The following is a 576716-nucleotide window of genomic DNA, read 5'->3' as shown; positions in this document are numbered from 1 at the left end:
TAGTGGTTATCTCTGGGAGAAGGGAGTTGAAAATGTAAATAAGGAGGGATACACAGGGAACTTAAATTCTTGGTTAGCTTCATTTCTTGAGCTGGGAAAGGGGTACATGGCATTAATTTGATTGTTAACATTTTACTCTCTCGTAAATGCTTTATCATGTATTTTTAGAATAACTTTTATTTAAATTTTGACTTAGAGAAAAATTGCAAAGAAAGTAGAGAGTTCCCATATATCCAAACATACCCAGTTTCTTCTGTTTAACATCTTACATTAGTGTGGCACGGTACTTTAATTGATGAACTACTGTTGGTTCAGTATTTTAAGCTGATTTCCTTAGTTTTTACCTAACGTACTTTTCTGTACTAGGGTCCCATCCAGGATACCATGTTACAGTTAGTCATCGTGTTTCCTTGGGCTCCTCTTTGCTATGATTGTTTTCATGCTTTCTTTTTCGTGTGTGATTTAGAGGGTTTTGAGGGTATTGGTCAGGTGTTGTGTAGAACGTCTCTCTATTGAGATTTGTCTGATGTTTGTCTTATGATTAGACTAAGACTGTGCGTTTTGGGAGGAAGAAGTGAAGTGCCATGCATATCACATCATATAAACAGTACATAACTTCTCACTATTAATGTTGACCTCGATTACCTGGCTGGCATAGCGTTTGTCACATTTCTCCAGTGTAAAGTTATCTCTCCCCTCTTTTTTTTTTTTTTAAATACTTTCCTCTTTGGAAGGAAGAATAAAACTCTCTCCCCCAAATCCCTCCCCCATTTCTCTTCCAGATATTAAGGCTTCACTCAAGGGCCTTCACTATATGTAGCCCCCAGGTAAGAAGTAGTGTGTTACTGTTTACTTATTTCTTCAAAATTTATTTATATTAGTATGCACTCACAGATATTTATTTTATATTTTGGGTTATAATCCAATGTTACTTTATTTTGTTACTAAAATTTTTCCAGTTTTGGCATTGGAAATACTTTCACTTGGCTCCTATGATTGTGTTGGGTTGTGTTATTTGTTTAAAAAAGCATTTCCCTACCTTCTGGTACTAGAAGATGCTCCATACTCACCTTGTGTTCTTCCTACCTGGATCCTAGAATCAATCATTTCTCCACGGAACCTGGGCTACTTTTATTGATTAGTGGTTATTATAAACCAAGGTCTGGGTGCTGGGTGTGCTCAGTGCTGCTGGGATGTTGGTGCTTCTAGGCCCTCTCGGTAGTCAGAACAAAGTATAATATACCATGCATAGACATATATCTTTAAGTGTTGTCTATATATAACCATTTGTATCTTCATTAAGCTAAACATGAGTTCATACTGATGTCTTCAGTTCTAACTCATTGTCATATGAGTCATCCTAATCTATTCCCCTTGTCTGTTAATCCTCACTCCTACATAATTAATTTGTTGTTAAACCAAAATGGAAATTTGAATAAGAGAAAACGCTGTATGCATATGAGGAGTGGGTGTTAATAGTTGTTCTGCCACAGAAAGTTAATTCTGCTCATCCTCAGCCTGTACAGGGAATTGAGAAATGCAGTGACTGAGCTGTCATAAGACTGTAAATAGCCTGGAAGTAGAATATGTTACATCCTACTTTAATACACAAACTATATATACACACACAGTTTTATTTTTTAAATTTTATTTAACTGGAGGATAAAAACTTTACAATATTGTGATGGCTTTTCCATATATCAGCATGAACTGACCATAGGTATACATGTGTCCCCAATCCTGAAACTCCCCTCCCTCCTCTCTCCCCAGCCCATCCCTCTTGGTTGTCACAGGGCACTGGCCCTTGATGTTCTGCTTCGTGCATTGAACTTGCAGTGGTCATCCATTCTACATATGGCAATGTACCTGTTTCAATGCTGTTCTCTCAAATCATCCCACCCTCACCATCTCCCACTGAGTCCAGGAGTCTATTATTTACATCTGTGTCTCCTTTGCTGTATGCAGGATTGTCGGTACCATCCTTCTATATATATGTATATATGCATTAATATACAGTATTTGTCTTTTTCTGACTTATTTCACTCTGTATAATAGGCTCTAGGTTCATCTATCACATTAGAACTGACTCAAATGTTCCTTTTATATATATGTTCCGTTTTATAGCTGAGTAGTATTCCATTGACACACACAACTTTAATACAAGATAAGAAAACTGAACTATAAAAGAACAAATTCATAAAACCTAGTAAACCTAAACATTTACAATCCAATTTTACAAATACTCAATTAAATTAAAAGAATAATATTATTTTACCATAAACTATTAAAATATAGCAGACCTAGCAGAAGATTAGCAATAATCAGTTTAGAGAACAACCAGCAGGAAGTATTATCAGTCTTATGGATAATAAAATAAAGGATTAAGCTGGGCTCAAAAGTTGTCCTTAAAATTCCAGGCAATATTTGAGACTCACTTACTCATTGGAATTCTTTAATACTGGTGTTTTTTTTTTTAGCACGTGAGAAAATCCTTATATATATATGGGTGGATGCTTGGATCCTATTAGTTTACAAATCTGACAGAAGCCTCACAAAATCTTATAAACTCATTAGAAGCCTAACTAAAATATTTATATTTATGGTAATTAAAGAAGATACTGGCTATGCATCCAAACCAAAAATTTAGCATGAACAGGCTCTTGGGACCTAATGAAAGAACTTTAAGTCGCTACCAATAAATTTTACTAAATTTTGATAATTTCTAATGGTTTCTGGTAAAGACCAATAATAAAAGCTAGAAAAAGATGGTTGATTGCTTATGGGGCCAGTTACTTTTAAAATCAGTGATGCCAAGAAAACTTCCAAACAACTGATACTTTGCAATGAGACCTACAGCACACAAAATAATAAATGATTCTATACCTTTGGAATTTCCAAAGAATTTCCATCAAGAATAAAGGAGACGTGTGACCTTTCCATCAGTCTTCTTGCTCTTCTGTGGAACTACTAGCTGTTGTGTAATTGGCACAACATGATAGTCCCGTAGAGTCATCATGTTCGGTCGCGTCATGCAGGGATTAGTCTGTTTACAGACGGAGTTAGATTACCACTCCTCTCAGACTCGTAAACAGTGCTGTGTTGTGTGTAAGATTTTGAAGCCCTCAGAAGCTCTTATTTCTGTGACCACTGCAGAGAAAAGATGAAAGAAAGCCTGTGGTTCCATTATGGGAAATCATAACATGTTGGATAACATAAGGCTTAGTTTGAGGCAGGAAAAAAATAAAAGGAAGTTCATTTGCAGTTCAGTTATGTCTGAACAGATTAACAGTAAATATAATTTGTGAACTATTACTATTTCCTACCCCAGGCAGGTTTTATGGTTTTCTACAATTATCTGAAACGTATTTTACAGACTTTTGATGGCAAAAATAATATAAAGATCTACAATTTAGGTGGTCCAGACAGTCTTTGTGGTAAAACAATTTGACAGGTTTCCTTACCAACACAGAGAACGGATTTATAACACAGTAACTGAAAAAAAAGAGTAATTTTTAGACCCATGGAGATTGCTTCATAGTTTCCTTTAATTAGAAGTAGAATTCCTTCTTAAGTGGAGATTCATATTTCTGATATTGTATTATCTTTTCTGAAAGAAGGGATTTATATTATTTTTAACACACTATCAAATTTGCTGTAAGAAGCAATTTTTCTATCCATTGGCTGTAAATCTTAGATTATAAAATCAATGATAATAGCTCAGAATTTGTAGCAATGCACTTAGTTAGTGGTGTTCTTAGTTATTGCTAGTTATGAAAATATGTGATTTTGGAAATCACTAAATGTGTCCCTTTAACTCTACAATTTGGTCAACTTTTATACAAAATTATTGCCTCAGAAGCCCTCTATTACATTGAACAATTCTCCAAAATATCATTAGTTAAGAAAGATAGTAAGATAGCCTTAAATTTTGTTTATCTTTCAAAGGATCATATAATGTATGTATTGCTACCTAACAACCAACCCCAAAATTTAGTAGCTTGAAACCATAGTTGATTAATTCCCTTGATTCAGTAGGTTGGGCGGGAAATTATTCTACCAGGCCCTTCTGAGGTCACTCATTCGGCTGCATTCAGCTGGTGGGGCACCTAGGAACTGGCTGTGACAGGATGGAGGGCCATACTCTCCAGTTCCCTGGAGATGTCAACTGGGACAATTCACTTCTCCTTCACAGGGCCTCTTATCCTCCAGTAGGTTGAACTGAACCACTTTTAAAGAAGGACTCCAAAAGGGCAAAAGCAGAGACCTACACTCCTGAACTTGGACATCACTTCTACCACAATCTGTCGGTCAAACCGAGTCCCCAAATGTTCCAAATTCAAGCGGTGGAGAGATAGACTCCACATCTCTTGATTGAAGTAGCTGTAAAGTATTCTGGGAGCCATGTAAAGTATTCTGTGGGAGCCATGTTTCCCAGGCTCCCACAGCTATATAATCAGAGATGCCAAAATTCAGTCCCCACTACTAGCTCTGCAGGTTATGCAAAAAACAACTCAACACACTTTACTGCCGTCTTCTAAAAAATTGAAATAACTACACAGATCTATCAGGACTGCTAATGGGAATGATGTCTCCTAGAGTCATGAAAGCATATATACAAGTTGAAAATGGTTGTTCTGCCCAATTTCATGTTTATGAGCACAGTGGGGAAGCGAGTATGGGCTGGGATATCAGTAGACACTTGATATGACAGTGCAATAGAGTTTAGACACCAGAAATCTTAGCCTCAGGTATTGAGGATGACAATAAATTGTAATTGTCAAAAGCTCAGACCACAGAGTTAGTCTGTCTGAAATGAAATTCCGTCCTCATTGTTACTGAGTTTTGTGATTTTAGGCAATGTCCTTCATGTCTCAGTCTTCTCATCTATAAAAGGGGGATGATAATGATACCAGGCACCAATTTATGGAGAGAATTCGTTGATGTAAAGCACTTAGAAGGTGGCTGGCATCTAGGAAATGATGCTTAAGTATTTGCTGTTTTCATCACGATCACTGTCGTCATCATCGCTGGCAGAAGGAAGAATCCAGCTATTTGCGTACACTGTTGAACAAGGGGGAGTGATTTCTTTTACAACCAAAATAATCATACTGTATCATCTCATCTTCATATCCAAGCTAAATGTTTGGGACAAAAAAGAAAATTTTGAATATTTTTAAAATAGAATTTTAGCCAGGAATTTATCTAGAAATCTTCAAAATTTAAAGAACTCCTCTGTTTCATCAAATAAATAGGTCTGGCACAATATTAACAAACACACATGGAACTAAAAGATGAAAAGCAGGAGTTATTCAGTGACTTTGGTTTGGATATTTTATTCACATATCTGAAGTTTTTCAGATGCCTCTGAGTAAATCTCTCAGAAATTGAGGGATTTATAGTGAATATCAGTGAGTTTCCATAGAAAATATGCTGAGTATGTATTTGCATGTTACATATTAGTTACCTTCCCAGTCCCCTTCCCTCAAAGTTCTGTTCCCTGAACATGTGTAGGTTTATAATTGGTGAGAGTCTAGGAATCCATGTCTTTTTAAAAAATCTATTTTTTAATGCTTTGGGATTTTGCTTTATTTTTTTAAAATTTATCTTACTTAAGTATAGTTAATTTACAGTGTTGTGTCAAGTTCTCCTGAGAGCAAAGTGATTCAGTTATACATATATATATACACTCTTCTCCATACTCTATTCTGTTAGGTTTATCACAGAATATAAAGTATAGTTCCCTGTGCTGTACTGTAGGACCTTGCTGTTTATCCATTCTGTATATAATATTGAATAGTTAGCATCTGCTAATCCCAAACTCCCAATTCATCCCTTCCCTACCTCCCTCCCCTTTGGCAGACACAAGTTTGTTCTCTGTCGCTGTGAGTCTGTTTCGTAGATAAGTTCATTTGTGTCATATTTTAGATTCTGCAGATAGGTGATATCATGTGGCATTTGTCTTTTCTCATTTTGACTTATTTCACTTAATATGATATTCTATAGGTCCATCCTTGAGGCTGCAAATGGCATTGTTCCATTCTTTTGGCTGAATAGTGTTCCATTGTATACAAGTACCATATCTTCTTTACACATTCTTCTGTCAGTGGACATTTAGGTTGTTTCCAAGTCTTGACTTCCAAGTCTTGACTCTTATTAACACAGAGGGTGCATCTATCTTTCTGAATTATAGTTCTGTCCTGATATATGCCTAGGAGCAGGATTTCTGGATCATATGATGACACTGTTTTTCGTTCATTTGTTTATTTACTTTTGGCTGTGCTGAGTCTTCTCTGCTGCAAGTGGGCTTTCTCTAGTTGCAGTGCGTGGGCTTCTCATCGCTATGGTTTCTCTTGTAGTACAGTGCCGGCTCTAGAGCTATGGGCTTTGTTACTTCACAGCATGTGGGATCTTCCCAGACCAGGGATTGAACATGTGTCCCCTGCATTGGCAGGCAGATTCCTATCCACTGTACCACCAGGAAAGTCCTATTTTGTTTTTTGAGGAGCCTTCATGTTGTTTTCCATAGTGACTGTACCAATTTACATTTCTACCAACAATTTAGGAGGGGTCCTTTTTCTCCACACCCTCCAGGAATCCACATCTTAAAAACTAATCCCAGGGAATCCTTCTGATTAGTCATGATTGGAATACACTGTTTCTTCTCAAGTGTAGTCTGTGGTCTAGCTGCATCGGTATCACCTGTTTGCTTGTTAAAATGCAGAGTCTCAGGCTCCATTCCGGCCCTCCTGAGTCAGAATCTGCATTTTAACAAGATCTTCATTTGATTCTTACGCACATTAAAATGTAACAGCTAGAAGACAGCTTTTAGACACAGTGGCACTTTTGTTCCATTTCTTAAATTATTCTCAACCATTGCAGTTTGCATTGAAATTATTAGTTATGTGATTACTTATAGCAGTCTCATATAAATTCTGTCATTTCAACAAAACTGTCCACAGGAAGATAAACCAACTTTTTTTCATATTTGGTGTTTATGTCTCAAGGTTATTAAGCCTTATAATAATGGCTTTAAAATAACAATCATATATGAATATGTGTGTGTGTATATATATACACCCACACAGAAATATATATAAAATGTGTAGCTTTATATGTTACATATAATTTTCTGTATGTATATGAAATTGTTCTGTATTCTACAGAATATATATAATTATAATAATAATTACACAGAATTATATGTATGTATACCACATGTATCTACGCAGAATCTTTGTGACTAATTAAAAGAGATACTAATAACCATACAATAGCTACCAACTGACAGCATCTTTATCTGATAATAGCTCTACTATATATATTTATACATACATATATTAGGTATAAACCTCAAATTCCCCATAATAAAACCACAACACTATTTTATCATTAATTTAGTAGTAATTTAGGTGCTCTTGCTTAACATATAGGTAAAATCCCCTAGAGCTATGCTTCTCTTTCTTCTACCTTTTAAGAAACTTTAGCAGTGTTTCTTTTAAGAATCATTAGCAGCTCTGGTACTTTAGAATTAATTACTCTTTAATAACATTGCTCAGTTGTATATGGCTTCACTATTAAATAGAGTACTCCAGTGGGTAAGACATAGTATAATCTCTTCTTGTGACTTTTCCCTTCATCCATCCATCCATCCATTCATTCATCGAACAAATTGCTATTGAGTTCAATGTGTTTCAGCCTTTGTCCTCTTACAGAGGATAGCAAAACGTGTTCTATGTCTTTGAGAAACATCAGTCTAATTAAGAAAGGCAGACAAGAAAGTCAGCAGTCATAAGTAGATTCCACAAATAGTTTACTAGCATTTTAAGGGGGTACAACAGAGAGCATCACAACTGAGGAGGGCTCAGGTAACCCCCGTCCTGACGGCCGAGCAGAGTTAGCCCGGGGTATGGTGAGGAGGGGAGTTACAGACCGAGGAGGCGAAACAGTGAGCCTGTGAAACAGCCTTATGTTCTGAGGGTTGCTTCAGTCTGGTTGGAATGAAGTGTGTGTAAGTGTTCAGACATGTCATTGAAAATGTTGGCGGAAAGGCTGGGTTGTGAAGGCCAGGCTGAAGAGTTTCAGTTTAGGCTGGTGGCAGTGGCCAGCCATCAGAGGATTTCCTAAAGGGGGTGAGATGGTCAGAAGTGCACTTTGGAAAAAACACCCGGCAGATAAGTGGAGGATAGAACTGAGACAAGGGGGCAGCATTGAACGAGTCTACAGGCCAGAGCAGGGATCATCCAGCGGAGAAGACAAAATTAGAAACGTGAAAGGCAAAACAGACATGGCTGCATGTCCAGTTGAGTCTCAGGGATGCAGAAGAGACTCCAGGATGACTCCTCCGAACTGGCGGAGGTCCTGGCTGAATGATGGTGTCAAATGGGAGGAGCCGGTTTGGGAGGTGATAAGCCACGCTGTTGGGAGCAGGTTGAGTCTGAAGTCTGTGCCTTCCCCACTGGAGGTATGGGGTAAACAGCTGGCCTAGAGCCCAAAGGAGAGGTGCCCATTATTTATGGAGTGTCTATTGTGTGAGCAACCAGGAATCATGCTAATTCTCGTGTATAACCATCTCAGCTATCACATGCTGGTAAGGGGCTTTCTGCCCTTTGCATACCATTTCTTCTGTGAGCACCTCCCTTTAAACAATATACAGAGTTAAGCAGAACTGTATTTTCTCTTGTAAACCATGAACATTGATCTCACCGAACACTCTGAGGTACAGGCACACCTTGTTTTATTGGGCTTCAGTTTATTTCATTTTGCAGATACTAAATTGTTGTTGGTTTTGTTTGTTTTTGTTTTGTTTTACAAATTAGAGATTGGTGACAACCCTGCCTTGTTGAGCAAGTCTGTTGGTGCCATTTTTCCAGCAGTACTTGTTCACTTCATGTCTGTGTCACATTTTGGTAATTCTCACAGAATTTCATTATGATTATGTTTGTTATGGTGCTCTGTTATCAGTGATCTTTGATGTTACTATGGCAAAAAAAAATTATGTCTTGTCAAAGGCTCAGATGATAGTCTGCATCTTTTAGCAATAAAGTATTTTTCAACTGAGGTGTATACATTTTTAAAAGATATACTGCTATTGAGCACTTCATAGATCATAGTATAGTGTAAGCATAACTTTTATATGCACTGGGAAACAAAAAAATTCATTTGACTCACTGTTGCCATATTCTCTTTATCGGGGTGGCTTAGAACTGAACCCGTAATATCTCTGTCTGCCTGAAGTAGGTTTCTTTCAGATACAACCTCCCACATCCTCTCTCACCAGTTGAGTTGAATCCCTACCAAGAATTAGTATTTGTTCCCAAACCTGTATATCCCAGTCATGGTTGATATTTTAACCCCAAAATCACTGCGGATGCTGATTGCAGCCATGAAATTAAAAGACGCTTACTCCTTGGAAGGAAAGTTATGACCAACCTTGATAGTATATTAAAAAGCAGAGACATTACTTTGCCAACAAAGGCCCGTCTAGTCAAGGCTATGGTTTTTCCCGTGGTCATGTATGGATGTGAGAGTTGGACTGTGAAGAAAGCTGATCGCCGAAGAATTGATGCTTTTGAACTGTGGTGTTGGCGAAGACTCTTGAGAGTCCCTTGTACTGTAAGGAGATCCAGCCAGTCCATTCTAAAGGAGATCAATCCTGGGTGTTCATTGGAAGGACTGATGCTAAAGCTGAAACTGCAATACTTTGGCCACCTCATGCGACGAGTTGACTCACTGGAAAAGACTCTGATGCTGGGAAGGGTTGGGGGCGGGAGGAGAAGGGGACGACCGAGAATGAGATGGCTGGATGGCATCACTGACTCTGTGGACAAGAGTTTGAGTGAACTCCGGGAGTTGGTGATAGACAGGGAGACCTGGCGTGCTGTGATTCATGGGGTCGCGGAGAGTCGGACACGACTGAGCGATTGAACTGAACTGAACTGAATTTAATTAAATCTTATGTAGAGCAATGAAATATCAATGTGAGAATAAAGAAAGTTTCTGTGGTTTCTATGAGGACAAAAGCTGAAACTTTGAGAAGACTTAATAGAAATACATTCTCTTTAAGAATTGCTGTAAAATTGGTGATGAGACAAGTATGTTCGGTTAGGGGAAATAGTCATAGTCTGGAGGTGCTCAAGTGTTCACTGGCTTTGCCTATATATTAATTCTTCACTCTACTTTGTGGAAAGCAGGCAGGAAACTGCATGAAGGATTGTGTCTATGATTAATGCAAGAAAGATATTGAGGAATTCTAATCAGAGGATGCATTTTCAAAGACAAGGTTTTGACCCTCCATCAAAAAACTGAATTGGCAAGTTAATGTTCATTTATAATTTTACATTAAAAATGAAATGTTTAAGCTATGTATGTTGATATTCAGTCACTAGGTCCTGTCCTGCTCTTTGAGACTGCAGCATGCCAGGCTTCCCTGTCCTTTACTATCTCCCGGAGTTTGCCCAGACTCATGTCCATGGAGTCGGTGATGCCATCCAATCATCTCATCCTCTGTCCCTCAGTCTTTCCCAGCTTCAGGGTCTTTTCCAATGAATTGGGTCTTCACATCAGGTAGCTAAAGTGTTACAGTTTCAGTGTCAGTCCTTGCAATGCAATGAATATTCAGGGTTTGATGTATGAATCTTTAAAAAAATGTTTCCCCAATTTAGCTGAATTTTTAAAAAAATTAAATAGTTCTGATCCCTCTGATGAGAGGGTTTCTAGTACATATAGCACCTCTGTCAGATATTTTCTATAGCTTGAGCTCCTAAAGATACAGGGTGGCCACAAAGAACAGAACCTTAAGTCCTCACAACAGAACCTCAAAGCCTAGGATCCTCTGCGTGGTCTTTCATTATCTGTTTAGGCTCAGACAACTTTTTTTCTGCTCTCTACCCATTATTTCTCTTGAAAAATGGTGATTTTAAAGCAAGCCACTACATTAAAAAGTTTGATATGCCAGAGACAGTGACAATTTTGCTTTAATTAAACAAGCTCTTGCTCTAATCAGATCGTAAGTGATGTCTTCATTTCATATAATTTAGGATTTTCTGCAGGCATATTGATGTTGGGAGCTAAAGATTCCCTAGAATGTGATCTCGCTACCTTATTTGCTCTCACTTAAAAAAAAATGTGCATATATATTCACACACATGTATGTATATGTGTGTATACACATAAATATATGTACCATTTGTCCACTGAAAGCAATTAAGTGCATGGCAACCCACTCCAGTGTTCTTGCCTGGAGAATCCCAGGGACGGTAGAGCCTGGTCAGCTGCCGTCTATGGGGTCGCGCAGTCGGACACGACTGAAGTGACTTAGCAGTAGCAAGCACGTCAGTCAACATTTCATGTATCACACCACATTACATTTGCCATAAATGAGGGATTAGTGGGGCTTATGCGACACCCCAATGGTTAATCCATTGGCTAAATTTGGAAGAATAAGGAAAATATTGCAACTGAATCTATCTGAAATGCTAGCATCTCTAGAAGCTATGCCCCCAGTGATTATTAAGGAAATCAGCAAAGGAAATATTTTCTTTTGCTTTTACTTCTTCTTAAACATCTTTTATATAATATATATTACAACAGAAAGATTATAAAGTGGTCACTCATCAGTCAAGGGTTTTACTCACATTGCTCTGTAGGACTGAGTGCTTTTTATTTTTAAAAATTGGAAGATTTCCTACGAGAAGGAGTTTTTTCTTTTCTTACTGGAACCAGGACTGAAAATCAGCTAGCGCTGAGCTATGTCTGCCCATTTCCTCAGAGGATGTGCTCTGCTGAATCAGGTGCCCACACACTACCTACCTGTCTGGGGTAGACAGTTCAGTTCGTAACTCTAAAAGTAATCATTCAAATTTAACCACTGATACAAAATTCATAGCCAAATTTCACGATCCTTGTACTGTTTCACTTCCTTCAATTAACCTCTGTCAGTAATTGAGTTTTATGTATATTTTGCTGTGTATCCACTTTTTTCTAATCTAAATCTTTATATGTGTTGCTTTATATTAATCACCTATTTAACTGCCTGCTTCTAATATGTCTTGAGGGCTTTTCTTCTTTACTTATGTTAATAGTTTTAGTCTCTAAATATGGTTTGGAAAGGTGGTTAGACTACTCCAGGGTCAGTAACCTTTTCTGTAAACCACCAGACAGTATTTGGGGGGCTTTTTGCATCATACAGTTTCTCTCACCACTGAATTCTGCCATAGCCCCCAAACAGCCATAGACAAGTTCTGAGTCTGCTCAGGCTGCCGTAACAAAAATAGCAGAGACTGGGAAGCTTAACCAACAGACATTTATTTTCTTACAGGTTTGGAGGCTGGTATTCTGAAACTAGACTTCCCCAGTGGCTCTGCGGTAAAGAACTAACCTGCCAATGCAAGAGATGCAGTTTCAGTTGCTGGGTTGGGAAGATCCCTTGGAGAAGGAAATGACAACCCACTCCAGTATTCTTGCTAGCAAATCCCATGGTCAGAGGGGTCTGGTTGGCTACAGTCCATGGGGTCACAGAAGAGTTGGACGCGACTTAGCAAGTAAACAACAACAATCTGAAATCAGGGTGGCTGGTGTGGTCAATTTCTGGCATAACCCCCTTCCTGGCTTGTAGATGGCTGTCCCCTGACATGACCTTCCCCTGTGCATGTACTGAAAAGAGAGAAATTTCTTCCTCTTCTTATAAAGCCACTCATCCTATCAGATTAGGACTCTACCCTTAGGACCTCATTTAACCTTACTTACTTCCTCGAAGCCCTGTCTCCATTAGAGGCACACCAGTGGTTAGGACTTCAACATGTGATTTGAGGAGAGAGGGCGTGAGAATGGGGAAATACAATTCAGTCCATATCAGACAACACATAAATGATTGACTGTGATCATATTCCAAAAAAAAAAACCCTTATTTACAAAAATAGGCAGCAGGCTAGGTTTGCTTTGTATGCTGTATTTTGCTGACCACTGTTCTAAATCACTTCTTGATTTATTTTGAAACTGTACTTTTAGGTTAATTTCTTTCTTTCTGCCTCTTCTGGCTATTAAAATTGGCATCTTCCTAGTGAAACTGTTTACCTTAGATTAGGACTTAGTTTATGACACTAACCCATGTGTCCGGGACTGTAACCTGGCAAAAAAACCCTGCTTTGGACTTGAACCCATGTAACTGGGACTCAAACCCAGTCAAAACCCATGGTACCTGGTTTCAGGACCTAATGAAGCTCAGGTTCTTGATGTCTTGTCACAGAAAGAATTCGCTGAGAGACTGTGATAGGTAATAAGCGGGTTTAGAGAGAAAGACACTCCACAGACAGATTGTGGGCTATCCTAGAGGGCAAGTCTGGCAGCTTCCAAAATGTGGCGTAGTTAGCTTTTATGGGCTGGGTAAGCCATGAAATTAAAACGTTTGCTCCTTGGAAGAAAAGCTGTGACAAACCTAGACAGCGTATTAAAAAGCAGAGATATCACTTTGCTGACAAATGTCCATATAGTTAAAACTATGAGTAGTCATGTATGGATGTGAGAGCTGGACCATAAAGAAGGCTGAGCGCCAAAGAATTGATGCTTTTGAACTGTGGTGCTGGAGAAGACTCTTAAGAGTTCTTTGGACTGTAAGGAAATCAAACTAGTCAATTCTCAGGGAAATCAGTCCTGAATATTCATTGGGAGGACTGGTGCTGAAGCTCCAATAGTTTGGCCACCTGATTTGAAGAGCCGACTCATTAAAAAACACCCTGATGCTGGGAAAGATTGAAGGCAGGAGAAGGTGATGACAGAGGATGACATGATTGGATGGCTTCACCAACTCAAAGGACATGAGTTTGAGCAAGCTTCGGGAGATGGTACAGGACAGGGAAACCTGGTGTGCTGCAGTCCCTGGGGTCATAAGGAGTTGGACACGACTGAGTGACTGAACAATGAACAGCAGTGAGTGGGAGGATTATTCCAGCTGTTGTGGGGAAGGTGGGAGAGTTCCAGGAGTTGGGCCACTGCCCACTTTTTGGTCTTTTGATGCTGCCTTGGAACAGTTACGGTGTGTCTGGTTGTGTCATTTAGCCTGCTGATTGAGGATCAAGGTCTAGTTATAGTTGACTCGTCTGCTATCATGGACCCATTTGATTCTAATCAGTTTGTGTTTATCCTTGGGCTGTGTCATTCTTTCAAAAGTTGTACCCTGCATCTTTCCCTCCATTTTACTAGCAAGCTACATGGAACATGGGCTATGAAAAATGAAATGTTTTCCAATTATGAAGATAGCTTAGTGTGTGCAATGTGTATGGATTAGCCTTGGAGAGACGTGGAGAAGGCCCCAAAGTGGGGTTACCCCTTAGCCTAATTGGCTTACATTTCCCATCCAAGCAAGTTGTGTTTGAGGTCCCAAGGGACATAGGAATAGCTGAAATGAAACTGAAGTGAAGTGAAGTGAAAGTTGCTCAGTCGTGTCGGACTCTTTACGATCCCATGGACTGTATAGTCCTTGGAATTCTCTAGGCCAGAATACTAGAGTGGGTAGTCTCTCCCTTCTCCAGGGCATCTTCCCAACCCAGGGTTCGAACCCAGGTCTTCCGTATTGCAGGTGGATTCTTTACCAGCTGAGCCACCAGGGAAGCCCTAAAAGTTACATCAAAAGCACCAACATCCAGATGCTCACAGCACTGGCAGGCAGTTTAACAGGAGTTATTCTGCTCTCAGAGATTGGTCTTTAAATGAGGCCAGTGCCTTTGAATTGAGGACTGGGTAACAAATTAGCTACACCAAGTAACAAAACACATTTTAGCTTAATGTTCCCAGACCGGATCTTTTAATCTGGTAGGTTGGTGGGGTTGGGAGAAGGCATCATTTAATTTGCAAGAAATCCAGAGTGCTTTACGAATTTTAGGAGATGCCGGGAGATGAGTTGGGAATATTTTCCAACCTTGGGCAGCAGTATTGTACTCTTGGGAGGAAGGGGCTCTGTGGGGTTCCCCCCATCTCCAACGGAGTGTGGGCGGCTTTGCATAGAAGAGTGCCTACCCTTGTTTACATTCTACCCACACAGCCTTCAGCGATCAGCTAAACAGTGTCACGGCAGCATTCTCTGTTGTTTTCATGGAAAGGATGTGTTGACACGCGCTACCTAGCTGTGAATGTAAACACGAAGATGCTGACAGCAGCCTGTGCAAGCGGCTAGCAGGTACCCACACTTACAGCGGGCAGATGTTTAACCTTGACATGAGCAGTAATTAAGCAGAGCCTCAGTAACCAGTGCCTCCCCAGGAGCCAATTAATAATTTGGTGGGGGAGATGTTATATGCAGATTTCCCCCCAAACCACTGCAGAGTGTCTTTCCACCCTCCCCCAGTGGACGGGGCTGGGCAATCATTTGTAACACAGCCCTGTGGTGTGCATGTGAACAAATTGTAATTAGGCAAATTAAACGAATGTTGCATGTACATCAATTAATTTCTGGTCACAAGATAGACAGCGATCCATTATATATCAAAGGCTTCATCTTGGAGGCAGTATTCACTCACCTCTGCCTACCCCTCTCTCTTCTACACCACCCCCAGGAAAAGCCTGGGCCCTCAATTCTCACTGAGTTACTTCACCCCAGTTTGTTTATTTCTTTTTGGCAACAATATAGCAATATACACATTCCAAGCAGTCTTCTGACTTTTAAAAAAGAGAAAAAATCCTGCCTTAAAAGATGTTTAGAAAATGCATGCATCTAGCCATGGACGGAGGAGCCTGGTAGGCTGCAGTCCGTGGGGTCGCTAAGGGTCGGACACGACTGAGCGACTTCACTTTCACTTTCACACATTGGAGAAGGAAATGGCAACCCACTCCAGTGTTCTTGCCTGGGGAATCCCAGGGACGGGGGAGCCTGGTGGGCTGCTGTCTATGGGGTCACACAGAGTCGGACACGACTGAAGTGACTTAGCAGCAGCAGCAGTAGTGTATATTGCTCTTTCTGGGTCCAACAGTGATAGCATCCATTTCCTCTCCCACTGAGGCAAAGAAAATAAAATGAGGCTACTGTGAAGGATGGCAGGCACAAGTTGGGGACTTCCCCAGAGAGTAAATTGTTTAGGGACGGCACATGAGTCAGTGTAATTGTCCCAAGTGGTTCCCCCTCCTGTGGATCTCTGTGGGCCTGAGTCATCCCAGTAAGGAGAATGCCTCGCCAGAAATGGAGTTCAAGAACCCACCTCTCACTTCTTGCTGCTCAGCCACACTGCGTTGCATTAACCCCCCTCAACACTGTGGTTGCAACCCTATCAGTTCAGTTCAGTTCAGTCGCTCAGTCGTGTTCGACTCTCTGCGACCCCATGAATCACAGCACGCCAGGCCTCCCTGTCCATCACCAACTCCCAGAGTTCACTCAAACTCATGTCCGTTGAGTCGGTGATGCCATCCAGCCATCTCATTCTTTGTCGTCCCCGTCTCCTCCCACCCCTAGTCCCTCCTAGCATCAGACTCTTTTCCAGTGAGAGCTGCCTAAATTTGTACACTAATATTTTAAGGAGAAGATTCTTGAGAGTCCCTTATACTGCAAGGAGATCCAACCAGTTCATTCTAAAGGAGATCAATCCTGGGTGTTCATTGGAAGGACTGATGCTAAAGCTGAAACTGCAATACTTTGGCCACCTCGTGCGATGAGTTGACTCACTGGAAAAGACTCTGATGCTGGGAAAGGTTGGGGGCGGGAGGAGAAGGGGACGACCGAGAATGAGATGGCTGGATGGCATCACCAACTCTGTGGACATGAGTTTGAGTGAACTCCGGGAGTTGGTGATGGACAGGGAGGCCTGGCGTGCTGTGATTCATGGGGTCGCGGAGAGTCGGACACGACTGAGCGACTGAACTGAACTAAACTGAACTGAACATTTTAAGGAATAAAAACAAATTTTTTTTTTTTCACTATATAGGGTCTGGCAGGAACAGAATAAATAAAATGTTGGCCTTCACTGTAACTTAGCCCTAGCAATCCGTTCATTGCTGATGGAAGGACCTGGATGCTAAACTTTGCTTCGTGTACCATTATTTCCTTTTCTTCAGGAACTGTCATCTGTTTTCTTTTTTTTTTTAAACTCTGGCAAAACTGACCACTCTAGAGTTGAAGAGCTGCTCTTCTACCCTGAGTGGTTTGAAGCAGAGAGTGGCAGTGTCCAGGAGCAAAGGGACACAGGACCGCCTGCTCAGCTCTCGAGGCAGGACCACTGCTTCTCCCCAGATCAGAGCTCCAGACTTAGCAAAATGCCTGGCTTCTATTTAGGCATGCTTGTTATAGCCAAGCACTCTTTATTTGTATGAATTATGTTAACATAATCTAAACAGAGCATATGAGTGAATGATGGATGAGTATTGATTTATGTCAAAGCCCTCCTTTTCTGCCCTCCCCGCATGGTCTTTCCCACCTGGGCACACTCTTGGTTCCAACACCCTCAGTAGACATTGCCGTCTCTGCGTGATCACTGGCTCCGCAAAGGCCTACTGCAGACCTTTCCTTGCTCTTGCCTCACTTCCTGGCCCCACAGCCTCTAGTGCAGTGCTGAGTGTAACACAGTGGGGCTGCGCAGAAAACACTCCTTGAATATAGACAAGGAAAGTGAGATCCTGAAGAAGCTGAGGAGTCAGGGAACTAAGCATCTTGGATATTTGGGGTAAAGAACCAGCTGCAGGGTATGCCCCACAGGTTTCTGCCAGCGTCAGCAGAACTCCCTTTCCCGCTCTTTTCCCCTCTGCTTTCTGTTCTCATCACACTGAGCTTTTCCAAAAGTTACCATGTGTTTTCCTGATACTACATCTTTTCTTCCCTCATGCATTTTATCTTTGTCACACTAACTGATGAATGACTTCTAAGTGTTCTTCGTGTCTCAGCTTGAAATTTCTCTCCTCTGGAAGCCTTCACTGCTTCCTCAGGGAGGGGTTAAATTCTTTTATATTCTCCCAGAGCCATCTGCTTTCCTCCTTTGTCATTCTCATCTCATATGTACTGTCCAACAGCTGTTCTTATTGATGTACTTAAAATGGTTTTTTTAATTTATATTGGGCTACAGTTGATTTACAATGTTGTGGGATTTTAAAAATAATTTTATTTACTTATTTTTGGCTGCACTGGGTCTTAGTTGTGGGAAGTAGGAGCTACTCCTTGTTGCAGTACGTGGGCTTCTCATTGCATTGGCTTCTCTTGTTGCAGAGCACAGGCTCTAGGCACACAGACTTCAGTAGTTGGGGTTTGTGGGCTCGAGAGTGTGGCTCAGTAGTTGTGGCACATGAATTAGTTGCTCTGAGGCACATGGAATCTTCCTGAACCAGAAATCCAACCTGTGTTCCCTGAATGGGCAGGTGGATTCTTATCCACTTGGCCACCAGGGAAGTCCTACAATGCTGTGTTAGTTTCAGGTGTGCAGCAGAATGATTCATTTGTACTGTTGTACTTTGGATTTGATGATGAAGAAGAGATGGTGGCTGTTGTGTCTGCCATTTTATTCCCAAATACTTAACACAGTGGGAGTTTTTGTTGGATGCCTGGATATGTGAATGGGTAGATGGACAGAAAAATGAGTGGGTGGAAGGATGAATGAATATATGGGTGATGGGATGGATGCGTAGATGAGAGGGTTGTTAGATGGTGGGTAGATTTGTCTGTTCTGACTTTCCCTTGTACCTGGAGACCCAGGGCTCTGCTTGGGCTGAGCTCTCTGGAGCTAAGCTGAGGCAGGACTTGGGCTGTGGAGGCCTTCGCTGCAGGGAGTCGGTCAGTGGGCAGAGCCCAAGATGAAGGGGCCACATTAAACATCAGAGTACTAAAGGGGAGACCAAGGTGGAGAGAGAGGTGTGTTCTGAGGATGAGGGACTGCAGCCTGGCTTCCCAAGGAAGCAGAGGAGTCTGGAAGCTGCCTGGGGGTGGGGGCTGTATTTCATTTTGTTGTTTTTCAGTTGCCCAGTCGAGTTCGCCTCTGTGCCACCCATGGGCTGCAGCATGCCCGGCCTCCCTATCCTTTAGCCACTATAAAGTAGAGGTTTCCTGGTTTCTTCTGATGATGAGAACAGAACTGTTGATCACATTGAGCTGTTTTAGACAAATACATAAAGAGTCACGTTTAAAATATTTTCTCCCAGAAGTTTAACACAGGGATAGCCTCTGTTGTTCCACATTTCTAATTTCATCAAGTCAGTAGCCTAATGATGGAGTGTAAACCTCCAATTTTACACCTCAACTCAGTGGTTCTCAAACCTGGCTGGAGACTGGACTCACTGGAGAGCTTTTAAAAAACATCAATGCCCAGGCCTCACCCAAAAATGATCCTTACATTCACTTTGCAAACTTATCCCCAGTGATTCTAGTGTGATGTGAGAATTGAGTCAGCTACTCTTCACTGCTCAAGAAGGCTCCAGTCTTGCTACTCAGAGTGTGGTCCATGGACCAGCAGCGTCAGCCCCACTAGGATCTAGGTAGAAATGCAGAATCTCGGGTCTCACCCAGGCCCCCTCTGTCAGCGTTGTGTTTCAGCACGATCCCCGGGTGACTCATATTGAACACTGAACATTGACATTTGAGATCAAGACTCTAGTTAATCCAAAAGTCAGAGACTTCGTAGAATATTCACCAAGTACTGACTCAGAATACATGGGTGTTTATTCTAGTGCTGTTACAACAAAGTACCACAAACTGGGTGGCTTAAACAACAGAAATGTATCGTCTCATAGTTCTGGAGGCTGGAAAATAAAAAATCAAGGAAGTGGTAGGGTTATTTCTTTCTGAGACCTGCAAAGGTGGGGTCTCTTCCAGGCCCCATTCCTTGTCTATGGCCATATTCATGTTCACATGTGTTTTTCCTGTGTGTGTCTGTGTCCAAACCTCTCCTTTTTATAAGGACACCAGCCACACTAGACCAGGGGCCTACTCTACTCTAGTGCCTCACCCTGCCATAACTAATTATATCTGCAATAAACTTGTTTCCTAATAAGGTCATATTCAAAGGTACTGGGGACTCCTACATTTGAATTTTTGGAGAATACCATTCAGTACACAACAGTACCCAAAGCATGGCTTATAATTTATCATCCCTATAAATATACCTTGAATATTTCTTTTTGCAAACTACAGTCTAATCTAAAGCAACTTTTCTAAGTCATGAAACACATAAAGGAGAAAATGAGTAGTCATTAGTTCTGCTTCTGTGGGGTGGGTGCATCCCACCCTTCATCTGCCTCTTCTCTTGCTGATTTCTCTATTTGCGTCTACTGCCAGGACTAAGTAGTCACAGAATGCTGTGCCTTTCTTAGCAGAGACTTAACTGAACCAGCAGGAAAATCTAAATTTCTTCCTTCTCTAGGAGCACTCCTGAACAGGTATGGTTACCAGCTTCAGACCTCACCAGTAAAAAAATTATTTCCCCTAAATACCCTTTGAAAGTGAAAGTGTTGGTTGCTCAGTTGTGTCCAACTCTTTGCGACCCAATGGACTGTAGCCCACCAGGCTCCTCTGTCCATGGAATTCTCCAGGCAAGAATACTGGAGTGGGTGGCCATTCCCTTCTCCAAGGGATTTTCCTGACACAGGGATTGAACCTGGGTCTCCTGCATTGCAGGCAGATTCTTTACCATCTGAGTCACCAGAGAAGCCCCAAAATACACTTCTACTCTTTGTTATTGAAGTATAGTTGCTATACAATGTTGTGTTAGTTTCTACATGCAGCGAAATGAATCAGCTATACATTTACATGTATACTGTCCTTTTTGAATTTCCTTTCCATTTACGTCACCACAGAAGACTGAACAGAGTTCCCTGTGCTATATACAACAGGTTCTCATTAGTTATTTTATATCAGGCACTTTTACTTCACTAAAGGAACAGCAATACTCTCAATGAAAAATAGCAAGCTAGGAATAAATTAGGAGTTTGAGATGAACAGATACAGACTACTATAGAAAAAATAGATAAACCACAAGGACCTATTATTGTATAGCACAGAGAGCTTTACTCAATGTCTTATACTAATCTCAATATAATGGAAAAGAGTCTGAAAAAAGTGTGTGTGTGTGTGTATATATGTATGTATATAACTGAGTCACTTTGCTCTACAGCTGAAATGCTATAAATCAGCTATACTTCAATTTAAAAAAAAGCAAGCAGTTTACCTGATGGGCTGAATAAATGATTTCCTATCAATTCATTTGGTAAGAAATGACTTTACAGAAAGTGATTTGTCTCTCAGTTCTCTTTCAGCAAACTGTGTGGGGGATGTGCCCGAGTTAACAGTGAGCCCACCTTTGTGGGCTGTGATGACTGTCCTTTGTGATGCCTCCTCGGGGTGTATTTAATAAAATCATGGGGGAGACCTTTAACCGTAGAGGAAGGTTTTGTGGAGTTAAACCAGCATTTCTCAACCTCAGACTGTTGACGCCGGTGGCAGGACACTTCTCTGTTGTGGAGGCTGTCTCATGCATTGTAGGGTGTTTGGCAACATCCACACTAGATGCCAGGAGCAGTATTCTCTGTCATAACAGATAAGTCTCCAGATATTGTCAGATTCCCCTGGAAGCCCATGGGGCAAAAATCACTTCTGGTTGAAAGCCATTGAGTTAAACAAACAAACAACAAAAAAAGCCTTACTGATCAGCTCTGTCCTGGAAAACTCATTCTTAATTCTCCTAATATATTGTGTTATTATTTTTCCATTTGTGTAATAAATTACTACTTTGGTTAAAATGATGCTTATGATGGTGATAGAGGTCATTTTTTTTCCTCCTTCTTTGTAAAAATTGTTCTGAACTTTAGATAGTTAATAAGAAACAAAGGGCAATATGATAATTCTGAAACTATTGGCAAAAAGATAAAGGTATTTTAAACTTGCCGCAAGGCTACTTAGTCTGATAATATCTCTCCTTAAGATTCAGCCAAAATACATTCGTAAGCCCAAGTGAGTCTCATAGGAGAAAAAAAAAGTCAATAGTTTATTAATTTAATGAGTTCTAAGTTATATCTAAAAATAAGAGAGAAAAAGAGTCAATTTAGCAGCTGCATAAAAAGGTGCATAATTCCCAGATCTATGCTTTGGGCTCTTCTGTGTGGGTCAGAGTGAACCAGGAGGAATGGGATTAGAAGAGTGAGAAAGCACTACCCCTTGTTAAGCAGAAAAATAAAAAAGTTCCAAAAATTTAGCAAAGCATTTCTTTAGAAGTTGTTGTTTAGTCACTAAGTAGTGTCCGATCTTTGCAACTCCATGGACTGCAGCACACCAAGCTTCCCTGGTCTTCACTATTTCCCGGAGTTTGTTCAAATTCTATGTCCACTGAGTCAGTGATGCCATCCAACCATCTCATCATCTGCTGTTATGCCCTGAGTCCGGTCCCCCCATACTGGTAGAATAAGACACTCGCAGCCATGCAAAAGCAAGAATGGGGTTTATTTCTAGCTCGAGCTAGGGCTCCTGCCCCTCCCAGCGCAGTGGAGTGGGACAAGAGCCCCTAGCCCAGGTCACAGCGGTTTTTATAGTCTCAGATTACATAAGCACCTATTTTTGTTCAAAAGATCAAGCTGGCAGAAGCTCATTGGCCAGTTCATGTGTGCGCAGAAGCTCATTGGCCAGTTCATGCGTGGGGTTTTTCTGGGGGATTTCCCTTTTTCCTCTGATTGGCCCGATTTTTGGCGCCGGAGGGACTTTTCTACGGAGGAGTTTCTTATTTTGGCCCCGGTGGGATCTTCTTATGGAGGAGTTTCTGTGAACTTAGCCTCCACCCTGTCTCCAGGAAATCGAAACTTAGGCCTAAGCAAGGTCTCAGGCCTATCCTGGCTACTCAGATGTTAGGGCTCCTAACACGGCCACCCCTGTTTTCCTCTTTCCCTCAGTCTCTCCCAGCATCAGGGTTGTTTCCAGTGAGTCGGCTCTTCACATCAGGTAGCCAAAGTATTGAAACTTCACCTACAGCACCAGTCCTTCCAACGAACATTCAGGGTTGATTTCCTTTAGGTTTGATCTCCTTGCTGTCCAAGGGATTCTGAAGAGTCTTCTCCAGCAATACAGTTCAAAAGCACGAATTCTTGGGCACTAGGCCTTCTTCATGTTGCAACTCAGACATCTGTACATGACTACTAGAAAAAACATAGCTTTGACTGTATGGACCTTTATTAACAAAATGTGCAATTCATAAAAAGCCTGTAGCTTTGTTCCCTTGGAAGTTTCTTAAAACAGACTTTCCCACTAAGCTTATCACAAATGATAAAGGGCATAGTTTTCTACAGTTAAATGTATACATATATCACATGTCTTATTTCATATGTATGTGAAAGAGATCCTTTTTTGATTCAAGTTTGTGCTGCCTCACATCCTATGGAATATGATGCTGTCAGTGTGAAATGATATCTATATAAAGATAGTCTTCAGTTTTATGTGTCTTTTCCACTGTGCTGCACATAATAAATAAATGGCCTCAGAGGAGCAGGAGGAGGAGGTTGAATTCCCCAGCTGGCTGGACTGATGTTGAAGTTTAGAGATCAAGTCAGCTTAGATAAGACACAGAAGGTGATATGCTTGTGCATGTGAATCTGTGGATCAAGAGTCATGCTGTTAATAGCTGTGTATCCTAGCTCAGTTTGTATCCTGCCTGCAGCTCAGGAGACCCAGGTTCAATCCCTGGGTCAGGAAGATCCCCTGGAGAAGGAAATGGCAACACACTCCAGTATTCTTTCCCAGAGAATCCCATGGACAGAGGAGCCTGGCAGGTTGCAGTTCATGGGGTTGCAAGAGTCGGACATGACTTAGCAACTAAACCACACTACACATACATAGTCTAGGGCTTCCCTTGTGACTAAGCTGGTGAAAAATCTGCCTGCAGTGTGAGAGACCTGGGTTCAATCCCTGGATTGGGAAGATCCCCTGGGGAAGGGAAAGGCTACCCACTCTGGCCTGGAGAATTCCATGAACTGTAAAAGCTCATGGGGTCGAAAAGAGTCAGACATGACTGAGCTACTTTCACTTTCACATACATAGTCTATGCTGCTGTGAGACATAACAGAACCACAGATTGTTGCCTTTTGTCAGTTTGGGAGCCTCTCACATGATGGTGTACATGGAGTTTGTGGAGATGAGCTGACCTAGGGAAGACCAGTCCTACCAAGTGTGGTAGGCAGACAGGAGCTGCTTTGTGTAGCCTGCAGCATCATCAATGCCCAGCCAGCAATGTGAACCTAAGAGAGCACATTACAGATTAGAGATGGTGGGGACACCACCACTGCCCTCGGGGAGCCCACAGTCTCAAAGGGGAGATGGATTTTGAAAATATCTATTCAGTGGTTGGGCTTCCCAGGTGTCTCAGTGGTAATGAATCTGTCTGCCGATGCAGGAAACATGGGTTTGATCCCTGGGTCAGGAAGAGCCCCTGGAGAAGGAAATGGCGACCCATTCCAGTATTCTTGCCTGAGAAATCCCATGAACAGATCATGCTACAGTCCACAGGGTCAGAAAAGAATCAGACATGACTTAGCGACTATAAACAGTTCAACCACTGAATAGATATTTTCAAAGTCCATCTCCCCTTTGAGACTATGGGCTCCCCAAGGGCAGTGGTTGTGTCCACACCATCTCTAATCTGTACTGTGTTCACTTAGGTTCACATTGCTGGCTGGGCATTGATGCTGCTGCAGTGGCTGTATAGAGAAGGAAGTAATAAATTGTTGATAAGGACAGTTAGAACTGGTCATGGAACAACAGACTGGTTCCAAATAGGAAAAGGAGTACGTCAAGGTTGTATATTGTCACCCTGCTTATTTAACTTATATGCAGAGTACATCATGAGGAACGCTGGGCTGGAAGAAGCACAAGCTGGAGTCAAGATTTCCAGGAGAAATATCAATAACCTCAGATATGCAGATGACACCACCCTTATGGCAGAAAGTGAAGAGGAACTCAAAAGCCTCTTGAGGAAAGTGAAAGAGGAGAGTGAAAAGGTTGGCTTGAAGCTCAACATTCAGAAAACGAAGGTCATGGCATCTGGTCCCATTACGTCATGGGAAATAGATGGGGAAACAGTGGAAACAGTGTCAGACTGTTTTTTTGGGCTCCAGAATCACTGCAGATGCTGATTGCAGCCATGAAATTAAAAGACGCTTACTCCTTGGAAGGAAAGTTATGACTAACCTAGATAGCATATTAAAAAGCAGAGACATTACTTTGCCAACCAAGGTCCGTCTAGTCAAGGCTATGGTTTTTCCCGTGGTCATGTATGGATGTGAGAGTTGGACTGTGAAGAAAGCTGATTGCCGAAGAATTGATGCTTTTGAACTGTGGTGCTGGAGAAGACTCTTGAGAGTCCCTTGGACTGCAAGGAGATCCTACCAGTCCATTCTAAAGGAGATCAATCCTGGGTGTTCATTGGAAGGACTGATGCTAAAGCTGAAACTCCAATACTTTGGCCACCTCATGAGACGAGTTGACTCACTGGAAAAGAGTCTGCTGCTGGGAGGGATTGGGGGCGGGAGGAGAAGGGGACGACAGAGAATGAGATGGCTGGATGGCATCAACGACTCGATGGACATGAGTTTGAGTGAACTCCGGGAGTTGGTGATGGACAGGGAGGCCTGGCGTGCTGTGATTCATGGGGTCGCAGAGTCGGACACGACTGAGCGACTGAACTGAACTGAACTGAACTGAAGGATCAAGGGAAGGTCAAGGAAGTTTTCCACCAGCTGCTGCTGCTGCTGCTAAGTCGCTTCAGTTGTGTCCGACTCTGTGCGACCCTATAGACGGCAGCCCGCCAGGCTCCCCCGTCCCTGGGATTCTCCAGGCAAGAACACTGGAGTGGGTTGCCATTTCCTTCTCCAGTGCATGAAAGTGAAAAGTGAAAGTGAAGTCTCTCAGTCGTGTCCAATTCTTATCGACCCCATGAACTGCATTGCAGCCTACCAGGCTCCTCTGCCCATGGAATTTTCCAGGCAAGAGTACTGGAGTGGGTTGCCATTGCCTTTTCCGTTTCCACCAGAGACTACTCTTAAATCAAACCTTGCAAATGCAAACCCAGTGTTTACCTGGGTGGAAGGGGAAAGACAGAATACCAGGCAGAGGAAATCATGTGTGTGAATACAGAGAGGTATAAAAGAGCAGTCAAATTTGGGAAATGATGAGAAGCTCAGTGTTAGGTGGGACTACGGCAAGAGGCAAGACTTAATACAAAGGAAATGGTCAGACAATTAAGTGCTTATAAGCAGTGTGAAGAAGTGTGGATTTTTTTCTGAAGGCAGTAGGAAACCACTGAAGGAGGGGAGAAAAGTAGTAAAACACTCATACTGATTTTGTTTACATTCATTTGGTTTAAAAAAATTTTTTTTTAATTTTATTCAAGTATAGTTGAATTACAATGTTGTGTTGATTTCTACTGTACAGCAGAGTGATTCAGATATATATATATATGTATATATACACACACACATTCTTTTTCATACTATTTTCCATTATGATTTATCTCAGGATATTGAGTACCTTGTTTATCATAATATATATATAATCATTTACATATATATGTAATACATAATCATTTACATCTGCTAATATATATATTATGATTTACATCTGCTAATCCCAAACTCTCAATCCATCCTGCCTCCAACCCTAATAAAGATTTTAGAAGACAAAGCAGCAAAGACTCCATGGTCAAGTGTAGCTGTCAGAGACAGTGAGATGTTCATTTCCATGACAATGATGGTAATGCCATAGCAACAGTTTTAGACCCTGGACAAATAGCTCTAAATGTATCTTCAAATCAGTGAGAGCACAGGTTGGGAGGAAGAGAGGTAGAAGAAGCAATCTGGGCTGGCCTCTGCCTGCTCTTGATCTTGGATCACGCATTGCCTTGTGGAGAGTCCTGGGGTCAAGGGAGAGTTCGAGAGTGGAGAGCAGGATAGGGTGATGTTGGAGAAGGTAATGGCACCCCACTCCAGTACTCTTGCCTGGAAAATCCCATGGACGGAGGAGCCGGGTAGGCCGCAGTCCATGGGTAGCTAAGAGTCGGACACGACTAAGCGACTTCACTTTCAGTTTTCACTTTCATGCATTGGAGAAGGAAATGGCAACCCACTCCAGTGTTCTTGCCTGGAGAATCCCAGGGACGGGGGAGCCTGGTGGGCTGCTGTCTATGGGTCGCACAGAGTCGGACACGACTGAAGCGACTTAGCAACAGCAGCAGCAGCAGCAGAGAGGACCCCAGTGAGGTGGGTGCTCGGCTCCAGGGAGCAGCCCTCCCCTGGGAGGCACTGACACACTGCAGCTCTGACAGAGAGCCTGTCACCAGCCTTTGCTGGGCCACTTGGTCATAACTGACCAGCGGAGGTGTGGGCCACAGCTGAGCTTGGAATGTGGGCATCATCTGAGACACTTAGAAGATAGAGTGTTTAAAGCCGAGTCTCATTAATTTCAGGTCCTGAGGGAGAAAATCCACAAACTCCATCCTGCAACTGAGGTCCCAGAGTCCTGGGAGGAGGGGATCTCCCTACAATTATGGAGGCTAGAAGTCTAAGATCAAAGTGTCAGCAGGTTGTCTCCTGTAGGGCCCCTCTCCTTGGCTTATAGATGGGCACCTTCTCCATCTGCCCATGGTCTTTTCTCTGTGTGTGTCTGTGTCCTAGTCTCCTCTCTGTATAAACAGACCAGTCAGTCCTGTTGCAGTGGGGGCCACCCATATAGCCTCATGTACCTGAATTACCTCCTTGAAGGCCCCTCTCCCAGTGCTGTCACATTCTGAGTATTGGGGGTTAGGACTTCAATATGCGAGTTTTGAGGGGACACAGTGTGGCCGTGGCAGGCGATCAAAGTTGGTTTCAGCTGCTTGCGAAAATCTAAGCCAAACTGAAAAACTAGAACAGAGGATCGACATGTTGTAGACTCTTTAATCATTTCAGTTTGATTGTGTCTTCTATAAACTCAGCACCACGGTTCCTAACAGTCCACTCCTGCTGGGCAGGGACCAGATCTGGTTTGGCATCAGCCCCTTCAGCACCAACCCTGTACCTGGACAAGCCAGGGCCTCCAGGTAAGGGCCGGGTTGTGGTCTGCCAGGGTCCCCTCTTCTGTCATGGGGATCCCCAGTCCCATGAGGTAGCTGCGGTCACAGAACTGATGTGGATACAAAGCCCTGTCCGTCGAGGCAGAGCGATTCCAGCTGCCGGCTCAGGCCGTGGCTCTTGGCTTCTGTGTGTTCCTTCTTCAGCATTTAACACTCAGATTTTGTAGACACTGTCTAGTTGTTTTTTTGACCAGTTTCTCAAGTTACTGATACTTGAGTAGCAAGAGAGAAAGACATGGAATGGGACAGACTAGCTGAAGGAGAAAATTGAGATGAATTTCAGATGGGACCGGCTTACCACTTTGAGGCATAGCCTTAATATACAATTACAAAATTACCTATCAAGGAAAAGGCTGGGAGTTTGAGGGTACCCCTGTTCTCCATTAATGATTTGTTTGAGCTGTATAGTATTATGTTTAAAATCTGAATTTTAGATGAATTCTTGCTTAATATGAATCCCATGATATGTAGAACCTAATTAAAATTCTTAATGTGAGTTAATGTATCTTCACATACATTTCTATAATGTGTAGGACTACTTAATTTAGCATAATTATCAAGATGAACCACATCTAACATTACAAGAAAATTGCAACCTGTCATAAAATAAGAGGGCCATATTATAGCAGAGTCCTCACCCTCTGAGATATCTGTTAGAAAAACCAAATAATGCAAATAGATCATCACTCCCCAATTTGATGCTGCTTTGGTGATTTGATTAATTATTGTGAAGTGAAACCACTAACAAAGAAGGATAAATAAAAATAACTTCTTGCATCCAAAAAAGGGTGTAAATTTTAACTCCAATGCATGACAGCAAATGTAAGCAAGAATTATAAACAATGGAGCTGGCTGAATGAATTAATATGCATCAGCCTTTATTGCTAGAAATAGGCCCCTGTATTGTACTGGTACATTGTGGTTTTGCTCAACAGCAAATTTGATTTTTCTTTTCCTCTTCTCCTGGGAATTCAGAAACTGCGTTCTTATTAACAAAAATGGGGAGACACCAGAGCAAACAGGAGCCTGAAAGTGTCTAACATCTCGTCTGTCTGAGTGCTTTGCCCTTTTGCCAAGATTCTACTATTTTTATAAAGTTTCTCTGGGTTTGTTTCATTTTGTTTTTTCTTTTTCTGCATTTCTTAATATGGACCAGCTAACTCTGCAGACATTAAAGTCCCTCCACAAAACCCTGCAGGGCAGACTCCACTAGGTAATCACCGATCTGTCCCTTGGTTCATTGTTCAAAGTCAATCCTTAACCCCCGAAGCTATTTTAAATGTTTTATCTTTCTTTAAACCACTCACTGAACCTGACCTCTAGGCCCCTATTTAATTGATGGCTGCCAGGCATAGACCCAGCACCTATTAGGTGCTTAATAAATACCTATGGAGAGACAAGCTACCCTAATATATATCTTTGCACACCTAGACTTCCCTTAATGCTCCACCCTCAATCACATCCTTTTCTGGTTCCAGGGAGACCTTGCATCTTCCACAGAGTCTCACCTCTTCTCTCCTAACTGCTTTCTTTTAGCTTCCAAACATTTTGCCAAGAAAAAATTGATTTGCAATACAACCACAAAACAACATCAGCAACAACGCAAGCCAACCAGCCTACAAAATAAACCAAAAACGTCATCTTGCCACTAAGTCTCTTGATCCCTTTAAAGCGAGTTAAACTCACTGTATCACAAAATAGGCCAGCCCTCCTGTTGGTCGAGTGTGTATTTACCCAGGTCCCAAGCAGAGTGTATATCTTCCTTTGCTGAAAGTTTCAGCCCAGAAAATGTCCCTTTCCTGGAGTCTCCATCATTCCTTTATTGCCCCTCTGGTTATAACAAGCATCCTTTTTCTTGTACTTCTTGGATCTAAGCTAACAATTCCCAGTTATCCCCAATTCTCACATTCAGCACCTTCAGCCCCAACAGCCCTCTCCATTGCTAGCATGGCTCATTTCTCATGGCATTGTGTGGATACGTGATATTGCCGAAAGACCCCCATCCCACAGCGCTGGATGCCTAAGGAGGATGCTTGGGGTCGGGGAGTCCTTAAGCTCCTCTGACTGCTTCTCCCGCCTGCCTTTCTTTTTATTTTGTGATGCATTTCTCTGTGTGCTCCCATTTTCTCATTATCTCATTATTGCTTCTGGTCCAACTTTCACTTCCCTCTTCTTGTCTGTCTGGGGCCATACTCTGGCACCCTTCTGATTGTTCAGTTTCCCCAGTTGCCCCTTTGTCTGGTCCCCAGGGCACCCCTTCCACATAGGCTCTTGGCCTTTAGTCATCCCCATTTCCTCCCGCCATGAACACTTTCAGTGCCCGTGACTGAGAAGTTTCCCATCTCTCCTCCACATCCAAATATCCCAGGTTTCCTTGGTATATTGGAAGGTGTGCAAATTCTAATTCTTTGCTGGTCTGCAAATTCGAACTCTTCTTATATAATAGCCCTGCCTGGTCTGCTAGGTTCAGAGGGCTTATGGACTGTGACTTCACCCAGACTCAAACCAGCTTATCACAAAATCATCAGTCTCAGTCACCTCTCCAAAAAAACAAGATGCCAACATTTTTCTTTGGCATTCTTAGTGGGCATCTGGCCTTAGTATTGCTAAGTATCCAATTTCCTTGAGCCAGTCATGCATCCCCACATCATTCACTGAAGCCAGGAGTAGAGTGGCAAGAATGTGTGTGAACACACACATGGCCACTCTGGGAAGCTGACCTCCTCAGATTGGAAGTCTTGCAACATGCAAGGATGCAATGTGCAAGTCTTGTAATACGCAAGGATGCAATATGAAGGACATACAACAAGGACATATTAAGGTTTCTAAAAATGTGGTACATTTTCATTTTTCCTTCTATAACTGCAAAGTGAGAAGGCTACCACTTCTGTATTTAAATTGTACTGACTATCTGTGTCACTAAATTTCCATTAACCGTTTATTGCTGGTACCAACTTACTTCCGTTAGGGTACCTGTAGCAACCTCATGCTCAGGTGACGGCCACACCGTGAGCCTTGTGCTGACAGAGGCACTTGTCCTGCAGCCATCATCAATGCCTCGTACTCTTGAGAGTGCCACGGTGGACGATATTGAAGGGTGTGCATGCCAAGAGGTATGAGGTGGGAGCCTTGCCCTAAAGGAACTATCAATATGGAAAATGATAAATGTATCCATAAAATATTAAGAGCTCAAAGCATTATAGAACTAGAGTGGTAAATGGGATGAAAACCGTAAACCAACACATATGGATCAGAGCAGAGAGAAGGAGAGGAAGAAGGGACTCCTGGGTTGAGTATGAGGGCATTATCCCTGGTGGGTTATTAACATATCTAAAGAAGTAAGCTTTTGGTCAGAAAGGAGGGAGGTTAACTAAGAGGACATCGCCTAAGAGGTGGCGGCTGGCAGGGTGCACTGGAAACGGCCAGTGTGTGGAGCCCATCCAGTGTGAGCACGGAGGAACACGCTACAGAGCCAGATGCCATTGTGCACTAAGAGGTTCTGAGTCCTTGCTCACCGAGCAACTCTGCTACACCCTACCCCGCAGTGACCTGCAGCTTCTATACATGAAGCAATTGTTTAGGATAGCAATTGTTTAAGACAACCCATCCATCCTGTCTCTTTAAAAGTAATATTTTTGTAGTAATTTTTTTATTGCTTTCTGACTTACACGTCAGGCTCTCGTGAGCTTTTCAATGTGAGCTAGCTTCCCGGAGTGTGATCAGCCACGGGACACAGAAAGGATCAGAGTCCTCTGAACTTTTACAGCTAATGCCAAACTGTATCTAGGGCAGAGATTTGTATTTCTTTTCTAAAACTGAATTTCCCTTCTGTTAGTAACAGAAGTCCTGAATTTTAGCTCCATGTTCTCACAAAATACCGTATTTTCAGCTTTCCTGTACCTTGTGCCTATATGGCTAAGTTCTGGCAAAATAACTACGCTGCTATAGGTAGAAGTAATGTATCCAGGTTCTAGGTCATGTCTTAAAAAGGAAAAAATGTGCCCATGTGCTGTCCTTTTCTCCTTCCCACTTTCTGGAAGGTGGACTTTCCACTTCAAATGAGATGGAAATGTCCTAAAGAATGGTGAATTCAGGAACTCAGATCCCCAGCACTATGGAGTCAGGTCATCCCTGTACTTTTGAATCTCAGTAACTGCATAGCAGTAATTAACTTTTATGCTGTTTAAGTAAGCTATCATTATTTAGTTGGGGCATTGTTACAGCCAAAGAAATTGTATCTTAACTAATTGGGTACCATAACCAGTTTCTCTTGGAGGACAGTCATTAAATCTTCTTCAGGCCATTTGCTTCCCTTCATCTCGTTGGGGGACTTTCCACTGGAAACATCTACAGTAAGTCCAGCCAGCACTGTAAGTCAAAACAAAATGGTGAAAATGGAATATCAAAGTGCTAAGGGGAAAAATGCTCAGGGACAAGTTAAAAGGGAAAAACAATTGCAGCTACCATTATTCTTTTTAAAATTTGTATTGGAGTATAGTTGATTTACAATGTTGTGTTAGTTTCAGATGTACAGCAAAGTGAGAAATTATATATTATCTACTCTTTTTTAGATTCTTTTCTCATATAGGACAGTAGCAATTCCCTATGCTATACAGTAGGTCCTTATTAGTTATTTTATATGTAGCAATGTGTAGATATCAGTCCCAACCTCCTAATTTGTCCCTCCCTCCCCAACATTTCCGCTTTGGTAACCATGTTTGTTTTCTATGTCTGTGACTTTCTATTTTGTAAATAAGTTCATTTATACCATGTTTTTTTAGATTCCACATATAAGCAGTATCATGATATTTGTTTTTCTCTGCCTGATTTCACTTAGTATGACAATCTTTAGGTCCATCCATGTTGTTACAAATGGCATTGTTTCATTCTTTTTTATGGCTGAATAGTATTCCATTTATGTGTATACCGCATCTTTATGCATTCCTCCATCGATGGACATGCAAGTTGCTTCTGTGTTTTGGCTATTGTAAATAAGGCTGCAGTGAACATTGGGGTGCATGTATCTTTGCAACTTATGGTTTTCTCTAGATCACATGCCCAGGAGTAGGATTACTGGATCATATGGTAGTTCTATATTTAGTTTTTTTAAGGAGTCTCCATACTGTTCTCCACAATGGTTGTACCAATTTACATTCCCACCAGCAATGTAGGAGGGTTCCCTTTTCTCCATCCCCTCTACAGAATTTATTGTTTGTAGATTTTTTGATCAACAATCATCATTATTAAACAATCATTATGTCTCAGATGGTAAAGAATCCTCTTGCAATGCAGGATCCAGTGTAATGTTTGATCCCTAGGTCGGGAAGATCCCCTGGAGAAGGAAATGGCTACCCACTCCAGTATTCTTGCCTGCAGAATCCTGTGGACAGAGGAGACTGCAGGCTATACAGTCCATGGGGTTGCAAAGAGTCGAACATGACTGAGCAACTAACTTATACACATGTCAAGTGCATTAAAGAATAGTGGTAGATACTATAATCTCTGTATTTACAAACAGGTAAAACAAGGTGTGAATGGTTTAAAGATTAGCACAAATTAACACAGCTAGAAAGTGGCACACCTAGGATTCAAACTCTATTCTGTTTGAATTCAGCACATTATACTGGACAAGTCAAGCCCTATGAGTGAGTCAGACTGATAAAACAGCAATTTTCATGTCTTAGATATCATGGTTGCAAACTGGGAAGAAATTAAGATTATATATGTCAGAAAGATTTTTAAGTACACTTATTTGAGTCTCCAATATTTACATACAAGAAGAAGAGGAATTATTCAGGACATCAAATATTAAAAAAGTCATCAGATCATTAACTTGTAGCACAAATAATGCTTCAATTTAGAACTTCCTGTGGAAAAACTCAGGCATCTTGAGCAACCCGTGCTTGAAAGCTTTTGTTCAACTGTGTCGCTAAATCTCATCACAGCCACCACATCCATCAACTCCGATCGTTTTAACAAGCCTCCAGTACATCTTAACCAAATCATTTTAGTTAGTGATTATCCTGAAAAAACTCCCATATTTAAAGTGCTTTGATTTTTTTCAAATAACTTTAAGATGCTGATTTAGAGTCCTCTTTGTTCATTGCTTCTTAGAACAAATATTAAAATGAAGCACTCAGCACACCTGGCATTCTGCTAGGCTTTGTGGACAAAGGGATGAAAACAGTAGAGTCTTAACCCAGAGGGGTTCATTCGAGTGGTAAACACTCATTCCTCTCAGGAGAGAATCACAGTAAAATGTGAGAGGCAGAGGCATGGAGGTGAATCAGAGCAGCCGCACTCGGGAGCTTCTCTGGGTCTTTCCCAGAGAAGTGGGGTCTTCAGGGCAGTGCCATCTCTCTCCTTGCCCTATTATCCGACTGTTCTCTGTTCCATTGCCACAAGTCTCTCAGGAGAGAACACTTGGAGAGAGAGCCGACTGCAAGGCAATAGTCCTTATCAAACACATCAATTAGTTCAGTCACTGAGCCGTGTCCGAGATTTATTCACCCCATGGATTGCAGCACAGCAGGCTTCCCTGTCCATCACCAACTCCTGGAGCCTACTCAAACTCATGTCCATCTAGTTGGTGATGCCAACCAACCATCTCATCCTCTGTCATTCCCTTCTCCTGCCTTCAATCTTTCCCAGCATCAGGGTCTTTTCTAAGGAGTCAGTTCTTCAGGTGGCCAGAGTATTGGAGCTTCAGCTTTGCATCAGTCCTTCCAATGAATATTCAGGACTGATTTCCTTTAGAATGGACTGATTTGGTCTCCTTGCAGTCCAACGGACTCTCAAGAGTCTTCTCCAACACCCCAGTTCAAAAAAAGCGTCAGACACATCATAACAATGCATATTTATGCCAAGAAATTTAAATATAGGACATTGGTCGTTGTCTCTTTATTCTGAACTGTTGTTGGCTTATCCTTGTTGTAGAAGAGATAAACTTAGTTTCCTAAGAAAAATCTTCAAAGCTCAATTACCTTGGTAGTTTTTAGAAAAGATAATTTGCTTATTTAATTTTAGAACTATTGTTGAAACTCGGCCTCTGTTCCCTGATGCTGAACAGAAATGCAGAGACAGAGGTTTGGGTGAAGTAGAAAAGAATAGCTTTATTGCTGGCCAGGCAAAGGGGGCCACAGCAGGGCGGGGTGTGTGTATGTGTGTGTGTCCCTCCCCCGCCTTCCTGTAGGAGTAGAGAGGAGTCTTGCAGAGGTCAGGGAGGAGGGCATGATCAGCTGTGGACAGTTGCTGGATTGGTTGGCATCAAGATGAAATTTCAAACATCATCATCCTTCTGGTTTCAACCAGTGTAGGGTCTGTATTCTTGTGGTCAGTAATTTTCATCTGGAGGGAGGGCGTCTGCTTGGTATAAAAGCAATTTAAGAATGTGTGTCAGGCCTTTACCTGTATCTTTCAGAGAACTGTGACTTCAGTGATTCTGTTCTGTGGCAGATTTACAATTTAAATTGTTACCAGTTCCCCCGCCCAATAGCTATTTTTTGTTTCTGCATCTTCACTTTTCCCAACCATTAACTCTTGAGTCAGCATTTTACTTCAAAAGACAAGGACACAGGGGCTTGTATAGAGTTTCAGAACTAGCTTTGAGTATTGTGTTGCTGTTCTTTGTTAAATATATCTACATGATATTTGCTAGTCATTGTTAAAAGCCTCGTTAGGAAAGAGGAGGCAACTCTGCAAAATCAATATTAAATAAAATGTCTTCAAAATGATTTTAAGTTTTAACTTTTTAAATGTAGAAAGTTTGCTAAAGCAGTTACGTGGCCAAACCACCAAAAAGAATTGAAGTAATAAAGATAAGAGATCTGTATTTAGAGAGTCATAGCATCAGCAATGGAGAAGGCAATGGCAAGCCACTCCAGTACTCTTGCCTAGAAAATCCCATGGATGGAGGAGCCTGGTAGGCTGCAGTCGATGGGGTCGCTACGAGTCAGACATGACTGAGCGACTTCACTTTCCCTTTTCACTTTCACACATTAGAGAAGGAAATGGAAACCCACTCCAGTGTTCTTGCCTGGAGAATCCCGGGGACAGGGGAGCCTGGTGGGCTTCCGTCTATGGGGTCACACAGAGTCGGACACGACTGAAGTGACTTAGCAGCAGCAGCATCAACAAAGATTTCTGGCAATATAATTATTTATTGTTGTTGGTCAGTCACTCAGTCGTGTCCAAATCTTTGCAACCCTGTGGACTGCAGCACGACAGACTTCCCTGTCCATCATCTCCCAGAGTTTACTCAAACTCATGTCCATTGAGATGGTGATGCCATCCAACCATCTCATCATCTATGATCCCCTTCTCTTCCTGCCTTTCCCAGCATCAGAATCTTTTCCAGTGAGTCGGCTCTTTGCATCAAGTGGCCAAAGTATTGGAGCTTCAGCATCAGTTAGTCCAATGAATATTCAGTGTTGATTTCCTTTAGGATTGACTGGTTTGATCTTCTTGCAGTCCAAGGGACTCTCAGGAGTCTTCTCCAGCACCATAATTCGAAGATATCAATTCTTTGGTGCTCAAACTTTTTTATTGTCCAGATCTCACATCCGAACACGCCTACTGGAAAAACCATAGCTTTGACCATATGGACATCTGTAGACAAAGTAATGTCTCTGCTTTTTAATGTCTCTGCTTTATTCCAAGGAGCAAGGGTCTTTTAATTTCATAGCTGCAGTCACTGTCCACAGTAATTTTGGAGCCCAAGAAAATAAAGTCTGTCACTGTTTGCATTGTTTCCCCATCTATTTGACATGAAGTGATGGAACCAGATGCCATGATCTTAGTTTTTTGTATGTTGTTATAGGCCAGCTTTTTAAACTCTCCTCTTTTACCTTCATCAAGAGGCTCTTTAATTCCTCTTCACTTTCTGCCATAAGGGTGGTGTCATCTGCATATCTGAGGTTATTGATATTTCTCCTAGCAATCTTGATCTGATTCATCCAACCTAGCATTTTGCATGATGTACTCTATGTATAAGTTAAATAAGCAGGGTGACAATATACAGCCTTGATGTACTCTTTTCCCGATTTGGAACCAGTCTGTTGTTCCATGTCCAGTTCTAACTGTTGCTTCCCGACCTGCATACAGATTTTTCAGGAGGCAGGTCAGGTGGTCTGGTATTCGAAATCTCTTTCAGAATTTTCCACAGTTTATTGTGATCCACACAGTCAAAGGCTTTGGCATAGTCGATAAACCAAAAATAGATGTTTTTTTGGAACTCTCTTGCTTTTTCGATGAACCAGCGGATGTTGGCAATTGGATCTCTGGTTCCTCTGCCTTTTCTAAAACCAGCTTGAACATCTAGAAGTTCACGGTTCACGTATTGTTGAATTTTTCACATATTTTTGAATTGCTTGGAGAATTTTGAGCATTACTTTACTAGTGTGTGAAATGAGTGCAATTGTGTGGTAGTTTGAGCATTCTTTGGCATTACCTTTCTTTGGGATTAGAATGAAAATTGACCTTTTCCAGTCCTGTGGCCACTGCCAAGTTTTCCAAATTTGCTGGCATATTGAGTGCAACACTTTAACAGCATCACCTTTTAGGATTTGAAATTATTTACGATAATTATTTATGGGCAATATACAGTACACTGGTTTTTTATAAGTTCCATCAAAGTTATAATCATAGTCACAAGTATCATGTGGGACAGCAGAACAAAAGATGTGGCACCAAATATTCAATAACCAATGGAATATTGAATGTTCGAAAATAATAAATATGTTCCATATGTGTTACCACTTTTTGAAAGAATCACTGAAAGAGTAATACCTCAAAAGGGAAGAATATATATTTCAAACAGATAGATGAAAACAACCAGGAACTTACAGTAGGAAAATGGTTCAAGAGGTAATGGTATATTCAAAGAGTAAAATATTGTCTAGTCATTAAAAATATTACTTTCAACAGTTTGAACTTGTGAAAACACTGGCAGTAGAGTATGAACTGAAACGGTAGGATACACAGTTGAATGCATGGCAGTGTAATCTGAACATTGTAAATGAAGCAAAAGAGTAAATGCAGAAAATTGCTGAAAGAGTAAAGAGAACAAACTATTAAAGGTTATTTCTCAATGGGATTTTGAGGAATTGTATTGATCTTTGTTTTTTTGTTTTTACATTTTCCAAGTCTCTAATGACCACATATTATGCCTTCCCTCCCTCTCTCTCTCTCCCCTTTCTCTGTCTTCTCCTTCCCCTCCTACTCCTCCTTTCTCTTTCCTTCACATCTTCTTTTTATTAATTGAAAAAGTGCCAAGCACTATGCCAGATTCAGTGAATGGCCAGATGTAAATATGAGTCCCCTGAGGAACTATCCACTCAAGCCTTAAAACGTTTGAAATGTAGCTATAGACAGGTTGAAAGGTAGGGTGAACAAGAGTGAGGTCAGAGAGTGTTATTCCGAAACATTTGTGTGTGCGTGCTAAGTCGCTTCAGTCGTGTCCAGCTCTTTGCAACCCTATGGACTGTAGCCCACAAGACTCCTCTGTCCATGGAATTCTCCAGGCAAGAATACTAGAGTGGGTTGCCACGTCCTCCTCCAGGGGATCTTCCCAACCCAGGGATCAAACACAAAGCTCCTGCATTGCTGGCAGATTCTTTACTACTGAGCCACCAGCAAAGTCCATTCAAAGCATAATTATTTAAAAAACCTCCTTAGAGTTTCAAGTGAAATGTAGCCAGTGGTATTCTTACTGTGACTTCAGACACTTTAGGACAAATGCAGAGTTTAGATTCTTCAATACAGAAATGCCCTGACTAGAGGTCCTGGCACCTCTTCCCGAGATGGGCATTGGGAAGCATGATTCATTTTGGCCTCTTCCCAGAGGATCCTGGAGAAAGTCCCCTGCACCAAAGCCTCAGCAGGGGTGGGTGACCCCCACCAGAACACTTAGCTTTGGGGTTCTCGCCACATCATACGCCCAACTTGACCGAGCCCACTGTGGGGACTCAAGGGGATTCAGCAAGGCATCGGGACCCTGCTTGGTTCTCCTGACCCTTTGCATCCTGGTGGCCTCTGATGATTGAAAGCACTGTGGACTGTTCTTCTAGACTCCCCATACTCTCCCAAGGCTGCCCTCAGCAAGGACCCTGAAGGTCCAGTGGTTGGCAAAGATGAAAGCAAAATCTACACAGTGTCTGAACAGCTGAAATAAAAACCTTTCTCTTTCTCATATCTTACCATACAGTTTTCTTTTCCTTTCTTACTGTTCCTTTTTTATTCTGAGGAGAGGGGGTCTTAGAGGCTGTTTTTTTTCAAAGACCAGCTGATTTGTAGCTCACGAGAAAAAAAGATAAGCATCCAGAAATCTGGAAAGAAGAAAATCTTATGAATATAACTCTGACCTCAGCTAACTCAAATAAGGTGTTCATTACCGAACGATTAGAGCCACCTACACAGGACAAAGTGAATTTCTAATCAACAGGTAGTAATAGCAGAACCCCCTCCACAGCCAAGAAGCATTAGAATGGATTATCCACGAAGAGAGGATTAGAAAAAGAGAGACATGGAGTCCAGCAAAGGAAACCCCAGCGGGCCAGCTGGCTAATGTTTGGGATAATAATTCCAAATGTATTAAAATAAATTGTAAGAAAGAAAAGGCTGAAGGCAATAAAAGCAAGCCTCACACGATACTGTATATTGTGGACAAAATCATGCACATTTGCAGTAATCACTTCCCCAGAGGCAAGCGGTAAAGGTGCCACCAGCAGAGACTGGTAGAGTTTAAAGACACAAAGCCTGGTATATGAACAAGAGTTGCAAGAAGTGTGGGCACTTATCATGGCGTCTGCCTGACGGACACTGTCCTGGTCTGTTTTATTCTGTAATCTGAGCACTGCTTCACAGTGTGCAAACAGGAAGGAAGTTGCAGGAATAGATGGCTTGACTCCCCCACAGTCTTAAATGCAGGCTTGCTGAAGATCTTAAGCAGGGAGAGAAATGCTCTTTCTTTTTTCTTATTTATGGAATTTCACCAGCAACACAGATGTAGAGCATGGAAGCCTCTTTGGCCTCTCAGCTTTTGTTCATCAGTGAAGAACTAGAATTCAGAAATTGACAATAGAGTAGAATGATCAGTTATTCTTTGGCCATATGCATTCCCCATGGACTGTAGCTCGCCAGGCACCTCTGTCCATGAAATTCACCAGGCAAGAATACTGGAGTGGGTTACCATTCCCTTCTCCAGAGGATCTTCCTGACCCAAGGATCAAACCCGGGTCTCCTGCATTGCAGGCAGATACTTTACCATCTGAGCTACTAGGAAAGCTCACCATACTCAGAGCCTGCCACCATTTTTAATCTTGGTCTCCCATTTTCTTGTTTTGTTGGTGTTTTTGCCTATTTAAGGTTAAGGCCTTGTTACTTCTAGGAAATGTGCAAATGGTATTTAAATGCTCCTCATAATTTTTTTTCCATTTTTATTCTACATCAGTGAGTCTGAGCTAGGGGGAAATCACTGAGCCAGAGGCTCCTATAACTATAGTTGTTGTTATTGTTCAGTCGCTCAGTCATGTTCAATGCTTTGCAGCCCCCTGGACTGAAGCACGCCAGGCTTCCCTGTCCTTCACCATCTCCCAGGGTTTCTCATGTCCACTGAGTTGGTGATGCCATCCAACCGTCTTGTCCTCTGTTATCCCCTTCACCTCCTGCCCTCAGTCTTTCCCAGCATCAAGATATTTTCCAGTGAGCCTACTCTTCACGTTAGGTGGTCAAAATATTGGAGTTTCAGCTTCAGCATCAGTCTTTCCAGTGAATATTCAGTACTGATTTCCTTTAGGATGGACTGATTGGATCTCCTTGCAGTCCAAGGGACTGTCAAGAGTCTTCTCTAGCACCACAGTTCGAAAACATCAATTCTTAGGTGCTCAGCCTTCTTTATGGTCCAACTCTCACATCTGTACACGACTACTAGAAATACCAAATACCATCGCTTTGACTCTATGAACCTTCTAAAGACTCTATCTTAAATGTTTTCTTCGTGAAGCTGGGAATTCCCTTATCCTTAATGCTTGAATAATTGATGATGTTTTTACTGAGGAATTTTCTTGCTGAATTGGTTTGAGACTGTGTAGTGAATTCTTGGTTCATGTTAATAACATCCATCCATCTGTCCGTATAGACTGTTTAGTACCGAACCTGTAATAAGTACTGTTAAAAATGCAGTGAGTTCAAGATGAATAAACCATGATTCTTGCCATCCAGTCTGTATGGTTTATCAGGGAAGCAGACATGCAACAAGGAATTAGAGCGATGGTGTCAGAAAAGGAATAAAGGCTTGCTGAGGGCTCAGTGGAAAGTCCTAAGAGAAAGCTCCTGATTTCTTTAAATGAGGACTCAAGGGCTTCTCTGCAGAGGATCTGAATGGGTATTAACCTTGAAGATAGAGTAAGAAGCCAGAGGTCAAGTACGTGTGGGAAACGACTTGCCCCAGAAAGAGTGAGCGGCAAATACCTGTGTAGGAGCTGGGAGGTCAGAAAGAGCCTGACTTGTGCATGGGGAGCTTCAAGAAACTTGTTGTTAATGGATCTTGAGTGGTGGTGGTGTTTTTAGCTGAGGGAGGGGAGAGATTTTGGAGAAAGTTACAGGAGATGACAGAAGGTAGGGGGTCAGGGGGCAGACCATGTCTACCATCATGCCCCAGAAGAGAATGTGGCCAGAGCCTTTGGCTGGTTACTGAATGTCGTTCTAACATGCTTTTCTCCCTTCCAGCCAAATACATCTTGCTCAATATTCTAGAGTCCTCCTTTTTGGATGGCTGTTCACCTGGTTGGTCTTGGTTCAAGCTGATATGAGAGGACATGATGAAGGCCTTAAGTAACTTACCTCCTCTTGCAGATTTCTCAAGGATCAGACCAAGGTTAGGTCAATCTGTTTTCCCATAACCCTGTGTTGCCTTATACAACCTTCCAAAGAAAAAGCTGCCAATCTGTCAGACAAGGTCTAGAATAAAAAACAATGGATCTGGAACCACCAGGTCAACTCAAAACTGGAGGGTCCTCACCCAAGTTTACCACCCTGTTGTTCTGCTTGTGAAGCTATGCAAGAACTATGTACCTCTGCAAGCATTAGGAGAAAGCAGTGCAATGGTTTCAGCCTTTTATTAATAACACAAGAGTTATGAGTAAAAACTTTTCTTTTTAAGTAAAAGCTGTTCATTTATGGGGTATTTGTTGAAACAAGTGAAACAGCAAACTGCAGATACGTATGAAGGCAAAGTTATAATTCAGATTCATCTATACCAAACAAGATAAGCACGGAGACAGTCTGATGGAGTGGTTAATGGCCTGGACAAGCTATGTGACCTTAGACAACTTGCTTGGTTTCTCAAAGCATCAGTTTTCTCATCTGCAAAATGGGAATGATAGTACTACTACTTCTAGAGAATTGTATCGAGGGTTAAATGAGTTTCTGGGTCTTAGGTGCATGCCTGATGTTGATCAGGTCACTTGCACGTGCTTGCTGATGTTGTTTAAACCTGATAGAAAGAGCAAGGTGTTTGCTCATCTCTTTCCTCCAGGAAAAATTGTTGATATTCCCATTCACCATTTACTTCACATGGCTGGGCTGCTGTCCCTCCTAAGAAATATATTCCCATAGCGTCTTAAGTCTACAGTACTTGGAAACACTTTACATTATGAACTATGATTTCTCATTAGTGGTCTGACTCCCTCTCCCCCGAGCCTGTGAGCTGCTTGAACTTGGAGGCTGTGTCTTGTTTAACGTTGATTCTCTCTGCCCTGGCACAAGGTCTGGTCCTGGGTCCACTCACACGCAAATACTCAGAGGATGACATATCTTAAAATGAACTTTAGTTTCAGAAGAAACTTGTGGTCCATCGCAATCAGAAGTGCATCTTGTGAACTTTGAGCCAAAATGTTGTTACTGTAGGAGATAAACGGTGCCCAGTTAACTTCTGTTCGCTGTGTCGTCATCTAACTTAAAGGCTGGACTACCTACAGGTCTTTGCAGTGGAGGAGCCTGGAGTTTAAGCCAGGCTCTGTGACTTGTTTCTGTGTGGTCTTAGGAAAGTAACTTAGTTTTTCCAGGACTCCAGTTTGCCATCTCTAAAATGAGGATAAAAGGGCAAATAAGAGAAAATAGATGTAATTTGCCTGGCATATAGTAGGAACCCATAAAATGGAAATTGCTGATTTATTAATTATTTAAGTTGTGTTAATACCTTTGTTGATGTTTTTGAGTACTTGGAATAACTGTTAGTATATGATTTTATTGATCATGTAAATAATGGTAGCTAACATTTATTGAGGGGTTGTTTTTTACCTGCCAGGCGCTGTTCTAAACATTAATACCATACTAGTTTGTTTAATCATAACAGTTCTATGAGATTATGCATCATTATTGTCATCATCCTATCTTACAGATAACAACCCCAACTATACAGAGATCAGCGTGCCTAATGCACAGAGCCTAAACTCAAACCCAGGCCCCTGCCCTTGACTGTTACCTGCTGAAGGACCGGCCCAGGACGTAAAGGCCAGTGCACTGGGGAGGGGCAATGGAGGCCTCTGCTCTGCCTCTTAGGAGACGAAGTCCCTTGTACTTGGAGGCTGCACTTCCCTTCTGTAATATATGAGGAGCCGTGTTCATCCTCACAGGCCTTCAGTGAATGAAAGAATCGTCATGGTTGTGAGTTAAGCTTTGTTTGGGGCAGATGAGGTCTAGAGCCCAGGAGACAACTTCTCAGACAGCTCTGAGAACTGCTTGGAAGAGGCAGGTAGTGGAGGAGGGCAGTAGGTATGTGGTTTGGTGAAGGGGGTACGTGTAGTCAGGCACACATTTTGGTAGAGGTTTGCTGCTAGTCACAAGGAGCTGACGTCTCTGCTGATGATTTTAGTGCTTTTCTAGGTATGAGAAGATGCAAGAAATTGTATTCATAAAATTTTCTCCTGAAAATGTTTTAACTATCTGAAGGTCTATTCTGCCAGTTTCTCCCAGAGAGCAGAGTGCCTCATTCCTGACCTCCTTTCAGGGGTGTTGAAGGTCAGCGACTGCAGTGGCTGGTGACGTCATCCTTGGAGAAACAGATGGCAAGTGACAATTTTTAGTTGGCAGCTCCAAAATCAAGTGCAGACACACCACTTTTTATTTCCACAATGGTCTCCCGGAAACCACTTTGAGAAGTAAATCATTGCTATGTGTTGTATTTTCCCATAGGAATGATGTGCTAGTTGGGGATTGTATTCCTCAACAAGGCCTCAGAATCAAGTAAATCATTAATATGAACCAAAATGTGTCAAAGAAGTAGCTATAGAACAACCATAAACCTATAACACGCTTTTTAAAATAAATTAATCATCCAAGTTCTACAAAATAGGCACATATGCTCCATACCCAGATCAAGAAGACATGAAGAGGAAAGGACACTGCTAACAAACTGAACCCATAGACCATGAGGATCCTTGCTATAATAGCCCCTAACTTAAAATATACTGCTCTTTTTAGAACTTAGGATAATTTTGGAGGAAATCATTCAACACCTTGTGGTTTATGTATTTCCTTATGAAAAGCAGAGGCAGTCAGGATAATCCCAGTGACTTCTGAGTTCCTCTTAAAGTTGGAATTAGTCTATTACAGTGTACTCCTTATAACTTCTAAATATTTAAGGGACTCCTGAGAACTCACGGTTCAAAACCTTTTTGAATCTCGTCTTTTCATTTATTTTCTGTCTTGTGATTCAACCTCCCTGCTTCCCTTCTTCCCTGTGAAGAACAGACTGAAACCAGGGGGCTCTAGAGAGGGAAGAAGTATTTAGTTTCTTGTTCCTTTGCTGTCTTATTGATAGATGTTTTAGAGCTGATTAAGCAGAAAACACCCATGGGAGAGTCAGGACCTCACTTAAAGATATCCTGAGGCCCTGTTGTCCAAATGAACTGAAATGAAATGGTGATGTGCTGTGGCCTAAACCATGAGGATTAACATTTTTGGAACAGTGATGACTATATGTATATATATATGTGTGTGTATATATATATATATGTATATATAAATGAAATATTTGGAACAGTGATTACTTATTATTATTAATGCAATAAAGCATTTATAGGCAACATAAAGCATGATTCTACAATTATGAGTAATAGAAACATAAATCTAAAGGAGAACTGTTCTTTACTAGAAGAATCATAGTGGTTATGTAGCTCTTTGGCCTCTGGAAATGTTACCTTGCTACAAAGAACAATTTCTTGGCAGTATTTTTTTTTTTTTTCAATTTCAGAAGTTAAACTCAGACTCCCAGATATGCAGCTGTTTCTGTTTGTTCCAATATGAAATCCTTGAGCAGCATTTATATGTAGCCTGTTGTGTGGTTTTAGTGCATACCCAGGATTTGATTAGGTCTTTGCCCCCTGCAGACGTATTTATTAATAAAACAAAGCTGTTGGTAACAGTAATGGAGAATGGTGACCTTAACTTCTTTTTAAACTTTTTATTTTGTATTGGAGTATAGCTGATTAACAATGTTGTGATAGTTTCAGCCATGCAAATACATGTATCCATTTGCCCCTCAAACACCTCTTCCATCCTGGCAGGCACATAACATTGAGTAGAATTCCATGTGCTATGTAATAGGTCCTTGTTGATTACCGATTTTAAATACAGCACTATGTACATGAACTTCCTAAAGTCCCTAAGTATCCCTTCCTCTCTGCAACCATAAATTCATTTTCCAAGTCTGTGAGGCTCTTTCTGCTTTACAAGTACGTTCGTGTGTACCATTTCCCTTAAATGTGAAGAATTGAATTTTTTAAGCTCGTTTTTAAAAGTGTCCTGTAATTCTGAGTCGTTCCAGTAGATGGCACTGTTGTATAAAAACAACCCAGCAGTTAGAGGTTAGGGACTGAAGAAAGATTTTTTTCTTATTCTCAAAGAACCCTCCCTCCTCCAATGGACAAACAGGAAAAAAGTGAATAATGAAAAGATTATTTCCTTCTGTGGTACAATATGGATGGTGCTCATGGGAAAATGGTTTTCTTTATTTGAATATGTATGTGTTTGATCATTTTATCCACGGCATCTACTGGGTTTGGAAGGTTGCCCCTTCCTCCCTCACTCTCTTTTGCATACTCCCTCCCTCCCTCTCCTTCCTCTCTCTCTCTCCATGCCTAAGTTTAACAAACTTTTTTGGTTTCAAAAAACAGAGGTGAGAAACCTGAGCTGTGCTTTCATTATTTCTCTCCGCATGATAAAGATGTGGAGTGAGAAGTTGATGTGTTTTGGGGTTGTTGCTGCTGTTTTCCTCAGCTTGTTTATGTCTAGAATAGTGGGGTGGAAAGATCATGTGCTTTGTACCCCAAAGAGTCCACATCCTGAATTTGCTACTTGCTTGATCTCTCTGAGCCCCGCGTTTCTTGTCTGGAAGAAATGGAAGCTGTAACAAGTCCCAACCGTGCAACTTTAAAGGACTGCTGCTGCTGCTGCTGCTAAGTCACTTCAGTCGTGTCCGACTCTGTGTGACCCCATAGACGGAAGCCCACCAGGCTCCCCCGTCCCTGGGATTCTCCAGGCAAGAACACTGGAGTGGGTTGCCATTTCCTTCTCCAATGTGTGAAAGTGGAAAGTGAAAAGTGAAAGTGAAGTCGCTCAGTCGTGTCCGACCCTTAGCGACCCCACGGACTGCAGCCTACCAGGCTCCTCCATCCATGGGATTTTCTAGGCAATAGTACTGGAGTGGCTTGCCATTGCCTTCTCCGACTAGAGGTCTCCTTATACACAGCCTGGCAATGTACCCTGTACAGGGCAGATTCTCTATAAGTGGTGGTTGTTGATAGAAAAGTGGTACTGCGGTACGATGTAAGCAATTGATTACGTTGCTCAGTGATTAATTTCTGGTCTTACTCAATTTTCCAACCTTGACTTAAGCTGAGGTAAGAAAACTGCCAGCCTTAGGAGAGATCTGGTGCATTTCTTAAGGAAATACTGACCCCAGCAACTACTTCAAAGTCGTGTGTGTGCACTGGAGTGCTCCCTTCATCAGAAAGAAAATACTGTTTCAGTAAAGCAAGGTGATCATTATGGCTCAAACACATGTTGATGGAAGAGAGGTGATGTTTGTTTAGTGTGAGGATTGGTGACTCACGATTTCACATCTAAAATAGAGCTTATAAAACAAAGTGCAGGCCACTCAGTTTTTGGATAAGGAAGCTTAGGGCCAATAAAGTTTTTTTTAAAAGACACAAAAACCCTTTTTCTTTTGAAATAGTTTTAAACTTGTAGAAAAATTGCAGAATTATGCAGAGAATTCCTGTATATTCTTCACTCCGCCTCTAGAATGTGAACCTCTTCCATAACCACAGTAGGTTATGTAAGGAAAGTAAACAGCACAATACTGTAAATCTGCTCACCTTATTTGAATTTTTACTAACATCCTCTTCAGTTCTGGGACCAGTCTAGGATCCCGCATTGGATTTAGTTATTGCGTCTCTTTAATCTCCTCTAGTCTGTAACAGTTTCTCCGTCTTGCCTTGACTTTTGAGACCTTGTCACTTTTGAAGAGTACTAACTAGTTATTTTGTAGAGTATGCTCATTCCACAAATTTGGGTTTGTCTGATGACTCAGATATGCAGATGACACTACCCTTATGGCAGAAAGTGAAGAGGAACTCAAAAGCCTCTTGATGAAAGTGAAAGAGGAGAGTGAAAAGGTTGGCTTGAAGCTCAACATTCAGAAAACAAAGATCATGGCATCTGGTCCCATCACTTCATGGGAAATAGATGGAAAAACAGTGGAAACAGTGTCAGACTTTATTTTTTTGGGCTCCAAAATCACTGCAGATGCTGATTGCAGCCATGAAATTAAAAGACGCTTGCTCCTTGGAAGGAAAGTTATGACCAACCTTGATAGTATATTAAAAAGCAGAGACATTACTTTGCCAACCAAGGTCCGTCTAGTCAAGGCAATGGTTTTTCCCGTGGTCATGTATGGATGTGAGAGTTGGACTGTGAAGAAGGCTGACCGCCGAAGAATCGATGCTTTTGAACTGTGGTGTTGGAGAAGACTCTTGAGAGTCCCTTATACTGCAAGGAGATCCAACCAGTCCATTCTGGAGGAGATCAATCCTGGATGTTCATTGGAGGGACTGATGCTAAAGCTGAAACTGCAATACTTTGGCCACCTCATGCGACGAGTTGACTCACTGGAAAAGACTCTGATGCTGGGAAAGGTTGGGGGCGGGAGGAGAAGGGGACGACGGAGAATGAGATGGCTGGATGGCATCACCGACTCTGTGGACATGAGTTTGAGTGAACTCCGGGAGTTGGTGATGGACAGGGAGGCCTGGCGTGCTGTGATTCATGGGGTCGCGGAGAGTCGGACACGACTGAGCGACTGAACTGAACTGATGATTTCTCATGCTTAGATGAGGTTGGGCATTTTTAGCAGGAATACTATGAAAGTGATATTGGGCCCTTTCTGTGCATTGTATCAGAGAATATGTGATGTTATAGTCTGATTACTGGAGATGTTAATTTTAATTGCTGGTTAAGGTGATACCTACTACATGCTCCACAGTTAAATTACTATTTTCCTTTTTGTCATTAATAAATATTTTTGGGGAAAAATTATAAGACTATGTACAGATCTTGTTTCTTCTTAAACTTTCACCTACTAATTTTAACATCCATTAATACCTACAACAATTATTATTACTGTGGAGTTTCTTCTTATTTCCTCATTCCTTTTACACTTATTAATTGGATTTCGTCTGTAGAGTTCTCTCTTCTACCCTGTTTATTTACTTAGTAAATTGTTTCTTTATATCAGTGTGGACTCATTGATACTTATTTTATTTTATAGGTTATAATCCAGTGCTAACTTTATTTCCTTTCCTGGTCAAAATTATTCCAGTTTTAGCCATTGGATGCCTTCCCATCTTCTTTTGACATAACCCCGCCTTTTTGTGAGCATTTCTCTGTATTCTAGCATACCAAGATGTCCAGGCTTATCTTGTATTTAGCCTGCCCTGGTCCTGGAATCAACCACTTTGCTAAGGAGCATGGTTATTTTATTGGAGAATGGAATTTAGGAAACAGAATCAGCACTCCATGTGCTCATGGCTACTAGGGTATCACTGTTTCTAGACTGTCCCAGCAGACAAGGAACATAGTGTATGTATACTAATCCATACATATATATTTATCTGTCTACACAAATGCACACACAAAAATAAGTTTATAATGATAATTTTGACACTAATCCAATACCATAGGTTTCATTCTTTTTGAAATTGTCTTTCCCCTTTCCTTATTTATAGCATTATTTCTGACAATGAGAAACCTGGCTCGTTTTCTCTGTATGTGTGCTTATTTGTTCAATTCTAGTATATAAACAAAATAGTTTGAGATAGTCCACAGCCCTGTTAGAAACAAATTTACATGCAAGGGTGTCTGTATACAGTATCTTTAGCTTTTAGCCTTACAGTATGTCTAAATCATGTTTTCCAGATTTCTGTAGGTTAATTCCTTTTTTCCACATGCCTTACTGGTTTGTTACATACTTAAGTTCATGTTATGTTTGTGTTCAATTTCAGGTTCCCTCCCTATTCTGATTGCTTTTAATTATGTTTCAAAGTTTGTGAAATATTACTCTGGTTCTAAGAGTAAGAGCTGTTAAAAACAAAACAAAACAAAACATATACTCAGAGAAAAGTATTCCTGCTATCTCACTTCCATTCTCCCATTTTTTTTTCCATTCCATCCCCACCCATTCTCTGCAGTAACCTACAGAGTTTAATTTCTGATTTCGTTAGTAAATATGTTTCTCTTTCACAAGTAAACAGATACACATGTATTTTTCTATATCCTTCTTTCTCAAGTGAAAGGTATCATACTATATGTACACTTTTGAACTTTGTTTTTTATAATTAATGTATCCTGGAAATTACACAATATCAGTTCACAGAGATTGTCCTCTTTCTTTTTTTTTTTTTACAGTTCTATTCCATTGGGTAAATGTACTCTGGTTTATTCAACCCATTCTCCTACATGTTAGCATTGAAGTTGTTCTCATACTGTCAATTACAAACAGTAATGCTGCAGACAACCTTGTGCACATATATTTTTGTGTTGTTGGATGTGCGTCTTCAAGGTAGATTTCTAAGAGTAGAATTGCTGGGTCAAAAGATCAGTAGAGCTTTTCAACTTGAAAAGTTGAATACGCAATTACCCTACATGTATCAAGTCCAATCCAAAGGAGTTCAAAGCAGAAACCAAACATTTGCACACACCTATTTTCGTAGCAACATTATTCACATTAGCCAAAAGTAATGCTCAGAATTCTCCAAGAAAGGCTTCAACAGTACGTGAACCATGAACTTTAGATGTTCAAGCTGGATTTAGCAAAGGCAGAGGAACTAGAGATCAAATTGCCAACATCCACTGGATCATTGAAAAAGCAAGAGTGTTCCAGAAAACCATCTATTTCTGCTTTATTGACTATGCCAAAGCCTTTGACTGTGTGGATCGCAATAAACTGTGGAAAATTCTGAAAGAGATGGGAATACCAGACCACCTGACCTGCCTCTTGAGAAATCTGTATGCAGGTCAGGAAGCAACAGTTAGAACTGGACATGAAAACAATAGCCTGGTTCCAAATAGGAAAAGGAGTACGTCAAAGCTGTATATTGTCACCCTGCTTATTTAATTTATATGCAGAGTACATCATGAGAAACGCTGGGCTGGATGAAGCACAAGCTGGGATCAAGATTGCCGGGAGAAATATCAATAACCTCAGATATGCAGATGACACCACCCTTATAGCAGAAAGTGAAGAACTGAAGAGCCTCTTGAAAGTGAAAGAGGAGAGTGAAAATGTTGGCTTAAAGCTCCACATTCAGAAAACTAAGATAATAGCATCCGATCCCATCACTTAATGGGAAATAGATGGGGAAACAGTGGAAACAGTGTCAGACTTTATTTTTGGGGGCTCCAAAATTACTGCAGATGGTGACTGCAGCCATGAAATAAAAAGACGCTTACTCTTTGGAAGAAAAGTTATGACCAACCTTGACAGCATATTAAAAAGCAGAGAGTTTACTTTGCCTACAAAGGCCCATCTAGTCAAGGCTATGGTTTTTCCAGTAGTCATGTATAGATGTGAGAGTTGGACTGTAAAGAAAGCTGTGTGTCGAAGAATTAATACTTTTGAACTGTGGTGTTGGAGAAGACTCTTGAGAGTCCTTTGGACTGCAAGGAGATCCAACAAGTCCATCCTAAAGGAAATCAGTCCTAAATATTCATTGGAAGGACTAATGTTGAAGCTGAAACTCCAATATTTTGGCCACCTGTTGGGAAGAACTAACTCATTTGAAAAGACCCTGATGCTGGGAAAGATTGAAGGTGGGAGGCGAAGGGGATCACAGAGGATGAGATGGTTGGATGGCATCACTGACTCAATGGGCATGAGTTTGAGTAAACTCTGGGAGCTGGTGATGGACAGGGAAGCCTGGTGTGCTGCAGTCCACGGGGACGCAAAGAGTCGGACACGATGGGGTGACTGAACTGAAGGTACTTGTAGTCATCAGATTCACAGAGACAGGAAGTAGGGTAAAAGTTATAAGGGACTTGAGAGAAAGGGATTGGGGAGTTAATGTTTAAAGGGTACAGAGTTTCTATTTGGATGTCACCAAATTGGTGATGGTTACACGATGAGGATGTACTTATAGCACTGAATTGTACATTTAAAAATGGCTAAAGTGATGTTTTGTCATGTATATTTTATCACCAAAAAAACTTTAAAAAATAAGTACATGCAATTTTGTAAGTATTGCCAAATTCCCCCAGCAGGATTGGATCGGTTTTCAGTCCTCTCAGTTAGCGAATGAGAGTGCCTGTTTCCCCGCAGCCTCGCCAACAGGTGTTAGCATACTGTTCAGTTCCTGTGACTTGCTTGGTGAAAAGTGGTATCTCAGTGTTGTTATAATATGCATTTCTCTACTTCTACTGAATTTAGATATATTTTCATATTGAGAGCTGTTTTTATATCCTTTTGGTGGAATTGTCTCTTCATATCTTTTCCTCATTTTTCTAGTGAATTTTTGGTCCTTTACTGTGCAATTTTTAGAATTAAAAAGTATATATTTACACCTACACATATACGTACATAAAGGCTATTAGTCCTTCACCTATAATATACACAGGAAATATTTTCTTCCGATTTGCCTGTGGTCTTGACTTTGTAATGCTTTTGCCATGCATATTTTTTTGATACAGTGAAATTTATTATTTTCCTATTTGTCTCTCTGTTTTGATTCATAGTTAAAAAGCTTTTCCTTACACTGTGGTTAGAGAAGAGTTTGCCAAGTGTACTTGAGTTTGTATTGTTTCATTTTTTTACACTTAAAATGTTTATATATTTTGTAAGACAAATATATAGTTTTTTATATGTACACAGTAACTGAAATACAGACTTTTTGTGATGAAACTATTGATTTAAAGAAAAAAAAATTGCAACATGGCAATAATCAGTCTCCTCCCAGCCTTCAATTAGCTTTTAGAAACTTTTAACTGTTGAAGAACTACTTTGTAAATCAACTTAAATGTTCAGTGACAGTATAGAACTTTTTTGTAAGTTAACCCTGTACATTTCAGTTGGATTATATTGGAAATTTTTAAGGCACCATCTTTACACAAAAACAGAGCACCAAAAAAGTTCAGCTTTTGAAACATTTAGCATGTTTAAATTATTGAAAATAAAACTTGAGAACATTTGCAGATTAAAATGTATTCTTTAAAGAAAGCAAGGGAGAACCTGAACTAATACTGATAGATTAATAAACACTCAAATGGTGTGCAAATGCAATTTAAAATTTTTGAATTGTTTTTGGACTATCTCTACATGCAGAAAGAATATTTTGATGGTGCTCCTAATTTCAGTTGGATAAATTTATATTCTCTGCTAGAACAGAACATTTAGAAGCATCTTAATTTGAATATTCAATAGAATTATAAATAGAGACAAGTTGTTTGATAAATGTCTTGTAAAAATATTTGTTTAAGAAAGGTATTATGAGCAGAAATGCAAGTGGACCCATGAGGCTTTTTGAGCTGAGATAGTTTCACAATTTAACATAAAAAATTAGAATTGCAGATAGCTTTCATTTATCAGCACTTGCTCTGACCTTACCAGGTATGTCAACACTTGTAGAGAAAATATTTTCTCAATGAAAAATATTATGACTTACAGAGAAAGGTTGGTTTCAAATACATCAACAATAAAATGTAAATGTGAAGAATATTGATAACGCTTTCAAGAAAAAGTTAAAAAAAAGGACCACATACACTCTTTGAAAAGATACTAATGACTGTCTAGAGACTAAACAGTTAAGAAATGAATTAAAATAAAAGAATGTGTATCCAGAATGATTCTTTACTTCCTCCGGAATGATTTTTTTAATGCTTATGCATTAATATCATTCTGGGTACAACCTGGAGGATTATTTTGATAAACAGTATAAAAAGATTTCTTATTTCAATATACATAGATATATGCTATTTTATTTTTAGAAATGATTTTATTTGTAAAAAAAATTTGAATAAAAATATTATGCATATCCACCAATTTAATAAAAAGTTTCTTGATCAGTAAGTCAATATTCTTTAAATCTATAAGTTTATTTTGTAATATCTTCTTTTATACTCAAAAGTGTCCTGAGTGGTAAAATATATGGTCCTATATAAGGCAGAGGAACCAGAGATCAAATTGCCAACATCCACTGATCAAAAAAGCAAGAAAGTTCCAGAAAACAATCTATTTCTGCTTTATTGACTATGCCAAAGCCTTTGACTGTGTGGATCGCAATAAACTGTGGAAATTTCTGAAAGAGATGGGAATACCAGACCACCTGAAATGCCTCTTGAGAAATCTGTATGCAGGTCAGGAAGCAACAGTTAGAACTGGACATGAAAACAATAGCCTGGTTCCAAATAGGAAAAGGAGTACGTCAAAGCTGTATATTGTCACCCTGCTTATTTAACTTATATGCAGAGTACATCATGAGAAACGCTGGGCTGGATGAAGCACAAGCTGGGATCAAGATTGCCGGGAGAAATATCAATAACCTCAGATATGCAGATGCCACCACCCTTATGGCAGAAAGTGAAGAGGAACTCAAAAGCCTCTTGATGAAAGTGAAAGAGGAGAGTGAAAACGTTGGCTTAAAGATCAGCATTCAGAAAACTAAGATCATAGCATCTGGTCCCATCATTTCATGGGAAATAGATGGGGAAACAGTGGAAACAGTGTCAGACTTTATGTTTTGGGGCTCCAAAATCACTGTAGATGGTGATTGCAGCCTTGAAATTAAAAGACACTTACTTCTTGGGAGGAAGGTTATGACCAACCTAGATAGCATATTAAAAAGCAGAGATATTACTTTGCCAACAAAGGTCCGTCTAGTCAAGGCTAGTGGTCATGTATGGATGTGAGAGCTGGACTGTGAAGAAGGCTGAGCACTGAAGAATTGATGCTTTTGAACAGTGGTGTTGGAGATGACTCTTGAAAGTCTCTTGGACTACAAGGAGATCCAACCAGTCCATTCTAAAGGAGACCTTTCCTGGGTGTCCATTGGAAGAAATGATGCTGAGGCTGAAACTCCAATACTTTGGCCGCCTCATGTGAAGAGTTGACTCATTGGAAAAGACCCTGACGCTGGGAGGGATTGGGGGCAGGAGGAGAAGGGGACGACAGAGGATGAGATGGCTGGATGGCATCACCGACTCGATGCACATGAGTTTGAGTGAACTCCGGGAGTTGGTGATGGACAGGGAGGCCTGGTGTGCTGTGATTCATGGGGTCGCAAAGAGTCGGACACGAATGAGCGACTGAACTGAACTGATACTTAAGGATTGTCTCACCTGTAAAACACAAAATATACCAGGCAATGAGATGCTTTTAGTCAGACTGTTACAATAGAAAGAATACAGATTAAGAGGAACATCTTAAAGAGAATGGAGGGGCCAGGATTTTGTTATCTAATTTGGTAAAAACATTCAGAGAAAATATTATATTGACCCAATGAGAGGTAAAGACCTTTCTGAATTACATAAAAACATACAGACACACAGAGCTTCTGGCTTCAATCCTAAAATTTCAGCCATGAGTAAAATGTAAAGACAGAATTACAAAATTCAGTAAACCATATCAAAGAACTGTTCCGTTCCTAGTGGAGGATATGACTTAAGTGATTTTAGCTCAAACCAAATAGACAAACCAGGAAGGAAGACTAACCAATCAGACTGTCTCTCATCTTTCATGGAACAGACATAAGATCTCTAGGAACCATCACTCCATCTGCGGATATCACCAAATATTTAGACCATAAAACCTGGAGAAGCAGGCACTAGAAATGCAGCAAACACTCAGATTCCAAATAAATCAAATCTTTGCCATGTTACCAATGGTCAAGTTTGCAATACAAGACTAGGAGGTGGACTCAGCACTGAGTCCCTAGATCACCCGTAGGAACAGAGGATCGAGATGTTCTATTTAGGTGACAGCTTTGGGGAGAAACTTCATTAATATGAAACACCTCAAAGAAAAGAAAAGGGGTTGGGAAAGCAAGTTACATTTGCTTATATATGGAAGCAAGTTCTTTTCTGAAGATTTCCTTTGGTAATATCCAAGGTCCGGTGCTGTAAAGAGCAATATTGCATAGGAACCTGGAATGAATCAAGGCAAATTGGAAGTGGTCAAACAGGAGATGGCAAGAGTGAACGTCGACATTCTAGGAATCAGTGAACTAAAATGGACTGGAATGGGTGAATTTAACTCGGATGACCATTATATCTACTACTGTGGGCAGGAATCCCTTAGAAGAAATGGAGTAGCCATCATGGTCAACAAAAGAGTCCGAAATGCAGTACTTGGATGCAGTCTTAAAAATGACAGGATGATTTCTGTTCGTTTCCAAGGCAAACCATTCAGTATTACAGTAATCCAGGCCTATGCCCCAACCAGTAATGCTGAAGAAGCCGAAGTTAATCGGTTCTATGAAGACCTACAAGACCTTCTAGAACTAACACCCAAAAAAGATGTCCTTTTCATTATAGGGGACTGGAATGCAAAAGTAGGAAGTCAAGAAACACCTGGAGTAACTGGCAAATTTGGCCTTGGAGCACGGAATGAAGCAGGGCAAAGGCTAATAGAGTTTTGTCAAGAGAACACACTGGTCATAGCAAACACCCTCTTCCAACAACACAAGAGAAGACTCTACACATGGACATCACCAGATGGTCAACACCGAAATCAGATTGATTATATTCTTTGCAACCAAAGATGGAGAAGCTGTATACAGTTAGCGAAAACAAGACCAGGAGCTGACTGTTGCTCAGATCATGAACTCCTTATTGCGAAGTTCAGACTTGAAGAAAGTAGGGAAAACCACTAGACCATTCAGATATGACCTCAATCAAATCCCTTATGATTATACAGTGGAAGTGAGAAATAGATTTAAGGGACTAGATGTGATTGATAGAGTGCCTGCTGAACTCTGGACGGAGCTTCGTGACATTGTACAGGAGACAGGGACCAAGACCATCCCCATGGAAAAGAAATGCAAAAAAGCGAAATGGCTGTCTGAGGAGGCCTTACAAATAGCTGTGAAAAGAAGAGAAGCAAAAAGCAAAGGAGAAAAGGAAAGATATAAGCATCTGAATGCAGAGTTCCAAAGAATAGCAAGGAGAGATAAGAAAGACTTCCTCAGTGATCAATGCAAAGAAATAGAGGAAAACAACAGAATAGGAAAAACAAGAGACCTCTTCAAGAAAATTAGAGATTCCAAGGGAACATTTCATGCAAAGATGGGCTCGATAAAGGACAGAAATGGTATGGACCTAACAGAAGCAGAAGATATTAAGAAGAGGTGGCAGGAATACACAGAAGAACTGTACAAAAAAGATCTTCACGACCAAGATAGTCACGATAATGTGATCACTGACCTAGAGCCAGACATCTTGGAATGTGAAGTCAAGTGGGCCTTAGAAAGCATCACTACTAACAAAGCTAGTGGAGGTGATGGAATTCCAGTTGAGCTATTTCAAGTCTTGAAAAATGATGCTGTGAAAGTGCTGCACTCAATATGCCAGCAGATTTGGAAAACTCAGCAGTGGCCACAGGACTGGAAAAGGTCAGTCTTCATTCCAACCCCAAAGAAAGGCAATGCCAAAGAATGCTCAAACTACTGCACAATTGCACTCATCTCACACGCTAGTAAAGTCATGCTCAAAATTCTCCAAGCCAGGCTTCAGCAGTATGTAAACCATGAACTCCCAGATGTTCAAGCATGTTTTAGAAAAGGCAGAGGCACCAGAGATCAAATTGCCAACATCCGCTGGATCATGGAGAAAGCAAGAGAGTTTCAGAAAAACATCTATTTCTGCTTCATTGACTATGCCAAAGCCTTTGACTGTGTGGATCACAATAAACTGTGGAACATTCTGAAAGAGATGGGAATCCCAGACCACCTGACCTGCCTCTTGAGAAACCTGTATGCAGGTCAGGAAGCAACAGTTAGAACTGGACATGGAACAACAGACTGGTTCCAAATAGGAAAAGGTGTACGTCAAGGTTGTATATTGTCACCTTGCTTATTTAACTTCTATGCAGAGTACATCATGAGGAATGCTGGGCTGGAAGAAGCACAAGCTGGAATCAAGATTGCCGGGAGAAATATCAATAACCTCAGATATGCAGATGACACCACCCTTATGGCAGAAAGTGAAGAGGAACTCAAAAGCCTCTTGAGGAAAGTGAAAGAGGAGAGTGAAAAGGTTGGCTTGAAGCTCAACATTCAGAAAACAAAGATCATGGCATCTGGTCCCATCACTTCATGGGAAATAGATGGAAAAACAGTGGAAACAGTGTCAGACTTTGTATTTTTGGGCTCCAAAATCACTGCAGATGCTGATTGCAGCCATGAAATTAAAAGACGCTTACTCCTTGGAAGGAAAGTTATGACCAACCTTGATAGTATATTAAAAAGCAGAGACATTACTTTGCCAACCAAGGTCCATCTAGTCAAGGCAATGGTTTTTCCTGTGGTCATGTATGGATGTGAGAGTTGGACTGTGAAGAAGGCTGATCGCCGAAGAATCGATGCTTTTGAACTGTGGTGTTGGAGAAGACTCTTGAGAGTCCCTTATACTGCAAGGAGATCCAACCAGTCCATTATAAGGGAGATCAATCCTGGATGTTCATTGGAGGGACTGATGCTGAAGCTGAAACTGCAATACTTTGGCCACCTCATGCGACGAGTTGACTCACTGGAAAAGACTCTGATGCTGGGAAGGGTTGGGGGCGGGAGGAGAAGGGGATGACGGAGAATGAGATGGCTGGATGGCATCACCGACTCTGTGGACATGAGTTTGAGTGAACTCCGGGAGTTGGTGATGGACAGGGAGGCTTGGCGTGCTGTGATTCATGGGGTCGCGGAGAGTCGGACACGACTGAGCGACTGAACTGAACTGAACTGAACTGAACATCCAGATAAACTGCTTTGCTGACTATTCTTTTTTTAATTGAAGTATAGTTGATATACAATATTATACAACCTACAGGTGTATAATGTGATGATTCACAATTTTTAAAGGTGATACTGTATTTATAAGTATTATAAACTATTGGTTATATTCCCTGTGTTGTATCATGTATCCTTGTAGCTTATTTTATACATAATGGTTTTTACCTCTTGATTTTCTCCATTTGCTGCTCTCCATTCCCTTTCCCACTGGTAACCACTAATTTGTTCTCTGTATCTGTGAGTCTGTTTCTCTTTAGTTAATCACTAGTTTGTTGTATTTTTTAGAGTACACATATATAAGTGATATCATATAGTATATGTCTTTCTCTGTCTGACTTATTTCACTTAGCATAATAGCCTCCAAGTTCATCCATTTTGCTGCAAATGACAAGATATTCTTTTTCATGGTTGAGTTGTGTTCCACTGTATGTATATGCAGTGCTTCTTTATTCATTTGGCTGTTAATGAACACTTAGATTACTTTCATTTCTTAGCAGTTAATAATGTTGCTATAAACATTGGGTTGCATGTATCTTTTTCAAAATTAGCTTTTTTTTGTTTTCCAGATATAGACCCCAGCAATCCATGGAATTGCTGGATCATGTGGTAGTTCTATTTTTAGCTTTTTGGGAAACCTCCATACTGTTTTCCACAGTGGCTGCACCAATTTACATTTCTATCACCAATGTACGATGGTCCCCTTTTCTCTAAATTCTTAACAACATTTGTTATTTATGTTCTTTTTGTTTACAGCTATTATGACAGGTATGAGGTAATATTGTGGTTTTAAGTTGCTTTTCTCTGACGATTAGCGATATTGAGCATCTTTTCATGTGCCTGTTGGACATGCAGATGACCAATAGGCACATTTCTTCTCTTTTGAGAAATGTGTATTCAGGGCTTTTGTCCATTTTTTAATCTGGCTGTTTAATTTTTAATGTTGAGTTGTAAGAGTTGTTTATATATGTTGCATATCAACCCCTTACCAGTCATGTGATTTGCAAATATTTTCTCCCATTTAGCAGGTTGTCCTTGGTTTTATTCATCGTTTTCTTTGCTCCTGCAAAAGCATTTATGTTTAAGTAGGTCCCATTTATTTTAATTTTGCAGATTAGTCCTTTCTTTGGAGCTGAAATTTTATTATTTTTTATAGTATATTCTTATTAGTTATCTATTTTAATATAGCAGTGTGTGTGTGTCAATCCCAAACTCCCACCATCTATCCCTCTGCCCCACTCTTCCCCCTTGGCAACCATAAATTCATTCTAAGTTTGTGAGTCTGTTTCTGTTTTATAAATAAATTCATTTGTATCATTTTTTAAAGAAAACATTTTCTTTGTAGGCTATTCTTTAGTTATTGTGTGCAAGCTTCTCATTGCAGTGGCTTCTCTTGTTGCAGAGCACCAGCTGGAGAGCATAGACTCAGTAGCTGGGGTGCAGGGACCTAGTTCCAGCGAGGCATGTGGGATCCTCCCAGGCTAGCGACTGAACCCATGTCTCCTGCACTGCCAGGCGGACTCTGCCACTGAGCCACCAGGGAAACCCTCATTTTTAAAGATTCTGATGATAAGCAATATCATAATATATTTGTCTTTCTCTGACTTATTTCACTTAGTATAATAATCTCCAGGTCCATTTGTGTTGCTGCAAATGGCATTATTTCATTCTTTTCATGGCTGAGTAATATTCCATTGTGTATATGTACCACATATTCTTTACCTATTCATCTGTTGATGGATATTTAGGTTCCTTCCATGTCTTCGCTATTGTACAGTGCTGCAGTGAACAGTGGGGTGCCTGTATCCTTTTCAACCATGTTTTTCTCTGGATATGTACCCATTAGTGGGATTGCTGGATCATATGCTCACTGTATTTTTCGTTTTTTAAGGAACCTCCATACTGTCTGTTACCAATTTATATTCCCACCAAGAGTATAGGAGAGTTCCATTTCTCCACACCCTCTCCAGCATTTATTGTTTGTAGATTTTTTGATGATGGGAGTTCTGATTGGTGTGAGGTGATACCTCACTGTAGTTTTGGTGACCTATTTTGAAAGGAAGCTTCCCTTTGGGACAGCTCATGCCACATTGAAGCAGTTTGCTTTGAAATCTGTATCTCTAGAGCTTCCACCTCGCTCAAATTCTCTTTTCTGGAGGAAACTGATCCAGATCTAATAACTCTCCTTCACATGGCTTAGCTCTTCAAATACTTGAGAAAATTGTTGTTGCTGTTGTTCAAACGCCAAGCTGTGTCTGACTCTTTGCGACCCTGTGGACTGTAGTGCACCAGGCTTCTGTGTTCTCCACTCTCCTGGAGTTTGCTCAAACTCGTGTCCACTGAGTCGGTGATGTCATCCAACTATCTCATCCTCTGTCACCTCCTCCTCCTTTTCCCCTCAATCTTTCCTGGCATCACGGTCCTTTCCAATGAGTTGGTTCTTAGCCAAAGATTTTGAGGTTCAACTTCAGCATCAGTCAGTCCAGTGAATATTCAGGGTTGATTTCCTTAAGATTGACTGGTTTGATCTCCTTGCTGTCAAAGGGACTCTCAAGAGTCTTCTCCAGTACCACAGTTCAAAAGCATCAATTCTTGGGTGCTTGGCCTTCTTTATGGTCCAACTCTCACATCTGTATATGACTCCTGGAAAAACCATAGCTTTGACAATATGGACCTTTGTTGGCAAAGTGATGTCTCTGCTTTTTAATATGTTGTCTAGGTTTGACATAGCTTTTCTGCCAAGGAGCAAACATTTTTTATTTTTCTGGCTGCAGTCACCATCCACAGTGATTTTGGAGCCCATGAAAATAAAATATGTTACTGTTTCCACTTTTCCCCCATCTGTTTGCCATAAAGTGATGGGACCAGATGGCATGATCTTCATTTGAATGTTGAGTTTTAAGCCAGCTTTTTTACTCTCCTATTTCATCCTCATCAAGAGGCTCTTTAATTCCTCTTCACTTTCTGCCATTAGAGTGGTATCATCTACATATTTGAGGTTGTTGATGTTTCTCCTGGCAGTCTTGATTCCAGCCTGTGCTTCATCCAGCCCAGCATTTCACATGATGTACTCTGCATATAAATTAAATAATCAGGGTGACGATATACAGCGTTGATGTACTCCTTACCCAATTTTAAACCAATATGTTATTCCATGTCCAGTTCTAAGTGTTGCTTCTTGACCTGCATACAGGTTTCTCAAAAAACAGTTGAGGTGGTCTGCTATTCCCATCTCTTTAAGAATTTTCCACAATTTCTTGTGATTCACACAGTCACAGGCTTTAGCATAATCAATGAAGCAGAAGTAGATGTTATTTTTGGAATCCCCTTGCTTTTCTGTGATCCAATGGACATTAGCAATTTGATCTCTGGTTCCTCTGCCTTTTCTAAATCCTGCTTGTACATCTGGAAGTTCTCGGTTCATGTACTGGTGAAGCCTAGCTTGAATTTACCTTGCTAGCATGTGAAATGAATGCAATTTTATGGTAGTTTGATCATTCTTTGGCATTAGTCTTCTTTGGAATTGGAATGAAAACTGACCTTTTCCAGTTCTGTGGTCACTGCTGAGTTTCCCAAATTTGCTGGCATATTGAGTGCAGCACTTTCACAGCATCATCTTTTAGGATTTTAAATAGCTCAGCTGGAATTCTGTCACCTCCACTTTGGTAACTCCAAACCAAATCTCTCTCTAGATTAGCCACGTTCAGTTTCTTTCACAATTCCTCTGTGCCATGTTGTTTGCCTAGTTACACTTGCTCCGATTATAGTCTGTTTTGACTACAGATTCTTCTAAGTGTGGCTTGTACCATCCCAGGTGCTCCTCCAAACACAAAGTAGAAACCGAATTAAGTGTTTTTGTTTGTTTGGCCAACAGTTCAAATAATGTGTGATTTGGGGCTTAGATGGATTTTTATTTTTTAAAAACTTAATTGTGGTAAAATAAACATAACATATAATTTACTTTCATAATCATTTTAAAGTGTAGAATTCATATTAAGTGTATATTCATATTGTTGTGTAATCAGTCTCCAGCATTTTTTCATCTTGCAAAGCTCTGTAACCCATTAAATAATAGCTCCCATTTCCCCCTCCCAACCCCTGGCAACCACCATTTCACTTTCTTTTTCTGTATATTTGACTACTCTATGTACCTCGTATAGAGAGAATCATGTAGTATTGATCTTTTCGTGACTGGATTGTTTCACTTCATAATGTTGTCAAGGTTCATCTATGTTGTAGCATGTGTTAGAAATTCTTTCTTTTTTAAGGCCGAGTAATAGTCTGTTATATGTGTAAACCACATTTTATTTATCCACTCATCTGTCAATATACACCTGGGTGGCTTCTACATTTTGGTTATTGTGAATAATGCTGCTTCCTCTTGATGTTTCAAAGAGTAATTAAAAACCTAATTGGCTGGAAAGTACCAGAGCTTCAACTCATATATTACGCATTCATTCATTTCTTCAACATTTATTGAGTACTTGCTGTGGGTAAGATGATGCTGAAAGGATTGAAGGGAGAAACAAAGATGAATTCAAGTAAGTTCTACTCTCAGTAAGGTATGTGGATAAAAACTCGATCATATACTGTTACTCTTGATAAATAAATTACTCTCTCCTCTAAATCAGACTTGTTAAGGCTTAATGAAAATAAGCCCAAGAAAAGTATAATAGATATCAGGAGAAAGCAACCGAGCTCAAAGGGAAAAGAGGAATTCCACAAAATGGCATTTGGGAGATTTGTGAGCGCACACTTTCCCATAGATGTGTGAGCCCTTATGCATTTCTGTCTCTGAGTGCCTTGTGTATTTATCAGACAGTCCTGGCACTTTTTAAACCAGCACATTTGAACGTGTGGACCCTTTGAACCAGAGTATCCTTTACATTAACTGTTATTAGATAATATTGATCATGTAATTAGATAATAGATAAACTAAAGTCATGGCAGAAGTTCCCAAGAAGAGAGAATAAGGCTTAGAAATGGTTATTCAAGAATATTCTTGGAAAAGTAAGTTATTGGGTATTAAGTACACATATATCTTTGAAGGTTCTCAGATTTGAACAAGCTGCTTGAAAAATCGGAGGGGACAGGGATTGTGGACACACGTTAAGATGCATCAGTAGGTAATGACCCACTGGTTCTACTGATAAAGCTGTCCCTTGGACTCTCCTGGTGGTACAGTGGATAAGAATCCGCCTGTCAATGCAGGGGTCACAGGTCCAATCCCTGGTCGGGGAAGATTTCACATGCTGCAGAGCAGCTAAGCCCATGCACCACAACTACTGAGCCACGCTGCAGAGCCTGTGAGCCACAAATGCCACCTCAAATCCTTTTTGGGAGAAGGCAAAATAGAGAGTATAAACAGAGAAGTTTCTACCCTGACAACCTAGGATCTTTCTCCAGAGTGAAGCTGCTTGGCAGAGAGAACTATATCAGGAAAACCATGGGGCAGTGCCCTGGATATCTGCCAGTAAGTCTGGTAAGCACCGAGTGTCCTGCATTGGGACAGTGTCCCTTTGAGTGGCCACAAGTGCGTGGTATGGTCTCTGCCCTCAGGAACCTTCCTGTCCGGTTTGGAAAGCAGCTCTTGAATGAACATGAAGCAATGACAAACAGTAGAGAATAAAATCAAATGCCAAAGTATTCTAGTGTGGGACACAGTTATCTTGCTAGAAATTTAACTAGTTTCAGTTCAGTTCAGTTCAGTCCAGTTGCTCAGTCGTGTCTGACTCTCCGCGACCCCATGAATCACAGCACGCCAGGCCTCCCTGTCCATTACCAACTCCCGGAGTTCACTCAAACTCATGTCCACAGAGTCGCTGATGCCATCCAGCCAGTTTAGAGAGCTTAAAATTACTCTTTTCATTGACCATTTTCACTCAGGAATCAAAACATCATGTTTAATAAAGAAGCTGAGTCAGAGCACTCCTGTGCAGCCAGGGTGGTCTGTGGAGTGATGTTTGGTGTAGAGTCTAAACCAATGGTTGTCAACCTTGGCTGCACATTGAAACCACCTAGGAACTTAATAAAAATCCCATGGCCCCTGTGGTATGTCCAGATATGGCAATTTGAATAGTCTGGAGTTCAGTCTTGCTTTCTGGATTTTTAAAAAGCTTCTCAAGTGAGTCTCATGTCCAGGTAATGTTGAGGACCTCTGATCTCAGTGTTTGTGACATCTTCTTGTTTGCTTCATAAGAGTTTGTTGGATGCCTACTATGCACATAGTGATAACAGCAGTTACTGTGTTAGCACTCACACTGTATGAGTGTGATTGTCATTGAGGCTGTTCATGAACATTTTTCCTTCCAGGCACATGATAAAATTGTATTTTTTTTGTCCCTTTAAATTAGACATGGATAAGTGACGTGCTTTGGCCAGTGGAATTTGGGCAGAAATGATGGGACACGTCCAAGACTATCCTTCAAAAGACAGCGTATAATTTATCATCTTCCCTTTTCCCTGCTTCGATAATGAAGGAGGCAACTGTTGAGAGGGTCTCCTATCATCCCGAGTCCTCAGTGATTACTGTGAGCAATTGTTCTGCTGACTTGTGCCAGGCAGACGCAGCAAGAATGAGCAAGTTTTGCTGGGTTAACTACAGGCCAGGCTCTTTGACTCCTGCTTCCCTTTCTCCACGGCCACTGCTCAGCTAGTCTCCTTCCCCTGAGGCCTTACTGGGAAACCTGAATGGTTGACTTTATCTTTTCTCCTCATTAGGTTACAGGCCCCCATGAGCACTGGCATCTTGTCTTATACTCCACAGGCACTTTGAAGCTTATTAATTAATTAATGCTGATTAAACTGGAAAGAGTTGACATTTAATTCAGCAATTGTTTCTCAGGTTTCTACCACGTGCCTGATACTCTTCTGAACACTGGTGATGAAGGCAGAAAGGTCTAGCATGGGGATGTACAACCCATGTCAGCTCAGTAAATCTGCATAGCAAGAAGGAAGGGCATAGTGTTTGCTCTCAAGGGGCTCAACCTCTGAGGAAAAGTGTAGACAACTGAGACATCTACATTTATTATTTTTAAAATTTTTATATTGTATAATTATTTTACAATTTTGTGTTAGTTTCAGTTTTACAGCAAAACAGTTCAGTTGTACATATACATTTATCCATTCCCTTCTTTTCAGATTCTTTTCTCATATAGGTTATTACAAAATATCAAGTAGAGTTCCCTGTGCTATACAGTAGGTTTTATTGATTATCTGTTCTTTATGTAGTTGTGTGTATATGTTAATCTCCTAATTTATTTCCCATATTTCCCCTTTGGTAATCATAAGTTTGTATTTGAAGTTTGTGAGGCTGTTTTTTGTAAATAAGTTAATTTGTATCACCTTTTTAGGTTTGACATGTAAGTGATGTCATATGATACTTGTCTTTCTCTAAATTTATTTCACTTAGTAAGACAATCTCCAGGTGCATTGGTGTTGCTGCAAATAGCAAAAATATAGATTCACAGACTTCAGAAGCAAACTTACGATTTGTCCCAGGGAAGATTTGAAGTCATTTAAATAGGGGCTGAATGATCAGATTTGGAGCTGTCAGAGCTAAATGTTTGTGTCCCCCAAGAATGTATATTCATGCCCAGTGGTATGGTATTAGGAGGAGGCGGGCTTTGGGAGGCGTAAGAATTGTGCTCTTATGAAAGAGACCCAGAGAGACCCCTTGCCCCCATGTGAGGTTACAGCAAAAAGATGATCATCTGGGAACCAGAAAGTGGGGATAGCAGATACCAGATCTGCCAGCACCCTGATTATGGGCTTCGCAACCTCCAGAGCTGTGAGAAGTGAACTTCTGCTCATGAGCCACCCAGTGAGTGGGTATCTGTTCAGTTCAGTTACTCAGTCGTGTCCGACTCTGTGAACCCATGGACTGCAGCACACCAGGCTTCCCTGTCCATCACCAACTCCCGGAGCTTGCTCAAACTCATGTCAGTCGAGTCGGTGATGCCATCCAACCATCTCATCCTCTGTCGGCCCCATCTCCTCTGCCTTCAGTCTTTCCCAGCATCAGGGTCTTTTCCAGTGAGTCAGTTCTTCACATCAAATGGCCAAAGTATTGGAGCTTCCCCATCAGTCCTGCCAATGAATATTCAGGACTGATTTCCTTTAGAATTGACTGGTTTGATGTCCTTGCAGTCCAAGGGATAAGAGCAGTGGGAATGGAGTGAGGCAGTGGATTAGGGAAGTTGGGGCACAGGGCAGAAAACTGGTGGTGGAGGGACAAGTGCTGAGTTGCCTAGGCAAGGACAGGGTATGACGATGAGAGTGGCGGCAGAGCCTGGTCAGGACCCAGAGATGGTGAAGCAGTGGCTTGTTCAATGGCGTGAAGGGAGCAAGGGGGCAGGACAGAGGAGGTTAGGATGACTGTGCGGGTTTTCGCTTAAACCCGTAGGAGGGGAGTGATAAAGGAAAACTGTCACTGAGACATGCTGAGTAGGAAAAGGAGTAGGTTTGGGAAAACCAGGCAAGTATTATCATGCGTGCTGAGCATCACTTCCTACACTTTCAAAGGAGATATCCTGGAGGTAACTGGATCCCTTGTATGATAATAATGAAGCTGATAGGATGGTGAATGCCAGCTCCACAAAAGGGAGATTCATGGAGCAATCACATTATTCTTTTTTCTTTAATTCTTATTTTTCACTGTGGCAAAAAGTGTGTAACAGAAAATTTGTTACCTTAGCCATTTCCAAGTACTCAGCTCAGTAGTGTTGCGTATCCACACTGTTCTGCAACCAGACTCCAGAATTTTTCATCTTGCAAAACTGAAACACTTGACCCGTTAAACAGCAACTCCCCATCCACCCGCTCCCCGATCCCAGCAACTGCCACTCTACTTTCTGTCTCCTTCTGTCTGAATGTGACTGCTCTAGATACCTCATGTAGGTGGAGTCGTGCAGCGTGTGTCTTTTGTGGCTGGCTTGTTTAAATCAGCATGATGTTCTTTATGTGCTGAATTGTGTCTCTGCCCACCCAGTTCATGTGTTCACATTCATATGTTCAAGCCCTAATCCCTGGCACCTGTGAATGTGACTCTGTTTAGAGACGGGGCTTGTAAAGAGGCAATTATATTAAAATGGGACCATTAGGATAGGCCATAATCCATGTCCTTTTAAGAAAGGGACATTCTGACACAGAGAAGAGCACAAACACTAAAGCAGCCATCTGCCAGTCAGTGATGGAGGGCGTAGGAGAAACCAGACCTACCAACACCTTGACCATGAACTTGCAGTCTCCGGAACTGTCAAAAAACAAATTTCTGTCATTTAAGCCCCTGTGATATTTCATTATGGCAGCTCTAGAAAATTGACACAGTCCTCAAGGTTCATCTGTATTGTGGTATTAATATGTATCATAATTTCTTCCATTTTTAAAGCTGAATAATAGTCCACTGTGTGTGTGCTTTATACAACATTTTGCTTATCAGTTCATCCCTCCACAGATACTTGTGTTGCTTCTACCTTTGGGCTGTTGTGAATAGTGATGTTCTGAAACTGACGTGCAGTCATCACTTAGAGACCCTGCTTTCAATTCATTTGCATAAATACCCAGAGTGGAATTGCTGGGTCATATCAGTCAGTTCAGTTCAGTCGTTCAGATGTGTCCGACTCTTTGCAACCCCATGGGCTGCAGCATGCCAGGCTTTCCTGTCCATCACCAACTTGCAGAGCTTGCTTCAACTCATGTCCATCAAGTTGGTGATGCCATCCAAAAATCTCATCCTGTGTCTTCCCCTTCTCCTCCTGCCTTCAATCTTTCCCAGAATCAGGGTCTTTTCCAATGAGTCAGTTCTTTGCATCAGGTGGCCAAGGTATTGGAGATGCAACTCCAGCATCAGTCCTTCCAGTGAATATTTAGGACTGATTTCCTTTAGGATGAACTGGTTGGATCTCCTTGGAATCCAAGGGACTCTCAAGAGGCTTCTCCAACCCCACAGTTCAAAAGCTTCAATTCTTCAGTGCTCGGCTTTCTTTATGGTCTAACTGTCACATCCATACATGATTACTGCAAAAACCATAGCTTTGACTAGAAGGACCTTTGTTGGCAAAGTGACGTCTCTGCTTTTTAATATGCTGTCTAAGCTGGTCATAACTTTTCTTCAAAGAAGCAAGCATCTTTTAATTTCATGGCTGCAGTCACCATCTGCAGTGATTTTGGAGCCCCCCCAAAATAAAGTCTGTCACTGTTTCCATTGTTTCCCCATCTATTTGACATGACGTGATAAGACCAGATGCCGTGATCTTAGTTTTTTTCAATGTTGAGCTTTAAGCCAACGTTTTCACTCTCCTCTTTTACTTTGATCAAGAGGCTTTTTAGTTCCTCTTCACTTTCTGCTCTAAGGATGGTGTCATCTGCATATCTGAGGTTATTGATATTTGTCCCGGCAATCTCGATTCTAGCTTATGCTTCATCCAGCCCAGCATTTCTCATGATGTACACTGCATATAAGTTAAACAAGCAGGGTGACAATATACAGCCTTGACATACTCCTTTCCCAATTTGGAACCAGTACATTGTTCCATGTCCGGTTCTAACTATTGCTTCTTGACCTAGATACAGGTTTCTCAGGAGGGTAGGTAAGGTGGTCTGGTATTCCCATCTCTTTAAGAATTTTCCACTGTTTGTTGTGATCCACACAGTCAAAGACTTTGGTGTAGTCAGTAAAGCAGAAGTAGATGTTTTTTCGGAACTCTCTTGCTTTTTCTGTGATCCAGCGGACATTGACAATTTGATCTCTGGTTCTTCTGCCTTTTCTAAATCCACCTTGGACATCTGGAAGTTCACAGTTGACATACTGTTGAGGCCTGGCTTGGAGAATTTTGAGCATTACTTTACTAGCGTGTGAGATGAGTGCAGTTGTGCAGTAGTTCGAACATTTTTTGGCATCACTTTTCTTTGGGATTGGAATGAAAACTGATCTTTTCCAGTCCTGTGGACACTGCTGAGTTTTCCTAATTTGCTGGCATATTGAGTGCAGCACTTTCACAGCATCATCTTTCAAGATTTGAAATAGCTCAACTGGAATTCCATCACCTCCACTAGCTTTGTTCATAGTGATGCTTCCTAAGGCCCACTTGACTTCACATTCCACGATGTCTGGCTCTAGGTGAGTGATCACACCATTGTGTTTGTCTGGGTCATGAAGATCTTTTTTGTATAGTTCTGTGTATTCTTAGACCTTTCTCAATATCTTCTGCTTCTGTTAGGTCCATATCATTTCTATCCTTTATTGTGCCCATCTTTGCATAAAATGTTCCCTTGGTATCTCTAATTTTCTTGAAGAGATCTCTATTCTTTCCCGTTCTGTTGTTTTCCTGTATTTCTTTGCACTGATCACCGAGGAAGTCTTTCTTGTCTGGGTCATGTGGTTCTTCTATTGTAATATTTTGAGGAGTCATCATGCTATGCTCAGTGGTGGGTCCACCACTGTATACTCACATCAGCAGTGTAACAGAAACCAGAAATAAATAATATCTCCATGTTCTTGACGAAACTTGTTATAGTTGCCATCCTAATGTATAACAAGTGATATGTCATTTGATTTTCATTTATGTTTTTCTAATGGCTAGTAATGAGGATCCTTTCATATGCTTGTTGGCCATTTGTATATCATCTTTGGAGAACTGTTTGAATAAATATTTTTTCCTTTTCTCATCAGTAAATACTAAAGATTTTAATTCTAAATCGATATAGAACTAATAACCCTTCTGCTCTCTTTTTTTCCCAAGCTTTAAACTTTTCATTTTGTATGGGGGTATAGCCTGTTAACAATGTTGTGAGAGTTTCAGGTGAACAGCGAAGGGACTCAGCCATACGTATACATGAATCCATTCTCCCTCCATCCCCACTCCCATCCAGGCTGGCACATGACAGTGAGCAGAGTTCTGTGTGCTATACAATTGGCCCTTGTTGGTCATCCATTTTACGGCAATGTGTACATGACTTTCCCAAAGTCCCTAACTGTCCCTTTCCCACCGGCAACCATAAATTCATTTTCTAAGTCTGTGAGTCTCTTTCTGTTTTTTAAGTAAGTTCATTTGTATCATTTCTTTTTAGATTCCACATATAAGGGATGTCATATGATATTTCTCCTTTAACTTCACTTAGTATGATACTCTCTAAGTCCATCCATGTGGCTTCAGACGACATTTCATTCTTTTAATGAATCCGTTTTTAATCAGGTTATTTTCTTGTTGTCAAGTTGTGGAAGTTCTTTATTCATTCTAGATATTAACTCCTTAACAGATGTATGATTTGTAAATATTTTCTCTTATTCCAGGTTGAATGTGTCCTTTGAGCACAGAAGTTTTCAGTTTAGACATAATCTAATTTGCTTATTTTTACATTTGTTATGCTCTGTCGGTCATAACCAGAAAATCCTTGTCACATTCAATGTAATGATGTTTATCCCCCATGGTGTCTTGTAAGAGTCTTATAGTTTCATATACGTTGTTCTTTAAGGAGGAAGAATCTGAAGCTAGGGGAGGACTCTTTTGAGATAAACCAGAAGTATCATGTTTAAAAGCTGAGAGGAAAATGCTGGAATTGAGTTAGAGCTTGAAATATAGAAGAAAGGGGACGATGGGTGGATCAGGGTCTCAGACATCATAAAGGTGTGTTTTGTTGGGCAAGTGGTATCCGGAGGCCAGAAGTAAGAAGGGATGTAAGATGTCCTGTCAGATGGCTTCTGTTTTCTCTGTGAAGCAGCCCTCACTTCATTTAATGAGAGTAAGGAAAGGGAAGGTGGAGACTGGGAGGCTTGGAGAAACTGCTGAGGGGATGGGAGAGGGAGATGTCTGAGGACACACTAGAAGAACTGCAAAGCACGTTTAGACCATGGGTCTGAATTGAGGCTGGTACCAACCATGTGATTTTATCATACAGTCTCTCACAGAGACTGAAGTTGGCTGTTGGATTGAATTCATGGGAGAGTTTTCATCTCAAGTGCTGTATTATTTTTGTTTTTCAGAGTTCCGTTTGACCTTTTCTAAAATATCTTTTATGTCTCTGCTTAATATACACATACTTTTGTCTGCTTTCTTGACCATGTTTGAGTGTCCTTGTCTGCTGGTTATACTGTAAGCGTCATATTTGGGTCAGTTTATGTTAACTGTTTTTTTTCCTCCTCATTATGGTCTGTGTTTTCCTGATTCTTAGCATGCCTGGCAATTTTATGTTTGATCCAAGACATGACGAATTTTACTTCATTAGGTGCTAGATATTTTTGAAAAATGTTAAGCCTTCCTTGTTCTGGATGCAGTTAAGTTACATGGTTCAGTTCAGTTCAGTTCAGTCGCTCAGTCGTATCCGACTCTTTGCGACCCCATGAATCACAGCACGCCAGGCCTCCCTGTCCATCATCAACTCCTGGAGTTCACTAAAACTCATGTCCATCGAGTCAGTGATGCCATTCAGCCATCTCATTCTCTGTCGTCCCCGTCTCCTCCCACCCCCAATCCCTCCCAGCATCAGTCTTTTCCAGTGAGTCAACTTGTCACATGAGGTGCCCAAAGTATTGGAGTTTCAGCTTTAGCATCAGTCCTTCCAATGGACACCCAGGATTGATCTCTTTTAGAATGGACTGGTTGGATCTCCTTGCAGTCCAACGGACTCTCAAGGTAGCACTTTAATTTTTCTGAGACTTTATTTTAAACATTTTTAGGTGGGATCATGGCAGTCTTTAGTTTAAGGCTAATTTTTACCATGATTGAGACAAGACTATTCAAAGTACTCTATCTAATGCCCACATATTAAAAAGCTTTTCTGCTTCAACTGGTGGTATTATAAATTATTCTTGGCTCTATATGAGTTATGGGGACTCTTCTGCCTGCTTATTTTGGTTAGTTCTTTTCCTGGCTTTGGATTGTATCGTCACATGCATGCAGTGATTGGTACTGTACTGTGTGAGGTAAAGAATCCACCTGCTAGTGCAGGAGATGCAAGAGACGCAGGTTTGAGCCTTGGGTTAGAAGATCCCCTGGAGGAGGTAATGGCAACGCACTCCAGTATTCTTTCTGGGATAATTCCATGATCAGAGGAGCCTGGCAGGCCACAGTCCCTGCACTGATCAGTACTCAGCTGAAAACTCAAGGGGAATTCCCCCCTGCAGATTTCTGGAGAAGCTCTGTCCTCTCTGCTCTACAGACTCCAGAGTTTGGCTCTCAGACATCCAACCTCATCTCCTCAATTCAGAAAGACTTCTAGGTTCTGCCTGAGTTTTCCTTTATTGAATTATAACTGCCAGGCAGTGAGCTGGGACACTCATAGGGGCCACTTCATTATTACCCCTTCTCTCAGGGACCACTCTCTGGTACTGCCTGGTATGCAGTATTTTAAAACTTTTATTTCTTGTGTTTGCTCTGATTTTTTTTTTTTGGTTGTTTAGGATGGGAGAATAAATCTGGCCTCTGTACCTCAATCTGGTCTGAAAGTAGAAATTTAGTATGAGGGCATTACAGAGTAAACGTTTCAAAGCAAGAAGGAGGCAAGATGATTGAAGGCAACCATGGGTATGGAGTTTGGACTGATTAAGAAATGTAATGAAGAAAGAGGGGGCTGGCACAAAACAACCCACTTTTTAAAATGAGGTGGAATAAGAGATGTGATTATGGAAGAAGAGAACATTGGAGGAGAACTAAGATACAATTTTGAAAAATATAGGGATTGTACTTGTTTTATTAACGGATATATTCCCAATGCCTACAATGGTGCCTGGAACATAGTAGACAGTCAGTAAGCATTTGTGGAATAAATGAATGAAATGAAAAGAGGTGATGGCCAGGGACTACACTGTCTGAATTTAAGAATCCAGAGTGTAGTATTGCTCGGTGATGGCAAGAATAGATATTTGGCTTTGAGGATGAGTAGAAGATGTGGTATGTAGGAAAATTCACTGTGTTGAGAAGAACGAAGGTCTCCAAGGCCACTGATATCTCCAAGGAAGATAGACGACTCGAAAGGGGTGATGGAGGGAATGATTCTCAACCTAGTGACACAGTATTTCACAAATGTGGGCTGTTGATCTAAGATCAGTAAGGAAATTTAGACTGAAAGGAATTTAACCCCCATAATCCAGCGTTCCAGAGGAAATAGTGGAGAGCTTTGAAAGTATGGATCAGGGGTGAACAAACCAAGAGCAAAATCGGGATGGGGAGAAGTCAGGTCATGGTAGTGGCTTACATTAGGAGTGGTGACCAGAGATGTCAGTGATTTAAAAAGTTGTGATGAGAATAAATAGTTTCAAATATGTAAATTGTATTCATTTTATCATTCTGAAGAAACCCTCTTTATCTCTGATAATACTCCTTGTCCTGAGGTTGTCTTTGGTATTAATATAACTATATCAGATTTCTTTTTTTTTTTCTACACCAGGTTCCTTAGACTTACTGCTCACATGGCATATTGTTTTCCATTCTTTTCCATCCAGTTTTTCTTTGCCTATGTATCTAAGGTCGGAGAAGGCAATGGTAAGCCACTCCAGTACTATTGCCTAGAAAATCCCATGGATGGAGGAGCCTGGTAGGCTGCAGTCCGTGGGGTCGCTAAGGGTCGGACACGACTGAGCGACTTCACTTTCACTTTTCACTTTCCACTTTCACACATTGGAGAAGGAAATGGCAACCCACTCCAGTGTTCTTGCCTGGAGAATCCCAGGGACGGGGGAGCCTGGTGGGCTTCCATCTATGGTGTCACACAGAGTCGGACACGACTGAAGTGACTTAGCAGCAGCAGCAGCAGCATGTATCTAAGGTATGTCTATTATGAATAGCATAGAGAGTCTTGTTTTGTTTTTTTTAATAAATTTGACATTTTCTGCTTTTACTTGGAGTATTTAGTCCATTTACATTTAATGGATATTGATATGGCGGGATTTAACTCTACCGTCCTGATACATTTCCAGACAGACACAGCCTTAAGTGTTAAAAGTTTTATCAGTTCCTCACTTCTCAATCTTGGGTAATTAACTTAATATTTCTGAGTCCTAATGTCCTTATCTGTGCAGTGTGGATAAGTGCCACTGTGAGCATTAAAAGCAATGACTTGAAAGCACAAGGCACAGAGTCGAAGTCTGATCAATTGTGACTACATTCAACAGTATCATTTCATTAACTGTACTAATGTTTATGATAAAGATCTCTAACTTTTCTTAAGAAAATAGTTTCATATAGCATTCTATAGTTTATAAACATTTTTTTGAAGTGAAATTCATGCAATGTAAAATCACCCATTTTAAAATTAAAATTCAGTAGCACATACTTGGAGAAGGCAATGGCAAGCCACTCCAATACTCTTACCTAGAAAATCCCATGGATGGAGGAGCCTGGTAGGCTGCAGTCCGTGGGGTCGCTAGGGGTCGGACACAACTGAGCGACTTCATTTTCACTTTTCACTTTCACACATTGGAGAAGGAAATGGCAACCCACCCCAGTATTCTTGCCTGGAGAATCCCAGGGACGGGGGAGCCAGGTGGGCTTTCGTCTATGGGGTCACACAGAGTCGGACATGAATGAAGTGACTTAGCAGCAGCAGCAGCAGCACATACTACATTCAAGATGTTGTACAGCTACCAGCTCTAGCTCCAGAACATTTTCATTACCCCAAAAGGAAACCCTGTACCCATTAAGCCTCTGGCAACCACCAGCCTGCATTTTATAATATTTCTATGACTTACCTATTCTGGTTATTATACGTAAATGGAATCATACAGTATTGACCTTTTTGTGTCTGGCTTCTTTCACATAGCTTAATGTTTTCAGGGTTCACCTGTGTTGTAGCATGTATCAGTACTTCCTTCCTTTCTATGGTGAATAATGTTCCAGTGTATGGTTATACCACGGTTTATCCATTTTTCTGTTGGTGGACATTTGAGTTATTTCTTGTCTTATGTAATATGGGGAAGCCTCAATAGCGAAAAAATTTAAATCTTGGAAAACCGTAGAATCAAATGCTTAGAGCTTTTGGAAACTTAGAGCATCTAGTCTAACCACATCATTTTTCAAATGAGCAAAACCCAAAATCTCTCAGATGGATTACAGCAGAGCTAAGATTAGAAGTCAGCATCTACACTTCTGGCTGTTGCATGAAGTAAACAGATGAGTAAAGTTATCTTAGAGAAAGCTCCTTAAATGAGTCCCAGCATTCAAGGAACACACACTCAGAGGGAAATGTATGAATGATACTCCTACCAAATGTGGAAGCAACAGCAGATTCAGTTCTTTTTTAGACTATGTATGTTGAGACATAAAGAATTATAGTCCTTCACATGATTGTCTAAGACTGCTTAGTTTACCCTCTTCTGACTCAAGTTCATGGTTTTCCCAGAAACAGATCCTGAGACAGAGAATTGTATGCAAGTTTATTTGAGAAAGTGTGGGGAGCACTCATAGGGAAGCAGAGAAGTAATATAGAGATGGGAAGGTGGTGGGCATTAAAGGTTCCATTGTTAATCTCCTGCCATAGTGGGAACTGGAGCCTAACCTTACAGAAAATGGTACAAAACTCACACAGAATTATTGCTACCCAAGGGGCAAGCAAACCAGGGCATTTACACCACTTATCCAAGCATCACTGGTTGAGGAGTTCCCTGCCTGGCCATGGCAGCAGGCAGGGTGTCTTCTGAAGTTCTGGAAAAGTAATCCTCAGACACAGAGAGGCAGACAGATATCAGCAACTAGAAGTGAGCCAGGGCAAACTGCAAGGTCGGAGGGCTGCAGGCAAGGCTCCGACAGCATCTGCCAGAGACTTCTGCCCAGACCAGGAGTGAGAAAACATGAATATTGCAGTACTCAGTATGGCTTGGGTAATGATCCAAATTGTGAGATTAGAGAAAATATTTTTCATTTTTAGATTCATTAAATCCCATGGAAGGCTGTGTCTTGACTTGTAAGTTTCTTTAAGATACCTTTAATCCTGGACAGGGAGGCCTGGCGTGCTGTGATTCATGGGGTCACAAAGAGTCGGACACGACTGAGTGACTGAACTGAACTGAACTGAATCCTGGGTCAGATCTTAGAAAATATGAGCCAGTGAGAAATAGAGCTGAAATGTTGACATTCAGGGAGAAAATCTATACTTCTCTGCTTCCTTATGAGTGCTCCCCACACTTTCTCAAATCTAAGTTCTTTTGGGGAAAAAAATTATTTTGTAGGTGAAATGGATTTATTGCCATTTAAAATTTTCAAACAGCAAACAATGGAAAGAGAAAAGGCTTTCAAAATAGACTCTATAGAATAACTAGAAAGAATGTGGTCAAATAAAAGGAGAATCCCTGGAATTATTGTCTCTGTGAAGTCTGCCATCTAGAGAAAGATCAAGATTGTAAGGTCAAAAAAAGTGTCCTTAATTTGTTTTTCATTGTTTTTCCTACAGCCAACCTTTTGTTATGCAAAAGAAAACCATTAGATTTTGCAAGCCTGGTTGTTGAGAATTGGTAGATCAACTCAGAGACACACACAAATGACCCCTGGTTCAGGGACTAGAATCTAGAAAGTCACACAAGAGAAAGCGGGACCCCAAAATAAAAATAATTGTTAACAATTTCAGAAAAAACTGGTAATCTGCTGAAGCAGAAATACTTCTGAGGCTGGAGTGAAATTCCTCCTTCACTTTATAAACTTTCAGTTCAGTTCAGTTCAGTTCAGTCGCTTAGTCGTGTCCGACTCTTTGCGACCCGATGAACCACAGCACACCAGGCCTCCCTGTCCATCACCAACTCCCGGAGTTCACTCAAACTCATGTCCATCGAGTCGGTGATGCCATCCAGCCATCTCATTCTTTGTTGTCCCCGTCTCCTCCTACCCCCAATCCCTGCTAGCATCAGAGTCTTTTCCAGTGAGTCAACTCGTCGCATGAGGTGGCCAAAGTATTGGAGTTTCAGCTTTAGCATAAGTCCTTCCAATGAACACCCAGGATTGATCTCCTTTAGAATGGACTGGTTGGATTTCCTTGCACTTACTTCACCACAAATGAGAAATATTTGTGGCCACCAGGTGCATGAGCTGTCAAAACTGAAGTATGTGGCATTTAGGAGAGATTTGGAAAGTGACAGGAAAATTCACTGGCTGGTAGCAAGAGAGAAAAGGGAGAGCTCACTGCTTTAGTACTTAACTGGCTATGATCTTGTCCATTGGTGCCAAAAATGATGACAACACAAATTGGGCTTTGGGAGGAAGCAGGATGTGTTGGGGAAAGCACCAGAATAGAAATAAGGAGAATGTGTTCCGAGTCCTGGGGCTGCAGGACAAGTCAGTTCTCTCAGTTTCTTTATCTCTAAGTTGATAGGTAGGACAGTTCGTATGCGATTCTCAGTTGGCTCTGAAAGTTAGTACAAGCTGCTTCTGAAAAAGAGTGAATGATTTGGTTGATGAGTTTATTAATGCATTCAAGCCATCAGTTACTGGAGGAAGGGTGTTTAAAGAGGCAGCATTAATACAGATATTTAAAGATGCAGCCAGACAGCCTAGCTTTAGATCCTGGCTGACACGTAGTTATGGCATAATTCTGGGCAAATTGCTTAAGTGTTCTGTGCTCAGCTTACCTGTCTATAAAACAGGATTAATAATCATGCCTACCCTGAAAGTTGTTGTGATGAATAAGTGAATTAATATATTGGGGCAGAAAATAATGAAATCATTATGTGCTCACCAGAATGGATTTGCTCTTTTCCTGGGAACCAAAGCTAAACTACATTTCCCAGTATCCCTTGCAGCATTTTAAGACTATGTTAATGGGTGTTCTGGTCCATAGTGTACAGAGAAAAAGGAACGTGTGCTGAACCTGGCTCATAAAGATCTCCCATATGATTCTCCAAAGAACTAGGAGTTGGTGGACCCACAAGATATTAACAGAAAAAACCTTTTCAAATACTCATCAAGCTTCTTAGGAGAAATAAACTTCTATTGTGGCAAGTCACCGAGACAGGGTTTACCGGTTACAGAAGCTAGTGAGTATAACTCACTAACTAATAAACATGTCAAACAGCTAGCAGCTTCTGGCACAGAGTTGAGGTGTGAATGCCCAGCAGTATTTTGATCTCCAGCGAAGGGAACTGCTGGGGGATAGAACCCAACTTGGGTCTGCTCACTCATGCACAGTAAAGCCAAGCTACCGCTACCAGATTGTAGTGAAGGAAAGTGCAGTGTTGATCACAGGGCACCAAACAAGGAGTCTAAGCAGCTGTGTTCAAAAGACCCAAACTTGCTGCAAGCTTTCAGGGAAAGGTTTTTAAAGACAGGATGAGGGAGAGGGACTTGTGGGATGTGTGATCAGCCTTTGGACATTCTTCTGATTGGTTGGGGGTGAGGTAATGATAAGTCAGCATCATCAACCTGGTCTGACCACTCTGAGGTCTGTGTGTTTGTGGGCACGTGTAGCTAACTTCTTCCATCTGGTGGGGGTTTCAGTATCAGTATACTGGAGTGGGTAGCCTTTCCCTTCTCCAGAGGATCTTCCCAACCCAGGGATTGAACCCAGGCCTCCCACATTGCATGCGGATTCTTTACCAACTGAGCCACAAGGGAAGCCCAAAAATACTGGAGTGGGTAGCCTATCCCCTCTCCAGCGGATCTTCCTGACCCCAGAATTGAACCAGGGTCTCCTGCATTGCAGGCCGATCCTTTACCAACTGAGCTATGAGGAAAGCCACTTCAGTATCTGCAAAACAGCTCAAAGGATATGGCTCAGAGTAGTATCTGTAGCCCTTGAGGAGGAACTAAAGGTCCTTGCTTTGTTTAATGGCTAAACTATTATTATTTTGTTTTTCTTGAATGGTTCCCTTTATTTCTGCATTCCTCTGATTAAATTTATTGTTTGGCACTCAGGGAAGGCCTAGGAAGCTAAAGTTTTTCTACAAATGAGAGGCAGGCAGAGGACATGGCTGGCGTTGGAGGTATGTCTGTTCTGGAAAGGCCCCATTGGGTTCTACTTGTGTTAGTCGCTTCAGTCATGTCTGACTCTGACCCTATGGACTGTAACCCACCAGGCCCCTGTGTCCATGAAATTCTCCAAGTAAGAATACTGGAAGTGGTGCCATTTCCTCCTCTAGGGGATCTTAGCAACCCAGGGATTGAACCCGGGTGTTCTGCATGGCAGGCAGATGATTTACCACTGAGCCACCTGGGAAGCTCCCCACTTGGTTACAGAGCCACTTGGGCAAATGATTGGCCACGTTATGTTTGAAAATAGAGTAACCTGCAGGAGCTGGAGGGCAGGTTCCCTGGAGGATTCTGGACTTACTTGTGGTGAGAAGGGGGGTTGTGGTTACATTAGCCCAAGTACCAGGCTAAGTAACCTGGAGGGTACCCAGTAAGCCGGGGTGAGCCACCAAAGAATGGGAGCTGTGCTAATGTTGCCACAAAAAAGACATTCAGAGCTGTAATTCAGGTTGTTTTTGTTTGGATTCCTTTCCAGGTAGGCTCTGAGGGAGGACTTAATGCAACTAGTTTATCTGGGAGGTGGTCCCAGGAAGCACTGAGGGAATGGGAAGTGATAGCAGAAGGGAGGAAAGTCACTGAAGGGTGTGCAGTGAGCGGGTTACTGCTGTGGGTACCTGGGACTCAGTCCCCTGGGCACGTGGACCATGACTCAGGATCGTCCCTCTTGAAGAGACAAGGAGGGAGGTGTGTATTTAGCAAAGAAACACACAAAAAGGATCTGTTCCCAGGATCTGAACTGCCCAGCCGTTCAGCTCTCCCACGTTAGCCAAGCTCTCTCCCAGAGCCTGAGCGTGCCCCTGGCTGAGCAAGACAAGATGCTGCCGGCTCATAGGGAAACTCTGCTAATGAGCTTGGGGTGGAACAGAAAAGATCCCGGGCGAGCACTGCATCTGACATAGCTCTCCACACCCTCTTCTTCACCCCTCTGTTTCTCGGTACCTCTTTCCCATCATCTGTTAAATTTGATGCTGAAAGGAGTGTGGTGATACAGTGCAAAGAATAGAGGTTTTGAGATGCAGTAAACCTGGGTTCTAATCATGCCCCTACCTCTTATTAGTTGTGTGATCTTGGGCAAGTTGCTTCCTCTTTCTAAACCTCACTTTCCTCTTCTGTTAAATGGAGTTTAAAGTAGCTAACAATCGAAACTCGCTGGTGTATAAATGAGGCATCTAGGAATACGTGCTCGCGTCTCCTTCTCTGGGTTCTGGCGGACACCGTCAGTGGCAGGATGTGGTGATGTAGAGGAGATGGGATGGAGGAGTGGGGGACTGACAGTGCTGCGTGTTGCCATGGCAACCAGGCATCCTATTATTCCTGTAATACTTCTGACATTCCTTTTTCTAGACAGGCTGCTCCTGTACAACATTTACTTATCTATTAATTCATGTGTTTTGTTTTGGCATTTTTTAGGGAAGGCCATCAGGCTGGGACAGGATGAGAATGAAAGGATAGGAATAGGCTAGACTTTCCGAGAGTCTGTGTGTGGAGGTCACCTGCCAAGAGCTAAGGAGACCTACGCAGGGAAAGAGGCCATGGACTTAAAACCACTGAAATGGCTGAGACAGCCACCCTGTGATCTGACTTCATGCCCTGTGACCCACGAGTATTCAGAAAGATCCGCAAACTCATGCTATTTGTAGTGTAGTTGAGTTTCCTACAGGATCTGGCAGTGGGGCGTGTCTGTCAGCTTAAGGCTGAACCAAGATGGACCATAAGGGCTTAATTTATGAAACAGAGGAGAATAGGGAGAAATCAGGTCTGAGTTTACAAAAATTCTGAGGAGGATGGAAAAAGGACCATCTGTTCTCTTATAGGGATATGTGACGGCAATTTTGAATTTGTTCACAAATGGTAGATAAGTACGAGACTAAACTGCCAAGATGTGTGTGTTAGTAGTAATGCCCCAAGGAGAGGCCAAGACAGGATGGTCCATGCAAGAAATTTATTAGGAAGAACATATGTGGGAAGCAATGGGGAGGGAGCAAGGAGAGGCTGGGAGAATCATCAGACCCTGATGCAGGGTGGACCCCAAGTGCAGGAGAGAAGGACAGATGTGTGGATGGGAGTGTCTTAGACCACAGTGCAGTTCCTAGGAATCTTTGGTGATGGCACCAAGGAGCCCTCCAGCCAATGTCACCTGTGGGTGGATTCCCATGTCTTCTAGAAGTGAGCGCGCTTTGTTGTTTCTGCCTTAAAAAAGAAGCGATAAGAAAATGACTGTGCTGCTTGCTAGTGTCACCAGATGACACGGAAAACACCATCTAACTGAAAATAGTGACTTGAGGAATATACAGCACACATAAGCACAAACAGACACCCCCCCATCTTTCTTGTACCCTTACACCTTCTCTGTGGTTATATCAAACTGTGGTCCAAAGTTTGAGTAATTTTCTTGATGAAAATGTTTAATGAATGGTCCAATATCAATTTTCTGCTTTTGGTAATGTACTACAGTTGAGTGAGATGTTAGCATGGGGGGAACCTGAGGGAAGGTATGCCTACTGTTTTTGCAGTGTCTTGTTCAGTCAGTTCGGTTCAGTCACTCACTCATGTCCGACTCTTTGCGACCCCATGAAATGCAGCATGCCAGGCCTCCCATCTATCAGCAACTCGCGGAGTTCCCGAACTCATGTGCATCGAGTCGGTGATGCCATCCAGCCATCTCATCCTCTGTCGTCCCCTTCTCCTCCTGCCCCCAATCCCTCCCAGTTTCAGGGTCTTTTCCAATGAGTCAACTCTTCGCATGAGGTGGCCAAAGTATTGCAGTTTCAGCTTTAGCATCAGTCCTTCCAATGAATAACCAGGAGTGATCTCCTTTAGGATAGACTGGTTGGACCTCCCTGCAGTCCAAGAGATTCTCAAGAGCCTTCTCCAACACCACAGTTAAAAGCATCAATTCTTTGGCACTCAGCTTTCTTCCCAGTCCAACTCTCACATCCATACATGACCACGGGAAAAACCATAGCCTTGACTAGATGGACCTTTTCTGGCAAAGTATTGTCTCTGCTTTTTAATATACTATCTAGGTTGGTCATAACTTTCCTTCCAAAGAGTAAGCGTCTTTTAATTTCATGACTGCAATCACCATCTGCAGTGATTTTGGAGCCCCAAAAAATAAGGTCCGACACTGTTTCCACTGTGTCCCCATCTATTTACCATGAAGTGATGGGGCCAGATGCCATGATCTTAGTTTTCTGAATGTTGAGCTTTAAGCCAACCTTTTCACTCTCCTCTTTCACTTTCATCAAAGGCTTTTTAGTTCCTCTTCACTTTCTGCCATAAGGGTGGTATCATCTGCATATCTGAGGTTATTGATATTTCTCCCGGCAATCTTGATTCCAGCTTGTGCTTCTTCCAGCCCAGCGTTTCTCATGATGTACTCTGCATATAAGTTAAATAAGCAGGGTGATAATATACAGGCTTGATGTACTCCTTTTCCTATTTGGAACCAGTCTGTTGTTCCATGTCCAGTTCTAACTGTTGCTTCCTGACCTGCATACAGGTTTCTCAAGAGGCAGGTCAGGTAGTCTGGTATTCCCATCTCTTTCAGAATTTTCCAGTTTATTGTGATCCACACAGTCAAAGGCTTTGGCAAAGTCAATAAAGCAGAAGTAGATGTTTTTCTGGAACTCTCTTGCTTTCTCCATGATCCAGCGGATGTTGGCCATTTGATCTCTGGTGCCTCTGCCTTTTCTAAAACCAGCTTGAACATCTGGAGGTTCACGGTTCACGTATTGCTGAAGCCTGGCTTGGAGAATTTTGAGCATGACTTTACTAGCGTGTGAGATGAGTGCAATTGATTGGTAGTTTGAGCATTCTTTGGCATTGTCTTTCTTTGGGACTGGAATGAAGACTGACCTTTTCCAGTCCTGTGGCCACTGCTGAGTTTTCCTTTGCTGGCATATTGAGTGCCACACTTTCACAGCATCATCTTTCAGGATTTGAAAAAGCTCAACTGGAATTCCATCACCTCCACTAGCTTTGTTTGTAGTGATGCTTCCTAAGGCCCACTTGACTTCACATTCCAGGATGTCTGGCTCTAGGTGAGTGATCACACCATCGTGATTATCTGGGTGTCCTGTTAGTCTATAATTATTTTGAAATTAAGAGTTAAAAAGTGCTTAATAAAGAATCCCAAAAATGAATAAGCCTACTGGTTTTAGGAACCCATGTGATAAATAAAAACAGGAAGCCTGAATTATACAGGAGGATCTTGAAATAATAGTGTTTGAAAGAAATGATGGTAAATGAATGTGATATGACAAGAGCAGCAGGCCTAAAGGAACATGCATTTTACCTTCAGAGACAAGACTGCAAACCTAGCAAAAAAAAGTAGCTTAACAGCTACTTGAAGCAGTTGTCACCGGCTTCAAGTGGGGTTGAAAACACTCTTCAGTGGATTAAAAATAAGGACTACTAATACCAAGTGCAGCAGGCTAGGAGTTCCTGAAATCTGGTCCTATTTGGAGCCATTTGAGAAGCTGCTGCTTTATGAAAAAAGGAAATTGAAAGCAGCAACAAATGCAGATTTCTCTTTTAATCCAGATTGGAAGAAAGAAAATCAGGAGGACACTGAGCTGTCTACCTGTGGTGTCACAACATTTGTCTTCAAACATCTTTTCTCCATTGTTTCTATTAGAAGCTACATCCTACCATATCCGCTTTGATCAAGCAAACTTCATTTCTCTTACCTGGGCAAAGGTCTAAGTTTCCGCTTGCATATTAGGAATTTAAGATATTTAAGACTGTGGTAACATTTTTACTGGGTCAGTTTGTTTTATTTTGGTTACATTTTTTAAAGCATATTACTCTTGAGACTTAATTTTTATTTTTTTAAATTTTTTTTAATTAATTAATTTATTTTAGTTTTTTTTTTTTTTTTTTCAAAAACAATTTTAGGAATCTTTACTTAAAAACAACCTTATCTTAAAATGGAGTAACTTTGGTTTTACGAGCAGCAAGCAAAGTACAGAAGCAAAAATGCATTACAGGAGCATTAAGTTCTACATTAGGTCACAGCGTCTAATCTGAAATCACACCCATAATATCATTTTTCAGGATATCTGGGAAATAGTTATTTCCCAGGATGTCTGAACCATAGCTACTCTATTTTGACTTTTAATTGTAAAAAAAAAATTTTTTTTTTTAATAGCCAAAGCGGATTTCACCATTAATGACTTCAGTGTTTTTCTAGGTATGAGAAGATGCAAGAATTGGAACTCATAAAACCTTTTTCTGAAAAGATCTATCTGAAGGCCTGTTCTGCCAGTTTTTTTTTTTGTTTTTTTTTTTCAGAGCACAGAGTGCCTCATTCCTGATTTTCACCCTGAACTTCTTTCAGGGGGTGTTGAAGGTCAGCAGCTTGCAATGGTCGTGATGTAATCTTTGTAGAGGCAGCTGGCAAGTACCAACTTCCAGTCAGCAGGGTCCCTTCATAGCCACATATCTGACCATGTGACACCATTTCATGGCCATTGGGTCCTGCGGTGCTGGGAAGGCTCATTCCCAGGTCTAGGGAAGTGATGGGCCACTCAGTGTGCTAAAATTGGACCAGGCCTTGCAAGTAGCAAAAGTCTCTGGACCACTGTCTTACTAGCCTCCTGGTCCAGGAAAATATTTCCTCTTGTTGCTTTTTCCCATACCCAGAGTCACATTATTACAATTATTGATCTCATATGGAACTGTCAGTTCAGCATTATATCACAGGCTCAGTGAAACAAGTGACATAGAAAATAACATAGCCATAGCTAGCAGTTATTAGTAAAATAAGAATTATAAGTTAAGAACTTTCATTAGATAAAGCCTGGTATACCCCAAGTCACCTGACTTGATTCGCTAAATGATTATAGTCTGGTGTTAATCTCCTGGTTGTACATTATGGAGAATCCGACCTTTATCTGAAGATTGGTTACTGAGATAAGCCTTAGAAACTAACCTAGAGTGTCCTTTTTTAATAACTTAATTAAATCTTTTAGCAGTATCACGTAACAAGGAACTGTTTCAGCAGTGAGTCTTAGTAAACATTCAGTTCAGTCGCTCAGTCGTGTCCGACTCTCCACGACCCCATGAATCACAGCACGCCAGGCCTCCCTGTCCATTAACAAAACTAGAAACTTAATTTAACAATTTACAAAACTTAATATTCCGTGATTTTTCATTATGGAGGCCCTGTAGCCAGGGAGGCTTTAACCCATCAAATAAAAAATGAGGTTTGTCAGGGAGCTGGGAAAAGCCAAGCAGCCATCTTGGATTTCCCATAGCCCTGACTCTGATTTCCAGCTATTGTTTTTAATTTTCCAGTTTAGAAGCAGACTGTTGCCATCCATGGTTTAAGGACATTAGGATGGCACAAGTCTAACAGAGTTTTTGTATAAGCCGAATGAGCTTTTACATGACTACAAACCCGACAATTGGATTAATTTCTGAAACTAGCATAGGATCAGGCCTATGGTAGAAAAGCATTTGATTTATATGCAGAGGGCTAAGAAGTCAAGAAAACATTAGAAATGATCATACGAATCAGGTCCAGCATCTTGGGCAAGCTGTCTACCTCTGATGTCATCGTCTTCTCATCCTGGTGTAGTGTAGTTTCTTCTGAAAAAAGTCCTTCCATCCAGGTTGGAGACAGTCCTTTAAATTATGTCCTATTTTTTTTTATAGTCTTGGTTGCAGGTCACGAGGCATCTGATCTTCATCCAAAGACAGATCACTGAGATAAGCTTCAGAAACAAACTTAGGGTGTTCTTTAAGAATTCAATTAAATTTTATATTAATATCATATAACAGCAAGGAACTATCCAAGAAATGAGTCTTACTACCTTAATTTTTAATGTTATGCCTTTGCCATCTTAGGCCTATTGTTTATATTGTAGAAGATCCCATGATGTGTGATAACACCTACTGGACTACTGTTTCTTGTGAATTAGCATTTTTCTGGTTACTGAAACCATTCTTTTCTTTTGTTTTCTAGCGATTTGTGTATCTTTTCTTATATCCCTTTTTGTTGTGACACACATGTCGTAACTTCTATCATTTTTCTGTTGGCTTCTCTTTTTCTAATGGCCAAGAGTTTTTAAAAATGTATTCTGGATAGTAATCCTTTAGTTGTTTTGTATGATCCAGATATTCTGTTATGTAACTTTTTTCCCCTTCCACTCTGTGTTTTTATCAAGATAATAATGCAGAGTTAAAAAATAATAAATTCATATCCAAAAGCGGATTTTTCTTGAAACAAATGAAGTGTTAAGTTCGGGGCCTTCACTTGCATGGTTCTACAGTCCTGGGAAATGTGCTAGCAGAGTCCTCACACAGTCACATATTTTCATAAGATTTACCAAAGCTATGTAAGTTAATGACAATCTGTTGAGACCACTGCCTCTTCTATTTTCATTCATGTTGGGGCATGCTGGAATTATTGGCAACTTACTAAGTGGACATTTTTAATTTAGTAGGATGCATTTTGTGATTTGCAGTCACTTTCACACACAGTGATGTTATTGTTGGTGTCAAGGTATGGGAGTTGCTTTCAGGAATACCTTTGTTGGCCAGCTCATCAAGTATCATGACATGAAGGTTGGGGCTAGAGGTTGTACTGCAGTATTGTTACTCAGTCGCTCAGTTGTGTCCAACTCTTTGCAACCCTGTGGACTGCAGCACGCCAGGCTTCCCTGTCCTTCACCATCTCCCAGAGTTTGCTCAAACTCATATCCATTGAGTTGGTGATGCCATCCAACCATCTCATCCTCTGTCACCCACTTCTACTTTCATTCTTTCCCAGCATCAGGGTCTTTTCTAATGTTGTTATGTATGATCCAAATATTCTCTGTTATGTAACATGTTTCATGATGCTCTTCGCATCTGGTGGCCACAGTATTGGAGCTTCAGCATCAGTCCTTCCAATGAATATTCAGGGTTGATTTCCTTTAGGATTGCCTGGTATGATCTTGCTGTCCAAGGGACTCTCAAGAGTCTTCTCCAGCACCACAGTTTGAAGGCATCAATTCTTTGGTGCTCAGCCTTTTTTATTGTCCAACTCTCACATCCATACATGACTACTGGAAAAACCACAGCTTTGACTACACAGACTATGTAGGCAAAGTAATGTCTCTGCTTTTCAATATGCTGTCTTAGGTTTGTCATTGCTTTTCTGCCAAGGAGCATGCATCTTTTAATTTCATGGCTGTAGTCATCATCCACAGTGATTTTGAAGCCCAATAAAATAGAGTCTGTCACTGTCTCCATTGTTTCCCCATCTATTTGCCATGAAGTGATGGGACTTATCATGATCTTAGTCTTTTGAATGTTGAGTTTTAAGGCAGCTTTTTTATTCTCCTCTTTCACCTTCATCAAGAGGCTCTTTAATTCCGCTTCGCTTTCTGTCATAAGGGTGGTGTCATCTGCATATCTGAGGTTATTGATATTTCTCCCCACAATCTTGACTCCAGCTTGTGCTTCATCCAGCATTTCGCATGATATACTCTGCATATAAGTTAAATAAGCAGGGTGATAACCCTCCTTGTCGTACTCCTTTCCCAATTTTGAACCAGTTCATTGTTCCATGTCCAGTTCTAACTGTTGCTTCTTGACCTGCATACAGGTTTCTCAGGAGGCAGGTAAGGTGGTCTCGTATTCCTATCTCATTAAGAATTTTCCACAGTTTGTTGTGATCTACACTGTCAAAGGCTTTAGCATAGTCAATGAAACAGAAATGGATGTTTTTCTGGAATTCTGTAGCTTTTTTTAATCATCCTGTAGATGTTGGCGATTTGATCTCTGAGGGTTCCTCTGCCGTTTCTAAATCCCACTTGTGCATCTGGAAGTTCTGAGTTTACATACTGTTGAAGATTTTCCCAGTAATGGAAACACGTGAGAGAGGAGAAACAAGGTTTGAAGTTTACAGAGTCAGAAACGAGTCTTTGGGAAATCCTTCTGGTGATCAGATCTATAAATTATAAACAAAGCGTCAGATTCTCAGTCATGCTTGGAATTTCTTATTTATCATAATAAACCACTACATCAGTATATAACATACCACTATAAGAACTGTAGTAACAATTGAATTGATGTGATCAAAAGAATTGATGACAAATTGGTTTATGACTGTCTTCGACTTTTTCAAGTATTTAAGATTAGTTACTGCACAAGAAAATTTTAAATGCCTTGGCACATTACTGCTCATGTATGAAAGAGAGTGAATTAGAGTTTTTCCCAAATTTACCATAAGTTCTAGTCATTTAAATGACATTATTAATATCAAGTCATGAAGCTTAAAGAAATTTTTCTAAACTGTCAATAATAAAGAGCAATTTCAATCACCAGTGCTGAAGAAAGACTATCTTTTGCTCCCTCTCCAGGAAGTGTCATTATATTAGTTTCATATTCAAATAAAGAAGTACCCCCAAATACCAGGAAGTTTATTAAAGAGCTATATCCAGCAATATTTAATGAAAATATGATTTTTTGTATATTTTATGATATCTTCAGTATTTTCATTTTTTCTTAAATTTGTAATTTTTATGTTTTTTGAAATTTTAAGCATGTATTCACTTTTGTAACTAATTTTTATTTGTAAATTTTACTTTTTTGTTTTAAGAGGATACTCCCACCATATTATATGAACTTCAAGTGCCATGCAACTTAGATCTGCCCTGGCAATATTTTTAAAAACTTGTGATAAAAACAAGAAGTTCATTTTGTTAGTTTTCCTTTCTTCCCGATCCTCAGAGTCACATTATACTTTGCTTTTTTTCCAACTGTGATTCTATTAGGAATTTTCATATTCCTAAATAATATACTTAAAGTACTACTTCTTGCTTTATTCAATTTTAGATATTATCTTATGGTTTCTATCTTAACAAATAAAATTGTTCTCCTCTTTAGGTTTACTATTTTTCTTTTACCTTATCAGTGTACTTTTATCACTATTTTTAGACAAATAGTATTTATGTCATAATTCCACAAATATCATCTATTTCAGGGCCAAGACATGTAGTGTAATTATAATTTCTTTACAGGACAGCTTTGTTTCTTGTTGAAATTCAAATTGCCTCTTCCCTGTATGATGTGTATTCTCTTTTCCCCCAAATGCTACATCTGATCATTTTTTTTCAATTTCCTCTTTTTCCTGGTGCCCTTTTCCTTTAGCTTTCTCTGCTCTGGTCCAATCTCTCCCTCTCCCTCTGTCTCATTAATATTTTATGCTGTGTTTTCCCTTTCATTCTGTAGCTCACCTTCATCAGATGTTAGAACTCTTGCATTAATTCTGTGTGTCTCAGCTTCTCTCTGATACTTTCCACCTCTTTTTCTTTTTTCTTTACTCTTAGGGAAATTTTCTGGATCTTATCTTCAAAGCCTTTTCATTGAATGTTTTACTCTAATGATCGTATTTTTAATTTATTAGCCTGATGTACAGTTATTGATCAGCACTTCCCTCTCCTTTTTGGATCTATTTCCCTCCATCCCTCTCTAATTTTTCTCTCTGGTTTGAGAGTTCATCCTCTAGTATCTGAGAAGTGTGCTTTGCTTGTATGATAATGTATACTACTAATAAAATAATGGTGTTATTTTATGCTTTCACAGAATTGCCACTTTTGCTGGGTATTTAACTGTAGCTTAAAACCATGTTCTCTCTGTGTTTTGGAAATGTTTCTCCATCTTCTCCTAGATCCAGAATACCAGAGAAGTTTGATGTTGTTCTGTGTTATGTTCTTTCTATAAACTTTGAGGATCTTTTTATACCTGGTGTTCTGAAATTTCATGAAGGTTTGGAATTTGGTGAAGACGAGGCTATCTCAGCACTTCTTATGTTAGCTACTCAATGAATCCATACTACTCAGTCTCGATATACACTACATTTCTTGATCTCTCTCTCTGCATCCTATTCTTGTACATCAGTATAATATCTTCTTTGAGGATACAAAAAAAAGATTTAAGAATAATTTCTCTAGAGTATTATTTATCTTTTTTTTGGCAGGTTGATTTTCCCTGTTGGCTTATTTGAATTTCTTTTATGTTGATGCATTTCCTGAAATGTCTGGCATTTCTTGTTTTATGGTTTACATCCAAGAGGAGCTCAAACAATGCTGACAAGAAGCTCTGGTAGCAGGGACCTGACTTTTCAGCCAGTGGGCTTCACTTGAGGACAATAGAGCAGAGCAGGGAATGGGGACCGTAAGGTGTCAGTATGTGGCGTTTTCCTTAAAGGGTTCCCAGTCTCTCTGAAGAAACTGCTGATTTTTTACCTGCAAATTGGATTCCAGGTTGTGTAAGGAGGAAGGGAAGAAATGGGGGTCAACCCAACCACACTGCATGCATTCTCTGAACCAGTCTCCGTGTTTTCAGAGTCACACCCCACCTTGCCCTCGGCCACACTAGCCCCTCCGAATTATAAACCTCCCCAGTTTGTTGAGGCAAGTTGGATCCTTTTTCTTCCCTGGTCATCTGTGGATCTTGGTGTCAAATTCCTCTGCTTCTCTAAAATCAGTTACCCGTCCTCCATATGCTGTGCATCTTCCCAAAGTGGATAGAAATCTTTCATCCATTGATCTCCTCTCCTGTTCTAGTCTCGGTGCCCATGTGAGTTTCTGAGATTTGATGGTGGCTCCTCACATATTTGGAGAAGGCAATGGCAAGCCACTCCAGTACTCTTGCCTAGAAAATCCCATGGATGGAGGAGCCTGGTAGGCTGCAGTCCGTGGGGTCGCTAAGAGTCGGACATGACTGAGCGACTTCACTTTCACACATTGGAGAAGGAAATGGCAACCGATTCCAGTGTTCTTGCCTGGAGAATCCCAGGGACAGGGGAGCCTGGTGGGCTTCCGTCTATGGGGTCACAGAGTCAGACACGACTGAAGTGACTTAGCAGCAGCAGCAGCAGCAACAGCCTCACATATTTTAGTGGAACCTTGAGAAGGAGGAGAGATTAAAAAAAAGATTAAAAAAAATCAAAATGTTGCATCTTTAACTGAAAGGTTGCTGAACTTCTAGCTTTCTGTGATGATTTAGTTCAGTTCAGTTCAGTCGCTCAGTCATGTCCGACTCTTAGCGACCCCATGAACCACAACACGAAAGGCCTCCCTGTCCATCACCAACTCCCGGAGTTCACTCAAACTCATGTCCATCGAGTCGGTGATGCCATCCAGCCATCTCATTCTCTGTCGTCCCCGTCTCCTCTTACCCCCAATCGCTCCCAGCATCAGAGTCTTTTCCAGTGAGTCAACTCGTCGCATGAGGTGGCCAAAGTATTGGAGTTTCAGCTTTAGCATAAGTCCTTCCAATGAACACCCAGGATTGATCTCCTCTAGAATGAACTGGTTGGATCTCCTTGCAGTCCAAGGGACTCTCAAGAGTCTTCTCCAGCACCACAGTTCAAAAGCATCAATTCTTCGGCGCTCAGCTTTCTTCACAGTCCAACTCTCACATCCATACATGACCACGGGAAAAACCATAGCCTTGACTAGACGGACCTTGGTTGGCAAAGTAATGTCTCTGCTTTTTAATATGCTATCTAGGCTGGTCATAACTTTCCTTCCAAGGAGTAAGCGTCTTTTAATTTCATGGCTGCAATCAGCATCTGCAGTGATTTTGGAGCCCAAAAAAATAAAGTCTGACACTGTTTCCACTGTTTCCCCATCTATTTCCCAAGAAGTGATGGGACAAGATGCCATGATCTTCGTTTTCTTAATGTTGAGCTTCAAGCCAACCTTTTCACTCTCCTCTTTTACTTTCATCAAGAGGCCTTTGAGTTCCTCTTCACTTTCTGCCATAAGGGTGGTGTCATCTGCATATCTGAGGTTATTGATATTTCTCCCAGCAATCTTGATTCCAGCTTGTGCTTCTTCCAGCCCAGTGTTCCTCATGATGTACTCTGCATATAAGTTAAATAAGCAGGGTGACAATATACAACTTTGACGTACTCCTTTTCCTATTTGGAACCAGTCTGTTGTTCCTTGTCCAGTTCTAACTGTTGCTTCCTGACCTGCATACAGATTATCCAGCTTTAAAAACTTCAATGGCACCCCACTCCAGTACTTCTGCCTGGAAAATCCCATGGATGGAGGAGCCTGGTGGGCTGCAGTCCATGGGGTCGCTAAGAGTCGGACACGACTGAGCGACTTCACTTTCACTTTCATTTTCAAACTTATCAGTTTAATATAAATATAAAAATTTTCTTCTAAAGACTCACCAATTATCCCAATAATGTTTACAGATAGTCTTTCCTTTCCACATTATTTTTAAATATTGATTTTGTCATACACTGAAGTCCTGTAAGTACATGATCTCTTCTTCAATTTTATTTTTCTGTACTAAGATCAGTCCTGGGTGTTCATTGGAAGGACTGATGCTAAAGCTGAAACTCCAATACTTTGGCCACCACACGTGAAGAATTGACTCACTGGAAAAGACTCTGATGCTGGGAGGGATTGGGGGGGCAGGAGGAGAAGGGGATGACAGAGGGTGAGATGGCTGGATGACATCACCGACTCGATGGACCCGAGTTTGAGTGAACTCCGGGAGTTGGTGATGGACAGGGAGGCCTGACGTGCTGCGATTCATGGGGTCGCAAAGAGTCGGACACGACTGAGTGACTGAACTGAACTGAACTGAATACCACAGTAATTATAGTAACTTCACAATGTGTTTTGGTAATTGGTAAGGCATGTCTCCTACTTTCTTCTTTTACAAACTTATCTTTACTATTCTTTTTTTTAAAGTGAGGTGTCGATTTACAGTATTGTGTTAGTTTCAGGTATACAGCAAAGTGATTCAGTGATATATTTTTTTTCAGATTATCTCCATTATAGGTTATTGCAAAATATTGAGTATAGTTCCCTATGTTATACAGTAAATCTGTATTATTTCTCTATTTTATGTATAGTAATTTATATTTATTAATCCCAAACCCCTAATTTATTGCTCCCCACTCCCTTTCCTGTTTGGAGACCGTAAATTTGTTTTCTATATCTGTGAGTCAGTTTCTGTTCTGTATATCGATTGATTTGTATTCTTTTTTTGGATCCCACATATTTGTGATATCATATGATATTTGTCTTTCTCTGTCTGACTTACCTCACTTAGTGTGATAATCTCTAGGTTCACCCATGTTGCTATAAATGGCATTAATTCATTTTTTATTTGTGGCTGAGCAATACTCCATTGTGTGTGTGTGTATACAAACATATGTGTATATTTATTTTATATATATATATATATCTACATCTTCTTAAGCCAACTGTTTTGTCGATGGGCACTTGGGTTGTTTCCATGTTTTGACTATTGTGAATAGTGCTTCTGTGAATATAGGGGTGCATAGGTTTTAAATTATCATTTCTTTTTCCAGATATATGCCCAGGAATGGGATTGTTTGATCAGATGGCAACTCTTATTTTTAATTTTTTTAAGGAACCACCATGCTATTTCTTGTATTGGCTATACTTTGTCTTTACTATTCTTGATGCCTCATCTTACATATCAATTTTAGAAGTTGGAGTGTCTCAATTGTTCAAACATTCTGTTAACCTAATAATGATTAATTTTATATATTACATTATAGAGAAGGGTGTTTTTATGCAGCAACACAATATATTTGGTCCTTTATTCAGATCTTGTTTTGTATCTCTCAGTGATAGAATTTTCTTCTTCTCAGTGATAGACGTCATGTATTTGTAATTGGTTCATCAGGTGGAACAGTCTCATCACCCATTCCAACTTTCTAATATCACTTTTGACTTTGAAGGTAGCTACCTGTGTGATATCATGAGTTGCCATTCTTTTGAGCCATGTTTTATATTGTTGACTGGTAGAATGTATACCCTGGACAGAGGAGCTTCATGATTAATGTCCTAATTGGTGAAATTTTTGCCTTGGTGTGGTGCTAGCTACCAAAGTCTCTGGGGTGAGGAACACAGATTCCAAATACAAATGGTGTCAGCTTCTTTCGGTGTACAGCAGGCCCCTCTTGCCCTGTATGGTCCCTCTGCCCACAGCAGGTAGTGTGTGGACACTCAAGATTGTACCTAGTTGAATTCACTTTGTCTCTATTCTGCAACAACATTTTGGTATACACAGAGGCCCACCTCCGTAAGACCCACCACAGCCTACCATGCCCTTACACCCTGCGAGCCCACTTGTTCTATGCATGTGTGGTAAGTTGCTTCAGTCTTGTCCGACTCTTTGTGGCCCCATGGACTGTAGCCCTCCAGGTTCCTCCGTCCATGAGATTCTCCAGGCAAGAATATTGGAGTGGGTTGCCATGCCCTCCTCCAGGGGATCTTCCCAACTCAAGGATCGAACCCATGTCTCTTATGTTCTCTGCATTGACAGGCAGATTGTTTACCACTCGCGCCACCTGGGAACCCCCTGATGTTCTATAGATTATTTAATAAAGCTCTTTTTGGATGTACCACTCAACCTTGACCTTGGTAGGTCCAGTTTTTTTTCAGCAACTGTTGAGCCCAAACCTGGACTGTCTTACACAATCCAGCTGTCCATGGTACTTGGCTTTATTGGACTTTTGGCAGTTATCCAGGAACTGGTCTGAACATATGCCAGATAGTCGGCAGTCGTGGTTTGCCAAACTTTGACATAATAGACTGATTGTTTTTTGTTCTTCCCACTTACTTATTTGAAGCTTAGGCCACAGAATGGCAGTTTACCAGTAACCATTGTCTTTTACTTTTGGTAAACCAAACTGTGCCTTGTCACTGTTTGGGGAGGATCTCAGAAGTAGAGCCCATGGAGCCACAGAGGAGATTGTTCATCAGAGGACAGTAGAGTTATCTTGGTGCTCTGCTGGTCTTATTCAAGAACCTGGTTCTCTCCACCTGGCACGTCCATTTGGCACGTCCCTGACTACTGCCTTCTCTTAATGAAGGACACTTCTTGGCAGCTGCTTTATGGGAAGATTGCCCTGACATGCCTAAGAAATAACTGAAGACTCTGAGAGGAGAGTAATAAAATGCCACGGTAGTTAAGGTGACCTCAAGTGAAGTTCAGTAATAACAATAACAGTAGTGACAATAATAATATTGAGGGCTTATTCATTCTGTGCCAGGTACTATTATGCTTTATATGTGTTAAATCACATAATCCTCAGAAACTACCCTATGAGGTAGGTTTTTTCATTGTTCTCACTATATAGGTCATAAAATTGAGACACAGAGGTTAAAAAACTTTCCAAAAGTAACGCAGCCAGAAAGTACCAAAGATAGGATTCAAACTCTAGCCAGCTGGCACCTGTGTTTGTGAATCAAAGCACTTTAGTGCCTCCAGATTTAATTCAAATAGTGAGTATCCGACAGTTTCAGAAAGACATTGGGTCCAGAACCCAGGGTCACACAGCCCACTCTTAGCCTGAGTGATCGTAGTTGACCTGTCAAATTTCATGGGGTCCTGTGAGGTTTGGACTCCACCGCACAGCTCCTGTCATTGCCTTTTCATAGTAACTTAGAGCGGCTTGTGCCCCATTCAGTCAGTGGGTCTTCTTCCTTATTTCCTGAGATGTAGAACCTAATGTGATCTACGTAGACACGTGGGATAGGATTTTACCCAAATCTGAATAGTTCCACCAGGTATTGGCCACCTTACTTGATCAACTAAGATCATGGCATCCAGTTCCATCACTTCATGGCAGATAGATGGGGAAACAGTGGAAACAGTGGCTGACTTTATTTTTGGGGGCTCCAAAATCACTGCAGATGGTGACTGCAGCCATGAAATTAAAAGCCGCTTACTTCTTGGAAGGAAAGTTATGACTAACCTAGACAGCATATTAAAAAGCAGAGACATTACTTTGCCAACAAAGGTCTGTGTAGTCAAGGCTATGGTTTTTCCCGTGGTCATGTATGGATGTGAGAGTTGGACTGTGAAGAAAGCTGATCACCAAATAATTGATGCTTTTGAACTGTGGTGTTGGAGAAGACTCTTGAGAGTCCCTTGGACTGCAAGGAGATCCAACCAGTCCATCCTAAAGGAAATCAGTCCTAAATATTCATTGGAAGGATTGATGCTGAAGCTAAAACTCTAATACTTTGGCCACCTCATGCGACGAGTTGACTCACAGGAAAAGACTCTGATGCTGAGAGGGATTGGGGGCAGGAGGAGAAGGGGACGACAGAGAATGAGATGGTTGGATGGCATCACCAACTCAATGGACATGGGTTTGGGTGAACTCCAGGAGTTGGTGATGGACATGGAGGCCTGGAGTGCTGCGATTCATGGGGTCGCAAAGAATCGGACACGACTGAGTGACTGAACTGAACTGACCTTGGAGTTGAGGACTGGCTAGGCCAGTAGCTTGACTTCTGGTGTTTGGTTTTCTTCAGCAACCATTCCCCTCCTGGGCAGTTCCCTAGAGCAGGACTGACACCATTTGATGCTGAAGGCACAGTGCACAGGCTTGGAATACTTTAGGGGCTACACAAATGTTTTAAGATCAGAAACTAAAATGAATATAATAATAATACGGTCTGGATTATATTCATATTTATAGTAATGTAGTCACAAATAGAATTCTTAATATTGGGAGAAAGGCCCCTCAAAAGGCAAAAGTGACAATATGTCCAAAGTCATAGGGCCCCCCCTAAATTGGATGGAAATCCAAAAAAGAGGGGACATAGTATACATAGAGGTGATTCACTTTGCTGTACAACAGAAACTAGCACAACATCGTAAAGCAACTTACTCCAGTAAATATTAACTTTAAAAAGATTACAATTTTACTTTAAAAAGTCATGGGGCCCTCAGTTCAGTTCAGTTCAGTTCAGTCGCTCAGTCGTGTCCGACTCTCCGCGACCCCATGAATCACAGCACGCCAGGCCTCCCTGTCCATCACCAACTCCCGGAGTTCACTCAAACTCATGTCCACAGAGTCGGTGATGCCATCCAGCCATCTCATTCTCCGTCGTCCCCTTCTCCTCCCGCCCCCAACCTTTCCCAGCATCAGAGTCTTTTCCAGTGAGTCAACTCGTCGCATGAGGTGGCCAAAGTATTGCAGTTTCAACTTTAGCATCAGTCCCTCCATGGGGCCCTAGTGTGTATTAATTAGGGGCCAGTGTGTATTAGTTATGCTTTTTGGGCGGTGGGGTTGGATTTGTTGTTAAACATTTTTGTAAATTAGAGTATAATTGCTTTACAATGTTGTGAGTTTCTGCTGTACGACAAAGTGAATCAGCCATACATATACATGTATCTCCTCCCTCTTGAGCCTCTCCTGACCCCTTCCCATCCCTCTAGGTCATCACAGAGCCCCAAGCTGAGTTCCCTGTGCTGTACAGCATCTTCCCACTAGCAGTTTACACATGGCAGTGTGTACATGTCAGTGTTACCCTCCCAATTCATCCTACCCTCTCCGTTCCTCTCGCAGAGTCCACATGTCCATTCTCTATGTTTGTGTCTCTATTCCTGCCCTGCAGATAGGCTCATCTGTACCGTTATTCTAGATTCCATGTATATACGTTAATGTACTACATTTGTTTTTCTCTTTCTGACTTGCTTCACTCTGTATGACAGACTCTAGATTCATCCACATCACTGTAAATGCCCCAATTTCATTCCTTTTTATGGCTGAGGGCGTGCTGTGATTCATGGGGTCGCGGAGAGTCGGACACGACTGAGCGACTGAACTGAACTGAACTGAATACTCCACTGTATATAGGTACCAATTCTTTATCCATTGATCTGTCCGTAGACATTTTAGGTTGCTGCCATGTCCTGGCTATTGAAAATATTACTATAATATACATGGGGATGGGTGTATCTTTTTGAATGATGGTTTTCTCAGGGTATATGTGCAGCATTGGTATATGCACAATATATTGCTGAGTCATATGCTAGTTCTACTTTTAGTTTTTTAGGAATCTCCATACTCTTCTCTGTAGTGGCTATATAGATTTACATTTCCATCAGTAGTGCAAGAGGGTTTGAGGTAATGATGTTGAGCCTCTTTTCATGTGTGTGTTTGGCCATCTGTATGTCTACTTTGGAGAAATGTCTATTTAGCTCTTATGCCCATTTTTTTTATTGGACTTTTTTTTTTTAATATTGAGCTGCCTGTATATTTTGGAGATTAAACCCCTATCATGTTTTGTTTGCAAATATTTTCTCCCATTCAAGGGCTTGTCTTGTTCATGGTTTCCTTTGCTGTGCAAAAGCTTCTAAGTTTAGTTAGGTTCCATTTGTATATTTTTGTTTTGATTTTCATTACTCTAGGAGGTGGGTCAGAAAGGGCCTTTCTGTTATTTATGTCCAAGAGTGTTCTGCCTGTGTTTTCCTCTAAGAGCTTTATTGTGTCAGTTATGTTTTGCTGCGTAACAAGACACTCCCATTTTAGTGTCTTTAAATAGCAAACATTTATTCCCTCATGCCATTTCCGGGGGTCAGGAAGCTGGGAGTGGCTCAGCTGGGAGGTTGCTGTGGCCCTAGCTCTCCGCTAAGGCTGCTGTGACCTGGAGGCTTAGCTCCAGGAAAACCCGCTCCTGGCTCACTCTTGTGGCTGCTGGCGGGTCTCTGTCCCACGCAGGCTGTTGGCCACATACTTCACCACAGTGCCTCTTCCTAAGCTGCCTGAGTGTCCTCACAAAGTGAGGAAGCTTCCCTCAGAGTATGTGATCCGAAAGAGAGAGACCCTACTGGAAGCCACGGTCTCTTTGTCGGTTTGTTTGTTGTTACTTTTGTTGTGTTTTGCTTACCCCAGAGAGTCACATTTTCACATACGCTACAGATCTCTTGTGGGTGGGTATAGAGTTCTGCTCATCACAGTTACCAAGGCTGATGGAAATTCCATCTTCACATGCACTACAATGATTGCAGAGCCAGGGAAAAGGAAATATGTTGAACCACATGCTGGCTTTTAAAAAGTAGTATTATTTTTCATGATTTGAAGTAATTAAAGACTCACAGGAAGTTGCCAAAATAGTACTGAATTTTTAATCTTCCACTGAGAAAGCAGGCACCTCTTCCAAATAGAGAAGTGCTTCTGAAACTCTGTCCCCTGAACTCTGTTTATAAGCTTCAATCAGCTTCACCATCATGGCATCCAGACCCATCTCTTCATGGCAAATAGATGGGAAAAAAGTGGAAACAGTGCCAGATTTTCTTTTCTTGGGCTCCAAAATCACTGTAGCCATGAAATTAAAAGACGCTTGCACCTTGGAAGAAAAGCTATGACAAACCTGGACAACATATTAAAAAGCAGAGATGTTACTTTGCCAACAAAGGTCCATAGAGTCAAAGCTATGGTTTTTCAAGTAGTCACGTACAGATGTGAGAGTTGGACCATAAAAAAGGCTGAGCACAGAAGAATTGATGCTTTCAAACTGTGGTGCTGGAGAAGACTCTTGAGAGTACCTTGGACAGTGAGATCAAACAAGCTAATCCTAAAGGAAGAGCAGACTCATTGGAAAAAACCCTGATGCTGGGAAAAATTGAGGGCAGGAGGAGAAGGGGGCAACAAAGGATGAGATGGTTGGATGGCATCACCGACTCAGTAGACCTGAGTTTGAGCAAACTCCAGGAGATAGTGAAGAAGATGCAGGCCTGGCATGCCACAGTTCATGGGGTCGCAGAGAGTCAGACATGACTTAGCAATTGAACAACAACAACAGCTTCACCAAGTCATACAGTTCCAAGGGTTCTACCCTTTTTTCTGAAGCTAGTGGCTTTAATCTGAAAAGGACAGTGGCTAGGGTCTTCCCTGGTGGTTGGGCACTTCCTTGGTGGCTCAGACGGTAAAGAATCTGTCTGCAGGGCTGAAGACCTGGGTTCAGTCCCTGAATTGTGAAGATCTCCTGGAGAAGGGAATGCCAACCCACTCTAGTATTCTTCCCTGATGAATCCCATGGACAAAGGAGCCAGGTGAGCTACAGTCCTGCGGGTGGCAAAGAGTTGGACATGACTGAGCGACTAACACACATGCACAGAGGTTCTAATTTGAAAAGGACAGGAGGTTGACTCAGAAACATTAAAACAGGACCTCTACCTAAAAGTAATCATGTACCATATATGTAAATGCACTAAAAAGAACGAGGCAGACACACACCACTGGCTCAGGATCCCCTTTGGGAGTTGATATGTGTTGGGGTGACAGGACTGAAGAGGAACATTAAGGTTTTACTCTCTTTATGTCTGTATAGTTTGAGTATTTCAGGAGGGTGTATTTGTGAGTTATATATGTGATTGTTTTTTTGAGGAGTAATTGATTATGCAGGGAGAGTCGCATCCATTAAAACATCTCTCAGATCCATTTGCACCCCCTACTGTGTAAAAACCTATCAGGCACGATCCAACTTCTGCCTGGCCGTCTCCAGTCAGTAGTCTGGTGGGACTTGAGGGGCCCTTGGTTCCTCAGTTTTGCCTTCTGTTTTGGCTTCAGGTGTCAGACACTGGTCCAGACCACTGGCCCATGGTCCAAACTTTAGGCCTACACCGACTTCAGAGATCCTTGGTTACCCAGACCGCCTCATCTGTGTGTTTCTGAGAAACCAGGAACCATGTCTGGGGTCACCTTGCCCTCAGCTCAGATCTCTTTAATCACTGGGCAGAGACAGTTGGGAGTCAGGGGAAAACATTAACACAACACTCCTTGTGGGCACCAAGGCTCTTCTGTCTCTCCCCAAGAGTCCTCAGCATTCTCTGCTTTGGTTCTAAACACAACCAAGGTGAAATGAGGGATGGGAGTGAGACCAATCCAAGGTATGACACCAGATTTCCTGAACTGCAGACTAAGGGGAAACATACACCCAAAACACACAGACACACACCCTTCACACAGATACACACTGTACACACACTCACCATATACACAGACACACACACCGTACACACACACAACACACACACAGACACACACACAATACATACAGACACACATACTATAGATACACACTGCACACAGACATACACAGACACACACACGGTACACACAGACACAATACACATAGACACACACACCATACACACAGACACATACAGTACACACAGACATACCATACACACACACACTGTACACACAGACACATGCACCATATACACAGAGACACACTGTACACCCGGATACACATCATACACATACATAGACACATACACATACATAGACACACAAAGACACACACAGAAAGTAAATCATCAATTTATTTTCCAAAATCCTAGCCAAAAGAAAGTGGTCAGATAGGACAAGAGCAGATACAGTCAATCTGAGAGCAGCTTCCCCTAATCCTGGAACTCCTGGAAGAATTTGTGAAGGATCAGAGACACTGATGAGAGTCCAGGGCAACCGAAGAGTCTAATTCCGTGCCTCTCTGCTGCCCTTTCCGTGTACTCTTCAGAAAAAACTTGCTCAAACTCACTGCTTGCTGCTTCTATTTAAGGAAGTACTTTACACTGTCAGGCTTGGGAAGCTCCAGGTCTTTTTTGCATGTGGTGTTTGTTAGTGCCTTTTCTCTCTTGTTGGCGTCAGTCTTGTGGAGGCTTGTATAAGTTACATATCTTTTCCAGGAATCAGCTTGATGTTTCTATATTGCCTTTGTTGTTCACTTTATTAGTTATTTTATTATTTCCTTCCTTCCATTTGAATTCTTGAATTCACTCTCTTGTTTTCTTTTTTGAAACTTGAAGCTCATCTGTGTTCAATATGTCTTGAATTCTAATGCATTTTTAGGCTGTACATATTCACCAAATTTGTCTTTAGTTGCACCCCCCAAGTTGTGATTGACAGTGCTCTGGATATTTTTATTGGTATTTCATATTTTATATTCTCTTTCGTTTGAACTCACAAGTTCAAAATAAATTTTTTCTAATTTTGGTTTCTTTATCTATTATTGATTTCTAATTTGTTTTTGCATTGAGATTAGAGAACATGATAGATATGATTTTGACCCTGCAAATACCTCGTTTCATTATTGACTATCAGTGTCAGTAAGCATTTATTAATTTATCTTTTTAATTCTTAGCATTTTTATATATATTTAAGATTATTTTGACAGATACACAAAAGCACATAATTATTATAAATGCTCAAGGGACTATTCTGTTTATTATACAATCTCTCTCAATCCCTGCAGTACTTGTTATGCACTAAATTGTGCCCATCTATTGAAATCCTAACCCATAGTACCTCAAAATATAACCATCTGGAGGTAGGGCCTTTAATAGTTAATTGAGGTAAAATGAGGTTATATGGGTGGGTCCTAATCTAACAAGACTGGTGCCCTCATAAAACGAGGAGTGTGGGAGGCAGACATGTCCACGCACAGAGGGAGACCGTGTGAAAACACAGTGAGAAGGCGCTCATCTGCAAATCCAAGAGAGAGGCCTCAGGAGAATCCAAGCCCGTTGACAGCTTAATCATGGACTTTTAGTCTCCAGAATTGTGAGAAAATGATTTTCTGCTGTTTGTCACCAGTCTATGGTATTTTGTTATGGAAGCTCTTTCAAATTAATGCAGTGCTTTTTATCCTTTTTTAATAATGCTATATTAGTTTTCATTGGAAAAGGAAATGCAACCCACTCCAGTATTCTTGCTTAGAGAATCCTGTGGACAGAGGAGCCTGGTGGGCTGTTGTCCATGGGGGTGGCACAGAGTCAGACATGACTGAAGCAACTTAGCAGCAGCAGCAGCAGCTTCCATTTGGTTATTATTTATCAGGTATATCATAAAGATTAGTAAGAAAGAACAAAATGTGTGGTTATCTATAGATGCCATGATTGTATAGATAGAAAAGCTAACAATGTTTTACAAAAATTCCTACAACTAGTGAGTTTAACAAGATTTCAGGGTAGAGTCAATATACACAAATCATTTGCACTTCTGTATACTAGCAAGAGACAATTGGGAAATGAAATTCAAAAAAAAATCCAAGGGGAGATGAAAAACCAGATGATTGAATATATAAATTGGGAGCCAGTGGATGAGGTTGATTAGAGAAAGAGATTAAATCAGTCAGGAAAGTGGTCCCAGGATTCAACTGTGGGCATTCCAGCGTTTAGAGGTCAAACAGGAGAAGCAGAGACAGCAAAGGAGACCGAGCAGGAGTTACCAAGTAGTTAGAAGAACCAGAGAAGATGGTATTTCAGAAAAGAGAGAGGAAATGTGGCCAGTTGAGCCCATTGCTTTTGAGAGGCCGCGAGTGATAAAGACAAGAAATGACGATCTTCTTGGCAACATGGATAACCTTGTTAATGTTGATGGAAGCCCAATTCACTTGGGTTCCTGAATGAGTGGGACTAGGACTAGCTACTGCAGGCAACCCTGACCGAATGTTTTGTTGTCAAGGACAAACAGGGTCTGGAAGGGGACTGTGGGCTCACGGAAGGTTTTCCGTCCTTCCTTTTTCCCTCCCTCCCTCCCTATATCCATCCTTTCTCCCTCTCTCTCTTCCCCTCCCTCCCTCCCTCCTTCTGTCTTTCCCTCCCTCCCCTCTTTCTTGCAGTTTTGTGGCTGTTTCAGTCCACTTAGATTCTAGAGAGGAATTGATTATTGGAGATGAGGCGGGGAGAATTGTAGAAATAGAGTCCTGGGGAAGAAGAGAAGAGATGAACACCAGGGCCCAAGCAGAAAGGCTGATCTTTGATAGAATCAGGGTCATGTCTCACACTTTAGGCTCAGATACACTATGCTGGTCTATCTTGTGGGAGCTATCATATAATTGTTTATCTGTTTTTTGCCATTAAATGTGAGAAAACGTCATTAGCTGACAGTGATAGGGGCATAGCGTGAATGAGATTGCAGGAGAAAGAGAAGTTCTAAGTGTGAACTAGTATTTGGGAAGGGAGGGAAGTAAACACACCAGGAAGGTATGATCAGATGGTTGAGGAATATTGAGAACCTGTTTGAAATTTATGGTTGTGGAATTAAAGTGAAACTAGATAATATTCAGCTACTTACATGCAGGCATGAAGTAGTGGAATGTTTGCACTTTATTGGGGATGACATTTTGATGGGCAAGTAGGACACAGGAGAGAAAATCCAGGAAGTCAAAGGTAAGGAGGTAACTAACATGTCATGGAATCCAGGCTGTCTAAGGAGGAAAATGAGCACATAGGAAGATGGATGGTGACAGCCCTATCAGGGCCAATAGAGTGAAGGTTTAAAGAGGTCAAAGTGATGCTGAGAAAGAGTATTAGAGCTGGTGAGCTCTAGGTGTTGGAGGTAATTGTCAGAGGGTGAGATGCTTGGAATTATTATTTCAGAGGTGATGCCAGTATTTGTGATGACAAGCTCAAGTGTATGATTGTGGGAAAGAGTGACCAAGGTGAGACTGAACGAAGTGTCACAGAGATGCACAGTTATTAAGCTACTGCCTCTTAGCTCTAGAGTCACCTTATGTACTTTCCCTGGGATGCTAGGCCTGGGACTTTACCAATCATTTTTGCTTTGCCAAATAGCTCCCTGTTACACTCTGCCAACAGTTAGAACTGGACATGGAACAGAATGGTTCCAAATAGGGAAAGGAGTACGTCAAGACTATATATTGTCACCCTGCTTATTTAACTTATATGCAGAGTACATCATGAGAAACGCTGGGCTGGATGAAGCACAAGCTGTAATCAAGATTGCCGGGACAAATATAAATAACCTCAGATATGCAGATGGTGCTGCTGCTAAGTTGCTTCAGTTGTGTCTGACTCTGTGCGACCCCATAGACAGCAGCCCACCAGGCTCCTCTGTCCCTGGGGTTCTCCAGGCAAGAACACTGTAGTGGGTTGCCATGTCCTTCTCCAATGCATGCATGCATGCTAAGTCACTTCAGTCGTGTCCAACTCTATGCAACCCTATGGACAGCAGCCCACCAGGCTCCTCTGTCCACAGGATTCTCTAGGCAAGAATACTGGAGTAGGTTGCCATTTCCTTCTCCCATATGCAGATGACACCGCCCTTAAGGCAGAAAGCAAAGAAGAACTAAAGAGCTTTTTGATGAAAGTGAAAGAGGAGAGAGAAAACATTAGCTTAAAGCTCAACATTCAGAAAACTAAGATAATGGCATCTGGTCCCATCACTTCATGGCAAATAGATGGAGAAACAGTGGAAACAGTGACAGACTTTATTCTTTAGGGGCTCCAAAATCACTGCAGATGGTGACTACATGGTGACTACAGCCATGAAATTAAACGACACTCCTTGGAAGAAAAGTTATGACCAACCTCGACAGCATATTAAAAAGCAGAGACTTACTTTGCCTACAAAGGTCCGTCTAGTCAAGGCTGTGGTTTTTCCAGTAGTCATGTATGGGTGTGAGAGTTGGACTATAAAGAAAGCTGAGTGCCGAAGAATTGATGCTTTTGAAGTGTGGTGCTGGAGAAGACTCTTGAGAGTCCCTTGGACTGCAAGGAGATCCAACCAGTCCATCCTAAAGGAGATCAGTCCTGGGTGTTCATTGAAAGGACTGATGTTGAAGTTGAAACTCCAGTACTTTGGCCACCTGATGCGAAGAACTGACTCATTGGAAAAGACCCTGATGCTGGGAAAGATTGAAGGCGGGAAGAGAAGGGGACGACAGAGGATGAGATGGTTGGATGGTATCACCAACTCAATGGACATGACTTTGAGTAAACTCCAGGAGTTGGTGATGGACAGGGAGGCCTGGTGTGCTGCAGTTCGTGGGGGTGCAAAGAGTCAGACATGACTGAGTGACTGAACTGAGAGAGAGGAGTCCAGAGAGAGAGAGTGAGGCTGGGGGAGGAGTGAGGGCTCGCTCCTTCCTGTCTCCATGCTATTATGGCAACAGTGTTTCTTCACCCAGGCAGCAGTTCCTTCCCACAGTAGTAGCGGAGTTCAGTTTGAGCGTTTCCTGCACTTGCAGAACCAGCTTTATTGAGTGCCTCTCAGAGACACCAGCATCAGCCAAGCAACACTCATCTTCAGAGATGTGGCGTCAACTCTTGAGGCCCTCCTCTTTGGGCCTAATGTCTTACAATCCTGGCCCCTCCCTTGTCTCCACCCTGACCTAGGGATGGTAGCTGCCTCCTCAACTGAGGTCTCTGTGATACCTTAGTATTCTCTTGTCTCCTTTCCAGTTTCCTTGTTAAAAATTCTACACTTAGCTAACAACTCTTCATATTGAAATCTCTCTGTCAAAAAACTGGCATGGTTCCCATTTCCTGACCAGACTCTGACTGACACAGGATGCAAGGATGTGAAGGAGCAGAATACTTGGATGTTGATGTCAGCAAGAATGGTGGTAGGAATAAGGGTGAGACCAAGGCAGTGGTTCAGAAGAGAAAGTAACCAGTGAACGGGAGGGATAGAACACTGCGGGAAGAGGGGCATCGGGTACTAGAGTCTGCTTGATTCTTTATACTTAAATGTTTTACTTGAGATCTTGCTCTCCACGATTTAGGCTCAAAAGTGTATTTAGGATCCAGCAAATTCTTCTCAGAGGTCACTTTATTTTTTTAAATTTAAAAAAGAATTATTGAAATATAGTTGATTTACAGTGTTGTGTTCATTTCAGGTGTTGTATAAACAAAGTAATCCAGTTATATATATATTATACACATACACATATATAATATATATTCTTTTAAAGATTCTTTTCCATTATAGATACTACTAGATATTGAGTATAGTTTCCTGTCCCGTATAGTAGGTCTTTGTTTGTTTTATATATAATGGTGTGTATATGTTAATCCCAAACTCCTAACTTATTCCTCCCACCCGTTTCCCCTTTGGCAATCATACATTTCTTTTCTATGTTCATGAGTCTATTTGTTTTGTAGGTAGATTCATTTGTAACAATTTTTAGATTCCACATGTAAGTGATAAGATATTTGTCTTTCTCTTTCTGACAGGCTTCACTTAATATGATAATCTCTATAGATGACATTATTTCAATCATTTTATGGCCACAGGTGCACTTTAATGACATATTCTCCTACCTGGTAAAAATTAGGTCAGAGTTTTCAAAGTATAGTCTGTGGGTTTTCTGTACTAAAACTACTGGAATTCTTGTTAAATATGCAGATTCCTGGTCTATAGAAGTAGGGAGACCCAAAACTGAGAGGTGTCCCAAATAGTATGATTTTAATGTTAAAACCAGGACAAATTGGGGGTGGTTGGTCAGCCTAATGCCAGACCTACTGAATCTAAATCTTAAAGGGCAGGGCTGACGTCTGCCTTTTGAATAAGTGTCTCAGGTGGTTCTTAGGCACACTAACATGAAAATTCACACCCAGGCTATCTCCAGGCTTGACAGTCTAGGTAAACCTCTTTCCTTCTGGGCTTCACACTGCCTCCTATTGGGTGGCATTCTCTGATCAAGGAAGAGTGTCTCACTTTATTGTCATGGCATGCTATGGAAATCCTGGCAATCTCTCCAACTGCTGATAGTACGATCTTGAGCATATAACTCCAGTACTTTGGCTACCTCATGCGAAGGGTTGACTCATTGGAAAAGACTCTGATGCTGGGAGGGATTGGAGGTGGGAGGAGAAGGGGACGACAGAGAATGAGATGGCTGGGTGGCATCACCGACTCGATGGACATGAGTTTGAGTGAACTCCGGGAGTTGATGATGGACAGGGAGGCCTGGCGTGCTGTGATTCATGGGGTCGCAAAGAGTCGGACACAACTGAGCGACTGAACTGAACTAAGCATATAAAAAGTGAACCACACGTCTTTTGATTTCTTTTTTTGGTCCTTATAACAAGATGTACCACCATTGATTTTTCATGGTAGTGTGGGCTGGCCATGTGTAGTAGAAGCCTGTCCCTCCTAGAGTGTCCCTGGCACATAACCAGTGTTAGTCAGTTCAGGCTGCCATTGCAAAATACTATAGCCTGGGTAGTTTTAAACAACAGAAATAACAGAGCAACATACAAAAATCAATTGCATTTCTATTGGTAGCTGTGAACATGTGGAAGCTGAAATTAAAAACCACTTACAAATACTATTTACAGTTGAAGACTCTTGAGAGTCCCTTGGACTGCAAGGAGAGCCAACCAGTCCATTCTAAAGGAGATCAGTCCTGGGTGTTCATTGGAAGGACTGATGCTAAAGCTGAAACTCCAATACTTTGGCCACCTCATGCGAAGAGTTGACTCACTGGAAAAGGCTCTGATGCTGGGAGGGATTGGGGGCAGGAGGAGAAGGGGACGACAGAGAATGAGATGGCTGGATGGCATCACTGACTTGTTGGAGGTGAATTTGAGTGAACTCTGGGAGTTGGTGATGGACAGAGAGGCCTGGCGTGCTGTAATTCATGGGGTTGCAAAGAGTCGGACACGACTGAGTGACTGAACTGAACTGAACTGAACAGTTGCTACAAAGAAAATACTTAGGTGTGTACACCTGAAAATATGTACAGGATCTATATGCTGAAAATTACAAAATGCTGATGGAAGAAATTAAAAGAAGACAAGGAAATGGAGAGATGAAACTTGATCATGGACAGGAAGAGCCATCACATTGAAGATACTGTAATTGGATGAGGCTGGTACTGAAGCCAAGCTCAACTGCTCACTGCTCAAGGCCAATACTCAAGAGACAAGTGTTAGTGGAAAAGGAAAAGTTGCTGTTTTCAGGAGGCCAGCAACCTGGGGAGATGGCGGACTAATGTCCCAAGACCATCTTCAAGTTGCCAATTGGGAGACAGAGATTTTAAAGGAGGGGGCTGCAGGGTACATGATCACCTCATGCATAATCCTCAGATTGGCTGGCATCAAGGTGAAGTCTCAAGTATCACCAGTCTTCTGTTTTCAGCCAGTCTAGTGTCTCCATGCATGTGGTCAGCAGTTTTCATTTGTGGAGGTCTGCTTCCTGATTCCTGTAAAAACAGCTCAGGAATGTGTGTCTGACCTTTATCCTTTCAGGAGCTGGGAGTTTGGTGACCCTGCTGTGTGACTGGTTTATAGTCTAAATTGTTGCCATTTCCCCTGCTCAACAGTTAGTCTCTGTTTCTACACCTTCCCATTTCCTAATCCTTAACTCTTAAGCCAGCCCGCCTGGTTACCATATCAACTCTCCCCTAATGAATCTTTAGGCTTAGTGCCTTTCCTATCAAAATTCTAGCAGCATTTTATGTTGATATAGGTAAGCTTATTTTAAAATTTATATGGATGGGCACAGACCTTAGAATAGTTAAAATAGTTTTGACAAAGATAGATACAATGGGAGCAATCACTCTCGATACTAAGGCCTTGACTATATGCTTGAGTATATAGTGTGATACTGGTAGAGAGATCTCATGGAATCGAATAAAGAACCAGAAATAGACTGACACACACATGCTCAACTGACTTTTGACAAAGATGCAAAGGCTATTCAATGGAAGAGGGATATCCTTTTCATCAAATTGTGCTTAAGCTACTGGGTATTATAGGAGGATAAAAATGAACCTTGACCTAAATCCAGACGTTAGACAAAAATGAATGCAAAATGGATTGCAGACTGACATGTAATATGTAGAATTATGAATGTTTTAGAAAAAAATGTGATAAATCTCATCAAAACAAAAAAATTTTGCTCTTTGAAATCATATGTGAAGAGAATGGAATGATAAAGACTGGCAGAAAATATTTGCACACCACATATCTGATAAAAGACTAGTATATAAAACATAAAATGAATCTCACAACTCAACAGTAAAAAAACACAGTCTAGAGAATGGGCAAAAGACACAAACTGACACTATCAAAGAGAATATAAAGATGACAAATAAGTACATAAAGTACATAAAACATGTTCAATATCATTAGCCATCAGGGAAATGCAAATTAAAAGCACACTGAGACATCACTATACGCCTCTCAGAATGGTTTTTTAAAAAAAGTGACAACACCAAATGCAGAAGATGCATTTGGAACAGAGTATTGGATCCTGGAGAGGAAATTGGATCATTCATCCAGTGCTGGCAGGAATGTGAAGTGGTACTGGAAAAGTGGTCTGGAAAAGTTTGTCAGTTTTATATAAAAGTAACCTTGTAAGTACCACCGGACCCAGTGAGAGTACTTTTGGGCATTTATTTCAGAGAAGTGAAAACTGCATTCACATAAATGTTCATAGCAGCCTTATCTGTAATACCTCCAAACTAAAATCGGCTCAGATGTCTTTCCACAGGTGAATGGTTAAAACCCATGGAAGAGGGATATCCTTTTCATCAAATTGTGCTTAAGCTACTGGATATGATAGGAGGATAAAAATGAACCTTGTAGTCCATACCATGGACTACTACTCAGAAATAAAAAGGAGCAGACTATTTGATAACTACCACTGCTTGGATTAATCCCCCGAGAATTGTGCTGAATTTGAAAAGCTAATTGCAAAAGCTGACATACTGTTCTCCAAAAGGTTATGTAACATTTTTGAAATTATAAAATTTTAGAAATGGAGAATAGCTTAGTGGTTATCAGGGGAAGGAAGTCAGGGTATGGGTGGGGGATAGGTGGGCGTGAGTAGGTCCTGGTTATAAAAGGGCCACATGACGGATCTTTGTGGTGTTAGAAGTATTCAGTATTTTGACTGTGGTGGTGGTGGATGCAGAAATCTGTACATGTGATAAAACTGTATAGGTCTAAACACACACACACACAGATGCAGGTCAAGCTGGGGAAATCTGAATTGGATTAGTGAACTGTGTCCGGGATGGGACAGCGTACTATAGTTTCTCAAAATGTTACTGTTGGGAGAAATTGGGCAAAAGGTACATAGAATCTCTCTGAATTATTTCTTACAACTGCATGTTGTAGGGAAGGGAAATTTCCCTTCTGTTGCTTTTGGTTCTTTTGGCTGGTATAATAATTAAATTTGACACAAGACAGATTAACAGGACAACAAAAACCCAAACTTAATTTTTTATGTATGTAGGTCTCATAGGTATGGCACATCAGAAGTGACTGAAGCAGGCTATTATATACCTTTTTAGGTGAAAAATCAGTTATGAAGATTTGACGAAAGGGTTTGGGCTTATTTATAGTAGCAGATTAATGAAGAAGTAGCAAGAGTTTGTTTACACAGCTTCCTCTGCCTTTTCCCTATCTCTGTGTAAGATGCCTTCCCTCCTTTGAGTGGGCAGGACTCCTTCCTGTGGGAGTTTTGTTTTCTGCTCTCAGGGCAACAAAGGAGGGTCAGCCTATTCTTGAACTGGCTTTTTCTCAAATAATTTTAATTCAAAATAATCAATATGCCTAAGTGACATATTTGGGATGGTCTGTTGTGAACCCCATCAATGTGAACCTATAATAATCTCAGTGTTTATTTGAAGCTCTAAGTAGGAGAGGGAGTGGTTGGTAGAGATCTCCAATGACCAGATGCCTGCTGAGATCTGGAATGGGGTTGCTCAGCAGCCATGTTGGGCAGTCAGGATGCTGGAGCAGGGGCTATTAGCACAAAGGACTTGGCTCAATTCCAGGGTTTTAGTTAAAAGATCTGATGAGGGTTAAAGACACTTATACACTTTGAAGCACTTACAGTTTTACTCAGAAGTGAAACTTCGAAACTGCTGATTTTAGCCTGTGACTTTTGCCTCATATATTTCAATAGTTTAGTTTGCCCCCCCTTTTCTTTTTGATTGATTTTTTTAAGTGAGGGATAATTGCTTTACAATACTGCATTGGTTTCTATCAACATGAATCAGCCATAAGTTTGCCTATGTTCCCTCCCACTTGAACATCCATCCCACCTCCCTCACCGTTCCACCCCTCTAGGTTGTTATCAACTCCAGTTTGAGCCCTGGGTCATACAGCAGATTCCTTTTTTTTCCCTTTAATGAGAGTAGTAGAAAGCAAAAGACAAATTTATGATGCCAAGTAAATGGTCTGCTTGTATTGCCTTCCTTGTGGCTGAATTCCCTTTTTGGCTGTAATATAGACACTTTTTACCTTTTCTTAGAACATGGTTTTTAGGCCGTGAGTACGTTCCAGGCACTAATAGTCTATAGAACATGAGCAGTTTCTGAAAAAATAGACCTCCACAGCTTATTATTATTTTTGTCTTGGTTTCTGTTTGATTGCTTTGCTTTTCTTCCAACAATGGGGTAAGTGTATTTCGAGAATCAAGTATAATAGCTTCTGGCCATCACATCTTTGAACTTTGCTAAGGAATCACAAAAATGATTTCTCTTTACATAAGAAATCCTCTCAGCCTTTCTTGAGCCCTGTGGAGAACTGTAAGCTCTGGTAGATAAAGTGCCTGACAATTTGGAGAGTTTAGGAAGAAAGTGGAGAGGAAAAATGGAGAGGGAACAATTGTAGAAAAGAGACAAGGGGGCTGGTATGTTGCTTTTCTTAAAAAACAAACAAACAAAAAACCTCCCTCAAAATATAACCTTTTAGCTTCTTTGGGCAGAGTCTGATTGAAACAGTGCATCTTCTGTTCACTAGAGGAGTGTGGTAAGGCTGTGCTTGCAAAATGACATTCTGTCACAAGCCGTATTCAACCTGCTTTCAGAGTAGGTGACCTCTTGTCCATTTCATAGACAGTTGCAATTTACTTTGGAAGTACAGTCAGAAAGGTCCTGTTGTATTCTGTCTCCTGAACCCAACTGGGAATTTGTGGTTATTGTTTTCATTATTTAAGTCTTAAGATGAGACCTTGAATTTTATGCTGTCAGAAATTTTCCAGGGCTGGGCTCCAGTTAGCAAGGTCAGGAACTTATTTGGACTCAACAGGTGTAGAAGAATCCAGATGTGATAAGTAGGTCACTGTCAAAAGCCATGAAAGACACGGTGATCAGATTATCAGCTGAGAGTTACCACATGGGACAATTTCACCACATTAAAGTCCTGACCATGTGTGGACTTTGGAAAAGAGAGACAAGGTGGGTGCGGTGGGGTGAGGGGAAGCAGACTCGAAAAGAGTGCAGGAGTATTTGTGAGGAAAGAAATGTTCACATATTGAGGTATGGGGAAGTCATTCTGGCTTATAAATGAGTTAACTTGAATTTTATGCTAACTAAGATAGCCTGTTTGTGGCCTATCAAACATAGACTGTAACTGTTTAAATTATCAAAGAAAAGGACACCTTGACCTGAAGTAAAGAATGCCCATGTTAAAAATAAGGATTAAATGCCCGTCATCCTGGAATGCCAGTGCTAGCACTCACTTGATAGAGACTTCCTTCTTAGGCGCCAAGGCCATCCTGTGCGTGCTGTGTATGTGTGCGTACTGGTCTGGTTTATTTGAAACCTTGAAGAGATGTATTCCTGACTGACTTAAAGTTTGTTCTTTGTTCTGACAAGATTTAAAACTGACTAAAAAATCCCTGCTTCTCCAGAGCAATTTCTCAGAGTTATCTGGGAAGCGAGCTTCCGGGCTGTAGTCTTCAGTTTGACTCAAAATTCCAATTCTTATTATCAACTGCTCACTGATTATTTTTGCTAAAACTTGCTAAAAGTGACCTTTCAATGAAAAAACACTTTCAGAAACAAATGGGGAGGATAAACCAGAGTCACAGGCACAGTAAATCAGTAGATTTGGATAATGGTACGTAAGGAACCTCATTCCTATTTCCTTAATTAAAATGTATATTTCTTTTATCGCCATTACTCACCCTCTCCAGAGCACCAGGCCACCCGAATAAAGGCAAAGAGAGGCATATAGAGCTCTGCAGTTTGAGAAATCTGAGTTCTAGCTTGGCTCTGCTAGGTCACCTTGAGCAAGTTTTTTAAGCCCTCAAAGCCTCAGTTTTCTCATTTGAAAAATGAGGATAGGATTATGTACATCAGATGTTTGTAGCGATGACTGAGTGAAATATTGTATAAATAGTTCCTAGAATGTGGTATTCAATAAATGGATTATCACTATCGATACTATTTACAGCTGTCCACCACTCTAGCGTTTTCAAAATACAATCACATCTGATACTACATGTGTTCATTTTTTGTAGAAATACTGTTGCATGGATTGGGCAGATATGCAGTATCCCCATTTTACAGATTAAGAAAAAGGAAGCTCAATGATTAGTTCTAAGGTCAGCCAGCAGTTGACTTGGATTATAACCATTGTGGTTCCTTAAGTAAGGGTCAGAATCAGCTAGATGTGAGCATAACTCAGATTGCTGGGCCCCACCCCCAGAGTTTGCAATATAGTAGGTCTGAGGTGAGGCCCACTCATTTGGATTTCTTTGCCAGAGCTCAGGTGATACTGATACTGTTGATCTTAAGACCTCACTTTGCAAAGGCTGAGCTAGACTAGAGCAATGGTTCTCAAATATACCTGTTCATTAGAATCACCTGGAAACTTAATGGACTCAACCGACCTGTAGCTGCCTCAAGTCCATAGATTTTCTGCTATCACAAATGTGATTCAGTCTTAGCACTAGCATATAAAAACTTGATTATTGCAAGTAAAAAAGGATAAATCCCAAAGTAACAACTTTGGGATTTCTACAGTCTGGGAAGTTGTGGGTTTTCCCCCCCCCAAAATATAGTATTTTTTCCTTCCTTATTAAAAATTGAAGTATAGTTGATTTATGATGTGTTAGTTTCAGGTGTACGGCAAAGTGATTCAGGTATATCTATATATAAATCTGTCTACATATCTTTTCAGATATTGGATACAGTTCCCAGTGCTATACAGTAGATCCTTGTTGGTTATCTATTCTATATGTAGTAGTGTGTATCTGTTAGTTCAGTTCAGTCGCTCAGTTGTGTCCGACTCTTTGCGACCATGAATCATAGCACGTCAGGCCTCCCTGTCCATCAGCAACTCCCGGAGTTCACTCCAACTCACATCCATCGAATCGGTGACGCCATCCAACCATCTCATTCTCTGTCGTCCCCTTCTCCTCCTGCCCCCAATCCCTCTCAACATCAGAGTCTTTTCCTGTGAGTCAACTCATAGGTGGCCAAAGTATTGGAGTTTCGGCTTTAGCATCAGTCCTTCTAATGAACACCCAGGATTGATCTCCTTTAGAATGGACTGGTTGGATCTCCTTGCAGTCCAAGGGACTCTCAAGAGTCTTCTCCAACACCACAGTTCAAAAGCATCAATTCTTTGGTGATCAGCTTTCTTCACAGTCCAACTCTCACATCCATACATGACCACGGGAAAAACCACAGCCTTGACTAGACGGACCTTGGTTGGCAAAGTAATGTCTCTGCTTTTTAATATACTATCTAGGTTGGTCATAACTTTCCTTCCAAGGAGTAAGTGTCTTTTAATTTCATGGCTGCAGTCAGCATCCGCAGTGATTTTGAAGCCCCCCAAAATAAAGTCTGACACTGTTTCCCCATCTATTTCCCATGAAGTGATGGGACCGGATGCCATGATCTTAGTTTTCTGAATATTGAGCTTCAAGCCAACTTTTTCACTCTCCTCTTTCACTTTCATCAAAAGGCTTTTTAGTTCCTCTTCACTGTCATAAGGGTGGTGTCATCTGCCTATCTGAGGTTCTTAATATTTCTCCCGGTAATCGTGATTCCAGCTTGTGCTTCTTCCAGCCCAGCGTTCCTCATGATGTACTCTGCATAGAAGTTAAATAAGCAGGGTGACAATATACAGCCTTGACATACTCCTTGTCCTATTTGGAACCAGTTGTTCCATGTCCAGTTCTAACTGTTGCTTCCTGACCTGCATATAAGTTTCTCAAGAGGCAGGTCAGGTGGTCTGGTATTCCCATCTCTTTCAGAATTTTCCAGTTTATTGTGATCCATCTGTTAAACTCCTGCTAAATTATCCCCCCTTCCCCCTTTGGTAACTGTAAGTTTTTCTGTTTATGAATCCGTTTGTTTTGTACATAAGCTCATTTGTGTCATTTTTTAAGATTCCACATATAAATGATAACATGATGTTTGTCTCTGTCTGACTTCACTTAGTATGATAATCTCTAGGTCTATCCATGTTGCTGCAAACGGCATTATTTTATTCTTTTTATGGCTGAGTATTATTCCATTGTCTATAAATACCACATTATCTTTATCCATTCATCTGTCAAGGAACATTTAGGTTACTTACATGTCTTGACTATTGTAAATACTGCTTCAGTGAACACTGGGGTGCATGTATCTTTTTGAATTAGAATTTTCTCCAGATATATGTCCAGAAATGGGACTGCTGGATCATACAGTTATTCTATTTTTAGTTTTCAAAGGAACCTTCATACCACTGTTTGTAGTGGCTGCACCAATTTACATTCCTGTAGGAAGGTCAAAAAATACAGCATTAAAACAAAACATCTGTAGAGCCAACTATTTAGAGAAGCTTTGTAGCAAAACCTGCTATGACTTCAGGACAATTTTTCTACCACCTTCCCTAATACCTGTTTCAAGGCTTCCAAAACACCTACCAGGTTAATTCTTCAGTCTTCATACTTCAGCTCCTTTCCTGACCTTAGCCAGGTTAAGTCCCCCTATTTTACACCACCATAGAACCACTTACCTTTCACTTCTGGCATCTATTGTAACAACACATTTACATTTATTTGCATCACTATTACTGAAAGTATCACCATTATTATTTAGTAAAGGTTAATAATAACTAAATAAAGTGGACTCATTATTATTAATCACATTATAGTTACATCATTACTACATTTAGATCGCATCCGTGGCTGGCTCCCTGCCCTGTGAACTCGAAAAGAGCAGGGGCCTGTGTTTTGTCCCAGCTTGGGTTCACACAGCGCCTGACACAAAGTAGTAATTGCTCAGCCAATATTTGTCAGTCTTCCTGACCTGTAAAACTGTCTAGTGGGGCTGCAAGGCCTACATGTACAATGGTATAGAACGGGCCGTCTGAAGTTCCAGGGAGGTTTGCAGTTCCCGACCCTCTGGGGCCTGGGTTACCGATTTTGCAAAGTGAGACCTGAAGCACATGTTTTGAGAGGCGTCGGAACCCCGCCCCTTTACAACTACGAAACAAAACAAGTTCTGAGGCAGCCCGAAAATGCCTTCCCTGCTCTGAGACACTCGTTGCTTCAGAGGCTCAGCGCTCCAGGGCACTACCTGGGATAAACCGTGCAAAGATCTGGCGGGTGCCGCGGTCGGGCGTGCCAGCTGGAGGCTGCGCCGGGACTGCCCCCTCTCATTTCTCCCGCGCGAAACCCGGCCGGACGGCTCCACTCCCTCCCTCCGCTGCAGGGGGGAGCCCGGCGCCCCCAGATTGGCAGCTACCTCGGGCGGCACCCGGCTGCAGCCCTTCTTGCGCCGCCGGGGAAGCGAAATCCATCGGCCGCGAAGTTTGGGTTGTGTAAGCGGAAGCCCGCGGGCGGGCGCGGCGGACGAGCGGGCGGCGCGGGGCGCTCCCCCTGTCCCGGCGCCGAGTGCGCCCCTCCCCGGCCCGCCGGAGCTCCGGGCGGGGCGAGCGTGCCGCGCGGCCGCGGGCCTTCTCCGTGCGCCGGGCCCCTGGAGAGCCAGGCTCCGCGGCCGCGTGCTGGGAGGAGGCCGGAGTGCCGTGGGGAAGGATGGCGTTGGCGACGCGCCCGCAGGTGAGGGTCTGGCCGCCCGCCGCAGCCGGGACGCGCGCGCGTCTGCCTTCTCTTTGCGCCTGGCTCTGCTGCCCGCCTTGGGCTGGAAACGTGGCCCTCGGCTGCCTGGTTGTGAAGCGGGCGTGCCCCGCAGGTGTGTGCGGTGGGGGACGGGTGTCCTCCCGGCGCGGAGAGGCCGGGCGCGCCCCAGGCGGGCGCTCAGCGCCGTCTCGGGTGCGACCTCCGCGGTCGCAGGCCGTGCCGCTGCGGCCAGGAGCCCCGGGGTGGACGCACTGGAGGGCAGAGCCGGCGGCGAGGCCGCAGGGGCTCCGCGGCTGCGTCTGCAGTGCTGGTGGGACCGGGAGGGGGGAAGCGTCTGTGCGAGCACCCCACTCTCCGGGATTGGTACGGAGTTAAGTAAGTTTAAGTGTAATTTTCTAAAACAAAGCAAAAAAAGCAATCGAGGATTAGGCAGTTCAACTTGGATAATGGAGTTTATAAGGAATGGCTTTTGTATTTGTTCTAGAATTTTTGTAATTGTTTTCAAGGAACTTGCAACTGTTTGGGGGACTGGCACCGTCATTAGTCCAGGTTCAAAAACAAAAAGCCCCAAGATCCAAATCAGATATACAGCACCACTCTAGTTACCCATTGTGGTTTTAACTAGGTCTTAAAATTTTCATTATCAAGGTTCCAAGTGTTACAGTGGGTGGTGGGAAAGGAGCCTTCGCTTCAGTTTTCTTTTTGACTTTGTAGAAAACGCTTCTCTCTACTTTCTAGTAACGAATACACAGATTTTATTCAGAGGTAAGCAGAAAAAAATTTTTCAAATGTACTAAAAATAAAAGTTTTAGAAAGGGAAGGAAGCAGCTCCTGAGATCCCGAAAGATGCTTTGTGTGAGGCTTGGAGTTTTTCTTGTCTTTGTGAACACCTCTCTCACTGCTTTCTCCTTACCTTTGGCTGGTGTTCACCTCCTTTCTCCACCTGGGGACTGGGCCTCCCCAAGAATTGGCAGACCTGAAGTGGAAAGTGGTATCCGAGCCCCTGACACTGCCACCTGCCTGGGTCTGGCCGCACAGTTGCGCTTCTGATGGTCACTTTGGCCATTTGATGATTTCTGAAAGGCTTCCTGAAAGTGGACACTTGGTAAAAGTCTTCTGTTGTGAATGTTTTTGAGGAGTATTTTTAAACTTCTCCAGTGAAGGGAGGTATTAAAAACAAGGAAAACTAACTCAAGAAGGGGTGGGACAGGCTTAGTTACTGTTTTTATGTTTGCCACTGGCCCTCCCCATACAATTAGTATCCTAGGCTTTTAGGAGGTTTGGGTTTCTGCAGGATTTAAGCCCTTCTGTAAGGAGCTGGTGAATTTCGTCAGAAAATGTATCTTGATGGTGTATCCTTCCTGAGACTTGTTGTTCTGGTGGTGCAACGTAACAATTCCTGCTTAGGAAATTTTAAATGTCCCAGGATATGTGCTTGGAAATGAGCACTTTACCGTCAAATAAGGAGGCTAATTTTCCATAGTGTTAATACTATTTAACCACGTGTACAGGTGAAGGTAAGCCACCAATTATATCAGAGCTGTTATGCACCTATTAGGGCAAGTTACTTTTTGTAAGATGATCAGGTTTTTTTTTTCCCCTCCATCTCAGAAGACCTCCTAATTGGCAGTGCAAATTAAGATGTGTTAGGATATTTTTCGGTGAAGTGTTCATCATAGTTTAAGTGTGAGCATATTATAGTGTCTTTGAATGAGTGGAGAATGATTCTACCGGGTGGCCAGGTGACTGCGAATAAAAGCACCTAATAGACATTTCAGGCCCAGCAAGGTGTTGAATTTATGTGGCTCTTTCTTCCCTGTACCCCGACCTCTTGCACAGAGGAGCAAGGTGAGCACTCCAGCAGCCCCTGAAGGGAGCCTCAGCCCAGTGTGCAGTGGGTTTTAATCCCACGCATACAGCAGATAGAATTTCCATCCCTTGCAAAGTGCAGACAGAGCTGGAAGGGGCTTCAGTAAAGCAGCTTAGGCCCTGTGTTCTGAGTGAAAGGAAGTAGGCAGGGAGGAGACAAGACATTTGTTTAAACTCTGTGGACTGCTTTCTAGCTTCTGCTTTTCTGCAGCTTCACCAGTGTGTCAGATTTGATGTCCTGTGACTGCTCACACCTCCCGTGGGCTCTAGTCCTTGTTGGGCTGACCACTGTGTCTTTGTGCGTTTGTATTGAGTGACAGGAATGATGCCCAATAAAGACTAGGGGATGGTCCCTTACTGAGAGCGCTCAGTAGAGAAGCTGGCAGGAGCTGGAGGATGGGACTGCTTGGGCTTTCTTGCGGAGAGCCTGGGAGTCAAAGAACTGACTCATTGGAAGAGACCCTGATGCTAGGAAAGATTGAAGGCAGGAGGAGAAGGGGACAACAGAGGATGAGATGGTTGGGTGGCATCACTGACGCAATGGACATGAGTTTGCGTAGGCTCTGGAAGTTGGTGATGGACAGGGAAGCCTGGCATGCTGCAGTCCATGGGGTTGCAGAGAGTCGAACACGACTGAGTGACTGAACTGACTGACTGGGAGGTCCTGAATGTTGGTGTGATCTTTTTGCTCTCTTCTAGCACTGCGGTGCCTGTGGGATCCTTAGAGAAGGAAATAATTCTAAATGTTCTCATGTATTGCATGAGCATGCTTTCTGGGGGAGGAAAGGAATTTATCTTTTAAAATTTATTCATTTTAAGGAGGATAATTATAATATCATAATGGTGTTTTGCCATACATCAGTATGAATTGGCCATAGACATATGTGTCCCCTCCCTCCTGAACACCCCTCCCACCTCCCTCCCCACAGGAATTTTTCTGATGGTGATCTCACAGCCACAAAGTGTACTCATCTGATCCTCTGACTTAATACATGTGCCCAGAGCCCCGGAAGCTGGTCATAGGGGGCAGTCATTTTTGACATCTTAGAAGACCTGCACAGTGATCTGTCATTTTAATAATCCCGTGTTTAAAAGGCCACTTGTTCTTCCTTTTGATGTACTGCTGACCTCCCACCCATAAAAGCTGAATTCTCAGTGGTCAGGAGAAGCCTCAGCACAGCAGTTTCAATTTGGTCAGGTGTATGGGACAGAAAACCGTAGGATACTTATGTGATTAAAACAGTTTAGGAATAGTGCAGTAAAGTAGTGAAAAGCCATTCAGATAGAGTAGTGTAGGCATGCTAATTTTAAATTGCCCTTAAGCGTTCTCTTATTACTCTTTGAACCACAGTATAGAATTTTTACCTCCAAGATACAGTTTTGATTTGTAAAGGACATAGCTTTATGCATCAAAATGGAATTGATACAGGCTGCTTGGGGAAGAATGTGCTGTGCTTATGCTCAGTCATGTCCAACTCTTTGCAACCCCATGGACTGTAGCCTGCCAGGCACTTCTGCCCATGGGGATTCTCCAGGCAAGAATACTGGAGTGGGTTGCCATGCCCTCCTCCAGGGGATCTTCCCTGTCCCGGGATTGAACTCAGGTCTCCCATCTTGCAGGCAGATTCTTTACCATTCGAGCCACCAGGGAAGCCCTGGGGAGGAATAGAGATAAAATATTTGTGGGATCATTTTATCTTTCTCTTTGAAAAGCAGTGGTCTGTAGGAGTTTTTAAATAGGCCCATTCAGAGGCATAGTTGGCATATAGCTGAAGTTAACATGCCAGAATAATTTTCTTCTATCGTGGTAAATGCCCTGTGTATAGGGCAGAAAAGTAGGTTGTGAAGTCCCACAGTAAAAAACAGGCCAGAATTTTGGTTCAAGTAGTTGATGGTTTCCTGCCTTCATAAACATCAACTGATGAGAGAAGTCCCCCTGACTGGCTTAGTTCTTTTAGTGGCTGCTGGGTGCTAAGATTTATGTCAGTTACGGTGGAAGAAACAGAGACACCTAAAACACTGCTCTTTCCCCAAGACTCAGTCAGAGATCACTCTGGAACTCCTTGGTTCTTCTGCCTTTGCCAGAGTTCAGCTGGCTCCTGCCCTGAGCTGGGAGACCTAGGCAGCCTTCAGTTTTGGGGGTAGGAGAAGACCTTAAGAGTCATCTTTCTCCCCACCCTCCAAGGAAAGCCATGCTGTGCTAGGTACTTAATAGATTTCACCCTCATTATGGTGATGTGAAGTAGGTTGCATTATCTCCTTTTTAAAGATAAGGCTGATAGACTGATTTGCTTGGAGTAGCCTAGTGTGACGGAGAAGGCAATGGCAAGCCACTCTAGTACTATTGCCTAGAAAATCCCATGGATGGAGGAGCCTGGTAGGCTGCAGTCCATGGGGTCGCTAAGGGTCGGACATGACTGAGCGACTTCACTTTCACTTTTCACTTTCACACATTGGAGAAGGAAGTGGCAACCCACTCCAGTGTTCTTGCCTGGAGAATCCCAGGGACAGGGGAGCCTGGTGGGCTGCCGTCTATGGGGTCGCACAGAGTCGGACACGACTGAAGTGACTTAGCAGCAGCAGCCTAGTGTGAAAGGAGCTGAATCAGAACTCTGTCTGCAGAGCAGAGGGCTGACTCTTGCTGCTAGACATGATCAAGGACACACCAAGTTTAAACTGTGTAAATAGAAGGAGGTATCAGTGGTGTGGGGTTTTCGCATATCTTTGTCCTTCCCTTTAAAGAGAAGAACTGAGGTGTTAACAGCAGCTCATCTAGTTCTTTTTAAGGAACTGGGCAAGGTATGCTTTGAGCAGGATTCCTTGGGTGCTGGCTGTAAAACTTGGGAATGTGAAGAAGATCCACAAAGTTTTTACATAGGATTGACTTTCAGATGAATTTTGTATTGTACAAATAACACCCTGTTCACAGAAGCTGAAAAGGATACAAATTGAACTATTGCTCTACCTCCCTTCTCTCTGGGTATCATGTTCTAGTTATTTTTCATTCCCTGTTTGCCTGTGTCCAGTCACCATTTTTGCTTAACTTCTGTAGTATGCTGTTGAATTTTATCATATGATTGCTGTTTGAATCTTGCTTTCTTTAGCAATGTCCGTACTATTTTTCTGAGTAGCTTGGAGGTCTTTATGGTTTTCATTTTCATTCAGATGAGTGTTTTATGTATTTTCTGTTGAAAAATTTTTGTTTATTAAATACATTTAAGAAACTTTGCAATGACCATCTTGGGGTGGTACATACTATATGCCCTGTGTTGAAGACAACGCTTTTCTTAATTGCTGTTTCCTTATTGTGTACTTACTATTTGGTAGAACATGCCTGATTGTCAGTAGATGAGAACCGCTCACATACTGTCTTCCTAAGGCATTTCTCCTTTCAGTGTATTAGCTGACAAAAGGCACTTTGTGCTCAAGTTAGAATCAGGGCTCATGATAACTGGCCTGGAATAATAACTATTTTCATCCTGAACTTAGAGCCCCCAAGCTAAGCTTTCTTTGGTCTTGCTTATTTTGGCTGTAAATTGTCTTCTAGGTGGCATTCCTGAAAATGTGTTTTCCTTGATGTTGTGGATGTCTAGAGATCAAACAGTAGGTTCACTCATTATAAAGCTCTGAGAGCTTAAAAAACAAAGCAAAGGTTTTTCGTGATGTGCTGGTTATAATAGATGGGTGCAGTTTGTAAAATGTCACCACGCTGTTGCTTAAGATCTAGACATTTTCTGGTTGCATGTTGCACATAAAACAGTATAACATGGGCCATCAGGTGTGTGGTGATGCCTTTCGCAGGTTGGCCTGCCAGGTGAACTGGTATCCTCAGGGCTTGGCGTAGTCCAGGGATCCCTCCCCAAAGACCCCCTCTCCTGTTCCCCCAAACCCTGCATAGCAGCAGCACTGCTTGTGGGCAGCCCCCCATATTTAAAGCTCTGCTTCTGAGGATCCTGTGTACCTGGGCAGTGCCTTTGAGTTTTTTGGCACAAGACCTGGCCCTCCCTCAGCTGCCTGCTGGTAGATACTTCCTTCACTTGGAGAGCCCAGGATTTACCCCAGGGTGATGGCTGATCACCCCAAATCATGTGGCAGGCCAAAATGGTAAGTATTCCAGTGAGTGAAGGGTCTGGCATATCATGCGTGCTCAGTCACGTCTGACTCTTTGGGGCCCCATGGACTGCAGCCTGCCAGCCTCTTCTGTCCATGGAATTTTCCAGGCAGGAATATTGGAGCAGGTTGCCATTTCCCATTCCAGGGGATCTTCCTGACCTAGGTTTCAAACCTGTGTCTGCCGTGTCTCCTTCATTGGCTGCTGCTGCTAAGTCACTTCGGTAGTGTCCGACTCTGTGTGACCCCATAGACAGCAGCCCACTAGGCTCCCCCGTCCCTGGGATGCTTCAGGCAAGAACACTGGAGTGGGTTGCCATTTCCTTCTCCAATATGTGAAAGTGAAGTCGCTCAGTCGTGTCCGACTCTTAGCGACCCCGTGGACTGCAGCCCACCAGGCTCTTCCATCCATGGGATTTTCCAGGCAAGAGTACTGGAGTGGGGTGCCATTGGCAGGTGGATTCTTTAACACTGGTGCCACTTGGGAATCCCCCGGCATATCACAGCTGTTAAATATTTGTTGAATTTTTAAAGAAATATGGTTTAGGATTGTCAGTGTATAGTGAGTGCAGGCATGAGTTATGACAGGCTGGAGCAGAGCTTCTGGAAATTTTTGTTGGACTAGTTCATGGTGGAGGCCAGTTTGTGCCTGCCCCAGTGGCCTGGAGGTGTGCAGCCTCACTCTGCCTGTGCAGATGTTCCCATTAATCTTGTTTTATCTTTAAAAGTCATGTCTATTCCATGATATGTTTTTATTTGTATCAAGAATGCTATTTTAAATTATTCTTCTGGGAAAAAAACTTCCTCTCTCCTTTCCCTCCTGTGGTCCTGAAAGCCCTCTGGCTGTCACTGAGCTCCCCAGCTTAAGCCGCATGGAACTGCCAAGTATAAAATTTACAACTCGTATCTTTAATAAGCCTTGCAATATATATCTACCTGCCCACTCCCCCAGCCTACTCCATCCTTTTACTTAAAGCTCCATGACTCTGAGGGTGGTTAAGTTGAGGGGAGTGGGGCGGGGGTGGGAGGAACTGCTATCATTGATACTGAATTTTCTCAGAATATTTTTTTAATGCAAAATGACTAGTGCCCTTTATTTTGTTCTTCAGTAACATGGTTTAAAATAGAAAGTTAATAAAAGTGCATTGAAAAATCATTTTTTTAATTTAATAAATGGTACAAAACACAATGCCAAAAACATTAACAGTTAAAATTTCACCAAATGAAAAAATACTATAGAATACACAGTTGTAAAAAGCTACATTAAGTTATTTTACAACTGCCTCAAGCTGCAAAAAGAAAAAAAACCCAATGCCATACCTAAGTTATCCCTCTCTCAAAATAATGCCATTTATGTTATAAACCATGAGCACCCCATCAAAAGACGGAAACTGCTTTTGTTAATTCATATATATATATATATATATATGACTGTATCACTTTGCTATACACCTGAAACAAACACAACACTGTAAATGAAACATAGTACAATATAAAATAAAAATAAGTAAGAGACCTTTGGGGCTTTACACCGAGTTAGAGTTCCTATCAGAGGGATAACAGCACCACAGTCATACTGAATCCTCATGAAGGAGGCACACGAATGACTGGATTACAAGAGTTACAGGAATGATAGCTGCTCACTTCCCAGAAACTACAGCTCACAGAAAGCCAACAGAGGCACGAGATAAGACCATCATTACAGAAAAATCATTAATTTTAAAATTTTTATTTTTTATTGACGTATAGTTGTGGCTCAGAGGTTAAAGCGTCTGCCTCCAATGCGGGAGACCCGGGTTCGATCCCTGGGTCGGGAAGATCCCCTGGAGAAGGAAACGGTAACCCACTCCAGTATTCTTGCCTGGAGAATCCCATGGACGGAGAAGCCTGGTAGGCTACAGTCCACGGGGTCGCAAAGAGTCGGACACGACTGAGCGACGGAACGGAACGGATAGTTGATATACAGTGTTAGTTTCTTCTTCTCTGTCGCAAAGTAGTTATACATATGTATATTCTTTTTCATATCCTTTTCCATTAGGGTTTATTATAGGATGTTGAATGTAGTCCCCTGTGTTGTACAGTAGGACCTTGTATATTTTATATAAATTCTATTATATATAAACACAATATTTGCAAATCCCAAACTCTTGATTTATCCCTCCCAACCTCCTTTCCCCTTTGGTAACCATACGTTTGTTTTCTATGTCTGTGAGTCTGTTTCTGTTTTATAAATAAGTTTATCTATGTCATATTTTAGATTTCACATATAAATGATATCATACGGTATTTGTCTTTATTTTTCTAACTTACTTCACTTAATATGATAATCTCAAGGTCTGGCCATGTTGCTGCAAATGGCATTGTTTTATCATTATTATTATGGCTAATATTTGTGTGTGTGTGTGTGTACACAGCACATCTTCTTTATCCATTCATGTGTCAGTGGACATTTAGGTTGCTTCCGTGTCTTGGCTGTTGTACATAGTGCTCTGTGAACTTTGGGGTGCCCTGCTCTGTTTTTTTTTTTTTAATTAGCATTTTCATCTTTTCCTGATATTTGGCCAGGCGTGGGATTGCTGGATCATATAGTAACTCTACTTTTAGTTTTTTGAGGGACTTCCATGCTGTTTTCCAAATGTCTGCACCAATTTACATCCCCACCCACAGTGTATGGGGGATTCCTTTTTCTCTACACTTTCTCCAGCATTTATTATTTTTCGACTTTTAAAGGTGTCTGTTCTGACTAGTGTGAGGTGACAACCTCATTGTATAGTTTTGATTCGCATTTCTCTAATAATTCGCCATGTTGAGCATGTTTTCCTGTGCCTGTTGCCCATCTGTATGCTTTCTTTGGAGAAATCTCTACTTAGGTCTTCTGCCCATTTTTTGATTTTTTTTTTTTTTTACTGAGCAATGTGGGTTGGTTGTATATTTTGGGAATTAAACCTTTGATGGTAACATCGTTTGCAAATATTTTTTCCCATTTTGTAAGCTGTCCTTTCATTTTGTTTATGGTTTATTTGCTGTGCAAAAGCTTTTAAGTTCGATTAGGTCCCATTTGTGTATTTTTGCTTTTATTTCTGTTGTTTGGGAAACTGACCTGAGAAAACATTGCTGTGATTTATGTCATAGATTGCTTTGCCTGTTTTCTGTTCTGGGAGTTGTATGGTCTTATGTGTGATATTGAAGTCTTTAAGCCATGTTGAGCTTATTTTCTTGTCTGGTATGATGGTGTGTTCTAACTTCACTGGTTTACATCTGGCTGTCTGCCTTTCCCAATACCGCTTGCTGAAGAGACTCTCTTTTCCCCATTGTATATTCTTGCTTCCTTTGCTGAAGATTAATTGGCCATAGGTGTGTGGATTTACTTCTGGGCTCTCTGTTCTTTTCCATTGATCTATATTTCTGTTTTTGTGCCAATACTGAACTGTTAAAAATCATGTTTATTCTTCCTTCTCTGTTTTTTTTTTTTTTTTTACTAACAGTTGGTCCCAGTTGGGGGAGGGAGGGGCTTTCCAGGTGGGGCAGTGGTAAAGAATCCGCCGACAACACAGGGGTTCGATCCCTGGGTTAGGAAGATCCCCTGGAGGAAGGCATGGCAACCCACTCCGGTATTCTTGCCTGGAGAATCACCATGGACAGAGGAATCTAACAGGCTACAGTTCATGGGGTCGCAAAGAGTCATACTGAGCATGCACACACACCGATTTATTTGGGGAGTTTTTTTTTTTTAAATAAGTTAAACCCGGTGGGGCCTCACCCAGCCTTTCTCATACATGTACATGACGTCTTGCAGGAAGTTTTCCTTACCTGATTTAAAAAAAAAAGTATAAAACTGCCTTCTTCTCTTTTCCTACAGTGACAGCTTCAAAAATTCACTGAAAAGAGCATCTGGTTGTCCTTGTGATCTTTATTGTACTAAGTGAGCCTCTGCCCCAGCTGTAATTGGGAGCTGAGAAAGGATGCACTCTTAGGGAGTGTGTACATTCACTGTGGCACAAAGCCAGGAGCCAAGTGGTGTCAGCTGCCTGCACGGGCCAGCATCCCAGGGATTGTTCCGCGTGTTTTCCCCTAGCAGGGCAGAAGTGTGTCAAGAGGCTCCCTCTGTAAAGGTTTCCAGGGCTGGGCTGTGCGGTGTGCAGGAGTGTGCAGATCTGTTCGGTGCTTGTCTGCATTGAGCGCAGGGACCGTGGCTTACGATAGGACGGTGTGCCCCTGCCCCCATGTTCTCCAGACTCCTGCATCCACCTGGGCATTTGCTGCACGTCCTCTTGGCAAACTTCATCCCACATCTTTGTGGGCATGGCCGACCTTGTGTCCCAGAACTCTTCGCTCATCATGCTGTGACTGGGTCAGGGGCCCTCCTGGGCTGACCTCCCTGTTCGCATTTACTCCACCACATTGACACTGACTGTAGATTGTCCACGTCACCCTACCCCTGTGACTCACTGCTCATGGGGTCCTTCAGCCCACGTTGGTACAACTACACTTTGTAGTCACGTTTAATAGTGAACATTGACACAGCGTCTTCTATTTCACGGAATGCTTTCCAGTCATGGTTTGGCAGCCATCAGAGCTCTATACAAACATTCTTGTTCTTTTGATAAATGGGAGGAATGCATTTTCCTGGCCTCTGAAACAGACAAGACTTAGATGTGCTCTGGCTAATGAAATGTGAGCGGAAGTCTTGTGTATCACGTCCAGGTGACATTCTCTAAAGCCAGCGCATCATCTACCTTGTCATGCTCCCTCTGCCCGTGTTCCTGATGGTGGAAACTGTCAGCCTGGCTCCTGCATGAGGACGGTGTGCAGTGGCCCACCTGGCTGCCCCAGGGCCAGCATGTCCTATGCACAGGAAAGAAGGCTTTCTTGCTTTTGATCGTTCAGACGTGGAGTCGTTTGCTGATGCTTTGTAATCTGTCCTGTCCTGACAGACACGCAAAGGCATGTGTGTTTTGATCTGGATTCTGTGGTTCTCATCTGAGTGAACTGGTGTCATGCTGGTAATAGAAGTGGGCTACTTCTGGCTTGTCAGAAGTAGGGGAACTTGCCTCTTATCAGGGCTTCAGCGTTCAGGGACGTCAGTGCCCTGTGTCAGGCAGGGCAGAAGTGTCCCATAGAGAGAAGCCACCAAAATGCAGCTTGTTGAAAACTGCCGAGAGCAGACTAGTTTGATTTGATGATCAGTCTTTTAGAGTACAGAGAAATCTTAACATTGGCTTCACATTTCCTGTCTGCTGACCTTTTGGAAAAGGAAATTACCCAGAACTTCCCAAGTGATTTGGCTCGCTTCCCTCCCAGAACGTCTGCCAAAACTTTGGTTCATAGGCTACTCTTCTGAACAGCTATTCTAAACCCTAGATACAGACACGCCTGTTACTTTTCTCTCACTTATATTTTCTCTTTTAAAAATAGCATTGATTTTTTTTTCTGCCTTTTTTTTGTGATAGCAGAATATACATAACATACATTTTACTATGTTAACCATTTTCAAATGTATAACTCAATGGCATCTAGTTCAGTCATGTTGTTGTGTAACCATTACCACTGTTCATACCCAGAACAACTTCATCATCCTGAACTGAAGTTGTACCCTTTAAATAATTCTCTCCGTTCCTTCTCCTTCGCCCCAGTCCATAGTAAATCACCCAGAAACACATTGCGTTTCTGTGAATTTCACTGGAAGCATACAGTGTTTGTCCTTTCATGTCTGATGTATTTCATTTAGTGTATTTTCAAGGTTCAAAGACATCTTCTTACAGTCTGAATAATAACCCATTGTATGCGTATGCTACATTTTATATATTATCCATTCATTCATGCATGGACATTTGGGCTGTTCCTACCTTTTGGCCATCTTTAATAATGCTGTTTGAGAATAATGCCTCTTGAGAAACCTGTATGCAGGTCAGGAAGCAACAGTTAGAACCGGACACGGAACAACAGACTGGTTCCAAATAGGAAAAGGAATACGTCAAGGTTGTATATTGTCACCCTACTTATTTGACTTCTATGCAAAGTACATCATGAGGAACGCTGGGCTGGAAGAAGCACAAGCTGGAATCAAGATTGCCGGGAGAATTATCAATAACCTCAGATATGCAGATGACACCACCCTTATGGTAGAGAGTGAAGAGGAACTCAAAAGACTCTTGATGAAAGTGAAAGAGGAGAGTGAAAAGGTTGGCTTGAAATGCAACATTCAGAAAACAAAGATCATGGCATCTGGTCCCATCACTTCATGGGAAATAGATGGGGAAACAGTGGAAACAGTGTCAAACCTTATCTTTTTGGACTCCAAAATCACTGCGGATGCTGATTGCAGCCATGAAATTAAAAGACGCTTGCTCCTTGGAAGGAAAGTTATGACCAACCTAGATAGTATATTAAAAAGCAGAGACATTACTTTGCCAACCAAGGTCCGTCTAGTCAAGGCATTGGTTTTTCCCGTGGTCATGTATGGATGTGAGAGTTGGACTGTGAAGAAAGCTGAGCGCCGAAGAATTGATGCTTTTGAACTGTGGTGTTGGAGAAGACTCTTGAGAGTCCCCTGGACTGCAAGGAGATCCAACCAGTCCATTCTAGAGGAGATCAATCCTGGGTGTTCATTGGAAGGACTGATGCTAAAGCTGAAACTCCAATACTTTGGCCACTTCATGCGATGAATTGACTCACTGGAAAAGACTCTGATGCTGGGAGGGATTGGGGGTGGGAGGAGACAGGGACGACAGAGAATGAGATGGCTGGATGGCATCATCGACTCTGTGGACATGAGTTTGAGTGAACTCTGGGAGTTGGTGATGGACAGGGAGGCCTGGCGTGCTGTGATTCATGGGGTCGCAAAGAGTTGCTCACGACTGAGTGACTGAACTGAACTGAACTGATGGTGATTATGTGTTTATTTTTTGGGGGCGCTATCATATTGTTTGCCACAGTGGCGGCACACTTTTTCATAACCACTAACAGTGCTCAGATGTTCCAGTTGCTCCGCCTACTCAGAAACACTTATTTTCTATTTTTTTGATTATAGCCATCCTAATGGGTGTGACATGATATCTCATAGTGGTCTTGATTTGAATTTCCTTAATGGTTCGTGATGTTGAGCATCTTTTCAGTTGCTTGTTGGCCATCTGCATATATTTGGAGAAATATCTGTTTAAGCCTTTTGCTAATATTTAAATTGGTGTTTTGTTGCGCTGTAAGAGTTCTTTGTATTTTCTGGATATTAACCCTGTATCAGATACATGACTTGTCAGATATATGACATTTTCTCCCATTCTCTGGTTGTATTTTTCATTCTCTTGGTAGTATCCTTTAATGCAGTATATTTTTAAATTTTGATGAAGTCCAGTTTAATCTATATTCTTTTCCTATTATTGCCTGTGCATTTGGTGTCATATCCAAGTCGTAAATTTTTCCATCTGTGTTTTCTTCCAAGAAGGAAAGAGTTTTTATAGTTTTAGCTCTAACATTTAGATTCTTTGCATTTCCAGTTTTTTGTAGATGGTGTAAGATAAGGTTTCAGCTTCGTTCTTTGCATGTAGAAATCCAGTTTTTCCAGCATCATTGGTTGAAGACTATCCTTTCCCCATTGAACAGTCCTAGGATTCTTGTCAAAATTCATTTGACCATCTAGTCAAGGGTTTATTTGGGGGTGCTGTGTTCTATTGCACTGATCTAAAAGTCCATCTTTGTGCTAGGACTATACTGTTTGGATTAGTGTAGTTTTGTAATAAGTATTGAAATCAGTTAAGTGTGAATATTCCAGTGAGGTTCTTCATTTTCAAGGTTGTTTTGATTTTTCAGGGCCTCTTGAGATTCCACATGAATTTTAAGAAGGGCTTTTATGTTTTTGCAAAAAAGTGTTACCATGATTCTGACGAGGATTGCGTTGGGTATGTAGATAGCTTTGGGTAGTGCTGTCATCTCAACAACATTAAGTCTTCCAATCTATGAGTATGTGATGTCTTTCCATTTATTTATGTCTTCATTAATTTCTTTCAGTGGTCCTTTATAATTTTCAGTGTGTAAGCCTTTAGCCTCATGGCCCAAGTTAATTCCTAAGGGTTTTGTGTATTTTTTTTTTTTATGCTCTGATAAATGGAATTTTTCCAGATTGTTCCTTGTTAGTGTATAGCAATGCTGCTGATCTGTATTTGTTAAATAGTGCTGACAGTTTCTATGGGATCTTTAGATGGTCTACATAGATGCATCACCTGCAAACAGTTTTAATGCTTTCTCTCCAATTTGGATGCCTTTTATTTATTTTCATTGGATAATTGCTCAAATACTGTGTTGAATAGAAGTGAAGGTAGATGTTCTTGTTTTGTTCCTGATAACAGGAGAAAGTGTTAAGTCTTTCACCATTGAGTAATTAGCTGTGGGGTTTTCATTTATGGCCTTTATTAGGTTGGTAATGATTCCTTCCATTCTTTGTGGAGCTTTTTAAAACCATGAAAAGATACTGAATTTTGTCAGATGCTTTTTCTGCATCAGTTGAGATGATTATGTGTTTGCATTAAATTGATTGATTTTCTTTTCATATGTTGAACCATGTTGTATTCTAGAATATATCCCACTTGGTCATCTTGTATAATCTGAGCTGCTGAATTCGGTTTGCTAGCCTTTTTTTTTTTTTTTTTTTGAGGAGTTTTGCACCATAAGGGCTATTTCTCTGTACTTTTCTTGTAGGTTCTTTGTCTGACTTTGCTGTCAGAGTAATAACCAGCCTCACAGAGTGAGGTAAGAAGTGTTCTCTCCTCTTCACCTTTTTTTTTTTTTTTAAAGAATTTGAGAAGGATTGGTGTTAATTTTTCTTTAAATGTTAAACAGAACTCTGGTCCTGGGATTTACTTTGTTGGGAGGTTTTTCATTATTCAAATTCTTACTAGTTAGAAACCTTTTTAGGTTTTTTGTTTTTGAGGAATCAGTCTTGGAAGGTTGTGTGTTTTACCCATTTCATCTGGTTAATTTTTTGACATATAATTGATCATAGTACTCTTTTTTAAAAAATATTATTGCCTTTTCGCTTGGCTGGGTCTTGGTAGCTGCATGGGCTTTTCTCTGGTTTCAGTGAGCAGGGGCTACTCCCTAGTTGCAGTGCATGGGCTTCTCACTGCAGTGGCTTCTCTTGTGGTGCTCGGGCTCCAGGAAGCATGGGGCTTAGTAGTTGCAGCACACAGCTCAGTAGTTGTGGCTCCCGGCTTTCGAGCACAGGCTCCGTAGCTGTGGTCCATGGACTGAGTTGCTGCACGGCATGTGGGATCTCTCTGGATCAAGGATTGAACCTGTCTCCTACATTGGCGGGTGGATTCTTTACCACTGAGCTACCAGAGAAGCCCCTAATTATATATAAAGTAGTGTTTTTGTTATCTTTATTACTTCTGTAAAACTAGTAGTAATGTCTCTGCTTTATTGCAGGATTTTCTTTTTTCCTTAATCAATCTGCCTAAAACTTTGTCAGCTCTGTTATTGTCATAGAACCAATTTTTGGTTTTACTGATCTTTCTCTGTTGGTTTTCTATTCTTTATCTCTGCTGTAATTTTTGTTTCCTTCCTTCTGTAACCTTTGGGTTTAGTTACCATACTTCTTCTAGTCCCTAATAATATAAAATTAGTTTGTTGGTTTGAGATAATTTTTAATATAAATGTTTATAGCTATATATTTTTTCTTAGTAATTCTCTCTCTGCATCACATAAGTTTTGCTATATTTTGCTTTTACTTCTTTGAAAATATTTTCTAATTTCCCTCGTGTTTTCTTCTTTGAACACTGGTTGTTTAAGAGTGATGTTTAATTTCTACTTATTTGTGAATTTTCCTGTTTTTCTTCTGTTACTGATTTCTAGTTTTCTTTTATCATTATTACAAAGATAGTTTATGTGATTTTAATCTTTTATTAAATTTATACTTACATGTTTTGTAGTGTCACATACAATCTGTCTTGGGGAGTTTTCCATTTGCTCTTGAGGAAAATGCATATTCTGCTGTTATTGGGTGTTGAGTTGGGAGGAAAGTGTGTATTCTGCTATTCTATATATGTCTGTTAGTTCTAGTTGGTTTATAATGTTCAATTCCTGTTTTTCCTTACTGATCTTCTCTCTGGTGTTTCTATCCATTATTGAAAGTACGGTATTGAGGTCTCCAACTATTATTGTAGAACAACTCTTTTTTCAATTCTCTCAGTGTTTTATTTGTAGGTATTGAAGCTCTGATGTTTCATACATATTTATAATTATTGTATCTTCTTGATGGGTTGATCCTTTATCAATGGGTAATGTCTCTTCTAATTAATATCTACTTTATCTGGTATTAGTATCAGTCTCACTTTGGGTTACTTCTTCTGTTGAAGATCTTTTTCTGTTCTTTCACTTTCAACCTGTTTGTGTTTTTATATCTGAAATAAGTCTCTTGTAGGCTGCATATGGTTGGATCCTATCATTTAATTCATTCTGCTAATCTTTTAATTGTAGAGTTTAATCATTTGTATTTAAAGTGATTACTGATGGGGAAGGACTTTTACCATTTTATTTTTTGTTTTCTTACGTCTTCTAGCTTTTTTGACCCTCATTTCTTGGAATTACGGCCTGTGTTTGTGTTTTGTTGATTTCATCGTAGTGGCATGTTTTGATTCCTTCTCATTTCCTCTTGTGTGTATTCTATATATATTTTCTCTGTGGCTGCCATGGGCATTACATATAATATTCTAAAATTAAGGCAGTCTAATTTGGATGATATCAGTTTAACATCATTGGCATAAAAAGCTCTGTTCCTGTATAGTTCTGTTCCCTCTCCTTGTTGTTGATGTCACAGATGACATCTTCATGGATTACGTACCCACAAACATAGATTTGGTTTTTTAATCCTATAGAAAATAAAAAGTGCAGTTTCAACACCAAGTTTACAAAATATCGAGCTTTATATTTGTGTATTTACCTTTAACTGAAGACTTTATATTTCATATGGCTTTAAGTTACTGTGTCCTTTCATTTCAGCTTGAAGGACTCTTTAGGATTTCTTGTGGGCAGGTCTAGTAGTAATGAACTCCCTCAGCTTTTGTTTATTTGGTAATGTCTTAATTTCTCCCGCATTTTTCAAGGATAGTTTTTCCAGATACAGAATTCTTGGTTGACAGTTTTTTACTTTCAGCACAAATGTATTAATCTATTGCCTTCTGCCCTCCAAAAGTTTTGGAGCGAAATCAGCTAGTAGTATTACAGAGGGTTCCTTGTTGTTATGAGTTGCTTTTCTCTTACTGCTTTCAATATTCTCTTTTATCAATCCACAGTTTAATTAAAGTGCCTCAGTGTAGATCTCTTGGGTTTATCCTAGTTGGGATTTCTATAATTCATGCCTTTCATTAAATTTGGGAAATTTTTGGCCATTATTTTGTCAAGTCTCTTGATTCTTTTACCTTCTCAATCTGAATTTGAATTTCTCTAGGGAAATGTTCAATTTAGTTATTGTATTTTCTCCAGAATTTGTTTCTTTTCCTTTTATTAATTTCTCTTTACTGATATTATCCCGTTGCTTATATATCATTTTCTAGTTCTTTTCCTACCCTAGTTCTTTCTGTTTTCCTTTTGTTCTTTGAACATATTTAAGGCAGTTATCTTTGTCTAGTGAATCCCAGTCTGCTTCGTCAGGAACATCCATTTCTACCTATTATTTTGTTCCTTTGAATTTTGTTTCTTAGTATGTGTTCCTTCGTTGCCAAAAGTTGGGTGTTGGAGAAACTGCCACCTTTTGCAGTTTTTGAAGACTGGCTGTAATGCCAGGGAAACCATTCACTGGTTGTCTGGTTATGCTCTGAGCTTGAAAACTTAATTAAGCTTTTCTCACATCTTTTTTGAGAATGTGTCTTTTGGACCTGTGTGTGACTTTGTCAATTCTTCCATATACACAACTTCTTTTGACTTTCTTAATTTCCCTAGAGGTTTTACCTAAGCTTCTCCTTGGGGCTTTAGATGGTCTGTTGTATTTCTCCATGCATAAACACTCATTCCCAGGCATCTGCAGGTCTGTAGGTCCCTACAGCTTCCATGAGCAGTGGCTGGAGCTTTTCCTCACCCAGGAGTGAATTAGGTGAGACAGGGACCCTCAGGCAGCCCCCCCCCCCCCGACTGATTAGAAAGTTGCAGTCAGTGTTTACTGGTTTAAGGCAACTGGAAGGGAATTGGAAACTAGGCTGAAGCATCCTTTGGACCAAAAATTGCGTTGTGAACGGAATGGAGCAAGGGTGAATAAAAATGCCACCTAAGTTCCTACCATTCAGAAGGTGAATATTTCTTTTTTCTTTTCTCTTTCCCTTAAATTTTTATTTTATATTGGACTGTATTTGATTCACAATGTTGTGTTAGTTTAAGGTGTACATCAACTGATTCAATTATACATAGACATGTGTCTGTTGTCAAGTCCTTTTCCCATTTAGGTTATTCTAGAATACTAAGTAGAGTTCCTTGTGCTATATAGTAGGTCTGTGTTGTCACTTTTAAATATAGTGGTGTGTATATGTCAGTCCAAATGCTTGATCTATCCCCTCCCCCATGCTTGCCCCCTGATAACTCTTAAGTTCATTCTCTAAGTCTGTTTCTGTTCTGTAAATAAGTTCATTTGTATCATTTCTTTTTAGATTCCACATATAAATGATACATGATTATTTGTCTTTGTCTGACTTAACTTCATTTACTATGATAATTCCTAGGTCCATCCATGTTGCTGCAGATGGCGTTGCTTCATTTTTTATGGCTTAGTTATATTCCATTGTATATATGTACCATATTTTCTTTATCCATTTATTTTTCAGTGGAAATTTGTTTCCATGTTTTGGCTATTGTGAGTAGTGCTGCAGTGAACATAGGGGTACATGTATCTTTTTGAATTATAGTTTTGTCTGGGTATATGCCCAGGAGTTGGGATTGCTAGGTCATATGGTAATTCTATTCTTAGTTTTTCTGAGGAACCTCTATACTGTTTTCCATTGTGACTGTATCAGCTTACATTCCCACCAACAGTGTAGGAGGTTTTCCTTTTCTACACACCCTCTCCAGCATTTGTTATTTGTAGACTTTTTAATGATGGCTGTTCTGACTGGTCTGAGGTGATCTCATTGTAGTTTTGATTTACATTTCCCTAATAATTAGTCATGAACATCTTTCATGTGCCTACTGACCATCTGTGTGTCTTCTTAGGGGAAATGTCTATTAAGACCTTCTGCCCATTTTCAGTTGGGTTGTTTGGTTTTTGTTGTTCAGTTCAGTTCAGTTCAGTCGCTCAGTCGTGTCCGACTCTCCGCGACCCCATGAATCACAGCACGCCAGGCCTCCCTGTCCATCACCAACTCCCGGAGTTCACTCAAACTCATGTCCACAGAGTCGGTGATGCCATCCAGCCATCTCATTCTCCGTCGTCCCCTTCTCCTCCCGCCCCCAACCTTTCCCAGCATCAGAGTCTTTTCCAGTGAGTCAACTCGTCGCATGAGGTGGCCAAAGTATTGCAGTTTCAGCTTTAGCATCAGTCCTTCCAATGAACATCCAGGATTGATCTCCTTTAGAACGGACTGGTTGGATCTCCTTGCAGTATAAGGGACTCTCAAGAGTTTTCTCCAACACCACAGTTCAAAAGCATCGATTCTTCAGCGATCAGCTTTCTTTACAGTCCAACTCTCACATCCATACATGACCACGGGAAAAACCATTGCCTTGACTAGACGGACTTTGGTTGGCAAAGTAATGTCTCTGCTTTTTAATATACTATCAAGGTTGGTCATAACTTTCCTTCCAAGGAGCAAGCGTCTTTTAATTTCATGGCTGCAATCAGTATCTGCAGTGATTTTGGAGCCCAAAAAAATAAAGTCTGACACTGTTTCCGCTGTTTTTCCATCTATTACCCATGAAGTGATGGGACAAGATGCCATGATCTTTGTTTTCTGAATGTTGAGCTTCAAGCCAACCTTTTCACTCTCCTCTTTCACTTTCATCAAGAGGCTTTTGAGTTCCTCTTCACTTTCTGCCATAAGGGTAGTGTCATCTGCATATCTGAGGTAATTGATATTTCTCCCAGCAATCTTGATTCCAGCTTGTGCTTCTTCCAGCCCAGCGTTCCTCATGATGTACTCTGCATATAAGTTAAATAAGCAAGGTGACAATATACAACCTTGACGTACACCTTTTCCTATTTGGAACCAGTCTGTTGTTCCATGTCCAGTTCTAACTGTTGCTTCCTGACCTGCATACAGGTTTCTCAAGAGGCAGGTCAGGTGGTCTGGGATTCCCATCTCTTTCAGAATGTTCCACAGTTTATTGTGATCCACACAGTCAAAGGCTTTGGCATAGTCAATGAAGCAGAAATAGATGTTTTTCTGAAACTCTCTTGCTTTCTCCATGATCCAGCGGATGTTGGCAATTTGATCTCTGGTGCCTCTGCCTTTTCTAAAACCTGCTTGAACATCTGGGAGTTCACGATTTACATACTGCTGAAGCCTGGCTTGGAGAATTTTGAGCATGACTTTACTAGCGTGTGAGATGAGTGCAATTGTGCGGTAGTTTGAGCATTCTTTGGCATTGCCTTTCTTTGGGATTGGAATGAAGACTGACCTCTTCCAGTCCTGTGGCCACTGCTGAGTTTTCCAAATCTGCTGGCATATTGAGTGCAGCACTTTCACAGCATCATCTTTCAAGACTTGAAATAGCTCAACTGGAATTCCATCACCTCCACTAGCTTTGTTAGTAGTGATGCTTTCTAAGGCCCACTTGACTTCACATTCCAGGATGTCTGGCTCTAGGTCAGTGATCATGTTATTGTGACTATCTTGGTCGTGAAGATCTTTTTTGTACAGTTCTTCTGTGTATTCCTGCCACCTCTTCTTAATATCTTCTGCTTCTGTTAGGTCCATACCATTTCTGTCCTTTATTGAGCCCATCTTTGCATGAAATGTTCCCTTGGAATCTCTAATTTTCTTGAAGAGGTCTCTTGTTTTTCCTATTCTGTTGTTTTCCTCTATTTCTTTGCATTGATCACTGAGGAAGTCTTTCTTATCTCTCCTTGCTATTCTTTGGAACTTGTAAAAGCTGTTTGTATATTTTAAGCCCTTGTTGGTTGCATCATTTGCAAATACTTTCTCCCATTCCATAGGTTGTCTTTTCCTTTTCTTTTTTTTATCATTTCCTTTGCTGTGCAAAAGCTTATAGGTTTGATTAGACCCCATTTATTTCTAGTTTTATTTCCATTATTCTAATGGATCCAAAAAGAGACTGCTGCAGTTTATGTCAAAGAATATTGTATATTTTCCTGTAAGATATTTTTAGTATCCAGTCTTACATTTAGGTTTTTAATCCATTTTGAGTTTATTTTTGTGTATGACATTGAAGAATATTCTGGTTTTTTTACATATAGCTGTCCAGATTTTCCAGCACCACTTATTGAAGGGACTGTCTTTTCTCCAAGGTATATTCTTACCTACTTTGTTGATGATTCATTGACTGTTGGTGTATGTTTTTTTTTTTCTGGGCTTTCTATCCTGTTACATTGGTTTGTATTTCTTTTTCTGTACCAGTATCATATTGTTTTGATTACTGTAGCTTTGTAGTATAGCCTGAAATTAGGGACCCTGATTCCCTCAGTTCCGTATTTCTTAAGGTTGCTTTGGCTATTTGGTGTCTTTTGTGTCTCCATAGAGACTTTTTTTTGTCTGGTTCTGTAAAAAATGCCCTTGGTAAGTTGATAGGTATTGCATTGAGTCTGTAGATTGTCTTGGGTTGTATAGTCATTTGGACAATGTTGATTCTTCCAATCCAAGAACACAGTATATCTGTCTGTGTTATCTTCGACTCCTTTCATCAGCATCTTATAGCTTGCAAGGTATAGGTTTTTTGCTTCTTTAAGTAAGTTTATTCCTAGGTATTTTATTCTTTTTATGTGATGATACATGAGGTTGTTTATTCAATTTCTCTTTCTGATCTTTTGTTGTTATGGCAATGGCAAGCCACTCCAGTACTATTGCCTAGAAAATCCCATGGATGGAGGAGCCTGGTAGGCTGCAGTCTGTGGGGTCGCTAAGGGTCGCACACGACTGAGCGACTTCACTTTCACTTTTCACTTTCCACTTTCACACATTGGAGAAGGAAATGGCAACCCACTCCAGTGTTCTTGCCTGGAGAATCCCAGGGATGGGGGAGCCTCGTGGGCTTCCGTCTATGGGGTCACACAGAGTCGGACACGACTGAAGTGACTTAGCAGCAGCAGCAGCAGCATGTATTAATTTTGTATCCTGCAGTTTTACCTAATTCATTGATGAGGTCTAGTGTTTTCTGTAGCATTGTTTGGATTTTCTATGGTTAATATCAAATCATCTGGACACAGTGACAATTTTACTTCTTCACTTCTAATTTGGATTTCTTTTATTTCTTTTTCTTCTCTGATTGCCAAGGCTTGGACTTCCAAGTCTATCTTGAATAAAAGTGATGAGAGTGGACATTCTTGTTTTGTTTCTGACGTTAGACGAAGTGCTTTCAGCTTTTCAGCATTGAATATGATGTTAGTTGTAGGTGTGTTATATATGGCCTGTATTATGTTGAGGTAGGTTCTTTCTATGCCTCCTTTCTGGAAAGTTTTTATAAATGGGTGTTGTATTTTGTAAAAAACTTGTTCTACGTCTGTTGAGATGATCATATGGTTTTTATTCAGCAATTTGTTAATGCAGTATATCACACTGATTGATTTGTGCATATTGAAAAACCCTTGCATTACTGGGGTGAGTTCCACTTGATCATGGTGCTTGATCTTTTTAATGTGTTGTTGAATTCAGTTTGCTAGTATTTTGTTGAGGATATTTACATCTATGATCATCAGTGATATTGGCCTGTAATTTTCTCTTTTTGTGGTATCTTTGGTTTTGGTATCAGGGTGATAGAATGAGTTTGGGAGTGTTCATTCCTCTGCAGTTTTTTGGAATAGTTTTAGAAGGATAAGTGTCAACTCTTATCTAAATGAATGTTTGATAGAATTTGCCTGTGAAACAATCAGGTCTTACATTTGTTTTGTTGAGTTTTTTAAATCACAGTTTCAATTTCAGTACTTGTGATAGGTCTGTTCATGTTTGCTATTTCTTCCTGGTTAAGTTTGGAGAGATGGAACCTTTCTAAGAATTTGTCCATTTCTTTTAGGTTGTACATTGCATTGGCATATAGTTGCTTGTGTTAGTCTCTTATGAGTCTTTATATTTTTGTGATGTCTGTTGTAACATCTGTTTCTTACTAATTTTATTGATTTTAACCCTCTCCCTTTTTTCTTGATGAGTCTGGCTAAAGATTTCTCGATATTATCTTTTCAGAGAACCAACTTTTAGTTTCATTGGTCTTTTCTATTGTTTTCTTCATCTCTATTTCATTTATTTCTGCTCTGATCTTTAAGACTTCTTTCTTTCTACTGACTTGGGACTTTGTTAGTTCTTCTTTCTCTGGTTGCTCTAGGGTGTAATGTTAGGTTGTTTATATGAGATTTTTCTTGTTCCCTGAGGTAAGATTGCATTGCTATAAACTTCCTTCTTAGAACTACTTTTGTTGCAGCCATAGGTTTTGGATTGTGTTTTTGTTGTCATTTGTCTCTAGGTGTTTTTTTTTTTTTAATTTCCTCTTTGATTTCTTCCGTGATCCATTGATTCTTTCTGCCTCCATGAATGTTTGTGCTTTTGGGTTTTTGCTTCTCTTAATTTCTAATCTTGTAGCATTGTGGTTGGAAAAGATGCTTGATGTGATTTAAATTTTCTCAAGTTTGGCAAGACTTGCTTTGTGCCCCACCATGTGATCAATCCTGGAGAATGTTCCAGGTGCGCTTGAAAACAGTGTGTATTCTGCTGTTTGGGGATGGAATGCTCTATAAATATCAGTGAAGCCCATCTGGTCTTTTGTGTCATTTAAGGCCTGTGTTTCCTTATTGGTTTTTCTGCATAGATGATCAGTCCATTGATGAAAGTGAGGTGTTAAAAGTCCCTCACTATTGCTGTGTTACTGTTGAATTCTCCTTGTATGGCTGTTAGTGTTTGCTTTGTATACTGAAGTGCTCTTATCTTGACTGCATGTATATTTACAAGTGTCATATCTTCTTGGATTGATCCCTTGGTCATATGTAATGTCCTTCCTTGTGTCTTGTAACACTATATTTTAAAGTCTGTTTTGTCTGATAAGAGTATTGCTGCTGCTGCTAAGTCGCTTCAGTCGTGTCCGACTCTGTGTGACCCCATAGACGGCAGCCGACTAGGCTCCGCCGTCCCTGGGATTCTCCAGGCAAGAACACTGGAGTGGGTTGCCATTTCCTTCTCCAATGTGTGAAAGTGAAAAGTGAAAGTGAAGTCGCTCAGTCATGTCTGACTCATAGCGACCCCATGGACTGCAGCCCACCAGGCTCCTCCATCCATGGGATTTTCTAGGCAAGAGTACTGGAGTGGCTTGCCATTGCCTTCTCTGAAGAGTATTGCCACTTCAGCTTTATTTTGATTTTCATATGCATGGAATATCTGTTTCCATCCCCTTTAAGTCTGTGTGTCCCTAGGACTGAAGAGTCTTGTAGACAGTAAATGTACAGTCTTGTGTATTTGTATCCATTCAGCCAGTCTGTTTCTTTTGGTTGGAGCATTTAATCCTGTTCAGTTCAGCTCAGTTCAGTTGCTCAGTTGTGTCCGACTCTTTGCGACCCCATGAATCACAGCACTCCAGGCCTCCCTGTAATTGAAGGTAAATATCAATATGTATGTTCCTGTTGACCTTTTCTTATTTTTGTTTTGTGTTTGAGCCATTACCCCCTCGGTAGGAGGTGTGACCAATGTTGTGGTGACCAGGCCTGAACTGGCCTTCCCTTTGCTGTGGTTGTCACTGTCCTTTCAGAGGTGAGTCTGCTCCCTAGATGTTGGAGTGGAAATCCCCAGATATGTTTCTTGTCTGTGTTCTGATCCACAGTGTGAGGTGGGCAAGATTGGAGCACGCCCACTGGAAGGGAAGCTACTGAGTATTCCTCCTTTGGAACTGTTTACCTGTTGTATGAGCTTTTGATTACACTGTTGTTGTCTCTGCTCTCAGCCCCACCTTAACTATGGGTATGCTTGTAATGGGCCCTGGTGTCTTTCAGATGTTGTTTTCACTAGGCCACCAAGCACAGACCCACTGAAGTCAGGTTCCTGGATTTGGAACAGTGATCATAGATCTGGACCCACTGTGGGCTCTGTGAGAGGAGCTCAGACTCTGGTCTGGCTCAGCCCCGACGTGTACATGCCCGCAAGTCTACAGCTACTAAAGCTAGACCCATCTTGGCTATGGGAGCATTTTTTGGCCTTCTAGATGTCTGTAGGCACTGAGTTTGTGAAGTCAGTTGTAGGTCACCCAATTGTGGGGTTATTAATTTGTGAATGGATAGCTAGTTACATGGGGATCTTTTTTGTCATTTTAGGTGTCTGAGGTTCTCTGCTATTGTTCAGCCATTGCTCTGTGAGAATTGTTCCATTTGTAGATGTGTGCTTGATGCCTTGTGTGGAGAGATGAACTCCACGTCCTCCAACTCCACCACCATCTTGACTCCTGATATGTTTTCTCTATATTTTTGCTTTTTCCAAAATGTTACTTAAGTGTATTCAGACAATGTATAGTCTTTTTCACTTGGCATCGTAATGAGGTTTATTCATGTTGTTGCTGTGTTTATCACTAATTTATATTTTTTATTACTGAGTTAAATCCTGTGGTGTGGTTGTTCCACAGTTTGTTTCTCCATTCTCTAGTTGACTTGGATTGTTTGTTGGTTTGAGAATAAAACTGCTAACTGCAAGTTTTGTGTGAACATAACTTTCCTTTTACTTGAGTGACACCTAGGAGCAGGGTTGCTGGATCATGTGCTGAGTGTATATTTAACTTTATAAGAAACTTCCAAATTGTTTTCCAAAGTGGCCATATGATTTTGCATTTCTGCCAACAGTTTATGAAAGTGCCAGTTGCTCCACATCCTTGTCAGCCCTTGGTATTGTCAGGTTTTCAGAGCTATGGTTTTTCCAGTGGTCGTGTATGGATGTGAGAGTTGGACCATAAAGAAAGCTAAGGGCCCAAGAATTGATACTTTTGAACTGTGGTGTTGGAGAAGACTCTTGAGAGCCTTGTGGACTACAAGGAGATCCAACCAGTCCATCATAAAGGAAATCAACCCTGAATATTCATTGGAAGGACTGATGTTGAAGCTCCAATACTTTGGCCACCTCATGCGAAGAACTGACTCATTGGAAAAGACCCTGATGCTGGGAAAGATTGAAGGCAGGAGGAAAAGGAAACTACAGATTGAGATGGTTGGATGGGATCACCGACTGGATGGACATGAGTTTGAGCAACTCCAGGAGTTGATGATGAACAGGGAAGCCTGGCGTGTTGCAGTCCATGGGGTTGCAAAGAGTTGGACATGCCTTACTGAAGTGAACTGAATTTCTGATAGTAGATAGTTATATCTCACTGTAGTTTTAATTTGCATTTTTGTAATGACTGTGGATGTCCAACTGTGGATGTCTCTTCTCATGCTTGTCTGCCATCCATTTATCTTTGGTGAAATGTCTGCTCAACTCTTTTGTGTGTTTTTAAATTGGGTTATTTGTTTATATTGTTAAGTTCTTGAGAGTTCTATATATATTCTGAGTATAGGTCCTTTATCAGATGAATGATTTGCAGGTATTTTCTCCTGTTGGCTTTTTATTCCCTTCAGAGTGTTTATTGAAGAGTTCAGTTTAGTCGCTCAGTCGTGTATGACTCTTTGCGACCCCATGAATCGCAGCACGCCAGGCCTCCCTGTCCATCACCAACTCCCGGAGTTTACCCAAACTCATGTCCATCAAGTCGGTGATGCCATCCAGCCATCTCATTGTCTGTCAGCCCCTTCTCCTCCTGCCCCCAACCCCTCCCAGCATCAGGGTCTTTTCCAGTGAGTCAACCGTTCGCATGAGGTGGCCAAAGTATTGGAGTTTCAGCTTCAGCATCAGTCCTTCCAATGAACACCAAGGACTGATCTCCTTTAGGATGGACTGGTTGGATCTCCTTGCAGTCCAAGGGACTCTCAAGAGTCTTCTCCAACACCACAGTTCAAATACATCAATTTTTTAGCACTCAGCTTTCTTCACAGTCCAACTCTCACATCCATACATGACTACTGGGAAAACCATAGACTTGACTAGATGGACCTTTGTTGGCAAAGTAATGTCTCTGCTTTTTAGTATGCTATCTAGGTTGGTCATAACTTTCCTTCCAAGGAGTAAGCGTCTTTTAATTTTATGGCTGCAGTCACCATCTGCAGTGATTTTGGAGACCAAAAAAATAAAGCCAGCCACTGTTTCCACTGTTTCCCCATCTATTTGCCATGAAGTGGTGGGACTGGACACCATGATCTTCGTTTTCTGAATGTTGAGCTTCAAGCCAACTTTTTCACTCTCCTCTTTCACTTTCATCAAGAGGCTTTTTATATCCTCTTCACTTTCTGCCATAAGGGTGGTATCATCTGCATATCTGAGGTTATTGATATTTCTCCCGGCAATCTTGATTCCAGCTTGTGCTTCTTCCAGCCCAGCGTTTCTCGTGATGTACTCTGCATATAAATTAGACGTTCTTAATTTTAACTGTCTAGTTTTTAACATTTAAAAAAACTGTATTATGTTTGGTGCGTTATCTAAGAACCCAAGGTCACAAAGATTTTCTCCTTTGTGAAACAATAGAAGTGTTACTGTTTTAGGTGTTATATTTAGGTGTGATCCACTTTGAGTCGTGTAAATAGTGCATGGCATGTATATTTCTTATGAACAAACTGATTTAATTATAAGAGATTTAAGGAAATGGCATTGTTTATGGAGAAAATGATATGAAACAGCACCCTTTGTGGAGGGTTGAAGGATTGCTTACACAGATGCAAGATAGTAGACCCTGCAAATTCTGCTGTCCTTGCTATCAAAATTACTTTCAGAACAGTTTTTCAGAATAAGGAGACTGTAATAGCACACACAAATTTCTTTTGTACTGCTCCTTAGGGCTTAAAATGAATCTTGTTTCCAGGTGAAATACACACTAGTGTTCCTAGAAAAAGAAACAGTTCCTGAAGCTTCATAAAAGTCAGCTGTCCAATAAATTGGCTTTAAAGAGAATCTCAGTTACTTTTCCTTCAAAAACTAATAGATGATAAATATGTTCCTCTTGACTGGGTGGTGGTTTGTTTTGTTTTAATCCAGAAGGAATAAATTTAAATATCCTTGATATACAGAAAAGTCTTGATTTAGAAAATTTTACCTGATTTTAAAATTTCTTTATTTCTATGAATTTGTTGATGCTGCTTATCAGTTACTCATATTTATTAAGGACCTCTGAGTATGCACAACTCTATTCGTGCTGCTGGAATGGGGCCGGGTGAGAAAGGCAGATGCCAGCGAGATCCAGAGTGTGCCATGAGAATCACCTGCCTGTAGGAAGGAGGTTAAGATTCATACAAGAGTAGCTGTTGTGAAACAGGAAAAGTCATATCCCTTAAGACAGGAACAGAAAATGAACTGGACCTTTTATACTCAAAGCATGTACTGCAGACCAGAGCATGGGAGCTTGTTAGAAATGCAGAATACCAGGCCTCTGGTGTCCTTTTTTGTTGTGTGTTTTTTTTTTTTTTTAATTTTACTGAGGCTTAACTGACTTATAACAGTGTTACTTTCAAGGGGCACAGTGCAATGATTCAGTATTTATAGGAATTTATAATATTCCACTGTGTGTGTTTGTGACATCTTGTTTATCCATTCATCTGTTGATGGACACTGGGATTGCCTCTGCTTTGCAGCTTTTGAGAATAGTACTGCTGTGAACAAGGACAGGGTCATTTTCTCTACAGTATTTTTGCATTAATTTTTGGCTGCACTGGGTCTTCGCTGTTGCACACAGGCTTTCTCCGTTGTGATGAGCAGGGACTTCTCTCTGGTCATGGTGAGCGGGCTTCTCCTTGCAGTGGCTTCTCTTGTTGTGGAGCGTGACTCTAGGGTGTACAGGCTCAGTCACTCCTCGACGTGTGGGATCCTCCCGGACCAGAGCCGAAACCTGTGTTTCCGACCTTAGTAGGTGGACTCTTAACCATTGGACCACCAAGGAAGTCCCAGGAAGGGCTATTTTTAAAGTTTTTCTTTTAATTTTCTTAACACTTTGTTGTCCAGTACTTCCACTGCCAGGCTCTAGTTAGAGATATTGTCAGTAACATTGGAAATTTTGACTTTTAAAATGTCCTTGGTGTTCCACAAAGCACCGTAAGTTCTGCCATGTGCCTTCCCTGAATGAGTTTAGATCTAGCCTGTAAATCTTTGGTCCTTAGAATTAGAAGCTGACATTTTATAACTGAGAGATTTCTCACCAAGACTAAAGATTACTCAATTCTCTGGGGAGGTTGAAGGTTGAGCATACTGGAGCCCCAAGACTTGGTGGCTTTGCTCTGCTGGGGTGCGGGAGTGACCATCCTTGCTGGACTTGAGTCAGCACTGTACCACGCAGCCTTTCCCTGAGCTGCTGCAGTCATTCCTGCCTGCTTGGTTCCAAAACCTGTTGAGTTTGAGTTCTTTGTTCCCAGAGACGAGCCCCAAGGTAGTTTGCAGGGCAAGTAAGTGAAGTCTGCAGTCATTTCTGAAGCGGTGCAGTGGATGTGACTACTTTGTGTGTAGGTGCTCAGAAATTCTGGGAGAAAGTCTCTTAATTCCTCTTGGATAAAAGGTGACAGCTTGCCTCCTTTGACCCCCTGCACCTTTCCTAGGTAACACACGTTCCCTGGGGAAATGCCTACAAGATCAGATGCTTGCAGGATTTATTGATAATCTGCTCTAGGCCAGGCCTGTGTCAGGTGCTAACTCCATTCTAGCGTCTTTGTTCCAGTCACAGAATTGAATCTAGGGGCCCCCAATTGACCTTTGATGATACATTGTTATCCCAACAAGGACAGAGTGAACAGATACATACAATGTATATGAAAGTAAAGGAAAAAATGGCTGTTTTTAAAAAAATTTTGTTGCTTAGTCGCTCAGTCATGTCTGACTCTCTGCCACACCATGAACTGTAGCCCTCCAGGGTCCTCTATCCATCGGAATTCTCCAAGCAGGAATACTGGAGTGGGCTGCCATTCCCTTCTCCAGGGGATCTTTCCAGCCCAGGGATGGAACCTAGGCCTTCTGCATTGGTGGGTGGATTTTCTACCATCTGAACCATAAATACGCAGTAAATAGCACCTTTTGTTTTTCTTTACAGTCGAGACTTCTGAGGCTCAGAAAAGTCACGCAACCTATTCCAGGTCACATAGCTGTGAATATTAAGTCTTTTCACTTTCGAAGAGAATTCTGATTCCTTTCTGGTTAGTTAGGCTGCATTTATCCTAATATTACGCAAGGTCAGCTACTGTAAGTAAATGCACTAGTTGGGAATATTTAATGTTTTCAGTTTTTTGCTCATATTTTTGGTTTGTTTTGATGTGTCTTTTGATTGGCATTGTAATCAGGTGGAACATAAGCTTTGGGGAAAAGTCTGTGTGCCCTGTCCAGGCTACCTAATAGCTGTTGAGTGGATCACTGCTGAGTGGAACGGGGAAATGACAAATCCTGGGGCCTACAGTGTTGACCTGTGTAGCTGGTCTCACATTAGAAGCATGTCCCTGAGAGTCCTCCTTCGTCAGCTCCTTTGGGTCCCTCGCATGTGATCCTTGCTGTCTTGTTTGCATCTGTTAGTTTGTTGCACTGAAGACACTTGGATATTTTTCAGACTTTTGTTAAATCCCGGGGCTTATGACTGTCTGAAATGCTTCTCTTAATGCCTTTTGAAGTTGGGCAGCAAGAAACAAAGAGCCCTGCATGCCCCAAGAGTGTGTAGTGCTCTTTGCTTTTTAGAAAGTACGTTCTTTGCTTCTGTCCCTGATGGGTAGTCACAGCCTTGCTCTGGGCACCCCTGGAGCAGATGCAGGAGGAGGAGCAGGGCAGATACAGCTCACCACAGTGGCGGCTGTGATGGTGGCCCCAGGGCTAACTGACCGTGGAAGCAATTTGTTTATATCAGCAGCATCTCCGCTCCTTATACGTGCCTCTAGTAAGCCATTCCATTGGGTGCTCCTTCTTCTTTAACTCTTTATGTCAAAGCAGGCCTCTGGGCCAGCGGGATTTTTTGATTCATAGAATGATAAGTCAAAAAGTGCCACTTAAGGGACTGAACTCAATGGCTGTTATGTAAAGTCTAACATACTTCCATAAGTATCATCTGTGTTTCTCTGGTAAGAGTATTTTCTTGGTTGTATTGGTTCTGATGACTAAACAACAATAAAATGTGTCTTTGAAAAGACAGAGGAGCCAAACACTGTTAAATTCACCTTCTTAAAGGAGGAAGAGTTTTAATTTTTCTTCCAAGAACCGTCTCAGATTTAGGCTCTTTTTTTTTTTAGGAGCGCGTCTATGGGGTCACACAGAGTCGGACACGACTGAAGTGACTTAGCAGCAGCAGCAGCATAAATGTTAACAGTATTTTTTCCTATTGTTAGTGGAACTCTAATTCCGTAAGTGTCTGCCTGTTTGTCTCTTGAAGTGATTTCATTAGATGGTTGGTAATTAACCGTCTGACATTATTAATCTTGTATTCAGAGTCTGGATTTGTGTTCTCTGGAAGCCAAGTGTTAAACTTCTTTTGGTTGAACCATTGGCTATCTAATCATTGTTACACAGGAAGCATTAAAATCATGATAAAAATGAGCAGTTAGGGATTAGTGATCTCTCAAATGAACCTGACTGTTAAATTAATTCAATGCACAGAAAAAAAGGATCCAAAGAATTCAGGAAACTTTTGAATACACATCTCTGTATGCTAGTGCAGCTGTTATTGAAAGGGAGGTGTGGGGAAACCCTGAAACCCTTTCAGGGTTCCATGAGGACAAAGTTATTGTCATAATATTAAGACCCTTTTTGCCTTTTTTTGCCATGTCAATATTTGCACCGATGGTGCAAAAGTGAAGGCAGGGAAAACTGCCTGTCCTTAGCGTGAATGAAGGCAGTGGCTTCAGACTGTACTAGTTAATGGCCATCTATTTCTTCATCTCCATGCCACCAGTAAGCATGTCTTCCTGTAGCAGTAAAAATTATTTTATTAAAAGCTCGACCCTGAGGGCATCTCTCTTATGTAATGCCTAATGGCATGTGAGGTACACAGAAAGTATCTTTCATGCCCAAGTACAACCGTGGTCTGGTTATCTCAGGGAAGAGACCTGGGACCTAGCAGGACTGCCCTGAGTACAGCAAGAGTTCCAAAGAAGTCTTGAGCTTGATTGATTGCTGTTGTCAGTGGTGTTGGTAGCTGTATTGGTGGGATGTCTGAAACTGTTTTGTGTGTACTGTGGATAGAGCAAGTGGGTAGGTCTATAAGAAGTACCAGGAATTAGGGTTTTCATTGTGGGGAGGGAGATACTACTGGGCTGAGGGAAATGAGCAAGAATCCTGTCATGCTGGGTATGAATTCAAGATGTCACACTGAACTCGACACCTTTGCTCTGTCCTGCCTTCCCTGATGGCTCAGTTGGTAAATAATCTACTTGCAACACAGGAGACCTGGCTTCGATCTCTGGGTGGGGAAGATTCCCCTGGAGAAGGAAATGGCAGCCCACTCCAGTATTCTTGCCTGGGAAATCCCATGGATAGAGGAGCCTGGTGGACATATAGTCAAAAAGAGTCAGACACTACTGAACGACTAAACCACTACCACCTTGCTCCGTCCAGTCAAAGCAATGATACTCTACTTGCAAAGAGCACACCTAGGCCTCAGAGCTTAATTTCCAAATGCCCGGGCTCCTTGGAGAGTGGCTGATTCACAGTCTGAGGCAAGTACAAGGCTAGCTTGGCGTGCTTGTTGGATCAGAAAGCAAGGAGGTGCTCAGAGACTATTAGGGTTGTGTCAGCATGACATAGAGTTTGGCTTGAAGGAGCTGCTGATGGCTGAGTTTGGGACAATTTGAGCATGAGAAAGAATGATGAAACAGTAATGAGTAATAATAACACGCTGACTTTAAAAAAGTCCACGAAACTACCTGGGAGGGAGGGAGAGAGGGACAGACTGGAAGAGAGAGAATATTACATTGCAGGAGAATGCCACCTAATATATGAAAGAGGAATAGTATCAATATTTGAAAATCACTTGTAACCCCTGAAGTGGTAATTGATTCAGGTGAAAGTTAACAGCTGATATGGAAACCGCTCTCAGGGAGAATGGACAGTCACAGAACGTCAGTGTCACCCTGGTTTTACTTATTAAGTACCACGGGCTATCAAAACACTTTTGCTAAGAAGAAATCCGGCAGACCCCACTTTAACATGATGATCAAACAGCATCAGCACTAAAGACAAAACCAGGTGTCATGGGCTACCTGCAGAACACAGCACTGCCCACAAAGTAGTCTGGCCCAAAAGAAGCAGTCTTGAGTCTGACTGAGCCTCTAGTTCTAACCACCAAATTATAGGAAATCCAAAGGGACCGAAGAGTCTGTTAAAATACCATCCTGGGGCTGCGAAAACTAGAAAACCAAAAACCTCTAGACTCAGCCAAACTCTGCAGTCAGATGAACCAGTCTCTTCAAAGATCAGTTGTGAGAACACAACACGAAGGAGACATGAAGAAGGACGTGAGACGCATTGACCAGTGTATGGACCTTATTTGGATCCTGACACGAGTACATTTGGGAGTAGAAAAAAATAAGTTAATAATGATTCTGGACACAGACTGTATATTTGCTGGTAACACTGGGTGAAGTTACAGTATGTTTACAGTTTTAAAATAATTTGGAAGGAGGGCAGTTGGGTCTGGATACAGATGGAACAAGACTAGCTGTCGATGAATCATTGCTAGGGTGTTCACATGTGTATTCATGACACTATTCCATATACTTAGGAATATATTTGACAGTTTTATAATTAAAGATACTGCTAATTAATAGGGGATAGCCTGACGTTTGGAGAAGGCAATGGCAAGCCACTCCAGTACTCTTGCCTAGAAAATCCCATGGATGGAGGAGCCTGGTAGGCTGCAGTCCATGGGGTCACTAAGGGTCGGACACGACTGAGCGACTTCACTTTCACTTTTCACTTTCCACTTTCACACATTGGAGAAGGAAATGGCAACCCACTCCAGTGTTCTTGCCTGGAGAATCCCAGGGACAGGGGAGCCTGGTGGGCTTCTGTCTATGGAGTCACACAGAGTCGGACACGACTGAAGTGACTTAGCAGCAGTAGCAGTCGCAGCCTGACGTTTTGCACTTCTTAATACAAGGCATTAAGAAACACATGTCCTCTGTATAGAATTGTTGCTAGTAATATTTAACTTGAATCTATCAGAATACAATCAGATAAGCTCAGAATGTGTGTTATTCTACAAGGCAATTTTCTTGGGTTGTCTAAAAAACGTGTTACGAAAAGCAACAAAAAATAGTGTCATAAGAATACCATCAAATGCAACGAGTGATCCTTGCTTGAGTGGATCCCTTTTGCCCGTAAAAAGTTATGAAAGACATAACTGAAAATAATAAATGATGTTATTGAATAGGTATCATTTGGGGTATGATTATGGTTGTGTGATTCTGTAGGAGAATGTCCTTATTCTTGGGAGATGTGTACTGAAGTATTTTAGGGTGAATTGTATGGTGTCTGCAAATTACTTGAAACGTGTGGATTAGGTTGCCTCATATTAAATCACTGTTTTCCTAGGTTGGAAACATTCAAATATCAGCAGATGCCTAAGGTTTAAGCTAATATTTGTTGAAAGAGAAATAAAGCAAGTGGGGGTTCCAGGTGAAGCATATACAAATGTTTGTACTATTCACCTTTCTGTGGGTTTGAACTTTTTCAACATAGTTGAGAACAAACAGGTAGTCAACATATAAAAATGGACTCTCATCAAATACATGTTTGTGAGATTAAATGTGCTGACAACATTCTCTCTGGGGATAATTGCCTGTAATAGTGTTTAATAGAAGTAATTCTAAACTACTTAAATTGATTCAGAATATAGAAAAGAAATCTTTATTTCATTATATGAACTTTCATATGACAAAGAAAAGAAAAAATAAAGAACTGTAGGTGGAAACTAAGAAAAAAGGAGCTTAGTGATAAGGAATATTATTTTTTTACATGGATGACATTAGAAAAATGCCTTTTATCTAAATACATATGGCCTTGACATTCCTTGTAAGATAGGATATATCTCTAGAATTTGAAGAGAAAAACTCTTCTTCTTTTCTACCCCTTCCCTGGTTGCCATGAGGTGTCCGTTGAGGCACATTTAGCTCACAGTTATTGGGGTCTTACGAGCAGCCATGGCAGACTGATAAAGTCATGGGATGGTAATTCCTGCTCCTGTAGAGAATTTCCCTAAGTGATTATAACAGTCCCTGATTTTGTTCTCCTTTTTTTCCAATTCAAAACAGATCCCTAAAGAAGTGGCTGACATCTTTAACGCCCCCAGTGATGATGAAGAGTTCATTGGTTTCCGAGATGATGTTCCCATGGAAACCCTCTCATCCGAGGAGAGCTGTGATAGTTTTGACTCACTGGAGTCAGGGAAGCAGGTATGAGTGCCTCCTTCCAAGGCATGTATTTGTCTGGAAGCCTGGATCTTAGTTTGGATATTTTTTTAATATGACCATGGTCTGAAATTGGTGGTATCAGTTAATTGTTGAGCATCTTATTTTACCATTAGTGCCTTCATGTTCGGAGAAGGCACTGGCAAGCCACTCCAGTATTCTTGCCTGGAAAGTCCCATGGACGGAGGAGCCTGGTAGGCTGCAGTCCATGGGGTCGCTACGAGTCGGACATGACTGAGCGATTTCACTTTCACTTTTCACTTTCACACATTGGAGAAGGAAATGGCAACCCACTCTAGTGTTCTTGCCTGGAGAATCCCAGGGACGGGGGAGCCTGGTGGGCTGCCGTCTATGGGGTCACACAGAGTCGGACACGACTGAAGTGACTTAGCAGCAGCAGCAGCAGCAGCCTTCATGTTTCAAGAATCTGGTGAGGGTACCTTGCTCAGTTTTGCTGTTTCAGTCCTTTCTGTGTACAAGATTATTTTCCCCATTGAAGAACCTCACACGATCAGATCTGCTTTCTTTGCCCGCTTGGGGCCACAACCTGTGGTGAGGCTGTATTGGGAGTGCTCCCACCCAGCTGGAGGGGGCAGGCGGGTCCCGTTGGAGTGTGTGGTGACCATGCGCCTCTGTGCCCCTGCGATGTGGCTCCATCTGCACCTCACTCATGGAATTGCTGGCAAAAGCACGATTCTTTCATTCATTCCTTTGATCTGTGGTTGACACAGGTTACAGTTCTCAGAGAGGTAGGTTCCTGAAGGTTTATGTTGTGATTTAGTAAGAGTGTGGCCAGAGTATGCAGCCTTCTGCGGCATTTTCTTCTGAGTTCATAATGGCACTCAGAATTCCTCATTCTCCCTTGACCATGGCCTCTCCTCATAGGCAGTGAGTTAAATCCGCCCAGCTTCTACTGGGCAGTAGTGGAGGGAGGCAGTTAATTACGTAAGTGAAGTGCCTGTGTCATGAGGTGGGGTCCGCACCTCACTCGATGGCTCTGCAGCGTGTGACCCCCCTCAGCCGCCGGCTTCCACTGCCCTTGGTCTCTCTCTCCCGCACCTTCTGTTCTTGGTTGGCCTCCCTTCCACTTCCTGTCCCGCACATGGATCTTCTCCACAGTTTTCGTCTTCAGCCCTTCCACTTAGGCCTGGTCTCAGCCGTTGCCTCCCGTTGTTCGTGGTGTGGCTTTTCTCTCCAGCCCCCAATGTACTTCTGATAGCCACTTGGACCCATCTTCATTGTTCAAGGGAAATAGGAAATTTACCATTTCCTGCTGCCCTGGTTGTCTGTCTCTGGCGCTTTTATCTTTTTTTTTTTTATCTTTTATCTCTGTCTTTGGAGCTCTTGACCCCTCCCGCTGCTTGCCCATCTCATCAAGGAGTTGAATCTTCTTCCACCTTCCTCACTTCCATCCCTTCCCTGCTCGCCTCCCTTCAGCTGTTCTTGTCCTCGTGGTCCTTCAGCTGGGCTCTGGTCGCCACACTCCGGTACTCAGAACTCACCAGTCCCTCCGTTGAGTATGCTCAGGCAGTGAGGGCGGCCTACTGGGTCCCCCCGACCCCCGGGCAGCGGCGGACACGTGGACTGTGCGAGCGTGAGGGTGGTGGGCAGCGGGCATCACGGCACAGAGCGGCTGCTCCTGCTGCCGTCACGCCTGCCCCAGGGCCCCCGTTCCCAAGCCCAGCCTCTGCTTGTGTCTCTGTGGCCCAGGACGACACGCTTTCCATGTCAAGTACACTGAATTCATGAGCCTCCCGGGGAACCTGCAGGTACGGTTCCAGTTTCACAGGTGATCAAGCTGAAGCGTGGGAGGTGAGAGATGGACAAGTCCCCACATCTGGGAAGTGACTGGGCTGGGATGTCTCCTGTCTCAGAGCCCCACTTCTCAGCCCCGAGGCTTCCCCGTCTCTCACCCGCAGGCTCAGCTACGGTAGGCGCCCCTCCGCACGCACGATCCTACCCCCAATGCACTCCCCAGACTCCCCCTCCTGCCTCTGCGCTCCCAGCACTTTTCTAGCCTCCATCCCCGTTCAGATCCAGGTCAGACGCTGCTGCCTCTGTGAAGTCTCAGTGGATTTTTTTACTTTCTCTGCACCATGGTGCTGTGTCTCCCTTACAACTCTGATGCTCGCCATGGTGACCTGGGGATTTGTCCAGCTCCCTTACCAAGTGGAGGGAGCTTGTTGGAAGAGGCTCACATTTGAACCGTCTTTCCAGCTTCCCAGATCAGATCCTTTTCCTCTGGTTTCCTGCATGGAGCTCCCATGGACAAAGGATCCTGGTCTCCATGCTCCATGTCTGACTGGCTCAGCTGCCATCACTTTTCAGTCTGTTCATGTTCCATGAGTTTCAGAAGAGGAAAACATCACCATTCTGTTAGCTCCTCTTCTGATCTGTCATTTGCTTACGTTTTGATCGTGGTAGACATAGGTCAGCCAGGCCTATAACATATCACCTGGTACTGATTTTAAGAGATAACAGCCAGTTTTCAGAGAGCAGAGAGCTGTGTAAAGGTTGTAACCAGCAACGTAGGAGGCTGTGTGGAGTGGATGTTTGCTTCGTACAGACCCTCGCTGAAGACAGTTTTCACACCCTGTGAAAGCAGGAGCCTTGGTTTAGGACTGTGGCCGAGCTGGTTTTCTCCATCAGAACTGGCCACCAAAGTCCTGACCTCGCCCTGGCTGACCGCTGCCTGTGAGACCAGCTCATAGCACAGAAGGAGCCAGAGGACTGTGGGTGGGAACTGCTGTCCCCAGGCGTGACCTGCTTGGGCCCGGCAGGGACGTTTGGTAGGCCGTGGATGTGCACAGGGCCCTGTAGACCACAGGAGCCTGTGCAGCAGCCCGGGGCTCTTGGGCCAGGTGTTTCCTGCCCTCGGAGGTGGTGGGTTTCCTTGGGAGCCCACCGCAAGCACCGTTCTTCTTCATGATAAACCCTGGCCTGTGCTTCCCTGCCCCCACCGCATGGGCTCCCGATCCCATCCATTCTAACCCCCAGAGAGAAGCCACGTGAGCTTGCACACAGTCCGTGCAGCGAGTTCTGACGCTGGTCTCCCCGAAACAATTTGAATTTCACTTTAAAGAAACTTCTCTTTTGTGGTGATTTTTTATTTTTTTAAAAGCAGCTGCACCACAGCTATCAACAAAGGAACAAAATAATTTAGCTCAGCACACTTACTCCAATTATCCATAATAATTCATAGGAGACATTTTTAAGCCTAAAAAAAATGCTGGATATAGGCATTTCTTTCTCTGTCCCCCTGGAAGTTTTTTCCACTCATCTATTATATATATTTTTCTCCAGAGATTATCTGAGCTCGAAGAAGTATGTAATTAAAGTCAGGGAGAAGGCGGCGGGGGGAGAGACTCTAGCCGAGAGTGGTGTGACGAGGGGTCAGTGCTATATTGGGTATGGAGGGAGGGACGCTCATGGCGTTTGGGGACACAGGCTCCAGGCTTGGCTGCCGGCTTGGAGGAGGCTGGTTTGTGGGTCCCCGTTCTGTCCCGAAATTCATTCTTTTCCCCTCCTTTCTTTCAAGTTTGCCACTTACTTCTGTGAGTTAAAAGACAGAAAAAGTTACATGTTCTTTCTGAGCCAGCCGTGGACCATCTTTGCCGGGGCTCCTTGGTGCCTGTGGGTGGTGGCGTGTCTCCGCTCCCACGAGAGAGACAGGGCTTGCCAGGGATGGGGGGTCGGAGCTCTTCCGTCAGTCCCCTGTGTGGTGGGTCATGGAGCTCCTGCGCCCCCTCAGCGGTGGGCGGGGAGGGGCATGGAAGCCTGCGGCCCGTCCCTGCGGGGAAGCCTGCTCTGTGTGAAGGGCCGTCTCCCCTCGGAGGAGCCCAAAGGGTCCTGTTAGACAGGAGAGCCAGCGTGTGGGAAAGCTAGGTTTTCTCCTGTCATCTTCTCTAGTATGTTTCCCGTTCTGTGTGAAAGTGGACGTTTCTGATGGCCCGTGCTGGAGGGAAAAACTGAATTCTATCCATCCTTATTGGTCAACCAGCGGACAAAGGCTGTGGCCATTCTGATTTTTGGAAATTGTTCCGTTGGTGGGTCTAAAGTTCTGCAGACTCCAGAAAATATGTATATATGTGTGTGTCTGTGTGTTTATTGTGTTAAAATATACATAAGATTTACTGTTTAATCATTTTTAAGTGCAGGTGAGTCCCCGGTGTCCTGCCTGCAAGACACTTGAGCGGCGCTGAGTACCTTCACAGTGTTGCGCAGCCTCTGCTGTGATCTATTTCCGGAATTTTTTCATCATCTCAGACAGAAACTCTGTACACATTAAACAATCACTCCCGTTGCCCCCGGCCTCTGTTTTTCCTTTTTTCCATGACACGGATGTGTGTTTTCAATTTAGCAGGAGGTGCGTTTCCATTCCAAATACTTCACAGAAGAACTCAGAAGAATTTTTATAGAGGACACTGACTCAGAGATGGAAGATTTTGAAGGATTTACGCAGACTGATCTCAATGTTAATAGTAACCCAGAGGTAATGGAAATAATTATCCACGTGAGGGAGTGTGGGTTGTAGTATTTTTAGTCCTGTTTCTGAATTGTACTGTTACTTGTAAGAAGTCTCTTCACACATGAAAAGGTTTTACTTTTTCTTACATGTTCATCTTCTAAGCCAGTTCAGTTCAGTTCAGTTGCTCAGTCGAGTCCAGCTCTTTGTGACCCCATGAATCACAGCACGCCAAGCCTCCCTGTCCATCATAAACTCCCGGAGTTCACTCAAACTCATGTCCATCGAGTCAGTGATGCCATCCAGCCATCTCATTCTCTGTCATCCCCGTCTCCTCCCACCCCCAGTCCCTCCCAGTATCAGAGTCTTTTCCAGTGAGTCAACTCGTCGCATGTGGTGGCCAGAGTATTGGAGTTTCAGCTTTAGCATCAGTCCTTCCAATGAACGATCTCCTTTAGAATGGACTGGTTGGATCTCCTTGCAGTCCAAGGGACTAACAAGAGTCTTCTTCAGCACCACAGTTCAAAAGCATCCATTCTTCGGTGATAGCTTTCTTCACAGTCCAACTCTCACATCCATACATGACCACGGGAAAAACCATAGCCTTGACTAGACTGACCTTGGTTGGCAAAGTAATGTCTCAGCTTTTTAATACACTATCCAGGTTGGTCATAACCTTCCTTCCAAGGAGTAAGCGTCTTTTAATTTCATGGCTGCAATCAGCATCTGCAGTGATTTTGGAGCCCAAAAAAATAAAGTCTGACACTGTTTCCACTGTTTCCCCATCTATTTCCCATGAAGTGATGGGACCAGATGCCATGATCTTTGTTTTCTGAATGTTGAGCTTCAAGCCAACCTTTTCACTCTCCTCTTTCACTTTCATCAAGAGGCTTTTGAGTTCCTCTTCACTTTCTGCCATGAGGGTGGTGTCATCTCCATATCTGAGGTTATTGATATTTCTCCCGGCAATCTTGATTCCAGCTTGTGTTTCTTCCAGCCCAGCGTTCCTCATGATGTACTTTGCATATAAGTTAAATAAGCAAAGTGACAATATACAACCTTGACGTACTCCTTATCCTGTTTGGAACCAGTCTGTTGTTCCATGTCCAGTTCTAACTGTTGCTTCCTGACCTGCATACAGGTTTCTCAAGAGGCAGGTCAGGTGGTCTGGGATTCCCATCTCTTTCAGAATGTTCCACAGTTTCTTGTGATCCACACAGTCAAAGACTTTGGCATAGTCAATGAAGCAGAAATAGATGTTTTTCTGGAACTCTCTTGCTTTCTCCATGATCCAGCAGATGTTGGCAATTTGATCTCTGGTGCCTCTGCCTTTTCTAAAACCTGCTTGAACATCTGGAAGTTCACAGTTCACATATTGCTGAAGCCTGGCTTGGAAAATTTTGAGCATGACTTTACTAGCGTGTGAGATGAGTGCAATTGTGCGGTAGTTTGAGCATTCTTTGGCATTGCCTTTCTTTGGGATTTGAATGAAAACTGACCTTTTCCAGTCCTGTGGCCACTGCTGAGTTTTCCAAATTTGCTGGCATATTGAGTGCAGCACTTTCAGAGAATCATCTTTCAGGATTTGAAATAGCTCAACTGGAATTCCATCACCTCCACTAGCTTTTTTCGTAGTGATGCTCTCTAAGGCCCACTTGACTTCACATTCCAAGATGTCTGGCTCCAGGTGAGTGATCTCGGCATCGTGATTACCTTGGTTGTGAAGATCTTTTTTGTACAGTTCTGTGTATTCTTGCCACCTCTTCTTAATATCTTCTTCTTCTGTTAGGTCCATAACATTTCTGTCCTTTATTGAGCCCATCTTTGCATGAGATGTTCCCATGATATCTCTAATTTTCTTGAAGAGATCTCGTTTTTCCTATTCTGTTGTTTTCCTCTATTTCTTTGCATTGATTGCTTGAGGAAGGCTTTCTTATCTCTCCTTGCTATTCTTTGGAACTCTGCATCCAGATGCTTATATCTTTCCTTTTCTCTTTTGCTTTTTGCTTCTCTTCTTTTCACAGCTATTTGTAAGGCCTCAGACAGCCATTTCGCTTTTTTGCATTTCTTTTCCATGGGGATGTTCTTGGTCCCTGTCTCCTGGACAATGTCACGAACCTCCGTCCAGAGTTCATCAGGCACTCTGTCTATCAGATCTAGTCCCTTAAATCTATTTCTCACTTCCAGTGTATAATCATAAGGGATTTGATTTAGGTCATATCTGAATGGTCTAGTGGTTTTCCTTACTTTCTTCAATTTAAGTCTGAATTTGGCAATAAGGAGTTAATGATCTGAGCCACAGTCAGCTCCTGGTCTTGTTTTTGCTAACTGTATAGAGCTTCTCCATCTTTGGCTGCAAAGAATAGAATCAATCTGATTTCGGTGTTGACCATCTGGTGATGTCCATTTGTAGAGTCTTCTCTTGTGTTGTTGGAAGAGGGTGTTTGCAGTTAGCAAAATATAAAAATTGGCTATTCCAGAGTGAATTCCTGGTCCAGCGATCCATTATGCTCTTAGGGAAAAATCTAGTTATCTTTCCCAGGTACTTTTGGAGTTTGGGGGTGTGTGTCTCAGGCGTCCCTTTTTGTCCTTACTGGAGAATTTAGTTCAGATGTTTGGCACCTCTTCTCTCTGAAAAGAGGAGCGTGTGTCTGAGAGCAACAAGTTCCTGAAAGTCATCTCTTGTTGTGCGGTAAGTAATGTTCTTGGGTTTGGAGTTACTTTGGCAGAAATTTGGCTGTGGAACAAACATGAGCGTTTCTCTCTGCAGTCTTGATTTGGATCACACTGTGGTTTTTATGATACAGATACCCTGGGCCTGCCTGATTCTGAAGGGAACCCCTCAGCACTTTGCCATCAAGAGACTTGTTGGCTGATCTCTTCCTTTTATTCCCTATGTTCAGGCCAGTCTGCTGCCAACCAGAATTTGAATGTCAGGGTAGTTTTGAAGAACAGCCTTTGGATTTTTAAGGCATAAGAGTGTTATCTCCTTACTGAAAAGTAGCATACATTTAGCTCAGAAAATCAACACACTGCTTCCTTCTGTGGTATCAGGGTCAAGGAGAGGGAGGTTAAGGCTTGTCCTGTTAAGGAGTTCCCAGGGAACCACTCCTGCGTGGAGCCTGTGCAAGTGGTCAAACATGCTATAATCAATAGGGTGGTTTTGTCCTTTGTCTTTTCCCGGGGCGGGGCTGTATGGCCTGAAAGCCCTAATGGTAGGCTGCTTGCTTGATGGTGGTTTTTTTCTGTGAATAGCAACACAGAGTGGTGCCAGCCTGTAGGCCCCAGCCCCCTGCCCCGTGGCTTTCTTTACAGAAGTTGTGTGTGTTCTGGCCAGCAAGTCTGGAGTTCCTTGCCAGTAAGACACTGAGGTCCTTCCAAGTCTTAATCGTCTACTCTCAGTGACGTGTTTATCTTCTGGTCTTTAGCTGAGTAATGTTGGGTGTTCAAAGAAGTTGTTTCCAGCATGGGAAAGCAAATGACCCCCAAAGTCCATTTTTCCTCTCCCCCCTCTCCAGAATCTATACATATGGGGAATGAATTGTGACAGTTTATGTTGATTCATAGCTCAGGACAGGTCCACCTGCATATTTTAAAATTCAGTGAGAAAACAAGCACTGTTGCCTCCCTGCCCAGCCTCCTTCCCCCCTGGTAAGGAGTGGTGAGACCACCTTTTTGATGAGACCACCTTTTGAGGATATGACTCTGCATTGGTGTCTAGGGGTCAGCTGGCCACACATGACCCCTCCACAGCTGTGGCGTCGGCCCTCAGGCCTGAGTCTTGGCTGGAGTTCAGTGTGCTCTGTCCCTGCTTCGTTTCTTTGTCGTAACCCGCTCCATATCCTTGGTAGAGAGGTGGACGTGGGTTCAGTGACGATTACGATAAATGAGTAAAGCCAGCTGGGGAGACACTTGTGTGAAGTTGTCCAACAGTGTCTTCATCCAGCTCACCATCCTCAGCTCCACAGATGCTAGTGTGGAAACTGCAGGATGTTAAACAGGTCAGTGTAATCTTAAGTCTGCTTGGTTTGTTGTGCGTTTGCATCACCACGGTTTGGATGTCATCTCTTTTTCCCCCTCCTGTGACCTTATCCTTTAACTTGAGTTCAGCTGGAATGTGGAGTGGGGTTGGGCACTGAGGAGGAAGCAGAGTCACGTGCTGAATCCCGGGCCTCCCCCTGGTGCTTTTCTCAAGTACTCACAACAGGAACCCCTGACAGAGGTTCCCCAAGCTACACTGTCCAGCCTGTGTTCAAGGAAGGATGCTCAGGCCATGACCTGGGTCTTAATATTGAAACCCATCTCTGCTGTCATTGAGTCTTTTGCATCTGAGATGTCACCTTGCTTTCCATTCTTACTGTGTTTTCCCGTGTAAAACCAAGTTATGTTTCAATACTGGAGACCTACACTGAGTAGAGATTGAAATTGGGACTGCGAATTTGTTAAGCTGACTGGGTGGACGCCTGCAGCTGCCTGCCCTGCACAGCTGTCTGCCCGAGTGCACCCCCTGGCTCTGCAGGTTACAGAAAGGGGAGGGGCTGCCCTAGTAAGAGGACCCAGCGTGTCCTGGGGACAAGGTTCCCCCACTGCTCCCGATGGTGGATTATCTGCCTGCTCCTTGGTCACTTCGCTAAAATGAAGTCAGCTCTCCTATTTCTCTTTTTCATGAATCCTCTTGCAACTATTTAGGGCAGAATGATATTTTTGTTTTCACTTAGCACTCTTATTCTGTCTGAACACACCTGTTAGGTCATGCACACCCTGTTCTTTGACTGTTCCCACATTGCTGGTCTCCTAGATGTGCCCACTTGACGGGTCAGCACTTTGCTTCCAGCCTGATGCTCTGAAGAGAACACAGTCAGTGTGTATGTCTGGGCCACAGTGTGAAGTAGCCTGCTATTTGATTTTGTCTATCAACAAACTACTTACGCATTTAACTGAAGAGTTCAGAGGGAATGACCAAGAGGAAGGGGAAGCACTCAAGTGGAAAAGGAAAGACTTCACTTTCACTTTTCACTTTCATGCATTGGAGAAGGACATGGCAACCCACTCCAGTATTCTTGCCTAGAGAATCCCAGGGATAGAGGAGCCTGGTAGGCTGCCATCTGTGGGGTTGCACAGAGTTGGACAGGACTGAAGCGACTTAGCAGCAGCAGCAGCACTCAAGTGTCCACTGTTTTCCTAAAATAGAGTGGTTTTAAGTGTGTGTCTTTGTGAAGGCTTGTCATAGACACTTTGTTCTTTCTCTCATTTTCATTAGCTTGTGGAATCAGATTTGAGTGACGACGGTAAAGCATCTTTCATGAGTGGGGAAGAAGATGATGATGAAGAAAAGGTGACACCTCGAAGAAGCAGGCCTAGAAGAAGCAGTATTGGTCTTCGAGTAGCCTTTCAGTTCCCCTCCAAGAAACTGGCAAAAAAAGCTCATAAGGACAGTTCTTCAGAGCCCCTGTTTTCTGGGTCATGTTTACAGGACAATAAAAAAGCGATTCTTGGAAGGAAGACCAGCTGCAGGCAGGAGAAGGAAAGGGAAGACTCTGCCTCTGAGTCTGAGGACAACTCCCAGGATGAGGGCCAGGAGAGCTCGGATGCTCTGCTGAAGAGGACCATGAACATCAAGGAGAACAAAGCCATGGTTAGTCTGTGCGTCCTGGCCGCCGCCGCTGGGCTCCTGGGGCCGCACTCCCCACAGCTGCCGCTGCTTCTGTCAGGAAGCCTACTCTGGGTTTTGTGGGTTCTTCCTCTTTTCCTGGACTTGCAGCGGTCACTGCCTGATTAGCTCTGGTTTGGGAAGAGACTCCCAGGACCTTCCATGGTGCCCTGGACTCACACCAGTTACTGTTGATCAAATTATGTTGCAAATGTACAGTGGTTTAGAGACAAAAAGGCCTGTTCCCAGCAAAAGGGAGCAACATGTAAATAGGGGTGTCGTGAAGCCCACAAAACAGTTACTCGTGTTAGGCAGGCAGCTTTCAGCCTAGTTGTTGCAGTTTGGAGATATCAGGGGAGGAATGAAAGGGGTCTAGGTATTAAAACACCCATGGAGTTCTGAATCACTTTATAAATTCATGGAACAAGGTGAAATCTTTATGTGTATTCAGTTTTCCTATATATGGTCAGTAGTTTGCTTCATAATTTTCATATATGCAGAATTTAAAAAATAATTCTACAAAACACTTTTAGTAATTTGGTATACTTTTTATTTTCTTTTAAAAAAGCATAATATAATGATGCTGTATATGCAGTCTTACAATATGTCTAAAAAATTACCTAAGGAAATGCAAATTTTAATATAAATTTTACTTTTGGGTGAAGTTTATCTAGAGACATAGTAGTCTTTAGCTAAGGCAAAGTTTTAGGATTGTATCTCTCTGCATCTTTAAAATGAGAACTATGTTCTTCGTGATTTTGTTAGTGACACCCATACATCTGTTTGATTGGCACTTAATGCCTGTCGTTTTGATATTTTTAGGAATATTTTCATAAATTATTTTCATTGATGAGAAATTAACCAGCTTGAAGAATCAGTGTTTTGGAGCTCTCAGTAACTGTCAGAATGGTCTAATTGGGCATTTTCTGTTTTGAACATGATGAAACTTGATTTGGTTGGGCAAAGTGGTAGGTTCCACGGTCACACTGCGAATTAATGGCTCAATTCTGATTCTAACCTTATGCTCCAGGCCTTGATCCTTCCAGGACAGTTTTCATTGTGTCTGGTCCTTACATATAAGGAATAGACATAGATTTTATTCCTCTGATAATTTCAGCATCTCACGCTGGAGATAAAAATCATTCCACATGAGGTTAAAAAGATAATGACTCTTCAGATCTTATGTAAACTACTCAGGTTTTTCATGGCTACAAACTCCAAGACTTGTGATAACCTGTTAGCTGAAGTAGACTTAGTAATATTTATGCAAGACTATTTTTTCTGAATTCAGCTTGCTCAGTTATTGGCGGAATTGAACTCAATGCCTGATTTCTTCCCGGTCCGAACCCCGAACTCAGCTTCTGTAAGTAGAACTCTTTGTATGTACTGTCTCCAGTATACACACATATACACTCCATGGCCAGATGGCCTTCATTCTGGAAAGCAGCCAGTTGCATGCTCTCCTTGCAGAAGAAGAAGACAGCGAGGCGGGCCTTCTCAGAGGGACAGGTCACGCGGCGGACCAACCCGGCCAGGAGCGCGCGGCCCCCGGAGAAGTTCGCCCTAGAAAACTTCACTGTGTCAGCCGCCAAGTTCGCAGAAGAGTTTTACAGTTTAAGAAGAAGGAAAACAGTGAGTGGGGTGTTTTATGGCTATAACGAACCAATGCTTCTTTGCTAAGCCAGTGGTCTTCATGCGCGAGCGTTCATCACGGTCTTCTGGGGCTTGGTGACCCGGTAGGTCTGCGGGAGCTGAGACGGCCGAGCTCCCAGATGCTCTAAGCCATTAAGGCTGTCCTGTGCCTAAACTGAGCAGCTCAGTGGTTAGGACCCCAGGTTCATCTCCAGTGGAGGTTATAACAGCTCTGGGTGGCTTCAAGGTTTTGCTTTTGGGAACATACAGGATGACTCCCAGTCTTTCTGTATTAGGAATGGGGGATTTTGAGAGTTTTCTGTCTGGAAAAAGAAACTCTGGACCCTATTTGTGGCTGTTCAGTGTGGGTCAGTCCTCAGAGTTTATAGCTGGTGACCATCCATAGGGCAGGGACCCTGAGTTTCTGATTGGTCATTCTGTGTCACCTTGCCATCCAGGAAGCTGGACACTAAGGATAGGAGCTCAGTGACTGACTAAATACACGAATGATTTCAGGGAGATAAAAGAGGGACCGCGTTAATGGTCCTAGAGCTCTGAGGAGTTTAAAACTTTATTACTATTTTTTTTTAACCACTCAGAGCATCTGACGTCCAGTTCTGCTTTGGCTCTTCCTGCAGGGGAAATGCCAGGGGCACCGCCGACGTCGCTGTGTGTCCTCTTTTCGGCCAGTAGAGGACATCACGGAAGAGGACTTGGAGAATGTGGCCATCACTGTCCGGGATAAAATCTACGATAAAGTTCTGGTAAAGTAATCTAACAGCTGACTCACATCGCTGTGACTCTACGGGGACTCCCAGCACAGGCATCTGAACTGCCTGCTTGTAAACTGTCTGGGCTTAGACCCTTGTGCCATCTGTCCCCAGGGCTCGGAGGTGGGCTCTGAACTGGAGCAGCTGTAACTGGGCAAGGGGAGACGGCTTAGTGTAGTAATTCTCGTCAGGAGAGAGGTCTCTCTGGAGGGTAGCAAGCAGGGGTATAGTCTGGAAAATCACATTTGTCATTGTTGTATTTTAAGTAGATAGTTTTTATGTTTTAAACATTGAAAAAAATAATGCTTTTATAACCAATAGAAATATATTTACACTGTATTAATATATTTGCCATATAGTAATATATTGAAATATTGGAAATATATGTATAACATACATATTTATATAACCAATAGAAGCTGGAGTTTGACAGAATATCATCTGTAGGTAGGAAATGTTTTAAATGTTTGTTAAATGGTGATGAAGAGGATGGCTTGTGGTATTTTGCATCATTTTTAGATAATAGGAGTGTCTTAAACAGTATTAGAAGGTTTTAAATGTAATTGCCAACATTTTAAAACCAGGAGGTCTTACCCTGAGTGGAACCAGATTGCTGGGAGCTGGGCTGGAGCCGTGTGATGCTCCAGGGGTTCGCCATCATCACTCAGTCACCCCATGATTTCTGCCCACCTGATCATTTCGTTTCTCCCAGGCTCCCTACTTGGGCTGTCCTCAGGATTCTCTGGCCCCAGAGCTGAGTGCTCACAGCCTACCAGAGGGCACCAGGGTTTGGACCAGAGACACAGCCATGCTCGATTCTAGAGTAAAGGCAGGGCAGCTTCATGCATTTGGCCCTGGGCAACCCCTCCGAACCCCCTGCTCACCACTCACTGCCTCCCCCGCAGGGTAACACTTGCCACCAGTGCCGGCAGAAGACCATCGACACCAAGACAGTGTGTCGGAACCAGAGCTGTGGTGGCGTGCGAGGGCAGTTCTGCGGGCCGTGCCTGCGGAATCGCTACGGGGAGGACGTGAGGTCGGCGCTGCTGGACCCGGTAGGGACTGTGTGTGCCTTCGTCCTGAGTCATGTTGTGAAGGGAGCGAGCTGAGGCCAGGGCTCTGGGGCCCTTTCTCAGGGACCTGTAGCCCCCTTACCACTCTCCTCTCCTCCTGCCTCTTGAGACTGGCAGAAATGCAAGAGAGACTTTCCTTCTAGAAAGAACAGGCTGACCAACACACAGAACAGTAAAAGAGTTGTTTGATTTTCCGGGGGCAGGGGTATCACCCTGTAGGGTACTGTGTGCCCCACACAGCTCTAAGATTTCATGTCAGTGCAGTTTCCTTATATTGTTACTCTTTTAACCTTGTGAGGTAGGTAAATAACACCTCCCACAGCTTGGGTCCCTCTGTAAAATAATACAATACATAGTACGCTGGTTAGTGTGTGTGCCCTTGAACCTGGGCACCTGGCTGCAGAGTCTGTGCTGATAACTACTGCACTGCCGGACCAGGGGTAAGTAGAACGTCCCCAGTTTGCAGCTGAACGTGAACTGCAGCTCTGCATAAGTGAGCTGAGAAAGCCTGTGCTCTGAAAAGCAGGGCTGACTTCCCAGGCATGTGATCTGGAGTGGTCCACCTTTCTGGGCCTTTTTGAAACAGGCAAGAGGAAGGAGACTAGCACATGTCACAGGGTGAAGGATTAGCTGACTGGGGATGAGGCCCAGCAAGCCAGACTTGGTCATCGTGGCCGCTCTGCTCCTCCAGGACTGGGTGTGCCCTCCCTGCCGGGGCATTTGCAACTGCAGTTACTGCCGGAAGCGCGACGGCCGCTGTGCCACAGGCATCCTCATTCACCTGGCCAAGTTTTACGGTTATAACAACGTGAAGGAATACCTGGAGAGGTAAGCCTCGCAAATCAGAATGGAGGGTGCGATTCCTGGGAGCAGGAGAGGGGAAGACTGTCTAGGTGGGCCCTGGGGTGCCTCGTCTCAGCCTGACTCTTAGAAGCCACCTCGAGTGCTGGCTGTGCTGGATCTGTGTGTGGGGGGAATGTCACAAACAGTAATAGAGCCTACAAGGCAGGCAGGGAAAGCTGTGAGGGACAGAGAGCTCTTCTCACACAGAGGGGAGGCTTGGGTGCTGTGCGCTGGGATGAGGAGACTGGGTTTAGGGATCTGGGGATGAGGTGAGCCTCCCTGCAGTGACCGGAGTGAAGACTGACTGACCTTGTGTCGGGGGAGCAGTCTGGGCATGTGCCCTGGGGGATGCTGCAGTGTGTCTGCCTCCGTGCCCCTGATGCTTCCTGTTTCTTCTCAGCTTACAAAAGCAGCTGGTGGAAGACAATTAAGAACCAGCCGGCTCACCGTGGAGCACTCCAACAAGACGTGCCATTTGTGCCTGATTTCTTTTTATACAGAAATTCTTTGTAGAGCTAAATGCTATTTTTTTTTAAAAGATTGTTTTTATATGCTTCAAAAGATTTCTCAGGAAGATGAGAAAGGAATCTGTATACATAATATACACAGGCCTATTTGTATGTTGAGTGATTAAAAGTATCTGCAGATGATTAAAAACCACAGTTTAAAGGAGTGAAGTTCCAGGTAAGTCCTGGAGGAAATAGCATCGCAGCTCTTTATCTCCCAGATAGCAACTGGAGGCCAGGTCGTTACAGGGGTTACACCCCATTTAGTTTATCATGAGTGACCACAGTTCAAACCCCATAGTTTAAGCTGCTCTGGGTTGTTGGACGTTTATATTGAAGAATGCTCCTCTAAATTACAAAGTGCAATTAATCATGGAACTAGAGTTTTATTTTTGTTAAAACTTGAACCAAAAGTAGACTGTCACATTACTGACACTGGAGGCCTTGGAGGGCGGCTGCCTGGGGCCCGTGGCGTCTATATTTTAAAAAATTATATAAAGGCAAATTTAATTTAGAGATTTTTGTTTAATATCTATAAAAACTACAGTCCCATGTAGGGACCAGGAGACTTCCAGCTATATTGCTTTTTGAGTTACAGCGGAATTTTGATGAAAACGTGAGCTATACTAATTTTGTGTTGCAGGACCGGGGAGGCGTACAGGGGAAATGGACGTATTTTCAATAGGTTTCCCTTATCTTTCTACATTTGCTTCTTTTTGTCCCCCTTCTCTACAAGGATGGTGTTTAAAAAAATTAATGCACATTTTCTCAAAAGTTACATAAGCCAGAATATGTTATGCCTCCCAGTAGGATAAATTACCACGCCAGGGAGCGCGTGGAGCAAGGACAGGTGCTCGCTGTGTTCCAGCCAAGCCAGGGGGAAACAGGGCGAGGGCTGCGTTAGGCCTCCAGCAGCAGAGCCACGCCTGCCAGGACCCACTTGGCCGTCTTGTCTTTGCTCTTTAGCCTGAAGGTCCAGACGTAGTGGGGGCCTCTCCTTTTGGTTTTGTACACAGGGCACTCGTAGGTGTGTTTGGTTTCCTGTCTGTCCACTGGTATGGCTTTTGCAAAGATGACTGGCATTGTGGACCTTAGCTCCTTGAGGCGGGCATCCGCGATGGTTCCTGACTGGCTGTCCCATCTGGCTCCTGCAGGAGAGACATGGGTTACAGCTGCACCCGTTGGTACCACTTCTCTACCTGTTGCAGGCAATAAATGTTCTGGTTTTGTTACTTTGCTGCGTGTCAGTGGCTTCCTTGCCAAGATGGGAGGGAGGTTCATTACCTGCTGACTGGGAGCCACACAGCCGCTGTAAGCATAGATTTGTTGTTGCCGTGTCTGACTCTTTGAAGCCCACTAGGCTCCTCGGTCCATGGAATTCTCCAGGCAAGAATCCTGGAGGGGACTGCCATTTCCTACTCAAAAGCATGCACTCATGCTCCCGTGCTAACCCCTGAACTTAAAAAAAAACTAAATCATTTGAATTCAAAAGGTTTGTAAAACTTACATGAAAACAGGTTCTGTGAGAATCCAGAACCAATAAAGCAAGTTAGTTTGTCCTTCCTTTTAAACAATGGTGAATCTGCATGCTTGTTCCCTTCCCACTGCACCTTCTTCTCTTAGTTCAAGTTTGGATCACCTGTTTAAATGTCTATAAAGTGACAAAGGAGCATCTTGGCAGAGACTTGGAAATACTTTCTCCAAGAGCCTTTCAGGAGAAGAGGAAATGTTTATAAGATAAGGTGAATGCATGGGTGCATGGAAAATGTTCCTTAGTGTAAGTCTGTAAGCAGTCGCAATGCTTACCTTCAGATTTGGCTCCCACCGGACACATAGCCTACCATTTAAATTATCTGGAAGCCAGAAGTGAGGTCAATAAGCACTAGTGTGAGTGAGAAATGGAGTAGTGTCATGTGTTAGCTGCTCAGTCGTGTCTGACTACGACCCCCTGGGCTGTAGCCCGCCAGGCTTAATAAGCAAAGGACAAATACCAACTTGAACCCAAGTGAGAAAGGTTCTAAGTGTGGTAACCCTGCATGTGCTCCTGGGGCATCTTACCTTCCATGAGGAGCCCGTGGAGGTAAGCGCCTTCCCTGGGGGGATGCCCGTAGTCCTCCTTTGTCTTTTTGGTAATGTCAACAGTCAGGCACATTTTGTCCAGTGGCCACTCGTTCTTTCGAGCCGTGGTCTGCATGATCGCTTTTGGAGGAGGAAGGACAGGTGTGAGCAAGAGGAAGTCATGTACATAAGATTCCCTGGAGCCACCAGTGAGCCGAGCGTCCACCCAAAGCGAGCTCGTCCCACGGGGTGTTTGGGCATTATCCGCCTGGCTGCACTAGAGCAGGGGTGGGAACGAAGGCCAGCAGGACCATCTCCCTGCTTTTGTGGATGGCGCTTTAGTGGAATAGCCATGCCCAAGTGCCGCTGCCTGGTTGGTTTGCTTTTGCACTAACTACCGTGGCCGAGCACAGCCGCGAGAGACTGTGGGCCCTGATGGAGAACGTGTCCTGGGTGACCCACACACCACCCACCTGGCTGCTCCCGTCCTGCCTTGGCGGTGGCCACTGCGTGAGGACAGGTCACCAGAGCAGGGGAACAGCTCCAGGGACACGAGGCTGGGGTTCTGCTTGGGGCATGGCTCCGTCAGCATCAGGGGCTGCCCTACCCCAGCTCTTACCTGTTAAGAAGGACTGAGGGTTGAAGAAGCCAGAAAGCCACACCACAGCCGGAAGGGCGAGATCTTGTGTCCAGGTGTCCAGTTCGCGGCATCGCAGGAGGAGGTCGTTAAACCTGGAGAATAGAAGGTAAAGAAACAAACGTGCTTTCAGTACTAAAACTTTCCAGTAAGATTAGATTCTGGGGATGAGGGGGTGCTAGGGTTTCTATTTATTCAACCACTGTTTCACTTAGATCCTCCAAGTGTGACCCCCCAGTGACATGTGGTGACTCTACATGGGTAACTGTATATGATCTAGGCTGACGGGGTGCACAGGGAAGCATCCATGTGTGTCTAAGGATGGGTAGGGGAAGGCTCTGATGACTGTTGTGCAACCAGAGTTCCCAGGAACAGCAAGGGCAGTAGAACATGTGATAGCAGCCTCCGCAAAAGCAGTAATTACCTGAAAGTGGGGAAGGAAAAGTTACCAAGGGGACCAACCACCTTCCATCCATCGTGAGCCTGTAGTTTGAGAAACTGCTATGTTCACAACAGGTCCTCTTATTCCATCAGCACAACAGTTACCCGAGGTAGGAAGCATCTAAAACATCTCTGTGAGGAAGCCAGCTCACAGAGGCTAAGGAAAAATGAACTTCCATAAAATTAGGAGACACCTTGATAGGTCTAGGTTTTAAAGGGCTGCTGAAAACAGCAGGGAGATGGAGCACAGAGCAGAAAGCCCAGCGTTAAATGCCTGTGGGGCAGTTCTCTAGGGTGAGGCCTCTCCCAGCCAGCATGGCCGTGTCCCGGGGCCTGGTTGGGCTCACGGTTGCAAACGCAGCAGGCTGAGTGAGGACCTCATGCCCACAGACCACCACCTGGAAGAAAGGTTAAATGTTCACACTCGAACTTGGCTCACAAAATTCCTACCAGCTTCAAACTTGGCTCTGGGCCCTGCCCCATATTAAATTCTTCCAAATAGCTGGTTTAGGGAAAACATAGATCCCACAAAGAAGAAAGGCAAGGAACAAGAAAAGCAAAGATAGAAAAAAACCAAACTATCTTGAGATGTGAAAGAGGATAAACACTGCAGGAACCAGTTTTTCTCATGAAGTGCATATGTAATGAGAATATGAGTTAAAACTGGTAAGGTAAGAAAAGTGAGGAAATTAAGTTGAAAAAAATCTCAAAAAGACAGTTATAGAAATGAAAGCAAAAAGTTGAACAGCATAAAGCAGAATAATAAGGAGAGCAAAATGAAATAGAAATGAATTAGAGTTGGAGTGAAAATAAGATGAATGATGAAACATATTTGCTAATACAATTCTAGAAAATTTGAGTTTTCCTAAGTTATAAATCCGATGCTGTAAAGAGTAATATTGCATAGGAACCTGGAATGTTAGGTCCATGAATCAAGGCAAATTAGAAGTGGTCAAACAGGAGATGACAAGGGTGAACGTAGACATTCTAGGAATCAGTGAACTAAAATGGACTGGAATGGGTGAATTTAACTCAGATGACCATTATATCTACTACTGTGGGCAGGAATCCCTTAGAAGAAATGGAGTAGCCATCATGGTCAACAAAAGAGTTTGAAATGCAGTACTTGGATGCAATCTTAAAAACGACAGAATAATTTCTGTTCGTTTCCAAGGCAAATCATTTAATATTACAGTAATCCAAGCCTATGCTCCAACCAGTAATGCTGAAGAAGCCGAAGTTGAACGGTTCTATGAAGACGTACAAGACCTTTTAGAACTAACGCCCCCAAAAAATGTCCTTTTCATTATAGGGGACTGGAATGCAAAAGTAGGAAGTCAAGAAACACCTGGAGTAACAGGCAAATTTGGCCTTGGAGCACGAAATGAAGCAGGGCAAAGGCTAATAGAGTTTTGCCAAGAGAACGCACTGGTCACAGCAAACACCCTCTTCCAACAACACAAGAGAAGACTCTACACATGGACGTCACCAGATGGTCACCACCGAAATCAGATTGATTCTATTCTTTGCAGTCAAAGATGGAGAAGCTCTATACAGTTAGCAAAAACAAGACCAGGAGCTGACTATGGCTCAGATCATGAACTCCTTATTGCCAAATTCAGACTTAAATTGAAGAAAGTAGGGAAAACAACTAGACCACTCAGATATGACCTAAATCAAATCCCTTATGATTATACAGTGGAAGTGGGAAATAGATTTAAGGGACTAGATCTGATAGATAGAGTGCCTGATGAACTCTGGACGGAGATTCATGACACTGTACAGAGACAGGGACCTAGACCATCCCCTTGGAAAAGAAATGCAAAAAAGTGAAATGGCTGTCTGAGGAGGCCTTACAAATAGCTGTGAAAAGAAGAGAAGTGAAAGGCAAAGGAGAAAAGGAAAGATATAAGCATCTGAATGCAGAGTCCCAAAGAATAGCAAGGAGAGAAAAGAAAGCCTTCCTCAGCGATCAATGCAAAGAAATTGAGGAAAACAACAGAATAGGAAAAACAAGAGATCTCTTCAAGAAAATTAGAGATTCCAAGGGAACTTTTCATGCAAAGATGGGCTTGATAAAGGACAGAAATGGTATGGACCTAACAGAAGCAGAAGATATTAAGAGGAGGTGGCAAGAATACACAGAAGAACTGTACAAAAAAGATCTTCACGACCAAGATAATCACGATGGCAAGAACACTCACCTGGAGCCAGACATCTTGGAATGTGAAGTCAAGTGGGCCTTAGAGAGCATCACTACGAACAAAGCTAGTGGAGGTGATGGAATTCTAATTGAGCTATTTCAAATCCTGAAAGATGATGCTGTGAAAGTGCTGCACTCAATATGCCAGCAAATTTGGAAACCTCAGCAGTGGCCATAGGACTGGAAAAGGTCAGTTTTCATTCCAATCCCAAAGAAAGACAATGCCAAAGAATGCTCAGACTATACCGCACAGTTGCACTCATCTCACACGCCAGTAAAGTCATGCTCAAAATTCTCCAAGCCAGGCTTCAGTAATATGTGAATGGTGAACTTCCAGATGTTCGAGCAGGTTTTAGAAAAGGCAGAGGCACCAGAGATCAAATTGCCAACATCTGCTGGATCATGGAGAAAGCAAGAGAGTTCTAGAAAAACATCTATTTCTGCTTTATTGACTATGCCAAAGCCTTTGACTATGTGGATCACAATAAACTCTGGAAAATTCTGAAAGAGATGGGAGTACCAGACGACCTGACCTGCCTCTTGAGAAACCTGTATGAGGGTCAGGAAGCAACAGTTAGAACTGGACATGGAACAACAGACTGGTTCCAGATAGGAAAAGGAGTATGTCAAGGCTGTATATTGTCACTCAAGGCTGTTTATTGTCACGCTGCTTATTTAACTTATATGCAGAGTACATCATGAGGAACGCTGGGCTGGAAGAAGCACAAGCTGGAATCAAGATTGCCGGGAGAAATATCAATAACCTCAGATATGCAGATGACACCACCCTTATGGCAGAAAGTGAAGAGGAACTCAAAAGCCTCTTGATGAAAGTGAAAGAGGAGAGTGAAAAGGTTGGCTTGAAGCTCAACATTCAGAAAACAAAGATCATGACATCTGGTCCCATCACTTCATGGGAAATAGATGGGGAAACAGTGGAAACAGTGTCAGACTTTATTTTTTTGGGCTCCAAAATCACTGCAGATGCTGATTGCAGCCATGAAATTAAAAGACGCTTACTCCTTGGAAGGAAAGTTATGACCAACCTAGATAGCATATTGAAAAGCAGAGACATTACTTTGCCAACAAAGGTCCGTCTAGTCAAGGCTATGGTTTTTCTAGTGGTCATGTATGGATTTGAGAGTTGGACTGTGAAGAAAGCTGATCGCTGAAGAATTGATGCTTTTGAACTGTGGTGTTGGAGAAGACTCTTGAGAGTCCCTTGGACTGCAAGGAGATCCAACCAGTCCATTCTAAAGGAGATCAATCCTGGGTGTTCATTGGAAGGACTGATGCTAAAGCTGAAACTCCAATACTTTGGCCACTTCATGCGACGAGTTGACTCACTGGAAAAGACTCTGATGCTGGGAGGGATTGCGGGTAGGAGGAGATGGGGATGACAGAGAATGAGATGGCTGGATGGCATCACCGACTCGATGGACATGAGTTTGAGTGAACTCCGGGAGTTGGTGATGGACAGAGAGACCTGGCGTGCTGTGATTCATGGGGTCACAGAGTCAGACACGATTGAGCAACTGAACTGAAGTTACAAATTTGAATCATCATAATCAGGAACATATGTTGTAAGGAAATGTGACACATAATACTTACTAAGATACAGACTGTGGAGATAGAGAATCCCCTGGAAAGCCAGGAAAAAACATGAAGTCTTTTTATAAAGGGAAAAAATGTTAGCTTCAGGCAGCATTTGATCATAGAATAGAATCACACCTATGAAGTCCTCTGACAACGAATGGGTTAAATTACTTTTATAATCAGCCAAACTGTAACTTGAGTCTAAACACAACTGAACCACCCACAAATCCAATCAACCAGAAGGAAGGGAACCCAAAAATCAAAAAAAAGAGGAGTCTTAAAAATGAAGACTTTTAATATGTATGTTTAAACTTTAGAAAACTACGTCAAGTACTTTTCCCTCCCAAATACGCAATGTGAAACCAAAAATTGATTTTGGACTGACTTTTTTAAAATATTTTTTTAATTCAGGAGAGAAACAGTAGACAAGAGAATAGGAGACAAAGATACAGTGATGATCATCCAAAAATGACAACCAACCAGAACACACAGAGACACACACAGACTGACAGAGGAGAGTCCAGGCAGGCGAAGATAAGGCACTATTTGAAGAAGGAAGGTGTAAGAAAACAGAGACAGATGACAAAGAGAAAAAACATGCCGCCAAGGTGGGTCGTCTGACGTATGTACACTACTATGTATGAGGGAGGCGGCTGGTGAGAGCCTCCTGTATAGCATGGTCGGGGGAGATCCAATCTGCAGGACATATGTTAACCTTAAAAATGCATTCCAATACATATTTGGTGCAGACAAATACTGTTTGATTCTACATATACTGGGTACCTAGAAGAGTCACATCCACAGTCAGTACACTGGTAGATGGTGGGGGGGATCGGGACTTAGAGTTTAATGGGGACAGGGTTTCAGTTTAGGAAGGTGACGAGTGACGGTGAGTTGCACAGCAAGGTGAATGTACTTAGTGCCACTGAAATGTCCTGTTAAATATGGTTGATACAGTACGTTTTATATCACATGACTTGCCACAATAATTTCTTCTTTCAAAAAAGCAGGTCTAAGAATTTTAGAGGGTGGAGAGAATTGTGGACTCAGATTTATAACAGCACACAGCGTCAAGCAGGATGCCTTTTTAAGAGACCACACCGAAACACATCAGTAAAAACGACAGAACAGTAAAACATGAAGAGTTAAGGAAAAAATCTTAAAAACTTCCCAGAGAGAGTAACTTAGCTGTGGAGGAATGACAAGTTATGAACAAACTCCCCAGCCACAGTGAGAGCCAGAAGACAATGCAGCTGTATAACACTGACATTTGGAGAGAGAATAATTGTTATCTAGAATTCTACTTCCAGGTAAACTATTCATCAAGAGTGAGAGTGTAGTAAAGAGAATTCAGACACGATACCATCTCCTCCCCGCCGCGCACCCTGAAAGCCTGCTTTGTACCTCATCCTTCAGCACAGTGAAGAGGGGACCCCTACTGCTGCTCTGCTGTCGTTTCAGTGATGAGGAATGGCATTTCTGCCTTCTGTGACTGAAGGTTGCAGAGAAAGTCTGACTGAAGTCGAGCTTATTCAGCAGCTCAGAGAACCTGTCTGTGATGATGGCAGGGGCTCTGGATATGCCCTTCATGGGGATGGGAACAAATAGGTGGCTGGGCTTTCCAGTTACTCATCTGACATTATTTTCAAACGTGTGTAGTAGCTGAATTATTCATCACAACTCTTTACAGGTGATGTGGGTAAGATATAATGTTATAAACTTCTAACATTTTTCTGAATGGTCTATATTCCAGACCACTGCAGTTTTACAACTGCATTTTCTCAAATATATGTCAAACTTAACCACAGGCCATTTTCTGCAGATGACTTTACTTTGTCAAAGTATCCTGAAAAGATCCCTAAGGGACAGTCTGTCAATCGCAAAAATAAGCCTTAAAGGTCTTTTTGTCTTAAAATTATAGAATTTCATGACAGAAGCTTGAATGGCTTTTCTGTATTTATCGTTTATAAATTACTTACCTATAAACCACTTCTATAAAAGAATTAAAATTTGGATGATCTCGGGATAAACATGTCTCAGTTGTCTGTAGAGATGTTAGTAGTAGTTCTTCCTACATCATAAGGATTAGGAGTGTTTATTTGAAAATTAAAGCACCAGAAAAAAGCAAAGAAATCGACACATGCTATTAAGTAAAAATAATTCCTGACCATAAGCAAAACAGAAATAAAATTGTGGTGGTTTAAAATAAAGTTTAACTATAATTCAAGACTGGAAGGAGGGTAAAATGGCAAAAGAAAAAAAAAGTATTGGTGTTACAGTGCGTTAGAAAAATCTAAAGTGTGTATGTTACAATGTCAAGTCTTCCTAAAATAATAGAAACTGTACAGAGATACACATACGATAAAGAAACTCACAGAAGCTAGAAGAGTTTGGAAAAAAGAGGCTAAGAAAAATATATAGAAATTAGGAATCAAAAGATAAGATTGGGTGAAATAAGTCTACAGTTACCACTGTCGTAAAATTGAAGTGTAAATGTAAATTCTTTTTGACTGGAAGTATAAAGTCTGCCTTTAGATATTCAAAGCATTAACAGAAGCCCAGTGACTGCTGCAATGCTTTCCTGTCGTCCAGCGGGTCCACAGGGCATCTTCTGCTGTGTTTGCACCCCCGCCCCAGCGAACACCGGGGGCCCAGGGGGCAGTTCCAGTGTGCAGCCACTGGGAATTCTAACGGGGCCTTCCAATTGAAGGACTGGAGTAGCATTCTGGTTAATGCAAGAAAAACTTAGGAAAGTGAGGACAACAAATGTCCACGTAAAAAGAACCAGGCACAGAGACAGCCTTGTGAAACTTGCTGTGCTGACTCGCAGGGCTGAGCTGTGCTTGGCCCCAGCCCTCAGGGAGCTGTAAATATCTTCCCCTGACTCTGTGGCACGTCTACACAGTCCTATCCACACAGCGAAGGCAGTGTTATCTACTGCTTACCAGGCTAAAAGTTGACTGAAATGTCATTAGTTATCAGTGGCTTCAAAAATAAGGGTATAAGATGAGGTAAGGGTAAACTTAAGGGTGCCTCCCCTGGCCATTTAAGTGCTAACAACTCAATGAGGAAATTCTTTTATCATTTTTCAGATGATAAAGTGAGAAAGGTCAGGTATTTTGTGCAAGATCAGACAGCCACTCAATGAGAAGCAGAATTCGATTCCTGCTATGACCCTAACTTGATTTTTGCCTTTGAAGCAACATACCGAGGAAACTCAAACTGGTGGGGATGTGCACAGTTACGGCTGAATATACTCAACAAAGCACAATCTTTAGGGTTCCTCTGAGGCATAATGCAGAAAATCAAACTGGCACTGAGCTGGGGTGTGGGTGCTTACCACTGGGCCAGGCCATACGTGGATGGATAAGCCAGTTTGCTCCAGGTTTCCGGTACTGCGTCGTAACTCACCGCAGACTGCTGGGCTTCCATGTCAGGAGACAGCGTCAGCTCCCCCTGGCAGGGAGGAAGAAGACTGCAGAGTAAATTTGTTTTCATGTGGAGAAGCCTGCTCTAGTCCCGCTTTTAAACTTACCTTCAATCCAAGCTCTAATTGCTGAAGTGACACACGGATTTCCCGAAGGAGAATGTTCATCCTCTCACATTCTTGGAGGCAAACAAGGGCATAGGGGCTTCTGTTTGGGTTTTTTTGCATTATCTCTGTCATGTTGAACTCTTCTGGAAGTTTCTCCAAAATATCATCCAAGACATTCTTAACCTTAAATTGTTAAACAAACACAAAGATTTAGCTCCTTTCCGTTTCATTTTCGATCGTGATGATGGTATATCCTCTTACTTTTTACGTCTAAGAATATATACTGCAACTCCCAAAGATGCTTGCTAATGAGTTTAAAAGATGACGACTAACTCCCAGGAGGTGGGCAGAATGGCACTGCCAGTGAAACCACATACAAGCCTCTGTGTCCTTGTCTTCTGAAGTAAAATACTGACTCAAGAGCTAATGTAATGGTTGGGAAACGTGAGCAAATAATAGCTGTCGGACTGGGGAACTGGTAACAGTTTAGACTATAAATCCGCCACACGGTGGAATCACTGAATTCACAGTTCCCTGAAAGATACGAATAAAGGCCTGACATATATCCTAAGTTGTTTTTATAGGAAGCAGACGCTCCCTCCAGAAGACAGCTGCTGACCACAAAAAACACAGACCTCAAACTTGTTGAAACCAGAAGGTTGATGATGCTTGAAACTCTACCTTGATGCCAACCGATCCAAGAATTATCCACAAGCTGATTGTGTCCTGCTCTGTGAACACTGTAAGACTCCTCTCTAACCATCTGGGAGGAACACGCAGACTTGAGGGCGTCACCCTGCTGTGGCCCCCTGTGGCTGGCAAAGCAGGAAAAGCTGCTCTCTTCTACCTCGCCCAAGCCTCTGTCTCTGCATTTCTATTCAGCACCATCGCCAACCCCCTCAGCTTGCACTCAAACAATGCAGCCCCCTCCCCTCTTGAACTCCCACAGTATGGTCAGGGAGGTGTTACTATTTGTAGTTTACTTCCTGTTAGCATTTAGGGAACAAAAGAAGTCTCATAACTACATTTCATTTGTTTATAAATAAATGATCAGAACATGGAGAACCTCAATATTTGGGTAGTCCATTTTTGTAATCTGCTAATTAAAAACAAATCATTTGAAAAGTCAAATGAACCAAAGAGGCCACTTAAACTTGAGCTAATTCTGGTGACTCTGCTACGCTGCCCTTGTGGCTGACACATCCAAAAATTTGGGAGGCAGTTTGGATCAGTATTTTCAACAAGAAGGGAGCCCCTATCTTCTAGAGCTGGTGCCCTAAGGAAATGAAGGATTTATTCACTTGAGGACGTGCATATGTACATAGTACTCTGATATGGATAGTCTAACGATACAGTTTTGCAGACCTGGGAAAACCAACAAAAATCTGAAAATGAGTAAAGACTGGAAGATACTCCCTGTCCTCAAGCCTCTGGCAGCTTTTCCCTCTCCTTGATTTCTTGGATTATGGCCTGGGGCTCTGATGAGATGCTTGCAAATTGCTTTAGTGTCCTGGCAGATAATTCATTGCATCCTGAAATCTTGAGCTCATTTACAGCAGCAGCAGAGAGTATCAGTTCAGTTCAGTTGCTCAGTCGTGTCCAACTGTTTGCGACCCCATGAATCACAGCACACCAGACCTCCCTGTCCATCACCAACTCCCGGAGTTCATTCAAACTCATGTCCATCGAGTCGGTGATGCCATCCAGCCATCTCATTCTCTGTCATCCCTGTCTCCTCCCACCCCCAATTCCTCCTAGCATCAGAGTCTTTTCCAGTGAGTCAGCTCGTCGCATGAGGTGGCCAAAGTATGAAGTAGTACAATTGAGAAGTTAGGTGAAAGAATGGCTTTGGGACTCAGCTCGAATTTGGTTTCCTTCAGTAGCTCTTTCAAGCTGTACGACCACGGCGAGTCACCTCAGTTTATCTCTGAAATAGAGATCCTGCTTTCCAGGTGACTCAGTGGTAAAGAATCCACCAGCCAATGTAGGAGACACAGGTTTGATCCCTGGATCAAGAAGATCCCCTGGAGAAGGAAATGGCAACCTGCTCCAGTATTCTTACCTGGGAAATCCCTTGGACAGAGGAGCCTGGTGTGCTACAGTCCATGGGTTGCAGAGAGTCGGACAGGACAGTGACTGAGCACACACACACATTAATACCACTCAGAGTTTTAGAGGATCAAATGGCGTATTTGTAAAGCACTTTCTATAGAACCTATTAGATAAACAAAAGCTGTACCTGGGAGATGGCTGCTGGTTTGCCGGTTGGAAATGCTGAGGTAGCTTTACCTTATTTGTTCTGCATTTTTTTACTTAATTATCAGCTTCCTTTTGTAAAGACTGAAGCCCTCTCAGAACTAGATGATGACCTCACATGCTCTCTGCTTCTATTAACGTTGTGTGTGCATGCTAAGTCACGAAAGTCGTGTCCAACTCTTTGTGACCCAGTCTACTATAGCCGGCCAAGCTCCTCCAACGATGGGAATTCTCCAGGCAAGAATACTAGAGTGGGTTGCCATGCTCTCCTCCAAAGGATCTTCCCAATCCAGGGATCAAACCATATCTCTTACATCTCCTGCATTGGCAGGTGGGTTCTTTACCACTGGGCCACCTGGGAAGTCCCTGTTAACATTAGAGATCTTCCCAAATAGATGAATTTTCCTCATGCATCTCTTTTCAGAATATCTAAATTATAAAATGTCTCAATGAACGGCCTTATTTCAAGAAATAACTGAAAAATTTCAAGAAATAATATGGCAAGTTCCTGGAACCTCTCTATAATTAGATCTGATGTTTACTGTGTTCCCACAAACTGAATCCCTGATTGGTAATTTTGAAAGAAAAAAGGTTAATTTACTGGGGAAACTTTTTTTTAAATTCAGGTTTTTAATTAATGAGAAACAAGATTTTACAGGTAAAAAAATTATTTGATGTCCATTTCTCATCCCCATTATTCTACAGCAACAAATACCTTCAAAAGAATAATGCTAGCCTCCCAAGGGGTGAAAAAAGACACTCATAAACATACTGTATGAAAGATAAGCCACGCATATGGAGAAGAAATTTGCAATACATATTCTTAATGACACATATCTAGACTACAGAGTTCATATGAATCAGTAAGATAAACATTGATGAATTAGAATTTGACAAGCAAAAGTACTTCACACGAAGGTATATACAAATGGCCATAAACATATAGGAAAAAAGCTCAATATTATTCCTTAACTGAGGGAATGCAAAGTTAAAACCACAATGAAATATTATTCTTTAGAAGACCCCAAAGAGCAAGAAGAACTGGAACTTATCATCCACACTGCTTGGGGGAAGTACAACTACTTTGGAAAAAGGTTTGGGAGTATCTACTAAAGCTGAACATTACTCCCTTGAGCCAACAGTTCTACCTCTGGGTATAAAGGAATGAGTATTATGAGAAGATACCTTTGGGAGTTACCTTTATCTCCTGACAAAAAACTATACAGGAGTGTTCATGCCTGTGATAGTCATAATGGCAAAAAGCTAGGAAAACCCCAACACCCATTTGCCATGGAAGGAATAGATAAAGCGTTATATATTTACATAGTAGAATACTGGGCCTCTTGTTGGCTCAGATGGTAAAAAATTCGCCTGCAATGCAGGAGATGTGCATTTGATCCCTGGGCTGGGAAGATCTCCTGGAGAAAGAAATGGAAACCCACTCCAGTATTCTTACTTGGGAAACCCCATGCACAGAGGAGCCTGGTGGGCTACGGTCCATGGGATCGCAAAGAGTTGGACATGACTTAGTGAGTAAACCATCACCACCACCATGGTAGAATACTAAACAAAAATTAACCATCAGTCCATGCAATAAGTGGATGAATCTCACAAATACAATGTGGAGTGAAAGGAGTGGACATTAGTCAACTAGTACATCCTGTCTGAGCACATGTATTTGAAGTTTAAATGCTGGGAAAGCTAATCTGTGGTGACAGAGGTAAGGAGAGAGGGTACCTTTGGCCTGCTCCAGGGGATCTTCCCAACCCAGGGATCGAACCCAGGTCTCCCTTACTGCAGGCGGATTCTTTACTGGCTGCTGCTGCTGCTAAGTTACTTCAGTCGTATCCGACTCCGTGCGACCCCACAGACGGCAGCCCACCAGGCTCCCCCGTCCCTGGGATTCTCCAGGCAAGAACACTGGAGTGGGTTGCCATTTCCTTCTCCAATGTGTGAAAGTGAAAAGTGAAAGTGAAGTCACTCAGTCATGGCTGACCCTTAGTGACCCCATGGACTGCAGCCTACCAGGTTCCTCCATCCATGGGATTTTCCAGGCAAGAGTACTGGAGTTGGTCGCCGATTCCTTCTCCAGGGGATCTTTCTGACCTAGGAATCAAATCAGGGTCTCCTGCATTGCAGGCGATTCTTTACCAGCTGAGCTACCAGGGAAGCATCCTGGAGTGCTGGAGGTAGTGGTTATGTGTGTACACAAAGGTAAAATCACTGAGCTGTGCACTTAGGATTAGTGTGCATCAGTGTAAATATGATACACCTCAATAGAAAAGAAAAAGCAACCCTCTACCTTGTCGTCTGTGGACTGTCCCAGCTCCTCGCTGCTTATTGCATTCCTGGGCTGCATCTCCAGCAAGGTTCTGAACAGCATGTTGGATGTGACTGTCAGAAATTCGATTTCAGCGTTTGGGTGGAGGCCATACAGCACCGGGCTCTCTGGAGGAAGCATCTCTTCTATGTACTGGTGGTAGCCTGAGTAATCCAGGCTGGGTGGTGCTGCAAATCCTGGTGCCAGCATCAGCTCATCATCAATCTTCAAGCCCAAAGGGAAAGTCAGTTATTCCAAATTGAAGTGGACGTCAGTCTTCCCTTCCTAAACACCTAGGGAACACTCTGGTAAGATGGTCCCAGCACAGTGCTAGCTATAGGGCACACTCTCCACAATATCTCATGACCCTCTGGTAATCAATCACTTTGCTCCGTGTATGGTACCTGGCTGACCTCTGTGGAGGAGTCCAAGGAACACACATGAATCTGTCCCTTAGAAGGGGTAACAAGATACATGCAAAGGGAACAGACGTGCTGAGTCATCTCCTGAGTTCTGGTCACCCTGTTACATGTCTGCAGTCATTGATTCTCCCCATATACCCCCATTTTGCAGAGAGAAAATGGAGATTCAGAGTAACTTGCCCAGGCATTTGTTTGATGTTCATCTTAATTGTGAACTCAGTATGACTTCATAGTACTTTCCACAATACTACAAATTATTTTATATATTATACATGTGGATTTTGTAAGCATGCATGATTATATGTGCATGTCTTAAAAATATGCATGAATGTGTGTAATGACCATGTTATAGGGTAGTATGCACTATGATTCAAATGAATGCGACTTGCCCGTGACTCTGAGCTTCTCAGGACAGTCTGTGTGGCCCATCTGAGGATTTGTAGACCTGAGGCACATACTGGTGCCCTATCTACAGTTGCCTAATAAGAGGCTGGAGTCAGCAGGCATTAATCACGCCCACCCCTTCATTCAGGCTGGGACAGGGTATATGTTTTACCCGGAAGAATGTTCTGTGTTCTCAACCAAGGTGAGGTGACCAGCGATACCAGAACATCTAAATGTTAGAATGCAGTGCTTCAAAATGCAAGCTCCGCTGTGATGACCTGGACGGGAGGGAGGGCCAAGAGGGGGGAACCTATGTATACACACAGCTGATTCACTTCGTTGTAGAGCAAAAACCAACACAACATCGTAAAGCAGCTACACCCCAATTTAAAGAAATTTAGAAAGGATTTATGGGTTTCCGTCTCTAACCAGCCATAAAGAGTCAATCAAGCACTTATACTTTTCTTGTTAACTCAGTATATGCTCTGATATTTTCCCCTGATTGTTCTTTAGTTCCCAGGCTGTTTTAATTTTCCCAACCTCTCTTGCTATAAATTCTGTCTCCAGTTCAGTTCAGTCGCTCAGTTGTGTCCGACTCTCCGCGACCCCATGAATCACAGCACACCAGGCCTCCCTGTCCATCACCAACTCCCGGAGTTCACTCAAACTCATGTCCACAGAGTCAGTGATACCATCCAGCCATCCCATTCTCTATCGTCCCCATCTCCTCCCGCCCCCAACCCCTCCCAGCATCAGAGTCTTCTCCAGTGAGTCAACTCGTCGCATGAGGTGGTCAAAGTACTGGAGTTTCAGCTTTAGCATCAGTCCTTCCAATGAACACCCAGGACTGATCTCCTTTAGAATGGACTGGTTGGATCTCCTTGCAGTCCAAGGGACTCTCAAGAGTCTTCTCCAGCACCACAGTTCAAAAACATCAATTCTTCGGCAATCAGCCTTCTTCACAGTCCAACTCTCACATCCATACATGACCATGGGAAAAACCATAGCCTTGACTAGACGGACCTTGGTTGGCAAAGTAATGTCTCTGCTTTTTAATATGCTATCTAGGTTGGTCATAACTTTCCTTCCAAGGAGTAAGCATCTTTTTTAAATTTCATGGCTGCAACAGCATCTGCAGTGATTTTGGAGCCCCAAAAAATAAAGTCTGACACTGTTTCCACTGTTTCCCCATCTATTTCCTATGAAGTGATGGGACCAGATGCCATGATCTTTGTTTTCTGAATGTTGAGCTTATTCTGTCTAAATGCACTTAAATGCACAGGGGATACCAGTTTTTAAAGACCATCACCTAATGTAGTTATTTTATGCCTAGATTAAAAAAAATTTTTATTATTATTCTGTTTTCGGAAAATGGGGTTTATCTATTCAGTTGTGTATTTTTATGTTTTCTGGTCTTACTATCGCCTGGAGACAAAGTGACTATTCATTAATTCATTCCATTATTTGAACTGATTACCTAGTGTACCCCAATAAGCTGTGGAGGTATAAGAGATTAATACAATGTAGTTCTTAAGGAACTCACAGTCTAATGGAGACAAAATAAGTGCGATTTTCTACACAGTCATGTCAGTGAGTAGCAGCATTTTGTCCCTGCCTTCTCAAGCCTGCAGCCCCACCCTACCTGGGGAGCCCATGTCCTTAGGGATGGTGGTGCACAAATGCTTCCCTGAATTCCAAAAGCCTTTTAAATAAAGTCAGCATTTTTGTTTTTATTTTGTACCCAGAGAAATTTGAAATTATCCAGTATTTCATCTTGCCAGAAACAGACCTTGACCCAATAAATATGAAAAGGAGCATCGTGGACTATCACCATTAACTATATCCATGCATTTGGTTTGTTTTATTCACTTATTCAGATTTTCTACCATTTCATATTTATATATCAAAATAAGCAACATTTAAATTTCACCCGATTCACCATGACTGAAACAAAACCGTGAAGCAGATTTAAACTCACCATTACTTGATACATAAGTTAGCCAAAATAAAAATATGGGCATAAAATATGAATATGAAAACCAAATGTTAGACTAAATATATCCAAGCCAGAATTTATTCCCTACAAACAAGGACTTGACTTTCCCTGTTAGCGTTCACTGCTGCTGCTGCTGCTGCTGCTAGGTCGCTTCAGTCGTGTCCAACTCTATGCAACTCCATAGACGGCAGCCCACCAGGCTCCACCATCCCTGGGATTCTCCAGGCAAGAACACTGGAGTGGGTTGCCATTGCCTTCACTGCTGCTGCTGCTGCTGCTGCTAAGTCACTTCAGTCGTGTCCGACTCTGTGTGACCCCATAGACGGAAGCCCACCAGGCTCCCCCGTCCCTGGGATTCTCCAGGCAAGAACACTGGAGTGGGTTGCCATTTCCTTCTCCAATGTGTGAAAGTGAAAGTGAAGTCGCTCAGTCGTGTCTGACCTTTAGCGACCCCACGGACTGCAGCCTACCAGGCTCCTCCGTCCATGGGATTTTCTAGGCAAGAGTACTGGAGTGGCTTGCCATTGCCTTCTCCTTCACTAGCTACAAGAAATTTGAAGAGCAACAGCTAAATTATCTTTCAGTACAGCCAAGAGTTAAACAGTTTCAAGGAGAGAAAGTAACCAAACTGGAATCATTTGGAACTTTCAAAATGCCTGGGGACTGGACATGTGTGTGACTGCATATTCATATAATGTGGGTAGGAATGCAAATAAACTACGCTTTCTGGAAAGACAGGCAGTCTGTTTACCAGTGTGTGAAGAGGGCCTTCTGTATACTGGACAAGAAGCAAAGCAAAGGAAAACAGCAAAGTCAAAGGGAAGGACTAAGTTTATAGCCAGCTAGATCTGGTTCAGTTCCCATCTTTGGGTGGTTTGGTGGCCTTAAAAAAATGACTTTATCTGAGTTTCAATCTTATCAGTAAGGTAGGGTTCATATCAGCAACCTAATGATCGTGGCTATGAGAATTTAATGACGAGTATACAGATAGCTGGGCTTCCCAGGTGGTGTTAATGGTAAAGAACCTTCCTGCCTGTGCAGGAGACAAGCAAGAGAGGCAGGCTCCATCCCTGGGTCAGGAAGATCCCCTGAAGGAGGGCATGGCAACCCACTCCAGTATTCTTGCCTGGAGAATCCCATGGACAGAGGAGCCTGGTGGGCTACAGTCCATGGTGTCACACAGAGTTAAACATGACTGAAGCAATTTTGCACACACTCACACAAACAGCTAGGCACATAGCAGCCTTTTACAAATGTTAGTTTTGGTTTTACCTGCACCCTAGAAAGAGACATGATTATCTCAAGTACACACTAATTTTCTAGAAGGGAAAACAAAACCTGAGAATATCCTACTGTAGTTCCCTACTGTGATATCAAACAAGTACAGCACGATAAGCGAGGCTTAGTTCACACAGGGACTTTTCTCCTTCAATAAAACTGTGACGATGTGAACATACTCAAGGAGTGCCAGGAATCCTGATTCTGCATCTAAGCCTTCTCCCATCCCATGTAAGGGCTTTTATGAAAAGCTGCTTCTCCCTGATGGGACTCTTAACTCTGCACAGTGGCCACCTGCCTTGCCTTTGGGGGAGAGTTGTTTGATCAGGTTATTGTTATATTTCAAAGAATCGGTTCTAAATTAACGTGTCTCCAAAGAAGACACGCAAATGGCCAATAAGCACAGGAAAAGATGCTCAACATCATTAGTTTTCAGGGAAACGCAAAACACAACCAGTGTTATACTGCTTCATACCCACCGTAAGGATGTGGAGAGAACGGAACTCTCATATATTGCCAGTGGGAATATAAAATGATGCAGCCACTTTGGGAAACACTTTGTTGGTTCCTCAAAATATTAAACATAAAGTTACCATATGATCCAATAAAAGAAGTGGAAATGTATGTCCATGCAAACACTTATACATGAATATTTATTCTATGATTATTCATGATAGCCCCAAGGCCAAAACAACCCAAATATTCATCAACTGATGAACAGATACATAAAATGGAGTATATTGATACACTGGAATATCATTTGACCTCTAAAAGGAATAAAGTACTGATACATGCTATAACATGGATGAACCTTGAAAACATTATCCTTAGTGAAAGAAGTCAGACACAAAAGACCAGATACTGTCTGATTCCACTTACATGAAATGTCCAGAATAGGCAGATCTTGAGACAGAAAGATTAGTGATCGCCTGTGGCTGGGGAGTGGGGGATGCTGAGGACAGGACGGCAAGTGATGACTAGCGAGTCCAGAGTTCTGGGGGTGACGAAGGTGTTCTGAAATAGACTGTGGCGATGGCCGCGTGACTGAACACACGAAAAACCTTTGGATTGTCCAACGGAAACTGGCAAATGTTATGGGGTGTGAATTATATCTCAATAGAGTATTTTAAGAGAAAGAATCAATGGAACTGTGCTCAGGGAGAATGAGCCTCCACATTAGGAAAAATCACCAAGGATTCCAGTCATCTCTGCAGAAATCAGCGCAGGGCATGCTATCAGGTAGAACTGTTAGGAACTGGGAAAGCCAGGATCCTGCCATTCTGTTGAGTCTGCTTGATTGTCATCCTTTTCACCTCCTTCCTGGTAATGAAAGGCTCACCTCCTCCACTGCCTCTCTGAGGAGGCCTGTTTATGACAAGAAGCTCCCAGTTCACTGTGAGTCTAAATGAGCGTATATGCTTGTGGACTTTTGAGTAAAAAGAACAACAACAAAATGCCCTGGCACCCACGTCTGGGAGGGAAGTTGCTCCAGGTTGAATCATGTTTTCTGCCTTTGTTTTTATTTTAATTTTTTTATTTTTATTGGAGGCTAATTATCTTACAATATTATATTGGTTGGTTTTGCCATACATTGACATGAATCCGCCCCAGGTGTGCATGAGTTCCCCCTCCCGAATCCCCCTCCTACCTCCCTCCTAGGGTGCATTAGTGATTTTCTAGAGAATACTCTCATTTCACAAATGAATAAACTGAGGCACAGGGTGGGCTGGCACAAAGCTGGACAGTAAGTTAGTGGCAGAGACAGGATTAGGGTTCAGATATCCAGGACTGCCCAAAGTCTTTCTCCCAGTAGCCACCCTGCGCCCCTCAGCGTGCATAGGACAGATGGAGGTCTGTCTGTGACAGGAGCCCATGACTACTGACGTCAGCACGCCAGCCAGGGGCAGCAGAGAATCTGGAGCCTGACTGTGAATTCAAATCCTGATTTAGCTACTTGTGCAACTGTTGGGGCTCTCTGAATCTGGGTTTCCTCTGTGGTGACTGGGATAATAATATCTACTTCGCAGGACTGTAGTGAGAAGAGACAGTACACATGAACTGTGTAATACAGACCTTTGGCACAGAGCTGGGGTTGATAAAATTTAACAAATGGCTTCCATGGTGATAGCTGCTGATTATACAAAGTACAGTCAAGTACAAAATATACATTATGAAAATTTATACTCTGTAAAAGGGTCTCCCATTTATTAGGCATTTTGTTCTAACAACCTTGAAGCCTGACAGTGAACCCATGAGTCGGGCCATTCTTGTTCCACAGATGATGAAACAGGCTCGGGTTCAGTGATGTAGCCACAACTGCACAGCAGACACAAGAAAGAACTGAATCTGAACCCGAGTTTTGTTTTGTTTTACTTCAAAGCCCAATTTCATGATTGTTATTATAAGACAACTTTCAGGTGACCTGATACCTTATTTTCCAAAAGTAATTTACTGCTTGTTTAGCATTGCCAAGTATGCATCTCACATAAGAGAACCATATTAATTCTAATTCCCTAACTTTGGCCAGGAACCTTCTTTTTTTTTTTTTTTTAGCTAGGAGCCTTCTGAAGCACATGCCATTGGGGAACCCTCTTGAAATGCCACCTCATTTACCCAACAAGAAACTCATCCATCTTCCCTAACAGGACAAAGTCACTGGAAACATTCTGAGCACCCATGGGTAACTTTTCGATCAGGTGTCCGTGCAACCAAAGATACTAATCACCAAGTAAGTTAACCAACATGAGAGTGGCAAAAAGACATCCTGCAGATGCAGCAGTGCCAGCTTAAGTCTCTAATGATGTAAACAGCGTGAGTGGGAAACATCTGCACGAGAAGAAAATAACGGATTTTGCAGCTTCTGCCACCAAACCAGTCAGAGCCTTCCCTTCCTCTGGTGAGCAGCAGAGGCAGTGTCATCTGGTGAGCAGGGAAGATGGCAAACAAGCATCTCCATCCTGAAAACCTCAGCAGATTGGCTGGAAGGGTGGCTACCTGTATTTCTAAAGGGCTAACACCCACACCAGTGATGCCCCTCGGGTTGCACCCTCGACATTTCTTTAACAGTTACGCGAATGGGAGTTCAGCTGTGTGCAGGTTCATGGACCATCTCAACTGGCAACAGTGATCACTCCTCATTCTCAGGCCAGGACCAGAGAGCTTCGTGCTCTGTCCCTTGACCTCCACTATCATTCGGAGGTGGCAGGCCCGACCCTATTTATCTTTCCCATCTCCATGGTAACCTGCTCCCAGATCTCCTCTGAGGAACGACTTCCGATTGTGCTGAATTGAAAGTGTCTTTCTGACCTGTGAAACCCAGTTCATTAGAACTAAGGAAAGAATGGGAGACTCACAATCAAAAGAAACAAGTCATGGTCACATGGCAGGAAAGTAAGTATATTTTTCCCTGCCTCATCCCCAAATCGTTTCACATTATTAAAAGAAAAAAAAAAAAAAACTCTGTCCTCAGTTTCCTATATGAGATTATAGTACACCATGTTTTCTAAAACATGATCATATTTCTTCTTAGAATGGACTTTTGAGGAAGGTGTCATGCTTTTATGAAATGAAGTTCTCAAGAAATTATAAATAGGAGTCTGCTCAAACTATTTTAAAAAATACACGGCACTGCTTGAAACACGGCTAGTGTCTTGCCCAAGTGGGAGTAGAAATGGCATGGCGGAGGGTGTCTTGGTGTTTCTAAGAAATAATCAGGCAATGACCATGAACCTGCTACGACTTTCACCTACTTCAGTATGGAACACAAGAACTGAATACTTTTCCCAGGAAACCCGGTCCTAGGCACAAACCGTGTGGGTATCTAGTCTACACAGACAAAGGGCTGGTTAGATAAGAAATGGGGAAAAAGGGGTACAAGGTTTCTTCATATTCGAGAACAGGGGGCTCTGCCCCTTCCTCACAGAAGGAAGAACTGTCCTTTTAAGTCACTGCAGTTTTACTGAGCACATATTTAGTTAGGATGCAGTGATCAGAATTCAGAATACTCCATCGCTTCTGTAACAGAGAACAACTATAGATTTCACTTACATCAGAGCCCCTGAATTGAAATCAATACATCTGCCTAGAAATAGATACCTATGGCTGGGGCCCCTGCCAGTGGTAACTGAGTGGCCTGGGACAAATCACCATGCCCCTGCCGCTGTCTCCAAAATGGGGTGACAATGTCAGTTTTGTGTACCTTACAGGGTTATTTCAGAAATGCAGTGAGGCTGTGCATGTGGCAGTGCTTCCTGTGGGCAGAGAAACCACCTGTGTGTGTGAGTGTGTCTGTGTGTGTGTATGTGTGAGTGTGTGTGGGGGGGGACCTTGTTAAAACAGATTCTCATCTTACAGGTCTGAGATGGAGCCCCAGATCCTGCATTTCTAGCAAATTTCCAGACTCTCAGAAAGGTGGGCCAGAGTATATTCACAAAAGGCCAAGAATCTTCAGTAACATTCAAGGACTATTAACATAGTGACATCAGTTTTAAAAATTCTTAGAGAAAGAGAAATACGATGTCCCTTATACGTGGAATCTAAAAAGACATGATACAGATGAGCTTATTGACAGAAGGAGACTCACAGACTTAGAGAACAAACTTACGGTTACCAAGGGGAAGGATGGGGAGAAGGGATAGTTAGGGAGCTTGAGATGGATATGTTCAGTTCAGTTCAGTCACTTAGTCGTGTCGGACTCTTTGCGACCCCATGAACCACAGCACGCCAGGCCTCCCTGTCCATCACCAACTCCCGGAGTTCACTCAAACTCATGTCCACAGAGTCGGTGATGCCATCCAGCCATCTCATTCTCTGTCGTCCCCGTCTCCTCCTACCCTCAATCCCTCCCAGCATCAGAGTCTTTTCCAGTGAGTCAACTCGTCGCATGAGGTGGCCAAAGTATTGGAGTTTCAGCTTTAGCATCAGTCCTTCCAATGAACACCCAGGATTGATCTCCTTTAGAATGGACTGGTTGGATCTCCTTGCAGTCCAAGGGACTCTCAAGAGTCTTCTCCAGCACCACAGTTCAAAAGCATCAATTCTTCGGCGATCAACTTTCTTCACAGTCCAACTCTCACATCCGTACATGACCACGGGAAAAACCATAGCCTTAACTAGACGGACCTTGGTTGGCAAAGTAATGTCTCTGCTTTTTAATATGCTATCTAGGCTGGTCATCAGAGAAGGCAATGGGAAGCCACTCCAGTACTCTTGCCTAGAAAATCCCATGGGTGGAGGAGCCTGGTAGGCTGCAGTCCGTGGGGTCGCTAAAGGTCAGACACGACTGAGTGACTTCACTTTCACTTTCACACATTGGAGAAGGAAATGGCAACCCACTCCAGTGTTCTTGCCTGGAGAATCCTAGGGACGGGGGAGCCTGGTGGGCTGCCGTCTATGGGGTCACACAGAGTCGGACACGACTGAAGTGACTTAGCAGCAGCAGGCTGGTCATAACTTTCCTTCCAAGGAGTAAGCGTCTTTTAATTTCATGGCTGCAGTCACCATCTGCAGTGATTTTGGAGCCCCAAAAAATAAAGTCTGACACTGTTTCCACTGTTTCCCCATCTATTTCCCATGAAGTGATGGGACCAGATGCCATGATCTTCGTTTTCTGAATGTTGAGCTTCAAGCCAACCTTTTCACTCTCCTCTTTCACTTTCATCAAGAGGCTTCTTAGTTCCTCTTCACTTTCTGCCATAAGGGTGGTATCATCTGCATATCTGAGTTTATTGATATTTCTCCCGGCAATCTTGATTCCAGCTTGTGCTTCTTCCAGCCCAGCGTTCCTCATGATATACTCTGCATATAAGTTAAATAAGCAGGGTGACAATATACAACCTTGACGTACTCCTTTCCCTATTTGGAACCAGTTTGTTGTTCCATGTAGTTCTAACTCTTGCTTCCTGACCTGCATACAGGTTTCTAAAGAGGCAGGTCAGGTGGTCTGGTATTCCCATCTCTTTCAGGATGTTCCACAGTTTATTGTGATCCGCACAGTCAAAGGCTTTGGCATAGTCAATGAAGCAGAAATAGATGTTTTTCTGGAACTCTCTTGCTTTCTCCATGATCCAGCGGATGTTGGCAATTTGATCTCTGGTGCCTCTACCTTTTCTAAAACCTGCTTGAACATCTGGAAATTCACCATTCACATATTGTTGAAGCCTGGCTTGGAGAAATTTGAGCATCACTTCACTAGCGTATGAGATGAGTGCAATTGTGCAGTAGTTTGAGCATTCTTTGGCATTCCCTTTCTTTGGGATTGGAATAAAGACTGACCTTTTCCAGTCCTATGGCCACTGCTGAGGTTTCCAAATTTGCTGGCATATTGAGTGCAGCACTTTCAGAGCCTCATCTTTCAGGATTTGAAATAGCTCAACTGGAATTCCATCACCTCCACTAGCTTTGTTCGTAGTGATGCTCTCTAAGGCCCACTTGACTTCACATTCCAAGATGTGTGGTTCCAGGTGAGTGATCACACCATCGTGATTATCTTGGTCGTGAAGATCTTTTTTGTACAGTTCTTCTGTGTATTCTTGCCACCTCTTCTTAATATCTTCTGCTTCTGTTAGGTCCATACCATTTCTGTCCTTTATTGAGCCCATCTTTGCATGAAATGTTCCCTTGATATCTCTAATTTTCTTGAAAAGATCCCTTGTTTTTCCTATTCTGTTGTTTTCCTCTATTTCTTTGCATTGATCGCTGAGGAAGGCTTTCTTATCTCTCCTTGCTATTCTTTGGAACTCTGCATTCAGATGCTTATATCTTTCCTTTTCTCCTTTGCTTTTTGCTTCTCTTCTTTTCACAGCTATTTGTAAGGCCTCCTCAGACAGCCATTTTGCTTTTCTGCATTTCTTTTCCATGGGGATGGTCTTGGTCCCTGTCTCCTGTACAATGTCACGAACCTCCGTCCAGAGTTCATCAGGCACTCTATCAGATCTAGTCCCTTAAATCTATTTTTTACTTCCACTGTATAATCATAAGGGATTTGATTTAGGTTATATCTGAATGGTCTAATGGTTTTCCCTACTTTCTTCAATTTAAGTCTGAATTTGGCAATAAGGAGTTCATGATCTGAGCCACAGTCAGCTCCTGGTCTTGTTTTTGCTAACTGTGTAGAGCTTCTCCATCTTTGGCTGCAAAGGATAGAATCAATCTGATTTCGGTGTTGACCATCTGGTGACGTCCATGTGTAGAGTCTTCTCTTGTGTTGTTGGAAGAGGGTGTTTGCTATGACCAGTGCGTTCTCTTGGCAAAACTCTATTAGCCTTTGCCCTGCTTCATTTCGTGCTCCAAGGCCAAATTTGCCTGTTACTCCAGGTGTTTCTTGACTTCCTACTTTTGCATTCCAGTCCCCTATAATGAAAAGGACATCTTTTTTGGGTGTTAGTTCTAAAAGGTCTTGTAGGTCTTCATAGAACCGTTCAACTTCGGCTTCTTCAGCGTTACTGGTTGGGGCATAGACTTGGATTACTGTAATATTGAATGGTTTGCTTGGAAACGAACAGAAATCGTTCTGTCGTTTTTAAGATTGCATCCAAGTACTGCATTTCGGACTGTTTTGTTTACTGCTAAATCTAAAATGGATAACCAACAAAGACCTACTGTATAGCAAAGGGTACTCTGCCCATTGTTATGGAACAACCTAAATGGGAAAAAGAATTTGCAAAAGAATAGACACATGTACATGTATAACTGAATTACTTGGCTGTATACCCGAAACTAACACAACATTGTTATTCAACTATTATCCAATATGAAATAAAAAGGCAAAAAAATTCTCTAATAAATGATTTTTTAAAAAATGTCTTACCAGAGAGGGATTCATGAATTCTTCTAAATACACACAGCACAGTTTGCGGTCCCAGTCATCTGTGATGTGGCCCCCGTACATAATCTCACCAAAGAGGTAGCGGAGGTCTTCCCACGGGACCTGGGGGTGGGGAGCAGGCAAACGGTCACTCCAGCTCCAGGGCAAAGGCCTTAGTCAACTGACAGCAAATCCTCCAGCTCCCACCAAGAGAAGGATTTAAAAGAGGTCCAACAATTAGAATTGAACTGGCTGAGAATTACACTGAGTTTTTTTCTTTTTTTTTTTTTGTGGCCACACTGCATGGCATGTGGGATCTTCGTTCCCCAACCAGGGATTGAACCTGTGCCTCCTGCAGTGGAAGTGCAAATTTTAACTACTGCCAGGGAAGTCCCAACACTGAGCTTTTAATGAAGACTTTAAAGGAAACTTGAGTTATTCCCAGAACATGTTTATACATTCAAAACCTCATCTAAAAACCAGGAGAAGCCCTATGTTGGTTGATACAGCTTTTGAGGGATGACCTACTTTTACGATCTGATCTGTATCAGGTTTTTATGATCTGATTCAGGAAAAGAAAGAAAAACTAGTTTGAATTTGGGGTATACTGAGAATTCCATCACCTTCCAGAAACCCAGGCAAGTTTGTCACAGACTGATCTGAGGGCCTGGTTTATGGCCTGGCTGGCCTCCAGGACTATCCTGAGGGCTGTTTAGTGCAGAAATCATGGCATCTCCTCTTCACTGGGCTTCACAGGGTTTGAAGCCCCTCTTTGCTACCCTTTAGCTTCCCCTGGGTTTGCAAAACATGCCAGCTTGTGATGAAGCCTTTCTAGACAGAAACCTTTATATCCTCGGGGGCAGTATATTGCTTCCCAGCAGTTCAAGTAAAAACTTAATTATAGCCTTTGAATTGTTGCATGATGTGACAGAACAAGTAAAATTGCCTCAACTATTCCAATGCTCTTGCTACAGGTTTATTAGAATTTGAATAAATGAACCTCAAATATGTCTTTCTTTTAAGTCACTGCGATGTGAATGAAAAAGAAAAGTGGCTACAAGGCACCATGCTCCCTCCACCATGCCATGGACTTCTTCCAGAGAGCAGAAAGGGATGGGAAATAAGATTTCTTAACTTGATTTCTGTGATCACATTTAACTAATGCCTTCTTTATATTATGATTTGATACATGGCCCCCTCAAGATTTTAATCAGCTACAGATCTATTCTTCTTAATAATTGATTTTCTTCCCCCAAATCTTGATTTTTGTTTTCTACATATACACTTTTCTGGCCTCCTTCCCTTGGCATGGTGATGCACACTGAAAAAAAAACAAGGGAACTTCTTGTTATTCAATAGAGGGTTTCTTGAGCAGGTTGGAATGGGAGAAAGGTCCTGCTACAGAGTAACAATTTTTCTTCCTACTTTCTTGAGGCTTTTTAAAACCAAAGTCAGAAGTTGAAATAGCTCGATCCCCAACCTTAAATGTAGTCAAGTGATATTTTCAATTAAAGTCTTCCAACCTTGACATTCAAGAATTTCTCTATGGTGAGACTTATAAAATTTATATGGAAGAACATCAGAGTTCTTATAAGAATTAAACCATGGTGGGGGGGTGGTTTCCCTGGAGGCCCAGTGGTAAAGAATCTTCTGCCAATGCGGGAGACATGGGTTCGATCCCTGATTCGAGAAGATCCCACATGTTGCAGAGCGACTAAGCCTGTGCATCGCAACTACTGAGCCTGTGCTCTGGAGCCGGGAGCTGCAACTACGGAGCCCATGTGTCCCGGGGCTTGTGCCCCGCAACAAGAGAAGCCACGGCAATGAGAAGCCTACACTTGGCAACTAGAGTAGCCCCCGCTCTCTGCAACTAGAGAGAACCTTGCCCAGCAACAAAGATCCAGAACAACCAAAAATAAATTAATTAGAAAAAATTTAAATGTTGGCATTCCCTAAGACTTAATCTTTAAGTCTCCTCATCACACTCTGTACCTTTGGTGATCTCATCTAACCACATAACTTGAAAGATCATCTATCAAATGCCTACTTCCAAGTTTATCCGGATACCTTCTTGAAAAGGGCATCATGTACAAAGAAACTATGGTGGGCAAGTCAACTTAATTCCCAAACCCATGTAACTTGCTTCATGAGATGTGGTGAATGACTTGGGTCAAAACATCTGAGAGATAAGACAGAGTGTTTAAAGCCTGAAGCTGTGTCGATCCTGGGACGCCCGTGGGAGAAGGAGGACACAGCACGAGTCAGCTGCTCAACGTGCTGCCAAGCCCCAGGATGCGAGAGCCGAGAGCAGCGTGAGTCAGCTCCTCTCCCACCCCGCTCACTACCACCTCGACTGTGTACAGGATGTGGCCGAAACAGGATAATATGCCTGGTCTTGGCCTCCTGGGACAGGAATGAAGGACTTAAATAAAAGTATTAAGTGGTCTATTTCATTTTCCACCCAGAACTATGACAATAATCATTTTTACCTGCAACATTTTAAACAAAACATGCTAAGATCAACACAAAATGCTGTTTATTAAACTGGTCAAAATATGCTCAAAGTGAACTTCAAAAATTTTAAAACTGATAGCGACCATCACATACCATACAGAAGCAACTTATCTTGAATACAACTTATTCAACATGTGTTCCTTGACAGAACACACCCGTGTTACGTACAGAGTGTACATGTTCTGATAGTGGTCAAACCATCTTGAAAGCTTAAGAAAATATTGACAACAAAAATTATAACAATAGAACAGCAACAACAAAATATTTATACATAGAAACATTGATTGAATGGTTTTAAAGGCCTTTTATAGAAAGTGTGACCTAAAGCCTAATGCCTGGTTGGTTCAAACATACCTCACTTTTAAGAGACTGAAACTTAATGGAAAAAGTTCCCCTTATGAGGACTAAACCAGAAAATCCTTACAAACGGTTCATCCGTTCTGAAATCCAGTCACTGAGTTTGTAAGTGTTTACACAAATGTTCTTGATGAAGCATTCCCATTCCCATCTGTAGAACACATTTTAGCTACGAAATAAAATCATTCATCTACCTTTAACTTCAAATCAAGGGGAACATTACTGAGAAAGTCACAACAAGGTGGCATCCTTAATACATAATAATGACATATGCAGGAAATGCACCATTATTTATACATGTGACGCGCTGTAAATTGCTTCCATCATCAGAACTAATTGTAGTGATTATTAATGCAGTGTTATGAACTGTCAGAATTGCTGTACGTAATTACATTTGTGCAAATGCTTCATTACCTGCCTAATGAATCTGGCATATATGCACATGTAAACCCACTGTTTTTGTTAACATAATGAAGGACATTTTTTTTTTTTGGTACTAAGCTGCTGATGTAGAACTGGTTTGACCTATCTCCTCAAGTTCGAGCATCCACTGCTGTAAAACCTTTGATCTGGTTTATTTTCACACTGGGCAGAAGATGCATAGTGTCAGCTATTTCAATAACAGCTTCAAAAGAGGAATTATGTTCCATTTTGATAGTGCCCAAAGACTGACAGCTTCAGCACACTCCCCGCAGAGGTTACCCGACCATGGACACTTACGTTAGGGTTTGCCTCTAAGTAGTTGCAGAGGACGCTGGCACAGACGGTGAGGTCCCCGGGACTGAACGGGTAGCGGCGGCTCCAGCCCTGGGGGCCAAACCTCAGCCTCCCAGCGACACAGGCATGGAAGTAGCAGAGAGAGAAGAGGATGCTTTTAAACCCCTGCTGCTCGGAGCACACTTCGAGTGCATCCTGGGAGAAGAGAAGAGAGGAGCAATCATCTGCCTGTACGGTTTCCAAGGGCAAGGCTCGGAGCTTTCAGTTATCCTGTAGAGCACTCTGAGGGAGACCTAGGACAGAGGTGACGCGCAGCTTTAAGCTGGGAGCGCATAAGGGGAGACTGTTTGGCACGTGCTAGTCTGTTGATTTAAGAGGAATGGTTTTATTTTCCTTCAGTTATACCTTTGGTTCCTCTAGAGAATGAGACCATTCATTTGACCAGTGGTAATACTGACGTCGTTTTCCCCTGCAAAAATTTCCTTGTACAATCTGGATGACACAAGGCCATCATCTTAATTTCATCAGTGTAGCAGAATATAAGTGAATGCCAGCTCCCCATTCGTCCCAGTTCCATGGTAATACATATGATCTGAGCACACAGCCACTCATCGCAAAATAATTTCCCAGCCTCTCTTGAAGCTGGATGTGCCACATGAGAAGGTCTTTTCCAACAGAATTTGAACAGAAGTGATGTGTGCAACTTTCATATCACTTCTTAAAAGGAAATTGCTTGCTCTGCTTGTCATTCTTCCCCTTCCTGTGTGCTAGAAACAAAACTGATTGGGTGACTTGGAAGCCATGAGTTAGGTATATGGTGGAGGCACCAACCAGCTTGGGTGTGTGGTTGGTTTCACAGACCAGAGCTGCCACTTACGTGTGACAGAAATTAAGTTGGACCAAAAAGAAGGCTGAGCGCCAAAGAATTGATGCTTTTGAACTGTGGTGTTGGAGAAGACTCGTGAGAGTCCCCTGGACTGCAAGGAGATCAAATCAGCCAATCCTAAAGGAAATCAGTCCTGAATATTCATTGGAAGGACTGATGCTGAAGCTCCAATACTTTAGCCACCTGATGCCAAGAGTCTACTCACTGGAAAAAGACCCTGATGCTGGGAAAGACTGAAGGCAGGAGAAGGGGACGACAGAGGATGAGATGGGTGGATGGCATCACTGACTCATGGACATGAGATTGAGCAAACTGTGGGAGATGGTGAAGGACAGGGAGGCCTGGCATGTTATGGTCCGTGGGGTCACAAAGAGTCAGACATGGCTGAGTGAGTGAACAACAGGAAGTTATCTTCTTTGAGTCACTGTAATTCTGTACTGCCGCTTGACCAACACAGACTAATACAGCCAATACAACCACCACCATGACAACTGTTTTCTTCCAATGAACTGGAAATAAACTCATCGTTGGGATGATAGACTGGCATATAGAAGAGTGGAGAACATACGCCCTGTTTAGTAGATGTGCAAGATGTTTTTTGAAAATGCAGAGGGAAACCTGGCATGCTACACTGATACAGTTATGGCCCCCAAAGCCACACAATTAAAAGGTGAAAAATAGCTGTGTGTGGCTTAAAGACAGTACTGAGCCATTTTCAGTTCTCTGAGGCAAATGAGGAAAAGTTGAGGACTATCCCTTCAGCTGATGCTGGGCAGCAGAGGACAATGAGGCCATATCAGCACCTTCCATCCTTTAAAATGGTCAGATTACACACAGTCTAGACATTTAAATGGATCGGACAATGTGGGCGTCTACAAAATCTATTTAGCCTGTTCTGGGTGGGAGTTCAGATCTGGCCTCCCAGGGCCTTTAATAAAAGTCTACACCCAGCCTAAATTTCTTCTCTTGGTCTAGGACTAGAAGAGTTTTTTAGTTTCTTTCTCTATTGCTTACATCAGAATCCAGGGTTATCACCAAATACAGTTCTAGAATTGGCCAGGCCACAGACAGTACAGGCCCAACTAAATCACTAGGTCATTCTCAATGACTAGGTCATTTCTAGGAAATTTGTGGGACTTGAAAGTATATGACCATTACAAATAATTTTTCCACTATACATCAATTAAAAGGCAAGCTTGTGAAAGAAAAGAAACCATATAATTGGAATGAATGTTGACAGTAAAGAATCTGCCTGCCATTGAAGGAGACATTGGAAATGTGGGTTTGATCCCTGAGTTAGGAAGATCCCTTGGAGAAAGAAATGGCAACTCACTCCAATATTCTTGTCTGGGAAATCCCATGGACAGAGCACCCTGGCAGGCTACAGTCTGTGGGGTTGCAAAGAGTTAGATGTGACTGAGCGACTAACATTTTCAATGTTGAAGGATGTAAAAATTCATTGCTTTTAAAAATAAGAAATTTCTAGGAGACCAAATAGAAGTGACAAGATTTTATGGAAGGAATATCTAACTACTCACTGAACTCCTCCATGAATTACATATAGTCCCCAGAAAACCCAAAGTACTACAGTCAGGACATTATTTCCATCTATACTTCATATAACCTACTTTTAGCCTCAGTGCTAAAGAAAATCACAAGTCAATGCCCATTTCACTATGCTCTGATAACATAAATGATGTTAGAAGAAAAGATGAATTGGGCTTTCCAAGAAAAAGTATACGTCTACCTAACATTCCACATTCCAGGACAAGTGATCAAGTGTTCATATGAGGAAATATACAGATGACACTGTAGAGAGAGAACAGGCTCTCACACATAACGATGTTACATGCACACAGATACCAATTTAATATGCACAATTACCAAGTATTTGTTTCTACTGCAAATCTTACAGAAAAAGAAATTTACATTTTTACTTCAAAAATCTGGTTATCTGGGGATGAAAGGAGCTCAAACATTTATGACACCTTCTCCAAGAGGCAGTGCTATTGAGCCAGAAGAGGGGGAGGTAGGCAGCATCCTAAAGATATGGTTCTTTACATATATACATGTGAATACTAGTCACTTAGTGATTATATTTCCATATTCTAGAATGTTCAAGGTAATAAAGGACCAATACTAAATGAACCTGGTTCACTGTGAGTACACATGTCCAGATTTGAGGATACATTCTGATTTGGGGAGAAGATTAAGAATACAGATTATATTTGATTTGAAAATCAAAGCACGTAAAACAAAACTACGCAAACAGAACAGTTAATGTGTCTAGATTCCTTGGGTGCTTTTCTCAGCTAAGGACACCCACCCAGGCAACAGGAGCCACTAGGACTCATTCAGCTCACCCAAAGGGGAACCAAGGTAGAGGGCGGTTAGCACCCTTCGTCACAAGCTTTAGCGGATAGGATGACAGCTGCAACACACAGCATCTGAGAAGGAGTCTATGCTGGACACCGCTAACTGCCATCCCTAAAGCGCCTTCATGCTGGCTTTTAGCTGCAAGATAGATTTACTTTTCCAGCCTCTCTTGCAGCTAGGTAATGCAGTGTGAATAAGTTTGACCAATGAGTTGAAAGAAGTAGCGTGTCCTAACTTGAAGAATGCATCCTTACAAGAAAACAAACATTCCCATCTTCATCCCTGTTCCTTCTTTCATCCTACTGTCTGGAACACAGATACGGGAGCTGCTGCTCTCACTGCCACCTGGGACCAAGGCAAGCCCCTCCTAAAAACACGGTAAGCACACTGAGCTGATGGCAACTCTGTGATGACACAGAGGAGCTCTGAATGAGCTGGCTCCCGAATTCTCATGTGATAGAAATACCTTTTATAACTGTTTAGGCCACTGTTGTTTTGTACTTCCTTCATAAATAGCCAACCATAGTTCCAACTGATACACAACATTAGGAATCTATACACAGATAGCCAGGCAGCACAGACAGCTACCCTTTAAATATATAATTTGAATAAAAACTACATTTTTTCTAACAAGACGACAATTCAGCATTTCATAAAAACCTCTTTTAAAATTTTTAGATTTTCTTTAGAAAATTTATTTGGGTGGTTTTGGCTAGATTTGATACAAAGTTTATTTAGTGAATCACATTGATTATCTTTGCTTTTACTACTTATGACTATATTTAGTCTTAATATTTCAGAGGAGCCTTTCCAGTAGATAAGAAATATTGTCCCTTAAAGTTCTTAAGAGTCTCTCCAATAAATGCAATCTTCAGTTAATATTAGTGGTTTTTCAAGGAGCAGTCAAAAGAACTGATACATTCATAAACTAGAACATGCTGTTCTCACTGGGGAAGGAATTCATGCACAGGCTCTGGGGATCTGAACATCCCTGTGACTGTATGCAACAATGTGCATTTCCCTGGGGACAGTGTCTGTTGTTTTTCCTGATGATCAGAGTGGTGCTTACCAAAAAAAAAAAAAAAAAAAAGCTGGAGGACAACTGCACTGCAGCCTATATGTTCCTGAAATGCTTACTTTTACAAACAAAGACAGCTGTTCTGGGGAGTTGGATAAATCCTATTTGAATATGTCAAACTACTCGTTTGTCTCTTACTTTGGGAAAAAGCTCAGGAATGTCATAAATGGCAGGAATTATGACATAAGTCAAGGGATAATAAGCTACATACCTGCCTTAGTTTACACAAAAGGATAATTCAAATATGTAACAGATTCAGCAAGAGTTTCTGAGTGCCTTTTGTTTATACAGCCCATTGTGTAAACAGGCTACAAACTACTCAATTATTGAATCAGGCAATTAACTGTATTCTTCAAAACTATACTCTTAGGTGGCCAATTATTTTAATGCCTTTATAACGTTCATTTGGGTATTGGTCCAGAGGGTACTAGATAAAAAGTTAATAAGCATGTAGGCATATTTTCAGAGTGTAATAATGTTTCTAACAGAAGGATAAATATTTATCACCAAATTATATGTGTTTTCTCTTTAGGGCTTAATTCTACTTCTCCTCATAAGAATGTTTTTTACTGAGGATTTCCAAGAAATTAGAGGAAGGAATGGGAGCTCACAGAAATAGCAAAAAGGAAATTGACAGACTTGATTATAGCAGAGACAGATGTAGTCATCTGAACAAAGAGATAATAGTAATAGACTTATCATTAATTTACAAATGTACGAATTTGTTTTATTTTGAAAGGAGGTAAAAATGTAAATTTGAAGGCAGTATGGATATAATCTAAAAAGAAGGGCTTTAAATTTACTAATACCAAAATCATACCTAAAAATATTAAACAGTATACCAAAACTCTTGCCACATTATCATGTCATCATCATTCTCAACAACATCAGTAAGAGCAATGGCTTTTCCTCTTTCTGTGGTTAGAAATACTAGTCTGCCATGTTTGTCTTCAATAAGCAAGTTTCTCAAAAAGGCACATGATTGTTCATTCTCTTTATATATATGGCTGTGGTTTTAGGTCTCATAGTCTTGTGAGAAGACCCTGGCTTTGGGCTTCTGCTTTCTTACCTGATCAAAGTTGTAGAGAGCAGCATGCAAATTGGCCAGCATTCCTGTGGGGGGCTCGTTAGTGATCTTGATGGAATCTTCCAGGAGCCCCTGAGGGATGACATGCTCGCTGGGTGTAGGCGCAGACTCAGCACTCATGAAAACCCTGTAATCTTGGTGGCTTCCCTGGCTGAATCTTTCAAGCAGTTTCTCCAAGGTTCTCAGCCACTTGGCTACCAAATGAACATTCTGAAAAAGTGCATGGTTTATGATTGCTCTGAAACACTGAAGTACGTTACTAAATTACAAGATTACAGCATGTTCCTATACAGAAATGTCTCGAAAACACAGAGAACCATTATTTAAAGTTTCCTTTATTATCACGTTGCTGCTGCTGCTGCTAAGTCACTTCAGTCGTGTCCGATTCTGTGTGACTCCATAGACGGAAGCCCACCAGGCTCCCCCATCCCTGGGATTCTCTACGCAAGAACACTGGAGTGGGTTGCCATTTCCTTCTCCAATGTGTGAAAGTGAAAAGTGAAAGTGAAGTCGCTCAGTTGTGTCCGACCCTTAGTGACCCCACGGACTGCAGCCTACCAGGCTCCTCCATCCATGGGATTTTCTAGGCAAGAGTACTGGAGTGGCTTGCCATTGCCTTCTCTGTTAGGGGGAAGAAAAGACCATGACAGAATTGAGCACTGATGGACCCTCCTCTACTCCAGCTCCTTCTCATTGGTGTATGAAATCTAGCATGGGATGAGGGATGAAGGACCAGCTGAGAAAGCAAGCAATCACTCTTTGTTAAGATGCGTTGTGTATTCCTAAGATTATTTAACTCAAACCCCAGGGCTGTCAGAAATCGGGTAAGAAACAATCGTCACCACCATCACTCTTTGATTTTCAGTTTTACAATTTACAAATAGGCTCCTCCCATTCTAAACACCCACCATTTCAGCTTGGTAGTTGGTGCTATGAGACATGTATAAAGATACCTCACATGATCTCTGGCTTTGGAGAAGTCCTTGCTATAGTGACTGAAAACATCATCCCCAGGAATACATTATTATTTCCAACAAAGAAACACATTTACGATTATAGTGGCTAAAGAAATAGAAGGATGGCAAACAGGGAAGGGAATGTAGGCAGCTGTTTTGCAGGCAGCTCTGTTGCAGGAAGCAGCTCTCTGCAGGATACCCTCCTGTCTTGTCACATTAGTAAAGCTATATCATAGCTAACCTTGACCTAGGTGCCCCCATGTTCTACTCATCTCTGGTCCTAGCGCACCTCTCAAGTCTTTTGATCACACAATCCCTTACCTAACCTGTTGATTCTTCCCTTAGATCAAAGAAGCAAAATGGAGAGTAAGTACTTAACAGATGACTAGATCTTTCCCCATCCTCCCCTTTAGTAACCAGGTGAGCAGACTGTGTGAATAAGAGCGTCTGAAGAATGACCGCAAGGTGCTAATAAGCCTGCATGCAGTGGTGGTGGTGGTTCAGTAGCTAAGTGGTGTCCAACTCTTGCGACCCCATGGACTGCAGCCTGCCAGGCTCCACTGTCCGTGGGATTCTCCAGGCAAGAATACTGGACTGGGTTGCCATTTTCTTCTCCAGGGGATCTTCCTAACCCAGAAACTGAACCCAGGTCTCCTGCATTGCAGGGAGATTCTTTACCGACTGGGCTGTGAGGGAAGCTTGCAAAGGGGGATGGCAATAGATCTGACCCCCCTACCTCAATGATGAGCTGAGATTACTTTTTTCCTTTTCCTTTAAAACCTTTCATCACTGAGCCAAACCTTCAGAGTTGGTTCTGGGAGCTGAGTCTGCCTTCTCCCCAAGTTGCCAGATTTCCGAATCTGGCAGTCTTTCTGTTCCTACCAGCACTTGCCTCTCCGGTATTGGCTTTTGGAGCAGCAAGTGGCCAAATCTGAATTTGACAACAGGAACATTTATGTAGATATCTTTCTTCAAAACAGTTTTGTTGTAGAAAGACCTAGGCCAATCCAGTGGTTGACATTATTAGGCTTTTCTCCCCTGGGAGAATACTGAACATTGGAAGGTGTCAAAGCCTCAATCATGACCCTCCAAGTCCATATGTTGAATCCTAACCCTCAGCAAAAAAGCAAGAGAGTTACAAAAAACATCTATTTCCACTTTATTGACTCTGCCAAGGCCTTTGACTGTGTGGATCACAATAAACTGTGGAAAATTCTGAAAGAGATGGGAATACCAGACCATCTGACCTGTCTCTTGAGAAACCTATATGCAGGTCAGGAAGCAACAGTTAGAACTGGACATGGAACAACAGACTGGTTCCAAATAGGGAAAGGAGTATGTGAAGCCTGTATATTGTCACCCTGCTTATTTAATTTATATGCAGAGTACATCATGAGAAACGCTGGACTGGATGAAGCACAAGCTGGAATCAAGATTGCCGGGAGAAATATCAATAACCTCAGATATGCAGATGACACCACCCTTATGGCAGAAAGTGAAGAACTAAAGAGTCTCTTGATGAAAGTGAAAGAGGAAAGTGAAAAAGTTAGCTTAAAACTCAACATTCAGAAAACTAGATCATGGCATCTGGTCCCATCACTTCGTGGCAAATAGATGGGGAAACAGTGGAAACAGTGGCTGACTTTATTTTTTTTGGGCTCCAAAATCACTGCAGATGCTGATTGCAGCCATGAAATTAAAAGACGCTTACTCCTTGGAAGGAAAGTTATGCCAACCTGCACAGCATATTAAAAAGCAGAGACATTACTTTGTCAACAAAGGTCCATCTAGTCACGGCTTTGGCTTTTCCAATCGTCATGTATGGATGTGAGAGTTGGACTGTGAAGAAAGCTGAGTGCTGAAGAATTGATGCTTTTGAACTGTGGTGTTGGAGAAGACTCTTGAGAGTCCCTTGGACTGCAAGGAGATCCAACCAGTCCATTCTAAAGGAGATCAGTCCTGGGTATTCATTGGAAGGACTGATGCTAAAGCTGAAGCTCCAATACTTTGGCCACCTCATGTGAAGAGTTGACTCATTTAAAAGACTCTGATGCTGAGAGGGAGTGGGGGCAGGAGGAGAAGGGGACGACAGAGAATGAGATGGCTGGATGGTGTCACCGACTCAATGGATGTGAGTTTGAGTGAACTCCAGGAGTTGGTGATGGACAGGGAGGCCTGGCGTGCTGTGATTCATGGGGTCGCAAAGAGTCGGACACGACTGAGCGACTGAACTGAACTGAGCCCTCAGCTCCTCAGAATGCAGCTATGTTTGGAACAGGTTCTTAAAAGAGGTAATTAAGGCTAAATACAGTCATTAAAGAGGAGGGCATGGCAACCCACTGCAGTATTCTTGCCTGGGGAATCCCTATGGACAGAGAAGCCTGGCGGGCTATAGTCCATGGGTTTGCAAAAAGATAGACATGACTGAGCACTAAGCACAGCAGACATTAAAGTGGACCTTAATCCAATATGACTAGTGTCCTTATAAGAAGAAGAGAGTGGGAGATAGGCAGACAGACACACATAGAAGGAAGACCATGTCAAGAAACAGGGAGGATATAACCATCTATAAGCCAAGGAGAAAGACCTCAGATAAAACCAACTCTGCTGACACCTTCATCTCAGACTTCTAGCCCCTAGAACAATAAGAAATTAAACTTCTGTTGCTCAAATGATCCAATCCATGATACTTTGGAATGGCAACCCTAGAAAACTTCTACAATAGGTAAGGGCTAAGTTTCCTCCCTTAGTTGCTACTCGATAGGAGAGTGCTTCTCACATCTAACTGTGCACTCATACAAGTAGCAGGAGCAAAATCCATAACAAAATCTGTTTTGCATGCTCAAACGTGTTCTAATTCTCTACCTCAAGGACTATGACAATGCCTTTCTTGGAAAGTTTATCTGAAACAAATGTAAAAATATCCCTAGGTGGTGACTTTGGAGTCAGGGAGCAGAAAAATCTCAAGTGCACCATCGCTGTACACAGTTACACTTTGGAATCCAGCCTGGGGACCGTTTTTGAGGATACCGGCTTTGAGACTGGCTAGATATCTGTGGCCATTTGTCCAAGGGCAGCAGTGTTTGTGCGACATTTTTAGTCAATACACATATCTTGAAAACGACCCACTTTGCACATGAAAAATGTTTTTTAATTCCATTATTTTAATTCACAAATCATCTGGCGCGCATGAGATAAAGACAGCGCCAGCCTGCTACCTTACTTATAGTTTTCTGTGGATTGTGGGTTTTCTGACAAAACTCTAGCTAGCTAAATATCCTGAGGAGGGCTATTTCTGGTCATAGTAATTGACTACGGTGCAGTCTGGATAAGAACTTATTAACATGTGCATACGTATCCTTTGCCCACGCCAACAGGATTGAATGTAAAATACAAATAATATAACAAGTTCTGATCACACTGGTCTTGTCATGCTTCAAAGTCCTGATCTTCTTTTAACTGCCAATCAAAGGGATAGTACAAATCTTCGGAAACTGCCAGAGTGTGGCAAAAACTAGCAAAAAAGTTACATTCTAAGTTTCTGGCTTATCACTAAGAACAAAAGTCTAGAATAGATATCCAAAAGGAGATCCTTCACAAAGTAAGGTCTTTCAAGGATTCTTTTTTTTTAAATTGGAAAACTTACTACTTGCATTTTTCTGGGGGGGAGAGGGGATAACTGGTAGCTCAGCACAGACATGAAACTGACAGAAACATTTTACTTTGAGTACTGTCTTCTCTTAGGAGATAGCTACATCCATAGTTTCATGCCAGTCTGAGCCTCTGGATGTGAGTATTTGCAAAGAACTCTTTCTTCTGTGGGAATATCCCAGGGTCCACACAACTGTCCAAGCAACAACTGCTAGTTTTAGAAAAACGAACCCTCCACTGTCAGCCATTTGACTCTGTGAGGCTCAGAAGGGGACACGTCATCCCAAGTCCCCATACTGAAGGCTCATGGTTTAAGCAGTAGGTTTTACTCTCCCAGAAGGTTATATTCTGTTTGGATAATGGGCAGCGTCTTTGTGAATCCAATTTTATTTTAAGCATAAATGCAAACTGCATCAGCCCTGGACACTGGAGACATTAGGGAAGGCCAGCGTCCTGACTGCATGAGGTGGCGGTGTGGGCTAGCTGAAAACTCATTGTCCGCTGCCAAACAGACTCTTTCCTTTTCCCACCGGGTGTCCCTGAGGCTCTCCAGACTACTCGGAGGCTCAATTTTCTTATCTTTACAATGGGATGGCCATACCTAACCTTGCAGTTTTGCTGTGATGATTAGAGATAATGTATGCCAGGAATGAATGGTCTAGTAGAGAGTCTGGCATATAAAAGAGAACCTTTGTGCTCCATATCAAAAGGCTATTTCCAGACCTCCCAAGACAGCTGGTGTGCCCTGCTGTATAAAGAGTCTGCTGGGCCCTTAGGTGCCACCTGAAGATGGTCTGGCCTCCATGGGGTCTTAGGTTCTTGCCTGTGCAAACTAAAAAATGCTGCTTGCCATCTCTTTCTATAAGGATGACACCACCAGCCACTGCAATCGCTGGCATTCAACACAACCTGAACAGTGTTCAGGGTGGAGGTCGGGAATAAGGCACTCTGTACTCTGGGAAAATCTGGTAGAACAGACCTTCATAGTTAGACATTTTCAGCAGAAAATCTTATGTATCTCTTTCTTGTATCTTTTTATACCTGGAAAATCACTAAACTCATTAGCAGAGGTATCTGCTCCTCGTGACTAGCAGCAAGCCTCTACTGAGGCGTGTGCGTGGTTGCCAAGATCACAGACACGCTGGCCTCTCCCCACTACCTCTCTGGTGTAGTTTCTCAGAGCTCAGAGTCTGTCTCCCGGGCTAGGGTCCCCAGTGAAGTCCCCAAATAAAACTGAACTCATACCTCCTTGGTGTGTGTTTTTTTTTCAGTGGACACCGGAATCCCGAGTCATGGAAACCACTCCAGAGAACACTGAGTGGCAGACTCATAGACCCATATATATAAGCCCTGGAAAGGATAAAGGGACTAATCCTCAATCCTTTAATTTACAAAGAGAATGCTACACAATAAGCTAGGGGCAGAGTCAGAGTCATAGGAGATAATGAGATCTGAAAAAATGCTCTGTCAACTTTAAAGCTATATGCAAATGAGAGATGTCATGACAACACTGTTGGTACTGTCTGTCTGTCCTTAAGCCCTACTGGGTGTTTCAGATATATGTGCATACAGAGAATAATGGGCTCGCTCTAGTATTTTAAACTTTAGGATTTCCCTGGTGGTCTAGTGGATGAGAATCTGCCTGCTGATGTAGGGAACATGGATTTGATTCCTGGTTCGGGAAGACTTCATATGCTGCAGGGCAACTAAACCATGCACCTAGAGCCCATTCTCCGTAACAGGAGAAGCCACCACAACTAGAGAGCGGGCCCCACTGACCACAGTTAGAGAAAGCCCCCTGCAGCAGCAAAGACCCACCTCAGTCATGAATAAATAATTAAAAACAAAATTTAAACCACAATGGCTAGAAAATCCCTCAAAAGGTGGTATGTATTCTTATCGGAAGAGCTCCTTGTCACCTTGGAGGTGTCACTGCTGCTGAGGGAACCCCCAGGACTCTGCAGGTCACAATGTGATGTGAAAGGCTCATGTCCACTGGGCAGAGTGGCTCTGCACTGCGCGTCCATGCTCATTCCCCGTGCTGCCCTGAAAATGGGATACTCACTTGGAGCATGACCCAGTGTCCTTCTCTGGAAGCCTTCTCCAGGGCCATTTCTGCCACCATCTCCTGCCCTTGTCCTAAAGACACGTTGTGGAATTTTCCCGAGTCGATTGTAAACCCCAGTCTTTTGCCTGCGGGAGGGCACGACACAGCAAGAGGAAGAGTGAGCCAAGGAGAGGTGAGAAAGGTCCGGCGTTCTGTTATCGGCCGTCCACCCGTGGTAACCGCTGTTACCTCCTGGGTCACTTTCCTAAAGAATCCAAACTAAACCTCTGTTGTTTCAACAAGCATCATTTTAAGCTTTCAGTGTCAATGGCAGCCTCCTCGCAAGCTTTAGCAAAGCCTGTGGAAATTAGTTCCTCAGGTTTTATCCTAATAAAGCTTTTGACATTTTGATAGGTGGCAAGCATTGTTATTAAGCTTTATAAACTCTTGCAGGAGTAGCAAAACACTGCCCTCATAAAAAGGAGCAACATGTGGTAGGTATCACATCATTTTTTTGACCGGATCAGCTTGTTCGGTAAAACGCAGGCGCCTCTCTCACCCTGCGAGGCCGTGCTGGAATCCGGCGCAGTCGGGTCACAGCGCTATTAACCCGGAGTTCTCCGTGCAGGCCGTGGGGAATAGCCATCGAAAGCACAAAGCAACAGTGCCTAGCACAATCGAACAGACTCGCTCTAATGACCATTATTTAGTCACAGGGGGCACAAGATTACAAGAGCATGGAGAAAATTGCCCTCTGGCCCTCATCTAGTCGAAAGGTAGAAAATTGTACAAAAGAAACTTGCATTATGCCAACCAGAGGAATGCTCCATTTAAACATTTCTTCTGACTACAGTGTTATTAACCTTACATTTTCCATAGATTCAATCTCCAACAGATGAGAGAGGGGAAAAAAAAAAAACCAACTAAGGTGAGCTGAAAGGAAGGTTGGGTTGGCGCCGGTGAGCCAGGGCTGGATGGCCGCCTCCTGGCCACTCACCCAGCATCTCCAGGTCTTTGAGGGCATCTACTCCTGGAGAGAGGATGAAGCATATGGGGGTGGCGGGGCTGCTCTCCTCAAAGGCTTTAACCAAATCCAATCTGGTCCTCTCTACATACTTTGCGCCCAGTTTTTCCTCCACGAAATTCCTGTAAAAAAAATAATGCCAAAGACAGGATCGGAGCTTTTAACCTTGAAAAGTATCACAACTTGAATTAGCTTAAACTGCGGACACAGGAATGAAGCTAACCTTGTTTAGAACAGATGATGTCTTGTAATAATGGCAGCATGAATCTGACTAGATCTGTGCAGTCGAGTTGGTGAAATCTCTCACTGCTTTAGAAACGATGAAAATCAGAAGCCTACATTCTTTTGGGGGGCTACTGAGACCCTCTTGAGTATCATCAGCTGCCTGCATGTGGCTTTGTGTCCCCCCAAACCCCCTGCCAGATCCCCCATTACTTATGAACAGTTCATTAGATTTTCCACCGTGCAATTTTCCAGCCTATTGGGCTTCTCATGAATATACAAATGCTTTTTGGGGTGTTTCTAACACAGGGAAGCTCAATTAAGCAGGGATTATTTGCCAGCAGCATCAGATTTAGCAGAAAGTAAGTACTACTAAGCAGAATTAACTTGTAAAGTAGGGTGCGACAGAGGCTTCTGCAAAGGGAAAATTGGCTGAAAAGACAAAGCAAAGGAAAAAACCTGCGGCAAGTGAATGCTGCTGAAGAAAAAGCAGCTCCATGGGGAAGGAACTTGAGAACTCTCTGGCTGGTGAATTCAAATTAGAATTAAGCAGCATATTACCACTGAGAAGCCAAAAGGGCAAAGAAAAAAGGACACTTAAACCAAGATTCAGACAAGGGTTCTGCTTTTAAATCACTCTGGTTGCAGAGCTATAGAACTATAAGTGAATCCATGAAAGGAATTCATTTTTTGTTTGATGCGCAAAACCTTCAGAGCCAAAGTGCTGCCGCTAAGTGAAAGGCAATGAGAATCACACTAGGATAATGCAAGTTCCTGGCCTCTGAACTCTGCCAGCTCTTCCTAGAATATTCCCATCAGCTTCCTGTTTCCCCTACTGATTTCAGAATTAAGGTTTTCAGGAAGAATATGCTCAGTCCGCTGACAGACTAGCATACTGTTCAGTGTTTAGCAAATCTTAGCAACAGTAGTGATTATAATATAAAAATGTTGGCAGAATCACTTTTCATTAACACGAACAATAATGTCTCCACCACTGAGTCTCCACCAGATACTTCTAGTCTTTAAGACAACATTTCCTCTAGGTCAATTTCTGTAAGAGGTAACTGTCCCCACCTGAGAGCATACGTCATTCTGTCAGGGCGCATTGCTCTCAAAATAATCAGCTTCTGTAGTAAACTTTTCTTCTTCCATTCTTGTGGCAACTTTTCCTTTTCTGGACACTCGGATTCTGCCCACTTCCTCCACTGCTTGGCAGATCCTTCCACATCTCGGTCAAGGCCTCGAAACTCTTCCATGAGGGCGACCGCCTGTGATAAAATAGAGGAGCAGAGGAGACTAATATAGCAGCTAGTGTATGACAGCCTAAAGTTTGAAACAAAGACCTGTGAATGTTGACCTGTTCCCTTGTTGATTATCTGTTTCATACCTAAGAAAACCACAACACTGTTATTCATCTATAATATAAACTAAAAATTAGTAAGAAAGAAAGAAGGGCCTGAAACAAAACAAAAAAATAAGACGTGTGACTATATTGGATCCTGTGCAGGTAAGTGCTGCTAGACAGTTTTCACTGCCTCTTCAGATTTACTCAGGACCCTTCCTGCCCTACAAAGAGGGTGATCGCGAAGGATGACTTGAACACAGTGTCCTGGTTTTCTGCCTGGTGGGGTCTGACCAACAGGAAGCACTGGCAAAGAGCTAGAGGGTTAGTGGAAGGAAGCGAAGGTGCCTCTTGCCCAGTGCTTTCCTGTGACGAAGCTGTTTAGCAGTGGCTCCATTTCTGTATGCAACGCCAGAGTTCCTATAGGTTGGCACTCCCATAGCTTCCTTTCTCAGGAGTTTCACTAACTGTTCCTTTCCCACCCTTTTCCCTCCCCATCCCTGGGTGATCCCCTCATTTTTCTTCTCATGCTATGAAAATATTCACTTTGTTAAACTTTTTAAATATCATACTTTGAATTTGCCATTTGTTTTCTGCTGAGACTCTCGTACACAATTGAACTTGAAGTTATAATTCTAGAGTAATAATCTAAAAATTCTATTTAAAAAATAAAATCGAAACATACTAAAAAACTAAGGAGAAACATAGTTATTTTCAATACAGTGAAATGTTCCTGTCTTAGGGAAAAAAAAAAAAAAGAGTATGGTGAGGCTTAGCACGTGATGAGCATCTCTGAGGAATTCCAGAATCAGAGAATAAACTTTTAGTAATAGAATCTTCTGACAGAAACATGGAATAAGGATTTACAATTAGGGTTGTGCTGCTTAAACATTTTACAATGATAATACATGACTGTACTTTGGCCACCTCATGCAAAGAGTTGACTCACTGGAAAAGAGTCTGATGCTGGGAGGGAGTGGGGGCAGGAGGAGACGGGGACGACAGAGAATGAGATGGCTGGATGGCATCACCAACTCGATGGACATGAGTTTGGGTGAACTCCGGGAGTTGGTGATGGACAGGGAGGCCTGGCGTGCTGTGGCTCATGGGGTCGCAAACAGTCGGACACGACTGAGCAACTGAACTGAACTGATACCACTGTATAAATTAACAAAACTATTTTGAAAAAGTGGAGAAATACTATATTAAAAAAAAAAACATGAAGAAACTAGATTCAGGTCAACTGAAATAAAGATCACTTATACTCCTCAACTTTAACCAAAGGTCCTGTACATTATACATATTTATTAACAACTTTCCCATCCATAAATAGATCAAAAGTTCCTTTACCTCCAAATAAAAAAGGGAAATTAGAATATAGTTGGTGGACGTGTAAACTGGTGTAGCCACTGTGGAAAAGAGTATGGGAAGTTCTTCAAAAAATTAAAAATAGCATGTATCTAAGACTCTGATGCTGGGAGGGATTGGGGGTGGGAGGAGACGGGGACAACAGAGAGTGAGATGGCTGGATGGCATCACCAACTCGATGGACATGAGTTTGGGTGAACTCCGGGAGTTGGTGATGGACAGGGAGGCCTGGCGTGCTGTGATTCATGGGGTCGCGGAGAGTCGGACACGACTGAGCACCTGAACTGAACAACTAAAATGGTGTATGTCACCTATATTTTTTTAAAACTACATTTTAGAGAACTGAGATTTGAAGTAAGATCTAGAAATTTTTTGAAAAATCACGTTCCCAACATACCTTAATAGCACTCCATGACTGATTAGTGAGGAAATCAACAGGACTCTGGTAAGTGTGTTCAACTGTGAACCGAAGCAGGAAATCCAATTCAAGATGATCTATCTCTTTTTTTCTCAGCAAAATCTTGAGAGGACACAAAGCAGAAAAGGGTCATTTGGTTTGCATCAAAATCAAGGATGCAGTCACCACTTAATAGACATTGTTGAAAAGGCAGAACTAAGACTTCTGAGAATTCCTGTAGATATATATCAGTTTGAAGTTAAAATAAGGGATCTTAGATTATGCTCATGAACTCAAAATCTTGACTGAAAATCTAATAGCAAATAATTACCAAACCTGGTTCATTTCAATTTTAACACCTATGCCAACTAGCAGCATATTTAAAATATGCTTTCATATTTAGCCTTCTGCTGTTAGATCAAACTTGTCTTGAAAATTTTTATACAAATTGAGAAAGCCATAGTTGAAAATGGACCGAATCACTAAACAAAAGGTAAAACTAGTACAGTAAGTTAGTCCTGATATAGAAATTATATTCAATAAACTATGAGATACATAAGACTTTTCTTATACAGGAGATTATATTGAGAAAAAACTGGAAATTGTTTTAGAGACACAGCAAACACATCATGAACTGAACTTTAGACATGTTGATTACAGAACTGATAAAAAGTCCATAGAATATTTAGGAGGGACACAAATGAAATATTCCTAATTTCCACATAAAAACTATTACACCTTATAAAGTTAAACAGGTAAAATGTTTGAGGTTTGCGCTATTTAAAAATTCTAGATATTTTCAAAATGCATTACAGGTGGTAACATGTATCAGAATATCATTTTATTAGATACTTTTTCTTAATCCAATTTCATCATACAAAAAATTGTCCTCATATATATAAAGCTTACATTTATGTAAATAGTATTTCAGATAGATAATTTGTATACATATTCTAAAAAGAAGTTTTAAATAGATGTACACACATATGTGTATGCATATGGTACCATCCCTGGTCCATTACTATTCATGAACAATACATGTAAACATACAAACGTCAGCAAAACCCACAAACAATATGATTAAAATATGGGCAGAGGAACTGAACAGTCATTGTACCAAAGAAGGCACACAAATGGCTGACAGTTACATGAAAAAGTGCTCAACATCACTCATCACTAATCATCAGGAAAATTCAAATCAAAGCCACATGAGATGTCACCTCACACCTGTTAGGATGGCTATTAGCAAACAGACAAGAGATGACAAATGCTGGTGAGGATATGAGACAGGAACCCTTGAACACTGTCGGTGGGAATGTAAATTGGTAGAGCTACATGGAAAAGAATATGGAGATTCCCCCCAAAATTAAAGTAGGACTATCACAGAATCCAGCAATTTCACTTCCAGGTATACATCCCAAAGAAGTGAAATCACTATCTCAAAAAGCTATCTGTACTCCTATGTTCATTACAGCACATTTTTTAACAATAGCTAACATACAGAAACAACCTAAGCCTCCATCTATGGACGAATGGATAAAGAAAACGTGATGAGTGTGTGTATGTGTGTATGACTTTTATATATGCACATATATATATACAATGGAATATTACTCAGTCACGAAAAGAAGGAACTCCTGTCATTTGTGACAAGATAGATGGACCTTGAGGGCATTAAGCTAAGGAACAGAGTCACACAGAGAAAGACAAACACTGCATAATCTCACGTTCACGTGGAATCCAAAAAAACAGAACTCACAGATGCAGAGAACAAGTTGGTGGTTGTCAGAGGTAGGCGGTGGGGGGTGGAAAAACGGATGAAGGTGATGAAAAGGTGTAAACTTTTAGTTATAAACAAGTATGGGGATGCAATGTACAGCATGGTGATCAAAGTTCACAATACTCTATTGTGTATTAGGAAGTTGCTAAGGAATAAGGCATGACTTTACTAGCGTGTGAGATGAGTGCAATTGTGCTGGCGTGCTGTGATTCATGGGGTCGCGGAGAGTCGGACATGACTGAGCGACTGAACTGAACTGAACTGAACTGAAGGAGTAAGGCTTCCCTGGTGGCTCAGCGGTAAAGAATTCAGTGCCAACACAGGAGACACAGGTTCCATCCCTGGGTCAGGAAGATCCCCTGGAGAAGAAAATGGCAACCCACTCCAGTATTCTTGCCGGAGAATCCCATGGGCAGAGAAGCCTGGCTGGTTATAGTCCATGGGGTCACAAAAGAGTTAGACATGACTTAGGGACTAAACAACAAAAAGAGAGTAAATCTTCAAGTTCTCATCATGAGAAAAAAATGGAACTACATGAGCTGAAGGCTGTTGACTAAACTTACAGTGCAATCGTTTCATAATATATATATACATAAGATAATTATGTTGAACATGCTGGACTAATACAATGTATGTATCTATTCTATCTCGATAAAACTGGGAGAAAGTTAAAAAGAAAAATTCCATTTTGTAATGCATTACTCCTATTTATCACATATATTATAAAATGATTCCACCCATATATTCTTTTTTAACCCAAAGGAATCTGTTAACACCAAAACTACTGAAAGAGAAGTGATAGTTTATCACTATTAACAGCAGGTATTTAAAAATGCCTTCTTTGAGCAAAGTACTTGGGAAGACACAAAATAAACAAGACATCTTTCATCAAGATTTGAACTGACTGAAAAAGTTATACAGCAAACAGACTAATAAAAGGAACACATGTTTATCTGATCCAGGAACGAGGTCCTCGATGTTTTTTCCTTGCCATGGGTACTTTTATTTAAACAAAACAGTTTGTAGAGTCTACATCAGAAAGAGGTCTTACTGAAGGTTGGAGTGTGAAACCTGGAGCTCTTCCCACCCATTTACTGTTTTTTAATGGGGCTCTGAAAACCTCTCAGGACCACTCAGATTTGGAACTTTAACCTTGAGATTCTCTCCAAGAAACTCCCCAGGAGGATAAATACCTGGGAGGTCTGTACAGGACCTGGAAAGGTGAGGCCAGCGCCTCACGGACCTGTTTTATAGAGTGATGGCTGATATGGTTGCTCCAAGTGTAAACCCACCCAAGCCACTGCACACTGACCTACTCACAAGGCTGACGTATGCCCAAGTTCCCTCTGGGAAACTCAAACTATCTTTAGGCCACCAAGGGCTTGGAAGCAGCAGTGACGTACCTAATACACAGAGATGCGAGACTCGGGTTCTGGGGCTGCTTTTCAGTGACTGATTTCCTCACCTGGAAAGCCATCTGGGACAGGAAGGTGAGTTTATCCTTCTCAAACAGTGCCTGGCTGGTGTAGAGGAAGACGGCATGGGTGATGCTCTCGGTCAGGGCGGAGATGCGCCCCGGGATGTCCTCCACCTTGGCTGCCTGCGCGATGGCTCTGTGGAACAGCATGTTGAAAGCCTGGGGAATTCAAGGCACTGTTAAGGGGTGACAACTGGTGGCAGGTGTCCAGCTAGTCCCAAGCCCAGAGGCTACAGTGTATGGATGGGGAGAGAGAACAGGACTGGTTTTACAAGGATTCTATGAGCTCTAGAACAGTTCTTGGCATGTGGTGAGGCCTCAGTGAAAGTTTGCTATTACTTTTAACATTATTTCATAAAATCTACCCACGTTTTCTTTCTAACCAATTGAACTGCACTGTCCTTTGTCCTTCTACCCATGCAATTGAATATATATACATATATATATATATATATACTTATTTTTAATTTTGGTAAAATACACAAAGGGTAAAATTTACCATCTTATTAGTTTTAAGTAGTATTAACCTCACCTGCCTCTTGAGAAACCTGTATGCAGGTCAGGAAGCAACAGTTAGAACTGTACATGAAACAACAGACTGGTTCCAAATAGGAAAAGGTGTACGTCAAGGTTGTATATTGTCACCTTGCTTATTTAACTTATATGCAGAGTACATCATGAGGAACGCTGGGCTGGAAGAAGCACAAGCTGGAATCAAGATTGCTGGGAGAAATATCAATTACCTCAGATATGCAGATGACACCACCCTTATGGCAGAAAGTGAAGAGGAACTCAAAAGCCTCTTGAGGAAAGTGAAAGAGGAGAGTGAAAAGGTTGGCTTGAAGCTCAACATTCAGAAAACAAAGATCATGGCATCTGGTCCCATCACTTCATGGGAAATAGATGGAAAAACAGTGGAAACAGTGTCAGACTTTATTTTTTTGGGCTCCAAAATCACTGCAGATGCTGATTGCAGCCATGAAATTAAAAGACGCTTGCTCCTTGGAAGGAAAGTTATGACCAACCTTGATAGTATATTAAAAAGCAGAGACATTACTTTGCCAACCAAGGTCTGTCTAGTCAAGGCAATGGTTTTTCCCGTGGTCATGTATGGATGTGAGAGTTGGACTGTGAAGAAGGCTGATCGCCGAAGAATCGATGCTTTTGAACTGTGGTGCTGGAGAAGACTCTTGAGAGTCCCTTATAGTGCAAGGAGATCCAACCAGTCCATTCTAAAGGAGATCAATCCTGGATGTTCATTGGAGGGACTGATGCTAAAGCTGAAACTGCAATACTTTGGCCACCTCATGTGACGAGTTGACTCACTGGAAAAGACTCTGATGCTGGGAAAGGTTGGGGGGGGGAGGAGAAGGGGACGATGGAGAATGAGATGGCTGGATGGCATCACCGACTCTGTGGACATGAGTTTGAGTGTACTCCGGGAGTTGGTGATGGACAGGGAGGCCTGGCGTGCTGTGATTCATGGGGTCGCAGAGAGTCGGACACGACTGAGCGAGTGAACTGAACTGAAGTATATTCAAACTGTGGTACAACCCATTTCCGAACTGTTTTCTTCTTAAGTAACTGAAACACTTTTAGACAACAACTCACTTAAAAAACTTATTTAATTTTATCAATAACTCCCTACTCCTTGACAACCACTATTCTACATTCTGTTTCTCAAGTTTGACTGCTCCAGGCACTTCCTGCAGTGGAATTATATAGGATTGTCTCACTGTGACAAGCTTGTTTCACTCAGTATAATGTCAAGGTTCATCTACACTGTGGCATACATCAGAATTTCCTTCCTTTTTAAGGCTAACTAATGTACTCTTGCCTGGAGAATCCCATGGACGGAGGAGCCTGGTGGGCTACAGTCCACGGGGTTGCAAAGAGTCGGACACGACTGAGCGACCTAACTAAGTACCTATTTGCTGTGGTTGTTCAGTCACTAAGTCCTGCCTGGCTCTTTGCAGCCTCATGGACTGCAGTGTGCCAGGCTCCTCTGTTCTCCACTATCTCCTGGAGTTTGCTCAAATTTATGTCCGTTGAGTCAGTGATGCTATCTAATTACCTCATCCTCTGCTGCCCGCTTCTCCTGCCTTCAATCTTTCCCAGCATCAGGGTCTTTTCCAATGAGTCTATTCTTTGCATCAGGTGGCCAACCTTTTAGACCTTAAGCTTCAGCATCAGTCCTTCCAATGAATATTCAGGACTGATTTCCTTTAGGATTGACTGGTTTGATCTCCTTGCAGTCCAAAGGATGCTTAAGAAGCACAATTTAAAAGCATCAATTCTTCAGCACTCAGCCTTCCTTATGGTCCAATTCTCACAGCTGTACATGACTACTGGAAAAGCTATAGCTTTGACTATGCAGACCTCTGTCAGCAAAGTGATGTCTCTGCTTTTTAATATGATGTCTAGGGTTTGTCATAGCTTTCCTTCCAAAGAGCAAGGATCTTTTAATGTCATGGCTGCAGTCTCTGTCTGCAGTGATTCTGGAGCCCAAGAAAATAAATCTGTCACTGTTACCACTTTTCTCCCTTCTATCTGCCATGAAGTGATGGGACCAGATGCCATGATCTCAGTTTTTCAAATGCTGAGTTTTAAGCCAGCTTTCGTCCAGTGATGGACACTTGGGTCTATTATGAACAATGCTATGAACATAGGTGTGCAAATGTCTCTTTGAGACCATCTTGTGATTCTTTTGGGTATATGTTCAGAAATGGAATTGCTGAATCACGTGGCAATTTTTAAAACAACCATCATATTATTTTTCAAAGTAACTGCACTGTTATACAACCCTTCCAACAGTACACAAGAGTTACAATTTCTCCAGATCATTGCCAACACAAGGTTATTTTCTGTTTCTTTTTCTGAAATATTGTAGCTATCCTAATAGATATGAAATAATATCTCATTGTGATTTTGATTTGCATTTTCCTAAACATTAGTGATGTTGAACATCTTTTCAAATGCTTATTGGCCATTGGACATGTCTTATTGGTCATGCTTCCATTGGAGAAATGTCTCTCCAAGTCCTTTGCTCATTTTCTAACAGGTTATTTTTTTGTTTTTGTTATTCTACCCATTTACTTTTGTGATTCCCCCTTTGATTATCTCATTCTTTAAAAAATCACTCAATATTTGTTTTTACTCGTATGTCTTGGTAGCAATGGGGCTGTATAGGTTTTTACATATATCTATAGATATTTAAATATATAGCTAAACATATCCAACTCTATACATCTATAATCCAAATCTATATATCTATAAATAGACATAAAAATATCAAATTTTTTGACTGGTGGACAAGGACTAATATACTTGAAAGAAAGTAAAACCCTGCAACGACTGACAGTAAATATGGGTAAGAAGGTATTAACAAAGTAATTATTTGCTATTTACATTTTAAAATAAATTTTTAATTTATAGACAATAAAATGCACCCATTGAATAAAAGGCTCAATGAGTAGTGATAAATGTATCAGTTCAGTTCAGTTCAGTCGCTCAGTCGTGTCCGACTCTCCGCGACCCCATGAATCACAGCACGCCAGGCCCCCCCGTCCATCACCAACTCCCGGAGTTCACTCAAACTCATGTCCACAGAGTCGGTGATGCCATCCAGCCATCTCATTCTCGGTCGTCCCCGTCTCCTCCCGCCCCCAACCTTTCCCAGCATCAGAGTCTTTTCCAGTGAGTCAACTGGTCTCATGAGGTGGCCAAAGTATTGGAGTTTCAGCTTTAGCAGCAGTCCTTACAATGAACACCCAGGATTGATCTCCTCTAGAATGGACTGGTTGGATTTCCTTGCAGTCCAAGGGACTCTCAAGAGTCTTCTCCAAAACCACAGTTCAAAAGCATCAATTCTTCGGCGCTCAGCTTTCTTCACAGTCCAACTCTCACATCCATACATGACCACGGGAAAAACCATAGCCTTGACTAGACAGACCTTGGTTGGCAAAGTAATGTCTCTGCTTTTTAATATGCTATCTAGGTTGGTCATAACTTTCCTTCCAAGGAGTAAGCGTCTTTTAATTTCATGGCTGCAATCAGCATCTGCAGTGATTTTGGAGTCCAAAAAAATAAAGTCTGACACTGTTTCCACTGTTTTTCCATCTATTTCCCATGAAGTGATGGGACCAGATGTCATGATCTTTGTTTTCTGAATGTTGAGCTTCAAGCCAACCTTTTCACTCTCCTCTTTCACTTTCCTCAAGAGGCTTTTGAGTTCCTCTTCACTTTCTGCCATAAGGGTGGTGTCATCTGCATATCTGAGGTAATTGATATTTCTCCCAGCAATCTAAGTGTATAGACTTCAGTAATAGTCACTGCCATCAAAATGTTGAACCTTTCTATCTATGTCACCCTAAAAAGTTCTCATATGCCTCTTTGCAGTCTGTTCCCACCATTATCCACCCCCATCCCTGCCCACTGCTGAGCTGTTTCTCTCATGGCAGATTCATTTTAGATGTGTACTTTGTTTTCGAGTTGATTCCCTTTGGGTAAAGACCTAGAGTAAACATTTAGATCATTTTGTAACTTTATGAGAAACTGTTTTCCAAAATAGTTTTAGCACTTTGCATCCCCACTGGCAAAGTGAGAGAGGAGTAGCACCACATCAGTGCTAATACCTACATTAATGACAGTCTTGTACAATTTTAGCCTTTCTATGGGCCACCTTATGCGACGAGTTGACTCACTGGAAAAGAGTCTGATGCTGGGCGGGACTGGGGGTGGGAGGAGACGGGGACGACAGAGAATGAGATGGCTGGATGGCATCACCGACTCTGTGGACATGAGTTTGAGTGAACTCCGGGAGTTGGTGATGGACAGGGAGGCCTGGCGTGCTGTGATTCATGGGGTCGCAAAGAGTCGGACACGACTGAGCAACTGAACTGAACTGATGGGCATACAGTAATATCTCATTCTGCTTTTACTCTGGATTTCTCTGATGATTCTTGAGCATCTTAAAAATATGCTTATGGGTAATATATATCTTAGTAGACAAGTCCAAGCCTTTCCTCCACTTTTTAAATTGAGTTAACTATTGAGTTGTATATTCTGATATAAGTTCTTTGTGAAATTTATGTATTGGAAATAACTTCTACTGGTCTATGGCTTGGTTTTTCATTTTCTTAATGTTTTTGAAGAGGCTAACTTTTTTCTTTCTCTTATACTCTAAGAAATTTTTATTTCTCTTATACTCTAAGGATAAATCTTTGCCTAAAGCAAAGCCCAAAGACTCTCTATTGTTCTCCGGAAATTTTACAGCTTAGCTTATTCATTTTGAACTCATTTTATATAGAGTGATGTATACTCTACAGTAAAATGATATATCATTTTACTCAACATGGATATCCAGTTGTCCCAGCACCATTTGTTACAAAAACGATTCTCTCCTCAGTGAATTGTCTTAACACTCACTTCCAAGAATCAATTTACCATATGTTTATGGGTCTGCTTTTGGACTCTTTATTCTGTTTCACTGATCAGTGTATTTTTATTTAGGCCAGTCAGTGTAGTAAGTCTTGAAATCATATACTGTAAATCTCCCAAATTTTTCTTTTTCAAAATTAGTTGTTTTTAAATCCTTGGCATTTCTACATAAATTTTAGAATCTATAGACTAATTTGGATAGAACTAAAATCTTAATAATACTGATTGTTCTCAGTCATAAACATGGTACTTTTCTCCATTTAGTTGAACCTTCTTTAATTTTCTCAATAATATTTTATAGCCTTCAGTATGCAGATCTTGTACCTGTTTTGTTAAAATTAACCCTAAGAGTTTCAGAGTTTTGGAATCTACTATAAATAATATTTATTAATCTTATTTTCTAAATTTTTATTCCTCATATATAGAAATATAATGAATTTTGTATATTGACTTCATATCCTGTGATCTTGCTAGAAACTCACTTCTTAATCCTAGTAGCTTCTCGTGAAGGTAGTAGGTCATCTATGGAAAAAAGATAGCATTTCTTCTTTAAAAAATTTTTTTTGTATTGTTGCACTGGCTATAACTTCCAGTGCAATATTGAATAGAAGTGTTTAGAGAAGACCTTCTTGTTTTGTTTTTGATCTTAGAGGAAAGCATTCAATTTTTCAGCATTCAGCTCAGTTCAGTTCAGTCGCTCAGTAGTGTTCGACTCTTTGCGACCACATGTATCACAGCACACCAGGCCTCCCTGTCCATCACCAACTCCCGGAGTTCACTCAAACTCATGTCCATCGAGTCGGTGATGCCATCCAGCCATCTCATTCTCTGTTGTCCCCTTCTCCTCCCGCCCCCAATCCCTCCCAGCATCAGAGTCTTTTCCAGTGAGTCAACTCGTCGCATGAGGTGGCCAAAGTATTGGAGTTTCAGCTTTAGCAGCAGTCCTTCCAATGAACACCCAGGACTGATCTCCTTTAGAATGGACTGGTTGGATCTCCTTGCAGTCCAAGGGACTCTCAAGAGTCTTCTCCAAAACCACAGTTCAAAAGCATCAATTCTTTGGCGATCAGCCTTCTTCACAGTCCAACTCTCACATCCATACATGACCACGGGAAAAACCATAGCCTTGACTAGACGGACCTTTGTTGGCAAAGTAATGTCTCTGCTTTTTAATATGCTATCTAGGTTGGTCATAACTTTCCTTCCAAGAAGTAAGCGTCTTTTAATTTCATGGCTGCAATCAGCATCTGCAGTGATTTTGGAGCCTAAAAAAATAAAGTCTGACACCGTTTCCACTGTTTCTCCATCTATTTCCCATGAAGTGCTGGGACCAGATTAACATTAGCTGAAAATCTTCACAGATGCCCTTCAGCACACAGAGTATGATAAAGTGATCATTTTATCCCAGTTTGCTCAGAATTTTTTTTTAACCAGATGTTTTGTCAAGTTCTTTGCATCTACTGAAATTATAGGTTTTTCCTCTTTTTTATTTTATTAATATGAAGAATTACATTGTGTGATTTTTAATGTTTAACCAACTTGCACTCCTGGCATGAATTCCAATTGAGCATAACAGATTATGCTTTTTATATGTGGCTGGATGCAATTTGCCAATCTCTTTTTAAAGTAGTTTTCAACAATGTTTCTGATGGGGGCTGGCTCTGTAGCTTTCTTTCCTTGTAATACCATAGTCTATTTTTGGTGTCTGGGTAGGCCTGGGCCCGTATTAATTTTCCCCTTTAACACCACAGGGAATAAGCCCCCTGTGCTTCTCAGAATTTCTTTACTTGTTCCATCATACTAGACATCTGCTAGTTATTCTTGATCCTTCCTCTTTATGACTGCCAGTATCCAATCCATCTCCAAGAGCTGACTGTTGTAGCTTTAAATCGTAAATCAATACACTTCCATTTGAGTCTTTTGGCATCACATGAGTCATCTGCCTACAGCCTTTCAATGGCCTCTCTCTGTCCACAGACTATAATCCAAAGTCCCCAATATAGACCTCATGTGATCCAGACACTCCCAGCTCTCAGGAGTCATGTCTTACCATCTTCTCCCTTACTCATTACCCCCCAACCACTTAGATTCATTCACCTGGAATCCTGAAAACTCTTTCCTGTCTCATATGTCTGTTATATTCTCCAAACACTATACAACCTCCGAGAGGTCTTCCCTGAGCCCTCAGTAAAACAGCTTTCCATCTCGCTTCTTCTCTCTCATTGTACTTGTCACTTTTATACACACACAAATCTAGGTATCGTCCCTCTTATCTGTGTTTTCCAAACTGTACACTCAGCAATCAGCACGACATCTAGCAATATGACTGATCACAACAGCCATTTGTTTAAAAACTGAACGATGGAATGAATGGATACTGCCCCGAGGCAGAACGGTACAAAGTGAAGACCACTGGGTTCAGAATCAGTCATGGGCTCAAATCCTGACTCTTACGATTATGAAATGTGAATTCTTTGCTAATTTAAAATCTGAACATGTGAGTTTTTTTAAACAGGGATAAAACAACATATTTTATTGAGATGTTTTAGGCATAAGAATGAACCAAAGAAAGAAAGTGCCTTGCATGAAACACTGGCTAATCAATAGTTATTTCCACTTTTTTCCCTCCGTACAAAAATAAAATGGGAAATCTTTTTTATAACACGTACACTTTCACAAAAAATAGTACAGGAGCCTCCAGGAGAATTCCTTTTATGTGTATATATATACATATAAAGAATCTTCATTTCAGTTCAGTTGCTCAGTTGTGTCCAACTCTTTGTGACCCCATGAATCAAAGAACACCAGGCCTCCCTGTCCATCACCAACTCCTGGAGTTCACTCAAATTCATGTCCATCGAGTCGGTGATGCCATCCAGCCATCTCATTCTCTGTCGTCCCCGTCTCCTCCCGCCCCCAATCCCTCTCAGCATCAGAGTCGTTTCCAGTGAGTCAACTCGTCGCATGAGGTGGCCAAAGTATTTCAGTTTCAGCTTTAGCATCAGTTCTTCCAATGAACACCCAGTACTGATCTCCTTTAGAATGGACTTGTTTGATCTCCTTGCAGTCCAGGGGACTCTCAAGAGTCTTCTCCAAAACCACAGTTCAAAAGCATCAATTCTTCAGCGATCAGCTTTCTTCACAGTCCAACTCTCACATCCATACATGACGACGGGAAAAACCACAGCCTTGACTAGACGGACCTTTGTTGGCAAAGTAATGTCTCTGCTTTTTAATATGCTATCTAGGTTGTCATAACTTTCCTTCCAAGGAGCAAGTGTCTTTTAATTTCATGGCTGAAATCAGCATCTGCAGTGATTTTGGAGCCTAAAAAAATAAAGTCTGACACTGTTTCCACTGTTTCCAAATCTATTTCTCATGAAGTGATGGAACCAGATGCCATGATCTTTGTCTTCTGAATGTTGAGCTTCAAGCCAACCTTTTCACTCTCCTCTTTCACTGTCATCAAGAGGCTTCTTAGTTCCTCTTCACTTTCTGCCATAAGGGTGGTGTCATCTGCATATCTGAGGTTATTGATATTTCTCCCGGCAATCTCGATTCCAGCTTGTGCTTCTTCCAGCCCAGCGTTCCTCATGATGTACTCTGCATATAAGTTAAATAAGCAGGGTGACAAGATACAACCTTGACGTACTCCTTTTCCTGTTTGGAACCAGTCTGTTGTTCCATGTCCAGTTCTAACTGTTGCTTCCTGACCTGCATACAGGTTTCTCAAGAGGAAGTTCAGGTGGTCTGGTATTCCCATCTCTTTCAGAATGTTCCACAGTTTATTGTGATCCACACAGTCAAAGGCCTTGGCATAGCCAAGAAGCAGAAATAGATGTTTTTCTGGAACTCTCTTGCTTTCTCCATGATCCAGCGGATGTTGGCAATTTGATCTCTGGTGCCTCTGCCTTTTCTAAAACCTGCTTGAACATCTGGGAGTTCACGGTTCACATATTGCTGAAGCCTGGCTTGGAGAATTTTGAGCATGACTTTACTAGCGTGTGAGATGAGTGCAACTGTGCGGTAGTTGGAGCATTCTTTGGCATTGCCTTTCTTTGGGATTGGAATGAAGACTGACCTTTTCCAGTCCTGTGGCCACTGCTGAGTTTTCCAAATTTGCTGGCATATTGAGTGCAGCACTTTCACAAGGAGATTAATATATATCTTAAGGAGCTTAAGATCCTATTGAAGAAAGTAAACCGTGTGGTTTGATGTCACGTAAGTTAATTATTTCAAACTCCTACTGAAAATTATAAATGAAAATTACTGAGAAAGTGAAGATTTCTTTCGCCTTGTTTTTATTTTGCTAGCTAGATCCTCGAGACTCCGTACTGGATGCACTAGATTGCTTAAAAAAATTCTAAACTTTCAGAAACAAGCTGAACTTCTAAAGTTTAAATTTTTCTTAGCATATTCATCATTACCTTCAAAGAGAATTGATAGATGGGGTTGATTTTTCTGAGGTCATTAATCACAAAATATAGAAGAGATGCTCTTGTTGCCACTGGTCTGTAACATTCTCGGGCCTCGTTGATTTTTCTTTCATTTTCTTTAGCTTCAATCACCTATGGTGGGAGCAAACAATATAAGTAACTTACTCTTCATAGTCTCTATGTGATGGAAGGGACATATGTGAAATTTGAAACCAGTAGTATTGAAGTAGATAACATGCATGGCAGCTCAATGCTTGGTCTTTTCTAAAAACGTGAACATTCATATTTTAAAATAATCTTTTTATAAACTGAGTTTTAAATGAAAATGGATGTAACTCCAGCTGTGTTATGGTTACAGATTAAACAAACCTGATTGTTTCTGGTTCTACAGAATTTATTCTGAGTAATGTCACCTTCCTGCCTCCCCTCTCTCTTTCAGGGGTTAATAACCCAGCTGTATCACCTCCCAGGGATAGCTCTTAAAAATCTGCTGGGTCAATTCAATGCCAGTATCTTTATTAGTCAACAAGGTATCCAAATGCAGCCAAGGTCAATAAAATATCCAATAACCAAGCTTACTAAAAAGCCTTTATAGGAAGACTCTCATGACTGCCTAATTCTGACTTTGCACCAGATCATCCATATGCTCATATATTTCCATTTAGTTTATCTTTGTATGATATTAGCCTCTGGGTACATTCAGAGAGGTAATTAAACACACAGACCGTCATCAGTCAACACACTCGTTTTTATTCAAGACACAGTTTCTTCTATTTAGGACTGCTGTTGGTCCTAGAGCTTTACAAGGTACAATATTTGTCCAACCTTTGTTTACAGACTTGATTCATCATACTTGTCTATAAAAGGACAGAAAGAAAACGTAGAGCAGAAACCAGTAGCATAAATTACTGCCCAAAGCAGGACCTCTGACAGGATAGTATTTAAATCATTGTGTTTGGAACACCCAGACCTTTGTCTAAGAGGATAACTGTAAATAGCCCTGTCTAACAATTCATTTAGCTTTTTGACGGTGTACTTGCAGAAGGCACATATTGGTATGTACTTCAAATGGTTACTCAGGGGTAAGTGGAAGGGAGGGATAACTTGGGAGATTGGGATTCATATATAGATACTACTATCAATAAAACAGATACCTAATAAGGATCTACTGCATAGTACAGGGAATTGTACTCAATATTCTGTGATGGCTTATATGGGAAAAGAATCTAAAAAAGAGTGGATATATGTATTTTTATCACAAATTCCCTTTGCTGTATGCCTGAAACTAATATAACGTTGTAAATCAATCATACCCCAATAGAAATATTAAAAAAAATTTTTAATGTAGAGCAAAGAAGGAAGCTCCTACATGGAAAAATGTTAGAAAGATAGCAGAGATATTTTAAGAGACAATTAGAAGTTAACTTCAAAGCTAAGACCTAATTTACTTAATTGCCCTAATCTTTACCATTTTAGGAGCTACCTAGAATTCACTTACTTGAAAGAGTAATGTGGGATTCCATTTCCTTGCTTAAAACTAAGACAAATATATTGGATGTGTGGTAACACAGTGTTGGCTAGGTAATTAATAGATTACTTAGTAATGAGGATACTCCAGAAAGCACATAAGGGTCCCTCTCATTTTGAAACCTCAGCATTTTAAAGACTAGTGGCCATGTGTGAAAGTCCAGTGTGCACACACAAGGCATATTAGGACACATGTTGGATGTTCAGCAGGAAGTCTACTAAGTGAACTTTTTTTTCTAGCTTTCAGGAAACGTCACTTTCCTGGGGAAATAATGCATTTGAATGCAGTGGGAGACCATCCTTTGCTCAGTTTCCCAGCACTGAAGGCCTGTAAACAAAACTTAAGCTCTAAGTATTTCTGTAAAATGTATGACAGACTAGGAAGCCTGTGGTGAGACTGTAGGGTGTCGGTTTGCTGAAGCTGAAGGCTAAGCCTTTTAATATTTTAGACTACATAAGTCAGCAGGGCCCAATTTCCTTCCAATTTAGTCACTCAGGAAAAAATAACAGGCTGACAGAGTCTACCATGAACGACTGAATCTCTGTTGCATTAGGAGACGCACAAGTTCAACATCTCTATCTCCATTCAGAAATCCACAGAGTTCACTTTTTAAGGGCAGTTTATGAAAAGGCCTGAATTCCATAGTCAGTCCTCTTAGAGTAATGCCCAAGTGGGCCTACACTTCTCCCCAAGCACTTCATTCAAACAGAATAAGCCCTCCAGAAGTCCAACAAACATTGAAGCACTATTTACAATAGCCAAGACGTGGAAGCACCTAATTGTTCGATAGAAGAACGGATACAGAAGATGTGGTACATATATGTGATGGACTATTGCTCAGCCATTAAAAAGGAATGATGTAAAGACATTTGGAGCAACATGGACGGACCTAGAGGTTGTCATACTGAGTGAAGTCAGAGGGAGAAAAATCCTATGATATTGCTTATATGTGGAATCTTCAAACCGATGACACAAATAAACTTATTTACAAAACAGAAACAGGCTCACAGACATAGAGAATGAACTTAAGGTTGGTGGGGGAGGGCAGGTTAGGGAGGGATCGTTAGGGAGCTTGTGATACACAGGTACGCACTGCTATATTTAAAATGGATAGTCAACAAGGACCTACTGTACAGCACAGGGAACGCTGCTCAATATACTATAAAAAAAAAAAAAAAAACTAATTGGGAAAAGAAGAGATACATGTATAACTGAATCACTTTGTTGAACACCTGAAACAAACACAACACAGTTAATCAACTGTACTCCACGATAAAAAGTTAAAAGAAAACAACCCTCCAGGCAGCGCCTGCCTGCCTTTTCCTACCTTGCGCTCTATCTCGGCTGCAGTGGCCTTTGCCCTCTCCAGTCTTTCTACCAGTTTGGTGTCATCTAGAAAGCTCCCTTCTGCTGCAGAGAGACGCAGAAGGAGGTCGTCCTCCAGGTGCTTCAGCTCTATCTTAAAGTCATTTTGGTGCTTTGTTAGAACCAGCTAATGCAAACCAAGCAAAAGGTGAGAGACAGTGAATAAATTCAGATTATTTCATATAAAATAAAACACTTAGCATTACAATTGTACTAATCATAATCTTTAAAAATTCTTTAAAAGCAATGCACATAAATATGCCCAGAAATTTTCCCAATTAAAGTAAGGTACAAATTATTTTTTAAATCTAGATGGAGATAATCAAGGGATAATTGCACATGAAATTTTGGCATATCATAAAAATATACGCATTTTTGTATGTCAAACATCTCTGCCTCCTTCACCACCTGCTAAAGTACAGATTTTTAAATATTTGTATTTTCTTGCTTGTTTGTATTATTTCTTTGCAATGCATTTAAACTTTAAATTTAGAAGGCATGGTAAGAGCTGGTTGTACTCCAGGGTCCAGAGTATGACCATACATCATAATCATGGAACATTATGAACCCGGAGGAAAAAACTTCTGGTTTCTGTTCTATATCTAAAGAGAGAAGGCATTATTTCCATCCCCATAACAGGATAAAAGCTAAACATCACAGCCCTTCTTGTATCTGTCAGAGAACTGAGGTCACAGGGCAATTGCCATGCTAAAAACTACAGAGATGGGTGAATGCAGTCACAGCTTCTCAGGAACATGTAAAGTAGTAATTGCCTAATTCCTGGGGGCAGAACTTGAGAGTTAAAAACTTCTGAGGGCCCAGTGTTTGGGGATCTCTTAGGAGAGGAAGTGCAGGGCAGATCCCTCTCTACCCTCTGTTCTTTCCAACCTTCTAGGGCATGTATCTGTTTCTCCAGCCCTGCTTCTATGAGTCCAACTCTGTGCTTGCCAGAGTCACGTGCATCAAACAAGACCCACAATGAGTCCATCTCCTGGGGCACAATCCTGACTACTTCCTTAATCAGAAGTATCTTGAGTTGCTACCTAACTGTTCACATATATTCTCATTTTTCTTAATTAGATTGCAGGATCCTGGAAGGCAGGCATCCCATCTTATACTCCCGTGTCTGGCACTATCATTTGTGCAAAGAAGGTACTGAATAAGTGCTGAGGGATAATTTCATAATTTTCACCTTAAGTTTCTCCAAGTCTGGCCTTTCAATATTGACAACCTCTGCCAGCAGCTGGGCTTCCAGACCATCTTCTGTGACCGTGAAATTGAGGAGGGTGATCTGAGCCTGCAGTTCTGGCTTATAGTGAGGATTTACCAGTTTTGTGTGAAGGATAAGACGAAAGTTGTGGTTGAATTCACATTCTTTATCTCCAATCTTGATATACCTAAAGGGGGCGTAACATAGACATCAGGAGACTCCCATGAACCATGACTAATAATAAGGTGTCATTCCATTCCTGTATTCTTTCGGTGAGTCATGATTTTTTGTCTAGTCTACATTTCCCTGAAGTATAAGAGGAGTAAGAATTATCCGCTAAACCTCTATATGATTAAGTCTCCTTACACGTAAAATGGGGATAACAGTCGTACTCCATAGCGTCACTGTAACAATTAAACACAATAAATCATATAAAGAACCTACAACAACAAATGCAAGCTTCTATTATTATGCTATCTATGATTAACCTTATATTAAAGATTAATATTCTTTAAGGATAAAATGAGTATGTATGCTCTTATACATGTGTTTGTAAGTATCCCTGATGAGCCCAGCCTTTAAGATTTAGCTTCCCTGGTGGCTGAGATGGTAAAGAGCTTGCCTGCAATACAGGAGACCTGGGTTTGATCCCTGGGTTGGGAAGATCCCCTGGACAAGGCAATGGAAAGCTACTCTAGTATTCTTGCCTGGAGAATTCCACGGACAGAGGAGTCTGGTGGACTACAGTCTGTGGGGTTACAAAGAGTTGGACACAACTGAGAGACTAACACTTTCACTTTCATATACATACATGTGTGTATATATGTATATATACATACACACTTAAAATTTATACATATGAAAAATACACATATTCTTGTCCTCATACTTGCTTAGTTTAACCCACTTTAAATGATGCAGAAGTGATTCTTTTTTCTAAGGCCCATCATGTGACTTTGAGTAACAGTAGCAAAAATATTTTCCAATAAAGAAAGAAAGAAAAATTCCTCTGGCACTTTACTCAATCTTAGTACTTCGGGGTCTGGCTCAGAAGTAAAATTTATGAAGCCTGTTGCATGGGATGCATGGACAGCATTCTTCTAAGCTCCATCTCACATGGGGTGGGCTGACAGCAAGCATGCTTCTGTTTTGTGTCCCTATGCCTCTGGCCACAGGGCCCAGGAGTAGGTACTTCATCTGAGCTGTTCCAACCAGAGTAAACTTTCCTGGGATTCAGGACTGGGACAGAGAGAAGGGAGAGTTGGAACTGGAACCTCTAAGCTTGTGCTGACGTCCCTCTGTCCTGCTGGTGAACCAAGCAGCAGAGAAAGACTGTGCTGGTTTCCCAGGGAAGAATAATTAAACCAAGGTTCAGATGAAAGAGTAACACAAAGGAGCATGTTCTGGGTTTCGTGGGCTTCTAGGCCCCTTCTTTCCTGAGGTCCGGCTGCATCTCCCCCTCAGTTGCCATGGCGCCCTGCAGCCTTATAACAGTCTCTGTTTTGCTTCACCCCATGGAGGTGGTTTCTGTAACTGCAAGCAAAGCTCTGAATGAATCCAGTCACCCCGCGAGGGCAGAGCCTGATTTTTCTCTACCTCAGATGCTGGCATCTGATTTCTAAGGAATTCTCCCTGGGACCCCTTGCCCTGTGGGTTCTGAGTGCACTAGGCCAGTGGAAGAACTGGCAGGAGAGAGCAGTATCGGAGAAGAGAGGGGTCTGGCGGACCTTCATTGCTTCCAGGTTGTGCTTGTTGGGGGTGGGGTGGAGGGTGGGTTGGGGGAGAGTGGAGTGAGGGCTATGTGCTGCAATCCACAGCTCATCCCGGGGCTCTATGTGCCTTGAGATCCACAGTTCTGCTCAGAGCAGCCAGGAACACCTTCAGGCCTGGAGGCAGTAATGGCTTCCTGCTGCTGCAAATCCTTTGTAGCCTCAGCACCTCCACTGAGTTCCCTTTACCCTTTGGTCTTCAAATTCTTTTTGTAAAACAGTCACTCTGTGAATTCTGTCAAACAATTCCAGCCTACTTTGTGGTCTTTTTCCTGCCAGGACCCTGCTCTGAGGCTGTAGCAAAAGGCAAGTTTTTCTTACTCATGCACCAGACAGACAGAACCCATGAATGTTGGAAACTCTCAAACTCTTCCATCAAAGTAGCCTGAGCACTGGAGAAGTGAAATTCCTCCAAGAAGCCTACAAGCATGGCTGAAGCAAGGAGCATCTTCTCAGTCTCCTATTTTAACTGCTTACTGAAATTCTGAGTTCTTTCCTATTTAGTGTATATTTTCATTAGAGAGGTATCATCATCATGATGATAAGAATGGTACCCAAAGCCCACATTGTTTTTAATTTAAATATAATGTTTTAAGTAATTATGAGGAGAAAAATGAATACTCATCTCACTGACTTCCGGGTGAGGTGTTAAACTTCCTTAACTTTATCAACTTTGGAAACTAGATGAATTCAAAAGAAAGACACCATAGAATATACACTGTCGTTCTTCTGAATTCATCCAGTTTTCCAATACAAACTGATACAACCACTATGGAGAACAGTATGGAGATTCTTTAAAAAACTAGGACTAAAACTACTATATGATCTAGCAATCCCACTACTTGGCATAGACCCCGAGGAAACCAGAACTGAAAAAGACACATGTACCCCAATGCTCACTGCAGCACTATTTACAATAGTTAGGATATGGAAACAACCTAGATGTCCATCAGCAGATGAACGGATAAGGAAGTTGTGCCACATATACACAATGGAATATTACTCAGCTATAAAAAGGAACACATTTGAGTCAGTTCTAATGAGGTGGATGAACCCAGAGCCTATTCTACAGAGTGAAGTAAGTCAGAAACAGAGCAACAAATATCGTATATTGACACACATATATGGAATCTAGAAAGATGGTACTGATGATCCTATGTGCAGGGCAGCAGAGGAGACACAGACATGAAAAACAGATTTTGGACACAGTGGGAGAATGAGAGGGTGGAATGATTGGAGAGAATAGCACTGAAACATGCACATTACCATATGTAAAACAGACAGCCAGTGGGAGTTTGATGTATGACACAGGGACCCAAAAACAGTGCTCTGTGACAACCTGGAGGGATGGGGTGGGGAGGGAGATGGGAGGGGAGTCCAAGAGGGAGAGGCCACATATATACCTGTGGCTTATTCATGCTGATGTACATGGCAAAAACCATTACAATACTGTAAAGTCAATATCCTCCACTTAAATAAGTTAAAAAAACCACACTTGGGGCTGTGCTACAGAAGAAGAGAGAGAAAGACACTGTATATGTTCAGAATTTAGGCAATGCTGAATCTTCCTTACTAAAATGTCACAATATTTGCAATAACTTTTTTAAACTTGAGTAGTGATACTCAGATGCCCTAACGTGGTAATATTTTGGGCTGCTATTGATGGATATTTCGTAACTGTCTTGCTCTGAGATTAAGTCATATGGTTATATGACTTTTGAGTCATATGGTGAGGAGAAGGCCCCTAATTCCCTGGCCACTCTTGACTATGGGAATTTTTATAATATAATTTAAGTGGGTGAGATTAGTTCATAACCATAGTTTTCTTAAATCACTAAATCAATAAGTCACCCAATCACTAAAGCTTTAATCACTACAGCTAAGAATCTCAAAAGATTGATCAGATTCATAACATACTGTCTCCATTCAATTCTCAACTATTTTCCCCATTGTAGTGATATTATATTTCAACAAAAACTTTCACAGGTTGCCACACATCTAAGGACAATTAACATAAGGACAAAGGATACAAGAAAAGACAATGGGCAAAAGACATTCTCTGCAACAAGTGGTGTTGGGAAAACTGTACAGCTGCCTGTACACCAAAGAAGTTAAAACACATCCTCTTGCCGTACATACGAATAAACTCAAAATGGTTTAAAGACTTAAATATAAGATACAACACCATGAAACTCCTAGAGGTGAACATAGGCAAAACATTCTCTGACATAAATTGTGGCAATGTTTTCTTAGGTCAGTCACCTAAGGCAACAGAAATAAAAAGAAAAATAAACAAATGGGACCTAATCAAACTTATAAAGTTTTGCACAGCAAAGGAAATCATAAAAACAACAACCAAAATGAAAAGACAACCAAAGGATGGGAGAAAATATTTACAAATGATTCAGTATTTACAAATGATTTTGGACTTAACTCTCCAAAATGTACAAACAACTCATATAACTCAACAACAACAAACCAAACAACCCAACTGAAAAATGGGCAGAAGACCTAAATGGACATTTCTCCAAAGACACACAGATGGCTGAGCCAACAGGCACATGAAAAGATGTTCAACATTGCTAATTATCAAGGAAATGCAAATTAAAACTACAATGAGGTTATCACCTCACACCAGTCAGAATGGTCATCATTTAAAAGTCTATAATGCTGGAGAAGGTGTGCAGAAAAGCCCTCCTACACTGTCGATGGGAATGCAAGTTGGTACAGCCACTATGGAAAATAGTATGGAGGTTCCTCAGAAAACAAAAACCAAAAACAACACACAAAAACTATAGAACTATCATATGATCCAGCAATCCCACTCCTGTAAACAAACCAAAGCTTGACATGAATGATTTCACCATTAAACTTAATAAAATATGGCTCCGAAAGTAATTTGTTTGGCAGGTTTTTCAAGCTTAGAAACTTAACCAAAGACTGTGAAAGCATCTTAAAAATTTTATTGAACTACAGTTTATTTACAAATCTGTGTTAATTTCTGCTGTAAAGTGAACTGACTCAGTTATACGTTTGTGTGTGTGTATATTAGTCTTTTTCATAATCTTTTCCATTATGGTTTATCTATTTGGTCTGTTTCCTGACAAAACTGTATTTTAAAAAGATACATACACCCCTGTGTTCACAGAAGTACTACTCATAATAGCCAAGACATGGAAACAGCTGAAAGGTCCACTGACAGATAAATGGATAAAGATGTGGTACATATATACAGTTGAATACTACTCGGCCATAAAAAAGAATAAAATAATGCCATTTGCAGCAATACAGATGAACCTAGAGATTATCATACTAAGTGAAGTAAGTCAACAAGAGAAAGACAAATACCACATGATATCACCTATATGTGGACTCTAAACATGTGACAAAAAAAAAATCAACCTATCTATAAAACAGACACATAGACCTAGAGAGCAGACTTGTGGTGGCCAAGAAGGAGGGGGGAGTGGAAGAGGGAAGGATGAGGAGTTTGGAGGTAGCAGATACAAACTATTATAACAGGATGGACAAGCAACAGGTCCTACTGGACAGCACAGGGAACCACATTCAATACCTTGTGATAAACCATAACGGAAAAGACTATGAGGACTATGTAAATAAATATATACACACACACACAAATTACATATATATACACACACACACACAAATTACATATATATATACACACACACACAAATTACATATATATACACACACACACACAAATTACATATATATATATACACACACACTACAAATATATACACACACACACAAATTACATATATATACACACACACACTACAAATATATACACACATGTTACACATGCACACATACATAAAACAGAGTCACTTTGCTTTACAGCAGAAACTAAGCTTGAAAAATCTCTCAAACAGGCTACTTTGGGAGTCATTTTTTATTAAGTTGAATGGTGAAGTCATTCATGATATTAAGTTTTGGCTTACTTTCCCTTAGTACTTCCCACTGTTTAATTTTTTTCCAGGTGGAAAAAAGGCAGACTTAGATGACAACCCTCTTCTAAGCTGTATAATCCATATTTTCCTTTAAAAATAATTTTAAAAAGAGTATTAACATTGCTGTTAAAAGTGAAACACTGAGAACAACAAGAGATGGATGAACTACAAGCCAGCTGTTGTAAGTAAACCAAGAAGTAACTGCAAGTGTATCTGACGTGCACAGTGGCCCTGAGCCCTTGCTATTTTAAGCCCAAGTCTTAAAAATGAAAACATTTGTTTACACGTTTGCAAATGCCTTCCAGTTGATATCATGCTCATTAACATAATCATGACTTTATAATTTCTCCAGTTAATTTTACCATGAAATATGCTACAACCAACATTCATACACTCAACAAGCACCTACACAGTGGCAGGCTTTCAGAGTCTACTACACACTGGGCTTATAGCCATTACCCAACAAGCATGGTCTCTTCTCTAACATTATTACTTTTTCTCATAATAAGCATAAGAATATAAAAGTTTATGTACTGATTCATTCTTTTACTTATCCAGTTCAATAAGTAAATATGTATCAATTGCCTACAATGTCCAGTCATATAAAGATCAAAGATCTACCTCATTAAAAGAGACACAAATGATCTGAATAGGTACCTCTCCAAAGAAGATCTACAAATATCCAATAAGCACCTGAAAAGATGTTCAGCATTACTAGTCATCAGGGAGATGCGAATCAAAGCCACAGTGAGGTGCGAGTTCACACCCACTAGATGGTTATAAAAAAAAAAAAAAAAAAACTAGAACAAGAACTGGTGAGGATATAGAAACATTAGAACTCTCATACACTGTTGGTGGAAACATAAAATGGTGCCTCCAATCTGGAAAACAGTTCAGTGGTTTCTTCCAGTCTTAAACACAGAGTTACCACGTAACTCAGTAATTCTACTCCTAGGCACATGTCCCAAGGAATGGGAAGCATATGGCCACATAGAATTTTTACACAACTATTCACAGTAGCATTTTTCATAACTGCCAAAAGACGGAAACAACCCACTGTCTATAAACTCATGGATGGATAAACAAATGTGGTATATTCACACAATGGAATATTCAGTCAGTTCAGTTGCTCATTTGTGTCCGACTCTCCGCGACCCCATGAATCACAGCACGCCAGGCCTCCCTGTCCATCACCAACTCCCGGAGTTCACTCAAACTCATGTCCACAGAGTCGGTGATGCCATCCAGTCAGCTCATTCTTGGTCATCCCCTTCTCCTCCCACCCCCAACCTTTCCCAGCATCAGAGTCTTTTCCAGTGAGTCAACTCGTCGCATAAGGTGACCAAAGTATTACTCAGCCATAAAAAGGAAAGAAGTACTGATACATGATATAACATGGATAAACCTTAAAAACCAGTAAAAATAAGCCATCACAGAACTCCACATATACTGTATGATTCTACTTATAGGAAATGTCCAGAACAGACAAAATCAATAGTGATAAAAATCAGATTAGAGATTGCCTAGGGATTTCGGTTCTAAAACTGTGGTAATGCCTGTTCAATGCTGCGAATACACTAAAAACCACTGAAGTCTTCACTTTAAAGATTAAGCTGTATGATATGTGAATTACACCTCAATAATGGTGCTATCAAAAGAGAACAAAAATGAATAACAATCTAATAAAAGATCAATCGCCAACATTTGCTTTGTCAACATGAAAAGTAAGTGATCATGTTAACTACAGTTTATCAGAGGTTCATGCTTGACTTTTTAGTATAGTAAAGTGTGTTACAGGATGGTCTTAAATGATAAGGACAACTTTCTTAGTCAATCTCCTTTTTGACTGAAGACATATTCAACCATATCTATACTGACAACATCATCAAAATTTCTCACATTACTTGTTTTCCTGTTCAAAGGTTTCCAAAATTGGTCTCACAAATAGCTTGAAGAAAATCTTTCTTTGCTAGTGAGATTCTCTATTTTTCTGTTAATTCACTATACTACTGTTGGCCTAGATTTCAAGACTTCCATGACTGGCTTTTAAAGGAAATTTCAAGAGTGGCAGTTTCATGTAATTAATTACCCGGAGTTCTCACACATAAATGATCCCAAAGTTTATACTCATTTATATTTGCACAAGAACAAAACCAATACTTTAAATAAACCTTTGAGTACATTGTCTTGTGATTTTCCAATTACTGCTCCATCTTAGTTTGAATTCATTCCTCCCCTTGTAGTGTCTCTGAGAAATGCCAGATTTACCATGACCTTCCATGATTTCACACTGAATTTTTCCTCATTTGGTTATGAATTGTAATTGAGTTTGGGTTCATATCTCATAAACTTTATTTTTGTAACCACTAACCTATAATCCAAGGTGAAAAGAGAATTTAAACACTTTTCCACTTTAAAAATGTAAATTTAAATGAACATTGAATGGATCAAGTCCAGTATGTTCATTAATGTTTTCTAATGGGACAGCTCCTGTGGCAGGGTTAGAACCTGTGGACCAAGTCAATTTAATTTTGAGGCTTGTGTGGGGAGTAAGGGTGGAAAGGGTACATGGCAATCAAAACAAGCCCCCAGCAAGATGACAAACATATCTGACAGTCAAAGGTGTTCAGATCTCATGGAGAAATCCCTATAGGTGGACGACTCTTCCTGTAAATGGCCAGAGAGTTAAGTTTCAAGCATGGTCGGCCACATACATCTTTATCATATATTCTTTTCTGTTTACAACCCTAAAACTATCCTCAGCTCGTGGGCCACATCGAGATAGGCTGCTTGCCCATCAGCATTCCAGAGGGTCTACCAGTCAGTGGTATCAGCATAATCTCCTCTCAAAACAGCAGCTGTTAATCCCACTGGAGCAGCAGTAACACCTTGTTACAATTTCTCCAATCAGTCACTCCACCTAGCTGTGCTTACCTCTCTAGGTTTCCAAGAGAAAAAGTGAGAGACAAGCTGATACAGAACACGAGGTTTGGACAATGCTGCTTCTGGGTGCAGGTGACAAAAGCTTTCAACTGGTCAAATATGTATTTAACCAAATATCTCAGTTAAAGTCACACTTGGTAAGGTGGCCCAGACATAACTATGTATGGTTCTAAACCTCCCTAGCATACCTACATATGCCCTGACGCACCTACACACCCCAGTGTGAGAAGGGGAAATCCATCTACTTGAGGTACAGGGCTGACTTTTCTCTGTGAAGAGACAGAGTTAATCTGGGAATTTGCTATGCTGGTGGCAGAGAGAAGGATGTCTGCCTATAAAACTGGTTTTATACTTGGTTCTGAAACATTATTTTATAGGTTTGTATTTCCCAGGGATAGTAAATTATCCTCAATTGGAGTATTTTATGATCTATGAAAGGCAAAACCTGCACAATGACTCAGTGGGTTTTATCATCTCTGCTAGGTTAATCTTTGGTTAATCTCCAATCTGGGAAAATTAAACAGATTGCTAGTGCTCTCTCCTGATTCGAAGGATGAAAAAAAAAAAAAAAAATGGAGTTAACCAGAGGGGTGGGAAAAGCAAACAATCACCGCGTTGTTTCTGTAAAGACAGGAGTCCAGAGGTTGTAACTTCTGAAACACAGCAGGAAGCTCCAAGGACTCGAACTTCAGTGCCCAGGAAAACCAGCAGCAGGAGGGAAGGGTAACCTGAACCCTGCTCCTCTTCTCTCTCGAGGCTGTTCTCTGAAAGTAGTAGTTCTTAACCCACCCTCTGGCCTCACGACCCCAGGAACAGAACTCCTGTCTTTGACACTGCATCACAGGGAGAAGTGGGCAGAGCAGGGCTCTTCGAATGTGGGCTGGGGTTGCTGCCAGAGGGGTTTCACTCAATCCTCCAAGGGTGTGAGCTCCTCCTGCCCCCTCTCCTCTCTGACTGAGAAGTGCTGGTTTGGACATCACAGGCTAATTATACAAACTGAAATAAAACGACTTTCCCCAGTACAAGCACCACAATTTAATTGGCTAGGACAGAGAATGAGCTGTCCGCATTCTGTCGCAGCTATCAGAGTTGTGATTTTAGAAGGGCCCCTAGAGATCATTCAACTGTATCCTTTTTATGGACCTAGTTTATGACTTGTCCAAGGTCACACAGCTTAGTGGCAGAGCTGGGACTGGAACCTGGGTCTCTAGACTCCTGGAATAAAGTTCACTTAACTGCATCCCATCACAGGGTAATTTGCTCTGTTTGATGGTGACAATGTCTAACCCCAGCTGCTGTCAACCTGTCTAACCATCAATCACAAGAGGGTACTAAGAGAACAGGACTGAATCGGTAACAATCAAAGGCCACTAGCAAAAATAAATAAATAAAGACACAGCTCAGAGGACATGCCCTGCTGATCATCAGTTAGATATACTATCCTTGTTTATTAAGGAGAATAGCTCTGATTATTGAGGTGCCCAGCCTGAATCCAAGAGTTATAATTTCTGGGAGGTATTTTTATAAAAGGAATTAATTTTAAAAATTTTAAAAATAAATCACTCAACTTATAGAAAAGTTTTCTATTTTCTGGCTTTCAGGAAAAGAAAAAACTGAAGTATGCCAAAATGCTCAATGAAGTATTGTAATTCTGGATGAGTTACTGTACAATAAAGACAATCATCTACAATTTAACTAGAAATTTAGTTTTCTATGTGTAAGGCTGGCATAAAAATAAGACAGCTACATGTAAAAATGAAATTAGGTCATTCATCAACACCAGAAACAAAAATAAGCTCAAACTGGATTAAAGACCTAAATGTGAGACTGTGCTCAGTCACTCAGTCATGTCAGACTCTCTGCAACCCTATGGACTGTAGCGCACAGGCTCCTCTGTCTATGGAGCTTTCCAGGCAAGAATACTGGACTGGGTTGCCACTTTCTACTCCACAATGTGAGACTGGATACTATTAAAACTCCTAGAGGAAAACATAGGTAGAATACTCTCTGACATAAATCACAGTAGTATCTTATTCGATCCATCTTCCAGAATAATGGACATAAAAACAAAGATAAACAAATGTAATCTAATTAAACTTAAAAGTTTTTGCACAGCAAAGGAAACAATAAACAAAATGAAAAAACAGCCCACAGAAAATATTTGCAAATGATGTGACCAATAAGGAATAGTTTCCAAAATTTACAAACAACTCATTAGGCTTAATATAATCAAAACAAAGAAACCATATGAAAAATTGGGCAGGAGACCTTAACATCGACATTTCTCCAAAGAGGACAGATGGCCAACAGGCACATGAAAAGATGTTCCACATGGCTAATAAAGCAATGCAAATCAAAACAACAATGAGATATCACTTCACACCAGCCAGAATGGCTATTGTCAAAAAATCCACAAACAATGAATGCTGGAGAGGGTGTGGGGAGAAGGGAACCCTCCTATACTGTTGGTGGGAAAGTATACTGGTATAGCCACTATGCAGAACAGTATGGAGGTTCCTTAAAAATCTAAAAATAGAGCTACCATATGACCCTGCAATCCCACTCCTGGGCGTACATCTGGAGACAAACATGATCCAAAAGTATACATACATGCTGATGTTCACTGCACCGCTGTTTACAATAGCCAAGACATGCTGCTGCTGCTGCTGCTGCTAAGTCACTTCAGTCGTGTCCGACTCTGTGTGACCCCATAGACGGAAGCCCACCAGGCTCCCCTGTCCCTGGGATTCTCCAGGCAAGAACACCGGAGTGGGTTGCCGTTTCCTTCTCCAAGACATGAAAGCGACCTAAATGCTAATCAACAGAGGAATGGACAAAGAAGATGCGGTATATATATACAACGGAGTATTATTCAACTATTAACAAGAATAAAATAATGCCGCTTGCAGCAACATAGATGGACCTACATAGTGTCATACTGAGTGAAGTGAGTCAGGCAGAGAAAGAGAAACATATGATATCCCTTACAAACAGAATCAAAAAAGAAATAATATAAATGAATTTATTTACAAAACAGAAACAGACTCACAGACTTAGACAAAAAATTTATGGCTACCAGGGATGAAACATGGGCGAAGGGACAGTAAGGGAGTTTGGGATCAACGTGCACACACTGCTATATTTAAATGGACTGCTATATTTAAAATGGATAACCAACATCAGTCAGATGTAGAAAAGGCAGAGGCACCAGAGATCAAATTGCCAACATCCGCTGGATCATGGAGAAAGCAAGAGAGTTCCAGAAAAACATCTATTTCTGCTTCATTGACTATGCCAAAGCCTTTGACTGTGTGGATCACAATAAACTGTGGAACATTCTGAAAGAGATGGGAATCCCAGACCACCTGACCTGCCTCTTGAGAAACCTGTATGCAGGTCAGGAAGCAACAGTTAGAACTGGACATGGAACAACAGACTGGTTCCAAATAGGAAAAGGGGTACGTCAAGGCTGTATACTGTCACCTTGCTTATTTAACTTATATGCAGAGTACATCATGAGGAACGCTGGGCTGGAAGAAGCACAAGCTGGAATCAAGATCGCTGGGAGAAATATCAATAATCTCAGATATGCAGATGCCACTACCCTTATGGCAGAAAGTGAAGAGGAACTCAAAAGCCTCTTGAGGAAAGTGAAAGAGGAGAGTGAAAAGGTTGGCTTGAAGCTCAACATTCAGAAAACAAAGATCATGGCATCTGGTCCCATCACTTCATGGGAAATAGATGGAAAAACAGTGGAAACAGTGTCAGACTTTATTTTTTCGGGCTCCAAAATCACTGCAGATGCTGATTGCAGCCATGAAATAGCTTACTCCTTGGAAGGAAAGTTATGACCAACCTTGATAGTATATTAAAAAGCAGAGACATTACTTTGCCAACAAAGGTCCATCTAGTCAAGGCTATGGTTTTTCCCGTGGTCATGTATGGATGTGAGAGTTGGACTGTGAAGAAAGCTGAGTGCCGAAGAATTGATGCTTTTGAACTGTGGTGTTGGAGAAGACTCTTGAGAGTCCCTTGGACTGCAAGGAGATCCAACCAGTCCATTCTAAAGGAGATCGATCCTGGGTGTTCATTGGAAGGACTGATGCTAAAGCTGAAACTGCAATACTTTGGCCACCTCATGCGACGAGTTGACTCACTGGAAAAGACTCTGATGCTGGGAAAGGTTGGGGGCGGGAGGAGAAGGGGACGACCGAGAATGAGATGGCTGGATGGCATCACCGACTCTGTGGACATGAGTTTGAGTGAACTCCGGGAGTTGGTGATGGACAGGGAGGCCTGGCGTGCTGTGATTCATGGGGTTGCAAAGAGTCGGACACGACTAAGCGACTGAACTGAACTGAACCAGGGACGAAAGATGGGGGAAGGGATAGTAAGGGAGTTTGGGATCAACATGCACACACTGCTATATTTAAATGGACTGCTATATTTAAAATGGATAACCAACATCAGTCAGTCAGTTCAGTCGCTCAGTCATGTACAAGTCTTTGCGACCCCATGGACTGCAGCACACCAGGTCTCCACGTCCATTGCCAACTCCAGCAGTTTACGCAAACTCATGTCCATTGAGTCGATGATGCCATCCAACCATCTCATCCTCTGTCGTCCCCTTCTCCTCTTGCCGTCAATCATTCCCAGCATCAGGGTCTTCTCAAATGAGTCAGTTCTTCCCATCAGGTGGCCAAAGTATTGGAATTTCAGCTCCAGCATCAGTCCTTCCAATGAATAATTAGGGCTGATTTCCTTTAGGATGGACTGGTTGGATCTCCTTGCAGTCCAACGGACTCTCAAGAGTCTTCTCCAACGCCACAGTTCAAAAGCACCAATTCTTCTGTGCTCAGCTTTCTTTATAGTCCAATTCTCACATCCATACATGACCACTGTAAAAACCATAGCCTTGACTAGATGGACCTTTGTTGGCAAAGTGATGTCTCTGCTTTTTAATATGATGTCCAGGTTGGTCACAGCTTTTCTTCCAAGGAGCAGGCATCTTTTAATTTCATGAATGAAGTCACTATTTGCAGGGATTTTGGAGCCCCTGAAAATAAAGTCACTGTTTCCTCCTCTATTTGACATAAAATAATGGCACCAGATGCCATGATTTTAGTTTTTCTGAACGTTGAGTTTTAAGCCAACTTTTTCACTCTCCTCTTTCACTTTCTTCAAAAAGCTCTTTAGTTCTTCACTTTCTGCATACAGGTGGTATCATCTGCATATCTGAGGTTATTGATATTTCTCCCGGCAATCTTCATTCCAGCTTGAGCTTCATCCGGCCCAGCCTTTTTTAATGATGTACTCTGCATATAAGTTAAATAAGCAGGGTGACAGCATATAGCCTCGACGTACTCCTTTCCCTGTTTGGAACCAGTCTGTTGTTCCATATCCAGTTCTAACTGTTGCTTCCTGACCTGCATATAGCTTTCTCAAGAGGCAGGTCAGGTGGTCTGGTATTCCCATCTCTTTCAGAATTGTCCAGAGTTTATTGTGGTCCACACAGTCAAAGGCTTTTGCATAACCAATAAAGCAGAAATAGATGTTTTTCTGGAACTCTCTTGCTTTTTCGATGATCCAGTGGATGTTGGCAATTTAATCTCTGGTTCCGCTGCCTTTTCTAAATCCAGCTTGAACATCTTGAAGTTCATGGTTCATGTACTGTTGAAGCCTGGCTTGGAGAATTTTGAGCATTACTTTACCATTGTGTGAGATGAGTGCAATTGTGCAGTAGTTGAATCTTCTTTGGCATTGCCTTTCTTTGGGACCGGAATGAAAACTGACCTTTTCCAGTCCTGTGGCCTCTGCTGAGTATCAGGGAATGTTTAACAGGAGGATTCCTACATACTGTTTCTCACAAGTCCTTTGTTTCTTTTTAAGCAGAACAGCACACTGTTTCCAGGAACTAAGGTCATTGTGTGAGACGGGCTTGGGTCTCCTTTAGTAAACATTCTCTTTATAACAAAACTGCTTAGTCTCAATCCTCTTTCTTGAGATATGGATTGTCTCCTGACCTTGTGACCATTATTAACCCCTGGTTCCCTTGGTAACGGTTACTGTACATTTGGTTTTCTGATCTTTATCATTGTTGAAAGAAATTTCTTGTACCACAGCCTTTATATACTCACAGAGAAATCATTAAAGCACCTTTGCTCCATCAGACCTTGGGTCCCCATGCCTTTCTTTCCTTCTCTCTTTCTCCTTGGCTGATTCCTTGGAGCGTAGAGACCCGTCTTGCCCACTCTCCTGCCCGGGCTTCTAAGACTCTCTCGAGAAGGTGCCCTTGCCTTCACTCCCCCTCCAGAGGGCGCCCGGTGCCTTCGTGGGAGACGGAAGTCCTGTGCAAAGGACTTTACTGGTTTTCTGCGTAAACTAGGGAATATCAGCCTCTTTTTCTCTTTCACTTTCTTATCGTCATCTTCGGACCACGGGGTCCTGGTCCATTAAAGGACCCCAACAGCTGAGGTCTCCATATTTGCTGGCATATTGAGTGCAGCACTTTCACAGCATCATCTTTTAGGATTTGAAATAGCTCAACTGGAATTCCATCACCTCCACTACCTTTGCTCGTCATGATGCTTCCTAAGGCAAACTTGACTTCACGTTCCAGGCTGTCTGGCTCTAGGTTGGTGATCACACCATTGTGATTATCTGGGTCGTGAAGATCTCTTTTGTATAGTTCTATGTATTCTTGCCACCTCTTCTTAATATCTTCTTCTGTTAGGTCCATAGCATTTCTGTCCTTTATTGTGACCATCTTGGCATGAAATGTTCCCTTGGTATCTCTAGTTTTCTTGAAGAGATCTCTAGACTTTCCCATTGTATCGTTTTCCTCTATTTCTTTCCATTGATCACTGAGGAAGGCTTTCTTATCTCTCCTTGCTATTCTTTGGAACTCTGCATTCAGATGCTTATACCTTTCCTTTTCGCCTTTGTTTTTAACTTCTCTTCTATTCACAGCTATTTAAGGCCTCCCCAGACAGCCATTTTGCCTTTTTGCATTTCTTTTCCTAGGGGATGATCTTGAACACTGCCTCCTGTACAATGTCACAAATCTCCGTCCATAGTTCTTCAGGCACTCTATCAGATCTAATCCCTTGAATCTATTACCTCCAGTGTATAATCGTAAGGGATTGATTTAGGTCATACCTGAATGGTCCAGTGGTTTTCCCTGCTTTCTTCAATTTAAGTCTGAATTTGGCAATAAGGAGTTCATGACCTGAGCCACAGTCAGCTCCTGGTCTTGTTTTTGCTGTCTATATAGAGCTTCTCCATCTCTGGCTACAAAGAATATAATCAATTTGATTTTGGTGTTGACCATCTGGTGATGTCCATGTGTAGAGACTTCTCTTGTGTTGTTGGAAGAGGGTGTTTGCTATGACCAGCGGGTTCTCTTGGCAGAACTCTATTAGCCTTTGCCCTGCTTCATTCTGTACTCCAAGGCCAAATTTGCCTGTTACTCCAGGTGTTTCTTGACTTCCTGCTTTTGCATTCCAGTCCCCTATAATGAAAAGGACATCTTTTTTGGGAGTTAGTTCTAAAAGGTCTTGCAGGTCTTCACAGAACCATTCAACTTCAGCTTCTTCAGCGTTCCTGGTTGGGGCATAGGCTTGGATTACTGTGATACTGAATGGTTTGCATTGGAAACGAACAGAGATCATTCTGTTGTTTTTGAGATTGCATCCAAGTACTGCATTTTGGGCTCTTTTGTTGATCATGATGGCTACTCCATTTCTTCTAAGGGATTCCTGCCCACAGTAGTAGATATAACGGTCATCTGAGTTAAATTCACCCACCCCAGTGATCTTAGTTCACTGATTCCTAGAATGTCCACGTTCACTCTTGTCAAACTCCGGGTCCTGGTGGGCACAAGGTTTGTTTGAGCCCTCTGAGCTTTTCTGGTGGGTATGGGGTTTGATTCTAAATGTGATTTTTCTCCTCCTACCATCTTGCTGGGCTTCTCCCACATGGACCTACTGTATAGCACATGGAACTCTGCTCAGTGATATGTGGCAGCCTGGATGGGAGGGGAGTTTGGGGAGAATGGGTGCATGTATATGTTTGGCTAGGTCCTTTTGCAGTCTATCACAAAACTGTTAATTAGCTATACTTCAATATAATGTAAAAGTGTTTTCTTAATCCAGTACTCAGGAATATCAAAATTCTCTCAAAGATTACTCACAACCTAGCCAAAAGTTATCATGGGGATGAAAAGATTTAATTTCTTCGAGTCATGGAAGGTCATTACTGTTGTGGAGGATGGATATGCAATTACATTTAAAATACTTGAAAATAATTTCTTGGCTAATGTTCACAGCATTTCTGTGATAGACTTTGGGGAATATTTCTCCCAATTCCCACATTTACCTGAGAGCCAGAATCTGTATGAGTTGAGGGAGGCAGCGTCATCTCAAAATAGCCAAGATGAGAGTCTGAAGTATGAGACTACAATGTGAATTTCTTATTTCTGAGAAATATGTCTAGAAACTAAGGAAATGTCTTTTACTTCTGTTGGCACTGGCTTCAAGATTTAGTGTAGCTACTGTTGAAAATGCCATCAGTCTTGGATCATAAAAACTTACATGAATTTCTCTAGTGATCAGATATTCTGAGTACAAGAACAAACACCACCACTGTTTTTTTATTCCGATGTAAAACCAAACATGAAAAAAGTAGCAATATTCAATTTAGAACAAGGACTTTCTTCTGAGGCAGATCCAATTCTTTACTAGGAATGGCTGCAGTAAAATACTGTTGTTGTTGTTTTTTTCTAATTGCAAACCTTTTTCACAATGCTGGCGAGAAATTTCTAAAGACACTGTGTTATTATATTGAAGGTTGTTCCTCTAGGATGGATGATTCGGAGAACTAATACACTCTCTAAATAGGAGAAAGTTCATTCTCCAGGCCTCACTGAAGCTGATTTATCAAAGTAAAGAGATAGCAGGTGGGTTTGGAGATAAGTAAATAAAATAGTTCCACAAGCTGGGGAGAAAAATACACACTCAGGAGCAGCAGAAAACCTTCTCAATGGACATCTAAAAGCCTTACTGCATGTCCTGCTGTTTCAAATGAAAAGCTTCTAGATTAGACTTGTGAGCTCCAATAGCCCTGGCTGCGCACACAGCCGAAGGTCAGGTGCAGCAAGGGCAGCAGAGAGGGGTTACTTAGCAACCTCGGCAGGAAGGCTGGAGCGAGGTGGTCAAACCTGGCTCCTGAAGAAAGGATTGGGCTGAAAGCTGCACAGCTGGCCAGACGTTTAAGAAAAAGAAGGAAAGGAAGTCCTGAATAGAAATGAGTTAATTGTCTCATTGCTTCACGCAGTTAATAGAACCAACATGTCCTTCTAATATAAAAGCAAACTTCGACTAGAATTAAAAAAAAAAAAAATTAAAGTCGCAAGAATCCAGATACCACTGAATAGAAAACATAGCTAAAAAAAATCATAGTAGGTTATTTCCCCTTTGAGATACACAGACACACACACACGTGTTCCATATGTATATAAAGCAAACATATTATATATATTTATACACATTTCAATATGTCCTTATTTAAACATTATAATGTGGCATGAAAAATGAAGAAATTCTAGTTCCATTCATATTTGTTCCTTTTTTTTCTTTTACAAAACTGCTTTTTTGAAGAAAAGAAAAAGGTCCTTAATCTGTGGCCCTGTTTGGTATCTACGTTCATGTACAGTCAAACAATGTCAGCAAGATGACTGAGAAGATGCACTATCTGTAGGTCCTGAATGTGTGCGTGCCTGCACGCGTGTGTGTGTTAGTCAGTCGTGTCCGACTCTGTGACCCCATGGACTGTAGCCCACAAGGCTTCTCTGTCCATGGAATTCTCCTGAATATTATACTTTAAAAAAAAAAACCTTGATTGAACTCAGGGATAGAAAGGCTGCTGGAGGTCTTTTCAGCAATTAAACTTTATTATTTTAACTAGAAACTGGGAGAGACTAGAACGCTGAGTTCTACTGTATGCTGCTGCTGCTGCTAAGTCGCTTCAGTTGTGTCCGACTCTGTGCAACCCCATAGACGGAAGCCCACCAGGCTCCCCATCCCTGGGATTCTCCAGGCAAGAACACTGGAGTGGGTTGCCATTTCCTTCTCCAATGCATGAAAGTGAAAGTGAAGTCACTCAGTCGTGCCCGACTCCCAGCGACCCCATGGACTGCAGCCCACCAGGCTCCTCCGTCCATGGGATTTTCCAGGCAAGAGTACCGGAGTGGGGTGCCAGTGCCTTCTCTGTCTACTGTATGAGGGCATGAATTACTGGAAATTAGAAATATTCTTACCCACAGGGAACATAATTAGTGAACTTCATAACTGCAGAGCTTACTAAAGAACCGTATGTTTCTAGCTCAATAGCGTACATTCTACCACAGTGTGGGGTTTAATTTAACATGGTTCTATTTTAAATTTCACTCAAGACTTCATTCAAATGCATCTGTACCCAACTAGAGAACAATAGTATGGCACCAACGCCAAGAACAGCAACACAGTAACAGTTAAACTAACTAAAATATTTTTTTCTGATTTTAGCACAACTTTCAGGAAACATTATAAAACAAATAATATTTATAAAATACTATCTTTCATTTTATTATGTCTATACAAATAGAAATTTCTATTATAGAGCTAATATTTCTATTAGTTTTAAGTTTCTTTCTAGGGAATGCTACTTGAAGACTATTACTAAAAGAATAATGATATGAAATTAAATATAAAGTATAAACTTGTTATAAAACATTTATATGCTCAGAAGCAAGCTGAAATACATCTTGCAGTAAGGTTTCTCTAGCTAAGATTAAAGCTCAAAAATCACTTCAATAATATTTGTGGAGATTCAAAAGATTAAAGAGATATAATTTTATGAAGATGCTTCACAGATCAGCAATTTCTCTAATATGTAAGCCAGTAAATTTGCTTTGGAAAAAGTACGTGTTGATAAATCTCCCCAGATATGTTTTCTGTCGATTGATACCATACAATATATTTTACTTAAAATTAGGATTGTCTGGAGTTTGGTGGATTTAATTATTTGTAATTACCAAGTTGTTGTCAGCCTGTGGCCATTTTATGATAGTGCTATCTGCTACATGGGTCAGGTTCAACTGTATATCTTCTCAAACACAGATTTAATGTGCTATTGATGAAACCATTACTAGAGCCAAATTAAAGTCTGGGCTGATTGATTGGTCCACAGGGAGTTGTCACACAAGAAAGGAGTAATTAGTATTCATTACTTCATACTCCACAACATTCCAATTATTAATGAACTTCAACTTTTGGACTATGCTATATCTATCACAAGTATCTTTTCAGACATCCATTATTAGGAAGAATAGACTAATATTGGTTTTTTTAAAAGGGCCCCAAAGCAAACAGAACTAAAATAAACAAAATAAACTAAATAAACAAAAACAAAGTTTAGGTAGTCAAAAACTTGCTGAGGAATGTGGCTTTCTCTCAGGAGTATGAAAGCTTCTTCCACCTGCATTTGAAGAAGATGAAGCAGTAAGGCCATTGTGGGTGACCACACCAACTCTGCAATCCCTGGGGGTTGTTTCCTCTTTTTGCTTGCTTTCGGTGCTATTTCCTCTTTACAATACAAAGCGAAACATATTGTACCCAACAGGTAATTGGAAAGAGAAACAGAAATTGTTTATAACATTGTGCAGGAGGCGGTGACCAAAACTATCCCAAAGAAAAAGGAATGCAAGAAGGCAACGTGGTTGTCTGAGAAGGCTTTACAAATAGCTGAGGAAAGCAACGAAAAGCAAGGGAGGAAGGGAAAGATACACCTAACGGAATGCAGAGCTCCAGAGAACAGCAAGGAGAGACAAAAAGGCCTTTTTAAATGGACAATGCAAGGAAGTAGAGGGAAACAACAGAATGGGAAAGACTAGAAATCTCTTTTAAAAAATTAGAGAGGTCAAGGGAACATGTCATGCAAATATGGGCACAATAAAGGGGAGAAATGGTATGGATCTAACAGAAGCAGAAGAGATTAAGGAGAGATGACAAGAATTCACAGAAGAACTATACAAAAAAGATCTTAATGACTCAGATAAGCACGAAGGTGTGATCACTCACCTAGAGCCAGATATCCTGGAATGAGAAGTTAAACGGGTCTTAGGAAGCATCACTACAAACAAAGCTAGTGGAGGTGATGGAATTCCAGTTGAGCTACTTCAAATCCTAAAAGATGCTGCTGTGAAAGTGTTGCACTCAATATGTCAGCAAATTTAAAAAACTCAGCATTGGCCACAGGACTGGAAAAGGACAGTTTTCATTATAATCCCAAAGAAGGGCAGTGCCAAAGAATGTTCAAACTACCAGACAGTTGCACTCATTTTGCAAGCTAGTAAGGTTATGCTCAAAATCCTTCAAGTTAAGTTTCAGCAGTATGTGAACTGAGAACTCCCAGATGTACAACCTGGGTTTAGAATAGGCAGAGGAACCAGAGATCAAATTGCCTACATTCATTGGACCACAGAGAAAGCAAGGGAATTCAAGAAAAATAACCACTTCTTCTTCACCAACTACTTTAAAGCTTTTGACTCTGTGGATCACAACAAACTGTGGAAAATTCTTAAAGAAATGGGAATACCGTACCACCTTACCTGCCTCCTGAGAAACCTGTACGCAGGCCAAGAAGCAACAGTTAGAACCTTACATGGACCTACAGACTGGTTCCAAATTGGGAAAGAAGTACATCAAGGCTGTATAGTGTCACCCTACTTATATAACCTATATGCAGAGTACATCATTCAAAATGCTGGACTGGATGAATCACAAGCTGGAATTAAGACTGCCAGGAGAAATACCAACAACTTCAAATACGCGGATGACACCACACTAATGGCAGAAAGTGAAGAGGAACTAAAGAGCCTCTTGAGGAAGGTGAAAGAGGAGAGTGAGAAAGCTGGCTTATAACTCAACATTCAAAAAACTAAGATCATGGCATCCGGTCCTATCACTTTATGGCAAATAGATCAAAAAGTAGAAGCAGTGACAAACTTTATTTTCTTGGGCTCCAAAATCACTGCCGATAGTGACTGCAGCCATGAAATTAAAAGATGTTTGCTCCTTGGAAGGAAAGCTATGACAAACCTAGACAGTGTATTAAATAGCAGAAACATCACTTTGGCCAACAAAGGTCTTAGAATTAAAGCTATGATTTTTCCAGTAGTCATGCATGAATGTGAGAGTTGGACCATAAAGAAGGCTGAATGCTGAAGAATTGATGCTTTTGAATTGTGGTACTAGAGAAGACTCCTGAGAGTCCCTTGGATTGCAAGGAAATCAAACCAGTCAATCCTAAAGGAAATCAACCCTGAATATTCACTGGAAGGATGCTGAAACTCAAGCTTTAATACTTTGGCCACCTGATGTGAAAAGCTGACTCACTGAAAAAGGCCCTGATGCTGGGAAAGATTGAAGGTAGAAGGAGAAAAGCACGGATGACACATTTAAATAGTTACCACCAACTCAATGGACATGAGTTTGAGCAAATTCTGGGAGACAGTGAAGGACAGGGGAGCCTGGCGTGCTGCAATCCATGGGGTTGCAAAGAGTCAGACATGACTTTGTGACTGAACAACTTTTTTTCCATTAAAAAAAAGTTGTTGGTTGGAATAGATCCTCAATGGAAGAGGCTGATAGTATTAAATATACAAATCTTTTGTGTTATTAACAAAACAGCAGAATGAAAGTTCCTAAGTCAGTCCTCTGAAAGGCTTCACAACCCTTAAATATTGTCAGTGAGTGTGTAAATATGTACAACTTTGGAAAACAATTTCACATTATCTTTTAAAGCATATTGTGTGCACTCTCTATAACCCAACTCTTCTACCCCAGAATATAAACTCTAAGGAACCCCTTGCTGTGTGCACCTTTAAGTATCTGAGTATTCAGTACACTAGTATTAATAGAAACATGTCTTGTAATAGCAAAAAACTGGAAAATCACCTAAGTGTCCTTCAGTAAAAATATTCAATAAAGTGAGAAAGAGTGACACCGTTGAATATTATAGCAACTAAAATGAGATTAGAGTTAAATGAAAAAAATTAGAGGTAAGAGTATATGCTTAGCTAAGGCACAGAAGTATAATACTGAGTAAAAAAATTCAAGTCCCTCTAAACTCTATATGTACGCTATGATGGACTTTTATAAACTCCCAAATCAAAGATAATATATTGTTTTGGAAGATACATATATATGATAGACCTATTTTAAATAAAGCAATAAAGTGATGATGAAATTTAAAATATTGACTATCTTTGGAGAGGAGGCAGGATGGGAAAGGATTTGTGAAGGTCGACTGAAGTATATTGGCCATCTTAATGTTCATAATTTGAACGGTAGACACCCATCTAAATTACTATTATGATTCATAACTTTTATATACTAAGTATTTTATATGCATAATTATTAAATAATAAAATTTAAATAACCAAAATCCTCTACTGCTCTTAGGTGGTAACTTAAAACATCAAAAGATATCACTGACTCCTCCCCTCCCCTCTCCTCCTTTTTGCTGACATGCTTTGTGGTTCCATTCATGGTTCATCCACACTTCCCATGTCTGAAAAACAAGGTCTTACTTCTGGAGGTCTGGCTGAGCATCTGGTCCATGCTCCCAACCACCCACATACCATATCTATCACTCATTAAAGATTCAAGGGAAATCATATATACTGAAAATCTGTATGTGCTATGCTTTTATTTTCCTCATTAGGTAAGAAAATAGAAACAGAAAAACAAGCTAACCAACTTAACCCAAACAACAAACTAGAGTGCAGCAGACTAAGATGTGGCCCAAGTTCCATCTTACTACTTGTACCCTGATGCTAGTTTTTAACAACAGCACATTGGGGGACACGCCAGCCTCACTTAATAGCCCTAAAAGTCTCTCTTAAAAATGTACACACAGCAGCCAAGACAGTGGGTTGAGCATTGTATGTACTTTCTTCCCCTTGCCAAATCGTATGGAAAAAATGGAAAGATATATGTTTAGAGAAGCAACATTTCTTTAAGGGTGGGAGGGATAAATAAGGAGGTTGGGATTAACAATAGAATAGGAAAGACTAGAGATCTCTTCAAGAAAATTAGAGATACCAAGGGATCATTTCATGCAAAGATGGGCATAATAAAGGGCAGAAATGGTACAGACCCAACCAAAGCAGAAGATATTAAGAAGAGGTGGCAAGAATACACAGAAGAACTGTACAAAAAAGATCTTCGCAACCAAGATAATCACGATGGTGTGATCACTCACCTAGAACCAGACATCCTAGAATACGAAGTCAAGTGGGCCTTAGGAAGCATCACTATGAGCAAAGCTAGTGGAGATGATGGAATTCTAGTTGAGCTATTTCAAATTCAAAAGATAATGCTATGAAAGTCCTGCACTCAATATGCCAGCAAATTAGGAAAACTCAGCAGTGACAACAGGACTGGAAAAAGTCAGTTTTCATTCCAATCCCAAAGAAAGGCAATGCCAAAGAATGCTCAAACTATTGCACTCATCTGACACACTAGTAAACTAATGCTCAAAATTCTCCAAGCCAGGCTCAACAATATGTTAACCGTGAACTTCCAGATGTTCAAGCAGGTTTTAGAAAAGGCAGAGGAACCAGAGATCAAATTGCCAACATCCACTGGATTATTGAAAAAGCAAAAGAGTTCCAGAAAAACATCTATTTCTGCTTCATTGACTATGCCAAAGCCTTTGACTGTGTGGATCACAATAAACTGTGGAACATTCTGAAAGAGACGGGAATACCAGACCACCTGACCTGCCTCTTGAGAAACCTGTATGCAGGTCAGGAAGCAATAGTCAGAACTGTACATGGAACAACAGACTGGTTCCAAATAGGGAAAGGAGTACGTCAAGGTTGTATATTGTCACCCTGCTTATTTAACTTATATGCAGAGTACATCATGAGAAAATGCTGGGCTGGATGAAGAACAACCTGGAATGAAGATTGCTGGGAGAAATATCAATAACCCCAGATATGCAGATGCCACTACCCTTATGGCAGAAAGTGAAGAGGAACTCAAAAGCCTCTTGATGAAAGTGAAAGAGGAGAGTAAAAAGTTTGGCTTGAAGCTCAACATTCAGAAAATGAAAATCAGGGCATCTGGTCCCATCACTTCATGGGAAATAGATGGGGAAACAGTAGAAACAGTGTCAGACTTTATTTTTTTGGGCTCCAAAATCACTGCGGATGCTGATTGCATCCACGAAATTAAAAGACACTTACTCTTTGGAAGGACATTTATGACCAACCTAGACAGCATATTAAAAAGCAGAGACATTACTTTGCCAACAAAGGTCCATCTAGTCAAGGCTATGGTTTTTCCAGTAATTAGGTATGGATGTGAGAGTTGGACTATAAAGAAACCTGATTGTCAAAGAATTGATGCTTTTGAACTGTGGTGTTGGAGAAGACTCTTGAGGGTCCCTTGGACTGCAAGGAGATCCAGCCAGTCCATCCTAAAGGAGATAAGTCCTGAGTGTTCATTGGAAGGATTGATGTTGAAGCTGAAACTCCAATATTTTGGCCACCTGATGGGAAGAAATGACTCATCTGAAAAGACCCTGATGCTGGGAAAGATTGAAGGTGGGAGGAGAAGGGGACGACAGAGGATGAGATGGTTGGATGGCATCACTGACTCAATGGACATGAGTTTGAGTAAACTTCCAGAGTTGGTGATGGACAGGGAGGTCTGGTGTGTTGCAGTCCATGCGGTCACAAAGAGTTAGACACGACTGAGCGACTGATCTGAACTTCCACCTCTACTGTCACCTGCTTAGTTTAGGCTCATACTATGTCTCAACTGGACTATTGCAATTGTTTGCTAATTGGATGGACCCTGGCTCTCGGTCCATGTGCCTTTAGTCAACAACTCCATACTGCTAATGTGCCCTTTCAAAAAATATAGATCTGACTGCAATATTCTTAGCATGCTAAGAGTCTTCACTAGCTTTCTCACTGACTTCTGCTCACGATTCTCAAGTGAAAATACTGTTACTCCATGAAGGCAAGGTCCCTTAGTTAAAAGCCATGGTTGTCGTCAACCAGCATTATGGATAGGAATGTACTCCTTCAATGTGCTTGGGGAAAAAGCATTGTAACCAGGGAAAAGGCCAACCTGGGGGTCATCTGTGGGTACTCAAGTATACCCACATTCTAGGGCCTGAATATCCAGTGCCAACTTTTCCCCCAAAATGGGGTTTTCCACATATTTGAATCTTAATTGAAGTTCCCCGAAGTTGTTGGGCCGATTAATATGTTTTACTACTTGGTATTAGACCAGTCCATTTTAAAGGAGATCAATCCTGGATGTTCATTGGAGGGACTGATGCTAAAGCTGAAACTGCAATACTTTGGCCACCTCATGCGACGAGTTGACTCACTGGAAAAGACTCTGATGCTGGGAAAGGTTGGGGGCGGGAGGAGAAGGGGACGACAGAGAATGAGATGGCTGGATGGCATCACCGACTCTGTGGACATGAGTTTGAGTGAACTCCAGGAGTTGGTGATGGACAGGGAGGCCTGGCGTGCTGTGATTCATGGGGTCGCGGAGAGTTGGACACGACTGAGCGACTGAACTGAACTGAACTGACTGATTAGGCCTCTCATTCCAGAATTCTCTTCTCCCATTTGTCTGACAAGTGCCCACTGACCTTTTAAGATTCACACTAAATGTAAATGTAATATAAAGTCGTTCCAAGTCTCTGCCACGGAGCAGATGGTACTCTATCATGTATACTTCCATCATCATACCCATGGCATGTGTTATTTGTGCTGTGTTTAGGTCTGACTTCCCCCTCAGCAAATGTAGCTTCCTTAAGGGCAGGGTCTGTACCATGTGTTCTGAATCACCGGCCACCAGTAAAGTGTCTGCCTCTGGCAGTTCTCAGAGAAGCCTTATTCAATGACTGATAGAATTTGCAAGGACTCAGATTCTCTGAATAACAAAACTCTAAAAACATCTAAAGAAAACGGGAACGGGAAGAACACAACTAAAATTACCTTCATAAAAGTAGTTGTTGCCACTCTTATGAAAGAGTTTAGGAGTTAGAATTGTTACAGTAACAACTGCATACAATAAACTCCATTTATTATATTCTTACAGATCATTTACAATTTTCTTCAACTTGTAAAAACAGCTACAATGACATGATCAATTCTATAAAGCCTAATCAGTTCAGTACATCATGAGGAACGCTGGACTGGAAAAAGCACAAGCTGGAATCAAGATTGCCGGGAGAAATATCAATAACCTCAGATATGCAGATGACACCACCCTTATGGCAGAAAGTGAAGAGGAACTCAAAAGCCTCTTGATGAAAGTGAAAGAGGAGAGTGAAAAGGTTGGCTTGAAGCTCAACATTCAGAAAACAAAGATCATGGCATCTGGTCCCATCACTTCATGGGAAATAGATGGCGAAACTGGAAACAGTGTCAGACAGTGGAAACAGTGTCAGACTTTATTTTTGGGGGCTCCAAAATCACTTCAGATGCTGATTGCAGCCATGAAATGAAAAGACACTTACTCCTTGGAAGGAAAGTTATGACCAACCTAGACAGCATATTAAAAAGCAGAGACATTACTTTGCCAACAAAGGTCCGTCTAGTCAAGGCTATGGTTTTTCCCGTGGTCATGTATGGATGTGAGAGTTGGACTGTGAAGAAAGCTGAGCGCCGAAGAATTGATGCTTTTGAACTGTGGTGCTGGAGAAGACTTTTGAGAGACCCTTGGACTGCAAGTAGATCCAATCAGTCCATTCTAAAGGAGATCAATCCTGGGTGTTCATTGGAAGGACTGATGCTAAAGCTGAAACTCCAATACTTTGGCCACCTCATACAACGAGTTGACTCACTGGAAAAGACGCTGATGCTGGGAGGGATTGGGGGCAGGAAGAGAAGGGGACGACAGAGAATGAGATGGCTGGATGGCATCACTCACTCGATGGACATGAGTTTGAGTGAACTCCGGGAGTTGGTGATGGACAGGGAGGCCTGGTGTGTTGCAGTCCATGGGGTTGCAAAGAGTTAGACACGACTGAGTGACTGATATGAACTGAATCAGTTCAGATCAGTCACTCTGTCAAGTCCGACTCTTTGAGACCCCATGAATCACAGCACACCAGGCCTCCCTGTCCATCACCAACTCCGGAAATTTACTCAAACTCATGTCCATCGAGTCAGTGATGCCATCCAGCCATCTCATCCTCTGTCGTCATCCCCTTTTCCTCCCGCCTTCAATCTTTCCCAGCATCAGGGTCTTTTCAAAGGAGTCAGCTCTTCATATCATGTGGCCAAAGTATTGGAGTTTCAGCTTCAGCATCAGTCCTTCCAATGAACACTCAGAACTGATTTCCTTTAGGATGGACTGGTTGGATCTCCTTGCAGTCCAAGGGTCTCTCAAGAGTCTTCTCCAACACCATAGTTCAAAAGCATCAATTCTTTGGCACTCAGCTTTCTTTATAGCCCAACTCTCACATCCATACATGACTACTGGAAAAACCATAGCCTTGACTAGACGGACCCTTTTTGGCAAAGTTATGTCTCTGCTTTTTAATATGAAGTCTAAGTTGGTCATAACTTTTCTTACCACATATTCAGGAAAGATTATTAATTTGGAATAAACTGCCTGGTGTGATATTTTGTGATAAAGAATTTGATGCTCTATGTAAAACAACTTGTTTCTGAAAAAAAAAATCCTCTGGGATTCTTAACTATATCCATACTAAGAAAAAATCAGGACTGAAATTTATCAGTCTCTGGACGTTTTAGATCATCAATATATACACACATATATAGGGACTTTCCTGGTGGTTCAGTGGCTAAGACTCATGCTTCCAATGCAGGAGGCCTGAGTTTGATCCCTGTTCAGGGAACTAGGTCCCACATGATGCAGCTAAGAGTTCGCATTCTACAACTAAAGATCCTGAATGCTGAAACTAAAAGATCCCACATCTCACCTGCTACAACAAGGCAGAGTTTCCATGTGCTGTAACTAGACCTCGTACAGCCAAATACATAAATAAACATTAAATATATATATATATAAATAGAGAAAGAAAGAAAGAATTTCTTACACATAAACTGTGTCACCAAAGGTTCAAGTTAAAGCTAAGAGAATATGTATTTCACTGACAAAAATTCTGTGTCTTCATAATAGAGTCAGAACCTTAATAACAAGGATTTCACTTTGGTGACATTCAAGATTTTGCACTGTATTTTTAACACATCAGATATAGCCACAATTTTATGTCAGAGCTGCAGTTTGTCAAATGTCTTATGAGACTCTTCTAAACGCATGTCTGGGTAAATTTTGGTTTATTAAGCAATTATAAGTTGTCACTCACTGTAAATGGATTTAATTGGTGAATTGTATAATAAATACTAATCAGAGACTTTTTACAAAATAGAAATTAGTCACCCTTAAGCAGACCTATTTTCATTTTAAATTGACAGGAATAATACAGTGATGAAAAGAGAGACATCTCTGAGTCAGAAAGTGGGTGCCAAAGAAGAAAAGTGTTGGGGAAATTCTGATATTACACCTCTGTGAAGAAAAACAACAAAAAAGAGAAGGAAATTCAGTGGAATAAGCCGTGACAATGTCAGTTTCTTGAGGGAAGAGGCACAGAGAGCTTTGGACCCGCCACAATCTCCAGCGAGCCCACCCAGGCTCAGTTACAGACAGAACTACTGGATCTGATCTTTTACACAATTACAGAGTGACACATTGCCTGCTGGGTAATGGTTTCACTGTCCCTGGAAGGATGTGATGGAGAGATGGCGTTCAGGGCAATAGCAGCACTTGGAACATCATGTAGGTCTCAGCAAGAGTGTGTCCAGTCTACCACTGCTGCTGGTATGGGGATGTTCTTAGGGATCCACTAGTGAATTCTTTTTTGTCCTAATGGTTTATATACTTATATATCTCAATATTTTAAACATATAGGAAAAGAGAGAACTAGCTCAGTAAACACATGATTTTGTAGATGCTATGACTTGGGGTGAGGCTGAGTTTCAAAAAAAAAATAAAGTGTATTTAAAATAGGTTTTTAAAAATATTAAGTAAACTCAAAATGGGTTAAAGACCTGAATGCAAGGCCAGATAGTTTAAAACTCTTAGAGGAAAGGAAACTCTCTGGCACAAACTGAAGCAGTATCTTTTTTGACCCATCCTCTGGAGTAATTCAAGTAAAAACAAAAATAAACATGTGGGAACTAATTAAACTTAAAAGTTTCTGCACAGCAAAGGAAACTATAAACAAGACAAAAAGATAACCCTTAGAATGGGAGAAAATATTTGCAAATGAAACAACTGACAGATGATTAATCTCCAAAATAAACAAAAATCTCATGTAGCTCAATATAAAAAACAAACAAGCCAATCAACAAATGGACAGAATACTTAAATAGACATCTTTCTAAGGAAAACATATAGATGGCCAACAAATACATGAAAAGATACTCAACATCACCAATCATTAGATAAATGCAAATCAAAACTACAATAAAGTATCTCCTCACACAGGTCAGGATGGCCATCATCAAAAAAATATACAAATAATAATGCTAGAGACGATATGGAGAAAAGGGAACCCTCTGGTACTGTTGGTAGGAATGTAAATTGATATAGCCACTATGGACAATAGTATGGAGTTTCCTTAAAAAACTAAAAACAGAATTATCATATTACTCAGCAATCCCATTACTGGGCATATACCCTGAGAAAACCATATTTCCAAAGACACATACAATTCAATGTTCAATGCAGCACTATTCACAATGCCAGGACATGAAACCAATCTAAATGTCCAACAACAGGAATGGATAAAGAAGATGTAGTACATATATACAGTGGAATATTACTCAGCCATAAAAAGGGATTGAAATTGTGCCATTTGCAGAGCTGTGGATGGACCTAGAGACTGGTGTAAAGAATGAAGTAAGTCAGAAAGAGAAAAACAAATATTGTGTATTAATGCATATATGTGCAATCTAGAAAAATGGTATAAATGATTTTATTTGCAAAACAGAAATAGAGAAACAGACGTAGAGAACAAACGTGGATACCAACGGGGGTGGGGTGAAATAAATTGGGAGATTGGTATTGACATATATACACTATTGATACTATGTATAAAATAGATAATAACCTGCTGTATACCTCAGGGAACTCTACTCAGTGCTCTGTGGTGACCTAATGGGAAGAAAATCCAAACAAAGAGGGGATATATGTATACATAAAAGCCAACCCACTTTGCTGTACATTAGAAACACTAAATTAATAAAAAGTAAAAATATTAAGAAAATAAGGACACAAGTGATATGCATTTGAGGCAAATATATTAAAGATGTTTTCCAAAGTACTGAGGGTAGAAAAACACTAGTATGAAGTAATAAAGGAGCAAATACTCTCATATTTGTGACAATGCATTATTGGAGTCTATAAATCAGGAATTGGGTAATGTGAATCTCAATCTACCAAAAGAATAGCTTGAACGTCTGGATCATGTCAAGTTTGCTTCAGTCTTGGAATGAAAACTCATAAATATCACCAAGAATATTTCGATAGGACTTTCTTGGTGGTTCAGTGGTAAATAATTCACCTGCCTATGCAGAACCTTGATAGTATATTAAAAAGCAGAGACATTACTTTGCCAACCAAGGTCCATCTAGTCAAGGCTATGGTTTTTCCCGTGGTCATGTATGGATGTGAGAGTTGGACTGTGAAGAAAGCTGATCACTGAAGAATTGATGCTTTTGAACTGTGGTGTTGGCAAAGACTCTTGAGAGTCCCCTGTACTGCAAGGAGATCCAACCAGTCCATTCTAAAGGAGATCAATCCTGGGTGTTCATTGGAGGGACTGATGCTAAAGCTGAAACTGCAATACTTTGGCCACCTCATGCGACGAGTTGACTCACTGGGAAAGACTCTGATGCTGGGAAAGGTTGGGGGCGGGAGGGGAAGGGGACGACCGAGAATGAGATGGCTGGATGGCATCACCGACTCTGTGGACATGAGTTTGAGTGAACTCCAGGAGTTGGTGATAGACAGGGAGGCCTGGCGTGCTGTGATTCATGGGGTTGTGGAGAGTCGGACACGACTGAGCGACTGAACTGAACTGAACTGATGCAGAAGCTATGGGTTCAATCCCTGGTCTAGGACAATCAGACATGCCGCATAGCAACTAAGCCTGTGTGCCACAACTATTGAGTCCATGATCTGGAGCCCAGGACCTGCAACTACTGAGCCCACACACCCTAGAGTCCATGCTCCACAAAGAGAGAAGGTACCTCAATAAGAAGCCCACGTACCCCAACTAGAGAGCAGCCTTTGTTCACTGCAACTAGAGAAAAGCCCACACAGCAATGAAGACTCAGCATGGCCGTAAATAAGTAAATAAATAAAATTATAAAAAAGAATATTTCAGTATATTACATTTGATTGGGAGGTCATGAAATAGAAGCTGATGATCCAACTCATGTGTAGTGCAAAACACACGTCAAAAATTATCTTTAAGATTGTTTTTAATAATAAAATTATTATTCAATAATACTTACTTTCCCTTTTTAATCGTGTTCCTACCAAGCAATGGATCAAGGACTGGATCTATTGTTTCCTCAAGGTTTTCAATTAAGATGACATCTCCAAAGGACAAAGCAGTTTCAATGTCATTCAAAAACCTTAAAATTCAGTCAGAATCAAAAAAATGTAAATAAGCATAGGGAACGTATTCAAAATTATTTATGCTCAATTATATTTAGGTTAATGTAAATATTTCAAATGGGATTTAGAGAAAACTTTTATAAAGTAGTATTTTCTTCAACTAAAATTGGAAATTAAAGATTAGATTGAGATCAATTTCAGTTATATGTTCCCAAATGAAATTCAGAAGTGTGAACTAATAAGTCCATGTGTAAATTACTTTTGATGGTAACCATGGTAAAAATAAATAGAACCTACTCAAACACAAATCACTCCAGTATTCTTGCCTGGAGGATCCCATGGATGGAGGAGACTGGCAGGCTACAGCCCATGGGATTGCAGAGAGTCGGACATGACTGAAGTGATTTAGCATGCACCCAAACATTATAAATTTAAATTATTTCAACAGGTCCTCTTTTGAAAAAAAAATCAAGTTAAATGCTTTGTGGTTTTATTAAATTTTCATTTTTTTAAACGTTTAGATTCAGTCATGTAGAGAACTATCATTGGATTTCACTGCCACTCTCCAAAAATAGTCTTTTGCCTTCAAAAATAATTTCCTCCAAGTATTCAGATCAGCAAGGAGACCATTTATCTGCACAACTGCAGACATTCCTTATTTCATTTTACATGTCAAAAAATGATGGAGGGGTAAAATGAAGTATAAATAAGTCTAAAAGCACTTATTTGGCATTAACTGAAGACTAACTACATACAAGACAGCTCTGTACTTCTCAGAAAACACTGTCATGCCCACCGAGTGACAGAAAATCTCAGAGCAGATTCAGTTCTCAAAAGTAATATTCAAAGCTTGACTAAAAAAATTATCTTCAGGCACTCAACCTTGGGAACTGAGCTGTGTTAAAGCACCACTGTAGGCAAAGTACATAATTAGCAATGTAACTGGAAACCTCATTAAGCTTATGGGGCAGCTGACAATTCTTGGGTTACCATATGCCAAAGTCCTAAAGAAGGATTATAATGCTTCATATTTCCATTCCTGGCCATAGGAAAATTTTCCTCTCACATGCAGTGTGTGTTCTAACCTTCCAACTAACTTCTTCAGGTAAGTGGATGCACGCCAACCAACATGAACACCTTTTCAGCAGAGATCCTTTATGTGATAGGCAGATAAACAAGTTGTACCAAATTATCACATTCCAAAGTGGCGGAGAGGTCTAAGAAATGCCAGGACTTGGTAAAAATGAAACCCATTTCCAGCAGCTCAACAGAGAATCAGCCCTTCAGATTTCACATACCCTTTCTGGCCCAAGTGTGTGACTTTCAGGTCAGTCCCGTACTTGTTCTTGATCCACTTAATCCCTTGCTGCTGGGGGTCGATCATCAGGGGCCAGCGCTCACAGTGCGTCAGGATAGCGGCATTCTCCGTGGACATCCTGTCACTGGGCAGTCCTTCGTTATTCCAGGTGGCAGTGGTGGCATCGTCCGTCAACATGGCAATCACGTCCAGGCCTTCAGTTATTGGGATGGAGACCTTGAGAATCAGAGTCAGGCAATAAACTGTCAGAGTAGCAGAGCATGACAGACAAGAAAACAACAGACCGAAGCCAAGAGAACACATATGAATTCTCCTACAACTCTCAAAAGCCAGATAAAACTCTCATTACAAAATACAACTAAACCCAGTAGGTCCAGGGTTTATCTCAGAATTCTGTCAACTGCAGCATTCATCATCTGGTTTGTTACTGCATCTATCTGGCTTCAAGTGAAAGGGACTTCACCCTCTACAAACCTATAGCAACCCAAACAAGGTGAGTGTGAATTTAGACTCCAGAAATAAGTCAGGAAAACAGAAATGTATTCGCCCAATGGAGTAATCACCCCACATCAGCAATACTAAAATGCACTCTTTTGCTCAGGCATTTCATCTTTTTCTATAGATCAGCACTACAGAGAGATGACTTCTCTGTCTGGGGTGGCTTCATGGAATGTATTCAGTCCACTGGCCCTTCATCAGCCTATGGTTGCCCAGCAACCTTGACTCAGCCTCTCCTCTGAGAGGGAATTGTCTTTAATGTGACAGTGAAAAAAGTAAGTGTTAGCTGCTCAGTCGTATTTGATTCTTTTTGACCCCATGGACTGTAGCCCCGCTCTGTCCATGGAATTCTCCGGGCAAGAATACTGGAGTGGGCAGTCACTCCCTTCTCCAGGGGATTTTCCTGATCCAGGGATCAAACCTGGGCCTCTTGCATTGCAGGTAGATTCTTTACCATCTGAGCCACCAGAAGGAGCACTGAAAAGTAGGGAGTTGCTGGTGGAAGAGATAAATTAGGGGTTCAGGGTAAAATTGATAAGCAACAGGGACTTACTGTATAATCTAGGATATAATATTCAATATCTTATAATAACCTATAGAAAAGCATCTGAAAAAATACAAACACATAACTGAATCATTTTGCTGTATACCTTAAACTGACACAATACTGTAAATCAACTATGCTTCAATAAAAAAAGAACAAAAGAGAAAGTGGGAAGTTGTCTCCTTCGAAAGAGAAAGAAAGGAGGAGAAATCTATTTTAAAGGTAAGGATCAGTTCTTTACAAAATAGACTCAATTTGAAAAAAATAAGCAAGATTGTAGAACAGAATTTATTACAGAATTTGTTCGATTGGTCATCTATCACCAAACATTTACTAAGCACCTCCTACATACATCTGGAGACTCCACGGTCAGCGACATGAGTAAAGAGCTAGTCCTCTGGCTGGGTCGGGGGGCCAACAGGGAAACATGGCTCCATAAGAGACAGCAGTAAGAGCCCGACCTGGCTGAAGTAGCCAGGGGAGCCTCGAACAGCGGCAGTCGGTGTTTGACTTCTTGGTTGCCACAGAGCTTCGGCAAACAGAATGCTGGAAGAATTCCCACGGTGAAGTTGGGATGCAATGTGAGGTCAGTACAGGAAAATTTAGCATAAAATGCCTATTGTTCTTGACAATATTATCTTATAAATATATCAAAATCTCTCTCCTAGTACCAGGAACAATAAACCTTGATATCTGATTCCACACACAGGCTCCTTAAAGATACAAGCATTCTCCCGTTAGCAAGAGCTCAGTGGCTTTTATTTCTTACCTTCTAATTAATACAAACAATTTGAAACAACTGGAGGCTTAAAATAATGTTAATTTTTGTAGCAATAAGGAGTAACAGAAGGTACACATATAGATCTTGTATCCGAATTCAATAGTTTGCATTGTTTGAGCACCTACTGTGTACATAGCACAGTGCAGGGGATGAAAGTGAGTCTCCCTTTTATAATGGCCACTTTAACCTACTGGGTTGGCCAGCTTTTCCATAAGATGTTACAAAAAAACCTGAAGGAAATTCTTGGCCAACCCAATAGTAGGCAAAACAAAGCAGGGGTCGCTAAGGGTCGGACACGACTGAGCAACTTCACTTTCACTCTTCACTTTCACACATTGGAGAAGTAAATGGCAACCCACTCCAGTGTTCTTGCCTGGAGAATCCCAGGGATGGGGTAGCCTGGTGGGCTGCCGTCTATGGGGTCACACAGAGTCAGACACGACTGAAGTGACTTAGCAGCAGCAGCAGCAACTCACACTAAAGAATATCATAAATACTGTAAATACTTTGAGACTTAAAATTTTAGAAACAAAGTTTAGGATATTTGCTTTATAGTGTTATGTTCAAATAGGCAGGTATTTGTATGACTACATGGACATTTTTTTCATAAAAAAAAATCTAATAGTTACAACATGGTTATCATTTTTACAGTAAGTTTTAACCTAAGTTTACACTGGGGAAAATAAACCTCAATTATATATCTTTTTAATCCACTCTTCTTTGCAGAATTCCTTGAAGGAGTATGCAGAAAAGAATATTAGTTCAGAAACCAAGAGCAAAGAGGGAGTCCAAAGTCAGCCTAGCAAGTCAGTATCTAATTGTTTCATTAAATAGTGCAACATGCTGTCAGTTGACTGATGGAGCTTAAAAAAAAGAGAGGAGGAGGAAAGAGGCTCCCTTCTTAAGAAGCTTTTACTAGAGAGAAGCAGGCTGGAAGGAAGCACATGCCCTGAGCCAAACTAGACTAATTCTAACACCAAATGCCAATCAGAATCCTCTGGGAACTGATCCTGAGGCATATTTCAAAGGATAAAAGGGAACTTCCTGATGAGGTAAGACTCCCAGCTAACAGAACAAGTGATATATGTAAGGTTTTAAGTGTTTACAAAATTTACTCATATACATTTGCTCTGTTCCTTGCCTCACTTAACTCTTACAGGAGTTCTGCAAAGTAGGTCTCTCCCTCCCTCTTTTTGGCTTAGGACACTGAGACTTGGTTAACTCCATGTATAGTAATTCCATGGATTTGTCTGTCTATAAACTGCTGCTGCTGCTGCTGCTAAGTCACTTCAGTCGTGTCCGACTCTGTGTGACCCCATAGACGGAAGCCCACCAGGCTCCCCCGTCCCTGGGATTCTCCAGGCAAGAACACTGGAGTGGGTTGCCATTTCCTTCTCCAATGTGTGAAAGTGAAAAGTGAAAGTGAAGTCGCTCAGTCATGTCTGACTTGTAGTGACCCCATGGACTACAGCCTACCAGGCTCCTCCGTCCGTGGGATTTTCCAGGCAAGAGTACTGGAGTGGCTTGCCATTGCCTTCTCCGCTATAAACTGCTAGGTCAGATTAATGAGTGGAGTGCAAATGCCTCCTTGAACTTGGCCATGTCTTCATTTGTCTGCCCAGCAGATGATGGCTTTGGATGGAAACAATTTTGGGTAACCATTTTATTTGTACCCTCAAGGTCAGAGATGCCCACTGTCCCTGTCCGTTTCAGTTACCACCCCTTGCCATCCTCCAAACTCATAGCCCCATTGCAGCGCTTCCTGACAACTGTTCCCATAGCTCTTGTGGTCTCCAAGTCTTATTTGGGTCAAACTCTTCTTGCATTCTCCCTCTAGCTGCTTGTCTCAACCCAAACCCAGTTCTTTCCTAGGACACAGCCTCTCAACCCCAGGCTGTATATTAGTGGATGAAACTAGAGCCTATTATACAGAATGAAGTAAGCCAGAAAGAAAAACACCAACACAGTATACTAACACATATATATGGAATTTAGAAAGATGGAAATGATAACCCTGTATACGAGACAGCAAAAGAGACACAGATGTATAGAACAGTCTTTGGGACTCTGTGGGAGAGGGTGAGGGTGGGATGATTTGGGAGAATGGCACTGAAACATGTATATTATCATATGTTAAATGAATCACCAGTTCAGGGTTGATGCATGTTACAGGATGCTCGGGGCTGGTGTGCGGGGATGACCCAGAGGGAGCATAAGAGGAGGAGGGAGGTGGGAGGGGGGTTCAGGAAGGGGAACTCATGTACACCCGGGGCGGATTCATGTCAGTGTATGGCAAAACCAACCAATATAGTATTGCAAAATAATTAGCCTCCAATAAAAATAATTAAAATAAATTTTAAGAAAAGAATCACATGAGAGCTTTCAAAGCTGCCAATACCACCCCATCTCTAATGATTCAACTTCAACTGGCATCAGTATGTTTTAAAAGTTCACTCCCACATGATTTAAATATGAAGCTGGAGTCCAAGAACCACTGTCCTAGGGTCTCATTTTCCTTGAGGCCTTTCTCAAGTAGATTTTCCATTTTCTTAGTATTCCCATTACTGAAAAAGCATGTGGGGGTAACAGTGGTCATTCTTCTTATTCCCCTGCACATCGTTCCAAGACCCCACAGCTGTTCTATCCTTAAGTAAAAAGTGACACATTTGAGGCTCATGGAGTCCAGCCATATACTCCTCTATGTATCCCCCTCATCCTAAAGCCTTAGCTATTGGTCCTTCTCACTTTCCAAGTTTGGCTGCCAATCTGTGACAACCACAGTGCTCGTAGACATGTCAAATCCACTCTCCAGCCTTGACATCCTTCACGGGAAAGCTCTGCATTTCCTTTCCACTCTAGCATTCTGGGGGAAGAGGCAGGGGGAGCGGAAGATACCAGAACCAGCTGGGACAATCACATGACACCCCATCCCTCGCCTCCCTTGCACATCCTCCACACTCAAAAAATGCTGATATGTTTTGGCAGGGTACTATTCTATCTCCTTCTTTTAATTAATTAAAATGTTTTTTGGCCAAGTCACACATCATGTGGAATCTTGGTTCCCCGTCTAGGGACTGAACCTATGCCCCCTGCAGTGGAAACTCAGCTTCTTAACCACTGGGCCACCAGGGAAGTCTGCCTATCTCCTTCTTTAGATGAGAGATGCTGTTCCAGACCTTATAATATTCTGAAATTATTTCATTATTGAAACCTAAATTTCTAATACCCAATTCTTTAACCATGATCATCTATACCTCTTCTCACACCTCTGAATACAATATTTGCTCTTATCAACAGTGTTAAGACATCAGGTCCTTTATCTACCATGGGTTTTTCATTGTGGCAAAGTAACTGTATTATAAAATTTGTCATCCTAACCATTTTGAAGTATACAGTTATAGTAATATTACTTCAGTAATAGTAAGTACATTCACATTGTTGTGCAATCACCATTACAATCCATCTCTGAAATTTTTTCACCTTCCCAAGCTGAAACCCATACTCATTAAACAATAACTCCCATTATTCACTCCCCCAAGCCCCTAGCAACCACCATGATACTTTCCTTTTCTATGGAACTGACTATTCTAGGTACGTCAAAAAAGTGGAATCACACAATATTTGTCCTTTTATGACTGATTTATTTCCCTTGGCATAACATCTACAAGATTCATCCATGTTGCAATGTGTCAGAATTTTCTTCCTTTTTAAGATCGAATATTCCACTCTATGTATATGCCACATTTTCTTTTTCCATCCATCTGTTGATGGTCATCTGGATTTCTTCCACCTTTTGGCTATTTCTAAATAATGCTGTTCTGAACAAAACAGACTTAACCTAAGCCCTTGCTTTTATTTCCTTTGGCTAGTAGATTCCCCAGCCAGGTTGGATTACATGGTAATTCTATTGAGAAACTGTTCAGTTCAGTTCAGTTCAGTCGCTCAGTCGTGTCCGACTCTCTACGACCCCATGAATCACAGCACGCCACGCCTCCCTATCCATCACCAACTCCAGGAGTACACTCAAACTCATGTCCACAGAGTTGGTGATGCCATCCAGCCATCTCATTCTCGGTCGTCCCCTTCTCCTCCCGCCCCCAACATTTCCCAGCATCAGAGTCTTTTCCAGTGAGTCAACTCGTCGCATGAGGTGGCCAAAGTATTGCAGCTTCAGCTTTAGCATCAGTCCTTCCAATGAACACCCAGGATCGATCTCCCTTAGAATGGACTGGTTGTATCTCCTTGCGGTACAAGGGACTCTCAAGAGTCTTCTCCAACACCACAGTTCAAAAGCATCAATTCTTCGGCAATCAGCTTTCTTCACAGTCCAACTCTCACATCCATACATGACCACGGGAAAAACCATAGCCTTGACTAGACGGACCTTTGTTGGCAAAGTAATGTCTCTGCTTTTTAATATATTATCAAGGTTGGTCATAACTTTCCTTCCAAGGAGTAAGCATCTTTTAATTTCATGGCTGCAATCAGCATCTGCAGTGATTTTGGAGCCCCAAAATATAAAGTCTGACACTGTTTCGAAACTGTACCATATATTTAACCACTAACTTTCAACTACACTCACATCTCTGCCGAACCTAAAATATAACCTTCCGTTCCTTAATTGTTCTTCTGAATGTCACATGAACTTCCCTGCCTTCTTTTCCTTCTGGCTTATCTGATATCACCCTGTATACCCTGGCTGAAGTAACACACTCTTGTCCTCTCCTTTTGGTCCCAGACTGTGAGTATTGCTGATGAAAGCTTTATTACTGTGACTACAAATTTATTTTTTCCAAATTCTACTTTGGCTTCTCAAAGTTGCTTGGCAAGACTTTAACATCTATTCTTTGATTGCCTTCAATGGATACTTTCTGATGTTTTTGCAACTCTCCTTGCAAACATTCTCCTGATTTCAATTTTCTTATCTTTGGCTGATTAGCACTGCAGTTTCCTGCTTCCTGAAAAGAAGAGAGACCAGCAACTACAACTACAACTTTCTTTCTATCAGCACTTCTGCCTGCCCATGTCCTACTTTCTCCCCTTCCCTCCAACTAAGTTCAAGGAGTCTTGCTTCTTCTAACTGAAAGTCATTCCCTTTTCCTCTATTCTTATCCCTTCTTCCCAGTTCCTGATGGATCAGACCTCTTCCCTGTTTTACCATCAGTAATTCCTTTTCCATTCCTTCTCTGGAAGACTAGAAACATGTTCTAGTCTTACTCATACAAAAAAAGAGAGAAAGAAAAAAAAACCCTTCACTTAGCTTCATGTCTCAACCAGGTGCTTCTGTTTATCCCCTTCTCGTCAAAGCAAATTCCTCCAAGAATAGCCTATCTTTTCTGCCGACTTCCTGTATAACTCAGTGCAATCTGCTCCTGGCTCATTACACCCTTGGGGTCAGAAAAGACTTTCATACTTCCAAGTCTGATGCCACTTTTAGTTCCCAGCTATTCTCTCACTTGTCTCTATGGCTTTGGCATCACTGATCATCCCCACCTTCATACTCTTACCTCCTATGTATCCACCCTTGCCTTGGGTTTCTCCAATCTCTGACCGCACCTTCTTCATCGTCCTCACCTTCCTACGTGCATGACTTACTACTTCCTACTTCCTGCTTAACTGACTCGGCTCACTTCACTCTAAACATCTTCCCTAGATGGTCTTACCATCTGTAGTTTCAAGAACTATGTGTACATCAGTTCAGTTCAGTTCAGTCGCTCATTCGTGTCCGACTCTCCGCGACCCCATGAAACACAGCACACCAGGCCTCCCTGTCCATCACCAAGTCCCGGAGTTCACTCAAACTCATGTCCACAGAGTCAGTGATGCCATCCAGCCATCTCATTCTCCGTCGTCCCCTTCTCCTCCCGCCCCCAACCTTTCCCAGCATCAGAGTCTTTTCCAGTGAGTCAACTCGTCGCATGAGGTGGATCATGTCATAGACCTGCTTAAAATCCTCAATGACTGCCCATGCTTAGGATTAAGTTCACATTTCTTTTCTCAGCTTATTACATGGGGGTTATAATACGGCCCCTCACTGATTCTGTAATGTTTATCTACAATTTCTGATTTATAATTGTACAGTTCATGTACATTTTAAGTTATTTAACATTCTAATACTTAAATCATTTGGAACTCTTCTTATTTCCTATGAAACCATAAGGGAGAACCCTAACTATATTTCAGCCCAAACAGTCGGTGAGTTGTGCTATCACCGTTTATTGAATAATCTATTACTTCCCCCACTGATCTGAAATACACATTTAAGCATACATTTATTCTAAAATATGTACTGATAGGCTGGTAGTTTGTCAAAGAATAAATACGGAGTTACCATACAACTCAGAAAATTCAACTCCAAGGTATATATCAAAGAGAAATAAAACATATCCACACACAAAAACTTGTACATGAATAATTCAACTGTTTATAGCCACATTATTCATAATAATAAAAAAAGTAGAAACAACCCAAATGACCATCAATGGATGAATGGATAAATGAAATGTGATATATCCACATTTATATTTCAATAATAAGGAATATTATTCAGTCATAGAAAGGGATAAAATACTGATACAGGTTATATCATGGAAGAATCTTAAAAACATGCTAAGTGAAAGAAACAAGTCATAAAATATCACATACGTTCATTCATATGAAATGTTCAGAACAGGCAAATTTATAGCTACATGAAATAGATTAATGGTTATCTATGACGAGTTGACTCACTGGAAAAGACTCTGATGCTGGGAAAGGTTGGGGGCGGGAGGAGAAGGGGATGACCGAGAATGAGATGGCTGGATGGCATCACTGACTCAATGGACATGAGTTTGAGTGAACTCCGGGAGTTGGTGATGGACAGGGAGGCCTGGCGTGCTGTGATTCATGGGGTCGCGGAGATCGGACACGACTGAGCGACTGAACTGAACTGAACTGAAACTGAACTGATGCCCAGTAAGGATTGGGGGATTGTGGGTGACAGCTAATGGGTATGGGGTTAACACTGAGAATGGTGAAAATGCTCTAGAATTGACTGTGATGAGAGCTGCACAGTTGTGTGACTAAACACCAATGAATTGTATGCTTTAAATGGGTGAATCATAAAGTGTATAAATTATCTCTCAATGGAAAAAAAAATACTGAACATCTACAGTGTTCCAGGCACCATTCTAGGATAGAATAGTGAACAAAATACACAAAATACTTGCTTCCATGGATCTTCCATTTTTTCTGGGGGAGAGGAAAGATGTTAAGCATAACAAAGCAGTGTATTAGCAAGTAATAAATGCTATGGTGGAAAAATAGAGTAGAATGAGGCATGCTGAAAGACAAAGGTTGTAATCACATCTAGGGATTTGTAGTATTCTTGCCTTGAGACACCCATGAACAACAGTATGAAAAGGCAAAAAGATATGACACTGGAAGAGTAGCATGCCAGGTTGGCAGGTGTCCAATATGCTACTGGGAAAAAGTGGAGAAGTAACTCCAAAAAGAATGAAGAGGCTGAGTCAAAGTGTAAATGATGCCCAGTTGTGGATGTATCTGGTGGGGAAAGTAATATGTCTGATGCTGTAAAGAACAATATTGCATAGGAATCTGGAATGTTAGGTCCATGAATCAAGGTAAATTAGAGCAGTCAAATAGAAGAAGGCAAGAGAGAACACCGACATTTTAGCAATCAGTGAACTAAAATGGATAGGAATGGGCAAATTTAATTCAGATGACAATTATATCTACTACTGTGGGCAAGGATCCCTTAGAAGGAATGGAGTAGCCCTCATAAACAACAAGAGTCTGAAACACAGTGCGTGTTTAGTCACTCAGTCATGTCCTACTCTTTGCAACCCCATGGGTTGTAGCCCATCAGGCTCCTCTGTCTATGGGATTCTCCAGGCAAGAATACTGGAGTGGGTTGTCATTTCCTCCTCCAGAGGATCTTCCCAACCCAGGGATTGAACCCAGATCTCCCTCATTGCAGGTGGATAATTTACTGAGTAAATATTTATATAGTAAATATTATTTAAAAGGCACAGTAAAGGCATATCAGCATTTGGGTGCACTATCAAAAAGGACAAATCATCTCAGTTTGTTTCCAAGATAAACCATTCAACATCACAGTAACCCACTTCTATTTCCCAACTACTAATGCTGAATAAGCTGAAGTCCAATGGTTCTATGAAGACCTCCAAGACCTTCTAGAACTAACACCCAAAAAAGATGTCCTTTTCATCACAGAGGTTTGGAATGCAAAATAGAAAGTCAAGCGTTACCTGGTGTAATAGGCAAATTTGGCATTGGAGTACAAAATGAAGCAGGTCAAAGGCTAACAGAGTTTTGCCAAGAGAACACACTTGTCATAGAAAATAACCTCTTCCAACAACTTAAGAGATAACTCTACACATGGACATCACCAGATGGTCAGTACAAAAATCTGATTATATTCTTTGCAGCCAAAGATGGAGAAGCTCTATATAGTCAGCAAATATAAGACCTGGAGTTGACTGTGGCTTAGATCATGAACTCCTTATTGCCAAATTTAGACTTAAATTGAAGAAAGCAGGGAAAACCAATAGACCATTCAGGTATGACCTAAATCAAATCCCTTATGATTACAGTGGAAGTGACCAATAGATTCAAGGGATTAGATCTGATAGACAGAGTACCTGAAGAACTATGGACAGAAGTTCATAGCATTGTATAGGAGTGACCAAAACCATCCCCAAGAAAAAGAAATGCAAGAAGGCAAAATGGTTGTCTGAGAGGTCTAACATATAGCTGAGAAAAGGAGACACAAAAGGCAAAGGAGAAAGGGAAAGATATATCCAACTGAATGCAGAGTTTCAGAGAATAGCAGAGAGAGATAAGAAGGCCTTCTTAAGTGAACAATTCAAAGAAACAGAAGAAAACAATAGAATGGGAAAGACTAGAGATCTTTTCAATAAAATTGGAGATACCACGGGAACATTTCATGCAAGTATGGGCATGATAAAGGACAGAAACAGTACGGACCTAACAGAAGCAGAAGAGATTAAGAAGAGGTGGCAAGAATACACAGAAGAACTATACAAAAAAGGTCTTAAAGACCCAGATTACCATGAATGTGTGATCACTCACCTAGAGCCAGACATCCTGAAGTGTGAAGTCAAGTGGGCCTTAGGAAGCATCACTACAAACAAAGCTAGTGGAGGTGATGGAATTCCAGCTGAGCTCTTTCAAATCCTAAGAGATGATGATGTGAAAGTACTGCACTCAATATGCCAGCAAATTAGGAATACTTAGCAGTGGCCACAGGATTGGAAAAAGTCAGTGTTCAGTCCAGTCCCAAAGAAGGGCAATGCCATGTTCAAACTACTATTCAATTGGACTCATTTTATAAGCTAGCAAGATAATGCTCAAAATCCTTCAAGCTATGCTTCAATAATACATGAACCAAGAACTTCCAGATGTACAAGCTGGATTTAGAAAAGGTACAGGAAACAGAGATCAAATTAGCAACATCCATTGGATAACAGAAAAAGGAAGGAAATTTCAGAAAAACATCGACTTCTGCTTCATTGACTATGCTAAATCCTTTGGCTGTGGGGATCACAAGAAACTGTGGAAAATTCTTCAAGAGCTGGGAATACCAGAACACCTTATCTGCTTCCTGTTTAACAAAGAGCTAGTTGATGGAAGTGAGTGGGGCAAACATGTCCTAAGCAAAAATACTTCAAGACAGAGGAAACAGCTAGTGCAAAGGGCCTGAGGCTGGAGCATATGTGGTAAATTCACAAAGATGGCCAGTGTGACCAGAGCAGATCAGTGAGGAAAGGAATAACAGGTGAGTTACAGGGAGATATAGTAGGTCCCCTACACATGAATGAGTTCTATTCTGAGAGCACATTCGTTAGTCCAATTGGTTCCTAAGTCCAACAAAGTTAGCCTATCTACCAACTAACACAATTGGCTATGTAGCACTGTACTGTAATAGGTTTATAATACTTTTCACACAAATGATACATTAAAAAAACACACAAAAGAAAACATTTTTAATCTTATAGTACCTTGAAAAAGTACAGGAGTACAGTACAGCAACTGGCATACAGGGGCTGGCATCAAGTGAACAGGAAAGAAGAGTTACTGACTGGAGGATGGAGAGGAGGTGGGAGATGGTAGAGCTGAAGGACTGTCAGAAACAGGAGACAGAGCAAGCTGCATGCTTGAGGTTGATGGAACAAATGGACATTCACATCTTTGAAAGTTTGCAACTTGAAGGTTCATATGTAAGGGACTTACTGTAATGGGGCCAAATCACTGAGGGTTTTATAAGCATCTGCAGGGTTTCTAGCTTTTGCTTTAAGTGCAGTGGGAAGTCAACAAAGGGATTTTAGAAAAAGAATTACTTAATCTGACTTGCATCATATCACATTGACTGATATGCTGAGATCCAATTTGGAGACAGGCAACAAATACAGAAGCAAGGAAACCAGTTAGAAAGTTTTCACAGTAATTGAAGAGGAAGCTGATGGCTTGGCTCAGGATGGAAGCAGTGAAGGTGGTGAAAAGTGGTCAGATTCTGAATATATTTTAAAGGTAGAGGCCACAGAATTTCCTAGATAGATTGGATGTGGGTGTCAGAAAAAGACACATCAAAGTGACTCAAAGTCTTTTAGCCTGAGCTAACACAAGAATAGACCTACCATTAAACAAATAGGAAACATCTGAGTAGAATTTTATGGGGAAGATCAGGAATTCAGTTTGGATGTTCTACATTTGAGACATCTTTCAGACACAGAAGGGAAGATGTCATTGTCTGGCTGCAGATATACATTTGGGAGTTAGTGGGGTCCAGGTGACATTTAAAACCATGAACCTAGTTAAGAAGCAGCTCAAAGACTGAAGTGTAGGTCATTTCAACATTAAGAGATTGGGGTGTGTGTGTGTGTGCTTTGTCCCTCAGTTGTGTCCGACTCTTTATGACCCCATGGACTGCAGCCCGCCAGGCTCCTCTGTCCATGGGGATTATCCAGGCAAGAATACCCTCCTTCAGGGGATCTTCCCAACCCAGAGATCGAACCCAGGTCTCTCGCATTGCAGGTGGATTCTTTACTGTCTGAGCCATTGGGGCAGGGTGGGGAAGGAAAAAAATCAAAAAGTCTGAGGAAAAGTGACCAGTGGGGTTACGTGGAAGGTGAAGGGAGGGTGATTCAAGAGAATCAAGTACTGATGGGAGGATGGAGTGATCCACTGCATCAAATTCAGTCAAGTACGATGAGAATGAAAAACGAACCACTCAACTGAGCAATGTGAAGGCAAAATCTGATAATAGGCATTTTGGTGGCATGGTGGGGATGAAAGTCTGTCTGGAGTGATGTAAAAATACAGAGGGAGGATGCGGAGACAGTGAAGATCCACTCCTCTTCTGAAGTGATGACCATAAATGAGAACAGAGAAATGAAGGAGTAGCTTGAGGGGCAGGGAGAGTTGAGAGAAATGTGCAGATATATTTGTTTTTAATGGGAGAAATAACTACGTGTTTGAGTGCTAGTGGGAATGATGTAGTAATGAATCAGTCCAGACAGAAAAATTGATGATGACAGAAAGGGGAGAATTTGTTTTGAATTGTCCTCAAGGAAAGGAAAGGGGATGGAAACTAGTATATAACCCAAATGGTTGGCCTTGAATAGAAGTATCAGGAGGGAAGATGGTATACTAGTAGAAATGTTAGGAGGTGATAGATGGAGTTGCATTTACACATCATCATATATTAAATATATCAAATATCTCTGCATTCTTAAATGACTCTGATCTCTATTCTAGTTTTCATTTCCCTTGAAGACCCACGTTGCTGTAATTAGCTTTAGAATATATTTTAATATTGTGAAGTCCAAGTGCCCTCTTACTGTTTGATTCCAAAATTACACTAGTGTTGTTGAAAATATATTCTTCCAGAAACCTTTAGAATCACTGGGTCAAGTTAAAATATAACTCCTCTTGAAATTCTGACTTTGAGTTAAATTTGCTTATTAGATTTTGGAGTTTCGATGCATTTAGAATATAGAGTCTTCATTTCTAGGAACACATTAAGGATTGTGGACTTATTTTAGTAGAGTTCTCTCTCAGTTCAGTTCAGTCACTCAGTCGTGTCCGACTCTTTGCGACCCCACGAATCACAGCACGCCAGGCCTCCCTGTCCATCACCAACTCCCGGAGTTCACTCAAACTCATGTCCATCGAGTCAGTGATGCCATCCAGCCATCTCATTCTCTGTTGTCCCCTTCTCCTCCCGCCCCCAGTCCTTCCCAGCATCAGAGTCTTTTCCAGTGAATCAACTCGTCGCACGAGGTGGCCAAAGTATTGGAGTTTCAGCTTTAGCATCAGTCCTCCAATGAACACCAAGGATTGATCTCCTTTAGGATGAACTGGTTGGATCTCCTTGCAGTCCAAGGGTTACCTTAAATATGTACACTGCTGCTGCTGAGTCGCTTCAGTTGTGTCCGATTCTGTGCAACCCCATAGACGGCAGCCCATGAGGTTCCCCGTCCCTGGGATTCTCCAGGCAAGAACACTGGAGTGGGTTGCCATTTCCTTCTCCAATGTGTGAAAGTGAAAGTGAAGTCACTCAGTCATGTCCGACTCTTCACGACCCCATGGACTGTAGCCTACCAGGCTTCTCTGCCCCTGGGATTTTCCAGGCAAGAGTACTGGAGTGGGGTGCCATCGCCTTCTCCGAAGGAGCTCTAGCAAGTACCCTATAATCTGTGGAGCAGGATAAGGAGTTGCTTCTTGGAAAGGCAAGAGGAGGCAACACTGATGAGGAAAAATTCATCAAAAAAACATTAACACGAATAAACAATTTCACCTCCTCTTGAACTCTGGCACATGTTCATATAGACATGATTATCTTTCCACTTTGCTGTGACTGAATCTAGAAGGAGTATAAAATAAGTAGCTCAAATGGCATCAACAACTTGATGGACATGACTTTAAGCAAGGTCTGGGAGTTGTTGATGGACTGGGAATCCTGGCATGCTACAGTCCATGGGGTTGCAAAGAGTCAGACATGACTGAGTGATTGAACTTAGAAACTAGAAACCTCTATTCTATAGGACAAACATTTTTTAGGTTTTATATAGCATTTTCTGCCAGGAGTCTCATAGACAGAAAAGTCTCTTCCAAAAGGATGTCATTTATACAACTTGAAATCTCTTTCTTCCTTGAGCATACAGCTCTGCCCAGAGATGAGTGACGATAAGCTGGTCATGTTTGAGGATCTATTTCTCAGCTGGCCTGATGACTGTGTACTCAAGAGACAAGCAGAGAGTGTTGGGACGCCTGAAAATAGACATGGAGTCCTGAGAATTGTGGGTCCACAGAGAAACACAGGCCTGTAGTTAAAAATAAATGTTTTCTTGTACATCCGGGGCAGATTCATGTCAATGTATGGCAAAACCAATACAATAATGTAAAGTAATTAGCCTCCAATTAAAATAAATAAAAAATAAGTGTTTTCTTAACATACAGCATCAGAAAATTATCATTTTTGCTTTGGCTATACGTTTAGAGAGTTTAGACAATTTGGAAAGCCAATTAATCTTACTCTTCACAACAAAATTTTATCTTCATGGAATTCCATATTTGGAATTTTAAGTAAATGGGAAAATACAAGTTGATGGGAAACTTCCCAGAAATACATACACTAAATGATGTGATTTCCTCTTGTTTTTAGATGCTAAGTTGTGTCCGACTATTTTGTGACCCCATGGACTGTAGCCTACAAGGCTCCTCTGTCCATGGGATTCCCAGGCAAGAATACTGAAGTGGGCTGCCATTTCTTCCTCCAGCGATCTTTCTGACCCAGAGATTAAACTCACGTCTCCTGAATTGCCAGGCAAATTCTTTACCACTGAGTCAACAGGGAAGCCCAAATGATGTGATACCAGCAATTAAATATCGATTTTAAAACTTAAATTTGAGAAGCCAAGTTTTCAATTTAAAAAATGTAAAGTGACTGATAGCCTAAGTTCATGCTATCAATACTATTATGGGAAAATACGTTACAAAGGGAAGAATAATGGTAACAAGAAGACAACGTGAAGTTCAATAGTTTGCACATCAGGAAGTGAATTTCCTTATAATTTTGGAAAGAATGAGAAAATTTTATCAATGATGGAAAATGCAGAGAAGACCAAAGTGATGACAATCATTCATCTTAAGTAGTCATTGGGTGAATCAGACCAAGCTACCCATTGAGAAGATTAAAGTTTGGAGAATATGAGATGCAGAAAAAAAGAAAAATTTGATAGCTGACACTTTCTGAAACTCACAACTCAGTATGCAGTGGACAAAACTAGTAGAATGCTTTATCCTCTTACATAAAAAGGACTATTTTATGGCAGAAATACTTAGAGAAAACCTCCAAAATTCAGGGAGTAATATGGATAACATCTTTTAAAAAAATCTTCCATATAAAAATATGGCTTGATACCAGAGATACATTAAATAATTTAGTTACAAAAGGATTTTTCTTTTACAGTTATTATGAGGCACTTTCCCCCAAATATTTAATTTGCAGAAATTCCATTGGCATGTCTTTATGTCACAAAAAAGCTATTGTGAAAATTAAGGCATAATTACCAACAAAGAACACAAATAAACAGAGGGATTTACGATGTCCTAAGGTCAGGAAACAAAAGTTAGAACTGGACATGGAACAACAGACTGTTTCCAAATAGGAAAATGAGTATGTCAAGGCTATATACTGTCACCCTGCTTATTTAACTTATATGAAGAGTACATCATGAGAAATGTTGGGCTGGATGAAGCACAAGCTGGAATCAAGATTGCCGGGAGAAGTATCAATAACCCCAGATATGCAGATGATACCACCCTGATGGCAGAAGGTTAAGAAGAACTAAAGAGCCTCTTGATGAAAAGAAGAGTCAAAAAGTTGGCTTAAAACTCAACATTCAGAAAACTAAGATCATGGTGTCCAGTTCATCACTTCATGGCAAACAGATGAGGAAACAGTGGAAATAGTAGCTGACTTTATTTTTTTGGGCTCCAAAATCACTGCAAATGGTGACTGCAGTCATGAGATTAAAAGACGTTTACTCCCTGGAAGGAGAGTTATGACCAACCTAGACAGCATGTTGAAAAGCAGAGACATTACTTTGCCAACAAAGGTCCGTCTAGTCAAGGCTGTGGTTTTTCCAGTGGTCATGTATGGATGTGAGAATTGGACTATAAAGAAAGCTGAGTGCTGAAGAATGGATGCTTTTGAACCGTGGTGTTGGAGAAGACTCTTGAGAGTCCCTTGGACTGCAAGGAGATCCAACCAGTCCATTCTAGAGGAGATCAGTCCTGGGTGTTCATTGGAAGGACTGATGCTAAAGCTGAAACTCCAATACTTTGGTCACCTCCTGCGAAGAGTTGACTCACTGGAAAAGAGACTCTAATGCTGGGAGGGATTAGGGGCAGGAGGAGAAGGGGACGACAGAGGATGAGATGGCTGGATGGCATCACCGACTCGATAGACATGAGTTTGAGTGAACTCCGGGAGTTGGTGATGGACAAGGGAGGCCTGGTGTGCTGTGGTCCATGAGGTCGCAAAAGCGGACATGACTGAGTGACTGAACTGAATTGAAGGGCTCGATATGTAAATGAAGAACCTGCTTTAATCAACTGAGATAACACAGTTCAGTTCAGTTCCTCAGTCATGTCCGAATCTTTGTGACCCCATGGACCACAGCACGCCAGGCATCCCTGTCCATCATCAACTCCTGAAGCTTACTTGATCGCATGTCTGTTAAGTCAGTGATACCATCCAGCCGTCTCATCCTCTGTCATCCCCTTTTCCTCCCTCCTTCAATCTTTCCCAGCATCAGGGTCTTTTCAGATGAGTCAGTTCTTTGCATCAGGTGGCCAAAGTATTGGAGTTTCAGCATCAGCATCAGTCCTCCCAATGAATATTCAGGACTGATTTCCTTTAGGATGGACTGGCTGGATTTCCCTGCCATCCAAGGGACTCTCAAGAGTCTTCTCCAACACCACAGTTCAAAAGTACCAATTCTTGGGCACTCAGCTTTCTTTATAGTCCAACTCTCACATCCATACATGACTACTGAATAAACCATCGCTTTCACTAGACGGACCTTTAATGGCAAAGTAATGTCTCTGCTTTTTAAAATGCTGTCTAGGCTGGTCATAACTTTTCTTCCAAGGAGCAAGCGTCTTTTTATTTCATGGCTGCAATCACCATCTGCAGTGATTTTGGAGCCCCAAAATAAAGTCTCACTGTTTCCATTGCTTCCCTATCTATTTGCCATGAAGAGATGGGATCAGATGCCATGAAATTAGTTTTCTGAATGTTGAGTTTTAAGCCAACCTTTTCACTCTCCTCTTTTACTTTCATCAAGAGGCTCTTTAGCTCTTCTTCGCTTTCTGCCATCAGGGTGGTGTCATCTGCATATCTGAGGTCATTGCTATTTCTCCCAGCAATCTTGATTCCAGTTTGTGCTTCATCCAGTCCAGTATTTCTCATGATGTAACCTGCGTATAAGTTAAATGAGCAGGGTGACAGTATACAGCCCTGAAGTACTTCTTTCCCGATTTGGAAGCAGTCCAGTTCTATCCATTCCATGTCCAGTTCTATCTGTTGCTTCTAGATCTGCATACGCATTGATCAGGAGGCAGGTCTTGGAGGGCACAAACAAAACATTGTTTGCACCAGGACCCAGGAGAAAGGAGCAGTGACCCCACAAGAGACTGACCCAGGCTTGCCTGTGAGTGTCTAGGAGTCTCTGGCAGAGGTGTGGGTCCGAGGAGGCCTGCTGCAGGGTTGGGGTCACTGAGTGCAGCAGTTCATGCGTGGGACCTTTTGAAGGAAGCCACCACATCTTCATTACTTCCACCACAGTTGGGCCTCAGGTCAAATAATAGGGAGGGAACACAACCCCGCCCATCCACAGAAAATGGGATTAAAGATTTACTGAGCATGGCACCCGCCTATCAGAACAAGACCCAATTTCCCCCTCAGTCAATCTCTCCCATCAGGAAACTTCCATAAGCCTTTCATCCTTCTCCATCAGAGGGCAGACAGAATGAAAACCACAATCACAGAAAACTAACCAATCTGATGACGGATCACAGCCTTATCCAACTCAATGAAACTATGAGCCATGCCATGTAGGGCTACCCAGGATGGGCAGGTCATGGTGTAGAGTTCTGACAAAATGTGGTCAACTGGAGAAGGGAATGGCAAACCACTTCAGTATACTTGCCTTGAGAACTCCATTAACAGTATGAAAAGACAAAAAGATGAACTGAAAGATGAACTCCCCGGGTTGGTAGCTGTCCAATATGCTACTAGAGATCAGTGGAGAAATAACTCCAGAAAGAATGAAAAGATGGAGCCAAAGCAAAAACACCACCCAGTTGGGGATGTGACTGGTGACAGAAGTAAAGTCTGATGCTGTAAAGAGCAATACTGCATAGGAACCTGGAATGTTAGGTCCATGAATCAAGGCAAATTGGAAATGGTCAAACAGGAGATAGCAAGACTGAACATCGACATTTTGGGAATCAGAGAACTAAAATGGACTGGAATGTGTGAATTTAACTCAAATAAACATTATATCTACTACTGTGGGCAGGAATCCCTTAGAAGAAATGGAGGAGCCATCATAGTCAACAAAAGAGTCTGAAATGCAGTACTTGGATGCAATCGCAAAAACAACAGAATGATCTCTGTTCGTTTCCAAAGCAAACCATTCAATATCACAGAAATCCAAGTTTATGCTCCAACCAATAATGCTGAAAAAGCTGAAGTTGAATGGTTCTATAAAGACCTACAAGACCTTTTAGAACTAACCCCCCAAAAAGATGTCCTTTTCATTAAAGGCGACTGGAATGCAAAAGTAGAAAGTCAAGAAATACCTGGAGTAACAGGCAAATTTGGTCTTGGAGTACAGAATGAAGCAGGGCAAAGGCTAATAAAGTTTTGCCAAGAGAACACACTGACACACTGATCATAGCAAACATCCTCTTCCAACAACACAAGAGAAGACTCTACACATGGACATCACCAGACGGTCAATACTGAAATCAGATTGACTATATTCTTTGCAGCCAAAGATGAAGAAGCTCTATACAGTTAGCAAAAACAAGACCAGGAGCTGACTGTGGCTCAGATCATGAACTCCTTATTGCCAAATTCAGACTTAAATTGAAGAAAGTAGGGAAAACCACTAGACCACTCAGATATGACCTAAATCAAATCCCTTATGATTATACAGTAGAAGTGCAAATAGATTTAAGGAATTTTAGATCTGATAGACAGAGTGTCTGAAGAACTATGGATGGAGGTTTGTGACACTGTACAGGAGGCAGGGATCAAGACCATCCCTAAGAAAAAGGAATGCAAAAAAGGCAAAATGGCTGTCTGAGGAGGCCTTACAAATAGCTGTGAAAAGAACAGAAGCAAAAGGCAAAGGAGAAAAGGAAAGATATACCCATGAATGCAGAGTTCCAAAGAACAGCAAGGAGAGATAAGAAAGCCTTGATCAGTGCAAAGAAATAGAGGAAAACAACAGACTGGAAAGACTAGAGATCTCTTCAAGAAAATTAGAGATACCAAGGGAACATTTCATGCAAAATGGGCTCAATAAAGGACAGAAATGGTATGGACCTAACAGAAGCAGAAGATATTAAGAAGAGTTGACAAGAATACACAGAAGAACAATACAAAAAAGATCTTCATCACCCACATAATCATGACGGTGTGATCACTCACCTAGAACCAGACATCCTGGAATGCAAAGTTAAATGGGTCTTAGGAAGCATCACGACTAACAAAGCTAGTGGAGGTGATGGAATTTCAGCTGAGCTATTTCAATCCTAAAAGATGATGCTGTGAAAGTGCTGTGCACTCAATATGCCAGCAAATTTGGAAAACTCAGCAGAGGCCACAGGACTGGAAAAGGTCAGTTTTAATTCCAATCCCAAAGAAAGGCAATGCCAAAGAATGCTCAAACTACTGCACAATTGCACTCATCTCACACGCTAGCAAAGTAATGTCAAAATTCTCCAAGCCAGGCTTCAACAATAAGTGAACTGTGAACTTCCAGATGTTCAAGCTGGATTTAGAAAAGGTTGAGGAACCAGAGATCAAATTGCCAACATCCGTTGGATTATGAAAAAGCAAGGGAGTTCCAGAAAAACATCTACTTCTGCTTTATTGACTATGCCAAAGCCTTTGACTGTGTGGATCACAATCAACTGTGGAGATAATAGAATGCGGCACAGAAAACAGTGGCCTGGAAAGCAGTGGTCTGGTTTCCTATATTTTATGACCTTACCAAGTCATTTAAACTTCCCTGTCTCAGTTTCTCCTTTGTACAAGGATAACCTTAAACTAGACGATCTGAAATCTCACCAATCTATGCTTTCATTTTGCTTATGGGTGAATTTTCAAATTCAAAGTAATTTGATTACTATTGATTACTATTTAGTAATTTGATTACTATTTTTATACTTACATACAAAATGTTACATTTTTCATCTGAAAGTAGTCATTTAAAAAATCTTCAATAACCTGTGGTATTCATACCAAAAAATTTCACCCTATAGTTGCACATGATATTCCAAATTTGATTTCAGTTCACAGTTTCATTAAAAGCAGTTTTCCAACTACACCCCTTTCAGTTCAGTCGCTCAGTCGTGTCTGACTCTTTGCCACCCCATGAATCACAGCACGCCAGGCCTCCCTGTCCATCACCAACTCCCGGAGTTCACTCAAACTCATGTCTATCGAGTTGGTGATGCCATCCAGCCATCTCATTCTCTGTTGTCCCCGTCTCCTCCCATCCCCAATCCCTCCCAGCATCAGACTCTTTTCCAGTGAGTCAACTTGTCGCATGAGGTGGCCAAAGTATTAGAGTTTCAGCTTTAGCATCAGTCCTTCCAATGAACACCCAGGACTGATCTCCTTTAGAATGGACTGGTTGGATCTCCTTGCAGTCCAAGGGACTCTCAAGAGTCTTCTCCAACACCACAGTTCAAAAGCATCAATTCTTCGGCGATCAGTTTTCTTCACAGTCCAACTCTCACATCCATACATGACCAGGGAAAAACCATAGCCTTGACTAGACGGACCTTGGTTGGCAAAGTAATAATTTTTCTATTTTCCACCTCCGTGTTGAAACTATCATTAAAACAAGAAAACTGCAGCACACAAGAAAGACTCCCTTCAATACTAGAATTTCCAGTCATTTGAGATGACAAAGGTACAAAAATGCCTGGAACATACTGTTTTTGTTACCGAAATTTCAGTGTGACGCTTCCAAATGTGGCCCAGGTTAGGGACTGAGCTTACCTTCTCTTGAAGAAAGGGAACCCACATGCAGTCCACCAGTTCCTGGCGATACTGTTGTGTAAAGGATCCAACATAAGACACATACGCTGCCGTAAGGAGAACATCTCCACAGAGCGTCTTCTCTTGAGCTTCGAAGGATTTAATAGACTGGCCCCAGCGAATCTTCTCTGACTGAAATATAAGATGGGTCTCATGTAACTGCAAAGTGAGGGGCAACTCAAGACACATTGAATGTAATTGCCTTATACCTCAGTTCAAGTCAAAGTCACGCTGCACAGCCTTGAGAAGGAACAGAACATGCCTGGGTGGTGTGACTATGCTGACCATTCACTCATGTGAACCCATTACTATGAAGGCGCTCTCATTCTCTCGTAGTTTATGGTAATACGACATTAGATCTTTAACATCTCCTTTTTGTTGGAGACCCTAACTCTTCAGTTAGGCTTGAGGTCCTTCTTAAAAGGCTGATAGTCACTCTCTTGTCCCTCTACAGGACCAAGAGCTTGGGCCAAGCCTGACTGATGTTAGGATTTTTATGGCAACTTGGCTGTTCACCATCATTTTTGCTTTTCAGCAATGGTACTACACCTCCCTCAGCAAACATCATCTTAAACATACCAGCCATGGGCAGATTATAGAAAAAGGAAAGTGACAAACACTAGTTATGTTAACTATTTAAAACATAAAGCTTAAAAGAGCCATCTTACTAGAATTCAATTAATTAAAGAACAGTGCTGACAGTTACTAAATGTGGGTTATTTCTGCAATATAATTACTCAATCAGTGGAAGAGCTTACAGCCCATGTAAAAAGATGGAAACGAGAAGGATGTCACTAGCTTTGAAAACAGTATGCTCAAAGGATGCTGTTCAACTCCTTCTATCTACATGACTAGACATTTAAAATCTGATTTCCAGGTTAAGTATGTAGAGCCCTTAATATTGGATTTGAATAAAACTGTAATAAATATCTATGGATCGACTGAACTACAGGACACTTCACTAATTCATTTGGTTTTAATGCATGCTAAAATTTAATACCACTTTCAGTTCAGTTCAGTCGCTCAGTCTTGTCCGACTCCCCGCGACCCCATGAATCACAGCACGCCAGGCCTCCCTGTCCATCACCAAATCCCGGAGTTCACTCAAACTCATGTCCACGGAGTCAGTGATGCCATCCAACCATCTCACTCTCGGTCGTCCCCTTCTCCTCCCGCCCCCAACCTTTCCCAGCATCAGAGTCTTTTCCAGTGAGTCAACTTGTTGCATGAGGTGGCCAAAGTATTGCAGCTTCTAAGCATATGTAAATTAATAGGAACTGGAGAAATAAAACCAGCAAAATGTTAGTGAAAACAATGAAGAACCCTGTGGAAGAATTCAGCCTTACTCATGAAAGAGGGGAGACCACAGAAAACAAAAATAATTTATGTCAGAGCAAATTGCAATACTAGCTCCCTGCAAGCCATCACAATACCCTCAGCACTGAGTTAATGAAACTAGCAGGTGACAATGGTTATGAAATCTATTTTAAGATCGTCTGCTTTGCTCGATAAAGATCACTCCAAGTTAGCTCTATAATTAAACACTAGGCAACTTCAACTCCCTTGCCTTCTTCATGGAATTCATTACTTTCCTTCCTCAGCTATAGATAATATATCCATTAATTTTGAAGAAGAATCTCTCATTTGCCTTCCCTCCAACTTTGTTGTCTTTGGTTAGTAAATGATAAACAATAAAGGGCACCCACCTCATTCTCCACAACAGCTTTGAAACTTGAAGATTTACTAAACGTAGACTTATCGGCGATTGAAATCGTCAATAATTTCACTATACCATCCACGCAACATAAATCATTACTGACACTGGCTAACAAGGGTTTAAGAATTGGAACATGTCCTGTAATAAATTTCTAGACAGTTAAAAATCACTATAATTTTATTCTAATGCATTATAGATTGCCTGTAATGTCATCCTGGCTGGGGTGACCCATTTCTAATTTTGAACAGCTGTTAGCTCTGGAGTTAGTTAATGATTAAATATAAATTGCCTGATTTATTAGTCTGAATGGTTGAGACTATAGCTTCCAGGTCAATGCTATATAGACAAAATCATCAGTCTTGGTGTTTTTCAGAAGTTAACTGTCTCCTGTTCTAGTCAAAAAGAATTTATCCTCAAAGGAAAAGGTCTGACATCTTCAATTAATCTTTTAAAAATATACGTATATACATACTTAGATGTATTTTTTGTTAACATTATTCATCCATTTTTGATTTCCTTTTCTAAATCATAATCTAAATCATCATGAATAAATAAAGCCTTTGGAAGACATTGCTGTGTGCTAGAGATACGAGGTAGCAAGATACAAGGCCTGTTTTTCCCTTGATAAAACTTTCATACATTCTCTACTTCAAGTAAGTCTAATCAAATGGCACCTCCTCTTTTCTATAGGTAACTTATAAATGGTAAACCCTTCACACTGCCTAAATCTTATCACTTCAAATGGAAGCATGTATAAACTCTACTGCTGCTGCTGCTAAGTCGCTTCAGTTGTGTCCGACTCTGTGCGACCCCACAGACGGAAGCCCACCAGGCTCCCCCGTCCCTGGGATTCTCCAGGCAAGAACAGTGGAGTGGGTTGCCATTTCCTTCTCCAATAAACTCTACTAGGAGCTTGCATAATTTCTCAGCGGATCTAATTAAAATAAATCCTCAAAGGGCTCCAGAATTTTTTTTTCAACACAGGAGTTCTTCCCAAACTCACCCATTCATTCATTCAACAAATATTTATCGGTGCCTCCATGGACTACTCTATATGTTTGGGATCAAGCAGTGCAGGAAACAAATGAAGTTTCCTGCTTTTGAGAGCTCATAGTCTGGTTAGGGGAAAAAGACCACAAAAAAAGTAAATATGTTCACACATGCATGTATACAAGTGTGTGTGTCATATGATGACACATATCATGAAAAAATAGTAAAGCAGAGGAAACAAAATCATCTATAGAGGGCTATGGCTGACTCTTGATGTTTGACAGAAAACCACAAAATTCTGTAATGCAATTATCCTTCAATTAAGAAAATAAAGTGGCAAAAAAAAGATCTATAGAGTAGTGTGTGCATGCATGTGTGTATTCATGTGTGTGTGTGTATAAGGGGCAAGGCGCATGCTTTTTAACAAAGGGAGGTCAGAGAAAACCAGGTAATAAGAACTGGCAGATACCTGAAGGAAGTATGGGACCCAGTAACATCATTGCCTGGAAAAGTGTCAGCCACATGGGGGAAGGAAGCAAAGGCCATGGGGTAGGAGAGTGACTGGCAAGGTGAGGAAGAGCAAGCTCCCGGTGAGGATGGAGCAGGGCAGAAGGTGGCAGAAGGGAGGACAGAGATATCCAGGGCCCAGATCATGGAGGGTCCTGCAGGCCTGGCAAAACCTCTGGACTATATTTTGAGTGAGACATCCAGTTACTGGAGAATTCTGAGAGAGCGGTAACATGAGTGGACTTAAGTTTTTCTAACAACATCACTCAGCGGCTCTAAGGGGTGTGGACCTTGAGGGTGGTGGTGGAGGCTAGGGTGATGCTCCAGCAGGAAGATGCTGGAGGCCTGGACCAGCGTGGAGAGGTGAAGGTCCTGAGAATGCTGGGGTTCTGAACAGACTCTGAAGGGCGAGCCAGGACAGTACTCTGCTGGACTGAATATGGCATGAGGAAGAAAGCAGTAAGTCAAGGGGGATTCTAGAGCTTTAGGCCGTAACAACTAGAAGAAAAGGCCAGCAGTTATTGGGACTGAACAGAGGAGTGGATCTAGCAGAATGAAGAGTGACTTTACATATAATAAACTATGAGTTTCAGAGGGATAATGGGTTTAAATTTGTAGTAAATTTAAATTAGATTGTTAAAAGTCTACTTACAAGAAATTAGGCCAGCCTCAGCCATCCTAACTTACATTTCTCTCTCCTTTCTTGTTGAGAGAACTCTGATTCTGAAAAGATTGTTACTGTGTCCAGTGCCCTGGGATGAACTGGCTGAGTCAATTATGATCACCCCATTTCCCACATTCCCTGCCTTCTTTGCACCTATCCGTGGTCACTCTAGTTCTGGCTAAACAAATAAGTGCTTTAGGTAAGTCTGCTTAAGGGGTTGCCTTGAGCAGAAAACTTGTTTTTGTTATAAAAGGGGAAAAATCTAGCTGCTACAGATTCTTATCTCCTGCCTGAACCTGAAGGAGTACCATCCATCTGGCACATGGCTGTAAAATGTCTGAGGGTGAACAGACATGCGCTCTGACAGCAACAGAAGGCTGCAGACAAGTCAGGGGTCTGATCACTCATTCCCTGAAACGACACTGATAATGGCTTACCTATGCGATTTTTTTTAATATGTGAAAAATAAACTCCCTTTTGTTTAAGCCACTGTGAAGCAACCTTTCTATCACCTTTAGCTAAATCCATGTCGAGTAGTGCAATTCTATATTTTTAGGTAGCACTTAAAAATAAGAGTTTTGAGATTCACATATCATGAAATTCACCCTTTCAAGCCTTCAGTTGAGTGGGTTTTAATATATTCACAGATTCGTGCCATCACCCCCAATAATTTTAGATGGTCTCTCTCACACAATAGAGAAACTCATACCCATCAGCAGGCACTCCCAAGTTCCTGCTCCCTTGTCCAGTATAAATGATTCTTGTTCCTCTTTTTGTTGCTGATTCCATGTTTACTCAGCCACTGTTGAGAGCAAATAAGGATAAAATCCAAAAAGCTGATTCTTAATATTTTGGTTAGAATGTTGGAAGAAAAGGTTAACTCACCTCAAGTTCCCTCACAAGCCTGTTGGCTAGTTCAATAGTTTTGTTGGTTTGGTTCACCTCTTCTTGACAGCGAACTTTCTCAGCTATTGCCTTTTCAAATGAATCTCTGAGTCTGCTCAGATTTCGATTCAAATCCTTTTTTTTTAAAAAAAAAAAAAAAAGAGGTGAAATTAACTTCTGAGCCATTTTTAGGTAAAATGCAAACATTACAATCATCTTAAAACACCTGTTACCTTAAGGTAAATGAAACAAACTTCCTTCCGTCCTTTGCCCCTTGAGCACACATACATTTTGGGAGAAGATGAAAGATTCGTGATAATAAATGCATCAAGGCAACCGTGCAGTCTTCCTCTCTTCCTCCTATACTGGGCAGAGTGCAGACGCTACCTGGGCAAGTGGACATGCCCTGCTGACTCAAATACACTCTGAGTATCCAGTTCCCTCACTCATGCCTAAGCCTCAGCTTCCCTATATTAATGATGAAGGTCATCTTTCTGTTCTCTCTGCTGACTTTCCTTTCCACTTCTCATTGGTCCATAATTCAGGCAATGAAGAGGAGTATTAATTATTGAGGCCCGTTAGATCTCAGCACCCTGGCCTGGCTTGGCCAACCAGATTTTCTCTTCTGGAAACTTGGGATTGCAAAGCTGAGGCATGTCACTGTCTTCAGCATTATAAGATCTGGGAAGATGTGTATATTTGGGAGGGCTTCATTTAGAGAGGGACCATCTTTCACCAGGGGCACAGGAAAGCAGGAGAAACCAGATCAGAGAAAGAAAAAGAATGAAAAGGTAGCAAGGGGAGAAGTCGCATGGCCCTAAACACGTTCTTGACAGTTTCCCACTTCCTGGATCCTGTTCCTCCAGAGACCAAGTCACACAGTGTTTTTTTCCTCAGAGTGCCATGAGTATTCCTGGTCTCCATTTTTGGCTTAAGGTTTCCTAAGTGGGTTTCTATTTTCTACAGCTAAAGGAGCCTTGACTAAGGGAGCAAATACTTGGGAGACTCCTTATTATATCTTACTTATCTTGCTACCTGTGAGTTCTAACAATCCTAAATGAGATTTATAACACTGTGATTATAAATATGTGCAACATTCCAAGAGACTTTAATAATCAGATTTTTAGAACATACCCTATTTATAGAGACTGTAAATATTTGTCTATGACCCAATTATTACATTATTATTTTAACTTATATCACTGAAATAGTACTTCTTTAAAAAAGTATATGTCATATTTAAGATTTACATATGAAATAATGCCAAATTTGTGAGAAATGGAGATATCACACATCTTCAGTTAGAAATCAGGTCAAAATAAATAATACCTAGAGGTATATTTTATTAAAAGTACTTATGGTTTTATAGGGCTTCCCAGGTGGCACAGTGGGTTCCCTGATAGCTCAGTTGGTAAAGAATCCCCCTTCAACGCAGGAGACCCCAGTTTGATTCCTAGGTCAGGAAGATCCAGTGGAGAAGGGATAGACTACCCACTCAGTATTCTTGGGTTTCCATTGTAGCTCAGCTGGTAAAGAATCCACTTGCAACGCGGGAGACCTGGGCTTGATCCCTGGGTTGGGAAGATCCCCTGGAAAATGGAAAGGCTACCTACCCAGTATTCTGGCCTATAGAATTCCATGGACTGTATAGTTCATGGGTTGCAAAGAGTTTGACATGACTGAGCAACTTTCACTTTTCACTTTCAGGTGGCACAGTAGTAAAGAACCCTCCTGTCAATGCAGGAGACACAAGACACACAGGTTCAATCTCTGGGTCAGGAAGATCCCCTGGAGGAGGAAATGGCAACCCACTCTAGTATTCTTGCCAGTAAAATCCTATGGACAGAGGAGCCTGGCAGGCTACATTCCATGGGGTCGCAAGAGTTGGACATGACTGTGTATGCACATAAATACAAACACACACATACAGTGCATGGTTTTATAAAATATAGAAGTTGATCTTAGCTCTGGTATCAGACAGATATCTGGATTCTGAGTTCGTATCTGGATTCTGCTATCAGCTAAGCAGCCTCAAGGTGGACTGTGTACTTAAGCTCTCTATGCCTCAGTTTCATTAGTCAGACACAACTGAAGTGACTTAGCATGCATGCATGCATCATCTGAAAAATGAAATAATGTCACCCATTTCATAGGGTTGACCTAGGTATACACAGACCTAACAGAAGCAGAAGAGACTAAGAAGAGATGGCAGAAATACACAGAAGAACTATACAAAAAAGGTCTTAATGACCCGGATAACCACAATGATGTGGTCACTCACCTAGAGCCAGACATCCTGGCGTGCAAAGTCAAGTGGGCCTCAGGAAGCATTACAACAAACAAAGCTAATGGAGTCCATAGAATTCCAGCTGAGCTATTTAAAATCCTAAAAGATGATGCTGTTAATTTGGAAAACTTAGCAGTGGCCATAGACCTGGAAAAGGTCAGTTTTCACTCCAATCCCAACGAAGGCCAATGCCAAATAATGGTCAAACTACTGCACTCTTGCACTCATTTCACATGTTGGCAAGGTAATGCTGAAAATCCTTCAAACTAGGCTTCAACAGTTATGTGAACCAAGAACTTTCAGATGTACAAGTTGGATTTAGAAAAGGCAGAGAAACCAGAGATCAAATTGCCAACATCCACTGGATCACAGAAAAAGCAAAGGAATTCCAGAAAAACATCTACTTCTGTTTTACTGACTATGCTAAAGCCCTCGACTGTGTAGATTACAACAAACTGTGGAAAATTCTTAAAGAGATGGGAATACCAGACCACCTTACCTGCCTCCTGAGAAACATCTATGCAGGTCAAGAAGCAACAGTTAGAACTGAATGTGCAACGACGGACTGGTTCAAAATTAGGAAGGGAGTGCGTCAAGGCTGTATGTTGTCATTCTCCTTATTTAATGTAAATGCAGAGTACATCATGCAAAATGCTGGGTTGGATGAAGCACAAGCTGGAATCAAGATTGCTGGGAGAAATATCAACAACCTCAGATATGCAGATGACACCATACTTATGGTACAAAGTGAAGAGCCTCCTGATGAAAGTGAAAGAGGAGAGTGAAAAAGCTGGCTCAAAACTCTGCATTCAAAAAACTAAGATCATGGCATCCAGTGCCATCAGTTCATGGCAAATAGATGGGGAAATCATGGAAATAGTGATAGACCTTATTTTCTTGGGCTCCAAAATCACTGTGGATGGTGACTGCAGCCATGAAATTAAAAGATGCTTGCTCCTTGGAAGAAAAGCTATGACAAACCTAGGCACCCTAATAAAAAGCAGAGACATTACCTTGCTGACAAAGTCAAAGCTACGGTTTATAGTCAAAGCTATGGTTTTTCCAGTAGTCGTGTATGGATGTGAGAGTTGGACCATAAAGAAGCCTGAGCACTGAAGAATTGATGCTTTCAAACTATGGTGCTGGAGAAAACTCTTGAGAGTCCCTTGGACTGCAAGGAAATGAAACCAGTCAATCCTAAAGAAAATAAACCCTGAATATTCATTGAAAGGACTGATGCTGAAGCTCCAATACTTTGCCACCTGATGCAAAGAGTCAACTCATTGGAAAAGACTCTGATGGTGGGAAAGATTGAGGGTAGGAGAAGCAGGGCGCAACAGAGGCGATGATATGGTTGGATGGCATCACTCACTCAATAGACATGAGTTCAAACAAACTCTAGGAGACAGTGAAGGACAGGGAAGCCTGGTGTGCTGCAGTCCATGGGGTCACAGAGTCAGACAGGACTGAGCGGCTCATCAGCAATAATTCACATTCCTAAGACATAAGCTGATATACCATTTCCTTTTGTAAAGCTGAGTTGGGGACTGGGTATTGGGAGACCATGGGCTCCTGCACTTGGTTTCTCTGCCTCTCATGAAGAGGTACTGACAGCTCTTGCTCTGGAATATCTTCCGCAAGATATCTGCAGAGCAAATAGGCTTCGGAAATAGAGCCAGTGTTTCTCTCAGGGCACAGGACAGAAGTACTCCTGCTCCAGAGTACTAAAGATGTGTTTCTCTGTGAGACAAAAGTTGGGCAGATTTACTTGCAGCTTTCTTTATAGGGGGTGTTTCCTAAGCTTGGGATATCTCAGCTATGACACAAACCCACTGTGAACTGCCTCAGCTGCCCCACTGCGCATCATGGCCATGGGGACTGGGGGAGCCAAGACCCACACGAGGCTCATGCTGCTTGCTGGGCTGTGGGTAATGAAGCCCTCCGCTCTCTGACCCACTCAGCCCTCACGCCACATCTTTCGCCCAGCATCTGTGAAACAGCAGTGGGTAACCCGTCAGCCTGTGAGTTGCATAGAATCTTGGTTGCTTCTCAGTTCCGGACAGGCCCTGGCCTCTCAGGTTCTAGAAATAAATGGGAGGTGGAGGAAGGACTTAGTCCAAAGACCCCAGCCCACCAGACACCCTAAAACCAGTGTTCTCCAGCTGAAGTGTGCACCAGATCCACCTGGAGGGTTTGATCAAACCCAAATTCCTGGACTCCCTGCCAGGGTTGCTCATTCAGCGGTCTGAGAGTCTGGATCTCTAATGACTTCCCAGCTGACACTGATGCTTCATCAGTGGTCGCCACTGATGCTGTGGTTGCGAGAACACACTCTGAGAACCACTTCCCTAAAGAGACGAATTTGCACGAATTTTCACAGCCATCCTTAGATCCTGTATGTTTCAAAGGCAAGATGGCCTAAGAAGGTTTGTTTTGTTTTTTCCCCCCCAATCAGCCTTCAATATGAGGCCATCTTTTAGTCTGAAACTAGAGATAAAGACTTTGAAAGAACAAATATACAAAGACTAGTACTAGTTAATGAATGAATTTCCTAAATGCTGGTAGACACAGCCCTGCTTTTCTAGGTGAGGAGGCAACAGAAGGCATAGATGAGGAGGAGGGAAAGGCCATAAGAGAGAAGGAAACAGAGGCTGAAGGAGATGAAAGCAAAGCTAGCAAAAATTATCACAACACCCGGGCTCAAGCCTTGACTTGACTCTGAACCAACAGACAGAAACTCTGCAGAATTTGTCTTTGACTCTGGCCTGACCAGTCTTCATAGAGAATGGTTTTTTTACTTCTAATTTCCTACAAAGGACATTCTCCCATACAACCACAGTATAACCATAAAAACCAAGACATTACTGACACATTCAGTTCAGTTCAGTCGCTCTTTGCAACCCCGTGAATCGCAGCACGCCAGGCCTCCCTGTGCATCACCAACTCCCGGAGTTCACTCAAACTCATGTCCATCAAGTCAGTGATGCCATCCAGCCATCTCATCCTCTGTCGTCCCCTTCTCCTCCAGCCCCCAATCCTTCCCAGCATCAGGGTCAGGGTCTTTTCCAATGAGTCAGCTCTTCACGTGAGGTGGCCAAAGTATTGGAGTTTCAGCTTTAGCATCACTACCATCTAATTGAATGTTGGTAGAAACAGCAGACAAAGATTCTGTTGCATTAATAACTACTCTCTGGAAATCCACTCTTGATAGGGGGATATAAGAGACCAACTTCCATAAAGACATTGTGACTGTTATTCTTTTCTCTGAGTCTGTAAACTTAGATTTGCAGTTAACTGATATACGAACCTCTGCTTCTACTGCGGGTCTTTGAAAACAACCAAGGTAAGCAGTTCTTTTCAGCTCATTGCAGGCTGTACCCAAAAGAGGACTAATTCCACAAGCATAGAAAGTCTTAACTTTAGAACTGGTAAGACAGTAAGGATTCTGCCTGAAATGCAAGAGAACTGGGTTCGATCCATGGGTTGGGAAGATTGCCTGGAGAAGGGAATGGCTACCCTCTCTAGTATTCTTGCCTGCAGAATCCCATAGACAGAGGAGCCTGGCAGGCTACGGATCATAGGGTTGCAAAGAGTCAGACACAACTGAGTGAGACTAACACTTTTACTTTCATGGCTGTCTTGAGCATTCACATTAGTTTTCCATGAATATTAACTTGTAATAATAATTACATAAAGCCATTAATAATAGATGGCCACATTCTTCTAAAGGTTTTAGTCACATTGACAGTGAAAGCACTGACCAATAAATGAAGCTAAATTTAACAATATTAATATGCTTTTTCTAAATTTGTCTAAATCAGCTACTGTTGTTGACAATAGTGTCCCCACAAATAATCAAGCCAAGTTCAAGTCCGGTTCTATAGGAAGCTGGGCTTGGCTGCCTGCCCACTGTGAGCACCACAGTCCAAGTACAGTGATCCAAGTTCACCTGCTCAGAGATTCATGGTAGGATTTCCTCCAAGATGAGAGCATGCTCCTTTAGGTCTCCACTCAACTCTTTCTGCTCCTAGAGACCATCTCTAGCCAAATTAAGCTAAACAGAATCTCCTAAAAATGGGAGAGCTCTTTCAATGAAAGGAGAGGCACAGAATCACACACAGGCTCCTAGGAGCTCTAGAGAGACTTGGAGGCAGGAACAAAATACTTGAAAGCTTCCTCTGGACACTGTCCTACCATACATGAACTTTATTTTCAGTCTCATTCTCTGGTTACTGATTTGATTCTAGAGATTGGGGGAGTCAAACTGGCAAAGCTTGGATCACATAACCAGGCTTCAACTAGGACTGAAGAAGGTACCCGTGATCGAAGTCCTACCTGAGTGTATCCAATGGGGAAAGGTAATTCTCCAAAGATAAACCAGTCTGTTGCCACCCAAAGAAGGTAGATTGGATGTTGGTAACCAAAATACATCACAGATGCCCTCCTTGAGAGCTGGCTGTTAGTCACAAACTGAAGCTCTGAGGATTTCCCTAGGTGGCCAGGGTTACCCAGCCTCATCACTCTGACGGTACCACTCAATGCTACAATGTCAGTCACCTTCAACTCACCATCTCTATTCTGTATGTGCCCCTCCCATCACCATGTCATCAGCAGCCTTAATCCATGGACTTGTCAAGTCTACCAACTGCTTCTTCTGGTCTCTACTGTAGCTTCTCCTGCCTTAGCTGAGGCCCTCATAGGACCCCCAGTGGCACTTCTAACTTGTCTTTCTGCAGCTAGCCTCTTCTCTTCCTCCAGCTTCCAGTTGATGAAAAATGACCATGCCATTAACCTATTAAAATCTTTCAAAGGCTCAATACCAAGGTCAGGTAAGATTTAAATTCTGCAGCATGAAAGGCAGAGAAGGCTTTTCCTCAACTTTTGCAACTTCATCTTTCATTCCTTCCTACTATTCCTAACCATCCCCCAGACACTCAGTAGGACTACTGAAGGACTAGGACTCCTGAAGTCTACCAACTGCTTCTTCACTCTTTTCTTCACTTTTTTTTGTTTTTTTTTAAATCATAAACACCTCTCCTGATCTTATTATCCTTGGGGACTCCCAAATAATTTTTGCAGCTCATATCAAATACACCTTCATTATGAAACTTTCCCTAATTTCTCTAGGCTCTTTTTTGGTGGTCCTATTGCATTCTGGATATAGTCACACATTTACTTGTAGCACCAAACGACAATGATCTGTTATGTACTTGTAGAAATAGTCAAGGTGAAAATATTTACAGTTAGCATTTTCTAATCACATACTATATGCCGGGCACCGTGCTAAATTCTCATTATGAATTACTCTCAAAAATGAGATAAAAATTCAAAAATTGGATAAAAACCTTCATGATCTACCTAAGTAAATACTATTATAGTACCAATTTCTCAGATGAGAAAAAAGATGCTCAGAGAGGTTAACTAACATGTGCTGGGTGAAACAGCAAATAGTGGAGTCTGGATGTAAACCCAGGCACTTTGGTTCCAGAACCCTTGCTTTAAATCCCTGAATTCCACCCTCTTTCTACTGCCAGACCATGGAAGTTTCTTAAGTGCAGAAATCATGACAGTTCCCTTTTCCAGCTCAGTGTCCAGCAGACAAGGAATATCTACTGAAGAAGAATATAAATGAATATATTCATGAAAGGTCCAATTCCTTTCTGAGCGGTAGGTCTCAGAGACAGCCCTGTCTGCAGGTGGGATCCTAAGAGTGGCGCCGGAGTTCCACCTCTTAGGAGCTTCTTCAGTGTTGGAGCCTGTACTTACCGCCAGCTTCTTCCTGATAGCCTCCAATTTCTCAGCAGCTGCAGCCAGTTCTAAGTTTGCTTGAGCTAATGCTTGGCGTTTGGGCTCCACGTCACAGTAGACCTGAAAAGCCACATAAAGGTTATTTCAAGGCAACGAAGATGCAAAGAGGACAGGGAATCATTTGGTCTCCTATTTGCTGGAAGCTTTACAGTTGAAATCTCTAATTCACCTAGAAATTTGGTGCTTACTCTTAGTCACGGTAACACCTAATGGCAGAACAAAAATCCACAGAGCCTTCCAAATCTCTGCTTGTCCATTACTCACTCATCTGTGGGCATTAGAGCGGCCAGCACTAGCGTAGAATGCTACATAGGTCAGATACCATTAAGATACTAAAGTTAGTTTTCCATAAAATTTGGACACAATCCTCATATCACCAGAAATTGTCGAGGACAGCAACTACAGCTAAAGGTGGGATCATGTCTATACTTAAAGGCAGAAAATTGGTGTGGGGAAATTCTCTGAACCCAGAAAGGAACATGTGAGATACGCTCACACAGTATAACGTTAACCACACTAACACTTTTTTTTTTTCCCCTAAGTTCCTGGCCACCTTAAAGGTTATCTGAACGGGTGGTTTGAGCATTTGAGTGGATCAAATATTCTGCTGGGAAGGGAGAAAGGAAATTAAATTTTCTTTTCTGTTTTATAGCAAAACAACACAGAACACAGCAATGGTCCAGTGCTGGGCTTGTCATTCCACCTACGGTGTGAGGGTAGCACAGTGGTCAGGTGCGCCCTTATGGAGTGAGGCTGCCCATCAGCTGTGATCTGTCTGCAGTCTTGCCTGATACAGGTGTCCACTAAAGACAGACGGACAGGGTCCTATTCCCATGGGTCCCCAGAGTGAAGGACATAACCTAGTTTTCTGAAAATCATTCTGGGAATGACAGTGGCATTTCCTCAGCAATTCCACTTTTGAATATAACACACAAGATTTAAAGACAGAAATGAGTCAGTTCTTCCTGGCAAAGGGCCATGCATGCTCCTTTTTCACATCCAGTCCTTTGCAAAGTGTTTGGGACATAACTGACAGACAAGTACTTGATAAATAAATGGTTAACTGAGATGATCATCTATCTCTATTTGGCCCAAAAGTACAAACTTTAGAAAAGACCGCATACAGTCAAAAACACATTTGTCACTAAATACGAAAGCCCTCCAAAGGTTATTTCTCATCTCATTAAGTCTACTTGTAGCTGGTGTAAATTTCTGTTTTGAGAGCAGGGATGAAATTTAATTAAACATGAACTCAGACTTGCAGTTGTTTCAAGCCAACAACTGAAATATTTCAATATAAATAAATATAATTATTCTACCCAAATGTTTTTATCTAATCAAATAAAATTTAATTGCTGCTATTTGATCTAAAGAAGTTACTCTACCCTAAAAAAGCATGGCTTCCAAAATTGCAGATATCCTCCTTTAGAGAATTCCGATTAATCTGACGCCTTCATGTCTTATTCTTAGAACTTTATCTTATTCAGATAATATCAAATTATTTTACATTTTTTACTGGCCTAGAAATTAATATATATACGACCCTTCCTGAATAACACCCATAAACCATCTGGTCAAGCCTGATACACCTCGTAGAATTTCATGATGTTGATGACCCAGGCACAGAGACCAGCTGCTGCAAAAGATTTGGTCCGAATCAGGTTTGGGTTGAACTCGGGGTCTCTCAAATACTGTTCCTTCACCACTTTTAGACAATTCTCTGGAATGTGCTCTTTGTCATAGTTAATCAACGCTTGCAAAAAATCATCCACCTGTAAAGCAAGAAAGACTTACTGCAATGAGCCATTTGTGCTGCAGAGAAAATTCCAAGATCAGAAGTTAAAATCAGCTTTTAGGATTCACATCACAAAGGCAAAATTGGCAAGCTGCATTTATCCCACTGTTTGACTTTTTCAGTCTTTACAGTCTAAAGTTAGAATTAGCAATGGACACTTTTAAAATCCCTTTTATCCCAGGGTAAAATATTCAGTCTTTGCACAGGAGGCATTCACATATTGAAGAAAAGAAAGGCAGAAAAGAAAAAGAAAAACACATACCCCAAAGCCCCTTTGCTTCACCTTCTTGTACATTAGTAACATTTTCCAACAGAAGAAATCCATGTAATTTTCTCCCTCCTACACTTAACTGCTTTCATAATTCTGAAAATAATTAGCAACCTTCCAACTGCTGCTGGTGCTGATCTAGGTGTGCTACAACCCCACGCTAACCTCCAGCTTGGCAAACAAAAGTTCCAGGTCCAGAGAACACACAGCAGATGACTCTCAGCAACTCTAAACATGATTTCTTGTTAATAGTTAGGAATTTTATAGCTTTCTTCTTTCTCCTCAAACTGTCTTGGTCTTTAAGAAAATTTATTTTACTGAAGTATAGTTGATGCACAATGTTGGGTTAATTTCTGATGTAGAGCACAGAGATTCAATTGTACATATATAGAGAATATATATATACACACACACATTCTTTTCATACGGTCTATCAGAGGATACTGAATATAGTTCCCTGTGCTATACTATAGGACCCTGTTGTTTATTCATTCTGCATAAAGTAGTTTGCATCTGCTAATCCCAAACTCCCAGTCCATTCCTCCCCCATCCCTGCTTGTCAAGTATAACCACAGAACTGAACACAGAAATCATCAGAATTTTCACGTTGCCAGGCTGATACCTTTCCCATAAAGACTTTAGCTGCTTTCCAACTCCGGTCTTTCGGCACTCTGCCCTGGGGAGCCAGAAGGACCATCACAGCCGCAGTAACGTTGGTAACTGCATTTGGAGGGTTGGGAAAGGCTTTCAGCTCAGTGAGATTGACCTGAAGAAAAGCACAAATATTATCAAGACTAGGGCACTCTGCCCTTTCATGACCACTGTTGGGTCATTAAGCTGGTCTTCAGTGGCTGGTCTTTTCCACCCTCTCCTTTTCACACCAGTCTCGGTTTGGCAGTTTTTGCAGCCCTCCCAGAGATCCCACTGTGCGACACCAGTAGGTCCAGGTCTTTCTGGCACTTTTCTGATACTTTGAAAACATCACTGCCTTTTTTGGCTTCCAAGTAAATTTATCTTCCTGATGTACCAGTCCTGCAGAGTCTTGCACACTGAGACCAGGGAATTTCATAAATGTACAGGTTTTAGGGTATTTATGGGTTCATCCAACCTACGTAATATATTTGCCTTTGAATCAGGCCTTTCAGAAACGGACTTCCCTGGTGGTGCAGCGGTAAAGAATCTCCCTGCCAATTAAAGAGACATGGGTTTGATCCCTGGGTAGGGAAGATACCCTGGAGAACGAAATGGCAACCCACTCCAGTATTCTTGCCTGGAGAATTCCATGGACAGAGGAGCCTGGTGGGCTATAGTCCACGGGGTCACAAAGAGTCAGACACAACTTAGCGACTAAATAACAGCAACAACCCAGAAACAGAGTCCCTTAGCTCAGAGTCTCTTAGTTTTGTTTTTCTGCTTTATACGCACAAGAAACATCTTCTATTACACTATAATGACTCAACAAGGAAGATGCTTGTGGAGGCTGAACCTTCTTTCTACATTCCTCCTTAGTTTCTGAAGGTCAGAATCTTAATTTACTCAAGAGATGGTATTAATGTAATAAGTTACAAGTATCAGGGCAAATACTTTGGAGTAAGAATTAATATCTGTAAGAAGTATATGTAAGGTCACGATACATGTTTTTTTTTTTTTTAAGGATTTTCTATGAAATTTTCTGAACTGTATTATATACTCTTACTTATAAAATCTCATCATATGTTGAATCTGATTCTCCTCTATTACCATATATTGCCTTTTCATTTGGGAAATGACTGCAAAAAACAGAAAGGGTATGAAAACAAGAGCAAAAGCAAAAACGTAAAGTATGCTAATGCTAACTGAGAGCTAAGTAACCAAAATCCTTTCATCATTTATAAATATACTGAGCTTTATATTTAAGTGATATTAATTTATTTTGATTGAGTAAATAATAATATATTCAGAGAAAAAGCTGCCAACATAAAGCACAAAGAACAGCATTAACATTCTAGAGCTCAGAAAGAGGAAAGTATAAAATTTCATTACTCAGAGATAATCAGTTACTTTTATCTTTTTTTCCAACTTTTCCTATGTATAAGCATGTTCTTATTAAAAAATGTCATAATATATGCTATTTTATACTATGTCTTTTTTACTTAATAGATCATGAACATCTTTTCACATTGCTAGCTAGGATTTAACAATTATCATTTTAATGATAGCACGTTATTTGAACGCAGAATAATCAATCTTCCATCACAGTATACTTATGTTCTTTTAAACTGTTTAACTTTATGGAAATGCTAAAAGAAACATCCATGAAGATAATAACTCTCTGTTCACAGTCAAAATTATTTTCTTCAAAAGAATACTGAGAGAAACAAATGGGATATTTCTTTGAAGAGCAGTGGAAGTCTGGATCCTTTCTTCTCTGAAGGTGAATCCAAGACCCTCAGGCCTAGCAATGCCCTGGGAATCTCCCCAGAGGCCTACCAGAACCGAAAGGCAAGACCAGCTGCCAGTTTTTAAAATAACATTGCCCATAATTCCATCTCTCTTTACACAGTCCTTCCACAGTTTATTTTTCTCTTATGGGAATTTGAATGCTCAATGAGATTTTGCTAATAATGTGAAGCTAGGAAAAATGGTGTGGGTCAAAACTAGGTAACTTTGCTTCCAGGTTTTTCTTCTTCCCCTGAGGGTCTCTCATTAATACTACTTTTATAAGATATTCATAAAAGGAAATATCCAGAGGATATAAAGAATCCCCCACTTACTTCTCAAAGCAACAGAGGAAATAAAGAATCTTCCACTTGGTTTTTAAAGCAACACATAATATGAACCACTGGATTTGGGCCAAATCTAAGTGCTAACAATAGAGTTGCCCTTTATGACAGCATAAACTGCACGGCACTGGAAGTATTCAAAAGGAGACCACATGCTGGGGTCAAGGAGGACAGACTTTCGGATGGGAAAGGCAGCTCAACTATGATGATGACCTCAATGATGTCCTTAAATAGTTGTTTCAACTGTAACATTTTATGGGATTTTCTTTCCTTTTGATTGCATGGATTTCACTCTCAATTCAGTTATTCAAACTCTAATAACCTTCGAATATTATTTTGAGAAAATCCTGAGCCCAGGACTCATTCTCACCCTGTTGAGTGTATTGAGGGCAGCTGCCGCAGCTACCAGCGCAGGCTCAGCTTTGAGCAAGTCTGCCTCACACTCCCTCTGTTTCTGGGACACTTCAGTCTGAATGGCTGTCACCTAATCAAAGAAGAAAAGCACACAAACCAATTATCATCTCAGATATCTCTACTGAAAAATGCAAGCTGCCTCAGAGACACTGTTCAATAATTTGCTCATATTTTGAACAGACGAGGATTTTGTCATAAAGACTAATTTCTCTTCAGGCACATGGTATACACAAAGCTTTGCATATGCACAAAACACACAACACAAGTGGACTCAAATATCAAAATGATCCAAGCAGGGCTTTGACTGTTTTAAGGTGCCATTAATAATAAATGCAAAATTAAGCAATTCCCTTGTTTTTCAGTTTTCTTTTTCAGCAAGTCCTGGACAAGTGAAAATCTAGGCTGACTCAGTAAACTAGATCACAAAATATTTTTGCCAAAATTCTCATAATTTTTGCTTATATTTACCTTACCTACATTATCTAATTACCTATATTTACATTATCTAAAAGCCATGTTAACTATTCTTTAAGAATAAACGTAAAGGAACTTCCCTGGTGGTCCAGTGGTTAAGAATCTGCCTGCCAATGCAGGGCACATGGGTTCGATCCCTGATCCAGGAAGATCCCATATGCTGCAAGGCAACTAAGCCAATGAGCCACAACTACTTAAGTCCACAAGCCCAGAGCCTGTGCTGTGCAACAAGAGAAGCCACTGCAATGAGAAGCCCACGCACTGCAACTAGAGAGTAGCCCCTGCAAGCCAAACTAGAGAAAGCCAGAGCGCAGCAAGAAAGACCCAGCACAGCAAAATGCAAAAATAAATAAATAAAATTGAAAAAAAGTATAAATGTGAAGCTTTATTGCTCAACTGATTAAAAGATATTATTCTACTTTGTGGATGTTTATCAGTACCTAGAATTTTTATGAAGACTAATTATATACTAGATTGGTGCAAAAGTAATTGCGGTTTTGCATTGTTGGAAGTTCGCCATTTAGTATTGAAAACATTCTTATGTTATATATCATTTTAATGTGCATTTTTCACTTTTTTGCTAATGACTTATTACTTGCTGTTTATATTTATTTTAGACTAGGGAAATGATGTTAGACAAAAAGCAAATTTGAGCGATTTTCTTATTTGAGTTCAAAATGGGTCGTAAAGCAGTGGAGACAACTGGCAACATCAACAATGCATTTGGTCACGAACTGCTAACAAACATACAGTGCATTGGTTGTTCAAGAAATTTTGCAAAGGATATGAGAGTCTGGAAGATGAAGAGTGTAGTAGCTGGCCATTGGAAGTTGACAATTATCAATTGAAAGGATCATTGAAGCTGAACCTCTTACAATAATACAAGAAGTTGCTGAAGAACTCAGTGTGAACCATTCTAAGATCATTCAGCATTTGAAGCAAATTGGAAAGGTGAAAAAGATTGATAAGTGGTTGCCTCATGAACTGACTGAAAAATTTTAAAAAATCATCATTTTGTTGAAGTGTCATCTTTTCTTATTCTATGCAACAACAATGAAGCATTTCTCTATTGGATTGTGACATGCAGTGAATTGTGGATTTTATGACAACCAGTGATGACCAGTTCAGTGGTTGGACTGAGAAGTTCCAAAGCATTTCCCAAAGCCAAACTTACACCAAAAAAAGGTCATGGTCACTGTTAGGTGGTCTACGGCCCATTTGATCCACTACAGCTTTCTGAATCCCGGTGAAACCACTGCACTGAGAAGTATGCTCAGCAAACTGATGAGATGCACCAAAAGCTGCAATGCCTGCACCTGGCATCGGTCAGCAGGAAGGGCCCGATTCTTCTCCACAATGTCTGACCACGTCACACAACCAATGTTTCAAAAGTCGAATGAACTGGGCTATCAAGTTTTGCCTCATCTGCCATATTCACCTGACCTCTCGCTAACTGACTACCACTTCTTCAAGTATCTCAATAACTTTTTGTAGGGAAAACTCTTCCACAACCAGCAAGAGGCCAAAAATGCTTTCCAAGAGTTTGTTTAATCCTGAAGCATGGATTTTTGTGCTAGAGGAATAAACAAACTTATTTCTCCCTGGCAAAAATGTGACTGTAATGGCTCTTATTTTGACTAATAAAGATGTATTTGAGCTATGATGATTTAAAATTCACAGTCTGAAACCAAAATTATGTTTGCACGAACCTAATAATATGGATATAGGGAAGTCATGATGGTAAACTTGAACAAGATCAAAATTAGGACTTTTGGAGTTTTGATCCTCCTCCCTTTAGAACACAGAACTTGAATGTCTAGGAAGAGAAAATGCTTGTCCTCAGCAGAAAAGTGGAGTTACAAAGTTGTGGCTGCCGGGCACCAGGATCCAGTCACCATGGGGGATGGTTGCTGTGGTGATGGGGACTGTGAATCATCATGTATGAACAAAAGTGCATTTCTTCAGATGTGTTTGGAATGAACAGGTTTATCTACACCATAAAATTAAACACTGCTCACAACAAATTACTTGTCTACCGCAGCTTTATTAGCAATAATCAGCCTTCTCCTGATTAACCATTATTTTGCTGTGTACTGCACCTCTTATGAATGTAATTGGTTCAGGCTAGATATGTGATTTCTGGCCAATACGTATGGTTACTGTTAACATCTGTAGGGAAACTCTGCATGCTTACTGAGAACTGCTCCCAAACCGCAATCCTGCCAGGAATGACCATGAAAATGCCAAGCATACTACATTTTCAATGTGCTAGAGAATACTGCTATAGAAAAAACAGATACTGTATTTGAGTGAGTTATTACATCAGGTTTATTTACTGTCCTTAAGGATACAATGAATCTATACATGCTCCTTGTGACCATTTATAATAGTATCATTTTAAACTGGACGTGGGATCATAGATTTTTCATACTTAGAAGAAACCCTAGGGAGTATTTCTCCTAAATGCTATTTCAACAAGACTGGGGTCATACATATTACTCTCTCTACCTTTACTGTTAATGGAGTATTATCCCTTTGGGTAATCTGATTAATAGGGAAATTTAGAACATTTAACAACTAAACCCCACAAATGCAAATGAAAAGAATACTCCAGGTTGGTTAACTTACTTCTCATTCTCAATCCCTCTTACCCTATGTGCAGCTTTACCAGAGCTGTGAAACTGCTGTGTATCATGGTGACTTAGTAAGCCTGACTGTGCACTTTTTCTCTGCCTCCCTCCCACAAGGCTCCTGGGGACTGGTTAATAAGGTCCAACCTGGGGAAGGTGGAAGAGCTGCAGGGAAGCTTACAGTGTGTGCTTTCTCTTTACCATCGTCTATTAAAACAGATTTGAAGACAGCCCCATTCATGGGAACACCAGATTCCTCCTGCCCTCTACTTGTCAAAAGCTCCTTGCAGATGGCTCATGAAATTTAGTGGTGGTCACAACGAGAGGATAAAGTCACAATAACTGCTTGTTATGGGCTGAACTGTGTCCATTCAAAATTCTCAGGTTGAAGCCTTAAACCCAGGACCTCTGAATGTCACTGTGTTTACAGAGAGGGCCTTTAAAAATGGTTAAATTAAACTAAGCCTGTTAGGGTGAGGCTTAATCCAATCTGACTAGTGTCTTTGTAAGAGGAGGAAATCTAGTCACACACATGAGTAGGCAAGGGAATGTGAACTGAGGAAAAACAAGTGAGGACAAGTGAGAATGTGGTCATCTGCAAACCCAGTGGAGAGAGGCCTCGGGAGAAAAAAAACCCGCCAACAACTTGACCCTGGACTTCCAGACTCCAGAACTCTGAGAAAATAAAATCTCTGTTTAACCCAGTTCTAAGCAATAGGTAGAAAAGGACATGTGAAAACAGACTGGTTCACAATTGGGAAAGGTGTATGTCAAGGCTGTATATTGTCACCCTGCTTATTTAAATTACATGCAGAGTACATCATGCAAAATGCTGGGCTAGATGAAGCACAAGCTGGAATCAAGATTGCTGGGAGAAATATCAATAACCTCAGATATGCTGATGACACCACCCTTATGGCAGAAAGTGAGGAGGAACTAAAGAGCCTCCTGAGAAGGGGAAAGAGGAGAGTGAAAAAGTTGGCTTAAAACTCAACATTCAGAAAACTAAGATCAAGGGATCCAGTGCCATCACTTCATGGCAAATAGATGGGGAAACATTGGAAACAGTGACAGACTTTATTTTCTTGGGCTCCAAAATCACTGTGTACACTGACTGCAGCCATGGAATTAAAAGACACTTGTTCCTTGAAAGAAAAACTATCACAAATCTAGACAGTGTATTAAAAAGCAGAGACATTATTTTGCCAACAAAGGTCCATCTAGTCAAAGCTATGGTTTTTCCAGTATTCATGTACAGTTGTGAGAGTTGGGCCATAAAGAAGGCTGAGTGTTGAAGAATTGATGCTTTTGAATGTTGGTGTTGGAGAAGATTCTTGAGTCCCTTGGACTGCAAGGAGATCAAACCAGCCAATCCTAAAGGAAATCAATCCTGAATATTCACTGGAAGGACTGATGCTGAAGCTAAAGCTTCAACACTATGGCCACCTGAGTGGAATCATTGGAAAAGACCCTGATGCTAGGAAAGACTGAAGGCAGGAGGAGAAGGGGATGACAGAGAACAAGATGCTTGGATGGCATCACCGACTCAATAGACATGAGTTTGAGCAGGCTCTGGGAGATGGTGATGGTGAAAGACAGGGAAGCCTGGCGTGCTGCATATCATGGGGTCGCAAAGAGCCTGACATGACTGAGCAACTGAACAACATTGTTTAAGTCTCCTAGTCTGTGTTATTTTGTTATGGCAGCTCCAGTTAACAAATACATGACTCTCACTTACCTTCAGACTATAAGAAATTCCTGACGGTCCTCCAAAATTCAATCCCATCCATCTTTAGAAAAGAGACATTAAAAACCTGAAGACCATTCAAAATCAGAGAGGATGTTTACCTTTTCAAGAGATTATATGAGCTCTGCAACATGGAAGGTATTTTCACTCATGCGGCTTACACTCAACAAAGAGGGCTATTTGAAAGGGATGAGAGGATTCTTAGAACCTCAAGCTGATACATCAAAGATGGAAGATCTAATTTTCACAAGCTTAATGGTGCTTCTGTTACTTGAAGTCACTGCTAGCAACACCTGTGATTTGAATAATCGTTGATGATCTTACACATTTGAAGCAACAATTTCAACTGGCTTCTCTATAATGGATTATCAAGATGTACAGGAAGACAGTCTCCCAACTCCAATATTTGTTTAGCCATATTAAATGTTGCAATGTACTTTTGTTACTTTTAAAGTACTTCTTATGGATTAAATCTTGAGACTTCAATTTCATAGAATCAAAGAGTCCATATACACCCATTTATAAGAACCACACAGAATCTAGTACGTTGTTGTGTATATGACCAATGTGAGCTCATGGCATATATTTGATTAATACCTTGACTCGACATAATTACAAACAGACCTTTCTTCCATAACCAATATGAAATAGTTTTTTCCACTACTGCATCTATTTGACTTTCATCATAGCCCTTATCATTAACATAAAATATCTTGTCTATCAACATTGTCACTCATCACCTATCTTTCCCATTACAATGTAAGCAACATGCAGGCACCTTGCCTATTATATATCTTTAAGAGCCTAGAAAAGTGCCAGGGCAAAAATAAAAAAAATTGGTGCTCAGACAATATTTGTTATTTATAATTAAATTGAGCCTCATTAATAAAATGAAAATATTTTAAAGTATTCTTACCTTTTGGCATGGATTAGATATTAAAAAAATAGCATGTATCTTTTCCATGTCTGAAGAACTTCATGAAACAACCTGTCAGATGAGTTCTAATTTGCTAAAACATTTCCCCCTCTTTGTGAGGACAAATTTGCCTTAGAAATTCACGCAAAAGTGTAAAAAGACCTCCACAGTACTTGTTATAACTTAAGATTTGTAAAAATGGATTTTGGCTTCCCAGGTAAAGAACATGCCCACCAATGCAGGAGACATAAGGGAGGCGGGCTTGATACCTGGGTCTGCAAAATCTCCTGGAGGGGGCATGAGTTATGAAATAGTAACTATTGGAACATCACATATTTGTTAATGCCTGAAAAATATCCCCTGGGTGTAATTAGCTTATGATCATCACACCATGTGTGATATCCAGTCACTTTAAATATAAAAATATACCTTTAAAGATATCCTCCACTTATCTAAAACTCAATGGAAATATTTATTACCAGAATTAGGAATTATATGTTTATTGGGAAGGCCAAACATGCCTTATCTTTAACTTCAAAAATAAGTTTAAAAAAAAAATATTTAGCGTTTTGATTTTCTATACACTTTTCAAGTCTTTAGTGTGCGAGTTAAAGGGAGACATGCTGAATACACATTAGAACAAAAGGAAAACAATTCATCGGTCTACGAATTAATGGTAACATCACTGGAAAAACTCAAATATTTTCTGCTATCATTAATGCAGAGTAATAGCACAATGGCGACAGAATCACTGGCTCTATGAGCATTCATAATTTATATTTTGTATTAACTAAGCCTTGATTATATGGCTTCCCTGGTAGCTCAGCTGGTAAAGAATCCTCCTGCAAAGAAGGAGAGATTCCTGGGTCAGGAAGATTTACTGCAGAAGGGATAGGCTACCAACTCCAGTTTTCTTGGGGTTCCCTGGTGGCTCAGCTGGTAAAGAATCTGCCTACAATATGGGAGACCTGGGTTTGATGCCTGGGTTGAGAAGATACCCTGGAGAAGGGAAAGGCTACCCACTCCAGTAGTCTGGCCTGGAGAATTCTATGGTCTATATAGTCCATGGGGTCGCAAAGAGTCAAAAAGACTTGATTATAATCTTTTGTTTAAAATAGAACTTGCACATATACATTCATTCAGGTTTTTAAAGATGTTCACTAATTATTCTGTTTGCTTTTTACTAATTGCTAATTATTCTGTTTGTTATTTACTATACATTTAGTAATCATTCTGTTTCTCTCGGGAAGTGAGATATACAAAAATGAAATACTTTCTACTTGCTGCTGAAGTTTCAATAAGAGAAGATGACAAAATGAGTTATATTTATTTCAGAATTACTGGAAACCTAAGTACAAAGAAAGTCAATCTATATAATCTTAAAAGTAATTGTTTCCAACAATAAAACATAATACAGAATGCCAGGGCCTCCACGGACTCAAAAAGGACAAATTTAGCTTGGGATATAATAATAACCTCAAGTTGTATTATTAAAATGCAAAATTCGAAAACCATCTTGCAGAGTGACGGAATGGGCTTTGTTAACAATTGAGTTGTTCAATTTGCCTAAAAACTGAAAACCTTTAGAAACCTCTGCGGTGACTTCATGACCTTTACTGTATTACAAATAGGCCTGATGTTCAAAATCCACATCCATTATATGCTTGAAAGAGCTCAGTATTTATTGTTCTTTTGTGTCATTAAAAGAGCTAAAAGGGTGGGAAATGAGTAATGTAAAGAAAGGTCAAGTGGTAATCACGGTGTGAAATGCTGTTACATGTGTAACTATCATAATTCTTCAGATTTTACGCTCCCTGGAGGGGAAGTTGTTCAAAATTGTTCACCTACAAAGGTTTATTTTGTGCTAAATATAGCTCCGCACTCCAAAGGGTGGAATTAGCCTGACCTTTCGCTCCTCGGCATCGGCGATGGCCTTTTCCCGGCTCAGTTTCTCTGTCTGAAGCCCGATCTTTGCGATCAGAGCTTCAGCATCCTGATTTCTCAGGTGTAACTCGGCTTCTTGAGAGGCAAGTCTGGCTTTCAGCTCTCCCACCTAAAGGAAAAGTCATGACTCTGTGTCAGCAAAAGCAGATATCAGATATAGCTTATTATTTTAAGTGAATTCAGGGATGCCTAACAATTTCTAACTTGCATCTGTTTCTATCCTGATTTGACTTTAATTCCATGTGCAAAAATGCAGCCCCATTTTTTTTTTTAAGAAAACACAGGAATCTGAGTAAGTTTTCCATGGTTTTGTGGAAAATGTCATTAATTTATGTCAGCACCAACTAAACATTTATCTTCTCAGCTCCGTCTGTACCATAAGGAAGCACCCCCAGCCGTCCCCACTTGAGCACATGTCACATAAGCACCCTGCTTTTCTGGTCCTCTGGGGTATAAATACTACCGTGGGTTTTTTTTTTTAATCATAAAAAAGAACAATCACAGCCATTTATTTTGATTCCATTGCTAAAAACACTTCAGGGGTTTCATCATGTGAGCATCATTCCACTGCTATATGCAAGGACCCTTGCAACCTCTGCTTCAACACAGGTTATTTACACTCTGCCTTAGAGGTATGGCTGGTACTGTGACCGCTACCTGTGCTATTAGAGTTTAAGCTAAGACTGATTTTTAGCCTCTCGATGAACTCAGGCTCATGCCACACAGTGACGTTTGCTTCTCTCTCCTTTTTAGCCAAGTGAAACTAGTCACATGGCAGGCCATAATCAAAAGCATCATCCAAGAGATTAAAGGAAAATCATTTTAAGCACTGATTTCAGTCTGTAAGGAAGTTGTTAGGTCTGAAATGTCTAAAACCACTCAGACCCCAGAGGCAAGGTCTTATTGATGAAGAGAAGTGACTAGGGCTCTCCATTATGACCTATGGTAAACCTGCAGAGGGCATACATGGCCACCAAGGAGCTTAGAGCTTTGTTGCAATGCATGAAGAGCGCTAAGGGTTGGATGTACTTCAGACAGCATGGCTATCTGGCTCTGTGGGCTGCTGCCACATGAAGACCTCTCACCCTGCACACAATCTGATCTTACACTATCTGGCTTTCCAGCTCTTCACAGAGGACACTATGCTTCCTCTCCATAATCAACTGATCTTAAAAAACTCTGTAAGGTGTATAGAATCTGCCTGCAATGTGGGAGACCTGGGTTCGATCTCTGGGTTGGGAAGATCCCCTGGAGAAGGGAATGGCAACCCACTCCAGTGTTCTTACCTGGAGAATTCCATGGATGGAGGGGCTTGGCAGGCTACAGTCCATGGGGTCGTAGAGAGTTAGATACAACTAAGCGACTAACACTAACTAGGGCGCTATTAAATATCCAAACCACTCTTCTGATATTAAGAGCATGACATGCACAAACACCTGATGGAAAGGAATCTTTAACAGTCCTTCCATTAAGACCTTGTGTATCTTCTCAGACTTTCTGCCTGTTGTTTCCAGCTGAGGGGGAAAAAGGGGGCTCCAAACAGTCACGAACTTGGCAGTCACCATGAATCTCTGGTCCCTTTCTTTCTTCCTCTCCTCAACCCCCAAATTGTAAACACACAACTGAGACGACTGTCAGGAAACCATAGATTCTTTCCTTTTCCTTTTCTCTATGACTGAGATGCTGCTGTCGCTGCGATGAACCAGGAGGCTACTCCCCACGCTTTTATCTTTATTACTAGGGAAATAAACTCTGAGTGCAGCGCCAGCCCCACCCGGTACTGCAGTTCAGCTCAGCCAATACTGTTGCATTTCCTGGGGCAAACTCAACAGGTTCCTCAACATCAATGGGACGTTAAATGCTCTGGGACCCAGAGCTCCTTCACGTTTAGCTTCACAGGACTCCTATCAAAGTTTTTACTAGGGAAAAGGGTCTTGATTCAAGTAAAGTGGAATTAGAGAGGAGGAGAGAGGGAAGACGAATGAAAGAGAAAGAAGACAAAAAGTAAGATAAAATGTATATAAAAAGGGAGACCAAAGAAAGACATTCTTTAAAGGGACAGAAAGATGAGCAAATAAAGACACGTTCTTTGGGAGTTTTCTGGCAACTGTTATTTGCGTTGGGCATCCCAGGTGGTCAGGGGTAAAGAATCTGACTACTAAGGCAGAAGGTGCATTTTCAGTCCCTGGGTTGGGAAGATTGAGGGATTCTTGCCTGGAGAAACCCTTAGACAGAGGAGCCTGGCAGGCTACTGTCCACGGGGTCACAAAAGTTGGACACAACTGAGAGCACACACATACACACACTCTTTGCATCACTCACTCTTGGAAACTGTCCTGGGAACCTCTCACTCTGTTTTCTCGTTCCCAACCCTGGTCCAGCTACTCACTGTTCAGAAATGATCACAACGTGTTACCGAAGAGCCATTCCTTGGTGTATGAAACGAAGGGGCAAAGAAGCAATGGGTGCCTGGCCTTTACAATGTTTGAAGGACATGGCCCAAGAGTCCTTCAGGGTGAAAGGTGCCAACATACGCTCCCCCAGCCAGGTTCTACCTTATTTCCAGACTAGGCACGGACTGTCCACCAGCATCCTTGGGGAGAAAACTGGCCCCACCTCTTGAAAAGCATATGGGCATATGATCTAATTAAAATACTCTGTAAAGGTCACTGGAGTCTCTTGCCTTGAGGTGAGCACCAGTGAGAAGTATATTTTTTTCCCCTTTGAGCTCTAGGGCCTGGCTGGCCCATCGCCAAACTCTTTGTCTTCTCACATTCTAATTTTTAACCAGTTACAGAGAGGCTCCAGCAGTTTGCGATGGACAGGGAGGCCTGGCATGCTGCAGTCCATGGGGCTGCAAAGAGTTGGACATGACTGAGTGACCGAACTGAACAGAGGCAGCTTGGAGCCATGGGCTTTATATAGATCTAGGCTCAAACTCTGAATTCATGGGTTCTGTGGCCTTCAATTCTTTGAGCCTCATGTGTAAATCCACATTAGCAACACCTACTTCATATATTGGGTTTTTAACCATGAAATCAGGTGATATGTGCACAGACAACAACTAACACCCTCTGCCAAGTCTCCTCAGAATGACTAAGGGAGATTAGAGGTGCTGCCCTTCAAGGCAGTGGAGGACGTGTGGCTGGAGATGAAGCTGGAAACCATCATCTAAGACAAATGACTGCTAAAAGAAGCAGATCAAACAGTTAGGTCAGAGGAAACTGCTGTACTTAGGGATCCCAGTCACAGCAACCCTTATCATAGCACGAGCCAAGAAATGACGCCTTCACTGAGGGTAGAGAATCTGAGACCATCTGACAACAAGCCCAGAGCACTGGGAGATGAGAGGAAACCAGCTGTGCCCATTCCATCCACCATCTCTGCACCGCCCAGCACGGAGCCAGGCCAGCCAACCAGCTGTGACAGCCTAAGTGGCCGACACCTTTCCAGGCTTGGGAAAGCAGGAACTGTGTGTTCTCTGTATTATTATCTACAGATTTTAGGACCAGGCATCTCAGACAAGTGGGTTAAAAAGCTGCTTCAAAAGTATTTTTCAACATTAAGAGCACAGGTATCACTGAGTAACAACATACCCTCGTCATACCTGAGAGGCTGTGGTTCTCAGCTTCCGGACACCATTCACCAAGTGCTCTTTCTTCTGGGACACTGCTTCTTGTTTCTTTTTCAACAGGTTCTTAAACAGTGATATCTGTTCCAGAAAACTCTTTGGGGTCGTATAGTTGTGTCTTCTCTCATTCTGGTAATACCTGGTACTCATTTCACGCACAGTAGTATGAACGTGGGCCATGAACAGGCTCACAGAGTCTTTATCCAGGGGCTGAAAACACACACATTGCAATTCGTATGAAATTCTCTCAAGTGAAAACAAAAATGCCAACTTTAAAAAAAGAAGAAAATTCACCAAAATTATACAGTATTTATTTTCTAAAAGCCAGCACAACTTACAGTAGATCTAGGAAAACCTAAGACTTTCAGAGATATCCACAGGTTTAGAGAGATGACAAGAAAGTACTCAGTTCAGTCACCTCTTCTTGCCAAGCAGGGCAAAGGATTTACCTGTGCTCCACATACCAAAGCCAAAAGCCAAGATGCAACACAAGCGCTGCTTTTTACAACTTGATTTTTATTAAGTGTGTGAAAGAGAAAATGGAGAAACTGAGACACTGTACTCAGGAAGTATTTTTGGTGTCACTTTCAAGCTAAGCTTTAGCCAAAGAAAACCAACAACTCTGCAGACACTGGGAAAAAACAAAACAAAACAAAAAATAGCTTAAGCTGAGAAAAACACCGTTTTAGAAGAATTTACGTTGCAAAAAAACCTAGAGGGTAAAGTATAAAAGTCACTGCTTGTGGGAGAACAATGTACCCATTCTCATTTGGAAAAAAACAAACGAAAAAGGAACAACTCTCCTTTGAAGAGTCCCTGGAGAACTCCCCACTAGACATTCTTTCCGTTTTGTCCTCTATGACTTCTGAAGTAGTTAACTTTTTAATTTGTGGAGTCACATCTCCCTCATTTTAATGATTATTTATTGCATTCTGTACAAGATGAACCAGGTTCAATTAATCAAGGGAAGCCTAAAAATCAATTAATATGAATTAAATGAGCTACACCAACTCTTAGGAAAGTCACACATAATTTACCAAAGTGTTGTCAATAACACTCAGACATCTTTGGGGAAATTGCGCACAAGTGGCTGGTGGTGCAGTTAAACGTTTCAAAGCTGTGCCATTAATATCACAGCCAGGGGTGCGAGGAGAGACAGGCCGATTCTTGCTGGAGAAGAACACCTCCAGAGCAAAGTCCAAACACTCCACTTTCCAACCTCACTTTCGGAAAACGCCTGAGTGGGTTTAAAATATGTACAGACTGGATTGTTCTGCATATGAAAAATCCACTGTGCTAGTTACTAAAATGTTTTTAAAGCAAAAGTTAAATATAGAATGATACAAATTCTGAATATTCTTTGTTTCCACTCGATCTGAGACATACATGTATCACCAAATAGTGAATTCAGAATATATATTTCTAAGGAAGTAATGCCATACAACTCACATCCCTGCGGGGATTTCATTTTTTAAAGAATCTGACTGCAATATAAATATGGGCAGAAATTCACTCGTGTCCTGTCTTGTTTTAACAAAACTCAAAGCCAGCATGTATCTTTCTAAAATAGATAAATATGTTCCCAGCCAAGTGCAACCTCCTTGCAGCAAAGAAAAAAAAAAAAATCTGGCCTCTACCCAACCATGATCCTTATGAGGAGGCTCCTCGGCTGCCCTGAACAGCTCTTTTTAACAACAGTTTCATTTGTAAATCCGAGATGGAAGAAGTGGTTTCCGGTAGAGCTGGAAGAGGCCCGAGACAACTTGTCTCAATGGGGCAAAATAACTATTGTTATCGGGCTTAACAAAATGGCACAGCATGGGAGACTTGCAGAGCCAGGGAGCAGCTGGTTGTAATTCACACTGTTTTTCAGAAAACTCTAATCGTTCCAGAACAGACCTCTTTGATGACTGGTCTTCCCTGCATTCTCAATTTGTCACTTTCTCTTATGATAAGGTCAGTAGTGACAGCACTTCCTGACATTAACAGCTGTGGCTTTTAAAAGGGTCATTGTAGAACTACTAATTGCAGTAATTTCATTAGCATAAATTATTTATTCTGCCATTCATTTATCTCTAATTTTCTTTTGGGGGGCAGGGGGAGCTGGGAGGAGAGGGCTCCTGGTGCAGCTACAGCAATGGTGATGCTATGCTGTATTTTTTCACTTTTAGAGGATGGAGTGAAGAACATCAGTCCTGCTACATATGGCCCCTTAATGAAAACTGGTTGGTCTCATTTGCAGTTATCTCGCAGCCAATCACAGTGAAGGCAAAAATAAAAAGAAGCAAAGTGCCAGTATCCAATGATTATAAATGCAGAGTTTCCCCACGAAGATGCCTTGGAAAACAATGCTGGATCCAACACAGAGTCAAATGCAAAGAAGAAACTGTGTTTTCCTCACATTAATAAAAAGTGTTTAAATTCTACTCTCTTGGTTGGCTCTCTGTAAACAAAGAAACACAGATCTCTTCTATTTGGTGTCCTTGTTCTCGGGCAGTGGGAATCACTGCCACACCAAGTACCGCAGCCACCTGACTCTTACAGCAAATGTCCAGCACATCACTGCTGTTGAAAATGACTGCAAAATTGGAATGAAAACCAATGCCCGGAAGTCAGAATGAAATCAAACCCTGTAACTGCTACGTAAGATTTTACACCTTTCCAAGACCAGCAAAGACGACTATTTACATCCAGTACTTTAAAATTCAGTTCCAGAAGTACTGCATTCAAGTAAGGGAGCTAGGATGGGCCAAAGAGGGCAGACGAAAGATAAAAAGTTTTCCTTTCAAGCTTAACTTGGGATAATTTAGTAAATATAATGTCATATATCTATCTCCATCTTGACAGTTTTCCTCAGAAAATATCTCTATATTAATTTTTTCACGGCTTTACTGAAGAATAATTAATATACAAAAACTGGACATATTTAACTTATTTTTAATAATTGTGAAATTATTGATTTTCAGTAATTCCAAAGCTATTATTTGTACTTTTTAGTTCTTTTGGGAGCTGGTCAATCTATTAGAAACTGTGGTTGTAAGGTTGGTCTATTAAATAACAAAAATTGAATAATGCACAAAGGGCACAAAAATATTTGAGCTCCTCTGTTGATCTCGTAGTGCTAATGGACTCAGGAAAATACTGTGGAGGCAGCCAGGGACATGGGGTTTGAATCCTGAGACCTGGTGAGAGTTTCACTTCTGTCAAATTGGGCAAGTTATTCCTCCTGCCACAAAATCAAAAGCTAGACATTCCTCACTCCTTTTGACTCTGCTTCTTCTCTTCCTTTCAAGTCCTCCTTTGGAAAAGGCAAACATTTGTGCAATAGTCCATTCTACTGTTGGCATGTTCGTGTTTTCATCTTTGTCTTTAAGCTTAGAAACCAGGCCTGGGTTAAGGGCAAGTTGAAGCCCAGCACAAGCTAGTAATCTTCCAGATGAGGTTTTGATCCTTGAAGGATGTAGCCTTCCGTGGTTCACTGACAGAATATTAAAACAAAGAAGCAACGGAGGTCTGAGGGTGTGAGGAGGTAAGATGGAAGCCAAGCCAGCTAAACATCTCTCAGAGAAAGAAGACTAGGGAGGAGATGGTTCTGGTGAGACCAGTGAAGAGGAAAGTCACAAAACTACAGCTAGGAGGGACTGATGCTCCTGTGTGATTCAGCTAAACTTTCAACTTAATAGCAGGTCCAAGTTCCTGGGCAGCTGTGAATATTGGACCCTCCTTTCCAGGTAGAGGGGATTCCTAAGTTTTCATACATAAGTTTGCAAAAACCCTGGAAAGCAGCTTTCTATTGCTTTTTGCAATTCTACCGTAAACTTAATTAACATGCATAGAGCAAGAAATGTATGGTGGGCAGTATATTAGTACACTGTGCAAAGGAGGAAGGGGGCTGAAGAATGGGGAGTATATAAACCACCACCTGGGCCTTTTCTCATCTGTCTGAACACAGGCTTAAGCTGGTATGAGATTTAGGCAGATTCAGTAAGAACTTGGTTACATTTGCTTTTGCCTTGATCTTTTAAAATGATACCAGTATTCCTCAGAAAAGGATACTTTTCACAAATTCACAGAATTTCTCTTGCACAGGGTTATCTTTCTACTTTTGAAATTCATACTGAATAATCCTCACTTTATTTCAAAGGAAGAACCGTGTTAAAAATTATGAACAGAAATGCTGCTAATGTACCTATCACTTGAAAAATAGTATTTACTACGCTTTATGCTTGGGCTAACATTTTAAAAGGAAGCTAGAAACCAGTCACAAAGTCAGTCTTTGAAATACAGCAGTACAGTAACTTTGTTGGCATATTGAGTGCAGCACTTTAACAGCATCGTCTTTTAGGATTTGAAATAGCCCAGCTGGAATTCCATCAGCCCCACTAGCTTTGTTCATACCGATCCTTCCTAAGGCACATTTGACTTCACACTCCAGGATGTCTGGTTCTAGGCGAGTGACCACACCATCGTGATTATCCACATCATGAAGATCTTTTTTGTATGGTTCTGTGTATTCTCGCCACCTCTTCTTAATACCTTATCCTTCGGTTAGGTTCATACAGTTTCTGTTCTTTATTGTGCCCATCTTTGCATGAAATGTTCTCTTGGTATCTCTAATTTCCTTAAAGAGATCTCTAGTCTTTCCCATTCTACTGTTTTCCTCTGTTTCTTTGCGATGTTCACTCAGGAAGGCTTTCTTATCTCTCCTTGGTATTCTTTGGAACTCTGCATTCACATGGGTATATTTTTCCTTTCCTCCTTTGCCTTTTGGGTCTCTCTTTCTCTCAGTTATTTGTAAGGCCTCCTCAGATAACCATTTTGCCTTTTTCCATTTTTTTTTCTTGGGGATGGTCTTGATCACTGCCTCCTGTACAATATTATGAATCCGTGTCCACAGTTCTTCAGGCACTCTATCAGATCTAATCCTTTGAATCTATTTGCCACTTACACTGTACAATCATAAGGGATTTGATTTAGTTCATACCTGAATGGCCTAGTGGTTTTCCCTACTTCTTCAATTTAAGCCTGAATTTGGCAATAAGGAGTTCATGATCTGAGCCACAGTCAGCTCCCGGTCTTGTTCTTGCTGATTGTATAGAACTTCTCCATCTTCATGTACAAAGAATATAATCAATTTGATCTCGCTATTGATCATCTGGAGATGTTCAAGGGTAGAGGCGTCCCTTGTGTTGCTGGAAGAGGGTGTTTGCTATGACCAGTGTGTTCTCTTGGCAAAACTCTATTAGCCTTTGCCCTACTTCATTTTGTACTCCAAGGCTAAACTTGCCTATTACTTCAGATATCTCTTGACTTCCTACTTTTGTATTCCAGTCCCCTATGATGAAAAGGACTTCTTTTTTTTTTTTTTTTTGGTGTTAGTTCTAGAAGATCTTGTAGATCTTCATAGATCTGTTCAACTTCAGCTTCTTTGGCATTAGTTGTTGGGCATAGACTTGAATTACTGTGATATTGAATGGTTTGCCTTGGAAACAAACCGAGATTATTCTGTCATTTTTTGAGATTGCACCCAAGTACTGCATTTCAGACTCTTCTCTTGACTATGAGGGCTATTCCATTTCTTCTAAGGGATTCTTGCCCACAGTAGTAGATATAATGGTCATCTGAATTAAATTCACCCATTCCAGTCCATTTTAGTTCACTGATTCCTAAAACATCGATGTTCACTGTTGCCATCTCCTGTTTGACCACGTCCTATGTACCTTGATTCATCGACCTAACACTCGAGGGGCCTATGCAATAGTGTTCTTTACAGCTTTGGACTTTACTTTCACCACCAGAGACATCCACGCAACAACAAAGGGCATTGTTTCCACTTTGGCCCAGCCTTTTCATTCCTTCTGGAGTTAGTTCTCCACTGATCTCCAATAGCATATTGGGCACCTTCCAACCTGGGGAGTTCATCTTTCAGTGTCCTTTTTGCCTTTTCATACTGTTCATGGGGTTCTCAAGGCAAGAATATGGAAGAGGTTTGCCATTCCCTTCTCTAGTAGACCATGTTTAGTCAAAACTCTCCACCATGACCCATCTGTCTTGGGTGTCCCTACGCGGCACGGCTCATAGTTTCATTGAGTTAGACAAGACTGTGATTCATGTGATCAGTTTAGTGTCCTATGGTTGTGTTTTTCATTCTGTCTCCCCTCTGATGGATGAGTATAAGAAATTTGTGGAAGCTTCCTGATGGGAAAGACTGGCTGTAGGGAGAACTGGGGCTTGCTCTGGTGGGCAAGGCCATGTACAGTAAATCCTTAATCATATTTTCTGCTGATGGGTGGGGCTGTGTTCCCTCCCTGTAGTTTGGCCTAAAGTCAAACTATGGTAAGGTAATGGTGACCTTCTCCAAAGACTCATGTCAGCATGCTGTACCTCCCAGGACTGCTACAGCCAGAGCTCCAGTCCCTGAAGCAGGTCAGTGCTGAATCTTGTCTCCATAGGAGACACTCAAAGACAGGTCTGGCTCATTCTCTTGTGGACATCACTGCTCCTTTCCTTGGGTCTTGGTGTTCACAAGGTTTTATTTCTGCACTTCAAGCATCTCTGGAGGGTATGAGGTTTGATTCTAAAGCGATTATGCCCCTCACCCCTCCTATCATCTTGCTGGGGCTTCTCCTTTGCCCTTGGACATGGGGTATCTTTTTTGGTGGGATCCAACATTCTCCCGTTGATGGCTGTTCAGCAGCTAGTTGAGATTTTGGTGTTTTCACAGAAGATGAGTGCACGTCATTCTACTCAGCCATCTTGACTCACTCAATATGCCAATACATTTGGAAAACTCAGCAGTGGCCGCAGAACTGGAAAAGGTCAGTTTTCATTCCAATCCCAAAGAAGGGCAATGCCAAAGAATGTTCAAATTGCTGTACAATTACTCATTTCACATGCTAGCAAGTTCATGCTCAAAATCCTCCAAGCTAGGCTTCAATAATATGTGAACCAAGAACTTCCAGATGTACAAGTTGGATTTAGAAAATGTAGAGGAATCAGAGATCAAATTGCCAACATCTGTTGGATCAAGAAAATGCAAGAGAAACATTTACTTCTGCCTCACCGACTATGCTAACATCTTTGACTATGTGGATCACAACAGACCGTGGAAAATTCTGAATGAGATGGGAATACCAGACCACCTGACCTACCTCCTGAGAAATCTGCTGCAGGTCAGGAAGCAACAGTTAGAACTGGACAAGGAACAACAGACTGGTTCCAAATAGGAAAAGGAGTACGTCAAAGTTGTATATTGTCACCCTGCTTATTTAACTTATATGCAGAGTACATCATGAGAAACACTGGGCTGGAAGATGTACAAGCTGGAATCAAGATTGCTGGGAGAAGTATCAATAATCCCAGTTATGCAGATGATACCACCCTGATGGCAGAAGGTGAAGAAGAACTAAAGAGCCTCTTGATGAAAGTGAAAGAGAAGAGTGAAAAAGCTGGCTTAAAACTCTGCATTCAAAAAGCTAAGATCATGGCATCCGGTCCCATCACTTCACGGCAAATAGATGGGGAAACAATGGAAGCAGTGAGAGACTTTACTTTCTTGGGCTCCAAAATCACTGTGGATGGTGACTGCAGCCATGAAATTAAAAGACACTTTCTCCTTGGAAGAAAAGCTTTGACAAACCTAGACATCATATTAAAAAGCAGAGACATTATTCTACCAACAGAGGTCTACCTAGTCAAAGCTATGGTTTTTCCAGTAGTCATGTATGGATGTGAGAGTAGGACTATTAAGAAAACTGATCACTGAAGAATTGATGCTTTTGAACTGTGAAGACTCTTGAGAGTCCTGTAGACTTCCAGGAGATCAAACTAGTCCATCCTAAAGGAAATCAACTCTGAATATTCATTGGAAGGACTGATGCTGCAGCTCCGATACTTTGGCCACCTGATGCAAAGAGCTGACTCGTTGGAAAAGACCCTGATGCTGAAAAAGACTGAAGGCAGGAGGAGAAGGGGGAGACAGAGGTTGGATGGCATCACCGACTCAACAGACATGAGTTTGAGCAAGCTCCGGGAAATGGTGAAGGACAGTCAAGCCTGGCGTGCTGCAGTCCATCACAAAGAGTCGGACACGACTGAGCCACTGAACAACACCAACAGCATAGTATTTTCCTCCTTGAGTGGACATTCTTCCGTGATCAGTTTGGGAGATGGCAGGAAAACACGCCATTCTGATGTTGCCGAATCTTCAACAAGTTCTACATGGAACAGATGACAGAATGTAGAATAAAGTCATTGTCTCGACAAAGCTGATGATACTCAGCTTGGGTAACTATTTTTCAGTATCTCAGCAAAAGGACAGATCATTTTCACTTGCCAGTTGGAGGACATGCCTGAAAAGGATGATCTCCATCTTGCTGAGATCCTCTTTTCTACTCCTTTCAGAGCAAACTTCACTCCTCAGAGAGCTCATCTTCTCATTTCCATTCAATAATCTCTCTCTTTATCAAGTCTTGCTTCCAAGTATGTCAATTATTCATTTTGACTTGAAAAACCAAAAGCCTCGCTTATCTTTTAACACCTGTTTCTCTTGCCTTTTCCCCTGAATTTTCCTAACTGGGACCCATAAACTTCTCAATAAGCCCTGCTCCCAATTATCATTTTCAAACTGATTCCCAGGCACAGCCAGGGGGTCTCCCCTCCCTCCATACACCGTGTCTTCCCATCCCCATTTCCAAGGGTCCTGTGACGTGTGTTTAATGACACAAAGTCATCAGGAAAACAGCTGGTGATACTCAAGTGTCAAGCTACTTTGGTCACTCTGTCAGCTGTCATTTTAGTTCAAAGCCAGGTAACAGAAAAGTAGCACAAACATTTACTTAGAAGCAATCAGCCCACACCCCTGGGTTCTGAGTGTGTACTGACTGAAAATTATGTCAATGCACACAAAACCACTTGCCTTTAAGGACTCCTTTCTCTGTGGCTACAGGAGGGGAGGGTCACCTTATATAAGGACCTCACACTCAGCAAATGAGGTCAATAATTAAGAAGTGCCTAAATTATGCTGATAACTCTCAGTCTCAATGATCAAAATTAAAACTAAGAGATTGATCAAATTAGTATTCATTTAAAAAATGTAAAAGCTGTTTTTGACCTCTACTGAAAAGGCCCCACACATTTTTAGAACATGGACACGTTGCACTCTGAATTATAATTATTGCTCCTGAGCAACAAATTAGGAAGGTGGGAAAGCTAAATAGGCACGCAGCACTGGGATGAAATCATCTGGCTAATTTGTTTCCAGGCATAATTCGGCACCACAGAAACGGGAAAGTGCTTTTTAAATTCTTATCTGGCACTCAGCATCCTATAGGAGGCATCGTGATACCACCAAATAGAGCCGAGCACCTGCCAGGAGCCCTCTGGACTTAAAGTGATGCAAGTCCCGCCACATCCAGCAGATGTCAATGGTCACTGGCGTATTCAAGCTCCTTCAGGAAGAGCTGTCTCCCTCATGCGCAGGAGAAAACCTGCATCAGAGCAGCAAAGGCAAGAGGCTTAACGCACTGTCCAGACACTCAGTTAAACCTCGTTTCCTCCTGTTTGGGAAATGAACATTAAGAAGCCAAGCACACTGGTCCTTTACTTTTTCTTACCAAGCCAGCCTGATCAAACGAACTGGATAAAACAGGTTTTTGCTTACTAAAGGATACATGCTGGCTCTCTCCCTCTAGTAATTTAGTGTTCTGAACCCTCTTGCAATTATCAGAAGACAAAATAATGACCTACGTAATTCCAGGAATGCAGTGGACCCAGCATTAGCTGAAGACATTTGTGTTAGTAGCTGTGACCATTATTTGTGATCACATTTAATGATGGTCTTCTGGATTTTAAAGCATAAAAGATTTCTGGTAGATTTAATGCAAGTGTTAGACTCCATTAAGCGGGGTTCCTTTGACTCTTCAGGAAGACACATTACGGGCAGAACAGCATTTCAGACAGAAATCAATCAATCCTGTGATGGTACACTACTACTCTGTTCATGAGAACAAATTTACATTATTTCCCTCAATGTAAGAGGGGCTTTGCGGTGCTCCCCGACCAGTGAAAAACAGCAACTATCACTTAAAACAACAGAGCCACACAGTAATATTACTCTCTCTTTACCCCCCAAATCCTGTTGTTGTTGTTTTAAAGGTCTGGGTAAACGCATTCAATGTTAAGGGTGAATATAGAGACAGGCAAGAGAAAGAAATTTCTGGCTATGGAAAATAACAGTGAAATAGAAGAGTTCAGGTGTTTTAGTTATTTATAGAAATGTTTTAAGTGTGTGTGTGTGAAGACAAGAAATTGAGAGGAGGTATTTGGATATCTTAAACTCTGTCATATATGTCTTTAATATGTTGCATGACAGTTCTTCCCTGTCAATCTGGCACTAAATAGTTAATAAACTTTAGAAAAACTAAACCATATAAGATAAAGCTTTATATATTATGTATATAAATATGCAGTAAAGCTAGCTGTATTACAAACAATTCATTAAATAAGTAAAAATGCCCAGATTTCTAACCATCTGGCTACCAGAAGATGTACTATGAACAAAATGTGAAAGAATGGCTTTGGAAAAGCAACAGTTACACCTTTGGGAGTGGGCTGCCCTGTTCCCTGTTTCAACTGGTAACAAGCTTCAATCCTTACATATCCCCAATCTTGTTTGTGGCTCTGAGAATCCCTTTTCCTGTCTGACTTATTCTAGGCAACCTTTCTCCTCAAACCTCCATGGAATTAGAAGACAAAACTCCCTAGGAAATGTTCACAATCACCATCCTTCCAAACTACCTAATCAGAAAGATGCTCGCTTCACACACAACTTAATTTCTAGGAAGTCTAATGATTCCCTCATATTCACATTTCTTTTTCTCTTTGAATCTGAATGAAGTTTTGTTTGTTTTGTTTCATGCAACCATTTAAAAATGCTATAGGAGGTAGAAATTTCATCATGAGCAAATGATATACATGATCTATAAAACATAAACCCATAAAACAAAGAAGCAGATACATTATATGACTTAATGATTACTAAATCCACGGGGGCTGATTTTTCACCTAGCAATACCATAAATGAGAAAAATCACAAAATCGCCTCACTTTGTTAAGATCAAGCATTGCATAGCTATGGGTGGCTACTTTTTTGTTTAGGTTTCTAGTTGCGGATTTAAAGGTTTTATATCCAGTAAGCCCCGTTATGATTCAAGTAAGTGATGATCCTGGCCTTCTGTTGAGTCCGTGGATGAGTAAGAACTTGATCACGTGCTGTGTTGTGTATACATCTCAGCTGAACACTAAAAGATCAGTCACTATATTCCATAGAATGTAAACTCACAAGGATGATATTATCATCTTAAACAAACAAAGACAACTTTCTGCTAGAAGGTGCATTTTGGAAATTATTTACTGAGGATTCGGGTCAGAGTGTGCGAGTGCACGAGTGTTTAGAGAGAGAGTGGAGGCTGACACAGCATACCTCAGGCCCCTTGGTTTCCTCAATGATCCTCCTGCTGACTGTGACCAGAGCCTCCTGGGGCCAAGCATGGAACCAGTCAACAGCCGTGCAGTTAACCAGGGCTGGGAACTTCCGAGCTCTACTTCTCAGCGTGTGACCAACCGGAGAGAAACACAAAATGATCTGTGGAGACACGGGGGCAGGGCAGAACCAGGAGGGTGATGAGTGAGCAAAGAATTACAGAGACCCTGGACAATGAAAGAAAGGAGCGCAGCCAACCGTGACATTAAAGCAGCCTAAAGCACCACAGAGTGGAAAGCAACATTAACCTCCCTGCTAATCAAAGTACAGAGGACCCCGTCGGACATACAGAAACACTGCTGTGTGCTTTCCTTAAAACCAGTCCCTCTCCTTCTGAGCATTTTTGATGATCACGTATAGTGAGAAATTCATTCTTTTCTATTACACAAGTCACACTATGACAGTAAAAAATAAAAAATTAAAAATCTCTGTGATAATACCAAGACTTCTGGCTCCTATTATGTAATCCAGCAGGCTCCATAAAACTGTGTATAACATACTTTTAAAAAAACAATATTTTATCACATTGAATACTTTGTTCCCATTTAAAATAAAATACATTCACTTGAGTTCATACTTAACATTTTTTAAAAGAGTAAAAAGGTCGGTTTACACATGATCCCAATGAGAAATTTGTAAGTCTGCAAAGTTCTATTTAAGTATTCAGTAACGTAAGAGTTCATTTAAATCAGGACGTTTCCATCCTCTCTTTAGTGACTCAGGGCTGCTACTATCATGAGTACCTGAGTTTCGGCTGAGACACGTGTCACCGAAGCTCAGTGAGGCAAGCAGGCTGTCGGGAGTCGGGCGGGTCTGAAAATCCTCCCTGGGATCATCAGATTGGCGCTCTGTGTATGTACCAGCACAAAGGAGGTGCTTATGAAGCACCCGTTTTGTGCTCTGCCTTCTCTCCCAGCTCACTGCAGACTTGAGGGCACTGGTGCCAAATGGGATAACGTCTGAGGACGAGTCTTGGTTTCTTTTTTCTAGACACGGCTTGTGCTTGATGACATACACAAAACTCTGCAGTTCTCTTAATGAAATCTTCACACTTTGAGATCAGGCATCTGACAAAACCATTTTTCATGAAATATGATTTTTCCCGCATTGCATTTTAGAATTCATGTCATAAAAACCATAATAATATATGAAACCTTATATTCCCATTTAACAGGTGCTTTTACTCTGTTAATTTTATATACTATGGCTCTTCAACAACTCGAGATGAATCCTAAGATCTTAAGTGATTTCCAACAATGCATAAGCTGGCTGATCATTTATTTTTTTATATTCAAGAGTCTAATTACAAATCTAATAACTGCTCTAAGATTGCACGTCCTCAGTAACGAGCCTCAGTTACAATGCAGAATTTTCACTTAAAATTCAGATTTTAGATTTCTCCTCTCAGCCTTGCCTCCCCAAACATGAATATTTTTCTTTTTTGTCCTGCAAGTTGGTTTTTCACACCCAACTTACCTCTCATTCATGACAATTTTAGAAACTTCATTTATATGTAATTTTAACAAAGGCAGGGGAAGGGGAAGCTCATTTGAGTTACTAAATATTTCCATCACTTCTACACTTGCTGTATTTCTACATTTATTACTGGCATACTATCAGGTCTTAAAAGTGTGTTAGAAAACAAAGCATGTGAGTCATGTCTGGTTAGCCTCAGGAAAAAATGCTTTGAGTAAATATCACTAGATATGCCTTATTTATTGGAAGATAATATAAAATTCTATTTTTTTTTTTTTAAAAGAACTGTTTCCTTTCCTACAATTTTACAGTTGAAGACACTTTTCCCCCCTATGTTATTTATTGTGGCTTAAATAAAGAGGCTTACAGTACCATCTAAATTTCACTTGGAAGGCAGGCGACAGGAGACTGGTGGTTTTCACAGTTAGGAGTTGGTGAGAAATGCAAATTCTTGGATCTAATCTAGACTTGGGAATCAGAGGACTCAGGCCTCTGGGTGGGGCTCGGCAAACTATGTTTGCAACAAGCTATCCAGGTGACTGACACCCACAGCTATAACCTAATCATCTGAAATTTTCTGTGGGAATACCTAAACGAAGCATTTACACTTCTAATGCATTTGCAGTTGGTGAAACACTCACAGAATCTAAATTTCTATCTATATACAGAGTGAAATAGAAAATTCAGAGAATTTTAAATAAATCAGATAATCCTTAATAACCTAAATCTTATCCCATAAAATAGACCCTGGGAACAAAATCAGAGAAATATGCTTGTTCACAAGTACTTCCTCAGAAGGGAAAGGATTCTGTCCTACCAGCCTGGAGGAGTGCAAGGACTGCCCAGATTCTCAGATCAGTAATTTCTACCTTTGCTAGAAATCTAGCACAGATTCTCTTCCCATCCAGCCTTCCGTGGCAGTGGTCTTATGTCAGGTTTTTTCGAGAGCCCAAGTGAATGTCTGCAACCTGTTGGTTGCTTGGTTCTTTTTAAAAATAGTCTCCACAACTTTAGATATTCTGGAGTAAACTTGAGTTGTTGCATCAAGGAAGGCTGTTGTGGGTGGGGGGGATCATCCTGTAATGATCCTATTTCCCTCATTTCATGAAAGATTAACATAGTAAAGGAATGATAAGAAATAAGACAAATGATTAGAAAAAAGGGTGTAATACCGATAACTTACCCTTTCAGTTCTGTTGACATAATTGACAAATAAATCTGTAAGATGTTTAATATGTATAATGTGACAATTTATAAACAGACATTGTGAAAGGATTCCCCCCATTGAGTCAGTTACATATCCTTCACCCCATATGTTTACTTTTTTTAGTGAGAATATGTAAGCTCTACTTAGCAAATTTCAATTATACAAGACAGTATCATCAACTATGTGTGTGTGTTAGTTGCTCAATCGTGTCTGACTCTTTGTGACTCCATGGACTGTAGCCCACCAGGCTCCTCTGTCCATGGAATTTTCCAGGCAAGAATACTGGCGTGGGTTGCCATTTCCTTCTCCAATTATCAACTAGAGTCACCATGTTAATCACTAGGTCCTCAGACCTTCTTTATCTTGTAATTGAAAGTTTATAGCCTTCTACCAATCTGTCTCCCTATTTCTCTCACCCCTTACCAACCACTTTTCTACTTTTTCTCTAAGTTCTATTTTTTTTTATTGCACACATTATTGTTACAGTGTAGTATTTGTCTTTCCCTGTCTGGCTTATTTGACTTAAATAATGCCCCCAAAGTTCAACCATGCTATCACAAATAACAGAATTTTCTTCTTTTTTAAGGCAGAATAATTTCCATTGCATTTGCGTATCCAAATGTGACTGTGTAGATATTTGTGTGTTTCTATCTTGCATTTTCTTGATTTGTTCATCCCTTTACGGATGATTCGGTTGTTTCCATCCATTGGCTACCATCGATAAATGCTGCTATGAGGATGAGAGTATTTTTGGTCAAATGCTTTTTCTCCATCTACTGAGATGATCATATGATGTTTAGCCTTCATTTTGTTAATGTGGTGTATCATAATGATTGACTTGTGGATGTTCAACCATGCTTGCATTCTGCAATAAATCTCACTTGATTATGGTGTAGGATATACTTCTAATGTACCACTGAATTCAGCTTGCTAACATTTTGTTGAAGATTTTTGCACCTATGTATCAAGGATATTGTCCTGTAATTTTCTTTTCTTGTGGTGTCCTTATCTGGCTATAGTATCAGGTAACACTGGCCTTATAAAATGAGGGTTTCCACTCCTTCTACTTTTGGAAGAGAATGAGAAGGATTGATATTAATTCTTCTTGAAATACTTGGTAGAAGTCCCCAGTGAAGCCATCTGGTTCTGTAAAATGTGCCTATGAAGTACTCCAGTCTACTATAAGATGCATGCGAATACTCATCTTATACCTTAGGTGCCACTATCTGGTTATCCTCTGCAGTACATCAGTAGAGACTACACAGGCTAGGGGTGCTGAACAAGCACTTCACATACTCCAGCGGAAGCCTGCATTATTAAGTTGGCTACCTGAGCTCTTAGCTAACTTCTCTTATCACCATAAGTGGTTGGTCGGTTAGCATCATGAATACTGAATATCATTGTTCAATGATGAAATAACATTGTTCATGTTATCTTAAAAATATAGAAATAGCTGTACTTGCACCTCCATTGTTCAACAAACAAAATAGGAAAATACATCTTGAAGTATCCCAGTAATTTTCCCCTTGACACCTTAGACTTTGGGTTTGACCAGTCCTGTGGTAAACAGCTTATAGAAAAGAGAAAGTTTTTGTACTTTTATGCAATACCAATGAGAATCTTAGCTTATTCCTACCATGAAATATTTCTATTCCTGCCTCAAAGGAAAGTTCCCAGAGGACTAGTCAGGTTCCTAAAAGGACAGAGTCGGGATTACAAGCTTATAGGGCAGATTTTAAGACTTCAAAACTTGTTTTAAGTTATGTGTTGCAAACCCTATATATACCGGAGTTTAGTCTGAGGCTTCTTTCTTTGCAGCACACCTTAAATTGGGAGCTTTTGGGGGATCAGTCCCCATCCCCTGAACTGGTGTCATCTACTTCCAAGTACTGAAGGTCCCTGAAACATATCCCCAGATAATTCCTCACAATTGCAAAGACCAAATTGGTTTAAGTTAGTTCCCAGCAATGGACTAGATAGAAAAGTCAGCTAAGAAAGTTAAAAATGCCTCAGACAGCTGTGCTCTTTTCTAAAAGCAAATTCTCACAAGTAGAAAGCAAACCCTGAAATCACCATGCAAATATTTTCTACAGCTCTAACATTTGGATGTCAGGAACTTGCTTTTGGTATCCATACCATAGAATTTTCTATTCCCTTTTTTCCCCTCTACACAGGTGTTATGACTCATTTGCAATAACCCCCTTTTCATTGTGCTCTGTAATGCATTTCAATTTCTTTTAGATTAGATCCCATGCAAGTACATATTCTTTTGTATATCACTAAAGGCCTCAGTCCATTTCTTCTTGTGACAGAAATTTGAATTGCTACCATCACTGTATTTTTTTCCAGTTGATATGTTTATTCTCATATAGAGGTAATCCTCCCACATATTCACTTCAGAAGCTTCCAGCCATAACTTGTGTTTGCATTTATCCTCAAAGTCTTAGTATTTTTCAAGAATGATGAGATCTCAATCTTATTGAGAGAATCCTCATAGGAATGGAAGTTTAGCCTAGAAATGATTCCTCAGTTTGACTGTTTTAATATCACTATCATCTTATTTTTCCGTATCATCCCCTCACCTAATAACATTCTAACTTCAATTATTTTTATGAGGTTCAACAGCATCGACAGCATGCACACATTCTATGGGTATTTACACTTATTTTCTTTCTAGGTAACACACAATGAAATCATTTACATGACGTTTCACTTGTGAATACTGGTCAGTACAGATTTTTACAAGGGGTAAGAAAATTTTCACTGGTGAGTTTTAATTATTTTATTTTTTTCTTAACTGAAAACCTCTTCAATTCATAAAGAAGTTATATGTGGAAGCCCAATAGAGCAAAGAGCAAATGCATTCTTGAGGAGTAAAGACAGGAGGAATTATATTCCCCACTATATTTCCTTCCCACTTAATCCTGTATATATGAGGAGAAGAATCCCTTGTCTATAGAGCTGGCACTGCACATACTACCTTCAAGCCAGTCTGCAGCCCCATAACCTCAGATAATGGTGGTTATTAAAAACAGAATATCAGATGCAGATGCCTGAACATCTACTAAATGGATCCATATTTGAAGGACCCATAAGGTTTCTTCCTTGTGATCTGTGCTGTTCTGTTAGCAGAGTGGTCACACTTTTGCTGACATTCTGTACACAGGAAGTTGCAAGAACAACTGCCATTGATGATGGCAATCCCCACTTTTAGGCATTTAACATATGTGAACCATGAACTCCCAGATGTTCAAGCAGGTTTTAGAAAAGGCAGAGGCACCAGAGATCAAATTGCCAACATCCGCTGGATCATGGAGAAAGCAAGAGAGTTCCAGAAAAACATCTATTTCTGCTTCATTGACTATGCCAAAGCCTTTAACTGTGTGGATCACAATAAACTGTGGAAAATTCTGAAAGAGATGGGAATCCCAGACCACCTGACCTGCCTCTTGAGAAACCTGTATGCAGGTCAGGATGCAACAGTCAGAACTGTACATGGAACAACAGACTGGTTCCAAATAGGAAAAGGAGTACGTCAAGGTTGTATATTGTCACCTTGCTTATTTAACTTATATGCAGAGTACATCACGAGGAACGCTGGGCTGGAAGAAGCACAAGCTGGAATCAAGATTGCTGGGAGAAATATCAATAACCTCAGATACGAAGATGACACCACCCTTATGGCAGAAAGTGAAGAGGAACTCAAAAGCCTCTTGATGAAAGTGAAAGAGGAGAGTGAAAAGGTTGGCTTGAAACTCAACATTCAGAAAACAAAGATCATGGCATCTGGCCCCATCACTTCATGGGACATAGATGGAAAAACAGTGGAAACAGTGTCAGACTTTATTTTTTTGGGCTCCAAAATCAGATGCTGATTGCAGCCATGAAATTAAAAGACACTTACTCCTTGGAAGGAAAGTTATGACCAACCTAGATACTATATTAAAAAGCAGAGACATCACTCTGCCAACAAAGGTCCGTCTAGTCAAGGCTATGGTTTTTCCAGTGGTCATGTATGGATGTGAGAGTTGGACTGTGAAGAAAGCTGATCGCCGAAGAATTGATGCTTTTGAACTGTGGTGTTGGAGAAGACTCTTGAGAGTCCCTTGGACTGCACGGAGATCCAACCAGTCCATTCTAAAGGAGATCAATCCTGGGTGTTCATTGGAAGGACTGATGCTAAAGCTGAAACTCCAATACTTTGGCCACCTCATGCGACGAGTTGACTCACTGGAAAAGACTCTGATGCTAGGAAAGGTTGGGGGTGGGAGGAAAAGGGGACGACAGAGAATGAGATGGCTGGATGGCATCACCGACTCTATGGACATGAGTTTGGGTGAACTCCGGGAGTTGGTGATGGACAGGGAGGCCTGGAGTGCTGTGATTCACGGGGTCGCAAAGAGTCGGACACGACTGAGTGACTGAACTAGACTGAACTGATAACTGGATAAAGGGTTCAAACAGTTATTGAAAATAAAGTGCATTTGAGTTAAATAGTTCACCCCATACCCCAAATTCTTAGAATCATTTGATATTTTTTTCCCTGTGGGAGATTTTGAAACAAAATGGCAAAGAGGGAGGCAAAGAAAACAGAGATGTGAAAAAAAGAATTAGTTCTGAATAAATGCTTTGTATGTGTGTCTATACACATAGAAAATTGGAAAAAAATAAACCAATATGTTTTCAGTCATTATCTCTAGATAATATAACTAAGTATAGTTTTTATTTTCTTCATATGGTTCTGTATTTTTTTAATTCTTTATAATAAACATTTGCTTCTTATAAAAAATGAATCTCTTATCTCTATATACACATGTATACATAACATATATTTGTCTTTGTTTACTCACTAAGTCATGTCTGACTCTCTCTGACCCCATGGATGACAGCCCACCAGGTTCCTCTGTCCATGGGATTTCCTAGGCAAGAATACTGGAGTGGGTTGCCAGTTCCTTCTCCAGGCTCCAGGGGATCTTCCTGACCCAGGGATTGAACCCACGTCTCCTGTACTGCAGTAGGTTCTTTACCACTGAGCCACCAGGGTAGTATATATAACAATAAAATGTGTATATATATACACACACACACACATATATACACCAGAGAAGTATATATATAATTTAAAAATACAAAACTATATGGAGAAAGTAAAAACTACACACACACACACCCATAGAGAGTGAATAACTGAACAGATATCCAAAATCTTGTGAAAGAATCAGGGGCAGCTACATACCCCAAGTGTTCTTTTCCCCATACCATCAGATAGCCAGGAAGGAAGACAAGAAAAAAGAGTTTCCACGTTCACTAAAGTTAGCAGAAGAGAATGAGTGTACTCCACTCCAGGTGTAAGACGAGAATCAGGTGGGGAAAGATGCACATACACAAATGTGAAGGTCTGACACTGGTTCACTGGTTTGCTTCAGCCCATCCAAGAACACGCATCTGGTCATCATTAATGGGCACCTCCCTGAGGGAGTCAGAGGTCACGCATGTTTTCACATGGCAACTGCTTCTCACTGCCCCTGCATTCTGAACAGGAAGCGGCTTCCGGTGGTGAACACAGGTAATGGGGTGGCAACGTCACATCATTTAGCCTGACCTGCAGGTGTGCTCACCAGCCCTTGCTGTACATCCAGCCTCCCGTGTTGCCCAGCAAGGAACATACGCAAAGGAAATAATCGCCTCATCAGAAATTCTGAGTCTTTAGCATGCTGCTGAATATCACAATATACTTAATATGACACTGACACAGAGAAATCCATTATTCTTTAAAAATATTCCAAGGATTTGAGGGTAGTACATAGGCATGAAGAGAAGGAAGCTGTGGATTTCCAGATGAAAGGTGACCTGTTTCTTCACTACACTGTTTCTCCCTCAGGTTAAGGCACTGACCACTAACCTTTCTCAGGAGGTAGCAAACTAAGTGACAAGGCCAAGAAGGATGCGAAACACTCAAGGCAGAGATCTTATTCCTCCACAGCATTTAAAAAACGAAAAAACCCTGCTACTCATTCTCATAGGTAAGAGATCAATTATCCAATTAGTAATCCTGTGACAACAAGGAAAAATGATCTGTATCTAACTCCAAAATAAATTCTAGCTAGTACCAAGGTGCATCCTGAAAAAGGTGATGATGAAAAGGCTCAGACAACAACAGAGGCAAACATAAAAATGGTCTCAATTCTAGTAAGGCCTGCTGAAGCACAGAATCACAGGGAACACACAAAGGAAAGTCCTGATGGACTTAACAATATGAAAATGCAAAACTTCCGTACTGTCTCTGAACTACATGAATCTTACTAAGTTCAAGGAGAACCATATCATTATCTCAAAAGATGTTGCAAAAGAATTCAATAGGTAGATACTTCCCTAAGAAGACACACCCTGAGTCAAAAGCCAACACAAAATGTAACAGTGGAGCATCAGAAACACTTTCTTCTGTAGATCTGACAATACAATGTGGGAGGAGAATGGATAAATAAAATATTAGGCAGGACAAAATATCATAATCTCCAGGCTATATATCAGCCAACTAACAGAAACGATCAGAGAGGCAGTAAGGTAGATGACTACCAAATTAAAAATCAACAGCTCTCCTATATGGAAACAATACACCATTAGGAAGCTTTATGAAGGAAATAGGCCTTATTCAAAAGCAATAAATGACTTTTTATCATGAAAATTAAATTCTCTCTAAAATATATTTAAAAAGTTGTTGGCATTTGTTGGAGAGCTGGTTTGGTGATGCTGAATTCCCTCAGCTTTTGCTTGTCTGTAAAGCTTTTGATTTCTCCTTCATATTTGAATGAGATCCTTGCTGGGTATAGTAATCTGGGCTGTAGGGTATTTTCTTCTATAGACAGGAAACACAGAAAGAGTGTATAAACTTGAACCCAAAGCAATAAAGAAAATGGCTATGGGATCGTACTTATCAATAATTACCTTAAACGTAAATGGGTTGAAATTTTCAAAAAGGCTAGGAAACAATTCTCATAGCCATCAATAGTTCAGTGTTGAGTTCATGAATAGTTTTTAAAGTTTGGGACAAACTGTAGTATTTGCTATTTGAAGTACTATTTGTAATTGGCATATTACGATGTAACATTGGTCTTCATTTCCATCTTAAAACGCCTAAAAATGCCTAACAGGTTTTTAGATTTGTGAATTTTAGTTGAAATGTATTTTACGATGTTACTAAACCTGCAGAAATATTGAAATATTTCAGAGAACTTATTCACTGTACATTTAATTTATTTCATTTATAAAAGTTATGAACTGTAGAAAGTTTTACTTGTTGGGTCAAATGCTTGTTGCTTCAAATGCTTGTTGCATTTGAAGTGCTAGTTACAAGAAAATCAAATACCTTCAATGTATAAATGCTATTAAGTTTTTAAAGGACTCTGGAGTATAAGTAAGTTTGTTTAAAGAAATTTAGTCTGTTCAACTTGAAAAAAATAAATAAATAAAATTGGAAAAAAAAAAAGTTGTTGGCATGATTTCAGCCAAAATTTAAATGGAATGTGCTTAGAATTTGACAAAATGATTCTGCTGTTTATCAAAACATAAGAATATCTAAGGGCAACAAAGAAAAATTAGATAAGTGCAATGAGACACTAGATTTAAAAAAAAGTATAATGAGCGTTTCATAACTCACACAGCACAAAGCTAGAATCAGCAGTGGTATTGAGAAAATGGAATAGAGGATTTGGAAATAGACCCAGTTAATATACTATCTGGCACATAATAAAAGTGGTACTTTAAATTAGTAAGGTAAGAACATATTTTTTGGGGAAAAAAAAAAAACTAACCTGAAACCTCTCAGCTCACGCTTTGTCACACATAACAAAACACGTATTAGAGGTGTGGCACAGTTTCAAGCATAGACCATGAAAGCATGCAGACCCCAGAATGGCTGCTGCTGCTACTATTCTAAACCAATGCCCATAGTGGCTGTACTAGTTTGCAAACAGTGTGGAGATTCCTCAAAAAACTGGAAATAGAACTGCCATATGATCCCGCAATCGCACTCCTGGGCATACACACCGAGGAAACCAGAATTGAAAGAGACACATGTACTCCAATGTTCATTGCAGCACCGTTTATAATAGCCAGGACATGGAAGCAACCTAGATGTCCATCTGCAGATGAATGGATAAGAAAGCTTTGGTACATATACACAATGGAGTATTTTTCAGCCATCAAAAAGAATGCATTTGAATCAGTTTTAATGAGGTGGATGAAATTGGAGCCAATTATACAGAGTGAAGTAAGCCAGAAAGAAAAACATCAATACAGTATACTAACGCATATATATGGAATTTAGAAAGATGGAAACCTGAACCCTGTATACGAGACTGCAAAAGAGACACAGGCATATAGAACAGTCTTTGGGACTCTGTGGGAGAGGGTGAAGGTGGGATGATTGGGGAGAACGGCATTGTAGCATGTATATTATCATAAGTGACCAGTCCAGGTTCAACGCATGATACAGGATGTTTGGGGCTGGTGCACGGGGATGACATGGAGGGAGGATATGGGGAAGAGGGAGGTGGGAGGGGGGTTCAAGAAAGAGAACACATGTATACCCGGGGCGGATTCATGTCAATGTATGGCAAAACCAACCAATATATTAATGTAAGGTAATTTGCCTCCAATAAAATAAAAAAAAAATAAAACTGGGGTAGAGAAAATATATAAAAAAAAAAACCAATGTCCAGTTTTATCCATAAAGCCCTCGTGACAAGATCAAATATGACCTCCACATATTCCCTCATAGGTGGAGGGGACAAGGGACACACTTGTGATCAGCAAGATGTCAGCTTAGGGATTTGGGGGAGCTTCGGATTCCTGATTCAGAGAAACCCAAGTCTCCTGTGCCCCTCTTTCTCCTGCAGGAAATACAGACCTCACTGCACTTGTCATGAGGCCATGAGGCAGGAAACATCAGGATGGATGTTGGCGGGAAAGAAGGGCAGGAAAGCATGGGTGTGTAAGGGGCTTACTGAGCTAGTCTGGACTCTGATGTGGGAGGGAGGCTTTCCAGAACTGTTCTCGGATGTTCTTTTCATCTGTAAGCCCAAATGAGCTCTAAGTGCTTCTAGTGAAGAGTTTTAAAATCTGACACAAAAATATTACTTTCCTAAATATGTAAGAAACCCCAAATCCACAAAGGCAAACACTGATCAGTCTAGTGTAAAAACTTGAAAAAACTTTTCAGAGCTATAAACAAATCAACAGAGATGTACCACATAAACAGGGCTTCCCTAATTGCTCAGTTGGTAAGGAATCCACTTATAATGCAGGAAACCCTGGTTTGATTCCTGGGTCAGGAAGATCCGCTGGAGTATTCTTGGGCTTCCCTTGTGGCTCAGCTGGTAAAGAATCCACCTGCAATGTGGGAGACCTGGGTTTGATCCCTGGGTTGGGAAGATCCCCTGAAGAAGGGAAGGGCTACCACTCTAGTATTCTGGCCTGGAGAATTCCATGGACTGTATTGTCTATGGGGTCACAAAAAATTGGACATGAATGAGTGGCTTTCACTTTCACTCACACGTCTTTTAAATATATATATTTAGAAGACAAATAATAGAACAGGAAAAATATCTGACACCCATATGTAAACCTAATCGATAAATATACACAAACTGATAAACAAAACCATGTGCAATTCAATGGAAAAGTGGGTCCTTTATGACTCAGCCTCAGAGGTTACTCAGCATCACTTGCACTGCTCTGTACCCTACTCTGTTAGCTGAAGCAGTGATAAGCTCACCCAGATCCAACAAGAGGGGCCCTAGATCCCACCTGAGAATGAGAAGAACATCAAAGAATTTGCAGGCATGATTTAAAAACTACTACGAGGTGTAACTATTGAACTTAGCAATTTCCCTTCTAAGAATTTATCCTACAAAAGCAAGCAAAGTTGTGTATTCAAGCTGTCTGTAAAGGACGCTCACTCTAGTGTTATTTATAACAATGGGTGCCAAATTTCAGCATGCTTCAGAATCACCTGGAGGGTTTGTGGAAACATAGATTTCTGGGTCCCACCCAGAGTTTCCTAAGAGTTCTGGGGTGGGGCTGGAGAATTCGCACTTTTGAAAAGTTCCTAGGTGATGTTGATTCTGCTGCTCTGAACAACAGACTTGGATTGCTGCCGACCTTCCCGATCCAGGGATTGAACCTGTGTCTCTTATTGGCAGGCGGGTTCTTCACCACTAGCGCCACCCGGGAAGTCCGATTAATTACGTTACTATCTCAAATTCCATTGTTGTACTTGTTTTCCCATTTCACAAAGAAAATTTGACCCAACTATAGAGTCAGACGGTAAAGTGTCTGCCTGCAGTGTGGGAGACCCAGGTTCAATCCCTGGGTTGGGAAGATCCCCTGGAGAAGGAAATGGCAACCCACTCCAGTACTCTTGCCTGGAAAATTTCATGGACTGACGAGCCTGGTGGGCTACAGTCCATGGGGTCTCAAAGAGCTGGACATGACTGAACGACTTCACTTTACATCCCACAATGGAACAAGGAGAAATCTCCAGCCTTGTTACAATCTAGCCAACCTATGCTTAGTCACACTTCTGATGGGCAGAAAACCCTCTGGGAATCCGAACCTTAAATTCTGATTTCTAACCTCAGACCAGAAATGCTCAGTAAGATCAATGTAGAATTTGAAACAGGAGGGTGGAGAAGAATCATAGCTACTCTATACCTGAACCTCCACAGCGTCAGTCCCTCAGACATGTCTGACTCTTTGCGACCCCATGGACTGTAGCCCACCAGGCTCCTCTGTTCATGGGATTTTCCTGGCAAGAATACTGGAGTGAATTGTTATTCCCTTTTCCTGAGGATCTTCCTGACCCAGGGATTGAACTGGGGTCTCCTGCATTGCAGGTGGATTCTTTATTATCTGAGCCACCAGGGAAGCCCTCCAGGCAGAGGCATATTCACAGCTAATCCCCCCTTCTTCCTGTGTACTCCAGGCTTTAAAGGAGTGGCAAAGAAGTTAGGAGTACTACAAGGAGTAGCAAAGAATACTAGAAGGACAAGCAAAGAAATAACTTTTCTTGGTTACTAAATATTATTTAGGAAGACTGAATTTTCCAAGCATTTTCAATTGGCTTTCTGCCATGAGTGTGGCGAGGTTTCTTGTTCTAATACTTCATCCTTCCCGCTGCTGTTACCTGATTACATTATATCCCTGTGCCTACACCAGGGCACGGAGTTGTCTCTGTGGAGGAGCTCTGGATTGAACCTCAGATCATCCGAGTGACAGGCCTCAACTACTTGCCCTGAAGTACTAACACAGTATCACTTCCTTAACTCAGACTCTTCCTCTGCTTCTTTAATGATTTACAAGACACTTGTGGTTTAGTCACTAAGTCATGTCCGACTCCTGTGATGCCATGGACTGTAACCTGTCAGGCTCCTCTGTCCATGGGATTCTCCAGGAAAGGATACTGGAGCGGGTTGCCATTTCCTTCTCCAGGGGATCTTCTGGACTCAGGAATCGAACCCAGGTCTCCTGCATTGCAAGTGGATCTTTACCAACTGAGCTATGAGGGAAGCCCCACCCTTTCCTCACCCCAGTTAACTTTCCCAGCCTGATCCACCTGTTTCTTCCACATGAACTCTATGTCCCAGTCATTCAGAGCAGCAGTTCCCAACCCTTTTGCCATCAGGGACTGGTTTCGTGGAAGACAATTTTTCAATGTACCAGGGAGTGGAGGATGGTTTCAGGATGATTCAAGTGTGTTACATTCACTGTGTACTTTTTTCCCATTATTATTACACCAGTTCGTCTCAGATCATCAGGCATTAGATCCTGGAGGCTGGGGACCCCTGATTTAGTCCTATTTGTGGTTTCTCCAAATATGTAACATGCAGTCCACTCTTAACTCTTCTAAATGCTATTTCCTCTCCCTGAAAGCTCTTCCTCAACCCACTGCATCCCCAGGAATTCCAAGCCATACCTGACACACAGCACACCACTTTCTCCAGGAGGCCTAATGCCCTTAGAAAGGATGCGGACCTCCTCTATAATCAGCATGGCTACACTTATTTGTGATGTCTTGTTTCCTGTAACAGCCTAAGCTCTTCAAGGACAGACACCATGTCCAGCTCACTCAGGTGCTCAACCTGCTTAGAACAAGGCCTTGTAGGGAACGAGCATCACAGGAAACTCGAAGAAGGTGCCCTCCAGACACTCGAGAAAATATGCAAATAGCCTTTTACACTGAATGACTGGATGTCCTTACAAAATGTATGAGTGGAATTCAAACTTGTCGTATGAATTCCCAAACAGAACCATATCACAGTTGAAACAGCACATTTAACTAAATGCAAGGAAAGCAAGTGTTTCTTACTTTGAGTTTTAGTCGCACTCGGGCCAAAAAGAATTTCCAACAGTTTTCTCTGGAGTCCACCATGCCCAGAGCACGAACTTCATTACGAATTCCAGAAATTATCTTGTCTACATCTTCATCACTGAACAGATCAGGAATTTCCCCTGCCCCCAAAGGAATGAGTAGAATTATTAAAATACTGCTATAATTCATATTTTAGATATGACTTAAAATGCTTTCTAATACAAAGTTCAGCTTTAATGATAGAGTTTGAAACCAGAAATGCATTTTTTCTTTTTTTTTACATTTATAAGACACGACACAGTGACGACAAGCTATGACAAACCCACCCACTAAACTTGTACAGGCAGGAATAACATTTATTTCACTGAAGGCTCCTGCAAGGCCTCTTACATCGTAAGCAGACTAAGAAAGCGATACACTTCAAATTAGTTAGGTTTATACGTTTCTCCCCAAAGAATGCCCTGACAAACATCTCAAAGACAAATTATCTCTATTTAAAGTTCACTGAAACCACAGATCATTTGTCTTTGGGGAAGATCTTTCACGGAATGTGTTGGTTTAATCACCTGATGCCAGCAAGTCATTAATCAGCACAAGAAAGCTCTCATCTAGAACCTGGGCATCTGTCAGCAGGAACGCGGTGGGCATGTTCTTGGCTCCAGTTCTGATGTACAGATTGGCAAGATCTACCTATAAGAAACAGAGGCCATCACTCACACTGTGTTAACAGGCTGGTGTGCTGTTGATGAGGGGTGGGGAGAACTGAGATGCTACAGCGGGAGGGCTGGGTGCTGTCCTTTCCCTGTTTATATGTTCTTTCCTCTCGGTGACTCTCTTCTTATGGGGACAAACCCTATGACATCAGCTCCATTTCTGGCACACAATGATGAGTGTCACATTTGTGGCTTCACGGAGCCCCAGATGCAAACAGGCTCCCAACAGACAACTCTCTTCTATTCAAGCAAAAGTGAATTCAGTAATGATTTTGTAAAGCAACGCAGTGAAAAGAAGGTTTTGGCTCATTTTAACAACTGTCTACTTCATTGTTTGGTGACTTAGAGTTTACTAGTTTTATTTAGTAATATTGAAAGCAAGTGGTTTGTTGTTTGCTTTAAAATAGCGCTTGCCACAAACTCTAAGTACTATTTTATAAGTACTGTTGTGATTCAAAAGCAAAATTTTAAAAAACATGTCAGTGTTTCTGGACTGTACTCCCATCACATTTTCACAATCTGATACAAAGTGGAAAAAATCTCTATGCACTTGTTAAAAAAAAAAAAAGATCTTTTCCCCCCTCCATCGTATTGGTGTATGAATACTGCTGATTATCAGGTATGGTCAGCACAAAAGAAAAATATATTTGTGTAGGCAAGTATTTAATAAAATGTTTTCTGAGCAAGTTTGTCAGGCTTATAGGTTTATACACATATAAATGTTGTTAGCAGTTTACTATTATTAATTCGACAATGAAGGAGAAAGTTAAAGTGTTAGCCCCTCAGTCATGTCTGATCTTTGCCACCCTATGAACTATAGCTGTTAGGCTCCTTTGTCCATGGGGATTCTCCAGGCAAGAATACTGGAGTGGGTTGCCATTTCCTCCTCCAGGGGATCTTCTGGACCCAGGGATCAAACCGAGGTCTCCTGCATTGCAGGCAGTTTCTATACTGTCTGAGTCACCAGGGAAGTCCATGAAGGAGAAACAGCCAATAAAATCCTCTAAAGAGCTTACCCACCTCCATACTTGACTGGAGCACCTTTATCCTGGGGCAGAAGGAGCATGGGGCCACCCATCACCAGACTTACCCGAAGTTCCTGGATCCCGAAGCCTTGGGTCAGAGTGATCTGGAAGACCTCGAGGCTGCAAATGTAAGCTGCCAGGCGGGACAGGCTCTGCTTGCCACTGCCGCCCACTCCGATCAAGAGTGCATAACCCTGAGGGGACTGCAGGATGCGGCTGATACGACACCTGAGGAGACAGAGTAGCCCAACAGATGACATCCAACGGGTCCCAGGGCTATGCGGTTTCATTTTTCAGATATTTAGATACTAAACTCTGATTTTTATTTCAGACTTTCAGTCCTTGCTCTTCTGTTTCCCAAACAAAAATATGCTGCCTGCGTCTGCCCCCTTATCACTGGCCTAACAAACCATCCTGGCCAATGACATCTGGACTCCCACTACTGTGTTCCTCTCCCCCAGAAGAAGGCAGAAAATGAATACAAGGACTTGCATCAAAGCATCACATTTTCCTGATTAGCAAGAAAGATCCTAATGGCACATCAGTATCCATGTATAAGGATATCAAAGGGAAAATGTCTTTGTGCCAGAAACTTTGCTATAGAATTATTTTGGGAAGAACTGATTTGTTCAGACCAACAAACACCCCACATGCGATTTACTTCATGCATTTTAAACATTTCCCTTTTTTACGTGATTCTTATCTCCCTTGCATGAAAGCTTTCCTCATGCCTTGAGCAGTCTAAAACATTCTCGGAAAGTGTTAGAATCCAAGAGTTAAATCTCCAGAAAGTCAACTAATCCCTTTTTCTGTATTATCGAAGAGGTTCTGAATGCTTATCCTATTGATATTGCTACATCTTACAGCTAGAAATAAGTTGGCTTTAACATGATCACCATAAGCATGTGCTCAGTTGCTTCAGTTATATCCAACTCTTTGCAACCCCATGGACTATAGCCTACCAGGCTTCTCTGTCCACAGGATTCTCTAGGCAAGAATACCGGCTGCCATGCCCTCCTCAAGGGGATCTTCCAAACTCAGGGATGGGACCTACATCTCCTGCATTGCAGGTGGGCTCTTTACTGCTGAGCCACCAGGGAAGTCCCCAATATAAGCACATGGAAGCCCAAATGCAAAAAAAATAAAAAAAAAAGACTGCTGTATTTGCTCTCTGTTGCTTTCCTGTGATGAATTTAAGCCCTGAACAATCCAAACACTCTACCACATTTTTTTAAAGAGTATTTTTTTAAAGAATTAAGTTGGGATTGCTTATAGTAGGACCAGCACGCACAATCATTTCCTGAAAACCTTCAATAACTGAAAAGACAGGTTATTTTTCCAAGCTCAGCCACCTCATTAAATTTTACTTCACATGACCACATGACAAAACCACCTTGGCAAAGTTGTGAGATTACTCTAACACGAGTGAAACCCCAAGCTACAAGGCAGGGTTTTCATTTCATTTTAATGTGTGATTTAAGGTCTGCATCGACAGAGTCTATAAGTGGCAAAGTCTCTTTCTACATGTTCAAGGACACACTGAAATCATCTCTGATGTGGAGTAAATCAGTTTCTAGCTCATAATCCCTAATCAAAGCAGCAGCTTTTCTTTTTAGGTCACTGAGAACTCTGTGTTGAAGGATTACAGGGGACAACTCCTCAGTCCAACAAGACATCTCTTCCACACGAGCCATGACAGACGGCCAGTTTACATTAGCCCAACCAGAAACAGCATTACTAATAACTCACTTATGACCATGCTCAGAGATTCTAATGGAAGCTTCCTTTGTCTGCTAATCAGAGGACTGTCACTGCAGAGGGATCCATAAAGCAATCAATACGTAGGAAGCTTATAATAAATGAAGATAGGGAAGCCTCCCAAGTTTTTCTGAGGCACTTGGGCTCTACATTTTAAGGAGTGACTCTTCTAAAAATAGAATTCTCCACATTTTTTGGGTCTGTTTGAATTGCTTTCCTCACATACTTCCTTCTCTCTTGACTTATTTCATTACTTTAACCTTTGCCCAAATATCACTTGTTAGAAAAGCCAGCATTATTAACTGAGTGGCATTCCCCCAAATGCATATACTAAAGCCCGAACCACCAGTACCTGAGAATAGACTTCTTAGGAAATAGAGTGATTGAGGAAATTGATTACAATAAGGTCATAAGGGAGCAGGGTGTATCCAATATGACCGGTATCCTTATGAAAAGGAGAAATTTGGATACAGACACACACAAAGGGAGAAAGTCATGTGATGACTGAACTCAGGCTGTCACAAGACAAGGAACTTCCAGAAGCAAGGAAAGAATTCTGGAGCAGACTCTCCCCAGCACCTTCTGAGGGAGCATAGCCCTTCTGACGTCTCGATTTCAGACTTCTTGCCTTCAGAACTGTGAGACAATAAATATCTGTTTTTCTAACCTGCCCGGTTTGCAGCGTTTTGTCAGAGCAGCTCCAGCACACCAGTAGAGCCAGTGAGAAATGACAGTTACTGGGAAGCAGGACAGGAAGGGAAGGTGCCATCAACTTCCCACACAGCAGCAGCAATGGCCAGCTGTTTAGACTACTCAACCAACCCTGTCACTCCCATGCTAAACTCTGTTCTCACTGCACTTAAGAAGAAATAAACCCCCCTTTCCTCTGGTTATAAGAAAACACCCTGTACACATGAGGCCTGTGTCCACCTCCCCACCTTGCCTTATACCCTCTCCCTGCTTCTCCACGCTGCAGCCACAATGACCCTTTTTTTGCTTTTGAACATTCAGCCTTGGGGCAGCATGAAATCTGCCCACACCTAAAGCATTCTTCCTCCAGATCTTTCCATGCTGAGCTCTTGCATATCATTTCAGTCTCACCTTAAATGTCACCTCCTCACCAGTCCCTCTTTGGGAATTCACATGTTTATCGCTCAGAATCAATGGATTTTATTCCTCAGCAGGACGTATCACTTTCTTCCATGTCCCTCACTTGCTTATTTGTTCATATCCTTATAAATATCCCATGGGATCACTAAAATAGAAGCTCGATTAGAGAAATAACTGGATTATCTGGTTTGCTTCTGTCTCCCCAGTACTTAGGCAATGTCTGACAGCGGGGTGTCACGGGTGGTTGTACAATCTGTGCACAGCAAAGGCACCCAAACTAGGAGGTGAGAGCCTGTTCAGTCACTCTACATCAGGAAAGGGGCCTTCTTCTAGTTTTCTGCCCAGAAAACATGCCCTTCCTTTTTCTCTTCCTTAACTTGCACATAAGTACTGAATAGGTTGGCAATGTTTCTGTTTGATACTCAGTAGGCGGGTCACAAAGAGTCGGACACGACTGAGCGACTGAACTGAACTGAGGCACTCAATGAACATTCTTAATCAAGGAAAATCAGCTTGAGTCCATCCTGTCTCTGCCACTTACAAATTTTTAAGATTTTAAACAAGTCACTTACCTTCCTCTTTCTTCATATTCTTCCCTAAGGCCATGGCAACCTACTCCAGTATTCTTGCCTGGAGAATACCGTGGACAGAGGAGCCTGGTGAACTACAGTCCATGGGGTCACAAAGAGTCAGACACAACTGAGCGACAGATACACACACACACTGAATAGGCTGGCAATGTTCCTGTTTGGCAATCATTCTTGAGGTCTTCTACAAGTTGCCTTTTGCTTATGACATGATAAGTGGCTGCACTTACAGGTATATGACATAGGCACTCAATAAATATTCTTAATCAAGTAAAATCAGCGTGAGTCCGACCCGTCTCTGCCACTTAAAATTTGAAAACTTTGAACAAGTCACTTACTTTCCTCTTTCTTCATACTCTTCCCTAACAGAGGTACAAGTAAAAGAACATGAAATTATGGTTCTCATGGCACTTAAAAACATAGTGCCTATGTAAGATATTGTGACATAATTCATATAGACAATAGTCTTTTAACGGATCCATGACACCTAAACCTACTATCATTTATTTATTCATTTATATAAAAATTATCTACTATTATACAAAGAATTGTGTTTGACATTCTTGTAATTTGTTGAATGCAAGCTTAGTGACCTTCTCTGAATCAGGCCCATACATTTATAGTTACAGAAGCTAAGGGGATTGGAATGACTTTTTGCAAAAGATAATTTTCTTATTTAACTCAGGTTATCAATTTTCTCTAGTGCAGAATTCAATTTCCTTCCTATACATGTACATTCTTGAGGTCTTCTACAAGTTGCCTTTTGCTGATGACATGATAAGTGGCTGCACTTACAGGTATGTGACATATTTATGTCATAGAAGAGGGCTGTGTCTTGTCTTTTTTATCTTCTGTTCTCAATCAAGTTTTTCATTTTTTGAGGTAACATTGGATTTCAATATTACATAAATTTCATGGAGAAACTTAGTTTTATGCCGTATGGCAAACAAAAACTGATAGTTCAAAAAAATCCCAAAAGACAAACAAAAAAAACCCAATTGATATTTCAGAGTGTTCAGTAAGAACTACTGAATAACAGCAACTGTGGACACCCAGCCATTTTTACTTTATGCAAAAGCATCACAGCCCATCAACTCACACATGTTGCATGGCGTCTTCAAATAAAACGAGGTGCATGGTGGCATTGAGTTCATTGTAGTCATCCAGTGCTTCCGTCAGAAATGTTTTCAGCACCTCCCAGTCCTTCACTGGCATGTAGCACGGCTCTTGGCCACCATTAGCAAAATGGCAATAGATGAGGGGCTGTTGAAGCAGCACATGGCTATCTACACCCTGCAGGAGGAGGAAGTGAAAAATACGGTCATGTCAATCTCAGAAATGATTCATCTGGAGGCAGAGTGACCGGTCCAGAGAAAAGCTTGTAAATCAACCCATGGGTGGATGTCATCTTCCACTGTACAGATCTGGAATCACAGCTGTTTCAGCAAGGTAATCATATATACAATTCATTCACATCCTTATCCCATTTCTGCCCAAAAGCCAATTAGTGCCAAAGCACATAGTGACCTTTGGAATTCATTTGCTTACTTCAAAGTATTTATTAGCAGTTTCCAGCAGCTTTTTATGAAACAAATCACAGTCCTTTGTGTCTATCAGTTTGTCTCCATAAACACGAGAAGATTCGTGAAGCCACAGGCGTATTAAATCATTTGGACACTTTAAGCACTCAGGAGAGGTGAATAAAATCCCCTAAAAGGCAAGAGGGGGGGAAATTAAAAATTCAGAAGGTGATGACATTCCAAGATAATACTTTAACATATTCTTTAACTGCATGCTGAATTTAGCAATTCACTGAGTTACAAGAAGGGTTATAAATAGTATTACATAACAGTAGTTGTAGTCTCTGATAAGCAACATTTAAACAATTAACTATACAATAAAAATGATTAAAGAATGGGTTGCCATTTCCTTCTCCAGGGGATCTTCCCAATGCAGGGATCAAACCCGGGTCTCCTGCACTGCAGGCAGACACTTTACCAACTGAGCCACCAGGGAAGTCTATTAAAGAATTAACTACCATTGTGCCCATTTCCAGGAATGAGCTAAGGCTGTATTTCAAGAGTCAGTCCAGGAACTAAACATCTAATCTTAGAACTTGTACCTACTGTCTTCAGGGAAATCAGTTTCTAAAACTAGCTAACATGAAAGTCATAAGACACTAATATATTTTATTCTAAAATCCTGTGATGTCATTTAATCTAATTCATTCATTTTACAGATGAAATATAAAAGATCCAGAGTCGACTGTCTGAATGCACACTTTGTGGGTAGTCAAAACATTTTGATTCTCATTTTTCTGCAACACTATTCTTCAATATTTTGGATTCATATAGACCCAGTTCTCATGGGGAGAGTCACAAGTGTTCTGGGCTCCAGTGACACCACCAAGGGAGTCATAGAGAATTAGCTGTAAAAGGTTAAACAACCGTTGGCTGGTTTTGGGTGTAGCCAACAGATTGGATGTGAATGGTGAGCAGAGAGGTCTCTCACTTCTTGGCCTCCCTTCCCTCCTATGATCAAAAGTCTTCTTTTAAAGACCATTTAATTGAGCACAGTCTTTTAGGCAGGTGCAAGAAAGATCGAGATGAAAAGGAGTGGTCCACATTCGGAAAAAGCTTTTACCTAATGTGGTTACAGTTTTGAGGCAGCTGTGGAGTGATTTAGAAAGCAGGGTTATAAAAGTATAAGAAATAAAAATCACCAAATACAGAGAAGTCTCATGAAGTTTTCATATTCCACCAGTTTCCTGCTTCTGTCACAAATGAACTTTGAGCAATAAATAATTCTTCAATAATTTTACTCTACTGATAGGCCATGTAAGTTTGATATTTTCAAAATTTCAAGGTTTTGAATTCTCTTTTTGGAACTTTCTTTTCAAATCATATACATTCACACTGTCCTTTTACTGGATAAGTGAGTTAAGTGTCAATGCCAAACCAAAATAGGAATTTAAGAAATTATAATTTCTCTTGATGTATGTTTAAAAATCATATCACCTGAATATTAAAAAAAAATGAAAATTATCCCTTTTACTTGCACAAAAAGAGACACTCAAATATTTATACAGAATCAATGAAATAGGGAGCCAAGATTTCCACCTTAGCTTCTATTGCTAAGTCTCTACCAACCTAAGAGGAATTGCTACTTTCATTGACAAAATGGGATTAATAAACCTTCCATACTTCATAAAGCTTATTACAGAAAATGAAAGAATACATGCTCAAGTATGCAGCATAATTTTAGACTAAGTTCTATGAATGAACCCCATTAACCAGTGCCCCACTCAAGACACATAACAGTCACTGAGGTACCTGGAAGACGTTTGACAAGTCTCTCAAATTAAAGAGGTAGTGGAATTTAATGGCCGTGGGTAAAAATGTATGTGTCATCATCTGATGGAAGGCGATTGTTGCCTGTATCAAAGTGGGGCCACTCCTGAGAACTGAGGGACCAAACGCTTGCTGCTGGAAATGGAAACTCAGGATTTGGTTGTAGATGGTGTTCAGCGCATCCAGCGATGGAAAGTTGAATGCAAACACTGTGAAATGTCTCTGAAAACAAAAACAAATATGAGAGTTGCATAAAATAGAAAATGTAATGGTACCAGTAGATTGGGGCTCCTCTGGTGGCTCAGATGGTAAAGAATCCACCTGCCAATGCAGGAGACCCAGGTTCAATCCCTGGGCTGGGAAGATCCCCTAGAGAGAGGCATGGCAACCCACTCTAGTATTCTTGCCTGGGAAATCCAATGGACAGAGGACCCTGGCGGGTCACCGTCCATGGGACCACAAAGAGTCAGACATGACTGAGCAACTAACACTTTCACTTTTACTTTCCAGTAGATTACCAAAACAGGGAGGGGAACTTTATTTTCATCTCTTCCTATGTCCATACCCACTGTGATGTAACTTGGCAGTACCTTCCACTCTGACTCTCAGAGTGCCCACTTGACCTGATAAAGGCGACAGAAGGAGACAGAAGTAATAGGGTGTCAGTCACTGTCAAAGGCTTGTGTGTTTCCACTAGCTCTCTTAAGGCTCTATCTTTGCAATGAATTCTACATGCCTACTCAAGGATGAGAGACACACGATACAGAGCCATGTTGTCCCAATTATAGTCACTCCAGCCAAAGCCACCCTGAGTAGCTGACAATTAACTGCCCAGCGTGTGAACAAGCTCAGGTTAGGTCAGCAGAGTCACCCAGCTGAGTCTGCATTGACTGCACAAAAGCAAGCAAACAACACTGACTGTTGTGTGTACAGTGGTGGTGGCGGCGGTTATCATTTAAAAACTTACATGCACTCAGAAAACCTGCACATAAGAATTTACTGTCGCTAAGAATTTACTGTCGCTTTATTCCTGATTGCCAAAATCTGGACACAACCATTGTTGTTCTTCATTCACTCAGTCATGACTGACTTTTTGTGACCCCATGACCTGGAGCACACTAAGCTTCCCTGTCCTTCACCATATCCCAGGGCTTGCTCAAACTCATGTCCATTGAGTCAGTGATGCCATCCAACCATCTCATCCTCTGTTGTCCCCTTCTCCTCCCACCTTCAATCTTTCCCAGCATCAGGGTCTTTTCCAATGAGTCAACTCTTCGCATCAGGTGGCCAAAGTACTGGAGCTTCAACTTCAGCATCAGTCCTTCCAATGAATATTCAGGACTGATTTCCTTTAGGATGGACTGGTTTGATCTCCTTCCAGTCCAAGGGACTCTCAAGAGTCTTCTCCAACACCACAGTTCAAAAGCATCAATTCAAGGGGGGGAGGAACAAGATGGCGGAGGAATAGGAGGGCGAGACCACTCTCTCCTCCACAAATTCATCAAAAGAACTTTTGAACGCGAGTCAAGTCCACAAAACAACTTCTGAATGCTGGCAGAGGACGTCAGGCACCCAGAAAAGCAGCCCATTGTCTTCGAAAGGAGGTAGGAAAAAACATAAAAGATAAAAAGCGAAACAAAAGAAGTAAGGACGGAGCTCCGTCCCGGGAAGGGAGGTTTTAAAAAGAGAAAAGTTTCCAAACACCAGGAAACATTCTCACTGGCGAATCTGTGGCGAGCCTTGGAAGCTCAGAGGGCCACATAACCCTCTTTTTTTTTATTTTTTTAAGATTTTTTTAAAACCCACAGACTACCCGCCAAACAGTAACTCCCAGAGGAGAAGCAGCGCAGATGCCTGCATACGCCATTAGCAAGCGGGGGCTGGGCAGGGAGGAGCCGGCTGAACTGCTTAGAGAGAGGACTGGGCTTGAATGCTGCAAGAACAATTTGAGAGAACTGGGGAGAGCAAAGCAGACTGTGGGATAGCTTCCCCACGAAAAGGCGGAAAGCTCTAACCTACGACTCGGCCAGCCCCGCTCACAGAATAAAGGACTGAGCAGAGCGAGCCGGCTGCGGTCGGCCCATCCCCCATTCCCCGCCGAGACAGGCAGGGAGCACAGCCAGAGCCGGAGCGGGAAACCGCGGCCCCAGAAAGGCATCCGATACAAACTGCAGGCAGGCTTGTTGCTATTCAGGACTTCTTGGGCTCGGGCCGGTCGATATCCCCCTGAGAAGGTGCGCCGGTTGTACACCCAGAAAACTGAGTGGCGGGGACTGGGGAGGCGATAAGTCGCAGAGACCGCGCTCGCCAAACACCTGGTCTCCTGAGCTGCTCGGACCGGGGAAGGCACAAAACGCAGGCCCAACCAAGTCTGCGCCTTTGTGGAGTACCTGAGAACCTGAACTTGAGCCGCTCAGACCTGGGAAGTGCATACAACCCGGTGCCGGCCTCGGACAGTTCCCGGCAGAGCAACCTAGAGCCTGTGCAGTGTAGATTGGGACAGCATACGTGCTGTGAGCGGGGGCAAACCCAGTGTGGCCGAGACGCTGCGAGCACTCCCCACAGACGCCAGAGATAATCGACTGCAGCGTTCCTCCCTTCCCAGAACAGGACTGAACAACTGAGCCTTATAAAGTGTCCACCCACCCTCTAGTATCAGGGCGGAAATTAGACACTGAAGAGACCAGCAAACAGAAGCTAAAACAGAGGGAACCACCTTGGAAATGACAGATAGAGACGTCTAGAGACTACTCCAAGAATAAGACCAAAAACCAGAGGCAAGAGGCTTAAGCCCGAATCCTGAGAACACCAGAGAACTCCTGACTCCAGGGAACATTAATCGATAGGAGCTCATCAAACGTCTCCATACCTACGCTAAACCCAAGGGTCAACAAGTTCCAGAGCAAGACATACCACGCCAATTCTCCAGTAACACAGGAAACTAGCCCTGAGCTTCAATATACAGGCTGCCCAAAGTCACTCCAAACCCACTGACATCTCATAACTCATTACTGGACACTTCATTGCACTCCAGAGAGAACAAATCCAGCTCCACCCACCAGAACACCGACACAGGCTTCCATAACCAGGGAACCTTGACAAGTCACCTGTCCAACCCCACACACAGCAAGGAAACTACATAATAAAGAGAACTCCACAAACGGCCAGAAGAGGGAAAGGCCACCCCAAGCAAAGCATTATAAGCAAGATGAAGAAGCAGAGAAATACCCAGCAAGTAAAGGAACAAGATAAATGCCCACCAACACAAACAAAAGAGGAAGATATAGGGAATCTACATGAAAAAGAATTTCGAATTTTGGTGGTGAAAATGATTCAAAATCTTGAAAGCAAAATGGAGTTACAGATAAATAACCTGGAGAAAAGGATTGAGAAGATGGAAGAAAGGTTTAATAAGGACTTAGAGGAAATAAAAATGAGCCAATATACAATGAATAATACAATAGATGAGATCAGAAACAATCTGGAGGGAACAAACAGTAGAATAACAGAGGCAGAAGACAGGATAAGCGAGCTAGAAGATAGAATTGTAGAAATAAATGAAACAGAGAGGAAAAAAGAAAAACAAATTAAAAAAAATGAGAACAATATTAGAGACCTCTGGGACAATGTTAAACGCTCCAACATTCGAATCATAGGAATCCCAGAAGAAGAAGACAAAAAGAAAGACCATGAGAGAATACTTGAGGAGATAATAGTTGAAAACTTCCCTAAAATAGGGAAAGAAATAATCACCCAAGTCCAAGAAACCCAGAGAGTCCCCAACAGGATAAACCCAAGGCGAAATACTCCTAGACACATATTAATCAAATTAACAAAGATCAAACACAAAGAACAAATATTAAAAGCAGCAAGGGAAAAACAGCAAATAACACACAAGGGGATTCCCATAAGGATAACAGCTGATCTTTCAACAGAAACTCTTCAGGCCAGGAGGGCAAGACATACTTAAAGTGATGAAAGAAAATAACCTACAGCCCAGACTACTGTACCCAGCAAGGATCTCATTCAAATATGAAGGAGAAATCAAAAGCTTTACAGACAAGCAAAAGCTGAGAGAATTCAGCATTACCAAACCAGCTCTCCAACAAATGCTAAAGGATCTTTTCTAGACAGGAAACACAGAAAGGGTGTATAAACTCAAACCCAAAGCAATAAAGAAAATGGCTACGGGATCGTACTTATCAATAATTACCTTAAACGTAAATGGGTTGAATGCCCCAACCAAAAGACAAAGGCTGGCTGAATGGATACAAAAACAAGACCCCCATATATGTTGTCTGCAAGAGACCCACCTCAAAACGAGGGACACATACAGACTGAAAGTGAAGGGCTGGAAAAAGATATTCCATGCAAATAGAGACCAAAAGAAAGCAGGAGTAGCAATACTCATATCAGATAAAATAGACTTTAAAACAAAGGCTGTGAAAAGAGACAAAGAAGGAAACTACATAATGATCAAAGGATCAATCCAAGATGAAGATATAACAACTATAAATATTTATGCACCCAACATAGGAGCACCGCAATATGTAAGACAATTACTAACAAGTATGAAAGGGGAAATTAACAATAATGCAATAATAGTGGGAGATTTTAATACCCCACTTACATCTATGGATAGATCAACTAAACAGAAGATTAACAAGGAAACACAATCTTTAAATGATACAATAGACCAGTTAGACCTAATTGATATCTATAGGACATTTCACCCCAAAACAATGAATTTCACCTTTTTCTCAAGTGCACATGGAACCTTTTCCAGGATAGATCACATCCTGGGCCATAAATCTAGCCGTGGTAAATTCAAAAAAGTTGAAATCATTCCATGCATCTTTTCTGACCACAATGCAGTAAAATTAGATCTCAATTATGGGAGAAAAACTATTAAACATGCCAACATATGGAGGCTGAACAACACGCTGCTGAACAACGAAAAAATCATAGAAGAAATCAAAAGAGAAATCAAAAAATCTATATGCATAGAAATGAATGAAAATGAAAACACAACAACCCAAAACCTATGGGACACTGTAAAAGCAGTGCTAAGGGGGAAGTTCATAGCAATACAGGCACACCTCAAGAAACAAGAAAAAAGTCAACTAAATAACCTAACTCTACATCTAAAGCAACTAGAAAAGGAAGAAATGAAGAACCCCAGGGTCAGTAGAAGGAAAGAAATTGTAAAAATTAGGGCAGAGATAAATGCAAAAGAAACAAAAGTGACTATAGCAAAAATCAACAAAGCCAAAAACTGGTTCTTTGAGAAGGTAAATAAAATTGACAAACCACTAGCCAGACGTATCAAGAAACAAAGGGAGAAGAACCAAATCAATAAAATTAGAAATGAAAATGGAGAGATCACAACTGACAACACAAAAATACAAAGGATTATTAGAGAATACTATCAGGAATTATATGGCAATAAAATGAATAACCTGGAAGAAATGGACAAATTCCTAGAAAAATACAACTTTCCAAAACTGAACCAGGAAGAAATAGAAAATCTGAACAGACCCATCACAAGCACGGAAATTGAAACTGTAATCAAAAATCTCCCAGCAAACAAAAGCCCAGGTCCAGACGGCTTCACAGCCGAATTCTACCAAAAATTTAGAGAAGAGCTAACACCTATTCTACTCAAACTCTTCCAGAAAATTGCTGAGGAAGGGAAACTTCCAAACTCATTCTATGAGGCCACCATCACCCTAATCCCAAAACCTGGTAAAGACCCCACAAAAAAAGAAAACTACAGGCCAATATCACTGATGAACATAGATGCAAAAATCCTTAACAAAATTCTAGCAATCAGAATCCAACAGCATATTAAGAAGATCATACATCATGACCAAGTGGGCTTTATCCCAGGAATGCAAGGATTCTTCAATATCCGCAAATCAGTCAACGTAATACACCACATTAACAAACTGAAAAATAAAAATCCTATGATTATCTCAATAGATGCAGAGAAAGCCTTCGACAAAATTCAACATCCATTTATGATAAAAACCCTCCAGAAAGTGGGAATAGGAGGGACATACCTCAACATAATAAAAGCTATATATGACAAACCCACAGCAAACATTATCCTCAATGGTGAAAAACTGAAAGCATTTCCCCTAAAGTCAGGAACAAGACAAGGGTGCCCACTCTCACCACTACTATTCAACATAGTTCTGGAAGTTTTGGCCACAGCAATCAGAGCAGAAAAAGACATAAAAGGAATACAAATTGGAAAAGAAGAAGTAAAACTTTCACTGTTCGCTGATGACATGATCCTCTACACAGAAAACCCTAGAGACTCTACCAGAAAACTACTAGAGCTAATCAATGATTACAGTAACGTTGCAGGATATAAAATCAACACACAGAAATCCCTTGCATTCCTATACACTAATAATGAGAAAATAGAAAGAGAAATTAAGGAAACTATTCCATTCACTGTTGCAACGAAAAGAATTAAATACTTAGGAATATATCTACCTAAGGAAACAAAAGACTTGTACATAGAAAACTATAAAACACTACTGAAAGCAATCAAAAAGGACACTAATAGATGGAGAAATATACCATGTTCATGGATTGGAAGAATAAATATTGTAAAAATGAGTATACTACCCAAAATAATTTATACATTCAATGCAATCCCTATCAAGCTACCAAAGATATTTTTCACAGAACTAGAACAAATAATCTCACAATTTGTATGGAAATACAAAAAACCTCGAATAGCCAAAGCAATCTTGAGGAAGAAAAATGGAACTGGAGGAATTAACCTGCCGGACTTCAGGCTCTACTACAAAGCCACAATCATCAAGACAGTATGGTACTGGCATAAAGACAGAAATATAGATCAATGGAATAAAATAGAAAGCCCAGAGATAAATCCACGCATCTATGGACACCTCATCTTTGACAAAGGAGGCAAGAATATAAAATGGAGAAAAGACAGTCTCTTTAACAAGTGGTGCTGGGAAAACTGGTCAGCCACTTGTAAAAGAATGAAACTAGAACACTTCCTAACACCATACACCAAAATAAACTCAAAATGGATTCGAGAGCTAAATGTAAGACCAGAAACTATAAAACTCCTAGAGGAGAACGTAGGCAAAACACTCTCCGACATAAATCACAGCAGGATCCTCCAAGACCCAGCTCCCAGAATATTGGAAATAAAAGCAAAAATAAACAAATGGGACCTAATTAAAATCAAAAGCTTCTGCACAGCAAAGGAAACTATAAGTAAGGTGAAAAGACAGCCTTCAGAATGGGAGAAAATAATAGCAAATGAAGCAACTGATAAAGGATTAATCTCCAAATTATACAAGCAGCTCCTGCAGCTCAATTCCAGAAAAATAAAGGACCCAATCAAAAAATGGGCCAAAGAACTAAACAGACATTTCTCCAAAAAAGACATAAAGATGGCTAACAAACACATGAAAAAATGCTCAACATCCCTCATAATCAGAGAGATGCAAATCAAAACCACAATGAGATACCATTTCACACCAGTCAGAATGGCTGCTATCCAAAAGTCTACATGCAATAAATGCTGGAGAGGATGTGGAGAGAAAGGAACCCTCTTACACTGTTGGTGGGAATGCAAACTAGTACAGCCACTATGGAGAACAGTGTGGAGATTCCTCAAAAAATTGGAAATAGAACTGCCATATGATCCAGCAATCGCACTCCTGGGCATACACACCGAGGAAACCAGAATTGAAAGAGACACATGTGCTCCAATGTTCATTGCAGCACTGTTTATAATAGCCAGGACATGGAAGCAACCTAGATGTCCATCTGCAGACGAATGGATAAGAAAGCTTTGGTACATATACACAATGGAGTATTATTCAGCCATTAAAAAGAATACATTTGAATCAGTTCTAATGAGGTGGATGAAACTGGAGCCTATTATACAGAGTGAAGTAAGCCAGAAAGAAAAACACCAATACAGTATACTAACACATATATATGGAATTTAGAAAGATGCAAATGATAACCCTGTATACGAGACAGCAAGAGAGACACAGATGTATAGAACAGTCTTTGGGACTCTATGGGAGAGGGTGAGGGTGGGATGATTTGGGAGAACGGCATTGAAACACGTATGTTGTCATATGTGAAACGAATCACTAGTTCAGGGTCAATGCATGTTATAGGATGCTCGGGGCTGGCATGCGGGGATGACCCAGAGGGAGGATAAAGGGAGGAGGGAGGTGGGAGGGGGGTTCAGGAGGGGGAACTTATGTAAACCTGGGGCAAATTCATATCAATGTATGGCAAAACCAACCAATATAATATTGTAAAATAAAAAAAAAAAAAGTCAGAAAAAAAAAAAAAAAGCATCAATTCTTCGGTGCTCAGCCTTTTATATGGTCCAACGCTCACATCCAGACATGACTACTGGAAAATCTACAGCTTTGATTAGATGGACCTTTGTCGAAAAAGTAAAGTAAAAGTAAAGTCTCTGCTTTTTCATATTCTGCCTAGGTTTGTCATTGCTTTTCTTCCAAGAGGCAAGCATCTTTTAATTTCATGGCTGCAGTCATGGCCCACAGTAACTTTGGAGCTCTTTATTTTGAAGAATATAATGTCTGTTGCTATTTCCACTGTTTCCCCATCTATTTCCCATGAAGTGATGGGACCAGATGCCATGATCTTTGTTTTCTGAATGTTGAGCTTCAAGTCAACCTCTTCACTCTCCTCTTTCACTTTCATCAAGAGGTACTTTAGTTCCTCTTAGCTTTCTGCCATAAGTGTGGTGCCATCTGCATATCTGAGGTTATTGATATTTCTCCCAGCAATCTTGATTTCCAGCTTGTGCTTCATCCAGCCCGGCATTTTGCATGATGTACTCTGCATATAAGTTAAATAAGCAGGGTGACAGTATATAGCCTTAATGTACTCCTTTCCCAATTTGGAATCAGTCTGTAGTTCCATGTCCAGGTCTAACTGTTGCTTCTTGAGTTGCATACAAGTTTGTCAGGAGGCAGGTAACGTGTTCTGCTTTTCCCATCTCTTGAAGAATTTTCCACAGCTTGCTGTGATCCACAGAGTCAAAGGCTTTAGCATAGTCAATGAAGCAGATGTTTTTCTGGAACTCTCTTGCTTTTCATGTGATCCAATAGTTGTTGGCAATTTGATCTCTGGTTCCTCTACCTTTTCTAAATCCAGCTCATACATCTGGAAGTTCTCGGTTCACATACTGTTGAAACCTAGCTTGGAGGATTTTGAGCACTACTTTGCTAGCACGTGAAATGAGTGCAATTGTGCGGTAGTCTGAACATTCTTTGGCATTGCCCTTCTTTGGGATTGGAATGAAAACTGACCTTTTCCACTCCTGTGGCCACTGCTGAGCTTTCCAAATTTGCTGGCATATTGAGTGCAGTACTTCAGAATTTGAAATAGCTCAGCTGGAATTCCATCATCTCCACTAGCGTTGTTCGTAGCTATGCTTCCTAAGGCCCAGCTGACTATGCGCTCCAGGATATCTGGCTCTAGGTGAGTGATCACACCATCGTGGTCTCCAGATTATTATGATCTTTTTTGTACAGTTCTTCTATGTGTCCTTGCCACCTCTTCTTAATACTTTCTGCTTAAAGCATCCTTAAATAAGTAAATGGATAAACAAACTAGGAACATCCAGACAATGAGTATAAAAACAAATGAGCTATCAAGACATGAAAAGCCATGGAGGAACCTTAAATGCATATTTAAGCTAACGGAAAGAAGCCAGTCTGAAGAGGCTACATACTATATGATTCTAACGGAAAAGGCAACACTATCGAGACAGGAAAAGGATGAGTCGTGGCCAGGGATTCGGGGATAGGGAGGGCTGACTAGGTGGAGCACAGGGGATTTTTAGGATAGTGAACTACTTTGTGTGACACTTTAATAACAGACACCTGTAAATGTACATTTGCCAAAAGCCATAGGATATGTAACACAAAAACATGAACCCCGACATAAACTTTATACTTCACTTAATAATAATTCATAAATATTGGCTCATCAATTGTAACAGAGGCAGCACACCAACGCAAGGTGTTTGGAGGTGAGTTACAGGGTGCGAGGGGACATATGGGAGCTCTCTGTACTTTCAGCTCATTTTTCTGTAAACCAGAAACTGCCTTAAAAATTCCATTAATTAAAATAAGTTTTCAAGCTTCACCAAATGTACAGTAGAACCATACATCCTAATCTTTACCCCCAAAGCACTAAGAATCAAGATCAACAATGTGTGAGTATGACATTCGGGGGCCATTTGGCAGAAAGCAGCGCTTGACACCCTACCTGTAGTCTAGGATTGATGGTGAAACTGCCCACCATTGGATTCATGCAGGCAACATATTGACAGCTGTGGATTTCTTTAAGCATCACTTTCTGTCTGTCATACCTGCAAGATAGAAAACAGAACCTTAAATCCCAAAGTTCGAAACAACAACAAATCCCACCAGTTCATAAAGGACTTCATCATAAATTGTTTTCTTTGATGTTTAAAATCACTCTGTGATGTTGAACTTGTTAGCCTACCTGTGAGATAAAAACTAAAGCTTGGAATACTGAAGACTACATGGCTCCTTGGTGCCAGAATCAACACAGGGAGCTAAATTAATAGGTATTATCGCTGCTTATTGATTCACTTGAGTCTGGTTAAAAATACCCGGAGCGAGAACAGGGGCTCTCCCCTACTCAACATCAGGGACTGTCAACTGTGACGCCCAGACATTACCAGGTGCTTCCATCTCACAGAAAATGTCAAGCTTCTCCTAAGGAACTGAGTGTGAGTTAATGTATGAAGGAGCTTAAGCTTTAACTGGACAGTTTACGTTTCTAAGATACTTTTCACTCCAGTTCTTCCAATGATACAAAGAAAATCTAGTCCATTTAAGATGAGCAAAAGGGGAAGCAAACTGAAACCCAAAAAAGTATCACAGAAGATGCTCCTCAGAAGAGGAAGAAACTGGGGTGATTCTGTTTAAACATTTTTATCCATAGTAACAATTACTAGATTTCAGTAGAAAATGAAACGCAGAGAATTGCTTACCAGTGTCCATAATCAATATGCTGTCGAATCAGAGTGTGGGGCTGGACAGTGCCATATGAGTCCACTGCAGGCATATTCATGTCGTCAATAAAATAAACCAACTTTTTATTTCCTTGTGGACCATAGTTACGACCAGCTTTCTTCTCTAGAGGTTTCTCAAGAATTCCTGAAACCAATATATAATTCTGTCCACCAATCAAATAAAAATGTAAACTTCTGCTTATATATAATATAAATATATATAAATACAAACTAGAACATTAGTCCTTTTTATTTTTCCTCATCCTCTGCCCATTTCATCCACTCTGTGGCTTTCTGAACTGTGGCTTTAAGTATCGCCTCTCTGCAAGGTAATCCCAGAAACATGTCTCTGTTCACCTCCTTCTATGTAATACTCTCCTGGAGCTCACCCTGACTCCTTTCCCAGAGTCCGGAGCTGTAGCACGTGAGGGCACACTGGCCATCACATCTGAGACAACACCTTCGCTGCTGACCTTCACACCTTCCTCCCCTGTACCTACCGTCATTCATGAACCACTGCCAGTCCACCCAGAACCCGTCAATAAGTCCTTCTTTATCTTCCTTGTACTAGAGTCTAGGGACAGTCAAGAATTTCTCACATCTCTCTTCTTGGGCCATGGGGTACAGAAGTATAAGAGGATACTATATGCAGGCATTATCCTGTGTAAACATCAAGTTATATTTCATCACTTGTCTATCTGACTTTGTGTTCACATGTTTGAGAGGAAATCACAAATATAGAAAACCTTGACAGTATGGACCTGAGATGCAGTATCTAGTCACTTGCCTATTCTCTAAATGAAGTATAAATAGCTTGAGGATAAGAACTCTGTCATGTTCATTTCTGTATGCCTCATAACACCGACAGCAAATAAGTAACTTGTTAAATGAAAACAGGAATGAATGAAGTAAAAAAATATATAACAAATTAATTAACAAACCCTTCTTCCAAGCAGCATATCTACATTTCCAAATGGTGGCTTAACATCAGTTCCTGTTAGCCACTGACAACTGTATGTTTGGCCAACATCAAATATGCCTGTTCCCAAACTCAATTTTACATACCTCTTCCCCACTCACAACCCATTGCCTCTTTTGAGCTGTTCTGTGCTCCTACCAACAGGATTAACACTGTCCCAACCAGCCAGAGGCAAAGCCTGAATTTAATCTTTTCTTCCTGGTCCCTGATTTGTTTAAGCACAGCCTGTAAATGGTACCTCACGTCTCCTTTAGTCTTTCCTTCTAAAGCTCTAGTCCAGGGTACCATTTCATTCAGCTAACACATCGCTCAAGGAGACTGGTCTCTCCACCACAGACTTCTCCTCTTAAGGTAGAGCCTGTTGGTGTTGTGGTTTAGTCGCTAAGTCATGTCCAGATCTTTTGCAAACCCATGGACTATAGGGTCAGACTCCTCTGTCCATGGAATTTTCCAGGCAAGAATACTGGAGTGGGTTGCCATTTCCTTCTCCAGGGGATCTTCCTGACCTGCACTGCAGGCAGATTCTTTACCACTGAGCCACCCGGAAAGCCCAAAGTAGAGCCTGCATCTTGTCAACTCCTTGCTCCCCATCAGTGGCTCACCACTGCCTACCACATGAAATATGTTCTTTTCCACTTGCACATTAGCTACAATCTCAGTGACTAACCATCCCTGGTTGCCTGGAATGACACCAGTGATAGCACTAAAAGTCCCTTATCTCAGAAACCTTCCCAGTCTTCAGCAAACTAGACAATTGGGCATTCCACCTATAACCCTCAGCCTGACACACCAGCCTTTGCCCTATCTTCTACCTGATCACTATGCTCTCATCAACTTAGACATTCAATTAAATGAATGTGTCCCACAAATTTCTCTTTCATGTCTTGTCTTAAGCTGATTCTTCTAGCCTAAGTTCCCTTTTTGCCTATACACCATCCCATCTCAAAAGTCTGAAATCCTTTCTTTAGAGTACACTAGCTCTTTCTATTCCTCATGCTAATAGGCAATGTCTAAATCTATTCATGCTTGTAACCCTTCCAAGAATCAGCAAGCTGAACTTCGTTCAACTATTGAATTGCAGCCCTAATCTTCCATTTACAAGTGATAAAGTGATCCCTTCTTCTGTGTCCACAATGAAAAGCATGTGTTATACACAGTGTCTGGGGATAAAGCAGATAAATGATACATATTCGCTGGAGAAATGAATGAAAACCTTCCAGGTCAGTTTTTTAACTGTTCCACTCACAAAGACGAGGAAGACAAACATGATTAAGAAAGAGATGACAGCACAATCATTCCTGGGTGAGTTAATGATTTAAGTGAAAAGAAAACAGGTTGTTAAACTCTACTGATAGGGCTAAGGAAACCGCACACAACAAAGAAACCATGCTCAGGGCAACAGGTTTCATAAAGCAGTGGACAACAGGAACTTCTGCTGCCCTCACATGACACAACCCCACTGCTCTGCTGGACAGTGACAGACACTGCTCTCAGCTCTTTATATTAGTTCTTTACTTCTCATGTCTACTCTGTTTGCCCTTCCAAACTCAAAATGCCCAAAATCTGTGTGGTTCTTCTGATTACACTGATGCATGTATTCAACAGCTAAAAATTATTCTTACAGTTCTAAGATTTAACTAACAACTGGTGGCCTGTCATTTCATCAATACAGTCTGAATGAATTCCCCACTAAATCAATCCCTTGCTTGCAGAGGTAGCCAGTACATTCTTCCTTGAGCATATTCTTTTGTTGCTACGGCTCCATGAAATTGATTAAAACTAACCAAACGGTTTAGAGGCAAAGCAATGGAACTGCTGATGTAAATTCTTTCTGTTCTATAGAGTAATAACCCAAGTAAAGCCAGGAGGGATATAAAAAGCCAAAATAACAATATTTAAACAAAGTACATTCAGCCAGAATGGTGAAAAATAAAAATTCATTCTAAGCAAAATGTCTAAGAAAAAGGAATCATCTCTTTGGGCTGCATGTTCTGGTCCTGAGAGTATCTGACCTTGTTTCTGGAGTATAAAGGAGGAACACTTACGCTGCAGGGCTGCTGACGTTGTGTAGTAGTTGAAAGGCACGCGGGATACAAGATAAGCCTCAGACAGACCTGCCAGCATGTCATCTACAAAGACTGTTTTTCCTACTCCAGCGTTTCCTACCAGCATCAATGGCTGTCCTTTCTCGAGCAGCAACTCCACAAAATATCGAAGACGAGTTGTCTCTGATGTGTGAACCAGAGCTCTCTGGTGGGGAAAAACAGACAAAATTTTGTACCTGCACCAACAGTCATTTTAGAATTGACACCAAATGAATTTTTAGTTCTAGTTGACAGCCAGTAGGAGAGATCCCACTTAATTTTTCATTTTGAATGGTCAGTTCAGACATCACAGCTTGAGGAAAGAAACTGGGTAGTGTTGTCAAAACTCCATAGCAGAAGGAACTGATTTATTTTTTTCCAGTTAAGAGATAGCACCCAAGGCTTCCTATCATGGAAATCCCTATACTCTGCTTAACCTTGGGTTAGGTATATAAAGGAATACAGTGAACGCTTAAGAAACTGCCCACCACTCTTTAGGACACGATGAAACATGTAAAAGGCCAAGATATGTATAAACAAAAATTGGTAGCAATTCCTTCACCCAGTAAGATTAATGATTCATGTGCAAAATGATTAGGCACAGTTCACTCTAAAGGAGTTCAGTGCAAGGACAGACCAGCTGGGAAGAAACAAACGTTAAGTGAAATATTCACAAGTCCAAAGTACGGGTGATACTTATTGTACATTGTTCTATTAAAAATTTTTATAGCAATGCTTCTGTTGTGAAAATTAGTTATTTATTTAGATACTACATTGTTTCATGAAAAAATTGAGGTGGCTTACAGAAACACAATAAAAAGAATACAAATAAATAAGCTGACTGAGGGAACAGAAACTAATACACTGTGTAAGATCAGGGAAAGGGGAAGCAGATGTAGACACACTGGAAAGAGAAGCCTGCACGGTGATTAACGAGAGTTGAAAATGTCTTACATTTGGGGGGCAAATTAAAAAGGGGATTAAAAAATACTATTTGCAGGATTTACATAGCTCATAAGAAAAACACACAAACTCTGTAATGGATAAAGTTCTTCCCTGCATGGTTCACATCTACTGACCACAGATCAGTATTTTATAGACCATCTTCAAGATGGTGTCCAGGGAATGTGTGTACACACAGAAAGGATCATAGCGGGACACAGCAAGAGGGGACCATCTACAAGCCAAGGACAGAGGCCTCAGGGAAAACCAAATCTTAGCCTACTCCAAGGCTGTGAGAAAAATTAATTTATGACGTTTAAGTCACTCATTCTATGGCAGTTTGTTAGGGTATCTTAAGAACACTGATACAAGCAGAGTGGGCCCCAAATTCAAAGTGATTGGTAGAAAGGAAAATGTGAATACACAGAATACACATGGGAAAATGCCATCACGTGAAAATCTGACTAATGTCACCTCAAAGCAAGGACACCAAGACTGCCAGTGAATTTCCAGAATCTAGGAGAGATTCCTCAGAAGGAACCAACCCTGTTAACACCTGTATTTTCAGCTTCTAGCCTCCAAAACTGTGAGACAACACATTTCTGTTGTTGAAGCCACCACATCTGTGGTACTTTGTTACCTCAGTTCCAGGAAATTCATACATTGAATTTTATTTCACAATAACTGCCTCCTAATTAGTGTGGCAATCACTTATATGCATTTTATAGGGCACAACTTGAAATAATAAGCTCCAAAGCCAATCAATATAAGGTGATTTTGAGAAAGAAATGTAATGAAAAGCAAAACAGATTAAAGAAGGATTAGAAAATGGTTAAAAGATAACTTGATATATAAAAATGTAGGACAATTTATAAAAAGAAACAGTTAAAAAAACAATAAAGATTTAGATTTGTGAGTTGCCTTGTGAAATTTAGATATACATCTTTGAATAGGAAGACGAAACATTCATTTTATGGCTTTAGGGGTAAAGGAAAGAAGTTCTATGTGAAAAGTACTGCTTAAGAAATGTAAAGTAAGGTCAGAAATAAGACTCAGTGAACTAATAAAAACATGCCTCCAATTTTTATAAAATCACACAATTTCTAGGAAAATCTAAAGAAAGCTGATACCACAGAATTAAGTTGAAATGAAAAAAAGAAATTGTAGAAATATAACCATCTTCCTAGTCGTTCTTATAACCGATTCTTCTTTCCAAGGAAATATGTTATATGCTGACCATACCGACAGGGAATCATCGATAAGGCAGGAAAAGTAAGACTGCATAAAAACAAAGGAGGCTCAAGCCAGCATCATGTGGTTGAAGATCACTGTGTTCCCCACACCTACCTGCAAAGGTATTTCTGGATCCATAGTAAATTGGGGGATTTTATCAGCCCAAGGCAAAAATTTCTTACTTTTGTGGTCCAGATAATAATCAAAAATTGTTCCCTGGGATGGAAACTTCACTGCTTTCATCTCTTTATGCCACCACTGACTGAATTCAGCTTGACAACCAGAAAGCTAAGGAGAACAAGAGAAATTCTTATTGTAGACCTACAGGTAATTTTGAACACATACAAAGTCACTGCAAGCACAACTGATCACACTGTTTTCAGCGAATAGTTTATAATTACAAACGGGACTGAATAACTGACAAAAGAAAAATAAATAACTAGAAGGAAGTTATAATGAGTGACAATACCATTGAGGCTGAAAGCTGTAACTGCCATACGTCCATCAGGTACAAATTTTCGGCAGTAATTAATAACTTAAAAAGCAAGGTAAGTTTAGGTGAACCTTAGATGACTCTGAGGCTATTCAGTTTAATAACAAGCTATCACTCAAGTCACCCTGCTATAAGACAGTCATTAGCAAACACTAGTGTTTATTTCTACCAATGTCTCCCTCAGTTGATAGTAAAATGGGGAAAGTAGGAACAAAGAAATACTTCAAAAAATTATTCAAACGAATACTTCAAAAAACATTATTGACTTAGACACTGTTCTTTATTTGAGCTTATAGCCTTCCTAGAACTTTTGGTGTTAAAAATATCCTTTCCTTTATAAAACTGTGGTGATAATAAACGGTCATTTAAAAATAAATGCCCTTATTTAGAAAAACAAACAGTTGGTAACCCTATTTCATCCCTTCAAATCATTAATGAAATTTTGTTGGTCTCTGAAATTTGAAATTTGAGCAGCTCTGCCATGAGGGAAGGGAAAGAACAGACATGGTTTCCTAGCACACCACAACTGAGTAGCTGAGCTGAAACTCCACAGATTCCTGTCCTGTAAGAGAATCGTCCAGAAAAGATAATGGAGTAGGAAACAGGTTCTCCTTGCTAGAAGGCGCTTGTTTTTATATGATGTACTCTTTGCTGCTAGATTAGCAGTTAGAAAATGGAGATGGGGAAATTCCAACTGTGGACTAGCAGCTAACAACCCCTCCTGTTCCTACGGGATGACCAGACAAAGCTTCGGAGCACTCTAAAAACACTGTGTGTGTTCACCACATTCACCAACCTTCCTTCCGTCGCTCAGTCGTGTCCGACTCTATGCGACCCCGTGGACTGTAGCCTACCAGGCTTCTCCGTCCATGGGATTCTCCAGGCAAGAATACTGGAGTGGGTTACCGTTTCCTTCTCCAGGGGATCTTCCCGACCCAGGGATCGAACCCGGGTCTCCCTCATTGGAGGCAGACGCTTTAACCTCTGAGCCACCAACCTTACATGTTTCTAAAACTTCAACTCCCATTTCGCTCCAGGGAAATTCTTAAAGTTACTTTTACTGTGGTGTCCTTATGTCCACGGACTACAGCCCACTTTCTGTGTAAGGCTGATCAGACACATAAGTAGAGATGGACAGGATGGGTGGAGGTTAGGAGGGTGCGGTTAGGGCTGAGAGGCGTGGTCAGCCTTAGCAGGGAGAGCTGATCCCGTCAACCTTCCCAACAAGCGGAGCTCATATTCCTACAGAGCACTACTCACATATTTAGATCCGTTTCAGTCATCTTCAGATTGGTGTCACAGGATTTTTTCTTTTTAATCATCCTACAGAAGTTGGTCAGAAACCAAGTTCATTCAAAAAATATACCTTATCTGGTACCATTCTTTGTAGGCAGGACGTACATGAGATTTCTACTTTACAATAAAATTTGCTTCACTAACCACTATGTCAGCAGAGTCATTTTGATGCCAAATCTTTGTTCATTCATTCACTCACTAAAATGCATTTGTTCCCATAGTAAGGAAGAAAACAAACAGGGTTTCTGCCCTTACAGAGCTTATGGGGGAAATGAAGGTGAAGTATGGTGGAAGCAGAGGTGAAGTCTATGAACACAGAAATAAACAGATTGGTATCTTGAAAGCCAACTTTGCTGGAAGGGAGAGAAATGAGGGCATCTATTTTAACTGGATATGCAGGGAATCATCTCTGAGAACAGGCACCAATTAGGGAGAAGAACATTCTAGGAAGAAGTCAACAAGTGCAAAGATGTTATCAGAGGAAAGAACCTGCATTCCAGAAACTGGCCAGTGCAGTTGGAGGGGAGGGAGCGGCTGAGGAAAAAGTAGGGAGAGACAGTCTGGGTCAAAGCCAAAGGCCCTGTAAATGAAATTTTAAAATGCGATCTTAAAAGCAATAGGAATCCATTAAAATGTTGTAAATTCTGGAGTTTATCATATAATCCAATTTACATTAAAGAAACCACTCTGGCTGCTGAGCGCATAATGGATGATGGGGCAAGTACAGAAGCAGAAAGACCAGTGAGGAGATTACTTCAGAAGTCAAGTGGGGAATGATAGCAGCTGTTTATAGGAGGCTCAGGGAGGGATGACGGGGCCCAGTTTTGGAAGGTGTTTGCAACAGCTGGGGTTAAGAATACAGGTCTGAGTCAGTCAGCTGCAGTCTTAACTTGCCTCAGACATTAGTTAGCCATGTGTCTCCAAGAAGGCTAACTTCTCTAAGTTTCAGTTCCTTTTTCGTAAAAGAAGACGAATAGCTATACTATATAGACAGGATAAATTTTTTTTTTTAAGATTCAACAAGCTAGCCTATTAGAAACCCTAAACTCTTTCCCTGACATATATTCATAGCAGTCATCCAAATCTGATGACTAAATGGCTATTCCTAAGACTATTTCTTGGATCTGCTTCATTCATGTTTCCAGCTTCATAATCTCTCTTTTGAATGCTGTGTAGTTAAAGCACTTTTGAAAATTTAAAGATGATGATGTTGAATACTAACTGGGGAGAGTGTCTGGGACAGGAAGGGGACCACGTGATGCTCAGTTCCTGGTTTGACTAGCTGGCTTGGAAGGCTGCCAAGTCTGGAAATTGCAAAGATGAAAAGAGGATCAAGTTGGGAGGAAGGTGAGCCGTCATGATGAGGAGCAGAAAAATCTCAGCTGTCAACATCCTTCTCATGCAATTTTACTTGGTTGTACAGCCCTGGAAAAGGAAACACTCTGCAGAACACTGGAAAAAAGACAAAAGTCATGAGGTTTTGGGGTAGACAGGAATACTCTGCATGTGGCCTCCATGGAGAGGAATCCATATGTATAAATTTCGCCTTTGACATAAACCATGTGAAGCCACACAGCACTCTTAACTCGGGCAAGAGAGGCTATTATTCTTTAGAAAAAGCACTTAGTGATTACTGAAGAAATCTGGGTTCTGAGAAGGGTCAAAATGAGACTTAGGAGGCCAAGTGAAAGCCAAATTCATTTACGGATATAAAGGACAGTAACTTAGTGACAAGAAGCAGAACTGGCCCATAGGTTATAGCAACCATGGATTTTAGAACCTACCTGAAACTCCAATACTTTGGCCACCTCATGAGACGAGTTGACTCACTGGAAAAGAGTCTGATGCTAGGAGGGACTGGGGGCGGGAGGAGATGGGAACGACAGAGAATGAGATGGCTGGATGGCATCACCGACTCGGTGGACATAAGTTTGAGTGAACTCCGGGAGTTGGTGATGGACAGGGAGGCCTGGCATGCTATGATTCATGGGGTCGCAAAGAGTCGGACACGACTGAGCGACTGAACTGAACTGAACTGAACTGATGACTAAACCAACGAAGTTGGGTTACTCTTGGCTGTAATACCTTCCAATTTTAATTCCCAAACATGGTCCACTGGAGAAGGCAATGGCAAACCACTTCAGCATTCTTACCTTGAGAACCCCATGAACAGCAAGAAAAGGCAAAAAGATAGGACACTGTAAGATGAATTCCCCAGGCTGGTAGGTGTCAACATGCTACTGGAAAAGAGTGGAGAAATAGCTCCAGAAGAAATGAGGAGGCAGAAGCAAAAGGGAAACAATGCCCAGTGTGGATGTGACTGGAGGTGAAAGTAAAATATTATAAAGAACAATATTGCATAGGAACCTGGAATGTTAGGTCCATGAATCAAGGTAAATTGGAAGTAGCCAAACAGGAGATGGCAAGCGTGAACACTGACATTTTAGGAATCAGTAAAAGAAAATGGACAGGAATGGGTGAATTTAATTCAGATGACTATTAGATCTACTACTGTGGACAAGAATCCCTTAGAAGAAATGGAGTAGCCCTTATAGTCAAGAAAACAGTCCGAAATGTGATCTCAAAAATGACAGAATAATCTTGGTTTGTTTCCAAGGCAAACCATTCAACATCACAGTAATATAAGTCTATGCCCCGACCAGTAATGCTGAAGAAGATGAAGTTGAACGGTTCTCTGAAGATCTACAAGACCTTCTAGAACTAACTGTAAAAAAAAAAAAAAAAAAAAGTCCTTTTCATCACAGGGGGCTGGAATGAAAAAGTAGGAAGTCAAGAGATATTTGGAGTAACAGGCAAGTTTAGCCTTGGAGTACAAAATGAAGCAGGGCAAAGGCTAGCAGAGTTTTGCCAAGAGAACACACTGGTCATAGCAAACACCCTCTTCCAACAACACGAGGGACGCCTCTACACATGGACATTACCAGTAGGTCAATACTGAAATCAGATTGATTATATTCTTTGTAGCCGAAGATGGAGAAGCTCTACACAGTCAGCAAAAACAAGACCGGGAGGTGACTGTGGCTCAGATCATGAACTCCTTATTGCAAAATTCAGACCTCTAGGCCATTAAGGTATGACCTAAATCAAATCCCTTATGATTATACAGTGGAAGTGACAAATATTTTCAAGGGATTAAATCTTACAAAGAGTGCCCGAAGAACTATTCATGGAGGTTCATAACACTGCACAGGAGGTGATGATCAAAACCATCCTCAAGAAAAAGAAATGCAAAAGGGCAAAATGGTTGTCTGAGAAGACCTTACAAATAGCTGAGAAAAGAGAAGCAAAAGGCAATGGAAAAAAGGAAAGATATACCCATGTGAATGCAGAGTTCCAAGGGATAACAAGGAGAGATAAGAAAGCCTTCTTCAGTGATCAGTGCAAAGAAATAAGAGGAAAACAACAGAATGGAAAAGACCAGAGATATCTTTAAGAAAATGATACCAAGGCAAAATTTCATGTGAAGATGGGCACAATAAAGGACAGAAACAGTATGGACTTAACAGAAGCAGAGGACATTAGGAAGAGGTGGCAAGAACACAGAAGAACTGTACAAAAAAGGTCTTAAAGCCCTGGATAACCACAATGGTGTGGTTACTCACCTAGAGCCAGATATCCTGGAGCATGAAGTCAAGTGGGCCTTAGGAAGCTTCAGTATGAATAAAGTTAGTGGAGGTGATAGAATTCCAGCTAAGCTATTTTAAATTCTAAAAGATGATGCTGTTACAGTGCTGTACTCAATATGTCAGCACATTTGAAAAAGCCAGCAATGGCCACAGGATTGGAAAAGGTCAGTTTGCATTCCAATCCTAAAGAAGGATAATGACAAAGAATGTTCAAACTATCATAAAATTGCGCTCATTTCACATGCTAGCAAAGTAATGCTCAAAATCCTAAAACAGCTAGGCTTCAACCGTACGTGAACCGAGAACTTCCAGATGTACAACTGCCAACATTTGTTGGATCATTAGAAAAAGCAAGGGAATTTCAGCAAAACATCTATTTCTGCTTCACTGACTATGCTAAAAGCCTTTGACTGTGTGGATCACAACAACCGTGGAAAATTCTTATGGGAATACCAGATCACCATACCTACCTCCTTAGAAACCTGTACGCAGCTCAAGAAGCAACAGTTAGAACTGGTCATGGAACAATGGACTGGTTCAAAATTGGGAAAAGAATACGACAAGGCTGTATATCATCACCCTGATTATTTAATTTATATGCAGAGGACATCATGCAAAATGCTGGGCTGGATGAAGCACAAGCTGTAATCAAGATTTCTGGGAGAAATATCAATAATCTCAGAGATGCAGATGACATCATCCTTATGTCTGCTTATGACATCCTTATGATGTCATCCATCTGCTTCTTTGCAGAAAGCAAAGAAGAACTAAAGACTCTATTGATGAAGGTGGAGGAGGAGAGAAAAAAGTTGGCTAAAACTCAACATTCAAAAAGTTAAGATCATGGCATCCAGTCCCATCACTTCATGGCAAACAGATGGGGAAAAAATGGCAACAGTGACAAACTTTATTTTCTTGTCCTCCACAATCACTGTGAATGGTGACTGCAGCCATAAAGTTAAAAGACGTTTGCTCCTTGCAATAAAAGCTCTGAACAACCTAGACAGCATATTAAAAAGCAGAGACATTACAAGGTCCATCTAGTCAAGGCTATGGTTTTTCCAGTAGTCATGTATGGATGTGAGAGTTGGACCATAAAGAAGACCAAGAGCCAAATAATTGATGCCTTTGAACTCAGGTGCTGGAGAAGACTCTTGAGAGTTCCTTGGACTACAAGGAGACCCAACCAGTCAATCCCAAAGGAAATCAACTCTGAATATTCATTGGAGGGACTGATGCTGAAGCTGAAACTCCAATACTTTGGCCACCTGATGGGATGTGCTAACTCATTGGAAAAGACCCTGATGCTGGGAAAGATTGAAGGCAGGAGGAGCAGGAGGTAACAGATGATGAGATCCTTGAATGGCATCACCGACTCAATGGACATGAGTTTAAGCAGACTCTGGGAGGTGGTAAGGGACAGGGAGGCCTGGCAGCTGCAGTCCATAGGGTAGCAAAGAGTCAAATGACTGAGTGACTGAACAACAACAATACTTATATCTGGAAATATTTTAGAGAGGCCTGGAAGATTTATGCCATCTATTTTTAATTCAAAGATTCAGGGGTGCCCACAGAAGTACTTATGGCCCCAAGAGATCCTGAGGCACCACGGATGGCCCTTGGAGACAGACATACATGAGTGGGAATCCAGATATTGTCATTGGCTGTCAGTCAAGTTACTTTGCCTGAGTTTTACTTTACCTGCATAGTGATGATACCTTGAATTACTGTAAAGATGACATGAAAAAAATCTATTCACAGACGTGCAAAGAAGAGATTAGATGTATAAATTTCTAAAGGTGAAAAACTCCTGCTTTGTACTTTGACAAGTCTAAGCAATTTGTGTGTGTGTGTGTGTCTGTGTATCTATGCAAGTCATTAAGTGTTTACCAAAAAGAAATCAGAAGTCACAGACCATGCTAGGAATGTTATATAGGCATGATAGCCTTGCTTTAGGCCAAAGGAAAGGACAGCGGAAAGGAAGCAGTCTGGGGTTGATTATCGCTCATGAGGACTACCCTAGGGAATGTGTGAAACTAGGCAGAAGTAAGAGAAGCAGAGATCTAGAAACCAATGAGCAGGCTATTATGTGCTATGGATTGAACTGTCTCCTCACCAAAATCACATGCTGCAGCCTTAATCCCCAATGTGGTAGTATTTGGAGATGGGCCCTTTGGGAGGTATTTATATTGAGATGAGGGCCTGAGGGTGGGTCCCTCATGTTTGGATTAATGCTTACACGAAGAGGCTCAAGAAAGCATTTTATCTTTCTTTCTGCCATGTGAAGACACAGAAAAAAGCATCTGTCTGCAAGGCATGAAGAAGGTCCTCACCAGAACTTGACCATGCTGGCACCTTGACCTTGGACTTGTAGCCTCCAGAACTGAAAGAAAGTAAATTTCTGCTGTTTAAGACACCCAGAGCATGATATTTTGTTACAGCAGCCTGAGCCAAAAATAATGTGATAGCTCACAGCAAGCTAAAGCTGATACACTCCTGAATTAAGGCTGTAGGGATACAGACAAGGGGACAGACGTGACAGCTACTTTCTATCTGAAAGGAGCTGATGCCCACAGGAAGTAGATGTAAGAATGTCATCTCCCAGGTTTTTAACCAGAGCAACTGGGAGAAATGTATCACTGAGGAAAAGGTGAAAGAGGAGGAGCACAGACAGGTGCGGGGCAGATGAAGCAGCCTGTCTCAGGCACATTGAGACACTGCTGGTGTTGACATGGAACCCTGGGCTCAGAAGACAGCGCTGATGGGAGACTGTGGACCTGGCCTTGTCAGCCAAGGAAAGCACCGCCAGCCTGAATGAGCTTGCCTGACAATGTACAGGCTTAGGACTGAATAGGGCTAGTAGGGTAGCTTTACGATAATTCATACCCCCAAACTCACAGGGATCACATATAATAATATTTTTCTCCAAATAAAACTGGTTCTGTAAACTATTTCTACACATACCTGATCTTGTAGCAGAGTGCCTCCAAATGCCCAGATACAAGCAAAGACAAAATAGACCTCATAAACTTCCTTTGGGCTGTCAGAAGGTACATTTTCAGGAGTCAATAAACATTCCAGAAGAGTACAAATAGTCTAAAGAAAAAGAAAAAAGTCATTATTTCAGGGAAACAATTTTTTTTTTATAACAGTGAAGAAAATTCACAGGACTTAGGAATAAGTCCTCTGTACCCTTAAGAGATTTTATGATTTTTCCCAGCTCTGTAATGTGCTATCCTGGGAGACACATAAATGACTGCCATGGGTTTCTGAGTTGGCAATGGAAAACCTTGGCCACTTTCAACCAAACTTATCTTCTATGTAACAACAAACTATCAAAAAAACCCCTATTATCACAAATTCTTACTTTCGCTTTTCACTTTCACACATTGGAGAAGGAAATGGCAACCCACTCCAGTGTTCTTGCCTGGAGAATCCCAGGGACGGGGGAGCCTGGTGGGCTTCCGTCTATGGGGTCGCCCAGAGTCGGACATGACTGAAGTGACTTAGCAGCAGCAGCAGCATAATAAAGAGAAATACACATAAAAAAACAAGAGGGATCCAGCTGTGCTTTTTTTTTTTTTAAATAAGTGGTGAGTCTTTCTATATGCAGGACTCTATAACCCACTTTCTAACTTAAAAACAAACTAAAGGCATTTTTCCCTCCAGCACACGTTGCCCTACAACATCACTGGGAACGAAGGCACTTGGTGGAAGGGATGTGTAGCTACTGCCCTCGAGTAGACACTGAGATAACCCACTTCCCCTTCATTCTCTGGCAGCTGTCTCCCCCACCTGTTATCATAAATTTAGAAAGTCGGATTGGCTGCCCTTAGCTTGTGGCATTTTTTGGACGTGAGACTAAATCTAACTCTGGAAGAAATGCTATTCAGGAACTTGCTCTTCAGATCCTCCATGTGAAAGGGCTCCATTGGTCTGAAATTCGCTCCATGTCCAGGGCAGGAACAAAGGGAACATGGCTGCTGCGAAGGCCTTTCTCATGTGAAATAATAACCACAAAGAACAAGTTGTTTAGCTAGCACAAAAATGGTTGTCATGAACTAGCACTGTCACAGACCCTCAAAACTCATGAGACCCTTCCCACATTTTTCGGAGGCAGTGGTAGATGTTTATCAATATCACGCACACAGCAGTGAAAGCTGTCACAAAGCAAGTCACGTGTGTGTCTCTCCCTCCCAATCCTGAAAGGCAGGGAAAATGGTAATATGGAAAATTGGTCCTGGCATAATTTGGAAGTGTTTTTGAAAATTTAATTAGTTGAGCACCTGTCACATTTTCATTAGAAAAAAAAACTTTATTGGAGGATAGTTGCTTTACAACCTGTCATTTTCTCAATCTCTCTCTTGATTTCCATTATTTTATATGGTACCATGTTTGCCACTTTAAAATAATCTTCTAATTAAATAAAATTCACCAATTTGTTGTCAAGAAAAATCATGTAAACTCTGAGGCTTTGCTATTCCTGAGTAGAAGCCATGTTGGTCTAAGCACCTGTTAAAATGAAAAAGACTGAAAGGTGTCAAAATGATACCATCCTCTGATCTGAACATGCTAATTACTCCCACAATTTTTCTATTTTCTCCCAAACACAGTACTTGGAAAACATTTTAAGCTCTGCACCAGCAATTACTATAATCACACCTTGGTGTATATCCTGAAACGGTTAAAACACCTTAACAAATGCAAAGCAAGAAAGTTTTCATATACTGGAAAACATAGTACGTTAATTTCTTAAAGTGGCCTTTTAAAAGAATGAAATAATACCATTTACAACTACATGGATGGACCTAGAGATTATTGCACTAAATGAAGTTCGACAAAGAAAGGCAAATACATGATATCACTTACATGTGGAATCTAAAATACTACACACATGAACTTATCTATGAAGTAGAGACAGATTCATGGACATAGAGGACAGACTTGTGGTTGCCAAGGCGTGGAGTGGGGGGCAGTGGGAGGGAGAGATTGGAGTTTAGGATTAGCAGATAAACAACAAGGTCCTCATGTATAGCACAGGGTGTGTGTATGTGTCAATTGCTCAGTTATGTCCAACTCTTTGTGACTCCATGAACTGTAGCCTGCCAGACTCCTCTGTCCATGGAATTTTCCAGGCCAAGAATACTGGAGTGCATTGCCATTTCCTTCTCCAGGGGATCCTCCTGACCTAGGGATCGAACCTGGGTCTCCTGCATTGCACACAGATTCTTTACCACCTGAGCCACCAGGGAAACCCCGCCAGGCTCCTCTGTCCATGGGGATTCTCCAGCAAGAACACTGGAGTGGGTTGCCATGCCCTCCTCAACTCAATTACAGTAAAAAAAAAATCTCTTTAAGCAATTCTGTTGTACACTCATTTTTGTGTTTTTTTCCTTATAAGCAATCACATCAAAGAGATGACTTTATGCAATAGCAGCCAGAAAGGAGTTAAGGATAAAATGCCATTTCTGATACTACAAAAAGAGGAAGTGAGAGCAAAAATCATATTAATTCCTACTGACCTATTTTCACACTACTTTTAAATGAAAAAGTTCACACCACAGAGAAACACAAATATACAAGTCAACTTGAGAAAGAACATGATACTTGCTTTTTGCAAGTATTACACCAGAGGAAGTCTAATTAGGCTAACCACATAATTAATTCATTATGAATAAATTCAGACCTGCTTTCAGAAATAAATTATACCTCAGATAATTACTGGTGAAGACTATCGTTTACTTAATTGGTGTGCGAATTATCCAAAAACCTGAGCTTTCTCTTCTTATTATGCTTGTTACTTTCTAATTTAGCTTCAAACAAATTCTGTACCATAGTAACTTCACGGTAACAAAGTAGTTCAAAACCAATTTTGCTCCTAAAGAGAAACAAATAAAGATTTCTAATTGTAAACCTTTCCTGAAGTTTTATACTTGTAAAGGCTGGGGGATAGTTTTCCTCACACTGAGATTAAGATCACAACCTTCATTTCTGTGTGCCATGCATTATTTTCATTTGCTGCCATGACAACGTATCATACATACTCTTCAGTCTTACCAGCTGTCTGACAGTAAGGATCAGAAAAAAAGCCTATCCCTGAAATATTGGACACCCTGGTGGCTCAGACGGTAAAGCATCTGCCTACAACGCCAGAGACCCGGGTTCGATCCCTGGGTTGGGAAGATCTCCTGGAGAAGGAAATGGCAACCCAGCCCAGTATTCTCGCCTGGAAAATCCCATGGACAGAGGAAACTGGTTGGCTATAGTCCATGCCGTCGCAACGAGTCGGACACGACTGAGTGACTTCACCCCACTCACTGAAATATTATGAACTCTTCATCTAGGTTGACCTGACTTGAGGACTATTCTTGGGAGGGGGAAGTAAAGAAAGGGAGGAAAGAATGGGAGGTCTGTCAGGCCAGGTGGGGTAGAGGCGGGTTGTTCAAGTGATATTCAGTAGCTTTCTGTTACTCACATCTTTAATTGCATGAATTTACGGTTTTCAAAAAACACACTGAGCACCTTCTCTGGGCCAGTTGCTTAGGAAACAGAAAAATAAATGAAGCTGTTACAACCCTGTTCTTATTTCATGCAAATACATTTGGGAAAAACACAATGATTCAATGATATATTTGGCGCCTACTATGTGCTTGGCATTATGGAAATCTCTGGAGATATACAAATGATAAAAGGTGGCTCCAGTCCTCTAGTTCACAGTCTAGTGAGAGAAACAGACCACAAACCCAAATGGTCAAGGCACGTGACAGGCATGTGATAGAGGGCTGCCCAAAGCACTGGGGAACACGGGGGCTGGGGCGGGTATGTGGAGCAACCTAATCCTTCCAGAAACCACTCCATGATTTTGAACAAGCAAGAACTTCTATTTTGATCAAACCAAATCAGGACTAGTGTGTGAAATAGAGTGACCCAATACAAACCTGCACCAGGCTGCTCTCTGGAATTGAAGTGATGGTTTTAAAGCTTGTTCTCAGCTTATCCAAGCATGCAGGAATGTATTTATCAAAAAGAATAGTTAAATTGGCCTTTTCTGACTGATGCCTCCTTCTGTCTATCCAACTGGCCACATACCTGAAAAAGAACACAGAAAGGCTTTTATTGAGCACCAGGCTTGAAAAGCAGAAATTCACGTACTCAAAAGCTTCCCCCTTCAACACAGCTTGGTCCAATACTTCAGGGACATGTTGAGTAGGTTCATTCTATTTCTCAAATGGCAAATATTAAAAATGACCCTTTATACACTTGTTTTAATGGCCATTCTTACCCAAATGAAAAGAATGTAAAAGAAACTACTAACAGCACTTAGAAACCCAACATAATAGAGGATAAGTAGGCCATTACCGAGCATTTATAAGGAAGTATAGTTTGTCATTTTCTAGAGCACTGAAACTATTTTCAGAGGGTAGGCTTTATTTATGAAAACAGCTTGGGGTTTTTCTTGATTAAAACTGGCACTGATTTTTAGTAATGAAAAATCAGTTACAAATAAAAAGGCGAAAATTTCATAGGGACTATTTCCAAGTCCCTCCTGTTCACTGGATTGAACATAACTCTAACCTGATAGCTGATAATGTGGTTCCTGTGTGTGTGTATGCTCAGTTGCATTCAACTGTCTGTTGGTCCATGGACTGCAGCCCACCAGGCTCCTCTGCCCATGGAATTTTGCAGGCAAGAATAATGGAGTGGGGTGCCATTTCCTACTCTAGGGGATCTTCCTGACCCAGGGAATCAAACCCTCATCTTCTGCTTGGCAGACAGTTTCTTTATCACGAGCATCACCTGGGAAGCCAATAAGTGGCTCTAAAATGGTATCTCACCCTTGGGTACAGGTATATAAATCTGAAGCTTATAAAATGTTATCACTTACACTCATATTTCTAACATATTAATAAAATAATGTTTGTCAATAAAATGAAACATGACTTAGTTGCACCCACAGTAGTCTCTGGAAAGAAACTAACTGTATGATATGACATGAAAAATGATTGCTTAAAGAGTTCTCATCAAACAAGAAACAGTGATCACAAATCCATGCAGCTGCCACCAGAGACAGTGCAGCCAGATCAATGACAGCAATATCTTGCTTTAAGCAAATCAGATTGCATATTTTTATTATCAAAAGAAATTAAGGTAAAATGATTATCTCAGCAAAGGCTCCCTCTGATAATCGTAAGGCTTCATGATGGAGTTTTATTAATATTCAACTATCTAAACACAACTGCTTGATTTATGAGCTATCAACTATTAAACTTTTTCAGGTCAAAGAGGAATGATTTTCAGCTGAAGTTCAGTTGCTTGATGGTAACTGAAAGGTCACTTCTGGTGCTCTCCGAGTTGCATCCAGTGGGTGCCACAGAAGAGTGGAATAATGGAATACGGTTGCTAGGTACTCAGAATGAAGACCACACCTACCCCTTAGCTACTCTTTTTATTCTACACAAGCTGGTAGAACTGAAGTCTCAGTATCCAGAGCTTTTTTCGGTGGGGTATGTGTGGGGGGATTATTTAGGGAGATGGAGCTCTAAGTCAGACTGCCCGATCTCTATCCATCCTTTAACTCTGTTCCTTGGGCAGGTTAGTTAATGTCTCTGTGCCTCTAGTTTCTTAACTGGCAATGGAGCTGATGATGACAAGCTTTCCCTAGGGTTGCTCTCAGGAGCAAATGAGTTCTCATGTATTAAGTGCTTAGATTAATAACTGACATATAACAAATTTCCAATCAACGCTACTCATTAGCACAGAGTTGGTGTAATTGGGAGAACTGGGTTCAGATCCTGGCTTTGCCTCTCAGCTCATCTCCTAAAGGCAGTAGTGTCCTGCAGGGCAGGCAGTGCTCTGCTGGGTTTAAGAAATTCTACCCCAACTCCCCACCTCTGTCTTTGGTCTCTGTGAGGGCAGAAGGCTGTGCAGGGCTAACTAGGAGCTGCAGCCTCAACAAAGCCACAGAGCAGGGAAATGCGCTTTGCACTTAGGTAACAACTACCTCATTGACCCTCACTGGCAGTAGCCAGTCTCAAAGGGAAAGCCCACCAGGCCCAAGAGCAAATGACGCTGTTGTACAAATTATTCCCACAAAAAAGAAAGTGAATTCAATCAAACCAGGAGATGTGGTAAAAGTTGAAACTGATTGGAGGCAAACAAACAAACAAAAGAAACAAAATGACCTCTGCCAGCAGTCAACCACACCATATAGCACTGGAAGTTAAGAAAAAAAGCGTCTGTATTATTAAATATGGACAGTTGAAAATACTATGTATAAATTACTGCTAAATTTAGTAAACATTAAAAGGCAGCAAATTATCTTCAAAGCTATAGATTTGTGCTATTGGCAATTCCTTCCACCCTATTTCACGCAAAATTTTCTCATGATTTTTAAAAGATGCTGTAGGTTTGAACATAGCCAAATGAAACACACTGCTACCATACAACATACAAGTAAAAACATCATATATTTATTCCTTATTTACCTATGAGTTCACCCACATCACTGCCCCTGCCTCAGGAAATAGCTGCCTTAATGCAACAGATGCCTTAATGCATCACCTTAATGCTAATGTTTAGGTCACTAACAGAGAATCTGTGGCTCATGGTGCTTGCAAATCTGTTTCATATGGGCAACCGTGTTACACCTCCTCCTTCTCCAGAAGTCTTATAGGTACATCACTCCTATAGGAACATCACAGGAAGTCTACAGCCCTGTAGTTGAGAAACTATAAAGGCAGCCAAAGTTTTCAGGCTTCTGAAGCTATTATTTATTTATTTCTCTAAGTCTGGCACTGGGATCCCATCATACAGCACAAAAGGAATTCGGAGCTCTCTATAGTTTGCCCCTCATGGCAAGATTTTGTTTTTCTATCATTTATGGTGGCCTAGAAAATAGCAGAAGTTGAAAAGGACCTACAGATCAGCAGTATACATTGATGACTTCTGAATCTGTATGTTTACACATACAAACAGAATCCAAAGATGGGATTGTAGGGATAGAAGACAACAAGCTCATCCAATGTAGGTGAGTGAATGAGTGAGACAAAGGTAGAATGATATTTTCAACTAAATTATTAGAGAAATGCAAATCAGAAGTACAATGAGGTACCACCTCACACCAGTCAGAATGGCCATCATTAAAAAGTCTACAAATAGCAAATGTTGGCAAGGATATGGAGAAAAGGAAAACTTTCTACATTATTGGTGGGAATGCAAATGGGTCCAACCACTATGGAAAATAATATGGAGGTTCCTAAAAAAAACTAAAAATAGAATTGCCATATGATCCATCAATCCCACTCCTGGGCATATGTCAGGAAAAAACTAAATTTTGAAAAAAAATACATGTACCCCTATGTTCACAACAGCATGATTCATAATAGTCAAGAAATGGAAACAACCTAAAAGTTCATCCACAGATGAATGGATAAAGAAGATGTAGTGTGTGAATACACACACACACACACACACACACACACACACACATACATAATGAACAGTACTTAACTGTTAAAAAAAAAGAAAGGATGCGGTTTGCAGCAACATGGATGAACCTTAGAGATTATTATACTAAGTGAAGTAAATCAGAAAGATAAAGACAAATACCATATGATATCACTTACATGTGGAATCTAAAATAGGACACAAATGAACTTATCTGTGAAATAGAAATAGACTCACAGACACAGAGAACGGACTGGCTGCCAAGGGGGAAAGAGGGTGGGAGGGATGTTTGGGGTTGGCAGATGCAAACTATTATACGTGTGTGTGTGTGTGTCACTGAATCACTGTGCTGCACACCTGAAACTAACACAACACCTGAATCAACTACACTTCAAAAAAATCAAGTTTTTACAAGAAACATTTTCAACTAAAATAACAGAGGGAAAAGTATGATCTGAAGTTGTGGCTCCCAAAAGCTAACTTCCAGGAATCAGACAAAATTTCAGAAACATTCCTGCCTTTTCCTTTCACTATGTACAAGCTATGCGATACGCAGTTTGGTAGATCGCATTTTCAGTTATGCTCACTTTAAATAATTATAAATGAATTTAGTTATTCTCTGTTTTTCTGTGCATTTTATTCCTTTCTACTAGGAATAATTCTCACTGATGATAATTTTCATAAATTTACCTCTAATTTCTCTCAAGATCTCAACAGATGTAGGAGTCTTTCAGTAAACTTACTTAGAACTCAGAATTAAAATAGTATTTGATTCAGCTAGTCACTTACTGATATGATTTTAAGGATGTTGTTTGACTTCTTATCTGTAAAATGTGGACATAAAATTATGCATTTAAATAGCTCAGTGAATTTTAACAAAAAATGTTCTTAGCAGGTTAAGTAATAAGAGCATTCTATTTATTCCTTATTTGGAACATAGTATTTCATAATCTCCTCTATCCAAAATAGCTTATCAGTTTCCACATATGAATTAAGAAAAAAATATTTCCTAACTCTGGACACTAAAGGTTCTAAAAGCAATGACATACCAGTGGCAATGAGCACTCTAGCATCGTATCTTGGATTCTAAATACTACTCTTTAGACAAAAAACAGTCACTCCTGGCTCCTTAGAGAAATGGCTGAATGTAGGGAGTGTAGGGGAAGGAAAGTCTGAGATGAGCCAGAAGCATCTGGCTCAGCTAGAAAGCAAATACATGGAAGGAGCTCCTGCTGGCAAAATTTAGGACAAATTGAGCATGCAAAAGAATACTGTTGGCAATGATTCATAATCCACTGAACTAAGAGAAAAAAGAATCCATGAATAGAAAATGACACTCCTCAAAAAGAAAAAGGAAGGGGGAAGAGAAGAAAAAGAGAGAGAGAGGAAGTAAGAGTAGAAAGGAAGAATAGAAATAGTTTTTCTATTTACTAAAAAAAGTCACTTAATACACAGAGACAGAAAGGTGGACCCACTTTGCAACCACTTTGCCAATATCATTCTTTGAAATATCTGGCTTCTTCTCTTCAAAATTCTAAATGTCATGAAAGAAAAAGGGGGATAGGTATTCTAGATTAAAGGAGAAGACAAAGATAAGTAAGTGCAATGCATGGTCCTTGTTTTGATGTTGGATTAAAAAAAAAAAAAAGCCACAGAGGAAATCCCCAGAGTAGCTGGGAAAAAGGTGGATAGGTATTCTAGATTAAAGGAGAAGACAAAGATAAGTAAGTGCAATGCATGGTCCTTGTTTTGATGTTGGATTAAAAAAAAAAAGCCACAGAGGAAATCCCCAGAGTAGCTGGGAAATTTTGAAAAATCACTGCTTTGATAATATTATAACAAAGATAAATTTCTTAGTTATGTTTATGCAGGAAACACTCCAGTTCTTAGGGATGAACTGTCAATGTCTCCAACTCACTTTCAGATAATTCAGCAAAAATAAAAGTAGACAATTTATGTCTCTCTCTGCCTTTGAGAGGGTGTGTATGTACAGCCAAAGGGAAAGTAAATTGGGTAAAATTGTAAAAATTGATAACTATAGGAAAAGACTGCATGGTTATACAATGTACTACCTACCATCTTTTTTAACTTTTTTTAATATTTTTTAACACTTTCAAATTAAAAAGTTGGGGGAAAACTGAGACCTTAGATACTGGTTTTGGAAATTACATTAATGATTATATTGATCTCAGAGATAATTATGGATTAAATGAGTCAATACATGTAAAGCTATCACATTTTAAATTTTATGACAGTAAAGTAAGGTAACAAAGTATCCGATAATATGGTGTAAAAAAATACCCCTCCCAATTGAAACAGTCACTTTTTCATAGTACAATGAAACTATCTGGCAGTAGGAGGTAAAAATGTAAAAATATCCTGTACAGAAGATACCCACTATTATGGATAAAGAACTGGACATGGAACAACAGACTGGTTCCAAATAGGAAAAGGAGTATGTCAAGGTTGTATATTGTTACCCTGCTTATTTAACTTACATACAGAGTACATCATGAGCAATGCTGGACTGGAAGAAGCACAAGCTGGAATCAAGATTGCCGGGAGAAATATCAATAACCTCAGATATGCAGATGACACCACCCTTATGGCAGAAAGTGAAGAGGAACTCAAAAGCCTCTTGATGAAAGTGAAAGAGGAGAGTGAAAAGGTTGGCTTGAAGCTCAACATTCAGAAAACTAAGATCATGGCATCTGGTCCCATCACTTCATGGGAAATAGATGGGGAAACAGTGGAAACAGTGTCAGACATTATTTTGGGGGGCTCCAAAATGACTGCAGACGCTGATTGCAGCCATGAAATTAAAAGATGCTTACTCTTGGAAGGAAAGTTATGACCAACCTGGATATTATATTAAAAAGCAGAGACATTACTTTGCCAACCAAAGTCCGTTTAGTCAAGGCTATGGTTTTTGCAGTAGTCATGTATGGATGTGAGAGTTGGACTGTGAAGAAAGCTCATCACCGAAGAATTGATGCTTTTGAACTGTGGTGTTGGAGAAGACTCTTGAGAGTCCCTTGGACTGCAAGGAGATCCAACCAGATTCATTCTAAAGGAGATCAGTCCTGGGTGTTCATTGGAAGGTCTGATGCTGAAGCTGAAACTCCAATATTTTGGCCACCTCATGATAAGAGCTGACTCACTGGAAAAGACTCTGATGCTGGGAAAGGTTGGGGGCGGGAGGAGACGGGGACGACAGAGGATGAGATGGCTGGATGGCATCACCGATTCAATGGACATGACTTTGAGTGAACTCCGGGAGTTGGTGATGGACAGGGAGGCCTGGTGTGCTGTGAGTGATTCATGGGGTCGCAAAGAGTCGGACATGACTGAGCGACTGAAGTGAACTGAACTGACCTGGATGGACCCTTTAGTCACACAGAGGAAAATGAAAATCTACTCATTGATTTTAATTAGAACCAAACCTCCATAAAAACAAAATCTAATGGTAAAGAGGGGTTTAACTTTCTCAAGAATGCAAATCAGGTGAACTCTTCTGTCATCCTAGGACCTCTGACTTACTAGATGAAAGTCCTTTATCATTTAGACAGGGGATTTAGACAGCCTCTGTTAGCACAAACTCCATATGTTACTGAGACAATGACAGAGACCTTGGGAACCGTGAGATTTACTACTGAAATCAGACCACACCAGTGGGGGTGAGGGGTCTCATGAATGAAATGGGGTACCAGGGCTGCCTCTGCTCTCTGCATGGGAAGGTCAAGGGACACTGGAGAGTCTCCTTCATCTAGCCCACAGTCAACAGAAATATCCTAGGAGCCAGTCAAAATCCTAGCTGGAGAAAGCAGCTGTTAGTCTAAGAAGAACTCTCCATCTTAGACTTTAAAAATCAGTCCTTCCCCTAGCTTCACAGAAACCTGAGTATGGCTCACTTGACTGTTGAGTTAGAAACTGAGACTTTGAGTAAACAAATCAGTACACAGAAAAGTAGCTTGGAGAAGTGCATGAGTCAGGAGTCTGGCAGGGAATAGAAGTCACCCTTGAATTAGGATAATAGGGAAGGATCAATAAAAGGACTATTGGGAAAGGTAAAGGGCTACCTGAAACTGGAAGTAAAGAATCTCAAGGAGAGATTTAAGAGGAGCTTCTCAGGTGGCTCAGTGAGTAAAGAATCTGTCTGCAATGCAGGAGATACAGGAGACACTGGTTCCATCCCTGGGTTGGGAAGATACCCTGCAGGAAGGCACAGCAACCCATTCTAATATTCTTGCCTGGAGGATCCCATGGACAGAGGGGCCTGGTGGGCTACAGTCTACAGGGTCGCAGAGAGTTGGACACGACTGAACATGCATGCACGCTGATGAAGGACAGTCATCCTGTTGTAGTCCTACGGCGAGGGAGCCGGAGGAATGAAGAGACCTCACTCTCCTTTCTCCCCCTCATTTGCCGTCAGCGCTCCCCATTGGCCAAACCAACCAGAAGCCAGAGGGCAAGGAACGTACTGATGTGGTCCACACAGGACAGCCACTGGCCGCACAGAGCAGGGTGGAGCGGTAGAGAGAAGATAGCCGACACGAGAAGCACACCATCAGCAGCACTGTTCACGAGCAGAGCGCAGATGTTCCCACAGCACAGAGTGGGATCATGGGAGAAGGTGACAAGGGACCACCAGAATAAACGATGAAAAGTGTAAGCATCCGAAAAGCAAGCGAGTGGGCATAATAAACTTGCTCTAAATCAAAGCATCACTGCTGTTCACATATGCATACTATACACACACACACACACACACACACACACACACACACACAAGCTCACTAAATGATATACTTACACCTAAGTGCTCCACGTGAGCCTTTATTATTTATTCACTTAGTCAACAAATGTATGTTTTTACATGTGCAAGGCACGAACAAGGTAATGTCCGACTAAAAATGACAACTGGATAAAGGTGCTAATTTATTTTCCGTTCCGTCGCTCAGTCGTGTCCGACTCTTTGCGACCCCCTGGACTGTAGCCTACCAGGCTTCTCCGTCCATGGGATTCTCCAGGCAAGAATACTGGAGTGGGTTACCGTTTCCTTCTCCAGGGGATCTTCCCAACCCAGGGATCGAACCCGGGTCTCCCACATTGTAGGCAGACGCTTTAACCTCTGAGCCACCAGGGAAGCCCCCTAATTTATTTTAGATTAGCTTAATTAATTAGCACTAAATTTAATCACTAATATTTTCTTCAAATAGTCAAAAATAATTTTAGCTTTTTTAACACCTAAGATTAATAGTTCAGTTCAGTTGCTCAGTCATGTCTGACACTTTGTGACCCCATGGACTGCAGCACGCTGGGCTTCCCTGTCCATCACTGACTCCCGAAGCTTGCTCAAACCCATGTCCATCAAGTTGGTGATGCCATCCAACCATCTCATCATCTGTGGGGCACTTCTCCTCCTGCCTTCAATCTTGCCCAGCATCAGGGTCTTTTCCATAGAGCTGCTGAGCAGATGATCCACAAACTGCAGAACAATTATACCAAAGATATTCTCTCACACTGTTAAGAAAGTTCTTGGACCAACAACAGATTTCCCAACCTGGGGATCCAGCAGAGGGGACGGAGAATCCCCAGGGAATTTGACTTTGGAGGCCAGTGGGATTGGATTACAGAAGTTCCACAGGACTAGGGAAACAGACTCTCGGAGGGTAGAAACAAAACCTTGTACACACCAGGAGAAAGGACCAGTGTCCCGACAACAGACTGAGTCAGACTTGCCTGTGAGTGTTCAGGAGTCTCTGGCGGAGGTGTGGGTCAACAGTTTGGCCTCAGGCCAAACAACACAGAGGGAACACAGCCCCGCCCATCAACAGAAAATTGGATTAAAGATTTACTGAGCATGGCCCAAACACCCTCTTCCAAAAACACAAGAGAAGACTCTACACATGGACATCACCAGATGGTCAATACTGAAATCAGACTGATTATATTCTTTGCAGCCAAAGGTGGAGAAGCTCCGACAGTCAGCAAAAACAAGACTGGGAACTTACTGTGGCTCAGATCATGAACTCCTTATTGCAAAATTCAGACTTAAATTGAAGAAAGAAGAGAAAACCACTAGACCATTCAGGTATGACCTAAATCAAATTCCTTCCAATTATACAGTGGAAGTGAGAAATAGATTTAAGGGACTAGATCTGATAGAGTGCCTGATGAACTATGGACAGAGGTTTGTGACTTTGTACAGGAGACAGGGACCAAGACCACCCCCAAGAGAAAGAAATGCAAAAAAGCAAAATGGCTGTCTGAGGAGGCCTTACAAATAGCTGAGAAAAGAAGGGAAGTGAAAAGCAAAGGAGAAAAGGAAAGATATAAGCATCTGAATGCAGAGTTCCAAAGAATAGCAAGGAGAGATAAAGCCTTCCTCAGCGATCAATGCAAAGAAATAGAGGAAAACAATAGAATGAGAAAGACTAGAGATCTCTTCAAGAAAATTAGAGATACCAAGGGATCATTTCATGCAAAGAAGGGCTCAGTAAAGGACAGAAATGGTAGGGACCTAACAGAAGCAGAAGATATTAAGAAGAACTATACAAAAAAGAGCTTCACGACCCAGATAATCACGATTGTGTGATCACTTACCTAGAGCCAGACATCCTGGAATGTGAAGTCAAGTGGGTCTTAGGAAGCATCACTATGAACAAAGCTAGTGGAGGTGATGAATTCCAGTTGAGCTATTTCAAATCCTGAAAGATGATGCTGTGAAAGTGCTGCACTCGATATGTCAGCAAATTTGGAAAATGCAGCAGTGGCCATAGGACTGGAAAAGGTCAGTTTTCATTCCCATTCCAAAGAAAGGTAATGTCAAAGAATGCTCAAACTACCCCACAATTGCACTCATCTCACACACTAGTGAAGAAATGCTCAAAATTCTCCAAGCCAGGCTTCAACAATACGTGAACTTCCAGATGTTCAAGCTGGATTTAGAAAAGGCAGAGGAACGAGAGATCAAATTGCCAACATCCACTGGATCATCAAAAAAGCAAGAGAGTTTCAGAAAAACATCTATTTCTGCTTTATTGACTATGCCAAAGCCTTTGACTGTGTGGATCACCACGAACTATGGAAAAGTCTTCAAAAGATGGAAATACCAGACCACCTGACCTGCCTCCTGAGATATCTGTATGCAGGTTAGGAAGCAACAGTTAGAACTGGACATGGAACAACAGACTGGTTCTAACTAGGAAAAGGAGTACATCAAGGCTATATATTCTCACCCTGCTTATTTAAATTATATGCAGAGTATATCATGAGAAATCCTGGGCTAGATGAAGCACAAGCTGGAATCAAGATTGCTGGGAGAAATATCAATAACCTCAGATAAGCAGATGACACCATCCTTATGGTAGAAAGTAAAGAAGAACTAAAGAGCCTCTTGATAAAAGTAAAAGAGGAGAGTGAAAAAGCTGGCTTAAAGCTCAACATTCAGAAAACTAAGATCATGGCATCCGGTCCCATCACTTCATGGCAAATAGATGGGGAAACAATGGAAACAGTGGCTGACTTTATTTTTGGGGGGCTCCAAAATCACTGCAGATGCTAATTGCAGCCATGAAATTAAAAGATGCTTACTCCTTGGAAGGAAAGTTATGACCAACCTAGATAGCATATTAAAAAGCAGAGATGTTACTTTTCCAACAAGTCTATCTAGTCAAGGCTATGGTTTTTGCAGTAGTCATGTGTGGATGTTAGAGTTGGACTGTGAAGAAAGCTGATCGCCGAAGAATTGATGCTTTTGAACTGTGGTGCTGGAGAAGACTCTTTAAGAGTTCCTTGGACTTCAAGGAGATCCAACCAGTCCATCCTAAAGGAGATCAGTCCTGGGTGTTCACTGGAAAGACTGATGTTGAAGCTGAAACTCCAATATTTTGGCCACCTGAAGCGAAGAACTGACTCATTTGAAAAAGACCCTGATGCTGGGAAAGATTGAAGGTGGGAGGAGAAGGGGACAATAGAGGATGAGATGGTTGAATGGTATCACCGACTCAATGGACATGAGTTTGAGTAAACTCCAGGAATTGGTGATGGACAGGGAGGCCTGGTGTGCTGCAGTCCATGGGGTTGTGAAGAGTCGGACACAACTGAGCAACTGATGTGAACTGAACTGAGCATGGCCCTGCCCATCAGAACAAGACCCAGTCTTCCCCCACAGTCAGTTTCTTCCATCAGGAAGTTTCCATAAGCCTCTTATCCTTATTCCTTAGAAGGCAAACAGAATGAAAGCCACAGAAAACTAACCAAACTGATCACATGGACCACAGCCTTGTCTAACTCAATGAAACTATGAGCCATATCACAGTAATTCAACTTTATGCCCCAAACACTAATGCCAAAGAAGCTGAAGTTAAATGATTCTATGAAGATTAATAAAAAGTTCACAAAACAACAAAAAACACCAACAGTTAGATTAAAAAACAGGCAATGGACTGAAATGGTCACATCTCCGAAGAAAATATACAAATGCCAATGAACACATGAAAAGATGCTCAACATGATTAATCATTAGAGAAATGTAAGTCAAAATTGGAATGAGATTCCATTTCACACCTATTCTTTCTTTTCTTTTTTCACTTCAGTCGTGTCTGACTCTGTGTGACCCCATAGACGGAAGCCCACCAGGCTCCCCCGTCCCTGGGATTCTCCAGGCAAGAACACTGGAGTGGGTTGCCACTGCCTTCTCCAATGTGTGAAAGTGAAAAGTGAAAGTGAAGTCGCTCAGTCGTGTCCGACCCCCAGCAACCCCATGGACTGCAGCCTACCAGGCTCCTCCACCCATGGGATTTTCTAAGCAACACTACTGGCGTGGCTTGCCATTGCCTTCTCCGTTCATACCTATTAGGATGTTTCTATTATAAAATATAGAGAAAACAACAAGTGGTGGTGGGGTCATGCAGAAAGTGAAAATCTACTCCTCTACTGATGGGAATGTAAAATGGTGCAGCCATAGTGGAAGAGAGTATAGTGGTACCTCAAAAAATCTGAAATAGACTTGCTGTATGATCTCTAACCATTCTGCTTGTGTGGATATATATCAAAAACAATTGAAAGCTGGGACTCAAAGAGATTATGCCCATGTTCATAGAGGCATTATTTGCAACAATCAAAAGGCTGAAGCAGCCCTAGTGTCTACAGAAGGATGAATGGATAAACAGTATGATATATATATATATATCCATATATACATTCCATTGGGTATATATTCCATTCAGCCTTAAAAAGAAAGGAAATTCTGGCACCTGCTGTAATATGAACGAACTTTGAAGACATTTTACTAAGTGAAATAAGCCCATCACAAAAAGACAATTATTATATGATTCAATTTTTAAGAAGTACCTAGAGTATTCAAATTCATAGAGACAGACAGTAGAAAGGAGCTGGGAGGGGTACTGTGTAGTGACTATGGGGTTTCAGTTTGGGAAGATGAAAAAGGTTTTGGAGACGGATGGTGATGATGGTTATACTACAATGTGAATGTACTCAATGCCATTGAACTCTATACTTAAAAACGGTTAAAATGGTAAATTTGACATTATGTATATTTTACCACAATTTAAAAAAAAAAAAAAGCCATACTCACGGATTCCAGCCTAAATCTTGTGGGTTCACATACAGAATACCAGCTCTGGAAACAGTAGCTGGGGTTGCAGTCCTCAAGTGATGAATCTCAAAGAGCAGCTTCATAGAGGGAGTCAGAGCTATGCGCTCATTGCTGGTCAGTGTCAGTACCTGGACAGAGCAGCACAGCAAGAAAGTGGCCATTTCATTAGGGAGCAAAGGCAAGGCAACTTTTCATAACAGCAAGAAGTCCTCACCCTCCCCCCATCGCCCCTGCCCCCAGGAGGAGTGCCAAAGGCTACATATGAGCTCACTGCCCAAGTTAGAAATGATCACTGCCTGAGTTAGAAATGCAGTCTGAATAAAGATATCAGTTCACCCCAGGGAGCTCACTGACCCCTGAGGAACAAACTCATCAACATGCACTTACTCATGCCAACTTTTAAACAACTATGGTAATTATCTAAATTTAAGACTTTTGTTTTAACAGTTGATTACATGAAAAGGCCTGAATACCATAAAAAATAAACTTTATTCTGAAATATCACAATTTTAAATTGTCCTATTGAAACTCATACAAGTATAAAGATCTGAGACCTGCATTTTATGGTAAACATTATTTCAGTTCACCTTGTTATCATCCATGACAGTGTTTAGTGATTCAATCCACATGGGATCAATATCACCATCCAGGACTATCCATTTAGGTCCATCATGCCTAAGATTTGCTTGTTCTCGCAGAATGGATGAAAACAGACCTGTAAATTGAGAGTAAACAATCCTAATGTACAATGGGGTTAATTGCTGTTCATTTCTAAAATAAATTTGTGTTAATTGTATTGGAAGTTCTTTTATTCAGTAAGTAAGTTTGCACCTCATTCAGGTGGGCAAACAGCAATGCTTTTTGAGCCATACCTGGGCTCTTGAGATCACTGGGCAAGTTTCACTTCTATGAGAAGGTTGCTTAACGTCTCACACTAAGCAACCGCAAAGATCAAATAAAGTGCCTTCCTTGAAGAACATTTGTGGAGACTTACAGCAGGTGATGTACATGAAACTCAGAAGTTATATAAGTGAAAACAGTATCCTTTTTTTTTTTTTCATGCACATGTATTCAGTATCTATTTTGGGCCAAATATTAGCTTATTCCACCTTTATCAGTTTTTCCATAACATTATTCAAGAGAGATCATTATAAACTATTCAGAAGTGTGATACATTTCTTTGAGAAATTAATTCACTAGCATTGTAAGACGTTATTATCTCACAAGATGTAAAGATAAAACATTTTAAATTCACATTCTTGCTATGTATGCTACATGGCATATTTAATAGCTGCTGAGTGTTCAAAACTCAAGTATATAATACTACAGTGAAAAAAAAAAACTGTATTGAGGCAGGTATGTGGAAGATTTTGTTTCCTGTGAAGTGTCTTGTGCAAAAAAGAGTGACAGTCAGAAAAGAACCTGCCATTATCATTCACAAAAATGTCAGCAACATTTCTAATGGACAATGATTTGAAAGGCTTCCACATATTTTTGGTGTAAACAAATTATTATTCCCTTCCTGCCACAGTCTTTAAAAAAAAGCTAGAAAGCTTACGAGAGTACATTCTGATTGTCCCACAATTAAGGAAGCAGTGTGTACATATTAGGAAGGATAATGATGAAGTCAGCTTCTTTGACAGGGTCATCAGGAAGGTCTTTGATGCGCTATGTGACCTGACATTCCAGTAATGTAAGGGAGCAAGCCATGCCAGCATCTCCACTGCTGCAGACAGTGGGGACACCAAGTGCAAAGGCCCATGATGGGAAGGTGCTTGGCAATTTGGGGCAAGAGCAAGGAGGCCTGAGCATATGTGCAAGTAAAAGGCAGAGAACAAGAAACAAGGTCAGAGGTGGGGAAGGGGGACTCCATCACATAGAACCCTGTAGGCTTTGGATAAAGGCTGGATCCTAATGCTGATGAAACACACTGGAAACTTCAAGCAGAGAAGTTACATTTTGAAGAGCCTCTGTCTACTGCATGGAAAATGAGATTCTTGGAGACCCATGAGGTGTGACCCACTGCTGGTGGTCTGGACTCATGTGGAAGCTGCAGAGAAGGTGAGAAGAACTGGAATACAACACATACGTTAAAGATAAAGCCTATAGAATTTGCTGTGAGGTTGAATGTATGGTGGGAAAGAACTCAAGGATGATGACAAGGTTAGTGCATTTATGGAAATGAGAATATAAGAACTGATCTTAACAAAACAAAGGAATCTGCTTGTCTGCAAAAATGGTTTCAGGACAAGAAACATGTTCCAAGGACTTTGGAACTTAGTGTCTTGCATCAGGTACTGCATAAATATTTCTTGAAGCATTTGTGTTGACTTCTCTTCCGGTTTACAGGGAGCGCTGACATAAATAATGGGGGATAAAATATACAGCTTTGTGCATGAACCTGCTGAATGCTAATCAACCACTTATTCAAATCTGGGTTTAATTTATAGGTTATAACTGCTGTTGTGAGCTGCTCTATTTCCAATAATGCCAACCCATAAACATTAAATCTACAGCCATGACTAAAATTGGCTTGAACTAAGAAATGATTTTCTGGATTAAAAAAAAAAAGAACTTTTTAGCACTTCAAAAGGGGAAATACTACTTGCCGTCTTTCCATTCTCGGGTAGCATGATGTATGAAACCGAAGAGTTCATCTGTTGTCACAGCTTTGGGGTTTAAGTCATTCCAAATGGGTTTCTGTTTCATGTTAGCATATGTTCGGTTTAATGTTCTCAAAATCTAGGGGAGAAAAGGAAAAAAGCTTAGAAAACTAATACTAATGTAAGCCAAATGAAAAGCAAAAGATTTCTGAAGGGTTTTCCTTATGCATTATATGTTCCTATATATTGAGTGTATTGAGATTGGGAAAACATTTACATGTGTATATTTTCACTCCCATCTTGAAAACTTTAATCCTACAATCCCTGAGGATCAGTTCACCTGATTCTTTCCACAATGTAGACTAGAGAAAGTCACCACCATCTGAGATTTTTAACCACATGTGCAAAGTAAAGGCCTGTACATGTTATTCCTGTGCATGATGTTAACATCCACTCTGCCTATATTATTCGGATGGTTCTTAAAATTTAGCCTGCATCCAAAGAGCGTAAAAGGCATTAAAAGAGACTAATAGACCCAGTCTCAGAGTTTCTAATTTAGTAGGTCTCAGGTAGGACTAAGTTGAGTTCTAACAAGGTCCTAGGTGATGCCTATGATGCTTGTCTAGCTGTACTGTGAGAACTGGTGACCTAGAGCAGTAAGTTCTTAACAGGAGACTATCTTGACCTGAGGGAGGAGGACGTGCTGCTGGGCATCTTGTGGGCAGAGGCCATGGATGCTCAATATTCAATATGACAGGCCAGCCCCCAAGACAAAGACTTAGCAGATCCAAATGTCAATGGTGCTGAAGCTGAGAAACTCTGATCTAGGTAATTGAGGAAAAGAAGCTTTGAGGCTAGGAATTCACAGAATAGATGCTTAATGTTTTGCTGGTCAGTCACTCAGCTGTGTCCGACTCTTTTCAACCCTATGGTCTGCAGTATGCCAGGCTTTCCTGTCCTTCATTACCTCCTGGAGTTTGCTCAAACTCATTTCCATTGAGTCATGGACATCACTTGATGACAAGTGATACCATCCAACTTCCTCATCCTCTGTCGTCCCCTTCTCCTCCCGCCTTCAATCATTCCCAGCATCAGGGTCTTTTCCAGTGAGTCGGCTCTCTGTATCAGGTGGTCAAAGTAGTGAAGCTTCAGCTTCAGCATTTTAGTCTTTCCAATGAATATTCAGGACTGATTTCCTTTAGGATGGACTGGTTTGATCTCCGTGCAGTCCAAGGGACTCTCAAGAGTCTTCTCCAACACCACAGTTCGAAAGCATCAATTCTTCGGTGCTCAGCCTTCTTTTTGGTCCAACTCTCATATCCATACATGGTTACTGGAAAAACCATAGCTTTGACTATACAGAACATTGTTGGCAAACATGTCTCTGCTTTTTAATACGTCTAGGTTTGTCATAGCTTTCCTTCCAAGGAGCAAGTGTCTTTTAATTTCATGGGTGCAGTCACTGTCCACAGTAATTTTGGAGACCAAGAAAAAATCTGCACTTAATACATATCTGCTTAATAAACTGACCCTTTAAACCAAGTATCTCCCCAACTATCCTTTTTGCTTTCTCTGAAAAGCCATGGCTTTTATTTTAGATATTATCATCCTTATCTCCTCACAGGGGTTTAAAGGACTGACAAACAATTGCCAAATACTTCCGAATACTATTGTTGCTAAATAATAAGGCCCCAAGCTTTGATGCTCCAGTTCTATCAGCTTAAATAAAGGTTGAGTAGAACAGAAACAGAATCAGTGAAGACTAGATGAAAGAAATTGAATGTCTTAGGAATATTGAGCTTCTATTTTCAGAAACCATTAATCTACTGAAAATGATAGAACTTAATTTTATCCTTCCTTTCACCATAGCCCATATCTGAAACTTACTCTACCAAAATAATTACAGGTCTATCAGTTAGTTATCTACTTTAATATTTCAATTATTACATTTTTCACTAGAAAAAAGCCCTATACCAGGCCTCCTTTTAAAGTGTACCACTCTGAGTTCTGATCTAAACATTGGCAAGTTCTATAGACATCCATGCCCTGAAGTCTCTCGTGTGCGCACTACACTTATTTTTAGTCATTGGTTACTAAATATGTTTCTATCCAAGCACCCTCAATGAAAACACATGCAGTTCTGCCTATACCGTCTGCCAAGCAAGTAAAGTATGTTTCCAGGACTGTCAGTAAGACCAAACAAAATCAAGCAATGAACTTAAAATGGGGATGATAACACCTGTGGACTCTCATCATTGTACAAAGCAAATCACATCGTGCAATGAGCACAGCACGTAACAGGCACCTCAAAAACGCGGCTTTTGCTTCCTCCATTGCTTTTCAAGTTTTTCTTTGGCCCTCTAGAGAGTGATATTGAAGAAAACTATTTGGGTTTTTCTCAGTGATATGGGAAGAAGAAACTAGGATAACTTGGAAAATATCAGAAAATAGTTTTGACAAATGTGGATAGGGCAAAACCAATCTTGTAATCTGGGTATCTTATTCTAGAGTCTCTCAATATATTTACTTTGGATAAAAGAATTCAGGTATATTACTGGAGGATGCATAAGACAGGAGGGCATCTAAATGTGTGAACAGGATGCTACCTCACGGGGAAAGCCCAGTCCTCCTCCATTTACTCCTTGAGAGCAGTGTTCTGCTAATTCCGCTCTCCTTGTCCTCATTATAAAGGAAAAGAGTGTCAGTTGATCAGAGAGCAATATCGGCGTCTCAGATTCTAACCTCAAATTATGAGCAATTCACTGAAGGGAACTCTCAAGTAGAACTGAATGCAGGCCCCACTCTTATGCCAGTTCTGTTCGCTTCATGGCTGAAAGCTCACAGGTGTTCACCATACCTTACTCTTCCCGGTGCCTGCATTTCCAACGACGAAGACAGAGTGTCGCACGGCCAATAGCTCCTCAAGCTGCACAACCTACAGACCGAACAACCAGACACTAGTGTTCTTTTAAAAAAAATCTACCCCATTTTTGCCCAGTTCTTTTCTTACAACTCAAGCCAGACTCCACCCGCAGCATTATATTCTGGGAAAATTCAGAGATAACAAGAGCAAAGTGTAGTTTCTCCTGGTTCTCCCAGTGTAGAATATGGGGATGAGAATGAAGGATAACCATCAGTTCGTGAGCCACGGGCACAGGCAGAAGTGAAGTACAGAAGTACCTGGTACATGGCAGGAGTGAGCGTGAAAATCAGTAACACTCATGAACTGTGACCAGAAACAGTATATGGCCAATACCACCTATAACTAATGACATATCCTCCGAAACATCTAAAACAGATGCCCTTTATGTATTTTAACACTCATGTATATTCACAATATCCCAAATGAGCAAGCATAGGCACAAGCCTTCGAGCAGTCAGATAATGTCATACATATGGACATTTCTCCCTGCTTACAAACATGTACTAATGATTTTATTACTTCCACCCTTCCTTAAGATGCGGAGAAAAGATAGCAAAATTAATTTTTGCTGCATACCAGCAAGGAATTTTATAAACTAATGAAGTCTGTTCACATTGAAAACCATGACTTAATCATATCTGTATATGTTCACCCTCTCACAAATGGGACGATATTTATATTTACTTTAGTAAAGACTTCCATATTAGAATGCTGTAAAGTATGTATAAAGAGCATCTTAAGGTCAGTGGAACATGTAAGGCGATGCTTTGGCTGAGTATCACATCACTGCAGTTATGGGCACTGAATATCCCAAGGGCTGGCATGACAAGGGGACTCTCCTTTTACTTTGAGGATGAAGCTTTCCTCAGGCTGCAGGCAGAGCTCCACAGTGGACTGCCTGACCATCCGTTCAAAGTCGGGTGCTCTCTTCCGGGGCACATCCAGGGATGGAAACAGGTCACCAATGAGGCCCAAAAACACAGAGGTATCATCAGTCACTATTTTAGGCATATTGAAGTCCCTTAATGCTCTCATGAGTACCTAGAAAGGAAGACAGAAAACTTTTCATAAAAAAGCTGATACAAGGTCTAACAAGCACATCAACAACTAAAGATGTTATTTTTAATTTTCATATCTAAGTCATGAGATAGACCCTGTTCTCTATTAGAATGGCATTCTATCTACAGGGAGGGTAACTGCTTATAAGGTCACATTATCAAAACAGGAGGGAACTCTGCTGATGCCATGGGTAACCTCAGACTAAAGCCAGCCAAGGGGCCCTGTCCCTTCCTTGACAATGTCTGGATCTTAAGGCCTGAGGTGCTTCTCTCTGTAATCTGCAAACTCCAGGATATAAATTCACCAGGCCCATCAGATCATTTTATTCAGAATACTCTGAAAAATCTCAGAATGATCAATTCCACCCATTTTTAGCTTGGACTTTTGTTCTGTATTGGTTGAAAACCAAAGACGGCTTTAGATATTAAAAGCAGTAATCTGAACATCAGGATGACTTTCACACAAAAAGGGAAGTGTTCCAACAAAAATAAAAATATAGCAAGAAATTACAGGAAAACAAACAAATGACAATCTTGACCCAATCATGAATTGTGACTGAGAGGAAGAAAAAGATTGGAAAAAAAGACGTAGAAAGTCACATGATAAATATCCCTTAACATGAAAAGAAACTCAAAGGAATAGACCTTTTTTCAAAATTGCAAGCCATACTGCATCTTCACAAAGGCTGTGCATCAATTACCCTCACTACTTGTTTAATAGAGAAAAGTGCACAGTGTGGGTGTTATTGTTTTTCCCCATGAAGGAGACTGGAACATCCCCTTGTTTCTCTAAATAACTGGTTAAGTATTTCACTGGTGTCGGGCAAGCATCCTTCCTGTTGCTTTCTTCCTGTCCATCCCATGAAATGAACATACTTTCTTCCATTAGATTATGTCTTCATTGACATTTTTAGGATTATTATCCCAACTCAATCAGATTTTCTAAATGCTCCTCAGATAAAATCAAACAGTGATTATTGAATTATTTACGACTGTCCAAATACTTTTTGTGGCTGATATTTCAAAAGCACTTATAAAATCATATTTTCTTTCATATATTCATATCCTTTTACTCAAAAATACTTGTGGTCTTGTATAACGTAAGAAATGCCAGTCCTCAAAATATCCTGTATTAAAAATAGATGTGATCCTTACATATACTTTTCTTTGTACGAAGTCATCTAGTTATTCACTCAACAAAATCATATTAGCACTGCAGTACCTGATCTTCAGGTCTATTTTTATCTCCTCGTTTCAGGGAGCCAGCTACAACCAAGACAGATTTAATAGCACGAAGTCCCCAATCATAATGATCCTAAAATCAAAACACAGATACATTCTTTCAAAAATTTTATGAGGGACTCAGATTCTCATTCCAGAAGGAAGAGCTTAAGGCTAAAATAACAGAATTCACTTAAACACGTGTCTTGACGATGTAAAGTAATATTTTTCACCCCTCCTTGAAATTTTAAAAATAATGTCCCTCCACTGTCCTGCTTCTTTTGCCTGATTCTCTGCCTCTGTCAGCAAATCTCTTCTTTCCGTGGTGTTCAGTTGCAGTATTTGCCCAAGGCTCCACCTGCCTGCCTCCCTCTGTTCTCTCAATGAACTTGCCAACTCAGGGGTACAATTACTCCCATGTTTTACCTCCAACCACAAGCACACTCCTCTTGTCCACCTGGGGCCCTGCTATTCTATCTCCTCCTGGTCCTGGCTCTCTAATCTCCCTCATTACTCTCTTTCTACAAAAAATTTTATTGGAGGACAGTTGATTCACAATGTTATGTTAGTTTCAAGCAAACAGCAGAATGATTCAATTATACATATACATGTATCTACTCTTTTTTAGATTATTTTCCCATATAGATCATTACAGAGTATTGAGTAGAGTCTCCTGTGTATACTTATTCGGTGGCTCAGTGGTAAAGAATCCGCCTGCAGTGCAGAAGACACAGGTTTGATCCCTGTGTGGGGAAGATCCTCTGGAGAAGGAAATGGCAACTCACTCCAGGGGAAAATCCCATGGACAGAGGAGCCTGGTGAGCTACTCTCCGTGGGGTCACAAAGAGTTGGACATGACTTAGCAATTAAACAACAACAACATACAGCAGGTCCTTATTAGTTACCTATTTTATACATAGTAGCAATGGCAACCCACTCCAGTACTCTTGCCTAGAAAATCCCATGGAAGGAGGAGCCTGGTGGTCTGCAGTCCATGGGGTCGCTAAGAGTCAGACACGACTGAGAGACTTCACTTTCACTTTTCACTTTCATGCACTGGAGAAGGCAATGGCAACCCACTCCAGTGTTCTTGCCTGGAGAATCCCAGGGATGGGGGAGCCTGGTGGGCTGCTGTCTATGGGGTCGCACAGAGTCAGACACGACTGATGCAACTTAGCAGCAGCAGCAGCAGCATATATATGTCAATCTCAGTCTTCCAATTTATCCATCCGGCCACCTTACCCCCTGGTAACTGTAAGTTTGTTTTCTACATCTGTAACTTCATTTCTATTTTGTAGATAAGTTTATTTGAACCCATTTTTAGATTCCACGTATAAGTGATATCATATGATGTTACCTGCAGGTAAAGAGTGGAGGAGGGATAAATTGGGAGATTGAGATTGACATATACACTACTGTATATAAAAGAGATAACTAATAAGGACCTACTGTACAGCCCAGAGAACTCTGCACAATACTCTATAATGGCCTATATGGGACAAGAATCTAAAAAAGAGTGGATAAAAGTATAACAGATTCACTTTGCTGTACACCTGAAACTAACACAACATTGTAAACCAACTTTACCCCAATAAAATATTTTTAAATACGTTCAATGATTAAACCAACACCTCTTTGAAACTTTTACATCATCTCTGAACAAGAGTTCTTCACAGGCTCTGAGCTCCTGGAGCACAGACCCCAGGCTGATTTTTTGCCTTCTAGGTCCTAGCATGGTGCTAGGGGCAGAGCAGGGGCCTCAGGAAAGACATTCTGCATCAACTGAGTGGTTGTTTATAAATGGCCTTCTATCTACAACCACACAGAAACAACCCTTCTCTCTAATGTCTCCTGGCAATGCCTGAGGGAGTCATTTAACCTCTCCAAGTCTTACTATCATCATCTATGAAAAGGCAGATGGAAGTATTCATCCACTTTACAAGGTTGTTGGAGTAAAACCAGTTATTGCCTTGTGAGCACCGGAGCAACACATGTAAGTATAAATATGCCCTTCAATCCACTACTAGATAATAAAATCAATGTAGTGGGTCTTAACCATCATTTCTGTTGGTATTAAAATAGAAAATAATGCAAAGAAAAACACCACAGTGCACTGCAAACAATAACAGTAAGGAGTGCTTGGTGAAGATTTTTGTTTCGGTTGTCTTTGGGTGCGTGTGTGTATGCACTTATGTGTATACTGAGTCTCAACAGAAAAAAGTATTTTTTACTGTGGGTCACAGCAAAAATCATTTCAAAGCCACTGATATAGAAATAACTAGGGCTTGAGGAGGGAAGGAAGTGGGAAGAACCAACATTTGGAGGACACAGAGATTGGGGAGGGGGTAAGTCACTGCAGTAAAACTATTAAAGAAGAGAATGTATGAAAGATACATGTACTTCAAAGATACTAGTACTTCACAGCAGTACTAGTGCTATTTACAGTAACAAATATAGGAAGCAGAGCGAACATCCACTGAAGAATGGATAAAGAAGATGTGTACATATATTTATATAATGGAATACTTCAGCCATAAAAATAATGAAATAATGCCATTTGCAGCAACATGTATGGTCTTAGAGATTATCATACTAAGTGAAGTAACTCAAAGAAAAACAAATCTCACAGGATGTTACTTACATGTTGAATCTAAAACATGATGCAAATGAACTTATTTATAAAGCAGAAACAGACTCACAGACATAGAAGACAAACTTACAGTTACCCAAAGGGAAAGGGGTGTAGGGAGAAGTATAAATTAGGAGTTGAGATTAGCAGGCACAAATTACTATATATCAAATAGATAAACAACAAGATCCTACTGTAGTACAGACAACTATAATCAACATCCTTTAATAACCTATAATGGATAAAGTATGAAAAAGACTATATATACATGTGTGTGTGCTTGTGTGTATAACTGAATCACTTCTGCACAATAGTAACTTAACACTGTAAATCAACTATATTTCAATTTTTTTTTAAAAGGCGACTTGATGACACTCCTAAACATCTAAACAGTGCAAACAACTGCTAAAATAATCTTCACCATTTTCATTATTTTATTCCTTTGGTCAAAAATGTCCACTGATTTTTCTAAAATCCATTCCTACAGCTTAGAAAACTATCAGGATTGTGTCCCTAACTCAGCTTTTCTGTCCCGGATGAATTTCTTCCCCCTCATTTCCTCCCCGAGGCTTCTCTGAGTTGGAAAACTCTTTCCTTGCCTGTTCTGCCTTTACTCCCAGCATCCTCCTCCTGTAACTGGCTGCTGGTATCCTAGAAAGGATTAGAAAGGACTGAATTCAAATCATGTTCCCACCACTTATTACTCATGAGCTTCAGATAGGTAATTGACTCAGTCTCCTCATCTGTAACATGGAAAGAATAAGACTAAGCTCATAGTGTTTTTGTCATGATAATAAAGATAATACATGGCCCTGTTCTGTAAATACTGGTTCCTTTTTTCTTGAAACTATGATAAATTTTTTCACCCTCCATTTCTTTCTAATTTTTATGTCATGTATACTAAATCTCCTAAATAGATCTTTTTAAGACAGAAATCTGAGTGTTTCATTTGTTCTGTGTTTACCCCTTCATCATCAGCAGCAATAAATTTATTACTTAAATACAGTAAATGCTCACTAAATGTTTAAGTATGGTACTGGGAACGCAGTATGGTTGTAACTACATGTATCCTGGATCCAGTAACGCTGCTTTCTTCTGATGTTTTTCCATTATAGAATTAAAATGCTTTCATTGAAAAAAAATATAAATCATCACAAACAATAAGGAAAAATTCTAATACAATCTTATTACCCAGAAACAAATGTTAAAAGTCACAATGTATTTTCCAGTCACTTTACACAGAAAACACACAATATAACATACAAAGTACACTCAAGTTACAGATCACATCCCCAGTTTGGCATACTACTTCATTTCATATAACACTGTCATCAACATTTTCCACACACATTTGCCTCTCAGACTTTAAATTTCATCCCGACAATGGGTAATTTTAAATGAGTGTATCTGGCAGTATAAGTAATTGTATGGTTTTAACTGTGGTATTTTAATACTTAACACCCTGGAAAAACTGCAAAATAATGTCACTAGGAATTAACAAAAGGTCACCAAAAGACTGAAGTCAAAGGTGACCACAAAGCTAAATTTAAAAATGGTGATGCTCATATAAATGCCATTTTTTTTTTGACCGATCAGCAGATTCAATGAAACAGCAAGAAGCTACTGACTGGAGAATTAGTTATACATTAATTTGGCCCGTTTCAGAGACTAGAGAATTGCAGAGCAAAAATAAACACAAAAAAGTCAACTCTACCTTCAAAGAAAGAACTATCAACAAAATGAGAAACTCTTTAACTTAACATTTCTTGAGGGTTCTTCAGAAAATCAGCTTTCCCTGGGTCTTATGAACACTCCCACCATCTTTCCCTGAAAAATAACATTCCCACCAAGAGAGGCATCATAAAACTCATATCTAATTATAGCACTGATAACATTAAAAACAATCACATAGCCCATTGATAAAACTGTTTAAATAAATATAAAACCTTCAGATTTGTCTGTTTTTTTTTTTAATTGAAGAACTGTAAGGCATAGATTTTCAAAATCTAAGGGAAACTATAAAATTATTCCTAAAAGTCTAACTGTAATATGAGTGATAAATTACCCAGCATCCGTACTTCAGAAGCTGTTTTAATGGGGTGTAACAACCGGGAAAAAGTTACAAAAGACCCTCACCTGCTTGGACAGGAGCTTCTGGCAGAGTGTGTACAATGTGATAAATTTGCGGGCTAATGAGCGCGCGTCCACAAAACCCTCAGCAACTAACAGGATTTCACAGATTAGCTCGATGTCTGGGGCCACCATGGCACAGGGTCTACAAAGTAAATATGAAATTTTGTTTTAAAATGTGATAAGGAAATAAGTACAAATTGCTGAAATCAAGTGATTAATGCATACCCACATTCTAGCCATTCCCAAGCAGGTCACAATTACCTCTGTCAATCACAGCTAACAAGACCGTTCACTTCAACTAAAAAATGCCCAGGAGCTACTGGATACATAGACAAAGGTGGAAAATCTGAAAATGTCAGAAGCACACGTGTAGGAGTTGAAGGGAAATCTGTGGGTACATTCAGTAAACTTCCATTGTAAGTTGTTACTGCAGAAAGATAAGTGATGTTTTGTGCTAGAGGTCAGCCTTCATCTGTGGCCAGTGCTGTGCCAGTAAACAGTTAACAACTGACTCTCCAAAAATAGCACTTGCTGACTTTCAAGGAATCAGTACTTCCACCATGGCTGATTTCATCGATCAATACAGTATCACTGAACCTGGAGCAAGCGCGAAATGAGCTTGCACACCACCATACACACACAACAGACACAAAGTAACCTAAAAGCATAAGTGTTACTAAAATAGAGGAAACTAACTAGGAAATCATGAATTTGAATGTTTACCACCTTTGTCTTCCATAAATGTTAGTCAAAAGTTTACATAATTTAGCTTTTTATTAGTATCTGTACTGAACAACTACCTCACAAAATTCATGACAAGTTAATCATCAGTTCCTTCAAGCTCATACCAGTCATTTCCAACACTGCTTGTGGCCAGCTTGACTAGATTTTTAAGACGAAAACTTACCGAAAAATAACTTTCAAATTCCTTTTTTTGGGGCTGGGGGACTTTCAAAAAGTCCTCACAAGACAACTGCCATTAAAAGCAACATTTGAAAAAATTCCACTCAACTGAAGTTCAGTGCCAAGAAGGAGCCAGAGTAAATAGGTAAATAAGCCTGAATCTTAGACTTTTTTAAGCACGTATTTTATAGCATGTATCCCAGTCATATTTACCTATCTGTTTTTATAAGCATTATTGTGGTCTACTGTGTACATGTCTAATTTTTCATCCTAAAAATTCTCGAGTCTCTCTGGATCTATGTTATTGACTACTTCTACCTAAAGTAGCCCCACAATTTTCCCCACAGTTTCTAAGTAAATACAGGACAGAAAAGGCTAGCAAATTTGCTTAACTGGTATTTCCACAAATATTGCCAACTAATACTCAATGAGTATTTTGCGTATCATAAGGGATGCTACAGCTTTTCTGCACTTTCTCACTTAATTCCCTCAACTGTTCTTGTCCGTACTTTCCGTTCCGTCGCTCAGTCGTGTCTGACTCTTTGCGACCCCGTGGACTGTAGCCTACCAGGCTTCTCCGTCCATGGGATTCTCCAGGCAAGAATACTGGAGTGGGTTACCATTTCCTTCTCCAGGGGATCTTCCCGACCCAGGGATCGAACCCAGGTCTCCCGCATTGGAGGCAGACGCTTTAACCTCTGAGCCACCAGGGAAGTCCGTACTTTACTGAGCTGCAAACTAGGGTTCTGAGCAGTACAAGCACACGACTGAGGCCACATGCTGGGTAAGCAATGGAGCCATGATGCTTAGTTAGTATAGTTATTAAATACTTAGTTATTCATGCCTTCACTCATAAATACTATAGGCATCACCCAATTGTCCTTCACACTTCGCTGAGATCAATACTTGTCCCATACACAAATGATGCTGGACTTGTTTAAGCCAAATTTATGAAGACTTCACAAAATAATTTCCAAACTTTAAGACCCAAATGAAAACCTGCGCAAGATGAACTGGAATACAAATGTAAAAAAACTGGAGAGATCTACAATTTTCAAACGGAAATATTCTGCAATTATTACATTTATTTCCAGGACAGTTATTCTCTAGAATTTTTTTTCAAGGAAAAAGAGATATTATAAAATTGCTATTGCATTAAATTGCATTATAAAATTGCTGGAGAGAAAGATATTATGAGAAAACAAAGACATTTACTAAAGGGTATTAGAATAATTGAATAGTAGGGAAAAGAATTCTGTTTAAATACTCGTTTCATGTTACTAAAATAAGACCTTAATAGATGAAGTACATTTAAAAAGTCATACTCTAGAGAGGAAGGAACAAGATGGCGGAGGAATAGGACGGCGAGACCACTGTCTTCCCGACAAATTCATCAAAAGAACATTTGAACGCGGAGTAAAGTCCACAAAACAACTTCTGAATGCTGGCAGAGGACGTCAGGCACCCAGAAAAGCAGCCCATTGTCTTCGAAAGGAGGTAGGAAAAAACATAAAAGATAAAAAGCGAGACAAAAGAAGTAAGGACGGAGCTCCGTCCCGGGAAGGGAGGCTTTAAAAAGAGAGAACTTTCCAAACACCAGGAAACACTCTCACTGGCGAATCTGTGGCGAGCCTTGGAAGCTCAGAGGGCCACATAACCCTCTTTTTTTTTTAAGATTTTTTAAAAACCCACAGATTACCCGCCAAACGGTAACTCCCAGCGGAGAAGCAGCGCAGACGCCTGCATACGCCATTAGCAAGCGGGGGCTGGGCAGGGAGGAGCTGGCTGAACTGCTTAGAGAGAGGACTGGGCTTGAATGCCACGAGAACAATTTGAGAGAACTGGGGAGAGCAAAGCAGACTGTGTGATAGCTTCCCCATGAAAAGGCGGAAAGCTCTAACCTACGACTCGGCCAGCCCCGCTCACAGAATAAAGGACTGAGCAGAGCGAGCCGGCTGTGGTCGGCCCATCCCCCATCCCCCACCGAGACAGGCAGGGAGCGCAGCCAGAGCGTGAGCGGGCAACCGCAGCCCCAGAAAGGCATCTGATACAAACTGCAGACAGGCTTGTTGCTATTCAGGACTTCTTGGGCTCGGGCCGGTCGATATCCCCCTGAGAAGGTGCGCCGGTTGTACACCCAGAAAACTGAGTGGCGGGGACTGGGGAGGCGATAAGTCGCAGAGACCGCACTTGCCAAACACCTGGTCCCCTGAGCTGCTCGGACCGGGGAAGGCACAAAACGCAGGCCCAACCAAGTCTGCGCCTTTGTGGAGTACCTGAGAACCTGAACTTGAGCCACTCAGACCTGGGAAGTGCATACAACCCGGCGCCGGCCTCAGACAGTTCCCGGCAGAGCAACCTAGAGCCTGTGCAGTATAGACTGGGACAGCATACGTGCTGTGAGCGGGGGCAAACCCAGTGTGGCCGAGATGCTGCGAGCACTCCCCACAGACGCCAAAGATATTCGACTGCAGCGTTCCTCCCTTCCCAGAACAGGACTGAACAACTGAGCCTTAAAAAGTGTCCACCCACCCCCTAGTATCAGGGCAGAAATTAGACACTGAAGAGACCAGCAAACAGAAGCTAAAACAGAGGGAACCACCTTGGAAATGACAGATAGAGACGTCTAGAGGCTACTCCAAGAATAAGACCAAAAACCAGAGGCAAGAGGCTTAAGGCCGAATCCTGAGAACACCAGAGAACTCCTGACTCCAGGGAACATTAATCGATAGGAGCTCATCAAACGTCTCCATACCTACACTAAAACCAAGCACCACCCAAGGGTCAACAAGTTCCAGAGCAAAACATACCACGCAAATTCTCCAGGAACACAGGAAACTAGCCCTGAGCTTCAATATACAGGCTGCCCAAAGTCACTCCAAACCCACTGACATCTCATAACTCATTAATGGACACTTCATTGCACTCCAGAGAGAACAAATCCAGCTCCACCCACCAGAACACCGACACAGGCTTCCATAACCAGGGAACTTTGACAAGTCACCTGTCCAACCCCACACACAGCAAGGAAACTACATAATAAAGAGATCTCCACAAACGGCCAGAAGAGGGAAAGGCCACCCCAAACAAAGCAATATAAGCAAGATGAAGAGGCAGAGAAATACCCAGCAAGTAAAGGAACAAGATAAATACCCACCAACACAAACTAAAGAGGAAGATATAGGGAATCTACCTGATAAAGAATTTCGAATTTTGGTGGTGAAAATGATTCAAAATCTTGAACGCAAAATGGAGTTACAGATAAATAACCTGGAGAAAAGGATTGAGAAGATGGAAGAAAGGTTTAATAAGGACTTAGAGGAAATAAAAATGAGCCAATATACAATGAATAATGCAATTGATGAGATCAGAAACACTCTGGAGGGAACAAACAGTAGAATAACAGAAGCAGAAGACAGGATAAGTGAGCTAGAAGATAGAATTGTAGAAATAAATGACACAGAGAGGAAAAAAGAAAAACAAATTAAAAGAAATGAGAACAATATTAGAGACCTCTGGGACAATGTTAAACGCTCCAACATTCGAATCATAGGAGTCCCAGAAGAAGAAGACAAAAAGAAAGACCATGAAAGAATACTTGAGGAGATAATAGTTGAAAATTTCCCTAAAATAGGAAAAGAAATAATCACCCAAGTCCAAGAAACCCAGAGAGTCCCCAACAGGATAAACCCAAGGCGAAATACTCCAAGACACATATTAATCAAATTAACAAAGATCAAACACAAAGAACAAATATTAAAAGCAGCAAGGGAAAAACAGCAAATAACACACAAGGGGATTCCCATAAGGATAACAGCCGATCTTTCAACAGAAACTCTTCAGGCCAGGAGGGAATGGCAAGACATACTTAAAGTGATGAAAGAAAATAACCTACAGCCCAGACTACTGTACCCAGCAAGGATCTCATTCAAATATGAAGGAGAAATCAAAAGCTTTACAGACAAGCAAAAGCTGAGAGAATTCAGCATTACCAAACCAGCTCTCCAACAAATGCTAAAGGATCTTTTCTAGACAGGAAACACAGAAAGGGTGTATAAACTCGAACCCAAGGCAATAAAGAAAATGGCTACGGGATCGTACTTATCAATAATTACCTTAAACGTAAATGGGTTGAATGCCCCAACCAAAAGACAAAGGCTGGCTGAATGGATACAAAAACAAGACCCCCATATATGTTGTCTGCAAGAGACCCACCTCAAAACGAGGGACACATACAGACTGAAAGTGAAGGGCTGGAAAAAGATATTCCATGCAAATAGAGACCAAAAGAAAGCAGGAGTAGCAATACTCATATCAGATAAAATGGACTTTAAAACAAAGGCTGTGAAAAGAGACAAAGAAGGAAACTACATAATGATCAAAGGATCGATCCAAGATGAAGAAATAACAACTATAAATATTTATGCACCCAACATAGGAGCACCGCAATATGTAAGACAATTACTAACAAGTATGAAAGGGGAAATTAACAATAATGCAATAATAGTGGGAGATTTTAATACCCCACTTACATCTATGGATAGATCAACTAAACAGAAAATTAACAAGGAAACACAATCTTTAAATGATACAATAGACCAGTTAGACCTAATTGATATCTATAGGACATTTCACCCCAAAACAATGAATTTCACCTTTTTCTCAAGTGCACATGGAACCTTTTCCAGGATAGATCACATCCTGGGCCATAAATCTAGCCGTGGTAAATTCAAAAAAGTTGAAATCATTCCATGCATCTTTTCTGACCACAATGCAGTAAGATTAGATCTCAATTACGGGAGAAAAACTATTGAAAATGCCAACATATGGAGGCTGAACAACACGCTGCTGAACAACGAAAAAATCATAGAAGAAATCAAAAGAGAAATCAAATATGCATAGAAATGAATGAAAATGAAAACACAACAACCCAAAACCTCTGGGACACTGTAAAAGCAGTACTAAGGGAGAAGTTCTTAGCAATACAGGCACACATCAAGAAACAAGAAAAAAGTCAACTAAATAACCTAACTCTACATCTAAAGCAACTAGAAAAGGAAGAAATGAAGAACCCCAGGGTCAGTAGAAGGAAAGAAATCGTAAAAAGTAGGACAGAGATAAATGCAAAAGAAACAAAAGAGACCATAGCAAAAATCAACAAAGCCAAAAGCTGGTTCTTTGACACTTGATCTTAGCCAAAAGGCCGAGAAGTGATAAGCTGGTTCTTTGAGAAGGTAAATAAAATTGACAAACCACTAGCCAGACTTATCAAGAAACAAAGGGAGAAGAACCAAATCAATAAAATTAGAAATGAAAATGGAGAGATCACAACCGACAACACAGAAATACAAAGGATTATTAGAGAATACTATCAGCAATTATATGGCAATAAAATGAATAACCTGGAAGAAATGGACAAATTCCTAGAAAAGTACAACTTTCCAAAACTGAACCAGGAAGAAATAGAAAATCTGAACAGACCCATCACAAGCATGGAACTAGAGGCTGTAATCAAGAATCTTCCAGCAAACAAAAGCCCAGGTCCAGACGGCTTCACAGCCGAATTCTACCAAAAATTTAGAGAAGAGCTAACACCTATTCTACTCAAACTCTTCCAGAAAATTGCTGAGGAAGGGAAACTTCCAAACTCATTCTATGAGGCCACCATCACCCTAATCCCAAAACCTGGTAAAGACCCCACAAAAAAAGAAAACTACAGGCCAATATCACTGATGAACATAGATGCAAAAATCCTTAACAAAATTCTAGCAATCAGAATCCAACAACATATTAAGTAGGTCCTACATCATGACCAAGTGGGCTTTATCCCAGGAATGCAAGGATTCTTCAATATCCGCAAATCAATCAACGTAATACACCACATTAACAAATCATATGATTATCTCAATAGATGCAGAGAAAGCCTTCGACAAAATTCAACATCCATTTATGATAAAAACCCTCCAGAAAGTGGGAATAGGAGGGACATACCTCAACATAATAAAAGCTATATATGACAAACCCACAGCAAACATTATCCTCAATGGTGAAAAACTGAAAGCATTTCCCCTAAAGTCAGGAACAAGACAAGGGTGCCCACTCTCACCACTACTATTCAACATAGTTCTGGAAGTTTTGGCCACAGCAATCAGAGCAGAAAAAGACATAAAAGGAATACAAATTGGAAAAGAAGAAGTAAAACTTTCACTGTTCGCTGATGACATGATCCTCTACACAGAAAACCCTAGAGACTCTACCAGAAAACTACTAGAGCTAATCAATGATTACAGTAACGTTGCAGGATATAAAATCAACACACAGAAATCCCTTGCATTCCTATACACTAATAATGAGAAAATAGAAAGAGAAATTAAGGAAACTATTCCATTCACTGTTGCAACGAAAAGAATTAAATACTTAGGAATATATCTACCTAAGGAAACAAAAGACTTGTACATAGAAAACTATAAAACACTACTGAAAGCAATCAAAGAGGACACTAATAGATGGAGAAATATACCATGTTCATGGATTGGAAGAATAAATATTGTAAAAATGAGTATACTACCCAAAGTAATTTATACATCCAATGCAATCCCTATCAAGCTACCAACGATATTTTTCACAGAACTAGAACAAATAATCTCACAATTTATATGGAAATACAAAAAACCTCGAATAGCCAAAGCAATCTTGAGGAAGAAAAATGGAACTGGGGGAATTAACCTGCCGGACTTCAGGCTCTACTACAAAGCCACAGTCATCAAGACAGTATGGTACTGGCATAAAGACAGAAATATAGATCAATGGAACAAAATAGAAAGCCCAGAGATAAATCCACACACCTATGGACACCTCATCTTTGACAAAGGAGGCAAGAATATAAAATGGAGAAAAGACAGTCTCTTTAACAAGTGGTGCTGGTAAAACTGGTCAGCCACTTGTAAAAGAATGAAACTAGAACACTTCCTAACACCATACACAAAAATAAATTCAAAATGGATTAGAGAGCTAAATGTAAGACCAGAAACTATAAAACTCCTAGAGGAGAACGTAGGCAAAACACTCTCCGACATAAATCACAGCAGGATCCTCCATGACCCACCTCCCAGAATATTGGAAATAAAAGCAAAAATAAACAAATGGGACCTAATTAAAATCAAAAGCTTCTGCACAGCAAAGGAAACTATAAGTAAGGTGAAAAGACAGCCTTCAGAATGGGAGAAAATAATAGCAAATGAAGCAACGGATAAAGGATTAATCTCCAAAATATACAAGCAGCTCCTGCAGCTCAATTCCAGAAAAATAAAGGACCCAATCAAAAAATGGGCCAAAGAACTAAACAGACATTTCTCCAAAGAAGACATACAGATGGCTAACAAACACATGAAAAAATGCTCAACATCCCTCATAATCAGAGAGATGCAAATCAAAACCACAATGAGATACCATTTCACACCAGTCAGAATGGCTGCTATCCAAAAGTCTACATGCAATAAATGCTGGAGAGGGTGTGGAGAGAAGGGAACCCTCTTACACTGTTGGTGGGAATGCAAACTAGTACAGCCACTATGGAGAACAGTGTGGAGATTCCTCAAAAAACTGGAAACAGAACTGCCATATGATCCAGCAATCGCACTCCTGGGCATACACACCGAGGAAACCAGAATTGAAAGAGACACATGTGCTCCAATGTTCATTGCAGCACTGTTTATAATAGCCAGGACATGGAAGCAACCTAGATGTCCATCTGCAGACGAATGGATAAGAAAGCTTTGGTACATATACACAATGGAGTATTATTCAGCCATTAAAAAGAATACATTTGAATCAGTTCTAATGAGGTGGATGAAACTGGAGCCTATTATACAGAGTGAAGTAAGCCAGAAAGAAAAACACCAATACAGTATACTAACGCATATATATGGAATTTAGAAAGATGCAAATGATAACCCTGTATACGAGACAGCAAAAGAGACACAGATGTATAGAACAGTCTTTGGGACTCTGTGGGAGAGGGTGAGGGTGGGATGATTTGGGAGAATGGCATTGAAACACGTATGTTGTCATATGTGAAACGAATCAATAGTTCAGGGTCAATGCATGTTATAGGATGCTCAGGGCTGGCATGTGGGGATGACTCAGAGGGAGGATGGAGGGAGGGGGGAGGTGGGAGGGGGGTTCAGGAGGGGGAACTTGTGTGAACCCGGGGCGAGTTCATGTCAATGTATGGCAGAACCAACCAATATAATATTGTAAAATAATTTGCCTCCAATAAAAAATAAATTAATTACCAAAAAAAAAAATAAATGTTAAAAAAAAATAAAATAAAAAGTCATACTCTAAAAATTAAAAGAAAATACAAATGAAATATGCTTAAACATGTAGATGGATGGACAAGCAAATTTTAAGCTTGATGGAGTAAAAAAAAATCAAACTAAAAACTACAGAGGTTCTTCCATTCTATGTGAAGTAGTATATTATTTTGAAGGTAGACCGTGAACAAAGACACATCTGACAAACACGGAAGAACTTTTAAAAAATAAAACTGATAAGCCTCCAGCTTATCAAGGAAACAAATGGAAATAAGATACAAATTACCCTTATCAGACATGGATTTTAGGACATCACCAGAGATAATAAGAGAATATTAGGAACAAATTAATGCCAATAAATTCAACAGTTTAGATAACATGGAGAAATCCCTTAAATGACGCAAATCACAATTCAAGAAAAAAAAAAAACCTGTATCTATTAAAGAAACTGAATTGATCACTAAAACGATTCCAACAAAGAAAAATCTAAGCCCAAGTATATGTAAGGCTTCACCGATTTATTCTATCAATTAGGGGATAAATAATACCAACCCTACAAAACTCTGAAAAAAATAGAGAAGGGAACATATGTCAAGTCATTCATGGGGTCAGCATTACCTGAGTGCCAAAACCAGATGAAGATATGACAGGAAAGGATGCTACAGACCAACATCCCTCATGTCACTGATTTTAAAATCCTCAACAAAACAGTGATAAATTGAATCCAATAACACAGATAAAATAGTATCTCCTGACCAGGTGGATGCAACACTGAAGAATTGTGTAGTATCTGAACAATTAGTGAATATAGTTTGACACATCAACAAAAAAAAAGGGAGTCATATGAAAACTTTTTTAAAAAAAATATCTAAAAGAAGCATAGTGGAAAAAGTTTGCAACCTGTGGTGAGTCAACTGGTCTTAACTAGGATATTTCTAAAAACCATGAAACAAATTGAAAATTATATTTCATTGAATTTAAATTTTCTATTTTTGATGGACACCATTAAGAAAATGAAAAATCAAGTCATAAATTGAGGGGGAAATATTTGCAATGAGTATATTCAACAAAGAAACTGTATGCAGAATACAGCACTTCACAAAAGCGGGTATGGGAATGGCCAGTAAGTTACATGGAAAGATGTTCAACATTATTAGCCATCATGAAAATGCAAGTTAAACCCACAATGATATACCACCTCCTATTTATTAGGTTGGTGAAAACTAAAAAGACTGATAATATCAAGTTTTAACAGGAATTTAGAACAACTGTTCTATATTGATGGTGAGGGTATAAAATGGTACAGCCATCTTAGAAAACAGATTTGCAGCTTTTAATAAACTCAAACATACATTTGCCATTTGACTTACCAATTCCATTCATAGATATCTACCCCAAAGAAACATGTATTCACACAAAGACTGTACATGAGTGTTCATAGTAGCTTTATTCATAATCGTTCCAAACTGGAGACATACATCAGAGGCTAGATAAACAAACTGAAGTATGCCTCTCCAATAGAATACTCATTAGAAACAAAAAAAGAACAAACTACTGATGCACTGGATAACTGATAAATCTCCAAATCATAATGTTCAAGGAAAACAGACAACACAAATGAGTACATACAGCATGGTTTCATTTACATCACCTCTAGGAAAGACAAATTTAACCTTGAGTCACAGAAAGGACATCGGTGATACGGGGGATTAACTTCAAAGAGGCACAAGAGAACTTCCAGGGGTGTCGGAAACATTCCACATCTGACTGTAGTGGTAGTGTTTCCACCAACTGGATACTTAGGTGGGTGCATTTTATCGCAGGAAACAAAGTTGATCTAAAACATGAGTTAAACAGAATGGGTACAGATGCAACGGCACAAGTTCTCTGACAGATTGCTGTAAGTGTATAAACTGGCAGAGTATGTTTGGAAAGCAGGTTGTCAGTAAAGACTTTAACCACTCACCAAGTAATTCTATGTAGAAATCTATTCTGGGTAATAAGCTGAAATAAGGATAATGCTTCATGTGAAGGGATGTTTACAGCCTGCTATTTTGTGATCATAAAGAACTGAAAAGAAAAACACAAGCCCCCCATGTCAGACAATAGGGAATGGTTAAGAAGATTATGGATGAGCCAAGGGAGAGACCATTTTGGAGCTACAAAGAAATGGTATTTCTAAAGAATTTTCAGTAATATGACAAACTACTTATGTCAACACATTAAATGAGAATTAAATGAAAATCATGCCTAATCTAATAACTTAAACTCATAAAACAGGAATTATGAGACTAGAAAAAATATAACAATCATATTTCTAGGTGATAAAATTGTAATTTTTTTCTTTATTCAGTTTCATATTTTCCAAGTAGTCTGTACTTTGTGAAAATTATATTTATAATAAAAGTCATTTTATTATAAATATAATAAGAGCTAGTATTAAATGTTCAATGTACCATGTAACTTTTATGTAACAATTTTGAGGTCTGGTTTCATATTTCACAAGAGTTAATTTATCATGGTGAAAGCTCTCTCTATAAAGGGATCCCAAAGAAACAATAAGGGGTTTTCCATAGAAATTCTTGAGTAAAAACAAATCATTTAACAGTGCAAACCAGCAACGTTAGGTGGCATGAGCGCTCCAGATGCTAAACCACAAAGCATAACACTTGCCTGAAAAGAGCTTTGAGATTTTCTGGTAATTCAGTTCGACCAGCATATCCTGGGTTCATAGTGATAAATATTCCGACGGATGGCTTCAGTATGATAGCTTCGCCAAGAAATACAAATCTACCAGAAGAAGAATGCTGATGGAATTAAATGTGTTCATTGAATATCAATGCACATTGACAAATGCAAACCACTGCAAAATGCAAATTATTATTAGGAAGCTGTTTATGCTGTGTAATTTTCTTTAAAATTCATAAGCATACATATTTTGAATATCTTGAAGCATGTTTATTAAAAATACACTCCCCTCCCCCTAAAGGAATTACAAGTATGGCAAGTATTCCTCTGTATTTTAGCATGACCACGGTGTGCTCGAATATAAAAATGAGGACTTGACTACTTTAACAGCTAATGAAAGGTGATGCCATCTTTGACGTCAACATGGGCTGCAATTTCTTGAATGTGATGTGCTACAGATGGAGAATGTCCAGCTCAGAGAAGAAAGGGATTTTTGTTCATTCGTTACCTTGTCTGTGTGCTCACCCTCCATCTCTCCTTACCTCCCACTTATTCAACAAATATCTACTGACCACCATGGGATTCCCAGGTGGTGCTAGTGGTAAAGAACCCACCTGCCAATGCAGGAGACATAAGAGATTGTGGGTTTGATCCCTGGGTTGGGCATGGCAACTCACTCAAGTATTCTTGCCTGGAGAATCCCATGGACAGTGAGGTGTGGAGGCCTCCTACAGTCCATGGGGTCAGAGTCAGACACGACTGAATACTGTGGTGCTTATGACAGATAGCTCTGGGGCCAGATTGGGAGCATTCAGAGACCAGATATATCACTTTAGACATATTCCATTCCCTCATCTAATATAAAAGGTGGGGAAGATATTAAAGATATTACCCACTTTATTGGATTCAGTTCAGTTCAGTCGCTCAGTCGTGTCCGACTCTTTGCGACCCCATGAATCACAGCACGCCAGGCCTCCCTGTCCATCAACTCCCAGAGTTCACTCAAACTCATGCTCATCAAGTCGGTGATGCCATCCAGCTATCTCATTCTCTGTCGTCCCCTTCTCCTCCTGCCCCCAATCCCTCCCAGCATCAGGGTCTTTTCCAATGAGTCAACTTTTCGCATGAGGTGGCCAAAGTATTAGAGTTTCAGCTTCAACATCAGTCTTTCCAATGAATACCCAGGACTGATCTCCTCTAGGATGGACTGGTTGGATCTCCTTGTAGTCCAAGGGACTCTCAACAGTCTTCTCCAGCACCACAGTTCAAAAGCATCCATTCTTCAACGATCAGCTTTCTTCACAGTCCAACTCTCACATCCATACATGACCACGGGAAAAACCATAGCCTTGACTAGACGGACCTTGGTTGGCAAAGTAATGTCTCTGCTTTTTAATGGGCTATCTAGGTTGGTCATAACTTTCCTTCCAAGGAGTAAGCATCTTTTAATTTCATGGCTGCAATCACCATCTGCAGTGATTTGGGAGCCCCCCAAAATAAAGTCTGACACTGTTGCCACTGTTTCCCCATCTATTTGCCATGAAGTGATGGGACCAGATGCCATGATCTTAGTTTTCTGAATGTTGAGCTTTAAGCCAACTTTTTCACTCTCCTCTTTCACTTTCATCAAGAGGCTTTTTAGTTCCTCTTCACTTTTTGCCATAAGGGTGGTGTCATCTGCATATCTGAGGTTATTGATATTTCTCCTGGCAATCTTGATTCCAGCTTGTGCTTCTTCCAGCCCAGTGTTTCTCATGATGTACTCTGCGTATTACTTCATGGCAAATACAAGGAGAAAAGGTGAAGTAGTGACAGATTTCCTCTTCCTGGGCTCTAAAATCACTGAGGATGGTGACTGCAGCCATGAAATCAGAAGACGATTGCCTCTTGGCAGAAAAGCTACGATAAACCTAGACAGAGACATTATTGAAACGGACCGACAAAGGTCTGTTTAGTCAAGGCTATGTTCCCAGTGGTCACATGCTGCTGCTGCCAAGTCACCTCAGTCGTGTCCGACTCTGTGTGACCCCATAGACGTCACATACAACTGTGAAAGCTGGACTATAAAGGAGGCAGAACACCAAAAATTGATAACCCTTGAACTGTGGTGCTGGAAAAGACTTCTGAAAGTCCCTTGGACAGCAAGGAGATCCAACCAGTCAATCTTAAGGGAAATCAACCCTGAATATTTGTTGGCAAGACTGATGCTGAAGCTCCACTATTTTGATCACCTTATGTGAACAGCTGGCTCATTGGAAAAGTTCCTGATGCTGGGCAAGATTGAGAGCAGAAGGGGAAGAGGACAACAGAGGACGAGACAGCTGGATAGCATCACCAGTGCAGTGAACATGAACTTGGGCAAGCTTCGGGAGAGGGTGAAGGACAGGGAGGTCTGGCGTGCTGCAGTCCACGGGGTCGCAATCAGTCAGACACGACTGGGAGACTGAAAAACAGAAGCAGCAAATGAAACACATACAAGGCTTTCTCTTGTTGAGAAACTGTGCGGCTGAAGTAGCTAAGGACCTGGGCCTCCATCATCAAACACAGGAGGGATAAGAGAATGCCAATGTCAGGATTCTTTGTTAGATGCGAGACAATGACGAGGAGGGGGACTGTGTATAGTCAAGGTACGCATGGAGAAATCTTCATTCCTAGAGGGTCAGGCTGGGGAAGGCAGACAGGCCTGGCAGGCAGCTATGGCAGCAGGACAGGTGGGTGGCTGAGCGCTCTGCCATCACTCATAGCAGGGACAGCCACGAGTCAAGGGCAGGGACCTCGGGGTGGGGGGTTGGGGGGAGACAGCAAGATGCTGGAAGGCTGTGTGGCTGAGGCATGGTCTCATCTCTTAAATCCTCAAACGAAAAGAGAATGTACTAGAACTCAGGAAATCATGAAGGAACCTAGCAGTCTGTACATGGGCCAGCATGAGGATGACCAGCTCACATATATGCACACACAGAGACAGGTGAGACCCTGGTTGGGAATTTTCACAAGTCCTTACATTGATCAGTTATCTCACACTCTGTAAGAAAGGATGGCCTCAAAGATATCTGGGTTACATCGAAAAAGGAGATTTTGACTAAAAGCTAAATCAAATGTCTGGAAATCACAGGGGAATAACCTCACTTCTGTAGCATACCATTAGATCAGGGGCATGTAAGACAGAAGACACCTGGTCACAGGAAACTGTTTTCCCAGAGCCATGGCAGAAGGACTGAGAGTTTTCCTAGAAGGTAGAAATATTCAGATGTATCTAAAATAACTGGAAACTTCTGTAATTGGTTCACAGTTTCAAGGGACTAGATGATCCTTTCCTGATGGGAGACTGACATTTTTATGGATAAAACAGCAAGCTGAGCAAAATACCCTAAAAATGGGCATCAATGGGCCAGATACATGAGATGGCAATTTATACAAAAAATGGTACGAAGAAAACCACAATTGGGTACTGAAATACTGATTTCCCAAACGAATCCATCAAACCCTAAGTACCACTCCTGTTCCGTCTCTCAGAGTGTGGCATCAAGTTATGAAGTGAATAGGTTCTAGATCTATTTGACCCAAATAACTGGAAGACTGTGAGGGTGTATTCTACTGCGACAAGACAGTTAATAATGCAGGAGTTAGTGCAAGGACCAAGATTTTTATTTTGCATCTATTAAATATGACAGGCCAGTGAGACTTCAAATTGAGTCCTAAGATGCCCCAAGACAATTGCTGACACTGTCTATGTACGTCCAGATATGAGAGAAAGGAGATCTGGGCAGCCAGTAGCCAGCACCATCGATACGGCATTGAAAGCCATGAGACTAAATGAAATGATCAAGGAACGAATAGAGATAGAGAAAAGAAGAGGCCCAAAGACTGTGACATCCTAAAGGAATGTCAATCCTAAAGGAAAGTCAACCTTGAATGATCACTGAAGGACTGATGTTGAAACTACAATACTTTGGCCACCTGATGCAAAGAAAGATTGAAGGTAGGCAGAGAAGGGGGCAATAGAGGATGAGATGGCTGAATGGCATCACCAACTCAATGGATATGAGTTTGAGCAAACTCTGGGATATAGTGAAGGACACGGAAGCCTGGCATGCTGCAGTCTATGGGGTCACAAAGAGTTGGACATGACTTAGCAACTGAACAGCAACACTGACATTGTGCTATGTGTCAGGCACTTGCCCAAGTGCTCTGCATTTAATTCTCACGATAATCTATGAGATGGATACTATGCTTCCCCTCATTTTATAGTCAAGAAGAAATCAGCAAATGACCAGCCCTGAGGATGAGGGAAAACTGGGAGGATGTGGGATCTTGGAACCTATGTGAAGGAAGTGTATCACGTAGAAGGGAGACATGGTGTCAAATGCTGCCAGAAGGTCAAGTAAGATCAGGACTGAGAATTGATAACGGGATTCAGTGTTGCAGAGGGTGTTTATTCTTTAAGTAATTAAAGTAATGTGAAACACCTTTCTTGTATTCAACACTCAAACACCACTGCAAAGACATGGGGGTTTATTCAAAATAATTCTTCACAATTAACCAGTCACTCTCATTCTATCCATCTCACAGGACAGGGATAGGCAGTCAGAGACTGGAGACGAGGTTTCCTCTATTGCTCCATGATGCTCCTTCTACCTGGAACAACAGGAAGAAGCCACATGCCACTCACCTCTCCTTCCTGTTTCTGATGGCATCATGTATCATTTTCACTTGCACTGACACCACTGACAGAACTTCCACAGAGATTCGATTGAACTCATCAAAGCAGCCCCAGGCTCCTGTCTGCACCAATCCTTTGTAGATATTTCCTATGGACTAAACGATGGAGTGAGGCATTAAGAATTTATTAACAGAAGAGAGTTTTAAGGTATTAGTTTGAATCATTACAGATGAGGAATAATACTATTAGGCTGTATCATTTTGTAACATACTTTGTAGTCCATTTGCTCTGAACAGTTGAATACATAAACCATCATGCCAAGGGCACGGCCAAGATCTTTGGTGGTTTCTGTTTTTCCTGTTCCAGCCGGGCCAGCTGGAGCCCCGCTCATGGTGAGATGAAGGGATTGAGTTAAAGTAATGTAACACCTTTAAGCAAAAGAAAACACAAATATTACAATTTTATATGAGATTCCTAGAAAAAGTGAAGGACAATTCAATAATTTTTTAAGTTTAAGAAGCTATGGTCCAGAATGTAGCTGTAACAGAATGTTGACATACCACTGATTTGTTCATGGTGAGAGTCAGAATAATATTATATCAAATTTAATTTCAGGTTGGCTGTTTAAAAATAATAGAGAAGAAGGCATTGCTTTATCTCATTTCCAAAGAGCTGTGTATTTGAATACAAATGACACTTAATTTGTAATGCTCTTGAATTTCTGATATTTCTAGGTAAACATACTATTAATATGGCAGACAACATTTCAAAATATTGTTTATAAAAGAAAAATAGGAATCTTGGAGGATGAAGAATTAAACACTTCATTTTAATAAATACATTAAGAGATGAGATGTACAAATATATATAAATACAAAGTATGCAGATAATATATACCTATTTCACTGCACAGAGCAAACATGACAAAGATAATTTATTACATTAAAACGTATTCAGGAATTCATTTTGAATGTGTTGTTATGTGTGATTAGACTATGATAATACTTATTTTTGCAGGAAAGATTCAGAGTCCTTAGCCTAAGGAAAAATATGCTAAGACAGAATTTAACACTTGTAAAAGAAGGAAAACTAATACCTGGCCAGGACCTAACATGGGGTTTCTGCAGATTCATGCATTATCTTTGTTTTAGTACAGACAGTTGATCTAGTGGGGGTACCCAGGACTAGTGTCTACTCTGCCATTCATCAAATGTTAACCTTAAATTACATCTGACCTCAACCTGCCTCAGTTTTTTCCTCCATAAAATGAGGTTTATTATAGGGTTATATTAAGAAAGTTATGATAAAAACCCTCCAGAAAGCAGGAATAGAAGGAACATACCTCAACATAATAAAAGCTATATATGACAAGACCACAGCAAACAGATATCCTCGACGGTGAAAACTAAAAGCATTTCCCCTAAAGTCAGGAACAAGACAAGGGTGCCCACTCTCACCACTACTATTCAACATAGTTTTGGAAGTTTTGGCCACAGCAATCAGAGAAGAAAAAGACATAAAAAGAATCCAAATTGGAAAAGAAGTAAAACTCACTGTTTTCAGATGATATGATCCTCTACAAAGAAAACCCTAAGGACTCTACCAGAAAATTACTAGAGCTAATCAATGAATATAGTAAAGTTGCAGGATATAAAATCAATACACAGAAATCCCTTGCATTCCTAAACATTAATAATGAGAAAGTACAAAGAGAAATTAAGGAAACAATTCCATTCACCATTGCAACGAAAAAAATAAAATACTTAGGAATATATCTACCTAAAGAAACAAAAGACCTGTACATAGAAAACTATAAAACACTGGTGAAAGAAATCAAAGAGGACACTAATAGATGGAGAAATATACCGTGTTCATGGATCAGAAGAATCCATAATTTCAACATAGTGAAAATGAATATACTACCCAAAGTAATCTATAGATTCAATACAATCCCTGTCAAGCTGCCAACGGTATTTTTCACAGAGCTAGAACATATAATTTCACAATTTGTATGGAAATACAAAAAACCTCGAACAGCCAAAGCAATCTTGAGAAAGAAGAATTGAACTGGGGGAATCAACCTGCCGGACTTCAGGCTCCTACTACAAAGCCACAATCATCAACAGTATGGTACTGGCACAAAGACAGAAATATAGATCAATGGAACAAAATAGAAAGCCCAGAGATAAATCCACATACCTATGGACACCTTATCTTTGACAAAGGAGGCAAAAGTATTCAATGGAGAAAAGACAACCTCTTTAACAAGTGGTGCTGGGAAAACTGGTCAGCCACTTGTAAAAGAATGAAACTAGAACACTTTCTAACACCATACACAAAAATAAACTCAAAATGGATTAGAGAGCTAAACATAAGACCAGAAACTATAAAACTCCTAGAGGAGAACATAGGCAAAACACTCTCCGACATAAATCACAGCAGGATCCTCCATGACCCACCTCCCAGAATAGTGGAAATAAAAGCAAAAATAAACAAATGGGACCTAATTAAAATTAAAAGCTTCTGCACAGCAAAGGAAACTATAAGCAAGGTGAAAAAGACAGCCTTCAGAATGGGAGAAAATAATAGCAAATGAAACAACTGACAAAGAATTAATCTCAAAAATATACAAGCAACTCCTGCAGCTCAATTCCAGAAAAATAAAGGAACCAATCAAAAAATGGGCCAAAGAACCAAACAGACATTTCTCCAGAAAAGACATAAAGATGGCTAACAAACACATGAAAAAATGCTCAACATCCCTCATAATCAGAGAAATGCAAATCAAAACCACAGTGAGGTACCATTTCACACCAGTCAGAATGGCTGCTATCCAAAAGTCTACAAGCAATAAATGCTGGAGAGGGTGTGGAGAGAAGGGAACCTCTTACACTGTTGGTGGGAACACAAACTAGTACAGCCACTATGGAAAACAGTGTGGAGATTCCTTAAAAAACTGGAAAAAGAACTGCCATACGACACAGAAATCGCACTCCTGGGCATACACACCGAGGAAACAAAAATTGAAAGAGACACATGTACTCCAATGTTCATCGCAGCACTGTTTATAATAGCCAGGACATGGAAGCAACCTAGATATCCATCAGGAGATGAATGGATAAGAAAGCTGTGGTACATATACACAATGGAGTACTACTCAGCAATTCAAAATAATACATTTGAATCAGTCCTAATGAGGTGGATGAAACTGGAGCCTATTATACAGAGTGAAGTAAGCCAGAAAGAAAGCTGAAACTCCAATACTTTGGCCACCTCATGCGACGAGTTGACTCACTGGAAAAGACTCTAATGATGGAAGGGATTGGGGGTGGGAGGAGAAGGGGACGACAGAGAATGAGATGGCTGGATGGCATCAACGACTCGATGGACATGAGTTTGAGTGAACTCCAGGAGTTGGTGATGGACAGGGAGTCCTGGCGTGCTGTGATTCATGGGGTCGCAAAGAGTCGGACACAGCTGAGCGACTGACCTGAACTGAACACATATATATGGAATTTAGAAAGATGGTAACGATAACCCTGTATGCGAGACAACAAGAGATACAGATGTATAGAACAGTCTTTTGGACTCTGTGGGAGAGGGTGAGGGTGGGATGATTTGGGAGAATGGCACTGAAACATGTATATTATCATATGTGAACAAATCGCCAGTCCAGGTTAGATGCATGATACAGGATGTTCGGGGCTGGTGCACTGGGATGAACCAGAGGGATGAGATGGGGAGGGAGGTGGAAGGGGGGGATCAAGAGGGGGAACACATGTACACCTGGGGCAGATTCATGTCAATGTATGGCAAAACCAATACAATAATGTAATTAGCCTCCAATTAAAATTTTAAAAAAAAGCTAACTCAATGAGGTGGCCAAGTAATGGACGGCTAAGAAAGCCAAAGGTGAATGTCTTAAAAAATTTAAAGTACTATGCAAATTGAAGTAACTGCTTATGGAAACTGCAAGAGTTTCTATATTTTTCAGCCATCACATTTCAGAGCATCTTACAATGAATATGGAGTTGAAAGATCCCTGGCCTAGGAAAATAGCACTTTTTCTAGTACAGACTATGCCCTAGTAATCTTTTCCTGTGATTCCAAGTTCCACTGGACCTACGACCACCTATATGCTACAGACTACATTTTCTCCCTGCCTTCCAGCCAGGAGCAGCCAAGTGACCAAGCTCCAACCAGTGTGATATGCACCAAAATGAGCATGCATACCCTAGGATGCCTCCTTTGAGATGTTTTTCCCTTTCTCCATGAAATGAAACAAGTGTTCAAGCCACATGTAACATGTTGGTCACCCGGAAGCCAATACTGCTGAACCACCCTTCTCGGGAATGTCACCCAACTGAGACCCCAGCTTCCATGCTATTGAAGCCCTTATATTCCGGGTCTTTCTGTAACAGCAGCTTAGCCTGCACCCCAGGAAACAGTCCACCTGTGTTCCAGCCCAAGTCTCTCAGGTACAAACTGGGTGACCTGGGTCTCTGAACCCACTCATAGGGGAGAAGGAGATGATATTTTTCTGGTCTACTGCACCAAGGGGTCAACATCAAACAGGACACAATGGGAGTATTTGCAAGGTATCATTGTGTTAATGTAAACTATTCGTAAATAATCGCAAGAATGAAATGGGAGAGAAATGTACATAATGTGAACATCTTATACAGCCCTATTCACTCTATAAAAAGAATATTAATCTTCCTTTCTTACTTCCAAATAAACCTCATAGTGATTTTCAAACTGTAAAGTTAATATGCTATTGGTCCTCACTATTGATAGACTTTAAAACACCTCTTCCCTTTTGTCCTGTACCCTGTATCCTTCTCTATTTACAATGGCACGGATATAGCAGATTCTAGGCATTTGCAGTTTTGATGATACAAGTGATTTTGTCAGGCTACAAATTTTAATTTCTTACACTGAAAGCAGTACGTAAATTAACTAGATAGTGAACACTGACTTTAATTAGAGGCAAGTTAAAGAGAACTGAACTAGAGAAACAATTACAGAAGCCTTATGATTTATCAATGACACAGTTACAAGCACATTAATATGTTTAAGAACAATCCCAAAGCTAATGAGGGAATTCCACCAATCTCCCAGGGCCACCATTACCACCCCAGCTTGACAGACAGACTTGAAGCTGTTTGCACTTTCATTCCCAGGTAAGTTATGTGGTACGGTGATAACTGGGTAATTGGGAACATGAGTATGATCCTGAGGTCTGATTTCTCTTTTATTAATTGAGCAGAGGTTGAAATACTAACAAAGAATTTCAGGTCAATGTAACATATCCTTATCTCTACAACCTTCTGTGTATATCTATTACCTTGGAGTCAAGTGGCAATGAACTTTTAAGAACCCCTTGCTCCTTTGACACACTTGAGCCACACTGGGCTCTGTATCTATCCCTTGAAGCAGCCAAGCTCCTTTCCATCTTAGAAACTTTGTACTTGTCTTTACCTGTAACTATCTGGCCCAGGACGTTTGCCTCGCTGGTTCCCTGTTATCATTTGAGTCTTGGCTCCACTGTCCTCTCACAATCTATAGCTGGCTCTCCCCTCAAGACACTTTCTAACATATCCCCCTGTATTATTTTTGTCATAGCATATGGACAACCGACTCATTTGAAAAGACCCTGATGCTGGGAAAGATTGAGGGCAAAAGGAGAAAAGGGCAGCAGATGATGAGATGGTTGGATGACATCGCTGATTCAACGGACATGAACTTGGGTGAACTTGGAGACGGTGAGGGACAGGGAGTCCTGGCATGCTGCAGTCCATGGGGTCACAAGGAGTTAGACACGACTTAGCAAGTGAACAACAAGAAAAAGTATGACCCCCTAACACAGCTCTCTTAATCTGTTTACCATTCCTCTCTGTTCCCAGCCACTCACAAGCCACACTCCCCTAGACAGTGTGCTTTGTAAGAGCAGGAATCCTGCCTGCTTGATCCTGGGACGGTCCTCAGCACAGTGCTTCAGAAGTACTGTATCTTGAACCATTCCTGTTCTACCTCTTTTCTTCCTTCGCTGTATGTAAATTCAGAAATGAATTTACCATAGGCAATTCTTCTTTTTACACTTTCAACAAAAGGATGCAGTGGGAGAAATGGTTAGAAATGGTTAGAAATCCTGATATCAGGGTGTCAGAGAGAATGGACTCTGAGATCAAAGACGCTGCCTTGAGCCATATTAATGGCCCATGATTTCATGATGTTTCTACCACATAGCACCTGTCATTATGCTTTTCTAATTTGGTTCTCTTCCTTGTCTCTAACACCAACATATACTGTGTCACTCAATTAGTACATTTCCATACTGCTTTCATAGAGTTTCCCTATTTGTTCCACATTTTCCTGCAACCCTTTATTTTCAGCCATCTGAAAATAATTATTTTGAGACATCTTTACCCATGCTGCTGCTGCTGCTAAGTCACTTCAGTCGTGTCTGACTCTGTGTGGACCCACAGACAGAAGCCCACCAGGCTCCCCCATCCCTGGGATTCTCCAGGCAAGAACACTGGAGTGGGTTGCCATTTCCCTCTCCAATGTGTGAAAGTGAAAAGTGAAAGTGAAGTCGCTCAGTCGTGTCCGACCCCTAGCAACCCCACGGACTGCAGCCTACCAGGCTCCTCCATCCATGGGATTTTCCAGGCAAGAGTACTGGAGTGGCTTGCCATTGCCTTCTCCGTTACCCATGCTAGGAGACTTCTTTTGACCCGGCTTTTCCCATCCAACTCCAACTTATCATTGTTACCTGTCAGTTAGAGGAGTGATCACAAGTCGAGGGCTGTTTCCTAAATATTCATAGAAGTACTGGAACTGGGCATCACAGATATTTACGAGACAATGTTTCTGGGTGTCCTCCCACCGGTGACGAAGCTGAGAGAGCCAAGCAAAAGCCTGGGGAGTGACGACCTGAAAATATCATGCGATCACTACACATGAACATTGAGAGTTTTAAGGCCACAAATGTAATCTATTAATCAACTCTGTTGAGTCACATTTTACTCCTAAAAAATCTCACAAAAGGGAAATTTCTTGCATGCTACTGCAAATTGTAATTGCATGTAAATGGTTGAATACTTAATCAGAAATATGTGTGTAATAAAAGTTTTCATTTTAAGAAGGCTATTACTGTAAAACAACATCAATTTCTTGATGCAATGCTTTTTCCCCTTTTATGAATCACCCTAGGGGATTGGATCACTTTTGTGACTTTATATTCCTATCAGTGAAATCAGATGGAAAAAAGAACATAATCCATTATTTAGCATGTCAGAGGTATAAACAAACTACACTTTCAACCAAGTCCATTCTAAAATTGTTTTGCTTTTATTAGAGATTTCCACTCCATTTTTCATTAGGCCAAACAACAGTATTTTTTCATTGCCATTACTTCTTATATTACTCAATTCTATCCATTCTTTCCCAGTTTGAAAAAATAATTCCAGTCTCTTTCAAGATCCAATGTGACCCAAGGATTTCCTCGGAATCACTTGAAGTTACCAAAATTATTATCTGCTCATTGTCTGATGTCTTCCTGAGTCTCAGCATTGCATACTTACGCACAACAAATGAGCAGGAATTAGACAAAGTCTTTATCTCTTTAAGTACAAAATAAAGAACATATTTTAAATTAGAACTTCTCCTGCTGCAAGCAAACCATCACTGATAAAAAAGATGATAAAATATGCAAGGTCATATTCAAAGAGTAGTTATCAATGGCTCATCATCAAAATGAGAACACATGGTAAGATTATTTTGCAAGGATAAATTTTAGATTAGGATTTAAACAACATTATTCAGTAAGTGTCCTGAACCTGGATCAAGAAGAGTTTCTTTTTATGTTTTCACATGAGGAAGCATTTGCTTGAACTTTGTGGAGAGAATTAAAATTCACTATGATTTTAATAAACTGAGAAAGAACTAGAAAAACAACAGAAAATATGTCACAATATAAGCACACCCTCAAACCATGAAGGTAATTACCATCCTCAAAAAAAACAAACAAAAGAGATTTGGAAAAAGTCATTTTACAGGCATGGTATGTCAATTTTGTTCACTAGACGATCGTACTTCTGACATTTTAAGTAGGAGTATATTTTGAAAAAAGGATGAGTAATTATCCTTCCACATTAAACACTGGGGGTATCAAAGAGATACATTAACTTTTTAAAGAGATAAGGAAAGGTAAACAATGCATTGAAAGGATTAGAAAGTAACTTTTTTTTTTTTTTAAGTAATATAGCTTGGAATGGAAAAGACAAGGGTTGGCCAACATTTCTCTTTCTTCAAAAAGAAAATAATCAAAGGCACACAGAGATGATTGAGGTGGCCCACAATCTTACTTCTATTGGCGGGATAAGCCACCGAGGTGGTTACCACAGACCAATGGGCCAAGATGCTTATGTGTAGAGAAGCCACAAAACAGGGAAATGAACACATGACTTCTGTGGTTCCCACATCCTGCCTTAATTTTTGGATGATCTGAATTAGAGGAGCCTTATGTGGCCAAATCCACCGGGATATCACTTGGGGTAACTCTTTTAAGGATAATATATTTGTTAACCCATATAAAATGTATCCAAAGTAAGTACAACCAATTTCTTAGGACTAATCAAAACTACCAACTTAAAAAAAATTGCTTTCTCAGAAATATTTTTGACAAAAACACCACTTTTAGTAAAGAGCAAAAAATACATAAAATCTCTACAACTTGCCTTCTGAGAAATAAGTTTTGCCACCACATCTCTGGCATGGACATCTATGGTACAAATTGTCATGATCTTCTGCCTGTCTCCAGGTAGAAGTTCTCCCAGCAGAAGTGCAATCAGTGTATTCAACTGAGAAATCTAGAAGGAATTTTTTTAAAGGAGGTAAGAATTACAAATACAGAATTTTATAGCCCAACAGTCTTTATAATTGTAAAAAGTCCTTTAGTTTACAAAACTATTTCAAATACATTGTCCCACCTGGCCCTCAAACAACTGTAGGGGTAGGAGTGGAGTGGGAGGAAGGGATTTAATTAATTAATTAATACAAAATAAATATTACTGCCTTCTGCCCCCTACCTCCTGAGCTAAGACTCTGAGAAGACAAGTCAACCTGCAGGTAATGACAAAGCCAGACAAAGAAGCAAAGTTTCCTGGTTGCAGTGACCTGACTATCCATGTAACCATGATCTAGTCTATAACTTCAGTGGAATAGAAATGACTATAAAATTTTAAAAGGTCAAACTGAGCTAGCTTCTGTCAAAGTATAGTAAGAATTAAAAACAAAGTGCTTTTTTTGATTGACTGGTTTTCTGTTTTTTGTGTTTTTATAGGATGATTACTGAGAGAAGCTTTCAAATGTATGGCTGAAGACGGCTGCACTTAAATCTTATTCATATCCCTGGTGCTTCCCTGGTAACTCAGCTGGTAAAGAATCTGCCTGCAATGTAGAAGACTCTGGTTCGATTCCTGGGTTGGGAAGATCTGCTGGAGAAGGGATAGGCTACCCACTCCAGAATTCTTGGCTTCCCTGGTGGCTCAGCTAGTAAAGAATCTGCCTGCGATGCGGGAGACCTGGGTTGGAAGATCCCCTGGAGAAGGGAACAGATACCACTCCAGTATTCTGGCCTGGAGAATTCCATGGACTGTATAGTCCATGGGGTCCCAAACAGCTGGACATGACTGAGTGACTTTCACTTTTCACTTTCATATCCCTGGCGGTGGTTTAGTCACTCATTCATGTCTGACTCTTTGTGACCCCATGGACTGTAGCCCACCAGGCTCCTCTGTCCATGGGATTTCCCAGGCAAGAATACTGCAGTGGGTTGCCATTTGTTCCCCAGGGGATCTTCCCCACCCAGGGATTGAACCCAGGTCTCCTGCATTTCAGGCAGACTTTTTACCATCTGAGTCATCGTGGAAGCCACACTGATATCCCTATTTTTGCCTAAATAAGAGTTGTCTGGTCCAGCAATTTCTGAGATCAGTATATTTCACACTAATGGTCTCTCTTCCTAGAATGGAAAGACTTGAAATGGAATCACATGTAATATAAAGAAATAAGGATGCTGCATTATAGTAGTAAGAACATGAATTGCTTTATGAAAGTTATTTCAGTTTCACACTGGAGTGTATACAGATGTGTGTAAATTAGATCTGCATAAACTTTCTTAATGTTAATCATGGTCAGAAAGGTTTGATGGATACTGTCTTAGGTGGTCATTTTGTTAGCATGCTTATTTGCATAAACCATTCCAGTCTTATTCTTGTTATTGTTTATTAACAACAGCAGCAACAAAAATCTGCCTTATTCCAGGATAGCATATTACAACATAATACTGTCCCCTTTCCTTTATAGCTCTGCAAAGGACAGTCAATGACAAACCATTAGATCCTGAAGGAATTGGTTGTAAGTGAATATATCATATCACCAAAGGCTCTCAAACCTTTACTGTCAAAAACAGATTCCCTTTTGTACTATTACCACATTCCAGAAAGCACCAAATAGTGAAGGTTGCCCTGAGACTGCTGTGCAGCTAAACGGCAGAAGGTTCTATAGGTAGAGCACGCATAGAGAAGGCAGGCAGGGAAACAGTAACCATAGCATGCACAATTCATGTTAAATCAGAGTGCACAGTGCACCAGGCACTAAGTAGGGTTATTGTCTATATTATCTCATTTAATCTTCACAACACTCTATTATTCTCATTTTGCAGGTAAAAGACAACTGACTCATTGGCATATTAACCACAACTGCCAAACGGGGCGGGGGAGGAATTCAAATCCAGACAGTCTGACTTCAGAATCTGAGTTCTTATTGATCACATTACATAGACTCCTTGTACCAGCCTCCACAAGACCAATCCACCCACCACTTTCAAGTTGGAAAAGCGTGCAGAAAGCATTCCAGAGAAACTTAAAATCAAACACAATGAATAGTTGGTTCAAAGGAATAAAAACATGTACTTGAGACATCCAGCCTTATAGCATTAATCTACTTTTCATATTCTACATCCAAAAAATGTAGTTACATGGTAACAAAAGCAGAGGTGATTATTAGTTCACGACCGCTACATTCAGGGTTCATCATACCCCGCTTTTAGGCTCCACAAGGGCAAGGTCTGTGTATGCCTAGTTGAGAGCTTTGTCCCCAGAGCCACTGGGGAACTAGGTGGTGAAAGCAGGTACTCAATCCATGTTTGCTGGATAGATGAGTGAAGGAAGAGTAAGAGTCTACACATATGTAAGTTTCTCAGCAAAACTTATCACACGCTGGTTAGAAAAGCGGTACTTCAGCACTGGATATTTTCCCATCTTGGCCAAGATACCCAGTCTGCAGAGTCCCAAATCTAACACCAGTACCAGAATTTGGTTAAAAAGTGTTGATTTTAACAACAGAAATAATAGTTTATGTATCTTAAGAACATTTATAATTTCAAGTCCTTTCAGAAGCACTGTCTTGTCTGAGCCTTCCTGTGATCTCCCCATTATTGATCTCTTCTTTTTTACAAAAGTTCAGGCAAGTGACAGATGATTAAAAATATAGCTTGTCAACATCACGTGAGACTTCCCTGGTGGCATCACTGACTCAATGGACATGAGTTTGAGCAAACTCCAGGAGATGGTGAAGGACAGGGAAACCTGACGTGCTACAGTCCATGGGGTCGCAAAGAGTTGGACACGACTGAGAGCCATAACAACAACAAATACATAAGGCAACACAGGAGGAACATTTTCCTTGTAGCAGCAGAAACACTGCAATTTTACCAGCATCAAGAGAATAGAAGACTTCTCAATTTAGGCACACCCAAGTCATCGTGGCAAAGAAGCTGGAAGAGCCCTTCTGTAGAAACGTTAAAATCTGGAGCTTGTAAGTCCTCAGCTCAGCAAGTTGAAGTGAACATTATAAGGTAACAACTATAGCTCTTTGGGAGTCAGCTACCAGAACCCTCAAACCTCCTTCCAGCAGGACAAACACAGAAGTGATACTCTCTGTGTCTCTTAAAAATATCCATAAGGATCTCTAGTCCTGAAACCCACCAATGTTTTAACTTTAGCAATATCAGAAAAAAATGGATTTTCATTTACTGAGAACAAAGAAAATTGCCAGAGAAACCAGGTCCCACCCTTTCTGACGCTATCAAGTCTGTGGAATCCCAGTTTATCACCTTCCCTTGCACTATTCATTTCTTACTCTCCTTCAGTCACACCACGAAAACCAGCACAATACCGAGCCGTGAATGTCAGAGACAGTGGGCATGATTACCCCATTCCTGACGTTAACGAAAATGATGCTAATGTTTCACCATTAAGCATGATTTTCTCTGTAAGTTTCTGATAATCTTCATCAAGTTTTCAAGTTCCTTTCAGATGATTTATAGGAAAAGAACAACGTGTAAAAATCACTAAAATAAACTCCCACCTTAAGATATTTGAAAAAGAGGAGCAAATTACACTCAAAGTAGATGAAAGGAAGTCATCAAAGTAAAGCAGAAATCAGTGAAATACAAAACAAACAATAGAGAAAATCAACAAAGATTAGTTATTTTGAAAACTTAAATAAGATTGATAAACATATAGAAAGTCTGATTACAAACAAAGGAGAGAAAACACAATTAGCAGCCAGGAACGAAAGAGGGGCACAAGGCCAGACCCTCCAGACATGCGAAGGATGACGTCGGTAAAGGACGACCTACTCACATCAGTTAAGTCTGAAAACTTAGCTCTGGGTGGATGGACCTTCTTCAGCAAAGGGCCAGACAGGAAAGGTTTCAGGCTTTGAGGGCTACATGGTCTCGACTCCAACACCAGCACTTGTAAGACCAGTGCTGGGTGAAAGCAGCCAAACATACACACCAGGCCAGATGGGGTCAGACGGCTGTAGTCTGCCAGATCTGGACTGAGATTAAAAATGGGTTAATACCTTGAAAAACACAAATTCCTAAAGCCGACACAAGAGAAAAACAAACAAAAAAGCTACACAACAGCACGTATATGAAAGAAATCAATGTTTAAGTGAAAGATGTTTCTCAAAGCAAATGCCAGGCCCAGAGAGCATCACCAGAGATTTCTATCATACGCTGTCACAAAATGATACATGAGAATACAATACTTTTAAATTCCTTTTAAGGAACATAATGCTGATCCCCAAACTGGCAAAGATATTATAATAGAAAATTACAGGTAAATGTCCCTTATGAACACAAATGCAGAATTCCTGGACAAAATATTAGCAAATAGAATCCAGCAAAAAATACATACATAATAAATGGTAATACATCGTAAACAACTGGAGCTGGCTTTGTATTCAAAAACTCACCATAGTAATAGAATAAAAGAGATAAACCACAAGAGAGTATCTTAGAAGATTTGAAAACTTCAGTATCTCTTCAAGATAAAAGTCTTGGTATGTAATGGAAGGTATTTTACTCTATTTGAGAAAGACTGTCTACAAAAATCTAGAACTACATTTACACTTAAAACACTGTTCTTCCCTAAGACCGGGAAGAGGCCAGGATTGTCTGTCCTCATTACTTCTGTTCAACACTGTACTCTAAGTCCCCTAGCTTAACTCAGTAACTCAAGAAAAGGAAATAAAGGGCAAAAAAGAATGGAAGACCAGAAGTAAAACTTCCATTATTTATAGATGGTATATTCATACACATAGAAAGCCTATAAAACTATATTAAAAAGAAAATCATGCTAACACTAGTAAACAAATTTGGAAAAGTCTCAAGACACCAGGTGAATGTTAAAATGTCAATATACTTCTAGAAACAAGCTACAAACATTAAGAAAATAAAATGAAAAAATTAATTAGCATGATTACAGTCAGACACAACTGAAGTGACTCAGCACAGCATTGTTCAGAAAATATTGTTCAGAAATATTGAAGAAGATCCACATCAAGAGACATAACATGTTCCTGGATTTTAAAAATCATCATTGCTGAGATATTCATCCTTCCAATATTTTTATATTCAATGTCATCCCAGTTAAAATTTAATTAGACTAAAAGATCAATGAAGCTTTTTAAAACAAACAATATGATAGTAACATTTATTTGGAAAAGGAAAAGAAAGGGTCATTCCCTGTGTCCCTGGTGGTTCATCAGTTAGGACCCTGCACTTTCACTGCCAAGGGTGTGGGTTTAATCCCAGGCCAAGGGGTCGCAAAGAGTCGGACACGACTGAGTAAATGAGCACACACAGGGAATTAAAATCCACACAGAGGCATCAAAAAGAGAGAAATAAATGAAAAGAACTTAGAATAGCCTGAATACTTTTGACAAAAAATAATACAATTGGAGAGTACATATAACACGATTTCCAGGTGATATAGTATAAAGCTCCAGCAATTAACACTGTGGATGTGGTATAGAGAGAAAAACAGATCCATGGCACAGAAGAATCTGGAAATAAGCCTCAATATATATAATCATTTGACTTTTTACCAAGGCACAAAGTTAATTCAAAGGAAAAAGAACAGATGCATGGATCACAGATCTAAATGAAAAATCAGAACTATAAAGCACCTAGAAGGAAAACAGGAAAATACCGTTATGACATTAAGAAAGGCAAGAACTTTTAGTATGTGACATAAAGATAATTGATCATAAAGTAAAAACTTGATATACTAAACTACATCAGAATTAAAACATTCTACTCACAAAATATACCATTAATAAAATGAGTAGTTAGTCCATTCATGTCCTAACCAAGGACTTCTGCTCAAAACAAATCCTGTAACCATTCTATAGAGTAATGTCTGCTATACAAGGATGTTTGTAAGACAGTCTAGAATGAAGGCAGTCAATCCCTCTGCTCACAAGATGGATAAAATATGAGACCCACAAGGACTGTCCCCCTACAGTGCTAAATGGAAAACCCAGACCAAGAAAGGAGATGTGCTAATTTATGAGACTGGCCAACAGAACTTTCTCTTGTACTTCATCATTGCAGCTTTCTGTCCCAAGTTTATTAGAACTTTATAAAATGAGTAAAAAATATTTGCATCTTTTTCTATATTCCAGAACAGTTGATATAACATGGTATTAATCTGTTTTTTAAAATGTCTGACAGAACCATTGGAACAGTACTCTATTTACAAGATATATATATATGTTTAAAATTTTTAACTTGATTATCATTTCTATTATTTCTGTGGTTCCTGGTCTACTCAAGCTTTCTACCTCACTTTGAATCAATCTAAGAAACAGTGTTCACAGAAAATCATCCATTAAGTTTCAACTTATATATTAGTATAAAATCACGTGCAGTGCTGTCCTGTCTTCTAAGAATCTTTCTCATAGGGGAATGCTTCTTTCCCCTACCTCTCTGTTGTGTTTGCTTTCTCCTCTGACTGCAAATCTTTGTCAGTGTTTGATCTATTCAAAGAAGTTAATGGGTCAGACTGGACTCAAGGCTACATAGGTAACATTTTTCTGTTACCTCCATCTGTCATTGTGGGGATCTTGAGTTACTTCAGGATCTGTTCTGCTTCTTGCTCTAGAACCACAGTTGGTGAACTACAGGTAATGAGCCAAATATGGCCACCACCTATTTTTATAAATAACATTTGATTGGAACTGAGTTTTGTCCATTCATTTAAAAATTGTCAGTGTCTTTGTTCCCACTACAACAGCAGAGAGAAGTGGGTGTGAAACAGATTAAAAAGCCCATAAAGACCAAAATATTTACTATACATCCAGCACAGAAAAAGTTGCCCAACCCAAAATCTATAGCCAAGACACATGGCAGAAGTCCTCAATAAATGTCTCACTTCGTCTATGAAGTATTTCTCGGGGCTTTATCCTCAGGACAAAACTTTCACTGATCATCTCTCAGGATGTACAAGAGGCAGGGCTGGTTCCAACTGTCTGCCTCTTAGACATTCAGTACTTATCCCTGACCACAAGCCCCATGCTTTTTCCCTTTACTGAATTTCAGTTTGTAATTTCTCTGGAATTTCATTGGAATAAAATAGGCTTATCATGGCAATAGCTTTTAAAAAAATTATTTTTTTTATTGGAGGATAATTGCTTTACAATACTGTGTTGGCCTTCGCCATATATCAACATGAATCAGCCACAGGTATACATATGTCCCTCTTAGTTATCTATCAGTTTGATTCCATCTGTTGTCAACTTCTAGGCATTCCTCAAATTATCTGGTCTAGTATTTCCAGTTTCAGTATGATTTTATTTTGTATACTTTGTCTTTCACTGTAAGTTTTGATGTGTTAAAGTAACCAGGCTGGGCACAAGATGGTGTTGCTCATGCTAAAGTCTCATGTCAGCAACCTAAAACTTAACTGTTTCTACACTGGACTCTCCCAGAAAAGGAAGATCAACCAATCAGCACTTGCCTGCTCAGCACACATTACCTGACTGGGCTCTTAGGCCTCCCTTTGCCCCCTTTCTCTCAAAGTCACCCTGCTTTAACCAATCAGTAAATGCCCAGCATAATTTCCTCCCTTGCTCCCGCTCACTTTGGTTTATAAAAATCTCTCATTTTCTATAGCTCTTTCTATAGCTTCTTTCCATCTGCAGATTGAATGCTGCCTGATTGATGAATCACTGAATAAAAGCCTACTAGGTCAGTAAATTGTCTGTGGAAAAAATTTCTTTTAACAGATGAGGCAGGCAGTAGAAAATATGTGCTCTACTCATCATCTGGTAGGTTCCTGCTATATTAGGACGCATGGGCCTATCAGATCACACTTTTCTATAAAGACAAAAACAAACAAAAAAATTAACTTATGTCCAATACACAGTGGGTAGCTGCAGCCTTCTTCTTTGAGTCAAAGGGTTGGGACAAAATAAGAACACTATCAACACAGCATCCAGTTCCTTTTAAAAGAATTTCCCAGTGATTAAAAATGAGACTAAAAACTGACCTTAAGTAGAAAAATGAGAGTTTCTTTCTATACATATAATATTTCAGAATATTTAAGGTCAGGAAGAGTGAATGGTTAATAAGAAAAGGTTTATATTTCTTACCATGAGTCTTATTAAAAGTACCCTAGGCAATGTACCAGTACACTAGTAATTAATATTTTCAAGTCCAAAATGCTTCTCTTATTTTGATGATTTTCATATGGTGCAATAATAAAGGAAGAATGGAAATACTTTATCAGATTCCAAGTCTAACAAAACAAAATACTTTTGTCAAAAAGTACTCTCAAATCTGAGAAATTTTATATTATCTGTTTTACCTTCAACGTCTGGCACAGGGCAGGGCTATATATTCAAAATGAAGTATTTTTGCCTTTAATCCCAAGATCAGCTAATATACAATTACAATATGTTGGGAGAGTGAGTTTAAAATAATTAATTTAGTTAATTTCACTACAACTTGGAATTGAGAACTAAGGAAAGAAATTACTTGTTCAGGTAGATCATCAGTTACTACACTCAACTCTGATTTCAGTTTTGTAAATTAAACTATTTTAAAGGACTGAAGTTCATCTTCCAAGCTGCTCACAATATTAGCAAGAGTCATTTTAATAAAAAAAAATTCTAGCAAATCGTTATATCCATTTTTAAAAAGCAGAAACTAAAGGGGCTTTAATTCAGATGCACACACTTCTCATGAACAAAACTACAGCTTTAACAATATTCAAATGTTAGTTTCACTCATGTGCAAGTTAGTGGCAATGCTGAAATGCTATACTGAAAGCATCTGTTGGCTGGTCTGTCAAACATTTCAATTCATGCTGGAAGTGTTTCATAATTAAGCACGTAAGTGCTGTCTTCATAAACCATCCTATTTGTCTACTTTTCATCTAACGTAAAAGTTTAAAATTATTTTAAAGGAGAAAAAAACACTAAATTTTATTAGCTGAATAACATAAAGCTATTAGACTATGAATAATTTTAGCTCTAAGACTAAAAAGAATCAACCCAATGCTAAAGACATGGGAGGAAATGGACAATTCTCACACACTGATATTGGGAAGGTAAACTTGGCATGATGTTTCAAAGGCTTAAAAAGTTCTGCTCTTTGAGCTAACAGTTTTACATCTGGAAATTTATCCTGAATAAATGAAAAAAATATGTGCAACAGGTATGTAAACACAAGGTTGGTTATTACACTATTATTCAGTTCAGTCGCTCAGTTGTATCTGACTCTTTGCGACCCCATGAATCACAGCACGCCAGGCCTCCCTGTCCATCACCAACTCCTGGAGTTCACTCAAACTCATGTCCATCGAGTCGGTGATGCCATCCAGCCATCTCATTCTCTGTCATCCCCTTCTCCTCCTGCCCCCAATCCCTCCCAACATCAGAGTCTTTTCCAGTGAGCACGAAAAATAAAAACAACCTAGACAGCCAGTATTAAATAGCAGTAATAATAACAATAGGCAATCTTGCAACATATTGGGTTACACTGAATGAATAATTCCTTTATTAACACAGAGGGCATTTAAATAAAATCCACACACCCGCATTCAAAGTACATAGCCAAGTACAAGAGAGAGGGAAGACAGATGGGAAAGGAAGAAGGGGAAAGGGATGAAGAGTAGGTGACAGTGCCCAATGCCAAAGATGTACATCTATGCTAGAGCAGCAGAATGAGGTTACAAGGCTAATGTCACGCAGCCTGAAGGAGGGTTTGAGTAGAGACTCAAACACTGGACACTGAAATTGAATTGCCCACACGGCCACAGAATATTTCTGTGTCTCTGCCTCTTACACTCCCTGAAAAGGTTGGGAGTTGGAGTCGAGATGCTGATATCAAGCTGAGATCCTCACAGTATTACATAATCCAGTAAAAGGTTCTAGAAAAACTCTACCTACTAGCTCAGAGAAGCAAGAAGAAAGCTTGAAACATCTTGAGAGGCTTTCGATAGGAAAAAGTTTTCCCAAAGAAATAAAAATCTCACACCTCTGCCATGTGAAGCTATGGCATCCAAGTTGACCCTGCCTCTATGACTGGGAAATTAAACACAAAATTAATCCAGAACTCTCAAAACCTGTAGAAACCTGGAAGAAAGGAGGAGAAAAACATATAGGGACATCTGCTCAGTGTAGGACACACAGAATTCCTTCAGAAAAAAAAACAAAACATAAAAACTAGATAACGTTTAAAAATAAATGTACAAAAGATTTACTGAATAGCACAGGGAACTATAGTCAATATATTGTAATAAGCTATCATGGAAAACAGCTTCAAAAATAATATATGTGTACATGTGTAACTGAATCAAAAAAATAAAAGAATTCTACTTTTTGAAATTCAATAATGTTTATCTTTTTGCCAGTTACTCTAAATGTCCTATGGACATATAAAAACAATGTCTGAGATACAAAATTTTTAATATATTTGTGTAGGATATAAGATTAATATAAATTAATATAAACAGAAATCTATTATATTTAAATTAATGACATAATTCCAGACACTATTCTTTTTTTGCACGTGATAAAATATTTTTAGATAAATGCTAATATGTCTCACTATGATTATATATTTTTTCTTTTCCCTTATATTTCTTCTGATTTTTGCTTTATGGATATTTGTTTCTTAAAGAGATAGGAATACCAGACCACCTGAGCTGTCTCCTAAGAAATCTGTATGCAGGTCAAGAACCAACAGTTAGAACTGACATGGAACAACAAACTGGTTCCAAATTTTGGGAAAGGAGTACAGCAAGACTGTATATATATATATAGTCAGCCTGCTTATTTAACTTATATGCAGAGTACATCATGAGAAACGCTGGGATGGATGAAGCACAAGCTGGAATCAAGATTGCCGGGAGAAATATCAACAACCTCAGATATGCAGATGACACCACCCTTATGGCAGAAAGTGAAGAGGAACTAAAGAGCCTCTTGATGAAAGTGAAAGAGGATAGTGAAAAAGTTGGCTTAAAGCTCAACATTTAGAAAACTAAGATCATGGCATCTGGTCCCATCACTTCATGGCAGATAGATGGAGAAACAATGGAAACAGTGGCAGACTTTATTTTCTTGGGCTCCCAAATCACTGCAGATGGTGACTACAGCCATGAAATAAAGAGATGCTTACTCCTTGGAAGAAAAGTTATGACCAACCTAGATAGCATATTGAAAAGCAGAGACATTACTTTGCCAACAAAAGTCCGTCTAGTCAAGGCTATGGTTTTTCCCAGTAGTCATGTATGGATGTGAGAGTTGGACTATGGAGAAAGCTGAGTGCCAAAGAATTAATGCTTTTGAACTATGGTGCTGGAAAAGACTCTTGAGAGTCCCTTGGACTGCAAGGAGATCCAACCAGTCCATCCTAAAGGAGATCAGTCCTGGGTGTTCATTGGAAGGACTGATGCTAAAGCTGAAACTCCAATACTTTGGCCACCTCATGCGAAGAGTTGACTCACTGGAAAAGACTCTGATGCTGGGAGGGATTGGGGGCGGGAGGAGACGGGGACGACAGAGAATGAGATGGCTGGATGGCATCACCGACTCGATGGACATGAGTTTGAGTGAACTCCGGGAGTTGGTGATAGACAGGGATGCCTGGAGTGTTGCAGTCCATGGGGTTGCAATGAGTCAGACATGACCGAGCGACTGAACTGAACCGAACTGATGTTTGTTTCTTTGTTGTTAAGTGTTGAATGGATTATGAGGTCTATCTTCTATGTGAATTATACCTTTTTTCATTAAAAATATTCATCATTGTTTCATTTAACGATAAATAAATTTAATAAAAAATGAATGTACAAAAAATAAATTCAAATTTTAAAAACTGGCCTCAAAACAATCACTGGAATCAACTAAATAAGACTAGTAATGAGATAGAAAAATAAAAACCATAATGAAGAGGTAACTCATCAAAAAACTGATTTTTACAGAAGTAAAAAAAAAAAAACTTGGAGAAATTGAGATATAGTAACTGAAATCAAACTGATGAAATGGATTCAGTTCAGTCACTCAGTCTTGTTTGACTCTGCAACCTCATGGACTACAGCATGCCAGGCTTCCCTGTCCTCCAACTCCCGGAGCCTGCTCAAATACGTGTCCATCGAATCGGTGATGCCATCCAACCATCTCATACTCTGTCGTCCCCTTCTCCTCCTGCCTTCAATCTTGCCCCGCATCAGGGTATTTTCCAAGGAGTCAGTTCTTTTCATCAGGTGGCCAAAGTACTGGAGTTTCATCTTCAGGACCAGTCCTTCCAATGAACATTCATGACTGATTTCCTTAAGAATTGACTGGTTTGATCTCCCTGCAGTCCAAGGGACTTAGGGGTAAAGATGACTGCTATCTACAACTTCCTTTGAAATGAATCATAAGTATAAGGTATGTTGATGGAATAAGAAAGGGTTGGATAAAGCATAGATAATGTGGTATGACAGTAAGATACCAAAACAAAATGTTGATTTTAGAACCTAGGTGGCAGGCCTGTTCATCACTGTACTATTCTTTCAACTCTTTCATACATTTGGAAAGTTTTATGATAATCGTTGGGGAAGTACTCCTTAAATTATGCATCACATTAGGCCATAATGCTGTTGCTCTCATTATTTTTATTGTATCAGCCAAAGCTAACACATAGCACTGAAATTTCATCAAGCACTTTTAAATATTAACTAATTTAATCCTCTAACAATCCTGCAATGCCATTATTATCTGTTTTACAGATCATGAAACTGAGGCACACAGAGTGGCTAGATAACCTGCTCAAAGTCATACAACTAATAAAAGACAAAGCTGAGATTTGAATTTATGTAATATAAACAAGAGGAAAAAGTTAGTGAACTGGAAGACAGATTCCAAAAGTCACTGAAATTGCACACAAAAAGGTAGAGAGTTTCAAAATATGAAATAAAGGTTAAAAGGCAAAGAGGATCACATAAGAAGTTTCAACATACAGCTGATAAAATTACAGAGAAAGAAAAGAGACCACAGACACAAGGCATCCAAGGAAAAATGGAAGAGAATTTTCCTAAACTGAAGGCAGACATGTAACTTTCACAAAGCTCACTCAGTCCTCAGCAAACCAAGTTTAAAAAGCACCCACACACATACACACACAAACAAAATACACAAGAGAAAAAGAAAACATCAGAAACACAAAAAGAAAAATAAAATTGTATAATCTGCCAAAGACAGATTATTTATGAAGGAAAAACAATCTGACTGACCTAAAACTTTAAAACCATAAAGGCCCCCAAATAACGGAATCATATTTTAAAAATTCTAAATGACAATAATTCTCAATTTTGAATTCTCTACTTAAACTATCAAGAAAGAAGTTAAAAAAGACAAGGGATCAGAAAACTCTCTATGTATCACTGGGCAAAGAGCTACAAGATATACTTTAAAAGAAGAACTGGACTTAGAAATAAGAAACAGCATTTAAAAAAATGAGCAAAGTCATTGTTAAATATATCGCTAAATCTATGTAAGATTTAAAATAATAACACCACAATTAACCAGGGGTTAATGCGGGAGACCCGGGTTCGATCCCTGGGTCGGGAAGATCCCCTGGAGAAGGAAACGGTAACCCACTCCAGTATTCTTGCCTGGAGAATCCCATGGACGGAGAAGCCTGGTAGGCTACAGTCCACAGGGTCGCAAAGAGTTGGACACGACTGAGCAACGGAATGGAATGGAATACAAAATAAGATTAGACAACAACTAAATGGAAAAGTGGAGATGGAGACGAGCACTCTAAGGTCTTTAGGAGGAAGAGGTAAGAACTATCAAAGGCAGAATGTAAGCATCATGAGCACAGGAACCACACAGCCTAGAACAGTGTCTGAAGAGCGGTCAGACTTGGATCAACCTGAGTTTGGCAGAAGGGAGGGCATCAATTCTGGTATAGCCACATAAAGGAATATTATTTGACCATTTCTAGTGTGAATTTGATATTATGTGTGTCAAGGGAAAATGTAACAAAATGCATGGACGTTAAAAAAAAAAAGACATTTCTCTTATTTATACACATACGATCAACATAAACTATGGTTATAGGCTTCCCCTCTGGCTCAGATGGTAAAGAATCTGCCTGTAATGTGGGAGACCCAGGTTCCATCCCTGGGTTGGAAGATCATCTGGAGAAGGAAATGGTAACATGGGAACAGCTACATACCAACACACACACACACACACGCACATTTATATAGAAAGAAACAGTAGATATAAGGAAAAACTTCTGACATCTATATGCCAAAAAGTTGTCAATGCTTCTCTGTGGGACGTGAATCTACGAGTGTTTCTGAGAGTCAGGTTTAATGAGGTGGATGAAACTGGACCCTGTTATACAGAGTGAAGTAAGACAGAAAGAGAAACACAAATGCTGTATATTAACACATATATACGGAATTTTGGGGGCTCCAAAATCACTGCAGATGGTGACGGCAGCCATGAAATTAAAAGACGCTTACTCCTTGGAAGGAAAGTTATGACCAACCTAGACAGCATAGTAAAAAGCAGAGACATTACTTTGCCAACAAAAGTCCGTTTAGTCAAGGCTATGGTCTTTTTCCAGTGGTCATGTGAGAGTTGGACTGTGAAGAAAGCTGATCGCCGAAGAATTGATGCTTTTGAACTGTGGTGTTGGAGAAGACTCTTGAGAGTCCCTTGGACTGCAAGGAGATCCAACCAGTCCATTCTAAAAGAGATCAGTCCTGGGTGTTCATTGGAAGGACTGATGCTAAAGCTGAAACTCCAATACTTTGGCCACCTCATGCGACGAGTTGACTCACTGGAAAAGACTCTGATGCTGGGAAAGGTTGGGGGCGGGAGGAGAAGGGGACGACAGAGAATGAGATGGCTGGATGGCATCACCAGCTCGATGGACATGAGTTTGAGTGAACTCCGGGAGTTGGTGATGGACAGGGAGGCCTGGCCTGCTGTGATTCATGGAGTCGCAAAGAGTCAGACACGACTGAGCAACTGAACTGAACTGATGGAATGTAGAAAGATGGTCATGACAATCCTACATGCAGGGCAGCAAAAGAGACACATATGTGAAGAACAGACTTTTGGACTATGTGGGAGAAGGTGATGATTTAAGAGAATAGCAGTGAAACATGTACGTTACCACATGTAAAACAGATGGCCAGTGCAAGTTCAATGCATGAAGCAGAGCACCCAGAGCCAGTGCCCTGGGACAACCCAGAGGGACAGAGTGGGGAGGGAGGGGGTGGGGCCTCAGGATGGGGGACACATGTGTACCCATGGTTGATTTATGTTGATGTACGGCAAAAACCATCACAATATTGTAATTATCCTCAAATTAAAATAATTTAATTTTTTAAAAAAGAAAAAAATTATTTGCCTTTTTTCCTTTCTGTATCTGAATTTTCATCTTTAACAATAAATACATAATAATGAAATCATGAAACCGAAAATGATTGTTGATATAAAAAAAAAATCCATAAAATATAATTTACTGTTTTAAGCATTATTCTAATTACCACAAAAAATAATGGGGGCAAGGAAAACAGAAAGGAGGACATCAATTCTGGTATAGCTACATAAAGGAATACTATTTGATAATGTCTAGTGTGAACTTCGGAGAGGGCAATGGCAAGCCACTCCAGTACTCTTGCCTGGAGAATCGCATGGACAGAGGAGCCTGGTGGGCTGCAGTCCATGGGGTCGCTACTAGTCGGACACGACTGAGCGACTTCACTTTCACTTTTCACTTTCACACATTGGAGAAGGAAATGGCAACCCACTCCAGTGTTCTTGCCTGGAGAATCCCAGGGATGGGGGAGCCTGATGGGCTGCCATCTATGGGGTCGGACACGACTGAAGCGACTTAGCAGCAGTGTGAATTTAATGAAGAGAGGAGAAAATATTAGCATAGAGTAAGTAGAAATATGCTTCTTGAAAGACTGAAATTTGAGAAGTGATCGACAGTAGCTGAAATTTAAGACAGGATATTAATTTAAGTATTTTATAGTATCCTTATATATATATTTAAAATATATAATAAAATACTGCAGTTATATTAATAGCATAGATAACAATAAATCAACTAACCAGAAAGTTAATTTTATAAGCATAATAGAATTCATTACAATTTAATTATCTCAGTTATTTTTACCCATGGAAAAAAACTTAGCTTTCTCATCCACATGACATTGACTACAATGGCAGAGATGCTGTCCAAGGGAATAAATAGCCACATCCATCAATCTAAGCCTGTAACTTCAAGCCTGCTAAACAGAAATTCATGCCCCATTTTCCCAAGGATGTAAAATCAAGGATATACTGTTCTCCAAAAGTAAAGGATAGAAAAACTTCTTTAGAAACATAAATAAGTTAGGTGGTCTCTACATAAGATGAATGGAGAAGGAAATGACAACCTAGTATTCTTGCCTGGATAATCTCATGGACAGAGGAGCCTGGCAGGCTACAGTCCATGAAATTGTAGAGTTGGACATGACTGAGCACACACACACACCCGAGATTATAAGAGTCAAATTAAAAGGAATAATTTTTCCAGTAGTCACGAATGGATGTGAGAGTTGGACCATAAAGAGATCTGAGCACCGAAGAATTGATGCTTTTGAACCATGGTGTTAGAGAAGACTTCTGAGAGTCCCTGGGAATGCAAGGAGATCCAACCAGTCCATCCTAAAGGAGATCAGTCCTGAATATTCATTAGAAGGACTGATGGTGAAGCTGAAACTCCAATACTTTGGCCACGTGATGCAAAGAACCGACTCATTGGAAAAGACCCTGCTGCTGGGAAAGAGTGAAGGCAGGAGGAGATGGGAACAACAGTGAATGAGACGGTTGGATGGCATCATCATCCATCACCGACTCAAGGGATATGAGTTTGAGCAAGCTCCACAAGTTAGTGAAGAACAGGGAGGCCTGGCATGCTGCAATCCATGGGTTCACAAAGAGTCGGACATGATTGAGCAACTGAACTGAACTGAATCAACACAAGTATTTGTTATCTGAATCTATGTGATTTTTAAGGCACTCCAGTTAAATACTGCTAAGAAGAGAAGCAATGCAGAGGAGTGGAAAGCATTCTCAAGCTGGTAGACTGTACCAGTGTTACAAATTTTATAACATTGGGAAAGTCATTTAACAAATCTGGATTCAGACTTTATCCACTGAACACAAGTAGGGTAGACAAACTAATATTTAAACAGATAGTTAGGGAGTTTGGGATCGACAGGTATACACTGCTATATTTAAAATAGATAACCAATAAAAACCTACTGTACAGCACAGAGAACTCTGCTCAGTATTATGTAACAACTTAAATGGGAAAAGAATTTGAAAAAGAATAGATACATGTATATGTGTAATTGAATCACACCTGAAACTAACACAACACTGTTAATCAACTATACTCCAATATAAAACAGAAAATTAAAAAATAAATATCTTTCAAAGTCTAATATTCCATTTTTCTTAATAATATTTATTCTAATATATAATGTTTATGCACAATCACACCAGCACAGCTTTTTCCAAAATACACAACAATGCTTCTCAAACTACATACAAATCTTCTGGGATCTTGTTAAAAAGCATACTTTGGTACAGTAGGTGTTGGGTAGGCCTTGAGATTTTGTATTTTTGTCACGCTCTCTGGTGATACCAATGCTGCTGACACATGGAAAATACCAAGCAGCTTGGCCCTAGAAGATAAGCCTCATAGTCTCTTAATCTATAAGCCAAGAGAAAGGCTCTATCTCTGAATTGTTTCACAGCCAGGAACACATCTTAAGAGGGGAAGTTTAAGGAGAAGTCATAGGATGACTGTGGTGAATAAAGTGGGAGTTCAAAATAGAATCTTTTCCAAAGTTGCTCACCTGTGATTTATAATGAGCAGAAAAATAAAATACATGAAAACATTTGTCTTATTTGAACAATTCTCTATCTTACTGAGTCAAGCAAATCATGTACCAACTATGTGGTCAGTCTAGATGGAGAGTCTTACCTAGGAAGAGAGAAATCGGTACCATATCTAGGTGTGGGTGATAGACTAGATTCTTCAGAGATAATAGATAAGAATGAATGCTTTTTATTATTGATGTATAGTTGATTTACAATGTTACATTAATTTCTGCTGTACAGCCACCTGACTCAGTTATATATATGGGTATGTATATTTATCTATCTATATATATAAAATACTGTTTTTTATATTCTTTCCATTATGGCTTATTTCAGGATATTGAATATAGTTCCCTGTGCTATTAAGACCTTGTTGTTTAAATATGGATTTTTTTAAACCAATGTAAAAAAAAAAAAATAAGAACACCACCAAGCTAAAAAATGGGTAGTTAAACAAGTGACTGCTAAAATCTTCCCAGCATCATGCCCTTAACACATAAAGTGAAAGTGAAGTCGCTCAGTCGTGTCTGACTCTTTGCGACCCCATGGACTGACTGTACCCTACCAGGCTCCTTCGTCCATGGGATTTTCCAGGCATGAATACTGGAGTGGGTTGCCATTTCCTTCTCCAGGGGATCTTCCTGATCCAGGGATTGAAGCCGGGTCTCCCGCATTGTAGGTAGAGGCTTTACCGTCTGAGCCACAGGGAAGTCCCTTAACACATAAAACACTTCATAAACAAGAATGAATGAATGAAGCAAGCTTACCTCTTCAAATCCCTTAAAATTCAAAATCATGCATTTTACAAAATACCTGTTTTTTATGGAAATCCTTTAGGGCTGTTTCGTAGCCTTCCTCTAGCCTACTGAAGGCTATTCCTACATCTGTAGTCCACCAGATTTGCGAGCTAGTTAGTGCAACTTGAGCTGGGAAATCAAAAATCCACAGTTCCCTGGGTTTGTCTTCATAGACTGCGATGGCTTCTGTGATGGAATGACGCACTGTCTCTTGCATGGTCTGTTCCAGCTGAAGGAGCCAGGTTTCCACCTTTTAAAGCAAACAAAGGTAGTAGTAACACAGGCTTAACTATGGAAGAGGGATAATGCTATCCTCAGGCTTGAAGGCTACAAAGAGAGGAAGGCCTCAGGTGGATTTATAGGGTTGCCCAAAAGTTTGGTCAGGTTTTCTGTAAGATCTTATGGAAAAACTCAAATGAACTTTTTGGCCAACCCAATGTTTTAAACTCCTGTACTAGAAGGTAACTCAAAGGGGCTGGTGAACTACTGACAGATGAAGTCTTCCCTACATAAAACTGTCTTCTGCCAGGATACTGCTCATCTTATTTCACCTACCAGCTGTCTCATAAATTTCCACACCCTAACTAGACAACGTGTTCTCCATTCTTCATTTTTCAGATTTGAAGACCAGAGGGCTCTAGATCAAGCTCCTATCTGGCAACACACAATGTTTTGAGAAACCAAACATCACAGCCAGTATGTTAGAGTAAAATTCAAGAGATTTGAAAATCACAGGATATGAATTTTTTTAAGTGTACTTGATAGACAATGCTGTGTTAAGTTTCAGGTGTACAGCAAAGTGATTCAATCATACATATATATGAATTACTTTTCAGATTTTTTTTCCATTATAGGTTATTACAAGATATTGAACATAGTTCCATGTGCTATAATAGGTCCTTGCTATTTTTATTTATATTTGCTTATCTATTTTAAATACAGTAGTGTGTATCTGTTAATCCCAACCTCCTAATTTATCCCTTTGTCCCCTTTCTCCTTCAGTAACGATAAATTTGCTTTCTGTGTCTGTGAGTCTAGTAAGTTGATTTTTTAATTTATTTTTGATGATTTTTAAATATACTGAAGATTCTACCCTAAAATCTCCATAGTACCTTGTCTTACAGTGTTTTCAGCAAGTTTCTTAATTATATTCCCTACTGGCTCTCATCTTCACACTTGTCAGAAATTAGACAGTAGGAGAGATGAGAAAGAGGACAACTGCTGGCTTGTGAAAATCAATCTTGAAAAAAATTCATTCAAAGTGTATTTTGTTCCCACAAATATATTTCAGCCAGTTTTCCATTCTATTCAAATACGCTTTGTTATATTAGTCTGTATATATGTCTCCCTGGGATGATGTTATATAACAAAAGGATACCTATACCATTTGAAAATAATTGACCATAGCGAAAAAAATGACTATACGAAATAAATTCCAAGGACTGTATGAAATCCTGAAATTATATAATTGATTTCTTTCCCCACCTCTGTGAAGATGGCAGGAGTATTCATTCCTACAACTTCTTTCTCTGGAGAACTGGGAAGGAGTGATATGCGGTTAATGAGTTGACAGCCTTCCCTATTGAAAGAAGAAGGAAGCAGGGCCTTTGCTATGGCCCAATATCCTAGCTTCTCCCCTGGCCTCCTGGCGGGGCTTTGTTCCCATGCCTGAGTGCAGGAGATCTAAGCACTACTATCGTCACTCAGTACAATTCAATATCACCAAGCAACAGGCTCCTTTAGTAAGTAAATTATATATCATTTTAGCATCTCCCAGATGCTCTGGGATCCATGTCCTCAATATGGCCACCTGTTTTTCAGAACTCTCCAGTCCATTTGGGAAGACCAAACACACATACACGGTGGCACATCAGCCCATGTTTAAAGACTATGCCACCAACAGCAACTCAGCTGAAAATAAGTTGAGAACTAAGCCCTGATGAGACGCTTGCTTAATACCTTCTCACATCTTAGTCTTTCATCAGCTCCTGTCCAACCCTTTGTAACAAGAATCGTCACTTCCCGTTATCACTAATTATGTGAACATCTACTTCTTCAATGAGCCCAAGAGTTCCCAAAGGACAGGTGCTATGTCTTACTCATTTCTGGATCTCCAAAGGCCAAACCCAGTGGCTGGTACACAGTAGGTATTCAATAAATACTTGTTAAATAAAAGGCAAACAGCCAAAATTGGGAGGAACCAATCATAAAAGTGCGGGGTAGGGGGGAAGGCCTAAAGGAAAAGCATCTTTTAATAAAACAAAGGCAATTAGAGGGTACATGCGGTACATGCCCAGAAGTCTCTAGCATAAGTTGCTTATACAGGATAAATTAGAGCGCTGTGAAAACTTTCAATATCAAGGGTTTGCTAGTGATAACTGCATCTATCAATTGGACTGTCCTCCTTCCAGGCACTATGCCAGTCAGCTAGCAATCTGCTGGGGAAGAGGCAGACGGCAACATACTTTTGTCAAGATAGTTTATGGTGATTTTTTCTAATCATTGTAATAATATCCCAAAGAGCCCAAGAGATCAAATATATAATTTAATCAAAGTATTCCACCATCTGCTTTCCCTGCATTTGGCAGGATTTTTCTGGTACAATATTAAAAAGCAACAGAAAAAACCCCTGTAGAAAAAGGGGTTGCCATCAGATTTCTGCAAAGGTCCCTTTAAAGAATCCCCTGCCTCAACCTAAACTGTTTTGTAATAGAGGCTACTCTCTCTGTTACTCTGTGGATTAATTTTTAAGTTATACAAGTATCATCATAAAAAGATACAATTCCTCTAAATCATCTGAAAACACCAATAGCTCCTTCATAAATCATAATGAGCTGTTCTTACAGATAACTGTTAAGAATATATTTGAGGTGTTTGTGAGAGAAGAGAACATGTTAACTGTCTTTGCATGCGGTAATTGGTATACGTGACATCAGCTTTGCAGACTCAACCAAAGTTATTTACAAGCAGCCATTTACAACATCCACCTCGGAATCCTGAACCAGAGCCACTTTCTAATGTGCTTCACTGCAAGGCTCTGCTTCATCCTAATCCTTCCCCGAATGCTAAGCAGGGCTGAAAGTAATTCTCTCTGTAGGAGACTCAGTCACTGGGTGGCATGCATGCATGCTATGCTAAGTCGCTTCAGTCATGTCCGACTCTGTGCGACCCCAGAGACGGCAGCCCACCAGGCTCCCCCATCCCTGGGATTCTCCAGGCAAGAACACTGGAGTGGGTTGCCATTTCCTTTGCTACTAATTCTGGGGTCTGCTCATTCAGTCCGGGGCAGTCCTTCCTGTCCAGCTCAACTGCTAGCATCTTCGAGCCCCTGCAGGCTGCTGAAGCCTGATGCAGAGTAGGAAGCCTGGCAGAGGACTCCTTGGACACACCAGATACATGTAAACAGGAATCTCAAAGCACAAGACTAGCCACAGCCTGACAATTGACACGAACTGACAATTTCTGGTTCCATTCAACTTTTAAAAATGATACCCCTATCCTCCCCTAGCATAGAGAATCTCATAATCTGCTCTTACATGGCCTGTGCATTCAAACTCAGCTGGGAATGGGACGTACTCCTTGTCTTTGCTATACATTCCAGCCACCCTATGTGCAGAGACATCCTGATCATCTTCAAACTGCAGATCCGCAATGCTGTCGAAGAGCTTGGAAAGGTGGCATGTAACCTAAGACAAGAAAAAAGAAGAGATAAGAGCACTTCTTACTGGAGGTGTATTTTGGGAATCTAGAGAGGTAGCTAAATGAATTCACAAAACTGTCTTTATATCGTCACAGAGTTGCCTTAAAATGCTTTTTTTCCTTCCAAATAAAAATCACTTCTTCAATTTCAGAGTTTGAAATGACCTCGGTGGAGAAGCAGCCAGGCACATCAGGTGTTGGGAGGTGAATTCTTACCCAGGTAGGTCATCTGTTTTCTCCTTAAAGTTTGGAGACTTACCAACTTCTCTATCTGTACCATATTCCTGCAGCAATCATTCTGCTGGAAATTTTGTGGTCAGGTTATTAAAATTCAGACATGGTATTTTACTTACACCATAAAAACCTTATTTAAAAAAGGTACTAGACTATTTGAAACAAAAATGTAAATTAGACCTTCTCCTTGGGTCAGGTCATTTGCTACTGTACATCTGCTTTGATACTGACATAAGTCCCACAGCATATTTGTTACATTCTCCCATTTTCATTGACAAGGAAATTGAAAGTCAAGTATTAGGTGACTTCATCAAATTGACATTGCTAAATATAAGTGGCAGTTAGATCTTAAAACTGCAAGTTCAGGCCACATTTACAGAGTTCAAATTCTTCTGGCCTCATAACCTTTTGGATCCTAAGTTGTAGGATTCCCAAAAGAATCCCCAATAATATACTGAACCCTGCACAGGTTCCAGACTACTTGAAATATCAAACAAACCAAGTTAAAAAACAAAGATCTGCATTTGTTCTGCTAGAGGTCAATTCAGAGATGAAAGCCCAACTGACCTCCATACAGAACATGAGAACCAGTAAGCCTTCTCCATTTGGTCATATCAGGATAGACGGAGACCTCTGTTCTAAATGGGCTGGTGAGCAGGAAAGGAGAGGAAGACATGTGTTCTGTAGGCTCTCAGTCAGGCGAGCCACTCTGCCTCCTTGGGGGTAGACTGAATAAAGGGCAGAGTGAACCACAGGAGGTATCAGGAGTGGGAACAAGGATCCCCTCCTTACGTGTGGCACAACTGAAAGCTCAAAGGAGAACACAGTTTGGCAAATCCTCAAAAGTTAACATAGGGGTTTCCCTGGTGCTCCAGAGTTTTCCTGCCAAAGAAGAGGACACAGATTCAGTTTCTGGTCTAGGAAGATCCCACAGGCTGCAGAGCAGCTGGATCCATGAGCCGTAATGACTGAGCCCACGCTCCACAAGAGAAGCCACTGCAAGGAGTAGCCCATGTACGGCAACTAGAGAGGAAGCCCCCACTTGCCTCCACTGGAGAAAGCCCACATTCAGCAATGAAGCTCCAGCACAAAAATAAATACATAAAATTAGAAAAAGTATAAATAAAAGGTTAACATAGACTTGCCATAAGACCCAGAAATTTCACTACTTGGTATATACCCCAAACTACAGAAAACAAGTAATCAAAATACCTGTACAAAAATACTCATTGCGGTATTATTCACAAAAGGAGGAACTAACTCAGATATCCACTGACGGATGACAGACACACTGGCATATCCATACGATGGAATCCTGCTCAGGCATCAAAAGGAATGAAGCACTGGTGCATGCTACAACATGGATGAACCTTGTCGAAAATGTCATGCTGTCAGGAGGTGGCCGGGAGGAGCAGACAAGGGAATGTAGTGACTTCTTCATGGGCGTGGGGCTTTATATCAGGGTGATAAAATAATTTGGAACTAGGCAGAGGTAACAGATGCACAACACTGTGAATGTACAAAATGCCAATGAATCATACTTTTTAAAAAATTTTTTATTGGAGGCTAATTATTTTACATTATTATATTGGTTTTGCCATACATTAACATGAATCGGCCTTGGGTGTACATGAGTTCCCCCTCCTGAACCCACCTTCCACCTCCCTCCTCCCCTTATCCTCCCTCTGGGTCATCCCCGTGCACCAGCCCCGAGCATCCTGTATCATGCGTTGAACCTGGATTGGTGATTCATTTCACATATGATAATATATATGTTTCAACGCCATTCTCCCAAATCATCCCTCCCTAGCCCTCTCCCACAGAGTCCCAAAGACTGTTCTATACACCTGTGTCTCTTTTGCTGTCTCGTATACAGGGTTATCATTTCCATCTTTCTAAATTCCATATATATGTGTATATATTTCCATCTTTCTAAATTCCATATATATTGGTGTTTTTCTGGCTTACTTCACTCTGTATAATAGGCTCCAGTTTCATCCACCTCATTAGAACTGATTCAGATGCATTCTTTTTAATGGCTGAGTAATACTCCATTGTGTATATGTACCAAAGCTTTCTTATCCATTCGTCTGCAGATGGACATCTAGGTGGCTTCCATGTCCTGGCTATTATAAACAGTGCTGCAATGAACATTGGAGTACACGTGTCTCTTTCAATTCTGGTTTCCTCGGTGTGTATACCCAGGAGTGGGATTGCTGGATCATATGGCAGTTCTATTTCCAGTGTTTTAAGGAATCTCCACACTGTTCTCCATAGTGGCTGTACTAGTTTGCATTCCCACCAACAGCGTAAGAGGGTTCCCTTCTCTCCACACCCTCTCCAGCATTTATTGCATGTAGACTTTTGGAGAGCAGCCATTCTGACTGGTGTGAAATGGTATCTCATTGTGGTTTTGATTTGCATTTCTCTGATTATGAGGGATGTTGAACATTTTTTCATGTGTTTGTTAGCCATCTGGATGTCGTCTTTGGAGAAATGTCTGTTTAGTTCTTTGGCCCATTTTTTGATTGGGTCGTTTATTTTTCTGGAATTGAGCTGAAGGAGCTGCTTGTATATTTTGGAGATTAATTCTTTGTCAGTTGTTTCATTTGCTATTATTTTCTCCCATTCTAAAGACTGTCTTTTCACCTTGCTTATAGTTTCCTTTGCTGTGCAGAAGCTTTTAATTTTAATTAGGTCCCATTTGTTTATTTTTGCTTTTATTTCCAATATTCTGGGAGGTGGGTCTTGGAGGATCCTGCTGTGATTTATGTCAAAGAGTGTTTTGCCTATGTTCTCTAGGAGTTTTATAGTTTCTGGTCTTATGTTTAGATCTTTAAACCATTTTGAGTTTATTTTTGTGTATGGTATTAGAAAGTGTTCTAGTTTCATTCTTTTACAAGTGGCTTACCAGTTTTCCCAGCACCACTTGTTAAAGAGACTGTCTTTTCTCCATTTTATATTCTTGCCTTTGTCAAAGATAAGGTGTCCATAAGTGTGTGGATTTATCTCTGAGCTATTTTGTTCCATTGATCTATATTTCTGTCTTTATGCCAGTACCATACTGTCTTGATGACTGTGGCTTTGTAGTAGAGCCTGAAGTCCGGCAGGTTGATTCCCCCAATTCCATTCTTCTTCCTCAAGATTGCTTTCGCTATTCGAGGTTTTTTGTATTTCCATACAAATTGTGAGATTATTTGTTCTAGCTCTGTGAAAAATATCATTGGTAGCTTGATAGGGATTGCATTGAATGTATAAATTACTTTGGGTAGTATACTCATTTTCACAATATTTATTCTTCCAATCCATGAACACGGTATATTTCTCCATCTTTTAGTGTCCTCTTTGATTACTTTCACCAGTGTTTTATAGTTTTCTATGTACAGGTCTTTTGTTTCTTTAGGTAGATATATTCCTAAGTATTTTATTCTTTTTGTTGCAACAGTGAATGGAATATTTCCTTAATTTCTCTTTCTATATTCTCATTATTAGTGCATAGGAATGCAAGGGATTTCTGTGTGTTGTGAATCATACATTTTAACATGCCTAATTTTGTGTTGTCTGAATTTCATCTCAATAAAAATAATAAAAAATAAATAAAAACCAGAAGATGGTTTCAAGCCACAGAATGGTTCCTAGCACATAGCATTACAGCCATCTCTGTAATGAGATTTTCTTGAAATACAGTTTAACCAGACTTGATAACTATCCCAACAGCAGCTTCAGGGAACAGCAGCAACCTGCCTAAATTTCCCACATAAGACCACAATCAATTTTGGGAATGAACTCAAGGGTGATTTAATCTCTGAAGCTTTTAGCCTTGAGATTTTTGCTGAATTCGCTGTTTTTGTATTGAAGAAAATCACAACAAGGAATCTTCCCAGGTGAAAACAGATGAGTTTCTGCAGCTCTCAGTGTAGACAGAGTGGTATCCGATGATCATTGCTTGGATTATCACAGTTACCGCATCCCTGCACATAACCCAGAGGACATTTACACACAGTCTCTCCAATCATCTCACAGTTCGCTGTCACAGCTGAAGTGGCCAGCAAGTGCACAGATGTTTAATGGCTTCTACTGCACAATGGGCCTAAATAATATTCAGGTGCAAAGCTGCAGGATAAATTAGACCTCAACTACCAGACACCCTCACACATCACTGCTTTGCCAGGAAAGTGTTTCACAAGAACTTCTAATCCTGCAGTCATTCAGTGGGTGACCAGGACATGCAAACCCCACAGCTTGCTGTTCTCCTGTGACTTATACCTGGCATGCTGGAAGTTAGATAGTTTCCTATTCTGCCCTCCACTTGAGCTTCTGAGAGAACACAACCATTTTCTTAACTAAAATGCATGCTGTTGCCCTCAAACCAGTTCCATTTCTTTGTACTAACACAAAATTTAAATTTCTCTTTGCTAGTTGGGTCTTTGGAAAGATGTTTAATTTTACAATTAAAAAAAACCAACTGATGCCTCCCTCTTTTTACCTAAGAAGAAACAGAATAGATATGAACATTTCAAATCATGAAATTCAATAATTTGATCATATCTCGAATAAGTTTCTAAAAGGTTAGTGACAAAACTGAAATGTTGTGTCACTGATTTACAGTAAATCAGGTGCATCCACCCACTGGGGTGTAGGTATTCAGGCAGGTCCTGCTTAGGACAGTAGTGCAGGACTGTAAGAACAACGTGCAACCTCGACAATCAATGGATAAACATGCAATCGTGCTCTGGCCTTGAAAAAGTCTTGTTAAAATATTAAAATCCATCTCACTCTTGGTTATAGAAGTACAGGGAAATAAACTGTAAATAAATATTTAGTACAGTAACTGAAAATACTAAAAAATTAAAAATTGTTTTAGTTCTTTATAGGAAATCAGGAGTAGTTCAAACAGCACTTACCACCTTCTTCTCATCTTATAACTCAAGATACCAAATGAGCATATTTCCTGTGCTTTGTGTAACCTTCACGTTCCTTTGGAAGTCTGGATCAGCTGCCAACCAACATTTCATCCTTTGCAGCCTTGTGTCCGGGTATTTCTAAGAGTTTCTTTAATGTGGATTTTCTTTTTTTTTTGGTATACCTACCTTTGAGACATCTTCCTCCTTTTTAACTCAACCACTGTTTACATTTGTTTTGATAAGTTCATTTTCACTATAGTCCTCTGGTTGCATATCTAGAATCTTTCAAAAGGTGATGGCATTTCTACATTCAGCTTTTTCATCCATAACTACATTTATGATTCAAATTTCACTTTAGCATTATCAATTTTCACTTCTTTGTGACACTTCCAATTGCATCACTAATTCTCTCTTTTGACGGTATATTTTTATAAAATATCAGGCGGTTCTTCTCTGGGGATAAATTTGTAGCACACTATGTTCCCTGTTGACTACATGAGAACAGCAAATGTGTGATGGCCAACCACTGACAGACTTTGAAAAGTGTGACATTACTGATCATGTGTCAAGATGTATATCTGTCATTCGTGTGGTGTTTTCTGTGGACTGAGGAACCAGCAATTAAGTTTGTGTTTCTCAAGATCGGTCATAGTTAACACACCATAGTATGTGAAATGTGAACCATGTTATTGGGGGGAATGGAGTTATATAATCAATCCTTGATAACTGAAATTAATATTTTTCACATTTCTGCACAAGGAGAACTGCCTTTTTAAGAACTTTCATTTATCTGTATGCAAATAAAGTAAAAAAAAACTATTCATCTCAGTAATTTTATAATTTAAAATGAAAACTAATACAATGATCAAATCTCAACAGTCTATGTTCACCTAGAGAACAAAGGGAAGAAAATGAAATTATGTAGCTTCTACATATTGTCACCTTGCTTATTTAACTTATATGCAGAGTACATCATGAGGAACGCTGGGCTGGAAGAAGCACAAGCTGGAATCAAGATTGCTGGGAGAAATATCAATAACCTCAGATATGCAGATGACACCACCCTTATGGCAGAAAGTGAAGAGGAACTAAAAAGCCTCTTGATGAAAGTGAAAGAGGAGAGTGAAAAGGTTGGCTTAAAGCTCAACATTCAGAAAACAAAGATCATGGCATCTGGTCCCATCACGTCATGGCAAATAGATGGAAAAACAGTGGAAACAGTGTCAGACTTTATTTTTTTGGGCTCCAAAATCACTGCAGATGCTGACTGCAGCCATGCAATTAAAAGATGTTTACTCCTTGGAAGGAAAGTTATGACCAACCTTGATAGTATATTAAAAAGCAGAGACATTACTTTGCCAACAAAAGTCCGTCTAGTCAAGGCTATGGTTTTTCCCGTGGTCATGTATGGATGTGAGAGTTGGACTGTGAAGAAAGCTGATCGCCAAAGAATTGATGCTTTTGAACTGTGGTGTTGGAGAAGACTCTTGAGAGTCCCTTGGACTGCAAGGAGATCCAACCAGTCCATTCTAAAGGAGATCAATCCTGGGTGTTCATTGGAAGGACTGATGCTAAAGCTGAAACTGCAATACTTAGGCCACCTCATGTGACGAGTTGACTCACTGGAAAAGACTCTGATGCTGGGAAAGGTTGGGGTCGGGAGGAGAAGGGGACGACAGAGAATGAGATGGCTGGATGGCATCACCGACTCTGTGGACATGAGTTTGAGTGAACTCCGGGAGTTGGTGATGGACAGGGAGGCCTGGTGTGCTGTGATTCATGGGGTCACGGAGTCGGACACGACTGAGCGACTGAACTGAACTGACATATGTGTCAATGCATAGTTTCTGTGTATTGCTATGTACTAACTTCTCTGTACGGCTATCATACATTCTCAAAGCTTTCCCCATTGCTTTTTGCTTATATTTCATTGCATATTTGTCCATCCATGAAAGATGCTGCTGCTGATTAACAGAGATAAAATAGACACAAAGTCCTAATGTCACTCCTGGCATGGTGAACACCTCCGAGTTCACACATACATAGTAATTAACTCATTTATTCATAATGATGGTAATACTCATGATAGTATTTGTGAGACATATGTAACATCCAAAATGTAGGCAGTCTTATCTATTGTGAATATTATCCTCCAGAACAAGAGAAAAATGAGTCTACTACTTTTACATGTACAAAAATTTAAGCCTGCCAAAATGTTGAAAAGTTTGTTGTAGTGTTTTATATTTTTAATAATACTCAGTATAGGTGACAGTACATAGACACACATCATTGTTTGAAGTCTAAATATGCAAAAAAAAAACTTCTAGGAATAGGTTTAATCAGCTATAGCACTTTCATACAACGATAACTTCTACAGACATTAAACATCATATTGTAGAAGAATATTTCAATTTTTATTAAATATAGTGTTCGGACCTACACAAACACATTAAAAAAAATCACCATAATCACTCAAATATAGCATCAAGGAGTACATTAATAATATTCTGATCTTCTGTATTTCTATATTTTTCAAACTTTCAGTAGTGAACAGGCAATTATATAATTCAGAAAGACTGTATTTGTTGTTCAGTTTCTAAGTCATGTCCAACTCTTTTGACTCCATGAATTGCAGAATGCCAGACTTCCCCGTCCTTCATTATCTCCCAGAGTTTGCTCAACCTCATGTCCATTGAGTCAGTGATGCCATCCAACCATCTCATTCTCTGTTGCACCCTTCTCCTCTTGCCCTCAATCTTTCCCAGCAAAGATTATATTAGTTTTTTATAAATATTGTAAACCATTATAGCTAATATTAGGTATCAGATACCTGGTTTGCTTTTACCAAAACTAAAATCATAGTATACACACTATTTTGCCATTTGATTTTGCACTTATTAATATAACTTGGATATAACTATATTATCAATGCTGATTCTGTATTTCTTCCTAAACATTTTTAGCATGTGTATATAAATAAGTGTGCTGTCAACACAAACTGAGTTTTCAAACAACCTTTTAAAATATAAGTGTATACAGAGAAAAGTGAAAAAAATCATGTGTGTACAGATTAGTAAATTTTAGCAAAGTGAAAAAAACTCTTGTAAACAGAGACAATTAAGAAACTGAATATATCTATACCCAAAAAACTCCTCATGGCCCATGTCAGTCACTAGTCCCTCCTCTCAAAAATGGACATTACATAATAAAGGCCATATATAACAAACTCACAGCTAACATCATTCTCAACAGTGAAAAGCTGAAAGCATCCCCTTTAAGATCGGGAATAAGAATAGGTGTCCACTGTCATCACTTTTATTCCAAGCCATGGCAGTCAGAGAAGAAAAAAATAAATAAAAGGAATCCAAATTGGAAAAGAAGTAAAACTGTCAGATGACATGACACTGTACACAGAAAATCCTAAAGATGCTATCAGAAAACTACTAGAGCATATCACTGAATTCAGTAAAGGTGCAGGACACAAAATTAAGGGAATCCCATGGTGGTCCAGTAGAGGGGACTCCCTGCTTTTACTACCAAGGGTGTGGGTTCAAACCCTGGCAGGGGAACTAAAATCCTGTAAGTCAAATGGTGCAGCCAAAAAAAGAAATACACAGAAATCTCTTGAATTCCTATATATTAATAACAAAATATCAGAAAAAGAAATTAAGGTAACAATCCCTTTTTTACCACCACATCAAAAAGAATAAAATATTTATAAATAAACCTACCAAAAGAGGCAAAAGACCGCTACTATGAAAACTATATGACACGGAAGAAAGAAATCAAAGATGACACAAACAGACGGAAAGATATACCATGTTCTTGGATTGGAAGAATCAATGTTGTCAAAATGACTGTATTACCAATGGTAATCTACAGATTCAATGCAATCCCTATCAATTTACCAATGGTACTTTTCACAGAACTAGAACAACTTTTTGCTTTTAATTTGTATGGAAACACAAAAGACACAGAATAGCCAAAGCAATCCTGAGAAAGAAAAATGGAGCTGGGGGAAATAGGCCCCTGACTTCAGACTATACTGCAAAGCTACAGTAATCAGAACAGTACAGTGTTGGCACAAAAAGAGAAATGTAGAGCAATGGAACCGAATAGGAAGTTCAGAGAGAAATCCATGCACCTATGGTCAACTAATCCATGACAAACGAGGCAAGAATACACAAGGGAGAAAAGACAGTCTCTTCAGTAAATGGTGCTGGGAAAACTGTACAGTTGTATGTAAAAGAATGAAATTAGAACATTCTCTAACACCATACACAAAAGTAAACTTAAAATGGATCAAAGATGTAAATGTAAGCCTAGTACTATAAAACTCTTAGAGGAAAACATAGGCAGAACACTCCCTGACATAAATCGCAGCAATATCTTTTTGGATCCACCTCCTACAGTAATAAAAATAAAAACAAAAATAAACAAATGAGACCAATTAAACTTAAAGACTTTTGCACAGTAAAGGAAACCATGAACAAAACAAAAAGAGAACACACAGAATAGGAGAAAATGTTGGCAAACAAAGTAACCCACAAGGGATTAATCTCCAAAATATACAAACAGCTCATGCAGCTCTATGTTCAAAAAAAACAAAATCAAAAAAGGTCAGAAGATCTAAACATACATTTTTCCAATAAAGATACATGTCCAAAAAGCATGTGAAAAGATGCTCAGTATCACTAATTATTAGAGAAACGCAAATCAAAACTATAATGAACTACCACTTTACACCAGTCAAAATGGCCATCATTAAAAATTCTACAAACAATAAATGCTGGAGAGGGTATAAGAGAAAAGGGAACCCTCCTACACTGTTGACAGGAACGTAAGTTGGTATGACCACTATGAAGAGCAGTATGGAGGTACAGTTAAAAAAAAACAACAAAAAACTAAACAGAGAACTACAATACAACTCTGCAACCCCACTTCTGGGCACATACCCTGAGAAAAACGTAATTCAAAAAGATACATGGACCCCCAGTGTTCACTGCAACACTATTTACAATAGTCAAGACATGGAAGCAACCTAAATGTCCATCAACAGATAAAGGGATAAAGAAGACGCAGTACATATATACAACACAATATTAAGCAGCCATAAAAAGAAATGAAACTGGGTCAGTTGTAGCAATGTGGATGGACCTAAAGTCTGCCATACAGAATGAAGTCAGAAAGAAAAAAATCAAACATCATATATTAAAGCATGTATGTAGAATCTAGAAAAATGGTACAGATGAACCTATTTGCAGGATAGGAAAAGAGACACAGACATAGAGAATGGACATGTGGGTGTAAGGGGAGGGTGGGATAAATTGGTAGATTAAAATTGACATATATACACTACCATATTTACATAGTGGGAACCTGTTTTACAGTAGAGAGAGCCCAGCTCAGGGCTCTGTGATGACCTAGATGGGTGTGACAGGGGAGGGGTGGGAGGAAGGTCTAAGGGGGAGGGGATACATGTACATGTATAGCTGAGTCACTGCACTGTACAGCAGAAACTAAGGCAACATCGTAAAGCGATTATACTCCATTTTTATAAAAAAGCTAATGTTTTAGAGCCAGAAACCCTGCCCATTGAATTTAAGTTGGAGCTGAACAACCTGACAGCAAACAAAAGCCAGGATCAGGAGTTTTAGATTCCCCAGCAAAGCCTAAGACTTTAGCAGTGGGATCCCAAATTTTTTTTTTTTTTTTAAATTTTAATTTATTTTATTGGAGGCAAATTACCTTTCATTAATATATTGGTTGGTTTTGCGATACATTGACATGAATCTGCCCCGGGTGTACATGTGCTCTCCCTCCCGAACCCCCCTCCCACCCCCCTCCTCCCCATATCCTCCCCCCATGTCATTCCCGTGCACCAGCCCCAGGCATCCTGCATCATGCGTCGAACCTGGACTGGTCACATATGCTAATATACATGCTACAATGCCATTCTCCCCAATCATCCCACCTTCACCCTCTCCCACAGAGTCCCAAAGACTGTTCTATATGTCTATGTCTCTTTTGCAGTCTCGTACACAGGTTTCAGGCTTCCATCTTTCTAAATTCCATATATATGCGTCAGTATACTATATTGATGTTTTTCTTTCTGGCTTACTTCACTCTGTATAATTGGCTCCAATTTCATCCACCTCATTAAAACTGATTCAAATGCATTTTTCTTGATGGCTGAAAAATACTCCATTGTGTATATGTACCAAAGCTTTCTTATCCATTCATCTGCAGATGGACATCTAGGTTGCTTCCATGCCCTGGCTATTATAAACAGTGCTGCAATGAACATTGGCGTACATGTGTCTCTTTCAATTCTGGTTTCCTCGGTGGGATCCCAAATTTATAGGACAATTTTTTATCTTGTTAAGTATGCAGTATTTTAATCCTGCATTATAATAACCCTGATTTTGTTGTGTAACTTATAAACTGGCTGTGGAAGGAATTCCAATAAAAGAGCTCCAACAGAATTCTAAGCAGTGGCAACATATTGGCAAAAAAAAAAAAATACATATGTGGTTATAAAACTTCGTAGTTAACCATATCGGAGAAGGCAATGGCACCCCACTCCAGTACTCTTGCCTGGAAAATCCCATGGCTGGAGGAGCCTGGTAGGCTGTAATCCATGGGGTCGCTAAGAGTCGGACACAACTGAGCAACTTCACTTTCACTTTTCACTGTCATGCATTGGAGAAGGAAATGGCAACCCACTCCAGTGTTCTTGCCTGGAGAATTCCAGGGACGGGGGAGCCTGGTGGGCTTCTGTCTATGGCGTCGCACAGAGACGGACATGACTGAAGCGACTTAGCAGCAGCAGCAGCAGTTAACCATATGTTAACCATTTTGCAAGTATGATCAAGGATAATCCCTACTGGGTATATAATTTATGATTTTATTTAAAAACTGATTGTCTAGTTTCTTGTCACACACATAAATGCCTAAGTCATTTGAGTATGCTGCTGCTGCTGCTAAGTCACTTCAGTCATGTCCGACTCTCTGGGACCCCATAGAAGGCCACCTTTATACAAAGGCATCCATTTGCAATGTGACACAGTCCTAAGTTATACTGGCAATCTACTTCAGTATCCTTGCCTGGGAAATCCCATGGACAGAGGAACCTGGTGGGCTACAGTCCATGGGATCACAAAGAGTTGGACATGACTGAAGTGACTAAGCATGTGTGCATTCATACCAAGTGCAGCTATTCTCACTGGCAATTTCTATAATAAACTACACTTAGGCAAACAGCTTCCATTCCTTGCTGTTCAGCTGAAGGTAAGTAGAGGTAATGGCAAGGTAGTCAAAACCATGACTATCCTCTGTGTCCGTTTTCTTTTCTTGCCTCTTCCTTGATTCCATCCTCAGCCCCAACCTAAACTCAAGGACAACCGCCTCCCTCCACTGTAGGTACTTAGAAGCCCTCCAACCTTCTACTCCCTATAGAAACGTTGGAATCTTTTTTATTTCAGCTAAAACTCATTCACTCTTACATGTAGCCAACTAACTACCTTCATCTTCAACCTTTTTACTCTTGATTGTCTAAGACATACTAGTTTATTTTATGTTATTTTTGGCTGTGCCACATGGCTTGCAGGATCTTAGCTCCTTAACCACAGATCAAACCCACACTCTCTGCAGTGGAAGCCAGCAAAGTCCCTCTCTTTACTGTCTCAGGAGGACTAATCCTTGTCAAGAAGGCTGTGACTCACCATTAGTGATTGTTGAGCTGCATCACCCTGATTCCTGAGATTCAGATCCTGAGGCACCTTCACTCCATCACAGAGAAAACCAAGTAGAAGCACTATCCAGAAATATACTGTGCTTGTGGGATGTGGGGTTTTAGACATTTGCCCCTTGAAGATCCAGAAGTCCTTTTTATTACCTCATACTAAGCCCATTTCTCACAAGCACCTGTCCAAGTGCCAATATTGACAGACTATTAAGGGTATCAGTTGAGTGCCATCTGCCTCATACTGCAATTTGGGGACTTCTCAAAAGACAAGTTGGCAGATTTCTTCTTACACAGATTTGGTCTGATGCCATGAAGGATATTTTTGATGCAAACATTCAACATTTCTGAGTATGTATATTTCCTGATCTTGTCAATTAGGAAATTGTGGCCTCAACTGCCATAGCAGTGGCTTTCTGGTAGTCACATTAAAACAGGTAAGAAGAAACAGGTGAAATTAATTCTAACGTGCTTTATTTGACCTAATATATCCAAAGTATTGTCACTTCAATATATAATTAATAGAAGAGGTACTAATGAGATATTTTACATTCTTTAAGTCTTTGAAACCAGGTGCATATTTTGCGTTCATAGCTTATCTCAGTTTGGATTCTTCATCAGACATACTTGATCTGTTTCTATGTTTCATAAGATACGCAGTTGAGAAAGTAGATTCACACTCAAGTTGTTTCAAATTTATGTTTTCCAATAACTGAATCAAAGATAAACTCTAACACATTGTAGTTAAAAATTCAGTTTCTCAGTTGTCACATTTCAAGTGCCCGTTAGCCACATGTGGTCCATGGCTACCTCCGTCATGCAAGACAAATGCGGCTGATCACATAGGAAGTGTGTCTTTCTTTAGTATAGCTCCAACATGGGGAAGTTTTCACTCATCATCACAAAGAAGATGAAGGAAGAGAAAACATGCCAACTCTTCCAGGGCAGAAAGATCTTTCAGGTCATAAGGAACCAGTGGCTAAAAGCTGGTTGTCTGATATTTTCAGACACTGTATTACAACCTGGGAGGGCACCCCAGGGCAACTGATGTTACCCAGGCTGACTTTAACCACCATACTCGCTTTACTTGAAAAACACAAAAGGATGTTTTTCTAAGCAGGAGAAGAATCACAGAATGTTAATACTGAATCATGTGCAACTGCATATTTACTACTCCATGTCCATTAACCCTGCAAGGACACCTCTTAAGTTTGTGTTTCCAAAAGCAACCGCCAGAAATGTCTGACCACTTAAGTCACATGGCCCAGCCCTATCCTCAGTCCTCGAGATAATCTATGAGACTGGGAAGTCAGGATGAATTCTAGGAGAAAAATCTTTAAAAACTTGACCTTAACCAAACGTACTGAGAGCTAAAAAACCACGGAAGGCATTTTAGATGCACTGACGCTGTCACTCTGACATTCCAACTGAAGTACCTTAACTTGGGCATTTCTGCCTACAGAACGCAGGATGTAGTAATATCAGCCCTCCCCTAGCTGATGTGTTCAGGCTGATCAAATTCCACATCAACTGCAGAAACCCTCACTTGGACCAACACCCTTAAATTGAGTGTAGTGGGTGGAGGAGGGGATCCTGAAGAATTCGAGTCATTCACAAGATGTCAACATGAGTCATCTGTCCACAAAGGGCCCCTGCATTGCTTTCCTGTAAGCTGCAGTTGCCACGTTATGTCTGTCACACTACAGGGAGCACATTCAGGATGTTAGCACAAAAGGCAGAGGCGGAAAAGCTGTGTCTGGTGGCCTGAAACTGATTCTGATAATGAAAGGGAGTGCAGGAAGGATAGGCCCTTTGGCATAACAGCCATAAGCATTAACTCTTCCACGGTAAGTGACCAAGGGTTGAGATCACACCTTGACTTTGCAGAAACACCGTAGGGAAAGAAGCCGATTGAGGCTCAAGATGACTCAACTCATCCTTAGCACTTTTTCAATCCTCTGCCCCAACAAGTTACTCCCTGGTGGTACTTGCACCTCAGAGGCAGCTAAACCCTTTCCCTAATAAAGACCCTTTCCTAAAAGTGTGACGACATTTGATGTGAAGTTGAATTGTTCAAGGTTTAATTCGTGGAACAAAAAGATCTCAATGAAGTCAAATTTTGAGCAAATTTGAAATAGTGTACCTCAAATTTCAAAATGTTTCAAAAATCAAATCGTTTCAAAGCTGGCAGGTCAGGAGAACTGTAAACTGCATTTACCCTGGAGCTACATAGTCAGACAGACCCATTCAGCTAGTAAGCAGAAATATCCTACCTCCTTTTGTTGATATTATAGACGGCACCACGGCTGGTACTCATTAGCATGGCTGTGAGCCATTCTGGAGACTCCCTCTGCTGTGACTTTAATATTCAGCTACATTAAAATTTAAGATCTTTTTAATGCCTGGCATTACTAGTCCTACATTAAAGAGTGTTACTAGCACTGAGAAATGCACCTGAGGTTCAGGGGTTTAGAACTTACAATTAAAATGCTGTGAATGAAGCAGACAAGATGACTTGTCTAATCACAGTGATATGAAAGATAACACTTTAAAACACTGAAGTGATACTATGAAAATAAAAATAATTATTTTAAAGGTACATCTTTTAAATTTACTTAAAAAAAAAGCAAAACCTCATCCTATAATTTATGAAGGATGTGGAAAAACAGTAGTTGGCATCAGGGATGCATATACTTGTGAGCCAACAAGCATGTCTAATGCACGAAGCACTTTTTGATGATTTGAAAGGACACAGAATGGGTGACAAGTGTTATGTTGAGTCATCTGCTCCTCTAGCACCTGTCTAGGACTTCAATTAAGGACAGAGAGGTAAAGGGCACGCACATGCTCTGAAGAAAGCAGACAGGGATTAGGACAAGTTGGTCCCTTCAGGGCTTGACAAGACACATCTCAACAACTTACCATCATCTGCCTCCACACACCCCTTCTGGAAAAGCACAGCAGGGAGGTGGGGAGAGAGAGACGACCATCCTCACACCCATGTTATCAGCCCAGAGGGGGATGCTCTGACTTTTCCTCACTCCTCGTGAGGCTTCAAGGTGGAGGACTGTTTCCCCAACCTCTGCCCTTTAACTTGTCCAGTGAGTGGGGCTGAAGAACCACTCACAGAATCCATGGGTGCCTGCCAGCAGGTGAATCTGTGACATGTCCCTACTTCACACATCTGTTTAGGTGGAAAGGAGGTACAAAATGTAACAAATGACTGACTACACTGCCAAGGGCAAGAACTAGAAGCACTGAGACGGACTTGGCTCTGTGTATATACCCATGGGAAGTTCCCCCTGTCCTGAGGACCTGCTCCTGTTCCACAAGAGACCTAGAGGTGGGTACTGGCTGTCAAGGGGCAAGGTCAACAGCCACTGCTGAACAGAGAAGCAGGAATACGCATTAAGAAAGGGCAATGACTGACAGATGACACCCTTCCCCCGCCCCTGCCCAAAATAAATTGGTAGGGAGGAGAAATAAAAGATTTCATCTCCAGGTTCTTTATGTAAAAACCTGGTCCTGACACAGAGGTGAGCTTGGAATTTTAAACTAGATCTTGCTGAGTTGCTTTGGGTTTCTTTAATTATTAATAAGAAAAAGGGACAGAAGCATTACAATGCCTATCCAAGGTGTTATAAAGGGATCTGCTACTTAGTGTAAAGAGATTCAGCAGGGCACATTGAGATTAATAATTGTAGAAAAATAAAAATGTCTCATGTCTATATTCTGGGTAAGTAATACTGTTCAATAAAACATCACATATGTGCTTATTATGTTTAAAGAATATAAAAGAAAAAGCATATTCTTACTTACAGATTTATGTACCTAATTTACACAGTTAAAATTAAGAATTCGAAATATTTCAAATTTTCAAGGGTTTAGGAACATATACCTGGAATAGGACATGACACCCTCTATCTCATATCATCACCCTAGGAGATCAGAGGTACAGGGTAGAAAGCCCAAAAATAAATCCACCTATGGTCACCTAACCTATAACAAAGGCGGCAAGAATATACAATGGAAAAAACAGTCTCTTCAGTAAGTGGTGCTGGGAAACCCGGACAGCTACACCCAAGAGAATCAAATTAAAACACTACCTAACACTATACACAAAAATAAACTCAATATGGATTAAAGATCTAAGTGTAAGACAAGACACTATAAAACTCATAGAGGAAAACATAGTAAGAACATTCTTTAACAGAAATCACAGATTTTTTTTTTGACCCTCCTCCTAGAGGAATGAAAATGAAAACAAAAAATGAAACTATTTATTTAAACCTAGTTAAAAGCTTCTGCACAACAAAGGAAACCATAAACAAGCCAAAAAGACAACTCTCAGAATAGGAAAAAATACCTGAAAACAAAACAAACAAAGGATTTATTTCCCAAATATACAAATAGCTCATGCAGCTCAATAACAAAACAACAAACAACCCAATCAAAAAATGGGCAGAAGATCTAAATAAACATTTCTACAAGGACATACAGATGGCCAAGAGGCACACGAAAAGATGCTCAACATCATCTCGAGAACTGATTCAAATCATCAAAACTACAACAAGGTATCACCTCACACTGGACAGAATGGCCATCATCAAAAAGTTTACAAACAGTAAATGCTAGAGAGGGTGTAAGAAAAAAGGCAACCCTCCTATACTGATGGTGGGAATGTAAATAGGTCCAACAACTATGAAAAACACTATGGAGGTACGTTACAAACTAAATAGAACGATGATACAATCCTGCAATCCCACTCCTGGGCACGTACCCTGAGAAAATCATAATTCAAAAAGATACATGGATTCCCCCACAATGTTCACTGAAACATTGTTTACAGTAGCCAAGACATGGAAGCAACCTAAATGTCCATCAAGAGATGAATGGATAAAGAAGATGTGATACATATATACAATGGAATACTACTCAGTCATAAAAAGAAAGAGAACTGAGTCATTTGTAGATATGTGGATGGGCCTAGAGACAATCAGAGTGAAAGACATATATTGTATATTAATGTATGTCAGTGGAATCTTTAAAAATGGTACAAGTGAACCTACTGCAGGGCAGGAACAGAGATTCAGATGAAGAGAAGAGCCACGCGGACACAGGTGGGGAAGGGGAGGATACGACACTGGGAGATTAGGTTGACATATATACATGACCACAAGTAAAATAGCTAGTGGGAACCTGCTGCATAGCACAGGGAGCCCAGCTCAATGCTCTGTGATGACCCAGATGGGTGGACTGGGGGGTGGGTGGGAGGAAGGTCCAAGAGGGAGGGGATATATGTACACTTACAGCTGACTCACTCTGTTGTACAGCAGAAACTAAAACACTGTAAAGCAATTATAGTCCAACTAAAAAAAGAGAAATGAACGAGAGAGAAATAATCAAGATAAATACTGTGTCCACAGGACATCAGAATTTAGGAAACTGTAGAGTGAGGTGACACATATTCCAAAGAAAATGGCATAAAAATTTCTAGAGAAAGAACATGGAGACAAACCTATAAAAGTAAAGCACAATCTGTGATATATGGCCAAACCCAGGAGTAACTACCTGTGTCAGCTGTAACAACTCTAAGATCTTGAACAACTGAACAGATATAATGAAAAGCTGCTGCTGCTGAGTCACTTCAGTCGTGTCCAACTCTGTGTGACCCCATAGACGGAAGCCCACCAGGCTCCCCCGTCCCTGGGATTCTCCAGGCAAGAACACTGGAGTGGGTTGCCATTTCCTTCTCCAATAATGAAAAGCAATACCCTCTAAATGTTTAGGGGAAGGAGAGTTTAGGGATTAGTACAAAGTGTGTCTCTGATCTGTGCTCTCAGCAGATAACTGCCTCTTTTATTTGCTTTACTTACTGTCATGGGTGCTACCTTATTTTTGAATGGATAGGAGAAAATTAGAGGGCGGAGGATGAGCCTGAAATTATACTAATACACTTTCTGAACAGCACTGAAGCCTAGCTCAGCTTAGTAATTATAAGGGTCACCCTGGAGTCAAGGTTTTTGAAAGGTACCTGCCATGATCTTGTTCCCAGTGACCCAGTCTTTCCCAAGAAAACTGTGAACCAGGCAACGGAACCCCAGTACTTGTCCCACAGTTCTGGGGATTTGGAACTGGTGTTTCTTCCACTAACTTCTTGCAGTGCTCTAAGCCTTGTACATCTGTTCTCCTTCCTAGACATTTGTACAGTGTCCCTTCACTGACGACAACGTAGTCATCCTTCCTAGTTCCTTTAGCACTGCCTCTACTAACATCTCTCTGTTGCTACAGTAAGAATTTTTATTGCATATTTTCTGGCTCCTGGAACATGTGACATGGTAGGTAGCATTTAGACAATGATAGAGAAACTGACATTCCTTAGCTATAAAAGGACAATATGAGACTTTCAAAATCAATATTACCTGTGTAGGTTGAGTTCCCTTTGAGAGAATGTCAAGTAAGTCTGTGGAAGAGATGAAATAGAAGCGTGGGAAAGCCAAACGCTTGGTTTCCAGGTACTGAGCAAGAGCTTTTTCACAAAGAGAAAGCCTGTATAAATGAAATATCATTGTAAGCATATTTTGCCCATTCAGTTATTAAAACATCAATAAAACCCAGAGTGTCTCAATCTGTCCATTCATCTCAATAAGCTCACTGCTTAACATGGTACCTATCTCCTTCTCTTATAACATCATCTCCTTTGTGACTAATGTACAAGTTGTGCCAAGTAGGAGGAAATACACACAAACACACACACATTCAGTTCAGTCGCTCAGTCGTGTCTGACTCTTTGCGACCCCATGAATCACAGCACACCAGGCCTCCCTGTCCATCACCAACTCCTGGAGTTCACTCAAATTCATGTCCATCGAGTCGGCGATGCCATCCAGCCATCTCATCCTCTGTCGTCCCCTTCTCCTCCCACCCCCAATCCTTCTCAGCATCAGACTCTTTTTCAGTGAGTCAACTCGTCGCATGAGGTGGCCAAAGTATTGGAGTTTCAGCTTTAGCATCAGTCCTTCCAATGAACACCCAGGATTGATCTCCTTTAGATGTGACTGGTTGGATCTCCAAGGGACTCAGCGATCAATGCAAAGAAATGGAGAAAAACAACAGAATAGGAAAAACAAGAGATCTCTTCAAGAAAATTAGAGATTCCAAGGGAACATTTCATGCAAAGATGGGCTTGATAAAGGACAGAAATGGTATGGACCTAACAGAAGCAGAAGATATTAATAAGAGGTGGCAAGAATACACAGAAGAACTGTATAAAAAAGATCTTCACGACCAAGATAATCATGATAACGTGATCACTGACCTAGAGCCAGACATCTTAGAATGTGAAGTCAAGTGGGCCTTAGAAAGCATCACTACAAACAAAGCTAGTGGAGGTGATGGAATTCCAGTTGAGCTATTTCAAATCTTGAAAGATGACGCTGTGAAAGTGCTACACTCAATATGCCAGCAAATTTGGAAAACTCAGCAGTGGCCACAGGACTGGAAAAGGTCAGTCTTCATTCCAATCCAAAAGAAAGGCAATGCCAAAGGAGCTCAAACTACTGCACAATTGCACTCATCTCACACGCTAGTAAAGTCATGCTCAAAATTCTCCAAGCCAGGCTTCAACAATATGTGAGCCGTGAACTCCCAGATGTTCAAGCAGGTTTTAGAAAAGGCAGAGGCACCAGAGATCAAATTGCCAACATCTGCTGGATCATGGAGAAAGCAAGAGTTCCAGAAAAACATCTATTTCTGCTTCATTGACTATGCCAAAGTCTTTGACTGTGTGGCTCACAATAAACACAGGCATTCAGTTCAGTTCAGTTCAGTCGCTCAGTCATGTCCGACTCTCCGCGACCCCATGAACCACAGCAAGCCAGGCCTCCCTGTCCATCACCAACTCCCGGAGTACACTCAAACTCATGTCCACAGAGTCGGTGATGCCATCCAGCCATCTCATTCTCCGTCGTCCCCTTCTCCTCCCGCCCCCAACCTTTCCCAGCATCAGAGTCTTCTCCAGTGAGTCAACTTGTCGAATGAGGTGGCCAAAGTATTGCAGGCATTAGCTAAGACTAAATACAGATCAAATTTAAGTTGGTGTTACTTGTTGTCACTTACTTTTTTGTAGTTCCACTATAATATACAGTTATTTTTTAACTAGACAAATTAAGATTTTTAGTTGGAGTTTCAACATCAAACTCTTAAAAATTAATAGAATGAATATATAGTAAAGGAAAAGGATATAGTAGAACTGAAAAGCATCATGAACCAATTCAACATAATTAAGATTTATACAATTTCACACAACAGTAGGATACAAATTCTTTTCAAGTTATAGACTATAATCTAGGAGACACTGAAACATATCCATGGACATAAAACAATGTACAAAAATTTCATGGTCTAAAGGTACTAAAATCATAGAGACTGTTCTCTTGTCAATGTGCAATTAGGTTAGAAATCAATATCAAAAGATAAATTTGAAAACAACCCACATGTTTTCAAGTGCAATATACTGTCACTTATCTTAATGACACATCTCAACAGCAGGGGAGAAGACTGGGTTTGGCATCACTCACCCTGAGCACAAAGTACTTTAGTTAACATGTAACAAAGAAAGGCAATGCCAAAGAATGCTCAAACTACCGCACAATTGCACTCATCTCACACGCTAGTAAAGTCATGCTCAAAATTCTCCAAGCCAGGCTTCAGCAATATGTGAACCGAAAACTCCCAGATGTTCAAGCAGGTTTTAGAAAAGGCAGAGGCACCAGAGATCAAATTGCCAACATCTGCTGGATTATGGAGAAAGCAAGAGAGTTCCAGAAAACCATCTATTTCTGCTTCATTGACTATGCCAAAGCCTTTGACTGTGTGGATCACAATAAACTGTGGAAAATTCTGAAAGAGATGGGAATCCCAGACCACCTGACCTGCCTCTTGAGAAAGCTGTATGCAGGTCAGGAAGCAACAGTTAGAACTGGACATGGAACAACAGACTGGTTCCAAATAGGAAAAGGAGTACGTCAAGGTTGTATATTGTCACCCTGCTTATTTAACTTATATGCAGAGTATATCATGAGGAACACTGGGCTGGAAGAAGCACAAGCTGGAATCAAGATTGCTGGGAGAAATATCAATAACCTCAGATATGCAGATGACACCACCGTTATGGCAGAAAGTGAAGAGGAACTCAAAGGCCTATTAATGAAAGTGAAAGAGGAGAGTGAAAAGGTTGGCTTGAAGCTTAACATTCAGAAAACGAAGATCATGGCATCTGGTCCCATCACTTCTTGGGAAATAGATGGGGAAACAGTCGAAACAGTGTCAGACTATTTTTTTGGGCTCCAAAATCATTGCGGATGCTGACTGCAGCCATGAAATTAAAAGACACTTACTCCTTGGAAGGAAAGTTATGACCAGCCTAGATAGCATATTAAAAAGCAGAGACATTATTTTGCCAACCAAGGTCTGTCTAGTCAAGGCTATGGTTTTTCCCGTGGTCATGTATGGATGTGAGAGTTGGACTGTGAAGAAAGCTATCGCCGAAGAACTGATGCTTTTGAACTGTGATGTTGGAGAAGACTCTTGAGAGTCCCTTGGACTGCAAGGAGATCCAACCAGTCCATTCTGGAGGAGATCAATCCTGGGTGTTCATTGGAAGGACTTATGCTAAAGCTGAAACTCCAATACTTTGGCCACCTCATGCGATGAGTTGACTCACTGGAAAAGACTCTGATGCTGGGAGCGATTGGGGGTAGGAGGAGACGGGGACGACAGAGAATGAGGTGGCTGGATGGCATCACCGACTCCATGGACGTGAGTTTGAGTGAACTCCGGGAGTTGGTGATGGACAGGGAGGCCTGGTGTGCTGTGGTTCATGGGGTCGCTATGAGTCAGACACGACTGAGCGACTGAACTGAACTTGTTTAAGGTTTTCTTTTTCCCACTGAATGTCTAAAAAAATATAAGTGGCTTTAATTCTCTCTGGTTTTCAGGGAAGTCATAATACCCTAAAACGTTTCCACTTTACTGTTCTTAGTAGAGCTGAGAACACCCAGAGGCAGAGCCACCAAGTCCTCAAAAATCACTCACTAAGAAATAATAAGAAAGCTGATTGCTGAAGAATTGACGCTTTTGAACTGTGGTGTTGGAGAAGACTCTTGAGAGTCCCTTGGACTGCACAGAGATCCAACCAGTCCATTCTAAAGGAGATCAATCCTGGGTGTTCATTGGAAGGACTGATGCTAAAGCTGAAACTCCAATACTTTGGCCACCTCATGCGAAGAGTTCACTCACTGGAAAAGACTCTGATGTTGGGAGGGACTGGGGACAGGAGGAGAAGGGGACAACAGAGAATGAGATGGTTGGATGGTGTCACCGACTCGATGGACATGAGTTTGAGTGAACTCCAGGAGTTGGTGATGGACAGGGAGGCCTGGTGTGCTGTGATTCATGGGGTCGCAAAGAGTCAGACACGACTGAGTGACTGAACTGAACTGAAGAAATAATTAACTTCTGTGGAAATCCACACTTCTAAAATTATGGTCAACTTTATCTAGAAAAAAATTCCAGATTATGAAATAATTGTAGGCAATATATTTTTATCTAGAGGCTCCTCTACTGTGCAATAAAAAGTGATCACTATTCTGCACAATGCTCTTTTTTAGTAGCTGATCTGCCCGTTTTAAATCAGAAGTCAGAATTTTCTTGTGACCACTAACTGTTGTATAATTTTATAAGAATAAAATGCCTTTAGGACAAGGATTTCAAAAATACTGACATGCTGTCAAAGGATAATTTCTAGTATAATTTAACTATATACAAAATAAAGGACTTACATGAGTACAGTCCCAGTTCCTAGAATACAGTAGATACTTAATAAATATTTACAGGACACTTTGATAAAAGAGTTGATCAATCACATTGATTCTTTTTTTCATGTTGATTCTCTACTTAATATATTCTATTTTACTATTATGATATCCCTCTTGGAGAAGAAATGTATTTGGATGCATTTGCATTAAATCAAAATAGTTATATATACCACCTAATATGTAAAAGGCAACTAGACAACTATAAGCAAAATTTTAAATTAATAGAGGTTGTATCTACAGTAACATGATATTAAATACTATTCAGTTCAGTTCAGTCGCTCAGTCATGTCCGACTCTTTGTAATCCCATGAATCACAGCACACCAGGCCTCCCTGTCCATCACCAACTCCCGGAGTTCACTCAAACTCATGTCCATCGAGTTGGTGATGCCATCCAGCCATCACATTCTCTGTCGTCCCCATCTCCTCCCACCCCCAATCCCTCCCAGCATCAGACTCTTTTCCAGTGAGTCAACTCGTCACATGAGGTGGCCTAAGTATTGGAGTTTCAGCTTTAGCATCAGTCCTGACATTTCTTTTGAATGTCTAATAATATTAGACATTCAAAAGAAATGTCAAAAGTATAACAGATTGATCACTTTGTAGTTGTATTCTTACCTGTACTGTAAATCTTTAAGTTTTTCATAGAGATGCAGCTCACACGTTGCTTCTAAAACATTTTTTATTTTAGCTGTTCTGAACATTAATTCCTGTGTGAAAGTACAACAAGCAACCACTGATATTAGAAATTACTTTTCTAGATTTTTCATCCCTTTGGGGAATCAAAAAGTGAAGAACAAACTATCAGAAAGCAAGGTTAATGAGACTAACACCATGTCTGTTCTGCTATTAAACTTTTAGATGAACATCAAAAACAAAGTGTAATCACATAGTTTTTATCAATATAAATTTGATAAGCATTACCACCACTCTGGGTCCATGCAGAAGTTCTCTCTTCTAAACCAAACAAACAAAAACATAAAGCGACAGAGAACCAGAATCTTAAAGAATACATTCATATTTAAAAATGAGATGAATACTAAACAATCTATCTATTCTTTCCTGCTTAAAAGTTAAACAAAATAGAATCCCTCAGGTATTCTGCTTTAGCTAGCAAGGAGAAAATAACTCATCCCCATTTCTATATAAAAAGGTAAAGCCACTATTCTCTGCTTAAAGTCTCTCAAATCATTTATTATTATATTACCTCACCATCCATTCTCTGGAGCTTCCCTGGCGGCTCAGACAGTAAAGAAGCTGCCTGCAATGAAGGAGACCGGGGTTTGATCCCTGGTTCAGGAAGATCCCTTGGAGAAGAAAATGGCAACCCACTCCAGTATTGCCTGGAGAATCCCATGGACAGTGGAGTCTGGCAGGCTAGAGTCCATGGGGTCACAAAGAGTCGGACATGACTGACTAATACTTTCATGTATTCTCTGTGGCTCTTATGAAACAAACCAATAACTGATAGTACAATTTTGTTATTGGCTTCCCCTCCCTAGTCTCTTACTTCATAAAGATGAACCTGTCTCCGAGGCCTTACTGCAGGGTAGGAAGTTCATGGTCTGTGGGAAACATCAGGTCTGCTGCCTGGTTTTGTACCGTACGAAGTTAAGACAACACCCATTCTTGCTTACATCTTTAACTAGTTCAAAAAAATCAAAGGAATCTAATACTTTGTAACATACAAAAATAATATGGAATTCAATTTTTGGTGTCTATAAAAGTTTTACCGGTGCCAGCCATACCCATCTGTCTATGTTGTATCTGTGTTTTCTTTCACATGACAAAGGTGGCCCTGAGTAGTTGTGACTGAGATCATATACAACCACAAAGCCTACAACGTTGATTCTGATCCATCACACAGAAAAGTTTCCTAACTTTTGTCTCCTGAAATGCAAATATTGATTACATATATAGATTTCATAAGTTCAACAACTCAAATCATTTTCTTTATGTAAGGCTTTTACGTTATTTAGAAAAAGATGTTTCTTTACAAGGCTTTTATATTATTTGGAGAAAGTTGTTAGGATAGAAAATTGCCTGTCTTCCACAAACCTTAAATTCAGCATCTACTCTGTCGAATCTCTGAGCATCTTTCACAAGTTGGATTCGAATATCTTCTGAACAAACAAAGATGCTTTCTAGGTGAGACCAAGTGCACTGGACTTCGATCCAAGTAAAGATGACCGAGTCTGCTGTGTTTAATTTGTTTTGCCAGCTTATGACTTGCTCAATGAAATATTCCACATACTTGCTTTGAAGCAGAGTCTGTAATTGAACCTAAATGAAGGCAAAGAATGTGAAATAACATCTAAATTAGTAATCTATGAACATCATGAGGGAGGGACTACATCGCTTCTTTTTACTGCTGGATTCCTAAGACCTAGCAAGCAAAATGTGGAACAAGCATTCAGTAAGTATTTGCTAAATTAGTGAAGTAATGGCATATTTACACTAATACGGTTTTGTTTTTTAAAGGAAAAAGATAAACATAAGCAACTACATGTATATGTCTTCTACAAGACTAACAGGTATCTCTTTGTAGGCAGGAAAATATATTGGGCATCAGGGTGCAGTTTTAGGAATTAAACTTCATTCTTTCATCCTCCTTCACTCTCCCCATGGTCTCTGCCTACTAATCATTCCAAAGTTATGGTTCTTTTTTTTCCTTCAATATTAAAAATATAAAACAAACTTCCCTCTAGCTTGCTAAGCCTTCAGGCTCTGTTTTCCTCCCCTTTGAACTTACTACCAAACTTCGCAGCTGTCCTACCACTAAGCCTTGCTTTAACACCATGCAGATCCTCGAGCACTTCCCCTATTCTTTGACACTGAAATCTCAGGAAGTCACTGAGTAGAACAACCTCTTTTCATTCTCCTTCACCTCCTAAGTATTTAATACATTTGATTTGTTCTATACCCCCCACCCCCGGCTTTGCTGAGATATTACTCAGATGCTCTGTAAGTTTAAAGCATACAATGTGATGATTTGATACATGTGTGAAATGGTTACCACAATAATGTTAATACCTCTATCCATGGCTCAGTAGTAAAAGAATCCACCTGCCAAGGCAGGAGTTGCAGGAGACCCTGGTTTGAGCCCTAGGTCAGGAAGATCCCTTGGAGAAGGGAATGGCAATCCACTCCAGTATACTTGCCTGAGAAATCCCATGGACAGAGGAGACTGGCAGGCTACAGTCCATGGGGTCACAGAGTCAGACATGACTAAGCACGCTTGCATCCCCCCACATAATTACCTTTTGTGCATGAGCATGCATGTGTGTGTTAACATTAACACATTAATGTTAAGATCTACTCTCCTAATAACTTTCAATATAATATAGTCAACCTTAGTGTATAATAGATGTCCAGAACGTATTAGGGGTCTGTACCCTTCAACCAACATTTCCCTCTTCCCCAAAGCCCTGGCACCTGGTAATCACCATTCTACTGTTTGCTTGTATGAGTTTGGCTTTTTTAGATTCCACATATAAGACAGAACATACAGTATTTGTTGTTTCTGAGTTATCTTACTTTGCATAATGCCCTCAACATCTATTCATGTGGTCACAGACAGCAGGATTTCTTTTTAACAGCCGAACAGTCCATTTTATATATATATACACACACACACATTTTTTTTATCCATTCATCCATCAATTGACATTTATGTTGTTTCCATAATATTGACTCCTTTTTTGGTGGAAAAAATTATCCCATGCTTGTTATGATATTGCAGCATCCTTTTTCCACTATGCCTCTGATCATTCTCACTCTGCCTCGTTTACGTCTCCTTCCCTCACTCACCAAATGCAGCCCTCCCCTACTGTCTTGGCTAGTGTGTCCTCTTTTCCTCTCATTATCTAGCTCGTCAATTCTCGTGATACCAACAATGACCTCCCAACCTACAGTTCTAGGCTGAACCTCTGCACTGGGCTCTGGGTCTGACTTTCCACCTTTACATCAATGAATGCCCCTCACTTTAAATACATCAGAAATAACAGAGCATCATCTCTTAGACCAGGTTCTTTCCTAAGTGCCTATGTCTAATAATAGTAACACCATTGTTATTATTTCACCTTTCTTATCTCTCATGTCCAGAGTCGCCAATTTATACCCTTAAAACTCAAGACCACGTAGGCTGCATTCTGGTCTGTCTCTCCAAACTTATTTTTCATTACTCCTATCAAGAAAATCTTTATTCTAAGGAAACCAAATTCTTTAAATTACCCCTGAATGTCAGGTACTTTTTGGCATTCCAAGATGCCATTAAAAGGGGACACTGTCCTCTTTGCATATGCAACTCTTCTCTGATCATCATTCTTGAATATCAGCCCATCCTTCAAGATTTAGCACAAGTACCACCACCTTGCAAGACTTTCTGGAACCCTTCTCTGTCTCCTGACTCAAGGACAAGTTCCTTGAGAACAAGTGTTCATACCTTTTGAACCCAAATGGTACTATGCCTAGAGTCTGGTACAAGCAAATGTCTAATGAATGAAGAAAGAGATATGGAGTATTGGAGCTTTGGAAAAGCCTAAAATCATAATTTAAAAGAAAGGTCTATAAGAAAAACATCCATCTTACTTGGTTGTGCTCTAGAGTTTCAAACAATAGTTCATCAAACTTCAGTAATGGAATGCCTGTCCGATAGTGAACTTCATAAGAGAACTCCAAGGTTGCCCAGGTCTGGCTGATTTCAGTAATAACCTAGACATCAAGAGCATTTAGTTATGTGCATTAAAGTTTGATTTAGAACCAATACCTAGACTATCATATGAAATTTTTAAAACTGTTTTTACAATTTTTAAAAAAACCAACAGAGGGATATTATTGGCCTCAGTTTTCTTTCCTTCAAATAATTCATGGTGTTGAGGTTTCGAGAATGAACTTCATCACACAAAAGAACAAGCATCACACCAATGTCAATTTTTATTGAATCTGAATTTTATATCCTTTACTGAAGTGGAATGCCAGAGCAGGAAGGGGCTTAAAAAGTTATCTTCAAGTTCTGATAGGTATTATGTACAAATTAGCCAGCACAGGATAGGCAGTGCTCTAAGTGCCAGAATGTGAATCCCAGTTCCCTTGTTGAAACTGGGTAGGCTAATCACTTCTCGATATCTCAGTTTCCACATCTGTAGAATAGACATAATCCTCACATAATTAAATTAATTAGTATAAAGCATGGAGAGCTTTACTTGCTACCAAGTAAATGACACATAAGCAATTTCCACTATAATTGTCATCATCAACTGGGTCAATTCTGTGGCTGAGAAGGAATCTTTTTCCTGCTGGGAGACATGTCTCCACACAGGGCCTAAGCCCTTCTCCCCAGTCTGCTCATGTGCCAGTCACAGAATTAGCCCAGGGTAAAAAGAAACAGCCCAAGGACACAACCTTCTCAGTCCCCAGCTCTTTCACCGCTTTGTCCACGATGCTTCGGACAGCCTCTTCCACTTGGTGTAACTGCAAGGCTAACAGATCTGCCAAAGTTGTGGCTTCGTTTATGGAAAATTTGACCTGATTGGGAAGAAAAAAAAAGGTAGGACTGACTCCACATATATTAATGGTTCCTTTTACCTAATGGCCAGAGGATTGAATCAGAGCTAAATATACTCAAGTCAGCGGCTGAGTACATGTCAAGTTCTGAAACGTGTGAACAACCAAAGACACTGCCTTTTGGCTCGCAGTTACGGAGGCATCACCCACCAGAAGCGAGGGCTGAGGTTGAGGCCAAGTTCACACTATACTACTTTCTTTTGTTTCATAACCTTCCCTTGTCAGCTCATTTCTTATCTCCTTTTCCCACAAAACCAAAATTTAAAGAGAATCACATTATTCATTTATTATAATTTAGTTGAAATCCCAGGAATCCGGTAGTAGATCATTTGTCTTAAGTATTCTATTCACTGAACATAATTCTCGGTGGTTTTCATGATTTAACCTAGTTTTATCATTGATTTAATCTTAGTTCCTTGACAAAAAATAATTATTCTTACTCATACTGTCATTATTCATATTCACCATGTGAAAAAAGTCATTCCCATTTCCTCATCATCTCGTGAGTTCCCCACCCCAGTATTTGTTAAGAAGCTCTCAGCTCTTCCTAAGTGCCCAAAGTCACCCATGTCCTTAAGAGCTGACCCCACTACATGGTTTCCATTCCTGCTCCTCCTATGAACATCCAGTCCCTCCCTCCTGGAAGCTGAATTCTTCTCTGGCTCTCCCCAGTCTGTAACACTGCTGATCATCATCTGCCTCTCTGCACAGGATGACTAAACAGCCCTGTGTGTCCAGGACTGGGTGCTTCCTTGCTAAAATCTAAAAAGTCCTGAGAAAACCAGAAGAGTTAGTTACTTCTGCATCATGTTTGACCTCAGTCCAGAGCTGATGGGAGTCAGGTCTGTCTTACCGGAGGAAGGAGCAGGGATGTGTAACAGGGTTCCCTGATTAGTTGCGTGGTTTGTACAGTGAATATGGACAACTGGAAGTTGGATCGAGTCGCTGCTCTGATGCCCCAGAGCAGCCTGGAGGAAGATGCCTTTTTCTAAATTGTCTGCCAGGAAGACATCTTTTTCTAGCTTGCAGAAAGGCATAGTACAGGTAAGAGCCTGTGGTGAGAAGAAAGCTCACTAGAGGAAATATGAGGAGTGGGTGGGGAGTAGGGACATACAGTCTACAAACCATGTTGGGAGACTCAATAAAGATTTTCTGAAAGAACACAGTAATCAACTATGAAGTCTAGATATGCAATGTCTAAAAGACTCTCTGGAAAGTACTATAATAATAACAGCTTCAGGGACCATTTACTGAGAATTTGCTACATGCTAGGTCTATATGTAATCTCATCTCCTGTGTGTTCACCAAGTCTTGCCAGGAATGCTATAGCATTACTTGTATTTCATGGAAGGGGCAACTAAGGTACAGAGAGCAAGTAACTTGCCCAGGATCCCAGAGATGTGTTAGGGTTGGACCAATAAAGCCAAGGCCATCCCCACTTCACTGGGCTGAGCCTCTCCTCAATTTCCCCACTCTGCAAACTCTGTCTTCAAATCATGAGAGCCTTTTTTGACAACGTGTGCCTAGCAGAAAACAAGCACATCAGGCTGCCTGTAATATATTTTAAATTCATGAAGGTCACCTTCCTCAGAAAATAAAATGTAAGGTTGGTATATTTGCTCTAAAAAGATTTAGAAGGCAAAGAAAACACAGTCTCAAGTGGCATGGACACATGAGAAATAATTCTGTATTTTGCAATAAAATCAAGACCATCAAAAGACCATCAAAACAAAACACGACACTATTATTAAATGAATTGTGGGAGGGGATCACTATTTCCAAATTCTCTTTCCTCCTAAATTCACTTCTGTGCTCTTTTATCCTCTCCACTAAATATAAGATTTTTTGCAGCCATATCATGCTCTACAAAATGCCTTCACATTATCTTACTTGATTCTTACAAGATATACATGATATATAACAGTAGATAGCATCCGTCTCATTTTATTAATAAAAAGTAAAACACAATACAAAAGTTTAAGTGTATTATGTAAGGTCATATAGCCAGTAAGAGATAAAAGTGGTGGTGGGGGGAGGGGGTATCTTAGTTACTTCTCTCTGCTTTTAACGAAACATCATAGACTAGGGGGATTAAACAACAAACATTTATTTCTCACAGTTCTAGAGGCTACAAGTCCAAGATCAGGGTACCAGCTTCACTGGGTTCTTGGTGAAGGCCTGCTTCTTAGTTAACAGACATGTTTCTTGTTTTATTTTCACATGGTAGAGAATAGAAAGTTCTGGGGCCTTTGTCCCCTTACAAAAGTACTGACCTCATTCATTAGAGTTTTACCCTCATGACCTAATCACCTCCCAAGTATTTCATCTCCAAATACTGTCACACTGGGGATTCAGGGGGAATAACACATTTAGTCTACTGAAACAGAGGCTAAAACTAGGAACTCTGCATGTCCAGTCCTTTGTCACGTCTCAAGGAGACTGAACTCTTGCATCTATTCAGAGACCTTTTCCCAAATCCCACTTCATCCCAGATGAATGATATGAACCAAGGAATAACATGTCACAAAAATATTCAGTTAATGAGACCCAGGACACTGACCCCAATGGCCGTCATCAGCTGGTGCCAATGCCTGTCCCTGAGGGCAGGGCTCTGTAACTCGGCAACGGCTCTCAGAGAGGTCATCGTGTCCTTCACTGTGCCTTCCAGGCCTGAGTAGGCATCCCACACGCGAACCTCCTTATCCAGAGACCAGATTTCCTAAAGGAAAGTGAAAAAAAAAACCAGCTCTCGCATATAGTAATATACCTTATAATCTGCCTCCTATAAAAAATTATGTGTACTTTTTCCTGGATTAGGAAGAGAGTAAATGTGTTTAAGCTCATAGATTAAGGTCTAAAACCAAAGAAAAAAGAAAAATATCCACTCACTCATGTACTAGTCCACTATGTAGAAGACACCTAGATACACTGGTTTCTTATTCACAGGCTCTAACTGGATGTCCCATGAGGAAAGTGCAGTGAAATAATAGAGTCTACAGGGCATGTGAATGAAGTGAGTTTCCTCTAGAAACATAAACATGCAGGAAACTGAGATTGTTACTGGATTGCTAAGACCTTCCTCCAGAGACCTGACTTGTTTAAACAACTTTCAGTTCAGTTCAGTCGCTCAGTTGTGTCTGACTCTTTGTGACCCCATGAATCACACGCCAGGCCTCCCTGTCTATCACCAACTCCCGGAGTTCACTCAAACTCACGTCCATCGAGTCAGTGATGCCATCCAGCCATCTCATTCTCTGTCATCCCCTTCTCCTCCTGCCCCCAATCCCTCCCCAGCATCAGAGTCTTTTCCAGTGAGTCAACTCGTCTCATGAGGTGGCCGAAGTATTGGAGTTTCAGCTTTAGCATCAGTCCTTCCAATGAACACCCAGGATTGATCTCCTTTAGAATGGACTGGTTGGATCTCCTTGCGGTCCAAGGGACTCTCAAGAGTCTTCTCCAACACCACAGTTCAAAAGCATCGATTCTTCGGCGATCAGCTTTCTTCACAGTCCAACTCTCACATCCATACATGACCACGGGAAAAACCACAGCCTTGACTAGACGAACCTTGGTTGGCAAAGTAATGTCTCTGCTTTTTAATATGCTATCTAGGTTAGTCATAACTTTCCTTCCAAGGAGTAAGCGTCTTTTAATTTCATGGCTTCAATCAGCATCCGCAGTGATTTTGGAGCCCCAAAATGTAAAGTCTGACACTGTTTCCCCATCTATTTCCCATGAAGTGATGGGACCAGATGCCATGATCTTAGTTTCCTGAGTGTTGAGCTTCAAGCCAACTTTTTCACTCTCCTCTTTCACTTTCATCAAGAGGCTTTTTAGTTCCTCTTCACTTTCTGCCATAAGGGTGGTGTCATCTGTATATCTGAGGTGATTGACATTTCTCTTTAAGACATTCAAATAGGGCCCTTGACTTGACTGTCTTCCTGGCTCATAGAACAATATCAACAATTTTGAATGAGAAAACCCAAAATGAAGTAACAATTTCAGTACAAAAGGACAGCGCTACTTGTTTTAGAGGAGAAACAGCAAAAGAGTTTCGGCTGAGAGTGGGGTTTAAACTGTAACTCTGCAGTGAGACCGTCCAATGGTAAAGCACACAGGCAGGAAACAGCACAGAAGAGGAGCACAGTGACCCCATGACACCCGAGACAATGATGGGATATTTTAGTTAGGGTTCTTGGACCAGAAGAAAATGGGAGAAAAGATGGGAAGAGCTGGTTGGAGTGCAACACGGGACTGAGTTTGGGCAAGGATATTCTGGGGCAAGAAGAGAGCAAACGGCCCAGCCTCTCACTGTGATGCATCTGGCTTTATTCAAAGAGGCTTTACTTTCCTTAGAGGCATAGGGCAGCGGGGATTAGATACCAAAACACAATATTCAAAGAAGCTGAGTTCTGTTGTATTGAGCCCCGCTGTGATATCAAAGTAGGCAGTAAGAGTAAAGATCATAACATTTCATATATTTCCACAGGTTACCCCAATGAGCTGCCCCAAAGCCCACAGTCAAAAGGTACCTTTGAAGATACAATACACTTATGGTTGGTTGCTAAGGAAAGAATTCAACAGTTTCATACGCCTAACCCCTCAGCCCTGCTCTTCACCTCTTTTTTACTCTAGATAGCCAGAGAGAGTGCCTGAGTATAGCTGCTGCTCATCAATTCATTAGCCCTAACATGCTTTTATCTACTCATTCACAGAAAGGCAGGCTTGATTACAAGTGCAACTGGCTAGAGTGGGAAAAAAAATTCCTGTCTCAAATCATCCTGTTTGAAGTAAATAAGGACATGCGGCCCAACACAGCAGATTCTAGGTTAGGGAAGATGGAAGGAGGTGGTGCAAAGGAAGATAAATTGTCATCACAGACAGTTATGGAACTTGCCTTGGCAAACCTTCTGAGTTCCACTTCCATCTGCTCCACATTAATCTGTCTCCACTGGGTTTTAGTCCAATTATCAATGCTTCTCTGAAAACGCACAAGCAGATAAAAGTGTCAACAACATTTGGTGAAAGCAAGTCTCCACAGCAAAATATATAAACTGATGACACACAGCAACTCCATCATCCAGGGGAAAGTCAATTACTTAAGTATTAACTGCACCTGTCAAAGCTTCCCTAACACCAAAACAAAAATAAGTTATCAGAACATGTCAAACTTAAGGCTAAAACATTATGATACATTAATTTCTAGAAGCAATGGCAAATTCCATACACATGCCATCATAATCATTTAATCCTGAATAGTTTGAATGAATTGATACCATTAAATATCGTATTTTTATAATTCTACATATAAGGTAAGCTTTTGGAAGAAAACCTTCATCCATTATAGCCAAAACTCTCGTGAGTTTCTTATAAACGTATTTCTATTTGGCCTTCAACTAACTTAAAAGAAAATCATGTATAACACATGTTGCAAATGCCTAGTTCCCTAGAACTGATTTTTATACTTAAGTTTGTAACTTAACTAGCAATACACAAATTATTTTTAGCCAGGCCTGTTTATATATGCACACATATATAAGTACAAGCATGGGTGTATATGTGAGTTTGTATGCAGAGACGACCACATGTGTGCTATAGAACTCTCTAGAAGGACTTGAGATTCATACCAAGTTTCATTGAGAACTGAAAACAAAAACCACTAATAATTCAGAGAAGAATCTTCAACTAACAAGTTATAGGAATGCCAATTCTGGGGCAGAAGTTTAACAATCACATATTTTAAGATATTATAAAATTATGCAGACACTAAAAATTGCATATTTATACAAAAGAAATACTTAAAGGAAAAAAAAACACGCATGCTTTCAACAAGCAGTGTCTTACTCTAACATAAATAATGACATCCCAGAGCCCCTTGAGCAATTTTATCTCTTTGCGGCACTGCTGCATTTGTTTGTACTCTGGAAGAGCCACTTCAAAAAGATGAGCAGATTCCTGCATTTGCAGCATCTCTTCTTCTAATGCCTCAAGCTCTTGATTTGCCTGAGGAGAAGGCAGAAACACAAACACACTTAATATCCAACAAGCTGCCAGAGAAGAGAAGCCACAGTGTTCTGGTTCCATTAACATTTACAACTTCGATTTTTAAAAGAAAGAGAAATCTGAAGTAAAATTATTGGTAAAATGTAGAAGGCTTTAGGTGAGCAAAGTCACGGCTACTCAAAAAGCTAGAGCAGATTATCAGTAAATACAATAATGATATCATTACCCTCCCCATATACTATTTCAGCAAAATCTGCTCTGGTAAAAAATTGCTATGAGTACAAATTTTCCTCTTGATTTTCCTCATACAGCTAGGGACTTTTCTGGGGAGCGAAAGAGGAGGTGCAAGAAGCTTCCACTCAAGAATAAATCACTTAAAAATAAAAAACAAACTTCAAATTTAAAAACTGCCCTAGAGATTATCAATTATATAAAATATATACAAAATATATACAAAATATTCCCAGGTGGCGTTAATGGTAAGGAACCTTCTGTCAATGCAGGAGAGATAAGACACAGGTTCCATCCTTGGCTTGGGAAGCCCCTGGAGGAGGGCATGACAACCCACTCCAGTATTCTAGCCTGGAGAATCCCATGGATAGAGGAACCCGGCAGGCTGCATTCCACTGGGTCACAAAGAGTTGGACATGACTGATGAGACAGAGCACACACATGAAAAATTTCACCATATGTTTATATTTGGCTCCCCTACCATCTCATCGATGTACAACAGTTTATGTTTTACACCAAATATAAGCTGACTCTTTTCTTTCTTGATAAGCCTATTCTTTTTTTTTGATAAGCCAATTCTTAATTTTAGTTTTTATTAACATACCGGTGTCTTAATATGGTCAAGCGCAAAGAGTACAAAAGAGTTTGCCTGCAGGAAAAGCTGGAAACCCAAGGCCCTCTCTCCCATTCTTCTGGAGGCTGTTTCCCTAGCTCCCTAGTTACACAAGTTGCTGATTATTGATTTATCAAGTGTGGACATTATAGATTTACTGGGTTTGCAAACAAAGGGTTTAACTTTGCTTTTCTACTTTATATATTCTCTCAATCTTCTCTCAATATCCAACACTTCTATTACTTTAGGTCTTTTGAGTCTTTTCTTAACTTTAAATACCCACAGTTAATCATTTAACAACTTTCAACTCTCTTAACTTCTTGCAACACAAATTAGAATATTAGCACTCTAACATTCTTTCATGATGTAAGTTGTTTCATTTTTACATGTTATACCTTTATAAACATTAACTGCAATTCTCTTAGTATTACAAATGTTAGAAAAATTCCACACACATAAAAAGGGGTGTGACTATGAGCACACACACCATCCAGTTTAGGAAATACTTATTACTAATGACTTTTAATGACCTTAATTTTATCCTTCTCTTTCCCACTATAAACAAAATCACTAAATTTTTATTTAATATCACTGACTTTATAATATTTTCACTACATGTGTTTGTACTGCAAATGCTAAACTCTTAGAATTTATGGCTTGAAATTTATATGAACACTATATATTAAGAATTTTAATATGTTTTATTTTTGAGGTACTTCTACATATTCATGAAAAGTATGTATAAAGTTCATTTCCACCACTTTATAGCACTACCCAGTGTGAATACACTACAATTAATTTATTCTACTGCTGATAGTCATTTCTGTATTTCACCATTAACACTAATGCTACTAGGATTTTTATGCGCCCTGGTAAAAATGGAGTTTTGCAATCCTTTAATGGGTTAAAAGGATAGAGTTTCTATCATAAGTGAATGTTGAATGATACCTAAAGATTTTTCTTAAGATGGTTATATGACTTTTTTCTTAATCTATTAATATGAATTATATTAATTTTCTAATGTTAAATTAAACATTTTCCTGGAATGAACCCAACCAATTTATATGGATTATTTGATTAGGTTTTGTTTAGTTTGTTTGTATCTATGTGTACAGAAAAAAGAACGGCTTATAATTTCCCCTTTCTTGTACTGTCCTTTCACAAAAATAAGACATGCTTCATAGAGCAATTTTTGAGTGTTCATTCTTCTTCTGGGCTCTGGAAGCATATGAATGAGGTTTATCAGAAAGCTCCTTGAATTAACCTATAACCCCATCAGACCCTGTTATTCTCTCTGTTTTAAACTGCTGCTGCTAAGTCACTTCAGTCATGTCTGACTCTGTGCAACCCCATAGACAGCAGCCCACCAGGCTCCCCCGTCCCTGGGATTCTCCAGGCAAGAACACTGGAGTGGGTTGCCATTTCCTTTTCCAATGCATGAAAGTGAAAAGTGAAAGTGAAGTCCCTCAGTCGTGTCCGACTCTTAGTGACCTCATGGACTGCAGCCTACCAGGCTCCTCCATCCATGGGATTTTCCAGGCAAGAGTACTGGAGTGGGGTGCCATTGCCTTCTCTGTTTTAAACTAATGGTTTACATTTTTATTTTCCTACTGGTTAATTTTTCATAGTTTTAGGACTATTCAGGTATGTTATTTCTTGAGATAGTTTTAGTAAGTTACGTTTTTCCAAAAATGTATCCATTTTGCTTAAATTTTATTAATTATATTTGACGATCTTTTGAATTTCTGCTCTTTCTGTACTGCCGTTCCCTATTTATTCCTAGGATTGTGGATTTTTTTTTTTCCCTTTGCTAATTCCACCTGGGATTTGTCAATATAGTTAGTCTTTTCTGAGAATCAATTTTGGCTTTGTTTGTCCTCTCTTTTCTTGAAATACGCATACTGGAAGTCATTTCAGCGATGATTTATTGATGGTTGATGCATTCTTCTTTTGTTTACCTTAAGTATACTCTTGTTACTGAAATATAATTTTACACAGGAGAATTGGGAAAAAATCATCTATCTCCCAGCTTCCACTGTTGCTGGTGACAAATATGCTCTTACCTCAGGTATCACTTCTAACAGGTAATCTGTCTTTTCTATCTGGATGCTTTAAAGGTTTTCTCTTTGCCATGGGTATTCTGTAAGTTCATTGTGATGTGTCCAGATGTTGACTTCGTATTTAACCTTTATCAGTGAACATTGTCAATCAGTTGATTCATGCTTTGACCAGTTCTAAAAAATAAAATCTCAGCTACTGTATCTCCGCTGCTTGTCTAATGTCTGCTTATTCTCTCTCCCAGGAAGTCTGAGTACAAGAGTTAGACATCATTCTAACTTCTTACTCTGTATCTCTTCATTTCTTCTGTATTTATCTCCTTTCACCTATGTGCTGTCTTCCAAGTGATTCCTTCCAGTGTCATTTGCATTTCAGTAATCCTCTTTAAAATTTAACTAGTTCTCTAACCACTACTGAGTCGAGTCTTTTAAAATAATTTTATTTTTCATTTCCATAAGTTCCTGATCCTTTTTCAAACTCAGCTGATCATTTTTGATAGTTTCAAAACTGAGAACCTGCTTTTTTTTTTTTTTCAGTATTACCTTTTATTTCCATAATAAGTGTTGGGTTGTTTTGTGTGTGTGGCTGTACCACATGTGGGATCTTCGTTCCCTGACAGGGATCAAAACCAGGGCCCCTGCAGTGGAAGCACAGTCTTAACCACTGGACCACCAGCGTAGTCCCAATAAATGCTTTCTAATATCTGACATTTCAAATGTGTCTGTATCTGTGGTTTGCTCTGTTGGTCCTTATGCATGATGGTGTTTTATTTTACTGTAAACTCAAATTTAACTAAATTTAACCTGTTGGGCTCCTGAAGAGATTAGAATAAGATCACTTTATTCTCTTCTATCCAGAGGAGATCTGGAATTGCTTCTATTGTGTGCTAAGAACTATCGTAACCATTTCAGTTTCCTGACCTGGAAATTCCTTAACCATAAGGCTAGTACAAAACTGAAACACAACTCTTGGGAGAACAGGCCCATGTTTACCAATTCCCAGAGGATCCTCTTCTCCGTTTTTTCCACCCTATTCTGAGCAAAGACTGTCATCTCAAAGGCTCCCTGCAGGCTGCAGAGTTTCCCAGCCCACTCACTCATTAAGGGTAAAAGCGAAAGTTACTCAGTTGTGTCCAACTCTTTGCAATCCCATGGACTATACAGTCCATGGAATTCTCCAGGACAGAATATACTGGAGTGGGTAGCCTTTCCCTTCTCTCGGGGATTTTCCCAACCCAGGAATCGAACCCAGGCCTCCCACATTGCATGCAGATTCTTTACCAGCTGAGCCACCAGGGAAGCCCTTTTAAAAGGATCTCCTCCGTTGCCTTGAAAGGGCTAATTATAAAGTTCTAGACTTCTGGTACTTTGATTTGCCCCTACAGCAGCACAGGCTTTTATGTTACCCTCTGCTTTCCATCCTGGTTTCAGCTACTCTATTTTCCTGCCCTTTAAAGATTTCTCTTGTTTTCTTGGGAACTCAGCAACAGATTTAGAATTATTTATTTGTGGACATGTTTCAGCATCCACTTTACAAAAGAGGAATTTTCAAAATGGCTTGTCAACCTCACTCCCCAGAGGCAACAGCCCTTTTTATTTTTAATTATTTCCCTATTAGTTATACTAATTATTCCTAGAAATATAAATCTAATTATTTTAATTCAATTGTTCACTGTATCTTTGGTTATGAAGAAAGAATAGCACATAATATAAATTTCCCAGTAATTGGTTATAAAAGGAGAGATGTACCACACCACTCCCCTTGTTCCTGGTGGGTCAATGGTTTCCATCTTTTGGAGTGAAGGGCCTTGAGTACTGGGACCTACCATGTCAGTCCAGAACAAGCATCTACCTGACTTGGGTTGAAAATAGTTACATGAACATTAGACACGCTTACTGAACAAACACATAAGAAAATGACTTCAAGATAAAAGTAACCGAGTCCTACTATATTCAAAACTTTGTATAAATCCTCAACATATTCTGTAGGTGCAAAGTTAAATATCTGACTTTTAAATATGTAACTATATGGTGTTATAGTACAGTATGAAAATGGTAAGACTCAATAAATGATAACTGCAGGAAATGTTTACACACAGTGCGTTAGTCAAGGAAAACCATTTCCCCATCCAATCTGTTGAGACCACCTGCAATGTAGATATAATCTTAAAAAAAAAACTGTATTAAAATATTATATCCTACTCCCTTTTCAGTGAATATATTAACCACTTTCCCTCAGCCAAGTGAAAGAAAAGACCTCATGCTATAGAATGGTGTTTAATGAATGGTTGAAAGCAGTTAAAACTAAATTCAAACCAAAATTTGGAAAGAAAAGTAAAAAACCATGTCAGCTACAAGCTTTACAACAGTGTAAGGAGTATTTTTTGGCCATCTGATGCAAAGAACTGACTCACTGGAAAAGACCCTGCTGCTGGGAAATATAGAAGGCAGGAGGAGAAGGGGACGACAGGGGACTAAATGACAGGATGACATCACTGACTCAGTGGACATAAGTCTAAGCAAACTCCAGGAGATGGTGACGGACAGGGAAGCCTGGCGTGCTGCAGTCCACAGGGTCACAGAAAATCAGACATGACTGAGTGACTGAAAAACAGCAAAAGGAGTAAAGACTGTCCCCAGCATGAAGTCAAGTCAGGATGGCAGCCTACATGAACCCAGAAAAACTCCCGGTCCTTGAATCTAAGCTTCAAAGTCACCAGTTAGGCTGTTAGGTTAAGAATTCTTAGGAAAACAAAGATATAATTTTTCTAATAAAATTTTAAAACGTTTTTTTCAAGCCTCACAAATTATGCACCATTTTGGATTATCTGCCTGTTACATACATTCTTATAGTCAACTATGATAAAGTAGCTCATTATGAGCTGGGATTGAATGACTCAATAATATTTGTATCCAGAATCAAGAATAAGTTATGGGCATTCACTTGAAAGGCCCTAAAACACTAGCCACCTCCAGAAAACCACATAACATATATCTGGGGAGTGAGCATGGGAGACATATATAGTGTGCAGTTGGGAGTGAGACTGAGGACACGTGATCAAGCCTAAAGAAGAAAGTATAAAATGAGGCAACAGACATAAATCAGAGGCTGGGGGACGAGTAAGTTATGGACTTTTCTTACTAAAATTAAGAATTATGAACCAAGTATCACATAGGAAATAGCACAATGGTCAATATTACTCATCTTTTAAAAAAATAGACAGCTAAAATTTTAACACTGATTCTGTCATTAACTGTGTTATCTCCAACAAATTACTCAGTTATACATGATTATATCTTTATCTGAAAAAGAATAGAAGCTATATCATAGGGATATTGCAAGAACCGAAATAAATAACATGTAACATGCTTAACAAAGTTTTTGACATATAAAGTATTTAAAAAATAATAGTAGTTGTTAGTTTCATTAGTATGAGTACTTTGATGATAACAGCATTCTGGGGAGACATGATTTAAATCACAATATAATTTACTTGGGGAAAATGGTTTATAACTGGGTTTTATAGAGCTAATTCTCAACCCATAACTAATTGCAAAACTAAGGTAAAATATAGCTGTATCTCAGTGTCCAATTTATTTTTTAAAATAGCTATTAAAACACAAAAGATCACTGCAAGCACATTACCTTATCGAGTACTGTATATGGATTTTCTGCATTAAAACGAAGGGGTGCATAGAATCTGAATCTCTCTCTGAACTCTGCCTGCTTCTCCTGATGAAGGCATAAAAAAACAAAGTGGATCTCAAACAAACAGCTTCAACCAGTCTTATGAAACCGTTCTTAAACAAACAACGACAACAAAACAACTTTGTTAGCTAGCTTACGTCAAACAAAACACACGCTTTCCTGATAAGAGAGACTTCTGCATTTTGGAGAGGCGAGACTTCATGTCTGACAGTTGCTGCAATCTTTTTGGTAGTTTCCCATCTTTCCGGCAATTCCTGCAAAAACAAAGGTGCAAATGGGAAATCACTGCAGCACCTAAAACAAACCAACTCCACAGGATTAAATTATCCTAATCTTTCTCCACTAACCCATAGCATCCTTTCATTCCTGTATAAGAGATGGTGTTTATACCCCAAAAATTAAAGTGATTAAAAGGCTCAGAACCAGGCTGAATCCCAGGCTGACACACTGGCACCTCTGGAGTCACATCTTCCAAGCACAAACCAAGCTGTCCTCTGAAACTGACCTCAGCATAAATCAAAATGTTTTCAAAATAAACACAAATTACCAAATTATTTTGCTACTGAGGGAACAAAATTAAGTGCTCTGGAAATGACTCAGTTGATCTAACACCTAGAAATGGCGCCATGTTTAGCTAGTGAAAAAAAGATGTTTTGGATCTGGTGGGCAGAGATGAAAGTATGAATCAGTCTTGTCCTTCGTTTTCCTCTGACTCCCAAAGCTGTGTTTATACTCGCTCTGAATGGAGAGTTTGAATGTTTGGGTTAATTGTAAATGACAAGGATTTTCAAAGTAAGATGAGGCAAAGGGAAGGGAAGGTTAATTCCTACTTGATGGAGGACAAAGCAGTCACGAATTGTTCAGGTAACAACTCAACTCTGCTGCCCTGACTACAATGCAAACGGCAACAGCAATTTTCTTTGAAGAGCCCTTCTGTGTAACTGCTGTTGAAAAGCATTCCTTGTGTCCAGACTAAGAAAGCATTGTTTGGGTCATCTCCCAGGACACTGAAATTGTTTTGTCACACAGAACCACCCACGGTGATGGGACTCTACCTGTGTATCTGAAGTACAAAAATCAAAGGTTTTAAAGACTATTTTATAACCTTTGATAAATATTTGATAAATGATTCAGTAACTGTCAATTATGAAAAGTGCACTGTGCTAAGTATCAATTGTATCTGAGTGGTGGAGGAGGGCTACAGAGGGAAAACATATGCTTTAGACAGATATTGCTGTATCATCTGTCAGTGTGAATGAGAAGCACACAAAATAACTTTTTTCATGACGGAACGTGTTAACTTCGATCAGGAGCTGTTATGAAATTAAAATGCAACAAGGTGTCATGACAGAAACACCCAACCAGGCCAGGAGCTAAGAGACTTGGGCTCTAAAGCTACCTGGTTTTTATCTTGTTTTTCCATCCTTCTCAACAAAACTCTGCATCCTCATCTCTACACAGACTCACCCTGCAATTCCAACTGACCCCACCACAGAACCTAAAAGTTTCATGGAGTCCCTTCAGGGCCATGGGAGAGAAGACACGAAGAAGTCTCATCGGTGAGCTCAGGTTCTTTAACCTTCTTCAGCTACACTAGACCAGGTGCTACCTGCTTCATATTTGGGGATACCAAAGAAGTTCCACTTGATAAAAAGTAAACTGTCATTGAAAACCAATAGATGAGATGACCTCCAAAGTCTAGCTGATACTGGTTCACTCAAGGAGGAGACACTGCATCAGAGGCTCACAGCAGTGAGTGGATTTCAACAGGGAGAGATAAGGGTAAGATCCCTCAATATCTTATAAGATTTCCAATGCAGAATGGAGTGAGAGTGTGGGCTCTATGGAAACTGGACTGGATTCTGGGGCTAGGGGCAGTCAGTGAAGGTTTCTTAACAGGGAAGGGACCTAAAAAAATCTAGATTACAGGTGTAATCTAGCTTCAGAGCATACTGTAGATAAGAGTATGAGGACACAGCCATGCCTAGGGGTTTTAAGCATCAAACTGAGCACAGGCAAGTTTGGGGAAGTGTTATGACTGCTAATGGTTATTAAGGAGAAAGAGTAACTCTCACAAATGGCTTAAATTAAAACAAATCTGGTACACTGTTATCCCCCACAGGCAACCTGAACTGCCTATAAATCTTATATTTTCCCCTGATCAGCATGAATTACCAGCATTGAGACACAGGGCTAAAAGTGTGGTTCACTTTTGAAATCTTGAAAAGCTTAGTATTTTCAATATTGTCAAAACTGTAAGGAGTGAGTCAAACTTATTTTTACAGAAAAAAAGCAGAATACCACATTTGCTTTTATCCATCTTGGAAACGTAAGAGTCCATTAGAAAACACGTAAGCTAAAAAATGCATAAAAGAATTTTAAATCTTTCACCGGACCACAGCACTAAAATTAAATATATGAACCCCCATTTCATAAAAAAACAGTCAGAACTAAGTGACTTGATCAAACATGTCTCCATTGCCACTTATACTTTCCTCATTAACTTATTGTTGAACAATGTATATAAGGTGTCACGTGTGTCAGGAAAATTTGTCAAAGACTTAAAAATGACAACAGAAATGACGGGGACCTAGCTTTAGCAAAGTGTGTGTATTTTATAATACAAATTCTGGAGGCCATGACCCAAATCCCCCTATCAGTTGCTTCTATTATGGCTGGTTTCTCTATATGACATATTTTCAGGTTCAAGATCCGACTCAAAGAATATCCCAATCTTCCTAAAAACAAACACAGTGTGTTCTACTATAATTATTTAATCTCTCACTCTTGTTATATACTATCTATCCACATTTTCTTTCACTCCAAATCAAACTAGATTTTCTTTTAGAGACAGATTTTACTTAAAATTTAATAATTCACATACAGTAATTCTTTGTAGCCAACAGAGCACTTGTAAATACATTGTTGCAATGAGTCTTCACAAACAAAATGTGGACTATAAAATGGAGCAGCAGAAGTGAAAAACATTTTGGCAATTCCTCAAAAAGTTAAACTTAGAAACCACATAACCCAGTAATTCTACTCTTAAATTTTTTTCAAAAAGGGACTGAAAACAGGTGCTCAAATAATTCTGCACTAATGTCCACAGCAACATTATTCACAATAGCCAAAAGATGAAAAGACCCCTAATATTCCTTAATGGGTGAAAGGCTAGACAAACTGGAACACATACACACAATAACCCCTGATAGGCGAAAGGCTAGACAAACTAGAACATACATACACACACACACACCTGAACATCATTCAGCCATAAACAGGAATGAAGTAGTGATATATGCTATAATGTTCATGAATCTCAAAAACATCCTGCCAAGTGAGAAAAGCCAGACACAAAAGGTCCCATATTGTATCAAACCACTTATATGAAGTTTCTACAATAAGTAAATCCATAAAGACAGGAAAAGATTGGCAGTAACCCCAGACTAATGGCAGGCAGTAGGGAAGTAGTGGGGAATGACAGCGAATGGACATGGCGTTTCTTTGAAGGTGATGAAAATGTTCTGAAACTATAATAGATAGAGGCAGTGGTTACACAACCTTGTGAATGTACTAATGCCACACATTTTGAAGCAGTTACGTTTATGTTATATGAACTGTGAATTTCACCTCAATTTTTTAAAAAAACACGGGGAATTGGAGACAGTATAGACAAATGTTAAAAGTGAGGGATCTTGAGGGATATTTTACTGAAGAGGAAGCATGCTCTGAGACAAACATATGAGATGGATTTGCAAAAAAGAAATCCTAGTTTGAGTTTCATGCTTGAATCACTGAACTAGACAGAATTCAATAAAAAAGTTTTTTTTTTCACTTAATGCAGAAACTGATCACATTGCAAAGTCAAACGTAAACCCGTCCTGGAAGCTGGTAGATGATGTAAATATATAAACTATCTATAGAACTTCAACACGAACATGGGACTAGCATCTCAGTGGTGAGATTTTTATTCATGAATTCAGTTATAACCACAAAGACTTTGTACGTCATAGCAGCCATCAGGTCTGGAGAAGGCAATGGCAAGCCACTCGAGTACTCTTGCTTAGAAAATCCCATGGATGGAGGAGAAGCCTGGTAGGCTGCAGTCCGTGGAGTCGCTAAGGGTCAGACACGACTGAGCGACTTTACTTTCACTTTTAACTTTCACACATTGGAGAAGGAAATGGCAACCCACTCCAGTGTTCTTGCCTGGAAAATCCCAGGGAAGGGGGAGCCTGGTGGGCTTCCGTCTATGGGGTCACACAGAGTCGGACACGACTGAAGTGACTTAGCAGCAGCAGCAGCAGCCATCAAGTCAATCCAGAATATTGAAAGAGGAGGGTGACACAGAAATCCTGTTTAGGAAACAGTGATTTCTCCATCCAAATTGGGCTTTATTTATTCTTTATTAACAATGTCCACGATTTGTTTCCAAAGACTAGGACAGTTCTCAACTGACAGGCAATTTTAGATGAAAAAGAGGGCTGGAGTTCATTTCACATGGGAAAGTGAAGATATAAGAGAAACCCCCAAAAAGTCCTTGAGAGACTCTCTATTACCTGAAAACCTCTAACACGAAGATCGTGACGCACGGCCACGCAGAGCAAGGATTTGGGCATGAACTACCCCTAGATTTGTATGTCCTGGCTTCACTACTCGAGTGGCCCTGAGAAAACTATTAAGTCCCTTTCAGCTTCAGATTCCTAAGCTGTAAAATGAAAACATTAATATCTATAGTATACGTTGCTACGAGCAGTCCTAAGAGAGTACACGTGAAGAATGAATGTGGGTACAGGAGGTGCTCAGTTTACGGTAATCGTGACTATTTTACCACTACACTCACCTTCAGCTGAGTATAGACTTGCTCAGGCATCTTCTGGCCATACAGTTCCAAGAGTGTGATGGTTTCTTTCAGTGGTTCAAAGAGTTCATCAGTAGCTCTCTGTCGGCTTCTTACAGCCAGAAGATGCCCCATAATGTCAACTAAACCATCATGGTCACCTTCACTTAATTCTCTCTGAAGTCCAGCATCTGTCTCCTTTATAAATTCTTGTAGCTCATTCAGGCTATAAAGACATGAATGTACATACACATATACAAACACAAATTAAACTCATTAAAACTTAGAAGTATAAGGCTTTTGACTGATTCTTATTTTCAGTATTTACCTAAGTGAATGCTTGTTAACTGTATTATAAAACTGGCAATTTTAATGCTCTTAAAATTAATACATCAGTTTTAAGAAGCAGTCAGGTATGAAAAGTTATAATTCCAAATACCAAAACACAAAGGGCTACCTGTCGATGACAAATCTCAAAAGATGCTCCTGAAACATCCAGCTCCATTTCCTGATAATGTTCAGCAAGCTCACTTTAAAAGGCTTCATGTCCACCTTGAACCAACTATCAAACACCCTGAAGTCATCAAACTTGCTCATCTGAACATACAGAGCCTCATAAATGTCAATCTATAATTAGAAAAAAAAACAGTCACTGTGCAACATCTCAGTCAAAACCCAGAAACTAGGTCGACTGCTTAGGGTTTTCCTTGCCTGTTCTTTGAACTGCTCAAGTGTTGGTGATTGTTCAGGGACCTCTTCATTCACGTGAGGCTCCATCTCCTCGGCCGACACAGTACGGCCATACAGAAGGAAGTGCTTCATGAACTCAGCTCGGTCTTCTATCCAGAGGTAAGCATACGTGTCCAGGGTGTTTCTGAAGTCCAAGACTTTGCTGATAACATCTGCTACTCTCCTCATGATTTCCTGCCTACCTTCTGCCAGGCCCAGCATGGTGTCCACATCACTCTAAACAACAGGAGAGCCAAGCATTTACAAAAGGCAACCGTGTTCTCTCAATTATGCGCAACCTAACACTCTCCAAGGCCAGTTTTCAAAAGGAGAATAGTTGGTAAGATAAAAAATTGTGTTGCCTTTCCCAAATTTTTTATGTTTATTATCCCAATTTTGAATCATTAATATAAAAGCTAATTTTATAATTAATAATAATTGTCATTAACATACATGTATTTGTATGGGCATTAAGTATTCAAATGTCTGGGGAGTTGAGTAAGCACATTTGTTTGAATTCAGGGAAGTTGCAATCATCTATATCTTTTTTTGCCTTTTAATCTGAAATATTGTTTCTTAATATTTTCTCTTTTGCATTTATATATCAAGAATGAGGTGCTTTCTTTCATGTGGCTTTATCCCATTTTAAAAGGCTGTTCTAAAATCAGGATCAGCTCATAGCATCTTGCTTTTAGGTTAGTTACAAATAAAATTAACCATACTTGGTATAAATACAGCACAAAAGGGTGAACAACAGAAGAGAGAACACTAGAATGTTTTGTGTATACTCAAAATTGAAGTATATTCAGAATAAAAGCTTTGGAATTAGCTTTGCATTTGTAACTCTAAACATATGTGCAAAATTGGATAAAATACATGTAAGTATGTTGAACTTTTAAAAATATATAAACTTTTTAAAGAATTTGTTTCCTTTTAAGTTTCCTTGATTCCTCCGTATTCTATTTTCTGCATTCAGTATTCAGTATCACTATTACTAAATGCATTTATAAGCTCTTAATCTATTAATATGTATATATAATTAACAATAAATGTAATACCTATTTACAAATAGCATACCTGGTAGTTTTCTATTTCCAGATGTGCTGCTACTCGCTTCATCTGGGCAGACATTCTGAAACTACTGCACAGCATTTCTTCCACCAGATCATAGAAGCCATCTCCAGCCTCTCTTTCTAAAGAAGGCTTAAACAGAATCTCTGGGGGCATTAAGATCATTTGTGCTTGAAAAAATGGTGCAGGTTTCAATTGTTTCTCTGTGTTCTTCAGGAAGAAGTCTAAGTCATGCATTATTGCTTGAAAAAAGCCTTCTACCACGATGTCATCAATGAATTCTACATAAATCTTCCAGGCATCCAGAGAAGGATTGGCTCTGAATAGCTTCCTATTTTCCTACCAAAGACAAGTATTAATAGATCAGTGGACATGAGTTTGAGTGTACTCCAGGAGTTGGTGATGGACAGGGAGGCCTGGCGTGCTGTGATTCATGGGGTCGCGGAGAGTCGGACACGACTGAGCGACTGATGTGATCTGATCTGATAGACAACAGTGAGTACAAAAATGAAAGCTGTTCATTTAAATAGTACATTAAAGGGGCAGCATTTGGGGGTGCAACATAGAAACATTCAAATGCTTGGCTGTAGAATCTTAAGCCAGATGGCAATGACCTAAGCAGGATTTTGTAATATTTATTTATAAAATACATTCAAAAGTCATTCTTCAAAGGAGAAATCATTATGACAACTGCTACCTACAAATACAACAAACACTACACTATTTCCCAAAGCATCCTAGATGGATGGGGCCTGGGACTTGACCTTCCAGGCCCTCTCCTGTAAATGAAGTGCCCCCACCCAACCAGTCGTCCAGAGAACACCGTAATGTGATAACCAGAGGTCACTAAGTCAGCATAGAGTGACGTGCTCTAGGCCATTCTTGGAGACTTGCACTGTACTTATGTTAAAGTCCATTAACCTGGTTTAACCAATTGTTTCCAAACACGAAATTATTTTGGGCCACCCACCTATGAGCTGCTGGAGGAGTAATACTAACTCTGCTTGGGAAACACTGACCTGGGAAGTCCAACCTCCCTTTGTGCTTTGATAACATCAAATTCCTCAAACTTTGCATCTCCCCATGGGTGGGTCAACGGGCACAACAGCCTAGACATGGACACGGTTAAGGACGGCTAGAGGTTGGGTGCAGTGTGGCAGGTTGAGGGACAGAGATTTGAAAAGGTGAGGTGAGCAACAAGGCTGGTTCCAGGGGTACCTTCTGAGTCGCAAAGGTTGAAGTCTATACAGGTAAGAGAGTAGATGCTGAAGACAAAAGGTACTGTGACACAGAGAAAGTGTGTTAGTCACTCAGTCGTGTCCGATTTCCGATTCTTTGTGACCCTGTGGACTACAGCCTGCCCATGGAATTTTCCAGGCAAGAATACTGGAGTGGGTGGCCATTTCCTTCTCCAGGGGATCTTCTTGACCCAGGGATCAAACCCAGGTCTCTGCACTGCAGGCAGATGTCTTTACCATCTGAGCTACCAAGGAGGACACAGAGAAAAGATGACAGCAAACTAGCTGATTATAAGGTAGATAATGCTTTCTTTGATTATTCACCACTGTGGAGATACGATCCAGGATTCAAAGGTGTGTGCTATAGGCAAGAATCAGAACTACAGAGGTGACTCTCAATCCTGATAAAGCAGGGCAGAAATTAGCAAGTTTTTGAGTGTTTTTTTCCCTCTAACAAATTTAAGAACTGCTGTTTTCAGGGATGCTGTCTTTTCCACCATCCAGGTGGAAGCATTCACATCTGTGTGTTGTATATGACCCACACCTCTGGAGCTGGGCAGTACACACCCCAGACAGCTGTGCACAGCAGTCCTGTCCCCACTGCGGAAACCGGAAAGGAGAGGTACAGAGGTCAAAGGGGTGAAAAAATCCTCAAAGACGATCTCGTTCAGGCTGTGCATCTTGAAGGTATAAAACAAACACCTAAAGTGAGCCCAGCATCCCATCAACAGGAGCGAGAGCTAGAAGCCAGTCCTCTTGACTGCTTAAGGCGGGGTTCTGTGCGACACGCCACAGTAATACACCTCTGATTTCCTCACTGTTCATGCTTTCTCACATCAAGAGACTTGGTGTAAATCACTACAGTGCTGCTTACAAGAAATTGCTGTTGTTTCAACAATTTACAGTATAGGGAGGAAAAGAAAAAGAAAGGAGAGCTTTGGGTGACTAAATGAGCACTCGGGTCCCTTCCAGACCCAGTCTTCCATGGTTCGGCCCTTCTCATCATCTTAGACGCTGACTACAGACATGCACTGAGAATCGACAGCCACAAAGGGCATGGCGTGAAAAGCCAGAACTCACCCACCTTCTGCTGGCTTTCCATGTCTTTCCCCAAAACCACACTCCTCACTGGAAGTCTGAGGACCAAGCTCAAAATGATGTGCTAATAAGAGGTGGGGCAATCATTTAAAACACAGATTATAGAAACAAGTACTTGGATCATTTCTATTTTAAAGTTGCATTCCCTCAAGTTGGAAGCTCTCCACAGCTCTTGGTGACTTCAGAGCTTCTTGGTTTTTTACTTAAAGGCAAAAAGCAGAGTCTACTTACTAGAAGAAAATCTCCAACATTATTTTGTAAGAATAACACTGCAAAACCTTGCTTGTGACTATTTCCAGTAATATACTGGAAACAATTTCAATGCATTTTGATCAGGATTCATAAATTTTACTGTCTAAACCCCCAGGTTACTGTTTAGGGAGTCCACTTTTTTATTATCAAGAAAATACAATAGAAGAAGCTAATCGTAACCCATCATCTATCCTCCATGAGACAGATTCTAAGGCATAAACACTCATAAATGTGTCCTAAAAGCCACAGCATAATTCACAGTATCTTGGCAAACTAGGAATAGTTAATGGCATGAGTAAGTTAAGATACTGCTGAAAAAACTTTCTTCTTTACATATCATAACATTCCTTTGATTCCTTCAAGCCTTGTTTGTTTAGTTGCTAAGTCATATCTGACTCTTTTGAGACCCCATGGACTGTAGCCCGCCAGACTCCTCTGTCCATATTTCCCAGGCAAGAATACTGGGGTGGGTTGCCATTTCTTTCTCCTGGGGATCTTCCCGAACCAGGGATCAAACCTGTGTCTCCTACATAGGCAGGCAGATTCTTTGCCATTGAGCAACCCGGGAAGCCCCAGCTACCCAGGCCTTAGGGAGAGCTTTCAGAGGGAGCATGGCCCTACCCACACCTTGATTTCACACTTTTAGCCTCCAGTCTGTGTGAGAACACAACTCAGTTGTTCTAAGACATCCATCTGTGGTACTTTGTTACAGCATCTGTTACTAGCAGCCCAAGAGTGCTAACACAGGCATTTAGCAAAAAAAGCAGTTTCTGCCCTAACACCTGTTACCAGTAGGGAAAACTAATACTTCCTTAGATATTTCAGACAAACTTGGAAGTGAACAGTCTTTGAAACCCATATGCATTTTTCAATTTTTCCCCCCTATTTTGTGACACTCAGTACAGCATATCAAATGTACCACATGTGACTTTTTAGTGAACACATTTGCTGCTTTTCAGATACTGTCTTCACAGAATTCCAAAGCCAGTCTATGCAAAACTCTCCGCTTGAGTGGACATCTCTAACTAACATGCCCAAAGACAAATCCTGTCTTTCCTCTGCAACATCTTGCTCTCCCACAGCCCTCCTCAAGTCAGTAAAGAGAAACTATTTTCCCAGTGGCCCAGACCAAAACCCTTCGACTTCTCTGTCCCCTGACTCGTCAGAGAAAATATCCTCGGCTCTGCCTTCAAAATACATCCAGCACATGACTACTCTTTACCACTGTCACCCTGACCTAAGTCATCATCACCTGGATTTTAGACTCATCCCCTCATGGTCTCTTTGTCTACCATCTCCTGTCTCCCATTTCACTCAACAGGGGAAGCCTATGAACAGAGAGTCTCCAGCTTCTATTTCCCTTTAGAGCAAAACCAAAGTTCTCAAAATGGCCTGCTAATCCTGTGCGATTTGCCCTTAAAAACAGGCACTCAGTTGTGTCTGACTCTTTGCAACCCCAAGGACTGTAGTCTGCAAGTTCCTCTGTCCATGGAATTTCCTAGCAAGAATACTGGAGTGGGTTGTCATTCTCTTCTCCAGGGGATCTTCCTGACCCAGGGATGGATACCATGTCTCCTGCATTGAAGGCAGATTCTTTCCTGAGCCACCAGGGATTTGTCCTTAGTCTCTTTCAAACTTAATTATGTGCAATTATTCACCTTGGAAATTACACTTCAGGCAGGCTGGCTCTCTAACTGATCCTTAGATACGCGACCCATTATTGTTCAGTCCCTAAGTTGTGACTTTTTGCGTCCCCATGGACTGCAGCATGGCAGGCTTCCCTGTATCCTCCATTATCTCCCAGAGTTTTCAAACTCATGTCCATTGAGTTGGTGATGGTATCCAACCATCTCATCCTCTGCCACCCCCTTCCCTTTTTGCCTTCAATCTTTCCCAGCATCAAGGTCTTTTCCAATGAGTTGGCTCTTTGCATCAAGTAGCCAAAGTACTGGAACTTCAGCTTCAGTATCAGTCCTTCCAATAAATATTTGGGGTTAATTTCCTTTAGGATTGACTGGTTTGACCTTCTTGCTGTCCAAGGGACTCTCAAGAGTTGTCCCCAGCACCACAATTCAAAAACATCAATTCTTTAACACTCAGCTTTTTTTATGGTCCAACTCTCACATCGGTATATAACTACTGGAAAAACCAGAGCTTTGACTATGAGACCTTTGTTGGCAAAGTGATGTCTTTGCTTTTTAATACACTGACTGGGTTTATCATCACTTTGTCATGCGACCAATACTCCTTCCGTAGCTTTTGTACTTTGATACTAGAACATCCTTCTTTTGTTTTCCACATAGCTCGTTCCTTTTCAGTTCTCAGCAGAAATGCTACCTTAGTAAAGAGGTCCTTCTAACCACCTCAGATACAACGTCCACCCTGCCACTGATTCTCTCTCTCACCATCTCTGCTTTATTTCTCACCACTGCTCCTATAATCAACTGAGGTACTATTATATATTTGTTATTTTCTCTTTCTCTATTCCCTGACAAGGATGTAAGGTTTAAGAGACAAGACTGTTTTTTCTTTTGCTTTGCTTTCTCTGTCTTCTGCTCTTTGCTCTTGTTTTATTTTGTATCTTCTCTTACCTTGATAACTCTGGGATAGTGCCTATCGCTGCTTTAGAAACTCAAGTACTTGTTTTAAGGAGAGTAACTACTGTTGTCTCCCTCAGGGGATGGTTGAGAGGGTTACATGAGATGATGTAAACACGATGGATGTCACATGGAGCATTTACCCAACAGCGGTGGCTACTGACAGCATTCAGCACAGGCGAGAACTGTGACCAAGGGAACAACGCCATTCCTGGCCTCGCTGTTTTACCAAAAGATCCCACATTCCTGTCTCTTCCCTCAGAAATGAGCACAGTAAGGTCTAAGACATTACAGGCAAGTAATACAAATTCCTCCATTTTTAATGCTTAGTAAAACCAAACATAAAGCTCTTTTGGGTCCAATAAAAGAGCCTTTCTGAACTATTTCAAATCTTAAAGGATGATGCTGTGAAAGTGCTGCACTCAATATGCCAGCAAATTTGGAAAACTCAACAGTGGCCCCAGGACTGGAAAAGGTCAGTTTTCATTCCAATACCAAAGAAGGGCAGTGCCAAATAATATTCAAACAATTGTGCTCATTTTCACATGCTAGCAAGGTTATATTCAAAATCCTTCAAGTGAGGCCTCAGTAATATGTGAATGTATAAGATGTACAAGCTGGGTTTTGAAGAGGTAGACAAACCAGAGATCAAATTGCCAACATTTGTTAGATCATGAAGAAAGCAAGGGAGTTGCAGAAAAACAACTACTTCTGCTTCACTGACTATGCTACAGCCTTTGACTGTGTGGATCACAACAAATTGTGGAAAATTCTTTAAGAGATGGGAATACCAGACCACATTACCTGTCTTCTGATAAATCTGTAAGCAGGTCAAGAACCAACCGTTAGAACCAGACATAGAACAACAGACTGGTTCAAAATGGAAAAGGAGAACTACAAGGCTGTATATTGTCACCCTGTTTATTTAACTTATATGCAAAGTACATCATATGAAACGCCAGCTGTATGAATCACAAGCTGGAATCAAGATTGCCAGGAGAAATATTAACAACCTCAGACATGCAGATGGTACCGCCCTAATGGCAGACAGTGAAAAGGAACTAAAGAACGTCCTGATGAAGGTGAAAGAAGAGAGTGAAAAAGCTGGATTAAAACTCAACATTCAAAAAACTAAGATCACGGCATCTGCCCCATTATTTCACAGCAAAGGGAAGGGGGGAAAATGGAAGAAGTGATAGATTTTATTTTATTGGGCTCCAAAATCACTTCAGACAGTGACTATAGCCATGAAACTCACAGATACTTGCTCCTTGGAAGGAAAGCTAAGATACACCGAGACAGTGTATTAAAAAGCAGAGACATCACTTTGCCAACAAAGTCCATACAGTCAAAGCTATGGTTTTTCCAGCAGTCATGTATGGATGTGAGAGCTGGACCATGAAGAAGGCTAAGCACCAAAGAAAGGATGCTTTTGAACTGAGGTGCTGGAGAAGATTCGAGAGTCCCTTGGACTGCCAGGAGATCAAACCAGTGTATCCTAAAGGAAATCAACCCTGAATGTTCAATGGAAGGACTGATGCTAAAGCTCCAATACTTTGGCCACCTGATTCAAAGAGCTGACTCATCGGAAAAGATCCTGAAGCTGGGATAGATTGAGGGCAGGAGGAGAAGGGGGCTACAGAGAATGAGGTGGTTAGACAGCATCACTGACTCAAGGCATATGATTTTGAGCAAACTCTGGGAGATAGGAAAGGACAGAGGGAAGACTGGTGTGCTGCAGTCCATGGGGTTGCAAAGAGTTGGAAATGACTAAGTGACTGAACAAAAGAAACAAACTTAATGAAATGAGCTGCTATAAACTTTGAAGCCTTAAAAGCAAGTATGGTTGGGGGGCTTGGCCCAGTGGTTAAGAATTCGCTTTCCAATGGCGGGAACACAGGCTCTATCCGTGGTCAGAGAACTAAGATCCCAGGTATTGCACTGCAACTACTGAGCCTGAACACTAACTGCTGAGCCTGCATGCTCTGGAGCCTGCACAACACAACTCAGGAGAAGCCCACATGCTACAAGGAAGAGCCTACATGTTGCAACTAACACCTGGTGCAGCCAAATAAATAAATAGAATTTAAAAAAAAAAAAAAAAGGCAAGTACCTCGACCAAGTTGTGTATCTTGCAGCCATCTTCTTGGATTCGCTTATATTTTTTCGTAAATAATTCACTCTTGTCCTCCCAAGTCAAGGCGGTCTCCCGCCTGTGTTCTCTCCTGGGAAGGAGCGGGCACTCCGCCCAAGCCCGCATGGTCTGCTGGATCACGCTGACGTTATTCTGCGCATGCTCCACTCTGCACTCCAGCTCTGAGGTGGCCATCCTTACCCTCTCGATATGCCCCCAGCAGTCATCCCGCCACGTCAGCAGCGTGGCGGCTGCCTGCAGTTCCTCATCCACCGTCCTCAGCTCGTCCTCAATCAGGGGGTATTCAACTTCCAGAAGAGTCTGCTTCAGCTTATTATATCCATGCACAAGAAGTTCAAGATTTCCAATGTACTGAGCAAAAGAAAACCCCGAAACAAAAAGCACCACATATGTTACAGCTGCTTTCTCTTGAAACGATGAAAGTATCATAGGTCTACATGTTAATAATTAAAATTCCAACTATTTCTTTTCAAAATCTGCCCCAATATCTGAAAACACAGACCTTTAATAGAATGTTTCTTTTTTTGAAGATGGCGAAGGCTGAATCTGGTATGTCTGATTTCTTCAACGTCAAAAGGTATTTCACTTCTCTTAATACGGCTACTAGCTATTAAAAGAAAAGCAAGAATTATTACTAATTTTAAGGATATCCATCTAGTCAAAGTTATGGTTTTTCCAGTAGTCATGTATGGATGTGAGAGTTGAAATATAAAGAAAGCTGAATGCTGAAGAACTGATGCTTTTGAACTGTGGTGCTGGAGAAGACTCTTGAGAGTCCCTTGGACTGCAAGGAGATCCAACCAGTCCATCCTAAAGGATATCAGTCCTGGGTGTTCATTGGAAAAACTGATGCTGAGGGTGAAACTCCAATACTTTGGCCAGCTGATGTGAAGAACTGACTCACTGGAAAAGACCCTGATGCTGGGAAAGACTGAAGGCAGGAGGAGAAGGGGACGACAGAGGATGAGATGGTTGGATGGAATCACTGACTCAATGGACGTGAGTTTGAGCAAGCTCTGGGAGTTGTGACGGACAGCAGCCTGGCGTGCTGCAGTCCACGGGGTCGCAAAGAGTCAGACACGACTGAGTGACTGAACTGAATCGACTGAAGTATACCATTCTGTTTTAACACAAGTTAACATCAAAATGCTTGTAATTTCATGAGTGATCATCATATTTTCAAACTGTCAGGGCAGAGAGATTTTTGTTTCTTATGCCTTTTCAAAGCAATAATGATACATTCCATATGACATTGAAGTATATAACTAATAAAGGTAGATAAGTTACTTACAAAACAGAAAGAGACTTACAGACTTAGAGAATGAACTTATGGTTGCCAGGGGGTAGGAAGAGTTAGGGAGTTTGGGAAGTTCATGTATCCACTGCTATATTTACAATAGATAAACCTACTGTATAGCACACAGAACTCTGCTCAGTGTTATGTACCAGCCTGGATGAGAGGGGGTTTTGGAGGAGGATGGACACATGTATATGTATAGCTAAGTCCCTTTGCTGTTCATCTGAAACTATCACAACATTGTTTATTAGCTATACCCCAATACAAAATTAGTTTAAAAAAGTAATAATACAGGGAGAAATCACTGGTTGTGGCTCACTGTCAGAGAAAGAATTCAAGCAACATCCACATGAAGGTCTGAAATGGAAGGCCATAAATGGACCTCGACCTTTTCTCAGCATTGTTAGTTCTATTATAATGCTTATTTTGAAAACATGACATCATTATACACCAGAGAGGAATCTGAGCCATACCACAAGTTTTATCTTTGTTTATCTGCAGATTTATCCACAAGAAATGCTGCTGCTAAGTCACTTCAGTCATGTCCGACTCTGTGCGACCCCATAGATGGCAGCCCACCAGGCTCCCCCGTCCCTGGAATTCTCCAGGCAAGAACACACGAGTGGGTTGTCATTGAAAAACTGCACCCAACTGAAAGTTTTACTAGGAAGACAAAATTTTCACATACACACCTCATAAACATCCACTTCCATTTATACATGTGTGATGACACACATCCATCCAATGCTGGTGGCAGAACTTTTTGTCTGGTTTCAAATGACCCTCCTTCCACCACTTCACAGTAACACACAAGTCGTAACGTATTTCCTGAACAAGCTTCATGTCTTTGTCAAGAGAACGTGTCAATCCATTGGAGAATTTATCTATTACTAAACCATTTAAAATGTATAAAAGTTTGTTACCCTTTCTCCTGGTTTTGTTCCTTTTTTTTCTTATTAGAGTGTAGTTGCTGTACAGTGTTACATAAGTTACAGGTATACATATGTTCACAATTTTTAAAGGTTATACTTCATTTATGGTTATTGTAAAGCATTTGCTGTATTCCCCATGTTATACAATATATATCCTTGTAGCTTATGTTATACCTAATAGTTTGAATCTTTTAATCCCCTACCCCTGGGTTGTCCCCACCCTTTCCCTCTCCCCAGTAGTAACCACTAGTTTGTCTTCTGTATCTATGAGCCTGTTTCCTTTTGTTGTATCCACTCACTTGTTATATTTTTTAGATTCCCAATATAAGTGATGTCACCTACGGTATTTGTTGTTCTGTCTAACATTTATTTTTTTATTATCACTGACAAACTTTTTGAGTACTGTGCCCTGACCCCCACATTCCCCATCAGTCCTGTACTTTTTATTGTGCAATCTTTCATTGTGAAGTGATTTTTAGGAATGCATATGTCATGTCATAGCAGAACTGACTGGAGCTTTAAGTCAAGGTTCTGAGGAACAGACCATGCAACATGCTTTAGAAGGTAACCCAACTGACTTCCTCAGGTTGTCACGCCACGGTTTAACTAGTACAATATATTTTGTGTGTTTATAATCCCTTGTGGTAGAATTGTAGGGATTATCTCCAAAACATCTCAGAAATTCATTTTTTATAAATTGGTTTTATGCAGCCAGAAGGTAGAGAAAATCCTCAGTTCTCCAGGTTATACATTTATATACATGTCCTGAGGTTAATAAGAAAAATTAGGTGATGCTATTCTTTGTAATACTTCAGAAAATGAATCAGAACTTGGGTACAGACTGTGGCAATTAAAGTCAGTGAGACTAATTTTCTCACCTCCTAGGCATAAAGTTGGACTGCCATGAGACAGGGCCAGAAAACATAAGCCAGAAAAAACTGATCACAGACTACTGATTCTGTTCAATTAAACTGACATCTATTAAATGTTATCAAGTGCCAAATACTATGTCAGACACACAAAACACAAAGATGAAATACAATGGACCTGACTCTCAAGTAACTTATTATCTAGTCAAGAGGAAGTAGTAAATAAATAATTACAAGACAAAATAAGAAAATAATTGATATAAAATTTAGTAAACAAATCTTTAAAGCAGACATAAAGAAGCTGTTTTAAGTTAACAGTCCTCATAGCTCTGACATTTCCCCAAAATAAAATTATAAATGACTGGAGGTATTCAGTTCAGTTGCTCAGTCGTGTCCGACTCTCCGCGACCCCATGAATCACAGCATGCCAGGCCTCCCTGTCCATTACCAACTCCCGGAGTTCACTCAAACTCATGTGCACAGAGTCGGTGATGTCATCCAGCCATCTCATTCTTGTCGTCCCCGTCTCCTCCCGCCTCCAACCTTTCCTAGCATCAGACTCTTTTCCAGTGAGTCAACTCATCGCATGAGGTGGCCAAAGTATTGCAGTTTCAGCTTTAGCATCAGTCCTTCCAATAAACACCTAGGATTGATCTCCTTTAGAATGGACTGGTTGGATCTCCTTGCAGTCCAAGGAACTCTCAAGAGTCTTCTCCAGCACCACAGTTCAAAAGCATCAATTAGGCATACACTTATAATAAAAAGGGCATTTGTAAAACATTTTAAAAACATTAAACCCTACCTTTGGGTCAAAGTTGATACTAAGAAGACCACTTGTGGCACTGAATTTAACCAAGGGTTGATTCAAATTGAATTCACAGATTTCATTCACATTACTTTTCCATTCATTATAGACATGATCTTCAAATTGGTTCAGCAAAGTTGTCATCTCAACATACTTCTGATAAACCAAGGTATCATCAGGACTTTCCAAGAATCTATAGGAATATGGTTTTTCTATATGTTAGATAGGTTTCAGCTTAATTACACTAGAAAATGTAAGAAAATACACTATAAACCAGGAAGAAAACCAATAAAGGTCAAACAACACTTATTCCTGGTCTTTGTTTAAAAAAGATAGTTATAAAATAAATGGAATGCCAAACATTTAACTAAATCAAATAGCAACAGGTTATCAATCCCTACAAAGAAAAGAGAAAGATACAAAAGTCTGCAAAATAAAAGGAATGCTAGTTATTGGAGAAAGGAAAAACAATAACAAAAATTATCAGCATATTTTGGATGAAATGGAAAAGTGAAAAGGAAAAATAAAAGACCTAAAACATACAAATATAGGAAGTTCTAAGTCTTATTAAACATATTCCAAACCAGGGGAATAAATCCCTCTTAACAAGCCAGACAATGACAAGAGTTAAATAAGGCAATAAGCACTAAAATGAACAGCTCACCACTCTATATAAAAATTGCCTGTCATAGGGATAGTGTTACCAGGAAAGCCTAACTACTTACAGGTAATGGAGAGATGCAAAGTTTGACCAAAACACCTGAAGTCGGTCAAGAACCTCTTTAGCCCATTTGATATTTCCTGAAGTAAATGGCATATTCTTGTTAAGAACTACATTTCCTTCTTCAATCTGCAAATTGGTATTGTGGTGAAGAGGAAGAAAGGGAACATTTAATGACAAAACAGTCCAACCTTGTGAACGATTGCTCATTTTGGTACTTTTACAGAATAAATATATAAAGCACATGTGCTAAGTAACGTGGTTGGTAGAAGAGTTATGGTCCTAAAGCAGGTTATTCATATCCATAGGAAACCAGTTAAATAAAAGCATAACTTTAGTGCCTGTATCTCACCCTTAGGTATCACTCAGGGTAGGTCTGCTTGACACCCTGGCCCACAATATGCTGCTGGGAGTGTGCCAGACTTTATCCCCCACTCACCTGTCTCATGTGTTCATTATACAACTGCTTACACATATCCAACTCTGCACTGAACATGCTCACGAGCGTGCTATAATGTGGGCTGAAAGTTTCCATGACAACTGGTTTCTCAAGAAAATTCCCAAATACGGTCAAAAGCTAAAAAAAAAAAAAAAAAAATCAAAGTGAAAGAAAGGTTAACCCCTATAGGTTGTTAATACAAATAGTTCGTTATTTCCCCCATTAAACCTCCTCCATGACTAGATACAGAGCAAACATTTAGATCTATGCAAGTATCCTGCAAGGTCTCCAAATCGAAAACATATCTTTGCATCTCACTAAAATTTCTACACATCCAATAAAGCAAATTCTAAATGTGAAGCAGTTTCTCTTCCTCACCAGAAAGTGAAGAGTCAGAAATGAACCTGTTAGCAATCCCTGATCACAGTTGACACTATTACTTCCTGTTGGGCACCAGGAAATGTAGAAGATGTTTTGCAGATTTAAGAACATAAGCAAGACTGTGTACTTGTTATTTGCTCTTCTCTCCTACATATTGGACTGCAAAGAGATCAAACCAGTCAATCCTAAAGGAAATCAACCCTGAATATTCCCTGGAAAGACTGATGCTGAAGCTCCAATACTTTGGCCACCTGATGTGAAGAACTGACTCACTGGAAAAGACTCTGATGCTGGGAAAGATTGCGCGCAGTAGGAGAAGGGGAAAACAAGAGAATGAGATGATTAGATGGCATCCCCGACTCAATGGACATGAATCCTTGCAAACTCTGGGAGATAATATAGGACAGGGGAGGCTGGTGTTCTGCAGTCTATTGGGTTGCAAAGAGGTGGACATGACTTAGCAACTGAACAACAACAACCTACACATGTACCCTTTGGAATAAGAATATCCATATTGAGGACCTCCAGGTCACACAGTAATAATAATTATAGCTACCCTGTGATAGATGATAAAGGAAAAGAACGTGAAAAAGAATGTGCATATATATATGTATAACTGAAACACTGCTATACAGCAGAAATTGACACAACATTGTAAATCAACTATACCTTCAGTAAAATAAATTTTAAACAAATAGTTATACTGGAAGCATCAGTCACAAGGACTGTCCTGTCTATGCCCATGCGTGTCTTGTACTACAGGACCCAGTCAGCCCCAAAACAGCAGCTGGGGCAGCAGTGGCGACCTGTTCCAGTGACACCCACTCCACAGGCTGATGGTTCCTTCAGTGTCAAAGTCGTAGTTGAAACCGATGCTTTGAGATAATCAGATTCTTTCTCAGAAAAAGAATTAGGGCATGGCAGTAAATACCATTGGTTTACTGAACCAATGCCAGTAAAATTATGAGTGAAGACAAATTACAGTTGAGCCTTGAACAAAATGACCTTCAACTGCGTGGGTCTGCTTTTACACAAAATTTTACCAATAAAGACACTGGAAAAGTTTTTTGGAGATTTGAGACAATTTGAAAAGACTCTCAGATGAACCATGCTGCCAAAAAACATCAAAAATTTAAGATGTGTCATGAATGCATCAAATATATGTAGATACTAGTCTATCCTTACAGAGATATAAGGATCTATTTAATATAAAATAATGTGTAGTCTTCTGTTTTATAACTTTGCTTTCAAAAATTACATTACCAAACAGTATACCTCTCTCATAACTGAAGAAATTGCCTATCAGCCTATCACCACAGTTTTAAGTAACAATGTTACCAGTATCGTATGACTGTAATACTCTATGCCATAAAAATTTCATAATAATCCAGTTATTAGTAAATAGGCTAAGCTACTGTGGGACAGTCCAGTCGATTGTGCTAGGCTACCAGAAAACAATCATGTTGAAAAAAAGAATCAATCATTCAATCACTGATAAAAAGCAGCAATCATGAATTCATTTTTGCTGCTTCAATTCATGACTACTGCTTTTTATCAATGTATGAATCATTTTACCTGTAAAGAAATATAAATTTCTTTTTCACATTATCCTTTCAGTTTTTTTATGTCTAAAGTTGGTAAAACATGTGTTCTGTATCATGTAAGACGATACTGATATACGTACATAATACTGATGTAGGTATTGACAGATGATTCATCTTGTAGAGATGACAAACTCACAGGATCAATAGAACACAGTCCTGTAAGCGTGTTTTTTCTTCCTTATGATTTTTCTTAATAACACCTTTTTTCTAGCTTACTTTCTTGTAGGAATATATTATACAATACATATAACACACACACTGTGTATCCATTGACCATTCAATTATTGCAAGGCTTCTGGTCAAAACTAGGCTATTCTTAGTTAAGTCTGAGGGGAACCAAAAGTTAAACACTGATTTTCGACTATGAGGGGGTCAGCACTGTTCAAGGATCAACAGTCCTAGCAAGCAGGGGAAGCCAGTGAGTAAGGGAACAGAAAAAGCAGACACGTGAACCAAAACACCATCACACAACCAGCAAGCTGCTGAGTGTAAGCCCACAGTTCCTGTTGATTGGTTACGGAGCCCTCAGATCTTAAACTAATCTCGACCAACCACGCGTTTTCACAAAGCTTAGCTGTCTGGTGAGGCTGACTTTGGTTTTCTACTGTCCTCCTGTCTTAGTTTCTAATCTGTGGGGATTCTTCTGTGCATCAGTGTGAGACAGCTTTCTTTGCAAGAAAAATAATGTAGTAAAAATACCTATTTTTATAAAAGCAATGTTTACAGAATGCTGACTAGGTGCCCAGGCACTGTATTTTAAGGGAGTTAAAAACACTGTTCTCACATGCTCCAGACAAAGAAACTGAGTTGTGGGCAGGGGACAACTTGCCGAGCTGTCAGAGCGAGCACAGAGCTGTCATCTGACACTGACGCTGAGCGGTCTGGCAGCAGGGCAGCCTCTGCCGTGGCCTCCCGTCAGCCCAGGTGCCACTGAAAACTGTTCTTCTGTTAGTTACTCTGTGTGGGCTTCAGAAAATGTCAGTTATTAGGCCGGTCCCATAGATACTTCCTTTGAAATAAAAGGAAGTATCTCCTCAAAATAACTAAATATCATCAAGGTGGTAGGAAACAATACACCAAGATTTGTGCCTTGTTAGTGCCGTGACATGGCAAAAGACAGAGCTTTGTGTTCCTCTCAGGGGTACACTAAAGGGGTATCCCCAAAACTGCTGTTGTTAAAAAGCAGCATTGCTGTAAACAGTTTGTAAAGAGTTCCTAAAAACTACTCACTAAAAAAAATCAACACAAGGAAAAAAATTATACAAACAGAAATGCAGATCTAACCATATCTTCGAGGCAACTGAGATAAACACATGCTGGCCTTTTTTCTGGTAATGTCAATTATAACTACTGTAAAACTGTCAGTGGGAAAGAAATTGGTATAGCCGCTATGAAGAACAGTGTGGAGATTCCTTAAAAATCTGAAAATACAGCTGCCATATGATCCAACAATCCCATTCCTAGGCATATATCCAGAGAAAACCACGGCTCAAAAGAATACATGTACCCCAGTATCCACGGTAGCACTATTCACAGTAGCCAAGGCTTGGAAGCGACCTAAATGTTCATTGACAGATGATGGATAAAGAAGATGCGGTATGCACATAATAGAATATTACTCAGCCATAAAAATAATGAAATAATGCCACTTGCAGCAACATGTGATCATCATACAAAAGTCAGTTAGAGAAATATCACATGATATCACTGACATGTGGAATCTAAAAAAAGATACCAATGAACTTACTTATAAAACAAAAACAGACTCACAGAAAACAAAACTTAGGGTTACCAAACGGGAAAGGGTGTCGGGAAGGATAAATTAGAAGTTTGACATTAACATATTGACATTACTATTATAAAAAAATAGATAATCAATGACATGTTGTTTAGCACAGGAAACTATACTATCTTGTAATAATCTATAAAAGAATTTGAAAAAGAATATATATGTATACATGTGTATATACGTAAAACTAAATCACTTTGCTGACCACCTGTAACTAACACATTGTATATCAACTATATTTCAATAAAAAGTACTGTAGAAACTACTAAATATTTAAAATCTGCTTGGTTAGTTGCTGTGGAGCAAAATGCAAAATATTAACTTTTTTTCTTACAACCACTGTTCTGTTACATTTGGACTTTATGTTAACATTCTGAAGCAAAAATGGCCTTAAAGATTTCATAAAGAATTGGACTCTAACTACAGTAAGGAAACACATCTTTTTCACAGCGTTCTCTTTCAAACCCTTATTATGTCAACCACAACTGAAACAATACTAGAAGCTTCCCAGCCACATCTCATTTTGCCCAGCTGACTTGCTTAGTGGAACTTAACTCCACGTGTAAAATAGGAAAGAGAGAAAATATTTTGGGGGGAGGTAGTAAAGCCAGAAATTAGTAGTTAAAGGCTTAATTTTTAAAGCAATACACATTACCTTAATTTTTCAACATCACAGATAAATAAAAATTATCTTCCAGGATGAGACTAAAGGTCATTTGAACTTCCGGTTTCCTTGTCATATCAGAACTAAGAACCTTTTTATCAAGACAACAGATTCTGTCCTTCATATCAATCTCGAAAGATTCAAGACTGATTCTCAATACGTGCTTCCTTTCTAAATATTCCATTAGAGGTCTGTAAGGTTTACCTTGATTTTCTTCTATTTCTCGGTTTCATCATGCAATATTTATGTTTTTCCTAAATTTGTCTCTTTTTCAGATTTTTTTAATCTGTTGCTGTATGAACCACAATTTTCTAGTGTTCTGTTATTTCATCAAAGACTTTTCTCAATACTTACCTTACATACTTCAGTCTCCATGTAGAGACACTGTAAATTTTAGAAAGCCTTCCATCAGCATTTTAATTTTTATTGAGTGCAAACTCTGCCACAGTTTTATACTGCTGGCTTTCAGGGCCCTTCCTGCTCATGGCTTTGCTGGGTCCTGGTCTTCAGATAAGTCTGCAGGTATTTATTTCCCAGGACACAACAATAACTGGGCAGAGTTCATCAACCTAGACCCATAGCAGAAATAATTTTCTCCCTAAATACACAACCCTGTCAATTTTTTCTTCTGCCACGACTCTTGCTGCAGTTCATCTTCATCTGCATGTCATTGCAGGACTGTGACAACCAGTCAGCCCTCCTAATGTCACAGTTATTAAGTGCCTGCTTTATATAAAGGATTGTAAAAGGTGATCTAAATAAAACAAAAACTCTAAGATGATGCCCCACCCCTGGAGAGCTGATAAGGGCAGCAGCTTATGCTATATTTTTCAGTAGACAAGGTACAAATATGCATGACAATAAAGAGAGAAAACTGTTTAGAAAAATAATTGGCATGTGAAAATAGAATCCATATGAATAGCTGTGAGAAAAAAGGTAGGAGCCTCTGTAATTGAGATTTTCCTCCACATTCTTTCTTGCCGTGATTTCCAAAAGTCTGAAAGGACGTCCAGTAACAGAGAATATGATAGACTAGTGCATAGCCACTAAAAATGGCATTGTTGAAATCTGATATTAAAGTAAAAATATTTATGATTCACTGCTTTTTGAAAAGGCTACAAAAAGACTGCAGAGTTCAGAATATGTCATTTTTCGCAAAGAGAAATATGTATGCATATCTAGTCAAAGAAAAGGACTGGCAGTATTAAAAACCACAGTAACTTCTGAGAGATGGCATGACGGCTGGTGTTATTTTATAACAACAGGCTATATATTTCAGCCAGCAGCATCTCAGTCTCATCCAAGGGCTCGTAAGAGAGAACTCTGGGCCTTGTGACTTCCCTGTGTTAAAATGGTTGACGGCGTTAGGAGACACTAGCAGCTTAACCATCATCTGACCAATTTATTTGAATTTTGAGATCAAAATCAAGCAATTATCTCTGACAAAGTCTGGGTGTCTTATTTTGCTTTGCACTGCAACCTTCAATGAATTGTGTCCACGATTCTCTAGCTGTGTTTCTACTGATGCGGATCCCCACTTTGGGGATGTCATCCAAGTTTTCACTTTTCAGATTCTCTTCTTTGACAAGCAAGCTCGACTATTCATACACTATACTGTATTTCATCAGTTCTATGATAAACATTCTTTCATGTTTTAACACCTTTGAAAATAGATTATGTTATATAATCAACAGCAGCCTAATCTTTTGGCAGTGTTTTACTTTGTTGATAAACAATGGCATGTCTGGTAATTGGTGTCTTATGCTTAATGAAAAACAGTGCATAAACTGTTATTTATTTCAGTCAGATCAATAAAGTGGGCAGGCAAACCCAATCTATATAAACAATGGTAAAGAAAAGAAATTCTTGAATTAACTGGTATTTTTCACTTTTCACTGTGGCTTAATTTTGAATCAGTACTTTCCAAATTTGCTCTAAAGGTAATGAAAGAACAATGAATTCAAGCAAAGATCAATAGTCAAATAAAACTGACCCTGTCCAAGGTAAATGTCATCATTCATTAGTGTGTTATTCAAAGTTTATAATTCAGTGAGCTGAATAGGAAAAGAATGTGACTAGTTAATAGTTTACCTGAATCAGAAAAGAATGTATTCCCTCTTTGCATCTAATAGTCTTACATTATTCATTACTAAAACTTGTTTTTTAATAACTTCTTCAGAACTAACCTTAAATGCAGCTTCTAGACCATTGCAGTTGAAGAAAGCTTCACAAAGAATTGTCCCAAGCCTTCTGTCAAAATCCAGAATTTTGGACTTAAACACAGCATAATCACTTTCAAACTCCTATAAAATTCAAAATAAAATATAGGTTTTCAGGAAAGAATCCAACAGTGAAAATATCAATCACAAAAGTGTGACACCTCTCTCTTTTTATCTCTGAATGGATTTATTTTTCATAGCAGGATTCTAGGAAAGAAACAGCTGTATCTGACTAAGTGTTCAGTGACAGCTTATAGAGCAGTGAACATCTAGCACTATCAGTTCACGTTTCCACAGTGCTTTCCTCTGGCTCAGACCCCAACATCAGAACTTTGGCCTATTGAGCCACCCTTCTTCATGCTATTTTGATTATAAATTTAAAAAGCAAAGCTTTACAGAAAAGAAAAAAGAAAAAAAAATAATCTTGCCTCATTATAAATTTAGTATATCTAGAGTTTAAAAATAAAGTTTTTGTTTTTTTATAGAGCAGAAAACCTGCCAGGAAACACTGTTTCTTCAAATGAGAACTAAAATCCACAGGTTTGTCTGTAAGAAAACATCACTGGAGATACAGACATAACGTAACACTCTTCCCATTTCCCCAGTTTCTTACATGTGGTTAACAACCCCCAGTTTCCTCTTAATACATAAACACAAAGAATGAAACAAAGACATAATAACCATCATCTGCATAGCATTCCAACTCAGTCTTCAGTGAAGCCCCAGAAATTCAGAAACACTTTGAGCTTCCCAGTCAAGCCACCCCAGGAGTGTACACCACACACTTAATGGGTGCCCTTTGTTACCTCCATAGACTGAGCCTTGTCTATTAATAATACTAACAGGAATAATAACAATAACGACAGCTAACATTTATTCAGTTCTATTTTAAATGTTTTACATTATTAACTCAATTCTAACAATATATAATGTAGGTAATATTTTTCCCATTTTATGGGCAACAAAATAAACTCTGAGAAGTTTATGTCCACAGTCATACCACTAGTTAACAACAGGGCCAGAATTTAAAGCCAGGTAACCTGCCACCTCATGCGATGAGTTGACTCAATCAAAAAGAGTCTGATGCTAGGAGGGACTGGGGGCGGGAGGAGATGGGGACAACAGAGAATGAGATGGCTGGATGGCATCACTGACTCAATGGACATGAGTTTGAGTGAACTCCGGGAGTTGGTGATGGACAGGGATGCCTGGTGTGCTGTGATTCATGGGGTTGCAAAGAGTCAGACGCGACTGAACTGAACTGAACTGAACCTGGCTCCAGAGCCCACACTCCAACCATGATTTTGAATGTTTCTATGAAGGAATGCACCTTATGCTAAATTTAATACATACTAGAAAACAGAGTAACAGCACAGTTCTAGAGCACTGTGTATCATACACAGCAATGTCATGTTTATCATCAAGAGGAAGTCTCCACTTTTGAATTAAGGCCAAAGACTCTCTTCATTCAAGGATCACTGACTTTTAAAAGTAAACACAAATGCCCAACAAGTTGTAACAAGCCTACCTTGCCCCTCTTCTCAGTGTGGCAACAAGGAACATACAACTTAAGATCCTCAAACATTATTTGAACAATTAGCAAATAATCAACATCAGTTCAGTTCAGTTGCTCAGTCATGTCTGACTCTTTGCAACCCCATGGACTGCAGCAGGCCAGGATTCCCTGGCCATCACCAACTCCCAGAGCTTGCTCAAATTCATGTCCATCAAGTCGGTGATGCCATCCAACCATCAGGGAAGGAACAAATACTTATTTCCCATAACGGATCTCTCTCCCAACCTCTCCTGTCAGCTCAGCCTGAATTCAGAATTGCTGAAGGGACTTCTCCCCTAGGAAATCCCCCAGATAACTCAAATTTATTATATACAAAGGCTTCCCTGTGGCTCAGATGGCAAAGAATCTGTCTGCAGTGAAGGAGACCAGGATTCCATCCCTGGATTGGACAGATCCCCTGGAGTAGGAAATGGCAACCCACTCCAACATTCTTGCCTAGAAAATCCTAGAGGAGCCTGGCGGGCCACAGTCCATGGGGTTGCCAAATGGTAACTCATCCTCTCTATAAAAACACTCCTCATTCTATAAACCCTAACAAAAACTCTGGCAATCTCTTTGACGTCTTCGTCTCTTGCTCAAGTGTTATCTGTCTTATCTGATGTATACTCCATCGTCCAGGCATCATGATTAACACTTAGCTAGATTCTGCTTACCATATCTGAACAACTCTTTACCTTTAATCTCACATCTCCCATCATTCTCTAAACTGCAATCTAAACAAGCTTTGTAAAATAGAAATCATAATTCACTCTCATACTAATAATTCTCCATGTCTCAGTATGGAATCCTTAACTTTTTACGGTGAAGTCTCACAGTCTTAGCTTCATCTACAAGGTCCTTTGTGATGTGAACCCTACTTACTCCTCCTGACTAGTCCAGTGTCTCTCCCCCGTCACACTCTCGGATCTAGCCAGGCCTGCCTTGTCACACTGATGCTCTGTGTGTAACACAATTTTCTCTATGCACTGTCTTTTCACCTGCTCCTCACCTGCTTCATTTCTATTTAATTTTTCAGTTCCATTTATCTTTCAGGCATTGTCTCAGTTTCCCTTTCACCTCCCCTGGAAAGGGGCCCTTCACAAATACTCCCATGGCACACAGCACTTTGCATACCCTAGCACTGAGCACACTGTATAACTGACTACCTGGATGCTCCCACTGGGTTTTAATCTATGAGGACAGTACCCAGGTTTCTTCTCACAGTGACAGTGCCAATATTTAACATTCCCAGCGCATAGCTGCTTCTCAATACTTATTAGAGAATAAACAATATACTGGTGCTACTCAAAACCATTTTTTCTATATTCTAGAAACTCCAAAATTGCCCTTATTAGTAACATGAGAAATTTTGACATTTTAGCTAGAGAAATATGGTCTAATTTAGCTCTTAATAAGCAATCAAGTTGCTGTGTGAAGAATAGACGTGATGGAGCCAAGACAGGGCCTGAAGGAGAAGTTTAGGAGCAAAGGCAATAACCTGGGTCAGAGATGAGATCTGTGTACATTTTCAGGGTGATAAATTCTCAGGGTTTATATGACAGAACCTGATGCTTATCATGAGAAAAGAGTAAGGTCATGGATGACTCCTATATTTTGCACTAAGCAGTACACTATATGGAGTATTTTTGAGTTGAAGAATACAAGGAAGAATAGGCTTGGGGAGAGGTAAAGCATGCTGGTGATGCCTATTAAATATACAAGTGGATATGTTGAGTGGGCAGCCAAATATACGCTTTGTGTGTGGGATATAAGGAGGTCCTTTCCATTATGTATAATGTCCTTGAGGCTTTTGGTAGATGTTCTTTATCAATTTGAGGAAGGTCCCTGCTATTCCTATTTCTGAGAATTTTTTTTCCCATCATGAATGGATGTTGAATATGGTCAAAAACCCAATGCATCAAACGTTTTAAATTGCTAAACTATCACAAAGGACGCAAGAATATACCATGGAGAAAAGACAGTCTTTTCAACACATGGTGCTGGGAAAACTGGACAGCTACATGTAAAAGAATGCAATCAGAACACTCCCTAACACCGCACACAAGAATAAAAACTCAAAATGGATTAAAGACCTAAATGTAAAGCCAGAAAATATAAAACTCTTAGTGGAAAATATAGGCAGAACATTCTCTGACATAAATCTATATCTCTGTCTTTTTGGATCTACCTCGGAAAGTCATGAAAATAAAAACAAAAATAAATAAATGGGACCTAATTAAACTTAAAAACTTTTGCACAGCAGAGGAAGCCATAAACAAAATGAAAAGACAACCCAAAGAATAGGAGAAAATATTTGCAAGTGACCAACAAGGTATTAATCTTCAAAATATACAAACAGCTCATATAGCTCAATATCAAGAAAAACCCCAAACAATCCAATAAAAAAAAGGGGAAGAAGATCTAAACAGACATTTCTTCAAAGAAGGCAGACAGATGGTCAAAAAGCACATGAAAAGATGCTCAGTATCACTAATTATCAGAGAAATGCAACTCAAAACTGCAATGACGTATCAGCTCACACCTGTCAGAATGTCAATCATCAAAATATCTACAATAAATATTGGAAAGGGTGGGAAGAAAAAGGCACCCTCTTATACTGTATGAATAAAAATTTGTACAACCATTATGGAGAACTGTATGGAGAATCCTTAGAAAACTAAAACCACAGTATGATCCAGCGCTCCCAGTCCTGGGCGTATACCTAGAGAAAATCATAATTTGAAGATACATGCACACCTATACATGCAGCACTATAACAGCCAAGACAGGGGAGCAAGCTAAATGTCCAGTGACAGAGGAATGGATAAAAAAGATGTGGTACATATATACACAATGGAATATTACTCAGCCGCAAGCAATGAACTAATGCCACTTACAGCAACATGGATGGACCTGGATATCGTCATATTAAGTGAAGTCAGACAGAGAAAGACAAAAATCATATTCTATCACTTATAAGTGGAATATAATTTTTGAAATGATACAAATGGGGAATTCCCTGGCAGTCCAGTGGGTAGGACTCCATGTTTCCACAGCAGGGGACACAGGTTTGATCCCTGGTCAGGGAACTAAGATCAGGCATACTGTGTCGCTCAGTTGTGTCTGACTCCTTGCGACCCCATGGACTGTAGCCCACCAGGCTCCTCTGTCCTTGGGGATTCTCCAAGCAAGAACACTGGAGTGGATTGCCATGCCCTCCTCCAAGGGATCTTCCCAACCCAGGGATCGAACCCAAGTCTCCCACATTGCAGGCAGATTCTTTACCGACTAAGCCACCAAGGAAGCCCAAGAATACTGGAGTGGGTAGCCTATCCCTCCTCCAGGGGATCTTTCCAACCCAAGAATTGAACCGGGGTCTCCTGTATTGCAGGTGGATTATTTATCAGCTGATCTACCAGGAAAGTCCGCATGTGCAGCACAGCCAAAAAAAATGATACAAATGAACTTATTTACAAATCAAAAACAGACTCAGAGATCTCAAAATCAAACTTGTGGTTACCAAAGGGGAAACATGAGGGGAAGGAGTAAATTAGGAGATTGGGATTGACATATATACACGACTATATATAAAATAGATAATAGGGACCTACTGTATAGCAGAGGGAACTCTACTCAATATTCTTTAATAACCTATATGGGAAAATAATCTGAAATATATATATATATATACACATTATATACACTTTATCACTGAAAAATACTGACCATCATCTGAGCCTTAATGAGTCATAGTAATAACGTCACCATGTTACCACCATAACAAATACAGTAATAGCAAAGAAGTTTGAGATACTGTGAAAATTTCCAAAATGTGACCAACACAAAGCAAGCAGGTGTTACTGCAAAAATGATACTGATCAGTGCAGGGTTGCAATGAACCTTCAATCTGTAAAGAAACAAAGAAACAAAAACAAACAAAAAAAAACCCCACAGTATCTGGCAAACACAAACGAAAAACTGAGGTGTGCCTGTAATTCTTCAATATTTGGTAGAATTCTCCAGTGAAACACCCCAGGCATCAATATTTTCCTTGGGGAAAGTTTTTAAACACAAATCCAATTTTTCTCACCCTCACAAGAAAAAAAAATGTTTAAGTATCTGTGATGACAGATGTTAAGTAAACTTACTGTGATAATCATTTCACAGCATACACATGTACCAAATTATGTTGTACACCTAAAACTAATATAATGTAACATGTCAATTATATCCCGATTTTCAATATTGGGTGAGTTGTGGTAATTTGAATTTTTCGAGGAATTGTTTCATTTAATCAAATTCTTCAAGTTTATGTATAAAGGTTATTCTTTTGTGTTTTGGTATTACCCATTATTCTTTTGATATCTGCAGAACATGTAATGGTAGCTCTTTTTTACTCCTGATATTGGTAGTTTTTCTTTTTTTCTTTGTAGTCTTACTAGAGTTTTGTTTTTTCGTTGACTTTATTATTTGTTTTCAATGTCACTGATTTCTGTTCTTCCCTTCTGATTTTTCCCTTCTTTCTGATTTGTATCTATTTGCTCTCATTTTTTTCTAGGTTCTTAGGGTAGAAACATTACTGATATTTTCCTCTTTTTTAATGTATGCATTTAGTGCTATAAATTTCCCTCATAACTGCTTTAGCTGTTCCTACAAATTTTGAAATACTGTATTTTCATTTCATTCATTTTCATTCAGTCCTCTATGTTTTATTTCCCTTGAGACTACTACTTTGATTCACGGAATACTTAGAAATGTGATCTTTAGCTTTTAAGTGTTTAGAGCTTTTCCTGTCTGGTTTCTATTACTGATTTCTAGTTTGATTCCATTGTCATCTAAGAACATACTCTGTATGATTTAATCCCTCCCACAGCAGTGAATCAAATAAGAAATCACCTGGGAAATTAAGAAAACCTTGACACAAAGGGGGAAAAAAAGCCCGACAAACTCAAACTTAAGGAATACATCAGAAACAGTATTAAGGGAACAATTATTACTATAAACATATACATTAAAAAAAGGGGGATCTTAACTGAATAACCTAACTTTACACATCATGTGAATTGAAAAAGAACAAACTAATACCAAAGCTAGCAGAGGAAAGGGAAAAAAAATCAAGATTAAAGTGGAGATAAATGAAGTCAATAACAAAAAAACAGAAAAATCAACAAAACAAAAAAGTTTATTCTTTGAAAAAAAATGAAATTGACATTTAGACAGACTGACTAAAGAAAAAAGAGGGAAACTAAAATTACTAAAATGAAATATGAGTAATTACTACTAATTTTACAGAAGTAAAAATCATAAAAATGTTTTATGAACAATTATATAACAAATTATAACAGACAAAATGGACAAATATAGAAATACACAACCTACTCTGACTGAATAATGAAGTAACAGAAAAACTAAATAGGCCTGTAACTAGTACAGAGACTAGTCATCAAAAAACTTCCAAAAATAACAAAAGAAGCCCAGGACCAGAGAGCTTTCTGGTACACCACCAAACACTTAAAGTATTGACATCAATCCTACTCAAAAATCCTCTTCCGAAAAAGTGAAGAGGAAACACTTCCTAACTCATCTTATAAAGCATATATTGCCCTGATACCAAAGCCAGATAAAGTCCTGACAAGAATATTACAGACAGGTATGCCTTATAGATAATGATATAAACACTCTCAACAAAAGCTAGCAAATAGTATCCAGCAGCATATCAAAAGGATCACACAGCATGACCAAGTGGATTTATTTGCAGAATGCAAAGATGGCAAATGAAATCAATAACAGACCATATCAATGGAATGAAGGAAAAAGACCCCTCATTCCATCTCAACTGATGCAGAAAAAAATGACAAAATTCAACACCCTTTAATGATAAAAACCCTCAAACTAGAAATGCTACAGGTCAACAACATGATAAAGGCCATCTATGAAGATCCCACAGTTAACACTCGATGGTGAAAGGCAAAGTAGTCCCAATAGGATCACGAGCGTGACAAGGATGTTTCACTTCCACCACTCTATTCAACAAAGCATGGGAAGCACTCGCTAGAGCAATTAGGTGAGAAAAAGAAAGAAAAAGTAATCAAACTGGAAAGGGATAAGTAAAATTGCCTCTGTTAATAGATGACATGATTTGACACACAGAAAACTGAAGATTCTGCACCAAAGATAAAAAATATAGCAAAGATGCAGGGTGTGAAATCAACATGCAAAAATCAGTTGTCCTTCTATACATTAGTTATGAACAACAGAGCTGTTCATATGCTTTTGTTCATATATGCTACAAGATATACAAAAAATAACAATAGTTATCAAATACCTAAATGTAAGAGCTAAAAGTATAAAACTCTGAGGAGAAAATATTGGAGAAAATATTTAGGACACTAGATTTGGTAATCATTTCTTAGATATGACACCGAAAGCACAGACAACAAAAGAAAAAATTTGACTTCATCAAAATTAAACACTTTTGTGAAAAGTTTTTGAAAGGACAGTCTCACGGGTATTAGTATCCAATAATCCATGGAATGGAAGAAAGCATTTTCAAATCATACATGGGATAAGGTATTAATGTCCAGTATTCTTTGAATTATTTTTATTTATTTAATGGTTTTTCCAGTGGTCATGTATGGATGTGAGAATTGGACTGTGAAGAAAGCTGATCGCCGAAGAATTGATGCTTTTGAACTGTGGTGTTGGAGAAGACTGTTGAGAGTCCCTTGAACTGCAAGGAGATCGAACCAGTCCATCCTAAAGGAGATCAATCCTGGGTGTTCATTGGAAGGACTGATGCTAAAGCTGAAACTCCAATACTTACGAGTTGACTGACTGGATAAGACTCTGATGCTGGGAAGGACTGGGGGCGGGAGGAGAAGGGGACGACAGAGAATGAGATGGCGGGATGGCATCACCGACTCGATGGACGTGAGTTTGAGTGAACTCTGGGAGTTGGTGATGGACAGGGAGGCCTGCGTGCTGTGATTCATGGGGTCGCAGAGAGTCGGACACGACTGAGCGACTGAACTGAACTGAATTATTTTATTTAATTATGTTTTTTTCCAGCTCTAAAATTCCAATTTTTTTATATCTTCTATTTCTTTGGTGAAAATTTCTATGTCTTCACTGAGGTTATTTTTAATTTGTTTAATTATGTTGATAATTGCTTACTGAAGCATTTTTAGCATGGCTTTATAAAACCTTGTCAGATAATTTCAACATGTCTTAGCTTGATGCTGGCTTCTATTAGTTGTCTCTTTTTGCTCAGTTGAGATCTTCCTGGTTCTTAGTATAATAAGAAATTTGTCATCGTGGGGAGCTCCTATTATGGCTGAGTGTACCAGCAGGCAAGACATGAAAATCCTGTAGATGACTAAGAAGAAATTTATGAAACTAAAAATTTTAAATACTACATACTGTAATAGCAAAAGAATAAAGAGCTAAGGAGACTAGGACAGATCTGAGAACTAATTGTAGAAACTGGAACACAAGCTGCTGCTGCTGCTGCTGCTGCTGCTAAGTCACTTCAGTCGTGTCTGACTCTGTGTGACCCCATAGACAGAAGCCCACCAGGCTCCCCCATCCCTGGGATTCTCCAGGCAAGAACACTGGAGTGGGTTGCCATTTCCTTCTCCAATGTGTGAAAGTGAAAAGTGAAGGTGAAGTCGCTCAGTCGTGTCCGACCCTTAGCGACCCCACGGACTGCAGCCTACGAGGCTCCTCCATCCATGGGATTTTCACACAAGCTAGTATAGATTAATAACTACTTTCAAAGTGAATTTTAGATCCTAGAGTAATGAAGGGCTAGGTATCTGGATCAACCTTCCTGCTACAAACTAGCAGGTAGAAGGAACCTAGCCACAGCATCTTGGGTCACTCCACCTCAGGGTACAGGTCCTCAGCCTGAGTTCCCCCAGTCGCCCCAGACGAACTTATTGACTTCTTCTCTATGAGGATGCAAAGAGGGAGACAAACACTAAAGAGTGGATACGGCACAGCAAAAACATAGAAAGTATGTTTACAAACATAGCAAAAACTCTCTCTAGGCTGAAAGTTCTGAGTCGCAACTTCTGTTTCACTCCCTGTAATCTCAGGTAATTTACTTGCCTGTGTGGTTGCTCTCAGGGTTACAGTGAGAATTAAGCAGGAATGTGTATAAAGGTTTGGCATGATGTCTGGCATCCAACATTTGTTCAGTAAATATTAACAAACTCTGAATAACTGACTCTAGTGGAGCCAAGGGCTTACTTTCAAGAATATCCACCATCCTTGTGTAGCTATCTGGGGAATTTTACTTAACGAAGCCACACTTCAGAATGTTGGTTGAACCTATCCGTTGAATCTAAAGTCACCTGCCCATCAGTTAAACAGTTAAGAAAGCAATCCTCTTGTCAAGTTCAATTTAATACAGTATCACTGTGTACATTCCCTAACATCAACTTGCTAAGAGACTACAACTTAATGATTTCCACCACTAAAAGAAATTATAATTATGCAACATGATACGGGTGTTAATTATCACTACAATGGCTTTTAATATATATAAATGCTTCAAGTTAGCATGTTATATACCTTAAACATCTACAATGTTCCATGTTTCAATTATTTAATTAAGAAAGCAAGTCTCTCCCCATAATTGCCTAGATCTCAAATAGTCCTATAGGAAGAAATCAAAGCAAATACCTAAAGTGACCTTTATATTCAGTGTTAATAATTCAGAAACCCAAGGACACGTTAATGGACACAGCTGAGGTGCCCCTCTTCTGTAAATAGACCACAGTGGCAGAACTTCTGATAAATAAAGGCTCAAAGCCTGCCTGATAGGCTTGAGATTAATGAAGAGAGAGAAATAAGTAACAGCATTTCTAAAAACAAACTACCAATCACTGTTTCTTTAATTCACTGGAACATATGTAAACCATTTCTACACCAAAGGGCAGGAAGGCTGACATGACACACAGGACTGCTGTATCCGCACTGCTTGATGGGGATCAGGGAACACAGAGCGGTGTGTGCAGTGGGAGAGGAAGGGCATGGGCTGGGCATGTGTCACAGGAATACACCACCATGAATATATGAGTTTGGAGGCAGTTTGTTGGCTAAAGTATTGTCTCCTAAAAATCACCAACTGATTTCATCACAAAATTTCACTGACTTCCCTGGTGGCTCAGAAGCATCTGCCTACAATGCGGGAGACCTGGGTTCGATCCCTGGGTTGGGAAGATCTCCTGGAAAAGGAAATAGCAACCGACTCCAGTACTCTTGCCTGGAGAATCCCATGGACAGAGGAACCTGGTAGGCTGCAGTCCATGGGGTCGGGCAAAGAGTTGGACATGACTGAGTGACTTCACTTCATCATCAAAACCAGAACACAATGAACTCAACTGTTCAACCAATGAACAGTCAAGCCAAAATAAATAATCATTGCAATATTCTGAGGCAACACTGATAACCAAGACACATTAAAGAAAAAGAAAGGTCATCTTTGACATAAGCACTCCAATTAACTGAACTTATAGTTAATTCACATTTTGATTTCACGAAATAACCAAAGTCAAGATAATCAGACCGGAAGTTGAAAGGGAACTTCGAGGGAAGGCTATAGATGTCTCCAACCTTTGGAGATCAGAGGTAAACCTTGCCCTTTTCAATTACAAAATAAACGGGGTTTCAAAATACTAAGTACAAATACCAGGCAGACATATATATCTGAAATATATGTGTATATATATAATATGTATTTGTATATATATTAATGGCATGCTGAAAACCTACCAGGATTTGTAACCGTGAGTAAATCAAGACCCTCCTGCAACTCGAAGGCACCTGAGGGTCTGCACACTGTGGGTCGCACATGCCACTGCTCACTTGCTCAGAAGAGCTAAACCAAGCCCCGCCAAGAGCCCCATTCTGTCCACATTTCCCGAGTGCCGGCCACGCGGCAGGCATCTTATCAGGCTCTGGGGAAGAGCTCAGGCTATTCATCACCACAGATCTGGGTTTCTCTCACTTTTCCACAAATTAGCAGGACACACGACGGCTGTATTATTCTTACTATTAACTCTACTTCCCAAAAGCTGTCAACAGTTCAGAGGGATTCACTTTGCAGACCATGTCCTTACAAAGCTAACACACTGCACTTGTACATTTCAAAGAGTCAACTATTTGGCCAAATATAAACATAATAGTGAATAAATTCACATTCCACAAAAAACAATGAGGGCGAGAGCTAATCGTTACTTTTTGTTTTTGGTACCTGGGCTTCACTGTCATAGCAAAACACTAAAATGAAGCTATTTTTATCCCAGAGCTGCAGGGACGTTCACAGGGAACTGCTGGCCCCTAACCTGCTGGCAGTAACAGAAAACACAAGCAGCTTAAACCTGAAAAGCTTCCCTCTTTTCCCTGAGATTAGTAATATGAAATTAACAATGATCTCTTAAGAATAACAAAAAGGGGACTACATAACGTTAATAATATATGCAACAAATGAGGTGAAACTAAATATTCAAGTAGATGAAAAATATACTTAATGGTTCAAGAAAAGGCTAAAATAAAACATGCAAGTTATAGAGACACCAGATAATCAGATCAAGATGAGTTAATATGGTAAGTTTTCAATACACGTCAACAAGAAACAAATCCAGACGGAAGTCCACTGTTGCATTATTAGAAATAGTTTAAAATATTCCCAACTGAAAATGCAAAGGCCTAAGTCTAGTCCCTGATCTATCATGAAATAGATGAGAGAATCCAGGCAAGCCATTTCGCCTCTTTCATCCGAGAGAGGCTATACTGGAGAGAACCTATTATCACTGTGACCTACTGTCCTTCCCAGCTGTAAAGTAAGATTCTATGAAATGAAAACACAGAGCTACAACATTACCATGTTATTGTAATCAGATGGGTCATACGTGCTCTGTTTAAAAATCTTCCAGTGTTTTATAAATTCTTCACTCATCTCACAGATCTGTCCATTTAAAATTGCTCCCTTGGTACCGCCAAATTCAAGTCTTTCCAGCTTTTCAAATTCCAATACGGTGACAAATATATCCTTTGAAAAAACACAGTAAAGATCTTTCCACCCTCTTGAGTAGGAAAAGAACATTTTAAAGATTCAAAGAAAGAAATTTTCCAGCATTCAAAATTGGTGAGTCAATAGACATTTACATGATGGAAAATAAATGTTATTATGATTTAAATCAACAAAGTAACTGCCTACTTTTAAAATTATACTCCCATTTTCACGTGGACTGAAAATTATTGAGCAGTATAGGTGACATGTCCCTTATACTGCAAGGAGATCCAACCAGTCCATTCTAAAGGAGATCAATCCTGGGTGTTCATTGGAGGGACTGATGCTAAAGCTGAAACTGCAATACTTTGGCCACCTCATGCGACGAGTTGACTCACTGGAAAAGACTCTGATGCTGGGAAAGGTTGGGGGCGGGAGGAGAAGGGGACGACGGAGAATGAGATGGCTGGATGGCATCACCGACTCTGTGGACATGAGTTTGAGTGAACTTCGGGAGTTGGTGATGGACAGGGAGGCCTGGCGTGCTGTGATTCATGGGGTCGCGGAGAGTCGGACACGACTGAGCGACTGAACTGAACTGACTGAACTTAACCGCAGCTAAACATTTAACTTTCTCATTTCACATCCTTCTGATCCTAAGTCAGATGCCCAGGCAAGATCCACCAACGCTATGGTGAATGGGCTGTTAAGAAAGCGTGGTACAAGTTGTCCAGTGTTATGCACTTGGTACTCAGACGTTAAGAGTCATTCAGAAGGACTTCTCTGGTGGTTCAGGGGTTAAGACTCTGCAGGGGGCATGGGTTCAATCCCTGGTCAGGGAACTAAGATCCCACACACTGCATGATGCAGCCAAAAATTAAAAGGCATTTGGGCTGCTTAAATGATGAGAATTTTCAAAACATAAAACTCTGATTTTGAATAAAATTTGACAAATATAACAACAAAAAAGCCCAAACTTGCTAGAATGGGTTACATAAAGAAAATAAGACTGTTTGAAACTTGAAAAAAAAATCGTAGCCAGTTGGCTCCATAGAAACTGGTGTTTAAATGTGTTTACACGTATGCATTCATTCAGTGGCTTCCCAGGTGGCGTTAGTGGCAAAGAAGCCGCCTGCCAATGCAGAAGACTAAGAAACACTGGTTCGATCCCGGGGTCCAAAAGATCCTCTGGAGAATGGCATGGCAATCTACTCCAATATTCTTGCCTGGAGAATCCATGGACAGAGAAGGCTATGGACCCTACAGTCCATAGGGTCACAAAGAGTAGGACACAACTGAAGTGACTTGGCACAGAGCAATTCATTCAATGTTTGATTTTTCGGTATTTAAAACATTTATATAGAGCACATGTTTTCATGTTCTTTTCACCTATTTTCACAGACAGCTTTAATATTTTAATAGTATAGCATATATATTTATATACTAAAAGTTACCATAATATTTAGATGATCAAATGGGTTTTCAGGTATGGAATCCTGATAAAAACATCAAACATGTAAAAGGGAAAAAGGGATTCTTTTATAACTTCCCAATTTACTACTATCTTCTAGGAACTTAGTATGTAATAGGGCAAGGCTCAATTCCACTCAGATCAATCACTCAGTCGTGTCTGACTCTGCGACCTCATGGACTGCAGCACGCCAGGCTTCCCTGTCCATCACCAACTCCCAGAGTTTGCTCAAATTCATGTCCATCGAGTCAGTGATGCCATCCAACCATCTCATCCTCTGTCATCCCTTTCTCCTTCTGCGTTGAAACTTTCCCAGCATCAGAGGCTTTTCCAATGAGTCAATTCTTCACATCAGGTGGCCAAAGTATTGAAGTTTCATCTTCAGCATCAGTCCTTCCAATGAATATTCAGGACTGATTTCCTTTAGGATTGACTGGTTTGATCACAAGGATCACAAAGGTCACTGATGAAGGTTAATGAAGTTTTGAAAAAATAAACCAAAGCTTTGAATGTAAACAAAGCTCTGAAACTAAAACTTCTACTGTATCTTGACAGCACTGGCGTTGTAAGCGCCTCATGAAAATCACCAAGGAAGCAAACTTCTCACCTCCCACTCAAATAGAATAAATCATCTGTTCCCTGAATCATATTAAAAGGTATAGGGCTTCTGAATTAACCTTACAATATAAATCAATTAGAAGCCAATAAGTAAATACCTCTATTTTCATGAAACGATCAAGAAATTTGTCAAATCTATGAAAAACCAGACAAGACTGGAAATCCCATGGTTTCAGTTCCTTATTTCCCATAAAATAGTTTGCCAATCCTTTTCTATAGTTGAAGAAACAATTTTTGAAAGTCTTTAAGATGTTAATGGCCACTTGAACCTTTTCCAGACAGTCTTCAATTTCCCCTTTCAAGAGATCTTCAGGTGAAAGGTAAGCTATTGCCTAAAAATCAAAGAAAGATTGATAAGAAAATATTTTAATAGTTTTCCTGAAAATATATGTTTCAATTAAATGTTTTATTTTTCAGTGAGTCATTTTCAAATAACAATGTCTAGAATTGGGCCAGCAATGCTGCGAAACAGAAGACACAAATTTTAGAAATTCACGTAACTGGTTTTAATGACATACATGTATACATTAAAGAAATCTACAGAAGATGCTGTAATTACTGGAATTAAACATTCAACCATGACTGCGTTTTTGCTAAGCTTCAAAGATAAAACAACTGTGTAATCAGAATTTGCATGGCTATTTGAGACAGCAAATATTCTGCACACTTTTTTTTCATATAAAGAAATGTAGAAGCCAGGAGGGGAAACCTGTGAGATCATGTATTTTACAAACATGGTCATGTTACCTGGCAGCACAGGGCCACTTGCAAAGGTGAGGAAGAGCTGACACAGGTGAATATACCACTGGCAATTCTTTTAGGTTAACAAACTTCTCTTCTGGGGGCTCATTACAGGACATAAAATCCAGCTGAGATATAGCAATTTGAACTGATTTTGAACAGTTGAAATGCAAAGGTGAGAACGATTAGAGAGAAACCAGCAGATTCATGTAGCAGCTCTCATAGTACCATCATCCAGTTCTTCCCTTTCCCCTATTTTTTATGAATCTTCACAATTTCCCTGTTTAGGGACCTCAAGAACCTACAAATTCTAATCCCGATGCATCTTCACCTCATATAAATTAAAGGTAAAACTGCATGCCTTTAACTCTACAGTTGTTTAGAAAGCTGTAACAGATCTCAATGGAGAATGTAACAAAAGCCATTGGGTTCAACACAGTCAATTGAAGGAATGATTTCTAAATGCTGATGTATTATCCTCCTCCTTCCATAAATGGCTACAGTTTTACCAGAAATATAGACTCTGAGACACAAATCTATAAAGTAGTAAGAAAATCATTCACTTGGTGTCTAAAAAGCCTACTGACTAGTTCCTTCGACTCTGGTGATAGATTCCGAATCTATACTCATATTCTCACTCAGGCTGGATGGAAAATTAACTTCTCCCTAAAGGTTGCTAATATTTCACACAGAACAGGGATGAGAACTCCCAGGAATCCCTCAGTGATTTGAGTTTTCTAAGCGCCTGCACACTGGTATGGCTTAGGGATGCCACAGGCCTTTATCTCTATGTATTCTTTATAGTAAGTGTGTCCTTTTAGGAAGCTAAAGAACCTACAGTGGTGACTGCACTGCAGTCCGATTCAGCAACCCTCCATGACCCAATTACCAACACCTGAAGCAGCCCCCTTTGGGCAAGCCATCCTTACACTCACTCCTGTGCTTCCTGCCTGACCCTCACATAGATGAGACGATCATGGCAATTAGCTTTCTGTTCACAGAGCCTACTGTTGAAGACGACCTCCTACATCAAGGACAACCTAGATCAGAAAACCAGTCTATATCCTTTCACTGGGCAGCAGGTTTCGACTGCTGCTGAGTCGCTAAGTCATGTCTGACTCTTTTGTGACCCCATGAACTGTAGCTTGCAGGATCCCCTGTCCATGGGATTTTCCAGGCAAGAATACTGGAGTGGGCTGCCAGGCCATCTTCCTGACCCAGGGATGGAAACTGCGTCTCCTGCATTGGCAGGAGAATTCTTTACCACTGAACCACCTGGTAAGCGCCAGACAGGTCATGCGAAGGGAAAAAGAATCGGCAGAGGCAAGAGCCCTGGCTGTGGTTCAGTTGGGGACCACTAACTGCTTTTGTGACATCAGTTTTCTCAGAGGGTCTCAGTTGCCTTATTTACAAAAAAAGGAGAGATGAATGAAGTAAACCTCAAGATTCTGTTCAGCTCTTAACCTCTGAATTTTTTTCTGCTTCCTACAGTAGCTCCCTGGAGCACACCCAACCATACCAGCTCTATTTCCTCATACTCAGGAGTATCAGCACAAACCAACAAAAAGTCACTGGATTTAGGATGAACTGGTACCATGTCCAAAGCCTTATAAAATAAAAAATGACTAACCAGTTTATCAATAAATCAATTAATGAACTTGTCAACGATAGCATTTTTTAAATTTAATTCTTATTTTACATTGGAGTATTGTTGATTTACAATGTTGTATTAGTTTGATGCCTGTCTCCCAGCTTTTTCGTCTTATTTACATGATTTTATGGACTCTTGCTTAATTCTACCATCCCTTTTCCAAGCTCAACCTTGCAGACTTAAACTCTTTGTCATCAAGGATCTTGTGAATAAGAATATCCCCAAGAGGGACACTATGTAAGGTGTACAACAGAGAGGAGGGCCTAGAGTGGTAATGACTCCCGATGAACAGGGAGCAGAGTTAGGTAACCATGGAAGAAAGCAAGGCACTAAAATAAGATACCATTACTGTGCCATTATCCAAAGTGTGCCATTATCCAAGGTGGTCAGGTGATGTCTGGCCTAAATGACTAGGTTAATGGTCACTGTTAGAAAACAAGTAAAGAGAACCACATTTGCTTTTAAAGTAACAAAGGATTTCTGGCCATGTCTGGAAAGATCAGGCGGACAAGGAAAATGAGTGAAGCAGATCAGGAACAACAGTGGATGGTGGACCAAGGTTGCCTGGACAGCACGTGGCCCATCTAAAGCGGGTACCTGAAGCTCTAGCAGCTGACTTTGTCAATGGGGATGGAAGAACCATCGTAGCGAGACCTGACTTTTCAGTGGAGGCTGGAATGCTGGAATTTAAACAAGACCTAATTAATTTAACCATTAGCAACTCTTAAATAAAAATTCCAAAGTACTATGCAAAATAAAAACACTGCATTGATCCATTGGCCAAACACAGTCAACAGAATGCCAGCTTATGCCTTCTGATATATAAGCTAAGGGTTCAAGGATCCACGTTTCATAAACACACTGAAGTCTATAGAGTCACAGAAACAAAGTACATAAAAACTACGTAAGGAAATTGTAAAAGACACATAAAATGTGTAACCACACAAATTGAGCAAAGTGCAAAATTAAAGGAACAACATGGTATAATTCTATACCCACAAATCACAGCAAATTTTTAAAAAATGGTAATGCTAAAAGCTGGTGAATTACAGTAAAACTTGTTACACATAATAATAGCAATGCAATTAATAGAACCTTTAAAAATAATTTGTATATATAAAATATTTTTCGAGTCATGAAAAGATTATACCCTTTAATCAACATCATGAATTTATATTAAGCTGATTATCCAAGTTAAAGAAAGGATTTTTGTATAAAGTTGTCTACATATTGCTTATAATACAAGTGTCTGGAAGCAATCTATATGTCCAATAAAAAAAAATTAACTTTTAAGAAGATAGTAAAAAAAGAATTATATGATAAAATGTATTAATAAGTTTCAGAGGAAGGAAAATTCTTTTAATGCTGAATTTGAGAGGGATGGAATTATAGGACTACTTCCATTATTATAAATTTCATACAATATTTTACAGTTATCACTAGTATACCACATATTACATGGTAATTAGAAATAAAACTTATTTTAAAATATGGAGCATAACATAATGGGTAAGAACTCATTCTTACAAGCTGGATGATCTTGAGCATGCTATTTATCCTTTCTGGACTCTGGGTTTCTTTTTTTTAATATAAGCTGGATCTACTAATAAACAGTACTTATAGTGCCACTAGAAGATTAAATTCATAGATTTTTGTATAGGGCTTAGAAGAATTCTGGCAAATAACAGAAACTATACAGTGCTTGTTGGGGTTTTCCAGGTGGTACAATAGTAAAGAATCCACCTGCCAATGCAAGAGACACAGGAGACACAGATTTGACCCCTGGTTGAGGAGGATCCCCTGGTGGAGAAAATGGCAACCCATTCCAGTATTCTTGACTGGGAAATCTCACGGACAGAGGAGCCTGGTGGGCTACAGTCTATGGGGTTGCAGAAAGTCGCACACAGCTAACTGACCATGCACATATACATTGTGCATTAAAAAGGCATTAAAGATCAACTGGGCAACAAACAACTGGAGGTGGTGATGGGTGTTGCAGAGTTTAGCTCTTCAGAGAGCCCAGGTATGAAAGTTTACTCATTGCCCATTTTTGATTCCTTACATGTTGGGGCAGATTTACTTGGAGAAGTCTATTTGGAGAATCTAGGAAATTGGGTCAACTAAACCTTTGGACATAAGCCAGGAATAGTAACTAAGGAACAAGGGAAGCAAGGTTATTTCCTCAGGAGTTTGGCAAACTCTGACCACGGACGAGGGATAATAGGTTAACAGGCTTACAGGTAACCAGGGCTCTTTGTAAGCCACCTATAAAAATGAATGACAATCTTTGAGGTTTCTACACTAACGGGACTTTGCAGTAAAAGTTTGGATCATTCTCAAAATGAGATGAGGATCCTCAAAAGGGGTTTGGGAGAGGCTGTGTGTGGTCTCAGTAGTTAAAACCACAGTAAGGATCAAAGCCTTTCACATGAGATGAGTCCATTAGGGCCCAGTGTGCTCACTTAACAAAAGGGCAAAACTGAGTTTGCACAACAGAGAAACAGAAATAGAATGAAGCCAGAGGAGACACTAAAATATAGCAAGGAACTGACCCGTTATCTCCAATCAAGAGCTGCAACTAGCTTGTAAGTCAACAGTTTGGAACTTTTACTGATTTCTATTACATGTTGCACTGAGCATTTTATTTAGGTTCTCTCCTTTGATCCTTACAACAGCCCATGAACTAGGCACTTACAAGGGCAGAAACTGAGGCTCAGAGAAGTGATTTAACTCCATTGTGTGCTCAGTCATGTCTGACTCTTCTGCAACCCCATGGACTGTAGCCTGCCAGGCTCCTCTGTCCCTGGAATTCTCCAAGCAAGAATACTGGAGTGGGTAGCATTCCCTTCTCCTCTAAAATGGTTCAATTAGATTTGAAGCTTGGTTGGTCTGAGTCCAAAGCACTTTGCATATATTCTGTTTCGTCCAAAGCAGAGAGAACACCACACACACACACACCCCCACCTCAATCTTATATTCCCCAAACTCTAAACTACAGGTCAGAAGACCTGTACTTTAATTTCCCCCCCGCCTAAATTCTCAAGGAAATTGAGCAAATTATATCTTTCAAGTTTCAGTTAATTCATCTGAAAAAGTATCAGAGACTGGAATGGAACCCAGCTCCTCAACCAGTTTCTCCTACAACATACTTCTCTTGAATGCTTAGGACAGCAAAGTTCTGGGGCCTGGGACAGCAGAAGTTCTGAGCCGCTTGCTTGACTATGAGCAGATTTTCAGGGTTCCCATTTTCCTCTAATTTACCCCACAGTGCAATAAAATTTTTTAATTTTCAATATGAGTCATGAAGTGAGAAGCATTAGACTAGATTGGGGATTTATTTAGGTCAATCATAGTTGGCCACCCTTCCCTGAGCTAGTGATCCAGATCTGTTAAAATATCCTGTCTTCCTGGCCACAGGATTGCACCAGGAGAGAAAATAAAGTGCTTTCAGTTCAGTTCAGTTGCTCAGTCGTGTCCGACTCTTTGCGACCCCATGGACTGCAGCACGCCGGGATTCCCTGTCCATCATAAAACCCATCGGCCCAGAATTAAAAAAACCTCTCTCCAGGGAAGTTCCTCTAGTAGCAGAATATGCCTCTAGTGCTTATTTACATGTGACGAGAGGCTAAGAATCAAGTCAATCAAACACAAATGAGCAAAGTGGAGTTTTGAAATTATCATCTGATTCTCCTGGAGAATGCTAATCCTCAAGTCTTTGCACACTTAGACTTTCCCGTTACTGTGAACTTAGGCCCTTCTTTCTGTTTCAGTTTGCCAGTTACAGGTAGAAGTGACGCGACTCTCATAAGAGGCGTTCTTAGCAACACAAAGGCTAAGCCACATGCACAGATTCTGATTCTCTGGCATCCATTTTACAAAAACCCCTTAGGGGTTCAGACCCACACCCTGATAGAGACCCTGCTATGGACTGAATTGTGCATACCCTCTGAAACAGTGCCTGTGTGGGAGCCCTAACCACCAATGTGACTACCCAGAAATGGCATCTTCAGCAGGTAATTCAGGTGAAATGAGGACAGGAGGGTGGACCCCAATCTGATAGGACTGTGGTTTTGTTAAGAAGAGGAGGAGGAAGATCTTTCTCTCCACCACATGAGTGCACAGAGAGAAGGCAGCTATCTGCAAGCCAGAAAGAACACTGGTCAGAATACACCAATGCAGGAACCGGGACTGGTCGCCCAGCCTCCAAAACTTGAGAAAGCAATTTCTGAAAATAAAGCCACCCAACCTGTAGAATTCTGTTTTAGCAACTCAAGCAGACTGACACACACACATACACAGACAGACAGACAGACACACACACGCACCCTTAGAGAATCACTAGATGATACGCCCTTCTAGTATCTTTTAACTCTGAAATTATGAAATGCTCTGATATTATGGACACAAGAGGAATTAAAACTTTCCACTGGATGAGGAAGCAGTCTAATTTTTAAAAATATTTTGTAATGTAAGCAAAGAGTAGAGAAACAATTATAAGCAAGAGATTTTTAAAGATCACCCATGAATCAAAATTCTTTTTAATTCAACTACTATTTTTTGAGGATCATTCTTGCTTCTACCAGGTTCTCTACTTTCCAAAAGTCTTCCCTCAGCCTGTGTCTCCATGGAAACCAAAAGGAAAGATACAAAGAAAGTACTACACATGTGCACCTTGTATTCAGTTCAGTTCAGTCGCTCAGTCGTGTCCACTCTCCGCAACCCCATGAATCGCAGCACGCCAGGCCTCCCTGTCCATCACCAACTCCTGGAGTTCACTCAAACTCATGTCCATCGAGTCGGTGATGCCATCCAGCCATCTCATTCTCTGTCATCCCCTTCTCCTCCCACCCCCAATCCTTCCCAGCACCTTGTATTAGAAGCTACCTTAAATCTCTTTAGAAAAGTAGGGTATTAAACAAACAGAATCTAGTAACAACTGTCCTGTGATTGTATTTAAGTTATTTCTAGTGCTCCTTTGCCATTTAGGATAGAAACTCACCTGGCCTTTGTTACCATAAAAGTCCTCTCTGAAAAAAGAGGAATAAAGTGATCTCTAACTGGATTTATTCATTCCTCATTGAGCTAATAAAACCTGAAAAGTGAAAGCGATAGTTGCTCAGTTGTGTTGGACTCTTTGCAACCCCATGTACTGTAGCCCACCAGTCCTCTGTCCATGGAATGCTCCAGGCAAGAATACTGGAGTGGGTTGCCATGCCCTTCTCCAGGGGATCTTCCCAACCCAGGGATCAAATCTGGGTCTCCTGCATCGCAGGCAGATTCTTTACTGCTGAGCCACCAGAGAAACCCCAATAAAACCTACCACATGGCAATAATTCTCATTGACTCTATTTTTTCATGCTACGTACCTGGTCAATGAAGAGATTACAAAACTCTTGCAATAAAACTATAACCCGAGCAGGGGTATTATAAAACTTGGAATGACTCCAGATCAGACAGATGGTATGAAATAACGGGGCAATTAATACACCAGTCTGTGGGAATTCCGTCTCCTGGAGACACTGAATGTGTCTCCTCAGGGGTCTCAGGTAAAGTTCCGCATCTTGGGCTTCGAGCAGAGCTGAAAGGAAACCACCGTTAATGTGAGGCAGTCTCTTCTATCTAAATCCACTTCACAAGTTCAAGAGAACGATGCAAAACAATATGGTTATACTTAAATGTTGCCTCTTTTTGATTATTTATCCTACGATCGACACATGACAGGTTAGGAAAAGCTTCACATATTGTCTGGCTGTAAGAACCCTTCAAAAGAGCCCAGGCATATTCACCCTTACAGCACAAGTAAATTGTGACTGAAGATTCACAAGCTGCATCAGCAGAATGTTAATTCCTCCTAGGTACTTGCTACCAGCACAATTTAAACATTTATTGTTTCATTCTTCTATCCTATGAGAGTAACTTATACAAAGACTGAAAATTTTTCTATTATATTATTATTCAAAAATAACTATTGAAATTTTTAAGCATGGGTGATGAAAATATTTTGGACATAGACGGAGGCAATAGTTACAGGACACTGTGAATATACTACATGCCACTGAACTGCACTCTTTAAAATTTTATGTTACGTGAATTTTACCTCAAATTTAAAAACGGCTAAGCATATCATACTGATGTTTGGTAGAGACCAACACAACACTGTAAAGCAATCATCCTTCAATTAAACAAATTTTAAAAAATTGTTAAGCATGGTAGGAATAAGGTATATTTTTAAAAGCTATATGAAAACAATTTAAATAGTTAACTATTACTAATTACTGCTTAATCTAATTCAAATTTTCTCTTAAAATTGGCCCTTTTGATGGCCCTAAAAAGATTTCCATCAGACTCCATTTATTTTACTCCTGAGGCTACAAATACTTTTGCTTAACTGAAAGGCATCTCCTATGAAAGCAGGATATGAAGGAAGCTAAATTCTTGTTTTCTTGTTTATCCCAAAATACTATTAGAGATTAAAAACAAAATAACCCGCAACACTCCTTTTTTTGCTGTTGGAATCAGATATCTACCCACCCACAGAACTCTACTTGACAAGTAACTCATGGATCTGCCCACCTAATAACAAGGACCCAGGAAGAAAGAGAGGGTCCAGGAACCATTTTTATCCCAGACGCACTCATGTTCTGAAATAAGTTTTCAATATTAATTTCAAAATCAAATAACTGCATGTAATAGGTAAAGCGCCCTTAAAATGTGACAAGTGTATCTACTGACTTTACAGAGCCTCCAGTAAATCTTTGGGAGGGCCTTCTAACTCTAACAATGGCTTTGGGCTACTTGCTCTACTCAAAATGATTTTTTCCCCTGAATCTCTAGGCTGTATGCTCATAAGGCTCTAAGGATCCCTGGGATTTATTCCTGCAGATCTTGTATCCAAAGAAAATGTTAAATATTACTAACAGAAAAAAATACAAGCAGCTTCTATTTATGGGGGGTACGCTTACTGTATGCCTAGTACTTTGTACTTGTTTAGCTGCTAAGTCAAGTCAGACTCTTTAGCAACCCCATGGACTGTATGTAGCCCACCCAGGCTCCTCTGCCCATGGGATTTCCCAACAAGGAATACTGGATTGCCATATCCTTTCCCGGGAGATCTTCCCAATCCAGGAATCGAACCCACGTCCCCTGCATTTCCTGCATTGGCAGGTGGACACTTTACCACTGAGCCACCAGGGAAGCCTGGTACTTTGTACACTGTATATTAAATCTTCAATCCAGTGGTTCTCAGCCAGGGGAGGTCTTCCCCACTGAGGGTTATCTGGCAGTGTCTTAAGTTTTTTTGTCATGGGGGTAGTGAGTGGACTCCAGCAATGCTGCCAAATACACTGCAGTGCATAGGGCGGTCCCCCACAGCAAAGAATTATCCTGCCCAAAGTGTCAGCAGGGACAAGGTTGCACAACAGTGTTTCAATCCTTGCAACAATTTGCAAACAAAGTTTTAATATGCCAGTTTGGCCAATGGAAACCAGAGACTCCACAAAAAGATGTACTGGGTGGATCTGGGGCAGAAACTCAGATCTAATTCCGTTTGAAAAGAGGCCTTAAGACAACAGTTGATAGAGAAAAGCCTAAAGAGTTAGCATAACTTTCTCAAAGTAAATTTTAAGTATTTTATTACTTCCCATGTAACACACATTAAAAATTAAAAAATAATTTTCTAATGTCAGAAACAAAAACAGGAGTTCCCTAGTAGTCTGGAGGTCAGGACTCTGTGCTTTCACTGCCGAGGGTCCCACAAGCTGTGCACATAGCCAACAAAACAAAACAAAAACCAGCTCTTGGGCCATGCTATCTTACAATTTTACCATTTAAAACTTTAGAATCATGGATCATATCCATATTTGCTTACACGTGCCTAAAGAAACATCAACAGAAATCAAAAAACTACGGAGGGGGTTACTCCTGGTTGAGACTGAAACTGGTACTGAAAAGAGAAGGAGGATTTGCACTTTTATATTTTAAATTATAAACACCATCTTATCATTTCTGGCTTTAAACAATGTACATGTACTATCTGCTGGAAATTCAACAAACAAACCCTCCTCTCTGTGTGTTAAATCTTCAATGATGATTTTGCATTCTTAGGAGTTAAATAAATGGTGGAACTTAAGCAAATTCAGAGAGTCTACTGGGGAATAACTGGACTAATTGCAGCCCAACTGTTGATTAGCAAATCTCCATGCTGGGCATTCAATGACTCGCTGATAAATAACAGAAGCCTTTCCCCTCCACACAGGCACTCTCACTGAAAGTTGCCTCTAGATCCTCTTTAGTTAAAGTTTTTAAATGGTTTACTAATAGCTGACGAATAAATTGTAGACGATTAAGATGGATTTACCATTAGAAGAGTCAAGTGCAATCATTTCATGAGCATACCAAGCGTAGAAGGAGGCTGAGCAAACAGGCAGGAGTCAGATCAGGAGGGACCACTGATCCAGGCTAAGGAACACGAGTCTTACCATTTTTCACAGTCGTGAAGATGTCCTTCAATGTTGGAAAATAGCTGCTTTGCTTATTTTTCAGGATATTAACCATTTTGAGGACAATAGGAGTCTGAAGCTAAATTGAAATATATATATAACCTAGATTAATGACTAAATAAATATATTCTGCAAAGAATATTTAAATTTATATTCCACTAATACACAATACACACAGTATTTAATATTCAAAGATGTACCTGGTTTCAAGTTGAAAATAATTTTTAAAATTAACGTTTTTTTCTTAAGCTTCTATTTTATTTTACATTTATAGGTCTTCGAATTTTTAAAAAACCTAATTTACATTTTATTATATATGTAAGATAAATTTCCATATAAAATCTGTTTCAGAAAAATCTCTAAGAGATAGGTGAACATGTGAATGAATGTCTTAGTTTTTAGAACATTAAGTTGAATAACTTCTAAGGCAAACACTAGCAGAGGAACCAGTTAGTTCTTCCAAAGTTGCGTCTCTCCACTAAGCAAAGCCTACTCCTTTCCCAAATCAATTATATCAACTAGATTAATTAAATCATAAAAATCTTCAGCATTTCCTTTGGGAACTACACTTCCTATGACACAAAGTGTTTCCAATTACTCACATGCTGTCAAAATATTTTCCAAAAGGTAAATTCACTTTTGCTGCTGCTGCTGCTAAGTCGCTTCAGTCATGTCTGACTCTGTGCGACCCCACAGACGGCAGCCCACCAGGCTCCCCCATCCTTGGGATTCTCCAGGCAAGAACACTGGAGTGGGTTGCCATTTCCTTCTCCAAAGCATGAAAGTGAAAATTAATTTTAATAATGCATACTATCAAGCATTTTGCAGTAAGAATTGAGTAAGTCATTCAAAGACAGTGTGTTAAACCTTTAAAGTTATTGGAAATCACTGCTTTGGGGCACCAAATTCAACAAGTGATTTTGCTAATTCAACTGACAAGCTATTTCTAGGGCTCTCTACTTACTTGTTCATAAATGCATGATAGGTTCTCTCTTCTCATCGTCCAGAAATCCAGTTCAGTTTGAGGATTTGAGTGAAGACCATTTAGCAAAGGCTGCACTGAATCCTTCTCTATGATTTCTTGGATTTGATGTGACCATTTAATAACCACTGATTCAATTGCATGGAGTACTCTCCTTTCATTTGGCTCCAGGCTGCAAACACTGAAATGGTTAATAATATAATACAAAAGTGAATCATTTCATCCGACTAAGGACAGGACTTTTAATAATTATTTTATTTTTAAAACATGCTGTCATTACAATAATATTTCTATATTGCTAACATGGGGGTGTTATGGGGGTATGATATTAAGTAGGTATACCAGCTCTTCATTTTGATATCTTGTGTAAACTGTATCATTACGTACTTGGTCTCTGAATATTTCTGGTCCAGGTCAATGTTTCCTGCAATAGTGGGAATTGGTAGAAGAGTTCTTCTCAACATTTTGCCCCTAAAAATATGCATTTTACTTTTCATGACTTCTGTATGATGTTCCATGTCTTGTGAAATGAAGCATGACCAGGATTTATGGTTGTTCTTATTAGAAATAATTGGCACTAAAATCTAGAGAAAGAAAAACATTTTAAGAAGCAGAAAAATTAACATACAGACAACGTATTCCTTCAAAGATTTTCTTGTTACACACGATCGGCAACTAACCACTCAGTTTCAGTTTCATAAAAGTCCTCCTGTGACATCAAATCTACAAACAGATGACAAAGCCAGTGACCCATTTAGACTTAATCAATTAGACAAATTCTTTCAAAGTGGAAGTACTATACTGCTTGTTCATTCATTTACATATTTATCAAACACTTATGGAGGCTCCCAGTAACTCAGACCGTGTATGAGATAAGCAAAATCATGTCAAGTAAGTAAACTGCTTTCTTAATGCAAATTGAACACACTAGCAGGTGTACGAACGGAAGAAATCTTCTTGAATCACATGGAGGCAAAAGCAAATTAATCTTGTCCAGCTCTGAGGGACATCCCAGTGGATTAAATTTTGATAGAAAGATATTTATTAAATCATATGAAGCTTTTTTGGAACTCCTTCCACCATTAAGTTCGGAATATCAATGAAACTATATGTGTGGAAATCCTCCAAAATTATTTTTTGTGTTCCCAAAGCCCAGCATGTGTTAAGTTATATGTTAATTATAGTTTGTTGAGTTAGTGCAGTTAGTCTCTTCTTGCTTCTTCACTCTTTTCCAATATGTACTAATTGTAAACATTTTTTTCTGACACAATCTGTCTAGACTCTCAGCATTAACCATAAAATTTCCATTAGCTCAAATGCTTAGAAAACAGCCTACCTTTTTAAAATTGATTTTGAGAACACAATCTTCTAGTTAACTACAAACAAACTGAAAATTCATTTCATTTTCCAATGGGGATAAAACAAATGTTTCCAAATTGTATTATATTTTCCTGCTTTGTACCCACTACTTCTTGAACTAGGAGATTAGTAAGAAATAGTGTGTCTTTCAGTGGCAACAATCTAAATGTCCATCCACAGATGGATGGATAAAGAAGATGTGGTATGTGTATATACAATGGAATACTACTCAGCCACAAAAAAGAATGAAATAAAGCCATTTGCAACATGAATGGACCTAGAGATGATCATACTTAGTGAATTAAGTCAGAAAGAGAAAGACAGATGCCATATAGTATTACTTATATGTGGAATCCAAAATATAACACAAATGAACCTTATGTATGAAATAGAAATAGACTCCCAGGCAGAGAACAGACTTATGGTTGCCAAGGGGGACGAGGGCTGGGGAGAAAGGTATTGGGAGTTTGAGATCAGCAGATGTCAACCATTATATAAAGGATGCATAAAGTCCTACTGTACAGCACAGGGAACTACACTCAATATCCTGAGATAAACCATAATGGGAAAGAATATATCTGAATCTTGCTCTCTCTATATACCTGAATTTGCTCTATAGCAGAAATTAATACAACACTATAAATCAACTATTCTTCAATAAAAACAAAAAAAAATTAGTGTGTCGAGCTCTGTGGGTCAGAACCGCCATGAGAGGCATATTTTCCTGTCACGTGGAAAACACAGGAAAAACACCCATCTCTGACTGGGACAGGTATTAGGGAAGACTCGCCAGGAAAGTTGATACTCGGTTTAAATCTTACAGACGAACGATTAGGGCAGGGAGAAACCTGGACGCTGATGCGAAATCATTGAAGGCTAAAGGAGGAGATTGCTTCTGAGAAAGTTCCAGTCTGGCCGGCCTGAAACTGGAGCCAGCAGCCTTAAGGAGAGGGGCTGTGAGGTGCATGAAGAGCTTTGGAAACAAGACTGAAGTCTTAGGCTTCCTGAGCTGCCCATGCACTGACCCACTGAACAACTGCTTTCTAGATTAAATTCCCAGTATCAACAGCTTTTTCTAAAAGTCAGGGACAGGGATAATTCTGGTTCATCAACATTTCCAGTTTACTGGATACTATTTCAAACTTCCGCTCTATTTACTGTTCTGTGACAAGACCAACTCCTTTTAAAATTAAATATTTGTGTCATAAGCTATAGATAAAACTGTTACGCAATTCTGAGCTACATGCTTTGTAGAGCAGTTAAGCAGAGGGCTAGAGTATCTCTATGAAAATCATTTCAAACAAGTTCACCTGGGATGTGCTCTGTAGTGAAAATAAACCTCGTTAGCAACAAGCACATACAAAGGAATTCAATTAATCTGGGGTTTTGTATTTAGCTGGAAGTTTTGTGTCTACGTTTTATGCTTTGTAAGAAAAATCCCCAAACTTTCTCTGAACCAAAATAATTTGGACATGTTCACTAGCGGATATACAATTACAGGTTAAAACAGTCTTTGCTAGCATTCTCTTTACTTTCTTTATCCTTTTTTGAAACTGGCATCTTCCTTTTAACAACAGTTCTTAAATCAGTAGAGACTATTACCTGGTCAACAATTTCAAAATACAGGAGCCTAGGCCTCTGCTAGACTTCTTAAATTGAAATGTATAGGAATGTGGTCCAGACACTGATTGCAAGAACCAAATCATACTTTCATTCTGGCTTGAGAAACATTTACAGTTATTGTTTCTTTCAAGATATGGGTCAACATAATATAAAGAAATAACTGCATGACATTTTTAATACTTTTGCTAAAAATTATATAATATAGTTAAAATAATAGCATATAGAGACACATGATAATATTGAACAGTAGATCTGGAGCAAAATTTTGCACACATTAGATCTGAGATGTCTATTACACAGCAAGTGTCATGTCCAGTAGGGCGGGAGAAGTCCAAGCTTGAAGCTCAGGAGAGAGATCAGAGCTGGGAAGAGAAGTTTGGGAGAGCCTACCATATCAACATAAATTACTGTTTATTAGTGGATATCTGTGTCAAACTTCAAAGACTATACAACATTGAATATAAATGAAACATTAAATGAGAAAAAAATAAATATGACATGATAAGTGACTTTTTCTCATCTTCTGTTCAAACACCTGGTCCATCCCTTTATTTTACTCCAGTATAAGAACCACAACACTGGAAAATAAATCCCTCAACACTTTTCAACCCAATCACTACTTCAGTAACATAGTCCCTCTTTGGTCCTTAATGGAGTCACCGATTCACCAATCCTTGCATTAAATGCTTTTCTTCTTAATGTACCAGAATGTACCCAGAAAGAGAGTAGCTAATTAGTTTGGAATACAAGTCACAAATGGCCCATTTGATCTCAAACTTTTAAATGAAATCTGTCCTAATAAAAACCTTCAGAGAACATGCATAGCCACTATCATCTTTCAATAAATACATGGATGTGGGTTTGACAATTGGCTTTGGAGGCAACCACCTGGATGAAAACGTTGCAGGGGTGTTAACTTTTTCATCAGCCTGTCCAGCTTTATTTCCCACCACCCCCCAGCTCTTCTTCCTCACTCTAACTGTAGTAATGTACTCAGTTTTTAAAAATGCAATCTGCATTTCCTCACCTCTGGGCCTTTACACTGCTTCTCGCTTCCTCCCTTCTCCACACCTAGTTACTGCTCTTGTCCTTCAACAAACAATTTGCCAAATAATTTACAATGATTGGCCTTCAATAAATAATTTACCATACAACCGTGGATGCTTTTGAGAGTTAAAACAAACAATAAGAATTAGCAGATGTCATCTGATCTGTAACAGAGGAGACTGGAACCAACTCAGGCAAATCAAGACCTGTGACCTATTCAAGCTGAGACTTCCTAAAGTCTAAGATGTCGCAGCAACCTGCTGAAACCACAATGCCCACCACGCTGTATCCCTGTTTGTTCAGCTGTCGGCCTCCCTAGTTAGACTGCATGCTTTCTGAGGGCAGAAATGTCATCACTAACTGCCAGGTATGTCCTGTCAGTGGTACCAAACAGGTATTAAAAAAGTATTGACTAAAGGAACAAATGACAACTGTGGGCTTGTTAGCATAAAAATTCCAAGTGAAAAGCCCAAAGTTGTCATAAATGTCAAAAAAATTCAAATGGAGATATCAGAGGTCATACACCAAATGCTTTTCCTCTATAAAAATATCTTGAAGCTCCATTGTTTTGTCTCTTACAAGAGGATATCATTAGCCCTTATTTAACTTTCATTCATTTAACAAGTACTTACTTAACTGTTACTATGTGTCAGGCAGAATCTTGGGGGTTTGGGACTCATCCCTGGTGGCTCAGCTGGTAAAGAACCTGCCTGCCAATACAGGAGACACAAGAGTCATGGGTTCAGTTCCTGAGTTGGGAAGATCCCCCAGAAAAAGAAATGGCAACCCACTCCAGGATTCTTGCCTTGAGAGCTACAGACCTGGGCTCACAGAGAGTGGGATATGCCTGAGTGTGCACAGTGGGGGAAGATTAAGAGCAATGACGAGGGTGAGGCAAGTAAGGTGCTCACTATGGAACAAAACGGAAGAGGACACGAAAGAGCCCACAAACAACCACCACCTGATTTGTTGTGTAGTCACTAAGTTGTGTCCGAATCTTTGCGACCTCATGGACTATAGCCTGCCAGGCTCCTCTTTTCATGGGGTTTTCCAGGCAAGAATACTGGAGAGGGTTGCCATTTCCTTCTCCAGGGTATCTTCCCAACCCAGGGATAGAACCTGAGTCTCCTGTATTCCAGGTGGATTCTTCACCCCTGAGTTACCAGGAAAGCTCAAAAACTCAATAAGATGAATCATATTTTAAAATATTTTTAAAATAAAAATCCAAAACTGATAAACAAAATAGACATTTTTTAATAAAGACAAGTGTTACTGACATTTTGCCTTAGGCTCCAATATGACCTGGCATGGCACTGTTAGTGATCCTATTTTTAAAGTGATTTACTTGCATTAATTTTTAGTTTTTAAAATACTTTCTTAGGGAATTCCCTGGTAGTCAGTGGTTAAGACTCCATGCTTTCACTGCTAGCACCTGAGTTCAATCCCTGCTCAGGGAACTAAGATCTTATAAGTCTTGTGGTGCAGCAAAAAAAAAAAAAAAAACAACACAAAAAAACTGCCTTAAACTATTATTCATCTTGATTAATGAGTTGTTTTTGTTTCTCCTCACCTCCCTGGAAGTTCTCCTCTTGAGCTGGGGGCCTCACTTGCCTGACTTTAGGTCCGGGCCCTTCAAAGATCCCTGCTCACCTGGAGGGCAGCTTCACAGACCAGAGATATTTGAGCAAAAAGACTTCAAAGACATGAAGGGGCTGGCTGAGGGGATTCTGGGAAAGATGAAGAAACAGCAAGAGCAAAAGCCCCAGGGCAACAGTGTGCCTGAAATAATTCAGGAATGACCACAAGGAAGCCAGGAGTTAGCAACTGAAATGAGTTGAGAGGTCACAGGGAGGTCAGACCACAGAGAATCTGGACTCATGCCAGGCCTTAGGGCCCCTTCATTCCGAATTCAAGTCTTGTCCACAAAGAAACCCAAGGGACATCGTAAGTGTGGTGTCTTCGCTTTTTTCGTCCCAATGCTCATATCTTCAAGCATAATTAAATAAATTAGAATCTTCCAAAACCACCTAAACACATGAGATTCTGAATGTTTTATTTCTTCTATAGAGATATATACTCATGGACAGTTTACTCTTTCACTTAAACTTTTCAGAGGGCTAGGCAGACAAAGGTCAGAGAAACCTGAAAGTTTTATATCTTTTGTCACAGATGGTAGAGAAAGCATTCCAATAAGGAGTGCAGCTTTGCACTTCTAAGTCCAGTTGATGGCAGCCTGGATTCCCATGACCAAAGGTCACTTACACTCCATGTGAAACCCTTTCATCAGATTCAGTTCAGTAAAAATCTCCTGAACACCTGTGACATAACAAGAACTGTCTCAAGTGCTTAAGATAGAAAACTCTCTTCCTAGTGTCTTCTAGAAATCAACTAGCACTATAGAAACTCAATAGAGGGAAACCATGGCAGAATTGAAGTTAGGGGAGAGAAGCCCTAGCTAATCCAGAGACAGCAAGAAAATACCTTTCAAGGAGAAAGCAGAAGAGCCTCAGGAAGTAGAAGAGGTATGAAAGACGGAGGCTGACAAATCTTCAGTAATAAATACGTACGTTGGCAATTACTCCTACATTAAATATCGGTCTTGGCAAGACTGCTTCGACTACTGAGACCTAGTTTAGTGATATTAACCTAGTTTCCCCAAATTTGGTGTGCATTAGAATCACATGTACTTCCCCCGGTAGCTCAGATGGTAAAGAATCCACTGGAATCCGCCAGCAATGCAGGAAACCCGGGTTGGATTCCTCAGTCGGGAAGATCCCCTGGAGAAGGGAATGACAACCCTACTCCAGTATTCTTGCCTGGAGAACTCCATGGACAAAGGAGACTTTTACAGTCCACGGGGGGTCGAAAAGAGTTGAACACGACTTCCTGACTAACACAACCCCCCCCACACACAGAATCACCTGAGAATCTTTAACCACTACTGCAGCCAGGCTCCTAACCCAAGACATTCTTATTTAATTGGTATTATGTTTCACCTGGGCAGAGTTACATTAACTACCCAGGTGATGCTAATCCTCAGCAAACTTTGAAAACCACTGCTCTGGTTCTTCCAAATTCAGTCATTTTGTATGTTATTCCTCAAAGCTGGTTTGTGAACAAACCGCATCAGCTCCACTACAGACCTACTCCATCAGTTTGCCTTTACCAAAATCCCTAAGTGGTTCTTAGGAACATTAGAGTGCCAGTATGGCAACCCACTCCAGTGTTCTTGCCTGGAGAATCCCAGGGACGGGGGAGCCTGGTGGGCTGCCGTCTATGGCGTCGCACAGAGTCGGACACGACTGAAGCGACTTAGCAGCAGCAGCAACATGGGTTTGGAAAGCACTTCTCTGAAGGGGAGAGAAAAGTAATTTTAAGGCACTCATTCCTAATACTTTGTTTCTGTTACCTTTTTCCATTATCTCACATGAGTGCACTTAGAAACAAACAGGAATCTTAAAAACTGATAACACACTTTTTCAAAGTGTATATCTACCTTTACTCTGAACAGGAAGTTTAATACTTTAGCTAAGTGCAGAAGCCTATTCTAGGTGCTTTTTAATTTCCTTCCATTATTTAGAAAGAAAGAGGTAAAGGATGATCTACAAATTACCACCTGTTGAATGTCAGCATCAGTATCAGCTCATTTCAGGAACAGACTAAACGGCTATCATTTTCCATCCACCTGGCTAATGAGATGACCAGCTGCTACATTCTTTTTAATAGCCATTTATCCTGAATTAATTTCAAGTGTCATGAAGATAAATTAAATATTAAAATATTAAGGACAGACCAGTACCTCATCTAGGAAAGCAGTTACATGTCCAAGAGATGAGGCAGGTAACTCTCCAAACAAAACTATCTGAGAGAAGTCATTTACTCCAGTGCTTTCAGTAGTCTTCTTGCCAATATAAATAAGTTTACCTTTTACATCTCTTGGAATCTGAAACAAGAGCAACATAATTATTTTAAGTCCACAATGTAGCTTCCATGTTAACAAACAAGATGTACTATATCTAACTTGTAACTGGATTGCAAGCATGAGAAACAAAATCTGGCATCCTGCCTACCTTTATAAATAAGATTGTTCCACTACTCCTCTACAACGTGTACACAGTTTTCTTTATTCTTTTATAAAGCTAATTTCACAGTATTATTGGTGTGGAATATCACCTTTCAGAAGATCATTATGTACCATAAAGTCTCATAATCAAAAACAAATACAGGGAGAAATTGGAAATGTTTCCATCTCAGCAAAGGTTATTCTTTTGTATAACCTTTTCCTGTTAGAAATAAGCCCAACTGAGACAAAAGACTAAGGGGTTACATTTGATTACTGTCCTCAAAGTAAAAAAACCAGACATGTTTAATCAAGATATTCTAGCATTTTCATGACTACCAAATCATTTCTTCAGATATCATGACTATTTAACCTAATACTAAAGTGTTCTCTTTGTCTACTCTGACAAACTTTTAAAAACTAAACTAGGAGAGCAGCAAAACACAAAATTCGGAACCCATAAAACTCTAAGGTAAAACTCCAGTTATTTTTTCTCTGGGATCCCCGCCATTATAATCGACCACATCTAGCGATGATGGTACCACTTGACAACGTAACAGCAAAGCATCTCAAGACTATAAATCTTGCTCTAAACTCTTCAAAGTCTAGAAGTACAAATGCTGTATTCGTAGAAGTACAAACTGAACTCGTTAACGTTCAAGTGTACTATAAGTCAAATTGAAAAAGGAAAAAGAAACACAGTCCTGAGCGCAGACTGCCGGCAATCCTTTTTCTTTTTTTTTAAGACTAAGTATCAATATTATTCCCTGGGATGAAGTGTGGTTGACAGGCAGCCTGAGCCATGACAAGATATTTGGGCTCTGCCAAACACCACATATGGCTCCAGAGTGATCCAAGAACGATTTAAAGTAAAGTTATCTGGCACGGAGAATTCACCTTGCGCCTAACATCCAGGCAGCTAAAGAACGCGCGGCTTTTGCAGGCTCAAAGGCTGACCTAGAAAACTAACCAACAGCCGCTCAAAGGCAGAGTGGACGCACCTGGGGGATTCTGTGGACTCCGGGGGCAGGCACTTGATAGAAATTATTAATTAATTAATTAATTAATTTACTTTATAGAGCCCTAATACATGTCCCGAAGGAACCCGAGGAGGCGCGACTGGCCAGTCCCGCCCGGGTGTCCGTCAGGCTGGACGCGAGGTGCGGCCGGGTCCCCTCACCCCGTACCTGTGGGGACGCCTCGAGCTGCCCCTCAGTGGCGACGCTGCACCAAAGGCAGGCTGGGCTGGGGCTCTCCAGAAACTCCCCCAGAACCTGCCAGTTGTCCCCACTTTCCAAATACTGGCTCCATTTCTCTTCCGGGAGGCCCAGTAACTGCTCCAGGCGGCAGCCGACGAAGCGCACCCGCGCGTCCCGGGCAAAACTCCGCGCTCTCCTGGCCGCCGCCACCTCCTCGTCTTCGTCGTCCTCCTCCAGTTCCACCAGGCGCGCCGCCTCCGGGCCGGCGCCCGGGATGAGGCGAAGAATCGGGGCTTCTCGGGCCGCCACCTGGGCTGCCATCGGGTACGGCCGAGTAGGCGCGGGGCCGGCCGGCTTCCCGTGCGCGTCCCTCCCCAGCCCGGTAGGCTGGGCCACGTCCACACGCGCGCCCCGGGGGGCGCCCACCTCCTCCAGCGATCACCGCGAGCGCGGCCGCTCGTCCCACACCTGCTCCCACTCGGCCTCCCGCGGCTGCTCTCAGAGCCGCGGCGCAGCCTGACCGAGTTCCCGAGGGTCTTTAGCAGCGCGTCCCGTTTCCAGGGGAACGGCGTCCCCGCCCCGGCCCGCTGAGGGCGGAGTGAGCGCCGAGCAGAGCGGCTTTCCGGACGGGCGGGGCTTGCCCGCCACCGGTGGGAGCCACTCGGTGGCCTCTCCGCTGCCTCTGGCTCCCTGGCACACAGGACGTCTCCGTGGGGGCTCCTGGGGAGGGAGTCCAGCACTGACTAATTGCTGTGCTTTGAGCAATGCTGCCGTGTGCTGAACTCCATGCTAAGTCAATCCTCTTGATTATTTAATACCTGGAAAGGCAGGGCTTCAATTGGTCAGCTTATCTAATGAGCAAAGAAGTCACAAAGTGACTAAGCAGCAAGGAGATGGTGGATTCATGTCTCGCGCCCAGGGCTTTTAATTCACCTTGCCCACAGTGGTCAGGTGATTCCAGAAAAGAACCAACACTGCAATTCAGCGTTCTTAGTTGTGGGAATCCCAAGATCTAGGTATTCAAAATCCTGATTCCGAACTTCACCTGCCACTTCCAGGGATGTTAATACACACAGTGAAAGAATGAATGACGCTCTTTGGAAATGTCAAAGTGCTCTGAAATATATACAGAATTATTATTCAATGCAAGAGTAGAAGGTCATAGGAGAAAAGTTCCAGATTAGTAGCAGTCTCCCTGATGTTGAAATGGGATTTCAATACAGTCTGTTAATGACATTTGTTAAGACTGAAAGAGCCAGAATTTTGAGAGGCAGTCCTCCAATTAAACCTTTTTTAGTCCTTTCCATTTGTTAATTGTTCATTTCAAAATAAAAACTTCAAACTTTGTGTTTCCCAAGGACACATGAGTGAGTGTTGCCCTTAATAATCCATTGTAACAGCTGATTATTGATAAAGAGGTTGTTCCAGCAAGACTTGGTGCCACAACAGTTTTTTTTTCCTTCAGGATATCTGCTATGTCTGATAACCACTGTAGGCTTTTATAGTTGTATCATCATAATCTTGAATGAACACAGGCTCCTGGAAAGTCTTTATAATGACTTTAAACTTCAAGGCTGCTTTGTACTGGCCAGGGCAATCCTTAGGGTACCCAATAGCTACTAAGAAAGCCTAGAAATTACTGAAAATACTGTATGATGCTTCTTAGTCTTTCCTCTCATCCCTATGTTCTACCTTTGCATCCTCTACCACAGGGAAACAGAATTCTGTAAATAAAAGAGTTGAATTAAATTCAAGTGGAAAACCACTTTAAAATTCAGTAGAAAATTTGAAATCATAATGATATTTAACTACATTTTTCAAAAAGGTACACATGTAACTTATAGAATGAAAACACATCAAAGATGCATTAACTCATTAATGAGGAAATCGAAAAAATGGTGAAGTTGGTTCCAGGAGAATCAAAGAAAAAAAGATTCACAGGAAGCAGAGACTGTTGAAATAAGGTTGTTAGATTAGATACAGTACTCCTTACTGTCCTACAGAGCAATATAATCATGACTTTTATCTTAGGCTTTTAACAAAATAATTTGTATATTTCAAAAATAATTAACATCTGTAATGAAAAAAATCTGTGGTTAACTGCAATTAACAGAAAGCCCCAGTAACAGTGGCAAACAATAAAAATATTTATAACCTCACCCAAGAAGTCTAGTTGTAGAAAAGCCATGGGTTGGTTAACAAAATGACTCTGGGGTGAAACTGTTGTTTGTCTCTTTTCTGTGGTCTCTAGTTCTTCTCCTGTCACGCATGCGAAGTGGTAGTCACGGTTTCTAGCATTCCTTGTAGGTGACAATGCAAGAAAACAGAGCATCTTCATTTCTGAGTGAAGAAAACTTTCTGAAGCCGTTCAGAAGATGTTCCCTTTCATCTGATTTGCCAGTATTTCATCATGGCTGCATCTAAACTTTGTGTTTGTCGCATCAAGATCCACCTCCAGCCTCCTCTTAAGGATATGTCCACTAGGAGGAGCCTGAGCAAAATCGGGATTCTGCTAGTGAAGAAAAAGAGAAAAAAAAATGTCCATTTGGTGGTAGTCAACCAAGACAGGAATGAATGTGCTTTTTTTCTCAGATGCCCCTATATACATATAAATCATGGGAAGTATCACTTTACACTAACACAATTCCCCAAGAATTATGAGACTTTACTTTTTTTGCCCCATAACTGTGGCTAAACATTAAAAGAAGTTTATTCTTGGAGAAGAATAAAGCCCATGACTGAGGTCAACTTGGGATTTTGGAAGGCGATAAAGGAAAACAGGGTAAAAATTGAGAAAACTATGTGACTTGAGGAATTATACTGTCTGGATTTTCAGAGATATCAAGACAGAAACAAGTGAGTAAGGGACAAATATAATGGGGAGCCACCGTTGAGGCCACTGGATATGTGCTGTGCTCAAGGGTGGGGGCAGAGAAGAGACATGCAAATCACAGACAGGAATGTCAACTCATAAGGTCAAGGCCATTCAAAACAGATTTTTTAAAAACCACTAGTTAAATTACAGTTTCTTACCACTGTTCCTTTTGATTGAAAAGAGCTGTGGGGTAGGGAGGGAGGTGGGAGGGACATTCAAGTGGGAGGGGACATGGGTTAACCTTTGGGTGATACATGTTGACGTTTGGCAGAAACCAACACAATACTGTAAAGCAATTACCCTTCAATTAAAAATAAACAAACAAAAAGCCTAGAGCATCTTTGCAAAGTCCAAGCATGAATTTAGGAGTTCAATAGGGAAATGTAGTAGAAAAAACAGAGGATTTGCAGGAAAAAATAATTTTGTAACAGCTAGCAAGAGAATTCTGAGGTGTATAAGAAATGACTAACAGAAGCAAGCAAGCAAACAATGAGAACCACAGAGCCCTCTTGAGAGGAAATCCTCACCAGTAGTAAGTGTAATCTCTTCCGGTACCTGCATAAGGTACTCTGCCTTGCCTTATGGTTATTTGTGCAGTTTTCTAAGTTTTCCTTGTTAGCAACTAAGCCCTTTGAAGGTAGGTGCTATCAGGGACTGTGACATTTATCTATTTTACCCCCTGTAGCATCTAGCATCCAAGAAGGCAATGGCAAGCCACTCCAGTACTGTTACCTGGAAAATCCCATGGACAGAGGAGCCTGGTAGGCTGCAGTCCATGGGGTCGCTAAGAGTCGGACACGACTGAAGCGACTTCACTTTCACTTTTTACTCTCATGCATTGGAGAAGGAAATGGCAACCCACTCCAGTGTTCTTGCTTGGAGAATCTCAGGGACGGGGGAGCCTGGTGGGCTGCCGTCTCTGGGGTCACACAGAGTCGGACATGAATGAAGTGACTTAGCAGCAGCAGCAGCAGCATCTAGCATAGAACCTCCAGCAATTCCACTGTTCAAATATTTGTTGAATTGAAATACGCACTTCAAAATAAAATGCCAGCAAGGCAAGGACTTCTGTAACCCAAAAAATTTCAGTCAGGTAAAACGTGAGAGCCTCTGAAGGGAGAAGGGAAAAATGAATTTGTAAAAAAAGAGATTATTTTATTTAATTAAAAGAACAGGAAAGAAGTTTTACTCTGGGAGTCCTAGTTCCAGAGAAGGAAGAGGATATAGAGATTAAATAAATTCAACAAAAGAATATGAGAGTTAAGTTGGAGGGAGCATAAGCACAATTATTTCTGAATAATTTCTATATCATATCAAACACATCAGTATTTCTATTCCTGTTTGTTAAACCTTTCTTTGAAATCAGAAATGAAGAGAAAGCTCAGAGAAAGTGTTCAGAGTTGGGCATAGGAGGAGATTAAATGAGAGTTGGTGATCCCTCCCTTTTGGAGGGAGCACACACACAGCCTTACGTTTGTCTAGTGCTATGGCACCCTGCTCCAGTACTCTTGCCTGGAAACTCCCTGGACGGAGGAGCCTGGTAGGCTGCAGTCCATGGGGTCGCTAAGAGTCAGACACGACTGAGCGACTTCACTTTTACTTTTCACTTTCCTGCATTGGAGAAGGAAATGGCAACCCACTCCAGTGTTCTTGCCTGGAGAATCCCAGGGACGGGGGAGTCTGGTGGGCTGCCGTCTATGGGGTCACACAGAGTCAGACACAACTGAAGTGACTTAGCAGCAGCAGCAGCCACAGTTTACAAAGCGCTTTTATGGGCGATATTTAGTGGAGAGAGATTTGCGGAGGACAACAGTGTGTTTATATCAGGTAAATTCCCCTTTTACTTTTCTATTTACATTGTGGATGTACCCATTGTAATACTGCTAAAGCTTTCTTCCTAAACCAGTAAGCACTGTTTGCATTCTTGCTTTTCTCCCCAAATATGTATCTGTATTCCTAATATGCTAGAAGTGAGTTGTTCCAGGACGTAGAATATCACATACAACTGGTAATTATCCCCAAATCTCCAAGGAAAAACATACCCTAATTTTATATACCAATTCTATCAGCACCAAGAAGCCCCTACTGCTTTCCCAGCAATTCCAGCCCCTTACAAAGAGGGCACTCTGTGGCACACAGTGAGGTTGCTTGGGCTGGGAAAGGTTAGAATTAATAAAACATCCTTTCAATGCACACCAACAGTTCTTTACCTGTGGCCATCCAAACCCTTAGCTTCTCATGTAAACAGAGGATACAAATCATCTCCTGGGAACCTCAGTAGTTTGGTTCTAAAAGGGTCAACAAAACTACAATTGGCAAAATCAAGGTGTTAGGGAAAAGAGGGGATTGATGGAAGCAGAAAGGAAATAAAACAAACCTTAGCGTGTAGTTCATGGATTATGTGACGCACCTTTTTCCACATTTTAACATCTATGCAGTTGGAGTCCATCTTACATTTGTGGTCTGCCAACAGGTGTATCAGTGGTTGTTACTCTTGCCCATACATCTGCAACAAGACTTGCACAATGGAATACTGTCAGCACAGAAGAAATTCCTGGAGATAACAGGATACCATTCTTTGAAGAAATGCTACATCATTAATACTCTTCATGCCACAGTAGAAACCTTCCTGTCCAGTGTTCATATTCAGTTAGGACACCAGTATAGCCACACTGGTTATTAAAATACCAGTTACACACTGGAAGGCAAATAGCCACTAATTCCCCATCCCCCTACTCCCCAGCACCTAGCAACTGAAAGAGTACTGCCAGGGAGTTGGGGTGGAGGGGGATGGGGTGTGGAATGGAGAAACTAGGAGGGGCTCTGGGATGTTCCTCCAGTACTAAGTCTAGCATCCCTTCTGACTGATGGGTGCTGTGCTGTGTCTATTATTAAAATGTCTGACTGTCATCTCCGTATAATAAGAAGAAACAGTAATTATTCTTACATTGTTTAAGTAGAATGAACTGAACTTGGAATAGGGTAACTCTTGGTTTGATATCTAAATATATCTAAATTTTGATTGGGAGTTGTGGATTCTTGAGAACAAAGCAATGTCCTTTGGATTCACAACCTTGGCATATTTTAGACCAAGTTATAGCTCACCCAGAGCCAGACATCCTGGAATACGAAGTCAAGTGGGCCTTAGGAGGTATCACTATGAACAAAGCTGGTGGAAGTGATGGAATGCCAGTTGAGCTATTTGAAATCCTAAAAGATGATGTTGTGAAACTGCTGCACTCAATATGCCAGCAAATTTGGAAAACCCAGCAGTGGCCACAGGACAGGAAAAGGTCAGTTTCATTCCAATCCCAAAGTAAGGCAATGCCAAAGAATGTTCAAACTACCACACAATTGCACTCATCTCACACGCTAGCAAAGAAATGCTCAAAATTCTCCAAGTCAGGCTTCAATAGTACATGACTATGAACTTCCAGATGTTCAAGGTGAATTTAGAAAAGTCAGAGGAACCAGAGACCAAATTGCCAACATCTGTTGGATCATTGAAAAAGCAAGAGGGTTCCAGAAAAATATCTACTTCTGCTTTATTGACTACGCCAAAGCCTTTGACTCTGTGGATCAAAACAAACTGGAAAATTCAAGAGATGGGAATACCAGGCCACCTGACCTGCCTCTTTAGAAATCTGTATGCAGGTCAGGAAGCAACAGTTAGAACTGGACATGGAACAAAAGACTTGTTCCAAATAGGAAAAGGAGTATGTCAAGGATGTATGTTGTCACCCTGCTTATTTAACTTATATGCAGAGTACGTCATGAGAAATGTCAGGCTGGATGAAGCACAAGCTGGAATCAAGATTGCTGGGAGAAATATCAATAACCTCAGATATGCAGATGATACCACCGTTATGGCAGAAAGCGAAGAAGAACTAAAGAGTCTCTTGATGAAAGTGAAAGAGGAGAGTGAAAAAGTTGGTTTAAAACTCAACATTCAGAAAATGAAGATCATGGCATCCAGCCCCATTACTTCGTGGCAAATAGATGGGGAAACAATGGAAACAGTGAGAGACTTTGTTTTTTTGGACTCCAAAATCACTGCAGATGGTGACTGCAGCCATGAAATTAAAAGATGCCTGCTCCTTGGAAGAAAAGTTATGACCAACCTAGACGGCATATTAAAAAGCGGAGACATTACTTTGCCAACAGAGGTCCATCTAGTCAATGCTATGTTTTTTCCAGTAATCATGTATGGATGAGAGAGTTGGACTATAAAGACTGCTGAGCACTGAAGAATTGATGCTTTTGAACTGTGGTGTTGGAGAAGACTCTTTAAAGTCACTTGCACTGCAAGGAGATCCAATCAGTCCATCCTAAAGGAAATCAGTCCTGAATATTCATTGGAAGGACTGATGCTGAAGCTGAAACTCCAATACTTTGGCCATCTGATGCGAAGAACTGACTCATTGGAAAAGACCCTGATGCTGGGAAAGATTGAAGGCGGGAGAAGAAGGGGACGACAGAGGATGAGATGCTTGGATGGCATCAACACGATGGACGTGAGTTTGAGCAAGCTCTGGGAGTTGGAGATGGACAGGGAAGCCTGGCATGCTACAATACATGGTGTCACAGAGTCAGACATCATTGAGCGACTGAACTGAACTGAAAGCTCATGTACAAAACAAAAAGAAAAAAAAAACCCAGAGAGTTATTTGATATTTTTAGAGAGACCATAATTACTTTGAGGGTATTCTGAACAATGCCAGAGTTAAAAGACATTTTATATTTAGTAAGAAGCATAAATATTTAAATCACAAGTCTAATCAGTATTTCTATTAGAACAAAATGTATAAATTGAAGGCAGATATTTTATTTAAATGTAGTCACTAGTGATTACCACATCCTTTCTCATTGCATCAATTCTTCAGAGAATTTGTTAAGCTCGTGGATTTTAATAAGGATAACATTTAAAAGAAAATATTTTAAAAACATTTTGTAAACAAGGTATATTTTTCCTAAAAATATAGAACAGTATATTTTAGGTCTGCAAAATGATCAATTTAATAAAATTCTAGGCAGGTTCACCCTTTCTCTTTTCCTATTTTATGTTGAAGTCTACATTTACAATTGGACCCAAGAATAAAAATATTCCCAATTATTTATCTAATTGGTGGACATATTCACAGAAACTGCTTTTTTCCCTCTTTATATTACTACTTTAAATATATATATTTTATTCAAATATAGTTGACTTATAATGCTTCAGGTGCACAGTAAGGTGATTCAGCTATGCAGATACACATATATTATTTTTGAAAATATTATCCATCATAGGTTATCACAACATATTGACTCTAGTTCCCTGTGCTATACCATAAACCTTTGTTGCTTGCTGCACATCTATTTTTTAATTAGAAATCTAGGGTTCTATTCCTACTAAGTCAAACAAGTGGGATCAAAATGTCATAATTTTTTTAGTTAAGAAAAAATTCATGTTTTCTAAAATATTTATATATTATACATATATATATGTATACAAAAGCTTTTCTACTACACGTGGTAAAGGCTTGAGAAAGAACATCAAAAAAAAAAAAGGATGGATAAATTGAGGAACATAACTAAATGGAATGGGAGCACTGAATACGAAATAGAAAAAGTGAAACAAACTAGGTAAAAGAGTATCATATAGTTCAGTTGTTTTTAAACATGACTACTCATTAGAAACATATCTGGAGCTCTGGAAGAAAAAAGCAATATCTGAGCACTTGTAGTTTTCAAAATGTTTCAAGATAATTCTGACATTCATCTGGATTTTAAAAAGTGATTACAGGTATTTCTATTAGATCCTGGTTTGGGTGATATTTTGATATTTGGTGATATTTTGATAGTTTGGGCTTCCCTAGTGCTTCAGTTGGTAAAGAAATCACCTGAAATTCAGGAAACCCAGGTTTGTTTCCTGGGTTGGGAAGATCCCATGGAGAAGGGAATGGCAACCCACTCCATTCTTGCCTGGAGAATCCCATGGACAGAGGAGTCTGGTAGACTACGATACCCCATGGGGTCACAGAGAGTCAGACACAACTGAGTGACTAACACTTTCGGTAGTATAGAGGTTTAATTATTTTTCTGTTGACCAATCATGAGACAATGGTATTAAGTAATAGTTACCTAGTCACAATAGTAAAAGATGTTTATCAGTTTTCACAATCAATAGCCAGACAAAAAACAAAAGATAATTACAACTGCAAGTCATAATGGGGACATGATTAACAATATAAAATAATTACATACAATTTTGGGGGGGTCGAGCAGAGTGATGTGACAAGAGGAAGTGCACACATGCAGGTGTTTTCATCCACCCAGTCAGCCTATGTCTTTTGGTTGGTACCTTTAATCCATTTGCATTTAAGGTAACTATGGATACGTATGATCCTACTACTGTTCGTGTTTATTTTCTGTAGGTCTTTTCCTTCTCTTGTGTTTCCTGCCTAAAGAAGTTCCTCTAGCATTTGTTGTAAAGCTGGTTTGGTGGTGCTAAATTCTCTTAACTTTTGCTTGTCTGGAAAGCTTTTGATTTCTCCATCAAATCTGAAGGACAGTCTTGTTGGGTAGAGTATTCTTGGTTGTAGGTTCTTCCCTTTCATCACTTTAAATATATTATGCCATTCCCCTCTGGCTTGTAGAGTTTCTGTTGAGAAATCAGCTGATAGCCTGATGGGAGTTTCCTTGTATGTTATTTGTCACTTTTCTCTTGTTGCTTTTAATATTTTATCTGTCTTTAATTTTTGTCAGTTTGATTACTGTGTCTTGTTGTGCTCCTCCTTGGGTTTATCCTGCTTGGGACTCTCTGTGCTTCCTGCCGTTGGTTGACTATTTCCTTTCCATGTTTGGGAAGTTTTCAGGTATTATCTCCTCAAATATTTTCTCAGGTCCTTTCTCTCTTCTCCTTCTGGGACTCCTATAATGCAAATGTTGGTGTGCTTAATGTTGTCCCAGAGGTCTCTTAGGCTGTCTTCATTTCATTCTTTTTTCTATATTCTGTTTTGTGGCAGTGATTTCCGCCATGCTGTCCTCCAGGTCATTTATCTGTTCTTCTGCCTCAGTTATTCTGCTATTGGTTCCTTCTATTGTATTATTCATCTCTATTTGTTTGTTCTTTAGTTCTTCTAGGTCTCCAGTAAACATTTCTTGCATCTTCTCAATCTTTGCCTCCATTCTTTTCCCAAGATTCTGGGACATCTTCACTATCATTATTCTGAATTCTTTTTCTGGAACGTTGCCTATCTCGACTTAATTTAGTTGCTTTTCTTGGATTTTATCTTGTCCTATCTTCTGGGACGTAACTTTCTGCTTTTTCATCCTAATTAACTTTCTGTGATATGGTTTTTGTTTTAACCACTGTGAGACTGTGCTTCTTGTTTCTTTTGTCTGTCCTCTGTTGGATGAGTGTAAGAGGTTGTGTAAGCTTCTTAATGGGAGGGACTGGTGATGGGAAAAACTGGGTCTTGCTCTAGTGGGCAGAGTCTTGTTCAGTAAAGTTTTAATCCGATTATCTGCTGATGGGTGAGGTACTCCCTGCCTGGTAGTTGTAGACCCAGCCCTGGGGTCTACAAGCTTTATGGTAGGATTAATGGTGAATTCCAAGAGGGTTTACACCAAGGGAACCTTCCAGTGCTCCCCGCCCCCCACCACCCCACGCCTCCACAGCAGGCCCTCCAACACTAGCAGGTGGTTTTGGTTCAGCCTCCTGTGGGGTCACTGCTCCTCTCCTCTGGGTCTTGGCGTGTGCAAAATTTTGTATGTGCCCTCCAAGACCAGAGTCTCAGTTTCCCTCAGTCCTCTGGAAAGCCTGTAAGCAAATCCCTCTGGCCCTCAAAGCCAGCTTCCTTGGGAATTCCCAGTCCTTTTGTTGGATCACCAGACTGGGAAGCCTGATGTGGGGTTCGGAACCTTCACAAGAGTGTGAAAACTTCTTTAGTATTATTGTTCTGCAGGCTGTAGGTCACCCACTTGGCGAGTATGGGATTTGGCTTCATCGTGATGGCACCCCCTCCTACCGTCTCACTGTGGCTTCTTCTTTGTCTTTGGATGTGGAGTACCTTTGTTTTTGTTTTTTTTTTGGTGAGTTCCAGCATCCTCCTGTTAATGATTGTTCAACAGTTCAGTTCAGTTCGGTTGCTCAGTCATGTCCGACTCTTTGCGACCCCGTGAATCACAGCACGCCAGGCCTCCCTGTCCATTACCAACTCCCAGAGTTCACGCAAACTCATGTCCATCGAGTCGGTGATGCCATCCAGCCACCTCATTCTCTGTCGTCCCTGTCTCCTCCCACCCCCAATCCCTCACAGCATCAGAGTCTTTTCCAGTGAGTCAACTCGTCGCATGAGGTGGCCAAAGTATTGGAGTTTCAGCTTTAGCATCAGTCCCTCCAATGAACACCTAGGACTGATCTCCTTTAGAATGGACTGGTTCGATCTCCTTGCAGTCCAAGGGACTCTCAAGAGTCTTCTCCAGCACCACAGTTCAAAAGCATCAATGCTTCTGCAATCAGCTTTCTTCACAGTCCAACTCTCACATCCATACATGACCATGGGTAAAACCATAGCCTTGACTAGACAGACCTTGGTTGGCAAAGTAATGTCTCTGCTTTTTAATATGCTATCTAGGTTGGTCATAACTTTCCTTCCAAGGAGCAAGGAGTAAGTGTCTTTAATTTCATGGCTGCAGTCAGCATCTGCAGTGATTTTGGAGCCACCAAAAATAAAGTCTGACACTGTTTCCACTGTTTCCCCATCTATTTCCCATGAAGTGATGGGACCAGATGCCATGATTTTTGTTTTCTGAATGTTGAGCTTCAAGCCAGCCTTTTCACTCTCCTCTTTCACTTTCATCAAGAGGCTTTTTAGTCCCTCTTCATTTTCTGCCATTAGGGTGGTGTCATCTACATATCTGAGGTTATTGATATTTCTCCTGGCAATCCTGATTCCAGCTTGTGCTTCCTCCAGCCCAGCGTTCCTCATGATGTACTCTGCATAGAAGTTAAATAAGCAGGGTGACAAGATACAACCTTGACGCACTCCTTTTCCTATTTGGAACCAGTCTGTTGTTTCATGTCCAGTTCTAACTGTTGCTTCCTGAGCTGCATACAGGTTTCTCAAGGGGCAGGTCAGGTGGTCTGATATTCCCATCTCTTTTCGAATTTTCCATAGTTTATTGTGATCCACACAATTTTGCAATTTTGGTGCTCTCACAGGAAGAGATGAGTGCACGTCCTTCTACTCTGCCATCTTGAACCAGAAGCCCCTCTTTTGTTTTATTAGCTTGTCTGATAAATTTTTTTAAGCATTCATGACCTACAACACTATGTTAGTTCTGTGTGCACAACACACTGATTTGATATTTCTATATGTAAAAAATGATCAGTGGTTACACAGACTTTTAATACAAATTAATGTCCCCAGTACAATTTGTATTACCAACTGTAATTGGCAATTACAATTAGTACCAATATTGGTATTACACCAATACAAATTGGTATTTTGAAAAACAAAACAGGAAAATAAATGAAAACCTGAAGCTCTTTCCATAGGACCCACAACCCTGTACTAATCATGATTTACTCCATAAAGATGAGAATTAAAGGTTATATATCATCATCAGAATAGGGCTTAATTTTCTAACAGTATTATCTTTCTGTCCATATAATTATAGAAAGTGAGAGGAAGCAACTCTAATACAAACCACAGTAACTTATAAACTTGATTCTGACTTATAAACTATAATTAGAAATATTATATATTAATATGATACTTCACCAAACATGCACACACTCACCACATATACCTATAACAATCTGATAAAGAATAAGCTAACATAAAAGCTTTAAAGACATAAAAAAAAGTTAAATTTGTAACTATTTACAATATTGTTGAATTGCACTAGAATCCTTATTCAGTTGGCTTCCTCTTTGCCTTTATACTGTTTTCTTCAACAGTGGTTTTCCAAACTTGTTATGGTACCCAGACACTTCAAAGCCATGCTGCCCTTTACACAGCTCCATGAATCACTGATGTATTTACTTCCAACATAAAATTATACAAGCTAGGAACGATTTTGGCAGCAGAAAATATAACTTTATTATGGCTTCCACATCTCAAAAATAATACTACTATCAATAAAATATTTATTAAACCACATTTCATAGCAAGATAATAACACAATTTGAGCCAAGCTAACCATCTAGAAAGACATGATTCAAAGACGAAAGAGTGTATGAGAGAACTGCTCAAGTTTAACTTCCTCCTCTTAACCTGTAATTTGCTTTTGTCTGATCTTAGCTCCCAGGGTCTGACTTCTTGGCTCTCTGACTCAAACTCGAGAAGTGTTTATCTTAACCTGGCCCAACATGATCTGAGCCTTGTCTCTTTCCCATACATGTGAATTTACTGTACTTCCATCTCTGCAAGTGCTGGCCAGCCCATCTTAGGAGCGGGGGAAGGGATCTTGAGGTGCTCAAGAAATCCAGCCAAGGAAGAGAAGCAGGGAGGCAGGGTTACTATAGAAAAGGGGAACAGCACCCTTGTGCCTGAACCTGGTTAACACAGTGGGTGCTAAAAGTACTAATCGATTGGAAAAAGTAGCTCTATAGATTAGTTTGGGAATGAAAGGGGCAAGTCAGAGTTAAGAACAGGATCTGTAGCCCAGTTAAGTAGTAAAAAAACGCATGAGGTCCTGGAAGTGGAGGGCAGAAGCTAGTGGAGCTTGTCTTATTCCACAAAGAATCTGAAAAGTTAAGTGAGAGTAGCTTAGAGCTCGTAAATGTAGAGCACCTTATTCTTTTCTGAACCAAGTCTGACAGGAAGTTGTCTAGGATAAGAAGTTTTGGATACAAAATGCACTATTTTCTGTTCATGGCCCCAACTTAATAGGGAGCTGAAAACATAGTACTTTTTGCCCTGTAAGTTCAGGTTCATTTTATTTTAGTGTATCTCTTTTTTGTTAAATTTTTAATTGGAAAATAATTGCATTTTAGTATAGTGTTGGTTTCTGCTGTATATCAACATGCATCAGAGGTAAACAAATGACCCCTCCCTCTTACGAAGTGTATCTCTAAACACAGGAGATGATTTCAGATATAGAAAATTATCCACACACGTGTCCCCCAAAAAGTTACTGAACGACACATGAGAAGCCATTTCTGTTTTTTAGTAGCTGGTTTCCTTGTTTGGTTGTCTGCTGTCACTTAGGTATGTAAGTAGTCAAAATTAACATTTTAAAATTAGAAAATAACTAAGATTTGAAACTTTAACTTTGCTTAGCATTTGGAAAAGATGACCATCATAAAATTCTCAGACAGAAACTAGCTTCATTGGTAATCTGAAAAAAAAAGTACACTTAAATTCTCACTGAAATTTCTTAATGGGATATTGAGCATTAACTTTTCAACTTATTGGTCCCTCAACTGGGAACTTCTCCATCCTCCCTGCCCCCTTTTGGGTTAACCTAAAATTAATAGTAACTTCTATCTGTTGAACATTATTGTGTCAGGGGCTTGAGAGTTACCTTAGTTAATCCTCTTAGCAGACCTGTGAGATATTATTTCCATTTTGCCAAGAGGAAGAGAGGATGTAGAAATGGTAGATAATTTCCCCAGGGTTGTGTGGTAAGTGGCAGAACCAAGCATCAAGCTCACACTCCTCGGCCTCCCAGTGGATGATCTCTGTGTTACATGGCTTTGCCTTCACCAGGGTGCTTGACCCTCTGCATTGCAAGCAAGCCTTTACCCCCATGGCAAGGATGCACCGCCAACTCTTACCTCTCTGCTGCAGTCCTCATTTTTGGTCCCTCCAGGCTACTGTGCTTCAGCCCTGATCCAGTCAGGCTTAGGGTTCATCCCTTTCGCTGATCCTTCTTCCCTCAGTTTCTCCTGATACTGACCAGCAAAGCTTGCTTCTTCACTTCGTTTTGCTCAGACATCACTTCAGGAGGCTTCCTGAACACCCTAATTATAATCACAGCCCCAGCACTCCTCACCTCGTTTACTTGTCCCCCTTGCCCTTAGCACTTTCAAATGTGAGTAAACTCTGTGAAGGCAGGGGATAGGGCTCTTTGTCTTATTCTTGGTCTGACACCTGGATTAGCACCTGAATCAAAATAGACCCTCAGTACTTGTCCAATGAGTGGAGACTCAAAATACAAGCCTATCATTTATGGCTATCATTAATTCCTGAAGCAAATTAACATCCTGAAGTAGGAGGGCTAGATAAACATGTAGTTTTATGGAAACTATTGGTTCAGATCAGTTCAGTCGCTCGGTCACGTCCAACTCTTTGCGACCCCATGGACTGCAGCATGCCAGACTTCCCTGTCCATCACCAACTCCCAGAGAGTGCTCAAACTCATGTCCATTGAGTCAGTGGTGCCATCTAACTATCTTATCCTCTGTTGTCCCATTCTCCTCCTGCCTTCAATTTTCCCAGCATCAGGATCTTTCCAAGTAAGTCAGTTTTTTGCATTAGGTGGCCAAAGTACTGGAGCTTCAGTTTCAGCATCAGTCCTTCCAATATTCAGGACTGATTTCCTTTAGGATAGACTGCTTGGATCTCTTTGCAGTCCAAGGTACTCTCAAGAGTCTTCTCCAACACCACAGTTCAAAAGCATCAATTCTTTGGTGCTCAGCTTTCTTCACAGTCCAACTCTCATATCCATACACAACCACTGGAAAAATCACAGCTTTGACTAGACAGACCTGTCGGCAAAGTAACATCTCTGCTTTTTAAAATGGTGTCTAGATTGGTCATAGCCTTTCTTCCAAGGCTTTTTAATTTCACGGCTGCAGTCACCATCTGCAGGGAGTTGGGATCCACAAAAATAAAGTCTCTCACTGTTGCCACTGTGTCTCCATCTATTTGCCATGAAGTGACGGGACCAAATGCCATGATCTTAGTTTTTTTAATGTTGAGTTTTAAGCCAGCTTTTTCACTCTCCTCTTTCATCCAGAGGCTCTTTAGTTCTGTTTCACTTTCTGCCATAAGGGTGGTGTCATCTGCATACCTGAGGTTATTATTTCTCCCATCAACCTTACTTCCAGCTTGTGCTTCATCCAACCTGGCATTTCTGCATATACGTTAAATAAGCAGGGTGACAATACACAGCTTTGATGTACTCCTTCCCCAATTCTGTAATCTTTTATACAGAATTTTAGGAAATGTGTGTATATTTATGCCTATCTGTATTTCTTGCAGTCTTTCAGCAACTTTAAAGACAAAATAGTTTTATGTGGAAGTTTGAACTTCCTAATCCAACCCAAATGTTATATTAATATATATCTAAAATTATTTTTTCTCTATATATGCACCTAACTTTATTAAAATGCATACAGGAAACAAACATCCCATGGATGTTTTGATGAACAAAAATTTTAAACAATGCCACGATTATGCAAAGGGATTATTGTTAATTGGAAATGCATCTACTGTTTAATTGTAATACAGTATTTTTTAATGAAATGTTTCAAACACTGCAAGCTCATGTGAAAATTTTGCTTAACTGTCACCAAATTTTCCTGGTTGAATTCACAAGAGAATGTACCTAGCTTAATGCTTGAGCATTTGTACCTAGCTGTGGGCAGCACAGTGATGCATGATTTATCATGAAAATACCTCTCCTAGTTAAAAAAAATAGATTTTATGTCAGTATAGTCCAATACAATATATGTAATTTGCTAACTCATTTGCTAAATCAAATGCTTACTGTAAAAGCTGTTATATATATGTACACACATAAACTGCTTTTCTGGGCTAAAATACTAAAAATGGCATATTGATTCCTTTCTTTTTATACAGGAAAACTTGATTACTAAAATTCTGAAATCCAGAAACCCTATTAATTGGAACATTTTCCTCCAGGAGGAATTATCCTAGCATTTGTCAAACTATTACCTTAGACAAAAACAAAGATTTGTACGATCTCCCTTCCTTCCTCCCTCTTTCTATTTGCACTTGAGATCAGCTTCAGGCATCCAAAAATAAATAATCATTGTGACCTTCAAGAAAGAAGAATATAGCCTAAGACATACACTAATTAGCAACTTTTAGGAGCACTGAATACCATGTCTAAAAAACCCTGCTACAAAATTACAAGTTGGCTGTGTGTGAACTAGACATTAGCGCTTGGGCAATAAATACAGTAACGTAAGTCAGATGTGGCCTTAGAAAGCATCACTACTAACAAAGCTAGTGGAGGTGATGGAATTCCAGTTGAGCTATTACAAGTCTTGAAAGATGATGCTGTGAAAGTGCTGCACTCAATATGCCAGCAGATTTGGAAAACTCAGCAGTGGCCACAGGACTGGAAGAGGTCAGTCTTCATTCCAATCCCAAAGAAAGGCAATGCCAAAGAATGCTCAAACTACCGGACAATTGCCCTCATCTCACACGCTAGCAAAGTCATGCTCAAAATTCTCCAAGCCAGGCTTCAGCAATATGTAAACCGTGAACTCCCAGATGTTCAAGCAGGTTTTAGAAAAGGCAGAGGCACCAGAGATCAAATTGCCAACATCCGCTGGATCATGGAGAAAGCAAGAGAGTTTCAGAAAAACATCTATTTCTGCTTCATTGACTATGCCAAAGCCTTTGACTGTGTGGATCACAATAAACTGTGGAACATTCTGAAAGAGATGGGAATACCAGACCACCTGACCTGCCTCTTGAGAAACCTGTATGCAGGTCAGGAAGCAACAGTTAGAACTGGACATGGAACAACAGACTGGTTCCAAATAGGAAAAGGTGTACGTCAAGGTTGTATTTTGTCACCTTGCTTATTTAACTTCTATGCAGAGTACATCATGAGGAACGCTGGGCTGGAAGAAGCACAAGCTGGAATCAAGATTGCTGGGAGAAATATCAATAACCTCAGATATGCAGATGACACTACCCTTATGGCAGAAAGTGAAGAGGAACTCAAAAGCCTCTTGATGAAAGTGAAAGAGGAGAGTGAAAAGGTTGGTTTG

At 40.8% G+C, this 576716-nt stretch overlaps 2 protein-coding genes across 4 annotated transcripts; one reads left to right on the top strand and one right to left on the bottom strand.

The window, feature by feature from the left end:
* The first annotated feature begins 117485 nt into the window (after positions 1–117485).
* Positions 117486–169660, top strand: CDCA7L (cell division cycle associated 7 like). 3 transcript variants are annotated; one of them, XM_088833655.1, is made up of 10 exons: positions 117490–117871; positions 153330–153470; positions 157849–157977; positions 163211–163585; positions 164892–164963; positions 165071–165232; positions 165871–165996; positions 166908–167057; positions 167767–167903; positions 168319–169660. In XM_088833655.1, the coding sequence occupies exons 1-10, from the start codon at positions 117848–117850 to the stop codon at positions 168347–168349; spliced, it is 1347 nt and encodes a 448-aa protein (XP_088689781.1). In that variant the 5' UTR covers positions 117490–117847; the 3' UTR covers positions 168350–169660. The 3 variants fall into 3 exon arrangements, with proteins under 3 accessions (XP_055276539.2, XP_088689781.1, XP_055276538.2); XM_055420563.2 differs by having other exon boundaries at positions 117493–117871; positions 157846–157977; XM_055420564.2 differs by lacking the exon at positions 157849–157977 and having other exon boundaries at positions 117486–117871.
* DNAH11 (dynein axonemal heavy chain 11) lies at positions 169325–559400 on the bottom strand. The gene is made up of 82 exons (XM_088833659.1): positions 558865–559400; positions 557417–557560; positions 549976–550172; positions 549571–549769; positions 548586–548685; positions 545475–545686; positions 537815–538048; positions 535499–535666; positions 523023–523139; positions 516399–516536; positions 515964–516088; positions 515236–515431; positions 511838–511942; positions 511294–511686; positions 504002–504334; positions 502907–503161; positions 502653–502822; positions 502199–502421; positions 497493–497609; positions 497293–497379; positions 490587–490745; positions 489640–489723; positions 487303–487461; positions 484581–484703; positions 483768–483890; positions 481236–481460; positions 479796–479887; positions 474724–474850; positions 455257–455406; positions 451737–451970; positions 432851–432982; positions 430885–431045; positions 424381–424537; positions 424119–424264; positions 419435–419551; positions 407547–407685; positions 402783–402875; positions 401349–401543; positions 400437–400514; positions 397586–397718; positions 395564–395691; positions 394956–395104; positions 381847–381997; positions 377873–378004; positions 369587–369760; positions 367259–367463; positions 364214–364379; positions 363460–363562; positions 353125–353364; positions 351341–351502; positions 350892–351085; positions 346403–346565; positions 345166–345289; positions 344597–344739; positions 329487–329648; positions 317981–318214; positions 314336–314482; positions 306619–306732; positions 304109–304252; positions 303013–303195; positions 301382–301483; positions 293329–293463; positions 288527–288697; positions 266331–266566; positions 264927–265049; positions 232594–232798; positions 231364–231528; positions 228500–228640; positions 218622–218792; positions 215377–215499; positions 213344–213537; positions 212021–212169; positions 211042–211169; positions 204352–204579; positions 198946–199137; positions 195358–195477; positions 183453–183695; positions 178895–179077; positions 178700–178815; positions 171102–171214; positions 170483–170623; positions 169325–169572 (listed from the first exon to the last, which is right to left on the bottom strand). Exons 1-82 carry the CDS (start codon positions 559195–559197, stop codon positions 169325–169327), a joined length of 13518 nt encoding a protein of 4505 aa, XP_088689785.1. The 5' UTR covers positions 559198–559400.
* Positions 559401–576716: the final 17316 nt, after the last annotated feature.

The sequence above is a fragment of the Moschus berezovskii genome, chromosome 3, assembly GCF_049115385.1.
Source record: "Moschus berezovskii isolate FMDL1 chromosome 3, NW_MosBer_1.0, whole genome shotgun sequence".
Classification (NCBI taxonomy): domain Eukaryota; kingdom Metazoa; phylum Chordata; class Mammalia; order Artiodactyla; family Moschidae; genus Moschus; species Moschus berezovskii.
The sequence above is the reverse complement of the archived record's forward strand: the minus strand, read 5'-3'. Positions and strand labels throughout refer to the sequence as shown.

Bases quoted from the DNA above. Each gene is read 5' to 3' on its own strand.
- CDCA7L (XM_055420563.2), top strand. From the start codon at position 117,848: ATGGCGTTGGCGACGCGCCCGCAG. The intron at 153,471-157,845 runs GTATGAGTGCCT...TTTTCAATTTAG, and splicing joins CACTGGAGTCAGGGAAGCAG to CAGGAGGTGCGTTTCCATTC. The intron at 165,233-165,870 runs GTGAGTGGGGTG...CTCTTCCTGCAG, and splicing joins GTTTAAGAAGAAGGAAAACA to GGGAAATGCCAGGGGCACCG.
- DNAH11 (XM_088833659.1), bottom strand. From the start codon at position 559,197: ATGGCAGCCCAGGTGGCGGCCCGAGAAGCCCCGATTCTTCGCCTCATC. The intron at 455,407-474,723 runs GTAATATTGATT...TTCTTGTCTTAG, and splicing joins AGGGAACTCAACCTACACAG to GTTACATGCCACCTTTCCAA. The intron at 266,567-288,526 runs GTAAGCTCAGTC...CTGATTCTCAAG, and splicing joins TTCCCTTTCTTCAAGAGAAG to GTCTCCATCCCAATAACTGA.